The sequence below is a fragment of the Anser anser genome (assembly GCF_964211835.1).
Source record: "Anser anser genome assembly, chromosome: 3".
Classification (NCBI taxonomy): domain Eukaryota; kingdom Metazoa; phylum Chordata; class Aves; order Anseriformes; family Anatidae; genus Anser; species Anser anser.
In genome coordinates, this window is record NC_139722.1 from 54,136,661 (window position 1) to 54,713,376 (window position 576,716).

The following is a 576,716-nucleotide window of genomic DNA, read 5'->3' on the forward strand; positions in this document are numbered from 1 at the left end:
AGCACATGAGATTGCACTGAACAGAAGCTTATAACCATTAACCAAGAGTTGTTTCAATCTGTAATTGTCACTAATGCATCTTGAAAAAAATAACACAGCTACAATGCTTGGGTATTCTGATTTCCATGAAATTAACGGTGTCGTACACAGAATATGAACCAGACGGTCACGTCATCCATTCACAACTGCAGAATGTATAATCCCCAAATGGAAAATACCTACACAGAACAACCCAGGCTGCAATAGCACCTACTGGGGATGAAAGCACAACTTCCACAGGAGTTGCTTTACTTGTGAGGCAATGGTATTTATCCACAGCCCTATAGAACAAATGCTTTTCCAAGGGGCCTTTCATTTACATTTGATGACCTGAATGCAATCAGTTGCTTGGGCTTTGCTTATGTACAGGTGATTTTCACATTATCAATTTAACGTACAGTTATTTGTATTTATATTACTTAGATATGAGCAAAAATAATTTTCAGCCTGCTGAGGATGTGGCAGGGAATGCTCACTCACTTGTTGTAGATATTTGTGCTATCCAGTAGCATTTCAAAAGAAATACTATTTTCTTTGTTCCTTGTGGAGTCTAAGACTTTGACTTAGTCACATGGAGAAACTTGGTACCTACAATTAGACCTGAATGATTCTGTTATGCTTGCAAAACCGTATGTTAGAATCTGTGTGTAGTAGAGATATGTATACACAGTGTTGCTTAATGTATCCTGTGAGTGACACTCATACCATGCCCATTTGCCTTCATACATCTTGCTGAGACAACTGATCAGTGCTAATGGCAGAGTCAAGTCTTGTTTCTTGGTCTTGCTGTGGTGATGAATTACAGACACTGTCATGATTTAATATTCAACTTCTTCATGTGTTTATATCTCTGCTGGGGATACATTCAACAGCCCTATACCTCTAAAAGCCTTTAAAGGACGTAATTAAAAATGATAAATGGAATAAGTTTTTGAAATACGCTTGTTCGTTCTCAGTTTTATGTGGCAGAGCTCTCAACATTTGATCATGCTGCTGTATTTAAAACTAATGCTATAAGTGCTGAATTGCTCCTACTTAGGTTTCTTGAGGGTGTTTCACATTTATACCTGTTTCTGCAATGAAATGGAGAAATGTTTTATGCATTGCATTTAAACATATCAGCAGCCTAATAGATTTTGCATTTAAGCAGAAAAGAGGACTGCTGTAAAAAAACGTACAGATTATTCTTGAAAGGTAGTGCTCTCTTGAGCTGTCAACCGATGTTTCTGTTTGAATGGGTTTTCTCATTTTGAATGCCAGCCCCTCATTCCCATCCCCTGATGACACCTTAAGGCATCCATACACATGGAACAACTTCTGCGGAAGCCTACTTAATAACAGACAGCTGCAAATGTTGACCTTTTCTGGAGGTGTGTTGTGTAATCACTAGGCAGTAGCTGATCCCCTTGCCTTCTGCCCAGCTGCCAGATGTTGCTGAAGCTTCGGGATGGCTCCTGCCCAGCCCTTGGGATGATCTATGTGAACACATCTCTGATCCTGTACTTTCTCACCCTGTTTGACCGGCAAGCACCTTGACATCATCCAGCAAGTCTCTTTGGCAATTGTATGTTCTCCTGAGATCTAGAAATTTATCATTCTTTTGGCTCGTCTCCTCAGCTTTTTGAACAATCCTCTGGGTGCTCTTAAATGTGCCCCCTCCAACTCGCCTCAAGTCTTGGAGAATTTACTTCCTTGGTTGCTTTCCTTCTTTCTTCTGCATCTTATCCTTTGTTCAAACTTGTTCTTAGACTCTCTGCCAGGGGAATGTTAATGACTCCCAGATCTTTCTCTCTAGTTCAAGTCAGTATTCTCTGTCCAGATTAAACTGTCAGCTGGTCTCTCTAATATCATTTTGTGGGTGACAGCATGTCTTAAGCCTTGCTCAGTCTCTTCCCATTTGAGCTGCTCATCTCTGTTCTTAATTACTGTGAACTCTGCAGTCCTGCAGGCACCGCTCCTTTGGATGGGTGTGCAGTTTTGTCCTGAGGAAACGCTGCAGCTCTCCTTGGTTTAATTAAAGTAATTTCTCCATAAAGGTTGTTCTTTGGCTACAGCACTTTAGAGATCAATTCCACTTCTTTTATGCTTCTGTTGGAGATAACTAAGGGAGGAAGTAATTAGCACAAGTGTTTCCAGCAGCAGAGGCTTCTCAGTCTTATCACCGAAGTGTGTTCACCTGGCATGAGACAAATAGGTGATATTTTGGGCTTCTTTTTAAAGGTTTCCCTAGTTCAAGGAAGCTAGTAACTTCTTTCATTTTCAGTAGAACAATCCTCTATTAACTGAAATCTTGCAGCAAATTAATGTGGAAGGAGTCTGTAAAGTACGGAGATATTTTAAACAAAAGCAAGTATCAGACCCACTCATTGTCTCACACCCACACCCTCACAAGCTGGCCAGGATCAGTAGTGAGCAACACCAAGAACAATGACTTCACCTTCCAAGTCCTGAACACATCTCTCAGGAGAAAAAGACTTTTTTTCTTTTTTTTTTCCTGATAGATTTGATGTGCCCATTAGGACTCTACAGTTACCATGGAATGAGCTTTCAACTCTGGACCTTGTTTGTCTTGTCTTCCATTAGTCTTACACACAGTTACTGTCCATTGCCTTTAGTTCCTTGCTTTGGTTACCTTTCTGGCTGTTACTTGACTTCTGCTTGGGTGACAGGAGTGGGAATGGTACGTGTGATGTTGCCACCCTCTTGTTTTCATCTACACACACAGACATGCATTCTGATGGCAACGCATCCCAGGTTTACAAGTCTGGTTGCTGTCTGCCGCATACTCAGTTATCTATTGCTATATGCCAATGTTTTAACCCTTGCTCTCTTCAGTTTCTTTGGGTGCCCTCACACACACAGGCATCTCTATTCATATTTCATTCAGACAAATCTTGACGTTTCTGTTACTGATATTTCTGTACCTACAGTCTCAATAACAAAGCAGAACTAAATTTTGCAGTTATAATAGTTTATTTTGGTCACTTGGCCTTTTGCCATTATAAACCAGATGTGTAGACTTTCAGCTCTGTTTTGTTGTTTACCTGCTTGCTTTATACTTTCCCTGCTGTAAGACCCTATTAAAAATTGCCATCAAAAAAGATATGTATATAATAGGTGTTCATGCATGGAGAAATAGAAGGATGTTCATTATCCACTGTCCTGACCTGTGTAGCATTACTTCCCCATTCCCTCCAATGAATTGTCTGGTTCTGACCTTATTATTTCACAATAATCAAATAATTAGAGCAGTGTTCTTGACAAAAAACATGTACATTGTGTCTCTTTCCAATCTGACTTTCTTAAACTGTCTGTTTGCAAGTTGACAATATAGTCATTCTCTCAACCAAAATATTTTTACTATTGTTTTGCAGATATGGAGAGCGACGATTAGAAGGCCATCCAAAGCTCTCACTCCTGTGGGTCTTGGTTCTAAACTTTCCAAGATCTATAGGAATTTTGTTTATATGAGTTTAAAGGCCTGTTGTGGTTTTTTTTGTTTGTTTTTCTTTCTTTTTTTTTTTTTTCCTTATCTTGAACTAAGCTGCAAGACTTTAGTTCTGGCTCTTAACACAAGCCCAAAAAATCAGTGAAATATTGAAAGCTTGAGCCGTTAAGGTCTCTTTCATCACAAGTCTTTTCAACCATTTCCCTCACCCCATCAATTTAAAGCATTCTCTGCTCCTATCTACTAGAACTCTTTCTGGCTTATAAATGAATAAATGCCTTAGAATGATCTTCAGTGCTTTTGGAGTCTTTGTATGTAAGAATTGGACTCTTATCCATCACCAATAAAACATCTTTATTATAAAGTCTAATACTTCAAAATGAAAGTCGTTAAAGCCAGGTCTTCTCTCCATGTTTACATCTCCCCAGAACTCACTATTTCTGCTTGGTCTATCTGCTTAGGGGAAAAATAAATAAATAAATAAATAAATTGCCATGCAGTGATTAGTTGCCATATTTGAGTTACTGTGTGTCTATTTTCTACATCATTGGAGATTATAAATTTCTTCCAGTGCTTCCATCCAAAGCATTGTTCCTGCTCTTGCTACAAAAAAAGAATTAACAATCAGTTTCCATTCCCTTACTTCAATATCATTTCAACTTCTGACCCCACATTGGGATGTGTGTAGTTTGAAGACACTGTTGTGCATTAATGAAAGCATCCAGTAAACTTCTGTCTATTAGCTGTTCAGTCTGAATCATTGTCAAATCATCTGTGGGTTAAAGGCAGGCAAGAGGAGGTTAAATCTGAATTTATCTGTGTTTACTTCTAATTGTTTACCACAGTGGCTGCGATGGGACCATGCTTTACTATGTGATCAAACGGTAGCTTTTATTTTTTTCTTTTACTTGTAAGCACTTCATTCTGTTAAAAAAACTAACATAGGGTTAACAATGTCAAATTAGAAATTCAAACAAGATGTGTCGTAAGAGATAAATGATTGTGCTGAATATGAAGTTTCCTTTCTCCATGGAAATTACACTGCTGTGTAGATCTTTCAGTTTTCCTAATGTTTAGGTTATTAGAACATTCTGGCGCAGAGTGAAAACTTAGACTGCAATTGAATTTCAGGATTTAACTTTTCATTTGTAATTATTCAAACAGAGAATTTATCCCTTAAGACGTTCATGAATGAGTACCCTAGTGTCCTATAGTTACAACTGTTTTTAATAGAAACGCAGCAGAAAGCTTAAATACTTAGGTAGAGAATCTTTTCTTAGTGAAATAAGTAGCTAAAGCCTTTATGACAACTGACATTTAGATATAAATGAGTCAACAAAACGACTTTTCTAACTGATTTTAAGTGTTAAACATGAAAGAAAACCTCAGCAGCTCTTGCACAAAATGGCCTCTTGCATTTCTGTGCAGTGCAACTATATAGCAGCTGAGTTTTATTTTGGTTCTCATGGGATAGGTAAGGAGTATATTCCTTATACAAGAGGGTGAGTATGTGTATTTCCCCTCTTTCTCTTCAGCCATGCAAGGATACGCAGTAGCTCACCACATGGATGCATGCTCTACCTGCTCACTTCAAGCACCACATGACTGTTTGTGAAGGGGCGGAGACAACAACAGGAGGGGAGAAATGAGAATAAAAAGGCATCTTCTGAAAAAAGATGGCGGGAGAGAAGAAGCAATGGAAGATGGGAGGAGGCTCTGTCTGAGCCAGGAGTCAGAGGTGCTTTGGTTGCAGGCATGCCTTACCCACACCTCTACTCCACACCGATACAAGATCTGGCATGTGCCATCTCTCTCTAGCTGTGGTTTCCATAAGCTGTATTCCAGCAGGTCCCCAACCAGAAGGTATGGGGTCCCTGAGACACAGCACAATGTGCCCCATGAGGCTGAGAAAAAGCTGAACATAAAGTGCAAGGCAGAAGTAGTGGCAGCGCGTGTGTACTGCAGTTAGCAAGAGGACTCTGATGTGCACTCTGGGAACGGCAGCAGTAGCTGGGACATCACATCTGTTACCTGAAATGTTCAAAGTAATTCCTACAAAATGGTTCTGCTCTTTTTCTTTTAATTAACCGTGCTTGTGGTTTGCTGAAAAGCTCAATAAGTGATGCATAAGATTGAGGTGATACTTGAGCTGTGTGCTTGACTACACAACATGCTTATTAAATAAAGATTAATTTATCCTACATTTAGAGTACATTGCAGGTTTATGTAAGGCTTTGGTCCCGGGTTAAAGTTCTTGACTGTATCCTTAGATAACAATTTGTCAAAGTCATTAGTGTCACTTTTCTACACTATGAATAGTCAGGACAATTGATAAACTGTCTTTTGCTGCTGGTCTCACGGGACCTTTTATGTCTAGGGTTGAACAGCTACCTGCAATCTGATATCATATGCATAATGAAACATCTTACACCACTGGAAACCTTTTGTACATTCCTCATATTCATCTTGTGTATTACAGTACATATCCTTCAATTCTGAGGCTTTTTAAATTTTACTCCACAATAGCAACTATGTCCCTAAGAAAGTAATAATTTCTTGTTCAATTTCAGACTTTGAGAAAAATTGGAGAAAAAAAATGTTAAAAACAAACAAACAAACAATATCTCCCATAAAGATTTTTCTCTTCCTCAGATGTGTGCTGCATGGTATGGCTAGGCAGACTTCAGCCACGGCTAGTTTGTGTACAGCTGCATGAAGACCAGACTCTGATCCCTGACTTCCAAAGAATTGGTATTGGCAAACTGGAGTAATTGCAGAAAGGGTAAGAAGTCTTGAAGGACTGTCAGAAATGTCTGAAATGTGGGATGATTGTTTTGGGAGAAAAAAAGGCTTTATAAAAGTGGGCAAAAACACGCTATCTGTCCACTGATAGGAGCTTTCCTGAGTACCTGAGAGGCTTTAATCCCATAGGAAAGAGATATTTTGAAATCAATGGCATTAAATTAACAGAAAAAATAATAGCCTGCAGATAAATTGGATTTATTACCTATCGAGTTAGAATGAATTCCAAAAACATGCTGAAGAAGCCACATTAAGTAGCATGCTTAAAGCTATATAAGAAAAACCCTCAAGAATAAAAACTGAAAGAAAGAATGCGATAAGAAAATCTCTTTGACTAGACCACACTATCAATAAGCTACCAGGTGCTTGTTGTCTCTGATTTCCAAGAGTGGTGTTTGGCAATAATAACGTTTGTTATTTGGGAACCAGTTCTTCTTCCTATGCTAGCTAATACAGTATGAAATAGTCAGAGACTTTGGAAAGTTCTTTCCTATTCTGCTAACAAAAACATCCCATGTAATTTACAGTTAAATTAGTATGAGCTATTTATATGGACCTTATTGGAAGGGATATTTCTTGGGATCCAACTGATCTAGTTTCAAGAGCTTCAGATCATTTCCGAATGGAGATGGGTACTCTCTTTAACTATATCTCCAGGACTGGCTGGCCAAAAACGTCATAGTTACTCATTTTCTGGTTTAGATTTGAGTTAGAGTTATTGCATTCACATCAAATGGAAATTACAGCTACTAATCACATTATGTTCAGTATTGTTTATCCCAAGATTACCATTGTCAAAATATATATTACAATATTAGATTGTGAAGCTGTCTCTAACAGTTGTATGTATTGTAAATTATAAACAGCTCAGAATGTTACTCCCTTGTTGAGGAAACTTCTTCTGGCACAATTGCAAAACCTCATTAGAAGTCAGCAGTGAGCTGTGAGTTTCAGATTATGTGCAAAACATTTCATATCTTAATGCAATGTATGTTTTTCCCCATTAGTAATGCCACATCACTATTGTCTTACCAAGTGTTTTACTGAGTTGATTAATTCTTGCAGTTTACTGAGGTTAATTATTGCCAAAAAGAAAAAAAAAATCCATTTAGACCATAGGGAACATCTTTTCAAGATGTAGAACTGTTTCTGGAGCTACCCTGCCCACGTGAGTCCCTTTGCTCTGGACTTCGGAGCACCTCTCTTTATAGATAAGCTGATCCAAAGGGATTGAAAAAACTAAAAATCCTACTCATACTGACATCTTTTGGAGTAAAGTGCAAGTAAACAATATTGATCATAGTATATAAATACAAATTCCTTCCTCTGTCTTCTCAACTGTACAGTGTTCAAATGGCAGAGTGTAATTTTTGATCTTAATCAATATGTACCTCTGTTTCTTGGAAACAGCTCTGAAATGAAAGTGCCCACTAAGTCACTTTGTTCTCTGTGATTCTTATCAATATGGTGTCATCATATCATAGACTTTTCAAAGGTTGCATAAAGAAGATTCAGGAAAGGGAAGGCCAAAAAAGAAAGCTGTAGGTGACCCCATTTGAGTCAGCATAGATTATCTTCCTATGAGTTCTGTCACCGTAGAGAAAATGCAACTTCCTCTACCTTCCTTTCTTCAACTGTAGACTTATTCTTTCACCCAGTATCTCTTATTCTGAAGGACATCCATAAAATCCACCTAGCCAAAACGTCTAAAGAAACAAATGAAGCATGAGGAGACGGTCAATACATTCCAAAGAGAACCACCTGCTGCATAACTCAGCAAAAGGCAGAATTGATTTTGCTCATCTTGTCATATTGTGTGGATGTCAGAAAAGATAATGAGCAAACCAGTCTGGGGGAAATTACTGTCGCTAATCCTACAAATGTGAGAGTTGTTTGCTTGTTTGTTTTCTAACCTATGAATGCATAGATTATTATTAATAATATATATATATTTTGTGACAGCACTGTTCACCTTCAAGGGACCTGGCTTGAGTGTTGAGAAAGGTGTTGGTTTTATTTAAGATTACTAGGAATTTAGAAATCAAAGAAGCCCTTCAAATTTAGGGAATAGGATCATCAAGTAAGATTTTCTAGTGAGGCGTTGCTATTTTCAAATACTTTTAATATATTTCCAGTATTTACTAATTATCACACATTTGTAAGTAGCGAAGAGAAGTAATAAGTATCAAGGACATTATTTTTTGCATATATATATATTTTCCATTATGTATTGCTGGGTAGAAAAGCGTCTCCCTCATTTTCTGAACCACTGTGAGACACTAGCAGAAAGCCACTGTAGCTTGTAAGATCTGTTGAAGCTGTGCAGCATTCAATATTCAAACTGATGTTGTGTTCCCTTCAATAATAAAGCCATGATTGTATGCATCGTCAGCACTGGCATTTTGGATTCCTAAAGCTGTTCCCTTACTGTTTGTTTAATCTGTCATAATCACATACTGGGCATCTGCAGACAATTTACCCTAGATAGATAATGGTCAGCAAACAGAGGGTTTTCTGCAAAGAAACAAAAATGTAGTGTTGGGTATTTGCAACTGGAATTGAAAGTGAAGTCAATTGCTAAAATGGACCAAAATGAAATGGATCAGGAGCTTAGCAAGAGAGAGAGAAAAGGTGGGACACTCATCCTGTGCTGTAGCTGGACCAGAAGCAGAAAGCACTACTTAAAGCAAGAGACTTCTGATAGCCTAGTGGTAACCATAGTGTTGCCTTGTAGTATTGGCCTCAGGGCAAGAGACATTTTCCCATGCAAGAGACAAGTAGGAGTGCAATGAATAAAATCTGAGACATCTTTGTGGCACACTTCCTCTTCCAACCAGGGCAAACACTGATTTAGTGCTCTTAGTCTTTAATCTGCCTCCTCAGAAACATGCCTTTTTGTCCTTTTCTTCTCTTGGTGATCTACTTGCAAACAAAACAAGTGCTGGGACTGACCAGGTGTCAGGGTTTGGGGCTGTTCTGAGCGGACCCTTGCTACCATAGTCCTTACCATGGGCCTTTGAAGGGGAAGAGAGCGCTTCTGGGGCTTTTTTTTGGTTTATCATAGGGGTATTTCTCAGCTGTGTGGGTTTATATTAAATACGCGGTTGTACCAGTTGGATTAAATACAAATGCAAAGCACCTGCTGTTCTGCAGCCTGAAGTGTGAAGATTGCTTTGGCTTTTGTTGTCCAGTGTTCAAAGCCAGAGGGGGTGTCACCATGACTTCTGATGGACTCACCACCAGACAGGGTGACAGTGGGTGCCTCTGAGTCATTCCTCTGTTTGAAAGAAGCTGTGCTGTAGCTTATTTTGGAAAGAAGCAGAGTTGTCTGTCCTCCAAGAGTGTGACTCAGGTCTGTCAGACACAGAAGTTCTTCATGTGTAAATGTATCTAATATTGAGTTTCTTCTGCTCATCTCTATTTTCTTACAGTGTAATTTTTAGCGAGTGGCATCTCTAAAAATGGTTGTTCATCAGCTGGATATCTGCTAATGACCGATACAGGTTTGGATTTTTATTTTTCGCCTGAGGTCAAGTAAGTTGGATAAGCAATCTTTCATTACTGGCTACTGATTGAAATACAGGCTCTCACTATTGTTTGCTGATAAAAGCCAGGTGCAGTTTCATCTAGAGCTCTTCTATATTACTAGCTATAGTGCGAGGGAACCTCTGCTCAGCTGAAGAGTCCTAAAGAGCTTCCTTTTCTGCATGGCTACAGGTGGTCCGATGCCCACATTGTACAGCTGGCTACCCAGTGGGCAACAGAGCCACAGGATACAGATCACAGGTCTGGAGATGAAGACATGTACAGGCAGCTTATCTCTCAAAGCTGTGCATGTCAAAGCAGTTGTTATTTGGTGAGAAAAGTCATGTTTTGCTTTTATCTATTAGTCTCCCAAGACAGCTGTCTGATATCAGAGCTAAATTTAGAGGAGTCCACAGCTGTGCTCTTCTTAACATTCCCTTCTTACAGATCACCAGTAAAAAAATAATAATTAAAAAAAAAGCAGAAGAGATTTCACAAGCAAACACTCTTCCCAGAGCCTGTGAATTAATCAGTAAAAGGATGATTTTGTTCCAAGCATTGATAAGTTGTCATTATAATTCTAAGAGCATTTCAACAGTCTTTCACCAGCTATATCTCCAAGAGTCTTGTGACTCGTTCATTGGAAAACTGCACCACGTGTGCGGCTGTTCTGCTTTTACAAGATAACGAGGCATCAAAAGATGCCAGGCATCATGCCAGATAACTAAGGCATTAGAACAAGACGACCACGGCACTTCTGCCTAAACGTCTCTGCTTGTTCCAGGATCGACAAATGGTCACAGCGGTGAGCAAACCTGCCTGCTGGGAGGGTTACCTCTGCCAAAAGCGTGATCTTGAACTGAGCTGAGATCTGTGACCCTGGAGCTAGGGAGAGCCGTTCGCTAGCTCGTGTGGTGAATGAAGACCCTCGAAGAATTTCTGGTTGGGCTCAAATGGTCTAACATGAGGAAGAAAGAAGATATTCGTATTATTAATGATAAGACTAAAAAAGGTTGTAATAGGGTATTTTCTACTACTTCAGTAGCACATTAGAACTTGCTTATTCACAATTTGATAGATTTTAGAATAAATGCAGATAATTCAGCCTGCTATCAACAGAGCACTAACTGCTGGCCTCTGTAGCCATCTCTATATTTTGAAAACATTTTTTCTTCCTTCTTCTCTTCCCCTCTAATTTCAAGTAACAGTTTAGTTAGTGAATTCATATGACATGGTTCAGTATTGGAAATAATTAATTCCATTTATTAACTCAGAGGATTATGTAGTTCATCTGTACTTTTCCCTTTATTGGGAAACTACAGGGGCTTCTCCAAGTCCAGCTTATTTGGGGGCACTTTAAAGACCAGGTAAACCTTTGTGATGTGGGAGAGGAGAACTGGGAATATAAATACCAGCTGCTTGCATGGGTGACAGCAGTGAGAAACTGAAGACTGTAGCCATCATCATCATCATCATCATCGAATGGCTTGGGTTGGCTCAACCCCCTTGAGACAACAGTGGTGAAAGCGTTCAGAACAATCCCTCACTAAGACAGCAAAGTGTAAAAGAGGGAAACAGAGCTCCCTTCCAGAGCAAGAAGCAATAACAGGTCTTAAATATCTCTTTGCTTTTGCTTTCCTCCTGCTTTGCATTACTTAGCTCCGGTCCTGCACTGTGTTACAGATGCACAGGGGAGAAGTACTGTGCATCTACAAAAAGTGAATTCATTGTCAGTGGTTTCATCTCACTTATCTCTGTAAAATGTGTGTACAGCTGTCCCTGTACACAGTGATAGATTCATAGAGTACAAGAATGAAGTTACACTTGAGAGAAAAAATTGATTTCAAGTCCAGTAGCTGATGCTGGCACTTGGCCTCCCGCCTGAGAGGGTTTGTGACGGTGCTTGCAGGGCATTAGTGTAGGTGATATTGCTGACACGGAGCTGGGCTGCTCTGATTATCTCAGTGTGAAAATTTCAAATTGGTATAACTGAGAAACATAATGCAGGAGATGATGGCTTTTGCATTTATTTTAAAGCTTTAATTTTAGGTTTACGAGCTCTTCGCAGAGTTGAGTGGGTTTTTTAAGATCAATTTTCTGGATCTGCAGTTTTAAACTCTGCTTTAAATTCCACTTTGGAGTGAAATGAATTGCATGGTCTCTGCTTAGCCCAAGCAGACCAAATCTATTTGGCCACCTAATAAGCGGGTAAATGTTGTTGCCTTGAGGGCAGAAGATAGGATCCAGCATGACACTGCGGGCATTGTGACTTCTGTTCGAAGAGAAAATGCTCCCTGGCCTGGTCTGTTCCTTAACTTTCACAAGCAACAGTTGTTTGGAGAAGTCTTCCCAGGCAAAAAGCATCCATGTGCCTGTTGGGACGGAGGGGAGGAAGCACTGTCTTGCCCGGAGACGCTGACCGCCTTGGGGTGAGCCTTTTCTGCACGCCATGAACCCTTCATTCAGCAGACTGACTGCTGCAAGGGGAGAAGCAAGTCTCGTGTGCCATGGCTCCTCATGGGACGTGCACGTTTGCCTGGCTCCCGTAGCCTGCACAGATGAGGCAGTCAGATGATACAGACCAAAGAAATCAGAATTATGACTTCTGGTGATCGCTGGCAAACAGCTGCAGCAAGCTGTCAGGCTAACAAACGGCATCGGCATGCAAGCTGAAAGAAAGGGAGCCCTGCGAACTTCTTCAGCTGTGGACTGATTCAGCACCCGTCTCCACAGAAAGCAATTTCCCTACACTCAAAACCTTGCTGGTTGCCCTCCTTTAGGAGCCAACGTGCTCCATGTGGGATGGCAAGGACTTTGGTGGAAAACCCACAATTCAAGTGATTGCAATATGTTGTGCTAACCTATATATCCTGGCTTCAGATGTGAGGTAGCTGGAGACTCAAACTGACGTATTTCTTGCACAAGGTAATGCTTTGTTCTGTGTTAGGACTTGCACACATGGTGAGTTTCTGAGCCAGCCGTGGGGTGGCTTCAGAAGGAGGCCACCAATGCACGTTCCTGGACAATGCGTTCACAAGGGCTCATCGCGCTGGCTTGGAGGATTTCAGCTGAAATAAGAACAAGGTCACAATAACTTGCTAACTTTCCTCTCTATTGAAAATTCAAGGATAAAAAAAAAAAAAAGAGTCCCAACAGCAAAACTAATGCTTTCTGAATGGAGATGAGACTGGTGCTACGGAGGGACTGGCATTACAAAGGGTAAAAATTAAAGACCAGGTGTTCTTTTAAAGGATATTAATGCATCTGACCAGCCTCTTTATGATAAAGAGATCATCCTAAATCTTTCTGTGTGTGTGTACACAGATCATAAATAACAGCCCGAGGCAGAAGAGCAGAATGACAGACCGCCACTGCCTGTTCGCAGCGACTTTTCCTTGAAATATCATTGAGGGAAAACAACAACACAAGCTTGTTTTCAAGGAGCTGCATTGTTTATTAAAAAAAAAAAAAGGGATGAAAAGGCAGCTTTGTGTCTTTGATTTGAACAAATCTTAAAACAGTTTCATTCTATTTAATTTGTGCTTCTTTGGAAGCACAGGATACATACCACCGATGAAGCAATGAACTTGCTCGTCACTTTCGACGAGGGGAGAATATGGCACAGCAATAGCTGTAGCTGTTCCCAAGGCATGTCAGGATCCAATCCAGTTTAAATGGAGGCGTGGGAGGACCAAGAAGTAGGCTGTGCACAGAAGCTCCTGGCTCACCTCCTGCATTGGGAGATGCAGATGCCGGGTTCAGAGCACACTAGAGAATCAGAGGGAGCAGCTTTGTGAATAGCTGGTGCTGGGGAGAGAGGGAGATTAACTGCATTTCTCATGTACATAAAAGAAGATAAGATTTCTGTTTGCAAAATTCCCATAAAAATCATGTTCTTGTATTGCTGAGCAGTGTCTCGTAACATCATGTGTGCACAGGGAAGCTAATGTACGAAGGAAGGATACATATTCACTATCGCAGCTTGACTGTTTTTATAATATTACTTAAATGCCAGTACTTGCCGTGCTTTCTAAATGTTGATCCAATTTATGAGAGCTTCAAAGAAAGTGTGTGGGTGGCTGATCAGTCTGATTCTTTTTGTTGTTTAATATGAAGCAGTGCTGTCATTTACCAAAGAGAGAAAGGAATGATCCCGCATTCCTGCATATTTCTACTTCTTTTTTTTTTTTTTTTAATTTTAAGACATGTAAATTGAGATGGCTAAGGATACAGGCTGTCTAGTGCATTGCTATTTACTGTGATTTATTTAAACCCATCTTACATTGATGCTAACAGAAAATCATTAAAATCAAAGTTCCTTCATTGGCTTGCTTGGAAAAGAAACTAAGGTTTCAGGCTAGTTTTCAGTATCACAAAGTGTTATAAATACCAGGATGCACCCAGTGACTCAGAGCAGCTAAAGATACAGGTCTTCATGCAGACATGTACTTAACTATATACTTCAGGTTAAGCCTGAGAGCTATCCAGCCTCTATCCAGCAAGTCCTTAAGCATCTAAATGGTGACAGAAACTCAGTTAACCTTTTCCATTTTCCCTACTAATAGCGTCTAATTAGGTATAGTGCTGTTCAGAAAGCTTTTTCTTCACTGAGAGGAGATACCTGCCCCTGAGGAATTCTTCATTTAAAGGCAGAAGGTTGGAGCTGGAGGCGCCACTGCCAGGGTGGTGGCTGTAAGAGCCACATCCCATCACAGGCTGGGCCATTGGCCCTCTTCGTCAGAGAAATACGGATTTTTCATATCTTTGTCTCCAGCATGCCATTTCTAATCACTAACACAGTGTTGCAACTAAGGAAACAAACCAGGGGGAGGCTCACCCAGAGTCCTGCTCATTGTACCATGGGTAGGAACCATCCCTCCGTCCTCTGAGAGCTCCAACAAGGCACTTAGATAAAGGACTTATATTTGAAAAGTGAACATTGAGAAAGCAGACTGACAGAGAAAAACACCACAGCCTTTAGTGTCTGCCAGGCTGTTTTGTTTGCATTACAGGACAATGATGACAAACATTTTGGATGTTTGATGCCAAACTAATTTAAAAGACCTTGCGTCTTAATGTCAGCTTGAATCTCTGTCATTGGCACCAGTGCCAAATTTGGCACTGAACCATCATTCCCACGATGGTATTGCTTCTGAACTGACACTTCTGCTCCATTGCCTGCAGAGAAACATTCAGAGAAGAGGCCAGGAGGTCAGTTTTAACCTAACCTTGGTCCCTCAACAAGAGGAGGGCTCTGAAGGAAATTGAAGGTACACTCAGGCAATCACGTTTTCCATCCTATTTTTAAATAATCAGTACTGTGGGTATGCCAGCTGCAGAAATGTCATGACTGTAGCTCCTAGAACGTGAAGAGTTTTAAGATATAAGAAATCAGTACCAGCAAATGCTACTTGATGGAATTTGATAAAAGAGCAATATGTAATGTTGTATTCTCCACCGACATAGAAAACAGCACAGAAACTAAAAGTAGATGTAAAGAACTAGTAATTTTCTCATAACTGTGTCTTCTTTTAATTGCAATGTGTATGACAGCCTGTGAATACTGCTAAGCACTTGATGAAAATACAGAAGACTAAATGATCAGCATGTGAAGTAAAATGTGACTTTTCAATTGCTTTTAGTTGACAGTAGCTCAGATTACTCGCTGTTACATATGGAAGCACTTTTTCCCCCCAGTGTGTGTTAGGGTGGTAGATCTTCTTTGGCTCTACCAGCAGACCCAACTGTGATGTGTACAGAGAGCAGGACACGGATCCATTTGCAACATAACAGAAGAAAAAAAAGTGGATTTCAGCATCTGCTGGCTTTTTTTCATCGCTCTGTAGCAATATCTTTGCTCATAGAAGTATATACTGAAAGGTTATTGAATTTAGAAATTGCAGAGATCTCAGCGGTCACCCAGCTGATAACCATGTCAGTTCTGGTTGGTCCCAACATCTAATTTCTTAACCATACTGCTTTTCCAAGTCTGTGGGAAACAAGAAAGGTTTTGCACAAACTGCAGCAAATTAGTGAGAAGTGTGCTTACGGTTGAGCATTCTCTTTTAGGCTATGACAAAGAGACAAGAGTTGTTTTTATGGGATGGAGGAGGATTTCCGTCAAAAACAAAACAAAACAAACAAAGCTGTGCATTTCCAGTGATGTATTGCCTGGTAGATCTGTAAACAGAACTTTCCAGAGCATGAAATTCTGATTTTGTTCCACCCAGTCAGGCTGGATATCTGTTCACATTGCCTGACTTCCTAAATTATATCTAATCAGGCGTTGGACTTTGATGTATAATCTACCCTTACATAAAGCTATATGATCTTCTTAATGTGTGACAGAAAGAAGAATCTTTGTCAGTAACTGAACCTGATCTCCAGTCCTAGCTTACATTAAAACAGCAGCTAACCCCCCTTTTTCCACCTCTGTTTGTTCTCACTAAGCAAAACCAGCCCTAACTCCTGTTACAGACAGAGGCAAATCAGAAGACCTTTCTGAAGAGGACCCTCTGAACCAGACAAGTGCTCGCCATTAGCACTGGAGAATGACATTTATAACACCATTGACTTCTGCAGGGATTGCTTTTAACTTCCTGACCCTCTCTCCTTGTCGAGTTTCTTCGCTACGGGGTAGCTTGGGACTCAAGTGGTGTCTTAGATGCAGATTTAATCTGTTAGTCATGACTTGGGATTCAACATGTTAGTAAAGTTCAATTGCATTTTTATTACTACTTTAAGCATGTATGCCACTAAACCTTTTCTTCTGTTTCTGTGTTTTTTAACTTCCACAGATTGCTAGGGAAACTGCTTTTCTACCAGGAACAAACCAGTGCTCTAATTGCTCAGACACAAGCAACAAGGCTAGATTCCATGCATTGATTTTGTCTAAGGACTCTGTCTGCTTTGTGAACTTCTTCAGCATACTACTCATTTTTTGAAATCCAAATAAATTCCTCTTCAAGAAGAGTTCTCATTTCCCCTCATTACTGGCTTTTTTTTTTTTAACTTTTAGAAATTGAAAAAGAAAAACATTTATTTTTCAATAGGTGCTAGATGTTTGGACTTTAAAGTATTGTTTATTTTTACTGAAGACTTGCATATTACATTGGATAGATGGAAAATCTAATTATAGAAAATGGACTGTTCCTAGCAGTGTGTGTATAATCTTGAAGCCTATAACAAAATCTGTCTAGACTACAGGTATCGTCAGGACACTGGAACTTCATGCTGAAATTCTTTCAGATTTCAAGGTAACAGAAACTTTTTTTAGTATAGACCTGGCCCCATTCCATTGTTTTGACTGATCCAAAATGAGAAAGGGCATACTTTCCATTATGTTAAAGTTCCTAGAGATTAGGCTAAATCCATCAATTTGAATTATAAGAATGTTACTCTTCATATTATGCACCTATTATCTAGCAGCACTTCTTATAAAACTTCTCCCTATAACAGTGCAAATACCACTAGAGCAAGTATCATTTTTAGCTTCATGCTCAAAATGGTGTAAATCATTTAGGCAGTCACCAACAAAATCTGAATAAAAGAGTTTAAAAAGCTCTGTGGTTCATACTCTGTTATTGCTCCTAGAACATCTTCATCAGGGATATCCATGGAAAGTGGTACTCAGCGTGACTTGTCCTTACAGTCATTCCTAAAGCATCTATGGATTTTGTTATTGCCAGCTAGATTTGGTTTGGTTTCTTCTTAGAGAACGATAAGAATCGTGGTATGGGGTTATCTTCTGGTGCCAGAGAGGGTCAAGAGAACCTTTAAACACAAATTTAAAGATTTCAGGCAATTCCTGCATGCTGTTGTCCTGATCCATGTGCTTTATGCTTTACCTATTCCCACAGTAGCATCTCCTTCTGAGCCACAGTCATCACAGTTAACACGACCCATGCTGGCTCATTCCCGTGCTTGGCTGTCACAAGGACACAAAATGATAATTACTTGTCAGATATCAGGGGCTGATTGCTATCTGCTTGAGGTTAGAGCAGTGACATTTCTGTCATTCTAGACCAATCTCTTGGAAGTGCTAAGAGAGACTTTGCTCCAAGCACTGATTTGGCCTTTACTAACAACAGGTACCACTACAATAGCTCTGAATTTGTGTTAACTAATATTTTTACTTGCTGCATTTTGCTTTCCTTCAGGTTATAAATCTCTTTCTTTTTTTTTTTTTCTGGATTTTTGTTTGTATTCAGACAAAGACTATGTTCAGCACTTCAAAATTACAGTCACTGCGCAAGGGCAAATAGCAAAACCAGAGTTCCAGTTGGCAAACACGATCTTCCGGAGCATGTAGCTGATCACTATACTGCAGCAGTTAAGTATTGACTCAGTATGTGTGTGGATATACTCCCTAACAGTAGCTGAAATAGCACATTGTTACTATGCAAGTCCCTGATGGAAGGAAGGTATCAATAAGGGGGAAGCAGAGAAGACAAATAGTGACAGGATTTAGTGAGGGTAGAAAAATAGAGCAATCAGCTTTTTGGCTGCTATGCCTCTGTTTTGTCGATTTAAGGGAAGAATTTTGACAAGAATGTGATCTCTGCTCAAAACATCATGATATTTTGTGTGCCTGACTTGCCCTTTGTACATGGATTCTATATTCCAGACTTCTTGCTATGATGATATAAGGGTTTAATCTTCTCCCTGAAAAACAGTAATTTTATTTAAGGTGTTCATTCAACATCCGTCTTGATTTTTCTGTGGTTGTTATACAGTTTCAAAATCCTTCCATTTACGTTCCTTGTTCTAGGAATGCTGAGCACTACTTGTGTTTTGGTGACATCTTCTGGATAAGGTTGCCACTGGAAGGAGTAATTAATATACACCACCAACTAACCTTCTTTGTACTTGTTTCTGACCCATTTTGGAAAAATTACACATCTACCCTCTTCCGGTGATTAGTATCCTATTTGAAATTTAGTAATGGGTTTGAGACTCCAAAGTGAAAGATGAAAATGGAGCTGATTAGAAATACAAACAGAAGCTGCTTACGTAATGCTTCATGGATGCAATGTGGTCTTTTCTCTTGCACTTGGATAATAGATTTCTTTAATTGTATTTACGCATCTCACTATTTTTCTTCTTAGGACAGGTCTGTACTGTGCTTACTGTTGGCTAGACTAACCAGAGAAGAAGAAAGGCTTTCCTTGGTTACAGCAAAAATACCCATAACCAAGCTTCCTGCCTTCAGCAGCAGATGCTTAGAGGAGAGGATAAAGGGCAGGGTAAGCTAGGACCAATAATTCCCAGAACATATTTCTAGCCACAGGCAGAAATGCTGTGTGGGGACTTTGACTCAGAGGTGGTAACTTGTATATAGTAGAACATGGTAGGTTTTTCTTCAGCCAGTTTTTCCACATGCTTTTTTGAGCCCAAAGAAGCTTTGACATCCATAATGAATGTCCAGAAGTGGCATCCATAATGCTACTCATCAAGTTTATTATCTTGTCTCCATTTTGTGTGAGGATCAAACTCTTCTTTGTGGTTTGTTTTTGAGCTAGACACTTGATAGTGTCTGTTGATGCCACATTTGTTTGTATCGGAAGGGACAGCAAATATCCCTGTTTGTTTGTTTCTTCTACAACACTTGTGGTTTTATAGATGACAGTTCTCTCTCTGTCTCTCTTTTTATTTTCTATATTGAAGAGTCTTAGTAACTTTAATTATTCCTCATCTGAAAGCTGCACCACACATTTGAATGTCGTCCTATGAAACATACCCAGGTTTACTTCGCCATCTTTGAGAACTTCCCACAGGAGTCAGGGTACAGACGCACCCAGTATCCCAGCTGTATGTTTGGGGCTTGTATCCTGTTCCAGACAACTTTGTCTATTCTTTTCTCCCCCCGCCCCCCCCCCCCCCCCCCCCCCCTTTTTTTTGGCACTACTATTGGCCTGACATTCTAGCGGGAAACTGCACTTCATCTTCTGTTCCATAATGCAATTGCTCATCATCACAAAGTCCTCTAACAGCCCTCTACAGTTCTTCTCTTGACCCCCATCTATAATATCTTGATTTCTAGCATGAAAGAAAACTGTTTTAACTTTTTTCTTTTCCAAATCATGTGTGGATATATTATATGCTATCAGCTTGAGCACAGATAGATGTGAGATCTCACTCTATTGTGGAAAATACCTTTTCAGCTCTGCCCTCTGTTTCACATCCTCTAACAAGTTACCTATCCATGCCAGGCTATTTCCATACTCCCTGGGGCACCATTTCAAGAAGAATTAAGCATTGACCTCAAGCTACTCTCCTATCCTGGTTCATGAGAAAGCTCTCATTTTTATAGGGAGCAGCATTGCACCAACTTCAAAGAGCTTTTTGAAAACTTCTAGTCCAAATACTAACCCATAATCTGTCAGTCCCTGACTATACTTTGAAACATATTTTGAATATGTTTTGAAATATATTTTGAATATATTTTGTGGATGCCCCATCCCTGGAGATGTTCAAGGCCAGGTTGGATGAGGCCCTGAGCAACCTGATCTAGTGGGTGGCATCCCTGCACATGTCAGAGGGGTAGAACTGGATTATCTTTAAGGTCCTTTCCAAACCAAACCATTCTGTGAGTCTATGATTCTATGAAAACGTATTCCCACAAACCTTGCTGAAGCAGGGTCTCCCCATCTACTGCCATCACCCTGGCGTTTCCATCTGCCCATTATTTGTTCTTCCTCAGACTCCCCATTTTGCAACGGGCAGTTGTGCCTCCAAAAACCTTTCACTACTGACAACCCAGCACTTGGCAAAGAAGCAACAAAGCCTGCAGCTGCTCAGCATTCAGCAAGGATGAAATAACATTCGGCAAGGGAAAAACGCCTCTGTTGTGGCTTACGAGCAAGTAAGCTTAGATGTGAATCTATGGTACATTAAGCTGCTCTGCAACACACACTTCAGCTTCATGGAAAAGGCAAGGTGGGTTATGACCGGGCACTTGAAATATGCAGCATAATGCAAATCCATGATGCCGTTAGCTGGGGGTAATGTGTTCACACAAAAGCAGATCTAATCTTCAGTGGGAGGGAAACATAACAGCCTACTGACACAAGAAGGAGAATTAATTTTTATTTGGAAAAGGAGATACTGAAACCAAGTTTCCAATACTTGCTGTCACAAAAGGTTAGGGTGGGCAGTGATTTAATAGGGCTGTAAAGGCAGGAGTTTTATCAATTTTTTAAAAAGTTTTATCATTGTTTTCACTTCCTAGTAAAGTAGAGCGTGTTTAAAAGTTTGGGGCATGGAGTGACAATCATTAGGTCTCAGCATTTTCCTCTCCCCAGTAGCGATTAATTCACCATGCAAAGAATGCAGCTGCAGTCTGGGTCATGCTGAGCAACCATCTGAACCAAGCCACAACTGCATTGCCTTCCTGCCCGTGTCACTGATGAACACCAGTGAGGCACCACAGTGAAAGCTGCCTGCCTGAGAGTGGACAGAGGTTGACGCTGGGGCTGAAGATACCCAAGCCAGAAGAACATCTGCACACCATATTCCACCCCGAGCATTGCTCAGCAGCTGTCTGCCAACATCTGCAGCCATGTCATGAATTTGTCAGCCAGCTGCAGCACTGAAGTGAGCCCTCGTGCTGCCACCAGCAGCGGTTGTTGCAGGTATTGTACAGCTGCTACAGCTCGTTGGACACAAGGTCCAAACACCTTATCCCTGCTGTAACGAAATTTGGCAACTTCTGTTCTCAGGGAGACAAAGTATGATACTGAGAAAACTACTCTGTTAAAACTCCTGTAACTTGATAAGCTTCTGGTTGAAGAGTTTAATGATTTTCTTTCACAAAGACAGATGGCTGTTTTCCAAGTGGCTCTGAACCACTTCCTTCCCTGGGCAGTACACGTGTGCAGGGGCACTCGCTTTTCTGAGGCCTGATAGTGACATTTCAAATTTAAACATCATTTAAAATCCCAGCAGGAACCAATTTCAAATCTAATCTAAATCGAATGAAATAAATAGGCTTACACCACAGGTGAATTTGCCCTGATCTATTTCATGCCTTTCAGATGTCAAAAAAGTCCCAGAAGTTTTAAAGTGGATATTGAGGAATATACAATACCTCTATTGTGAGACGTGAACATCTCGTTAGTCAGAGATCAACGGCTCGCTTGTTTCTCTTGGAACGTACTAACAAACATTCATTAGCTGGGAAGGCAGTGGAAGCCTTTCCATTAATCTTGGTTAAAGGGCTCTTTTTCTGTAGATTCAGCATCTCCTTAGCACTGCAATGGTTTCATCCACAAGCTCTCTTGTGGGTGTGACTCTTGTGACTGTGGCAGCTTGTTTTCTGCAGGTCACGATTGCTGTTTCTTGTTTGCTCCCTCGCTGTGTGCACAAAAAGTATCTGTGGAGCATGAGGTGAAGTAGACAATCCACTTGTAGGATATGAATTTGTAGTGTTTTCTAGCACTTTAAAGTCTAATTGAAAAATCAATATCCTATTATTGAAAAATGTAGTTCCTATCATTTTTCCTCTGAGGATCTCTGCATAATTTAACTTTTTTTTCTTTTTCTTTTTCTTCTTCTGATTCTAGCTTCAATTTCAAAGTCCTCTATCATGAGCACCAGGCATTGCCCAGCACAGGTTGTGCTTTTTCACCTACATCTCTAATGCCGTGTGACAGCAAATTATTTCCAATTTGGGCAATACTCTTCATGAAATGCCCTGAATGACAGTCAGTGCAAATTCTCTTTCCATCTAGGCAAGAAAGATGACTTCACAGTGGTTAATACACTAGATCTGCACTAAGCAACACTCGGATTCACCTGCCTGCCTTCCTGCTAAGGAATTCCGCCTTTGTGTTTCTTATATGTAGTAAACATACTCCCTCCTTCTGCTTGTTTACTATCTTGGCTGTTTGGTTTGTTAGCTCCTCAGCTTGGGGGCTGTCTTGGATAGGACTGAGCTGTGCAGTGTGGTTTGGCTTTTTAAAGCTATGGTGCAAAGAATTTGCCTTTGAGATTTTCAGGTGTTGACCTTAAAACAAGAAAAAGAATATTAGATATAACCATATAAATAATACAGAGCAATCCAACATCCAAATGTCCTATAGCTTTTGAATAGGAACTCAAGCATCTTCATATATTTTATATAAAGATATATATATATCCAAGAATCTCTGAATCATGTTAAAAGTTGCTGGTTTACTTTTGTTTAATTAAACCTTACTGTGCAAAATCCTTGGCTCTGTCTGTGCAACCACTGCTCAGCAACAACTAAAAACATCAGCGTGTTATCACCACTATTTTCATCACAAATCCAAAGCACAGCATCATATGAGCCTCTATGAAGAAAATTAACTCTATCCCAGCCAGAACCATGACATATGTACAAGCCCATTAGATGAGCAATGCTTATGATTCTGAAAGACGTACAGTTTAAATTAAATACATCAGACAAGTCCTGCTGCAAGTGGCAATTCATTTCTCATGTTTTGATGTGGCAATTTTTATCATACATAAGCTTAAGTGCTGGTAGATTTTGAGGTCCCCAGAGCCTGTGTGCTTTGTGTCAAATACTGTTCTGTAAGAATGGCATCATCATGTGAGAAATTCATTAGTTTAGCCAAGATGTATTGCTGAGATTTGCATTTCAATTACATTGAGTTAAGTAGATTAAAAAGTAATGGATTTTAGATGGCTTTTTTTTTTTTTGGACCATGGTCGTTGAGTCCAGAGGGACTGGACTTAAATATATTTACCAGTTCAGAGCTCCTCTCTCTACTATTTAAAAATGTGGATGCGGCTCGGGTAATGTGTATAACCAATGGAGAATTGAAGAGTTCCTGGAAGCTATTAGGAATGATGGAGATCCTCATGTCAGGGGTGAAATTGTCCACAGACAGAGTGAGTGCCATGAACTGACCTAATTGGAAGCAGTGAATTCATGGATGCCTTCTGCTAACTTTGTCCTGGGCACGGAAATAGATCTGAACAGTTGCCTGGTTCAAGGCCTCACAAAACACCTCTATGAATCTTCAGAGTAGCTCTGTAACAAGGAGGCAAGAGCTTGGCTTTTTGTGTTTTGCTTTTTTTCCTCCTCCCTTGTAACAACCTAAGGGCGTTTGCCTGGGACTTGGATATCTTGTGTTCTGCCTTCTTCGGAGTCAAAGTGGATTTGCACCATCTTTACCCTGGTACCCTAGGTGAGTCTGCAAACCAGTAACTACGTAACCTCGGGAGTCGCTGTGAGTGTGGTCCAGGACACAAGGTTTTCCAGGCCCAGCTGGGGAGCCAGCATCAAGGTGGCTGTTTCTCTGCATTCAGCTGCTGGAGGTGGGCAGCCACAGACCTTGTCCCTGCCTCCAGGACTATCCAGACAGTGGCTGAAAACAGAGAGGTCCGTTGTGGATGTGAAGAGCAAATAGATTAAATTTTGTCGGTAACTTACAGGATGAAGACTTAGGTATTTAATGTGAAGTCATTTCCAGTCCTGTCTGATACTACTTTTTTTTTTCTTTTAGCACCTTTAGCCTGGCAAGGAAAAAAAAAAAAGTGAAATAATATATAAATTTCAATGCTAACTTAATAACTTCTACTGCTTTGTAGGAATTGCTCTTTGTAGTGACAGCCATCTTTAGTGTGTGAAATATTTTATGAATACCTTTGAATGAAATAGGCTGAGTGTCTGTCAGAATATAGACACCTCCATTGCTCTGAATTTTAATGAAATGTCAAGGGGGAAAAAAAAGATTAAAACTTCATGCATCTTTTAAAAGAGAAATTTGGGTCATCCTGCACAAATGTTGAATCTCTTTTTGTAAGAGAGCAGAGCACAGTGCTCGTCCCCCTGGGAGGAACACCTTTCTGCACTTCACCGTTCTTTATCCCATGCCTCATCAGAGGGGTCAAACGTTCAGCAAGGGAGAGACTGAGTCTGCTATACAAATGAGCGTGCACGATGCATGCTCCTGACAAGCTGCAGGTATCCCCTCTATAGGTATCATTCCCCTTGCATTGCAACCCAGGGTTTGGTAAGCTGAGTAAACCTCCCGTGTCTCCCATTCCCAGCAGGAACGGGGCAGCGCTCCCCAACCAAGTGCTGGCTGTGCAACGCCGCGGCCGGGCGTCAGACACCAGCAGGAGCCTGGGCAGGTCAGCCTGGCCAGCTGGCCCAGCCGCACACGTGCTTACCGTCGGGAAAAACAAGTTTACAGTTGTTGTTATGGAGATAAATTAGGACCAAAGGCTGGTTTTAAACGCTTTATTTATTGTCTCTGCAAGAGGAACAGGGCAGCTAAAGGAGGAAAAATTCCTTACCGCATTGATAATGTAGCTGATGTGCCCATTGCTAGGGTAAATGTTGTTGGTGATTAAACAGTGTCTGGAGATAAATCACTAACACCAATAAATACTAACCCGAGACAAATGGTGATCCCAGCCTCCTTTTTTTCTTACTGTAGAGTCCAAGCACCTGAATAGTTTTGCTGAGTACTCAGGGAAAATTGCAGAGCAGAAATGAAGCTTGAAGGATGCAGAAAGAATCTTTATTATTGTTATTATCTTTATTATTATTGCTATTCCCAAGGATGTCTCCACAGCCGTGTCAGCACTGCTGACTCAAAGGAGCCCAGAAATCCAGCTCTGCTCCCACTCACCGCTACCGGCCACTGGGACACTTGCTGAGAGCCACAGCAGCTACCTGGCCCGGGGACATAGCACACGAACAGCGGGTTTTCTTTCAGGAGCACGAGTGCACCTGAAGAGCTTCTCCGTGGGAGAAGGAGAGAGCGGCGGGAAGCCCTGCTGGTTTCCTGTACCCGAAAAGGCCCCTCCAGGAGATTTCCATGACAGGAAGGAGCGCGGGGGGAAGCGCTGCTCTGGGTTCACCCCAGACGTGTCTGGCAGCCGCCCAGAGTTTCCATCTTCCTGTGCAGGGCCTCACTCGGACAGGGACAGGAAGGGGGCCGAGTGTGAGAGCCTGGCTGGACAGCACGGCCTGCAACCGAGTGAGGGAGTGGGGGAGGACAAGGGCGAAGGGAGCGAGCTTCCTCGTGTCACCGCTGCTTCCAAGGGGCCCTGGTATGGCAGGGCCTTCTGAGACTTCTTTCCATTCGCCTGGGGGCTCTTCGTAGCGATCTTTTTTTCTGAGGGGGACACCAAAGCTGACAGAGAAAGGTCACCTCGTGAGGGGACTTTCACACGGGGGCACGTTTGTAAGAGCCAGTGGGACGGTGGTGGCCATGGTGAGAGTTACTGTGCCCCAGCTGCCAGAGCTGTGGTCTGTCCCCACGTGTGACGGTGCCCCACGGTCACGGTGCTCCCACTCTGAAGTTCGCTCTCCGTCATGGCCATGCTTCGCTGAGCAGCAGAAGAGATACAGCTATAGCCTTGGCACGCCTCAGGGTCTCACTCCAGAGGCTCGTGGACACAGCCAGCTCTGCGTTCAATGCTTGTTGTGCCACGTGCGAGAAGGCCTGTGTATTCACAAGCAAAGACATCACTTGTGGGAATCCTTGCATTCACACGTTCAATTTCTTTATTTCTTTCTTTCTTTAAGTTTTGTGGTTTTCAAAGCACCAGACACATAACATCCGTGGTTTGTGCTTTCGAACCTTGAGGCTTTGCTTGGAGTTGTTGTCGTGTGTTTTTTTTCTCCCCCCTTTGCTTTATCTGCCTTCCTCTCCCACACCGTACTTTTTGCAGGTGATGCCTCCGCGAATGACAGGCCCCTCAGGAAGGTCCCTTACCTTTTGAAGCTCTGAGTCATAGCGAGGCACACAGGAATGAGCAATCCTGGCATGTACTGAATGGGTTATCTCTGAGTTAGTGATGCTTTTGATGAAGCCTCTCCAGCCTTTTCTTTCTCTCCCTTTGGAGAAAGAATAGGATCTGCTTGTTAGAAAGACTTTGATGGCATACACTGCCTGCACTTTGAATTAGGGAGCTGTATTGCACAGGATTTTCTTGGCACGAATGGGTAGTCTTTATTCCTCAGGTGAATTCGCTTTTTTTTCACTAGAATACAGTATGTTATTTTATTAACTGTACTGTTGGATACTGTTTTCCTCAATTTAATTTTTGCTTGTTTTGCTCTAAAGAAACTGCTGGTCCGAAACCAACAGTTTCCTGTTTCATTTGCCCCTTCATAATCATCTCGGAAGATACCGATGTGTACATATTAATAAACTGATTCTTCACAAGGTGATATAGTCATTTCTCCAGTTTTCCTTCGCAGTAGCTATTTCACTTGCAGAGTAAATATACTCCTTCCTGATCAGTATTCACATGCCCTTACCTACCAAGCAATGGTACAAGCACAGTCTGTGGTGATGACAGACTCCTCGCTGGGCAGCCCAGTGATGACTGCCAGCCCTGAATGCTGACCCAAAGGCACTCAAAACCAAAAATCTGCATTCTGAAGATGCAGTCCGTCACTAGATGAGCCATTAAGCCTTTCTGCAGCTCTGCTCCTCAAGGCTGCCCCTCTATAAAGGAGAACCCTTTATGTGAACGGAGTCCATGCTGCTGCAGCCAGAGACACTTGGATGTTTCTAAATTAGTCTGTGATAGTGTCTCCTTTTGCCATTGCATGATATAGTAGGATAGGGCTGTGCTGCTGAGTCTTCCTTAGGAAAAGGCCAGGCACATTGTTCATTAGCCAGCAAAATGTCAAGCAGGCAGAAGAGCGATCGATGGTACACGGAGAAGGTGCATGAGAGCAGGATGCACAGGGATTTAAGTCAGGATTGGTTTGCACCACAGCTTTTGGTTTGTCTGTGCCAGGTACTGGTGACAGGAGCTCGCCCAGCTGCCCTCCACTCCTCCTGCTGCTCGGGCCAAACCATTCAAGCACCTCTGCATCTCTCCCCTTAGCTCTCGCAGTAAATAGTGAACGTGCTGATGTGTGTGCCATGTCACTGGTGGGCAGGCACAGTGGGTAGCAAGCAAGGATTGCAGCATGGAAGGCACTGCGTCAGCAGCCCTTTACGCTGGCAGTGCTGGAAGTGTAGTTTGCATCAGCGATGCAATTCTCCGTCTGTCACCCCTGAAGACTGGTTCCTAAAGTGATGTGAGGTGGGAGGACCTCGTGATGGGTCTTCTGCTCCCAAAAGAGTGGAGCTGCTGGCACTTGTGTGTGAGCCAAGGGGGTCAGCTTCAACAGCTGTTTGTCTTTTAATCTAAAGGAAATTAGAGCACTGTAAAAATGCCACCTGCAATCACTGCAATCCCGGCATCCATCCACTTAAACTAATCCTGTACATTTCATTCTGTGCATTTTGTCCTATCATTGCTGTGAATCTCTGTTTGCTTGGTTGGGACTGCTCCTTGTGAAACTACTTCATTTCAGTAATCCTGATGTTCGTTCTCCCTGTAGGAAATGAGAGAGTGTAATCTGTCTGCTGTTTGTCAAAGGATCAAACAGCTGTGCCCGAGCTTTGGAAGTTTCTCGTAACATTTTCTAGCTCTTCTTCCATTTAACATTGTGCGCACTCAGCACCAAGCACCGAAGGGCTGTTGAACACTTGGGCAGGGTCCTTTCAGTGGGGAGAATCGAATCGTGGAGTAGCACCGGCACACAACAGCAGCTGCTGTGCAGTGGTGGTGGTCACCACTCGTGTCCTGCTGGAGCAGCGAGGGGCACCCGGGGGCTCCTGGCAGGACGGGGAGGAAATGCTGGGTACTGGACGGGAAGGGGCACGTGGAGCTGCTGCTCTGAGAATTCGGTGTGTGGCCTCGTGCCCTGGAGGAGGCTTGGTGGGGGCGGATGGGAGAGACTGGCCTGTGCCAGGCTGGGGCAGGCGGAAGGAAAGGGAGCAGGACCTGCCGGGCAGAAGGCAAATCTCCGCTCCAGGCAGCTGCACAGTGTTAAATGATGCTCTCCCATGGTGCTCGGTTCCCAAGGACCCGTTTCCCCAAAAAGCCAGATGCCTGAGCTATGCTCGAGCTTTTTCCACTCTCTTGGTCATTCCTCTGCAAGGATGTGAGGCAACAACACTCCACCACAACGTGCAAACACAAGGTCCTTGTGGATCCAGGGGAATGGTGCTGTGTGTACACAAAATGACAACTGTTTGGCTGAACCTGGCTCCTTTGTGTCCAGTTAGGAAAACTGTTGAAGTTTTTTTCACTCCCATTGTATGAGGAACAGATTTAGCTTTGTGCAGCTCAACTAATCCTGATCCTGGAAGCAGGACACAGATTTCCTGTGTCGCTGACTGCCACAGGGTGGTAGGCAATTCGAGACTGGAGAAGTAATACCCCAGTTTTGTGGGTAGATCTCAAAAACCACTGTATTTTTTTAGCATCTAATTTCATGCATTTTCAATTTTCTTACATGCAAACACTGATTAAAGGCAATGCTGTTCAGTTCTCGTGGAATTTGTCATCCAGATGTGTCAAAATGCTTTCCGAAGGAGGCTGTGCAATCTCCACTTGACATATGCATACACCAAGGCACCGAGATGAAGCAATTGCCCAAAGCTGTCCAGCACATCTGAAACATAGCAGACAGCATTGCATTTGAGCAACTTGTGCCCTATTAAAATATTCTTCTTTTTCAGGATGTGGTGCTTCTGAAATATGTTTCAGGCATGCCACAGATGCAAGGTCAAGCTCTTCTTGGTTTGTTTGTATCAGGAAGAAATGCATTCTTCAGACCGTACAGTCAAAGAAGTCAAAGCATTTAAGATTCAGATTTAGAATGTGTAAGTGAAGGGATAATTTTTTTCTTTTTACTAAAAGGTCAGTTTACATAGCAGATTTTTTGGGCTTTAATTAAGCAGAAACCATGTTGTATCTTTGTATTAATGTGCAAACAAATACTAGTACTACGGTGCTGTGATATTTTTAAAGATCCTTTCTGAACGTCTGCGTGAAGCCCTAAGCCCAAGACACAGAAAATGCCACTGCTGCTGCTCCAGACTGCCTCTCAGAGGCCTCCTTCTACCTGTGCTTCACTCGTTTGAGAAGGAATTGCCCCACAAGCAGTTTGTCTATAGACACCCAAGGCAGAGCTAAGCTTTGACACAGCCCACCCACCACTTGGTGAAGACCTCTCCCTTCCCTGTTCTCCTGCCACAGCGACTACAGGGACCCTGCCAGCTCCCCCGGGCTCTGTGTTTCGGTGCCTGGCCAGTCTTCCCCTTCCAGGCCACACGGTGTGAGGGACTCCTGCCTCAATACTTTTTCATTTCGAATGCCGGTTTTGTCACTGTACAAACGTGTTTCAAGCCTCAGAGAGCAGGGCTGCGCTGCTGCCCAGCCGAGGCTGGAGGATGGGGAGGGACACAAATTCGAAGAAACTCGCCCCCTCTGAGTTGAAGAAGCCCGCATGATGAGCTCTGCAACGCAGTTCTTTATCAAGAGCCTACAAATGCTCCAAGTTGTGAGATGGCAAGGCAGCGAGCACTTGATTTACTGCTTAATCGCTCCACCACAGGCTGGTGAAGAGGAGCAGCCATTTACCTCGTTCATGTATATTCAACGTGGCTGGCTCGGATCTGCCAGCGCGCCCTGCACCGCCAGCTCTCAGCGTGAGCATGGCTGGCTCAGTGCTTAGCAATGGAAGACTACACCAGGGGGTTGTTTTGCTCATTAAGGTGCCCTGCGTATGCTAAGCACATGTGCTTAGCTCTCAAAGGAAGTAAACTATTCCTCGGAGGAAAGTAGGTCTCTTAGAGTTGCTGCAGGTTGTTTCAGGAATGGCCCCACAGCGCAGCATCTCCTGCAGACATACGGGAAGGCTTCGGTCCTGCGCTCACACTTCAGACAGAAACACTAAGCTCTCTAAGAGGGCTTTATTTTGATTTTTAGGGTCAAGTTGTTGTAAAAAAAACAGTACAGGGAAAAAGTCAAGCTAGCATTACCACCTGCAACATGCCCTGAAATTTTAACTTATTTAAATAAGTGAGCTAAATTATTGTTGCGACGTCTACTGTCCTCAGAGCTTGGGGAATGACTTAATTGTGAGCGAATGGAAGGTGCATACAAACAGATTAGCAGCAGCACTAAGTGCAGTTGTAGCTGGCTGAGAGTAGTTCATTTTCAAAGTTCGGGATCTGTTCACTGTCAAATGGAGCAATAAAGACTTACCGTCAGTGGAGGAGGCTCAGGTTAGGCATTAAAACAAGCTGGACATGCACAAATCCATGGGCCATGATGGGGTACACCCACAAGCGCTGAGGGAGCTGGCAGCAATCACTGAGAGGACACTTACGATTATCTTTGGACAGTCACGGCACAGGGTCCTGAGAACTGGAAGAAAGCAAACGTCATTCACATCTTCAAGAACGGCAAGACAGAGGGATGCAGGCGGCTATATGCTGGTCAGTCTCACCTTGATCGCTGGCAAGGTGTTGGAGCACATTATGCTAGAAACAGTTTCCCAACATATAAAAGACAAGGTGATCGGGAGTAGTCAGTGTGGATTTATGAAGGGGAAATCATGTTTAACCAACCTGATAGACTTCTGCAACAAAATGATTTGCTCAGTGAACAAGGGGAGAGCAATGAATGATCTTACCTTGACTTCAGCAAGGCTTTCAGCTCTGTCTCCTCTAACAGCCTCATAGACAAACTGATTAATTACAGGTTCTATTGCAATTACCACATAATCTGTGTGTAAGCCAAGCAGCGTGCTTCTTTGCTTATCTGGAGAAAAAGACCTAGCTTCTCCTCCTGTACAAGACGTTCTTACTTTACGTGATCAAGGTCTTTAGCTTACTCTTTTGCTTTGTAAGGTCACCACTTGCAATGTATGCTACAAATGATCTGAGTTTAATTCCAGGTAAACAACAGATGGTTTTGTTACCAATTCTATGTTATACAAACAAAACTACTTGGGCTTTAGAAAACTGTGGCTGAAAATTGCTATGCTCGAAGAAGCTGAGCTGTCCTAACCCCAGACAGCTTTGACCCTCTCATTACCCAGCAAGTGGCCTCAGCCATAAAGGTACCTCCACATGGAGTGCAGCAATGCCTAAAGTCCTGCTTCAGATGTGGCAACTTGCAAATGCAACTTGGATGCTTATAGGAAGGGTTTGTGCTATGAGGGTTGTGGGCAGGAAGCTTTCTCTGAAACTCATTCCTCTTTGGTGAACAAGGAAGGAGCAGGAGCAGCATGCCATGGGATGAGCAGGGAGTTTGGTGGCCTTCCTTCTGCAGCAGGAAAAGTAGGGAGAAACTGCCTGATTGCTGGATATTTACACCTCTTAGTACCATTAGCATTAGATCCTAAGCATATCGTGAAGCTTAAGGCCAGCTTTAAACATTCTAAAACAGAAAATGAAATCTGATGCAGTAGATTAAGTTCTGAAATGTTCTTATGTTTAGCCCAAATATTGGCCCAAAAGTGCCCATCTCTTGGTAAGGGTCACTTACCAGCATTCGTAGAGCTTGCTGTAGTACTGTCAGAAAACGACAGCAAAGAGCCTTGTGCAATGCTTGGGAGAAACTTCCCAGAAAAAGTGGTTGGGCACTGCAATGGGTTGCCCAGGGAGGTGGTGGAGTCACCGTCCCTGGGGGTGTTCAGGGAAAGGTTGGACGTGGTGCTTAGGGACGTGGTTTGGTGGTAGGGGGATGGTTGGACCAGATGATCTTGGAAGGCTTTTCCAACCTTAATGATTCAATGAATTTATGCCTTTCCAGCATGAAATAACAGCAGCATCCTTTTTTTCCTGACAATTAAGAAAAGCCCTCTGTTAAAACTGCTGATTTCTCTTTGGCAGAGGAAGCATTTCTGCTTCGGAGTACAGAGTTGCTGGAAAAAGTTTAATTCCCAAATGAGGTATTTCTAGGGCCAAATCTCCTGTTTATGCAGGCTGGGATCAGTGATGAGCCCTCTGAAGGTCAAGGCAATGTTCAGCCAATGACTTGGGTTTTTCTTTTTTTTTTAAAAGGATCAGTTTTGTATTTATTCTTACATTCTCAATAAATTTTGAAGTCAGGCTGCACAGAGTTTAAAGCGGTGTGGGATACCAGAGCTGTTCTTGCAGCCATTTGGGGCAGTTTGTGTGCTGACCTTCAGAGCTGCTGCAGCGGCGCTCTGGGGAAGGGTTGGGACACTCTTGGAAATGCCAGCAGTTTGAGAAAACAGTTTTCTTTTTACATTGGGGAAAATCTGAGCGCATCCAGCTCCTTTCCCCTCAAGACACAAGTGGACGTTTCTGAGATAGCGGGGTCCGAGCAGGCCATCGCTTTGCTGAGATGGCAGGACCCGTGCTCGGAGCCACCCGGGCAGCTGCAGACCTGGGCTCTGAAGCTGTCACAGGCCAGAACAGGGCACAGTCACTCACTGGCTCATTACGGCGGTAATTAATTTTTATGACTGCAAGTGGGGGGAAAGGGTGTTAGAAACAGATTGATTATAATCGGCTTATAATTAAAACACTGGAGCCATCATTTAAACTAAAAATATCCTATTACTTATCTTCACCATCTCACGGGCACTAAGGCAGGAGGAGGTAACGTAACTGATGACCTGCTTGTCACGGGCTCCTGGAATAAAGCTCAGCTTGGGCTGACGGCACCATCACTCAGCACCTCCCGGCGCTGCCTCGTGCGGCCCCGCTCCCTGCAGGGGAGCTGCGAACCTGCGCCAGCTCGCTCTGAGCTGCGACCTTTCTTCTCTCTCCCAACAGCAACGTGCTCCCCAGAGGTGGGCAGAAGCTCGCCTGCGAGTGCCTGAAGTTTGGTGACTGCCCCGTGACTGTTATAACTCGGGGCCAAGCAGGCACCGTGGGCAGGCATGCTCACATTTGCAGGTCTGGGCTCTCTCTGCCGCTGGATCCACCTGCCCCCGTGATAACTGATGAGAAATTAGGCGTCTGATTTAACCGTTCTGTGATCAGAAATAGCAGAAGGTTAGAAAGGGTAGAAGTCCACTGAGTCCCGTCATCCGCATTGCCTCCAGAAAGGCTCGCTGCTTGGCTGCGGGGCACAGCTCACCCTGTTCACAGCGGGGAGCTTCCTGCCTGTCCCCCCAGCCCCAAACCCAGGCAGGCAGCGCCCGACCGCCGAGGTCAGAAACACAACAGCAAATTCAAACGTGTCTGCAAGTGACTGCAGAGTCCTGTAAAATAATACAGAAAATGAATGAAGGTGGGTATGATTATAGAGAGCACAATGAGTCATTGCGCAAATTATCGCATTAGCTCCAAGATCCCAGCCAAATTGGTTTCTGCAACGTGCCTTCTCCACAACACAGGCATCATAAAAGAAGAACAGCAATTAATTTGTTGTCAGAGAATCAATACTATAGGCTGGGGAAAAAACGTTTTAACCTGTTTAAATGTGGTGATTAAAGTTGTTTGTTTGTTTTTGCTAATAGTAAATCATTACAATTTATAAATATGAAGACATCTCGTCTCATCAGAGGAAGCGTCAGTGGCAGGAGGAAGCTGGGGTCTGGGTCCTGTTTTCCTTACCTTTGCTTCTTCACTTTCCAAAATATTTTGAACAATTTTTCTCTCCTGCCTCAGTATGGCAGTCCTGGGGACAGCTAGAAGGCTAATCCGGCTTCTTACGCAGCCTCTCTGCATGCTAACCTATGCGGAGTAAAGTTTAGGCTCCCTGGCTGAAGCAATTTGCTGCTGGACTCAAGTCCCAGGCAAACACAATCCCCAGTAAGCCAGACCTTGCCAGAAAGGACTTTTTGGGGTGACAAGAGGTGGACCCACAGCAGGGCAGGGTCCCCTCTGTCACAGCAGCTGACAGCAGCAGGGCTGAACCAGTTTCCCAGCCTGGTACCCGGGGGCACCACTAAGCTCAGCGCAATAAGAGTGGCCTGGGAGGGGTTTTGGACATCTGGCACTCTGGTGCTGCTGTGTTCTCAGCTGGTAATGTAAGGGAGATGAGCTCTGATGATATTAAATTCTACTCGGTTCCCCCTTGACGGGAAAACTTCAGTCAGAAAACCCTCTTACCAGAACCCTTCGCATTACAATTCACTCCAGACCAGCACTTGACAAAGGTTTCTTTTCTCCTTCTTCTAGGCAAATGCTTTCACAGGTACACAGACCAGTAAATCCGTTTTCTGGTCTATTAATATACACGGGCTGCATTCTTCGGCGTAGCTGCCAAACTGTTCATGAAAGAGCCGAGAAGCATTAGCTGAACCTATCGGGTTCCCTACAAGCTGAGTAGGCTGTAACTCCACGGCTTGAAGTGTGGCTTTACCTCCATGAAATCAGGACCTGAAACATCAAGAAAAGACAGAAAAACAGCAGCAGCGTCCCCCAAAGGGGGAGTAACTCACAGAGAGGAAGAGAAATATGCATATACTATAACGTAATTAAGTATCATAGTTCATCGTGTACGCTTTCCCTCACCACTTGGAAGTCCTCCAAGTACACTGAACCCATTCATTTACAAAACAAATGACCCAGGGTTGTTAGCAAGTCCTGCAGAATTGTTTAATTTACATCCAGCAGGTGATCCACTGCAGATTTAGCTGCTGCAAGTTGTCCTCATTCAAGAGGCTGGAGCGTTATCTGCAGCGCTATTGTTTGAAGTTTTATTTCTAACCACATTTGGACTTGAATTTTGTTTGCGGTGTAAAGGCAACAGAACATTTTCTACCACTACTATTGTTAGCAGTGCTTTAATCATGATACTTTGAAACCTAAACCTGACTTCGAACAGTTCACAAAAGGTCACCCTCAGAAATCTTACGGAAAGTTGGCACCTGTGCAGCCCTTTACATACATTTATACAGGGCAGAGGGGGGGTTAATTGAATGAGAAGCACATCATTCAACATTCAGTCACAAGGTCTGAGAAAAGCAAGTGAGCTGTACCATATATAATGCATTAGCTAATTAAAATGAATTTCCCAGCACCTTTGAAGAGAAGAGCAGAGATCCTCAGCTCCAGCGCTCCGCACAGTGCCGTGCGCTGGGGGATGAGAGAAGACAAGTCAAGGCACAGAGATCATCCAGCAATCGGCGCTGCTAATGGGCTCTTAGATTTCTCACTGGGAACAGCCTGAAAAGAAGCCGTTTTTGGGTAACCACACTTTCCTCAACACTTGGAAAGAATCCTCCTAAGATTTTCTAAAATTGTAACTTTCCACTTTCCTCAGACTGTACTAACTTGACATTGAAGGGGAGTCGACATCGCCTGGTTACCCTGGGCTACGGTGACCTGTGGTGCTTCAGGCAGAAAGGATCTCTGTTTACCTTAACTGCTTTTCAGTACGACCAGTCATTCATTCATGCTAATTGAAAAATAATAATTAAAAACACATGCCCTTTCTGATCCCTGGTTTTCCCCTTGGTACCAGACACACTGTTGCTTCACCATCCTATATATATATGTATGTGTATGTATATATATATATATAAAACTTTTTGCCCTGAGCGACCAGCTTCGGGACAGACAACCACTTATTCCAAAGTGATGAATCTTTCAGCAGCTCAAACTAATTATCATAACACCTCTTCCTACCATTTTGTGCTGACTTAGTCTTTTATAAAGTCCTGCCTATAGCCTCTCCAGTTAGATCTGAAACAGAACAGCGGCAGCAATTCCTAGAAAAGCAGCAGGGACTTCACAAGCAACTCTGCTCTAAAATCCTTTCACTACACAATGAAGGAGTATTTTTGCTGCCAATGCCCTGGTTTTAAAACAAGAACTAATGCCAGGAAGAGAGCCTGGCCAGCTGATAATGAGGCAGAAAAACAGATCACTGGAGGAACGCTGGGTGGGTGTTGGGAAGATCCTGAACGATTCGTTCCTTGCCTCTGGCCATCAGTCCAGCTTTGGTCCCTTCCACTTTATGCCACATATTGGACAAATGACAGCAATGAAGAAATCAATTTTGTAACAAAATTTATTTTTGCTCTGTGGATACAAATCCCAAACATCAACAAACAAATTCCAGTGGAAAAATACCAGTCATTAACAATGAAAACTTTTATTATTATTTAATAAATAGAACTTTGGCATTCAAAATTCTAGCTGTAAACCCTACTTTAAAAAAAATTACAAAAAGAGGCAAGAACAACAAGCCTAAAGCTGAGCCAGCCAGTGGCTCCTTTACTTTTTACAATGAACACATTTGGATTAAGTCATGACAACTCTATTTACATATGAGGTATTCTGAGCGGTTCAAAAATTGAACCCAATTTACAAGACTACCAGTCTGCAGAGACTGATCCAGTACATATGTCAGCTGTGCTTTTAAAAGATAGCTCCAGACACTCCTCCCCATTGAACTAATGATAGGCTGTAATTAATATATACAAAATAAACACATTATGGTTTGAGTTTCCTGCTCACGCTTCATATTCAAGAAAGCTGCATACTACAACCAGCCTCACACTCAAAGTGTACACCGAGTACCTATTTCGAGTACTTACGCTTCTAGATATTACGCAAGAATTCTTACTACAAAAGTCTAGAACCAAAATATAGGCAGGTAAGAGGAAAACAAGGTGCAGTCATCAGCATTCTAACGAGTTACGTGAAGTTCAAAGGGAATATACACTTACATCAGGCAAAAAAGGCACAAAGGTATGCAGCTGTGGATTTAATATTGCTAATGAGCTACTGGAATAAAATCATCCCTTTCGGTACTAACCACTGACTTGTTTGCAGCCTATGAACGCAGATTAATTCTGAAGATCTTTCCCCACTCCTGACAGGACTCGTTACACCAGCGGGAAGAGCCCAACTCCACCTGCAACCCCACCTGTGTAACCAGCAGCAACAGGGACAAAAACCCAGCCCGTGCTGACAGACTGCAGCGTGCCACTGCTATCAGCGCTAGGGCAACAGGTTGTGGAGGAAGGGTTTTTCTTTCTTTCCTTCCTTGTGCTCTTACCCTGCAAGAAAAATATCTGCAACAACAGGCAGGTAGTGAGGGCAAAGGAAGGGAAGAACCCTTTTGAAGTGAAAAGGACAAAACTTCAGCTCTTGCCATTATTTCAGAGCCACTGGCAGTCTCAAATGTCGAAGTCTGAGTGGGTGGTGACAGCAATCTCAGCAACTTCACAGAACTATCGCACTATAAAGCTACACAGCTGAGGCTAGGAACCTAAATCACGTGTACACAATCGAGCTGCATTACTTCTATATAGTAAATACATAGCATCATCTATAGCTTCTCCCAAGACTTTCCAAGTCTTTTTCAAAATACATTCTTGAATACAGTAGTTACTGTAAATATCTTCTAAAAGGACTGTATAAATTCCATCTGAAACTATACAAAAAAGCCACTGTACAAATTTGCTAACAGACAGACCGGTACAGTATTCATTCATTAGCAGTTGTTTTTCAGCCCTTGAGATTGTCTACCAGCTACAGCAAAAAGTTGTCATGACTAAATCTAAGCGATTCCAACGTTAACATTCATTAATCAACTGCGTATTAAATATGCTGAATGAGACCACACACACTACATTTTAACCAATTAAACTGTCATGCATATCTTAGACAAAGCTTATTCCATTTAGAGGCATCTGTAAACTGATGCATATATAGTAATTGCTACTACTACAACAGGCCAAATTTTAAGAAATCAAAGCAAAATACTGTATCACTCTAGATACTCAGTCGGTAGCCTGTATCTTTGGCTCAAACATCCATCATTTACCTCCCTACTTTAATCTGACTGAGACAGGTAAACTCAGTTGTGATGTTGTTGTTGTTTGTTTGTTTTATATCAAGTGCTTTAAAGTTAACATAAATATTACAGCTTCCCTAAAAACATATTAAAATGCAAGATTACAGCATTGCAACCCAAGTATTACAAATAAAATGGGACCTCCTTCCTGAGGGACTTGCAACTAATACTTACCGAGCAGAAAAGCTCCTGAAGTGAAGTGCTTTGAAAATATTAACTTACTGATCTCGAATCTGCTGTACAGTAACACCATTTAACAGCGGGGACAGTGGAGCCACACCAGTCAAGTGACCAGCTTAATAGGACACAGTGACTCAAAAAAAACCTCCTGTTTCTAATTGCCCTACTGAACTTGTTTCTTATTTCCACAAAATTCAGAAAAATGCATTGCGTGGTAATTTTTGCAGGTGCATTTCCATCTAAGGAAATAATAACGTGCTACTTAGGTATTTAGTCTCTCCCTGATACTTCTAGTTTATTATCTGAAATCCTGTTACTGAATTTCTGATACCAGAGAGCAGCCATAGACTGGGGACTACTCCTTCACTGCAGGGCCCAAACCAATGAACTATGTGAAAGGAATTAAGCCGAGGCCCTTGTCACAGAAGCCCATACTGTCAGAGGCACAGGTAACTGGGCAAGCCTATTTGTGCAGAGCTCCTTGTTTTCAGTTTTGCACTACTATAAAAGTACACCTTCAAAACTATGGAAAGAGCAGCGTATAGAAATACAAAATAAAATTGCCTCCTTTCTTTTTTCTTACCTGACAGTAAAAGACACTATGCAATTTCACTGGAGATTTCATCTAGACAACGTTTCAGTGCTGACAGGAGCTGGACCAGTCAGAGCAATCTATCTGAAAATGCCACATAGCAATAATACAAATTGAACGCTATTTTTCACAGATTAGTTCACGGTAAGTTCATGATAGAGACAAAAACATCAAATAAATAACTCCATATAGTTAAAAAAAAAAGGAAATCACTAAATTATAAAAACATTAACTGTGTAACAATGAACAGAAAGCAAAACATCACCAAGTTAAACTTAGTTAACTGCCGTCTATGTTGCTATAACCGTTTTTTTCTATTAACATAGATACCATCAGAAAACTGAAGATATTGACCCTTTTGCTATAAAAACATTACCCTAGAATTTGCTTTGCTCTAACCTCTATGTTTTCTAAGCGATTTCTGCTGTTATCCACACTACAGGTCAGCACACCGTGACCTGTGCCGCAGTCACTTGAAACTTTCTTTTAATATCACAACTATGACTGATGCTCATCTATTTTTTAAATAATGTGATTTGAGAGTGGTTTTGCTCCTTATGAGTTCTTGAGTTTTTGCTTCCTTCAGCTGAATAGTATTTTACATCATGCACAACTGTTCAGCTGTATTTCAGTAATGTTCCAGGAAATTGGAAGTGTTAATATTTCATCTGTCCCACCACAGCAGTGAAATAGCACTGCCAAGTGACACTCACTGAATAAACTATGCAACATGATCTTTTTTTTTTTTTTTTCTTTTTACAGTGTAATCTCTTCCTACGGAAAGGGAGAAACCAAGAATTACCAAACAACGTGGAAAATTTTGCAGCCCTCAGATAACACAGAATTTAATACTGGTAAAGGGAAATACTCTGTTTTGAGCCCTGACTTTGACAAGTGCCAAACACTCATTTTGTAGCTGCAGCAGAAAATGGTTGAAGTTGTTCACAACCTTGTCAGAGGTCTTTAGGGACACAGATACAGACCAGCCACATTTTAAAATGGAGATGACAGAATGAAAAGGTAAGTGTGGTATGAACACAATACAGTCTATTCTTTTTTTTCAGACAGCCACATACTATATACTGCAGTTTCCTGCCTCCCAGCTTCTTGGGTTTGTTACAGACTTCATGTCATTGAAACTTCTCAAAGTAACGTGACAGTGCTTAAAACAATTTGATAGTGGTAAATTTTATGGACTTCAGGTGCATAGAGAAGTTGAAACTTGATTTTCTTCCACCATTTGGAAAACAAGCCAGACATACATTACTAAAACCAATGTATTTCCTGTATCAAATTCTTTAGGCAACTTGAAGAGCGGCTAATGCTTGTAGCATTCTAAGACTGTTCTGATTGCAATTCCTGCAGTTGCAGAACCCCTGTCTTTCACCACATACAGCTACAGGTGTCCCTTGGCCGTCTGCACTGATTTCAGAATACAGGCAATACCATTCAAACCCTTGAAGGACGGAAGGACTGAGAGCAGCAGCAGTATGGCTGTTCTGATGCTCTGATTCCAGAAACTAGTTGAAGCAATGAGTCCTAATGGAAGAAACAGAGTCCAACTGAAACATTCTTCACAGCTTGTTCCTACATTCAGTAGTCTGGAGAAAAGATTTCTTGTAGTTTGTACCACTCTACTTCAACCATGACTCTCCCCTCCTCACCCGACTCCCAAGATTAAATACGCACGATCCTCACAGAGATGCATGTGCAGCGCTATTTGCAATCTTCCAATATGGCTCCTTAATAGAAATGCAAAGACCTGTGACACAGCAGCATTTAATAAGTCATTTGCTACCAGATGAAATGTTGTCATTGAGTAATACAATTGTCCCCCATGTCCTGAGCATAACGGTCTGACATTATAGTTCTTAATTCATCGATATCCTTTCGTAACTGACAAACATCCGAGAGCTTCTTCGAAAGAGTCTCTGTGCTGTGGTAATTTTCGTTCTCTTCAGCTGAACAGCTCAGTGCTGTGAAAAGCAAAACCCAAGGTTAAAGCTCTTACAACTGTGCTCTGAATACTTAAACTGGTCAGCCCCTCTTGAAATAAAGGGGAAGTCACTTTAATTAACTCAAGACAAATCATGCTTCACTATGATGTAAGGCAACAAAATGAGGTAGCATGTGAACTTGAAGACAGTTGAGAGCCCACCCCTGCAAAGACATGCTTTTCTGACTGCACCAAGATCTAGGCTTGGTAAAGTCTAATGGCTCTCAAAAACTGCAATAAATAAATAAATAAATAAATAAATGGAAAGAAAACCATCTTCTAGAGACTTCGGAAGTTCCTAGACACTCCGAAAAACGGGGTAGGAGGGCTTGGGAAAGGAGGCCAGGTAAGATTACAAGGTGGTACTACAGATATGTTGTACTATTCACCCTGCTGGCTGATGATGGTCTCATGGACTTGGTGACTTGGTATATGCTGCACTGCCCAGCATTTCAGAGATTTCCAGTGCAGATGAATCTATGTGGTGTGTACAGGACGCTGTACTTCTACATCTCTACCTTGGTGAAGGCCCAGTTCAGCAACTGGTCTATCTAATTGTAAATAACACTCAGAAAGCAACTGTGTATGATATATTCAAGTGCAAAAAAAAAAATAATTTATTAATCTTGTTAAGAGGGAAAACCCAGCACAAAGTCACTACACTGGAGGTTTGCCTGACAGGCTTTAGGATGTGCTTTCCATCTCCTGGTTTAACAGCTCAGGAGGTACAGAAGACAGGATGTGCAATTAGCATTTCAGACGATAGAGTTGCCAGGCACTCAGACTTACACGCACAAACACCCACCTCCTCCCCCCAAAGACTGTTACTCTTCTATGTCCAAACCACTAATTAGCACTGGAATGAGATCACTTACATCTGATTCCCAGCAGTAAGGAAAGGTTAGGCTCCTTGCCCTGAGCTCTCTGGGTGAGAATGCTGCACAGAGCTTTCAAGTCAAACAAGCAATGGGACATCTCCTTGAACAACTGGTCCGCTACAGGCATCTTCTCAGACACTGGCTGCCGGGACTGCTCCACCTGCCGTATCTGCTCCTTCAGAGAGGCATTCTCTTCCATCAGTCTTTGGTTCTTTGTGAAAAGTTGAGAGGAAAAAAAAGGGGCAAATTAGTCTGCAGCATGCAGAGTAGCAGAAAGTTTCCTGTTTCAAACCACAAACAATATTAACTAAAACCAGTTAGTTCCACACACAGAAGAATAGTTTTGTACCCCTTCAAAGAATGGTAGATAGACAGCTTCTACACAGTTCTCTCTTTCATGTTACCATTGCTCAGTGGCCTTCACCCTTAAAACTTTCACTTCTTGAGGTAGGGATGGCATCTATCATATTTCGGCACAGCATCTAAGTATGTATTAAGCTCATAAAGCCTCACCACATGGTATCATAATGGTTTTCTAAGTTTGTTCTTAGTGGGTATAGTCATGGATTGGGTTTTTAGAGTCTTTACTTACTTCAGAGAAAGTTTTATTTAACTGCTCTATATTCCTTTCTTTTTCTTCAAGCTCATTTGCCATCTTCTGAACCGTCCGCTTTTCTTGCAAAAGCTTCTCTTGCATAGACTAAATTGAATGAAAGCACAAGTAATGATTTTACATTTTCATACTGCAGGTTAGCACTGACAAAAAAGCACGTCCTCAATAATTTTCCTCGTTTGTTACTCATTGCTTTTGGACTACACCTTTGTTTTTTTAATTTTCTACCAGGTTCCACCTCATGATGTTCAACTGGACCCCAAGGCTCTCTGGATATTAGCTTAGTTGTTCCGAATATCAGTGAAACCCTTTAGACAAGCAGTACCTGTTTATAAACAAAAAGACTGTGTGTATGCAAAATATCACTCCAACATGGGATTCATGAAGTCTAAAATAACCATGTAATCTTGTTTTTTCTATCCAAATTATTTCACTTGAAATAAGCAGCAGATTAATGACAACTAAACTTCATTTGTGTACTTGTCAAGTTACTTTAAGGCTTTTTTTGGCCTCTATTTTCCAGGAAAACCATAGGAGTTCCTACAACCTTTCAGAACACTGGATTTACCTCTTGAATCTGCTATATACCTGAGAAAAAAGGCTTTGATAGTTGATACGGAGTACCGACCTCTTTAAAATCAGTCATACACAGGATAAATCAGAAAAGCACAATACAATTTTAGGTGATGAAGTAACAACAACTGCCGGCAAAAAGTAACTTTTTTGTAGTTTATAGTGTCACTTTTAATGGATACAATAGTTATTATTCTCAGCAATATCAGAAAAAAGTTTCTAGGATGGTGCTGTACTTAAGAATTGGAACTTTCCAGGTTTGATTTCCAGATGAGTCACAAGCAGCACTAAGCCAACAACCCCTGCCCAAGGAATCGGCTGCTGCCAATTCCCCAGTTTCCACCTGCAGAGCTGACACTGATGCATCAGGAGATATTTCTAAAGTAGATTTTTTTTCCTGATGAATTCAGCATGACCACAGTTATCTTAGATGTCAAAAGCACACACGTTCACTCCACTACCTGGCTTTCAGATCTGTAAGTATGTCTTTCAAAGTCAGCTGGCAAAATTCAGAAAAGGGAATATTCCAACCAGTTTACCTGAATAGCAATTTATGCTAATTACATAAACTCCTGATGCTTTAGAACAAAGAGATCTTTTCAGCTTTCACAAGGAAAAATCCTCTTTTGTCGTTGATGGTATTACTCACAGATCTGATGCTGTGCTACCACAGAGCATATAAAGTGTCTTCCCCATCCCTAGCTCAGCACATTAATATGTAAAACCTGTTGCCCAAGTTCAATTATAAGATGTAAATCCAACCCCATCATGCTCAAAATACAGCTGGAGCACTAGTGACAACAGTGCATGCTTTGGCACCGTTTTGATTTTAACCTTCCACAGAGTGGAACCAGAGACCGTGATGGGAGGAGGAGAAGGAACGTTACATGAACCAATGGATCTCAACTTACAGAATGACACTGCCTGAGAAGAATGTTTTCTCTTGAAGTTCTGTAGTTAAAATTCTAAAGATTCATCTTCCAAAGCAGAGAACTCTCTTAAATGGAATTCTACGTGGTGGCTTAAATAAAACGCTACAGGAAGATCAAAGTCACTCTTCAGTAAAAGATAAGTTCATATTGCTGCCCTATGACTCTGTGACTTTATTCAAAGATAGAAAAGAAATCAAGCTCCCCACTTGAAAAGAACACAGCAACTTGTGTCTAACTGTGTTGGTTTTGGGGTCTCAGTAAGGCGATTAAGCTTTGGGAAGAAAGCCAAACTTACCCTTCCACGAACTACTCCTAAATGGTATGCAGAATGGAAATTTCATGGAACTGATCCCATGGATTGTAACACATGGGAGACCATCTCTATATGTAGACCTGCCCTATACCACAGAGTGGAGGAGAAGCCATTTGCTTGACCTGCCAACTGTAAGAACGCTGCTGACAAGGAGGCATGGAGCAGTGAGGAGCATGGCAGGGCCAGCAGGGAGGGGTATGCGGTCCTGACGAGGTTTCCTAGCACATTCAGCTCAACGCTGCACAAGCAATGAGTAAAAGCCGGTACTTTCTCATACCTTTTTCAAAAATGCAAAACAATGGTGCTAAAATTTACACATTTAAATGTGAACTAAAAAAAACAACTTTATTTTCAACTAAGTAATAAGAATCATTAGGCTGAACCCAGAAACGACTACTTGTTTTTAAAGCATTTTCACACATTAGATGTGCCTCTGTTCACCCACACCATGCCCCTAGTAAGGAAGTGCTGAAATAGTGTGCATCCTAAAGATAAGCTCTGCTAGAAAGTGCAGCTTCATGCTGCAGAGGAAGGGGAGGAAGAAAAAGGTCCCTGCTCCACATCGAAGGAAACACTCTGGGCCGGGAGAGAGCAGGAAATAGCTCTGCTTGATGTATTTCCTTTGCTGTGCTTGAAGATGAGTGTAACCTGCAGTGGTTTTGAACAGTCTTCTTTCATCTGTTTTAAACACCCTCTACTGAAAAAAATGGCCATATTCTGTCAGACTGAAGGACCATCTAGCTCTGTCTGTGACAGCAGCCGAACAGAAGATGCTTAGGGACAAGAAGGAGAACAGGACAACACGGTAATGGCAGGCCCCCCAAGTAACCCTCCCCCCCCAGCTTCTGAGTATCTTGACATTTAATAGTCTTTGATGCATTTCTATTCCACGAGCAAGTTCAGGAGCACCCTGAGCCAGCTATGATACGCGCATTAGTAGTACCATTTACACGTTTCACACCTGTGTCAACGACAGACATGAAAGGTTCGACCATGCAGCCTTCCTTAGGGTGGGTACATGCTGGGGAAGGCGTGCTCAGAAATATTACCTTCCCCAGAGTATTTTCAGAGCTACATCCGTCACTAACGTTGCACAGCTATTCAAGCCGCTCTAAAAACAGCTTCTAGAATATTCCATATAACATGCATATGCTCGGCTCATCAGTTGCACCATTTAACAGGAGCTATTAAAAGTGGAAATCAGTGTTTACTTCTGAGGCATTCCTATTAGCTATCACTCAGTGCTACCCTGATCTTAAAGCTCAGAAAAAGCACATAGGCTTACCAGTTTGTTAGAGCCCATAGTGCTCTGAGTCCTCTGTAGTTCATCCTTACTTCTCCCTTTGGCTTTCCAAAGTTACAATTTGGTGGCATTATTCCCAGCCCCAAAACCCACAGTTTGGGTTCTTATGACTGACAGGATTGGCAGATGTATTTTGAGTGACACATGCACCATACAAGCTGACTTCTATCTGTTTTGTAAAAAAAATCTATTTTTGCAATATCTAAATTAATCATGTAAGTAAGCTTTTGTTGTTGTTGTTGTTTTAAAAAGCCACTCTCATCTGTAATTTTTGCCTTTTGGAAGATGCGCTTTATATTCAGCATGACATCTTGTCAAGACCAACAACAGTTTTAAGCCCTCACACTCAGGAGAACAAATCAACCAAGCCAAACCACACAAGGAAGAACAGAATCACTCCGTCATGATTATGAGCAAATAGAAACTAGTACTGCTCGATACACTCTTGTCTGAAGCAGAATTTCCTTGGTTTTATATTGCAAGTTAATAACAATGAACTGAAACACGTTCTCAAGCATAGCCTTACAATGAGGCAGAAGACAGGGAGTAAAGTAAGATCTCAGCTGAAGATAAATGATGTCTCCCTGCTGATAAGAGATTTCAATTTCTCATGAGCTAGTTTTCAATGTTTCCCAGGGAACAAATGAGGAAGGCAAGGAGGATCAAGGATACAATGAAACTACTGTAGTCTACATGTAACTTGAGGGCTAACACCACTTTCAAATCTTATTTTCTGAGCATAATACAGAATACCTCAAAACGGGAAAGGTACAAGAAGGTCCTGGAGAACAGAATACTCTTCCGTTCACAGTCTGTTTTAAACACTTCAGTTTAATTAAGCAAAAATATGGTTGTCAACAGGCACCAGGCCTGCTTTTTCAACTGCACAGTTCAAAAAGGAAGCAATTTCATAGGGGAAGACAATTTACTTTCAATAGCTAAAAATCAGCAAACCTGGCTCCAGCATGCAAAGTGCAAGTAAGAAAACATACTCTCCTACCAAGCATTACACAAGCAGTTTTGTATCTTTGTTATTTGGATTCTAGCTCCACAGAGAAGCTCCACTTCAGAAGGAGCAGGCATTCAGCTGATTGTTTACTACCATTTTGTTGTTCTCCAAGCATAAAGTACAGTGAGCCAAAGCAGAAGTACCCTCTTTATCCTCAAGGGAAAATCTTGTTACTTCATTTTTGCTGCAGGGCATGGAAAGAAGAAATGTGGAGACAAATGCCAAACTGGAAGAAGAACACAGAAACTAGAATTTATTGAATTTGGCTTAAAATTTTAATGAAAACAGATTTTTTTTTGCCCCTTTTTTTTTTTTCTAGAGCAAGTCACACCTTCTTCCTTATAACCTGTATAATGTTTCCTTTTCTCCACAACAAACACTGGTCACTAAGTACCTTTCAAGGATCAAGAGCCTGATGTGTTAATCTGATCCACCGTACTGCAACTGACTCCTAGTAACCTCTGCTGTCTTGAAAGATCCTTGGCTGTAAGCTGGGTGCCCAAGATCCACCAAGAAAATTAAGATACCTAAGTGAGTGACATGTTAGAAACCATTTGAAGAGGGACCTGCTTCAGCTCTGCGAAATGTGAAGCGGTATGGTTTAGAAAGGCACCTGCCTTGCTAAGGATCTCAGCAGTGAAGCTCCTAACCAATGTCACTTTTTATACTTCGAATTAGCATCTGAACCCCAAAGTTTGAGGGAAGGCTTCACTGTTACAAAGGCAGATCCTCAAGACTTGCAACAGGCAGTTCTGATGTGACATCTACTAAGCCAGTGGAATAAAGATGCTATACAGCAACAGTTCTCTACTTTATAGCAAATATCTGCAAAGTGTTAAACCATAGAAACTTCCATAATGAATACATTGTAAGGCTGCAAGAGAATGCAGGTCAACTACAGACCATAAGACTACATCCTTGGCATTTCTGTCTTTGCCTCCTATTTTGGAGGATAAAAGAACAAATTTTAATTTTAATAATGTCATATTTATGAACTAAAAATGGACAGAATAAATAACAGAATATACACTCCTCCTTACCTGCATGTCTAAAATCAGTCCAGCTATCTGTTTTTGTTGATTGTCTATGACCTAGAATATAAAATTGAGTAATTTAAAAGGCTTGAATCTCTTCTGCTCATTTTTTTAAAAAATCAACTTATGGGTGATAGCCATAGATTTTACACAGAATCTTTGAAAACATAAATGACAAGAAATAGCTAACTCTCACACAACTGGAAACAAATGCAAAATACTTCCCTCAAACAGAAACAGAGGTATTGAAGAGAAAACTGTTTTATCTACGGATGTATACTTCTTTAGTGAGATACTGATTTCTGAAGTTAGAAAAAAAATAGAGAATGCAGGGTTAAAGATGACACAAAAAGATAATTTGCAAACTAACCTTACTGGCTTTCTCATTCTTTTCTTTGAGACATTCATTCTCACTCTGAAGCTGTTTTGTGTCCAACATGGGAAGGCGAATACCATCTTCCAGGCATTTTTCTACTTTCTGCTGCAAGCTGTCATTCAACATGAAAGAAAAAATGAGTATGTTGACAGAAACCAAAAGGGCTGTGTGTTCTGGCAAAAAAAAAAAATTAGAAAGTTGCACCATCTTCCAACCAAAACTGTAAAACCTTATCTAGCAGAATCCAGCCTAACGAATGAGCAAACCAACAGTGGATGAATGATATAAAAATCCTGAACTACTGAAATTACTGTGGCGCTGGCTAGAACTGACTCATGTGGGAATGGCTTTATGTGCCAGATTCTGAGCTGCGTGTTCCCAAAGGCATAGCTCCGGCAGGATGGCGTAGTGAGAGGGCAGAGAGGAGCAAGGAAAGCCTTTGTGGTGTACACAGCTGCTCTGTGCTGCTGTGGGAGGTAAAGCCACCGCCAGTGTCTGTCAGAGCAGTTTTCGAGCTTCTCCAAATTATGAGAGCCTTAAAATTTGGCTCTCCCAATGGGGCATGTACGACTCTAAGTGGAGTCCAGAACCGTAGGCTGCTCTGAGTACTGGTGGCCCATCCTCCATGCCTGGTTTGTCAGGGAGGTCATGAAGCCACTTCTGCCAGCTGCTCCCATACGAGGGCATGACCGTCAGGCCCTCTGCAGCTCAGCTCAAGCTCCTAGGTGTAGCTCGAGCTTTTGCCTGCTCACCTTCGCTCAGAAAGAAAATACATTTTATTAGCGTTAATCTTGCTGTCTAATTTAGAAACCAGGGCCACTTCAGCTATGTGTAGGCTTTCAGAAAAGACAAAATGATCCCCCTCTAGATTATGAGGGCACGAAGAAAAAAGGCTTTTCACTGGTAAGATGGAAACAATGTGTCAACAATTTGGCTGGCAAGGTGTCCCAACCAGCTTGCCTTTCATCATGGAAACACTTTCAGACTGCTATGGCATGCACGTTTATGCAATGGCGGGACACTGAACTGCAGTGACATCCCCATAAATTATTAAAAGTGATTCTCCCTGCCCCTTTTTGTTTGTTTATTATTAAATAAGGATTTAATTATCTCCCCTGATCAATATCCCAATGTCTCATCTGGAATCTTCTCACAGCTATCTGTCCCACTGCTGTTTTCTTACGGTCATGCAAGTTCAATGACAGCAGATGAGCTACAGCTAAATATCCCTGTGAATATCCCCCAGCCTCAACGAAAAGGTAAGAAACAGCTTATTTAATCTGTGACCCTTCCCTGATATACCCTTCAGCCAATATGCAGGGAGCTTTTCCACAGCTCGTGACAGGATTAGTTATCGAGCAGGAGTGCTGACAGCTTCTATGCAGAGCTCCTTTGCTGCACACGTTTACTCTGTCCCCGGCCTGGCAGCACTCTGCTGCCATTGAGGTACTGTCGAACATCTTTTAGAAATGATAGTGAAGGATTTCTAGACAGACTCTTCTCCTTGTGACTTGATACAAATCCAGTTCTGTTGGATTTTCTATTGCATTACTCTGTCATTCTGCACAGTAATATATTTACGCCCTAAGAGGTCATTAGCACTGTACTAGATTGTAAGAGCAAAAAACATCACGTCCTGACATTAGCTGGGAAGGCACACCCATTTCAGGGCACAGTTCGGGCAGCTGCTCATACCTCTGCACTGTTGTGACCAGCTCTTTTTCTTTCTTCTTCTGACACACCAGCTGCAATTCTCTCTCTCTGCACTGAGATCGAGCCTCTCCAAGCTTGTTTTCCAACTCAGTCATAGTCTCTTGAAGCTGCTTGTTCTTCTCCTCTAGAATTTGCAGCTAACACAGATTACATCAGTTAGATATGGTGCCACATTAGCAGAAGGGCTTGCAGCAGGCCACAGCCTTGTGGTTACCTCCTGTATACTCTTAGGCCCACTGCACTTAGATCTAACTATGGGAAGCCCTAGTAGCTGCAGTGGTTCCTAAACACCGAAATACTTCTTTCTAAGCAGATGGGGAAAAAATGTACAGTGAAACAGTAAAACCTTTCACAACAGATATTACGGAGCTTATGTGTATTTTTAAGAAGTAAAGCCAGCTCCTTTCACCTTACCTGTTTAGTCTGACCTTCTATATCATCCAGCGTTGGCAGGTCAGCCAGGTATTTTTCTAAGGTTTCAATGCGTCTCTGTTTTTCTTTGTTTTGCTCAGACTCTTTCTGGCATTTCTTTTTCAGGCTATTAATATACCGGTCTCTAGTTTTAAGCTAGAAGAAAGTAAGAGTACATGTTTTACAATTGCAATGGAAAATAAACCTGCTTTGGGACCAGAGGCTGGTCACTCTTCAGGAATTGTACTCTCAGCTGCACCTGTTGGTTACTGCAGAAAACAAAACCAAAGAATGATTAATCTCAGCAGCTCAAAGTCCCAGACCTACAAGTGACCTCCAACCACAGCTGCTTCACCTCTGCCTAGAAGGCACCCGTCTCCCTTGTGAACTGAAAACATTACAATTCAGTGGTTAAAAAAATACATAATTGAGCATGTTCATATTAGAATAGTTTGGTTGGAAGAGATTCGCAAAGGTCATGAGTCCAATTGCCTGACCACTTCAGGGCTAACCAAATTTACAGCGTGTTATTGAGGGCATTATCCAAATGCCTCTTGAACACTGATAAGTTTGGGGTATCAACCATTTTGCTAAGAAGCCTGTTCCACTACAAAAAATAATGAGGAAATATTTTAGTCCTTCCTCTTCCTTTGGCCTAGGAAAACAACTTGAAACACAGAAACCTAAGAACTTAACCCAACACGAACCGCAGCCAAAAACCTGACTTTGATGCTGCCTGACAATTACACCAAACAACATCAGAACAGAACAGCTGCTTTCTTAAAGCACCTTTTCTACAGGCATCTTCATTGTCTGTCCCTTTGCAAAAGGTTTTTTATGTTGTATCATGTTTGCTTGCATTCCTGGTACTTAGTTGCTTTATTACCTATGTGAAAAAAAGGGGAGGAAAGATGACAGGAACGAGAGTATTTTACAGTCAGTATCTCTACTGCCTGAAACAATGTGTACCAACTCTGAGATAAATACTTGTCATGGCAGTAAATGCAAAATGTACTTTCATTTTGGTGCTTGAGACATCCACCTCGCTGAGAAATGAGTGTGTGACAGTGTCAATGTCAGAGGTCTGGGACACAGCCTACAGCTTAAGTTGATAGTACCTGGAAAGTTTTTCCAGAAAAAGAGTCTTTTGAAAAGACCAGAAAGTTGAGGACTGCCAAAAGTTCAGAAGTCTTTACATGTTCATCATGACCCCAAAACTGAACAAAGCTTTCAGGCTGCTTTAAGATCTTTCAGGTTACACATAGCCAACTAAACCCAACATGTGTGTGTGCATGCAAATGCCCACAGGTAAGCCAGTGTTACAGACTGTTTCATAATTGCCAGCAGTCTGACTGCTCGGTAAGTGGATCGCCTCCCTTTGTTTCTCACGTACCACTAAGGATGACAAGTCCAAATACTTCGGTACTTGGCTGACAAAGATTACATGGTTTCCAAATTGTTTCCTTGTCCTGCATACACACCCTAGGGAATTTCCTCTCCTGCAACCTCTCTCCTAATAGCTACAGTGCTTGCTTTAGGAGTCCTCCTGCCCTCTCTACATCCCCAGCATCAGCTCAAGGGCTCTTTCTACCTTTTCTCTCCTGAGATGAAAACAAATATATACATTTTTAATTCACTCTTGCTCACTCTGCTGAGGAGAAATAAAAGCTTTGCTGTTTTTTGTTTGTTTTTAAATTTGTATTTTATTATTTCCTCCTTCATGCACATGATTTGTTGAAGCAGGAAGAAAATAGGAAAGTTCTCATCTCCTGGCGATTAAATATGAAAGCAAGCCATAGAAAACATTAGGCAGAACTACTACTACTACAGGCTATCGGTGTCTTAGAGGAGTCCTTCACAACTAGCCACAACAGAAGGAGCAGAAGGAGCCAGCAGCGTAGAGGTATCTGAACTGGATAATTTCTAGCTCAGCAGTCCAGTTTACAGAATAAATGCTTCAGAACTAAAGCGAGTGCTGTGAAATCTGAAGATACCAAGAGGCATGCTCATGCCTGGCAGAAGGAAGAACCCAGGCATTGTGCAAGGCCACTTGTGGACGACACTGCAGTCTCGACCTGAGCAGGCCCCATCAGCTCGGAAGCTGCAAGGAGCTACCATGGCTGCTGATCAGCCACAAGAGAGAAGCTTTCAGGCTGCTGAAAGTTCAGTGCCCAGTGAAGTGCTTCCAGTCCCCTCGGTCCCACACCGAGTACATGTGGAGCCTGGAGAAAACAAACCTTTTCAGGCACCAGTATCATCCACAGCAGGGTACAAATACTCCCTTTGCTTGGTACGTCCGCAGCTAGCACAGACAGGTACGATGCCAGCAGTGAGCAAAGGGCACCTCTTATCTCTACCAGCCCTGCTGTTTCTCAAAAGGAAAGCATCCAGTACATCCACCCTGACATGAGAGGTGACACAAGCACTTCACACCAAGAGGTCTTCTAGCTCAGTGTCTTGTTTCCAACGGTGGCCATAAACAGATGTCTTCTGCAGCGAAAACAACAAGGAAAACACATTCTCCAGCCCCCAGTTGCTTTCAGCTTAGTGGCCCTCCTGAGGCAGTTATGATTTCTGTGATCTTCTGATGGATATCTACCTTGTTGCCCTTCTCTGAACCTTCTCCAGTTCCAACACATCCTGTTTTTGTGATGAGGGAGACCTTCCTAGACCTCTCACCACTAATGACTGATGGCCAAGGAAACGGGAGTGTTCCTTTTATTTTCTTTCCTCCCACCTGCACCGGAACAGTCACGGCTTGTCCCTTGTTGTCCCGTACTACCTACATACTGTATTTAAATGCTGTACATTTAGAATGCCAATAGAGGAAAAGATAATATTATTTGCAACACTGAGTCAGACAGAGAATTAGATACATGTGCCAGCAACCTTAACCTAAACTATGTGTTTCTTCAGGCTTGCACTTAAAAGAAAAGCTCATCTCACCTTTAATTCACTTCAGCTTTCTAGCATTTCCCTGCTCCCTGGCCATATCTGGATTTGGACTGAAAAACCTTATCCTCTCTGATGAGGCAAGCATTCACTCAGAAATAACCCTACCACAGCCAACAGCCACAATCCCTTTGATCGGTACAGAAATTGGATTTTTTGCCTCCTAATGTCTGGTCCCACTGACCGTGGACACCGCAGGCTTTTGGGCTGTGGGTTCACCTCCCTGCAAGCACAGCAGAGGAACTGCAGAGAGGGCTGTCCCCAGGCTCCGCACCCAGCATGCTGCTCAGCCTCCCAGCCTGCTGCAGGACCACACCACTCTCTTTCCTCCCCCTGCAGTCTTCCCTCAAACTGGAGGATACTGAATTTATTACTCCAAAACATGCTCTCCCTCCCTGTTTTTTTTTTTCCTTTTCTTGTTGAGAGCCTTTTGTTCAGTGCACAGAATGGGTGGGGTGGGTGTCACGGGGTGAATAAGGCTCCTGGCTACCAACCATTCAGCTGACACCCGCGCTGCTGCACAGGTCCCCACCACTGCCACCACCCACAGCAGCAGTTCTGACACAGTGAGGAAGGAACACAAGCGCTGGAAGCACTAAAATAGACAGGAGGAAACAAAAGAATCCAGCTTCTGCCCTTCCTGAACTTTACCCTTAGTGAAAGGCATACTGCAAGGGTTTATCGGACTCAAGAGGACAGAATTTAAGACTAACTATGGTTTTTTCCTTTTCTTCCTACCTGTCACTTCGCTGTACCATAGTCCTCCTGCCTTTTGAACCTGCATAAATAGAAGTCCAAGTCCAGCAGTAAGGCCCAGTGATCAAAGAAAAGGTAACCGTGACATCTCCCAAAACATTAGGTAGGAACCACTGATCAATGATGCATTCCTGCTTGCAAGAAAGGCAGGCTGTCAGGACATACAAAGCCACCCTGGGTATTGGTTCAGCTTCCAAAGAAACCTCTTGTCATGACGGTTCCAACAACACAGCCATCTAAGCCCCCTCCTTGTCTCAGACTGAAGTCTACTCTGCATGTTTTAGGAAAGCTGCAGGAGAATCCCTTCTGCTGAGTAGGCACCTTCAGTTTGGTAAGTGCATCTCACAGCATGAGGCCTGCTTCTACAGGCCATGTTAAAAATGGTAATTTAATTTCCACGCTTTTCCGATGTTTTATTTACTGTAATAAACATTCAACCCAAATAAATTCTTAGTGAAGGTGAGCAGCTTTTCTTCACAGCAAGTTTAACCAACAGATTGTTAAAATTGTCATTACCAGGTCTGAAATACGTATTTTGATTGCCTTTTCTTCTGGTATCACTTTTAGAATGTACTCACTACAAGTTCACCTATACTACCGCTATTAACTTTTATCATAGATAAAGTTTAGCTTCCTTTTGAAAACAGCTCTGCAACCCACTTACTAAGTTGCTTTCTTGCAAGCAAAACACATGCTCCTGTAACCATGTCAAAAGTAAATTTGGAACATGAAAGACACTTACTTTTTCTTCCATCTTCTTTTTCTCCTCGCTAGATTTGTTTGAAATTTGTTTTAGAAATTCATTGAGCTGTAATTCCTTATTCTCGGCTGCTGCAATCTTTCGCTCAAGCTCCTCAAGGTGGGATGTTGATCTTTCTGACACGTGAGGTTGCAGTGATGTGCCCTCATACTGTGGTTGCTTACAAAAAGAAAGAAAATCATATAAATGAACACGCACATACCACTGCATACTTCAGCAGCAGAGCAGAAAACAATCCTGCATTTTTTTTCCACTGTCAGGAAGGGTGGGGTTTGATTTTCGAGCATTAAAATATGTGCTAACAGCACGTATTTCAGGAATCTTCTGGAGAAAAGAAAAAAGCTGGACACTTCTTGCATTCACAACAGATGAAAATAAACGTTGTGGGATTATTTCTCCCTCAAATTTATGGAAGAGGTATGACTCTCCTCACCCCCAACCCTCCCCCAAAAACAAAATCCAAAGAAAAAATGTTTCACTGCCACTACATTCCCATGCTCTCCCCTAAAAAGAAAGCCACTGCGTAAAATGGCTGTGAATATATTAAAGTAAAATACGCTCCAATCTCACAGATCTTGCTAAAGCAGAACATTAGACAACTAGTCAAACCTTAGAGCTATTACAGCTGAGATAAGAAGGGTGCAGGGCTAGCCTGAGATTACAGCCACAACCAGACGGCAGGCCTCCCGCCTTCTGTTGTGTCTATGAAAATCCTCCTCCCTTTTCATCTCAGGCAGTTCAATATTATTCTACCACTCCCACTGCCCACAGAGAGACAAGCACAAAATGGAAATCAACGGCATGTGGGATGAAAAAGGAGACGCATCCATTAGTCTTTCAGTTTCAATATTCTTTTAATAACATAAACCGGTATCCTCAAAGAAATTATACAGAGAGCTTTTTAAATAATAGTATTCCTTCTGCAAAGCATTAGAAGAGATTAAAATCTCCATTAAAGGAGATTTTCATTTGTAAATTAATCTTATGGAAGGCAAACAAATCAACCAGAAATCCTGAGAGCCATTATAAATTGTTTGTACTTTATAAATTATGAAAGATGAAAGCATTTGCTGTCTTATTTGAAGCGTAACATGGTATACTAATGTATGTACGTTCACATCTCAGTTTCTGCAATATTTTTTTCAAAATCTTAATCTAGATGTATTTTTTACATACTTTTTAAAAAGAACTTCTGGAAGTACCAAAAGCCACATTCTAAGATGTCTGAAAAAGTTTCTACCCAACTTCACACTGAGGTGCTACCTGAATTTCTTGCCTTTCTCAAAAACAGATTCTCACCTGATGCACATCTGTGTTATATTAATGTCATGCCGAAGTACGTTAGCTGAGATCCTTGTACAGTGTTTGTGACAGAAATGATAATGTAATACAAGAGGGACAAAAAAGCTATTTCTCTGCGTACCTGCCTTTAACATTCTTTTTTTGTGTGTGGCCTTTCAGATACCTGGAGGTGTTGAGATGGATTGTGTGTGGTACAGCACAGATCAGTATTAGGACAGGTGTACTCAGAGTTCAACATGTTCCCTTTCAGAGTAAATATTATATCCATATATACTAAAATGCATATCCTTTTCAGATGACTTCTACAGAAGTACTCAATCAGTCTCTTTGTCTTCTGACTTCTCTTCCACCTACTCTATCGACACTATCTCCCTAACTATTTCTTTGGGTACTGCCTCCTTCTCCTTTTCAGAAAACCTTTCATCAGTTGGTTTCGGATACTCCCTTATCAAACGATTTATTTCCTAATATTTGCTTGCATAGCTGTGCTACATGCATGCTGTTAAAAACCTCATTCTTGCACAGTGCTGCAATACCTCATTCTTACCTTATTTTTATCAGATTTCAAAACAGGTATGTACATACTTGTATTAACATAACTTAAATTTCTGCAGATCTGAAATAAACTACAATATTTACAGGATATTGTACTCTATGCAATTTACAGCTATATAATGACACAGCCATCAAACATAAACGCTCTGTATTTTATCCTGCAGTAAACTGTGAGCATCCTTTTAAGTGGCAGTTACTGGGTAATGGAAAGCTTCACTAAAAGAAAAACATCCATCCTACCTGCAAATTAGTCATGTAAGGTTCTTCGCAGTTCACAAGATGGCTCAGTCTTGCATGTTGAGCTCGTAATTCATTCTCTCTTATCTTTTGATGTAAATTGTTAATCTGCTGCTTTTGCCTGTGATAAATAGGTTTTATTTGAAAAGGTATAGAACAGATTTTAAAAACACTGATCTTTAGACTTATACAGAATGCTGTAAAAACGCTATTCAACTTACTTTCTCTCTTCCACATTGTCAAATGAAGCAGTAACGAATACTCAATAGAATCAGATTAGGCATTTCATAATCCTGAATCTACTTTAGCTGTGGGCTTTTTTCCAAGGCAGCCAGACTGCTACTAGCCTAGTTTAACACTAGAACTGGAATCTCTTCAGGATATGAGCTATTAAACTGAAGTTGCCATGTACCTTTCATTTCAGCATACCTCAAATGGCCTACATCCAACTGGGAATCATATAAATTAATCTTTTATAAATATGTATTTGAAAACTCTACCACAGTTTTGTGGGAGCTGGAGAGCTGCTTCTGTTGTCATTTGCTCCTACAGACAGAAACGTAAGCAGAAAAAAGCATCTGGAAAGTAGAATGCAAATAAACAGAACTCACGTCTTCACTTCACTGGGGCTTCTCCTGCTCTGGCCCCTCTCTTTGTGCTGACTTTTGATACAGTTTAAAAAGACACAGAAATCATGGGGAGCAGAAAGAAATTAAAAGAAAATGTGACTATACTAACTGGACAGCATGGCCTTCTCCCTTGTAATGTCTTTCTTTTTGCTCTGCTTAAGACTTTTTCAGTTACTTTACGTAAGGTATTTCCCATCCCTGCAGTAAAATACTGCACTGCAAACTAAGACAGAATTAAACCTCTTACACCAATCATTTGGCCAGTGTACAGCAGAAACAGTATCGCTATTCTATCACTATTTAATTATATCATACATTATATCACTATTTAAATCATGACTGCATTTGAGCTAGCATGACTAGATGGCAAATACGAGACAGGTCTCAACCCCAGCCCAAGTTACACGAGAAATAAAGACTCTGAGGTCTGCTGTGGAGAGACTCCCTGGGGAGAGATGGGCACCTCAGTAAGTAACCGGACTGGAGTTTGCACCAGAAACACATAGCAACCTTCTCAACCAATTTACAAACAGCTTTCATTCATTCATGCCCTGAGAGGTTGTGGAGTCTCCCTCCTTGAAGATCTTCAAAAGCTGCCTGGGCACGGTCCTTCCTGAGCAACCAGCTGTAGGTGGCCCTGCCTGAGCTGGGCGTTGGACCAGAAGGGCTCCAGAGGCCCCTTCCAGCCTCAGCCATTCTGTGAGTCTGCGTACTCCTTCAGTTCCATTTTCTTCTTTTGTTTTTTATTGTCTTTCTTACACCAGGAGAGCATAAAAGACTATGCAAGCCCACAAAACACATCTTTTTAATGTTCCCCTATTTCTACACCTATAAAAAATTGTAACAAACGGGAAATCAGTATAAGTAAGCCGCACTTCCATGCACCTTAAGACAATTCATTCAACATAATTCATAAAACAGAGCAACTGAATGTAGTTGCATGACTCCACAGCAAGTTTTAAAATGTTCTGTATCACCACAGGTGATTCTGAGGCTTCCCTTTAGCATATTACTATCCAGATGGAACGAGCCATTATAAACATAAATGGATTATGTGGCACTAAAAAACTTTGTACTCAGACTCTACTATTCTGGTTGGTGTCTTTCTGTACAGTGGCACTACAGACAAAAAGCTTCAAACTTATTTTGGAAGAAGCAGATTTGAAGATCAGGAAAAAGAATATGCTCACAACTTGTACAGGAGCTCAAGAGCTTGTGTAATCATGTGAGAAAATATAAAGCCTTGCTGACTACTGTTGCATGCTTGATCACAGACACCAGGATCATTTACTATGAGTTGTCCTAACTTCTGAACAGAAGTCATTTTTCATTTTTTATTACCTTATTACTTACTAGATACAGCTATTAAAATATCCTTGCCCCATTTGTTTTAAAATTATTTATTCATTTGCCACTCATCCCTTGAAGACACTACGTGATTTTCTCTTTGTGGCTCATCTTAGCAGCGCCTTCCTTAACAGACAGGAATTCAGTAGCCTGAACCAAACCCTACAGAGCGGGGTAAGCGTTTTAAAATATTTTTGAACCTCTAACTACATTACCGTATTTTCTTTCATAATCTTTTCCCTACCCTACCAAATCCATGCAGGAAAAAAGGTGAGACAAATTAATCCGTGATGAAACAGAGCTGCGCTAGAGAAGAGTGTAACCGCTTTCCTTCTTTTTGCTCTGCAAAGCACGAAACTCTCCCCCATCTGAAACCTGGCCAGCAAAACATGCCGTGCAAATGTCTCACGTCTGCGTGGATCCTGCACAGCTTCTCCGCATAACTGCCTCTCTCAAAATATCATTAACCTCATGGCACCCAGGAACAAAAATCCTGCAAACAGCCCAGCAGTCACAAGCTGAGTGAAAGATAAGCACCATAGAAACATATTTACTATTTACATACAGTCCTATAAGTCTCTGGAGGCTTCATACCAGATGCATTTTCTCACTGATGTTCTCATATGCTAAGACAGTTTTAAGCCTCTGTCACCCCACAGCTGTTACTATTAATCCGCTGCATAACCACAGGCTGTAAGCGTTATTTAAAAGGAGTGTGGAGAAGTTCAAGCACTCTTGCAAACACGGCCTGCATGCTGCAGCATGGACAGTGTCCCCACAAGCCTCCCTATTACCATCCATCATGCTACTACTTCAAAAAAAAAAACCAAAACCATTCAGCATTCAGATGCTTTCATATGTCTGATCAGGTATGCAGTGACAGTTGCTCTGGGTAGGCCACAAATATAAAAATAATCCTGAGACGGAGAGATTTCACCTTCGGGGCAGCAGGGCCGCCTCCCCTTGAAGGCTTTACCTCACGCGCGTCCTCCATGTTGGCGGGGGCCAGGCCAGAGTGGGCCGAAGCTCTCTACATGTTTTGACCAATCTCGGCAAAGACACCAGAGCACAGCCAGGTTCGGTGGAAACACCATGTCTAATACCACAGAAATTACTCTAATTCACAAATTCCATTTTTCTATCATCAAGTGTTACAATTCTATGGTGATCGTTAAGTGAGAGCTATTGGCACGTTATATGAATACCATAAGACTTCTCGCAGGATCTCCTTAGTGTTCCTTACTTAAATTGATGTTTCAGAAGAAAATGTCATTGAGAAACGTATGAACTTTAACTCTCCTATCCAATCAATTAATACAAACACGGCACTAACAACATCATCTCCAGAAGCACCTCTGGCACAAATACTTCCAACTACCCTTAAAGGTGTACAGGTATCTCCAGGAATAGGGGCTGCAGGAGCAAACAAAGTTCAAACCTTTTTTTTAACTAGTAAGAAGACTGTGGTACAAAGAATACCACTTCAATTGCCCACAGAACAGTTCTGAAATGAAGATGCTGAAGACACTGTATTGTAGTTTACTTTAGATAAGTTGATTTTTCAGGTGCCTGTTTTTTTTTTTTTCCTCAGAAGTAGCCTGCTTGTTTTATCCATATTTTCATTACTATTTTTCTTCTACAAATTCCTCTGATGGCCTGGAGTTTCACCCTATGCCTTTTCACTGCCTTTTTTTGAACTTCCAGCCATAATTTATAGCTATCCTAAGACCAAATCCTCCCTATGTTGCTCCCAGATACATTTGTTCTGACAGGGCTCAGCAGCAGTGACAGGTTATCCAAAGAACGTGACAGGTTATCCAAGAAACTTGGTGGCTACGTGCTCTAACGTGCCCTCTATCTAGTTTTTGTGTTTTTTTTTTTTCCTGATTCCCCCGCGTTAGTTATTTACATGTTAGCTAGATTATTTACAGAAAGACCTATCATTTCCACAAAGTAATGACTTTGCCTACTCTGCAGATCTTGGAAAATGCACACATCTTTTGTCCCCCCTCCCCACCTTTATCTATTTTTTTTTCCTTTTCCTCAAGCATCGTTTCTTTTTGATGCAAAATTGCAAGCCTTCAATCATGTTTCACTACCACAGATCAATGACACTTTGTAAGTTAAAGAAAAGTCACAAACCTGTCATAGTAGTTCATGCAATTGTCTCGCCTTTCCTGTGGAATTACCAACTACTATCCTTGCACAAACCACTGGCACTAGAGCCTAGGCTACCTGATCAAGATAATGAAGACTGTAGTTATTTTTATGGAGTTTAAGGGGAATCATTCACCTTATCTGACTGCCTGTCTGTTAAAAATACTAATATTTCCACACAGCTTTCTCTGTGTTGAGCCCAACAACTGAAATCAAAGCAAAGCATGTTGATTACCAGGAAGCTAAAATCCCACACTCAGAAGACTGAAACTGATGAAGTGACACTTGCCTGCAAGCTTTGGGCAGGTCTCTGCCAATGTCCCTTGCTGCAGAAGAAAGCAAAAGCTCTGAACGTCACCACGTCTGGGGAGAAAGTCAGTTCTGAGCATCAAGCATAAGAGTGGTTCACTAAATCAGTCTGAAATGTCTCTCTTTCTGATGTTAAGAGGATGGGGGACAAAAGAAAATCCCAGAATACTTTCAAGCAATTATGCACGTAAAGAAACAAACCACTCTTTAAATCCCTCACAAACAGCAGAACAGTCCAACATCTGTGCTCTTCTCTTATAATGAGTGACTGTTTCTAGCTCACCTACAGCCAGGTCTGTAAATCAGCAGCTCGCTTTCAGTTGGTACATACAGGCTGCAAGAAGAGAATACACCAACACTGTGCTGCCCCGGTCTGTAACGGGAGAGGCTCAGTCCCTCATCAGATCCTGGACCCTTTCCCGTTCCCCCTCTCGTTCCCCAGGAGCCCCTGGCTCTAGTGGGGAGGCTGCTCATTTTGTAGTCTCTCTGCCCTACAGACAGCAAGGGGCTGCTTGCTTCTGGTGGTATGTAATCCTTGGGTCACTACTCTCCGCAGACTGACACAGAGAAGATATGATGCTGTGCTCCACCAAATGACATACAAGCTCACCTTGTCCTGGATGACTAGGACTCTACTTTTGAAGCTGGTCAGAATCCAGAGGAAAACTACAGGTGTCCTGTGACACAACTAGAGCTATGAACAAAAAGAAAATTACAGCCATAACTGTGAAATACCAGCTGAGGGGGATCTTAATTCTCTTGTATTTCTGTCCTTTGGCTCATACAAACTTTTTTGAAAACTTGAGTCAGCACAAAGGACATGGGGTAGCACAGATACAACTCAGCTCCGTATGCAAGAGCCTGGACTGCCTCCAGAGACCAGCATCAATAATAAATAAACTGTTTAACATACAAATTGCTTCTGTGCATCTCTCAGAACATTGCTACAACATAAATGACATTCACATCATTTTCTTGTATTCACACAGGACTACCTAACTGCACACACATGCTTAGGCAGACACTCATACCTACATTTGTCTGGAAACAAGACACATTTTCTTCAACCTGGGACCAACTCCATCTGTTCTCTAGAAAACCATCTTACCTTCCACTTATTCTAACATGAAAACCCACAGTGGCCAGAGAAGCATTTCCTCCCCTCAACTTTTAAGAGACTTAAATTAGCATAAATCTAAGACTCCTAGACTACAAGTGAAGATAAAAGTCCAGCATCTTCAGACACTTCAGGGACTGCAGAAAACAGCCTTTTCTCTCACCAAAGCAATGCTAGTAACTTCATAATGAATCAAATGACAATTGATGCTCACCTTCAAAGGTTACTGAGAAATAGTTGCTTTAGATGAAAATGCTGCAACAGATCTCCTCAGAATCAGGCCGTGAAGTATAATGTAAAAAGGGTCCCTCTGTAGTACCAATATTACTTATTCCACACTGCAGTTAAAGATAATACTGCTTTGTTTTGTTCCTTTAAGAAGCTGGATACTGATTTTTATGTCCCTTTGTTTTAAAGGCATGATCTCTTGGGACCACTAGTCCAAACGCGCAAAGTACTGATAGGAAGAGAGATCAGCAGTAAACAAAGTCTTAAGAACAATGCAAATACATTTTCCATAACTTGTAAGATAAAGCCAAAGAGCTCTGATACCATTGAAGCTCATGAAGAAAAAAAATAATAAAAAAAAAAGAGATGGTCTCCAATTTTGTTATGCAATCAAGTCTGGTGGGGTTTTGTGTGTTTTTTTCTCCCTCAAATCATTTTTAAATGATTATTTTGAATTGCACTGAAGTTTGACATGTTAGCCTGACTCACGGGAGGTAAGCTAGCACTGATGTAAAGGGAGGCCAGGCAAAAGCATGGTCAACAACTCACTTAACTTTCTCAAATGATCTCCACTATTTAACCAAGCGGGTGTAAGGAACGAGCAGGACACATACACGTCTGTCTGCCCACAGAGGACGGCACCCTCATTTCCGTGGCAGGAGATTTGCAACTCTTGCAGACTCTTGACAGGATGCATACAGAGCAAGCTGTGCTGCTCCCCTGCTGTTCCCATTTCTGCCAAATATTGAAACTGCCTAAAAACATTTAAATTCACAGGACAGAAAATGTTGCAGCAGCAGTTCCAGAGAAGGAGGTCTGGGATTAGAGCTGAGCACAACTACACAAGGCGGTACTGCACAGCCAGGCACTGCAGAGGGGTGGCCTGTGGGAGAGGCACGTAGGCAGCAGGAGGGAGGCCTCAGCTGTCCGCTTCGGACACTTTGGGGAAGATGTAAAATCAGCTGGAGAGAATTCAAGGAATAATGAAAGCTACCAGAGGTCTAGGAAACGTGACCTGGGAGGAAAGACTAGGACATATTAGGAAAAGTTTTCTAATGTTTTTCTAATGTTTAAGCTCATTAATCAGCAAACTGTCCTACCTAGAAAGGCTGCAGACCATCTGCGACTGCAGGCTTTCAAGAACAGGGTACAGAGATCAGAAGCGATACCACTGCAGCTTCTCCTCCATGGCCTGGCACAAACATCAGGTAGGTCATTTCCAGCACTACTTTCCCTCATTAGAGCCACATTTCAGGCTGTTATCTAAAGAAGAGCTGTTAGCATTCCGTTCCATCGATATTACTAGTACTCACCTGAAAAGGTGAACTTTTAATACTGCGAAAATGATCACCCTGTAACAAAACCTTCCCAAAAGCTTACCAGCCTAAGATACCTCAACCACAAATTAAGAGTGATCACCGATATCCAAAAAAGATAAGTCCATGTTTTTCAAGGTATTATTGCAAGCAAAGAGCATTTCACACAGCAAGGCAGCCAAGAAGGTTCCCTGCAGCCTTACTCCCTGCACAGGACTCCCACTGTACACGTGCTTGCTCAGATCCAGGGTGGCAGAAAGCCTCAGTGTGACTTCATCAAAAATGGCATCAAATTGTCCCTCAAATGGACATGCTAATGCTGTAAATCTTAACAGAGCATCCTCAAATTAGGCAAATTACAGCTTTACGCTAGCAGTAACACGAACGCTACCAGCTCACATGCAGTTTGATGTCAACAAATCAAGGCACGCCAATCTGACAGGAGGCAAAGAAAACCTAATACAACTGTCCCAATGAAAACATTTAAGTGTAATTCAACTCTGGATGGAAAGCTAATGATTTAGCAACTGTTTTAAGAATGCAAATGTTGTTGTGCCTCGAGGAATGACAGCTATTCACTAAAATTATGCTTTTATATCTACCTTTCCTTAAAAAGCAGTTCAAATGCCCTCGAGCTGCCTGGAAGAGAACACTGCATGCAGAGTGTTATTCTCAGCAGCTTATGTCATATGTTCAGATATTTGGCATTTATTCACATACCCCCCTATATGCGATCCCTGCCAAACAAACAGTGCCAATACCACACCGGAGACATCCACAGTGGCTGGCCAGTCTTAAAATACACTCACAATTGTACCAAAACACTGTAATTTCAGTATTGTTAATGTACTGAACAGAGTACACAATACAGAAACAACACAAAGAATTAGAACGCGATGCTGTAATTTTCTAAACCAACACAAACACTGCTGGCTCCCTCTGGTGCTAAATATAATGTAGTGTTACATATTAAACTGGGGAAGAAGTAAGACAATGACATAATCCAATTATTTTGTACAGTGGGTGACATTCTAGTAGTAATTGTTACAGCAGCAGATTTCCTCTTACAGACAAAACCCTTAAGACCCTTAACCCTTATTCACAGCCTGTACCAACAGAGCTGAAGTGGAAAAAATGCGATACACACCTTTAGGAAGTGCCAACGTGCTCCTGTGCACACACACACTCTGGGCTTCCTCCCTCATGCCACATTTTCCCTTTTTGAAAATGAGGTCTTCCCCATTCTTTAAGAGCAGATTTAAAAACAGATTTCACTCTCTGATTCATTAAATTGGCAGCAATTCCTACCGTAGCTTTAAAGGCAAAATAAAACCACTTTTATACCCACCCATTTCTGCAACTACGTTCATTTATACTTGTTCAACTACACGTGTCAAATTGATTTTAAGTCATCTATTAGAAAATGTGATATTCACCCCAGTGTATAGAACACATACCAAGCCACTTACTCTATTCACAAATGCAAGTGGCTGTGGTTTTTTTTCTGTTTTGTTTTGCTTTTTTTAATCCTGCTCATGGCTTTGAATTTCCAGTGACACACAAACCTACCCAAGTGAGGTGATTTACATAGTAAGTACTATTCCTTGAATCGTTTTAAACAATAATTCGTTTGCAGCTTTTCCAAACCGGTAAGATTTCTGATGCAAAACATGGGATTTTAATAATCTAGTCCTGAAGAGCTGGATTTCTGTTGCTTTTTTTGTCATTGTGGGGCAAGAAGGGAAACAGGCAGCAGGTTTTTGTTTCCTCCCCCCACCTTTATAACAAGGTAAAGGTGAAATAGCTCGATGAGACTGCTACATCCACAGCCTCTGTTTCCTGCATATTAACAGACTTAAGCACCCCACACAGAACAAGGTGTGTGGTGCGAAGTGACATTCAGCTCCTCCACCTCCTGGCTCCTGGCGCAATTCACAGCAGAAGAGTGCGTTTTAACCTCAAATAAACTGGATAGCAACCATGCAGTTGAAAGGGCAGCTGGTGACAAGAGCAAGATAAGGGTGTTCCCGGGATGTTTCTTTTCATCCAACTCTTCCTTGTACCTGTCAACAGCAAACAGCTAAGGCTGGAGCAGCAGGGCTCAGAGCACCACCCTTCGGTATCCTCCTGCCATTTGCTGTGCCGCTCCTCAGCTTCCAGACAGCAGAAGGGTAACCCAGCTCTCCCAAGCTCCTATCCCCCTCAAGAATTAAACAAGTCTTGCTGACATCTTCCAGTTATCAGACAGTAAATTCAACATGAGACATGTTTTAAGAAGACCACACCTATTAAAACTCTTCAAGAACTACAAGCATAAACGGCTTTTTCGGCCAACACCTACTACCAAGACCTCTATCAACAGCAGAATTCCTCTTCCACTTCCTAAAAGCATATGCAGCTTAAATACCATCACCTTGAATTCTAATTAACCAAAATTTAGCAGGCTTTGTACAATTATTTTAGGCCAGTATTCAGAATTTGAATTGCCTTGAGACAAGTTTAAGGTAAGACCAGGTAGACCAGTAGCCTTTTGGCCTCACAGCATGGCTGAGGCTGGAAGAGACCTCTGGAGATCCTTTGGTCCAACCCCCTGCCGAGCAGGCCCACCTAGAGCATGCTGCACAGGATCACGCTCAGGTAGGTTTCGAACATCTCCAGAGAAGGAGACTTCACAGCCTCTCTGGGCAACTGTGACAGGGCTCTGTCACCCTCACAATAAAGAAGTGCCCCCTCATATTCAGCTGCAACTTCCTGTGCTTCAGTTTGTGCCCATTGCCTCTTGTTCTGTCACCAGACATCACTGAAAAGAGTCTGGCCCCATCCTCTTGACACCCTCCCTTCAGATATTTATACACATTGATAAGATCCCCTCTCAGCCTTCTCTTCTCCAGGCTAACAGGCCCAGCTCTCTCAGCCTCTCCTCATAAGAGAGATGCTCCAGTCCCCTCATCATCTTTGTAGCCCTCCTCTGGACTCACTCCAGGAGCTCCATGTCCCTCTTGTACTGGGGAGCCCAGAACTGGACACGATCCTTCAGGTGTGGCCTCACTAGGGCTGAGTAGAGGGGGAGGATCACCTCCCTCAGCCTTTTGGGAGCACTCTCCCGAATGCACCCCAGGACACCGTTGGCCTTCTTGGCCACAAGGGCACATTGCTGACTCTTGGTCATCCTGCTGTCCACCAGGAACCCCAAGTCTCTCTCTGCAGTGCTGCTCCCCAGCAGGTCAGCCCCAACCTGTACTGCTGCTTGGGGTTATTCTTCCCTAAGTGAAGGATCCTGCACTTGCCTTTGTTGAACTTCATGAGGTTCCTCTCCAGCCTATCCAGGTCCCTCTGAACAGCGGCACAGCCCGCTGGTGTCTCAGCCACTCCTCCCAATTTTGTGTCATCAGCAAACTTGCTGAGGGTGCACTGTCCCTTCATCCAGGTCATTGATGAGTACGTTGAACAAGGCTGGACCTGGTACGGACCCCTGGGGGCCACCGCTAGCTACAGGCCTCCAACCAGACTCTGTGCCACTGAGCACAACCCTCAGCAGACCTAGGTTGGGTCCCAAACATCATCTTGATTCTCAGTGCAGTGCCTTGTTTCTACCCTTGCAAAATACGGATAGCCTTGAAAAAAGATATTACTCGTATGTAAGTATTGTGAATACTCCATCTAATAATAAATGTAACACTAACACTTCATACTGATTCTCTGTTTCTAGGATTTTGGACAGCAAGTATGTACTGTTTTCTCCATGAGTGAAATCATCAATATTTTTTGTCATAGAAAACAGTATTTCTTTATTAAAAAAAAAAAAGAAAATCTTTTGCAAAATCCTTCCAAATATGCACTATCATTTTGTACTAACTTTAAGTAACACAAATGATCTATTTGAAATTATTTTATTTCATTTCATTTTCAAATCATAAATTTTAAGGCTTTTTTTTTGCTCAAATGCAGGCTTAATATTTAAAAGAACACTTTCCCTGCGGTGCATTATTATGCTGCATTATTGCAACTTACATTGTGCTTAACTGTAACACCCAATGTCTACTTAAAGCAAATGACTGTAATATCACCAAGTGGTCTTTGCTCACTTCAATAGCTTTCAGAGCGTATTTTGCCTTTTCAGCTGAATGGAAAGGCATCACCTCAACTGACTTCCCCCTTAAATCCAGAGAGAACTGTATTCACTATCTCTAAGTCATTCAGGAGTATGTTTTGTACAAAAAAGAACTAACACATTGCCATGGGATGTCAAAAAATAGCTTTTCTTCCTCGGGATGGACAGTATCAAGTAACATTAGCAGGTAACGAGGTTGCAAACTGTCACTTCAGTAAAATGAAACTTCACCCTTGACTATAAATCCGTTTTCAGAGTGAGAAGAATAATGTGAACTGACATTTTAGTTGCCACTGTATAACAAGCCTTCACGTAGAGCGTAGGTGCTCGGCAGAGGCACCAAAGACGGCCCCTGGCCATCATGCGCGACGTGCTTACAAATGCTGGTGACAGCCTGGGCACTGAAAGGAGGGTTGCATGTTATACAGCATTACTATTGATACAGCAAGCCTGGAAAAGCTGCTGTGATTTAGACAGCCCCTAAGCAGCTGATCAAAAGGCTCTGACAGAAGAGATCTATGCAACGGTTAAGGATGTTTCCATCTTAACTGCTTGTCCCCTTGGGAGATCCCCACCTCTGCAGCAGGGCGGGATGTTGTGCCCACGCCCCAGCAGTTCCTGCTCTGCGCACCATCGCCCACCGCAGAGGCAGGAAAACGCACACTGGCACGTGCCTTAGCTGAGCTGGGGAAGCTGATGCTGACCATCACCGCAGTGACAGCAGAGGTACTGGTCGGATTGCTAGGGGGCAGAAACGTTGTAAACCACTGCAGCTCCTTCTTCGGTTGCAACGGAGGAAGGAACAGATTGTGCATAATTCTGCTGCCAAAGAAAATCGTGCTGAAGTTGTCCATCTCCACCCATTAAGGGAGAGTAACTATCAGATGAAGTATGAAAACATTCATCAGGATGCCTGGCGTTCCTGTGATTAGCACACACCTACTTTACACAGTTCTCCTCAGGCTGTGGTGCAAAGTAGCAGTAAGAGGGCAAAACTATTTCAAGATCAGAACAACCACTCCTCTTTCAGCCACGAGCCAAGAGTTTATTATTAAAACACAGACTAAGCCAAATGATAATTATATCAAATATAAAAATGCCCTTCCTCAATGTCCTGCATCCAAACTGCAGCTCCTGATGACATCTGCTAATTTAGTGTAAGCTTCATTAAGCTCAAGCCCTTTAATAAAAGCACGTTTTCCTCACTAAGGCTTCATTTCATCATTAAGTTAGAACTTCAAAAATTCCAGAAATTACTTCAAAGATACTAGAAACTTACAGCAGTGAGCTGCTGCCAAGGCTTATCTCAGATTGATATCAATTTTAATTAGAAACAATGTATTTCTTGATGTACTGAATTTAGTATTTTATTATCTACATAATTTGTATGAGCATTTAAATAGGATTTTACCACTGTATGTTTCTGTAAACACCAAATTCTCAAAGCTTTACCAGCTGGTTTCAAATATATTGCATTTCTCTGCTGGTCATGGAGAAGAAAGTCAGTTCAATGCAGTTTACCATTTCTCATCTTGTATCACCCCCAAGACCCGTTTGCAAGCAGAAAGATGTCTGATACGAACACAAAGATGTGTAAGAAGCTAGGCTGGGCAGGCTGACAGCAGAACTGGCTGTTGGTCTCTCTTTTCCACTGCAAAGGCATCAGACCCCTAAGTACATTCCCAAATCTGTAAAAGGCTTTTAGCAAGCGGCCTGTCTTCTCTCCTGGCAAGGTCTAGGCACCACATATTTTGTGCATAAACATATGCTGGACTGAAACCTAACAACTTTACTGAATAAACAGCTCTCCTGAAAGTCAGTTTCTACATCATAGCTTTTATGTCATCTAATCTAACAGATGCAGCAGGAGCAGCTTACTCACCGATCGATCACAATCTCTTTCTGTCTTAGCAGCCCCTCTTTAATTTTCATTAGAGATTCCCAGTTGCTGAAGTCCTGATAGCTGGTAGCTGGGTAACTCTGACGAGATGTTCCAGTTGGAACCTGCATGAAACATTTCTATCATTAGCCTCCAAAACAGTAAAGGTAAATAATCTCCTAGATATTAGGGAATTTACAAAGTAGTCTGTTATTTCAGAAACGTAACAATGCTTTGCAATCTAATCAGATTTGCTTTATATAAAAAAATTGGATTTATAAGGACTTTCTTTAACAAACTTCAGCATCAGTGATTTAAACACCATTTTCACATTTCTCTACTAATGAATTCACAGCTCTGAAAGCAGTTTGAGATGAAAAGCTCATTTAGAACTTAAATACTTATTAAGGCAACAAACATCTTTACTTATTAATGCAAACAACACAGAATGTTCGTATCCTGCTGCAATTTTTCAAGTACTACAAATGAGATAGCTTTAGACTGGCTGATAACTTGCAGATAATGCTTAGCATTCCTTTCACTTGTTTGACTCCCACCTGTAACTTCAGCATATAGAGAAAGAGAAATACTTTCTATAAGCATGTACATTTGAAATATAGAATATGACAATACAATTCTGGTTAAATCCTAACTGTTCTCAAGAATAAAAATTTCGGAAGTAACAGATTTCAGACTTCCATTAATCTCCACAAAAGCCAGGCTGTGCATCTCAACACAAACTGATCTGAAGGCAACAGTCATATTGAATAGGAGCCAACAACATCATGGTTTAGAAGAGTAAACAACTAACGGGGATGTTTAATCAGGAGTGTTTTCATATTCGGAATATAAAAAGTGTTACAAGCATTCATGTCAGGAATTCACATAAGGTGGAAGGTTTAAGCTAGAACTACAGTGATAAGACAGAGGCATCCCAGCATCAGCTGCCATAAGCAATCATCTCATCTTCCACCATTTTATTCAACACTGGAGAAAAAGACTTCTCTTTTTATGATCTGGGAGTTACCTTGGACTATGTCCCTTCTATGTTTTTGGAAGGCAACAGGAGAAGAAAATGAAAACATGGCTCAATTTGGTTTTAAAAGTTTAAACAGACTTTTAAGGATATTTTTATTTGCATTGTTCTAAACATTTAAAACTTAATTTAAGATTATAAAAAACTATATTAAGACCAAAACATAGCATCAGTTATTAAAATTAGGTATGTAATATTTGAGCACTATGCATTTCTTGTCAAAGCTCTACTGAATGGAGAGAAATCACTGCCTAAACCCCAGAACCACGATGCACTGAAGTCATGAACTTCTTCTGACAGCTGTGGTCTCTCCTCTATGTTGAAAGAGTATTTTTCCCCATTCAGTCTAGGTCAGTTCAATCCCTAGCTTGCTACTGATAAAATGAACCTGAGAAGGTAAAAATACATTTTCCCTCATTTAATTTATAATTTAAAACTAGATAGAAGATAAGATCAACTAGTTAAAGAACCTTTTAAGACCGTCACAAAAAAGAAATCCCAACAAATCCAATTGATCTGCTTCACAGAATACTTCCTTTGCTTAACAAGCTGGATAGATTGAGTAGTATAATTAGTTAGGAATGATTAAAACAAAAAAAAGAAACCAATCCCCCCCCAATTCTACACATTAAACATTTAATGTCAATTATTGAGGAAAAACAGACAACCAAACAACAACAACAACAAAACAGCTAATGGAATACTATCAGTCATTTGTAAACAAAGGAAAAAAAAAAAAATCAACACACACATCCAGAATCCAGCACGTAGATGGTTTAGGGCTGATTGTGTACCTTGCTGGACAATATTAAGCATTATATGTTATCGAAAAGGCAATATTGACATGAAAAACAGTTCCTTTTCATAGAATCATTTTGAGGAAAAGTAAAATGTGAAATAATATTAAAATCAAACTTTACCCTGAAACGGTTCACTGGTTGCTATGATTACTATTTCTTGCCCTATGCCCATTCATGATTACATCCCCCAAGCAATAAAAAACACTGAAGGCATTTGGAAATTCTCTTCAACGTCGTGCCTAAAAAAGGTGTCTCATACAACTGCTTACTGGAGTATAGTCTATGTTTGAAAATGATGTGGGAATAAAACCTGTCACATCTGCCATTTCTACTAAGTCCACTAAACCTACGCTTGCTCAGGGAAACTAAGAAGATGGCACCGTACTCTACTGGGAGGTGGGGAAAGGAAAAGCTAAGTGCTGCATGGATTAAGATCTACTACAAATGAGTTAACCGAGTCATGATTCCTCCTGTAAGTAAAACACATGCATTATCTTTACAGATCTACAAATCTCAAATTAATTTTGTCTGCATTGCTGAAACCAGACCAGATAACTTCAAAGAAGTCTTCGGTTCTTACAGAATACCTCAGGATTGTCACATATTGTTCTGTATGACAGCTGTACTTGTGACTGGTCGAATTAATAGTCACCAGCACAAAACTACTCCAGGGAAAGTCTCGCTTAGTCACACATGCCATGTCCTGCAGCATAAAGTGACAACATCACTATCACTGTACTTGGTGTCACGAAAATTCTTCCTTTGCTTCATCCCACCATAGCTAATTGTTTTTATATATCCACCTCGGCAGCACTGGGTACAGTAAACAAGAATGAAACAGTCCTAAATGCTGTCGGATTAGATCCTTGCTCTATTTTCCCTACTTCTCTGAGCCAGAAATCCCATCTCTACCAAAAAAAAATAAAAAAATCAACAACCCACAAGAGTTTGACAGGATAAACAGGAGATCTCTGGCGTTATAAAGCCAAATCATCCCACTCACCGAGCAAGGCAAATTTTGTTTTTTAAGACTGAACAATAAAAACAAACCTTCTTCAGAAAAGCAACTAAGAGGAGATACAGAGGGGATGAGACTCAATACAGTTATATAAATATGAACCCATCATAACTGAGAATACTTTGGAAGCCACCAGTGGTTTCCTAGCAAAATACGTCAAAGCAAGCACATTGCCTATGTGCTAGCTTTAAGTAAGCTCAACAGTTTGCACTACAATTAAAAAGAAAGCCTTCAACTTCAGTACAATAAATGACTGCACAAGAAGTCAATGAAATATTAAGAGTGCTGAAAAGCAAGGCAACGCGTTTTGCAAAGTTAAGAACTGAGTAGCATTTTGTCAATTAGATGCTCCTAAGTTCTTAAAAAGTCTAATACGTAAGGCCTCCTTAGCTGCTGATCAAGATGGTTTGCCTTCGGAATATATCTAATCTTACGGCGCATATGGCAGCTGGATATACATGTACAACAACCCGTAAAACATTATTTTACATTATCTCTACTGCCCGTGTGCTTCAAGTCATCACTCTGAACAGACAAAAACAACAACAAAAGATCTGTTTCTGTTATCACGTTTCAGCAATTAAAAAAAAAAAAAAAGAAACAGCTAAAAATACTTCTGAGTGCTGCCCAGAATAACAAGACACTTTACTCATTTGTGAGCACGTGGTGTTGACTTCCAAACTTTTTAGATGCTTCGAATGGTGTGGAACACACAGGTGGTCCGCTTACATTCGAGTGTTTTGTCTCTTAAGGAAATCAAACCAAATAACGAAGCAAGATACATTTTTTGGATTCCTATACAGTGAGCCATCCACAACTCCAAGTACTCAACTTGAATCCTCCACAATTATGGAGAAAAAAAACCACACACACACAAAAAGAACTAGCTTGAAACAGACGGCATTCTTTTCCATCTGCCCCATCTACCCTAGAAAATACAACTATTTTTGTCGACTGGCACCTCTTCCAAGCGTATCAAGCTTGGACTAGGAACATCTGCTCTGTTAAAGCTGTATCCTTTGCACAGCAGCGTCCAAAGGTCCTCACTAGGCTGTTTTTTTGACAAGGTCCTGGCCTTGACTTTCATGACTTGGCAAGCCTTCAAGTCACTGCTGAGACACAGCTAGCTGCTGGGAAAAAAATAAAATAAAATAAAAAAGCCTTTGCTGTGCTAGCCTATACTCAAGTATTTGTTTCTGGAACACACATTGCTGACCGATTCCATCACGTTCCTTAACAGTGGGAAAATAACTTTTCTCTGGACTAGAGGATAACAACATTTGGGTAATTTAGGCCAATAACGGCTGGGATTTTAATTGCACTAATTAAAATTATCTTCTCCAGACATGCTTGTGGCTTCTGCCTGTAACCGCTCAGTGTCTCAGCCCACAGAGCAGCACACCGCTCCACCTAGTAACACGGCCTATCGCAGAGGAGAGGGGGAATCTGAAAATGTCGAAATGACAACTAACGATATAAAAAAAAAAAGTGGATTCTAAAGATTTTTTTTCCTGAAAGCTGCAGTTCAAGTAATTTAGTGCCGTCTATACTACATCAGCAAAGCTTTTGCAGGCCACTGCTAACAGCTGGAAGAGAGCCAGAAGTTCTGCTCAGCGAACGATCCCTTTTGGCCAGCGGCTTGCGCTGCCCCACACTACTGTAAAAGCCACTCTGTAGGCCCCGGTCCTCTCTTGGCGAATTTTGCAGGCATTCACCGTTCTGGAGAGAGACAATTCTGGGCATCCACAGCCTGCCCACCGCAACGAACGGGTGCAACCAAGGCCACCAGAAAGCAAGCGGCTTCTTCCATGGGCTGTGCCTCAGGGCCGAGGGCCTGCCACCATCCATCCCTGCTCACTGGAAGAGGCGGATGTGGCAGCAGCAAAGCTGCTATCGCAGAAACGCCTCCTGCTCGCTCCTCCCCTGTGATGGGAAAAGGATCAGATCTGTGAAGCCAGCGCGGTGGTCGCTGATGAGCTCTGCCACCGCTCCTGGCCCACAGCAAGAGAAGAAGGATTCGCCCATCCCTTCCTCCCCATCCGGACCTCCTCCCAACATCAGGCGGAGTGCTTCGGCACACAACTTTAGTTCAGGCAACCCCGCAAGGCCATCCGTCTTCTTGCCAGCACAGCAAGGCAGGGCTCGGGACTTTCGCGCAGCAGAAATGAGATGAGGCTGCAACGGTCGAGTCAGCCCCAACTCTGAAATCACTTTAAAGCAAAGCAAGGAATTATTTCTGCAAGGAATCACTTCTACAGAAAGACGCTGTGCCTGGCCGAAATGCACTAGAGAAAACAGCCACAAAAACAAACAGACTCCCAGATGGCTAAAAACAAGACCGTGGTCTGAATTAAGAAACCCTGACTTGTGGTGTCTGTACTTCACCACCACCTACTCACTGCTCCTCTCTGCTCCATCTTTGCCATTTAGGGGAGGGAGACAGTGGTTCTGCTCGGTCTAATGCAATCCGTAAAATTCTTGGCAGTAGCACCTTGGCTGCATCACGTCCTGCTATGCTTCTACAAACCTGAAGCAGTCGTGGAGGAGAGAGAGAACGTCTGGTCACGCCCTCGCATCCTTTCTCCATCAGTGGTACATGCGGTGCTCCTTGGGGAATTTTTAACGAGGAGAAGTAGATAATTGAAGTCAGAGTTGAAACATTAAATTGTGAGGTACTGAGAGACACAGATGTATCAGAGTTAGGTTAGCATCACACCGACAGGAAGCGGTGAAATACAACATCAAAAAAGTACCAAAAATCAATAAAGCTTGGAAAAAAAATCCAAAACACACTCTATATAGATATGTAAGCTGCAAAGTAATGAATATAAGAGGGACCACAGACTAACAGGGAGCATAGACCCGCCAGCAGCTCACAATTTAACCTGCCTGAAAACAAGCTCAATGTAAGTCTGGGCTGCCTACATACGATATGTCAGGTCACGGAGAAAGGGGGAGAGGGAAGGAATACAACAGCACCTTTAAATAGCTCTGGCATAAACCCAGCTGGAAAAACACGTTCAGTCCTGGGCATCATACCACCAGAAAGTCACGGAAATAGTAGAACATGTTCAAAGAAGAGCAAGCCTAATATTAGGAAGCTAAGAAAAACTGATTTATGAATCAAGAGCTAAACGCCACGGACATAGGCTGAAGAGACAGAAGAAGCCTGCAAATACTTTGTTTCCCAGGCTGAGAATACATATCGGACCAGGACTGGTGGAATGAAATTTGGAATAAGAGTATCAGGAGAATACAGAATGAATGAAATTTGGGATAAGAGTGTCAGAAGAATAAAGAATAAACTAAAAAGATAGGGAAAAGGAGCTAAAGCATCTCACCAACAGCTGAAAGAAGATGCAAATTTTAAGAGCTACAATGAATAAAATTTAGGACCTAAAGGGCAAGCCCACCCTTACTTGATGACCCATCAGGACAATGGCAGTTAGGCACCAACCTCACAGGCTGAAAAACAAGATTAAAACTCGTTTAAGAAGGAGCTGATTTTACAAAAATACACAGCCAGAGCTGAACTGCATGGATTTTACACAAGGGCGTTCCAAAGAACAGCCAGCCAGCACGACAGATGCACTAACTGGTATCCCCGTTTGCAGAAGGCTAATTGGATGGTGGTCATTTGGAGTCTCAAAATTGGCTAAGCGATACAACAGAAAAGGACAATCACCCCCCCTTTTTTGTGTGTGTGCCGCTGTAGAACCAGATGCATCCACGCTGACGTTGCAGTCAGTCAGGGCGTTACAAAGCACGCTCATGCTTTCCCCAGACCGTTTGAAGCCCCTTCCCAAACGAAAGCCGTGCTGCAGACAAGACATGACCTGAGTATTAGGGACCTCATGGCCTTGTCCCACAGCGGAGGGCTGTTTCCTAATCTGAACAGACCACTGCTACGTGACACCGTGACACCGCCACGGTACCAGCCACGACCTGCAGCGAGCACAGGGGGCCAGCTGCAGCGACGGCCGCTGCCTGAGGAGGTTTCGCCCCACCTAGCACCTGCAGGGGTATTAGGGAAAAGCCTCCAGCAGCAAACGAGGCAGCTGAAAGAAATATCAGCTCAGAGGGCCGGGCAGGATCCCCGCAGGTGCCCGCTGCTACATGTGGGAGGAGGGTCTGGCTGTGAAGTGCCAGCACGCGGCCGTCCCCACCGCCCCTCGTCTCGGGCACCTGCAGCTACCACCGGGCTCACCAGAGCACGGGGCACCCTCTGCCGCCTATCTTCCCACCGACCATTACACGCCCCTGGCTTTTGTGTGTTGTTATAACATTCCTTCGCGCTCCGCACAACGCCAATATTATTTTTGTCAGAAATCCTTTCCATTTATATTCTGGCAAACGTTACGAACACAAAACACTTCTAGGTGCCACTTAACGTGACGTTAAAAGCAACAGCGCCTGGAATTTTCCACTGATAACAATTGGGTCTTTCCTAAGTATAGAAGCACTTGTTTTATTAAGTGTGCGTTTTATCTTCCCATTACATTTAAATTCAAATGTTCTCTACTAAAAAAAAAAAATAAAAAATCAGAAGATGAAAGGGAGCTTCCAGAAGGATAACAACCATGATCTCTTTTTTTTTTTTCCTTTTTTTTCCTTCTTTTTTTTTTTTGTCTTGAAGCTTTCTGGGAAACAATAAACTGAAGTTAAATAGTTAAATTCCATTTTCTTTGTTTCCCATTCTGACCTGGAAAGCAGCATGACCAAAAAGTGACTACAGTTAATCAAAGGGTAAAACAAAATGCCCGTTTTTTTAAGTGCTGTGCAAATGTAGGGCATACGTTTTTCACAGCAAGATTTTACAGGCTGGATGAATAAGACAGAAATAGATTAGGAAAAAAAAAAAGAATAGTTGGGAAGAAAATTTAAGTCATGAATCCATCGTGAATGGAAACATCCCTGAAAGTACAGTATCTCGGACATTTGCACTCGGACATCCTCAGCCAAGTTCTGACCACTAATAAAAACCTTTTTGTTAAATATACATTGCTGATATCTACAAATATCAGCTTCTTGAGGGCCTGTGTTAATTGCTCATTCATTAGTTATTATTCCTGTTCACTGCTAAAGAAGACTGGATGCAAAAAGTGACCTAGAAAGAAGCAAAAAGGCTTCTATTTTTGCCAGCCTTCAGGCAACTCCGCAAGGATGAGCGGAGCTGGCACCAGTCTTGCACAGAAACATACGGGACCCTTTTGTGACAAGAGGATGATGAGAAAGGCGTGTGACTTGGGCAAATATGAGGGAGAAAAAAAGATTATTTGCTGTGCAGTAATTGGAAAAGAAAATTTAAAACACCGTAAGAAGCAGACAGCATCAGATTCTCTTGACAAGACATGCAAAAGAAGAGAGGTGTCCTCCCCTCAGTTTAATGTGAAGCAGGAGTAGGCATTTGGGAAAAACTGATCCTCGGCAAATCCTTCATCAACAGTCCCCATTTGTCAGATGGAAGATCTTTAGGGTGTTAGCCTCCAGACCAGAAAACCGGGCCTCTCTTCTTCTGCACTGTTTGTTTCAGCTTTTCACGTCTTTAAAAGAAACATTAACCATGGATTTAACATTCAACAGATTTAGCAGAGGTTAAACACAAACAAAAAATTCCCACAAAAATAAAGCATAAATGCTCAAAATATTTATATGAAAACAAAACCAAGTATTCACACAAACACACGCGCACACACACAGAAAAACTACTTAAAAATAGCAATCCAGACCTGGTCTCAATGGGCACTTGCACAAAGAACGGGGTCCAGCCAAATCACTTTCCTTTCAGGTTTGGCAGGTGCAGCGCCTGTACCTGTTATGACTGACGGCACACGGGGAAGGAACGATCAGGTAGTGGTAACACTGCTTTCTGCTCCCTCTTACGTGGATACACCTGAACAGTTAAGGAGAAACAACCTCCAAAAAAGCCCTGCAAAACCCACTTGTGTTGTTCTCCAGCTCTCATTACCATGAACAAAAATTTTAAAAAGGAAGAAAGAAAGACAAGAATGTTTTATAAGCAACAGCTTGTGGGGGATTTTGTAAAGTCACCTTGGATTTAGTACAGTCACCTTACCGGGGATGGGAAGATAAAAACAAGTTCTCCAAAGAAACGGGCTGGTGCAAAGTTAATAAGGTGTACGGATTTGGGAGCTCTGCACAACGTGAGTCCAGGACTCATTTACTTTTGATGGTGGCTACCTTAAAAAGCGTCAGCAGATGTGAAAATCAGAGGCATACTCGAGTTTCTGCCCCCACTGTAGGAACTCTTGCTTGGAGGAACTGCGTGTGATTCAGCCAGCAAACCAAGCAGGACAGCATGTGGATCTACTGCGAGAAGATTTCCATTGCTCAGGGGCATCATTCTACCCCCATCACCGTACAGCACACATACATCATTATGCAACCAAAAATGACTCGTAATTTTGAAAAATCAGCTAAAAAAAAGGCAAACAACAAAATACACATGGAAACACCATGTGCCTGTTTGTCGTTGGCTTTGTTTTTTCCCCCCAGATTTTAGGAGGAATTACAGAGGCTTTGTGCTTCAGAAAAGTCAGGTCCTGGCAACTCAGAAGTCAGGTGTTTGAAGATTCTGGCCTGAAACTCCTGCGCCGCTGACAAACGAAAGAAACGCAGCCAGTTTAACGCAGGATTGTCTGTGGAATTTGGAACCACATGAGCACAGAAGGTATTCATGTAGTTTGTGCGTGGGATTTTTAAACTGTTTGGCTTCAGTCCAAATTATGAACCTTTTCCACTTGAGTTTATGAGGGGCACTTGAAACGCACTTGTCTCCTACCAAAGTAGCAGTATGATGTAAGTGAGCATCTGAACATCCGTGTCAGTGTGCGAAGGTGTTTTCTGTCTTTAGGAGATAAATTCACGGGGAAGGGTGGGGGAAAAGCCCTAGAACCTCAGTATAAGCAGAAATAGAGCAGAGAAAGATCACACTAAAAATAAATAGCACTTCCATCACCAGCAACTAGTACATCCCACTTGTAGGTCCTCGAGGTATCTTAAAAAGAAACTAGCCTTCTGAGTCTCATTTTACAGAAAGGACATTGAGATCAAAGCTAAGACAATTTTTTCAAGGCTCACCAAGAAGTACCAAAACACAGCAAATTCTCTACTGTGGAAACCAAATTTTTTAAGTAAAATACTGGTTTTACTGATACAAATAAAGATTATTCCTGCGTTAAAAAACAAAAACAAAAAAAAAAACCTACCACCCATTGAATGAATTACTTGATCAAATTAAAAAGAAAAACAAGGTCCTCTCCATCCTGAACATTCTTGGAGCCAAAATGAAGACGAAGTTGCATCTTCTGGTTCAGAGGCTCTGAATACATTTTTCAAAATGCTGAAAACGTTGCACTGCTGCACTACACACCAGCCTGAAGCATCTCTCCTGGTGACCTTTTTGTGTTCAATACAGGAAGAATGAAAGGGAAAACAACTCCCACTGTAGAGATGAGACCACTCTGCTACAAGTGGGGCATCTGCAGCAAACCCTTCCTAATATACTAACAGCGCATCACCAACACCAAGCATTTGGAGGGAACTAAAAGCTGGTTCAATAAGAGCTGTTTCAAAGCTGTATGTGCACCTCTTTATCTAGTTCCTCTGTGACTCAGGCTCAAAATAGCTGTCTTACAGTCTTGGAAGAAATCGAAGAAAACATCCTCAGATCTGGTAATATAGATGGGATTCAAAATCATTGTTTTCTAATTTCTAGTCCACTTTATTTCCATTAAGCTACACTCTACCCCGTAGTCAAACTCAAAAGGTTCTTTTAATTCTTGATGTACTTCTCTGCGCTGTCATTACTAAGGCATTTTAGAGGAATGGAAATCTGCAAAATCCTGCGTGGGTGGGAAGAAGCACCAGGAAGCCCAAGTGCTCTGTGGGGAGCTCAGGAGACTCTCCATACTTCTGCTTCTGTGGTCTTGATTAAATTCTAAATACTTCTCTACTTAATAAATGAAAACATTAAATCACGAAAATAAAACCCATACATACTCCCTGATAACAGCTACCAGCATGATCACAGATACCAGCACTACAGTCACACACTGAAAAAGTCATATTCAATATTTAAGCAGTTGTGTTTTTCAGCTATATAACCCCGGAAGCATATTCAAAGACTATTTGACAGTGAAGTATTCCCCTTTTTTCCCTTCCCTTCCCTTAACAAGTATGTTCATATTCTGTTCACAGTGGTAGCTAAAATATTAAACTAATTAAATTACATGCTATGGCCTTAATCCATACACTTCTTGATCTACACAGGAGTTACTGCAGTCTGAACAATTTCAAATTTAATGTAAATGCTGCGGTTTATTACAAGAATATACCAAACTATAAATATACTCTGGTCTCTTCTTTTAAAAATAGCACCAGAGTAACCCAAAATAACATGGATTAGGCAACTGTATTTTAACTCAGAAAGAGGCTTGTCTAGAAGGTGGCAACATTCATGTTTCAGATCGAACCGCCTTTGTTTAATTTTCATTTCTTAATTTATAGAGGAGCACTGCCTTTTATACCAAATCCCCACAAAGGACTAAATTCATTTTCCATAGAGGCCGCAGGAAGAGGAAAGCAAATAGTTTCTACTGTAAGAAGAGAGTCATAAAACAAGGAAGAAAAGCTCTCTGCATCATCTTGGTGGCCAGACAGCCAAAAGGACCTGCAGGACTACGCATGACAAAATTTCCACGCTCCAGTGAGTAAGAACAATTTCCATCAGGAAGCAGCTGCCCGCAACAAAATACATAGCCGAAAAATATTTTCAAGACGGGGAGAATCTGTTCTTTGAACTCATATGTGGTCTGAACTAGAGGAGTAGGACAATGTTTTTATTTTGGCACATTGTACAATGGAACAAAGAAAAATATGAAGATTTGTTCCCTCAAATTCTAAAGCAGTAAGTTTGGGATCTGAATTTTTGGGTGGTATGAGAGAAACCACAGTAATTATGCTAGTCTTTTAACATATAGCTGCTCTCAAAAAAAAAAAAAAAAAAGGATGGGCAGTGGGCAAGGACACCGATGAGGCAGGTGAACACGCAGTTGAGGCCACTGGTCCACAAGCTCCCCCTCCATACTACATGGGGGTGGTTCCTGCAGGATTCCTCACCAGAGGATCCTTCAGCTCCGAAATGCTGCCGGCAAATCCTTCGTTCAGGCAAAGCTCGCGTCCCTGTTCGGACAGCCTGCAGGTGACGACACGCAGCAGCTGAGGCTAAACCCCAGTCGCTTCTCCTCCATCCTGCAGTTGCTGTTCAAGTGGAGATAATCCAGCAGCACCACTTGGCAACTGGAACATGGTCTTCCAACCTTATCTCTCCTTCATATGCCTTTGTCCCGCCGCTCATCCATCACTCATAACATGTCAAATGACACAACTAATCTCTGTGCTTCCTAGAACAGTTTATCTCAAAGACACTCAACACCGTTTCTTAGGTATAAGGATCTCAGCGCACCGCCTAAAGCACAGCGTCCAGCTTAACCGATTGGGGACACTGGTAAACACCAGAATACAGCTCTCTCACATGAATTTCACAGAAAGGAAAATCATTCTGCTGCAATGAAGAGCACTGAACTTCCTATTCTGTATCACATTGCTATTTTGAAGGCACTTTGCACCACTGCAATTAACTGCTACCATCCCAGTTACTGATTTGACTTTCCTTAGCCTATTTTCACTGATATTCAAGCAAGCAGGTATTTGAAAGAGCGTGGCTTTTTGTGCTGTCAATGTCTTGCTGCAAAATAAAAATCTCCATAGGTCAAGTCCGCGTTAGCTCTGTTGAATCCAAGGGAAAGAAGAGTTCTCTGCAGGGGTGTGGGAAGAGGAAGGCCATTGTGGATTTTCAGATCAAGAGCCAGGCAAGATTTCTTGTTCCCCTGCTCCTCTGCGAACATTGGGCCAAAGCACCGAAGACAATAAACAGGCACGATACGCTTCAGAGCTCCGTGATCTGCTTTAATGGTCAAAAGTTCATGCCAGTAACACTGACTAAAATGAAAACATTCAAGCTGACCTTTCTGAAAATGTCTTTGGTCAGTAACAGATCAGGCAACTAGTCCTGCCAGAGTCTTCGGCATTCCCCAAATGAGAAATATCTCAGCCCAAGTTGTAGTTCTCTCTTCATTTATTTTGTACGGGTATTTTAATCGCTTTGCAATGGTATGCTTCACAAGCTGCAGCTTCAGAAAGGTAGTCCACCTTGTTTATAATGAGGAACAAAACGTGAAGATCAGCCTACTTCAATGACTGTCCAGCGCTCAGGAAAAGTAAATACTTCTTGTCCCAGAGGGGAAGAACACGACGCCAAAGCCTACATTTCTCAGCAGAGCTGCTTCCTACAATGCTAACAAGGGACTGTAAGCCCCGCTTATGGGAGCAGTGAAATCTGCAGTCTCAGAAAGGCAACCTCGTCCCCATGCATCCTGAAAACATCCCTAAGAGACTGTCAGAACCTGACTGAGACTCCAGGCCTGAGTGAGATCACCTAGGTCAGATAAGTGCTAAAGGATGTATCAGGCAAAGCAGAAGCATTTGGGTCATAAAGCTATCAAATTCAAGCAAGAGAACTCAGAGGTGTGAGCAACGTGAGCATCTCCAAGTTGCTTAGGCTATCTCCTTACCTGCTGTAAATCTGCACTGTTCGCACCAGCTGAAAACACTACTTTGCCTGTATTTCTAAAAGAAAGGAAAGAAAACATCTCCCTTTAAGTCAAACTAGGCCTGCAGTACAAATTTAACTGAAGGACAGACTAGCTGGATCCTTTCCCTTACCAGAAAACCTCAAAAAGTGCCTCCTAAGCCACATCTGCGGATGCCTGAATGGCCACCAGCAACTACACATGTTGCAGGAAGCATCTCAGAATCAGGTCAGGAAACACTGGTTTACAAAAGGAAAGTTTTCATTCCTGTGCCCAGCTTTCATGCCACAACCTGCCCCTTTGTCCCAGCTACACACAGAAACCGGTGTGCATTTCGGGAGCATCCGCTTCTCCCTTCTCTTCGCTTTTGGTTATTTGAAAATCAAACGTGAGGCAGCATGATGTTGTAGAGATGTGATTCAGTATTAGGGACAACTGGAGCAGCCCTAGGAAGGACTGCGGTAACCCGAGTACGCAGACTTACTGCTGGGTTTCTTTGCTTTTATAAATAACGGGGCTTGGGTTATGGTTCGTTTCCATGCAGATTATCAATGGGCCAAACAGTGACATCTCACGATTACACAGGTGGCCAATGTTTTCAAAACCAGCACGTGACAGCAAAAAAAAAAAAAAAAAAAAGAAGTCTAGGAAATTATTACCGAACACAAGTCTTATTATTATTTAAATAGAGGAGCTGGTATGCTGCAGTATAACACGTCTCTTCTTGGACATTATCCCAAACATCAACCAGATCTCTAAATAAATTTATGAGAAGAAACATGCCCTGGTGGCAGATCTCTAATCCCACTGGAGAAAGCCCAGATCATCTCCATTTAAGGTCAAGCAAGCAACAGCTGCACATTTTTGCTCCCCCGAACAAAATACAGCAGACCAAAACCTCCGAGGCGGATGGATTCCATTTTTTAAAGCTTTTCCTTTCCGATGCCCGTGGGCGCTGGGACCCGCTCACCCAGGAGGGAGCCGCAGGGCACAGCGATGCCAGCGCCCACCGCCCACCCCGTGGAGAGAGGTGCCCCAGCAACACCCCTACAGGCCGGCCGCATTCACGGGGGTGTGAGTTTTGTTGTCCTTGGACGAACGGCTTCCAGTCTCGTTCGATGTACAGTTTTGTATCTGAAACTGGCATGCACGGAAGGCACGAGTTATGTTTCTGATGAGGTACTGCTGTTTTTGTTGGTGCCTTACCTCGCCCACTTAAGTATCGTTCTTTAAAAAGAAGACCTAGCTGTGGCTGCGGGGGCTTGTTCGTCAACTGCTCGCCAGCACAATCCCCATTCTTTTAGGGCATCTCATCTGAAAAAAACCAACAACTCCAGAATGATGACTCTGCCCAATTCACTAACACAAAAAGGTGAGAAATTGGGGAAGAGTAACTCAGGAACATTATCACTTTAGGATGACTTGATAAAAGGGAGGAACTGACATTACAGCTACTGCAGGGCTGGGTGTGAGACCTCAATAACGAACTACAGATGTGAATTTCACGTGTAACACTTTCAGTACAAGTTTCATATTACATTTACAAAAAAGCAAACACAGCAACGACAGCCACACTTTTGCTGGATGACAGCAAGTGATAAAAACATGAAACTTCCCTCGTAAAAAGGCCAAATACGCTTGGCTTGACTGTCAGAGATTTATAATGTTAATAATGCCATTATAAGTAAATGGCATAAACCCTTTGCCCTGGTAAGGAACAAGCACTCCTCACTGCGGAGATACTCAATTAACTTTCAATTGAAACAAGTGACCCTGAATTTCCTGGGTCTGGTACTAAAGGATAATAGAAAGCAGTCAGATTTATAATATTAAAACTGAGTTTCTAACTTCAATTGTATTATAGCCAATTTTGCAGAAGAGCTAAACCTTATTTAGAAAAATCAAAATAGAGCTCGGTTTGAAACCAGGCGGTACCACATCGCCTCCAAGGTCCTCAAGTACTTTTGTCCCTGCTTTGCAGCATGCATCATAGCACAGCTTCTAGGGAACGAAAAAAAATAAAAAAATAAAAAAACAAAAACAAATGAACCAACCGAAAAAAACGACCTACCATGTCTGGTGTCCTGTTCAAACCAAGCACTAACCTATGCTAGGCAGTAACTGTCAAAACTGGATCTAAGTGTTTAGAGTTAGGCTCAGCTTCTGTATTTTTGCCTGCCATTTCCAAATGAGGAAAACGCTCACGCTGCCGGGAGCATCTGCACGCCGAGCCTGACGCAGGATGCTCGCACGCTCAGCAGCCTCGTCCTTTCCCATCCAGTAAATCCTCCACTTCCCGGAGGCACGAAGCCTACTCCTCGTGGGCAGCCCCTGCAACCGGAGGCCAAACCTTCTCACAAGCGTGGGATACGGGTGCTGGGGTCACACCTGGCTTTTCCCCGCAGGGGGTAAGGTGCAAAGCGGCAGCGTCCAGCTGCCGCCGCTACCCAAAGAAGCAGGAGAGGTTCTTAAAAATCACTCGCGTGGTTTCCACCCCGAGAAGGGTGTCGGGGGTGGGGGTGGTTTTATAGGAAAAGTAAAACACTTCACGTTATACAGGAAGGATTAACTTGGGAAATGAACTGATATGTGTTGGATTTTATTTGGAAGAAAAAAAACCCTGACCTAGAAATTAACTTGAAAGGGTGGAAGAGGTGTGAAACACAGCAAAATAGCACTGTCAGAAGAAAGCTGCTGTGCACAACTCACATCACACGCTGTAAATTGAATGCCAGCTGTGTAACAGTACTGCCAAGCCTAGGAATACGAAGAGCCTAGTTTAAGAAACCCCTGGTACAAAAGAACATCCCTCCAAGTCCGAACGCTGTGCCAAATGCAATCACCCACACTACTAGGGGTTTGGGTTTTTGTCAGGGAGAAACATTAGGACCGCTGTAGCGAAAGCAGCACAAGAGCCCTCCGAAGGAATTCCTGTGGAAGTTCTCGCCCTGAAGAAGCGCGTGTGAATCGCGGCTCGCTCCTTTCCCCGAAGGTGGGAAACCTCACGGCTGCTCCCGCACGGGAGGGAAGGCGCTGCCAAGGTTTTAACGCGCTGCTGCTGGGAGCGAGCGGAGAGCAGCAACCTCCGGTGTCAGAAGGCAGAAACGGGACCAATCACAACTTCTGCGCTGCTGAATGACACCGGGAGCCCTGCCTCTGAAACTTGCGTTATTTCTTCCCCTCGGCCGACTTCAATTGTTCCCACCACTTGGTCGCAGACTCGGACAAGTTGCCAGATCTGCAGGCGGCTCCCGCAGCCCGGAGCAGGCTGCTGCCCAGCTCCCAGCACTCGGCAGCGGAGGTAAGCAACCTCTTTTCTTTGATGCTTTTAAGGCTCGCAGCGAGGCACCCTAGCAGTAGTCTTCTAAATCAACTCCTCTCCTCGAATTAACAGCCAGTTCTACATCTCCATTAAAAATACGGAAACTTAGGCATCACAGCTCTGCGTCACAAGGGTAACGCTGTGTTTAAACATCTGAGATTTCCTACGTGCTGTGGGACACTAACTGTCCTCAGGTAGATGATTTATACAGGCAACATCACAGCAGAAGCGAGCAGCTTTCATCATTCTCCTCTGACCTTTGTCCCTCCTTTTAACCTGCTTGGTTATTTTTGTTTAAATACGAGACCCACCAGGAGTAATTCACTTACAGTTTTGCAGACACGTGCGTCCCCAGAGCTGCCTGTTCCACTGCCCCACGAAGGTAAAGCTCCTTCCCCACGTAACTCGGAGCAGCGCCTTGCTGACGGAGCACGTTGAGAGCGCTACCCTTTTTGTGCTGTATGGTGAAAAAGTACCCTTAACTAAAAAATTCACGTGGTTTACAGCAGTAATGGAACTGTAGTTGTACCGTGTTACTCGGATTTCCATTCTGGCTACTGAATTCATACAGTATTATTGCTGTGAATTCCTTTAAGGGTTTCTTTTCTCCTTCTGGTCATTGTAACTGCCAGTTTTGTCCTAGAATGCCTCTAATAGCAAGTAAAATAATCGCTAGGATTTGTAACATCACATTTTTAATGCAGAAAGTAATCCATTTAATCCCAACTAAGGGAAGTGCGTAGACACTGTGCAACCAAATACCTTAGCTTTAAAATCCGTGCGAACAACAAAGACACAGAAACACACCACATAAAGGATATTTTAATATTTGGATATACGATTATTTTTAAGAGGAATGTGATTCATGGAAATGCAGGTGTACACTCTAGGGAATTTCTCCTTAGAGCTGCTGCTCCCCCCTCTCCCACATCGTTAAGGTTCTGCTCCTAGAAGACAGGCAACCCACTCACTCACGCTGTGAGGCAGGGTTTCCCTGTTACTGAACACACAACCCCCAGTTCCTTTCCCCCAAACTGACCGGCAGGCACCAGGTAAGAGCACAGACCTGGTGCTCAGCACCCCAGGACCGGTCTGTAGCAGGCAGCTACGGGAAGCACCCGGGTGCTCCAAAGCCAAGCGATCTGCTACCACGCTGGGGAAGCTGCTCCCGGCAGGCTGGAGCAGTGCTTTAGCCCCTCAGTGCCTCCGAGCCAAAGCCTACAACCAGTGGGAAGATTCTGACAGACACAAATGTTTTTTTCAAGCCGAAAGTCACTTAAAATGCATTTTCAAGTGAAGAGAAGAGCTTGGATTTATTCTGTCGGAGTGCCTTCCCTCTAGCATACACGCTGCGTACACACACCTGTAATACCACGCAGCTCATGCACGCACACGCACAGAAACTTCTCTGCTTGCCGCAGCTCTTCCTGGCACACACCTGTAGCTACCCAGGGTTAGATTCCCATCCACCTCCCCCTAAATCCTATCACTGCACCGGAGAGAGTTGCTTTAAATTGGGCAACAGGGTAGCTCAGCTGTTAAGTTAAAGCCGAAAGTTTCACGCTGGTAACATCCCACGCTACAGACATCCAAAACTGAGTAACAACAGCCAACAGTCGTGACATAAGTGCGCGCTACATAGCGGGTGACAATTGTGATGAATCAGATGTGAAATACTGCATTTAGGCTGTAGCAAATAATGCCCTCCCTTTTGCCACATGGGGATGAAGACAACTATATTATTAGTGCTCTGTGAGACCTGGTTTATGTATGTATCACATTTCTATTTTTAAAAAATTGCATTTAATTCTTATCCTTCAAAAAGGTTAGAGATATAGACTCTTTGTTGTGTAACACAAAAAAATCACTAAAATCAGTTCATAATCTGGGATTTTTAGTGAATTTTTCAGCAAACAAAAATGTATGGGATACACCTACACAGGAACAAGTGTGTCTTTTTATGTGCTGTAAGAATAGTTTGAACTAGCATTAGAAAAGCACTGCAACTGAGAAACAAAAAGCCCCACAGGAAAGTTACGTTATGATCCCTAGACTATCAGAAACTGGAAAACTGCTTTTGCCTTCTAGAGACTGAGTCCTCTTAAGAGGACTTTCCTGGCATGGAGTTATTTCCCAGAACTTGAATTTACCTACTATTTTCTTCTTTCAATCAATGCCATGTCTTTGTCCCCTGAGCTGCTGAAAAAGGTAAAAACACAAAGAAAAACAACTCTCAGAACCCCCTTCCACTTGTTCCTTTTATACACATTAGATGCATTCCAATTTTCACTTCAGTTCAAATTGCACCTACCACATTTCCTAGTAACAGTAATGTCAGAGGTACCACCAGAAGCTAATACCCCCCTTGAAACTACACGGTTTTAAATACTTGGCATGTGTAGTGGAAGAAGGAGTTTATTCCCCCATAGAAAAGTTACTGTGCAATAGGTAAATCATACTAACAGGTTAGAAAACGTGCGTGGCATTACACATCCTATTTTTAATAGGGGAGCAGATGAGTGTGGAGAGCTGAGGCACTCGCCCAAGATCCCACCGTGCTGCTCTGCAGCAGTTGCAGGGAATTTAACCCAGAGTTAAAAACGAGCCAAAAGCTTTAGCTTCCAGACTACTTTAATGGACCAACACAGAGATAAAAGTCACAGTTAGTCCTGAGGTATGTGGATAACTCCCAAAACCAAAATGCCAGGCTTGGTATGTTCAAGTGTTCATCAGTTTAAATACTTGATATCCACACCTTTTTTTTTCTCATGGACTTGAACTACAGATAAAGGCTCTTACTAACTGGTGATCTCACTTCGAGAATATGGAGAACATCAAAACTAGTCCAATGAAGATTGGAAAAGGAAAGAATTAGTAAGAAGGGAAAAAAATGAATCTAAACTGTTGCTTTTAAAGTGTGAGCTTTCCCCATCCTTTCCTAAACATGCAAAACACTGACACTTCAGTACAAAACAGACTTTAAAACAAAGAGAAAAAGGATGGGTTTGCTTTTCCTGTTACCAGCACTTCCCGAAATCTACAAGCTGAATTGTTGTTACCCCATCCCAAAGCAAAGTTTTCCACATGCAATTGAAAAAATGACAACATATCTCACAAGTCAGCCTCCAGCGCTCTTCGCTGACTTAATGTACTCCAGCTGCGGTTTTCTGTTTCCCCTCACACAATCCTTGCTCTTTTTCCACACTCCCCCACTCTTCCTTTGCTCATTTTTCTACTTTCCTCCCTCGGTCTGTCCTCTCCTGCACTATTTTCTGCATTCGGGCCTTCACCCATCCCCATCTCTGTTTTTGATCTTCAGCCCCTTTCACGTTTTCTTAACATGAAAGTATATACATATATATCTATATATATCTCAGTTTTCTGTTCTCTGCAGTCAGGCTGTTGAATTGGCTAACATTTCTTCCCTGGTACAACTGCCTAGTGCCACTCTCAGCCTAGAATCAGAATGGGAACCAATTCTGCACCCTTAGTGTAGATAAATACAAACCCAGCTGCTGGGGTAAAACCCAGCAAGTCACCTCCAAACAGTTTCGTTCCTTTTACAAGAAAAAAAGTAGTATACCTTTGCATATCACTTCTGTACTTGAAAACCTGTAAGCAACTTCTGTTTTATTGACGGAAGCTTTTATCCACTGAACTAAATTGAGACTAGAGAGCCAATTCAGACGGCCTCCTTCTTCACTCCCTTCTCAGCCCTCATCTTCCTCACACAGAAGCAGACAATTTTCAGACTTGAGATGCTCCAGCCGAAATGAATCCACACAGCCAGGGAGGAGGCATTTTATGGCAGGGCTCAAAACAAAGCAACACAACTTGAAATAAGATATATACATTAAGGTAGGAAGCTAGCAAAGACGATGAGCATGCCTACACATTAACTGCAGGCTCTGGCAGAGCTTTAACCCTCTGCTACATCTCCTCCCCGGGGGGGTCCACACAACCCACAGACAATTGGGACAAAAGGCTCCAGATTCAACTCAACTCACAGCGTTTCTTCTTCACTTTAGCACCATGCACACAAATCTTTAAGTGCATCTCCTCTGAACACGCAATAAACCTTCCTACCTAGGGGCATCATACTGCTCATACAAACACAGAGAGCAATTTCTTACGCCAGGTAATTTTTGTTAACAGTTCTGAACATGTCCTAGACCAAGGATCGCAGAACTTGATGGTACTTTTTTGCATCATTATGCTTATGGTTATTGAGAGACCTATCTTCAGCTGATGAGACTGAATTGCTGTTTTTTGAGGACATTTCATTGCAAAAATCTATGAGATATACTATTACACAATACTACTTTTAAACAATACCTTTTCAGGGCTTAATTTGGTCGTATGGGACAGCAACAAATCAAATATGTCAAACCTCTCCTATTCCACTGATATCACTGCTGCATTTAGTAAACATATGACAGGAAACAGGCTGTGTCTAAAATTGCTGTGGCATTTCCAAAGGAGCCAAATTTATCCCGTGTGACTTCAATGGAGTCAATGCAGTTGCACCACAAATGAGTGTGGCCCACAGTTTTCACTTTAGCCACAGATCTCCTCTCATGGTGAAGGACACCCAGAAACAAAGTTTAAAATAGCCTAATACGAACCTGGGAAACAGCCACATGCCAGCGACGATGGAAGCAGTAACTGTGATCGGTGACTCACCCTGTGGCGCTGGGCGTAGGGGATCCCCTAACAGGGAAACGTATGGGGTGAGCCTGGGGAGCTGCCCTGGGCATACAGCAGGTCTTTCACATCCATCAGCGATGCTGGATTAAACGCAGCTGTAGAGCCAACAGCCTCCCTTCTGGCCTTGTCACACCTGAGCACAACACTGTTTGACATTAAAAAGTCAAATGCAACTTGCCCTTTTGGTGCACTTTCCTTTCAACAAGTGGTTTGTATACGCATAATACTACTTAACACTGACCTAAAACACAGTCAGGGGACTAAAGAGGAGAACAGCTCCTACCTGTGGCAATGACCGCCCTTCACTTCAGTGTAATTGTTTTTCAGGCTGTCCGTTTTGACCTTGCTAGCCACCCAGCTGCAGCTGTGTTACTGACCCTGCTTCCGTTTATGCACACTTTAGGTGGGTGACAGCGTCATGGAGGACTAACAAGCCAGGTATGTGTTTATTACTTGAAACCATGCACTTGTAAATTAAAACTTGTTGAAACATGGGCAGAATTTGCTTCCTTTGCTTACAGGAAAACTCCCACAGATAGGCTTAGTAGGTAAGGTGACATGGAGGTGTTTTAAAAACTTCCAAACCCACACAAACTGTTAAGAAAACCAAGTTACTGTATTTTGACCTTTCCTGGTCCCTTCTCTATGCATATTTCTAGCCATAAATTGTATATGCTTTAACATATTACCACCTTCCATTTTTAAAAAAAGTCCCTCTGTATTGCTGGGCTGGTAGCACATGTTTAAATAGCTAACACCAGCCTGACAGCTCAACTGAGCATGCCGACTACATGCTTCCCCCCAGGCAAGAGCACTTCTTGTCCTCCCCAAGACATCTCCTGCCTCTCCTCACCACTGATGGCTCACAAGACTGCAGGCCATCCAACAGGGCCCACAGAAACGGTCTTGGTGTGCGTACGTGCAGCTCCGACCCAACCCTGCTCCAATCAAACTTAAATCAACAAAATCTCAAACAAAATCCCTTAGTGGTCCTCTACCATGCCCCATCTGAAAGACACTTTTTGTTTCATTTTAAGGTTCTTCCATTTTAGGCATATCTACAGACAAATCCATGGACAACAGTGTCTCTGACTCAGTCAGGATTCACATAATTTATGCAGCAGGACACCTAAGCAGTTGTTTTCCTTTATCTGACATATACGAACAGATAGGAAGACAGGCATAGGTATCATTTCTTGCCAAAAAAAGAGAGGCCTTGTGTATCACGATACACACTCATAAAACACTCAGGGGCAAGCTCAGCTTTCAGAGCGAAGTTTGAGAGATGCATATACCATCGTCATCTTAGGAAGTAATTCCTGACATTGACACCACACCTGAAGAACACCCTTTGCTCTGAGCAGAGCAAGCACACACGGTCAGCCCCTCGCCACGCAAGGCTCACAGAGGAGGGTTTTACACCCCAGCTGTGTGCCAGGAGTTTTAAGACAACTGACACCCCATGGCCATCTGCCATCACAAGGGAGACAATTTCCTTGAAATAAAACACGCTCGCTTATGGGACAAAGTTATACACATGCTTTATTTTGTCCCTCATAGCAGCCCTCTGCCTGTGTGCCTGACCTTTGTAACGCGTGGTGCCACATGTAGAGAAAAACATTTCAGTCCTTATTCTGTTTTGTCTGACGAGAAATATACTAAAATTCCTTGCCTCTGTGATGCATAGCTTTTAGTTACACACCATAAAGCATTTTGACTTGGAATGGCAACGCATCAACTAGATTTATTTCCCTCCCTTCCAAAATAAGGGGCTGGGAAGCCAGACGGCCCGCGCAGGGCCCTGACAGCCAGCAGCCAGAGCCAGGCCTCCTGGCCGCGAGGCCTGGGCCTCCCGCCACGCCACCAGGCTGTCAGGTGTGCTTCAACCGGTACCAGTGGGGGGAGAGCGGGGGGAGGTCAGCCCTGGCCTTTTCGCAGCCTGTGAGGGATGGAAAGATTACCCAGATCGTGGCGTTAGATCCTAAGTCTCGCATTTCCATGGTTTCCGCTTTACAATTCATCGCCCCTGCCAAAAAGCAGGTGCTCAGTAGCCTCCGGGAGGAGAAGCACACTACAGCACAAACCTGAACCTGGAAAATAGAATTGTCAAAATCCCATTTTAAAATAAAACCACTGTGAAGGCAACCTATTTATTTTGGGCTTCTTAGGGCTTTAAAACAATCTCCGTTTGCACTTATCAAAGCACTTTACTTCTGCGTTTCTAACTCTTCACTTTCCTGCTTTCCCAGCTCCACAAAGGCTGTCTAAAACAAAAAGAGAAGATAATAGGCACTTTGCACTGTTCCTGACAACTTCTCTTCTTTCCTGCACTCCTAAAACCTCTGACTTGTGCCCTCTGCTTTCTTGTTGCCATGGAGAAGGTCCAATACATAACCCGCTCCGCTCTGAGGAGAGCCTCAACTATTGAGGTCAACCCACAAGCACGCCAAAGGCTCCAGGAGCTCTTTGTGAATTTCTGCCTGATTCTAATTTGCCTCTTGCTGATCTGTATCATTGTGATGCTCCTCTGAAGTTCCAGCACTTCTCTGCACTGTCCTCTAGGAAAGCCACCCAAAGGGAAGAGAGACCTCCACCTCCAATCCCAATGCAAGGATCCTCTTGGGAGAGGGGCTAGCACTTGGACTAAAGCTGTATGCCAACCGCCGCGCTATTCTCTTACCACCTGCTACATGTATTAAAAACACACTTCTGTGCAGAACGGTGTCTAGAGCCTGTGTTACACAGCTGTGCATGACCTAATTTACCTGTCTCGGGCAAGAGCTGTCTTTTGTGACTGGTGTAAAGCACTGCCTCTCCTTACTGCTGGTAAGTTTCTCCGTGCTTCAGCCAGCTCCTGGTGGTTTAGCCAGTACACGCAAACAGCAACTGCACTTTTTCAGGGCTGAGTGTCTTTACGTTTCTCTGAAAGCCCGTAAGTCACGGGGCCTGTTCCCAATGCGGCCGCTGTCTGCCCAAAGCAGAGCTGCAGGCCCACAGATCACAGCACAGACCGGGAGCATTTCTGCTCTGCTTACTCCAAGATGCTGCACCTTTGCGTTACCGACTGAAGGCATTCAAATTGCTCTAGCGTTTTTAGGAGAATGAGAGTAAAAGAAAAATACCTTCTAACCCAGATTACATTACTTCAAATGCTTTTCTCCCTATTTACGGGATCTTATATATATGTATATATACACACACACAACTTGGATCTGAAAAAAAGGCAACTCCACTCACAATATTTATCACTGTTGCACTTTCACTAGATACAAGCTTCCAGGTTTAAAAGACATCTGGAAAGATCTTTCACTATGTTTTTACAGAAATATTGACACTACCATACTGGTATCAAAGATTTCATTTTCTGTAACTGACATAACAATTGGCACAACTGAAAAATCAAAAATAGTTCTCCAAGTTCTGAATACTTGGCTTCAGACAAGTTTATTATGGCCTGATGTAACGTATGCAGTAATTGCCTTAGTTTAAAACTACAAAAAAGCTTGATATTTGCCAATGTCATTCTAGGTGGCTTATATTTGATGCGGTAAAGCAAAAGGTTTAGGTTACCCTTACTACTGTGACTGGGGTATACCATAAAAATCCAAGTAACACCACCATCCTCAACTGCAAACACCCCTTAGAGAACAAACAAGCATTTTCCTAAGATAAATGATAAATATCATTATGCACAGGAAGGAAAGCATTGCAGAAAAATCTCTTCAGTATGTAAACCACAGTCTAAACACAAAAGATGAAGTTTCTGCTCCAGTAGTTATTGGTAATAAGCCTGAGCACACTTCCAACCATCCGGTGTGTTGCTGGTGTTAAGGTAAATTTCTAGAAACTTTACACAATTTTCAAATATAAAGAAAGCTCAAGAATCCACAGACAGAGGTCAGACAGACATCTACTTTCAACAGGAATCTTTCTATACCACCTCATGCAAGCAATCCCATTGATAAATACAAAATATCAAGTTTACCTTAATCTCGTATTCTGCCTTTAAGACTTAACATTACCTAAATCAAGGTTGACAATGAACAGCTGAGCAGGAAGAGAAGAAATCTTTGAAAAAAATCTATACTGGATGTAATGAAAGCCCAGTGGTGATGCACATCCCAACTAGCAAATAGATATGCTGAGAGCAGATCTCTGAAATAAGGTTAATCGCTAAAGTTAGTTAATTAGTTACTTGTATGAGGATTAAGGCAAGCACTGATGAAACCAGCAACACAGGCACCCCATTTCAAGTTAATCTATCAGCATTACTGACTACAACTGTCAATATAAATCTCAATTCCTGTTTCACGCCTTCTGACCGCTCCCACAAATGCATGAGATTTTTGTACGCGTACTTTCCCTATTACTACTTTTTAAGAAAGTTCACGGACGTAGTGTACTACTTCTGCGGGGAAAATAATAACCTAATAACCATCATAAATAAAGTTACTTTCTTCTCTTTTTAAAGCTTTATTTTTGTGATGGGCAGGGTTTCTAGCTTTAGTTTGCTTTGGTAGCGGTTCAAGAAACTTGTACTGGAAATAATCTAACAGTTTTATAGTACTGAAAACTCCCTGAAAAGGAAAGGTGCTAAGAGTAAAATATCAACACATACATTTTAAGAATATGTTGGAATTATAGGCTCCAGAAGCCAGTAACATATGGAAGTCAAAGCAAAGCATTGCTAAGAATAAAGAAAGCACAACACCCCACAAAAAAAATAAAATACCCACATCTCTCTTATGTACCTGAAAATCCATTATTTATTTAAAAACAATAAATAACCAATAACAAAGCCAGGATATAAATAAGCTGGAAGTCCTGCTGTTATTTTTCAGTAACGCAGATAGATTGCATGTACCATAAGGTTCATTTCTGTCTCGGGGTTCTACTGATATGAAAAACTGCTACCACGCTCTACATCACAAAATGTCAACCAAACCCAGAGATAAAACCTTTTGTACATAGTATTCTTCTTTGTATACTTGTAAGAGCTTTACAACTAGCATCTACTGTATGTTTATTTATTAAAATGACTGTTTGAAAATATATTAATGCATAAAATAAGATATTCAAATACAATTAAGTTTATAAGAAAGTATCCATCCTATTATCTACTTATAAATTAAAATGATGTGAAAAAGAACTAGTTATCACAAAGCTTTCTGATTCTTTATACCTCTGTTTATTCTGTTTTGGTTTTCAACAGAAATCTTGCATATTTTGCTATGTCCAAATCACTTACACATACTTAATTTTCACTCACCAACTACTACACATAGTAGTGGTGAATTTTATGGAAGTGTAAGCAATAAGTTCAATACTTTTATGAGCCATAATAAAAATTCCACACACAGCAGGTGGCTTGGATTAAGTTTTCTTTTCTCTGTTCTGCTCCACCCAACGTTATGTAATTTTGCTACTTTGTCTTACACACTGGTAGTGAATAAAGAAAGCTGAACAGGCAATACTGTATTACTCTTCTCAAAAAATAAGAAATAAAAATCAAATCAAAAAATGGTTCAGTGATTTAAATGGCAAACATCTGTGGCAGCTTTATACTGGGAAAGGTTTGGATCAGGAACAAAAAAATACATTGGATTTAAAGATACATCTTCTCAGCCAGGTCTTCAGCAGATGTTGATAAATCCACCAGTTTTTCCATTTTTCCATTTCAGAGTTTCGAGTTTTGTTCTGGATAGCTGGTAAGGCATTTTAAAGGGCAGCAGGAACCTGGTACTTTACCTACACTGCTGTGCCAGAATTTGAGCATAGAGTAACAAAGACATTCATTTAGAGAGTATCCTGGTTCATATCTGGAAGCAAACTACTGTACTGTAGATCAGGGTCAGACACCTACCTTCGTATAGCCATTAATAGTGTCTGTCAGAACACGATTAGAAAATATTTGTGATGTCCTACAAGATCCACAGGTATCTTTTATTTAACACTAAATGTGTTCCTTCTATATTTGACCTAGATCTTAAAATCTGAAGAAACTCTGTGTTTTGCTTACAGAAGGAGATGAGCGAACACCTCTTGCTTGCCAAGAGGATTAAAACCAGAATACGTTTGTAAGGATTCCTTTAAAAACTGTTGTTCATCTTAGTCGGAACCCTGGTAATTAAAGTCATTTAAAATAGGTCCCAGATTTATTGGAGTATCTGACAACCAGTTTAGAAAAATACGATTGCTTTATAAGCCTAGGGTTTTTTCTTTTTAAAGATAAGAATGCCAAAAGTCCCATTGTTGTATAAAATACAGAACTATAAAACACTGCCCTCTTGTGATCTTCCCTAAGATTCAGCTGAATATTAAAAGGAAGTTTTGGCAACATTTCAGCGTTAGGGCTCACTGGTCTTATTTGTTTCCTCTATTTTTATATACACATTTCTGCACATAAACTGGAATTGCTAAGTTATTAATATCATCTTAAATAAGCTATTGCGTACGTGCTATTAGAAGCACTGAGATGCATCCTGTGCCAGCTCAATCTAGATTCTTAATAAGGAATTTGTAAAGCTGCAAAGAACCCCACGAAGCACGCTGTTGGCAAAACAGTACCTACCATGTGGCATGATGCCAAACCCTAGAAGTGTAGGAAATGCTCCTTTAAACAGAGGTACATTTTTCCCAGAAGCTATAATTTTCATATTTTGCACTTACAAAGATCTTGGAGAAGTTGTTTTTCAACAATCTGTTGCTGGAGTCTTAAATAAACCCCGACTTCCAGCAGAATGACTATTCCCGGTGGGCCCTGAAAAGTTCCATGCACATGGAAAAAGTAAATAAAGAGCCAAAATGTATAAAATCCACGTCCTTTCCCCATTAATCAGTTCTTCAGGAGCACAGCAGTAAAATGGAAGCTGTCATTAACTTTAAATATTTATTATTTTTTAAGGTATTTGGAAAAACAAGAAGGCCTTTGGGAACACTCAGATTCCTTTTTGGAAGGGAAAAATCTGTTTTTTGTAAACAAACAATTTTTTCTTAAGTGGCGGAAACTAAGAACAGGTAAACAGCTGAGGACACAATGAAGTTCATGTGAATCTGCACTGCTTCTAACTCAGCAAGCAGCCCAAAGCTGCAACCAAGGGTCTGTTCCAAGCACAAGAGGGCAGACAGATGCACATTATGGATCTTGCTCACAACAGAGGTCTCAACTTACTTCTCAATTTCCTGCTCATTGTCTTGGTTCTGGTGCTCGCATTCATCCTTGTGAAGCTGATGTGAAGCCCTGTGAGGGTCTTTTTTTTTTTTTTCCCAAAAATCTTGTTCTGAGGGTTTGGTTGTTGTTTTTTTACAATGATAACATAAAGACATCAAACTATCTGACCATAAATATGCCAAGACTGAAATAACTGACAGAGAAAGTGTTCATGTACCTATTTCATCTGAAAGTGAACCTAAAAGTATACAAGATTATGTCCTGCCATTGACTAAAGAAAGCATCTAGAGCCCTGCTGAGTACAGGAAGAAATCCAAGTGTGCGTAAGCAGCTACTTCAGTTTCCTCACTCCTACAGCTGATCTGCATTTAAAGATCTGCAAACGATCAGCAGCCTTCAAGGAACAGAGTTTCCGCAAAGGGGAAAGAGAAAATCAAATTTTAAAAATGGGGTTTCCACAGAATGGATACTTCACCAGAAATATGACAGGAAGGCAAAACGAAACACCTACAAGGGGTCAACAGCACACATCAAATTACCTGTAGAGAGCGAAAGCACGGATGCTGTAGATGGAAGAAGAATGGCAATGAACCGCAGCCTGCAGCAGCTGGGATTTAGATAGGTGAAGTTCAAATATGAAAGCATAATTATCAGTGACCTCTTTTTCGACACCCGTGGTTCACAGCAACACCTTACAAGCCAGAAGCCATTTGTGTTACACAGCAGTATCGGAAGAAGCTGCGGCTAAGACAACAGAAAAGAAGGGGCGTTAGCACAGGTTGTCACACCGGTGCTTGTGACGCCTTTAACACTGCTGTGCAGGTGAGCAGTCGGTGCATCCGCACAACGGCGAGCGTGCTACGTCCCCAACACGTCGGATTTACCTCCCGTGTGCAGGGCGAGGGTGCAGTGCGGGAGCCCTCAGGCTGCATTTGACACACCTCTTGTTACCTGCTAGAGCAACCGCCCGCCCATTGCTCGTCCTCACCCCAAGCTGCAACGCAAGCTTCTCACGGGACCTTCGTGGGATGGTCTGCTTTCCCCACGGGCCCTGGGAAGGACAGTGACCAACGAGAGCTCGCTTCTGCTGGATTTGTTTGCCCGGAAGGTAGCTCTACACACCTAAGACATGTAGGGAAAGAAGGTGGCCAGAAGTAGATTACGGACACTACACTGGGGCCAAGCAGCCTACCCTTTAGCATCTCTTTCCCAAGTACAAATTGGGAACCAAGTATACCACCACACGTGTATTGTACGGTACTTTTAATGCCATACACATGAGTGTTAGCAGTCAAAAGACGCAGGTGTTGCCCATGGGATGGGGGAACAGCCAGTTTCCAGCTGTCTGCTGCCAGCAGAGCACCCCTGGTTTGGCAGGTACGCCGCTGACCCAGCACCTCCCACAAGCACTCACTCTGTTACAGAGCTGATCTACTCGTGGCCACGCTCGGGATTTCCAGACAATTGCTGCTGTAGCTGAACCAACAGCAATCTGCAGCAGACCCGTCTGAGCTGGATATGTAAAAGACTTTCCAAAGGAAAAGACAACGTGCTGAGGGAAACGCGAAGTTCACGCAGGTCCCACCACGAACAGGCTTCCACACCGCACTATGTCCTCCGGCGCACAGGCACCGTTAGGTGGGGCAGCATGGATAGGCAACATGAAGTTTTTTCTCTCGTGTGCTTTGAAGTATGTGCAATAAACGTTTAAAATAGCTTCTGCAAGCTATGCATCTACAGCTTTTTTTATGTTGATACAATAATATCAATTCCTACTTGTATTTAGAGCAGAAAACTTTGCACAGCTCTATCATTGTAACCACTTTATCATTTATTTTGGTTATCTTGAAATACTCTGCTTTCAAAATCTGTAGATTTACATACAAGGGATATATGTTTTAACAGTTCTGTTGTTGTGTATTGTTTAGAAGGATTTCTACTGGTGCTTGACACCAATAAGAGATGGCACAAAGCATAATCAAATCCACAGAAATGATATGAAGCCCACTCTCATCTAAAGAAGAGTAGAAACGGTTTTCCCAGCAAAATAGCTCTTCACTGATACACTCCTCGGGATCGCACACAGCTTATTTTATGGATGTTCTTCTGTACATACAAAAGTTTCCTTACCTTAGCGAAACCTGACAGCTGAACAGCTCAAATGAGTTAAATGAGTTAGCATTGAAAAAAAAAAATAATCATAGATTCCTTTTTAATAAAAGGACAGAGATGAGTCTACCAACTCCACCTACCACTTATTTCCAAACCAAACGTCACATACAAAGTCTGTAAGAAACTCTGCTATCAGCACGTAGCTACCCCAAACTTCTCCCAGCCAACAATGAAAATTACAGAATCTTAAACAAACGTCGAAACGTGCATTTTCCTGAGATGACGCACAAAACTGGCAGAGTTACCAGCTAACCAATGCCAAGCCTCTTTTTGCAATCAGGCATGGTCCAAGCTTGGTTTACCATCATCTGCTAGCACTTAGCCTGACCCCACACGTTCACTACGAGTGGAAGCCCAGTCGTCAGACTACAGCCAACTTCACTGTAAAAGAAACAGAACACAAAAGCTCACAGTAATGAATTAATTCTGTTAACCACAGGTTATAATTGTTCGTGTTATAAAGCTTTATCTTGCTGAAAAGTACGGTTTCATCAAAATGTGACATGGGAAAAATGATATTATCTTTTTTCCAGTCTTCTGACCTGTCAGGATCATACGAAAAACTACTTTCGGGTTCACATTTAAGAATATTTTTTTCTGTGGCAACAATGTTATTTGAAGCATGCTGTAACTTTTTCCTTCAATTAAAGTTTTACATGATGTTTGCCAATATTTAGGTATGCATATGGTTTACTTCTGTTTTGAAATGACAATTGTTGCAGCATCTCTTAATTTCTCACTGCATTAAAATCTAATTCACAGGACCTTTTATATACACGGTATAAACAAGGCAGTGTTTTCCTCATTAAAGAAGAAACAGGAAACTAGATACCTTAAAGGAAAAAGATGCACTTAAGCAATTTCCATCTATTCTCTCTGCTATATTCTGATACAAGTTAGCTCACCATGAGGAAATCCTACAGATGCACCATGAACTGGAACTAAAACAGATTCATCCTATCAGGCCCAAAACACTACCAGAGTTAATAAACAGGCTGAAAGCTTCTGAAAGCTTCTGAAGCCTTCTTTCTTACTGTATCATCCCCTACAGGTTTGAAGGCATGCTTTCATTTTAAACTTCACTTCTGGAATAACATACAGCATCTACCTAATTGCCTTCAGATGCCAGGACGAGGCTTTAAGAAATGCATTTATGTGACAACATACAGCCTTCATGCAGCCAGATTTGTATGTCCTCCCAGTTCAACGGGAATCCCTGTTGTGTATTATAAGCGTTTTCACTTTAATCTATGCCTAATCATTATTTACCTTAGGGTTTAAAACAAAATTTAAAAAAAAAGTATTAGAATGGTCATGTCTGCTGAAAGACTAAAAGATCTGCTGTACATTGAAAATAATTAAATTTATGGTGAAATAGAAATTTGGGGAGCAAAGCGCAACAGAAAAACAACAGGTAGCTGGTGGGTTCAGACAAATTCAGACTACAAAGAAAGTGAAGAGTTAATTCTGACAGTCAATAATCTTGGAACAGCTTTTAAGGGCTGTAATACATTTTCTTTTACAATAAATTTAAACTCAAATCTTATTTTCTAGAATAAACTCTAATTCAGAATTTAGCAGGGGAAAAGGTCTCTAGTACACTGTTATGGGCATAATAAAGCAGTCTACAAACAGATTTTTTTAAGTCCAGTAGCTACTCCTGAGTGATCAGTCCTCAAAATCAACTCAGGAGTTAGTTGTAGTCTGTCCTCACTTTCCTAGTGACAGTTGTTCTCTATACTCCCTCCCTCTGCCAGCCTACCTAAAACATACACAGAGCTGCTCTACGTTCACAGTTTAAAGCAAAGTTTGTTTTGTTTTCTGTTCATGGCAATGATAGTTTTAAAGCCGAATTATGATAAATGGCATTTTTTTCAGTCCTGTAAAAAACACTACATTTCCACCAGCACAGATGCTTACCTACAAAGAGTAAAATAGCAAAAATATTACCCACTAACAGGAAAAGAAAAATAAAATAATTTTATTGAGGATTTTGTGGTGGTTTTTTCATTCACCAGCTTCCTCTGAAAAAAATCTTAGGCTTTCTGTTCTCTCTTTCCTACATATATATTTCACTTAGGATTATAAGTGTATTTATTTTCTCAGAAATAATACCATCTCTGTTCCCAGGTGCACACACAGTGCGTAGCTTTGAAAAAAGTCACAAAACACTACACAATATCTTTGGAAAAATAATTATAATTATGATGAGGTTTCTTTAAAAAAATAATAATATTGTGTCAAAACAACATTCTCCTTTCCTCACCTTTCTGTCCTCCTTCCTCGTCACGGCTGTAACCTCTGGGCAGAAAGGTGGCGGGGAGGCAGCAGAGGACACCTGGAGGAGCCCAAAGGCTCCAGCTCTTGCCCATGCTTTATTTTTCTGTTTCATGGGGTCTTACCTGACAACCCCATCTTCTCGCCTGAGGAAATCTGACTGACCATGTTTCAAGGCCCATCAACACAACCCCAGTCCCAGTGGAAGTGCGTGTCAAAGCCACCAGAGCTCCTCCATGCCCGTCAGTGCTGTCCTGCTCCCTGCGGTCCCCCCTTGCAACTGGGAGAGGGAAAAGCTGAGAAACGCTCCGAGGAGCTCCCCTGTTACTAGGAGCCGACCAGAAACTGACAGCCCAGCTGAGGAAGCGGGGATCCTACCTGGATCCTACGACACATACTGATCTGCACACAAAATACCGATCTGGATATGAAAATGACCGGAGCAAGACAAAACGCTTTTAGGCAGAACTTCAACCTGCAACGTTACAGTCTCAAAAACCCGACAAGCTGCCGCACCATTTTATAAAAGCGGCTAAACAGATAAATGATGTTCGTGCTCCCCCTATTGGCTCGGTCCTCAAAGCACAGCCCGGCATCAATTCCTGTGTGCCTTTTAACCGTGAAGAGAGGTTTTACAGTAATAACCATAATAATATATATATTATACACATACAGGACTTCATCCGTGCCAAACATGCAGCTTTGCCTTCATGCAAAAAGGAAACGCTGTATTTCATTGCTGCTGGACTGACGAAGCGCTTGTGAGAAGAGAAGAACCTGGAACGATGTCATTTTTTCAGAGGAACCCGTAAGAATTAATATAAAACAGCTCCAACTTTCTAAGTTAATAATAATAATACAGATCACCATTAAGAGCACAACTGAATGCTGAGAACCTCTGAATTTGTCAGTCTTTCCTTCAATGCACAGAGGAAGAAACAAAATTTGAGTATAACTTTGTAAACGACTTAATGTACCTTCAGACTGGAGAAAACAAGTATTTTCACATACAGCTAGGTCACCCCCACCCAGACAATATCCTTTCAGGAAAAAATATCTGTTTAATCTGTTTGGGGCTTTTCTGGCAAGATAATTTTACCAACACAAGTAAACTTGAACATTTATATTAAAATACTGTTGTCCTTCACAAGCTATCTTTTCCCATTAGGTGAAGAGGTAAAAACAAAGATTGTGAATCATGTTAGAAAGGTTTACCTGCCTCTTAAAATCATATGCTTGATTTCTTCTATATGAAAAGCCTTCAAATATGGCACATAAAAAAGTATTATTTAAATAAACCAGATTAGAGTCAGGTAATAGCAGTCAACTAATTAGTTAAAAAATAAGCATTAATATCAAACAGAATTCAGTTTTTAAGTCCTGGGCATAGTGATACTGAATATTTGTTCTTGTGGTATGTAGGTATCAGTCTTATTTCTACGTGTGCAAATGCAGTCTCTGCAAATCAATTTAGATCAAAATAGACATTCACACTCGCCCCGCTACACTGCAACCAAAAACTCTCTTTAAGAGCTATTAAAAATATCATTTATAAACCTCTTATTGTATCCAGACTGAGAAAGAGATGCTAGTCTCATGTGGACAGGCATGCCAAATTAAAGGAAACTGTAAACAGATGTCAGAAGAAAATTACTGGCAGTCAAATAAAACTGAGAAACAAGCAGCAGCAACCCCAACCGAAGTTTAAAACCACCACCACCACCGCCTGGGTAAGGGGACTTGTTCCCTTTCCTGTTTTATTGACAACAGCCCGACATTGCTCCTCAGGTGTGGCGCTTGATGCCACACGATGGCAGCAAACACCAAGCTTTGGCCTTACCTGCACAGGCTGCTCACCCCCTGGTCTAAAATCCTCCAGCTGCTGCACATGCCATGCAGCTACACCGTAGGGCTCCTCAGCAGTCCTGCAGTCCAGGGGATTTGCCCGCAACTGTTCCTTAAGCCACATCTGAGTCCTGACTGCCGGCTGTATGGGGGCTCCGCTCACAGCCTGCTGCCCCAGAGTCGCGTATCTCTGTCCAAAAGCTTCACAGCTGGCAGCCACGGGTTTGCTTTCAGGTAAGGCACTGTAGGCGGTCAAGTCTAAGGCATGTCTCCTGCTTGAGGAATCTGAAACAAAGTCATCTTTGCTGCACGTTTCAAATTTGTATTTGCAGTCCAGTAGAGAAGATCGTTTTTTCCCCATCTCCTTGTCCTCGATTTTTAAGAGCTCCATGCTATCATGCAAACAATTTGGCCCATTTGTCCTTAATTGTGGTGACACAGCTTTGTCTGTGCTAGTCCTGGAGTCCACTGAATGACTACTACCATCCTGGCTGAAGGTGTTTGGTGAGCTGAGCTTGGACAAGGAGGACCATTTTCTTACAGGTCCTGCACCCTTCATGTCAAGAGAATTGTCCAGGACATCCTGATTTCTGCCTCCTCCTGACCGGCCCAAGCTTGTACTCCATTTTGAGCCGTCAGATTTGAAAGCTTCCCTGTGTTTGGAAAGTGAAGAGCTGGCATTAGACGGCATCACATGGGCAGTGGGAATGGAAACCAGTGATCGGCTAGGCTTGAACGAGGATGTACCACTTGACGTTGAATGATCTGGGAAGAAAGATTAATCACGTAAGTACAACACAAAACTCATACTAACATCAGCACCAAGAAAGCAAGACACCAAACTCCAGGTGACATGCAAAAATAGAAGGAAACGGGTTTCTTGACAAAAAAGGGTCTTCTGAACCATTCCAGATTATGACAATGGAAGCCTGCTAATATGGGAGCTAATTTACTTTTTCCTGGTGCTGTCATTATAAAAAGAGAGCTGTACTAAGGGGGTGGTAAGAGCAGCTCCAGACACAGCTATCAGGCTGTGGGCAGAGGGAAGCAGCAGGCAGGATTTCTCCCCCTCCCCACACAACTGAAAGTAGCTTTTATACCACAAATGGCACGGGTATCCCAGCTCAGGAGCCCCAGGTCTGGTTCCTCTTCCATCGACCCTCTTCTCATTCTTTGAGGGAAACACAACTCACTAAATGCACTTTGCAAAATGGAAGTGCTGGAGACAAGCCAGCTTAATGACAGCCTCTCGGACAGTACTATTCATCCCTTTTGGATTTTGCTTTTTTCAAATTACATTTCCCCAGGTGATTGGCTTTAGAAAAGTCTGCAAAAAATTGAGTCCTTTCAGATGTTGTTATTTACAAGGCCATAAAACATACTGTAATTTATGAAATCTATCCCAAGCCGAAATACCAAGAACAGAGGAATCAGTGCGGTGATATTGAGGAGGAGACAGAAGAGCAAAGATGACCAAGGCAGAGGGGAGATCACTGAGGACTGCCCGAGACCTCTCACAGCCCCAGCAACACGCGCTTAGCGTCATCACAGACTGTGGGCAACCAGAAATAAACAGCTAATCCTCTCAGAGAGGATCAGCTCCCACCAAGTCACATGGCTGGACCTTGACCAAGCTCACGTTGCTCGTTAGGTTTAGATTCAGATCTGCTTGTTAGAGTAGATCGAGAGAACAAGCGTGCTCTAATTACGTCTTCCTTTGGGGGTCCTTTTTGACCCAGAGCAAGACAGATACACTCTTATTATTTCTCTCAGCCTAACCTACACAGAACTTACTTCTTTGGGACCTGTCACCTGCTATAAGGGTAGTGCAATTAAAAAAGAAAAAAAAAAAACCACCAACCAATTGCTCTAGAAGTACAGCTAGCATACTCGGTTTGATGGCTACAGCAGGTTAATATGATTTGGTGGAGGCCCGAACATGTTACTAATTGGGCACACTTTCTGAGGATATACGTGATGCAACAAACCATGCCACAGACAGGAACAAGGAAAGAGCTTCCAACGGTGCGACAAATTTTAGGAAGGGCAGTGCTTCTTTTCTTGTGCGTTAAAATCAAGATATCCTTACCCCCAGCTTGCCTGCTCCTCCCTGTTTGGGACCAGACTTCCCCTCTTGCAGCACAACGCAAAATAACATAGCCACGCTCCTCATCCCACAAAAATCCCACAAAATAATAAGCAGTTCCTTCTCTCAGCTCTGCCTTCCTGCCCTCTCCTGGGCACCAGCAGGTGCTTGCACTATTCACAAGTGGTAAATTATATTTAGAGTAGAACAAGGAAAAATGGAAGTCCCGAGCTAGACCTAAACTTCTTTTCCTCACTTCTGATTAACTCTTCAAGCAGCCCTAAACTTGGCATACACCATGCACATCCAACTACAGCTGATGGATATATCCGATACTTTGTTTCCAAGTGAAACATGGCAATTTTGGCTTCAAGTTGCCCTAATTACTCTTCCCGTTAATGCTCACTGAAACATATGAGCAAATTCACACTTCTTCTCGGAGCATATTGCTTCAGTCTGCCTCGACCGCAGGCTCAGCTGGAAAGAGCACCGGTCTGCGCTCTGAAATATCTCCCTGCAGCACAAAGGGCATGAAATTCAGGAACTCCACTGGAAATGAGAGAACCCAAAAGCAGAGCGAAGCTTAAAATGGTAACTTCTGTAGTCCCTGGAGTAAGTTCACAGAATGGCTGAGGTTGGAAGGGACCTCTGGAGGTCATCTGGGCAACGTGTGCCAGTGCTGGGTTATCCTGACAGTAAGGGAAGTAAAGGTAAAATAAAAAGCTCCACCTGGCCAAACCCTGCCAAAGAGGACTTCATGCAAGCAGAAGACTTTTCTCTTCCACGTAGTCATGCATAAGGAAATGCCTAAAGTTCAGAATAAACTAGTGCTCTCTTCTCAGCATGACTTGAACAGCTTTCATCTCACTAAGACGGGCTTCATTTGAAGGCTGCAAACGCTCTTAAACATGACCTGTATGTCTCAAGAGTCTTCCAATGTTTAAGACTCTTTTCATTAAAGAAAACTTTTGGATATAGGAGAAAAAAATATAGCAAGTTTCTACAGGTTTTCCTTTGAACAGCATCAGGATTACATGTTAAATCTTGCTTTTCAATTATCCCAATACCTTTTTTTTTTTTGCCCACCACAAAGCTCCCTAGAGCACCTACCATATTGGCATCACATTTTAACAGCTGTTAAAATACTTCCCAGAACACAGAAATGAGAGATTTCGAAAAAGTGTATTTTTAAAACATGTTACAAGATTTCTATCACATAACAGCAGAAGATGGAATAAGAAAAGAAAAAAAAGAGCATTTCATATGGCCTTCCTATTATCTTGTATTACACGTCTGAACTACCGTATTACTGCCTATTTGGCATAGAAAATAATGAACCAGACCTGATTTTGGCTTTACTAAAAACCTGATCACAAAAATTTCATTTAAATGGGAGAGAACACAGCAGACACTTTCTTCTGAAGAAGGGAGAGAAGAAACCCTCTGACATAGAGCTAATGAACTCCTCCTACTTACTTATGTATTTCTATGCTTTTTTTTTTTTTTTAAATCCCTAGTGCCAACTGCACAGAACTAGAAGAAAACCCCTGAGGCCACTTCTCAGGCCAGATATACAACGCGCTTGCTCAGCTACTTGACACCCTCATCTGTTGCCCAGAGGTCGCTCATAACGCACACGAGGCAGGGGAGGTTCGCTGTAACCTGAACAACTTCTCTAGCTGCAAAATGAAACGAGTGCTTCAAGAAGCCCCATCCACAACGTACACTTCTGTATCTAACAGTTTCTTCACTGCTCCCAAAATATTACCAAACAGCAGAATGACCAGCTAGTACAATTGCCCAATACTAATCAAACCCAAAACGTTTATGATGCTCATGTTATGGGGATGCATGCGTACCTAATACTGCTACAAACAGAGACCCTCCTTGTGTGAAGGACTTTGAAACGTGATATTCGATATTTTATCCAGGCTATAATTAGAAAGTCCTGACCATGGAGAAAAACGCCAGTATTAAAAACAGATGACCTTCTCTTCCTTCCCGCTCCCCCCCACCAAAACATTGACGTAGATTACCCCAAATAAGGAAAATAAACTTAATTATTCTTATTAATTGCGCAGAAGACAAACGGGGGAAGCCAAACCACTATCATACACATTCACTGGAATCTGACTGAGCCTGTGTGTACGACAGGTCTTATATTTGTTACGGGAGCTCTTCCAAACGAACCTCTAGCTGTGCAGCAACGCCCAACGCCGTGGGCCCCAGCCGCAAGCCAGAAGCGATCCCAGTGCCCAGCCCACGGCTCTGAGCGGGCCGTGACTCTTACAGCGTGCCAGCACGTGGCTGCCTCCTGCGAGTCTTCTACAGGACAGCTGCTTTCAACCATGGAAGGATCTCAACTCTCGTGGGAGATGGTCAGAAAACAAAGCAAAGGCCACGGGATGACGTGCCGTGACAGCAAGATACATGCTGCACCTGTGTTCCCCCGCCTACCTGCTCACAAACGGGACCAGCCTGAATGCAGCGTGCGGAGGTCATCCGAGGAGCCAACGGAGGGATCCCAAAACGGACAGGCAGGTGGCCAGCCCTAACCAAAAGCACTGCAGAGACCAACTGATCACCCTCTGCAAGCCAAAGCATGCAGGAGCCAGTCACAGGAATGGTTTGGTTTGGTTTGCTTGGCTGGTTTTGTTTCTTTTTTATTTTCCTGTGTAGAAATCTTCACCACTGTCCTCACAAGCTCCACTCCTGTTTTGACATAGTAAACTTGAAATAGGAGCTGAATGAACAGAGGAAGTCTCTGAAAACAAACCTCTTCCAAAGAATAAACAAACACAAGTATGCTTCACAGAAAACCAGATCAGAAACGGAAACACTGCAGACTGGAGAGAACTGCTCGGACATGTAACAGGGCTGTACGGCAGAGTGGGCCTGAAACCCTCACGGATAAACAAATAACATTTAGGAATTAGAGTGCTGTGCTTGAATAGCAAGAAACTAAAACAAGAGAATAAAGGAAAAAAACTTACTACTAGCAAAATATTCGTTAAAACATTAATTGTATCTATTAAAATACTAGTATTTTAAACTAGTATTACTTTAATACTAAATAGTGTTTTAGTATTTAACGTACTAAAACACTTACTGTCAGTAAACCAAGTTGCCTGTGTCACAGCTATGCCTCCAAAGCAAAAGCAGTCACATGGTGTTCAGAGGCAAGTTCAATTAATGATATTTGAAAAAAAGTATATCCAAATTTGATGGCTTCCAGCATCACCAGTTACTGTACTGGGATAATGCTTCTCTTTTACAGAAGTACATTGTAAACTCAGAGCCAATTCTTCTACTCTGAATAAACTGATTCCTGTAGTATTTTCTATAATCCACTGTGTCACATACCAAAAAAATGCCATTGTGCCTAAAAACTTGTTATATTTAGAAGTTAAAGTAATTTAACATCTACATAGTTCACAAACAGAATGAACAGTACCAGCCCAAATAATACAAATACAAACTTAACACGCTGCAGCTGAGACAGGATTTTCAAAAACTGAAGCAATTTTGTTGCTTTTATTATTTCCCTTCAAACAGCATCATCACAGAGTAAGATGTGCGATGAAACACTAGCAAAGCCACTACCCCTGAGCAAGTTATTACAGAGAGAACACAGAAGGAATAAATGGTAGGCCACCCTTATGGGCCTCCTACAACCTACAGAAAACAAGAAATTGTACAAGAGGAGTTTAAAGAATTTTCAGCAGAGAGAGCAGGAAGCAGTGCTGGCAGGAGCACTGAAGCTGTACGCACACGTACAAGGGCAGTACACACACCTGCCCTCGGAAGGAAATACAGAGGCAACACCGAGTTCCAGCAAACAGTAGAAAGCTTCTCTGACACCCTTACATACAAAAGGAATATTAAATATGTATGTAAAATACTTAACAGAAACTTGCCTAACATGTCCCACCTAACTCCTTGTGGACTGGCCATTTGGTGTATCTTCACTACTCTCCTCCTCTTCAAACAAAGACTTACCTTGTTTCCATTTGCCACATCTCACTATTTCCATAACCCCTTTGGCAAGCAGCAGGGAAGGTAAGATAGCAAGGATCCCACTGGGTGCAAGAAGTGAGGATAACACCCTCACCTTTCAAACGATTTGAAAACAGGGCAAGTGGGAGACAAGGATGTTCCAGCGTTAGTTAACAAAGCTTAACATAGAAACTGATTGTCACTGAGCAAACTGAAATTACACCTTGTCACTGAGCAGAAGAAAATTATTTACTTGTAATGAGAATTTTTTATTCACACTTCGCTACTTTCATACCAGGTAAGTCCTGTTCTCAGCATGCCACAGAAAAGGTCACCCAGCCTCGTTCCGATTTACATACCTCTCCCCAGGTCACAGCATGGACAAGGAACCGGCTCTGTAAAAGTTACTTTGCTTTTTACCCTAAAAGTGCATTCAATTGTAGTAGTTAGGGTACTGAAATACTTTGGGAAGCCTGCTCTTTGACTAACAGGACAACGTAGACCCTCTCCAGCTTTGGTTTATCTGAAAAATGCTGTCCCATACTTCAGAAGTCACCTGTGTATACCACGTCAGGTTTCCACCTCACCTTCTGAGATGTAGTCTTGGCAAACCCTCATTAGTGAAGCTGTTAGGATTCCAGCAGCAAGGACAAGCAATTAAACGATACAACGGGCCACAGAGAAGGACAGCATATTCACATAATCTCATTTCAGTACCACAACTCAGTCTCTCAGTTTCCAGTGGCCATTTCAAGAGCCAAATTCCCTAATTTCATCACTTTTGTCAGTAGACGACAAGAGAGGCAACCTGAATACCTTCCCACAGACTTGCATATACGTAATCAAACTAGAATCAGTGCCAAAAACAAGCACAGGATGGAGATTTGCCTTTTTTTTTTTTTAAGATCATACATTTCGGCTTAGTGGTTCTTAAATTAAGAGAAGCATGCACAGCAGAAATTGTTTATTTTCTCCTATGTTCTGCTGCAGTAAGGTTTGAGGTTAAAGGTCCCAATTAACTTAAAAGACACTTGGTAGAACAACGTGTCATCCAAACCGCCCCTCATTACAAATTAACACACGTTCCCTTGAAGTATATGATTACTTCATGTAAGACAACACCAGGTGAAATGATTGCCATCCTGCTTGTAAAATTGTCTAAGCTAGCTGTTTGGCCATAACGAATTGTCACAGGTCTTATGTATTAAAGCTTTCTGTGTATTTCCACAAATAAATCTTAACAAAAACTTGTTTGTGTTTTGTAGCAGTTTATTTCAGAGAGACCATACCAAACCAATGCAACAGAAAGAATGTGCAGGGTAAAACAAAGACAAACCTCACAAACAAATTAACAAAGGAAAGGCAAACAGATATGAGCTGTACAGGAAAAATCCCGGGATCTCCTATAGTAGAACGGAAGTTTTAACATGCACTAGATATACACATGCAGGCAGAAAAGATAACAGAAGAAAACCCTCAGCCCTCAACACATCCCATACACACCAAGCACAGCCAGGCTCCTGAAGGAATCTTAACATAACTGATATTTTAGGACTCAACACAAGATAGTACTGCCTACCAACATCTCTGTCAGGTGACAATTTGCCCAGCAATACCTAGGCTAATAATACTCAGCTGAGGAGTCCACAACTCCAGAAGACAGACATCTTCAAACAAATGTACCTCTTTTTGAGCCAGATCTGGGTCAAAAAGCCCACTCACGTGATGCCCGCGTACAGAAGATGATTTAACGTTTGAATGTAAAGGAGAAGCACTGTACAGAACTGTCATGCTGCCCCTCCAAAATGAAGTCAGGTATCACACCTGTGCTGCAAGGACAGCTTTAACAAAGGGCCACATAACTCATAAAGCTGCAGGTGAAGTGTGTTAGCCAGGAGATTATTCAGCAGAGGGAAAAAATTACAGCAGAGTCAGTTACTGCAAGACTATTTTGTTTTCCTTACTGTAGCCAATTATTCTAGCTGTCAGTGTCAAAGAAATGTGGAATTACAGATCCACTGGAAGCATGTGATGAAAACAGGCAAATAAAATAATTTTTTTTTTTTTTAACTGAAACACAAGAGATTTCGCAGACATAAAGAGGTTAAAGGAAATGGAAGCTAAGACCAAGTGCAAGTTTCACTGCACCTCAAGCACTGGAAACAAGGTGTAAGTAACTACACCATGGGTACAAGTTTGCAATGGCAATCCAAAATGAAAACTGGGTTTCTGAATCAGATTTGTCTGCTAAGCTCATCTGCAAAGACGAAGGCTAACCTAACCTACATAAAGACTTTTAAAATGAGAAAATAGAAATAGAAATAGAAGTAAGCATTAAAAGAATGAACTTATTTTTACCAGAAACACTATAGATATCTTAATTTACATCTTTTGCTTCCCTATCCCAAGGGTATCACGCACCCACAGTCAAATATAACTATGACGTCTATAGACACAACACAATAAAGGATGCTCTAAAGCTTTTGAACAAATCGGTTTCAAAGTCAGCTCTCGCAGCAAGCAGCGTCTGCCTCCCTACATGAACAGACGCCCTATCCCCGGTGCTTTCTCTCCATGTACCTCTCTGCCTTCCAACTCCTCAGCATTCAGCTTTGGTGCTATTTTATAGCAGCATCTACACAGTATCTGAGAGAGCTGGGCAACAGGACGCTGCTGTGGGAGTACGTGTGAGTAACAAGCAACTGGCCACCGCAAAACAGTACCAAACATTATATAAAAAATGTAGACGTTCTATATATACTGAACAAAAGAGAAATATTCTACCCCATATCATCAAATCTTTCTTTTCCAGCAATCTGGAACTATTTTTAAGCAATAGTTACATAACTAAGCAGAATGATTTTTAGATTAACAGGTTCTATTTTTTCCCCCAGATAAGAGGATAAAGCCATGTTCCAGCACAGCAATCACGTAATCAGGCAACTTCATTTTGCTGAAATGAAAGAATGAGTGAGAACTTATACTGCTGCAGGGATTTATTTTATTTATTTTTAAACTTAAAGTCTAGATCTCAACTTGCTTTTGCCTTTCTGTGAAGGTTGCCTATAGCTTCCAATACCATTTTCCTCAACAACAAGCACTTAACAGTGAAGACATGCAGAAATCAAATACGCCCCTAGGAAACTTCATTAAAAGTAATGGTAAAAGGTAAAAAAGATAATACAGATGTCACAATATATATTTACTTCCCAATCAGCCACATATCCAAGCCACAAATACCACTTCAATGGCCACCAGATCCTGCCTTCGCTGGCATTACTTCTTCATCCCCACTTGGGGATGACTGTCCAAAAAAATTGGAGTAACCTGGCCCGTCTGAACAAATCCATCCCTGCGCTCCAGAAAGGTAAAATCCCAGGTATTCTTCAGCAACATCCAGCAATGGGAATGTGCCTACCATTCCACTTCACCATACCAACAGAGACGAAGTTGTACTTTCTCAAGCTCCAAAGGAAACTTATTTATAATATTGCACCTCTCTAACTTACTCCAGGTCCCATCTCCAACACCAGCACTCCCCCGTCAGCCTACCTGATGCCTTTCAGCACCAAAACCACCTCACCTAAGACATGAAGGGAAGGGAGATGCATGTGTGATGAACAGGCAGACTCCTCCCTCTAGCTCAAGGGACCAGAGCCAAGGCTGAGGGTTCCCACAAACCACAGTAATTCCATGCAGTTAAAACTGTTGCTCTTGACCACAGTGTTTAGTGTGCCCTTACGTTTTATTTGTAAGTACAACCAGGAGCAGAGTCTACAACTTAATGTCAACTCTATTTAGGACTTTCAACCTCCAAGGAGACTGGAGTTCCTGGCTACGTTTTCGAGACTATTTGTTACTGTAAATTTAATCTGTGTTCTTGCTAAAATGGTCTTTACCTTGAGAATATCATATTCGGGTTGGTCTGATACCCATCGGGCTCACCAGTAAGCAACAGACCCCTTCTCTGGGCTCACAGGCCGCCGAGAACAGCTCTGTCCAACAGGAGCAGCAGCTTTCAGCGTTACGCCAGGCTGTGCAGGTGTGGAAAAGGAGACATACCTTCATCTTCAGTCTCTCTCCCAGCCTCATACTCAGCACCATTTCCTCTACTATCTCCCCCAAATAAGCCCTACACGCAGTAGTCGTGCTCCCAGCTTACCTCTGTGCGCTCACTTTGGGGCCCCGAGCCCCAGCTCCTCACGGCTGACCCTCCGAACACCACACAGGCGCCTGCATGACCCGAGTGCAGGTGCCCGAGCTTTAAAGCCGATGGAAGAAGACATCCTTCCTGAGGCAGAAGCAGGTGCTAGGCACTGCCCCGCACCGCTTGGTGCGATATATCCCAGTCCATCGCCCCCTCCTCCCCGCCGCAGGCACGGGTCAGGCCGGGCCTCCTCACACAGCCCTCCCATCGCAGCGCTGCCACCGCTCTGTGCGTGTCCCGCAAGCAATTTACTTCACGTGGTTTGGGAATGCCCGCATGGAGCAGTAATCCCTTCCAAGGGCCCGAAATCATCCCCAGGAATCCCAAAAATTCCCCCGTTGCCTCAAGGATAATTTAACTCTCTGGGAAAGTCTCTCCCCTTCTGATGCTGGTCCCCAAATGGTGATGGAGTAGCACGTTCATAGTGACTGGACTGGATATGGACCCAGCAGTCTCGGTCTATGTAATTACTTACCAAGTTTGGGGAAAAAGCAAGATATTAAAGAAAATAAAATCATAAAATAAATACACAAAAGAGCAGAATGTGACATTGAACTAGCTCTTCATTCACACAGGATTAACCTTAAATTGGATTTGAGCATAACTCTACATCCTAAAGATGAATTCACATTTTATACTTCAAAAAATGAAGCATCACTGTCCTCGTTCCCCGTATGAACAACGGGAGGCAGAGCGTTACAATTCGCCTGACATCTCTCAGTGAAATGGAGCTGTTTGCACCCACTGCTCTCTACACTGAGCAATACTGGCAGCCCTGGTGTACTGCACACTTTCCCAACCGAGCAGGTTCAAGCAGAGCAGAAGGAAGGAACTGGAGGGTGGGGGGCAAAACACAGGCACCAGCAATTCTCAGCATTACCTTACAGCAATGAAAAACTTGACATTGCCAAGAGAATTTGACACTCCTACTACTAACAAAAATGTTTCTGAAAATGACAGTGGCAAGACGACATGGAAAAAAGCCACTGAAATCTACCTTACAAAACCGATTACAATATAATAAACTGATGTGGAATAATCTCAATTTTCTTGCACCTTTGTTTCATGAAATATCTGGCTTTCACCATTTTGACTCTAGCTTTTAATATTTTCTTTTTTCTTTTGTGAAGCCATGATTCTAGGACTGACAATAACTGAACATTGTTCAATTTATAATTCCTAATTTGCCTACAACATAAAGTGAAGAAGAGGAATTCAGATTTCTGTAATGCCCGTTAACAACCCTCCATCCAAGACCTCCACCTTCCCCACATGCACTCTGAGGACTTAATTTGGCTTTTCTTAGAGGACAGTTGACAGTTTGAGCAAATGTGAATAATACACTGATAAAATTAGCTGTGTTAATTCAGTGGCTATATTTAGAACTAAATCTTACACTCTTAGGAGGATTTCTGCTCTGTAGAAGACAAGCCTCCTCTCCAGAGAGAGACTATACTTCCTTTTCTATGTCCACCATCAAAGAAGTCACAAAATACAATTTTAGAGGCAAGAGGGAAAAAAACCAACCTCGTAAATGTTGCCATCTGAATACTGGCACTCTGAATTTTTCCTGGATATAAGAATATATATGCATATCTTCATGCTTAGCAGCTTTTTTTCACCTGCTAGCAGCAGCCTGTCTGCAAAGCAATGATAGTTATGTAACAGTGGTTACCTACGATCCATCTGGACCTGTAAGCCTCTTTTTCAGAAATATTCTGGAAACTGAGAGCCATTTGTGTTCTTTGAAAGGAAAAAGACCAGCTGAAAGATCTGCTTTTAACTATAAACAGATACCAAATTAGGAGAGAACTGCGTAATGCCCAGTACAGTCTTTTATCCTGGCTTTTCCTAAACAAAATACTTAGTTTCACAATCATTTCTAAAATAAGTAAATAAATAAATAAATAAAGTAAAAAATAAAGAAAAATTAACAGCAATTTATTACTTTCCCATTCTTTCACTGGCAATTCGTTATAAAACAAAAACAAAAAAATGTCGCTTTTAAATTGCTTTCTTTTCCCTACTGCCTATACCAATGAGAGGACGAAGTTGACTGCCCTGACACGTTTTAGAAAATATAACGCATAAGCACACTAATTCAATGAAAGTGACAAATCCAGCTAAACCACAAGGGCAAGAAAGCGTACATCATTAAATATAATAAGAGTTTTAAAATAATGTATCTCATCCTGAAAGATCAGAAGTTCTTTTGCCAACTTGTATACGTGTCAGGCACCATTTGGTCCACCAAATCCATCTTCCCTGGTATGAAACACAACACTCACTCCACATGCCATGAACAGTCTCACATTAAAAGACCTGGTCCCCTGCAGAGAACAGAACTGTAACCAAACTCCAGCTTGTATATTTGAGACGTTTCTATAGTCATTCAAGATGCGAAAATGCTAAAGCATTCAAAACAAAGAGAAGACAACACACAGACACAAACTTCTCCTTCCTCAGAAAAGTTTTGGAGCGATGGTGATCAAATCCCAGAAATCAGTTTGCCATTGCAAGTCCTGCCAGGATGGATTACCCAGCACCTGAATGGGATGCTGGTTCAATGCCTGCACTCCTCCCCACATACCCACTGCATCTCCAGCATTACTGAGGACAGCTTTCACGTTTCAACAAGCGTATCATATGACAGGAGAATTGCAAAGGTGTTCCAAGTGCTGCTACCTATACTGCTCACGGTCTTCTGAGTGCTAATGTCTATGAAATGCAGTATTAAAACGTAAGAGGGGTACACTGCCTACGAACAACCAACAACCTTGAACAAGAACAATCAGAATTAAACTTTTCTTTTAAAAGTTTGCTGATCACTTCTCTCAGTAGGCCAGGAAAATTATCAGGCGGAGGGCTTGTATGTCGGGTTTGTTTTTCAATGTGCACAGTTGTGAGTGCAGAGACAGAGGTGGGAGAGCGGAGAATGTTTCAATTGCTGCCTTTGATAATGGAAAGAATTTAGTGTTTATAAATTTATTTCCAGTTGCTGGCTCACGTATTTGGGTATTTATAGTACTCGTCACTATGGTATCCAAGCACATTAGCAGTGCTTTGACCCTTGCTAAACAATAAAAGGCTGCTGCTTCTCTGCTCTCCAATCTATTAGGAAACACCTCAGTTTTGGTATTACTAGCACAGCACGTTATAAAAATTAAAAAGAGAACCCTTAAAAAGCTAGACTCAATTTCAGATTTTGCTTTTTGATGAAAACAAGCAGGGAACAAAGTACATCATAAAAGCAGGCTTGGGAGAAAATGGCTTACTGCTGGGACCTGCTCTCTGACTCTGAAATAGAACCAGCTCCACAACCACTAGCTCTAAACTAGTTCTAAATTGTCTACTTACGACAACTATTTCAAAAATTATATATAATTTCTGTCTAATGATGTTAATAATTAAAGTCTTCTTTCACCCCAGAGAAACACAAGTGAGCCATTTTGCGCAATGCAGTATCTAGCATGTTTTCTAGTGTTACCTAATAGTACCAGCAAATCCCTAACATAGCAAATTGTAATGGCATTCATCCCACATCCAAGCTACCAGGATGAAATTTGAAACTCTGCAAAGGGTAGCAATTTTAGAAGCTACGTACAGATCTTCCCATCATCACTCAAGTGGTAGAAGGCTATTAATGCTCTTCAGCTTTAGAAGAGAGGTTGACACAAATGATTTTTGAGAAATCAGAACTAGCATGCTTCCCATTCCATAAAATACTTGTAAAAATTAACCGTGGCTCAATTCCCTTTCACATCGGGCTAGTGTTTGTAGGCAGACAGGCGCGATTACAATATTGAAATGACAGAGCAGTGGAAACAGCAGAACTGTATTGGTAACAGCTGTAAATACTGAATGCAAGAACAGATTGTTAACAAAAAGCAGAAAGTAATTATCCTTGTTTCTGTACCACACATTGTTTTTAAACTTTGATTGATATTCTTACTTATTGTAGGCCAAAAAGATTAGTGATGTTAGTGATCCCGTGAAAAAACAAGTTATATACATGCATGCATACAAGCTCTCCTCATGCATATTTATGATGGTAAATACACAAGCCCATACAAAAGAGAAATGATGTGACAACCAACCTGAAATTCACAAGTTTTCAGAGGAAAAAAAAATGATAATAATAAGAAAACCTAAGTCCTCTTATGAGACCTCTGAAACACAGAACGCCACTGCATTTGCCACACTCTCCATCAAGTCTCCACACCCACACCCCAGCAGCAGGAATAACAGCCACTCATTTAAGCAAGTCTAATTAATGTTTTTCAACTTTTACAGTAAATTAAGGGTATACTACTCTCATGGAAGTATACAGCTCCCAGAGGATTCCTGTAAACAAGAACTCTTGGCAGTAAGTCACGTTTATTAATTCTGCCAGACAACTCGACCTGCCACAACTAACTAAATATTCATATATATTCCTAATATTTCTACCTACTCTGAATTCCCATTTCCATCCAGGAAAGGTTTAAAAGGTTAGGAAAGGTTTTTATGGCCAGATTGGATGGGGCTTTGAGCAACCTGGTCTAGTGGGAGGTGTCCCCACCCATGGCAGGGGGTTGGAACTGGATGGGCTTTCAGATCCCTTCCAACCCAAACCATTCTGTGATTCAAAACATTAGAAATATGTATTTAAGAGCTTCTGCATTTTTCACATTCCTCCACTCTTTCCATAATATTCCCTCCCAATTTTCAATGAAAAACTGTTCTGAAACATGGTACATGTTTCATGGTACCCATGTCATGGGTACACATAAAATCTGCAAGTTTTTTCTATTAATTCCTTGCATCTACATATATGTGGCCTATTCCCATCCTGCAAGAGTTTGATTATATCACTTACTGATATTAGTCTTAACGTTTAGAAAAACAATGCAATTCTCCCAGACCTCATTTTACAAGGGAAAAAAAAAAATCAGCACAAAAAGAAGCAAAGTGTTCCAGCACCATCTCATGAAGATATTCTAAAAGTAGAAATCCCTCAAGTATAAATCAAGGTCTGTTGCTTCTCTTAATTGTATCACATACGACTCTTTTTAAGCCAACAGTAAAGACCAAACTTTGACATGGTGAAATGAGCCATAGCTAACATGAGAAGCTATGGCAAAGACGATAAACCAGGAAGTCTGGCTGGAACTAACCTTTCATGTCTTTTCTTTAACAAATAGCTAGTGAAGGATTGGCAAAGCAACAAACTGGAGCAGTTGTGCTAAGTGTGGACTCAACGTAAAGCTGAGCATCCTGTATAGAAGTCCTTTACCATAGTCCCCTTGGCATCAGGGAGTAAGGTAATTTGAATGTCTGGTGAAGATTAGACAGGTTTTGTGGAAAGGTCTGAACCTGTCTGAAAGGTTGTGGAAAGCACATCTATCTTGCAGGCTCCTTCAAGTCAGACTGGTTTTCTCCCTCTTCTCCCTCAACACCATCGGGAAAGAAAAGATGGGGCAGTCATGAGAAGCACTACCAGGAGTGCTGATGCTGGTGACACTGATGAGAGTTGAAAGGAGAGAAGAAGTAACATAAGATAATGGCTGGACCATATGCCACAGGGACAGCACATTTCCAGTCCTAAAGAAGCCACAAATCACTTCACTAAAGATTTTCAGGAGGCTATATTAGAGAGCAGGTACAACATAAATAACAGGAGCAACCTCCACAAGAACTGGTATTGTTTTATTCACAATGAATATTTATTCCCAAGTATTTTTTCTCCTCCTCTACACAGGGCAAAAGAGTTCTTGCCCAAGCAGTACCACCCAACAGAAGAAAACTCCTAGAGTAACTTGCAAGCTTACAGAAAGGCCATGATTTCTAACATTCGATGAAAAACAAAAATAAAAACCAGCCTTCTCTTCAGTTCCAATGCAGAACGACCCTTCTTAGACGTGACATCAGACTCACATATGCATGACAATAACCACATGTTTTTTGGAGCTGATCTTTTTACCCTGAATTTAGTAATGTTATTTGGTTTTGCAGCTCTCCCCCCAGATGGAGCACAGTCACGCTGTATGCCAACAGGGCTTTCCTGTACATAAATACAGAAAGTTATATAGAGTTTAAACATCCTAACTCAGAGTATTATCTACTCAAGTTACTTTTACATAATGAAACTTAGAAGGTCTGCACAAACCACTAGTGTGCATTACAAGCACACATTTGGTGCAGTAATAAAAGCTGATGTTTAAGATTCTTGCTTTGAAGCAGGCTGCTAGAAAACAAATGTCAGATCTCAAGATCATTATGCCATGTTAGTCAATCTTATCTGCATGCTCCTTTTACTAAATACCTGCACCATGGATTTGCCAGACCTTAGTTTATTACTGCCTGAATTAAAACAAAAATACATCCCGTCTCATTTGAATTTTTAATATTCTCTAAAAACATTTCAACTAGACTTCTTTGGCCATTAAGATTTACCTATCACTCCAGGATAACAGCAGCTAATGATTATGGGCCCCAGTGAATCCCTTCTCTTCCAGGCACTCTGAACAGATTTTTAATTCACTTTCTGAGTTCAGCTAATTAGAATCTTGCAGTCATCGTCAGCAGCGAAGAATGACTGCAGAGAGATAGCTAACACAGTGAGAAAGAAGGGAATACTTCTAACCATACCACTTCTCAAAGGAAAACCTTATTCCAAAAGCATCTCTCATCCAGCTAAAATTTACGTGGCTCCTTGGCAGCACTTATGTATACGCTAGAACAGTAACTATAATTCCTCACAGAATCTCTAGGTGCTCCTGCAGTAAAACTTGTAAGTGGGAAAACTGAAAACCTCCTGTAGCTTCATACAAAAAAAGGTCATTGTTCAGATTAGCCTAGAAAGACTGTTCTATTTTTGAAAATACAAGGTATTTTTAGCCTTTGACAGTGATAGGCTAAACTCTGATGGAAAAGGATGTGCCACTAAGAGTTTATCATAGCTCATACAACTTCAGAAACATGCACAGGATGTTCCGTCTTCTGATTCACAGACCCACATCTAGAATAAAATCATCCTGTACACTTAAGAGTAGCAGCCCAAACACATGGGGCATGCTTTGTTCTTCAAAGATCCATTTACGCATATACATACATAAACACACATATATATAAAATATTGTGTAATCATATAGCAATATTATATATATTATTTTATATATAATAAAAAAATCTGTGTTTGTGTATACATATATATTATTATTTATTCTTAAACTCTGATTTGTAACACCTAGGCTTGCTAAAAACACAATACACAGTTTTGGCAAAAAAATAATCAGAAACATGTACGTGAATGGTGGATACTTTAAATTTATTGGCCACACTTCCTGAGGTTGTAGCAGACAAAATAAGGGCCAGCAGCCAAAAACTTCATGTCTGCCCCAGGTCACAGGACAGACACAAAGCAGGGTTCAGGTCAGATCTGTCACAGGCATTCAGTGCCAGGTGTGACATACATTTAAGAGGTGATGGCCATGTCACAGCTACCTTACCTGGTGGGCATCATGCAAGCAGAACATCTTCCACTTACATCTCCTTTCCAAAGCCATCCTCTCAAGGATGTTATGATCTCAAAATCAGAAAGTGATTTCTTCCAGAACAGGAAGTTAATCGGGAAAGAAAAAGGTCGTCTGCATTCCCTCGGATCTGTTACCAACGTCCTTACAAACTTTCTGGTCAATGCCACAAGAGTAAAAAATAAGATCAGAAAAATAATAGAAATCCATCCCATCATCTTGAGGAAAAATATTGTCATGTAAGGATAACGAGGAGGGAAATACATTTCTTTTTAATATGTAATCCATAAATACAAAAAGTTATTAACACATGGCAAACTGTATGTTCAGTTTTACTGTTTTTTCTGTTCCAAGGGTTGAGTGTCTGAAGGAACAGCAGCAGAGAGTGGCTGCAAATCCTGAACCTCACCGTGATACTAGACATACAGTAAGCAGGAAGAAATTGATCTAGAAGTTAAAAATTTACTCCTGCATCTTTTACAAGAACATTAAGGTTCCTATTAATCCAACAGAAACAGACAACTTGTATGGTCTTTTGTCTGATCCTCCCCCCCACCACCATAATGGTGTTATCCAGTTTACAAAACCAAACTCATTTCCCTTTAAAAGTATAATACATCTATTCTGCATGAAATTAAAAAAAACCACAACAACAAAAACAATCTTCTTTATCAAACCAAGAACTAATATACCATCTCTGAAAAGCTTCATTCTGCACTACAGTATTAGAAGAAACGTGGAAAAAGCTGCACAGAGCTGCACTCTCAGCTGGGAGTATGTTTTTGCATTAGAAACAATAAAACATTTGTTCTTTTACCAATCATCCTTCCCCAAGCATAGGCATAATTTTATTCTAACCTACACATCTGAATTGCCTTGTTTTGTTTATAAAATAACTAACAAGATCAGAAACAAAAACAATACACAGATGCAGAAGATGTTCTTCAGATCTACACAACTAGTATTTCTGTCTGAGGTTGCCTTAAAGTGTTTCTCTGTAGAAAAAGCTTGCATATTCACTGAAAAGCTATTCATTAATGAAGTTGCACTTATTTCCATAAGCAGAATGAAGCATAAACTTTTCAACAAATTTCTCAAGAAAGCTACTATAAAAGAAAATAAAATTGCAAAGGAATAAACCATCTTTAATGGAGGTTTTTCCCCCTCCAACAATCTCAAAAATAGTCCAAAGGCAGGTTAATAGATATTAGGATATTTATTACCCATAGAGGGTCCTAAAATGAAGCAGCACACGTTCACAAAGCGTCCTTGTGGTCACTTTGTGAGAGGACTTGCTATCAGTAGGGGGAGCTTATTTGAGGATTTCACAGGAAAGCAAAGTTGTGTTTTTTGCTTAGGGGTTGTTTCAAAAAAGAAAACTAACTAACAATAAAAATGAAACTAAGCCAAACCAAGAGAAAAGTTTCCTCTCACCAGGGCCAATATTCTGCCATCCAAGGGATGAGACTCAATTTCTACTTTCTAAGGCAATTGCCTTCAGGAAAGATTCAGAAGAGATATAACTTTAAGCCATATTTTAAGTAAAACAAAAGAGCATCACAGCAGGAGTTCTGAGGAGCAGCACATACGACTCACTTAACAAATAAATAAATATATATATATATTTTATACATATATATATATATGCCTTTAAAATCCACTCTTGAAGTTGAACATTCTTTCTTCAGTAGCACTGCCAAATCATCAAGACAGAGCAAAAAAGGTACCTTCTGAATTGGGACATAACCTATGGTTTTCTTAGCGACTGGCTTAAATTCGGACATACTCAGATGTCCTATCTGTAAGCAACATCCTTCCACTCTTTTACTGTGAAGTTACAGAGCAAGTAACCCACTGGAACAATAAGAAGCTGACATGGGTCCCACATCTCACTCCAAAATCAAAAGGCTCTATCTCAAGGGCCATTCTGCAGCCAGGAGGAAATGCAGGGCCTCCAAGTTCTTTTGCTGTTTCTTTCTTTATTCCTGGCAGTACCAACACTACCGATACTGTCTAGTTCTTAATAACAGAGTGTTGTGGTTTAACCCGGCTGGCAGCTAAACACCACACAGCCGTTCGCTCACCCTCCCCCCTCCCTCTCTGGGATGGGGGGAGAGAAACGGGAAAGTGAAGCCTGTGAGTTGAGATAAAGACGGTTTATTAAGACAGGAAAATAATAATAACAATAATAATAATAATAGTGATAATGGTAATAGTATTAACAATAATAATGTGTAAGAAAACAAGTGATGCACAATGCAATTGCTCACCACCCGCTGACCGATGCCCAGCCTATTCCCGAGCAGCCGGCCCCCCCACCCCGGCCAGCCACCCCTATATATTGTTTAGCATGACGTCAGATGGTATGGAATACCCCTTTGGCCAGTTTGGGTCAGCTGTCCTGGGTCTGTCCCCTCCCAGCTCCTGCTGCACCCCCAGCCTGCTCGCTGGCAGGACAGAGCAAGAAGCCGAAAAGTCCTTGGCCTGGTGTAAACACTGCTCTGCAACAATTAAAACATCAGCATGTTATCAGCGCTCTTCTCATCCTAATCCAAAACATAGCACCCTACCAGCTACTATGAGCTACTTAACTCTGTCCTAACTGGAACCAGGACACAGAGCCACACAAAAAGAAAAAAGAAAAAAGCTTAAGCAACAAGTTCATTTCAGCCCGGTACTGAATTCAGCACAGCTCTGAACTTGGCTAAAAACTGCTGATCCTCAGAACAGGTCGCTTGGTGCTACCTGGCACGTCTTAACGAATGTAGTTAGTAGCAAAAACTGGACAAGAATGCCTTGTCTCTGCATTTTGTATAATAAAGACTATTCTTCTGAGTACATACTGACTTCTTACAGATTATTTTAAAATAGCATCTACAATATTATGTTCTGTACACAGCTATAAAGCCAAGTTTCAGATGTAGCAACATCTACTTTGGAGATGTTCTCAGCTCCATTCTCCTGACGTATTTCATTCAGATTCCTCTTAAACACAAGTAGATTTTGAGATAAGAACCTGCCTCTTACACTTCATCCCTAAAACCTCACTACTGGTGAAAACACAGAACAGCAAAACTATGAGCTATCAGGAAAAGGAATTAAATTCACTCACGCACTTCTGCAACAGTACCAATAAAAAGCCTGTTCTCTCCCATCACGACCCATTAATGACCAATTCATTTTTAGCACCTAGTCATTGCTCAGTTTTCTTCAAATACTTCCATTTGCAATCAATTAATGACATGCTACTTTTATATTTGCATTTCTAGCTGAAAATATTAAAAATCTTATACTTGGGTAAATCAGCAATTACAGGTAAGTAAGCATACCTAAAGCAAGACATAAATCCTCAAGGTCTCCAAAACTTCAGTAAAACTACATGGGAGCACCACAGGTCACCACTCCAGGACACAGCAGAAGCAACCTCTATGAGCACCACAAGACCACAATGTGACGGCTCGAGAATATCAACATCAGCTCCCAGAGCTTTAAAAATGTCTAGGGACAACAAAACTGCACAGCAGAGAAATTATTTACCACAGCACGTAAGTGATGGAGGTCTCATCTGCAGCTTCATTTCAACACAGCTGAAGATGAGATTTCATTTTCTGAGGACTACAGTAATCACTGAAATGAACGCCTACATTTAAATAAAAAATATTTAGGAGAACTTCTCATTACTGTAATATTATCTAAAACTGAAATGACTCATTACAAAAAATAAACCAAGTTTATTCCTTTAGATTAACGAATCCTTTTAAGCTACTTAGCCTTTGTTTTCCCAGGTTTGCTGCAACCTCTGTTCACATCAAATTACGTGTTCTAGTGATCTCTTCAGTTTGAATGAAAATACATGTGTATAACTTTCTAATGCAATTAACTGAAAGACAGCTGATAGCCGTTGATAGCTCTATATAATGTAAAGAAATACGGATTACCTCCATCATCACCTCAATTCGTAGTTTTCATAAATTCAAATTAGCCAGGGGCACATCTAAAAGAAAGTCTCTGGAACGAAGGGTTGTTTCCTTTCAGTGGTAAAGACGTGACCCCATATAGCTGACTATACTTCTATGGCGCAGATTCCCATGGCTGCAGCTGACAAGTGTGATCATTATTACAACAAAATCTTCTCTCTCAGCACTTTAAAGGGAAAGAAGAGGGGGGAAAAAAAAAGATTTTCTAATCACATTTCCACTGGAGGGCAGGGGACCACTGGTTTTCCTTCTAAATATGATTGGGTAAGAAGTATTTAAAACAGTGAAAAGAAAAAAAAACAACTTTAAAAAAAAATGGTCACGGTTCCACACACTCACACACTCTCACTTCCCTTAACCTGAAGGAAGTCAGTGAAGAAGGAAGTGAGACGAAGGGGGTAAATACACTTCATCCCAGCGTGGTCTCTGCACCCTGTTCTTTGTTGCTGCTGTCGTTACAGTGCCAGAATTGCTGTCAGCAATCCACCTCACCACAGAAGCACACAGAAACGCAAGCGAGGCCTTGAAGGTTCTCTTTAAGGGAGCTTTCACATTCTACTTCAAAGCGTTTTACAACAATTCTTTATCATCAGTACTGAAATTACAGTTAATATAAAGGGTGATGTTGAACACACTAACTAGACTTTACATTAAAAAAAGGTGTTATCAGTGCTTGCATGAAACAGGTCTGTTGAATGAAGACTAAAAGCAAAGAAAAAGCCCTCTAGAACCAGGCAGTAGTATAAAACTGATAAAAAAAGGATTTACAAACCTTTCTACAGGGGATAGGACCAATCTTCTCTGCCAAGTCCCAAACTAGAACTCCTGGCAGCATCAACAGGTCTTCTTGTGCTCAGCAGGAGGCTAGAAGCAACTCACTGCCTACATCCAAATGACTGCAGGCTACCCACTAAGGACACTACTTTGTCTATAGTGGAAATGTTTAAAGAGGACTCACGTGATTTTTTTTCCAGGTAGGGCTACAAATGCTGCTTGAATATGTACATTAAATATTGAATAGTAACTGAATATGCTTCCAGTGTTCATGCAATGGTAGTTTATGGCTCAAAATGTTCCTCTCTTTTGCTGTTCTCTGAAACCAGTCTCTAATCTGACTCCTGTTTGCATCCTGAGACCCCGAGTTACAGAGCTGATGAATGCAGACCCAAGAGCTTTGCTTTCTTTAAACTAACAGTAGCAAGGAAAAGTGCAAAGTCCTCCATGAAACCTCTCAAAATGTATAAAGCTTGGCATGCCCAGGTCCCATGATACTAACCTAAACATAGATAAGATCATTGTATGATTCTCCTTGTTCTCCTATCAGGATGCCAGATATCCACCATACTCTAAAAATACAGACTACAGCACATATTAAAAAACTCCCCTAGATTACACCTTGCCTCGTATTATTCTATAAATGACTGTATAAATTGGAGTTTCATATGACCACCTACTTAGAAATTCTGTTCTTTGTAACGCTTACAAAGATTTAGCTTTTGAGACCCACCTTTTGGTAGCAGAAGTTGCACTGTAAATATGAAGATATGACTATACACTGACTGACTTATTTTCTCAGAAGACAAAAAATACCTCAGGGGAAGGCAATAGGAGGCAAGAAATGGAGAAAAAAAGATCCTTTTTTCCTTCTTAAGAGGAAAAATCCCACATAATTTCACAGAACAGCTGAGGCAGGAAGGCACCTCTGGAGATCACCCAGCCCAATGCCCCTGCTCATGCAGGGTCACCTACAGCAGGCTGCCCAGGACCATGCCCAGGCAGGTTTCAAGCACCTTCAATGATGGAGACTCTCCACAACCTCTCTGGGAAACCTGCTCCTGGGCTTTACCACCCTCAATTTTTCAAAAAGAGTATTTCTGTCTATTTATTCAAATAGAACTGAATAGCTGCCCTGAATGGGTATTCAAATGGGAATGGCCCATGGGCTACTGGAATAATATCTGTGTGTATGCCAAAGGACAGGAAAGGGGGTGGTGGTGGTTGATGAAAATACGCTGACTATTGTAGGGCCTGAGCATCTTGAACACTGTACGGACTAAAGGGTGGAGATTGTACTGGGTGTGCCTGGGATTGAGTTAAATTTTCTTCACAGCCATCCCTACAGTGCCGTGTTTTACGCGGGTGTCCGGTAAGGTATTCTGTAACATTTAATGTCATGCTCTGCCATAAAACTGGAGGTACTTTTTTCCAAAGTAGCTGTTGCTCAGGGCTCTGCTGGTGGTGCTTTTGCATCATTTGAGATTTTTGTGGATTTCTTTTTTTTCTTCACTTGTTAAACTACCTTTATCTTGAACCACTTTTTTTTTTTTTTTTTTTTTCTTCTCTTTGCTTTTGCCCCTCTGATCCTCTCCCCCATCCCACAGCGGTGGGGAGCAAGCAAGAGACTGCATGGGGGCTTACCTGCCTGCCCAGGTCACCCCAGCACACCATCTTACCCATGCTCATTCTGACACAACCCAAGAAGGCACATAAACTTCCAAGTTATATATGACAGAAATAACTTTTTGCACAGTATCAAAGTGAATGCTGCCAAATCCTAAATAAGCACTACTTATTTTCACCGAGTTATTTCTGGTGAGAACAAACAGAAGTGGTCTTTCTGAGGATCACGTACTGATGTGAGCTGAAGGCAAAACTCACCAAGCGGAATGGGCAGAAACACTCCCACTAGCTGGAGAAAAACCCTGCCAATAATTTTTACATGAGGTAAACTGAGCATGCCCATCCCTGGAGTTTGTTTACATGGACAAACTACCACAAAAGAAGGCAAAGTATAAAGTTAAAGCAGCGTGTATTTATCTCTGCAGAACATATTCACATGTGGAACTAGCGAGTGCCTTCGAGCCAATTTTAAATTCAGAGTACACAGATCCCCAAACGAAGTACACTACAGGCAATTTCCCCATGACTTTAGTGGAAAGTTAATGGCATAATTTTTTCCATCAACTCCTAGAAATATGTTACTAGACTTCTGAGATAAAGCAGGTTTAAATTTTGTTCAAATCCTACCAAAAAAACTCAGAAAATAAACAGCCAACCTCTGAGCATTAAATATTTATATTCCCCTCAGAAATACAGACATTTTACTTGTAGCAAGGAATGACAGTACCTCTCCTACAAGGAACAGAGTTTAATACAGGCTTAAGCAAAGTGCACATTTCTGATCGTCACGACAGATAATATCCAAGTAACACAACAAGGCTGACTCACAGAGAGCAGGACAGCATTGCAGAACATGCGACTTGGCAAGTACAGAGGCAGGAAACAGAGGAAAAACAGCTCCAACTTAATTATTTTCTTCCCTCCAAATAATCAAGCAACTTCGCCATACTTACACCACAACTTTCCAGGATCCAAACGCTGAAAGACTGATCAATACTCAGATAGATTTTCAGAGAACTCCCTTTAAATGATCATCTTCCAAAGCCACTGAGCACAGCAGACAATGAACACGGAGTATACTTGCCAGCTCTCAGGACCTTCTGCTACTGCACCTTCCTGGCCAACATCAGCACAGATAGTGCAAACTAATATTTGACTGTATGCGTTCTCAATCCCATTATCTTTAGCAGCATGCTGAACTAAACAAAGAAGAATGCCTCCAAGTTACTCGTAAGTAGATTTTGCCTCCTGAAATTCAATTCTGCCTTTCACTAAGTTATATTCAGTAGCTACATTTATTAGCTTTTCATTTTTCCTCTCCGTAAAAAGAAAGAGCATTACAATACAATGCTCAGGACCTGCTGGAAGAAGGTGGCTAGAAATAGCAAAATTTAATAACTTCAGAGCTGGCTGCACTATGTTCCCTGGTGTATAAAGAAACACTACAATTAAATTGGACTAATTAGATATTTTTGATCCGTTAGCAAGGTAACATACTCAGTAAAAATGACAGACGAGAAGCTCCTCTGGGCCTCATGATATTAAACCAAGTTCCTACTCTATCATTCAAGTATCCCAGCAAAGCCCTGCCTATCCAAAATGCACTGATAATATATCCAGCATGTTGCATCTAATCCGTAACACTCCCTAAATCACCACTTGTGAAACTTCTCTCCCAAAGGCAACCTCTCTATAACTACAGAATAAAGTTTTAAATTGTGAACAATTTAAATAAAGCTTATTCAAAAATAAAGCTTATTCAGCTTTAGATATGAAAAGAAACACGGTTACCCACCCATCTTATACCAGCATTTCTAACAGGATTTATTAAAAACCAGTTTACCTAGCAGAACATCAACTCCCCAGTGAAATAGCTGTCGCTCTGATCTTCTGTATTCTCACTCTCTTCCAGAAAAGCACCGTGTTATGAATTTTATGCTTATTAATTAGGAACCTTGACCTGTCATTTGTGGTTGCAATTTAATAAAGAGAGAGAGAAAGGGATCTGCTTTATAAGGATGTTTCCACAGGCAAATGCTTTGGCCTGCAAGAGCAGTGTTCCCTGTATCTTGCCACTTCAGTATCTAGTTCTTATCCCTCCTATCCAAAAAGCAAAACTCAAAATACACAGAAGAAAGAGCTCTGCTGAGGTTTACACTCCATTTAATTTCTGATAAAACCTTGATTCTCCAATTAAGTAAACCAAATAAAAACAGTCTCAAAAACACTTAAAATGTAGACTTCACATTTCCTACGTGCATGGTACTGAAAGAACTGTATCGAATTCAGCGACTGCAGGATGACTTGCATACGTGTCACAATGGTTATTAAACACTGTAGAAATGCTGTTACTGCTGATGGAGAATATGAAGCTGTGTTTCATGAGTGCATGGCACATTTCCATGTAGTATCCCACATCTATTTCTTAATGGATATTGAAAATTGCAAAGAAGCACTTTAATCTAGAACATGCATTTTAAGTAAACAGAAGAGCAAAGGATTTCTAACTGTCGAGTTTACCACCACATTTCCTACATCAAAAGGCTTCTAAATATTTGTTTTATAACTCTCTGAAATCTGCTTCCATTTGGAAGACTTCTGAGTTGCACAAAGATAAGGCACAACATCCTGTAATGGGATGTTTTCAGAACTTTATACCTGCAGTTTTTCACTACAAGAGAGGCTTTTTCCAGCCACCCACCTCCCCCTAACCTTATTCCAGAACTCAAGCTAAGAGAGAAAACATTAATGACAACTTTTTCAGTCTGAAGTTTAAGAGACAACCTATTATATCTGAAGACCTACAAATAGCATAGCTGCTAGATGTTTGATGTTGGGTGGTATCTTGCTGATTTCAGAGTTGGTAGTGAGAACAAAAAGCAGAGTAAGACAGTTCAGATAGGCTTCACTGGTAGTTGATCAACTATTAGCCACCAATTAAAACGTTTTCTTCCACACGTTTCTTCCTGAACACAACCTCCTACTCTACCAGAAATAAAGGAGTTTTTCAACACGAAACAGCGGTTTCATAGTGCTCTATATTTCACTTCCAACATCTTTCCTAACAAAGAATACGACGTTTTTCTGAAGATTCGCTGCATTCAATGTCCAAGAGCAAACTACTCACAGGACAAGATGAAAATAGCAATAACACTATGCTTACAAGTAGAGAAAAGTTGAAAAAGGAAAGGGTCTGGAAAAGATAGTTTCAAAATATTTTCCTCCTGCTCCACACAATATGTTTTTTGTTTGTGTGTTTTTTCCTCCTCACTCAAAAGCTGATCCGAATCCAGAATCAGTTACTGACAGGAAACAACACTGAACACCATGCTGTCATTGACACAAAGATAAAACACCTTTTTACATTAATCCTTAAATTAAGCACACATTGAATTAGAAATATAGGACAGTTCTACCCAAACTAACATCCCTGCATTTATAGTTTCTAAATTTTTTCCTCAGCTTCCTCCAGCCCACATGAACATTGCTCGACTTCAATAATGAAACTCAATTAGTCATTTAATTTCCTAATTTTTCTACCTTTGCACAACATAACATAAAAACAACCAGTGGAATAAATTTTATCTTGCCTTTGTCAAAACCCATCTCTCCCCCAAACCATATAGGTGTGAGCAGAACACAAGAGTCACTTTGCATTATTTTTTAAACCCTGTACTTTCAAAAAGAATGAATGCTCCTCAGATAAAGCATGACTAAATAGATTAATTTGAAGGGATATTTAAGATCCAATTTTAAATGCACTGGAGCTCCATTCCCTGCACCAGTGTATTTACAAGTAACCACGTGTCTGCACAAATTAATTCACCTGCAATTTCCATAATTAAAGATATTAGCGTTAATTCTGAAATTAAGTTTTCGATTTTTAGTAGGCGTAGTAGAAAGGAAATAGCAAGGCCACATTTCATTCTCTGAGCGTTGTTACAAATTGTAATGATCTGCTGACTTGTGAAAAAAATTCCCTCTGCAAAATCCCCAAGGGCGTCTTCCCAAGCCCCACATTGAGAGCAGATGGCCAGCATCAAGCCTGCAATTACTGGCCTGGCAGTCCCACAGATCGCAACAATATTCTTTTCTTTTTGTGGAAGCAGGGAGGGAGCAGCTTGAGATGCAGACAGCTAGGTATCTTAGGCAACAGCACTTTCCACTAGAAATGTACGTACATTCAATATCCAAGCCTGGCATACGCTCCTTCCATTAACTTTCACTTTACATTTCCCTCTTTTCTCCTTTAACATTTTCTTTTCTACTACTTGAAGCTTCTCAAAGAAGGTGGCAGGAAACTGATAATATTAAAGATACAGAAAAATTGACCATTGTTGAAGTATTGCCAGATGCACAAACATCATGAACTAGTTGCTGCTGCAAATTTTTTCCTTCCTTCTGTTGAGAAACTCCAAACGCAGATTGTAACACCGCTCTGCTGAGAGCATGCAAATGGACAGAGCTATTAGTTAAATGGTAACAAATGACTATCAAACTTGTGATTGCATCAGTGTGTCATCCCTCTTCCCACCCACCCCCAAGAACAGTTGTGCTGTTCTCTTCAGCCAGGAGAACATCTGATGAAAAGGTGCTGTTTCATTTCCTCTCCTTCCTCCCACCCCTCAAATGGGGAAGCAAGCCCTTAAGAGAAAAGAAGAAGGGGAAAAAAAAAGGCATGGTTTTAACTCAAATACTGCATCTTAAAATGCTATTCTGCAACACTTGGGTGAGTCAGCTTGTACACATACAGTGTATATGAGAGAGCTTCATTCCCCTTACATTCCCCCCCCCCCAAAAAAAAGCAAAAAATCCGTAAGACTTCTTCATTAATAACCATTGAATATTTGAATTTTACATCAAAGACCTTGAGTATTTGAGTAAAATTTTGTTTTACCAAACCCAGTAATGGATTAAAAATAAAAGTATGTGTAAAGAAAGTTGTGAGGAGTTTCCTACAAAGAGCCTTTTCAACTGACAGATACAACAGGAAGGGGGAAAGGATCCTGATCTACAAAGACTAACAGACTTAACTTGGCATCATTTGGACCTCCCTTTAGTGTTCGCCCAGCCCTTCCATAGAGACTTCTGCCTCTTAAAATGTACAGCATCCCTTAATTCACTTCTACTAGTTCTCCCCGTTCTTCCTCATTTCAGCTGCCAACTCCCTGACATAGAAATGCACAGGAGAGAAGTATGCTACAGCCCCATTTTGATTTAGCTTACTCTTGAAAATCTTACTGGAATGTAAGTCTCCAAGAAGGCAACCTCAAGCCTTATTACTGCCTCGTTTCCTTCTCATTCAGCCTTATTTCCTACTCCCACATGCCCGTGGAGAGGGTAGCATTATTATGGAGATGCTGCTAACTTAAAGGCTGAACCCCTCCCTGATAAGAGCAACTTTGAGTAATGATGATTTAGTCCAAATTGAGTTTTGACAACCTTTACATGCCATTGATATGCCTCAGAGATCTTTGGTGATGTGTAAAAAGCCATGCAATAAAACGTAAACGTATTTCCCAACAGGAGAAGACAACAACCCCATTTTCCTCCCAGTCCAATGAGTAAGCTTTTTCTGCTGAAGCACACAATAAATACCAGAAAGCACTGCCCTTTCAGCAACTGCCTTTTTTTCTGTTTTTACCAGTTGTTTACCAAGTGCTGTTGTATGAGGTATTATTTCTCTGTTTAAATCTGGCACTTGTAACTGCAGTTCTCACAAGATGGAACACAAGTACAGGCGCTGTGGCAGAAATGTAAGTGAATGCACACAACTCATGCAGAAGTAAATTAATTAAACCTCACCAAAATAATGACTTGGTACCATCAGCAAAATGCAGAACTGCATGCTTGCAGCTTTGGAAAAGCACCATTATTTTAGAAAACATACCTTTAAAACGTTTTGGATCGTTTCTCTCTCAGAAACATCCAAAATTTAACAGTGTCAACTCACCTTCCACACTATCAGAACAGGAGGTACCAATCCCAGTGTCCCCGCTGTCGGAAGCTATACTGTGTCTTCTGACAGGATTGCTTTGACTGCTTGACGCAATGGCTGCGGACTGCCACAGGGATTCAGTACCAGGTAACCATCCCACTGAGGAATAATCTGAGCCTACAAAGAAGGAAGCCAGAAGTCTGTCATTACAGATACAGTACAGAAATCAACAACAAAATACTGGTCACAGTGAAAAGCGAGCCCTGTGTTTCATAGTTCAGGTCTGAAAGAGGTTCTGTGCCAATGTGTGTTTGTTTTTTTAAATTAAGGTCCTTTTGCTAGGTGGAATCTTCCCAAGAAATTCAAGTAAATACACTTTTACTATTTAAAAACACAGCCCTCCAGCTGTTCTTGAGCTAACTTTACCAAGATTCATATCACTTATTTTCTGTCCTAGAACTGATTCTCAGCTCACGGCAGGATTTTGCACTGCAAGCACTTAACTACAAGCAGAGGAATGAAGGTGTTCCAGCAACAGAAACCAGCTGAAGATTTTGCTGCTGAAACAGTCATTCCAACTGTACAAAACCCACATGACAGAGGTGATAAAAACCAGCAATGAAGTGGTTAACACTGGTGTCTAGAGCCCTTCCTTCTGTTTCAGTGTTGTCAAAAGCTGTCAGTTATCACAAGAGGGACTACCTCCTCAAGCCGGGACATAGCGGCTGCACACAAGCTGGCTTTGTGAGACACCTATCCATCTAGGGTTAGTTTCATTTTGCTTTTTTTCTTTTTAATAATGGTTAAAAGGTTTAAGCACAATTCAGAGCAGCAAGTAAGTCCTCTGTTCAAGGAATTTTTCTCAATATGTGCCTATTTTATCGTCAGACTCGAGTGAAAATACACGACAGAGTACCACCCGAGAGGACCATCACAGCTTCCAACAACCAGCGTCTAAACCTGAGCGTCGTTTACAGGCAGAACACCGATTGCTGTACTTGGGCTCCAAATCAGCAGAGGCACAAAGACAACCCTGGAGACAAGCACAGCCCGCGCTTGGCTTTCTATATAATCACACAAGTCCACCCCCTCCAGCAGCAAGCTTTGCATAACGCTTGCAGCAGGAAGTGACTCACGAAGAAGCATCAGTTCACATATAACGTCTCTCAGGCTACATGTGGATATTTTTAGGTCATTAAAATATTTTCAACAGCGTCCATCCAAAGTCGTGAGAGCAATTTACCTCTGCAATGACATCTGCAGCTCATTCCTAGCTCCAGCTGTACTTGTTTCACAGAAAATTACGCAGAATCGTACAGTATCCCGAGTTGGAAGGGACCGACAAGGAAGTAGTTTAGAAAAGGATGTAAAAATGAATATATATATATATATATATATATAAAGCACCCCCCACACATTTATCTATACAAATATAAGCATGTGCATAGTCTCCATTTAGCAGCCAAACCACTAAACCTACTAGCCCGAGCAGCAACAGCTGCTCAGCAAGCCACCTGGAAACTGAGGAATACAGTACACGTCCTTACTGCATACTGCACTTAACCATAACATGACATCTAAGTCGCCTTCACGTAAGTAGGTTCTCGGAGGTTTTAGATTTGCCTGTCTACCTCCCGTTTTTCTCAATTTCACTCCCTATTGAGGTTACTGCCTCTTCTTTCCTTTGACACATTTTTCTGTCTTTTCTCCCCGTCTTCAGTATCTCACTCGGTTCTCCTTCCCCTTCGTTCTGTTGTACCCATGCCTTGTGCAATGTATTTCCTTCTCTTCCTCAAACTTTTTGCCTTTCCTCCTAGAAGCCTCTTAGCTCATAGTTATTCCACAGAGCAGCTTTCAAAAGCCCCAGGATCGGGTGGCTGAACCTAAATCCAGAGGCACCAGGCACGAGGGCTGGTGAGCCACCGACAGCAGCCTGTGACGAGGCCCAGCCGCGGTCCCCTCGCAGCACCACCACCGGTGCCACCTCTGCCCCACCACCGAGCGTACTGCAGTGCGGTAGCTCGCACAGGCCTGGTGGGAAACTGGGACGCTTCTTCCCCGCCTGCCACCCGGCACAGCTTTCACGGAACGCTCTGGCTGCTTTGGGAGCAGCAGTCGGTCGTTCTCCGCCTCTCCCTGAATAGCTCTGCTCTCGGCAGCAGTTGCAGGTCGCGCTCTGAAGCGGCAGCTAGCTATTCCAGCAAGAGTCGGGCTGACCTGTGGGAGCCCGAGCTAATTAAGCCTGAGGCAGTTCTGATTTAGGAGACATTTAAAATACATTTATAGAAGAGGAACTTTAGTTTCATTTACCCTTTTACGTTCTTCTCCACAGTACACCTCTTCGGTGTAATTCCAGCTTTTATGGCATTAAACAAGCACCAAATGAAATGCAGCAAATAATGCTACCACTCCTGCACATTAAATCAACACAGCACTAAGTGTCAAACCCTTCTGACCTCTTGGTCACAGGGATGCACAGTATTTGGACCTACGATCATCCAAACACAGCCCCTCAAAAGGGGTCGGGTAATAAAGTTATTCCTTTGAGTAATAAAAGCTTAAAACAGCACAGAAGGACAGAATAATGTAGGTAGAAAAGGACGTTCAGAGGTCATCTAGTCCAGCCCCCTGCTCAAAGCACAGCTAATTGGATCGGACTGCTCAGGGCCACGTCCAGCCGAGTCTTGAACACCTCTGGGGACAGATGCCACGATCTCTCTGGACAACCTGTTCCAGCATTTAACCACCTTCACCTCAAACAAGGTTCCCCTAACACCTCATGAGCATGCGATGCAACACATCCCAGAAGACGGAACGGTACACTGCAGCTGGACCCTACAAAGAGTGCAAACATACTGTGGGGTAGGCAGTCATCCCCGCTGGGATCTCTTTAGTTATTGTAAATAGAGGAAATAGAAAAGCATCCCAAAACACCCTATTGTAATCTCATGCAGGTTCTGGACACACCGAGCCCCAGGCGTGGTGCTGAAGCACGGTCCAGCGGGACCAGCCAGCACAGCGGGGAAGGCGCACACCCCTCCCTCTGCACCTGGGGGCCCCAGAGCATTTCCAAGTTAACTCAGAGCCTGACCCTCGAGCTGGCGGTCCTGAAGAGCTGCATGCTTTCTCTGTTTAGGAGATCTCTGTTTAGTATGTCCCAAGGAAGAGAATAGTCTTAAAACTGGAACAGATTGAAAAACGCATACTGTTTCCCTATTTCAGACGTGCCAAGAGATCATGTTTGTGCTTGGACACTTCAAGGAACACCTTCTCTTTGCCCAGCACGGACGTCCTGACATTAAACCTGTTGCATCCTTTAAAAAAGACAACTAACCACATATTCCAGGAGTCCAAACTTTTTACTTTTCATGGTGCATCTGTATCTTTTCACCTCGCTGACCTAATGGTGATTCTCCACAACACACAACTATTATGAAAATAAACTGTTTATATGAAAAAGAGCTTTTCAAAGCTAATCGAACCCAGTCCCTTAAAAGGAAAAAAAAAAAAAAAAAGCAAGATAGCAGAAATACGCTCGTTAAGAAGTCCCAACAGTAAGTTAAGGGTACCTGCATCAAAGTCCCAGAGAGCAGATTAACCCACCCATCACTGAGGGAAGGTAATTATGAAACTTTATAGGTCCCATTAGACCAAGTCATTATTTAAAAAATAAATCTACTAGTTTCACTATTTGACACAGGCTTTCAGAGCCAAGTCCTGAAGAACCACCCATCGCTATGCTCCCCATTTTATGCTCCCTATCTTCTTTTGAACAGCTCTCTGTAAATACGTGACCTCTCATGCAGCAGACAGCCTACGCTAAACAAACCATGCCTAAGAGGAGAAAAAGATACCCAAGGCTGTCCTCACAGCTCAGCTAGCACACCCGCTTTACCCTGCTGCTGTAGTCTCAGACCTACCTATCACCAGCCAGGGTCCGTCTGCCCAAAATACAGAGTGGGACAAGAGGAGCAAGCCCAAGTTTCTTGTAGATACCTGTGCTGCTTGACTGTATATCATAGTTTGACTATGAGCACTGCTTATTACATCAGGAAAAAATCTACCTTCTGCAGAATTTAATGGAAGAGAAAGAAAAGTAAAAAGGGGCACCCTACCTGGCCATGATATCAAGCAATGTGACAAATAAACTACATCCAAGATCCCAAACAAATATGAAAAAGAGCCTTGTTCATATGAGCAGTTGACTGCGTCCTTGAATTTGGCCACTTGAATACACTGCCATGGTGCTGTGCCTCCAGCCAAGGCATTACAAGCAGATCAGCTAACAACAAAGTATATGAAGTGCAGGAAGTAGCCTATTTATTAAAGGACAGCAGTTGTTGAAATTTCACTCCACAAAAACATCCATCTTTTTCTGTGTATTACAGACTGCTGCCAGCTACTGCTGGCAGGAAGGCAGCTAGTTAAATCTGGATCATTACCACCCCTAATTTCGGTGGCATGCACAGATCCCACATGACGTACATATACAAAGTAACAGCACCACCATCTTTATATTTGGTTCCTAAAATACCTCTAACTTGCCTGAATGTACAAAGGCTTATTTAAGTGACAGCTATGACACTGCTACCCTACCTAGATGCAGAACAAAAAGCAGCGGCACCAGACTTAACTGGGTTTCACAGCAGATGCATCCTTACCAAAGCTTGCCCATTTTTCTATTCCACACCATGCCTTTGACATGGATTGTGACCAGAAGCGAATCATCAGCGACAGCCAGCGTAAGTTTACACAACCAAAGGATCCTGACGGGGAGATTTTACTACAGTGCTATCAAAAGCTGACAGCTCTGCAAAGCTCACTCTAGTACAACAATATTTCACACCAGGATGACATTAGAGCCTGCCTGAAGCTCTCTCAAGGACAGAGTCAGCATTTCAGACCAATCAGCCAAAGTCAATGAGTTCACCCTCACCATCAACAGCTTTACTTTCAAGTAAATGAAAATTTTACCAAGCCACGTTCACGTTCAGCTATGGACACCAGAACAGTACCGTAATACACTAACCAATGCATGGCCCACCTCCAAGATGAGATGCCACATCATCCTTCATGCACCATCTTACAAGTTTGGGTGTTTTTTTATACAAAATAATCCAGAGATCATCCAAACACAGCAAAAAGGCTGTGACATCTGGTGACAACAAGGCGACACCGATGCACTGTCACCAAGAACGCTCACAGACATCTCCCTTCCACCTCCCTCTCCAATCTAAGGAGTTTTCATCCAAAAGGATGATCTTCCAAATAAATACATTAATATGTATTTTAAATAACAGCCTGCTACCAAACCGTAAGCTGTTAAAAAAAAGAACAGAGACAAGGACGTGACTCCCGTTATGCTGCGGTCAGGTTCTGCACCTGACTACGACACACCTCTACCACGGAACTGATGGGGTGGGAGAACACCACCATCCCACTACTTACGTTGGAAGAAGCTGACACTGGTATTTTGAAAGAAGTCACCCCCTCCATGCCAGCTTTCCCCTGCAGTTTCCCCTTCAGACGCTCTCGGGGAATCCCTCCAGGTTTCAGAGTCCCTCTTTTGTGTCTCTCCTTGTCCCGCAGCGACAAGTAGCCACGCATCTTCCCAAAAGTAAGCGTGTACAACCACCACCACAAAGGGACTCCCAGTGAGCTGTTTGCTGCCTCGTAGGAATAAAAGGTGCAGACAGAAGTTTCAAACAAAAGAAATTAACTTATGTTGGGAAATGTCTGTGTTTTCCTCGTCATAACTGCAAAATCACTGTTGTTGAAAAAGTAAAGAAAACCTCACTTCAGTGCGTGTTTTGTGCATGACAATTCTTTGCCGATAAATATTCTATTTTTATCCAATGCTGAAAAGACGACACAAAGAGCAAGGAAAGGAAAAGGGGGCAGCGGAACTTAAAATACAAGAAAACCCTATCCAATAAGTAGACACAAGAGCAGATGTTGTACTTTAACTCATTTATATAGTCTGAAAAGAAACTTGATAGTCTGATAATGATTTAACAGCAGCCTCCTTCGATCAAAGATGAGGCAAGAGATAAAGTGGATTCATTCAATCTGACATCCTGACACAGTACAAAGAGCCACACATGTAAGTGCTCCTTCCAGACAAAGGCCAAAAAAATTTACATGAACAAATAAATACTCTTGAAAACAGTAATAAAAAACCTGGCACGCACCTCATCCCTATGATCCTTCTGTAAAATGAACTGCAACTTTTATTAATACAAATACCTCAAACAAGTTCCAGGTCTACAACACAACCCCTGCTCTTCTAAAATCCTACGCTTAAGATGAGCAGTGGTCTGGAAAGAGAGGGTTTCTGATGTTTTCAGGGAAGGCGGCCAGACGGCAGCGTCAGGACCCTTCTCCCCACGCTCTGGAGGCGGTGGAAGCTCACAGCCCCACCAGCTGTGAACTGAGGTGCCAGCAGGTCCCAATCCCTCCTCCTCCCAAAGGCAGCTGAGAGTAGGTGGATGACACAGCTTCATCTCAGCGCACGAGTGAGCAGAGTGAGGTGGGATGAAGTGACAGCCCGAACTACTGAATCTGTACATTTCAGTGCTTGAAACTACTTTACAGTGTCAGCTAGCTGAAATATGATTCATCCTGAGGACTCGCATCCTTTATTAGTGGGCTTTCTTGACAGAGCTTGCAAACTATTTAACTGAGTTCTCCTGGTTTTTCAGTTGGAAACTGAATAGAACAATCCTAGACATGAAGAAAGATAAAAATGTACAAATAGAGTGGGAACAAAATGCGTGAGCTTAAGCAAAAGGATATTGAAAGAGAGGCCTTTTTACTTGTATTTTTCCTTGTACAGCCTGATAACACACAACGCAGTACACAAAGGCCGATAGCTGTGCTCTGCACTCATCATCCACAAAAGAACTCACTGGGGAGAGATAAAAACATCACAAAATAGAGGAGAAAAATGAGAGGAGAGAAACCCAAAGGTGCAAATCCTCAAAGCACAGTCCTCAATGTGAGCATACACTTGATTGGCGGTATCAGAATTTGCCTAGAGTCATATTTTAAGGAGTGCATACTCAAACTGTAATTTCCTAAGAGATCCACATTTTAAGTAGATTGTGACACCAAACCTCTGTTTTTTTATGCCTCAGGAATTCCTTGATAAAAGGTTAAATCTTTTTTTAAATAGAAATAGCTAAATATACGATCTCTCTTCATAGATAATTACAGCTATGAAAACTGACTTCTATGCAAAACAGTATCTCTGTGAACTTTTCGCAAGCTACAAATATTTATGACTTTACAAATGTGTATGACACTGTACAATACTAGGCCAACTCATGCCAAGGTCTCTCATGCAGGGAAGCACTCAATCTAGAAGGAAGAATGGGAACTAAGAAGAATGAATTCAGAACCTTGCCATGGTAGCTAAAGACAGGCACAACCAGCTACCTCACTCGTCACCGAACCCGCCCAGAGGAGCGAACAGAAAGCAAGGTCTTACTAACAGCAGTGCCAAGCAGGGAGTGGGAATGTAGAGGAACACTGGGATGCCCAACAGCAACTAGCTCACCACCAGGCCAAACCGCCTGGCCGAATAACCCTACTGCCAAATCGCACATTAAGGCAGACTCTAAACTGGAGCAAGACTGGCATAAATTTCTGCAGGCTTCACTATGCAGGGCAAAATCTGTTCAGCGAGCGGAAAGCTGTGCTCACCGCAGCACTTCGCTAGCTAAAAAGGTAGCAAAATCCTTGCACTGACAGGGTGTAATAATAGACTCAGCCTCTCTGATTTCTAGTCTAGGAAGCATGCAGAACAAGGACTCAATTCGTAACACTTTGTAACTTTCATACAGACAGCATTTAGCTGCATTTATTTAATATCAACCCAACGAAATTCCTACCGTTGTCAGGAGAGCGAAGGGTTTGCTTCCATTTCATCACTGACAGGGGCAAGACCAGGAATTCAGCCCAACTGTTGATAGCACCCCTGCGAGTTCTCCTCTTCCAGATAGAGCCCATTTGCATAAAACAGGACTTCAAAATACAAACTGCAGATGTTTCTTATTTCCAGCTTGGCACACGGACCACATATATTACCTCATGCCTGCTATGCTGGCTTGCCTCTTTGTCTTTGGACTCAATGCACTATTCACCCCACAGAAACACGAAATGATGTTCTTAGCCTCCATTCACTTCCACGTGGTAATTGCTAGCCTACCTTTTATATCTGCTAAGTTTGTCGCAATACGAAGAGGGGAATGTCTAGCAAAATGAACACATCGTTATGCTTAAAGTTAATACAAACAGCTAAACCTCAGGACATGCAGTCAGTTCCTGGAGTCTGTTAAAAGGCTGTGTGCGCTGTAGGTGAGCAGCTAAATCTTCTTTCTATCAAAAAAAAATAAAATAAAGCAGCCAATGATCACAAATTATCATCTGTGTTTAAGCCTCTCTTGGAGTTTAGCTATATTGGAATTCAAAACCATAATCGTTACGTTTTTCTCAGAGTTCTCTGCCGTTCCAACATTTTTCTTCCAGAATTACCTTTGTCCTCACTCTGTTTAAAGAGCTAATTCCATCTCCTCTATGCATGGGGAAAAGTGAAGTAATCACAGCTGCTACAACAAGTCAAAAAAAACTTAAATGATTTTATGCAGTTCCCACACTTAGCAAAATGGATCAAATAAAAGAGTCTAACAGTTTCTTTTTTTTTTTCAGAAAGAAGTGTAATTTCTCTCTTCTCCTTGAAATCAGATCTAAAGATATCCACAACACTAAAATAACTGGTAAAGACAGAGACCAAAAATAAAACCATTTCACTGAACCAGTTTGCTAATCACAGCAATGATAGCATTTTCCCATCTTTCTTCAAAGAGGTCTAATGTGCATTATACACACAGTAGAATCCACTTTAATATGGATGTGCCAGAGACAGACAGCGCCTTCAGGCTATGTTTTCAGTACACACTTATAGAAGCATGCACAACATGTAAGGGAGTTCCTACATCTGTGTTAAAAGGGTGAAATTCTGACTTCATGCAAGTCATTAGGAGACTGATTGTAGTCGCTTTCAGTGCTTCGGTCACGAGGTACAACATCCAGTTTCCCTGTTAAAAATTCTTCCTTCCACTCATGCCTATTCAATATATAAGCAAGGAGAGAGAATATGGAATTTAAAAAGAAAACACAGTAGTTTAAAAAAAATAATTATCATAGTCTATATGACTTAGTAGTACTTATTAGGATATTTCCAGCCAAAACCAGTAATTTATGTGTTTCCATCTTCACAGCTACAATCACTTTTGATGTAAAACCATTCATTACAATCATTCTACTGACCACACATGAGCCCCTGCTCAATCAATGTGGCATTTAGTATGATGAAGTGAACAGGAAGATATTAAAATTGCAACTGTTAGCTGTGTTTTCCACAGTCTTTAGCAGAATTGATAAAGTTTTAAGTAATGGTATTGTCGGTGCATTTTAGCGTTTCTAGTTAGGTCACTGTACCCCCACTTCCAGCCTTTGATCAATACAAGTTACCGAGCTTTTCTACAAAGCATTTTCACATGCATTAATTCTCAAATATAAGATTGTCTCTAAAGGTTCAAAATTATGAACAAATAGTTTTGCTGTAGAGTGGGCACTCAGGAGAGAAGATACCATCTTTTAAAGAAATACAGACTTAAAATAAAAAAAGCCTTATATATTCTGAAACCTTGAAAAAGTTGCAGCTTTCCACACCATCTGGAAACTATGCTACAAAAGGAATAAAGCAGACATTAAAAACATACGGATACCTTATAAGGAATCTCAGATCTGACTCCAGGACGATTCAAGAATGTTTCCTGCCTGAATACTACACCATGAGTCTCTTAACATATTAGGAAGTTGAAAGTCTGAAAAGCATCATTTGCTGAAAGCCCATTTCAGGTATTTTAATCCATAAAGAGGCAGCATGAGTCTTCCTTGACACTACTTGCACTGTGCTTCCTCAGCAAGACAGACGGTCTCCTACCACCTTCTCAGTCATCACCCACTATCCCGGGCCAGCTTCAACCTGAATGCAACTCCACTAAAGGGCTGAAGCTACAATGTCCAGTATAATCAATGTCACTTTTTCCTGATCCTCTCCCTTAATCTTCCTTGGCCTTCACGGTAAGTCTGAGGATTAAGTATATACTTCCTGATGTCATCAGCAGTACCGCCGTGGCCAAGCAAGGCTGCGCTGGGAGATTTTTCCACTATCTGTTAGCTGACTTAAGAGCCAGCCCATTTGACACCAGGTTTTCTGCACGCGCCTGACACCAGCACAGACGGCTTCTGCTGCAGTGGCTCACCTTGGGGTCAGGCAACTGTAAATCCCTCCTTTATCCTTTATTTACCATTAGTATCCTTGGTCCAGATCCTCAGATGAGCTTGCCATAAGGTTGACTGCGTGCCAGGGCTGGCCCCTTGAGAAGGGTAGGAACAGCTACCCAGCAGATCATTTTAGCTGTAAAATGAAATCACGCCCTGCAATTCACTCACGTACACCACCTCAGGCAAAGAAGGTGTCTCTCTGCCACATCTTCCAAATTTCACCAACTATTATACCTTGAAACTAAACAAAAAGACTTTCTCGGCACTTGCCCTTCCCCTTTTATTTGAGTTACCGCCTCCTTTCACAGTGGCCGTCCGATTCTCAAGAAACAGCAAAGGTCACCGGGGAATGGGAACAGAAGGAGGCAGTGCCACTCACAGCAAGGCCGGCCGTGGAGAAATAGGTCACTGTGCACAGCTGGGCAGGCAACAGGACGCTCGAGCCGGGCACCAGCGCCAGATGTCGTGGAGCACACTGCCCGAGAGAACAGCAGTAATTCCACCGCAGTCAGCAGTTTCAGGGGGAACGATGGAAAAGTCAGGACTAATACAAGCCTAGGCGTACTTGTGAATATACTTACACAAATTATTCCCTATTACGTCTTCCCTAGCCATCCACCCCCGGGCCTCTGCAGCTGGTCTGCAGGCTCCCATGCACTGTGCATCTCCTCGGCTTCCCCCACGCAGCAAGAAACTCCCACGTGGGAGGCTAGGACAGAACCCAAAATTTTCGCAGACTTCAGCGTCCCTTCCAACACCCTCCCTTAGCGCCGGCAGGAACAAACTTCGGGGCTGCATACAGCATTATTCTGGGTGTACCAAAAGGGACTCAGGAGGGCTCTCCTCTTCCCAGGCTGTACGAGGTGTGGGTGTCAAGGTGCTGGCAGCAGGGGCCTGAGGAGAGGCCAGCGGCTGTCCCATGCCAGACAGCTGGTGGCACCTCTGGAAGGACATGCAAGGAAAGGCCTAAAAGCACTGCCCAGGAGCGACGAGCAAGAAACAGCCCCACAGACACCGAGGTGTCACTGCACCAGAGCAGAAACCCGCAGGGCAGCTGACAGGGAGGACGGTGCTGGAGCAGGCTCTCCCGAAGGACTGCAGCCCGTGGCGGGGACCCACACTGGAACAGGGGAGGAGTGAGAGGAGGAAGGAGCGGCAGAGACCAACTGGAATGGACTGACCACAAGCCCCTGTGCCCAGACCCCCCTGTGCTGACCGGGGTAGACAGGGGGGTGTCCGGAGCGAAACCGAGCCTGGGAGAAGGCGGGTGGGGGAGGAGAGTGGTTTTTGTCATGGTGTTCTTTGCGTGTGCTTTTTTTGTCTTTGTTTCTCACTACAGAAGTGTACTTTAATTGTCAGTAAATTAAATCCACCTGCCCACACACAGCCTGTTTTGCCCGGGCTGGTGGAGAGGGATCCCCTCGTCCCCACCTAGGCCCGCGAGCTGGTCCATGTTTGCGCCCCGGCCCTGTCAGCGGGGGGCGGCCGGGTGGGAGCCTGGCGGCCCGACAAGGCCGATCCCCCCAAAGTCAATTAGGAGGACGCTTTTTGAACCACGTAGCAAATGCACTGAACATGTCTTAAAGCTAATTACGGCCACAATGAGACTGTTTTATTGTCGGTGTACAGTTTCAGGGCACATTTGGGCATCTGACAAACAACTGACAACTACAACCATGTCAGCACTTTTTCAGCCAAAAAGCAACTAGCACAGGAGTTGGATTACTTGAACTCTCTTACTATTGAGCCACGGGCAAGTCATACGATAAAAACAGGCACCCCAAGAATACGCAAGGCAGAGCAGTTGGTAGCGGGGGTAGCGCTGTAGACGTGCTCCTTCCCTTAACCAACCTGCCTACAGCAAGCAGGCTATGTTTGCTTCCAGCAAGGGCAGATGATCATCTCCTGATACAACCTCAAGTCACAGGAGGCTTTCAACTCTTCTTACCACTGCATATCATCACTGCATTTGGCAACTTGTCCATACTTGGAGAGGCATGGGTCTTTTAACTGTCCTTAAATGCCTGCTGCTAAAGCCTTAGCACGTAACTGTAACAAGTAATATTAATTAGGCAGACATAAATCCTGGGTGTTCAGTGGAGAAACTGCAGGTGCTCTTATCCAGCTAGCACTTCCTTCACCTCCACCCCCAGCACAGACATGATGGTTCTGGCTGCCTTTTACTAGGCGCTTACTCCGCACAACTGTTTAAAATTAATGCATTCTTCTCAAAATCATTAGACGAATTACTACTTCCTTTAAAAGGAAGTTTTAAAAGGACAAAATTGTCCTTTTGTGGTGTGAAACCACAAGCTGATTTTTCGGTAAACGTTTAACAGACGAGAGATGAGAAGTCTTGCTAACCCCTAAGAACTAGCATATAATACGTAATAATATAATCTTACATCTTTACAGTTTGAAAATCTATTGCTGTCTTTGCAGCTGGGCAATTGAGACATTTGTGTTTTGTACACGTTAAAAGAGCTGATGCTAGGTCCATAAAAGCGAATTGCCTGGAGGGAGGGACAAAACGCGTTGTTCTGAAGGGATGTAACTAACGCCTGTTTGTTCACCACCACCACTCGAAGGCAGGATGTCATTTCACATCCACACGGCCCGTGCAAGATAGCAAAGGCCATTCTACCAGCCAGGCTTGTAGATTTTTAACACTAGATTTCTAACACTAGAACTCGTAGATTTTTAGCAGTAGATTAGCACTAGACTTCTAAGCTCAGGAAATCAATTTTACAACACGCTATATACTTATGCATATGCGTACATTTGTAACTGGTAAACAACCCCAAGCCCGCCCTGGTGATGCTAACTCACCATTTACCGCCGTGGCCAGCCTGCCAAGATAAGCCTGCCTTCTCGGACGTCCCAAGCACTGCCACTTCTTCAGCCACAGGTTTCCAACATACCAGTGAAACCCTTTACAGAAAGGAAGCCATGGGATTTCTGCCCCCCTTCCCCAGCCCAAGTTAGAGGAGCCCCCCCCTTCCCACTGCTCTGTTGCGAAGCTGCCTGTGAACCCCATGGTGCCCAGGAGGCAGCGCCCCACGGCCTCACAATGTGCCGTGACCTTCATTTTGGTTGTGACATCATTATGCAGCGTGTCACACAGGGGGTCAGGCTCACCCGTGCCAAGCCCACTGAGGCAGACCTCTGGGAGTGCCGTAGGGACAAGCCCTGTGGCCAGGGCCCGAGGAGCAGAGGGCACCACGTGGCTGCTTTTATGGTGCCAGTCGCGTCCTTCGGAGCGCCTTGCTTCACGCACTTGGCCGCCCCTCACTTCTGTCACCTAACCAGCGCTTACCACCGAATTTTGGTGGTCAGCTGCTGGCAGTACCGGTCGGCAGAAGGAAGTCTGAGTGGAGGCAGTACAGTTTAATGAAAGCAGCGAGCATTTGTTTTTTTCCTTCGAAAGTGGACGGATTCCACTTTCCACTGGCATCTGTTGAACACGCGCAGCCTGACTGACCGGCTGCCGCCCCCAGAGAAACGCCGCGTCCAGATGAACACTTTCACAGTCTTAAACAACTTCGGAACCAACTGCACACTTCAAAGGACGGTGTCGATGAGTAAGCAGAGGGCTTGAAGCCCTGCGCGTCCTTCACCACAGTTATTCAAACTCCTGCAGCACAGCGGGAAGCTGTTGCCTTTATGGAGGGATAAACTATGCTGCAGGGTTTTCATGAACAATTAAACGTTTACAAGAAGACTGGAAAACTAGAGTCAATCGTATACGTTCCAAAAATAGAAATTTCATTTTTCAGGACAGGTACCGAAAGTGTTAAGAGCGAATCTATTTTGCATAGGCAGCAGAATTTGTTGTTAAACGCGCTGTTTAAACAACAAGCACCTACCTAAAAAAAATCTCGGAGATGTGCGAACAAGACAGCACATCTTTTCAGAGAGTGTGCTCCTATTAAACTGAAAAGCAAGAAAAATCTGGGAATGACAAGAGGGAATAAAAATGAAAGCCAAAACCGAAATAGTCCAAGAAGTGACCTTGCCTGCTACATCTTAAGAAAAATCAGAATGAATTTGCATCTATTACTGAAAATGTGATAATTGCCCTATATAAACAGTTATAGAGTTCTTCAGTGGGCACCTACACCTAGCTTTTTAAGTGAATTGTAAGACTTTCAACAAAAACAGAACTTCTAAACACCCATATCCATGGATGACTAACATACAGCTACCAAAATATAATGCTTTTCGGTAATAAACACAGTTTAACAAGGAAACATAGTCCTTAGTTGTTATGCTCCTGCACCAATATTTAACAGACAATATGATCAGAATCCCTATTAAAGAGTTGCTGTTAAAGAATTAAACATATTCTGTCAGAAGAAATATTCCTCCATTTTCAAAATAAATGCTTAAACTCCTGCGTCCTAGTAGGACACTACTGTTCTGTCACCAATACACTTTTCCCACAGATAGCTTCTCTCCAAATATGAATAAATAAATAAACCTAACCTGTCAATAATATAATAGCACAGGATCTCAGCAGCCATTAACCCTTCGTTACAATACCTGCATGGAGCTAATTAACTTCCACTTCTTTAGAGGAGTTAGAGAACCTCACAAAACAGCTTGTCAACTATTTCAACGCAAGACTGACGAAGGAAGGAACTACTGTGTTGGAAACTCCAATGCAGACATTGTATTTCAAGGTTAAACTTCGTCTTTACGCACTTGCTTTCTGATGAACCTCTCTTATCTCAAATTAGAGGTTTATCTACAACAGTTTTGCTACGTTGTTTCTTTTACCAAAGTCATGTATAAACATATATTTTGAACTTCACATTAACTCTGGGTATTGAAGGAATGGAGGGATGGGGAGTAAAGAAAAACAACAAGCACGATGCGTTCTCAAATCTCACAGCCACTTCTGAGAAATAAATTCTGACAAGCAAGCAGGAGGAAAACATTCATCCAGTTCCTTACCGATCAGAACTGCCGTACTAGAACACGTTATTTGACCCCAAACAAACCAAGGGAGGACAAACTAATGAATGGCCCAATCCAGAGTTTTCTGAAGCAAATGTAAAAATGAACATCGACAACCTCTGTAACAGCCTGAAGCCAGTGACTGGAACAACCAGTGCACACATGTGGGGGAGCCTTCCAGTGTTCCTGCCCCGAACACAAATAATCAGGAACTGAAACACCGAATTCCTGCAGTTTCTACCAAAGTAACTGAAATCTGTGCACCTAGTTCAGAATACCCAGTGCCTCTGCAAGCTGCAACACGAAGATAATGTAACTTCATTCTTTTACAGGAAGCGTTAAAAAAATCCACACTTCAGCAGGGCAAATGTGTTACACATAGAAATTAATAATAGTAGTGAAGAAAAAAGGAACAATGCCTTCTTTCACATGACAGGGAACGAACATTAGACTATTTGCAGAGATTCAGGCAGCTGCTGAGAATGTCTTAGCAGCTCTTGTATTTGCAAGAAAAACCCTGTCAACTGAAACCAAAACAATCCTTCCATTTAAATACGTCAACCTACCGTGTGTGCATTAAGCAGTCATATTTTGCAATTCCAGAATTAAAACATGAAATTCTGAAGGGAAAAAAACAAATCCAATAGCGCTACTTTGCACTTGTAACCGTGCAGCCAAGCCACAGACCTTCACCGTGATCTATTACTTCAAGGAGTTAAAAATCACAAAATATTCGCAGGAACTCTGCTAGGTGAAACGAGCCCGTAATACTCCCAAATCCTGAAGAAAAGGCATCCAGAAAAACTTTGCTCATCGGCTCGCCTATGCAGAAGCGATGGCCGTGCCACTGCAGCCGCTTGCCCTCTCGCTGCCGAGGAGATGCCAGCCCTGACAGCCCCGCCGGCCGAGAGGCCCCCGGCTGGAGGTGACCGCCTGGCTTCCCTAATTCCGAATTTAAACAGAATTTAAACCAGACACTGAGTTTAAGCTCCCCCCTGCCAGACTGCGGGAACCAGACTCTCCTTAGTCCGGACACGGACAGAAAAGCGACGCAGAAAAAACCAGGGCTCAACAAATCCCGGGTGTGGAGGGGATTGCTCGCGGTCTAAGTCACACAAAACAAAACAGAAAAAAAAAAAAAAAAAAAAAAAAAAAAAAAAAAAAAAAGAAGAAGGGAAGCAAGCCTGCTTAGATCCGCCGCCCAAGGGTATATTAACAAAACAAGCCAAAAAAAAAAAAAAGCCAAGCCACGGAAGCGGATTAGGTCGGCGAAGCCAGCTTTACCCCGCGCCTCGAGTCCCGGCGGAGCACGGCCCCGGGCAGGCCCCCGACCCCACCATGAGGTTTAGCCACAGATTTAAAAATTAAAACAAATAAAAATTTAAAAAATATAAACGCTTCCCCCCCTCCCCCCCCTCCAAGCACGCCGGGCGGCCCTGAAGGCGGCCGCAGCCCGGCGGCGTTAGCGCGGAGCCCGGCGGGGTGCCCCCACCGCCACGTCCCGTCCCGTCCCGTCCCGTCCCGTCCCGTCCCTTCCCCGGGGGTCCCGGGGGGTCCCGCCGAGCCCCCCCGCCGCTTACCGGCCCTGTAGCCTCGCAGGCTGCCGCCGAGCTGGGGGTGCAGCCCGCCCCACATGCTGCCGGCCGCCGAGCGGGGACGGGGATGGGGACGGAGCCGGGGGGGTTTTAGCGGGGGTCTCGCCGCCGCGGGGGCGCCGCAGCCATGGTGCCGGGCTGCTGGCGGCGGGAGCTGGCCGCCCCCCGCCGCCGCCACGAGCCGCGCTGCCGCCCCGCCGCCGCCTCCCGGCCCTCCGGAGCTGCGAGCGGGGCGGGGACAGGGGCGGGAGCCCCGCGGCTGCGGCTGCGGCTGCGGCTCGGGGGGAGCCGGCCGCGGGGAGGGGGCTGCGGGGGACGGGCCTCGCCTCGCCTCGCCTCGCCCGGGCCGGCCCCGCTGAGGCCCCGCGCAGGCGGTTGGGGGGCTCGGAGCGCGGCGGTGCCCGCTGCCGGCTGCCGCCGTTTGGGAACTGCCCCGCCGAGGCAGGCCCGGAGGGGGCCGGCGCCCCGCCAGGCCTCCCCCTGCTGTGCCCGAGGGGGTCCAGGGCCGAGACCACCCCTGAAATGCCCCGTTCCGGAGTGACTCCGCTTCAAGTGGACTCGCTGGGGGTCAGAGGGGATTCACAATTCTCCGGTGCTTTCCTGTCTGCCTAAGAACTGAAAAGAAAAAAGGAGCGCAGCTTTCACTTCAGTGATCAATTCCACCGCAGGACTCTAAGTGTCACGATCAAGTTTAAGCCACAGGACTGGAAACAAAATACTCCTGTCAGCAATAATTCAAAACCAGTAAGAGGCTTCCAACGCAAGCCGCTTTGAGCCCGCTCCAAATACTTGGAGAGAGGATTCTGCAGTAGCAGCGTTCGTGTTACTGTTGTTGGTTTGCAACTGGAGCCCAGCGGTCCCGGTTGGAAGCTACCTTCTGAACCTACCAGCAATCCACATTGCCCATCCCATCATAAAGTGAAGGAGAAAATACTCGAGATAGCTTCTAACTTTAGTGTGACCATCCCAAAATCACAGAACCCACCACTACCAAGATAGGAAAACAAGGCTTTAGTTCTTACTGCGAAGTACGATGGACATAGGCGTAGAGAGGTGAGGTGAAACAGGAGCACTTCATGTGGGAACGCACACAATCAATAAATGAAATCTGTGTTCAAATACTTCCTGCTGACCAAATGCATTTTTAATAGTAGCTGATTATCACGGAATAGCTTTTATCTCTTTGGGAAATTATAGGTTAGATTTCAGCACAAGTCATATTTTATTTATGCCTAGCTAGGTATTCAGAATGTACTCAGTAAAAAAGAGGCCTCAGAAACACAGCAATGAGCAGGTAGGAATGCTTGCATATTGTTTTGTCTTCCTTCTTATCCACAAAAAGTCCTTACGTTCTCAGCAAAGACCTGACATGGCGTGCACTCCTCACCAGCTCATTGTACCTAGGGGGCAAAACTACCACTTTTCTAGGGAAAGCTGTAGAAACAGGCTTCAAAAAGTTAGTAAATCCTGAATAAAAAAAACACATGTACTAGAAGTGATGCTTGCCTGCTCCAGAAGATCCCGTCAGGACCATCAGAATGATTCTAGAGGTCCTCCGAGTGCTGGAAGGTTGGGTGCACTTTCAAGACACCACAAATAGCAATGGGAGAGACTAAGCTGCCGCTGAAAACATCCCAGTGAAAACGTGCAGCCTGCCAGCCCCGAAGGCAGCTTCGATACTGAAGAATGTCAGCGAGAACACGGCAGGTAAACATGAATGTAAGAAGGGGGAATAAAAGCTGGTCTATCTTGCAATGCCCCCAGCACCAAGAAACGAGTAAACAGTTTAGTCCAAGACCTCTTTAAAGAGCCTGCCTGCTTATAACGTTTGTTGCATGCTGTTTTGTTGAGTTTGCTAAACCTTGGGTGAGTGTTGTGTAGCTAGCATATTCAGAAGGGCGCACAGGGATCTGTGAGGAAGCTGAGTATCAAGAAGGGGAAGGCTTATAACATCTAGTGAGTAGGAAACTTCCCCCATCAGTGCAGAACTGTGGTGTCTGTAATGCTGCCCTACAGCGCAGCTGCGAGAATCCCATGGCATATCATGACACCAGAAAGCTGCGTGCCCACAAACCATGTGGTAATGGTTCTTTCGTCTCCTACTACACGTCACTGCAGTGCTGTTATGTGTCTCGGCACTGCCCTTCGTGGAGGCTTTACAGTTTCATGTGTCTCTCATCTACTCATGAACAATGCTGCAGAGGAAAAAAAGCAGGGAGAAAGGAGGGGATCGGCGTGGCAGAGCACCAGCAGTTGTTTGGGCTGAATCATTTCCGTCACACTGCTTGCAGGGGGAGGTTGACTCAGCAGCTTTGTGTCTTCCAGGGTGTGTGAGCTGGTCCTTCTGGGCTTTTAGTGTTACTGCTCAGACCAAAAAAAAAAAAAAAAAGTACTTTAATCTAAGCAGTCAGATAGCCGAACCTCAGACACGGCCATTGTTTTGATTGGATTTTAAGTTATTTTTATAGCAACTGAATGGACGTAGTAAAGCAAATAGCCTCAGTGTATCTGCCTGGAAACTGGGCCAAACTGAAGGCAGTAGCTTCACTCTATGAATAAACTTAGCTTGCTAATGCTGTATTCACTGCCCAGATACATTTTACATCTGCAGTCTGCCTGAGCACACAGTTCTAGATAGGGAGCAGAATCTGTTTCAGATTCTCAAAAACCTATTAAAAAAAAAACAAAACACTGTGTTAGCTGGATTGGACCTCCAGCAAAGATGAGTTTGTGCTATTTATTGCTGCTGAAGCAAGCAGTTCCTTTACACAGATCTCAGCTTGGAAATGCAGGGGGCCTTGAGGACATCCCGGGCCCCCCTTTGCAACAAGTCCATGTTCTTCCATCTACGTGGCCCAGCTGAGCAGAGCGGATGGGTACTGCTGGCTCTGGTCCACTGTGCCTGCATTTGTGCCTTGGCACCTAGCGGTGCCTGCTTACACTAAGACCACTCAGGCTAGTTTATCACCTTTTAAATCTTGCGGGTTGGTAAGAATTAGGAGCATGGAAATCTGTGTTCCAACACTGCCCCCCTCCAGAGGGGTATAAAGTTGAGGATACTCATAGAAAGTGGCAGTGTGGTGCCAGGGAAACCTCGTAACCTTGCACGTAAGTCAGCAGTAAGTGGAAACAGCCTGCACCCCAGTATAATTATTGTGAAATGTGGTGCTCCAGACAATGAATGGACTCAAGTTCCTATTGTCTGAAAGGCCTTTTCCCCACCTCTTTCCTCATGACACAGACTCCACCCTCTTGGCAGGGTCAACAAAGGAAAACAACAATGGAAAGTAATAGCTTAAGTGTTGGTACTAAGCAGATGCTGTCCCATTAATGTCAATTACAGCCCATCTTACCCAAGGATTTGTGATCTATCTCTCCGTTCAGAAATCACGTATATTCTTTTTTTCTCCTTCCCTGAATAAAAACATAATGCTCTAAATGGAATTAAGCTGAAACGTAACCTCTGAAAGCAGCCTTTTTCTTTGATTAAAGGCAGAAATGTGTTCAATATTTAAACTACACACTTGCTTTCACATTTAATAGAATTAAAAGAGAATTAAAAGATTATTTTAAGAAAACCCTAATACTAAATAGCTAAGCGTTGTTCCAAGAAGATGCAGACTACTTCCACTAATTAAGACATCAAAGATGTATGCATTCTATCAAAAATCAACAGCAGCATTCCTGCAAACACACCTCGTAAATGACTTGGAAATTAAAATCACAGGTTTTCAGCTATTGAGTTATTTCACTAAGTACAGAAACCATTTTCCTCCACCCACTACTTTTTCAGTTGAACACTGTGTCCTGGCAAAGTCTAAGCAACCTTTAAGAAGCCTTAGAAGGCAAGAAGCCTTGCTTTGCCAAAAAGCAGCTACGTGTGTTACAAAGCGAGATGTGAAACTGCATGGGGTGGGACTGTAGCTAACACCAGCTTAGCTTACCTGACAAATTGCACCCTGCTGGTAGGAGCAGGTTGGTCTATAAAAGACTGAAATGTTCCACTAAAAGTACATTGCATGCACTGTATAGCAGTAACAATAAACTGCGTCAGCTGATATCTGCAAAGCAGGCATCATGAAATAACATGGTGTATGCGACGCTTTTCTTTTTGCCTTTTCCTGTGAGCAAATTAGAAAGCATGCCGTCCACAAAGGAACACAAACTGATACGGCTTTGAATCTGCTTAGCCCTGCAGTTTCAGTAACAGCTTAAACCACGAGACAGAATAAAACCAAGAAGCTTAATGTTACCATAGCTATGGTTTATTACAAGCCTCCTGAAATTTCAGATTCTTCTTAACATTTCAGAACCAGATTTTCACCTGAGAATCTCAGCCTAAAAACGTTTTAGTTTACATCATTGCTAGAAAACCCTTGGGACTCGGGGATTTTACGTGGTTCATTACTGGTGGGCAGGACAAACACTTTTCTTTTTTTTTTGGTCATATGATTTAAAAATAAATCTAAGAGATTTAAAACAATAATCCCACAGTCATTAACTCTGATACCACAGGAAGAACACATCTCAGGTGTGGAATCCAGTGGCATTTAACCAGTAACTTGTAAAAACAACCAGGAATTTCCCAGATGTGTTCTTCTCACGGGGAAATTTTTTAGTTCTGTTATTCCTCACCTCCATCGCCTCCTCTCCAAAAGGCATTGGGCAAGAAAGGGAAATATAAGGAACTTACGAGGGGATGGAGAGAATATTTAAAAACCTACAGGCCTCAGCAGCTTCCTGGCAACATCCAGGGTTGGCTCCTAACATGTTCAAGAGCAGACTGTCTGTGCTGGAGCAGCCGGCCTCTTCCCCTCGTCCTGGTGGGACTCACTAACTTACCCAACTTCAGGACATAGCATTTAGACAAAGTACATTTCAATAAATAAATAAATAAATAAAAAAAAATGTTTCTCCTACTCCTGTTGCATGACTTTTTTACAGTTTCTACAGTTCTCTTGTTCTTGAGCCCACCCTAGTCACCTTCTCTTCTCAGAACAGACTGCCTGATTTTAGGAGCACCCATCCTTTTTTTTTTTTCCCAGTAGGTCCAAGATAAAAAGAAATAACAGGCTGTAAAGCCACTTTAGAGGGAGGAATGAGATCTCTTGGTGATATTCTGCATCTGTTCTGATGCTGGAGCAACCAATGAAGGTCATATTTGAGACCTGTTGTAGTCAAGAGACGTATCTGATAACAGTTAATCAAAAAATGCTTTGGTATTCTTTGGTATTTCTTTGGTGTTCTTCAGAGAGCAAGGCCAGCAAAATGAAGAAAACGTAGCCATGAGATAACTGCACTACCAGTCATGGGATCAGGCAGGCATGACGCAGTTTCAAAATGGCTATACCAAACCCTTTCAATTCAGAATGATCAAAATACTAAATTTTTTTGTATTTACTTTTCTGTGCTTTAGCTTATGCTGAAGCCTAAGAAGCTTCAGCAGTGCTGCAGGGCAGGTTTTCAATCCAACTGCCACTGGCAATGTTTGAGCTTTTGCAGTTGACATTTTACTTCAAGGCAGTCTTGCTTGACTTGATGTTATACATAGATAAATGAGTGCAGGCGGATAAAGCAATGGACGATATTGCTATTCAGTGACTTGCAGATTTTTTAAGCTGCTTTATGCAGATTAACCTCCACCACAAAAGTGAAATAACTGCCATATTAGAAGCAGAAAACAGCATTTAGCCTGATCTGTTTAAAACCTACCTACTTTAAAGGTTAATCAGAGAACATGCCCTTTGTATTCAGTCACTGAAACAAAGAAAGGATCAGAGCATGCAGTGAGTTTATCTGCCCCATCCCGACCTCTGTGCAGAAGGAATAAATCCCGCTTTCCTTGTGCAACAAACACCCCCACTGAATTCTCTAACTTTTGAGAAATACAGAGCTTAAAAAACTACAGGTGATGCTGTAACAGAAGGCCAAGCATCCTAGAGCACAACCAGCCAGCAGTGCAACATTATATGAGTACTTGCAAATGGAAAGTTCTTCCAAATGCCCATCACTGTCTGCTTATAGCCCGAAACACAGGATTTGTTTACTCCGAGTCAGAAATATAACCTACAAACATGACCAGTCAAAAAAAATCTGCTCGCTTGTGTTTGAGCCAACCCAGTATTACTGCAAAGGGATGAAATTTCAGTAAAGTGAAAGAAAGCACCATGCCACTGCTGAGTTTAGTCAGCTCAGTGTTGTCAGATGCCCATATGTAATAGTCAGATGGAAAAATTTATTTCATGCTTTAACTATAAATATGATAACTTCGTGAAGCTCCCCTCCAGCTCATTTTTTTTTTAAGTTGTCTTTGATTCTGCAATGATCACCGCCACTGATTCTACCATAATTTGGTACTATGTACTATAATGAAAATCCAGTCTAAAAAGACGTTAGTAAGCCCACACAGCACACCACTTGCAGATGTCCCAGCAGCAGCCCACTCCTTGAGCAGTGCACATATCCATCATTATTTTAATAGCGTTCTGACATTAAACAGATAAATTTATACATTAGTATACACTTCTTTAGACAAATCCAGGTCACCAAAACAAGTAGAAAATTACTGAAATGCACAGAAGTGGACTGTGCTAATTTGCACTGGCCACGATGCCCATCAGATTTTCTCCACAGAACCTCAAGGTTAGTGTATGATATACTGTGATTCCACAGCAGTACCCTTAGACTATTTTGCTTTTGATTTAAAATTAACACAGACTAGAATGTTTATTAAAAGTAACTTTGAGACTCAGGCTTGGCTGCAAGCACTTTCTCTAGTATCCTACTTATAACGCATTGCTCGAGTGACAAAATTGGTATCGGAAGCGACGTAGTAAACATGCAGCTTGATCTTTGGTCACGGAGAAAACAACAAGAAATTGAGCTTGTAAATGAACATGTTGCTTTAAAGTACATAAGCTTCAAAAGAAGCATAAAAGCATAAGTGTTGCTGCTTAAATTTCCTGGGCTGTCCCACTACTTTAGGAATCCTGTGGTTTAAGAATTGCACCAGGTAATGCACCCATTTGCCATTCTAGTGTCTCAAATAAGGTTACATGGTTACATCTGTTAAAAATAAATTGTAGAATCATAATTCCAATTTGTTGGTTAATACAGGACATTACTGTAAAATATGCTCTATACTTTATTATTTAGTTCTTAGTGAGCTTTCATTACATGAGACTTTCATGACCATGGCCCTGCTGGAATGCACCCACAGTGGTCACCGTGACGGGAACTTAACTTAGCACAGCCACTACAGTTAAAAAATAGAGTAAAAAAATAAGAAATAAATGAAAGGGAAACAGACAATTGTAATAAGTATCTTTAAAGACATGCAAATATTACTTGTCTTTCATTTCTATGTTTGAAGATAATGTATCACCTCTGAAAGTTGAATATAACAGACCTCTAAAATAATTGCAAAGATCTAAAACCCTAGAAGTCTGTGGCAAACTCTAAAAGCAGAACTTAATCAAACAATAACATTTCCTGTGATACTATAAGTGTTATTTATCCTTGAGCTTATATATTTGAACATAAAGTCATTTGCACAGAGTAAGAAAAGCTACCAACCATTTACTTAGGTCTATATTCAGCATTTGCTGCATTGTGCTTTAATTTCTGAAACTGCCTCTACAGAAGCATTAAATTATCACTACCAAAGATTGTGTATTTTCATCATGAGGCACATTAAATGTTCAGAAGAAGGCCTTCCCTTGCAAGATTTCCAGATCAGTTCTGAAGCACCAAGAAGTTCCAGAATTCAAATGATCAACATTTTGTTCCTCCCGGCTAATCCTCTAGAAGCTCACCCTGACAAACAAAACATGATATACTGCAAATTCAAGTGTGGCTGGATGAACACAGATGGGAAGAAAATGTTCACAGTTTAGTTTCTTCTTGGAAAAAAATACAGGAGTTATTAAATACAGTAGCTGCACTGAGCTAGCAAGTCAATTTGTAAGCCAAATTGAATCAAGCAGGTCCAACCGTGTTGTTTGAGAGGCTGTGAACTGTTTCCTCATCTAGTAAAGTCCCTAACTTTCCCTCTTTTTTTTTTAGCATAATCTTTTGTATTACTTTTAAGTATATTTTTACATGAACTATATACGGAGACTCAAACTGGACCACATGGTTAGAGATTAGTTTGCTAAAAACTCATTCGTTTAAAATACCAGTGAGCAGTCACTGAACTGGACTCTCCTGCATGGTACTGCAAAGAGTCCCAATCAACCTTACCTACAGCTAGCTACAGAAATCCTTTTGCCCATTCCAAGTAGTGATTGCCATACAGGTTTTCACTGCCCTGAACCTCAGCGACTGCAAACATTCCCCCAGCTGCAGTACAGGGTCCTCCCTGCATGACGGTAAGTCCATATGGAGCAGCACAATATGGACTCACAAGCTCCATGAAGTACTGTGGCCTGATTTACCAAAAAAAGGGCAGAGACCAGAGTTACCAGTTCAGTGCCAAAGAAGACAAAGTCCTGGAGTCCCCCTGGCTCTGGTCTGCAGGGAAGCTCTGCCTGATGCATCATCTGCAGGGTCTCCGGCTCACTTGAAAAAACTTGAAAAGTAACCTGTGGCTTGAATGGACCTCAGTACCAACACAGCTGATTATGTGCAAGGAAGAATAAACACATTAGACCACAGAATAAATTATCCAATTAGTTCTGCAATTTAATCAGACTGTTTACCATCCCAGAAAGACGACATTTTCGAAGGAACTCAGGGTCAGGTTTTCCCAAGCTCTCATCTTCCCATATGGTGTGAGCTTCTTGCAAAATCTGCCTGAGAGCGGGACGGTTTGGCAAAGAATAAAAAGCCAGATTTCCGAATGTGCTCTTCCCCCTCCCTCGTCGGTTCTATTTTTAAGTACAAGACTCGCTCCATATAATTTCCTGATATTTGACAGTCAGTCACACGATTAGTTTTAACAGAAGAGTGGCAGACTTGAATCAGCTTAGGTCTCAGCACAGAAAAGAGAGAACTGTCCCTATAAACAAGTCACAGTGTCGGACAGTAGCACTTTTGGGTGGGAAATGAGTGTGATGCAGGTCTGCTCCAGATCATTAAGCACAGCACAAATCCTTTTGTCATATTTTGTCTTCGATGCAGGCACTGCCAATCGCTTCGGTCCTTTTCAGCTACGGCAAATAAAAAGCCAACTCCTTTAGTGGGTTACTAGTACCTGCAGAAGAAACCAGCTAATGCTTCATAAGAGATGTTCATGATAAGAAGTGTGTTTGTGTGTGTACACGTGCGTATGTGTACATGTGTGTGCTGACAATTTCACAGAGCAGGTAAAAAATATTCATCTGTCCAGGCCCTCATGCTCTTTCATTCTGCCCTGCACTTTCAGACACCATTTCCAAATGAGCTGAATGAGTACAGCTGCCTCCATTTCAAAGACCATAAAGGCCAGGCACACAACAGCCCACATGGAGCTGGGGAGAGAGCTCAGGGCCCTTCAGTTGTTAAGTCCTGCCTATGGGCTTTGCTAAAGGTACTTATTACCTGTTTATTCATGGTTTAGTAAGCCGAGTTTTTGTTAAAAATGTATTGTGTTCTAACAGTGATGCCGTTATTACTGACCAGTTTCAAGTCTATCATTTAAACTAAACATTTTTAAATATTTACAGGGAGAACAAAACCAATCCAATTACTAACTACGCTGTGCACAGCTGTCAGAAAAAGTAGTGAAGAATGGGTAGAATTTACAACAAAAGCACTTTTTAGAAAATGACTGTTTTCATAACACTTTTAAATACTATGTTCTGAACACTTTCATGCTAGGTATACACAGTTGGCTAATAGAGAAAGAACAGTTACATTAGAAAAGAGGCTAGGACAGCTTTAATTTTTCAAATGCCACGTGTTTTTCTTGCCCGGCAGAGTATCGACTTCCCTCATGAACACTATGTTTTCCCTCGGGAAGAAGAGAAGGGTATAAAATGTACCCAAGAAATTACAATTCCTCTCGGCTGACCTAAACAGAAGTCCTGGCTGATAATGCTGAAAGGAGTTCTTTATTACAGCAGGGTAAGTTGTTCAGTAGCAGTACAGATGGGTTGTTTCCTGCTATGGTTCCCCCTACCCTATTCCCCAGAAAAAGAAAAGCAAGTTGAAGTCCGTAGTCAGTTCATAAGAGATTTTGGGCCCTTAGCAGATTGTAACGAAGAGAGTCATGGGCAAGATAGCAAAGAGGGCGATTTTCCACATCTGCAGAATAGGAGTTATGGGAATTAAGAAGACAATTCTGAAATAACATTAACTTCTAAACCACAATTAAAGCATAGTTAGCTTCTCAGAAATAAGAAACAGGCTCCTGGTAGGAGGCCCTGAATTTTCATTTGCCTCTCAAACAGCAGGACGTGCACTGCTGGTTCTTACCAAATAGCAACAGTCAAATATAATTTTCTGGATGCTACAAAGAAACATATATGAGTACTATCAAGTAATGCCTTTTTAGACGATTGTTAGTATCAGTTTCTTGAGTTTTCGTGGTCTCTTCATGAAGTCAACAGTTCAGAAACTGAGCAAGCTTTTTTGAGGTAAAAGCTTTAGGCAAATAAACAAGTAGATTGATTAGTCCTTCTCTTCTTGCTTGCTTTCAGGCAGTCTGGGCAGTCAGTACTGAAATCCTGTTCCAAAACCAGGAAAACTGCTAGGCTCACAGGGGTCAGAGGGACCACCTCCAAGATACGCATCATGAGCTCTCTTCATACAAAATGTTTCAGAAAGCAATAAACAAAGCATAAAGGTTATTTGTTCCCTCCAAAAGAATGTCGTCACTTCAGAAAGAAACAGAAAGAAACAGAAAATGGAAGTGAAAGAGAAAGAAAGAAGTAGAACAAGAAAAAGAAAGAAAAAAAAAGAGAGGAAGAGGAGAAAAAAAAAGAAAAAAAAAGGAAAAAGAAAAAGAAAAAGAAAAAGAAAAAGAAAAAGAAAAAGAAAAAGAAAAAGAAAAAGAAAAAGAAAAAGAAAAAGAAAAAGAAAAAGAAAAAGAAAAAGAAAAAGAAAAAGAAAAAAAAAAAAAAAAGAAAAGAAGCAAGGAGGGAAGGAAGAGAAAGGAAGGAAAGGAGAGAGCATGAATAGACATCTCTGACAACATGCAGATTTGGAGAAAAATTCCTTTATTTTGGATAGAGAGAAAGGGTAGTTTGTGGAATAGCATTATACCAATTCCTGTTTGGAATAATTTATAACACTGGATATGCAGACAAATCCCACACATGTAACTGTAAGCAAAATCAGCCTGGAGACCACAATAATCAGCAAACTGCACAGCCTCCAGAAACGCTCAGCTGTTCTTGTCTTTCAAAACACATCCTTGCTCAATGCTTTGCAGTTTGCTTACGAGCTGAGACCTTTTTGGTCACAGTAAACACACAAAGAGAAATTCCAACCAAGCAGCCGACGCTGCTCACTGGCTCATCAGGGTTTCTAAGAAAGACGAAAACAATCTCAGCTAGTCTGAAAGCAAAAGGACGTTGCTGAAAGAATTATTTCCCTCCCCCAAAATGCCCTTCCTCGTATACAGGGATTGTTGGTAAAGGAGAAAGATACAATAGAAAGCCCCGGAAAAAAAAAAGTAATGGACATTTCCTTCTGGGCATTAATATAACCATTCAAGCAGCTACTTCAGTTACCTCGTTCATGACCTGTCCTTGTCCCCATTAGGAAGCCACTTCCAGAGCTTTGCAGTTCCAGTCACAGAGACCCCCTCTGGAGTTAAACAGCATTCAAGCACCATACATACTATTTATTTGCAAGTGGCTAGATAGTTCCACATGTTTGTTTTCCTTCTAAAGATCTAGATTCCACAAGTGAAAATCATGCCGTGGCTCTCTGCATGCTTCTGTCTAAACTGTTCCACATTGGCTTAATTAACTGATCACAGCCATAATCTCAGCTGAAATGGTTCTCAGTGAAAGAGTGGGAACGAGATAAGAAGGAGCTGCATGAGCAGAACTGGATGAAGCTTTTCGCTTAGCTGCTACCCAAGCAAGATCCAAGAAAGGATCAGGGGCTTTGGCTCAGCACCTTTCTAAGCTGGATGGGATTTGAATTTTTGGAGACTGAAGGCAGGATTCTGAATAAAGTCTGATACTTCTAATGCTGCATCTAGAAAAGTTCAGACATTGTTTTCAGGTCACTGCAGAGAAAGACAACCACTGTAAATTTGGATTTAGAGTCACTTCGTAATAAGTCAAAATTATCTTGAGAAGGAACAATCATGAACATTTGCCCTATTGTCTTAGCTTTATTTTTTTTCCACTGACTGAATGTCAATCCAGCCATAAAAAATGATTTTTCCCTTCCTATTCTACTTTGTGGTGGCACTACACAGCTATGTATCCCCATCTCTCTAATATACTTGCCAATACAAAGAGAACCGATGCTTCTGTTCTCCAGCTGAAGAACTGTACAGAATAACGTCTTCTGCGATAATCCAGTCAAAATGTCATGGCTTCGTTTATGTATCTCTTAATGTGATGATGCAACATTGAAAGCATTGAACAGCAGTAAAATAAACTCATAGTAGATAGCATTTCTGGTTTAAGCACATTTAAAACAAAGATCCTGAAGAGTTTTACAAGAATAAAGTAAACTTCACAACCATCTTGATGGAATTTTAGTGTCCATCACAAAGATCTTCCAGCTATAGATTATTTTTATTCCAAGCTACAAGCAGGTAAACTAAGGCATATACAGAGCCTGGGACTGTGTCCAACGAACACAGTCAATTAGGTTAAATTCTGTTTTCTTTTTTTCATAATTTAAGACATGATGCATGCACAGATCTCCCATGAAGGCACAATGGTTTATTCACATCATCCTATAGATGAACAGAGTCCCACGTGTTTATCCAGTGCAGGGCTGGCTTAGTTCAGTAGACTAGTGCATATTAGCAAACTGTAAAGGAATGCAGCAGCCTATCTCCTATAAACACCACTCGGCTATTTAAGCCTACACTGCACTAGAAATAGACTTATATCTCACAAACACCACCAAATGCCAGGGCATATCATTTATTCATTACATGCTATATTATTTTTCAAATCAGACTATATAAAGCTGGAGAAATATTCTCATACATGATTCACTTCTGCACTAAGGCATTTACACAGTTTTTAAGTCAATTTGCGTACTATGCAGTGAAGGTCAAACTACAAGGCAGAAGATTCAGATTTTGCTCTGCGTCCCGCTCCTGGTTCAGTGACTGACCTCAAACACTTTCTCTAGTGTTTGCTTTCCAACACTGCCTTGCGCTGGGACTTGGCTGGCTCTACTTTCTGTTGTCCTGTACGATCTTCATTTGCAGCCCCTCGCATGCAAATGGTGAGATAAAGCCACAGCCCACCTTGCTTAAACGTGGCATCTGGAATATTGTCTGCTCCAAGACGGGTAAGGACAAGCAGCCCCACTATGTCCTTGTGCTTACTCAACCACAGTTCACCCACATGAAGACTTATATGTAGTCAAGTCTCTAGTCTGGAAATCTTTCAAATGCTGCCTTCTTTTGGTCAAGTAAGGACCATAATCACTTTTAGTGCCTAGACATGTTAAGACAGTTCAAATAAAAAAAATACATGTGATGCAGGCAGACAATGAAGCCTTAGGATACAACGCTAATTTATCTATTTTGAACTGCCTGTATGAGACTTGTTCTGGATCGTACAGTTTTGCACACAGAGGATGTGATCTGATCTTTTATGCCTCCTCTTCTAGTTAAGCTAGGTTTTCACACCGACAGCAGAGCTATTGTGTGCATGACATTTACTGCTGGAAATGGATGCTGTGTCTTGGCAATGAATGGAAAATCTGAGCACAAGCAATGAAAAGATATCTTCACAGTGTTCCTTGGTCTCTTGTTAGTCATTCAACGTAGAGGAATTCAGTACAGAGGAAACACGCTGGGTGAATGTCAGTGTTCTCAGCTCTTGCTGAAAACAACAACAAAAAAAAGGGGCTAAAACTGAGTATGGGCACTGAGTGTGACAGGCCCCAGATTTTCAGTGCATGCCAATTAAAAACTTCCTGACAGCAAAGGAAGTCCCAGCAAGCCAGCTGGGACTGATTTGGGAAACACACAATTTTCCATATAGGAGAGCAAGTTGGATGCTTGTTTTCAGGTTGTAAGGAAAAATCTAAGAGCTCTGAGGGATTTGTGTGGAGATGAAGATTTGTAGTCTGCAGAAGGAAGGAAGGCAGAGTCTACAATCTAGAAAGCAGAGCGCCAACCAGACCAAAGCTTCCCCAGCTTTTTGTAACCTCACTTGAGAGTAGTGTCCGGGTTTTATGTCTGATTGGATCCCAAGGAGTCAACACAGGCTCTTTGCGCAGGCGCAGCTCTAACGTGTTTACATTCACCAGCGAGACTTACCTCTTGGCTCAGACCATGGAAAACAGCTTTAGAAAAAAGGATACATTGGTTTTGTTTCTGCTTTTATCATTTTGTCCATGTAAGAACTTGGTTAAGTAACTAAGGTATTACGGGATGGTCATCATTACACTAGTTGATTAATAATAATGTTTTTTGTGAAGGTTAAATGCAAGAATCATTATCCATTTCTCTAGTTTCAGTTCTTCCATTCTGCAGGACATAGAATTTCATCCAGATAGTTTCTGGGTTTCTCTTACACTCAAATTTCTCAGTCCTCAAAAGACTGAGTTGTGCACCCTACAAACTGAGCAGGAGAAACCCTGGCACCAGCAACAACTGAGTCAAAGGCACTGAATTGGTTAGGCACAGGGGTGATCTCAAGTGCTGTAAGATATCCCAGGCATGCCTTATGCTACGTAAGAGGCAGAAAAAAAACATGATCCCTCTTAATCTGCCCTCAGAAATAATTCCTACCCAAGTTCTCAAACTGTTGCATATGGATTTGATTTGGGGAGTGTCAGCAAGACGCACAAGCAAGCGCCTGAGGAAGGCACATCCCAGAGCCAGCCCGGAGCAGCAGCCCTCTCTGTCTAGGATCATGTCTGCGGCTCAAGACTGGAAGATGAAAAAGGATCCATCAGGGATCTAACCAATCGCCTGTGCGTGGGTGGAGAAAATAAATCCTTCCTGACACCAGCATATGGCTGGCCAAAGCCCAAGATACGATCAGTTAATTATCAGTTAACTAAGATTTTATTCCAAACTGTATGTATTGTACTAAGTGGCTAAGGTGCAAGCAGCCCTGCTTTCCTCATGGCCTGATACAGAAAGGGCTGGACAAGGAAATTTAGATTCAAAGATTTCAAGACCAGAAAAGACGATTATAGGTATAGGAAACTAAAAAGGTTCAAACTGAATCATTGTTTCTGTTCCTAACAGAGGTCTAGCCTTGTCCTGACAAATCTAAGTAATTGTGCATTTACCACCCTTCTTAATAAGTTGTTCTGGTGTTTAATTACCCTCATTGCTAGGAAATGCCTCTTATTTCAATGTTGGATTTGTTTAACAACAGCTTCCAGGCAATGGACCGCATGAAATGACTCCTCTTGTCAGGTACATTTCTGCTATGGATGCATTTGTACACAGTAGAGAGCCAAATCCGTTCAACCACTGTTAACCAATAGTGTTGAATACCTAAAGCTGAACATTGCAAGGCCTGATTTCCAGCTCTTGGACATATCTTTGGCCCTTCTTTAACCTGCCTCCTGTACTCACACGTTTCTTGTTGCCCGGACACTGTCAGTGCACCCAGTGTTTCCGATGCCATGAGAACTGCCCCTTCTGTGCAACTAAAACTTGTGTTAGCCTCTTTTACTGATTGAAAACTGAGCTGGAAACATACATTGAAAGTATTCTCTGTACTGCAAAGACTTCATAATCTTTCTTAGAGTCTTAATTTTTTAAGATGTAGTATCCCAACGTATAGGTCTAACCAGGATATTTTTTCCAGTTATGTTAAATTGTACACCACTGGAATAAAATGAATGGTATTTATTGTGACCAAATCACCAAGTAATTCTTATTAGACTGAGCAGTTAATATATTCCTTGAATCACTTATTATTTTACCACTTTTTACCTTTTACCACTTTTTTACCACTTTTTTTACCACTATTTATATCACTTACAGACCTCACCAGGAAAAAAAAAAGCTCTCTCTTTATCAGTGCCCTCTCTAGAGACAGAACCCTTTCGCAGCTGAAGCACCATACAACAACCATTTTGAATGTAATTCACAGACCACTTCACATCCAAAATGCTGTGTGTGTGCCCAGCCCCTGTGCTTGCAGCCTGGCACTGCGGGGGGACTGGAGCCAACTCCTATCTCTGCCTGCCACAGGCTCCATCACCATCTGACAAGTGCGTAGGGGTCTACAGCTCTTCTTCTTGAAATGGCTCTATTGATAATCATCTGGTGATATACAGAACATGAATGAGCCATAGAACACAAATCACAGAAAACTCACAAAATCATGTAATGAATTAGATTTCTAATCTAGAATTTGTACTTCTTTCAAGCCAAAAGAAGAGAGAAATTGGCCAAGGCACAAGGTGGTTGTTGTAATCTTTGTAGCCTTCACTGTGCAATGAGGGTGACACTCTTCTCACTGAAAATCATTGTGTAATGATCATTTGCATATCACTCTTCATGAAATCAAATTGAAAGCTGCTGCCTAGAAGACCTGTCAGGCATTTATGCCCTGCATTTCCTTATTTTCTTCATGTTTATATATTGAAAAATGGGGAATGCAACGAGCCAGCTAAGGTGGCTCTCTGAGTTTTGCTCTTTTTGCAGTACCAGCCATTATAAATGTTACTTCCAGCACCTGTATTTTTCCATTACATCTTTACTAAATTAATTCTAGTTGTCACTCAACAGTGTATTTAGAACACAATGAAATTTTAAAACGTGCATAAAAATACGACTGCACACAAATGTTTCTGTGGGAGAGTTCAGCTGTAGTAATTTGGTGTCACAGCACTGGAGTGTGAGGCACTTGGCAAGTTTTTTATACTGGACAAACAATAAAATGAAGTTATCTGGAAGAAGCAACTTAGGATAGATAAAGTGAAATATTTAAAGAAGCCCAAATCTAATCAAGGTGCTTGCTTCATGAAATATGTTCGCATGAGCACTAGTATACTAAAAACACAAAGGATGCACACGAACATAAAACCAGACAAATGCATTTACAAATCAGGTTCCAGGTCACTGAACAAAAGATGTTGCCATTGACACACAGCCACTGGCCTACAAAGGGTGATGTATATTATCTTAGTCCGATTTCCAGTAGCGAGATGACATTATTTTGCAAAATGCATTGCATCACAGTACCTTACACCAACACTGACGTGCCTGTAAGGTAACAACTACTTAATAGGTAACAGATTCCAGACTTAATGATATTTTTACCCCTAGAACTCTCCAAAAGGACAGAAAGGAATATTAATGCAAAGCCATTAGAAATTGCTTTTTTGGGTAGCGTGCCTCTATTCACTTAGCTCTCCGTCAAGTGCAGCATGAATAGGCATCTGCAGTGCAGCTCTCCAGGACACTACAGTGAGGGCAGAGATCCATCAGAGAAAATTACATCAGGTGACCTACCAAGCATAAGCAATAGAGCCAGTTAGGCCCAGTTTACAATCCTGTATGGAATCATGAAGCCATTTGATGTAAACCAGCTGGCCATTTCATTTGCTTCACACTATACCCAACCATGCCACCAGAACATGCAGACAGGACCCAAGTGTCTGATGGTTTTATGATTTTTGGTTTCAGTAAAATTAATGTACTATTTAGACTGACGTTCTTGCAATTAAGCAAAGAACCGAAATCAACAGATCTCTTTCTTTCAGGCATTGACACGAAACGTTAACTGATTTCCACAAACAGCATTGCCAGAACAGTGTTAAGCCTAGGAAAATGAAATGATTTTTAAAAATTTATCTGCCCATTTCAGTTTGAATACAGATTTCACAATGCTGAATACACCTCTAATGACACTCCACCTCTAGCTGTTCAAAAACTTGTCAAACAAATTATTTTGGCTTGCTTTACCAGAGGGATCATACATCCCAAATCAACAAACCACTGGGTAATTCACGACTGGTTATCAAGCACCTGATAGAAAGCGTTGCATGCACAGGACTAGACTAAATTTAGAGAAGAGAGGTATGAATATCACACTCCCATTCTTAGACTGGAGCTATTAGTGCCCTTATTAGTGCCCAGAGTCAGTGGGAAAACAATGATTTTTTTTCATGGGAGGAATAAATCAATCACAGCTTAGATGTGGGCTAGTTCTTGGCTGAGATAGGCAGCTCCCTGGGTCTCCAAACAACTGAGTTGCACCTTGTGTCCCAGGAAGCCTGGCTCCCCAGGGCCTTTCCTGGCAACGTCCCTGGCCCCGAGGCCTCCCCCAGGCCCCCATGGACCCCAAGGAGCTGGGGCGGGCTGGCAGCTCCCCAGGCGGCAGGCGGTGAGCCAGGCCGTCTCTGGAGTCACCTCTGAGCCAGGCTGCCTCTCTGCCTGCTGCTCTGCCAAACCCTGAGCAAAATGGACGTACTGCTGCGGTAGGCCTCGATTCTGGTGCATCGAGCAGTTTTCTGCCTGAAAGTCCTGCCAGAAAACATGCAAGCACTGATCCTGCCAACTGGCAGAGGGCCGCTCTGAAGGAGTAAGGTGTCTAGCCAAAAGAGGCACAAGATTTACCCCCGGAGAGAGCAGCAGGCTTTCTGAAGGGAGATACAGCCCCCAGGGGCCAGGAAGTGCCCAGGCACACTGTCCTTTCCTCCTGAGAAAATGCAGCTGCACGTTGTCCTCCAAACCAGACACAGTCTGGCCCAAAAATTGATTATCACAGTAAATTTTCCCAGGATGAAGGGCATTTTTTATTGTTGGTTGCTTTAAGCACTGGGAAGAAAAAGCAGAAAGATTGATCTGTGCATTGACTTATGTCAAGCTTAGAGAACAAATGGGAAATACTCAGAAGTAAATCTTTTCTCTGTAGCAAGATAGTAAAACATACAAAGAAAAGAGATGTGGTACAAACATGTTTACAATTATTTTTCTAGAGCACCCATAAAAGCTGTTGTGTTTGGCAATGAATTTAACAGTCACTTGTGTTGTTCAACTCTTTACCTTTAAATAACACTCCTAAGTAAATTAGCTGTATCATTTTCCTTATCAGGTCCATGGGGCTTCTACAGGAAAAATGACCAGAGGTGTGTGCACCTCCCATATTTGCACACTGTAAAAATTATCACTACAACAGAAACAGGAAAACCCACCCCTTTTAATTTTGCACTGATTAGTGCATTCCCCAAAATAAGAGCGCGGAACAAAGCCTTCCTGTCATTTTACCTTTTCCTTGCGGGGCCAGATTCAGAGCACTTTTGGTGCACAAATCAATGAGAGGAGTCCCAGCTGCAGAATGTGCACTGGCTCCAGCAGCAGACAATGTCTGCAGTCTACTCAGTACCAGTAAGTGTCTCTAAGTTCTGTCTCGAAAAAGCCATACAGGAATCTCAGGAGAGATGCATTGGTTTAGCTGGGCTATGTCTACCTTCCATCAGTAGCTTTCTGTTTTTCTTCTCCCTCTTCATTTTACATCATTCTTCTTAGTAGTGAATTGACTTAAGGCTCGAGGTTCAAAATCCAGGCACTTCTGGAAAGTTTTGAACCAGACCTGCATATGAGCCTTGCAAATCCAAACGTGATTTCTATTACTTCATTTTTTAAAATTTTTCTTCTCAGATGAAGTATCTCACCTTTCCCATAACTCCTCTAAACAGTAATGCAGCAATGCAGGATTTGCTTTATAGGTTCAAATATTTCACTTGACCACTTTCAACTGCTTCAGAAGATGGGACCACCCATGCTGAATATCTCTTCCTCATTCATTGCCTTCATTCATCTCTTCCTCCTGCTGCCGTTGTTTCCTCAGCATCATGAAGGCACATTTTCATTCTGAAGCAAAGGGCCCTACCAGTTCCTCTGTGTGACCTGAGATTGTGAAATTGCTCTCCGTTGTCTAAGTGACAAAAGAAAGACCCAACAAACTCTGGGATCTAAACTAGTCCAATAGAAACTTAACAAATTAGACTTCTCTGGAGAAATCCTGATTCTCCAGAGGCCTTGCCAACAGATCACAAGAAGATAAAACAGATCAAGAAGACAAATACCACGAAAGACAGCAAGGTTGTAAATCCTTGTAAATCCTATTCTAAAATGTCCTACATAAAAAAACAGTCACAGTAATCCCTACATAAAGAATTCACTACTTGTAAAGACTGCTTTAAGAAAGGAAACATTAAAAAACATCTTGTATATTAAGCAATGTTAGATTTTTCATTTTTTGTCCTATAGCTACTATTTTATGCTTTTGCATACCAAGTCTTCTCTTTATTTATTTATTTATTTATTTATTTATTTAGTGCAAATTGCAGACAAACATACAATATCTGCATACTGGAAGTGGAGAACAATTAAAATCATTGAGCCACGTTCTGCACACACTTAGTTTACTGTAAATCCCAAGTAACTCTGCTGACCTCAGTGGGTTTAAACTGGATTTATAATGAAATACAGAAATTGTCCTGTACTTCCCCTGATTAAGCTTCAAAGTCATTTACTTATGACCTTTTCTGAGTACAAAGGCATTTCAGACAGTGTTACATAAGTATGTTGCTAGCAATATTATGTGGCTCCAGTTAAAAACCCAGGATGGCAACAACTACAGTTTTTTCTTCTTCAATCTTCTTTAATATTGCTGGGACCAAAAGGCAGATTTTCTTTTTTATAAGCTACACGATATTATTTTGGTTACTGATGCCATTCTCTATCTCGAAGAATCATAAAAGGTACATCTAGAAGAAACTTATTGTACGTCATGGTTCATCTCCCTGCAAAATACCAGATTTTTTCTTTATTTAACACTATTTTCACTAGCATCCTGCAAAATGTCCCAAAGAATACAGCCTCTACCACTTCTCAGGAAACCATTCTACATTCTTGCCACGATCTCAGGCAAAATAAGTATGCTGTCCTTGGGAGTGTCAAATAACAGCTTAGTCCAGAGCAGCATCTGATGTGCTTAGAAAACCAGTAGGAATGGAAATAAAACAAAAATATCTAAACCTAGACCACGCTCTAGACACATACCAGAGACAATGCAACCAAACACCTCAGAAATCTTATCGCTTTGCACTACCCCAAACGTTATCTCTCTGGAAAGCACTCTCTGTAGTCTCTGTCTGGGAAAATATACCCCTCTCACAGCTTCACTCGGTGATGTTACCATCCAGCACAACATTCCTAACACAAAAGATGGCTCCTGAAACCTGATGGCTTATTTTTGATGCTACAAATCATTCACAACTGGGAGCACTTGTGATGTTAGGGGTTGCAATATCAGCATAATTGAACTGGCGTTCTGCACTCAAAAAGATGAGAACCATAATACATACAGGATTTGTAACAAGGGTATACCGAGTGGAGACAAAAAAGACCATGGATTCATGCACGTAAAAACATACTGTAAATTCTGATTTTCTGCTCTCTTTCTGGTCACTTACCGGTTGCAATTTTCTAATCTACATGGAACATGTTTTGAACTTATTAAATCCCTCTGTCTGCATGGAAAAGGAATTACTGCCTTTGTTAAGTTTCCATTAGTCTATTTATTATTCTTACTAGAGTAACACTAACAAGAGGTCTTCCATTAAAAGGTAGTTCCTCTAAAACACAAATAGAAGAGCATTAGTTGTATTTAATAAGTGTAAGCACCCAGATATTTTTGCAAGACAGATGTACCTTTCTATCTTAAAAAAAATATAACCCAATTATGTTCTATGGCACTCATTCACAATTTGCTGTACCTACACCGTTGTTTCCTGATTTAATCTTTATTTTCGAATTTATTTTCAAATCTTTATATTTCAAACTTAAAATTTGAAAATGTGAATTTCACATATTTGCATTCATATTTTCTTATTCATGTTTCGCACGCACTTTGTCTGGATATAAGTAAGAATAGAGCAGGATGGCCCTGTTTACTGTAGCATCTACCAAACCACTCCTTTCTAATACAGTGCTACTCTGGTTTCACGCCCATAAAATTTTGCAGGACTTTGTAGGATTGTAATAAAACCTTGCCATTTCCTGTACTGTGTTTACAGAGTCACGGAACAAGAATCCATGTCCTCACCACAACAGTGAGGCTGACACACATTTGAGAGAATGCCAAGATTCATCCTCCAAAAAAGCCCTGTGAAGTTCAAGATCAGTTCATAAGAAGATAAGAACAGACTTTAAAAGGTCATGTCTAAGTATTTTCTTCTTCCACTTCTGCTAAGGCTGAGTCTGCTCTCAGTGAGCTGTCATGCAGCTTCGGATCGAGGAAGGGAACGAGCGGGTAGGAATACATCCATTTCTCATCTGGCAGTGGGCCGGCAGACTCTGTAATGCACGTTTCAGTCACATTTCCCCTGTAAGGAATATGGCCTGAACACCCTCACATCTGCTGTCGTGAGAACCAAAGGCGCATGGGGCATAAAGCAGGAAAGGTGCCCAGATTTAACCTCACCTCGGGTCCCGCTGCTTAGATACCGCCTCAGCGTGCCTCTTCCATGCAGGGCAACTGAGGCCCTTCCCCAGACATCCCACCCACCCTCGGTATTCTTATTTTCACCCTGAAGAGCTGTGACTAGCAGTCCTGCAGCTGAAGAACAAGCCACCTTGTAAACCTTATCTTGCAAAGTTCAGGCCTCCTCTTAACCCACAGCTCGTCAAAACTGCTTCTGTGCAATGTATTTCATATTACCAGCTGGAATAAAAATGCAGTTGGGATGCACTGCATTACCACATATCATATGTAAAATTATAGGCAAATAAAAGAAAGGAACGACAGAGAACTAAAAATAGTAGCTATAAATGCTTTTTATTTGAAAACCATATAAAACATGCCTCAGTCCCTTCCGTGAAGTTAAATGATAAAGCCCACAGCAAGCTGAGCAGGCTGTTGAAAAGGACTAGGTCAAATACAGATGCATTTCCAACACTGATATAAAGTATGATGGGAAGCCAACAGGGCAGATACACCAACGTACACATCAGGGGGAGACACGGTGGCAGATACCCTGTTAGTGACAGCGGTAGCAGGAAACCTTTTCTCTCCAGTTGTTCCAGCTACAGATAAGGAGTGTGATAAGGACAGCTATAGATTAGGTGAGGTAACATCCCCTGAGTACTACAGCATCTTTATTTCTCTAGGTAACTTGATGGGTTTTTTTTGCCAGAGCATCATTCAGAAGGCAGATGGTTTGTAATGGCACAGAAAGCAACCCCCTCACAGCTTCACCAGCAGCTACTGTGTAAAAGGCCTCACCTTCCTTTGCAATGAGGTCATTCAGAAGGAAGGAGACTTGGCATAAACGAGACCTTCCCCCAAAAGCAACCAATTGTACATTACTATAGAAACTATTTGGTTATTTGCTGAAAACATGAGCATGCTTCCTTTGTCTTGATGTATATTTTTCCATAAATGTCGAATTATTTATGCGTCAGCAGGACCATTACCCTGTGAAAAGGCCCATTTCTCTGACATAAGCTTGCAAATGATGCCTTGCGTGATACCAACCAGAGTGCTTTCCTGGCTGGCTGGCTGCTACCATTGCAAGCAATGTTCTTTTAAGACCAGCTGACTCTTGAATAAAAAAGGAGACTTTTCTGATTGTTAGGCTATAGAGAAATAAATAGCCTGTTTATAGAGAAGTCAAAATGTGGTGTTTGATTAATGATAGGGTGGTCAAGTGACACTTAACAGGCTCTGATAATAATATTCAGACCCTTTTAGTTTTTTCTATGACAAATTAAAATCATGCTACTACAAGGCTTTGTACGTCACGTGTGGTTTTACCCCTTCACCTCTGCATTCACTCTTACCAACTACCTAATTTGATTTTTGGCCTTTGTACACCCCAGGAAACTGTTAACCCATAGAACACCCCTTTTCAAACATATTATTTCCTAATTAAACATTGAATTCATTATCTTTGCCTCTATAGCCTTGACTAATGACAACAAGTTGACCTTTATGTCTCTTCCATTGCCAACACCAGGAACTGTGTTTTGGGCACTGCTTTGTTTATTCCATTAAAACTTCTCCATCTGAACAATGCCTCCAAGCTTTGCCTCTCATAGCTTGGGGAAAGGGACTGGCTGCCTTCACAGCAGCATTCCTGACTTCTCATTGCCTGGATTTGCAAACAGCTCTCCAAGTCCTGCAAACACATGAGTCTGGGCTGAACAAAGAATAGACTGAAGAAAGATGCCTCTCATCTCATCATTTGGCTTCCCATTTACTTCCTCAGCTCCCAGTGGTGTGAGCCAAAAGCTCCCTGACATACAATAAGCAAGCAGGGCTTAGGAAGCATAAATGGCAAAACAGAAAATATTCCCTGAACACCATGGAAGAACTATACCTCCTATGTGACAGGTTTGAAATAAAAGAAATGCAACCATTCTCCCACAGGTGAGTTGAGATGTAAAGAACTAGGACTTTGAGCATTTCCATTTAACAACTCACAAATTAGGGAATTCTTTACCTCAACTGACAGCATGCTTACAATGACAGGACTAATTTACTCCATTTCAATTACTTATTTATGTTAGAAACTAAGGCTTGGACTCTCCACCCCGCTCCCCTCTGCACAAAGACTGCGTGTCCTGCCCCGTGGTTCTGGTGTCAAGCCCTGCTCCCCAGTTTGGTCACACACTTTCCTGCTTCATCCGAGCCTACTGCAGCCCAGTGACTGCCCTGGCCCTGGCCCCAGCCCCAGCACAGCAGCCTGTTTTCTGCCTGCTTCCTGATTTCCCCCAGAATTGCCCCATGATCACTGCAATTAGACAAATAAAGGAATTTCCAGTTTAGAAAAGTTAATTATCTCTGAGGTAAGTCTTGTCAAATGCTTCTTCCTCCTGACGTATCTAATGGAAAATTCCAGGAAATCATCTGTTAAAACTGAGGAAAGTCCGAGTGGACGTTTGCTCTGGCTGGAGACACAGATATTGCAAGACAGTCCTGGAAAACACTGCAAGGATGTTGCTCCGAGTTTTCAGAACACTATTTTTCCCCAGATTTTAGTTCAGGATATGCAGTTTTCCTGCCTCTCCGAGTCACGGCGTCTCAGCAGTTCCTGGCTCTGTGGAAGGAGGATGAGACGGGTGCCCCGGGCCAAGAGACAGAGCTCCTCCACTCCTCCACGCGCTGTTCTGCATTGCCTGGCCTCCAGGCAAGGTGTTCCCTGCCCACACCACTGCGAGCCCGAGCCCACGGGGCCCAACATGGTATGTGTGGCCCTCGAGACATCAGTGCTGCTTCCCAAATTTAAAAGCAGAGAATAGGAGGAGAATAAAAAGCAGAAGGACAGTGGTAAGCACTACAGTTGTCTCCCAGACTGTGCCATGTTTATTTGCCCGGCATGTTTTTCAAAGCAGAACCCTTCTGCTACTCTGTGCCTGTAAAACCTCTTGGCTGGGGCTCTCCACATCGCAGTCGCAGGGTACCAATATAGCATTACCCATCCTTATCTCTAGCAATAACGCTCACCAGAGAAGTGTTTCTTTCACATGCGTAAAACAGATTTCCAAAACAAATTATCCAAACACAGACTGCTATTCTTATTTTAACACTGTACAGATGTGCCTTCTAAATAATAACGTAATATAGTACAATCATACTACTATGCCTTTAGAAATATCTATTAAAAACTGTCAGAAATAACTGCTAGAAATATTCACACACATACCAGCAGTCCTGTCACTGGGCACATATCTCATGTTTTCTGTAGACTAACCCTTTGCTCACAGTTTTTCTGCTCACTTTCTCTCATGAACCTCACTGTTGTTTCCCCACGTCATCTCCTTCTCCAGATAATCGCAGTCACCTCTCACCTTCCTCCTCCTACTACTTTTACATCCTCTTCAGGGTCATTCCTTCTCCTTCTGGCTCACCTTCTCGCCGCCGGTCTTGTGCTGGTGGTTGCTCTGAGGAGAACTCCCTTTGCTGAAGCTTCCTGTTGCTATGTGACCTCCGTGCTGGTGCTCTGCTCTGCCATGCCGTGCTGTGCCGTGCTGTGCCGTGCTGTGCCGTGCTGTGCCGTGCTGTGCCGTGCCATGTTGTGCTGTGCCATACCGTGCTGTGCCATGCCATGCTGTGCTGTGCCATACCGTGCTGTGCCGTGCTGTGCCGTGCTGTGCCGTGCTGTGCCATGCCATGCTGTGCTGTGCCATACCGTGCTGTGCCATGCTGTGCCCTGCCATGCTGTGCCCTGCCATGCTGTGCTGCCTGGCCCTGCATGCCCCGCTCAGCACCCAGCTTGCCTCCTGCCCTCTCCAGGTCTCAGCTTTGGGAAGCTGAATTACTGAACGTGCGTAATTTTGAAAGGTGCAAGGCAGTTCATATAAAATCCAAAGATGTGCTTGTAAAGCATTTAAGCCACCGCGGGAATAAAGCCACTTCTCAGCCTGTGAGCAAAGCTCTTTTAAGAGAGTTTATTGTGCCTAACTGCTTGTAATGCTTTGTTTTGTAAATTCAAGTAAAAAAAAAAAATCTATTATGTGAAATAACACCCTCCTCATCACACAAGCTTTGAATTATGTGCTGAAAGCTCCAATTGCAACCACTTGAGCGACAGGATGGGCTAACTACAAAGTGAGCTGGCAGCAGTGAGAGGACTATTTTGGTCGCTGGGTGCAAGTCACGTTAGCAGAGGGGCTGTCCGAGAGCGTACCCAGCGAGGCAGAGCTCTGCCCGCGGCCTGGTTCCCACTGCAGGTTTACCCGAGGGGTTTGCGGGCACCCCAGCAGCGCTGCGCTCCCCTCCTGTGTGCACCTGGTGATCCTACTTACTGCTGCCTATTCCCCTAGAAACCTACTGCAGCGCCGAGGATAAAAACATGTCGTGAGAGAAAAGTGCATTCAGATAATGCAATTGCTCACACCCACACCCAAAAAAGGAAAACATTTATAAACAATTCTGCTTTTATTTATGTAGTTTCCATGGTTCTGCTCTGTCAGACTCCATCTGTGCTCTCCCCGAGACAGTCCTTCTTACGCTGCACTTAGGCTCTGCCTGTAATTTTTCGGAGATTAAGGAAGTATAACTTCATTCATAGGCGGAGCAGAGGGCAAATACGAAGAAATGTCACTCATCCAAGATGACACATTTCGCTAACACACTGTAACACCGGATATCAGAAAGGGGAAAAAATGCAGAAGTCAACAGTGACACAAAAGACCCCATGCTTATGCTGTAACGCCCTGAGGTACTGCTGTATTAGGTAATGTTACCTGCTCGAGCTTGGCTGTGGGCAATGAGGCTAGCGTGTAGAAGAGGGGCAGAACAGCTAAACCTTTCTCCCTGAACGTCCAAGGAAGAACAGCATTGCATCCCACAAGAATCGGTCTGGTCCTGTGCAGAGGAGGGTTTTGATCCAAGTTCTTATTCTTGTACACGACATGCATTTTATGTGGAGTGCAGTGCTTCTACCCACTCTTCAAACACCGTTTCTACTGATTTGCTTTGCTGTTATGTAGGAAATGGTGTCTAGAGTGCAGGGTGTTTCCTGCAGATTAATGGCTGGATGGGAGTAAATGTTGGTCCGTAAGTAAGGTGAAGGATATTAACTCGAAACAGTCAATAAATCCTTCGGAAATGCCCTGACCTCTGTTGGGTATTGCTATTAAAAACAGAAAAGAAAAAAAAATCCCATGCATTTTTTCTGTATGACATAGATACCACTGGTATGTGTAGAATATATATTAGCAAGTCCTTTGGCTCCCTCTCTGTACTGTAGTCATCGCAATTTTCTATTTTGAGGGAAAGATGTGCATATGTGCTGGGAGGACGGGGGGAAGGAAACGATTATTTCTTTGAAAGCTGGAGTGAGAAATCAAGGTTCGGTTTTTCATTTTCTAAAATGTTTTCACTTCCCTGTAACATCAGTTTCTTAATTCTTCTTGTTGTTTAAAACTTTCGACTCCGGTCCTCTGAGCCATCTATTTCATCCCTTCCCTTGGGTAAGTCCTATTACTTTTATCTCAGAGGACTCATCGGAATACAACTTTACGGTATTTGTGTGGTGCAGACATGTGCAGAGGAGGAAATGAGAGCAGAAATGCGTAATCAGCATTTGAAAAGTATGGTTCCGGGCTCCTAACCAGGAAGCAGCTCAGAACGTATGTGGTAATGGACGAAGTGGGCAAAACTCAACCTGTGCTAGCAGAGAGCTTTAAAAAAGAGAAGAGCCTAAAAGGAAGGTAGTTATGTCTACTTAGTACCTACAGCTTCTACTGGCATCTTTGCCTTACAAACTTTTGTCCCCGGTGCATTTTGTTTCAGTATACCCTCCTCCTATCGATATCCTTTATGGACGCTGTATTGACAAGCTTTTAAGAACCTCTCAGAAAAGACCTCGGCTTATGTGAGGTCTACTGAGACTACAGCACCCTGCATCCCTCTTCCTCACAAGACATCACTGCATAAACTCTTCCAAGGAGTACTTGTGGGGTGACATCACTCTGTTGCCCATAAATCTAAAGAGAACATTTGGAAAAATTAAACGGTGGAGACTCTAAGCAATACAAATTAATGAAACAATGCGGAGGAATCTTTTAACAAATGCCTTCCTGCCACACAGCCCAGAAATACTTTAAAAATAATGCTATCATATTTCCATCAGTCAGCAGTAGTCTATGTAATGATCTTCAGATAAATTCCTCTGCCTCCTGCATGACCAGTGCCTGAGGTAACTGAGAGGATGATGAAGGCACTGCGTAGTCCAGCCTCAATTTAGGTACTGGTGATGCACATTGGAAAATATCTTCTCTTTAAAAGCTTTAGTAGCAACATTTTAGATTCAAGCTAAATGACAGGTCTGTTTTAGTATAGCAACTTTATTTACAGAGCCGTGGAGAACTGAAAGATTTAACAGGCATGGTCCTGTCATTTATCACCTATCAAAGGTGGGCCTAAATTGCAACATATGACATGTTTTCTGTCCTTTCTTTAATCCTCTCCTCTGCCCTCTCAACCCTGTTCACAAATGTTCAGTAGTCCACTGACGGCAAAACTTGCTGTCCTACATGGTCCTTCATGGACTACGTGGTCCATATATTCCCAGGGACTTGTAAACCACAGGTTGAAAGTTAGTAACACCTCCCTTTGTAGAGAACTTGCCTGAGACAGGACCTCCTCTGCTTCACAATTCATCGTGGTTTCCTTAAACAGTTGCTATCTTATGTGATGAAGCTCCCTTAACACAGAAGTTGATGCCCATCCGCCCTGCCACTGCCTTGTTAATATCCATGTAATTCTCTTCCTCCCCTTTGCAGAAGGCCGCTGTTTTTGCCATGCCTTGTGCACACACACAAGCAGTTCAAGTAATGCACTAGGTTACGTTCTCTGTTCAAACCTACGCTCCTGTTTTTGCCTCGTACCAGTTGCCTAGCCCATCCTGCTACCAAGACCACTGATCTCACCACGCCCGAGATGTTTTTAGGAGCCAGCCTTGCCTTCCTCCAGGGGTCCCAGAACAGTGCCCTGTGAGCCCCGGAGGGAAGTGCTTTACTAACGCAGACCAAACAGCTCTCAGCTTCCAAGTCCTGAGCAGCAGCCTGCTCCTCAGATAGACTTCTCTGTACTGTGAATCTTTTGAGAAGGATTTAATTTCACTGAGCAGCCATTTTACGGTGACTTGTGCAGCTTAGCAGCTCACCTTTCTTAGGCACTACCTGCAGAATTGACTTTCCTCCTTCTTTATTTAAGAATCTTTATTTATTTATTCATCAAATTTCCATGTATTATATAGCATGTGTGACTTCCTGAGCAGATCAACTCCTCCTCCTCTGGGTCATCTTGATCAGAGCCATCTACGCTATAGGCCTTGTTTTCCTGAGACTTCTGGCCTGTACTCCTAACTTCCTCTAGTAAGATACAATCCTCCTCATCATCCTGCATATAAAGGTCTATGTTTTGAATATTGGATGAATTTTTAAGATTTTGAATATTTTCCCGAGACCATCAAAGACTCGCCAGCTGTGATCTCAAGCCCGCCTGGTAGTACTTCTTTCTTGATTCTTATTAATTTGAATATCTCTCTCAGCTTGGATATCTGAAGATAACTGCAATTTCAAAGTTCCCGACAGACTGGTTTATTTCCACTTTCCCTGCTGAGTTTTCTGCAACATTTTTGATGGTTTCCCCACTCACAGTGCCCTACTGTCTCTGCCTTTTCACTGGCCAAGATATCTTCTACTATCAAGGGTATCTTAAGCACCTTCCTTGCCTATGCAAGGCAGAATTTTTCAGGACTAATTTAATTGCCTGCAGGTATTCCTCAGCACTTTGCCCTAGGCTGGTCCCAAAAACTTGTGGCTCACCATCTTTCCACAGTTTAGTTTTATCAGATGACTTTCTGTCATCTTCTGTTAATATTTTAATATTAATTAATATTCATTAATATTTTATATTTAATTAATATTGCAGGGGAGGTTTAGGCTGGACATCAGGAAGAGGTTCTTCACCGAGAGGGTGGTCGCACACTGGAACAGGCCCCCCAGTGAAGCAGTCACTGCACCAAGCCTGTCTGAATTTAAGAAGCGATTGGACTGTGCACTTAGTCATATGGTCTAAAATTCTGGGCAGACCTGTGTGGTGCCAGGAGTTGGACTCGATGATCCTTATGGGTCCCTTCCAACTCGGGATATTCTATGATTCTATGATTCTATGATTTTCATTTGCCTTCAGTGCTCATGCAACTATGAAGCAACCGAAGATTTGCTGAAAACCACCACTGAAACAAACAGTGAGTGACTTTTCAGGGAAGAATCAATCTTGATAGTGTCGATTCTAGGTGGAATATCTTAGTACGATTTTCTGCTTAACTGGAACATTGTAATGCACATATAGGTGCTGTAGTAGAAGCTTGTGAAGAGCTACAATCACACACTACTCAGTTTCTAGCTCTGCATCTGTACTTACTCCTGACAAACTCTCCTGCAAGCTACCAGCGGTCTGGCTATGACAGCCACCAGTCAATACACAGGCACACAGATTTCCTGCCCTCATAACACAACCATTTGATTTCCGGAAGCATGTAGACAACATGAGAGGATTTCATGCATGTGAAGTACATGATAGACACAGAATAGCTAGCCCCTGAGCGCCCCTAATGCCTTCTGAAGGTCTTTAAAAAGAGAATCTGTATGTGACAGAGTCACCTGGATTTAGGGGAACAACTCCAAACTTCACTAGCTCATAGCAAAAAAAAAAGAATAATAAAAAAGCAAAACTAAACTTCATAAGGAGACATTATACAATAAAGAACTAAAGATTTTTGCTCTGTATAATATTACTTTGTATAAATACTTTGCAGAAGCATCTATTTCAGAAGAGGCATGGGTTTCATGAAAGGTACAACAAAAAATCTAATCTTAACTTACATACCCTATCATTAAAAAAACATTTTGTTAATTAGATGAGAACTGTGCAGACAGACAAGTACAGAATCATATGGCTAACTAAATGCATAATTTATTATTTAGTAGAGCTTCTGTAATACAATTCTGTACATTGACTTATTTATGAAGCGCAGTAAGAAAGGCACCGAGTTAGCGTATGAACAAAATAAGGTTCTGTATTCAGCTAATATTCAGGCTAATATTGAAACCAACAAATATGAGCCGAAAAGATGCCATAACGTTCTATCCACACCTTGGGAAATATTACCGTAAATACGTCAAAACAAATGGAGGAAGGCGCATATACTGACTGTGAAAGATGACCCCCAGCTTCTGGTCTCTCAAGCAACCGGAGAGCTTGCGCGTTGCAGACAGCAGCAGTGAGAGCTCCGCTTTGCAAGAGACTCCTCCTCCTCCTGAGCACTCATGGCCAACCATTCACACCACCACCAAGCTGGGCACTGACAGAGATACGGGTTGGCACCGCCAACGCTAAGCTACAATAATCCTTTAAATCAAGATTTGTCGCCAGACACCAGGAAGGTGACTCAGAAAGCAAGATCCTGTTCTCCGCACTTGTCTGGTCTTCAGGCCCTGCTGGCAGTGCCTGTGGTGATGTCCATTAGCGCCAGCTCTAGCAGTAGTTTCTCTGACACCAAACCTTTTGCAGACTCATGGCAGGCAACGGGGACACACTGAATAACGGGGCCGAAAAATACCCTTTCTCTTCTTTAAATCAGAGTCAGAGTGTTGGTACAGTACCAGTGACTCTCCTGGAGAGCAGCTCTCTGGCTTCCCACTGTCTGGAGTTGAATTTCTAACCCTGTAACTGAAGTACCTAAGATTGCATTGCACAGTTCACTGAAATGCAGAGTAATGCCCACGGGCTATACTTTTCTCTCTAACTCAGAAATGGAAATTGGTCCCTGTTACTGAGGCTGCCGTCATCTTGCAGTTCTTCATATATAGTACAAGAATCTTTTTGGGCCTTCACATGCCACTTCACATCCAGTTAATGACGTTTTAAGTTAGTGCAAATATATACTAAGTGTAGTGTACTATACAGTAGTCCCTGTATAGGGGAGTATTGTATTCTGGTTTGCTTAACTTTAGGCAGAATCAATCTTTAAAGTGAAGATGCAGACAAAGAAACCTAAAGTGTCACTGATCAGCATACAGCAAAATAAATTAATCTCTCTATTACTCATTTCACACACTAAACTGTAAAAACTTTGGCTTTTTTTTTCATTTTCTACTTTTCAAGTTAGCAGCTTTCCTTCATTTCTTAAACCTCACTCTTCCAAGAGGTGATAACGGAAGTTTGCTTGAGTAAACTGGAATTTAAAAACTAAAGATCAGAAATGTGTTAAACAATGAAAACTTTTGGGGTGAGTGGAGGGAAACACGCAGCAGGCATTTCATCAGCTCCAAGGAGCAGTGATATGCGGCATCAATGGGTTCCTAAATATTCAGACACTGAGGAAAACTGGGGGCAAAGAAGCTACTGCGGCTCTCTGCTGTTCTGTGGCCTGAAAGGAACAGCCTTTATGACTTGCTCTGCTTTGGCGAAGTTCCCGTGCTCCCAGCAAAACAACTGCCTAGCAACCCAGAATTTCCCACAACATTTCCTCACACACGCTGCGAGCCCAGAAGAAAGTATAGCACCTAATATTCTCTCCGGATAATCCCCTTATTTGAGAGCTATGTTTAGTTCTCTGCACGCATTTGAGGTCGAAGTAACGGGGCAGTTGCTGTCGTGACAGGCGTTGCAGGCAGAGTCAAACCGGCCCTGTCCGTGCTGCAAGCTGTGCAGTAACTCTGCGCCTGGACAGGTTATCTGTGTATCGGACAGACAGCAAACTCGCTGCTTCCCTCCACCATATTTCCCCAAACAAAGGCAGGAAGCCATGACTGTTAGCAAAAAGGTACAGATATCCTTCCTATTGAAAGCCCTTTCTCTGAGCAGTAAGAGAGGTCCCTAGCTTACACTCCACAACAGTTGAGAGAGTCTGTCTGAAGGCATAAATAATTCAGTAACTTAAAAAAAACATGCTGCTTTGAGCACGTGGAATTGTTTTCCCAGTTTCTGCCTTTAAGGAACATTTACAATCACACGCTGGAGTAACTAATGGCTGCATTTTCTTATCCACCATCCCACCTGCGGCAGCATCTTGCAAGTGAACATCTAAGCCACCTTCCTCACAGTTTCAGCACCAGTAAGTTCAAGAGTTGCCTTGAACCTGGTGCAGCTGTTTCTGAACACCACGCTGCTAGGACTGCCGACTCCCCAAATTTACCCATGTTATACAGCATCATGAGCCTCCTCATCCCTCCAGCAGATACCGCGCTCTGAGAAGCACTGTAAGCAAGCTGCAACCGGCATAAATAGGACAGCACTCTTCATCATACGCACAGAAATTAAGGCAGCAACTTACTTGCCGTCTTCATAACTTCCTCAGGAACCCTGTCTTTTCAAATGAGTGCAGCAGGAAATTGTGGTAATTACGGGTGAGCAACGCGCCTGCAGCTCAAACCACCGGCTGCAAAGTGCAGAGGCAGCCAGCGCTGGATTGGTGAGCTGCAGCTGACAGCCACCTCCCCTTCTTCTCGCACTTCACATGTACATCTTAAACAGACACCGTGTGGAGAGAAGCTGCTTTAACAAAGATCCACGTGAAATATGTCTGCGAAAGGCTTTATTACTCCATGCTCGGAACAGTGATAATGCTGAGACCCACAGATGAAAAGCATCCTGGATGTCTTATCATTTATTATTGATTTTATCTGGAGACGTGTTCCTTGTCTTTATTAAAGGCAATATCGACCCTTTACTGCCTCGTGGTCATACAGGGATGAAGGTGAACAGATGCAGAGAAGCAGGCTGAGGCAGAAGGCTGCCCGCAGTGAACCACGACCCGGCTCCTACCTTCTTGCAACGAGGTTTCGTGGTAGGGAGACTGCTAGCTGAAACCCTGCCAGCTTCCACAGCCTTCAAGGCAGGAACTACAATCTCTTTTTTGTTTCCGAATTAGCATCTGACAGATGCAGAAGGCTGCCATTAATATCCAGCTTACAGAAATATGCATGTAAGGCTGTGAACCCATGGAAAAGCTCTGATAGCATCTGATACTGCAGGCGGTTTGGCACATCTTTTCTAACCGGATTGCTTCACCAAGGTTTATACTTCCAAATCTGCATTTTTGTCAAAGTCACTTAGTAATCCCATTGGATGATTAGATAAGGTAGAGACTAGTGGCAGAGCAATGAAACAGTAACGCAAGTGGATGCAATGCTGCTAACAACATCATAGCTGTAAAAACCAAATTCTGACTGCTGTGACACCTGAACAGCCTTGCAGGGACGGTGAGGTTGTAAAAGACAGCAGAATTACAGAAAAGAGCAGCTGTACGTGATTGCTGACAGGCAGATCTAGCCTGCAGAATCTGTGTTTCTGGGCATGACTCAAGCAACTCACAGAACACCCCTAGGATTGCAGCCTGACTTTGCAGGGTTAGCGATTACGGAAAAGTATTTGTTTGCAATCTGAGTCAGCTCCATGACATAGACTGCAGGAGGTCCTGCTTATGCAGCTACATATCAGACTGAAAAATCACTGGAGATGCACATGTAAAAGGAAACATCTGTTCCAGCAGCTCAAGCAAGTTAGCAATGCTCTGTTGCATAACACAAGCAAAAGGATGCAGAGACTCCCTGAAGGAAAAGTTTTACCTAGCTTCAGTGAAACTACATCTGGTTTCTTTGCATTTTCCCCCATTAAACATACCCAGTGTTTCCTCATTGCATTTGCAGATAGTCTGAGCAGCGCTGAGTGTCTGGAAAAACATAGTTTGAACTTCTGTAGAAGACTTGGCTCCAGGAAATGCACCTGCCATGCAGGTTCATTGATACCGTATGTAACTCTGCCACTTTCTGAGGTACCTGTGGATGTAGACACAGCGGCATCTCCAGCCCCCCGTTCCCTGCTATCATCCTATCTGCAGATATATGAGATTCAGACACTGTTTTCTCAGGGGAGGGAAGGATGATGAATGCAGATGTCCTTGATGGTTGTGTGAGTGGATGTGTGGATGTGGATGCAGGACCGTAAGAGGGAGGAGGGGGTTACAACTGCAACAGGAGATCTGACAAGATCGGTCTGTATGAAGTGAAAAGGCTGTCCCCTGGCACATCAGAAATCCTTCTGCAATTGATCCAGAGCAAAAGGCCCTTTTGCCCTTGAGTTTCATCTTTTATTTCCTCTCTGGGGTCCTCTCATTGCCTTAACCCTTTCACTATTTCCTTTTCAGCTGGCTCTTCACTTTCTTGCTTCCTAACTTCTCTCCTACTCCTCTTACTAGGATGGTAGCTAGTAAGTAGTGATATAAATGAAAACAAAATCAAAGGCCTTTTTGTGTCATAACTGCTTCATTTTCTCTCCCTCTTCTTCCCTTCAAGGCAGACTATTTTATGCAACCCTTTGGGGTCGCTCTCTCTACCTTTGTTTTTTCTCCTCACTACTTTTTCAGGTATAACCGCCATTTCTGTTTCCTCAGCTGAATATTGCTAAATCCTTTGCTGAACTTCATCCAGCCTTACTGTCATCTCTCTCTTAGCCCATCACTCTGCCCAAGAAGCACCCAGTATTTTCAGCCGTACTGCACAGCTATAGCTGAACAGCAGGATGAGGGGGAGAAGGCGGCCCAGCTGCTACATGCTGGTGACCAGCTTCACCAAAGAGTGTGTGTGCTGCAATACCTGTCTTTTAAGTGACTGGCTTTAAATCCGACTCCAGAGCCCTAATCCTTGCATGGAACCCACAACAGGTAAAGAAGAGAGGCACCTGAACTAGCAGGAAACATTTCCAGCCTGAGCTCTGCTGGGTGTTAAACGCAAGTTTTGATGGTTATTTGGTTGATTACCTGCAAGGTCCATTTGAGGAGCTGGGTCTCATGCACCTAACTGTTCACCCTAAGCAAGCACTTCCATCTTCTCTGTACTCACAGATATGAACTCTGTCCTGAGCCCAGGCACCTGTGCCAGTCCCTATTCATGAGCATCGTCACAGTTGCTACCTCCAGCAGATCTCTGACTCTTAATAATGCACTCCTTGGAGCAGTATATGGAAGGTCCAATTCAATTCTTACCTCCTTACAAAACATTGCAAACCCATGTCTTCCTATCTAGACACTATTATGTTCAGATTCTGGGAGAGAAGTGGTCAACATTGCTGACTTTAAATGTGCATTAACATTTTCATTTGACTGAGAGCCACAAGTCGTATATCAAGAACTTCCCTGGAAGCAGTTCACAGGGAAGAGATGCCAGCATAGCCCTGAAAGAGCTATCAGCTTTGGCCTCAGCCTCAACTGACTCTTCCCTTTGTCCAGCAGCATATTACCCAGCGTTCCCAATGCCATTGCACTTCTGCAGATGCATATCACAGCTATGTTAAGTGACCTGGGGGCTCTGTTTGTACTTAATGAGCTTCCTATGGCTTAGGATTCACAAACTGGCTACTTTTTTAACATCTGATGGGATGGGGTTCTCTTGATTCCTCCTGTTGAAAGTGTTGCTTTTTGCATTGAATATTTACACATTCACTGAGTTTCTCCGTAGCCTTGAAGTTTAAGTATCCACCTAGGTTTGAGGAAACCCATTTATTGGTAGGATATTTAGTGCTAAGTATTCACAAAAGAGGAAAGTCTTCTTTCCCTTCCCCAATCTACACAAGTGGTCTAGTCATGAAGTTACTATCTTTCTCTATTTTGTAAAGCTGTTCCATTTTGCAATAGAAAAGATTAAAATTGTCGCATCCCATAACATCCTATACCTAATTTAAACATCCCTATGAGAGGTGAGTTCAAAAATTTGCAAACAGAAGATGAACTTGAACATGGACAAGTGCTTGAAGTTCTCTTTAGTGGAGAAGATTTTCTTGTATAATAAGCCAGATTAACTGAATACCAAATGGACCTAATCTTACCAATGAGCTCAGTAGATATTTGCTTAAATAAAGATCTCAGCGTAGCTTAGCTACGTACAAGTTAGCAACAAACTATACACAAAACACGCATTTAACTCCTGAGGGAATTTCAGTGCTGGAAACTTGGCAAACAGAAACTCCCATTTGGGTTGAGCAGAAGTACTGCAGGCTTCTGAGGATATGAATTTTTAATTCGGCTGCCCAAGTCTTTGCTTTTCCTGCTGTAATACTCTTGAGGCTAAATGAAACTCTGAAACATTTTTGCTTGGTAAGAGATATATTTCCTCATGGGATTAATGGGGTTTACCTACAGCCATTTTATTTTCTCTTGGGATCAAGGCAAATGTTCAAATAAATAATGGTGAGGCAGATTCTTGCTACCACTGACTGTCTGGATAATGTTATGCCATTATCTGCCAATGGCCAAATCCTTCCATTGCATTTATCTAACTATTTTAGTTTGGTGACACACCTTCCTGTCCTCACCCAAACAAAGGTAACTGCACATACAGCCATTTCCTCTTTGCCACAAATTGTAACAGTATTCAGGCCTGTCATTTAGGTCTGTAATTTAGGCCTGAAAATGAAGACTGTAGAGGTTTGCTGGGCTGAGAGACAAATATCTGTGGGCTAAACAATTGATCCCTGTTTTGATATAGACTGCATGGAAAAAGAAGCCACAGTAACTATTAAAATTGTTAAAATTGTGGTGATAATACCATCTATAGTAAATAGATGTTTATGCAAGTTTTTTTTAATTAATAAGGAGCTATCTGGGAATTTGGTCTTTGTTATGCAAAGCTTTCTTCACTTTATCTATTCTCATTAATGGACACGTTATTGAGTAACATTTATAAAAAATGGTTATTCTTTCTCAAATTGCTTCTTCAGTTCAAATTATGTGGCTTCATGGTGTGGGAATAGACAAGCACAAGATTAAAACCAAGCATGACATCAAATCCTCCTTTTTAAAAAGGGAAGCATTTTCATTTCAAAGCTCCCTTTTTAAGGAAGAACCTCTAAAAAATATCTGAATCAATGAAATGTTTCAGGGATACTTCTCCTCTACTCCTTGTAAAGATTTGTTCCCCACAGTATATTTACTAGTTCTTTGCAAACAATAAATCTGAAATCAATACTGGACACTTCCTTTTCAAATTCAAAATGGTGATTGATTTTAGCCAGTTAAAAGACAATATCCAAACAATTCCTCATCATCTTTTCAGAAAATTTATTAACACAGCTGGAAATAATCACCCATTGCAGGAATCCCCACAGTGCATCTTAAAGAAAACATGAAACAAAGAAAGAATCTTTCTGACCCACTGGATTGTTTCACACCATTGTAAAGGAAAGGTCAGCAGTCTTAGGCAAGTTTTAGACATGTGGCAATACCAACTTCGTACTGCAAAAATGTATACAATACAAGCATAATCAATCTCATTTCTTTCATTTACCTCAGCAAGTGCACAAAAAGTGGAATCCCTGTCAAACTGCTGCATTTCCAGCACCTCCAGCTGTGGTCCCACATGGCTGGAATTCCCATTAGCACTCAGAGCAATTACTTACCTGTAGACTACGGGTAGAATACATTTCTTTTATTTTACTTTGCCATCTCCGTATCCATTGACCTATGTACAAGTTCAAAATCCATTAATTTAAAGCGTGCCTTTGCTCAGAAAGTGAACACGAAACCTTACACTTCTGTGGTTTGCTTTTTGCAGACTCTCTGTTAAGTTCACTGTTTTCACTGGCAATGCAGGTTTCTCTGTTTCTGTTAATTCTTGAGACCTGTAGAGATGACACTCTATACAGAAGGAACTCTCAATCCTACTGTACATTGTTTACGATGAAAAAATCTTTAATTTGGCCTTATTTACTTCCAATTTATAGAAACCAGCACAAGCCATGGCATTCCACATATTTCTTTTGAGTGTAATTTCATTTGAAAGACATTTGTTGTTGGTTATAGGCAATTTGTAAAAACTCAGTTAAAATTCAGGCAACAAAATTGATTTTACAAGTTTGGCTGCCCAACCTCATTTTTCTTATTATATGTAAACATAGAGTATCTGATTGACTAGAAGGAACTCTGTTTTAGTGGGATGCAAATGTAGAACCTAAACGTTTAAAGAAATGATTCTGAGCAGAAATTCATTTTGAGCAGTGTTCTTTTATTTGTATAAGTGATTTTTTTAAAGATGGGTCTCTTTAAAGACTTTTTAAATGGTATTGCATTGATATAGTAAAAATAACATCATGCATTGACATCAAATTTGTTTCCTCATGCATACATACCCACTTCAGTTAATGACAAAATGTTAGCTGTAACACGTATCTAGGTGCTGGAATTCCCTTACAGTGCAGGACACCCCATGAAAATATAGACATAGAGTCTATTACCATATATATATATAAATATTTCTGTGGAAAGTAGAATGCAATGTGAAATGTGAATTTAATGTGAAAAGCTTAGCCTCTTGTTAAATCATCTCTCAGTCCACCTCTTTTTATCAGAATTCAGGTCACTGAAGAGAACCAAGAACGTTTACAGCTGCACAGAACCTAAACACCAAGCCTTATGTCAAACTTCAAAAAATGCAATTCATTTTTCTAAATACAAGCATATTCTGTATATCTCTTTTCTATTTGAAGATTACATGGCCTTTGGGGTATGAGGGCTTCAGATACCAGTATCAGTCACTGACACTTCCCTTTAATTAATTCATATCGACAGGCCTAAGCCTTCTTCCACTGAAGTCACTAATAATGTTCTCTTAATGGGACAAGAATTTAGTCCTTCAGGAAAATAACTTCTACATTCAGAAACTGTTTATTTATAAACTGTTCACTCATGAACTTTAAAGAGGCTTTCTTAGAAAATGATTCTGTTCTTAGGGTATATGAATCATCTCCAAATTCCCATTCTGACTTGTTCAACGACAACCTATTTGCAAGTTAACAGCATCAGATAAAATTACCTCACCTAAATGATACACTTACAAAGATGCCTCTTATAAAGACATCTTTTTTATCTTTAGTCCCAGCTTCTCAGTCACAATCTTTTAATCAGTGGTTCCTGACAGTCTGCCTAGCATTGGACAATACTTCAGCACTGGGTATGGTATTTTGAACACTAACAAGTGATCACACCATGTATTTAAAGCACAGCTTGCTGGAATGTTGGCATTAATAGCCTGCCTCCCCCATCCACTAGCAATCAGTGACAGTAATTTCTGATTTTTAAAGGTACACTTTGCATTTCAGACTCATTAACATTTTCTTTCAAAGCAGTGAAAGTTGTTATTAATTAAAATGACAAAAGGTTTTATTAAAAATAACCAACACAAAGTGACTGTATAGATTGCTATGGGTGTGCATGATCCTGCAATGACAAAGATGAAGCAATTAACGTTAAAAGCAATCTTGCTGCAGACTGGGGCAGCTTCTCCTTGCCAACACCTCAGTCTGTGCTATGCCAGTATTGCTTACTATGTTACTTTTGCAAAAATAGGAGACTGACTTTTGAAATAATTATTTCCCTGGTATAAATATACATGAATACAGAAACACCTATCCAGGCAAACTCACTCTGGGCCTTTCAGTTGATGTTCTTATGTAGAAATTATTCATTTAGAAACAGGGTGCTGTGACGTCCACCACCAACTCCTATTAGTAATACTTTGCTGTAGGCTCTTTATGCAACTGGTGTGAAAGGACGCAGGTTGGAAGTGCATAAATTTCCCACCATGTCAGAGCCAATGTATTTTTTTTTACTATCTGTAAGCTATTGATTAAGCCAATAAACTGAGAATTACAAAAATTGACTGTATAAGTTAAAATATTATTCCCACATTTTTATTCATGGAGAATTCTCTGTGGGAAGTAAAATCAATTCCTAAGCAAATGGCAATGAAAAGAAAATGGAAAGTGTAGGATATGAAAACAGTAAGAAATGTGTGTGTGCAACTGCTTGAGACCAGATGCTTTGCCCAAGATTGGACAAAAAAGCCCTCAAAGCCTAATTACAGATATAAAGAAAGACAGGAAAATTAACTGCCTTCTGCATATCTGATACAACTAAATGGGCTTTTGCTCTTGGTTTTGGTAGTCGTTTTGCTACAATATATCCACTTTTGGCATTTCCAAACAGGCCCATTTACGTGTTATGTATTAGGCCAAGGAAGAACACCAAACCAAAATGCAAGTAACTCCTAAAAAGAGACACATTGCTAAATTCTTTTTACTTTTATCATCAGGGTTAATAGCCAGAGGATAAAAAGCCCATTCCTATTAGCTGTAAAAGCCATACTTACTGCTTAACAAATTGGACAGGCTTGAGGACCTTCTCTGTAAAAAAAAAAATGTTCTAGCAGTATAACAAGCAAAACAGTGGCATTTGAGATCTCTTGTTCTATACTAACAAAAAATTGGTCATGAAAGATCTCTAAAATAACTTACCACAGTTGATTTAGCATGGCAGTGATTAAAACAACTGTGACAGCAATCAATTCCGCCAGTTCCTTTCCTTGTCTGTTTCCTAGAGCACATGAACAGAAAGACTTATTACCAAAGATATTTGCTTGTAGAGCAATTGATATCACTTCATGAATTGGTGAATGAATATTTACAACTCCCTCTTTAATGATCTTTTTATATTAGTATACTCCCTACTCCCTTTTAAAACTCTACAGAACAAGTGGCAACTTAAGTTTTAAAGAACTGCCAGAACCCACTAATTACATATATTGCAATATAGATACATTAACAGTGAGATAGATACATAGATAAATATTTAGAGTTTGGGGGGGGGAGGCCTTGCTGCTGGGGGCCCAGGGCAGAGCAGGTGGCAGCAGCACCAAGCTGTGCCAGACCCAGCAGCGGTTTGGAAACCAAGGGCTGAGCTTCATTTCCACTTAAATATTGAGCGAGGGATTTCACTGAAATTATTGCAACTCCTTACAGGCATGAGGGTAGCAGGATTTGCTGTGAACAGCCTGGAAAGGCCGAAACAACATTTGTTTTGTTTTATTTTAAAAGCTGTTAGTTTTTTCAGCTCCAAGAAAATTAAAGTGATGGCAAGGAATGTGACCGTGCAGATTGCCCGAACTGCTGTTAATTACTTTTTAATCACTGAAAATTAAATTAGGCTTGAAATATACATTATTTATTTCTTGTCTGTGTTGTACAAAGATGGTGTATATCAAATTATAATTACAAGAATATGTAATTACATCCTTATTAGAGACTGTAAGAAGGATATGCTGGCTGATGAACGTAGAATTTCTCGAATTTACAGCACAGTTTATTTAATTGAAACAGGAAAGGAGAAAATGGTGTAAAATATTATCCTTCATCCTAACTCACTTTGTTTATTGCTTTTCATTTTTAAATACCTCAGAGGGGCTGCTTAAATGTTTCCAGGTGTTGCAATAATTTATTTTCCTGCCAGTTTTACAATATGATGGACTGTCCTTGGTCACGACCATTGGGAAAGAGCCATCCTTAGACATCCAGGTGCTGATGAGCAGGGCCCAGGAAGCTCCAGGCAGCACAACTTGCAGGTATTCTGTTCTGCTCTGTAGCACTTCCATCACAGTTATAGATCTTTCTGGAATATATGGATACCTAGTATTTACGAAATTGATCCCTTTTCGATTAACATAATAGCTTTCCTTTTAATGGCATTACATTTATTGCATTTTGAGGGAGCCCAACAGCATCGTGGACCTGCTTCCACAGAAGTCAGTGTTAGTATCTATATTAGGTCGAGGAAGAGGACTGGTCAGACCTGAGTATTTCCTAAACCTTTTATCACAGTATCGTCAAACAAAGGACACATTCAGAAGATTCAGTTTTCAGTGTTAAATGTTCGTCCTCTGAGACTGAGAAACTGGAAAGAGAATAAAGGAGCAGAATGTGACTGCTCCCAAGAACAGTGCCCTCTGACATGGCTTTCCATCCAGGCTAAACAAAAATTCAATCCTATTCTGTCCTACCCCACACAAACATTCTGTACCACACGCTTTTCTTGAAGTTCTCTTGTCCTTCCGTAATTTGAGTTACGATAAAAAAATCAGCTCTCTACTAAGGTGTTAAACCTCCAAAGCTTAGGAAGGTATTGTGATAAATTATGGATGTTGACTAGAGCTTTATTCACACTGCTAAGGCCAGCTGAGGTGTTGAAATGAGTGATCCTTTCAATTGGGAGCTTGGCGTTTCTCTGTCAGTTGCTTTACTTTTTATTTTTATAGTGATGGTTTCTATTTAAACTGAAATAATTTGAGTCATTCTGTGTTAAAAATAATGGATTCTCCCTTTAAAGTTCTGCTGTGAGGCACGTAACTGCTGTTCCCATTGTTGATGCAAGCCTGCAAGCCTAGAAACTCTCTCCTTCCATCTTCTGGTGAAGAGGAGAAAAGAGTCCAGCCAAAGTGCACAAGCAAGACCCCGGGGGGCGTCCTTCTTACACCCTAGGGCAACGGGGCTGAACACAGAGAAAGATGGCAGAAGGCAGGGCAGGAACAGCTCGGCCGCTGGGTCTGGGGAAGGGGCAGCCCGTGGCCCTGCCCACTGACGGGCCAGGCCTTGGCTGCCCTGCAGCTGCGCCAGAGCCCTCGGTGAGCTGGGGGGCCGGTCCCCCAGGTGGGGATGGGAGGAGGCAAGGGGCATGGGGACATGTGGGCAAGTGCTGCAGGACGGGAAGCTTTAAAAGAGTGAGACGAGCGTTACTGCAGGAGAAGATGGCTACGGCCTAACATGGGGGAGCTGGAGTCTGGTGGCCTGCTCGCTGATACGAGCAAGGTGGCCCTGGGCTACAGGAGGAGCAGGGATGAAGATGGGGCAGAAGAGGCTGTCTGGAGGGTACTTCAGGCTCCTGCAGCTTGACTGGCAGGATGCCATGAACAGGGGAGTACCAGAAAAAACTGATAATGACAGAGCTGCGGGCATTTGTTAATTTCAATTTAATATTTCAAACCTAGCCTGCCTGCTCCTGAAAACACCTCGCAAAATAAGCCATCCCTATACCTGGCAAAAACATGCTTTCAAGGAGCAACCATTTGCAGCAAGCTACACGAAGAGCCAGGGGAAATGATGAGACTCTTCTTACTCTTACTTACTTTTGGGTAGACCTGTGCGGTATCAAGAGTTGGACTTGATGATCCTTAAGGGTCCCTTCCAACTCAGGATATTCTATGATTCTATGATTCTATGATTCTACTCTTCAGAAAAGCAGTATGTTTTGTGAATTAAACCAAATTGCCACCTCACAGACTTTTTTTTAAAAAAAGGTTATATCTATACCTCTCCATTCAGTCTGCACAACTTAATCATCTTTGCTCTCAAATAAGGACTGAATTATACATCGACCTAAATTCTTCAGGAAGCAAAAAGCTGCATGTAAAAAAAGATCACTCAGAGAATCTGAAAGCTGATCACCTTGGTGAGCCGTGTATCAGCTGGCAGTCATCGGGAATGGCAGTGCTACAGACTTTATTCCACACCTGAATCTCAGGTTAAAGTAACAGTATATACTTGGTGGTCTTCCATGGCAAGTTTGGGATGCTTTTTTCCAATGAAGTGCTAGTGTGATACGCCTGCAGTTCCCTCTTGGACTCCTGGACAGTGCCTCCATGAGTTTCCTTCGTTGTAGAGGACTAGAGGGGATAAAAAGCAGTCATCTAGATTTCTCTAGTTTGCTTTCTATTCCCCAATGTATCAGAAATGTCACAAAAACTGTGATTCAAAGTGGTTTGGCAACTGCCAGCAAATCTGGGTGAATACCCTGCAGAGTTCTGTAGTGTGCAGACAGTGTGTGTAAGAGGGGGAAGACAAGCGGTGTGTGGGAGGGAGGAAGCAAGCTTCCTCTCTACCACCACCACTCAAATTGCTGGGCACCCTTAATCCCTGAAGAAAAGCCTACAATAGACTGGGCGTTTTGTGGAACAGGACTTGATCCCCAACACGCAAGAAATGACCATCCTCCGCTGGACTACCAAAATGCCAAGGGCACAATGTAAGATGGACTAAAGCACTAACCTACTTTGACAAACACGTCTGCAACTGCTGCAAAGCCAAGCAGAGGCTGGATTAATATCTTGGAATTCCACAGATTTTCTGGTCGTTATTGGTCTAACAAGTAGGAATTTAACAATTTATCTAACGGCTTTTAAAATGCAAAGGCTTCTGAATGCCTCACTGAAGGGTGCAAGTGGATTCGCAGAAAAGATGAACAGGTAACACTGCAATGTGAAGGATCTAATATTGAAATAAATCAAGCACTAAAACACGTTTGATAAAAAGCAATAAATTCCTACAAACAGACATTAACTGGAAAAGAAACAGTATCTTTTTTCATTTTAAAAAGGTTCTAACTGCTGACCTTGAGCTTCACTGAAGACAAATGAAAGACAAGGGAAGAAACTTCATTTAAACAAATATAAAAGTGATTTGCAGCCCATTTGTTGACAGCCACGTAACACTGTCTGGCAAACAGCTACCAGTCTGGGTAGGAAATCTGTTCAATTAGAGCAGAAAGATGGCTACAGATGGAAGTGGTTGGATGGGAGGGAGCCCAGCCAGCCAGCGACAGGGTGGCTTCCACAGGAGTTCCAGGATCTGAAAGAAAATGGGGCCAAAATTTTATTCTGCATCAAAGCATAACAAGATTTTCAGCCATCTGTGCCCCGCTATTCTCCTGAGAGACAGCAACCTTTGACACACCAGCTTTTACTAGAAGAGGAGGAACGGCTAATTTGATTTCTAAGCCATTAATACTCATCTTTTCACTGCAGTGACGGGAAGTGTGACCTGTCATCTTTGCTTTCCCTGCTGCCTTGTGTTTGTGTAAAACTGGAGCATGGAATCGGATGCTGCTGCTCACACCTCACTGGAGTGATCTCCAAAAGGCTCTGCGCGCCCAGGACTAATAAGATGACAGACAGAGAAATCTCAGGCCAAATTCAGTCCTATAGGGACAGGGTTTACCAGCAGGTAAATCCACTCCTGGTACTTTGGAAGGAGTCATGCGTATTTACATAGGAGCTGAATGTGGTGCACACTTTAAAAGTTCCTCTATGAGCACTATGTATGCAATCTACAGAAACTAAAAGTGGTTTGTTTTCTTTTTTTTTTTTTTCTACGTAGGGATGAGCAGGTTTTGCAAATAAGGCTGTATAAATAGACTCTGTTCCTCAGATAAAAAGATACAAGTGGTGTCAACTTTATGGCAACTTTAATTCTTTAAGACTCAACCACATATTCACAGAATCACAGAATGGTTTGGGTTGGAAGGGACCTTAAAGCCCATCCAGTTCCAACCCCCTGCCATGGGCAGGGACACCTCCCACCAGACCAGGTTGCCCAAAGCCCCATCCAGCCTGGCCTTGAACACCTCCAGGGATGGGGCATCCACAGCTTCTCTGGGCAACCTGTGCCAGGGCCTCACCACCCTCTGAGTGAAGGATTTCTTCCTTATATCTAATCTAAATCAACCCTCTTTTAGTTTAAAGCCTATCTCCCTTGTCCTGTCACCACACTCCCTGACAAAGAGTCCCTCCCCAGCCTCCCTGCAGGCCCCCTTTAGGCACTGTAAGGCCTCTATAAGGTCTCCCTGGAGCCTTCTCTTTTCCAGGCTGAACAACCCCAACTCCCTCAGCCTGTCCTTATAGGAGAGGTGCTCCAGCCCCTCGATCATCTTTGTGGACCTTCTCTGGACTCATTCTAATACGTCCATGTCCTTCTTGTGCTGGGGGCCCCAGAGCTGAACACAGTGCTCCAGGTGGGGCTCATGTGAGCAGAGCAGAGAGGGAGAATCACCTCCCTCGGCCTGCTGGCCACGCTTCTGTTGATGCAGCCCAGGATACGGTTGGCTTTCTGGGCTGCAAGCACAGATTGCCGACTCATGTGAGGTCTCTCATCAACCAACACCCCCAGGCCCTTCTCCTCAGGGCTGCTCTCAATCCGTTATTGGTAATTTTATTTCAGAATTGCACTTTTTCTTCTGTTCAGTTCAGTGGGATGGAGCACAAAGTGTTACTATGGAAGCATCCATGAGCCCGGATTATTCAAGGGAACTGCTGTAAGTAATCTGAACCCTCACAAATTACTCACTTTCTGCTCTTTCACTTGATCCTCCAATTCATCGGCCAAGCAAAGACCATTATCAGCTATCATCCTAAACATATTTTTATAAGTGTTGGAGCAGTTAAGTGTTTTAATAACCCATATATTTTTAACAGAGAACTCCCAGACGGGTCTCACTGAAGCATGCATGTTGCAGCAAAACTTTCCAGCATTTGTTGTGGGTTTCTTAGGGCATACAGATTTAAAAAGGGAGTTTTCAGATGACTTATCACTGCTAATATCTGTCATATTTAGTGAGTTCACAGCGTGAAAATTCCTCCGTGTAGATTGTTACTATGCTGGCATGCCTGAGGCAAGTATAAAAGTATGAACAAAAGAAGGAGAATATGAACAAAAGAGAAAGGAAGGAGAGAAGGGGAAACAAGCCACAAGCAGGACTATATGTCAGTGATGCAACTGAGCACTGCTGTTCAGACCCATTGGTGGGGGCTGTGGTGAAAGCACTGGCTAATCGTCTCGGTGCGTAGTGCGATGAGCGTGGATTTAAAACGTCTCCAGGGCCTGCATTCTGTCTCTGCTGGGGCTTCCACTGTGGCTACACCCCAAGATGTGACAGGTGGCAGTAACCATCAGGAAATACCTGACACGGGAAGAGTTTTATTTTTTTAGATGAGCCTGCAATAAGATGAGGACAGCAGCAAGGCCAACTGAATGGAAGCAGACTACAGAGAAAAGCTTGGTTTCCTGTCCTGGAGTGAAGCCCTTGCACGTCCGTGAACAAGTATTTTATGACTTTTAGAAATGAAGGGCGCTCCGAGGTTGGACTCGTTAAACTAGAAGAGCAGAGAGTGGAACTGGAGACGCTGAGGAATGCTGTAGAGTGGGCCCACCTCTGGACTGGATTCCCTGAAGATCCACGTGAGGAAGTTGGGTCTCATTACCACAGAAGACTAAGACAGGACGAGCTGTCTTAGCTGGGCCCAGGCCTGAGACGGGGATAAAGAGGTGCCATATCAGCACTGTGTCCAGCGTGCCCAGTGGCTATGACATTCTGGGACTTTGGCAAGCTTCAGGGTGGATTTCCTTCTTAAAAATACCTAGTAATGCTAGAAGGGAAGACTTAGTTCATTTGGTATAGAGCTCCCACTTTCGGTGGGAGCAGGAAGAGAGCCCGCAGTCGTTGTGCACATGGACAGTAGCACCTTTCTGTCCCGACCTGTGAGCCAGTCTTGAAGGTTTAATGTTATCTGGGGAAGCTAGCACTGTGTTTGTACTCCAAGTTTGAGTTGCACGGCTGCAACAGAGCTGGTTTTAAATTAGGTACTTGCATGCAGTTAGGAGGACAGCTGTGGAAGTGAAGAAATCAGTGTGTTGCAATGTCTACCTGAGACACTCGGTAGGTTGTCAAGCACTTAGCTTTAACATCTCTTTGGTATGTCTACGTTAATTGTAATAACAACATATTTTATCATAGTTCTGGTTATTTACCTTTAGACAGTATACTGCTCATTTACTCAGAACATAACTAGTCCTGTTGCCCTTTACAGAGCAGGAATCAGAGTAACATTAGACATCCTCATCAGCCAGCACTGGACGACATAGCCCAGCACTTATTTAAACTTTGCTTTGTGCCTAGGGTATTCAGTTACTAAAAAGAGCTTGATTGCTTCTTTTGTTTGCCTCTTATGCCCACCAGCCTCAGTTACAATTTAGCTATCTCCCCAGCTGAACAATGCTAACGACTTTGAAAGGCAGTTAAGTGGATGATAAATTCCAATTAGTAGGTAAAAACCTTGATTTAAACTGTGGCAGCGCATATCTTTTTTTAGTTTCAACTACTTATACAAATGACTAGCTGTATCTGTTCAGTGCACAGAGGAGATGACCCCACACACACCACCAACATTTCTAGCTTCCCCCCCAACAAAAACAATCTCCTACACCTTCCAAGGGTATTAGTAGGGAAAAAACCAAACATGGAAACGCGTCCTTGCAAAATGCGCTGGTGTCATCCCCAACTGGGTTAGTAAGTTCTAGTGTGATCTCCCAGCCCTAAATGCACCGGGGGGAGAAAAATCAGTGCAAGTGACTGTATCCACAATGGATGCAGTTCCATGTGATCACGGCTAAAAGAATTATTACAGGCGATGATTAGAGCCATCACAAAAGGCACTGAAGTGTTGCTGTTTCTCCTGTTGCATTGTACAAGAGAAAGTGGTCGGCATGTGAAACAGAAACAAATGCCTTTAAAAGTGATAAAATAAACAGGGAGGTCAGGCAGCTACAGAGTATTTAGATGCTAAGTAGATAGTGATTGTTTTTAGATCTGTTTTGCTTGTAACTGGTTGTTTCCAATTCAGTAGCCAAAAGCATGACCTGAAATCTTGTTTCAACAATCTTGTTTTTAATGTTATCATTACACTTGCCTTGTGTTATGAGAGAAAGATGTATTGCAGCGAGCAGGGCAAACAGCCATGCGACAGCAGCATTCCACAGCACGCAGTGTTTACGGATACCCTGAGATACCATCACGAGACCCAGATGAGAAGCACTTTCTGAGAAGTTAATGCAGGCCAGTGAGAGCATTAATTAAATCTGGTAGGAGGCTTTAGTACCAGAAGTTCCTTTTTACATGCGAAAATCATTGCCATTCTCCCAGGGGAGTAAACTGTTTGAAACGCACTGTGCAATTCCAGGTGGACCCTAAATCACCAAACATGATAACAATTTTAAGATAAAATCTTGGTCTTCTCATTCTTTTAAAAACAGTCCAACCTCTACATTCTGGGGACAGAGGGAACTCCCAGAGATGATTTCTTTATAGATCAGCATGAGTTTTGCTTTTGGTTTTGGTTATTGTAAAATTTGTTTAAGTCTTTTTCTTGTACTGGCCAGAGTTGATGACTGATCAGACGTGCGATACTGATTCCTATTTCCTGGTTTAGAATTATACTCTAACCAAAGCCAGACATTAGTGTTTAGGTCAAGGGAAGGTGAAACAACCATAAGTATTTACAAAAAGAGGAGGAAAATGGATGGGGGACATGCAAAAAATTCCACCTGTGCTATTGAGCAGTCTGTGCTGCACTGCAGGAGGTAACACCATGAAGGACTCCACGGAGGAAAACCTTCAGCGTGCTCTCGTGGTGTAGGAGTTGTTTCTCTTCCTTTTCCTCCTCCCAGATAAACAAGTCGCAGGGCATGTAGGAGACAGGCATTATTTGCGTGAACAGTTCTGCTGCCCTGGCCCAAGGAACGATCAGAAAAGTAACGGGTGCTCTAAAAAAAACATATTCTTAGAAACCACGTCATCTGAACAGATGCACTGCTGTTAAAGTTCACTGGATAAGCTAGGTTTTATTTTCTACAGCATCTCTTTAAATACAGCAACAAGAAGTCAGCAGGTTCGTGGGTACGTACCCACTGGAATGTTTTGCTGAGCATTAATAACTACACAGTGCTAGGTTCCAGCTACGTGGGCCAAAACAAACACAAGATAGTTTTTGGTTTCAATCCTGCACATAACCTCTGGGAACTGCAGTGAAACTTCCTGTTTTCCTTGCTACCTACCATGCTTTTCACAGCCTGCAAATGCAAGCTAGTGAAGAGCTTCGACAGAATTATAGCTGGAAGGTCACCAAGAAGCAAGAAAGCAGCTTCAGAGTAATGCAAACAGCTTGAAAAGCCTGCCTGTGAAATACGGGCAGGGAAAGGGTCTTGTGAAAAAGACACCATTCATCCCGGACCCCGTTTCGAAGTGGATGTACCAAACCAGCAAGGCCCTCGTGCTGAACTTCAACACAAACTGTACTCCAGCAGCCTCCTGGCTCTCCATGGGCATCTCCACCATACTCTGTGGCTGTGGGCACTGACAGGAACAGAAACGTTGTCTCTGCACTGTGATTTTAAATGGAGTTGGAAACAGACTCTCAATTTACTGAAGACTGGTAGTTCACTTACAAATACTTTGACTGGGCTTCAGCTGTTGTTACTTTGCTTCCTCTTTGCCTTTGCACATTCTCTGTTACTTTCCAAGGGAAGGCGAGCCTGAAGCACTGAGAACGCCCGTGATTGGTTTTGTAAAGAGCAGACTTCCACATTGTAAAAAAAAAAAATGATAATGTTGAACAAACCCCTTGATGAGCAGTGGTCTACTATTTGTCATCAATCCAGAGTCAGTAGTGAGGGACAGCAAAGTCTTGAACAATTCAGTGCTTCTTCATGTACAAAAATTGAACTCGACTGGGCTTCAGAAGCTGCTGCTTTGCTGTATGACAATTAGTTCCCGAAGTCTGTGAAATAACTTAAACTTTGCTGACAGCCCGGCGAGTACAGCCATACAAGCAACGCAGAAATTGAACTACTTTTCACTTCATTTCTTTACATTAAATGGAGGGGGGTGGGGGGATTACCCATTTATTAGTAGCACTGAAACCATCTCACACTCACAGGCAAATTAAGAAGGCTTTGGTCTGAAAAATAATAATCACCATCTTTCCCTACAGTATATAAACCTCTTTAAATTTGCTCCACTTTTTTGGGCCCCAATTCAGCAGAAAACTAGGACACTCATTTATGACCCATTTTCTGCTATTAGGAATAAACTGTTTTGCATTAGTAAGAGATAATAGAGCCCAGTGCTGTGATAACAGGAAAGACAACGTATTGACATTCCTTGCAATAAAAACAGGTGCACAGAAATCTTTTTTTTTTTTTTTTCCAGGTTCTGGGAAGCAGATGGTCATTATGCCACTACAAATAAATGCCAAGAGATGTTAGGTAGAATTTTTTTCCACACATCATGTTTTTTTATCCGTGCTCCAAGGCTTCATTTAATCACAAGAGCAATTATATTTCTTGCAGAGATTCCAAATGCAAGGGATTTCTAAAAGGCGGTGATTAACAAGGCCATCACTGAGTTCAAATTAAAAAATGCTTTCAAAACATATCATTGCCAAAAGCATGTCTACGGTTTTAAAATGAGTATTATCTAATTATCTAATTATTCATTCCCACCAACATTACAAGTGTAGGGGGCTAGAAATTCTGAATCCCTCCCTCCAAAATAAATGAATAAATAAATAAATAAATCGCTCTGCTTAGGCAAAGAAATGAAAAGCGGCCAACTGCTATTTCGTTTCTACTGTAGTCTGACTTTTCAGGCGATTATTGTCAATTTGAGTCAGCCCACGCCTCCGAAACACTGAGGTAAGCACCAAACGATGGCATTTAAGCCGGAGCAAGTTGATGTGTTTGGTGTGCCGTCTAGTGTTAGATCTTCTCCACCCACACATCACAGCTGCTCATGAGTGCAAGACAATTAGAGCATCTCCTTTTTAAAGTCCACGCATCTTTCACAAGGGCTCTCCCTGGAAGACCTCCTCAGCCAGCACATGGTGCGCTTTGGGTGTTGCTGCTGGTGACAAGGGCTCCCAGCTACTCACATCTCATCACGTTAATCACCTTCACATCCTGCTCCTGTAGTCATCCCTAACTCTTCCTACCACCAGTTCCACATTACAGTTGTGTACCCTTCCCTCTTTTGGCATCTACACATGCACAAGAGCAAGTTAATGGCCAGAAAATCAACAAGTTATCAAGTATACAAGGAGTCTGGGGGAGCATTAGCAAGAACTGTCACACCTGTTGCCATGCCCTTCCCTCAGCAACTATTTCTTCCCTTTTTACCAAGCTACCTATCTTTACTAAATAAATAATTACACAATTAGCAGGAACTTACACGTGACATGGACTCCACCACACAAATCTCTGCCACCAGCAGGCTTCAGCTCCAGGTGTGCCCTGGAGCTCCTTGGAGCTGGCTGCCACCATGTCAGGGTTGCTCGGCACATCCTTTCTGACCTTCTCCTGCATTTCCTCATGTCTCTTTGGCATACTCAGCATCTGTGGGAGCCTTTGCGGCAGCATTCACACTTGGTCCTGTCCGTGGTTTGAGAACCCACGAACGTCTCATCTGCTTCTCTCCCGAGAAATATCCCCAGTTTATTCACTCCCTGCCATAGCAGGTCTCTCTCCTGGACTAAGTAGCATCCATTGTGGGGTCCTGCCCTTTTCCACTCCTCCACATCACCATAGCCTCTCTCTCTCTCTATGCCAGAACAAGCACTTGCACTAAGACCTCTCACTGCTGTCTCACAGATTTCCTTGGCCTTGATGTGCTGACACATTTTCCCCTCCTCCTTTTTTTGCCAGTTTCCTGCAGCATCTACTCATGTTGTAATAGCCTTGTTCAGCCCAGTGATATTCAAAACCTGGGCTGGGTAGGCCTTCTGTCAGATCATATATCATGGTATTTTTACGCATATTTGTCCTGGTCATTCCATGTCCCTTCATCCTCCCCAGAATCTGTATAACTGCAAGGAGTTAAAAAATGAAAAGAAAGTGTACAGAAAGTTGGGTCTTTTTTTCATCAGTCTCCTTTTTCATCAGCTATCCTTCTCTTTGACGCTCCTATAACCCTTGGTGGAAGTGGTGCTTTTGTGGAGCATCCAGCTGGCTGCTCTCCCCCAGGAAGCAGGGATGTGTGCCAAGGAGCATGGCTGGGCAAGGCTGAAAAACCCTGTCTTAAACTTCTTTTATCACTGCTGAGGCCTCCAGCAAGGGCCATAACCATGTGACAGGATGCGGAGTCCGGAACAGAGAAGGAAACGCTTCTCTGCCAAACAGTACCTGTTGGACATCTCTCTCCTAAAAAGTAAACCGCCAGTCGACAGCATCTCAGATATTCATGCCCTATAAGGCCCTGAAAGGAGAGTGAAGCTGTCCTATTAGCCTAGCTATAGGGAGGCCAGAATTCACAAAGCAGAAATATCAGTTGGGAAAGACAAGCGAGTAGAGAATGGTGTTGTACTAGTATACACTATTTAACAGACTAGCCTGATTTTTGGTAAAGCTGTGGCAAGAAACAAGAGCAAACCAACTAAATATAGGCAGATGTTTCTGGAACAAAACATGACGTCTGCATTGTTGTCTGCAGACTTGCTATTTCTACCTGGAGAATACCTTTGCCAGCCTGACTGAACATAAATACAGCACTACCAAGGAACTTAAGAGTTCCACAGAAGCTTATGTCCCTGGCTGGGAGAGTTAATTGTCTTTGTAGAGGCTCATATGCTGTGATGTTTTGGATTTTTGATGGAAAAAAAAGTGCTAATAACATTTTGTTTAACATGGGACAGATTCTCTCTCCACAATATTAGGTAATGCTGCTTGTAATCTTGAGGACAAATGCTCTGAAGTTGTTGTGCATGTGTTTTTTTATTACCGGCTGTGACAGCAGAGTCCTATAATGCATAAAAAGATATACACAAACCAAAACAAACAATAGAACAACACATGAAATATTTCTTAATTCTCAGCTTTCTGTGCTTCTCCAGACCAGAAATAAGTATGTATAAAACACACTTTTCTTATTCCCCTGGTTTTATTGCTAACATATGTATTTCAGACTGGATCCAAAACTCACTGAGTTAAAAAGAGCTTCAATACAAAGAAAATGGCCTCAGAGACCGAACTATTGACATGCACACTTTGAAAACCTCATGTGTGAAGCTTTGAGCTTCTTTGACTTAAAGCTTAAAAAGATAGAGAACAAGAATAGAAAAACTATCTGTCAGATTGCATTTATTAAGGAGCAGCTCAGTTTTAAATCTACTTTTTGATTTCCCTTGGAAAGAGATGTACAATTCAATTAGGATTTGACAATAGCAATACCAAGGCCACAGGCATAACCTGTATTCCCTCAGGAAGTGCAACCACTCCTCCATTGAGAGATCTGATGCACATTAGCACAATGGTTTGTGGATTGCTGAAAGCTTTTGAGTCACACAGATCCAGAGTAAAAGGGTCTGCATGGGAGAAGGAGTTAAAAAAAAAATCAGAAAAGAATCCTTCTCGTGCACATAGAGCACCAACATCAATTGGAATTAAATTTCCTGTAGCCCTGATAACCTACAGATACCAATTCCTGCCACAGAGATCTCTGTTCGCTAGCGTGACCCAGCACTCACCTCCACACCTGCTCAGGCCGTCCCTGACATCCTGTCGGCACTTGGCCTCCTTCTCTTCCTCCTCCTCCTCCCCACCGTGCACGAGGTTTCCTCTGCTCCTCACACCCCACACCCCTGCCAGCCCTCCTCCAGCTGACAGCCCGTAGCCTCGCACATGCCGTTTGGCTGCTCTGCAGGGAGACGGCAGCCACCTTTGTGGGCAGGAGGCTGACTGCTGGGCACTGCGGCACCGTGGGGCGGCCATTTCGTGTGGGCCAGATGGGTGCTGGCACGACATGGCTGCCATCTTGGCTGATGGGCAATAGGCAAGGGGGCTGCACAGCCTTCCGTCGTCCTCAGGGGTCAAAACACACAGAGGATCTCCTGTATTGGGAAAGGATGCTGGAGATAGATAAGCAAAGTGATTTGGTTAAAATGATTGAGGCATTCTCCTTTGTGTAGGAAAATGAGTCAAGTCCTCCCAGCATTTCCATAGCACCTGCCAACAGCCCCTCTTACCCAGACAAGGCTGAGGTGGGGGCAATGGCGGCACCTTGCCCAGGGCAGCAGCAGCCGTCGGGACCCAGCAAGGACAAGGTGCTCGAGGTGGAGAGCAGGCCGGGGCTGCGCTCGGCAGCGCGGTGGCTGTTGGAGACAGAGGGCTCCATGCTGCGTGCACGAGCACAGGCTGCACGTTACACCGCATCTGTCACACGCTGAGGTCAGGCCGTGGGAGCGTAAAAGATGAGAAGCCAGATCAAAAGCTGGATTTCTTCTGTTTGTTTCTCTCTCAGATTTCATGCTCAGAGGGCAAGCTTGTTGGATATAGCTTGAATAAAGTATATATTTCAGACAGTGTGCTGGAAAGTAACAACACTGGTTGTTGCACAGCTACAAATCAAGGAAGAGAGGGCATCAGGTGCAAAGCTCTGAGCTGCTGGAAAAGAGCACTGATCTTTGACTGACGCTATACTGTGCATGGTGGAAGCAGGAGAGAGGTAAATATTACAGAAAAACGTGTTTTAAAAACACTTTAATTCTTAAGAAAGAGAATATTCCTCAGGGTCCCTGAAATTAGCCTTGTATAAAAGTACTTTAAGAGTAAATTCAGCTGTAGTTTGAGAGCATGAGGACTTCCAGGAATTAATTTGATCTCCCAGCTCTGCTTGGCACCGAGTCAGAGAGAGAGGAGCCTTTGGGCTGCTGGTATCAAATGGAAGTTTTTCTTCTCCAACCTCTGTGAGGTTGGCTGACTTGGGAAAGCACTGTATTTATAAGCAATAGCTTGTGACAAAACTTCAGCACATTCAAAATGCACAAATAAATATGAACCTGTTTAGTAACTATTCTTTGCAGTATGACAAATAGTGTTTCAATATTTGTATACAGTAAACTATATCAGACATCAGTAAACTTCTCCAAAAATAAGCTTCAAGCACTATTTTTGCACCTAAATTAGTCACTGGCTTTTCAGACATCCAGAATGCCCAGCCATCATCACTGACTCCACAGGAAGGTCTTGGAAGCAGATCAAAAAGAGGAGGGAAGAGAGGAAGAAAACAGATTGTGGAGCCAGATTCTGATTTCTGATTATTTGAGCCCAACACAGCCACAACATACCCAGAAGTTGGTTACAGGAAGCTCTGAACTGCACAAATGGCTTCCAGCTCTCTTTTATCCATAGAGCAGAGTACACAAGTCAAGCAGCCAGCAGCAAGCAAACATTTACCACTTTCTTGTCTGCAAAATGAACAACGCTCTCTTCTGCATCTGGGGGCTGCTGAGATGAGAAGGAGTACATCATGACATTAATTCTTTGGCAGAACAAGAGGCTGTATCAAGGGCAATGCTACACAGTGTTTCAGATGGACCTTCATCCCACACACAAGCCTATGGATGCTTCATGTACACACAGCAGCTGCTGAAGAACTGTACAGTTATTCCTCTTCAGCTTGCACCCATCATGCCTCTTCCTCCTCTAAGCCAGAGAAAGATAAAAAGCCTCAACAGACTGGAAATTTTAGTGGCATGACATGACCAGGAGCTAAATGCCATATGTTTTCTGTCTTCATTGTAAGAATAAAAGTCAAGGGCAGCAGACATGGTTTGTTACAAGTTACTGAGGCTCAAGAACCTTAGGAAATTTTTAAAAATTGAAAAGAGGCCAAAAGGGAGAGCTAGCATGGTATTTCTTTACATACTTCACTTGCTCTACATTTCTGCCACTGGGCCTGTGAAGGTTAGGATCTGCTTCTCTATAGAGAAAAATGTTTAAGTATTCTGAACAAGAGACAGACTTTTTTTTTTTTCAAGTTAACTAAAATAAAGCATACTTACTGTAAGTCGTTTATTTGTCTGTTTATATCATGCTTATTTGACTAGATGTCATATTAATTAAGGGCATATGGAGATTACCATTCATACTTCAAATCAGATGAATATCTATTAGATAAGTAACATATTATCTGGGCAACAAAGTGGTCTCAGGATCTTCAGCCATTCTTTGATGAATCTGAAAAATTAGGGAAGAGAGGTGTTGATGGTAGAGAAAGGTGAGAGCTTAAAACTCATATCAGTTGCCATCTATCTGCCTCATCTCAGACTGGCTGATTGGACCACGAGATAAAGCATACTGACATTCACATATATAGATTTCATATAATGGAAATATCTTTGCTCATTTGCTGAGTGAAGATAGTTTTCACTAATTCCTATGCTATGTTTTTTTTTTCTAATAAAGATGAACAGAAGTATTTTAAATAAATACTCTGAAAAAAATATTCTATATGCTGCCTTAAAATTTAAGTTGAAATTAATTTAAATGTATAAAAATTGTTTTAGAATGTGAGGAAAGCCTTAAAAATACTCCCATGCACAGAAAAAATTCTGGTATGACTTTAGTGTTGAGGATTGTGAGCAATGAAAGATGGGAATTCCTAACAGAAGGGGATGAAAATCATCAAAGGATTTATATGTTAGCAACCAGTATTCTACCAGAGATCATCTATTTCAAAGCAAAGAGCCATCTGTCACCCCCCCCACACACACACACACACAAAAAAAAACCAACAGATTTTGGAGCTCCCTCTGCTGGATGCATTTACTTTTAGTTTTGCTTTCCGTACACTCATTTACTGAAGAAACTTTAAAAAACACACAGTCTTTTCAGTAATTAGCTGCATATTTCACACGCACACGTTACAGCAAGGAAGATACTTTTTTACCCTACAAATGAAGAACAAATGAATTTAAGGCAGTACCACTGGCTCTACAATTCTAGAAAAATCACCACTGGGGTTCAAAGATTGCCTGTACTACCAATGGGATTTCTTTTGCTATTTTTCCTCTCTTTTTCAAGCACGAGAATCCATATCTACACGGATAAGGCTTTTTTATTTTTCTCCCTTTTCTCTTTTTTTTTTTTCCCTTACCAAATCATCTGTTAATAAATTACTGTTTAAAAAATAAAAGAGGGCATTCTCAGCAATGCTGCTGCAGGAACAGGCCTTAAGAGTAGTGCCAAATACCGTATTGCTCATGACACATGCAGCAGAGCCGACTCAGTTATGATAAATTTGCACCTAAAAATGTATCTGTAAGTGTAACTGGGCACTGCCCCAAATGCCTAGTTTAGTTCTTGGTGCCCTGCACGACTGACACTTTGTGAAGAGAGCTTGGGGCACACCAGAATTCATGATACATGTCAGGTCATGCAGGGTGCTGCTCTAAACAGCCACCTGAGGATGGGATGAAGCATGCTTTAGAAGGAAATTTCTTTCTCCAACAACCATAAAATACCTTCCTCAAGCAAGTCTTTTGTCAGTTTTTATCACCTCTGCTCCTTTATTCTTCAATCTTTTCATCTTCTAACAGGCAAGGCTGCTGGCTTCAGCTACTCCAGTGTATCAGCTCTCCTGCTCATAGTACCATCATTTAGTTCAGCAACTGCTTATGTGGAGAATACTTGGCACAGCTTATTGGCAAGCCTGGATATACATGCCTTCACAGAGATATTTAAAAAAAAAAAAAAAAGAAAAAAAAAAGATGTGTTCCTAGTTCCAGACCCAGCATTCACAAGTTGCATATAGGGCCATTTATATACATATATTTGTATGCGTTGTGTTCATACATGTTGGCTATAAACTCATGGTAGAAAACACAAGAAGTGAAAGCGCGTTCTTTGGGATCTGTGTGTGGGTGGGTGTGTGGGTGCTTTCAGGAGACAGATATGCCAGTGAAAAGAGCTATATAAAAATAAGAGATTGAGGTTGTGAGGTCAGCACTGAAGAAAGTGAAAAATGAGAAGGAATGGGGCCACTGAGAAGGAATAAGTGGTAGAAGAGCAAAAGGAGGCATGATGGCTCAACATCACAGGCTGGGGAGAAGAAGGTCACTGTACTAGGGACAAAGGAAGAGTACAACCATGTCTGACATTTTCTTTTCTGAGAACTTCCCCTCACCCCCAGCATCAACCTACACAGAAAGGAACATTAGAAGTCACTTTTTATCTTTTTTCTAGAAAGGCAAAAGATGCCTGGCTGATCTTTCTGGCTTCTTGTTACTTTTCATCTTTCAATCCCGTAAGTGCAAGCTCTCCTTTTGTTAGGTTTAAATACTTTACTGAAAATCTTAAGCTCTATATGATAAATCTTGGCCATTACAATTATCCACTGCTATATTGTAAATATTGTCCAAGATGCAATGATATCAGCAGGGCTAACCTGATGCCAGCAGGAGTACCATTGCTGCAAATAAAGAGACTTGCTTAGATCAGTACAGTACTAAATAGACCACATTCCTCTTTAATAATCACATCAGGCTGTTGAATTTAGAATGTTATTTTAGTGACATCAGTTCTTTCAATATGAGATCATGTCTGATAACTTCATTTAACTTTATTTAGTTTACTGTGTTCAAAAAGAGTAGTAATAGGGATGTAGTTTCCAGGACAGCTGTTAAGAAACTAATATTCATTTCCTGGGTACAGTTACTTGACAGAGGAGGAACTTGCAGAAGGGTAACATCACTGTTTAAGGTTAGGGGTCAACAGCCATTAATTCTAAGAATTTTATCCTCTCATCCTTCCTCCCTCTTTATTTTAAGTATAAAATGCAAATGAGATACATAACTATTAAAAATACCATGGTACAGGAGAAGTGAGAGATCTAATAGGGAGAACAGGATGGATGGACGGGGCCAAAGGAGAAGAGATTACTTCTCTTTATTCAGTACCTATTCTGCCTGGAGTTTGATGGCTTACTGACCAACAATTGCTTCATGTCTTCAGGGTATTATTTTCACGGCTGCTGAGCTGGGTCCATGCTAGGGAGCCACTTGGATTCAGCTGGTGGCTGCAGTTGTCAGCAGCTGCCTGGGCAGCTTGAGCACTGCTCTACGGCCAGGAGCACCCCCTGAGGAACAGAGGACCACTGTTCTCAAAGAGTTTTTTCTGATCTCCTAGTTTAATTTCCAACATACAAACTTGGTTCAGAGAGATTTGCTTGGAAACTACGTTTTTTTTCTGTTGCTGCCTCTTCATTTGTTGCATAACCATTCACATTGCATCTGGCTTTGGTGCTTACTTTGCCCTGTTCATTCAAGCCTGTGTGTGGGATAGTACAGGAAATTGATACGGCCTGGCCCAGCCTTTAAACCTATCCCATAGCTAGTTTGTGGGTATATATTATTCTCCTTTGCTTTTGGCACTTAAAAAAAAAAAAAAGTTGGAGGTGGAGGGAGATTCTTAACAGCTACTATCTCATCAGAGCTGCCATGACACAGGAAGGATGCCTCATTTTCAAGTTCTGCTGATACTGTTATCTGTGCAAATTCATAACAGGTAAATCGAGGCAAATGGAGATTGCACAATTCAATGGTAGATATTATGGTTACCGTGCCTCAGAGGTACGTTCTTGGTAGTCATATTAGATAAAAACAATTAAAGTTGATTTCCTTCTTACCATCAGTGAGTTCCCTTTCTGCTTTGTAGACACTTGGAGGCAAAGGGTGCCTACTTGCACACTAGCTATTGACTAACAGAAATAAGGATTATACAGAACGGCTGTGACAATGTATATGACAACAGCTCTTTTAGGAAGTAGACTTTGGCTGCTGATGGTTCAGCAGCTTCTGTTTGATTACAAGTCTCGAGTGACTACACAGTCTGGAATATGTTTTGGAAGAACATAAAACAGAGTTTGTCTTGGGCAGGTTATTAGGTTACACGGAACAGAGACGATACTTGCCCTCTTCATTTTGACAGTGTTTGTTTTCACACAGATACTTTAAGAAACATCCAGTCCAAGAAGCTGAAAGAATATAGAGCAAACATCTATTTTTACTCCAGCCGTATTTTCACATCAACTCCCCAGTGCTTATTGTTTGAGTGAGCATAAGCTACACAATGCCATCTAAAAATAAGCACATATACAATTTTTAGTACCAGAAAATAAATCTATTCATTTAGTGCAGGAAAAGCATATCAACTGGTCTTCTTAATCATTCTGTCAAGCTTTAAAACTAAACTTAGCTGGTTTTGAGGTACTTTTCCTTGTTAGTCCATTTATCACAAGTTCTCCTCTCTTCTCTCAGGAATTCTCTCAAATCACCAGCTTTGTCAGCAGAATGTTCTGCAACCTGACCCAACAGTGAAGGCATGAACTTTTCACATCCCATGATATTAAGGGTTGCAGTGAAGGAAACAGGGTGCCTACGGCCTCCCCTTACAATTTCGTGAACCAGAAAGACCAAGGAGGAAAAGCACGTCACTGTTAACTGTCAAACTTCCCTCTCCCAAAAGCAATAAATTATGGTGGATTTGTCAGTGATTGTATAAGAATAAGAACCATCTTAAGGATGAATATCATTAACCAAAATCTCACGTTATGAGGGAGCGCTTTAATCCCTATGTTGCAAAAACAGCACATAACTCTTCTGTCCGCCTTTTGGCGGAAAGTTGAGCTGGTGCCCTGTGCTCATACCAATAACCTAAAAACCTAAAAACCCCTATGGCAAAGAGGATGTACCTAGGCTCTGGGCTGGTACGCTCTCCAGCATATCCTGCTGTCCTGATTTCACAGCTGACTTCCTGCCAGGCAGGATCTTGCAGTGCTGCCTCCTGGGGTGTGCACCCAGGTTTCTTCCACGGCAGTAAGCATATGGCCTCAGGAGAGGGCGGTGCATGTTGAAATCTAATCAGAACAAAGATGAGATGCCTTTGGGGCATGCGTCTAGACCCAGGACCCAGACAGTGCTCCCATGTCCCAAAATTTAAACACAGCTGTAGGTACCTAATTCACATCTGCAACTTTGTGTTGCATGCTTTTCAAAAATGTTCCTGCCCATCACTTTTTTGATGATTTGTCTAGGCAGTTGCACCAAACTGCAGCCAGAACAAGTCATCTCAGGGCTTGCAGGATGTACTTTCTGAAAGCCCTCTCTTTTTTCAGCTTTGGCTCGGTCTTATAATTTAGATAATGCAATAATTACTGTAAGTCTGTCTGCCACTTCATTTTCTGTATGCATTTAACTATACTGGTTTTGATTAATTTAAAGCCCTGCGTCTCTGCTCCTGCTCCATCGTGGAAAACAGACGTTCCAGATCCAGAAACAGAAAGCTAAATTTAGTAAACATTTAATGTTCATCTCCTGCACAATTTAAACTGACACACTGACCTAATTAGCTTTCTGGCATCACAAACACTCCCCAGCCTAGGGAGGGTGGCTGTTCTGTGACAGTAATAGGAACCAGATAGTTCTTATATTGTTTGCCTGCTTTAGACATCTCAAATACAACAGTTAAGAGGCTCCGATAGTGATAGTTTGGATGAAGAGGTAGAATGAAAATGGACAAAGAGTCTGCCAGCAATATAAGTTTAGGAATCCTGGCTTCGTGAAGCAAATGTTTTTACTTAATTTAAGGTTAACTGATACAAGTTGAGCATATTAGGAGTAAGAATAGCTATTGTATCTGGATTATTTTTTTAAAAGCAGCTGTATTATGTTTCAGTTAAAGCCCTGAAGTTTCTTAACAAATCAGATAAGGTGTTCTCTAGAATTCATCTTTTAAAATTAGTTAGAGTCTTAAGTGAACAAATCTATCATTTATCAATGTTAGCTTCTTCTAATAACTAAGCCTTTTGGAAACATAATTTTAAAGGACTTTATTTTATTAACATCCTCAAAAGTAACCATGCTATCTTGAGTCCCGAACAGTGAACAGAAGCAGAATACCTTGACTTAGAGTGTTTTTTTTTTTCAGTGTATGATCAATGAACCATTTAAAATCTGCGACTGGATTCTCACAACGTCCACGTCTTTACTTTATGTGAGGCACATTGCTGGCGAATGTGCAGCACAATGGGAGAGGCTTGTGGTTATATCTGCGCTGGCTTAGCTCTGTATTTATACAGCTCTGTGAAATGTATGCTTTCTGTACATATCACAGTACCAGAAGAAGGGAATCACAAGAGTGATCACTGTTCTGCCCCAAGGCAGGCTAATGTTTGTTTAATTCACAGCCAAGGCTGTGAAAGCCTACTGGTTAAGAAACTGCAGACTGTTGTGAAAAGCAGACAAGGACTGTACGCAGATAGATGCGGGAGTTTCAATTTAAGCCTAACATCAGGGCATGATAAAAGCCTCGATAGTTCTATCCCCAAATCCCAGAGGTGCGAGCCTGGTGTCACTGACGAGCTGGCTGTCGTCAGCGCCAGGTGAGTTGGATGGGTGAGGGCAGGAGCAAAGTGGCTGCGTTCTGGGGAGTTTTAATCACCCACCAAACAAGTGTTTAAAAGGCAGAGAAGCACCAGGTTTAAGTAACAGTCTCCTTAGCCAAAACATTCATGGGCCACTGGAGAAAGCTGGGGAATTGGAGACACTTCATCATAAACCAGGAGTAAAGAAACGCAAACGTGGCCAGTTCTGGAAAGCATGTTACTATTGTCTTACAGAAAAAGGGAGTTAGTAAATGCATGTGATGCAGGGAAGTTGGCAAAGTCACTCTAAAGAGCAGGGAAACTGAAGAGACCACAGTCTCCAAAAGGTCTCCTTAGCAGATAATGGTAATCGCTGGTGTTATAGTATTGATCAAAGCTGTTTGCTTGTTTATAATTCAGAAAGATTTGGGCATTGCTACAGTAAAAGAGAATGAGAATAAAACACTTTTCCCTGTTTCACAGAGAGAGCCTCTCACAACAGTACTCAAGAAGGAAGAGTTTTCAAGCACATTCAGCTCAAACCTGGTTTGCTACCAATTAAGCCAATGCTAATCAGCTTAATGCTTATGCTAATGTATAAGTGTGTTATTGAGGAAAGGACGAGAGATACCGAAGCCATCCCTGCCTTCAACACTAATGACAAGAAACTTGCAGTTGTGCGGCTCTCCATGATAATACATTGCGCTAAGAGGGTATTTAATTTCTCTCTAGCTCCTTGTGTAGAGAGAAGGAATTAGAGGCAGAAGCAGTCCATGACTACTTTTAGCAAAGTGATCCAGAGAGACCAAGCAGCTCATTCCACAACCGTGCTGGTTTTCAGGACCCCTGAGCTGAGGAAAGTGAAACGCCCAAAGGGTCCAAGTCTGGGAGTCCCTGCCAGGGAGGGCTGTGGAGGCACATTGCTCAAAGCTGGCCTGCTCGTGAAGGAAGCGCTCCGTAGCTGACCCTAAGTTCCAGGTCCCTTCAGTGTCCTGGCACCCATCGCATTGGAACTAATTCTAAAAATAATAGAACATGTCGTGACCCAAGCCAGGCACCTTGTTGAGATATCATACCTCTTAGCTTGGAAGAGACCATTTAATGTCGCAGTCTGGCTCTTAATTGTGGCGTCTTTGTTAAGAGCAAGGGATTCAGGTAACAAGGGCAACAGTTCAGCTGCACAGTATGTTAAAAAAAGCTTAGCGCATCATTTTATAGGTAGAAGACCTTACAGTTATACCAGGATTAGTTCTTCAGCAAACAGTCGGACTAGGGAGACCTTTTAAATTACATGATAGGCATGTCAGAAAAGCACTCCTACCCAAAGAAACGTGATGTCAGGTTGCTGTTGTGATTCCTGGGACCTGGGAAGAAGCAGCACAGACGGCCAGGGCGTTCAGTGGCCAGCGAGGATTTCTCACAGCATCCATCTCCCAAGGCCCTTGTCCTCTGCAAAAGAAAGAATTCGCATTGTGGAGCTCCCTCTGCTGGTTCAGGATCGACTTTCACTCCAAAGGGCTCGCTCTCCCTTCTCCCCAGCTGCTGGTTATCACATAATTTATTTCATGTGCTGTGTGGAAAAAGGGAAAAGTGAATACATTGCTTCTCAGAGCACGTCTGTGATGTTTGATGCCATTCCTCTAAAAAGGAGAGGAAAGGCTTCTTCTAAGTCTAGTTTACTGGACTTGCAAATGCGTAGTGTGTGCAGACAAATATTTACTAGAAACGTGCCCCTATTACCCCATTCTTCCATGAATTGCTAATATATGTGCATTCATGCTCTGTGCCTACTCTGATATGCATTAGGCTGCCTCACCAAGTATAAACAACATGAATGTGAAGAAGACACTGTGAAAATGCTGTGCAAAATCACACGCACACAATACCAAGGAATTAAGTACAACTTTTTACACTTTTCCTTTATATACCCTATTTAAGTGTTATGTGACCTAGAACCTCCCTCGTTTTTACTCAGAGTAGTTTCTTATCGTCCTGCATGTAAACGGCACCGCAGAGCTCCACGCCTGCCCTTTGAAGCTGCAGCCAGGCTCAAGGTGCCACACGACACAATTTAGCAATGTGTGTGCTAAAATCCAACCAAACAGATGACAGAGAATACAGTCAGACACAAGGAACAGCGTACATCCAAGGTGTTGTTCAAGCTTCATTATCCTCATGATCTTCAAAGAGAATTTGAGGGGGAGAGGGTTGTATACATTGGCTCACTTTGCCTTTAAGATTGGGGCTGTTAATCCAAATTCTCTGAGAATAAAGCAAACCTCTCCGTTTTGATAGGCTCGTGGCTTGCAGCAGGTACGCTATTACAGGGGTCTTACAGAATAGCCTCCAAAGGCCATGGCAACAAATCTGAGACTAAAGCATTTCTGGGATATGCATTTGTTCTGCATGCAACAATCTCCCCTGCAAAAATTATGGTTTTCTACTTCAAGTGTTTTAGAATTAATATAAAAAAAAAATTAAAGCTTTAGCTTTAAAATGTAAGATTTCATGTTGCTCAAGGATCTTCAGAATGGATTAAAAGTGTCTGAAAATAGATGCTGGAACTTTTCTACCTCTTTTCTTGTGGCTAACACGCTATTTTCAAGTTAAGCTAAAAAAAATAAAAAATAAAAAAATCCAACCAACCTGAAGTTTGCCCGACAAACTTAAGCCTATAAAAATGCAAATAGTGGAGGTGTACACCCCTCAGTGAGACTGGAAAAATACTAATGGGAGAACCACAATGTAATTACAGGAGCGGCTGATTAAATCAAGATAGCACTTAACGAAACAACATCATTTCAGATACAAGTACAGAAGATTATATCATCTTTTCAGTGACACCTCTTAGAGGTAATTAGAGATGGAACTTTTAAAGTTGTGAGAAATTTAACTTACATTTTTAAATCACTAAAGTAGTAAAAAAAAAAATCCCTTATATTTTCTCTATGTTCACTGAGAGAATGGTATGTTTTTAATTCCAGTTTGCCGGAATAAAAGGTTTACTGCCAAAGACTAAAAGGCTACTTAGTTCTGAATGTTGGTAACTGGATAATGGACTCATAACTACATGCTGCTGAGCTGAATCCAGTGAAAGGCATTAGAAAATGATCCTGCTAAAGTCATTGGAAACACTCCTTACAATTCTTACAGGAATTGGAATGACCCAGCAGTGATTTTAAAGTTTTCAGTCTTCCTAAGATTTTATGGTGTATTTAAAATTTTGGCTTGGATCTTTGCTATTTATTTAAAGAAGGAAAAGACTTTTCAGTCATGTTGCTGATCACTAGCTATAGAGCAGAGCTGTCAATCATGAGTATTCAGAAATTGTAAGCCAAATACTATACAAAATATTTTTTACCAAAAAAAATATGTTAACTTGCCAAAGTTTAGGTGTAGCTTATCCTACCTCTGGCTACAAACACAGACTAGATGACTCTCAGCATTTCCTCTGGTGCAAGAATTTATTTAACTTTTTATTTACCTTCCAGTTTTTAGCCTTCATGTTTAATATTTTTGAGTTTTCCCATCGGCATAATTATCTCTGGGTGTTGCTAAGACTGAAAGCTGAGCCTGGTTGTGTAAATCCAGTATTTATGACTTTGAGAGAAGAGCACCAGCTGCAGCGAGGCTGTACTGCCATGAGCCTCAGAGCAGAGGCTCTGGGCACGTCGGCTGTCTTGGCAGGACAATGTCGGTCCAGCTCCACGGGCTGTGCTGAAGCACATCGCTTAATGCCGACACCGACGTGCGAGGGGCTGTGTCAACCGGCATCTCACGTTGCTCTGGGTTCCTCTCCACTGCAGAGCGCTCCCCCGTAGGATTTCGGAGCTGTTAGTGGGTGGCTGTCTCTCCTAGCAGCTGGCCTTCTGAGGTCAGTCTGTGACCTGCAAGAACCTCTTCAAAAAACACAGCTCTGGTGTGCGGACACCACTTACACCTTCCCGCGCAAAGACAGGCACTCTTACGCCTCCACATGTCCACGGAGGGGAGGAGTGGAGGAAAGTTGCTGGCCTTCAGTAGTACACAGTGGGAGTGAAGCTTCCTTGACCTCGACCCTTGCCTCCAGACCACCAAGCCGGGCTGGAAGCAGAGCAGCAGATGCAGCTGTGTGAGCGGCTGACTCATCGCTCTCATGCTGAGGGCACGAAGGCGTTGTTACTCTTCTGTGTGGCATTTTGCTTAGATGGATGAACAATGGAAGTAGGTGCCTTGCAAATAAAGGACACTGAATGGAGATGGAGAACACTTCAGGACAAAGGCCAGCGACACTTCTGGAAATACGTGCTGTGCTCACCTGGTATCTGGCAGTGAGGACGGGCAACATAAGGATGCCACTGAACATGGGAGGTAGCTCTATCTGGGAATTTGCAGCTTCCACTGCTCTTGACCCCTTCCAATTGCCAATAAGTACGGAATTATGTTGTTGACAGTGCCAACGGGGTGATTTGGGACCTGGTACATGCTAGTCAGAATGTGCCAAACACTGTGAGCAACTGCAGTCATGTAGGTTTTGCTTGTACGAGCTTCTCTGCTGGGGACTTCTTACACTTCACTTGCCTTTTCACACAACCCTATTGTAACTGCCTCATGACTACTGAGTTCAAATTAGGAAATGTTACTGATTGAAATGTCATTGCTCCAAAGGTTATCTCTTCCTAAGTTGCATTGAGGGAATATATTTTATTCGTACAACAATATTTACAATATTGTGCAATATGCATATGGTCTATATTGCACAAATTATCGTGAGCAATTGTAATACTGCATATTTGTTCAGAAGAATCAAATTTGATAGACATATTTTGATAGTCTTTTCTAAAATGGCTGTGCTCTTTACTCAGTAAAGGACAATGTTATCCCTTGGAGCTATTAACATTCTTCTGCCTAACAGGAAGGAAAGTATTGATAAGCCAGGGAATATCAGATACCTACGGGAGATGACATAATTAGCATTCATTATTAATGAAGCTATTGCCTCATTCACATGAAATACTGAGCACTTAATACTCTGTTTACCTCATCTCCCCATCAATAAATACATTCCCTCTAGAACGTGGTGTTATATGTCTTCACTTGGGAGATCTGTTCACATTGAATCCATTAATTAGAAGTTTCAGTTCTGCTTATACTGACTTTGCTTTGCCTTTGGGCTTTAGTTCACTTAGTTTTATAATAGTGGTACATGTCTAATTATGATATTTAACACATTAATGTACATATTTTACAAGAATCGTGACGTTCAGACAACTGTCCTGAGAACAACATGAGCAACAAGCAAACTCAGGCATACAGCGTTGTGGTTTTTTTCTGCTTACTAGTTATTTAGAACTAAAAACGGCACATAAACTGGAATAAGACTATCTGACAGCACAAGAATGTGTTAGCAGAGTAGTTGATACACATGGCACATGTTATCTTTTTCAGTTTGTCTCCTGCCACATTTTTTGTGTCATGTCTGATGTTTTCATAATGCTGGGAAGGAACTCAAGGCTCGTTTTGTAAGATGTTTACACGTCAAGTGATTCTTATTATATTACAGGTTGTTTTTACAAGCTTAGGAACTGAGTATCAGCCCCAGAAGTGCTCTAAATAATGTGGGTAACACTCCCAGGGGAGTATTAAGGAGGACCCCACTGGCACTGCAGGAACAGGCAGTGACAGTCCTGAGCTGCAGAGACAGTAGGCAACAAGGACCTGAAAGGAAGGGGATGAGGCGAGGAGGAGGCTACATCAGTGGCAAGTAATCAAGGCGAGGGTGAGGAACCAGTGGCAGCAACCACAGGCCGTACCTGATAGAGCATCGCCAACCACCTCCAGCAACACCGGACTACGAGAAGGTCACGAACCACAGCTTGGTGCTTCTAAGTGCTGTAAGATCCTGAACGGTTACAAATGCCCACGTATCCTGCTGTCTGTAGGAAGAATTCCAGGTAACCCTGAAGGATTGGAACTGACTATTAAATGCAATTTAATAGCGTAACTCTTTAAGATAAAGAAGGCAAAATCATTACAAGGAAATAGGATTGAAAAACAACTGCTTTCTCTCATACTGCCACCTCGTGCAGGAGACGGACCGTCAGAGAGATCGTAACACGACCAGCGATGTTGGTAAGAACAGAGCAAAATTACTCACGGCTCTCCCTTCCCAAGGGAGTTTGTACTGACAAACAGGGTGATTCAGGCACCAAGCAGAGCCACCTGATGGCAGTCCAGAACATCCTGTCTCGGCTCCAGCTCCAGAGGGTCATGGGTCCCACTGAAGTCCTGTTTTATATTAGTCAAGACTGTGCTGACATCTTGTACGCCCTCACCTGTCTCACCTGGCACTGAGTTCCCATGTGTAGGTAACAAAGTGCCTTCCCCAGCAACAGTGCCGTGCAGGAGGATTAAGAGAACTATGATGAAGCGATTTTTTTTTCCCATCACAAAAGTAGAATTAAATAATATAAAAATACAATTAAATTGCTGAGCTTGTCATTTTCTTCCTCCCTTTGACTCGCCAGCATGTCTGCGTGGGCCACGTGGGAGAACCCTATTTATGGGACAGCTGCCAGTAAAAACTCGATCCTGCCCCGTGCTAACGTGACGTAATCTGGTTTCAGCGGAGGCAATGGAGTCTGGCCACTGAATATCTAGCACCAGCACTTCATGCTGCTCACAAACAAGGACCTGATCAACATGCTGCTAGAATCCGTGACTTGTAAGGCTTTGTTCAGCTGGATTTTAAGACAGCAACATCTATTCACATTTAATGCATCAGACTCACAAAGATAAAACCCAATTTAATAAAATACCAGTGTATTCAACACTAATAATTGGTTTAATATGTATCAGTATATAGTCACTCTGAGAAGACATACTGGATGTGTTTTTAAAGGCTTGCATCACATACCAAGAGAGGCAAGTGTTAAAACGTGAAGGAGATAAGGGCTCTGTGCCTCTCCAGGAAGGCAGGTGACGAGACGTGACTCATCTGCCCATTGACTGCACAACATGCTCAGAGGAAATTCATCTTTCGTTTAGCCCAGCAGACTGCCACTGCTGTAATGGATTAAATCCTCCCATCACAGGCCTCTCGTAGCTCAAAAACATTAGAACACGATTGTTTGTGAGGGAATTTGGTTTAAAAAGGGAAAGGAAAGGAGTTAGCAATGTGTCCTGCCAAGGCAACGATAAATATGCTCTGTAGCAATGGCAACAGTGAGGGAGAGCATAAATCCACAGCAGGTATCATTTTCTTCTTACTACGTGTTTCTCATTTACCTTCAATGCTCAGAGTTCACGCTATGAGTCAGAAGCAGTACTAGTATTTCAGAAGCAACAGTAGTATTTCAACCGGCCTGGTAGAGAAAGATCTCAGCAGTACCTGCTCTTCCAAATTTATTCGTTGGTTACTTACCCAACACTTGCGTGACCTCTTTGCAGACAGAGTTTGAATGGGCAACAGTTGTGTTTTTTTTTCCTGCTAAGATAGAAAAGGTGGCCTTTTCTCCACGCTGACTGGAACGTCCCTGTGCCTCTTCCTTGCTTCAAACTGGAAAACAGAGCTGCCAAAGTGGTGTTCCAGGGTGACCTCAGAGCGACTGGTGTTTGTACTATCCTTTCGTAATTCATTTTGGCTTGCTTTCCCAGTTTCTCACATCATATTGAGGGAGAAGCAGATCCCTCAGACTTCAAAACACTCTGCTCAAGAAAGAAGCATGGTTCCATTTCATAAAGTAATACACTGACTACTTCTAATGAGGGGAACCTGAAGAGACAACTATCTTCTTAACGATTTATTCTTTAAAGTATTATCCCTCAGAAATGATTAACCATTAATGTACTACAAAGAATGATATGATTCAGTTTGCCTCAATACTGCAGTGTGTGTTTGGATTTAGATACCTAAAACTCATCTAAATGGTAGACAGCAACCCAGCCATTGGCTTTGTCTCATTGACACAGAGTATCTTAAGTGACAGCATTCACTGCCGCTTCTTGAAGGGACCATCTCACAGCTAAGAACATGAGAGAGCCGAAGACAGAGGAGCAGAATTACAATCACATTCCACCTCCCACATCTCCTTGATTTAAGCTTCAGCTGCGAGTACTCAGGACATCTGCAAATCAGGCCTCACAAACGGCACCACAAAAGAATGAACGTACAGAGATTGCACCCACTAGTGAAAACCTTGACTTAAGTGGGCTAATTTGCCCACATTAAGCAGGAGCTGAGATGCCAAGGAATTTCTTTATCCTTCTTGGCTTTGTTCTCTAATAAGTATCAGAGGCCCTTTCTAGCCGCACTATCTTGTGTTGGCAGGGAATTTCAGCAGGCCTTCTGAAGAGCTCAGTCATTTGGCCTCCTCCAAAATCAAACACCTCAATGCACACACCTTGCTTGGCTGGACTGCTCTAAGGTGTTTCCCAAAGCCTGGCAGTGTGCTGAGCAGGCTGAGCCCATCAGGCACCAGGCACGTCTGCCACACTATCCGAAGGGATCTAGCCAACAGGCTGCCAGCTGTTCGTGGCTCTGCTCGTTGTGCTTTAAAAGACATAATCTGCAGTTTTCAATTCAAAAAAAGATTAATGAAAAAAAGGATTTAGCAGTATTTTGTCAGCCAGACTGCTGAACTGGACCGCAAGTGTGATTAGTGACTGGAAAAATTGACATACAGCACCTCAGTATTCCAGGCTGAGTCCCACTGAATTAGAGGAAACATTTGGCATCTGTGAAAAATAAACTTGGTTTATCTTCTGTTCAATCAATCGCAATGATCTGTGCAGAGGTCTGAGGATACCAAGGAAATCTGGATGCCCAGGTCTCACAGTTGTTGCTAACTGAGCGTTCCCTGGCTTCACGGGACTGCGTTTCACTAGTAAGGAAGGTATCTGCCTGCAGTACAAGGCATTTCAGCATTCCTGAAACACAGCTGCTCTCATGCACTGTGGAGTTTTCCTGGCCCTCAGGCAGACCTTACAGTGCAACAACTTTGAGACAAGAAGAAAATAAAGAACAGAACATTCTCAAACACAACGTAAGCATAGAGAATAAGAAGAAAATTTTAAGCTTGACTTTAGGCTCCGTTTTTTGCCACTGTGACTCTACTTTTTTTCAACGGAGTTCTGATTTCCACTGGACAGAGAGAAGAAAAGTCAACCAGCCTCCCACAGAAGTTTGTTTAAGAAAAGATCTTGCAGTTCTTGAGGGCAGCTGGTCATCTAATTTTACATAGCAAAGTACACTAGATGAGGTCCTAGCTACTGATTTATAGGAAAGTGATGAGTAAAACTTGCATGAGTGGATTGATTTTTTTTTTTTTTTATCATCTTGCATGCCTGAAAAATAAAACTTGCGGTGCTTCACTATTGCGATCCAGTAGCTATGTTCTGGCTTTGCGCTGTCCAGCTGTTAATGTCCACCACATGTAAATGAGACCACCATGCAAAGGCCTGATGCATCTGCAGTGGTGATGAAAAACTGCACCTTTAGCTGGCCTCTGAAAAGTAAGAAGACCATCATTAACATTGACAGCTCCGGGATTCTTGACCCTGGATTCTTGATCAAGCTGCAGTGTAGACACAGCATCCAGTAGGAAGCATTTGGTTTTCAATGGCAGAAGGACCTTGAGCGCAGGCCACCCTCACCCTGGCATAGGTCTCTGTGAAAAGCAACAGGACTGGGGGGCTCTGTGCTCTGGGAGAGACGTGGGTAAAGTCCACTTCTTTTGACTGATGTTGCATTTGTGTTGGAGGAGCTACTTACTACGCAACCACCCTGGGCAATATTGTCTATGCCCTTTTCCTGAACTCTTAACAGTAAGCCAACTGCTACAATTCCCATTCTCATGACTTCCCTGTACCACACTGAAGTACCTTGGGCCTTATCACTCCCCCATTTCCAGACACTTTACAGTATTTTAACTCACCTGGTTTCAGGGAGCTACTTCTAATTTTAAGCAAATCAAGAGGGAACGAGACCTTCCTTGTGCTAGCAAGCCTCTCTAAGGATTTACTGTGCCATAAGCAACCATTCCACTCTCTGTTTACCTTGCAGGTAATAGCAAGAATATTCTGTGGAGAATTCAAGCACAAAAGAATCATACCAGACAAGTCACTGAACGAAATTTAACGCTTACCTTTCTCTGTAAGCATGTAATGCATTAGGAGATTAATTTCCCATTAGACAAATGAATGGCATAGAACACAGCATGCCGACAATGAAATGCGTATCAGATGTACTAAAACACTAATCATAATTAAAATAGTCAACTAAACATTATCTGAGGTAGAATGAAGCCACATTAGGGTAGCTGTTCACTGTGCAGTTACGTTTGCAGTGTAGCTTAGATGCCAGGGCTTAAGGCCTGCCTTGAAGTTACCCTGGTTACTGAGGGTTCCCAGTCACCTGAAATATCTTCTGTATGTTTATTACAGAGATGGGTTTTGATAAAATGACCCAGAATACAGACACAGATACCTCAACCAATGTATTTAAAACTGAAATTAAAAAGGAAAAAAAAAAAGAGAAACAAAAAGCCCTAGATACGTCTTCAACATCAGCAGTGTGACAAGGAGCGCAGTAACCAGACGTAGCAAAATTGTCATGATACTGATAATATAGGAATACTCACCAGAGCATGATGAGAAATTACAGCATTGCTACCTACACTGAAAACAAACCTTATATATAGATAAACAAAACATAATAGCGTAGCTTTAGCATCGTAATTTTTCTAAAGTGGCATGGTCATTTACAAGGACAATCTGAGTCACATATATAGTTCCAACTGTTACACAAAATAAAGGACAACAGTCAATTAAACCTGCTCTTCTGCAAGTGTTGCTGTACTCTGTACACATGAACATAACCGTGTGAGTCTTCAGCTTAATCAGAAAAATCAGCTGACATAAGCAGTCTTGGGAAGTTTAGAAAAACCGAAAGTCACATCAGGCCTGCAGCATATGCAGCCTTTAGCTGATGTGAAGTATGCAGCCCTTAAAGGATGTATGTTCATTGGCATCCACAGAGGTCCAGAATGATTATTTTTAAATGCTTTGTAAACTTCAGGTGCTGCTGATACAATTGATAGAAGGATGGAGAGTCAGAACAGCCATATCTTCAGAAATGTGGAGGATATACATGTTACGAGCTTGGAATTTTCCTAACCTCTTCATCCCAATCAAAATCTAATGCAGCATCATCTAGCTCTGCTATCGAGAAGAGGGGTTTCTGGGCAACCACACGTGCTTTACTAGCATTTCCCAGTGCAAAACTCTTCCTTTTGCTCGGATTGCTCACATGCACCTGCAGCAACGGGCTGTGACTTCCCTTGTTGCTAGTGTCATTCTTAACAGTAGGTGGAGTTTCTGATTTTGAGTCAGGACGTGATGCAAAGCAGAACCTGGACAGTTTTTCTAATGTGCCTGAGCACACCCTCTCTGTGCTTGGGCCACCAAGCTTTTCCTCTCCCTCCCTTCCCTTTTCAGTGGGTGGAGATGACACAGCACTAAAGCTGACATCAGAACGTACCGCTGCATTTCCTCTGATCTCTTTCTCTGAGGCCTGACTCTGCTGCTCTTCATTCCCTTTATTATCTATTGGTCGCTTTTCCATACTCTTTCTTCCTAAGCGGGTCAATGTCATCTTGCGTTTCTCAGGGGGGCAGCACTCTTCTGGCTGCTGCTCTCCAGGCTTAGTAATATTTTCACTCTGAAAAAGAGAAAATTCTGCATTTTTCTTCTCGGAAGAATGATCAAGTTTTGTCCTTGGTCTGAAAGAAAATTTAGCTAGTTTAGCTGCTGGAGGACTTTCACTGTCAATGATTTCTGGCTCATGGGAACTTACTGCCTTTGCTTCCTTCTCTACTTGACCTTTATTTCGTTTCCTTATGGAAATTGTTGCATTTTTGGCTGCTGCAGCTACACTGCTTTTTTCCTCCCCCAACACAGAGTCTGTATCACTTGAAAGATCTAGCAGGCCAGATGCAGGTAATGCTGGGGGAAGGGCCTTTGCCTCAGGGTCCTGTGTGCTGGTAAAGAATCCATGTGATCTCTCTGTGTGCAGTCTCTGCCACCTTTTAGAAACCCGTTGTGTAACAACTGAATCCTGCACATCAGCACTTGGTGATGCTGGGTCTCGAGTATTTGCTTCTGAAGAAAAACATTCATGTTCTTCAGTCCTTTTCCTGCTTACCTTGGAAGCCTTGTCCTGTTCCAAGGGAGCATGTAGATTCACAGTTGTTTGTGATTCTCTCGCTCCATTTCCCTTCCTTAGGATTGAAGAACTTCCTCCTTCTGAACAGGAGGTATTGCACGAGGCTTTTGAAGCCAACTTATCTGAGATTATCTTGGGCAGTGGAGACTTTTTCTGAAAAGTTTCTTCAGCATCAGTGTTGCTGTCTTCCAGGCTGTCAAACCATGCCAGGCTGCCATCAGCTCTTTTACTGTGTTTAATCAAGTGGTTTGTACCTTTGTTATTATCAGGTGCTCGGTTGCCTAAGGGTTCTAGATGTATTTCCCCGTCACCATTGCCTTTGGGTAAAGAGGGCTGTGGCTTGGAGCTATTCCTTTGTTGATTTGAAGGCTCTGACTGAGACATTTGCTCTGACTCAAATGTATCCTTTTCCAAGCATCCTGTAGGAGTACCAAAACTTATTTCTTCAGGTTGTAGCTGGCAAGAATTTTCTTTTTGTAATCTATGGAATGAAAAAGATTAAGAAGTAGTCAGTTATTTTTATTTATTTATTTATTTGCCTTAGTGCTGCTTAGTATGTACGAATGATGAAAAACTACAAAGGATTTGGGTTAAGTAACTGAATTACTAAGTTCTATATATAGCTTCAGAAGCTGGTTTTGCAGTCTGACATTTTGATCTCTCAGCAACTTCTATATTAAGTGACAGAATTTAGTGTCCCCAACGGATGATAAGCAGATGGACAGAGAACGCAACCACGTAAACTTCATTTCCTTGGGAAATCTCACTAAACCAAAACAGGTTTGCACAACAAATTGCCATTGCTAGAGCCCCTTAAGGATTACAAATTCTGTAAGCACATCTTCTAGAAGAAGAACCTCAACCAGATTTTACCCTGAGAAAGGCAATGCCTCAAATGAGTTACCAGAGTGGAGAACCCAGGTGTTACTTTGCACAGTGGTTGCTTGTGGCTTTCTCTCACAATCACTATGGAGCCAACATGTCAAAAACTCTGGGACAGACTGAAAGCATCTCAGGTCACCTACAAAACTGAATTATCACTGTCTGCAGCTGTATTCTCAGGGTTCTCCAAAACAACAGAGGTACTAGAAGGAGGGTTCCCTCCAATCCCAGTATAGCTGATACTCTATTATACCTAACCGTATAATCTCCTAGGGAGACCGCACGCTTCTGTGTTTGCTAAATAGTGACTGTAACCATGAGTAACTGCATCAGTGTAGGTGCAATGATTCCTATGTATTATGAACAGCTCCTCTACTATATGAGAAAGCACACTATGTTGACACATACCTTTTAAAGCCTTCTTTATCATTATTTACTAATAATCTTATTCTGATAGAACACACTTAAAATTTTCATGGAAAGTAACAGAAATGATCTGATTCATCAGGACGGGCTGAAAGATGAATGCTTGTTTTATCAAAATGCAGTCTAAGGGGAACGCATGAGACAAGTCTTCTAATACAGAAGAAGACATTCATTTAGTATTTAAAGAGGACATTCATTAAGTATTCTCTCAGCTGGTTATGAGGGGAGAAGAAGAAATCAGCTCAATTTACAGCACAGGGGATTCAGTGGGATGTGGAGGATACCTTCATGAGTGCTAGGATGGAGCAATAATAGAACAGGCTACCCAATGGCAATGGGAAATCCCTTTCATTAGGGGGCCTTAGGAGCACATAACACAACCCCCTGCCAGGAAGTTCAGACAGACCTGATCCCGTTTTTGTATTTGATCTCCCACCCCACACTGTATTTCTATAATCCTTTATGAACACTTCTGTTTTCTAAAGGTAGTCTTTGTCTGCCTGTTGGAGATACCCCACTTTCATCTGCTTTTATTGCCTTAGTGCTTATTTAAGATGTCCTTACTATAAATTGCAAAACAAAGTCTGAAAAATGCTTGAAGGAAAAAGCATATTTTCCCAGCTGTTCTTATTCCTTTATCTTCAATAACATTAATCTTTTATCTTCCTTTAACAATGGGGCAGTACAAGTTTCTTTAAAGCCTAATCTCATTTCAGGAAACAAATGTGGTGTTTTGTTTGTTTGTTTGTTTGTATTTCATTTCCTGCCAATCCTACTGTTCTCCTCTCAGCCACAGGAAGTTGAAAGTTTTCTATTAATAACAGCAAATAGACTTTCCACATATTATTGTAGTGAGCTGAAAACTAGAGAAAAGATAGTGACAATTCCAGTGTGTAAAAACGAAAATCACCCAGAAGAACAGAACTCTGATTCAGGATTGTATTTTCCATTAAAAGAAGGGCAAGAATCGTGACAAGCCCAACACAAAGGAAGGCTTAAAAATATGAGGTAAACCTGCTGTATTTTACCAAGCAAGTAACACAAAGTTATATAAAATTATTTGCTCAGCTACAAAATCTTTCATTTTTACCCTAATAAGTTCAGCTGAAATATACCTGAGTATAAATTTGAGATGTATGTTGGGATCTGATTAAACTGTTAAACTCTTTGTCCATTCCATAACCCAGAGAAATGATCTTGTGATGATCTCTGCATATTACTTTAAACCAATCTCCTTGCTTATTCATGTCCTCTAAAAAACAAGTCCTTTCCCAATGTCAGATTCTATTTTTAGACACTCCCCAGGTATTATTGTCAAACAATTATTTTTCTCTATTGGATTGTTTTGTTACTCTGCATATTCTAACCTGTCAAGTCTTTGCAGCTCCTTGTGCAGAAGATCTTGCAGCTCCAGTCGCTCCAGTATGACTTCACACTGCATTCGGTACTGCGCCATCGGGTTCTCGGGGAAGGAGGTGTGCAAGGCATTGATGGCTCCAAGAAGTGCACCCCCCTATATCACCAGAAGAGATTAAAAAAAAAAAAAAGGAAGTAATCTTTTTTATTCAGTATCAGATTTAAGTAGCAGAGACCATTTAATACAAAGTTCTCCCTCAGATATTTTAAAGCTTAAGGTAGCAAATATTTACTGAGTAACTCTATTCACACAAGTAATCCTGTTAGGTTTGCTCACACAGGCAAGGTTGCTTACACACGTAAAGCTATTTTACGATCAAGCCTGCCATTTACTCTTGCTGGGTGTTGATTTTATTCGATTTATACAAAAATAGAAAGTCCATGTAAGGCCTGAGAACATCATTATTAAAAACGGACATTAGGAATAAAAAGTAGTCTTCCAAAAGCCTTGTAAAAATTCTACCCATGATATTACCCATTCTATTATAATAGAAGATATTTTGACTTTTTTTTTTTAATTAACTTTTCCTACTTATTTACAAGGAAAGATCTGGGTATTAAGGCTGGTCATCATGGCAGAAATCAAACTGCAAAAATATTTCTGAATAGATCTTTAAGGGTAACTGGCTATTCAGGAGTAATTCCAGAAAACAAGTGTTTTTAATCTGGAACAATTGAGCTGTGCTTTGTAAGAAATGAAGTAGTATTTATTTGGAACAGAATATCTGCACGAACTGACTTGTTCCACACCAAATATTCCACTACCACTCTTTAAAACCAAAACAAAACATAACAACCCTCTATTTTGCCACAGATTCGCTATCATTTACAACTCCTATCTAATCTATAAAGTTCAATACAACTAACGAGCGATATGCTTATCAAGCACCATGAGAGCAATAGCAAAAGTTGACAGCCTCTAAAACCAGAAATTGCCTGGAGACTCTATCTACAGAGACTCTTATATAGACACATAGAGACTCTTGAGTCTAGAGGCTGTCCCTGTCAAAAACATGCAGCCCATGTGATGCCGTATGTTGGCATTTTTCTGTTTTTTCCATTTTGTAATTTTAAAATTTCACATTAAAAAAATAATCAAATTGAAAGAACATCATTCAGGTGGCTAATTCAAGCTCTCTAAAACCACATAGTGCTGTGACAACGGCTGGCTGTGCAACCACTAACACATCCCATTTAAGTTATCACTTGTTTTATTTTTCACTGATGACTCAGAAACGTGACAAATTTGTTCCACATCGAAGCACTGATTGGTAGTAATGGAGAACATTCTTGTAGGACCCTTATTTGTTTCAATATTTATTTATTTTTATTGTGATTTTTGCTTTATTTGTTTCAACCACTGGGAAGCGCATAGTTAATGAGGCAGGGACTGTAGAAAAGAAAGCCTGGTCTCTTGGTTAGGACAGCTAAAAGCTGCCATGGAAAACTGGATTCTATCTCTACGCAAAGTTCCAGTTCTTGTGATTTTGACTGAGCCAGTTAAGCAAAGGTTTTGAAAGGCAGTAAACTCGTAACTGGGAGCCTGCAGTGTGTTCACAGAAGGAAACTGCTATCAACAGGGAATGTGCTCAAACACTCAAAGTTCTCCTGCTCTGAAACCAAGGCCCTAACCATTTCTCATGGGACGTGCTCCAACGGATAATGTCTTCAGGATCTTGCATACGCCAGCTCCAGATCATAGAACAGGAGTAGTACCGGCCTGTCACTTCACAATGACTGCATGAAGATAAATAAATTAATATTTCTGAAATACTAAAATAGATTGGAAATGAATTCCACAGAAAAGTACATGAAGAAATTGAGAATTCTGTATTTAGAACAGCACTTGAACAGTAAATAATAAAACACTGATGCAAACATTGACAAGGGGTAGCTGCTTTTGGCTTGAGTACCGTCAACTTTTGATATACGAATCCAATGGAAAAAAAAAAAAAAGGAACATATATCTCAAGGCATATGCTCACGGGATACAATTATGTCCTGCCCTCCCTGACCTTTTTTTCCCTGAGAAAAATAAGGGTGAATTGGAGTACAAGACAAACAAACAAACAAAAAAACAATGAACGAGGTCAGTGATAAAAATGGGTAGTCTTCCTTCCCAAGAGGGCTCACATAAAGTATCTGAATACTGGACTGAGAACTGTGAACTTTGATTTTACACTGGCAAGAATACGATTTTTTTGGTAGAAGCTAGTTTGGAAAGACAGCATTTAAGACAGTGTTTGCTAAGCTGAAAGGTAGCAGCCAGTCCTTCAAGAATAACACTGGTTCTCCCTCATTTCCAACCTCAATCTACAATTAGGCAGGAAACACAGGATGTAATCTATAGATAAAAACAATTTTCTTCTAGAGAAGGAAACACTTTCTGAAAATAAACTTTTGCATATCGCTTTTTTTTTTTTTAAACAAATAAGTTACTGCCTTCAAAAATAATTTCAGCGATTCTTTTATACTTTCCAGGTTGAAAGTGAAATTTGGCCTTAAATAGCAGATCTCAAGTTTGCAGATTCTTAGAAAAAATTAAGACATTTACCTATTCCCTCAAAAAAAGTGAAGAATGGAGCAAATATGATGAACATATCAACTGCTCCCAGCTAGTCTTCTACAGTCATAATTCAGGCAAAGTTCTCACTGACACTGATTAGACAGATGCTTGTTATGCAAACTGCAGCCCTTGAGGGCTGAATAAATAGGAGAAAATGATCCACAGTTAAAACAATTCTTTTACGTTTATTATTGCTGATGACGTAGCAATATACAGATGACAATATACATTCATTAGTCTCCACTTTTTGACCTGTTATGAAAAAAATATCTGAGTATTTTGGGTTTCTTATGTCCCAAACTCATACTGCTTTGAAAATGATGTCCCATCAAATTCCAGTCTAGGTAATTACAGTTTTAATTACAGTTAATGAACACTTATGTAATATCTTCTCCTGTTTCAATGGGACAGAGAGTTAGAGCTTCTTACTTTAACTTAGATACAGTGCTCTCACTGAAAAGCTGAGCTCTTCAAAACAGTGCAAAATGAATTGCAGCAGACAGAAAAATAATCTTCTGCTACTTAATAAGGTCAGACCCTGTAGTATTTTTGAGATAAATTCCATGTGCAACGCTGTGCAGTAGATTATTTGTGGCACTGACTGCAACTAGTCTCTCAACTTCCACTGAAAGTAAAAGGTAGATCACAAGTGCCTACCTGCCACGTGTGACTTTGTACGTCTATCCTGACGCTCTTTATCTGAGAAAAATGCGCATACTCCTGCAAAAGTCTTTAACATACTTTGAGCTAGTGGGTACTGCATAAAATTGCTTTAACCTGAATATATTCGTATCAAACCATACAGAAACATAGGATATGACAATCTGGATCAGACCAGTCATCTGTGCAGTAGAGTACACTGTCTCTGACAGAGCCAAAACCAAGTAATTCAGAAGCGCTAAGAACCTCAACATGCAAAACTTTGGATAATCTGCTTATGGTAATTTTTATTTTCTATTTCAAAGCATTAAGATTCATTTCTCTTAAAAATATTCCATCTGAAGTAATAGTCATCTACATTATTTTCCACATTTCCATTTAAAAAAGCCTGTACCAGATTCATATTCCTTTTCTTGTTATAAATGTGCTGCTTTTCCTTATATTCAGTATCCTAATGGCGCTACAGTAAACAAAAATCTAGGCTTCAGCCTTTTTTCAATGCCTTTTTTACCTGGAAACACTACACAAATCTGTGTGATAACTGGTATACACAATTTTCAGCATACAGCAACCAAGTTTTTAAGGTTTCCAGAGTAAAATTAGTCTCCTAAAAGTTCTGTGATTTTCAGTATCACCAAGAGCATGTTTTAAAATCAACTAATGGCAAAATAAAGTATAGCTCTTGGCAACTACTTGAAACTTTCTCAGAAAAAATAAAAATTGTTTGGTTCTCTCATACCTAGTTAATGGGTGAAAAGGTAACATCATAAAAGAAAAAATTGTCAGAAGTTATTAAACACAGTGATATAAACACAGTTTCTGGCTCAAGAGGTCTTTAAAATGTAGATTATTAAGAGCGAATAGTATACCAAAACTCCACTTAGACTGCAAAGTCTATTAAAAAAAAGTGCTATTCCTTTAAGATCAATCCAGACTTTTCATTATAACCCGTTTTTAAGTATTTTAATTATCAAGATGGACTAAAAATTACTTGTTGAAGTCTCTGATTACCTACTTTCCATGATTGCATGAAATCTTTCCCAAAGAGATGAAGCGAGTTGGCAACACACCAACATGATAAATCCCTTATTACAGCAATCTCTGCAAGAAACTGTACCTGCATAGAAGATTCCATCACTGATACCACAGTTACAGCATCTTCCAAAGTCACAGTATCCCTAAACATCAACCGGGCATGAGCTAGAAAAAACAGATGGACATTGAAAGTAAGTGCAAGTGCAAATAAGGTCAAAAAGGTTAGTTTGTTTGGTTTGGTTTGGTTTGGTTTTTACTACAAGGGAGATGATATTTCTTCAAATTTCTTTAGCTCTTCAAAAGCTTGTATATGGGTCTAACTTAAACATTAATATAATCCTTTTGATTTTCGTGTCAATTTCAAGAGGAATTGGAAGGCTCACCTTTACTAGTAAAGAATGTGACTTCTGGATTACAGTAACTGTGACAGTTTGAATAAAGATACACAAAATGCTAGAGTTAAAAAATGTAAAGTGCTGGGTATCACAGAGAGTGTGATGTAAAACATCCCTATCTAAATAGGTAGATGTCATCATCAAAAGTGAAAAATTAAGCATAACTTTCATCGTAGGTCAGAAAAGATTTGATTTCTTCTAAGTGGTCTAAAACATACTTTTCTCTACAATAGTTTATTTTTTCTTGCTTCCATTTCTTAAGACGAAACGGATGTAATGCAAATAATTTACTGCATGAAGCCATTCTAACTGGCTGTGCAAACACAGTTCTTACCCAGCAAGAGAAAGGTGCTTTAATTAATACCATCTATGTAATAGTTTGAAAGAACAAAGTGCTGCTGAAAGTCCAACCATGTGACACACAAGAATGGAAAAAACCTTGAACATATAAATAATATGTGAATCCCTAAAGGCTGATAATGTCTTTCACCTAAATAATTTTCACCCCCAAATGGAGACCAAAATATAAACATCTGATGCAGAAAGCACTATCTTACTGATTGGCATAAAAAAGGGGGAAAAAAAAGAAAAAGAAAAAAAAGATTTTCTTTTAAATTCATCCCGAAAATACTTGATATGCCATTGTAGAAAACAAAATCATTTTAAGAGAGAGACCTACTAATTCCTTTGATTTTGTTCTTTTAGGTAAAATAGGATTTGAATTTAGAGTTGGAAATGTTGCAGTACCTATTGTAAGACAGAGACTTGAGCAAAAATGTGTTGTATTTGATGTTATATTAATTTTAGGATAGAATAAAATACTTGACACCTTTCCTCAGGCTGAGTAGAATGGCAACCCAGGACTCCAATAAAGTAAAACGAATCCTGAGATTTGCTTTTCATAAAGGCATGTAACTTCCGAGATTTTTTCCTCAAGTGTAATTTCTTCCAGTGGCTTTAGTTTTTATTATGAATGTGAGAATGGCAAAATTAAAACTGTTTTTGATCATCTAAACATAAAACCCTTTCGCACATTCAAATCTCCAACCCCAAGTCTTTTTAGATTATAAAGATCAAACAATGCAAGTTTCATCTATCCATACCTCTATGGAGAAAACCGCTATACTCTGCTTACTGGTTATAATTATACTCCTGATCTATTCATTTCATAGAGGTTAATTGTTAGCCTAAAAATAAAGTTGTCCCGGCCTTACCTTCTGCAAGGCGTATCAAACTCTCCAATAAGCGAATGGTAGTTCGGGCAGCATTTCGGCAGTCACTCTGACGCTGCATTTGATAATAGCGTACGAGGATCAGGTTGCTCTCATCAGACAGTTTTGGCTGTATACTTTTTATAAGGCAGAAGTAGGTTTTCATCTTTTCCATGCTCCAGAGCTTTTCTGACTTGCTAGGGCAACCTGCGTAACAACTGCCTAGTCAGTAATTTTATAACAGACATCAAGCTTTTTCCTAAGAATTCCTGTTAAATAGATGGGTGAATGTAAAACACCTTCTACCGTATTTCTGGGGCGTACTGGAGTGACTGTACATTAGTCCTCAGGGACTTGGTCAAATTCCAGTGTGGAATGTTATAGGACATCCAATCCCCCCCCAGCAAAATCCATGGCAAAGCCTCCAGTAGTTTGAACAGAAGTGCTGTCAGACTCGCTGCCCACCAGATGGTACAGCCACTACTGAGTGCTCTGATACTGCGTGAAGTACAAAATGCCACTCGAACGTATGTACTTCCTCTGGCTGTCTTTATCTACTCTGCAGAAGCCAAAGGCTACCTGCCATATTCTGAACACTTTTTTACAGGGAAACATTTTGGGAAGGGAAGAAAACTAAGGAAGTTAGCTGAAGGAGTCTCCTCTAACCACTTCTCTAATGGGGATCAAAGTCGTGTTCCTAAAGCAGGTTAAAATCAAATCACTCTGCCTTCCCTAATTCCAGAGCACACAGCTCCACGTACGGAACGCTAATACGCACTCTTCAGGCCCTGCAGCATACACAGCTCAAATTTGTTCTGTCTGAATTAAGTTTCTCATTAACAGCATGTAATGGTACCGTGTGCAGGATCTGCTCATCAAGTGATGCAAAGGCATGACATGGAAGCCTAAGCAGTCTGGGCTGAAATCTCTTGCAAATGATCATAGAGTAAAGGTAAAGGTATGGTGTTCACAGCTCACCCCTATTAATTAATCAATGATCTCTATCTTATTCCTACTAGAAAGGCAACCATACCACAGGCAACTATCACAGTAAACATGCAAACACTGATTAATGTGAAAGGCTGAAAAATAACAAACTAAACAGAAAGGTGGGGAAATTAGAAAAAAAAAGAATACTCTTACCTTTATTTTGCAAGATGAAAGATGAAATGATGCGGTCCCACTCCTCATTCTTTGTATCTAACAATACTAAGACCAGGTCAAATCTGCTCAGCAGGGGACTGCCAAGGGCTATGTTGACGGAGACAGACTCGTTAGGGTCATAATGACCTTTTGGGTTTGTTGCTGCCAGTATAGTTGTCCTTGTATTCAGCTTGCATACCAAGCTAGAGAAAAATACGATGAACATTACAGATGAATTGAGCTGGACAGAGGAAATGCTTCCGAAGTGTTAACAACAATTATCATGTTTTTATGTTATAAACAGCACATCTTACATTTAAAGAGTATACGAGCTAAACTATACACATATTTATTTTATTAATAGATATTATATATCAAGCATTTCTCAGTCACAGAATAGCAACTAGACAGAAAGACAGCACTCAGGACACCAAAAGTAGCTAGGTAATATTTCCACAAGTAATCTCTATATACAGGTACGTCCTTAGCTGATTAAAACTAATCTAGCTTTTCAGAAACAAATGTTGCTTTGCTGATTCATACAGTATAAATAGATTTTTTTTCACGATGAAAAGTAACATTTTAGCTTAATTCACATTTTCAGAAAGTAAAATAAAATGTAACATACAGGTATGTTTTATTCCTGTGTAGAGTCATATTGCCCATATTAGCCCAACCATCCAATGATGGCAGCCATATCATCTGTTTCTCAGGGAAATTGACATTTTTCCCTCTTAGTTATGCTATCCCGGTGTGTGTTTTTAGATGTGCGGAGATTATTTTTATTCTAGTAGTCCAAACGCAATTGCTTCAGTTAAGGCAGCAGCCGTATTCTAACTTTGGTTTGTCACCAAGCTATTTCTAGTCAGCTCCAGAGTAACTGCTGCCTCCCGTCCAAAGTTGTTCTGTAACTGAGAGGAAGAAAATGTGATGGGAGCAAGAGCAGAGTTGAAGGCGACAAGGAGGAATGTGGAAAGGATGATGCCTTTTGGGTAGCAGAGACTTCAGTAATACCAGCCAGGATATGATTTGGGCCTGGACAAGAGCTGCATGTGACTGAGAGAGTGACATTAGAGCTCAGAGATCAAACTGGCAGGGGAAAAAAAATGAGAGATTTGAATACAGTCTAGTACAGAAAGAAGGTAAGGACGTGAAAGTAAGCAGGAATTTATGGTCATGCCATGCCCAACATATAAGATTGAGCAGCCTAGAAATCATTTGGTCTTATTTTGTTACCATCCAGTATTACTGGAATTTGGAGAAATGAAGTCCTGCTTTCTGAGTTCCTTGTGAAATTCGTCATTTCACATACAATTAGTATGGTGGCTACCACCAAGTGTCAAGAAAAAGAACACAAAGAGGAGGTTCAGGTCGGAAATTAGGAGACATTTCTTCTCAGAAAGAGCAGTCAGGCATTGGAACGGGTTGCCCAGGGAGGTGGTGGAGTCACCATCCCTGGGGGTGTTTAAGGAAAGGTTGGACCTGGTGCTTAGGGACATGGTTCAGTGGGTGACATTGGTGGTAGGGGGATGGTTGGACCAGATGATCTTGGAGGTCTTTTCTAACCTTAATGATTCTATGATTCTTAGGAAAGTACCCTTGCCTAAGGGCAGTGGTAGACTCAAAACCCAGTAGTGAGCAGGGTATGTCTTCATTCTGGTTGCTTGCAACCTCAGGTCCATTGCACTGTCCTTTGAAATGCTGGCTCACCTAGTTTACAAATACCGTTGAGAACAAAACTATGCAGCACAACAAAGAAACCATCTGTATTTAGTCAGCATGACAAGCCTCCCACCAACTTGTAAGTGCAAGAGAAACATGTTATGTTGCCACACACCTTAACATGCCACTTACCCTGCCTTTGCTACACTGATGGTTTGTTGCTCCATTGCTTCATGGATACTGGTTCTGTCATGTTCTTTGATACTGTTGAACTCATCAATGCAACAAAGGCCGCCATCTGCAAGCACCAGCGCACCAGCTTCCAAGTTCCACTCCCCAAAGTCCTTCACAGCAGTCACTGTCAAACCTGAAGAATCAATTGCTCCGGTCAGTCTTTTCCTTAAACTGCAGGAGTGCGCTTGAGTGAAAGAACGGGACTCGGCACACTGGCTTGTGCCACAGGCAGAAGGCAAAACAGCAGGTTAGCTCCACCACATACCTCTACCATGCATCTCGCTTCACACCTACTGGTAAGAAATCCCACTAGTGTTAAGCAAGCTAGCCTGGATCTGTGGAGCAGATTCTGTTAAGCCTTCCAAATTTAGTGATTACTTATTTTAGGGCATTGATAAATGAACAAAAGTGATTAGGGGATGAAAACCAAATCTGCTAAATCAAATTGAAAACTGGGCAAATGTGGAGACTGCTAAATTACGGAATAGACCGTCCTTCCCCATCAACTGTCAAAATAAATATTCTGGAGCCACAAAACAAAGCTTGTGAAAAAAAAAATATTTCAAAATATCTTTTAACTCCCCAGGAATATGAGACAGATTCTCACTTTAAGGCAATTAATTTCTTTTTGAGATTTCACACTACGCTAAAATGAAAATTCAAAGATGAAATTAAAAAAAAAAGTTCCCAGCGGGCATTAGCAAATCTACATGTGACTCAACAACGGGAGCACGGCAGGTCAGGAACATCTCACAACTGTGAGAACGGCCACTTTTTATCAAGTACGTGCAGCTCTTTTCAATCTTTCTCTTCCCTCTTCCCCAGCCTTTTCTCTATCTTTAGCCCTCCTTTTTCACTCCACAGTGCTCAGCTCAAAATATCCTAGCAGTTGACAAGCTGCGACCAGCCTAAAATTTCCCGCAATGCTACAGCAAAACTTGCCCAAGGAAGGATCCCACCACCCAAAACCCCCCCTGGCCCAGGCAGCCCAGGGGTGAGCGCTGCTGCTTTCTCATCTCCGTGCAGATCACCACAGCCGCTGTTTGCTCCCAAACGGTCAGCCAAAAGTTACTGGAAATGTGTTTCCTGATAACACGTATTTTAGCTTGGTGTGAGGGATCTCTTCCGCTGTCCAGGGTAGCCTTGTGTTAAGATGTGTAGAGAATGTTATAAAAATGTATAGCGAGCAACAGACCAGGCAAGTATAATGACATTTCTCCGCAAATACATGTTTGTAAACACAAAAGTGTCAGCTCCTTTCCAAACCTCGGCTTGGAGAGTTGCTGAAGGCCAAGGGCCTCTGTGCCTCAGCGCTGCTCTCGCCCACCGCAGCCGTGGCAGCGCTCTGCTCCTTGCCTGCGAGGCTCAGCTTTTCCAGGCAGGCAAGCAGATGTCTCCTTCAGACCCTCCTGCTGCGCGTATTCCACCACACTCAAAGGCTCCCTGCAGACATTCGTAGAGTCTGATATTTTTATTTCCACACAGAATCTCCTCTCGGGATGAGGAAAAACACCTAGCCGCCCACCCCCCCCCCCCCCAGCTTGGGGCACTGCCTGCTCTCCCGGCCCCACAGAGGCAGGAGGCACCCGAAGCGGTGACATGTCGCTTCTCCCATTCCCTGGGCACGCAGCCACAAGATGGCCTCCTCCACAGGCCTCCTGCTGCTCGGGGACGTGCATGGCTTCCTGCTTCGCCCTTCTGCCAGAGGCCTTCCTCGCAAGCGTGGGCACGGGGTGGCTTCTGGGCAGCACCGCTGCCTGGAAGCCTCGCTCGGAGGCCTGCGCCTGGCCAGCGGCCAGCGGGGCTCGCAGCAGGATGGCAGCCTGGCACCCGCCTTAGCCCAGGGGGCACCCGAAATGAATCCAGAACCGAAGCGACGCTGATGCCCCGGCACCGTGCTGCGGCGGGGTCAGCCGCTTGTGGGTGAACCCACTGTGGAGCCCCCGGGACCCAACGCCTGAACACCTTGGGGATCATAACCGAAACCCACCGAACAGACTGAACCCTTGAAGAGCACTAAACCACACGCGCACGACCCAAGCCCGCAGCACACGGCGGATGCCCATGAGCGAGGCGGGCGGGGGCCGTCCGCGGGGGGCCGGCGGGGCTCGGCGCGGCTCGGCTCCGCCCGGCTCGGCTCGGCTCGGCGGGGCTCGGCTCCGCCCGGCACGGCTGTGCCCGGCCCGGCCCCGCCCGGCTGGGCGGTTGGCAGGCCGGCGGCGGGCGGTTGCGGCCGCTGGCCGGGCGGGGGCGCCGCGGGGAGCGGCGCGGGGCCGGTCGGGAGCGGCGGAGCCCATCTTGGTGCCGCTCGGCGGCCGGGCGCGGGGAGGAGGGCCCTAGCCCAGCGTGCGGCCAATCGGGGCGGGCGCTGGCGGCGAGCAGGGCAGAATGGGCTGTAGTTTAGTGGAATAGGAAAGCTGCGAACAGTGTGGAGTGCTCCCGGTGTAAATAAAAGCGGGGGGGGAGAAAAAGTTTCCTCAAGTCGCGGCTCTGCAGCCTCGCGCGGACGGGGGCGCCGGGCTCGGTGCGCGGCGGAGCCCCGACACGCTGGACTTTGTGGCGCGGCGCTGACACGCTCTGCCTATTGTTTGTGTGTTCTTTTTTTTCAAAATATGGCAAAGGTTCAGGTGAACAATGTAGTGGTGTTGGACAACCCTTCTCCTTTCTACAACCCTTTCCAGTTCGAAATCACATTTGAGTGCATAGAGGACCTGTCGGAAGGTGAGTAGCTCTCTCCCCGACGCGGGTTTCGTGCCCCCGGGCCGGCAGCTGCGGGGCTTCCCAGGCTTCAACTTCGCCCAGGCCCTGCGTCCCCAGCCGCACGGCTCCTGCCGAGCCGCAGCGCCGAGCCCGGCCCGGGGGATGCGCTCCCCGGCGGCCGGGCCCCCTCCGGCCGCCGCGGCCGAGCCCAACGGGCAAAGTTGCGGGCTCAGCCCGCCCCTGGCCGCCGCGCCGGGGCCGCCCGAGGCCGCCGAGGCCGGCTGCAAGTTGCGAGGAACTTGTTTGAGTGGAGGTAGCCATGTTGCCAGCTTTGTGTGCCTGTGCGGGGAGCGGGGGGGCGGCGCGGGGCGGGCGGCGGGCGCCGGGGGGGCGGCGGGGCTGGGCGGCCCCGCACCCCCTGAGCCCCCTCGGGGGTCCGAGCCGCTGCCGGGCCGGCCCCGCGCCGCCCGGGCGTCACCCGAGGCGCCGAGAGCGCTGGGGAGCGGGCGGCGGGTGGCCTCACGCTCAATTTGGATACTTGGATAAAAAAAAATGGGATGAGCGGCGGGGAGGCGGGGCGGGCTGGCCGCGGGGCGCCCCGGGGCTCGGGGGTGCAGGGGGGGCGGCGGGGGGGGGTCGGCGGCACCCCTATTTTTGGAAGTCGCTCCAAAGTTACCGGCCGCCGCCGGAGGGGGGGGGGGGGGCGGCCCCGGCGGCGCCCTCCTGCCCAGCGCCCCGCGGGGGGCCCGGCCCGGCTCCGGGGGGGGGCAGCCCCCGGCCGCGCTCCCCGCGCCGCCACCGGCACCGGGCTCCCGCCTTGCCTCCGCCGGGCGGGCCGCGAACCGCCCTCGGCTCGGCTCGGCTCGGCGGGGCTCCGCAGCGCCGCCCGCCGGCAGGCCGGGCCCAGCCGCCCCGAGAGGCCGCGCGTCGCCCCCCGGGCGGGAGTTTCGAACGGCGGCGGGCGCGGGGCGAGGCCCGGCCCCGGCTGCCTGAGGGGGGAAGGGGGCGGCGGGGCCGCCGCCGTGCGGGGCTGGCGGGAGCTTGGAGCAAATCCCGGCCGGCGTCTGGGGCTTCCTCCAGGCCTCTGCCGGGAGCTTGCTGCGCCGCCTGGGGTAAGAGTGACCGGCCTGCCGGCCCGAGCTGTGTTCGGGCGGCTGCGCCCGTCGGGAGGCCGCTGGCTGTGCCTCCCTCCCTCCTGCCAGCCTGGGCTCATTTAAGCTACATCATCAGACCCCTCCTGTGCCGCGCAGTGCCCTTAGCAGGGCCTGGCACGAGGCTATCCTTCGCACTTACAAATAAGATTAAGTGGCCTTGCTAGATGAAAAAACTGCTACCATTCCCTTAGCCTTTGCATGCTGATAGTCTGTTCTGTTTTCAGCCAGTCCTGTGTACCATCGGTCTTGAATTTCCCTAGTTTAGCCCCCCCCCCCCCCGCCTTTAAAGTTATCATTCTGCATCAGAATTCCTTAAACAGTATCAGAACAACCTATTAAGTGTATATTTTTATAAGTCTGTATTTCAGTACTAAGTACTGCTGGTTTAGAATGAGTTTCATGTTGTTCTCCTGGAACGATAGCACGTGATGGTGTGATAATCTTAAGTCATCTAGCCTAAAAGTCCTCAGTGCTTGTACATGGTGCCTTGGACAGATAGGACAAAAGCGGTCATTAATTGACCTGGACAAGCAGCCTGCAGTACCCGCAGGAGCTAGCACTAGGTGCTTACAAGGTAAGACCTCTGATACAGTACCTGGCCAGTTGTGCTGTGCTGTACAAGGAATAAAACCACTTCCTGGGCCCTGTTAATTTGTGCTACTTAGAACCCCAAAACCTGCATTCATGTTGAACACGATAAGATTTCATTAATGAGGAAAAACAACTGCAATCCTAAAGCAGCCAAGTTCTGTTAACGTGCTAGTTCTTCCTTTGCTTAAGTTCCTGTCCTGCATCAAGAAATCCTAAAGTAGTCCTTCAAATTTTGCAGAGAATACTAAAAACATAAAGGTAATAGTCTACAGGGTAGTGCTTTTGCATACACAATCAGGGCATTGCTCGTAAGGAAAAAAAATGAAATGTATCAATTTTAAGGCACTGTTTTAAGCAACAGTTTAATTACCCAAACAAACAGTAACTTTAGTTACAGAATTCCATAATGATGACCTTCTTTTCTTTTCCTCTTGTTTAAAAACAATAATCTCTATTCTAAGGTTAGTTTTATATGGGTGTGGTTATGCATGTGTTTTTAAATCAAAAAGTTTTAAATCAAAAAGTGAAAAGCTGGCACAGGAAGAACTAATGAATTCAGCTTCATCCTTCAAACAGCTGTGGTGGCGAGGGTGTGTTAGAAAAAATACATATCAGTTGTACAAAATTTGATTTTGGTGCATCATTTTAAGAAGCAAAATCCTACATTTTGTGTGTGGGTTTGTGGTTGTTTGCTGTTTCCCCCCTGTGATCCTATTCCAGGATAAAATTCTAATGCCAATATCATCAATGAGAATTTGATCTATTCATGCTATTAAGATTTTATATACTTCTCATGTTACAACTGACACACATGTGAAAGAATGGAGGCACAAAGTTAGTGTGGCTGGTGCTTACTCAAGGATTTCATTATTCAATTAACTGTTTTACGTGATTGGTGTAACAGCTGTGAAGTATATATGTGGAAGGTGGGAACTTTTGAGGAGGAGTTGAGTCAATATTCAAGGTGTGCCCTGCTGAATAGGGCTATATAGGCATCATCCCATCCCACAGGCCTCTGGAGACAGACCAAGGAAATTCTGAACACAGCTGCCAACAAGTAAATGGCCCTGTCCTTTGTATGAAATTTGAAAATAAACGTGGCTATGAAAATAGAGGCAATCCTGCAGTATTGACTGAATAGAGAAAGACAGTGGGGTGATCCAGATCATGAGGATTGGGGCAAGCATCAGTAAATCTCCCCAGTGAAGGTTGGTCTCTATCCCTTTACGCTAGTTGCCAAAGAAGCAATTCTAGGTTAAGCAAAACTCTATACAGTCAAGAGTGAAAGATACTTAACTGTAATGATAAACAACATTTTTTGTTTTGTTTTATTTTTGTTTTACTGCAGATTTGGAATGGAAAATAATTTATGTGGGTTCAGCTGAAAGTGAAGAGTATGACCAAGTGTTAGACTCTGTTTTAGTAGGACCTGTTCCTGCGGGCAGACACATGTTTGTATTTCAGGTAAGCTTCAGTTAACTGTTCCTAAAAGAGCTGTGCTAATCTGATGTTTAATGATGACTGTATCATACAAAGAGGCACTTAAAAAATAATGCTAAGATAGAAGAAATTTCAGTCAGCTCTTCATGTATGATACACCTTACTTTTCATTAGTTGTTTTTTCTCTTTTTGCCCCTGGTATTTCCATGGTAATATTTTCACTTGTGCTATCAATAATTAGAGAGAGTGATATAAGCATGGCTCCTGTAGCTACTGATAATTTTGACAAGTCTAGTTTATAAATCTATTCCGGACCACTCCCTAACTGGGACTGTCAGTTACCTGGCTTATGCTGGCATCATCAGGCTTAACTCTATGGCCATCGGTGACAGTTTCAGACAATCAGGGCACTAGGTTAATGTAGACAACATCTACAGAAGAAGGCCAACAAATTCATTGTGAACCTCTGTCAGAGTAGTCAAGAGTTCATTTCTGTTTGGCAGGATAAATGTTCAGCCACGATGTTTGGCTATGCATGTTAAGTCACAACACAGTACAGCAATTTGTAAAATAAGACAGAATTCCAGCTGTAGATAGCAGACATTTGGGACGCGAGTGGCTAGATAAAGACTGTCCCAGAAACTCTGGAGCATGTGGCAATCCTGTAATACACTGCTGTTAAAGCCACAAGTTACTAAGAAGGAATACTTGAGGGAAGGAAAACAGGGAAAGAGGGGCACGAAGATGGCTTAATATTCTTTTCCGGTTAGATCAATGAGAGTGGGGAAAACTAAACTAAACTTGCCTAAATCTTTATGGAAATTATTTTTGATCAAAACTCTGATTTAGCTCACTTTTTTCCTCTGTTTATCAAATACTAGTGTTTGTCTTGTAAACTGAGAGCAAAATCCATCCACAGAAAAATCAGATGGAAAATGAGAACAGCTTTTTGTTTATAACCTTGCTACTTTCCCAAACACTATAAATTCACTCAACTAATTAATGGTAAATACATACTGAAGTATGAGCGTTTTCTTCAAAAAGAAGAACTCCAATGAATACATTTTCTTACTTATCAGAGTTAATATAACTCTTTTTAAAATGATACCAAAGTTTGTTAGGCAACCTAATTATTACTGTAAGTCCCAAGTGTTTAAAAGGTTCAGAAAACATTTGAAACTTTTGAATAAAACTTCCTTTCTTTCCTCACAGGACAGGCTAAAGGCATAAGGTCAGGCTGGAGGTTATGTTTATTAACCACATGTTCAAATCGGGTTTGAAATATTTCACTCTGCTTTTGGAGTTGGGCTTAATTTTTCCCATGCTAAAAATGAAGCAGATATATAACAAATGCATCATTTATTAACAGTACTTCCGTTATCGAGCAATTTGATCTTGTAGCATTAATTGGTCAGAACTAGGCGATCCTCTATTACCCTTAAAATGGGCTACCTTGTAGCAGTAGATCCAGAGATACCAGCTGGCATTTACATCTCTAAATGAGGCACTATTCTCAACCTAGTTACAAAGATTCATTGCTGATAGTAATGGGAAGGAGCAGAAGGCAGGTGCCTCAAAAAGCATGTTTTGGTTGTGTGATACAGAAGACCTTGAAAATTCACTAGGCTTGCAGTTTCTGCAGGATGGACTCGTATCCATTATTTCATAGTTACAGATGACATTGCAGCTAAATTAGGAGTAGGTATGTAGAGATTTTGCTTAGACTGAGTACTCTTACTGCATTATAATAAACCATCCTTGTTATTTCTTATGGATGTACTGTTGGTCTAAGTACATTAAACTTCAAAAGCCCTGGATTTCAAGTGAGGGTAGGACCTGGGTAACACTTGTGTAAGAGACTACCAAAAACCAAAGTGCTGTAATAACCCTTTGCTGACAGCTAAAGCTACTTTATTTGCCAAACTGAAACTGCCTGGCAGGTGGAGGGAATTAGCAGGGGAATGCCAGGGTGGGGCAAAGTGCAGAACTGCAGGAGGTGTATAATGGAAAGAAAAGATACCGTGTTCACCAAGGAACACGCAGAAGAACTTCTTGTAGAGATGTATAAAACTTTCAGTTAGTATTATGCTGTAGAATTTTCTTTGTATGGAAATGGCTGAAACAGCAAATAAAATGGAGTGCCACACAGATAAAATTCTGAGGAAGATACAACTATCTCTGTGAAAAAGGCTGCGCATCAGGTTGGGAAGTCAGCCTTATGTACAGAAAGATGGAAAAGCGTTGTGCTTATCAGACTTGCACAATAATCTTCTTTTTATTATTCTTGTTTTTAAAGATTTCAATATTAAAGTCCTACATCCTGGCCTATTTGGATCTAAATACCAATATATAAGTAATGAAACCTGATTCTTTTTCTCTGTGCTCTTGGGGATTTGTAATAAATTCTCAGGAGCTTCTTTTTGAGAATATAGGCACATAAATAATTTACTATCTTTGAGTGGGGATATGACCTTACACTAATTTAGCTACTCTGCAGTAATAGCTATATGTATATGTGTGTTATGTAGAAAAGCAAGGTAATTCAAACAACATATACATTGAGTGTTTTCATAAATTCCTTAAGTAATTTTGGCATACGAAGATGGTGGTGTTTACGCAGAAGTTAATTCTGCTGTCTCTTTTTGCCTACCATGGTGTATGTTTGCAACTCCTCGCTTATCATTTGGTCATATCAACGTCCTCTCTTCCCCCCCTAACCTGTGCACGTTCACCAGTTTCCTGGGGAATCAGGAGGTTTTACATCTAAGACAGCAAGTTAAAATTTTGAGAAAAGAAATCTTTTTGAAACCATGTTCAATGTCTTTGCTGCTCAACAGCTAAGTAGGATTAAAACAGAGGATTTCTGCAGGTTCACAGCTGTATCATAGCATAATACAGGACATGAAATGACAGTGGAAGCAGCCTGGGAGAGCTAAAATCCCACATTAGGGTGTGAGCTGTGTTTCACAGGGAGTTAAATGGAAGGATGTCCTTCTGCAAAATATTACTCTAACTGCCCACTGGAATTTTAAGTAATCACATAGCCCTGGGCACTGTTAGAACAAGACTGCTGATCTGAAATAGTGATTTCATGTATTGGCAGTTCTTGTATTTTCTTGGAGCTTCTATACTTCTCCGGTTCCTTGGCCATATTTTCCATTCCTTTGTACAAGCTGCGAAGCTATTTGGTCATTTTCTCTTCCCTTCAGGGCTGGAGGAAGGAGTGTTCTACCTGATTCCCTGGTTGCTTCCCCCCCCCCCCCCCCGCTATATATCAGACCTGAGAGGTCTGATTCACTTAATAGTTCTGCGAAGTGCCTACAGCTTCTTATAAAAAGCTAGAGTGGTTTGAAGGCTCAGAATTGAAGTAGCAAGGAGCAGAAGTCAATGATGCATGACTACTAGCTCCTGAATTTTATAGTGCTAGAGCATATTAATACTGGAGAAAAACAGGGATAAGAGGGACAGCGAGAATTAATCCCATTCACTCTCTGTCCTAAGACAGGATTCAATAAATCTGAACCACTCTATTGCTAATACTAATTTATGCTCAGATCAAAGGTGTTTGTTATCGGCTTCATTTTTTTCATGCAAAGTTGTAAATATGAGGCTGTTTCATTGATGTTTAGATCGCTTCTACTTTGAGAGCAGAATGAGGCATCGTGTTTCATCAACAAATGTTGAGTTATAAAATGTTATAAGAGACTGATGTGAGCCACGTTTTGTGAGGCAAATTCTATTGATTATTAATAATTGCAGTGCCACAGTAAGTAAGGAGATAAGGAAGATCGTAAGAGTTTCCTATTAATTAGGATTGCATACTGGCTGAAAATGTCAAATGTCTCTCAGTGATGATGCATTTAATTGCATGCATTTTAAGAAATACAGGCACATGGCAGCAGACAAGAGACAGAGCAGTTTATTCCTTTCCTAGACAGCTCAAATGTCACTGTAGCCTGTCCCTGCTCTTCTTGCTGAAGTCTAAATTAGTCTGTATTTTTAAAGGTTTAGTCTTGTTAAAAACATACAGATCAATTCAACCAAGGAGGTATGAAAAGTTTTACTCAATTACTACGAGGGGCTGGAGAACAGCGGCACCATAGAACTGGAGAGGTGTTGGCACACTTGTTCAGCTAATCATGTATTTAAAAGCAGTTTGGGATCAAAGCTGTCTGATTGCCCAGGAGAGATGTCAGCACACAATATTACCGTGTTCTAAGTAATTCAGCCTTTAGAAGATGGTGTCCTAAATTCAGGGATGATGTTTTCTGGTTAAAGCAGGTATGTTTTCTGGTTAAAGCAGGTATGTTTTCTGGTTAACCTTTCAAATTTGCATATAGTCACTACTCACAGCTGCTAGGACAAGCTATTTAAGATTCCTCTGCCAGATAGGTATGTGGTATCGATTTTATTTTAATCAATCTTTCCCTTTCATGTTTAGGCTGATGCACCTAACCCAGGGCTTATTCCAGATGCAGATGCAGTAGGTGTAACAGTTGTGCTAATTACGTGCACTTATCGAGGTCAAGAATTTATTAGAGTCGGCTACTATGTAAACAATGAATATACTGAAACAGAACTGAGAGAGAATCCACCAGTAAAGCCAGACTTTTCTAAGGTAAGGCACCTCCTGTTCTAGTCATGTATAAGCATACCTTTGATACAAAGGGGTTTTTAAGAAAGTTCGTGCAAAACAGAAAGTGAAGAACAACTTCTCCATCAAAGGAGAGAAGATGGGAAGCCTTGTTAGAGCAGGCCAGACGACTGGATCCAGTCAATGGACAACTTGATCGCGGAAGTTTGTATTTAAAGTTTAAAGACATACACCTCTTATGGTAAAAAAAATAAAAATAAAAAAATGAACCAGGTGTAGAGCTAAAAGGAGACATGAAATAAAGTATTAGGTTCCAAATCTTTCTGAGGAGAAAGATGAATTAAACAACAAAAACTAGTCAGTCAAAATCCTGTGAAACAGTGCATGCAGGGAGACTCCTGGACAAACCAACAAGCTTCCATACAGCATCCTGGTTTGCTTTCATGGAAGGTCTTGTGGATTTGGGGTGTTCTCTTTATGAGAAGTATGTGTACATGCTCATCTTCCAGAGTTTTATGATGGTAAAAATTGGTTATTTCTCAAGTTTGCATGAATTATATAACTAGATACATGAAGAACTGAGTGGAATAATACTTGTACTGTAATGACTAGTACAGAGATGATCCCCATAGTCCCTGAAACTAATCTTCAAATGTAACTAAACTGAATTGATACATAAATTGTTTTTTTAAAGTTGCTATTTTTACTATGCCTAACTTAATTTTCAGGAGTCAGATGCTTAGTATGTTCTCAAAATTCAAAATTATGTTTAACTTTTGAGGACTCTTAGAATTATAATCTGTTCCTTTCTTTTTTTCTTATGTTGTTGAACTCTATCTTGTTATTTTTGGTGTGAGTGCCAAAATGTTAACTTTCTTTACGCAGTTGAATTTAGAACGCCTAGAACTACTTGTCATAATTCTGTTTTGTTTATATAAAAACTGCTTCTATGAAAAAGAACAGCAACAGTGATAATGTGTTTGTACAAGAAGTTCTTAATTTGACTTCGGAGCAGAATGTGCAAGCAGAATATAAGGTTATTAAATGTTTAATTGTAATTGACGGGAAACAGACCTACTAGGCTCAAAAAAGTGATCTTATTAGATTTTTAGTTTGCGTAAGGGGTGGGAAAATATTTAATGAGGGCACACTTCCTCGGGGAATGAAATCAGCATTTCTACTGAGGCAGACCTTTCCTGTGACCAGTCTCAACTTTCATGACAAGTGGCCAGTAGCAATAATTTGCCATCCTCCAGAGTTAACTGTGCATTATTGTGAAATGGTGACAACTTCAGAAAAAACGAGCATCTTCTTTTTTGCCACACACATAAGCGGATGTAACACTCATTTCAAGGAAAATGATGGTCAGTCTGAAGAATAAAATACATGACTAGTGTCTAGGCATGCCAACTGCCAAATCAAAGTAATGTTTTCATTTTGATATTTGAAGTAGACAAATTAAAATTCAGATAGTAAAATGAACCTAAAGCATAATCATTTAATATAAGGAAACGTTTTAATCTTACATAAGGACAGACAGTTGAGGGAAATGGTAGAATTGTTGCTAGCACCATGAAATTGATGCAGAATTTTATGAACTCCTGTAGCTTGCAAAATTGCTCTGGGGATAGTCATTTGCTTTATGAAGTGCTGGCTAAGGTAAAACCCTTGCACTTTACTTGCAAAGTTCTAGTATAGTCTTGAATGCATAGGACAGTTAACTGCTTTCTAGAGAGGATGTTTTTGTTCTGCTGAATAGGATATTAAAGTAAATGAACTAGTGGTGTGTTCCTGTAAGCATATTTCTGATCCATATGTAATAGCTATAGATTCACAATCACATGGATTACTTTTTAAAGTTATTTTAGATGTACACGGCTACAGGAGTAAAAGGAAAGAAATCCATATGCACGTGAAGTCCAGTTTGATATGTATACTACATAATTCATACCTTTTCTTCCCACCCAGCTTCAAAGGAATATTTTGGCATCAAATCCCCGAGTCACAAGATTCCACATTAATTGGGAGGACAACACTGAAAAACTGGAAGATGCAGAGAGCAGTAACCCAAATCTACAGTCCCTGCTTTCTACAGATGCGTTACCTTCAGCATCAAAGGGGTGGTCAACATCAGAAAACTCATTAAATGTTATGTTAGAATCTCATATGGACTGCATGTGACTAACCACCATCATTTTGGTACTGTACATGTGTTAAACTGTAAAAACAACCAGAACTATTTCCCTCAAATTCCATAAGTACATAGTTGACGAGCAATGTGAAGAACTTGTTTTAAAACATCCTGTAGAAAGTTTATAAAAAAACACAGTATTTGAGCAAATTGTGGAATATAAATACAACTATTTTTAAGTAATTGCTTTTTTCCTCTAATGTGGTATTCTGTTTGGTCTAACCCAAACCTGATTAAAGTATACGTATTCTTCCCCCTTCCCCCTTTACTTCGTTAGCACTGTTGAAAGCTAAAAAACTGAAAGTTAAAATATTCAGGCAAAATGAAGCAATAATGCAGTGTCCTCATCTGTGATATCCAGATTGCCAAATATAAAGTGCCCTTTAATAGCAGCTGAAGAACAAAGCTGTCATTAGATGAAGTGCAAAGAAAAAAGTGCTCTTAAAAAAAAAGTCCTCTTTCTGTGAAAGCAGACAGCACAGTATAATTTTAGGTGCAAGTTGTTTTTTTCATTTCAAAGCACATACTTGTTACTTAAAGCATGCAGTTTGAAATTTACCATCTGCTATCTCAGATTTTAGGATTTTTTTTTCTTTTTTAATCTCTTGCTGCTAGTTAGACTGGTTTGTTAAGGACAGTGTTTTATGTGGATTTAGGTGGGTATTTCAGCAAACAACTTTTTTTTTCCACAGTCAGCTGTGCACAATTGGATGGAAAGATTAAAGCAATTATTAGAAAATTTAAGTGTCAAAAGGAATAGCATAAGTAACCCTCCGAACTGTACTTCTGCAATATTGTTATGTACAATGCTGGTTCATACAGTGATTTTTCAAGTATGCTATATTCTTGTAGCCTTTTCAGCTGATAAGGAGTTTAGATGTTTTCTTTCAGTTTTCTGAAACATCTGGAATTTAAAACACTTGAGTTTTCTCTCTGCCCTTTAAGGCAACACTATGCACTGGTATAAAATGAAGATTCAAACTCTGCTGTGGCAGGCACAGGCACTGCATACTCGAGAACTCATGGCCTGCCCTGAAGGGCTTGTAGTGAGACGTTCCCTATTACCTGAGGCATCTTTGAAGATAACAAGAATGAGGCAGTAAATTGTAAAAACTTAAGACACTGTTATGACACTAACAATTCAGTTGTTCCTTCCAATCCTTGTCAGCCTTATATGTTTACTGTGACTAGATATGCATTTAAAATTGTAATCTGTCATGTCAGATTACAAGAACATTGTTCTGCTAGTTACTGGTAACTGCCCAAACTGTGAACCACTGTAGGTTCCAGGCCCTTAAAAAAAAAAGTACATTTCATGATGACTTGACTGCACAGCCTTGAATAAAAATAGAGTACTTTCTCTTCACTTCCACCATTCCCTAATAGGGATGAAGACGTCCCAAGCAGTTAGTATTTCTGTCTTTCCAAATCATTAGTGAAATTGTCTTCATTTATATTGTATATTTTTAAATTGCAAAGGAAGGACCTGATGTGAATGTACATGCACCTGTTCCTCTCTTATGTGGGAACTCAGCAGAACATATGGTAGCCAAATGACCAAGTTGTACTGAAAGCCTTTGGAACCTTAAGTCTAAAGTGTGCTCTTGAAAGTCTCTCTCATTGTTTAAAAATATGATTAGCAATCATATTTTGATTACATTACCACACATTTTAACAATCACCAAATGTTAACACCGATATTTGTATGACAACTCAAAAAACTGGTCTCCAAAACCAGCAGTTGTTTCAACTTCAGGGTTGAAATCAAAAAGTAGCATGGCCAGCAAGGCAAGGGAAGGGATTCTCCCCGTCTGCTCTGGTTTCATGAGCCCCCACTTGGAGTGCGGCGTTCAGATCTGGGGCCCCCAGAACAAGAAGGACGTGGGTGTATTAGAATGAGTCTAGAAGAGGGCCACAAAGGTGATCAAAGATCCAGAGCATGTCTCCTACAAAGACAGGCTGAGGAAGCTGGGGTTGTTCAGCCTGGAGAAGAGAGGGCTCCAAGGACGGAGATAGTGGCCTTCCAGGGCCTACAGGAAAGCTGGGGAAGGACTCTTTGTCAGGGAGCGTGGTGGCAGGACAAGGAGGAGTGGCTTTAAACTAAAAGAAGGTTGATTTAGATTAGATGTTAGGAAGAAATTCTTCAGTGGTGGTGAGGCCCTGGCACAGGTTGCCCAGAGAAGCTGTGGATGCCCCAGCCCCTGGAGGTATTCAAGGCCAGGCTGGATGGGGCTTTGGGCAACATTCTTGATACTATGAAATTATAGATTCTGTGAAATTATGTGAACATTTTAAAAAGGTCTTTTTTTTAAAAAAAAATCATAACAAGGTCTCCAGTGACTTTTTGAGATTGTCAAGCGCCTTTATTGTTCTATTTATAAAACTGCTTAAGTTATCTCTTAAATGTAAACATATAAATAACTTAGTCATCTGTTGAAAGGGTGACAAGCTAATGAAGTCTGACTTGAGCTAAAGCTATCGTAATACTATTTCAAATACTTGTACCTGCTGATGATTCACATGAAAGCATGATCAAGTACAAGCTATAACTAGAATCCATCCACAAGTAGCACAAACACTTCTTAGAAGCATGTGCTACAAAGTGATGGAAACAAACCATATTATTGCCATTGCAGAATCCACTGCAACATACAGTCAGCCAAAGTACATCACCCAGCAAGCCAATTAAGTCCAAGAAACGAGAAAGAGAAGATTTATTGTTCTGTTTAGCAGAAGAAAAGGCCAACTGCACAGGTGAACTCAGGGGTGCAATAAACTTCCAGCTAGACCAGATGGCGTGATGCTGAAACAGACTACGGCACCACCTTACCTGATGAGACATACTATGTGCGTAGCTGACCCGCCAGCTACTGGAAGGAGAATGACCATACTGTCCTAGGTGACAACTGCAAAAGAACAGCTATACCCACTATGAGAGGACCTCATGATCTTTGGGAGCGGAATTCTTTCTATGCTCTTTGAAAGACTGGATGCTTCGCAGGTCATCTACAAGCTTGTCCAGATCTTAGAAGTCCATACAAGTTGTATTCTGACCATCTTGTCTCCTGGCAAAAATCACAGCTCAGAGAGAAGGAATTTGAGAAAGCAAAGGCTTCAGGTCTCATCATCAGGCAACATCACAGCACAAAAGTTAGCAGTATTAAGAGATACAGTGACTATAAAGCATCTTTATAAAGACTTGTCTTTGGCCTGGCAGCAGGGCTGTATAACTAACGTAGACAGCTAGTGCTGACAGCATAGCAGTACAATTTCAGTGCCAAAGGCAAGCTCCCCTTCCAACAAACCTCATCTTGCAGAGGCCATCAAGGTGCAAGGAAATGCTACAGATTCTGTTAACAGGACTAGTGAGGCATCTCACCGTGTTTTTACCGCAGATGGATAGGTAGACTCAATTCATAGAGCTGTAGAATCATAGAATCATTCAGGTTGGAAAAGACCTCCAAGATCATCTAGTCCAACCTTTAACCTAGTCGTAAAGTCCACCACTAAACCATACCACTAAGTTCTACATCTACATGTTTCCTGAAGACCTCCAGGGATGGTGACTCAGCCACTTCCCTGGGCAGCCTGTTCCAATGCTGCACAACCCATTCAGTAAAGCAATTTCTCCTAATATCCAACCTAAATTCTATTAGAAGACTGCCATAATGCTCATCAGGGGTTTTTCATGCCCTTTATTCATGCCTCTTGGATCAGACAAAGCACCATTACTGATGAAAAACAAGGTTGTTTTTCTATGTCTAGCTTGAAAAAAACCTCGTCTCCTCACCTTACAGTCATTGTGATTTATTCATGAATCACCTCCAATCAGAATTGCTATGACATGCTGCGTTTGAAGGGGGCAAAAAGACTCCAGCTCCATTGTACCAGAGACTGGTGAAATGTAACCTCTCCAGCGGCTCTACGAACTCCACTGAAAACACCAACTCTTATTTATGATCTTCAAGACTGCAGTACCTCAGAACATGGCTACAATAACCACAGTAACTTAGTGTACAGTCTGTCAAACAGTTTGTGCTCCCGAGATGCAAGTCACCATGTCAAAAAGACCAATCTCACAATCCGGTATTTTTCTTTTTAGGGCCTCAACTGCTGATTTTCCAGAAGTCAGCTCTGACTGGAGGCTAGCCCAGTTGCATCTATACAAAGATTGCTCACTGCCATCTGAAACTGGTGGTAGGGAAGGAAAAAGAAGGAAAAAAAAATACATGCTTGCGCACTCCAGTCAAATCCTCATTTACAAGAGACAGAAAAAGAGCAAAGTTCCTACATCTTGATCTCTGTCTGGGCAACTGCAGGAGATCTTTCACTTGCTTAACTACCCCGCCTCTTAACCATAACACATACAGTGGACTGCAAGCTTGCTGGGCCAGATTCTCTTGTTTTGTTGACAGCCACGGAAGTTTGGTCTGGAGAAGATGCATTGCTATTGTTGCTAGCTGGAGGGCTCTGCTCAGGGCCAACAGGGAAGACAAAACATCTACCCACAAGGTTAGTGCAGCTACCTACAAGGACAGGCTGTGTGTGTGGGGACTGCTCGTGCCAGGCTTTGCCGTTTCTATTTATGTTTCTAGTTGAAGTTCTGCTTCTTAAGAGCTGGTCTCATCATGTGTGAGGTTAGACGTGGGCTGCAGAAAACAGGTGGAGATGGTTTTTCTTGATTTTTTAGTCTTAGCAAGGAAGAATGTGTAAGAGAAAGGAACAAGCTGGAGTCACTAGGGAGGCTATGTTCAAGTTAAAACCAAAGTTTGTAGCTAGAACCTAGAACGTGAAGGCCCCTAGGAAGCAAAGGTGGGGTGGAAGGAAGACACGCTTCAACATTTCCAAATTTTGGTAATGCTGTTTTGGAGGCATGGTGGGGTACTCATTGTCCATAGTGTAAGTGATGTGACTGGCCTCCAGCAGATAATCAGAGGCAGGGGGTCTTTGTGCTGCAGAAGGGCTATACAACAGCTATGTGTTAACAGCAACTTTAAGAACTGGCTGAAATGTCAGGAACTTTTAAGGAGTTCATGGGTTTTCCTCCAAAAACCCCTTGGGCCACAGGATGATAGTGAGGCCTACCTTTCCACATGAAGGGTCCTCCAGCTTGTCCTGTCTCTCTAGAAAAGTGTGGTGTACCAACACTGCAATATCTCAGTGCTTTGTGGTACAGCAAAGGGAATCCCAAAGACATGTAACAAAAATCAGCTGAATTAAATGCCTGCCATTTCGATAGCAGGAGGAAATATTCTTAGGAAGGCCTGCCTGAATATATTATGCCAGAACTGTGTAAGAACTGAAGCCTCCAGCCAACATGACAAAGATGTTCCCTCCTCCATTATTTCCTGTCCATCCTAACTAGAGGTGTTCAGATACAGATGTGTGAACCAACTGAAATTTGTGAAGACAGATACCTACTTGGCTAAAAAATCTGTTGCATGTAGTCAAGATAAGTCTCAGGACAAGGCCATCTTGGAACAGCATTAGTGAGAGGAAATTAAGGGAATTTATGGATCTCCAAGAGATGAGACATTACTAGAGATGTGGCATATATCTAGGAGCTTTGATCAGAACTTCAAAATTCATTCCTTCAATAAGTTTAGCAGACTTCTTAGGGAGTTAAGGCTTTCTCAACTTGAAGCCAAACTGCTTAGGAAACAGCCAGTAAAGTCATACTATCAGGAAAGTATTTTTGAGTTAAATGCTGACAGAAAATACTACAAGTTCATCTACAATTATGAATATTCGCAAAGACAGTGAAGAATCCTGTGGCAGAAGTAAAGATCCGAAAAGACTAGCCTAAAGGCTGCATCTCAATTAATAACCTGATCAGGGCCATGGTATGGATCCAAGCACTGCTATGCTATTGCCCACAGTGCTAGGTTGTTTAGCATTTTCCCCAGCACTGCCTTGATCTGTATCGATTAAGAATGACCTGGATCTACTAAGGAATACCCAGAAACAATTTTGGGATCTACAAAGAGGGAAAAATGTCCCTAGTTTCAGTGTCCTGCATATCTCAGGATACTGACATCTCTATCATGACCAGAGCTGGAGGGCTCACATCAGACATAGAACTGGTTTCTAGTAGCTCACAAAAGAGACAATGGTTAGCATCTGAAGCCTGTGCAGCAGAGAGAGGCTTACTATGAAAAAGAAAAAATGGCTGTTCACCCTTGAGTTAGTTACTTTCAATGAGGAGAAAAATAATACAGTAGCAAAATGCTGTTGGCATCGATAAGGACAATGTTAAACTTTGCAAAGTGTCAGCAAAAGCGCAGTACTCTCAGGGCTCGGTAGAGGCTGTAAGAGGAGAGGCCAGAAGGCTGCATTTCTTACAGCTCAGGAAGGCATATTGTACAGGACTGGAGAGTAGGAGAAACAGCTGATAGTCTCCCAGATTTTTAGACAAGCTGTTCTGAGCACAGTTCACAAAATTCTTTACGCAGTCCATCTGTAGAGGGACACAACACTGAACAAAACTTTGCACAAATCTCTACAGCCAGATACGCACCAGAAAGTGTCAGGATGACTGGCCTGGATGCCTCCAGACCCACCAGCAGCAGGCATGTGTTAGTTCCAGTCCCTATGGAATCAAACACACCACTCAAATGATTGCTGCACTTCTCAAGCTCCAGGGGAAAAGGAAATATTTTCTTATTAGTGATTATCTCATCCAAATATGCACAAGCAGCACTACTGCTACAGGGACAGTTGGTTGAACTCAGTAGTAAAGTGGGAACCCACAGAGGGATTTTGTTAAACTTCAGTAAGTCTCTTTCTTTCTGGAAAACTATGTATCAATTTCTAAAAATTAGAGGTATGTGAATGCCTACCTGTCATTCTCAGACAAGAAGTGGGAGGAATGAACCAGGCCTTTGCAAAAAATGAGCACTGTGTAGACAGAACCTGCCGGACGGATGGTTCCCATCTTTTATTTAGAAATCAGAAAGTCCTATTGCGGTCAAAGAAATTTTTGCCATTGAGTTGCTGAACTTGGTTTCGCCTTGCGGCTGACAACTTTAACAAAAGAGATGTAGGAAGAACGAAACCTGGTTCCTCATAAAAGTAAGAAACATGCAGAGAACTCTCAACAGAAAACCTCTACTACGTGTTAGCAACAAAGGTAACCTCATAAAGCAAGTAAACTCAGCATGCTATCTAGAGACTGGAAGAAAAGTTCTGGTTTTACCCACAACACAGAATGGATCCCAGGCCCTTGTAAAGGCTATCTGCAGCAAGCAGTCAATCTAAGCCTGTCAGTGAAGTAAAAAAGATGAAACTCCTCAAATACTGACTGATTCACTTAAAGAAAAAAGGGATCATAATGTCATAATGGGTCTAAAAGCAGATGATTCCTAAGACAGAGTGGGAAAGAAAGGGAATTTAGGCAAAACAAGAACAACGTTAATTATCTAACACACTATCCTGGTACCATTAAATGCCTGCGAGGAAAAAGAGTAGACAGTTTTGGAAGCAGAATTCCAATTCCACAGCTGACAAATTGCTGGTGTCCTAAAAGAGTACCAGATGGGCAAAGGGTAAAAGATGCGTTAATACAAAAGATGCAAACCACGGTTTGCAGATAAGTTATTGACAAATTTCTCTGAGAGAAAAATCCAAATATAAGACAGCTTTTAGCACTTCTCCAAGGTATTACCAATTTACAGGTGCATCTTTTAGTATATGGGTACTGTAATCCTAGAGTAAGTAGTTAAACTGCAATCCAGACTACTTTTTATATAATCTAAGGAACTAGTTGAAACTGGAACTTATGGATTTAGTCTTTTTACTTTTAGGGAGAAATGTCCATTAGGAGTTTCCTCTCAGGAGAAAGAATAAATTGGTAATCTGAAGCATGCAGATGGGATGTAAAACAATTTCATAGTTCTCAAAACGCATCACCTGGAGCTTCTGCATGAACAGCAAGTTGACAAATTCAGTGTTAGGTACAGCTCCAAACATATTCACAAATAAGACGCTCCTTGTACAGGGAGGGCAAAGAAAATAATTCAAGCTGCACCCAAATTCTTGGGCTAGAGATTAATGCTTTAGTCCAGCAGTTCTAATCGTGGAAAGGTATTCTGAAGTTAAACTAGGGTTAATAAGATTTCTTGCTAGGGATTCAAGTTTCACTTATGATGAGGGTCTTTAAGAATCTCAAGGTAGAAATTCGGCACACTTGCTGTAAGATTTCAGGAAGGTGAAAGAAAGAGAGTGCTATTTTAAAATATAAAGAATATTTAAGTGGAATGTAGATGATCTAAAGACCCAAAACGATCCTTTCACAAGATTAAGCTCAATCTCTACACATCATTAAGCTGATTACATGGCACATATACCACAGTAAGTTTGTAACCTGCAATGTTGGTTTTCAGGGAAACATCTTTGAATGCAGCTGTGACGATGGAATTGTAAACCAGATTACAGAGAAAATGAAGGTGAGGTGGGAAACATGGTGAAGAAGGCAATGGCAACATTAGAGGCCCAAAGCAGCTGACACAAAATTACTCCCAATAAAAAGTGGGCAAGATCACATTGAAACTCACGGCAAAATTTCACTCCAGGTCACTGCCAACTCCCTGGCAAATTTTTAATTATCCAGCCTGTTCTCAGTTCTTAACACGCAACAAAAGGTAGGGATAAGGGCATGCTGAGCCAAAACGTTCTCTCTGGTTTCTCTCCAGATGTATCTGTGAACAGTTTGAGTGGAAAACCAGAGGCATAGCAAGTTCCCCGCACACAGGAGTGTGTATGTTCAGTGTTACATGCCACTACCACTGACGTAGCTGTTGCATTTCCACAGCCAGAGGACCCAGTACACATAGCTGTAGAACTGGTAAAGATTTATTCTCTGTTTTTCCCATGTATAAACAATGCTCTTTCCCAGACATAAAATGAACAGCTGCACTATCTGAGAAGCATCCACGCTGCACATGCTAACTGAGACCCTTCAGTTTTTGTCCTTAATTATTTCACGATTTTGAATGTACTACCAACACAGTCATTTGCGCAAATGAAGTAATTTGCAGAAGTAATCTGAGCTTGCATATTGTCCCCAGAAGAGTTTGTAAAGATACCCAGCATTCAGAGCCAGCTGGGACATACTTAAAAGGTTTTTTTGGTGGTAGTTTTTTTTTGGTTGGTTGGTTGTGGTTTTTTTTTGGGGGGGGGGGGGGGGCAGGGAGGGAGGGAAGCTTTCTCTCTGAAACCATCTTTATGAGGCAGAAATAATTCCTCAACACAGGGTTGCCCTTCCAGAAAATAAGCAGAAATCAAACTGGCACCCAGCCGGAATACGGAAAAGAACAGAAGAGAGGAGAATGTATGTTCAGGAGAAACCAAACGATTCTAGCCCATCACACAGTGTGAGCTCTGGAAGGATGTCATAATTGTCACAGCAGGGAAGAACACTAAAAATACAGGTCCTGATCATCCTCTGACAGCAAATCAGTGAGAGGTACCTCTGGGTGGGGCTTGTACGGTTCCCTGTTAGAAGCTCATCACACTGCTCCACTGATACAGAAGGGGCAGGACTGCCCTTCTGCAGTCATGTCAAGCCTCCACGTCTCCACATCAGTTCTTGCTTAAACTGTGCTCACACAACCTGAAATCCAGTTCTTGTTCCTGTACGTAAAAGGCTTCTATGCCCTTTTTTCACTGAAGTATATTATAAAGAGTTCCAACCAAAGAAGCACATACCTGCACTTGTAGATCCAATTCCTGCAGTGAGCACAGACCGGGGTGTAATCTTTACTGCATACTTGAGAAACTGAGATTTCCCTGTACCTGGGTCTCCAACCAACAAAAGATGCGATTCACCTTGGAGGAAAACGTTGACATAGGAGTACACGGTACATATACAGAGAAAGATATACACAACATGCTCTGAATTCAAAAATGCTTTTAATTTTTCGCCTCACATTTAGCACTACACGTACATCATAAGGTGTAATTCCATATAACACTGCACTATTTACTGGGTGTGATGAATTATTGTTTATTAAAGCATACGGTCATATTGCTGCACCCAAATCAAATATTTATAATGAATTAAATTAAAAACATTTAAAAACTTTCCATAACGTGAGTTCTTACATTTGAGAATACTCATTTCTCAGATTCAGCTCACTCTTGAATGTGAGGGCGCAGTTACGATTCCACTATTCAGTTACTTAAATTACTGCAAAATGGTCTAATAAAATCATCAGTTTGTTTTTCTTAACTGATGTTGTTATATGGACAACAGTTACACAATTTAGAAATTTCAAAACAACACAGGTAAATAATTTGGATACTCAGTGAGACTGTCATTTGGAAAACATGAATACAACTTCAATTCAGATACAAAGTCTATAACTTATTTAGCTGCTGGAGCATGAAGAAAATCCTGTATTTGTACATACGCACGTATTACTTTAGAATTATTATGACCTACATAGATTATGACCTGTGTACCACCTGGCACATGGCATATTTGCCATCTAATAACAACAGAAGGAGAATCAGCAGGGGGATAACTTACAGTAACAGATCTAAGTGAGAAGTGCTGACAATCACAGATGGAAAAGTCTGGCATTAGGAAGTAAATTGAATCCTTTAAATTTTCCTTTCAATGTACTATAGTGATCCTTATTAAGGAAACATTAATATTCCATCCTTTGATGCCAAATACTGCTGGGAATATTCTACCAGAAATCATTTTAAAATGTCACTTATACAATAAAAAGTGAGTTTATGTTTGATCTATAACAATTGCTGTTAATATTCTACCTAATGGAATCCTGAACACATGTTTTTACCGGATTTTATTTGGGAAAAGCTAAAATAAAAAGAGGAAGCCTAGACACCCACTTAATTTGTCTGAGATTCTGGAAGAATACTCAGCATTAATCAAAAATTACTTTCAGTCACGAAAATGAGATTATTATGCTTCTGAAACCTTACTGGCTTGATTTTGGGGGGTGGGGTGAAGACAGGAATGGGAACAACTGTTAGACAAGGGTCAGATACTATCAGAAACAATACTAACCTCTGATTCGAGTTCCAGTAGCATCGATCCTCTGCACACCACCAGCAAGCACCATGGCTACAGCCAACTTCACCAGGTACAATCCAAACACTTGAGGGCATAAGCTAGCCAAAATTTCATTCCTCCCTAGAACAGGAGCAAAAAAGTGGCATTCAGCACTGCCCTAAGAGTAAAACTTGCTTTCCCATGGACTTTTTTCCCCTCATCGTCTTGACTCTACTTCTCCTTCAACCCTTCTGTGTGTTCCCCCTTCTCCTCCTCCCTTCCATAGTCTCTTTCCAGCAAAAGAGTCTGCTACGATAATTTCATTGGCTTGGAAGGTGTGTAACAGAATTAATTCTGTCCTTTGAAAGCCTGATACTAACAGCACAGGGATCACAGGCTTAATGCCATACATTACTTCCATTGCTAGGGCATAGAACAAAGTAACCAATTTTGAGTTCTTAACATAATATTTTAAATTTGCCTGGAAATACATAGTACTGGCAAAATATGTAGGCACATAACAGATGAGTTGGGGCATATGTGTCTCTTTTGGGGGTCTTTTGAGGGAATTAACACATCTGTGTTCAAAAATGAAAATTTCAAAACTTTGGTCAGCCACAGCGTAACTTGGGATTTAACTCCACAGTTGCCTCTGTTTGACTTCCGATTCGTTTGCCTTGTCAATGCTGAGCAGCTCAGCACTTGTGCTTCCTCCTAGATACTATCCAGAAAAAGTAAGGTCACCTAAGTTCTCTTGGAGGCCTGCCATGGTAGACCTTCTCAGAACACACCTAGCACACAGAATCAGGAACTGACTGACAAGAAGTGCAGTAACTACCATAATCTCTTGAAAAACAGTAAACGTGCACGTACATCCTGTTGTGGAATGGCCTATTCCTTAGACTCATTAGTTAGGCTTGATCTCTGCCCTCCCCAGAGAGGACTCTACTTCAGAGAAACAGCCTGGAAGGAACATCTTGGGTGGCCAGGGTTCTTCTAATTTCCATCCCAATTTGCTTGTAGCCACTTCATGTCCATTTATTTTGAATGGGTAATATTGCATAAAACCACATTGCTCCCTGCAGGCTTCCGAAAACTGTCCCGAGAATGAAAAATTAATTGGGGCCTTTAAAGTGGATCCTGAATTACTTTCTGAACGTTTTCAGAACAGGGTTGTTGTGGTTTAACCCAGCTGGCAGCTAAACACCACACAGCCGTTCGCTCACCCTCCCCCCTCCCTCTCTGGGATGGGGGAGAGAACCAGGACAGGGTGATAAGAAACGTTCTCTTTCCAAACAGCAGGTGGCTAGCAATTAAACTGCTTTCCAGGAAATGCGGTTCTGAAGAATCTTTGTCATTGATAAGATCTCTAATTTCTTATGTGAGCTCTCTGATTTTGAAGCTAATACGGGCAACATTGCTACCTGCTTTTCCTCCCATTTGCCTTTTAAGAGGAAAGACTAAGACCTTTCCAGGGTTTTAAAAGACAGAGTGCTGTTCTGAGACAGTTCAATGACACAGACCCTAAAAAGTCCATTGAGATTCCTTGTGGTTCAGGAGGAGACGCTTGATTCTGGAGAGGGACAGAGTTCCAGACACGGCTCCTGGTAACTGTTAGATGGCTGACTGAAGACCGTGGTAAGTTTAGGATCAAGCATGCTGAACGCTCTGGCTGATGGAAGCCCCCAAGAACTGGGAAGCTCTCTCCATATATGATATGAGGTTCTGCAACACCTAAATCACAGAGCCAGGCACCTAAGAGTTAGAATCAAGGCAGTATATACTGAGCTCTGTGGCAAAGATTCAGAGCTTAACTGGGGATGCAGAGACAATGGGACAGATCTTTAGCCCCAGAGTCAACAGCTATGTTGGCTAAAGGCATATCTGGTCTACACTATTTCTTCTAAGGGGTATACTTTTTCTTTCTTGATTAGAAAGCATGTTACTTTTTTTTTTTCTTTATATTACTTCTCATTTCTTGTTAATATACGTTCCAGAAAACACTTCTCAAAAGAAGGAAAATCAATGCAAGATGTTTGATACTATTTTTTCATTACAATAAAGTATTTTATATTCTTCTACTGGAAAAAAATGTATTTTTGGAGGAGTTGGTAGTGAGAATATATGGGGAAATAAGTATGTGTTCAGTCGCTGTACGTTCACTCCTGATTTCATCAATTTCCAATCACGTATCTTATTTTAAAGCTGTCAACTACTAACCTGCTAAGGGATCGTTCCTATGCTTTTCCCAGAAGTCTTCAAATTCCTTGCGGACTTCTTCATCAATTATAACCCCTGCTAGCTGCTCATTATTTACTTTAACATAGTTGGCTTTCAGAACAAGCTCCAAGTCACAGCGTGCGTCCTGGTGGAAAGGTTTCCACCTCTGCATTACCACTCCATACACTGTGATGTCATCTCCTGGGGGTAACGACAAAAATTAGTAAAATAACATCTGACCTGAGACATGCAGATGTGTCAGCTGTGATGGATAAAAGTGCAATTTAAATCCTGTGTTACAGTTACTGATTTTTTTTTTTAAACAAAAAACAGCAACAAAAAACAATCCTCCTGCAGTTTGAAGTCTGAAACAAACATCACCTAGCTTGCTCATGGCTGTGGTAGGAAGTTGCTATGTGCATCTCTCTCTCTTTAAGGTAGGTGAACTCTTAGTTATACCTATCTATGTTTCCTCTTCTAGAAAAGACAAATTCATGGTAAACTGTGAAATCTCTTCTTTCAATCAGGTTTACTAAACAAAAATTTAGCCAAAGCTTATCTGACTTCTGATAACTTTTATGAAGAATTCCAGTATCCTTCATGAAAATGCTGGCCACTGTGCTCTTCTGAGGCAGTGCAACCAGTAACAAGCATTGAGTTTCTTGTAGGGATGCAACTGTTTGAGAATTTTTAGTCCATTCTTATTCATCCTCCCGCCAGTTAGCTTCCTATAGTAAGCCAAGTAGCTCTTTCCACCCGCAGCACTCCTCAGACAGGAGGTCAGGTTACACAGCTTTCAGAGCCACAGAAGGACACCACACTCATGTGCAGTGTGAGATCACCAGAGGATTGATGTTCTTACGCTGACAAGACTTCATACACTTTCTGTACATCACAACAGATTACTTATTCAAACTGATCTCTCCAACAATCACGATGTAACGTGTGGATGTACAACATTTTCTAGACTGATCTTTGACTGCCGTGCTCACTTCAGAGCTGAAACAGCGTGGCAGGTAAACATATCTCATTAAACAGACCCTCGGCACTGACAGACCACTCGGCAGAGATTCATCTCAAATGAAGAGTAAAAACATTTATGGTACAAATATATGTGATATACGCTGTATCCTCACCAGACTTGCAACTGTCCACTAAGTCGTCTTCCAGAACAACCACCATGCAACGCGGGATGCTTCCAACAGACAGTCGTTGGACCTGGGAGACAGGAAGGAAGAGCACTTCAGAAAACACCGTTCAAAAACCATTTATTGTTGCTCTGGCTTAAGGACCTGTTATCCCTTCCTGGAAGTGAGGTCAGTGCTTGCTTTTTCTCACAGAGCTTACACAGTAAACAAGCCACTGCTGTCAAGAGCTTAATAATTTAATGCTGATGTTAATGGAAACGGATCTGGGTATTAAATTAGCTGAAGATGCTCAATCCTGGCAGGTGCTGTGTGATTTCAGTATCTTGCTGAAAAGCTCACTCAGAGATGTCATTTGAAATAAATGATTTTTTGTTGCTGTTGTTATAATTTGAGTTATTTTCAGACACTTCTTCAGTAAGCAAAGTTTACTTTGGGTAATAAAGCATGTCCATGGGTTAGATAACCCTTCATTGAACTACATATTGAAAGGTTATTCTCTGTATTTTTCTTGTACATAGCCAAAATTTGACAGATTGAGATTTAATTGTCAAGGATTAAAATCGCACACAACCGGGTGAATGTCTATTGACAAACGTGCCACTGACTGTTGCAATTCTTTTTCTTTTCTCCAGGGCAAAGTCTATGCAATCTTGTCACAGTCTATTTCCAACCAGAAATCTTTCCATTTACAGTTAAAGCTTGCAACACTTGTTAAAATATCCACTGTGCAAGAGCAAGAATCATAAGTAGGTTTTCATTATGCAGCACAGGATCATACAAACTAGAACTCCAGATTTATTCATTCTCTAGTGGCTGGGAAGGTTAATTCACCCTTGTGTATTATCTAAATGGCCACGGGCAGTTCACATCACTGTCAGCACTGGTGGCACACGCACTGTTACTTGCAGTGCTGAGTAGGAAACACAAGTGAAGCTCATTCTTGGTTTAACTCTATGGTGTTTAATAAGCCCAAGCTCCTTTCATTTTTGGTTTAACTCTACAGGGTTTAATAGGCCCAAGCTCCTTTCCCATCACAGGGATCTTTGTGCCACACAGTAAAACGAATGTAGCAGAAACTATGTCAGAAATAATCATGCAACACAGGGCTTATTTCCTATAAATAGTTTGATTCCCTTACTTTTTTGCTATTCTGAACTTTGAGGTGCATGATTTCTGTTTCGTAAACTTCAGTTTTCATACATGCAGCACACAGACTGGCACCACTACCTTCTTAACTTACAAAACCAACCCCCTGAAACAACTGAGGAGATCTTAAAAAGGATTTATGACAAAGACACCGAAAGTATAAACAAACATAGAAACACTGGCTACAATATACCCTACTTCTTCTCAGTTTTTATACAGTGTAGTTTCCTTGTGCTTGTTTTGTCTGAGTTATGTGCTACTGTAAAAAGAGGCCCGATTGTTATTCCTCCTCCACCTTAACTGGACTTGAGGCCTCACTCAGAGGCAAATGCAAATTCTGTGAGGAGCACATCTCCAGTAATTGGTGATGCAACTGTTGGCTGAAGGAAGAAGACATTTGCAGATCCAATTTACATCTAGACATCTACACCATAACACCCTCCCCCCTTTTCTCCATCTTTTTTTTTCACCTGTTCCTGGATTTTGATTTCCTGATAGTCTCTGCAGCTGGTGGGAGAAGAGGTTGTTCCGGAGAGGCAGGTGAACTTGGTTGAGTTGCAGCCTTCTTCATTCAGGCAGGCTGATGGCCGACAGAAGGCATAGTACTGCTCAAAGTCAGCCTTGACGACAAACACGTGCTTGCACTTATCGCAGATGTAACTCCGTTCAAACTCCAGGACTTTCACCAGACTGGTACGTATGACAGTCCCAGTAACAGACAAGAAGTGACCCACATCCCTGGTTTTAGGAATGTGCTCTCGGGTCAGCTCTGGGCACACGGGCAAACCTGTTAAATGAGAATATGTGCAGCATAAGACCAAGCATATAAAACATATCCTTACAGTGCAGTTAAGCAGCAAGACTAGAAGAAGGCTGAGGGAGATGGGGTTGTTCAGCCTGGAGAAGAGAAGGCTCCAGGGAGACCTTATAGAGGCCTTACAGTGCCTACAGGAAAGCTGGGGAGGGACTCTGTCAGTGAGTGTGGAGACAGGACAAGGAGTAATGGCTTTAAACTAGAGGAGGTGAGATTTAGATTAGATATTAGGAAGAAATTCTTCACTTAGAGGGTGGTGAGGCCCTGGCACAGGCTGCCCAGAGAAGCTGTGGATGCCCCATCCCTGGAGGTGTTCAAGGCCAGGCTGGATGGGGCTTTGGGCAACCTGCTCTGGTGGGAGGTGTCCCTGCCCATGGCAGGGGGTTGGGACTGGATGAGCTTTAAGGTCCCTTCCAACCCAAACCATTGTGTGATTCTATAAAAAAAGTCAGACCTATTAACAGTAACTACTACTATTAATGTTTCGTAAGTGTAATTTACCAATTCATCTGTCACATCATAAATCCAATTCATTGGTCTCAGACAGTGAAAAACACCAGATGCTGATCACGAACAGAAAATGGAGCCATTTTACTCTCCTATTTTTGCCAAGAGTCATGAATAGTCATGAGCAGTTTCCATCCATGAAGAAAGATCCCGATGTTCGTAGATCTACTTATTAATTCAAATGATCATCTGGAAATGCCACTTATTCTCAACTGGTTTGTCTGAATTTCAAAACTTTAGCTATGCTACTTAATTGTGGTCCAGTGTTATTCGCAGGGTTAAATGAGCATAACTCCTCACCCTGTGTGAATTCTCGAGTCTCAGCAAATTTTAAATGCATTGTCTGTGAGCACTGGACCTTAATTCCAGGTTGTGTGCCAGTAAACCTCCAGCACAAGGAAGGTGCCGGAAAAGGAATGGAAGAGGGAAGAACACCACAAGAGCAAAATCACTCACATGCCCAAACGAACAGTGACAAGGCTGTTGTGGCACTTGCTCTCCTTCACCTCCACCCACGCCACAAGCCAGGTGCGTGCTGCACGGATCCCACCCCTGCCTTCACCTGTACGGGCACCGCTCAGCAGCACAGCTGCTGGAAACCTTGGGAAGATGACTCTAACTCAGTCCCCTACAGAGTCCTTACAAAAATAAGCGGCCTCCGGAATGCACAGCTGAGGACAGCATCAAAATACTGCCCCTCTGGAAGCTATTTCAGAGGAAAATGTAGAAGTTAACAAGTATCGACTTAAACAGAAGTTACCTTCTCTTAAAACACTTTCTTACAGTTTTAGTTACGAAATAGAGCTAGGAAATGGGGATGTAAATAATAAATCTGTCCGGTGTTTCTAAGGGGACCAAGGCTATTTGTGCATTTAGGTCAGATCTGCTCAGTAGCTTTCACTGGTAAAAAAAATGACAAGGCATCATATACTTATTTCAGTATTTTCAAAATCGAATCTTTCATTTCAGACATGCTGAAACATGCTGCTTCGATGCATTTAAGCAAAGCGTTTGACTTTTTGCTTCTGTTTAAAGAAAATATTATTAAACACTAAGCTTATTTTAAAAGAGTAAAGGTAAAAAAAAAGTAAAGTAGAAAGGAAGTAATTTGGAAAAGAAATGAACTATTATGTAGAACTAGAAACAAATTAATTTTGTGGTTGGCTGTAACAAAGCCATCTATATCTTCCACCAAACCTGTCAAAAATTCTTATTCTCCCCTGGGTTTGCATTTTTATTCTGCTTAGGCAAAGAAAAACAAACAAACAAACAAAACCAATGCAGTATTTCCAACTGTTTTGGCATCTTTTCCCAACCCAGTGTTCGTGCAGCTCAACAGCCTTTGCAGAAAACAACACATCTCACGCTAGAGAGAGCTGCAGCACCGTTAGCAGATACAAGCTATCATCGCCTCCGTGAGTATCAAAGAGATGAGAGCCTGCACAGGGAAAAAGAGAGCCTGCAGGCTGACTGTATCAGACTGACAAACTTTTTATCTGAGTATGTGCCTCTCTGAGTAAGCACATGCATTACTATATGAGTAACGATGTGTAAAACTGAGCTACCAGCAGCAGCTTGGCCATCAATAGCCTGAGCACCACGGAATCAGTTAACAGTAAGGAAAAGTCTTTCAATGGATTTCCAGGAAAAGGAGAGGTTGTGCCATCAAACAAGAACTCAGCGTATACTTAAGGGCAAATTTGGGCAGAAAAAAAAAGTGCCTGCGTATCATTTTGATTACTTTTGTTTCTTCAGGAGCCGGCCTTTTGGTGGTACAGAACATAAACCAGATTTTGTGGTTCCTTTGACCCAGCTGGACCACACGAGGATAACCCTCCCCTGCTCTTCATTTTCCCTCCAGTTTAGTGATGGAGAACATTGTGAGACTGCTGATTATTTTCTTCCATTAATGATCGGTCAGATGTACCTTTATCATGTATTAAAATTATTTGATCAAATCTAGCTAATTTTGCCTGAGGTTGATTAGGGAATATTCAGACAAAACATCGCTGTGGGAAGACTCCAGCAACAGGCTGGTATCAGGAGCAGGAATGTCTTAAAGATGCAGCCACTCATGCAGCAAGCATCTGCCCATTGGTTTGCTCCTTCTGGTGCTTCCTGGTAGCTTAGAGAAGGATCACACTTGGAGTACAAATCACCCTACTCTCATGCTGGAGCCCTGAATAATGTAAATGCAGAGCACTGTGAATAAAGTTTTATTTGCTCTGACTTTATCAGCACAGTGAGATGCATAAGGCTGCACAATTCTGTACAACACAGAGGCTGTCCTCGTATGCCACAAAGTCAGCAGTTACCAACTGCGTAACATCCAACCAGGTAGCAAGCTGTTTGGCGTTTTCCCTAAAAACTCAGACAAAATAGCATTATCAGAGCCACGGGGTAATTATATTCCTGATGTATCTATTTTAATGTCAATATTTTAATGAAATGTACCGGGACAAAACAGATGTCTGCTTTAACAACTGTGAATCATCTATCTTCAAGCTGCCAGAAGACTAAATGATCATAAATAAGCCACTCAAACATGGAGCAAAGGAGGGAAACACAGGTCACCAGCTCTTGGCTTTGCAAACTAGACAGCTCCAAATGGTTACGACCAGAAATGACCAGACGAGACCGTGCCACCACCGAGCCTAGTTCTGTACAACTGGCATTTTAACCCCAGAACCTGTGCTCCACACCTACCTCACCTCAACGCCACTAAACACTTCCCAATAGTGAGGAGTAATAGCGTAGCAGCTTGTAGTCAAAAAAGGACCAAAGCCTTTATCGATGACCGTTCCTGCCAATAACCCATTCCAGTTTTGTAACAGGTAACTTTATCACAACTAGTTCAGCAAAGATTTTAACCACATCGGATAAAACTATCACAAGACAACTCAAAATTTAGACTTTGCCTGCCCTGGGAGGCAGCTGGAGCTAATGAATATGAGCCAATTTAGACTTTAAGGAAGTCAACCAGCAAGAAAAGGTAGGAAGTACAGATCTTCCTCTAAAATTTTTTTTATTAGACCTTCTGGCTGACAAGAGAAATAACCCGAGACCAAACGCCGGTTTGAGGAGCAACTTTTCCCACGGAAAGACGCTGTGACAAGCCTCCAGCCACTGCACGCACCCCATCGGGGACGCCAGCTGGACTGCCCTACAGAACTGTGTGTACCTGCAACTTTTGGGGTTTCTTTGCTGGTTCCCGTTCAACAGGCGCCACCAACACTGCAAGAGCGTGACCAGCCACGCTCCCAGCCCTTCCCTTGACATCCCGCTCGCTGGCACAGCACGAGGAGAGTCAGAAGCGCTGTGGGAAGGCTCCGGGCTGCCTTCCCCATTGCAGCACTCACCCGAAATCCTGGCGTGGAGGTTGGTCTTCACGCAGAGCTCCGGCGAGGGCTCGGCGGCCTGCAGGGCTGTGATGGCCGCCCGGCGCAGGGCGCTGTCGAAGATGGGGAGCACCTGCGCGGGGAAGGCGTTGAAGTACTCCCCGATCTCCATGTTGGTCTCGAAGAGCGTCAAGGCGTCGACGACGACGGCGTAGTGCGCCTCGGCGTCCCGCTCCCTCAGGATGCCCAGCAGCTCGTCCCGGTGGTGCTGCAGCACGTAGGACTCAAACACCTGCCCGATGAAGCCCACCTGCTCCGCCCGCAGCGCCATGCCCGGTCCGCGGCCGGGAACGCGGGGGCAAAATAAATAAAAATTAAAAAATAAAAACAGGGGGAAAAGTGAGGCGTCGGGGCAAAACTTGGCAGCTGCGAAGGAGCCCGGAGGGGCTGCGGGGGTGGGCGGTGAGAGGCAGCGGCACCTCCGCACCGCCGGGCGGGACGACCCCAGGCAGGCAGGCGGCCCTCCTGCCTGTCTGTCTGTCTAGTCGGTCGGTCTGTCTGTCTCTCAGTCGGTCCGTCCGGTCCCAGATGGCGGCAGGCGCGCGCAAGTTTTGAACGCGGCGGCGCCGTGCGGCCAGACGGGAGATGGCGGCGGGGCCGCCCCCGCTCCGCTCCGCGGCCCGAGCCCGCCTCGGCCCCGCGGGCAGCCGCGGCGCTGGGCGCTGCCCGAGGCCGCCCCAACGCCGCCACCACGGCCACCGCCAGCCGGGCCCCGCCGCCGCTCCCTCACCCGGCAGGGGAAGCGGCGCCGTCCCCGCCCCCTGCGCCGCCCCGCGGCCCGGGCCCGGCCGGGGGCCATGGGGGTGTCCCCTCGGTGCCTCAGCGCCACGCCGGGGCTGCCCCGCTGCTGGCGAAACGCCGCCCCAAGCCAAAAAAAAAAAAAAAAAAAAAAAGGAAAAAAAGAACAATATCGGCCGCTCTGCTGTGAACTGCAGACCCGCCGGCCGAGGCCTGTCTGTCCGCGTGTCTGTCTGTGGTGCTGCTCCCCCCGCCTGCGGGTCCCCTCAGCTCCAAGCCCGGCTCCCCTGAAGGCAGCTGCAAGCCGGGCGGCTCCTCCTCCGTAAAGGCGCGTCCGTGGCGGCTCTGGGGGGTTTGGGCTTTTAGTACAGCCGGAAAGTAGGGGCGGGGGGGGCTCTGAAACTTTCGCTTTAGCCCAAAATGTACGGTGTATTGCTTTGAAGAGTTTAGCATCTGAATGTGGTCTTTTTCCTCACACCCAGTGGCATCTTATCTTTGAAATATTTAATCTTCTAAAGTTATTTCTGTTTTAAAATTGAGTTCCAGGTGTAAGGAGTGCCAGTGAACCCCAGCAGCCTGCCTGCTTCCCGGCCCTTTCGCCGCCATCCAGCCCGGGTGCGCTCTCCTGGAGCGTGCAGTGCTAGGGCACCTCTGAGCCCTGCTCGCAGGGACTGCCCTGGAAGGAGGCTGTCTTCTGAGCTGCTACACGTTATCTTCCCGGTATGTGTGACACTGTATTGTTTCCTACAGCCATTCAAGTCTGTGCTATCACAGAGAAAAACTTTCAGCTCCCTTCAAGGTGTCTGAAGTTAAAACTTCTTTATTGAGCTCCTCATTCTCAGGACCTCCCGTTGTTGGCTTGTATTAACAGTAAGTCACTGATACACAAACAAAGCAGAAATGAATGCCCGTGTAAGATCTTAACTAGAAAGTGTAGCATACTATTGTCAAGGTATCAGAAATATACCAATAGTTCTGTAATAATAACTTGTCATACTAAAACACAAGAGTTCGCAGTGGGAAACTCAACACTTTTCAAACAAAAAACATCTTTTATTTTCAAGTTATGATATATAGCTTTGATATGTAAAATAAGTGCATTACCTGCCTTAATTAAACTAATATAATTTGAATGTCTGTGTTTTGTTTTGTTTTTGTTTTCCCAGTTGAAAGAATACAGTGATTATAGTAGATAGGAAAGTTAAAGTGATTACTCCACCTCTCATAATCCTCTTGACTATCTCACCATCCATGAGATTATATGAGGAAAGTTTGCTCAGCAGAAAAGGAGAGAGTCTGGGAATGCCTGGACAAAAGCATCTCAGTGGGACCACAGATGCTGTAAATAAAGGCCCAGAATTTGTCTGCATGGCTTTCTCTGAATGGATGCTCCACAAGCTACCGCAGACTCGTGTCTGGTAACTCAGCGGACAGAACTTCAATTACCTGTCCTGTGTTGTTTGGAAATACAAACTTTAAAGTATTTGTAGATGTTGCCTAAATCCTAAGGATTAAGATGTTTCCAAACCTGAAGGAAAGGGTGTTTACAGCATAAGCCTAGGACTGCTGCAGGTGCCTATAAAGACAAAATTTTCTGACCATTAGGTGTATCTCCAGAGGCAAAAGTCTGGGCCCTTTATAAAATGGTCTTATATCCATTCAATTGGTTAGCATGGCTGAAAAAGCACTGCTGAGATCTGCAGCTAATACGTCAATTGTTCACTGAAAATTCAAAACTACTTCTGGCAATGATTCTAGGTGCAGTGTCAGGCCGACCCTGCCTCCACAGTGTGCTTCCAGTGCCAGCTGTAAAGCTGGCAGTTTGTGGTGCTGTCTTGCGAGGTACCAAAACCAGGCTGCTCCTTTTAAGGACGAGACATATTTGTACACATTTGTTGGTTCAGCACAGTTACCTGGTTGCTTGCACAGCAGAGCTGTAATCTTTGTGATGTCCTGCAGGTGTCTTCCTGTGCTTCCTCAACCCTGGCATTTTGTACCCTAGGAAGTTGGAGGAGCAACAGGAGGGAAAAGGATGCAGCAGCCAGCAACTGGAGGAGCTAATTCCAGCTACAGAGCAAGTAACTGACCTTGGTGTGTGAAGGTTGCAATTAGGTAGTGGTTCCTACAGAAAAACCCTGTATTTATCAGCTTATTATTGAATGATACCTAGTAACAGTTATGTACTTAGTTGAGTGATACAGAAATATTTACTCAACAAAGAAGATCCCATCAAAAACTACATCATGCTCATTTGAAAATCCACATGGTATCCCCTTTAGAAATCTTGGTGCAAAATGGGGCAAGAAAATCTTAAGAAAAATCTTTAAGAAAATCTTAAACAAGTGGATGGATATAGTGCTCTCAGTTGCTGGCCTGAAAAACTGCCTTTTGCTGTGCTCAGAATACTTTCCTAGTTCATCTCTGCTTTCCACTTTTAATGGCTCTCTACATAAGCCAATGTAACTGCTTTTTGCTTTCAGGTCACTTCTGAAATTTATAAGCAAATAAAATAAAGATTGAAAACTCCACTGTTTTTCAGTTCTACAGAATATACAGCGTACCCTTGATCTGGTAATACCCCAGGAGTACAAGACCTGTCAGTTAACGCAGGGGTCAGTGGTACACATCCTGCTCCGACATGCAATTGGGACACTGCAAGCAAGGCTGCACAGGTGCTGAGAGGAGCTCATGGATCCCATGGACTAGGTGATGATTTAGATTAAGCAGGATAAAACTTGGGCTGAACTCTCTACCTTCCGTTTCCATTGCCAGGTGCCACTGCTGCTGTGTGTGCTATTTACAGGCTGAAGTATGCTCAGGCATTTTTCTTTGTGCCCAGCCATCACAGCTGTTGATCTGTGCCTGTCATTAGAGTTGAAGGGCTATGGCTGTAGCTGTAGTTAAAGACTTCAGGTTGCTCCCTAAATGCTTTGGTTAAGAGTCCAGAAAGGATCAGTCGTTCACCTCACAGGTCTTATCATTAACTGAGGACCTTACAGTACAATTTGTACGGTCAATAAAGCTTGAGTTGGCTAATTGTTTATGTGCTTGAAAAGGATAAGCATAAACACAGTAGTGCAGTAACGGAGCCCAGTGAATGGTAAGGCAGACAGATAAATTGCAGCATTAGCAGAAATGGAGCTAAGCAGTCAGGCTGAAAAGTCCAGCTTCAGCTTGGCTGCCTGGTTTTGTTACCTGATCCCAGTGCTATCTACAGGTACTTCCAATTACAAAATGGATGTTTCTTTATGTCACCAACCAAAATACACTCTAACGTAAATTGTAGAACTACAAGGTGATTTCTCTATGTAATTATGCCTGGAAATTTTGCCAGGGAATGTATAGATCAATAGAACTGACACAGTGCCCTACTCCAGAAGGTAGCTAAACAACAGTACAAGAAATTAGAGATTCCCTTTCACTGTAGTAAAAAACAGGCTATCATTTGCCTAGGAAGAGTAGTAACAGTTCCGTATTGAATTACATCGGACATACCAGAAAAAAGGCAATGTGGCTCCTGTAAGAGGAAAGTTAGTGTCTTTCAAAGCTGTTGTTTTTGCAAATGCTATTAAAAAAGGCTAGGGTTCCTCACACCTAAATTGGAGACACATAAATTGGTTGTTGCTCTACACTTTTTGTACAATCAAAAGAGATAAGTGGGCTGATTCACCCCTGAAGCTGCCTGTTGACTGCAGAGGAGGTTGAAGATTGCTATTTTTTAAGCTAGGTGACTCAGTCAGCTTCATTCTAAGGGAAGTAAATTACAGCAAAGGAGGTCATTTTCTCAATGCAGAATCATTAAAATTTATCTGTGAATAGCACTGAGATCAAGTAACAACATTCACATGTAACTTAAAATAAGGGGTTGCTCTGACACACTGAACAGGTCTGGTTTCTAATGTTAAAAGGGAATCCTGATATTCTTTAGGAATTGCGTCCTACAGTTTTTTAACAGAGTTTCAGAGCAAGAATAAAACTGGAAAAAAGTGAATGACCATTAGTCAAAAGCTGATATTGGGATTTTCTAGCCATGGTTACTGGAATATTGTGTTTGTTAACAATTTAGTGAAAAGAAAGGACAGCCAGATGCCATTTTTTTCAGCTGCCAAACCAGAAGGGCAAGTGCTGCAAAATATGTTACAGCTCAGAATCCATCCACCTTCACTTACATGAGCAGAAATATTTTTCCCACAAAGACTGCTGCTTTCAGTTTTGAAGTGTAACTCATCCAAGGAGGTCCCTCATGGAAAGGGTATTCTCGTCTCAAAAAGCAGGAAGGTGTAGTTCCAGAGAGTAGCTGGAACATCAAGAGTGGAAAAAATGGCATTATGTTTTAAGAATGAAAACAGAGATTCTCACAGCACTGTATAAAACATTTAGAAAAAATAAGATATGCATATCCTAAAAAATAAAAAGGCTAAATATTATATATTCTCCAGATTTACAATACCTAGTCTTGTTATTTAAAGTGATAAAAGTTTATTACAAATTTATTGATTTATTAAACATGTACATATCAAATGTAAAGCTACTCTAGCCAATTTGAAAATAATCCAAGTTTTTCCTTTTGAAGTAGCAGATCACAAAAAGAGGATTCTTTTAAAAAATTCTAATTAAAAAATCTGTAATATTGACTGATGTAACTTATTGTCAGTACTTCTCATAGGAGTAATATTTTCCTTGAAGTCTCAAGTAAATATAGTAAACGTGTTGAAGTAACTGAAAAAACATGGAAGGAAGGAGTCAATCTGATGAAGCAATGTCTATGTTAGCACTATTTTTTTCCTCAGGTATACCTTCTGTGTACAATTCCTGCTGCAGAAAAGAGCCATGCAGATCTTGTGACGTAATTCTTCCTTATGCTATGAGGTGTAAAATGGGACAGCCAAAGCATTTTCCTGCTAACCTGGAAAATTCACTGGCATTCACTCATCACAAAAGTAAATTGAGCAATCCAGGCTGAAAGCCAAACTTTGCCTGAAGGCTGATTGTTGGTGTTCTGATTAAATGTAGAATTCTGCTGCATTTTGCCCCAGTGTCAAGTATAGCTTGTTACTTTCCTCTTCCATAGGAAAGCCCAGTAAGGATTAAACGACTGTATTCTTTTGTGTTTGCTCTTTGACTTTTTTAATTTCTTTCTGGATAAAACTCTAAAGGGTCAGAGGGGAAACAATTATACTAAGTGCTGCTAATCAGATTTCATGTCTCAGAATGCAGAGACAGCTCCTAAGAGCCTAAAGTTTTTTTTCCGGCATTTTAAATAACATGATGCAATTTCATATTAATTCTGCACCTCCTTACCTTGGAGTTGTCTGTTAACAAGTAGGAGGGCTTAGGCAAAAAAACGCCCAAGAGCTGAGACTGTGTATGTGAGCAGAGACGTTGCAGACTGCAGAACTGGGCACCAGATACTGCAAAGATCAAGAAAACAATGGTATTGTGATAATGCAAGTTCCTCTATTAATCCAAAATGCCAGTCGTTAACTAACTTTTTGGGAATACATATTACAGTGCTCTCAATGCCATTTGGTAGAAACTCATTTTTCTCCTAGTCTCTTCAGGTTGTTTTTTAAGAGACTGATTTGGTAGTGGAACAGCTGCTGACTTCGGCAGATGTGGTAACTTCTTAACTTTCTTCTCCCTGTAAAAAGACAAATCCCTGTGCTAGCAAAAATACCCAACCCTTTACTGAAGTCTAAAAATATGAGCAGGTAAAGTGAACGCACACATTACCATCCAATTATTGTTCACAGCTATTAATTCCATACATAGAAATTTACACATGGAGGATGGCATGTAAAGGCTGAGCCCCTTATAGACTTTGCAAAGCATGCAAGAAAAAATACGCAACACTCACGTCAGAACATTATAACAAAATGAGCTAGTGTATTTTATTTCGGGTAAGAGCCAAGAAATCTGACATTTTGCCCAATATGGCTTTCTTCTAAAATTAAAAAGTTGCATATACCTACAGTTGAGTCCACCAGCTACCGGAAATTTGCTGTATGCATCTTTAATCCACAGCAGCATCACCAGAATACAGCTTCCAGTGGAGTTTTCAAGCAGAATTATAAGAAGTTTTAAAATGTTCATTTAGAATATTTTATATTGTTTATATGAAAACATACAAATTTTTTCATTTATACATATACTACATATAAAACTCATTGTAATTAGCAAGTATCTTCATCTGGGTATTTACCTTTGTGCATACAAGGAAAAAAAGTATGTAGTTAGGGCTTCAGATGAATATTAAAGTTCAAGACCTTTGTATATGCTAACTAAAACGTTATTCAAACAACTCAAATTTTCCTGCTTTTAAAAGATAAGAGATTCAGCTTAAAAATACATTCATAAAACAAAGAGACAATTTTCTCCCTGAGACTACCAGTGTGAATTACTTTGTGGTAATCTTTGAATGAAAAAATACAAAAGAGACAACGGGCTTTTTCAATATACTGCAGCAAATTTCTGGAACAACACTGGCATCATAAAAGGTGTAGATTGGAGAATCATGCTCAATAGCTGAAAAACATGTTCATAGATTAGATTAAGACAAGAAAACCCTTTAATATAGACAATTGAAGGTAATTTAGTTTTCAAGATCTATATGTGTAATATGTAGAACTGGGAAAAAGTTGTCGTTTTTTGTAGTTTTTTTTTTTTTTTTTTAAATTTCAGACATGATTTTTATCCAAAGCAGGACTTCATGCTCAAAATGTAGATTCTTGATTTATGCAGAGATACTTAGTACATAGTATTCTAAAGGTTTCAAGCATTTGTCTTTGTTAATATTAATAAAATAAATACATAATCTGTGAATACAGTTTCTGCTTAAATTCAGTGATAAAGTTTTAGATTATAACTAGAGGGCAAAGTCTCAGAGGCGGCAGTTAAGAAGTCAAATCCCTGCCCCAATGAACAGTGTCTGTTGTTTTTTTTTATGGTCTTGTCAAAATCACTCTCCTCTGAAGGCTAGCAGCTACACTGTTTTTGATTTATTTCACATTCTTCCTTTGAAATCTTAGAAAGAGGACAGTTTTTAAAATGCTAACATAATAGAATTGGGATGGATTAAACATATCTTGCCCAAATTGGAGAGAGAGTGGGATATATATATTTTTTCCTTTTACAATTTAAATTGTATTTGTAACAACCATGCGATTTTCTAGGGGGGAAAGCCTTACCTGAAATCAAAGAAAACATTTATAGGAAAAAGGGGGAAAGCATTATGTTTGTTCTACCAAAATTTATTACGTTGTACTTACAAAGTTTAAAGGTTCTTCCATTTTAAATAAAAATAATAGTTATAATTACACACATTATATAGTACCATGTCAAGTGATTCCAACAAATATCACATGAAATACAGTGCATTTTCAAATCAGAAAGACAAATACTTTCTCATTCACAGTGTTTGACAAATTACAGGAAAGCTTGTTCACGTGAGGGTTTACTTAAGGTCATGCTCTGATAAACAGTCCACGTCACGCTGTGCCACAAGAACAAATCATCTCTCAGAATGTGAAGTATCGGGCAAACCACTCCTGGCGTTGTGGATCTGGTGAAGCCACTGGTGAAGCGTCAGTCTGAGGAGGGCTAAATTCATAGAAAGAAAAAAAAATTAACCCACAACTAAACAGAGTACCAAAGTTACGAGGAAAAAAAACAACACACAGAAAAAAAGAGTGAAGAATAGCCTGGTTTTCCTTGGATTACTCATCAGTGTGCCTCTGGATATGATTTAATGTCTCCCTACAGAATCTGTGATCATCCACTCCATTGGAGAGCATCAGCAGCACAGACAAGTCAGTTCAGCAGCCACATTACAGGGTGGGCAAATAATACTTTGGGAAATGGAATTTAAAATCTCATAAACAGATGTGTGTTTTCAGAAGAATAAAAAGGTTTTCTTGGAAAAGTGTGACTGTACAAGGTCCTCTTTTAGCATCCTTTTCCTGTGGCAAAGTTAATTTTTGGAAATATGATGCAAGCATCATATTCATAGACGTGCTCACAGAGACTGGTTGGCAACTGAACAAAAATACAGACTATTTTAATACTTTACACTGATCACAAGTATCACTTGCATTGTTGTTCATGCACACATTTAATATTTGATAATAAACTAGGAAAAACTGCTTCACTGCAAACAAGATTTGATTCTCGCTTGAACCATTAAAATCCTCATTAAATAATCAAGAGAAAAATTAATTTGATTTAGATCTAATTATACAATTAAGTTACTTTATCAATAAAAATCTATAATAAAAAAATCCCTACTGTATTACTGGATAATGCAAAGCACAAAACATTTTGGAGTGGAAACTCCAGCATCACAGTCCACGAGTTCATGCACATGCATATTACAGATACCTGACTGCAGTCATGCACATCACATGCACAGGAAAAAGTAAACTTACTTATTTTTTAAAGATGGCTTTTTAAAGATGGTTTTCTTGCCATAAACTGTTTTTACTTATCTATTTTACATTCTATTATTTGTTTCCTTTTATAATAAGTAATTGCTAGGTATGTGGCCTTTCACATTAAACCAAAAGAAAGCATCAACAGGCAGGTGCGAACTGGTAATCTTGTACATCACTTTAAGCTGCCAGCTTGGAGGCAAGAGATCAGTACCTATTAAATATAGCATACAGCACTTCTTCAGTGCCTTTAATATGTAGCCACATAAAGCAAAAAGATTTACCTCTAAGAAACCATTTTTAAGTTAATAATTCACTATATAAATTTATGAGAGAATTACTTTAGACTTCAATGCTGATTTTAACTACCAGAAGCTCAGCATTAAGCCCCCAAGCGTGTACGTTCCCTGTTTCTGTAGTAAAATTATGCCTATGAAACAGTTTGATATTGGTGGGGAAAGGGGAAACACAAAACATTCATGTAGCACAGAAAAGAGTTTTCTTACATAAAACCATCATCACACAATACTGAATAAAAGAAATTCTGTGCTGGTATCACTTCCTAAATGACAATCAGCAAATAACACAAACATTTAAAACAATTGTTCATATATGTAAACAATTGGAAGCACATGAATTCTGTTAAGGTATCTAGAGAGGTTTTCAAAGTTCAGGATTTATGAAAAAGTGAGAGAATACTTCATGTTTCAACAAGGTCTACCATAAAAAGGAATACTATAAAGAGGTTACAAATATTATATAAAAATTGAAAATTCATAACAGCACTTATACCTCTGAAAGGTTTGTAAAGCAAGTGGGATTCGGCTCAATACAAAAGCAAAATTTTCCTGAGTTAAGAAACGAAAAAGAAAAAAAGATTGGTGAGGCAGTGCTCACCTCAAAAACGTCTTGGGCTCTTTGGGTGGTATTGGCTGTGGCAGTGGTTTGCTGCTGTTGAACTCAATATCGTGGATGGGTGAGTTAGGAATGGGGTCCAGGCGGTTAGGATGTCCATTGCCCACTCCGCTAGATTCCAGAGCACTTAGATTGGGGACACTCACAAACCTGTTTGTTGATTTATCGTTCTTCTTCTTTTGCTGCATTAAAAATAACAAATGTAAGGAAGGCGCCAGGACAGATGAGGAGATTTGCAAATTTAGGAGTTTTTTTTTGTGGCGTTATTTTTTTGGGGGTAGGGGGCAGGATAGGAAGGAGAGCAATTGGGACAGACTGGACTTTTTTTTCTAATTGTAGTTTTATTATTTGCTTTGACCAGAACTGATCACCACAAATTTCTCACATTTCTAATCACGTTGATTAAGTTATTAACACTTAGTGTAATAACCAACAAGTACATGATTTTTAAATATCTTCCAGTATAACATTTTGCTCTATTCTAAAACATTGAAGATAAGTAAGTTTTCTGCCAAGGTCTTGTTAAACCTTTCATCTTTCCTTAGTTCTTTTCTTGGTATTAGTGAAACAGCTCTACTGTCAAATATAATTACAGAAAAATTTCAGTGATGAAAAAAGTAAATCTCTGCAACAGGTTTCACCCCATTACTGAGGCACATTTTGGTCAGTAAAACTTGGAACCTAGAAAAGCAGCTACATTTCTTTAAATGCAGTTATGCCCTTATAGTAAGCATTATAGCAATCCTGCCGAAGATGAAAATAATACTGTGTGAGAGTTCAGTTTCTTGCTCAAAAAAAGCCAGGCTGCTAAAGCTACTACAGCTAACACTTCCAAACACCAGATGGCACAAGTGAACCTTCTTCCTTTCTTAATACTACTGATAATATTCAGGGGACACAAAATACTGAAGAACTTTATTTTGATATCACTGTTTTACTCTCCTAACACATCATACAAAGGAATCAGTATTTATCCTCTGTGCTCTTATATATTTTAATGTAGAAAAATGCTTCAAATAGTTCTCTAGGTCTTCAAAAATAACTGTGACAGAATGCCACGTGTGTTTTCTGACTTCTATTCAATATTCCATGTCAACAACAAAATTATTAAAAAACCACCCTATTTACAAAAATAAGATTAATTTATTCTCATGAATGATCTATTAATTGAGTATATAATAAAAACTTCCAACAGAAAAGCTGCTCTATTCATGGGTGGCCTAGAGTTCAAATGGAGACAGTCTTACTATTTGTTTGTTTATACTCTTCTGTTTAGCTCCCTGCTATCTGATTTCACTACTTGACCTCTTCAAAGTTGAAAATTGCAAATACTGCTCTGTAGGCCAGTGGTGCATGTGCTTGTCAAACCAAGATTGAAAGATAATATAGTGAACAGAAAGCTATACTAGTTTTTTTTTTTTTTTTTTTAAATTATCACAGAGGAAGACCACTAGCTGTAAAAGATTAAACTAAAGTCATCCCGAACACTGTACTTCCTCAGGCTGAAGAGGCAAGAATGGAAAAATAGTTTGGTAAAAGTAACCAAATACACGTAGAACACACCTGCAAGGTAATATACACTGTAATTAAAACCGTGTACAAAACACACTGTAGTTAAATCTGCGCTTCACAACTGGCTCATTTCTGGAAAGTGTATTTATCTATATAAATGCTTTGAAAATACTGTAGTTCGTATCTTATTTTCTATAAAACTCTACACTTCTGAAGCAGTCAAATCTGGAGAAACTAAATTGTGTGTATTGTTTCTATGGAATTCATACAAAATATTACGAAACTGCAGATCTACCAATGTAAGGCTAAACAGATCCACTGCATAAATTTGAAAAGCTCTAATAAATACTGCAATGGTTGTAATTTTGTATTAATGTGCAAAGCATGTAGTAACTCATAAATTCTGTCATTTTATTATTTCAAAGAGAATGAAATTTTCAGTTTGTTTGTAATTCATTCCCCAATAACACAGCATGTGCTTTGATAAAGTAACATGTTCCACAATTCATGAGATGAGAGATCAAAATGTTCTGGAATACAAGACTGTTTTAAAGTCTTACGGATTTTAAGAGAGAGAAACATATGATAAAAGTATATGAATTTTCTCTATGGAAATCTGATGTTGAAGTACTTTTCCCAAACAATTCAGACTTCACACAAAACACAAACTTATATACTCAAGGGTCAAATGTCACATCTTTAAAACAAAATGGTTCAGACAAACTTCCAAAATTTTCAAACAACCTTTCACACAAAGACAAAGCATTCAAATTAGTTTGGGCCTAGCAGAGACAACACCAGGATGGCTAAGTTCCTTTATGCAGGCATTCATAAGAGTTAGGTAACAGCCAGTAAGCTTGCCAGAGCTGCTGGACTCCTGAAAAATGTCGGAGAGTGTTGACAATTTACAGCAGAGTTTGTGGAGAAGTGGGAAATACTCTGATCTGATGTGAAACCGTAAGATTAGCTAAATAACATAGCCTAATCTCTTAAATGACAGAGACAGACCTTCTTTTACACAGTGACATCCTATTCGTTCTGCCCAACCTGCTTACTTGATAACCAAACAACTGGATCTTAGGTAAAAATATTCCAATGTCAAAGAACCCTGAATTGTGCAAGAACTATGTTGCTTTATTTGGTATATCTTTATTTTTTCCCTTACTGCCTGTACTTGTGTCAATCTGAGTGTCTACATATAATCTTCATAACTGAAATGGTTGTGAACAACATAGCCTAGAGAACTTATGAGAGTGATTCTGCTCACCCTATACTAGATACCTACTCCATGCTCAAGTCTGTTGCAAGCTTCATTAATGAGATATCCCTTGACTCTAACAGGAATTTAGACACACAGTGCACATGTAGATACTAGTATGCAGACATTTAAATTAAGGCATCAATATGGAACTGAATCTTGACCAAAATTTTTTTGTTACCCATTTCCCAAACGCATAAAGGATGTTTTGACTCCAGCTGTTCTCTGACACCCACGTGAACTTGTTTATCTCCAAAGCGGACCTCACAGCTGGGAAAAATCCCTTCCCTTTCCATGCAGGTGAAATAACCTATGGATTATTACAAGGAAGAAGGAAATGTCTGAGGACTCATTCTTACTGCTGAAGTGGTGGAAAGAGACAGAATGAAGGTACCCAACTGCAGACTATTCTTCATGTAGGAATGTTGCTGGCTTTTTAAGTGACAGGGAGGCTACTATGCCTGTTTGTACAGTAGCCTCCATTGGCTGCTGTTCACCAGGACGGAGAGAATTGGAAAAGCCTGCTACTGAAGTGTTTTTGCTTATACAGGATGCAACAATAACTAAGAAGGTTAGAGGCTGATTTCTATCTCCTACTGCCCTTACACTCTATACCCAGTTTGTCACTCCAATTCTCCATTATTAGTCTGTCTTTTTCTACTCAGACTCATTCTACGCTCTCCTCATACTTTTCTTCTTCCTCTTTTTACCCCTATTCCTTTTATTTAGTGTCCCCGCTTCCTCTGTGTTTCTAGTGGTCTTATATCCTGAGCACCATCTGCAAAATAAATTTGTCCTCGCATTTTCCATAATAACCAAGAAAAATCATTTGAAAATAAAGCTGATTGAGGATGTCACTGTTCTCTATTATATATATGCTACAGTCCTGTCCTCTGTAGGGTCGCTTTTCTGTTTTGACTTCAGAGTTTTGTGAGAAGGAACTGTTTTATGTTATACATACATGTACATAAGAAACTAATATGTACACAAAAATCAGGAGAGACAAATGGAAACATGATGTTCCTTGTTTTGAACATGTCACTAAGTAAAAAAAAATAGTAAATAGTAAAAAATGATATAAAATAGTAAAATATTTTTTTACTAAAATAGTAAAAAATGATATATGTACATACGCACACACACATTTCTTCTTTTTACTACATGCTAACTTTAGATTTCTTATTTTTCACTTTAGCAGTCAGTGAAGCCCATGGAACATACCTTCACCAATGGATTAATAACACCAACATTTGGGCTTGCATTAAACACTTTGTTGTAGTTAGTCTCCCTGTTAACTAGCTCCAGCTGATAGAACTTTTTGTCTTCCTAAAAAGAAGAACAAATAGAAACTTCTTTTTATGCATTCTCAATCAGTTAGTGGCCAAATCTGCCTAGAAAGTGATCTCAAATAAATTTATGCTTACATGTTTTAAAGAAACTGATATTTCTAAAAACTACATTTCATGTTTTGTATATTATTATATGTAAATACTACATAATTTCTATTTATGCAGTTCTGTTGTATATGTTGTATAAGAGTGAGTATAGCTCAATGGATTATGCACTGGTAAGGATTCAGTATAGTTAACTTCCGATCTCCAGTTACTTTGAACTTTCCTCATTCCTTCTTGCTTCTGAATTAGGATCTAATCAGACTAATCTGAGCAAGGCTGCTGAAGTGTGAGTTTGCAAAACTCCGTGCATCAGGAAATTGGAAACCTTCTTAGAAAGCTCATAGAAGAGACCATTTCTTATATGGCTTACATGGCTCACTTCTTATTCCAAGATTGCAAATAGGATATGTCTGATCAAGGTCATACTGCAATACTTTTTGTAATAATGTATTATGCTTGATTGTACACTCTTTGCATCTAATTAGTTTTACTATTATGAGACACTGGAACCACAGGAATAACGTATTAAAGAATACAAATACATGCTATCAGCATTGGCTCTTTAACGAATTTTGTACACTTCTTATTAGATTAACATTTATGTCTGTCAAGATATTAAACCAGGAGAGCATAAAAGTCTTACAATCAATTTCTTTATGAGTTGGTCCCGCTCTGCAATTAGGTCTTTCAGTTCTGAGATAAGCTGCAAGTCTTCTGGTCTTGATTCTCTGTTTTTATATTTTTCTTCCATTTCTTCTAAACTTTATAGGAAAGAAAAATACCTGCTTTAGTCTGATCCAGCGTTAAATGATGAGTGAATAAAGTCAAAACTTTGATTTGTATAAAAGAGATTTCAAGGAATAAAAACAGAAGATCATTTTCTTTTCTCCCTGAAGTTAGTTAATTCTATATTATCACTGAGCTTTGTGTAGTTAAAAAACAAACAAACAAACAAAACAAATCTTTGCTACAGTTAACTGAAATTTTGTGCAAAATTCTAAAATCTTAACATCCCTCTTGTACATGCAGTATTAGTTCTTTGAAAAAAGGCCTCTTGGAAGCCAAACTGAAAACAAGGCACTCCAAAAAAAAAAAAAAAAGTGGACAGTAGAACTACAGCAGACATAGCTGAGGCTGTTTATAACATATAATAAAAGAACTACATTGCATTATATTTAATAGTAATGTAAGTTTTAAAAGCTGGCAATTGACTTTCTTGGTGAAGAAACCAAACAATATCATTTTTCTCTTAATAGGTGACTACTCTGAATAAAGATGCATGCTTATGACACTGGATACTGGCACCATCTTCCTCAGTTCAAGTGGAACATAATGGGACAAAGATATCCAAGAACACCGAAGACTAACAGGTAACTAATTCCTCTCCGCAAAAGCAACTTAGTACCATTAGAGTTGAAATAAAGGAATACGCTGCAAAAGAAAAGCAATAAAACCTGGATATTAGGATATGTGAATTAAAAAGAAATGCCACAATTGATAAATGCTTGAAAAAAAAGAAACAGGAAGAAATCTGAAATGCCTAGTGGGAAAGCATTAAAGGAGAGAAGTGAAATAAGCCAACTGAGAGGGGAATTGCACAAGTAACTGCATAAATCTCCTTGTTTCTTTTTAAAGAACAAGTTTTGAAGACACACAATAATTTCAAATGTCTGTATATCTCTGAAACAGACATAATGTTCATGATGCTAAACATAGTTCTCAAGGAAACTACTAAAATACTTGTCTCACATATTCAGCATTCATATAGATCAGTGTACCAAGTTTCAGAAGATATTCAGGTGAAAAAAATATTCCTAAGAAAAAAACTATGAATTTAAGGCGTCAGTCAGCTCAAACTTAATTCCACAAGTAATTTTGACTTTGAGTTGGAACTGAAAAAACAGTGCATATTGAATTATAGCCTTCAAACAACCTGTAAATAACTTGAGGAGATTATGTAATCTATTTATATAAAACATTACGAATGTGAACAACATGACTGTTTTTATTTGCAGAAAATGCATTTGACTCAGCAGAACAGCAATATGCTCAGCTGGCTTGATTTCCATGTATACATTTTATGCTAGGTTAAGCTACTGTATACAGATCCCCAGAGTATAATACATAGTTACGCACAGCTGTCATTTTACTTTCAGATATTCAGAGAACTGTGCATGCGTATGATTATGAAGGAGTAAGAACTAGAATTTTATACTCGATTATCGACAGTTTTTGAGTGCTCGTATTGTTAATACAGAATTAGATGCATTTAGGTTTTACTGTCCATTATTAGTTGTTATTTTCTTAGAGAATGTTTCTATCATATACTTAGAACCAGTTATTCTCTCCGCCATACAACTTGTGCTGCACATACAAATCCCTCAGTGACCACGTTGTGTCAGGAAGCTCTCAATGCCCTATGGAGCGTTAGCAAGAAACATTGGGTTACAGACCAAATGGGCTACATCACAGACAGGGATAAAGAATGAAGATTGTGGAAGACAAGAAAACTCTGGCTAGACAACATATTACTACACCACTCCTGCCATGATGTAGTCTAACCCCAGGTGACATTTTGACTCAGAAGCATCCTAAGTATTCTATTAAACTTGTATAATCCATTTCAGACACTAATTTTCCTAGGCTTCCTAGCAAACCTGAAGCTGTTTGCATCACTCATTTGGTATAATCACACTTCTAAATAGCTAATATTGTACTTATTGTGAACAGCACATATTTAATATCTTTCCTCCTTGAAAATTTTTGGTCTCAAATCACTAACAATTATCTTGGTTAATTCCCCTAAGGCTTACAACAATTGTGTTGTCCAATAGGCCTCATATTTGAGTAAGGTTTTTGTACCTTTGCACCTCTGCAGTATCTTCAGTGACTTATGGACACCAGAATGAACTAATGTTGACTCAAACGCAGCTACATACAAACTTTTTTAATGTAACAAAACTTACGAAACTTGTAAAGCTGAATTAATTTCCTTGAGCAGCTCTTGGGTCTTATTAAAATCTGCCAGCATGCTTTGTTTCTCTCTGATGTGATCTGCTGCCAAGACATCCAGCTCTTTCTCATGTTTCTTGCTTAAATCTTGCTCATGCATCCTGTTTAATTTATTTTTGTTAAAAAAAGAGTTATTCTAAAATCAACTGATTTGTTCATCATGAATTTCTGCCATGCTTTTCACAGCTTTTACACAATGACAACACAGAAAGGAATTATTCTTCAAAACCCACTACTTACTGTCCTCCAAACTTCTAGCTTATTTCATTGAAAATGCATCTCCTTTAATGCTTTTTTATTTTTTAATAAACAAACATAATGAATTAAAAAAAAAAAAACACACTTCAGCAGACTGTTATTAAAATATGCCAAAGTGTGTAAATGAAATGCAGATTAACTGTATGGTAATATTCACTAACTGTACCAGTAATGGGCACAGCTTTTTATGAAGAAGCCTTAATGGTATATACTGCCACTTGATTAAAAGGATAAATTAAAAGCTGCAAATGATAAAATATCTTAAGTAAAACAATACGTGAGGCAATACGTGTTTGAGTTTAGAATGGAAAAATTCATACCTGATCTGTTGGTTAGATTCACTGCGTATTCTAAGAACTTCTTTCCCTTTAAACTCTAGTTCCTTGGTCAATGCACTTATATTGTCATGAAGATGCAGAATCTCTTTGTCTAGTTCAGCTATATGATGGTCTCGATGTCTCAGTTCATCTTGGAGGTCTGATATTCGGCATAAAAATTCTTTCTCCTGTGACATAAGTAGCAGCAGCAAAAACTATTTAGACTTGTATCTCAAAAGCACAATACTTGTTTTCAGATGACAACAGCTGAACAGAATTTTCCGTTCAATAGATTTTTTCTTTCCTTTTTTTTTAATGCTGACACAAATTACAATTAAAACTTAAGAGATTTTTTTTCTTGTGTGCAAGTACAAATAACAATGAAATCAAAGTTATGTAACAAGTAAACATTCGTGGGAGAATTTAAAACATTGTCACTGTCTGTTAAAGTTTGTGCATTTCATTACGTTTTCCTTTTGCCCATACATACAACAACAAAACCAAATACTACAAAGAACTATGGGACTGGGAATTTAGGAATTTCTACCTCTTGAACATACAATGCGGGGAAGCTGAAGGACAATCATAGCTGTTTTTCCCCTCACAACCCCATACAATGGGATGAAATAGTGTAAAATGTATGCCCTGTGCCCACAAACACTATAATTCAGAAGTCTCTTCTCTAATGCACATATAAATACCAGGGTCAGAAATATCTCACAGCACAATACCTGTTGAAGAGCCCATCTATGTAAGATGTTTGCGTTTACATGTGTTGTTTTTTGGTTTGTTGTAATTTCTTAGTAAAAAATATCACTTAAAATGCCCTTAATGTGTGGTTTTAGTTTATATAATATTTACATTGTGTCCAATAAATCAATAAAAGTCATTCTTTTCACATAAGAAATTCCAACGCAGTTAACATCTGGAAAACTTATCAGGATCCAATTCCAATGGTTTTGATAATGTTTACAACCAGTTTACAAAGAATAAAATCAACCTTTTTCAAGGTTTTCCATTTCCATCTATCTCCCACTTCTTACAGTTTCACAATAATTAATATAATAATTAAAAACGTACGGTTTGCACAAATAGAAAAAAAGCAAAGATTTCAAAGTAGTTTTATGTATAATTGTGTCTTGTGCCTTTATGCACCCAGGAAATACAAACATATCCTAATGCACAAATATTATTGTATATCCTTAAAAACAGTTTTAAAAATAACTTTCTTCCTCCCCATAGGAAGCCTATATTAAAGCTATAAGAAAAAAACATGGAAAAGAAAAAAGTTATGAAAAGTTATTTAAGAAAAATGTTAAGTCCACACATTTAAGTATTTCAAAAATTAGCAAATAAAATCATCCCATTCTCATTTCTCTGTATCTTGTTCATCTCTGTTCCTCTAAAGTGATAGGCATCCCAATCAAGCGATTGCTTTGCCTTCAGTATAACTGAAACATGTACTTAGCAGCTTATTGTGCTGAAGTCAAAAGTACAAGGCATTTGGTTGGATCAAACACATGCTCTTAAATTTTAACTTGGTTTCTTACATCTTACTTGGGTGTCTCTAAGCTTAAACAGGACATTGAAACTACATCCTATTAAATTCTCCATGTTTTCTTTCATTGTTGCTGACAGCACCACATTTTTGCCTGTATTGCTCATGCTTTCAAACCCACAAGGACACAAAGAACAGGGGAGGGAAAAAATAAATAAATAAAAAGGGCTTGTCCTTGAATGTCATGCTGTAAAAGCTATATCCGATTAAACGTTTCCTCTATTAACCTACTTGTAAAAGCACTCCACTTCTCTGGTACTGGACTATTAGTAAGTGAATCCTGAAAAGCCTATTCTATATGCAAATGAAGAAATTTCTTTGTTTTCTTCTTTTCAAGAGTCTGGCTTCCTTTCAAATAGAGATGAAGCTTTAAATTTTAGTTACTAGTGGAAAAACTGATTCTGTATAACGTGAAAAATTATAAATATAAGTGAATGAATCACTTGGTTGCTGAAAACAATTGCAGTCCATACTAGCTTTGGGGGTTTTGCTTTTATATATGAAAAACTTGGAAGTTGTTAGGTCTTCTCTACTTTCTTTAAAAGCTAATTTATCTTTTCCAGTTTGGCGCCTAAAAATAAAAGATACTAAGCTACATTTTAAGTTTGAAGCAATAATTTGACACCATATCACTTAGTGTTGGAGAGAAATAGTGTTTGTTTTTTTTCTTTTTAAGTCCTGCTGGCCACTGAGGACAAGTAAAATTTTGCAGGAATCAGCACTTTCCCCCCAAGGCAAGTCAGTGTGCTCCAAGATGGCTGCACAACTCTAAAAGGAAACTGCCTTGATATGACAGCCTTTACTAAGCATCTAAAGAAGTTTGCTGAAGGAAGAAAAAGCTAAGCAAAAAAATTTAGGTTAACTGGTAGGGATGCATTACCTGCTGGTGCTGGCTGACTTTCAAACAGTAAATTCCTCCTTACATTTCCACAACAGTTATTGCCTCCAGCTAATAGAAAACAAATACTGATTATTTTCCAACAAGTTGCCAGCAATGCCTCCTACCTGTCTTCTGCCAAGTTCTATGCTTCTTTCAAGCTCCATTTTGGCAGCTACCAGTTCCTGTTGATGGTTGTGCCTTAGCTGGTCAATTGCTGCTGCATGTTGATGATTTAGCTCTGAGCGCAAGGAAGCTAGTTACCATGAACAAAAAGAAAAGCTTATTTTGCAAATGTTTACTATTAATTAACAATAACAGTCCAGCTCCTTCAAACATTGTCGCTGACCTAACACACTCTGCTTATATTAGCCACATGAAATTTCTGTTGAATAGGTTGAATTCATTCGAGCTCTACAGCCACAAAGGTTTAGACAGACTCAGATTTATTCAATATTAAAATACAAGCTACTAGAAGATACCTTAGAATGATGGTTTCTCTATCCCTTCTTCAAAAGCATGGCCTATTATGTAAAAGTATTTATAGCCAGATTTGAAAATGGGATCAACTTTTCCAAATGCAAATACTTGAGTATTTGCTATTACTTGGCCATAGGTAACAGAACAAATATTCATTTTTGCAAATGGGTTTTATATGTGCATATTCAACCATCTATACATACACACGTTGGAAGCTTCTGCAAAAGGAAACTGATGAGAACATTTTAAAGAACAAGTCTCTAAATGGAATCTATAATGAATTCTTATTTGTGTGTGCCACTGTTCCTTCTGGTATTTTCATACAAACTCCCTAACTACAGTGTCTTGGGCACCTCATGATCTTAACTATGTTTGCTCTCCTGATACTACTGAAGGTGGGGAATGATTCATTCTTACTCCAGTTTTACAGAGGGGAAAGAAAACGAGATGAAGTGTCTTCCCTTAGAAGAAGTCTGTTGTAGAACAGGAATTCCCCTTACATTTGTTCAGGCACAGTCAAGACCTTTCCCATTAGATTATTTGTCCTTTGCACTATATTTCACTTATATTTTTCTTCTAATACTTATCCTTTCAATTGTGGGTGAGGATTAGTTATTAAATACAAATATCATCACTGATTATGATAACAAGTTTGTCAGTATTAAAAGAACTTTTCTCCACTTATATTTTAATTAGCTGTCACTGACATTCCATGTCACATTATTACTACTTCTGCATTAAAATTTTCCTGATATCATTTACTCTTGTGTTACATGTTCCTTGTCAATAATTTATATCTTTCAAATATTTCATGATTCTTGAATATTTTCTTATACCTTCATAGTTACTCTCTGCTTCTTTTTACATTTTCAATGTTCTTGTTTACCAGATTTTGTGATTTGCATTTTTCTCCGTCACAGATTAAACCAGATGAAAAGCGAGATTTAGGCTTTTTCTAGATTTTAAGAGAATTATTTCCTCTACCTTAAGTGACATCCTTGGCTAGATGCATGCTAAGCTTTTACTGTCAATCGGAAGCAAGGATGAAATGATGTTTCTCAGCTGCAACACTTGCCTTTCTACTTATGCACTTTACATAATTTTGATAGAATCCTCAACTCAACTTTCCCATTCAGTTCACATATTTTTAAAATTCCTGTATTTATAAAATGCCTTATTTATTAAATTATCATTTTGCTGCTATGATATGTCAGCTATTTTTTAAAAACATTTTGAGTTGAGCAGCATTCCAACAATCCACAGACATGGAGGATGCATATTCAGACTCCATCTAAATCCCTACATGAGCGTGACTATGAGGCATCTCAGAATATGAAAAGCTTTGAAAGACAGAGCATAACAATCACCATACTGTCCTAGACCAAAGGTCTACCTTGTCCTGAATACAAAGGCAGATGCCTAAAGAAAAGCTCCAGCATAGGCAAGCAAGTGATGATACCGCCTGATAATACATTTCTAGTCATCAACAATTTAAATCTCAGGGACCTTTCCGAATCAAAGGTTTGTCTTAGTTTTAATAGCCCTCAATGTATTTTTTTCCCCACAAACTTGTCCAGTTCATTCTGAAAGCACGTTAAAATGTCCTCTGGTACAGAATTCCACAGGTCCATTCCACATTGTGTGAAAAAAGCTCATTATTTTGTATTAATTTTTTGCTAGGTTTATTGGATAGCTCCACTTCTCAATTGGAGAACCAAAAAATTTAACAGAATGATCACTCTTCATTTACTCACTGAAAATTGGTTTCAGCTCCACAGAACAGAAACAATGTGTGTAGCCACCCGGTGCTGCTTTAACTGGGAAAGGGCATGCTCTGCCCAGTAATCTGTTATACAAGAGATGGGCACCAGCACCATCATCCTGAATAGCACTGCCTGTGGCTTCTGTGCTTTCTGAGCAATACCTATTCAAGTAAATTATAACAGGAGCTTGTCTGTCAATACTGGGGGGTGGAGGGCTGTCTCAGAGACCCTTGAGTGTGAGAATCTGGTTTGTAGGTAGGCTTGGGCAGGTAACAGTCATTGAGCTGCTCAGCTCTGCTCAGATGGAAAGCACTTCTACAAATACATGTACGAACAGCATTTTTGGCACCAACTAAACTTTAAAAATCAACCTGAAACATTTTGTTTTGTTTTGTTTTTTACGTGATCCCTCGAGAGACGGAGAAGAGTTTAGTGTTCTGGAGACTATACTTTTGGGGACTGTAGTGCTGGATTTCTGTGTCTCACAGTTTCACTTAAATTAAGCTTCAAATCTTTATACACTTCGTGACTACAGACCTACATTTACAAAGGACTTATCTGTGAGAGGAGACTGCAAGTAATAATGTGACAGAGGATACAAAGTTATGCTTCTGTGGCTACAAAGGACAGTGGTAGAAATACTGATGAAGAAACTAAATACCATCCAGACAAAACAGTTACTCCTATTTGGTGGGAGATCTCCAAAATACATTCTTCAGAAATCTTCTCCAGCCAGTAAAATGATGTTAACTGGTCAAAACTAACCACAGTATAAGTCCACTCCAAATACTGGGCCAGGGACTGCAAACAAAAATAGACAAGTGTCCAACTTTGATGAGTTGCAACGTCTAGCTGAAGCTTTTCTAACTACAGGATGTCTCCTTTATTTTTTTCTGGTAGAAAGACTGAGCTAAATGAAGTGGAACAGATGCTCAGGTGGTACAAGAAGATAGAGTTCTGGGAACAGAAACACTGACATGAGTGAAATTTTGTTCAGATGTGCATTGTACGAGATAAGATGTTCATTTTCTCAGAGGAGCTATGTTCATACCTAACCACAAAAAAACCCACTGCATTCCCAGTGATAACTTCCTGACACATAACATGGACAAAGAAAGCAGGGGTTAGACAGAAAACATCAGTGAAATGTCACAGCCCTTAGAAAAACAATTATTTCTACATTAATGTAGAAACATTATTTCTACATATTTCTACATATATTTAACTATTTGTTTTAAGGCTTATATCTACTGGTTTTGGCTGCTGTTAACAAATAAAAAAGACATGCATGTCTTCTTTGTTGTAGCTTTTTCTCTGCAGTGTTTCTAAAATTTGACTTTTCCTTCCTGTCTGAAAAGAAAATCCCTTCTGTGTACGTATCTCCTGCTTGGAGTGATGCAATCTATCTTTACTTTTTTTTTTTTTATGCTACCCTTGTAATTTCTACATTCCAGACTTCCAAAATGCCACAACAGACATCCTCCTTTTCTTCTCTTCTGCATTTCCTGCTTCTTTACTACCTTGCACTGCAGTCTTTTTGTCTTTGACATCAATGCCAGGTATCAGGCCACCCTTTCTACTTCTGTGAAGTTTCTTTCTGGACTTTCTCAATCCTCACCATTTTGTGTTATACCACTGTCGGTATTCTTTAAACCTTACCATTCACAGACATCTGTTTTCCTCCATAAAACCTTCTTTTACATGTGAAATTCTTGAAGTCTACCACGACATCTTGCTTGCCTCATTCCAATTCCCTTCCAAAACTGACTTGTGCTCTTTTGTCAGCAGAAAGAAGTGTGTGTGTGGGGGGGGATTACTTAAATTTTAGATCCAGCAAAAACACAAAACTATGAAGTATTCAAGTGTTGTGGAGTAGAAGCATGTTATCTCTGTCCTTTCTCTAATTGTCACATTATCTCATCTATCTATATGCATCTATCTTGCATACGCTAGATTGAGATTATGTGTTCAAAGATCATAATTTGCTTGTGAAAAAATGGTTCCTTTTTCAAACACAAAAAAAATACATTTCATCTACATTATTAAGAAAATAAACAAGGAACCATCTCTGTTTTCTTATGTTTTGTCTTATTTGTTGTTTCACATTCCTTAAACTGGCTGAAGCATTGCGTCTTCTTAAACACAGCTTGAACCCTTCCTGCAGTACAAAATACAATCTTATTTGTAATTCAATGTATCAGTGACTCAAACATTTCTTTCCTATAGAGACAGAGTGCTAGGGCTCATACTCCTAAAATCAATACACATAGAAATCTAAGCCACTACCCTGCTGCTTCTATTCTATACTCAGTTAATTTCCAAAATATTCATCATGAAATTTCATTGCTTACTCCTTTCAAAAAAATTAAGAGTATGATTTTTGAAAGTAAACAATTTTGACTTACCTGTTAAAGCTTATACTGATTTTAAGAGGAACAATTAGGTCAAAATTGAACGACACCCAGATACACTAGTGTTACAATACACACATATATACATGTGTGTGTTTGTGTGCGTGTGCACACGCACATGTATACTTGTTTGAGTAGAAATAATGTTTTTGGACCCATCTGCAAATTTGAAGACAGTGTACCTAACATAGCTTTTCCTTCATCCTCCAGCTCAAATCGTAGAGTCTGAAGTTCCTGTTCCATCTCCAATTTGAAACCTTCCATGGCTTGTTTGTGTGTTTCTTTGAGTGCCTGAAGTTCTTCTGAATGCTTTTGTTGTAAACGTTCTTCTAATTCCTATGAAATACAAATGGACAAGATTAATTCTATAGCAGCCTAGGGAATTATAAAATATTAAACAACTGGCAGCAAAAAAAAAACACCATCACCACCACCAACAAAAATCAGGCACTGGCATACTCTAGAAATTACTAAAAAAAATGCACAGATATTGCTTATAGTTTCTTCTCTTACTACATTGTTCTGCTACTGTAATTTTTCAAGGTCTGCTGGTTATCAGGATTGCCTGAGTTCAAAACAACTGTTCTGCTCACAGTTAGAAAACTTAAAAAACAAACAAACAAAAACTATGTTTGTTTTTAAACTAAGTTTACATGTTTACATTAGCAAACAATGAGACTAAACAGATCCATAGATGGGTCTACTGTACACATAAGACTTTTGGGGGTGTTTGCTCCCCAGTGACACCCATTTTTACTTCCCATTAACGTGTATTAAGCATAATGCTCCTGGAGTACATCATCTTGTTTCATTTTGAACAAAGCGAATGCAACAAGTGCTCCAAGACCATTCTATGATGTGAACCAAGTACGTGGGGACAACTGATATATTCATTGCAAAGGCACACCTCAGATCTGAACTGAAAAAAACAAAACCATAAAGACACAAACCCTATTTAAGTGCAATGCCCGGTCAACACTTCAATTTTAAAGCAGGTTTAGTCGGGGTTTGAACAAAGTATCTTAGGCATGACATTATTCTGGATGTAAGAACTACCTTACAAGTTGCAAAACAGTTTATACAAATTTTTAACACAATGAAAATTTAGAATACATTACAAAAGGAGTAAATCAACAGGAGATATCAGAAAACACATAAAATTGGGTAAATATAATGGAAAAAAGAAACCTCTTCCAAATCAAACCTGGAATATAATCTTATAGATGACCATCTCAAACTACTGTTAAGAAATGTGTGTCGGTAATGATTTTATATATATATATATATATATATATACACACACACAATACATATATATACGTGACTGCATACATAAGTATGTATAAGCACATATATATACCTAAATACCAACATGCTGCTAGAGTATAAAGCAAGATGTGAAATAATGCTAGTATAAGAGATGACTTTCAATGTCTTAATCAGATTTAACTACATAAAAGTGTTACTATAAGATACAACATCTGAAAAGGAAATTCAGTAGTTATGCAAATAATTTTACTAGACTAGTTTTTAGTCTTTACTATTTCCCTCTGAGTACATAACATTCTCTACATAATAGAGAATACCCATATGAACATGCCTTTTGTTCTTGCTCTTTTGTTTCTTCCATATTTTGAAAGGCAAGGATATGGGCCTCCTGAAGTGACTTATGCCTTTGCTGATGCTCTTCTTCTAATTCCTGCATCTCCTGAGTCATCCTCTGTCGCTCCTGACTGAACTGGGCTTGTAGCTGTTGCAAAGAGCTCTGTGACTGGGAAAGCTGCATCTCCAGATTCTGCTTCAGCAAGGAGATCTAACCCACAGAACAGCAAATACTAATTAGTCATTAATAATAAAACAAATTCCCAGAAACATTCAAAAGAAGAAAACACTTGAAAGTTAAACAGAACACTAAGAGGGACAAGCAATGTCATCCATCCATTGAATTTCTTGTTAAAGTTATGCCTCAGGAATGTAATCATTACACGTAAATAGCTTTGTAAGGGTTCTCACATTTGTTAAGTTGATACTACAGCTCCAGCTACATGATTGTTCATGGCTGAATCATCAAAATTTACTTCTAGGTTTTGTGCAAAGATCAATAAATATGACACTATCAAGGTCCGAGATCAAATGTTTGATTGTTAAAATAAGCTACTCTTCAGATGAAGATCACATCAATTCTGTATGGAAAATCCTGCAGTTGATAGGGGAGTATAGCCTGTGCCATCGAGATTGATGGATTTTTATATCTTTTGATATGGTATGGTCCTATCTATCCTGTAGGTAGTTTTCTGATTTAAAAAGAAATGGTAGCATATGACTAGTACATGATAAGTAAAATGTTGCACTTGATAGATCCTTTTTCCATTGTTGTTGTTGGCTCAGTAATGATATGAGAGGGATTTTTCTGCTGGTTTTCAACTAATACCAAAGCAGTTTGAGTCAAAAATACTCATCTTCTTAGAAATACCTGATATTACAAATGACGCTTTTCACCCACCAAGTGTCTTAATACATTAGAATACACTGCACTCGTTGAAAAAGTTCCATTTTCTCTTTATAATAATGTTATATACTTGGTTCTTCACATCAGAGAGCAACTTTTCAGACTGAAAATACTAAACCTCTACTTCCTTTGGAGGCAAACAACAGAGATACACTCTCCAATTCTGAAAACAATGTTTTACAAAAAAAGAATTTTGTTGCAGTGACTCAAAGGAAGGAAAAATAAAACTGTCACATGACAAAAGATTTGAATTAATAAGGATATTTTACAAGCCTCAGAGCATTACATAGAATTTAATTAGAATTGAAAAGTCTGATAGTGTCATTTGATTCAGCATCTTACAGTTAATTTTGACAAATTAATTAAGACATTGCACATCAATTTATTGATTTACAGAACATTAAAACCCACCACTTAACATAAAATTAATAGCAGCATACCAGGAACAACTTGCAGCATGAACATTGTTGTTGAACATGTTTTTTTTTCAGAAGGACATAGCTTAAGCAGATTTGAAAGAAAGAAGCTACATTTAAAGTAAAATTAGCACTAAAACAAAACAAGCAAATTAATTTGAATGAAATGACCATGGCTAGTTGCACTTAAAATTCACCAGGTCTTTGTGTCTGGGGATATATACACTAGCTTCCATGCAACCTATATCAACAGCATTTTACTTCAAACAACTCTGAAAGAAATTTACTATAATTGAAGGAGTATGCAAAGGCCTATACTGCATTCTGTAATCTGAACTATACATGCAAAACCTTTTACTGGCTACATTAAATATAAATGCTACATACAAATCCCACAGTCAGGTTTGTCTAATCTACTACTACTCCAGAAATGGCCAACCCTTTTTACCCAGGCTAAGGCATAGATGTAGGGATCATAACTCTGAAATCTACTAGCATCTACTAGATACTATTTCTTAAACCTCAAGACGTATTTTTGGACAAATTCATGGCAGAAAGATCCATTAAATACAACTGCTATCTGAATCCATGTAAGTTTTTAGGAACCACAAAATCCTGTGGTAATTCTCACATTTCAGTAGACATGCCTATTACACCTCTAATGGAAAGTTTTTTCTTTTTCACTTATTTTACTCATCTTTCTGTAGATCTCCATCATATTCCTCCTTACTTTCTTTTCTAGACAGAACAGTTTTGGCTTACTGAGTCACACCCTGTATGAAAGCTATTTCATAGCTACTGTCATATTTGTCCTACTTTTGCCTCTTTTCTACTATTTCTTTTTCAGATTAGGTGGCCAGAAGGTAAGCTATTTAAGATGAAGGTGAACTCCGCTTTTATATAGTGGCATGATTTTACAAACTTTGTTCTCTTTTTCTCTACTATATTCCTAATGTTCTATTGGCTTGTATGACTGCTACTAAGCACTGAGGTGATATTTTTATGGAATTATATATCAGTATCCCCAAATCTACTCTCTTTAGTTGTAACAGTCAAGTCAAGGTTCATCATTTAATGCAGTAAGTTAGAATTTGTTTTTTGCTTATGCATCACTACACCAAATTTCATCTGTCATTTTGTTGTTGAGTCCCTTTGGCTTTTTACAAATCTTCTACAAGTCTTCAACCATCTTTGTCCTTCCTACCCTGAATAACTCTGTATTAGCTGCAAACTTTCCCACCTTTTTTTTATAAGCAATCTGGAAAAGAAAGTATATTGCACATCTGTAGAACTCAACTGATCATCTAACTTCACTGTGGTAATATTGCATTTAATTCCTATCTTTCAATCTGTTACTTATCTATGCAAAAAAAATTCTCTCTTGTGTCAATGGCGTTCCAACTTGCTCAACATCCTCACCACTACTCAGCTGATCCCTTTCAGCATACCGTGGCTAGAGTTGCCATGCTGGTCAAACAAGCCAGTAATGCAACTACATGTGGTATTCTTTTTTTTCAACCCCAGAATTCCACTCCACTGATGAGATCGATTTGCACCATACCACTGGCAGTACAGTCAACTCTGATTTTTCATGTATGTGCTATTTTCATGTATCGTACTATTAGGTTGCCCAGAGAGGCTGTGGATGCCCCATCCCTGGAGGCATTCAAGGCCAGGCTGGATGGGGCTCTGGGCAGCCTGCTCTAGTGGTTGGCAACCCTGCCTAGAGCAAGGGGTTTGAAACTAGATGATCTTTAAGGTCCTTTTCAACCCAGGCCATTCTATGATTCCGTTCTATGATTGTCTTTTTCCTCCAGGAAAAAAAAAAATAATCCAGACACCTTATCTAAACTCTCCATTGATCTCCTCACATCCCCATCTGTTCTTATTCACTGTTGGGCCTCTGTCTCTTCTCTCATCTTTCTGGGGTCCTTTCTGTGTTTTTTTTTTTTTTATTTTTATTTTTTACTTTGGTCCTTCTTTCCATCTGTAAGCCTTTATTTACTCTTTCTCTGCAACACTACCACCTAGCAAAAACCACACCCTGACTGGAAGTCTATTTTTCTCTCTGTGCCTTTAGGTAACTCCTGCACTTCTTTTGATTATCTCTGTTCCTATTTAACCACCATCCATAAACTCTCAGGATGCATTTTTGTTTGCTTGTTTCCCCAAGGTCACTAAGGTCACTATGGCAAGTTGGCTCTAGCTACTCCTTGTCTTCAATCCATTCAGTACTCCAGTATCTCTCCCCCTGCTTCTTCCCTTCTTTTGCTCATTTTCTTCTTCCTAACTGTTTTTAGAATCATAGGAATGTGTAAGTTAGGATAGTCTTAAGAGATTATTCAGTCCAATTCTCTGAACTTGCTGGGAACACTGTATACAAATAACTGCTTAAAAATTGATATAAAGGAAAATCCACAATTTTTACTTAGATAGTCCTCCTCTGAGTACCTGTGACAGAAACACTGAGATACTAGACAGATATTCTGTCCAGTCTTACTTGTCCTTGTCTCATTTCTGTACCTCGGGTTTCTCACCATTGCTCTGTCCCTTTCACCAGGGCTACCAGGAAGTAGAGTTCTAGGGAAAGTCCAGATCAGTCCTGCAGTACCTCAGGTAATAAAATATTACCTTCTAAAAAGCCTTTCAGGATAACATTCAAATGGAATTGACTGGAGTTTGGTATCTTAGTCAAATTCATATGGATTTTTATGAAGATGCCAAGAAAAAGCATATTTTGGGCTTCAAGATAAATCTCTCTCCTACTTAAGTCCCTTACCCACATTCTCATAATTAACACTGTACCATTTATAAACATTTTAAGCAAGATCAAAGCAATTTTCTTTAATTTATTTCTTGGAAATACATGAAACATTTTAACTGAAATGTCTGGGAGAAGTCCAACATCTGGTCAGGAAACCGTCTTAGAAGAAATCAGGAACACCCTTCTCAAGAACAGTTCAGACTTCCACCAGATTAAAGTGACTGCAAAACCACAGACTGAAATGAGTTAATCTCTGGAGATGCCTATTTGCATCAATAGGCTATAAAACACAGGACAGTGAGAGTTAATGACTAACAACCAAGTCAGATTAGTCTACTACTCTAATGGATAATAAGGATTTCTTTTTTTGTTGTTGAAAATATATACAATAGTTTAAAAAGAGTTATTTTTAAAAACTCTTTTTAAAAAGTAAAAGGTACATAATTTTAAGTGCTGTTTTGATTATATAATACATATTCAGATATTCTTAAGTGCATCCCTTTACATGTCTTTGGAGCTTTGCCTCTACATATTACTGTATTGAAGACTCAAAAGAAAACAGCTCTGAACACTGTTCGCTGAACTTCCGATACTTCTATCTAAGGTTTTCAGCAGATTAAAAATATTGTTAAGAATTTAAAAAATAAAAATAAAAAATAGAAAGAAAGAATATTCTGGCTACAATTATAACTTGCACTGCAAAACTGCAAATTATAATACAGCATCAACCTCATGCTTTGTAGAAAGCTCTGCAATACACATTTGCGCTGCCCACAAGCTTGCTTGCTTTAATGATGACATAAAAATATTGCTTATATTATGAATATGTACATAATGTTTGATGTCCAGTGATATATACATTTACACAGATGAATGGATGCAGTACGCAAGCTTTTGATAACTAGCGGCAAACATGTTCTCCTCTCAAATGTTGTTACGTATTCTACTTCACAGGCTAAAGCTTTAAAGCAATATTACAGGTTATGCAAATTTATTAGTGCAAACATGCCCTATTTACAAGCTGTAAGTGCAAATCACTTACATTGCTGATAGATTTATGCAAAGCTTCACCGAGACAGTGCCGCTATGAAGAAAAGATCACAGGAATAAAGGGAAATATTCAGAAATCAACTAAGTAAAAGAAAAAGGATAAAGAAGGGAGAGTAAAACATAGAACATTAATTATAATATGACCAGGGAAAAAATAAGTTGAAAACCATTTGGAAAAAATTTAAATGAATACGTTGCTTTGACTTCACATATAAACTACCTAACACCTAACAGAACGATGAATTTTCCTGCATTATGCTTTGAACATACAGGATAGCATTATCTCTTCAACATAATGCTGCAATATACTCCTATATTATAGAGCTGAACATTTTGGAAATTATCCAGCTGCTTTCTCTTCTCCTTTATGGAAGCAATTCTGGGGAGAGACCATTAAGTGCACCAATTTGCATTACTGTTAGAAAGTGTGTTATATAAGGACTCAATCAACAGTCAGCTGTGTCTCTGAAAGCACAAGCATATTGAATGCAAAGATCAGATTTCACTGCTGGAAGGCAGAAAACAATTTTAGTCTGTAATGAAGACAAATATTAATATTTAAGTATTTTTTTCTTAAAATTCAGAAACAGATGGGCAAATAAAAGACTTTTTCTGAAAGCTTTTATCAAAATTCCTTGTTGTACCACCTTATATTGGTGTTGATTACTAATGAAAAACAAAAATAGAAATATATCACTAATAAATGTTCAATATAAAATATTACTGGTTATACAAATCTTATATATCACTCATATATAAATATATAAAATGCCTGCATATTTATATATATATGAATTACACAGAAAGGCACACACACGCAACAGAATCATCAGAAATGAAGCGAAAACGTTTTTAAATCCAGCATGACCGATTTCTCCTTTTGGCACAGGTTGGTCAAGAAGACGGCTTTCTCAAGGAGACAGCATGTATTTTTACACCAGCTTGGAAGACTTAACTTGGGAACTTTTAGGTAATACTTTGTCGAGATATAAAATGAAGATATTTTCCTTCTCCTGTATCTACAAAAAGGAGTAATATAAAAATACATTATAGTGGAAAAATCCAACATTGCCTTATTAAAATTGTTAAAGTCAAGTTACAATCAAGACTGTAGCACTAGGAGGCATCATACTCCAGTGAACCAGACAATGGACTGCCATGTAACAGTTCTGACTTCAACAGATAATTTTGCCAGTGCTAACCTGAGCAAACCCACAAATTTTTCTGTGCTTCCTTTCCCATCTGTCTCACTAATTTAGGTTGGAAGCTATTAAGAGCAGGAATTATTTCTTGATAATTAAGTAGAAGTAGAAACCTCAGTTGTGTTCTACACTGAAAATAAAGTGCAAGTAAAAATATATTTTGGAAGCTATATTCTGAGTTCTACCCTATGAATAAGAACATTTAAGAGAGTGAGAGTTGCCCCCTGCTGCTCACACAATAATAGACTTCTTTTCCAAGAAAAAAAATGGTCTTTCTTTGCTGTCAAACTGGCCTTATGGCTAACAGAATAAAGAGGGCTTTTAATTTTTAAAAATTTTAATTTTCAATTTTTAACCATTTTAATATATGTGATTTCACCAAGTTTAAAAGTTTTAGATCTGGAAAACAGACAGAAGAAAAATGAATTTTTGGTGAAGGTTTTGGACTAACACTCTCTAGTTAAGCTCAGTACTTAGATTTGTTATAGATTTCTTTCTACCTGAGATTCAAAGCAATCTTTCTGCAGCCCACATTGCAGATTGTGAAATGAGAACAGTAATAGTCTTATGCAAGTATGATATATTCAAAGATTATAGGGGTGGAAAGAAGACCATGCACAAACCTATATACATAATTTTAATATATTTGTAAAGTTGAGCTTTTATACTTGACATTCCTAGGTTTTCAAAAAGACATGCAGGAACATTCAATGTATAGCTTATTACATTTTAACAAAACCCCAAACACATAAGTATTTCACAAATCTTGAAGTACTTCACATCTCTAAATACCATAGCACTACTCAAAAGCATTTAATTATAGGTAGCTAACTAAAGATCAATCTTGGAAAAAAAGAAAAAGACTGGAAAAGATGATATAAGAGTCAATCTTCACACTTCAAGTGTGAAAATAAGGTGAGTTTCAGACAACATAACAATGGAAAAAGCCCTGCTAAAGAAAACATGATTTCTTTCTTCAACAAGATTACAAACTTGCGCAATAAATGCTATTGCACAGAAGCAATTCTTGAGGACTTTTTTTTTTTTATGTTATTCAAGTTATTATCACATTAGATTTCAATTCCCCCAAAAAAGTATGTTCATACAATCTTAGTGAAGGAAAAGATGAGGCCAGACCTCAAGTACTGTGTTCAGTTTTTGGCCCCTTACTACAAGAAGGACATCGAGGCTCTGGAGCATGTCCAGAGAAGGGCTCTGAAGCTGGTGAAGGGCCTGGAACAAAAGTCCTGTGCGGAGCGGCTGAGGGAACTGGGGTTGTTTAGTGTGGAGAAGAGGAGGCTCAGAGGAGACCTCATTGCTCTCTACGGCTACCTGAAAGGAAGTTGTAGGAAGTTGTGGGGAGCTGGGGGTCGGCCTCTTCTCACAGATAACTAGTGATAGGACTAGAGGGAACGGCCTCAAGTTGTGCCAGGGGAGGTTCAGTTTGGAAATTAGGAGACATTTATTTTCAGAAAGAGCAGTCAGGCATTGAACGGGTTGCCCAGGGAGGTGGTGGAGTCACCGTCCCTGGGGGTGTTTAGGGAAAGGTTGGACCTGGTGCTTAGGGACATGGTTCAGTGGGTGACAGTGGTGGTAGGGGGATGGTTGGACCAGATGATCTTGGAGGCCTTTTCCAACCTTAATGATTCTATGATAGATCTCAAAAACTGGTAGAGGTGAATCATCACTGAAATCAAACAGGGATGCACTAGGATTAACACTAAATCTGATAGCCATTTATTGTTTTCATCCTTTATTAGCAAGTAAATAATTTTCATAAAATACATACATGATAGAGTAATAAATTATAGTTATGTAGGTATCGGGATTGAATCCAGCAAAATGTGTAGCAATAAAACGATATGCAGCTCTGTATTGAAAAGGATTCAGGACACATTTAGAATGGAGAATACCAAAATAAGTCCAGTGTAAATATTAAGAAATTCCATAAAAATTCAAACATCATTGTGACTGCTTCTACAGCGTGGCCCATAACCTGGGGAAAAAGTTATGAGAAGCAAAAAGAATGGAGGTGTAATTATTAACTCTCTTCACAATAGAGAAAAGTAATCAGAAAATGATGAGAAATAAATCATAGAATGCTTTGGGTTGGAAAGGACCTAAAAGACCATCCAAGTTCCAACCCCCTGCCATGGGCAGGGACACCTCCCACCAGACCAGGCTGCCCATAGCCCCATCCAGCCTGGCCTTGAACACCTCCAGGGATGGGGCATCCACAGCTTCTCCGGGCAAAGAGAGAATGTGGATTTAACTATCACCCTCCTTATTTCTACATGTTGGAATTTAAGGTTTGTGATATGATTGTAATATAAGAAAATAAGATAATTAAAAATGATTGTAATATAAGAAAAACTTGCTCAACTGTCAGGCTTCACAGATATACATACAATGATTTGATATCTATGTATTAGCTATCTTGCTTTCATGTATTTTGCTGTCCTTTTTTTTTTTTTTTTTAGCAGAAGCATCGTCTTCTCAGCAGACACACAACTAATCCTCAGATATAACCAAGAGAAGAACTTCAGTGACCCAGAGGAACAGAATAGAGGTTGCTGCATCTCTAGAACCCTCCGATCACTGCGAGCTAAAGAATAGGACTGAAAGACCTTTTATGCAAGACATGGAAGACTTGTATTCCCACCTCTGTTTCACCATCTCTCTGAGCTGAGATTTCCATGAAGTTATACCAAGTGATCGTATCATTGTACTTTCCTCAAGAAGGGAGTTTTACTGAACCACTGATATTTTCTCTTTTCATTCAGTTGCACTATTTCCTGCAAGACCTTAGTTTATTGGATGTGTGGAAGTTCTCTCTTTTCGTTGTTTCTCTTGGATAAAAATAACCCTCAACTGCATTACAGAGGCTTGACACTGAAGTTCAGAATCAGTCTTCATGTCACTCAAAGATGAGTTATGTAACTTTCTCACTGTACCTATTGAAGATATTTTAATGTCATACTGTGCCAAGACCTGACTTCAGTATATGGTTTACTGAGTTTTCAAAATTGGCATCAGCAACAGAAATTGTTGTGCTGAAGCCTGAAACCCTAAGTGGGGAAAGATCCAACTTTATTTGTTGTATCAAAGCAGATCTAGACTACTAGATCATTGCCTCATTTTAAGAATGACCTTTGATGTTGCTAATCTTCCTGAGGAGGAAAACCTATACGCGCCCATCTGATGTTAGTAAAAGAAACTATTTTGAGGGGCCTGTTGAGGAAGCTGAAGGGACCTTTGGCGTAAGTCCATTTTATTCAGCTAAAAATAATGATAATACACAAAACTCTCTTGAGATACTTCTTTGGTTTGAAGAGAAAAACTGATTTTACAACTGATTTACTGTCTCTGGCTGCCTGCTGCTTACAAGACAGGTGACTGCAGAGATTTAGAAAGCAGATGTTTCCTACTTCAGTATTTTGTAGACATACTAGGAATGGAAAAACTGCATCGAAGTTTGCCTGGTCTGGCTGATCAGAAAAAGCAGCATTTAGAGACCCTTCCCCTTCCTCTCTGTCAAAACCCAACAGTTTTCTACTGAGAAAAATGAAGTATATATGAGGCATTCTAAAATGCATAAATATCTCTGAGATCTAATAGGTCCTGATTCCCTCCTGGTTTTGCTGCAACCCTGAGTGAAGATGCTGTGTCCAGGCAACACAAGGTAGTGAGCATCCTGTTGTTTTAAAACGATTAAGCTCTTCTCTTTTCTAGTTGTAGGATTCTATCAAACTGATAAGCAAAATGCTTAGGTATTTTGACATATTTTTACCTGTTAAATTTTGGATTATGATTGTTTTATCTGACAAACTGCAGGCTCAATGGTCAAGGGAAAAAAAGTTTTGAATAGAGAGATCATTTGCATCTACGGACATTTTTTTTTAAACATTTTTTGAATGGTACTAGAGCTTCATTTCATTTTACTTATTTATCATAATGCTTTCAGGATTTTAAAGATTATTCATGCGTCTTGGTTAGCATTTCCTAGACCACAGAGGTATCTGTTAAGAAAGGCCCTTTACCTAGAGTTTTATACACCTACTAATCTCAAACAAATGTTGTCTTACCCATTAAGTTCTTTCTCATTAATTCCAGTGTCTATTTTTACTATTCCTGGGCTATGCAAAAGCATGGAGATGGTTAATACTTACCTGGGAATATATGAGCAATTATCTTCTGGAGTAAACAGGCTAAGAGTAATGCTTTAAAACTAGATTCTTGCCAGAGTCTTGGTCTTATATTGAGGGGAAAAAAATATGCAAATGAGATTAGAATTTTATTTGGAGAATGGTATTACCATTGGATTTGGTTTAGATTTCTATTTACGAGTTTTGGAAGTGTTAGCTCCAAACATCAAGCTAAATTCCTTTATGACTCATGCATCATTAATTACATATTGTACTAAGAATTTAATGTTCTTTTCATCCACTGACAGGTAAAATTAAAAAGTCTTTCAGTCTCCTTCAGATTTACTAACTGAAATACTTCCAAACAAAAACCGATATCATTAAATTCCAATTAAAAGTTTATGATGAGAAAGGCAAGATTCTTTAGATATGAAGATATCACAATTTCAAACAAACTAGATGTACTTTTTAATTTAGCTAAACACAATACCATGGGAGAAAAAATTAAAAGAAGATGAGACCAAAAGAGAGATGAAAATGAATTCCAGTAACACATTTATTCTTAAACAGAGAAACAAAGCAAACATTTATTAGTATTCTTATCATATCCCAGTGAAAATACTTTGAAAACTCAGATTTGTTCTGGGATTTTTTGGTCTGTGTTGCTGGGTAGCTCTTAGTTTTAAATTGTCTTTAATGAATTTCCTCTGTTAAATTCAGAATCTATTAAAAAAATCTATAAAAGAGTAAAATCACCACCATAGCTAAAAGCTCAGAAAAAGAGATAGTACAGCTGGCTGGATCTCATGCATTTGTTTTCACGTTCAAGCTTCAGACAGAACTATAATGACCAATCTGGATATGATAAATACACCAACTAAACTCCAGGATCACATCTCTGCATGGAATATGGATCCTGGAACAAGGCTTTGTTATTAAAGAGTACAGACAATCGCTAAACAAGGGGAAATACTCTCAAGAGAGAGTTCTCTGAAGGCTGCATTGACTCTGGCTTGCATTATTATTCATATGCTCACATACAATAAATTTTGATTTGCTTAAAGCATAGCTTTCCCACTCAGATTACAGGAGTACTGATTCCTGAGAGTCAGTGCGAAGTGGCAGGGTGCTTACGGAAACTGGACCAGAGGTCCTAGGTAGAAACTCCCAAAGCTCCCCTGATTCTCTGGGACTCCTATTACCACAGTATAAGAGCTATAGTCACTTGTGAAAAGTTTCCAAGAGCTGCAGGTAGTGGTGCCCCTTTGAAAAACAAACAACAACAAAAAAGCAAATAACATAAATATCTACAGATTAAAGAAGAGGCATAGAACTTTATCCTGAACTGCATTCCAGGTCCCCTCCTTGGTATGATTTTTCTTTTTATTCTCTTGAATTTCTGCATTTCATATTTGTAAGTACATTTTAAGTTTTGCCCCAAATCCTTATGGGGAGACACTTACCATCCACTAGATGTCATATTAACCTTACTAATACTACTGAATACAAGAATGACCAGAGTTAAAGAAGTTGCTTCAAATTTACATCCTGCCCAATTCTGACAGACAAACACAATACAGTGCGTTCATGAGAAGATCAAGTGAAAGGAATGAAATGATTCTGTGCTCAGAGTTAATCCTCCTTCCTTCAGGAAACAGATATATAGTATACGCAGGTTTTCTCTAGCAGAAATTTCCAGCATACATTCAACAGCAAATCTTCTAAGCCTAGGATTACCAAGACTGTAGAACAGGCCATTAATCCTTGTGCTAAGGAAAGAAAGTAGCATTTCCTGATTTTCCTTACGTGGACGCATGTCAGTTCTGCATAACAGGCAAATAAAGACCTATCAATAAGTGTCCTCAGGTAGCAGACTGGACAACAGTCATTTACAGATGTGCATAGGAACTCTACGACTTTTCCACAGCACTCAGTTTCGTGAACAAGAAGTTCAGTGGCCAGAACTTGTTTTTAAGACTCTGTGAATGAGTTTGAAATTTTCTAAAAAAACTGCAATTTGAATAGTCTACATCAGAATGAAATATTTATACTTTGATATAAATAAAAATTTCTCATGTTTATTTTTGAGACCATTTAAAAAGGAAAAAATCATAATAGAAACAAACTCCAAATAAGAAGTTTCCGTAAGCTTTTTCAAAACAGTAGCAAACCTTTGCAGCAGGACAAACAATAAAGGGCTACCAAGTGCATGCAGCATACTTTTGTCCGTTCTCACTGTACTATTTCCATTAATAGAAGATGGTACTTTTGTATGCAAAAAATTAACAAAGTTAGAAATAATGTTATGCTAATGCTTGGTCACATAATAATAGTATGAAAATACATAAGAATTGGGGAAAAACTGACAAAAATTTCTTTCAACTTACTGGAACTTGTATTACTGGTAAGTAAGGAAGACAGGAGAACCAATATTTGCTAAAACACAGTAAAGTTCATCACAATCATATTACCTGGTTCAGTTTACAGAAATAGAAATATAGAAATTCTGTATAGAATATAAAAATAAATAGATAGGAACATGCATGTCAAACTGAGCAGAAGTTCTCAAAATTGAAGGTTGCAAAACATGAATCCGCAGAACAGAGAACACACTCATGCTTTAAAAAAGAAAATTTCTTCCATTTTGCTCTTGGTGAAGCCTTCTCAGCAGTAAAATGTTTTTAAGAAAAAACATTAAAAGTGCATTCCACAGCTAAGAGAAATGGAAAAGAGCTAGCACATCTGATTTTGCTGCATATTTCATGAAGAAACTCCCTCATGGACTGATACAGAAGTACTTGGTAAAATTTACAGGGGAAAAAGAAAAAGGAAAAGCACTTTCTTTTTTATGTCTTCTACAATCATTTCTCATATCAAAAAAAAAGAGCTACACACTTGGTCTCTAGACACTGATCCAATTAACCTACCAACCACAAATTTAACTGTAGATGGTAAGTGATGCTTTACAACCAGCAATAAGGCATTTAAACTTCTGATCAGCTGAAAAGCATTTTCTCTCAAGGGAATTATTTTACTCATAACAAAACTCTACTGTTACAAAATCAATAATCCTTCATGCAATTCTATAAAAGACTACTTAGCAGTACTGGCATAAAAGCAAAAATATTACCTTGCTTCATTTAAAAGCTAGATCTCATCTATCAAACATGCAACAAATAGTATATGACAGAAATTTGGCAATTAGTATAACATTAAAAATGTCTTAGCATGTTTTATGGACATAAACTGTTGGATTCAACTGTTTTTTTTTGTTTTGTTTTAATATTGTTGCCATTTATAGCTGTCTCCATTCATTTATTATCGCACCAATCTGCAGTACCCCAAAATAGGCATACCGTGTGTATAACACAGTATTCTATAACATTTTCTACAGTTTAAATAACTACACTGTGTCACTTCTCTCCATTCACTAAAACAAGCTTTTTCAAAACCTTGCTTACATAACCATTCCGATACTTCAATTTAGGTGTTATACTTCTTTGTAACTCATTTTTAGTCAAGTATGAGATGCATCAATACATATTAGAAAACAGTGTACCCGTAAGAATGAAAGTACATAATAAATTTATCAAGAAATTCAGTATCTAAATTAAAAAGCAGATTACTATCACTGTTTCACATCATACTTTATCAAGCTGCAAAAAATGATACTCATGTCCTTTAACTTAAATTATATCTGTCAAATATATATTATTGCACGTTTTTTTAGAAAAAAGTGCTCCCCTTGCCCCCCCCCCCCCCAAATGTTCTTTAGAACTTTCTGGAATGCCCTATACTGCAATATACTGATGAGCAATTAATTTGTGACTTCAACCTTTCTGAACAGCATTTATACAACTAAAGGTCAAGCTCCAGACACTTTCTAAACATAAAGAGCATAGGCAGACCACATTTTCTGCGAAGTTAAGAGTTTACAAATGATTTTGCAGACAGCAGTAGACCTTGCTCTTGTTTTATTTTGATAAAGCATTGTATAGTACTGCTGGTATAGACCAGAGCAAGTTTGAACTGCAGAAAAATGAGTTGGAACTTTGCTCTCCTCCCAATAATTTCATGGGCCTTGTGCTCGTCAAATGGGTTTTCTAAAACTGTAGGTTAGATTTATTATGTTATTTTTAAAAGGAAAAGAGAAGCACGTTAAAACTACTGAAAGCTTAACATACTACTCTCAATTTGTACTCTCATGGAGAAAATGCTGTTTACAGGTTCAAGTAAATAGAATAAATGAAGCTTGGTTAAAGACAAGTAAGCGAAACTTGAAATTAAATGAGTTCAATTCCTTTATTACATTCATGTTGTAAAAAGCATCAGACCAAGAACCTTCAAAACCTTCAGCCTTTATGAGCCTAGACTACAAGATTTTAAAAGCTTAAATTTCCGTGGCACCAAAACACACTGTTATGTGTTCATATAAGCTCTGTAATCAAGTGCACGTTCAGTTATTAACTTCTCAAATTAGACAACAAATTTAAAGCCATCCCAAAATAGTACCCTGAAATCACAGTCATCTAATGAATTCCAAAATCTATTTTATTTTTTTTTCTTTAAAATGTATTTGTTCATTGTCAGCTATTCTTTCAAACTGTAGCCAACAAAACCAGCACTATGGCATTTATGGTTTGGAAAAAGTACAAAGCAAGCATTTTCTGTGAATTACCTAACATAACTGAGTTGATAAAATGAGCTGCAATTACAAAGTCAGTATTTATAAAAAATTATGTCCAAATAAAAATTATGTCCAAACAAAAATAATGTCCAAAATTACTTAAGAGAAGACATAGTTGTAAGAAATACGTTGTAGAAACTGAGGGATGTTTTGACTTTTCAGTGAATTGTACAGTGTCTGTACTGTAAAGATATAACTCCAACTTCAAACAATTAGCTTGGGTAAATATTTACAATAGAGTAGGTGAGCAGAGAGAATCAGAAAATCTTTCAGTGAAGCTGTGAGACTCCCACTGCCTCCAAAAAATCTGCAAAAAGTTTTATTTGCATTCAGCATGAAGAACATTCATATCATGTTAAGATATCTTCATGGATTACTCAAATGTTCATTAATGATTAGGCTTAAAAAAACATTAACAAATTTCATTTCAAAGACAGATGTCACAATTTCATGTAGCTAATTGGTAATAAAGCATCAGCAACCAAATTGTAATGGCCTTCAAATTCTCAGAGAGACTATAATTACCTGGTCTAAAAGATCTTCAACTTTTTTTTGCCATCCATCCCTGGCCGCATTTTTTTCACGTTCTTTCAGCTGCAATAGTTGAGTCATAGCTGCTTTCTTATCCTCTTCATGTTGAAGCCTCAGCTCTTCACGAAGCTTATTACATTCCTGTCTAAAAATAAAGGTCAAATAACTAAAATGCAAGAAGTTAAAAAGAAATAAAAACTCAGCAATAACTGGAAAAGCTTAGATAATACCAAAAAACCCCTTTGTTTACTTTTCATTTGCTATTATATTTGTACATAATACTTACTTTATTTCTTATTTAAAGAAAACAAAGACAAAAATTAATACTTGCCGAAGATTTTCTGTCCATTTGATTTCCAAGTCACGAGCCATTCTGTCAACTTTGAACTTTTCTTCTTCTCTCATGGCAGCAATCATTGCTTCGTGCTGTTGTCTCTCCTGATCTAGTTCTCCCTGCAAACACAAGCTTTACAATAGAGACTGATCAGCAGCAAAAAAGTATTTCAAACCTTAAATTTATGTATTTATACCCCAAACATCTGTTATAATTGGCTTATAAGCCTTGGACTATAACTTTTTCACTGTGTTGTTTCTGATTTCACCTATTAATACCTATACTTCCACTGATATTTCATACCTGTGGAACATAATTCTGTACTCCTCTAAAAAGCTTTAAAAAGGAATTTGCTAATAAGTCATTTTGGAAATAATCTAAGATAAATGTTATTGCCAGTAGTCTGCTATATATGAATATTTAAATGTGAATAAGTGAAGAGAGAAGAATGTGGTAGTTCATATGCATACTTAAATTACAAAAAACACAGAGCAAGTTATAAACTGTAATAGGGTGCACATCTAATGACCATAGATTAAAAAAAATAAGAATAACAATATCCTGCTTCAAGCTGCTCCTTTTAAGAAAATTACACCAGTATGAAATCAGATTCAGGGATATTTTTTCTTTTGCTCTACTTCAAATATCTGCTGTAATCTTGTAAATGTGCTTTGTTTATTGAGGAAAGAGGAAAAAAAAGTTATGCTCAGTATTAAAGTATCGTAGAATGGCTTAGGTTGGAAGGGACCTTAAAGATCATCTAACTCCAACCCCCCTGCCATGGCAGGGATGCAACCCACTAGACCAGGTTACCCAAAGCCCCATCCAGCCTGGCCTTCAACACCTCCAGGGATGGGGCATCCACAGCTTCTCTGGGCAACGCATGCCAGTGCCTCACTACCCTTACAGTGAAGAATTCCCTCCTAATGTCTAATCTAAATCTATCTTCTTTTAGTTTAAGGCCATTCCCCCTTGTCCTATCATTATCTACCCAAGTAAAGAGTCCTTCTCCATCCTCTTTATAAGCCCCCTTTAAGTACCGAAAAGCTGCAACGAGGTCTCCCCAGAGCCTTCTCTTTCTCCAGGCTGAACATCCCCAGCTCTCCCAGCCTTTCTTCATAGGAGAGGTGCTCCAGCCCTCTGATCATCTTTGTGGCCCGCCTCCTGTCAGTAGATGACCTACTGACAGATTAACTTGCAGTTCTAGAATTTTACATTCATATCAAAGCTTTTCTTTCTTAAAATTTTATAAAAATAATAAAAACAAACAAACAAACAAAAACCTCTCAGTGTAATCTTATATCTCATTCTAATGTGATTTTAATGAGGTATACAGTAGGTGATGGTAGCCATACTACCTGGAGTTCAGAATGCTGAGCTTACCCACAAAACTGTCTTAGGTGCATGTTTCAATGAATTCTAGAGCCAATACTGTTCTGGGTCATGTTTATCATCAAGACATGAAACTGTCTAGAACAGCAGTGGTGTAACACATACCCTTTTTTCACGAAATTCTGTTAACTCAGGCATCTGAGAACTCTGACTCTGGATATAGTTTGTACAGACATACTATGGCAGGTACAGTTCACATAGCTCCTTCAATAATGTATACATTAGAACATGTCTTGCCATTTTAATAATAAGACTGAAATCACAGTGACGGTACTTTGCACAATTTATTTTCCAATACTACGGTTACCTCAACATTATACAATGAATCTGTAGTTTCACGCAGTCTTGCTCTTGTTAACTCTAGTTCTTTCTGGAGTATTTCCTGAGCTTCCTGAAGACTGGAGATATGTCCTTCTGCAGTACCAAGGCCTTGTTCACTTTTTCGTACAAGGTCTTGCAGACGACACACCTACAACATATAATTTTGTTTTTTAAAAAAGGTAATTTATATAATTATTACTAACAACAGCCTAGTCAGCTTGGTTTCATTTTCTTCTATTTCTAATTCCAATCTTTTTTTTTCCTTTGCACAACCTGTTCTCCTTTAATATCACTTAATGTTTGCGTATTAAGAAACAAAATCCTGTAATACTGGAAAAGCAAACAAAGATTCAGATTAAAGAATTTTTTACAAGAAAAAAATCCAACCTATATTTGAAGCATTTTGCAAGGAAAGAGGTTACACAGAAGTTCTGAAAATACTTGTAATTTTACTATGAGAAAGCACATTTTATGCAAATTAAAATAATGAGAAACACTATTTCTAAATACGTAAGCTTTAATCTAATGGATAAATTAACTTGTACCAGGGTATATGTTTCTTTGTCTTCAGATTGCTACCTGTCCATAAATTAGTCTGTATAGTATATAGTATCTGTAACTTATAATGTGATTATTTCCCTAACTGCTACATAACAATACATTTATGTGTGCCTGTTTGTACTTCAGTTCCCCATTTGTAAAACAGTACTATACTTCTTTTGCTTTAAGTAAGAACATTAGAAACTAAACATTGTACATTAAACGGAAAAACTTTTTTTCATACGTAGGCTGGAAAAATGGAGTAATGGCAGGCAGAGGAGACCAAAGAAGAGCAGCTAAAGGGAAGTGAAGTTTTTTTCAGAATTAACAGTCTATCTCATTGCCTCTTCATGTTGATATAAATATCAAGGGATGAGTGTCTTAAAATATTATCTTTGGGTTTCTGGGTAACATTAACTACTGCTTCTGTTTGTTAGCATAATTATATGCAAGTACTGAAAGCTGTTTAAAATGGTCCTTAGTAAAGTCATCAGAAATCCTTTGCATGGAGAGGGCAGTCTAAGAACTGGCCCTATCAGAGACACAGACAGACTTTCTAAAAAATCTTGATTGGTCAAAGGTGAAATGAGGAGAAATAAAAATAAAATAAAAATAAAAGAGGAATTCACCTAGGAATCTAAAGAGTAAAAAGGCAACTTCATCCTAAGATATGTGAAAAAGTTGGTATCGACTTAATCAGAACACTCAAAGAAATTTCTGGCAAGTATTTAAGATGACGCCCTTCTTAAGTAGCTTGATGCTAGGAATAGGCTTAATGAGGCTTGAATCTTCCTTGTCCTTTGGCTAAGACAGTTGCTGTAAAAAAAATTCTGTCAACAAAGAAAACAGGATGGCATAGGTTTAAAAACAGCCTTCTCAGCAGAGATGCTGAGTTAATGTCTGCAGAAAGCCATAAATATATGCCTACTGTTAAATGAAGTCTTTAACTTAAAAACAAACAAAAAAGGAAGAAACAGCAGAAACATAAGAAATAAGCTAAAGATGTGCCGGACATTTCACAGACAAGTTTCTTCCAGGTCAGTGAACACACTGAGAAACTATTCTCAATTGTCAATATTATAAACTCAAAAATAAAAGCGTATTTATTGAGATGCGATTAACACAGACTGCATATACCAATATGTTTTAAATAATTTGGCTCATTATAGGAAAGTGTTGCATGTCATCTTTTGCTGGAAATATATGAAGACGATCTGCAAGTTAGGAAGCTGACTAAAATTCACAGTATGTTAATTACAAACAAATATGGGTTTAATTACAAGTTATTCTTTCCCCTCTTTCTCTCAACATACTTGTGTAGAGAGATCTTAGTAGCTTAAGCGAAGTTAAGCAGAGTAAAAACAAGCACAGCTGTTTATGTCAAATTTTTGTACTTTTTTTTTTTGTTAATTTTGTAGAAGACTATAAAATCATTTCTCAGGAGTCGAGTAACTTATGCCTGAAGAATATTCCACTTTAAATAGAAATAATACTCTGCACAGACTGAACAGTGTAGTCCTTGCTTTGCACTGGAATCTAAGCACAAACTGAGTACAAGCTCATTATTGATTAAATGTGATCTAATACACAGGACTATTAGCTGATACAATTAAGTTAACCCTTGCCTCCTGATTGGCAGAAGTTAGTTTTGTCGTCAATTCTTCTTTCAGATTTTCCAGCTGTTGTCGAAGCTGATTCTTATCATCCTCCAAATGCAGTTTCTCCTTCTCAAACTGCTGCTCCAGCTCCTTCAGAAATAAGAAGAAATGTTAAGGATCTGTGATAAGGTTATCAAAAAGTACAGGTATACCACATGAAAATTCTTCGCCTTTGCATAAATAATATTCCTGATCTCAAGCAAGAATTGTCCTTTCCTTAAAGTGATAAAACATGAACATTTACTTCCATTTATAATAGAGGTATTAGTTTTTCAGCTTATTTTGTCATCTAACATCCTTGATTAATCACAAAATAAAGACATACAGGACTTCCTTCTCAATGATTAGTTTACTTTGCATTTAATTAGCAAAATCATTAAAACTACATCTACTTTCATGCTTCTGCATTCCATCAACAACTGAAAAATTTTCACTTTGTATAAAATTACACTGATAATGCTTATCTGTTGGCTTTTAACCATTTACCTGCTACACATATCTGAAAGACAATAGCAAAACTTAAAATCCAGACTGAGCTTTAAGAAGTTTTTCATGCTGTTACAATTAAAAATAGATATCTAAATAATCACATGTCATACATATAAATTTTATATGGAATCCAAACTAATCAACAATTTGTCCTCAAGTTCAGCTATATGGAAGGAATAAGATAACACTGTTTTCCTTCAATTGCTGTAGAGTAACAGCCAAATTCTGTTGTTTTCGGAGGACCTGATGAATTACTGCAACAAATGATGCTTAAGTGAGACTTGTTCAATCTTTCTGTTTGCACTATGAAATATGCTCTTTGCAAAATTTCATTGGCACTAGTCAGACCCTATTCTGATAACTGAGTAATTAGTTCTTTTATGACACTTGTCAGTACAGCTGTGCAGTTCTGAAAAATTATTAGCAACTCTATTTTCATAATCCTTCTATAAGCTGTAAAAATGGCTTCAGTTCATTTTATAGATGGAAAAATTGAAGCAAAGAAATATTTAAAGCCATTTCTTCAGAGTCCTATTCTCATTCTTTAGAGAACTCATGTCCCATTTTTTCCAGACTACTAAACCCATGATGACTTTCCCAGTCTTTCAGTCCCAAAGAAATCCTCATGTTGTCTACCCAAAGGCTTCTTGTACTATGCTCCTTCCTCAGATTAAGACTCAACTCCTCTCAGCATCTGAGACCATCCGTGTCTTCCTTGAATTACTCAGAAAACAAACAAACAAAAAAAGTGACATATTTCACAGAGGAGATAGTATACCAATTAAGAAATACTGAGATCTAGACCCTGACATCTTTTGATAGTTAACTTCCCCTGACTAGAATCAAGTTTCACAATTCTCACATTTATAGGCATTCCCTATTTTAACTAATTTAAAGATTTTTTTAACTAATTTAATGATTTAAGAACAACTATCTTATGATACCTTCCTTTTATTCTCTATGTTACTTTTAATAACTATTTTTTTAAAAAACAATTTTTGTAAGGTAGCCAGAACATAAGATAAAAACACTGCTGACGCAAACATGTTCTAAAATAACAGATGTAAAAAGATTTAAATATTTTCATCAGGTGTACAGAAAGACTATTACATATTGAAAAGCAATGAAAATACTTACAGAAGGCAACAGTGTCCCCTAGTAAATTACTCTTCCTAAGCATCAGTGACTACAGCAGAAATATTTTAATAAAACAATAATGTAACAAAAAAGATACTATAAGGAAAAAAAAGAAAAAAGCTACAATGTAACAACAACAAAAGATCTCTGTAGTTTCAAGTCCAACTGGCTGTGACTCTGCCTGTCACATAACTCTTTTTCCCCTGTAGTCAGTATAAGAGACTCACCAGGCCCCAGAACGATCCTGCTAACTTCAGTGAACTTTAACAGAATTCCCAAGTTCAGTTTGCCTAAATACCAGGATCAATGGCAGCTTCAGCAGGTCCCCGCTATATGCTGCTATATACTTCGATCTTCTGAGGTCCCTTCCAACCTGGCTTATTTTGAAATTCTAAACTCAGCTTTCAGGTACCTACCGCTCTAGACCTTTACAGATACGCAGTACGGGTACCTCAGCACAGGTACAGGAAGCTGATCTAGGACAAAACACTTTCAGTTTTCCTGACAGCACTTATTTATGAGAGAGCAGTGCTGGAATCAAGTCTGTGTCAAACCTCAGAGGAAAATGGGTAATGCTCCTGTATCACAGATCTGATTTCCTCTTCCACAACCACCTTCTTGGTTTTGCCTAGTGCCTCAGCTTGCTCGTACCTTGCTTACAGGTTGCAAGCTGCACAGCTCCACAGAACTGCAGTTTCCTCTACTTTATATCCCAAACGTAAATGTAAACATGTAAAACAACAGCAAAGAGAAATAATTAACAATATTCTGAAATCTTTTATAGTAATCATGAATCTAACAAGAACTGCAATTAAATAACATCTGTAAAATCTAAAATTTCTTGTACCTGTAACCTCAAAGTTTTACTGTATCCATTAGTATCCCAATATTATTATTCCCATAGCAATCAAATTCTTGAACTGAAAGTGAAAAGTCCCTGTGGAACCATCCAATTACATACAGAGCAGAATGAATCACAGTTTTAATTTTAAACTGAAATTTTCAAAATGTCTTTTTCCTCCTTTTTTTTTTTTTTTCCTTCTTCTCTGTACTCTCTAAAAAGTAACTTTAAGGCATGGACCTTTTTTTTTTTGGTCGGTAATGGATATGATATGAGCAGATTTCTACCTTTTGCTGCACAAGACCAACTTTAAAACGTTTTGAAACCTTGCATGTTCAACAAACTAGAAACAATAACTACCTCAACTGGAAACAGTCTGATTTTCAGGTAGTAAAAAAGAGTTTACACATAAGCAACAGATTTTTTCTGGTTTAAAACTGTAAGCTTAGCTATTTTATAAAGCTCGAAAAATGAAAACATTCATCACAAAGATTTCTTTAAGTATGAGCGATACATCTTCATTTGGCAATCTTCCAGAGGGAATTCTTCAGAGTGAGGATAGCTTCAGCAGTTAATGCAATTATCTTTGCTCTCTAACCCACTCTGGATCATTTCCAGTGTTCCACATATGACTCACTAGTAAGAGTCTAAGAGTTAAGTGCTTAGGAGTGCATCAATAAGAATTTTTATGTATTTGGTCCTGAAATGTGGAGAAATCAAACAATTGATACCAGTAAGTACTGCCTGGAGTAGCAGAGAGAATTCCTTTCGTACTTTACCGTAAAGAATTTATTCCCCCTTAAGAAAAACGGGGAATACTAGTTAAATTACAGTTAAAAACTGCAGTTCTTTTGCAGATAAGTCTTTGTGTTTACTGAACCTACAATTAATGTTCCTACAGATAAGTTTTCTTCTGTATAAGAGTAAACCTAGGAATAAGAAAACCTCAGTATCTTTTCAAAGAAGGCAAATGAAGCCACAAACAAAATTGACCCTGCCCTACCCCCCCCAAAAAAAAACACCATCTTACTGAAGTGAACGTAAATATTCCCAGACACCTTTACAATACATTGTTTTAATAAAAGGCATTTTTGAAGTTACAAACAAAGTAAACGTGAAAGATCAGATGCATATCTCTCTCACAGAACTACTTCCATTACTGGGAGACACGGAAAAAATCTTTGTGATTTATTCAAAATAAGATTAAGAAGCAACACGTTAGTAAAATAATTTGGGAAATAAAATCAGTCCAAGACCCACACCACTGCCTACAACTGTGTTTCTTGTTATATTTCTTGTGGACACTGACCAGAAGAGCACAACAAAGCCTTACGTTCAATGATTAACATTTATCCCGTATCTTTTTTATACGGCAAAACTTGTGTATAACACATATACAATCAGACTATGAAATAATACGTCAAAATTTGTCCTCTCATCCCAAAAGGCAAATTCTGTGAAAGTGAAAAGCCTTTATATTTCAGTATTCTAGTCAAAGGTAAATTAATAGTCTACATACAATTAGCATAATTTTATGATATGTTAGGTACACCTGTTGTCTTCTGAGCATCCATAAAGTACTAATATATTATCTTTTTATATTTCTGGACTGTTTATGGGGATTGTAAATAACCTTTAGCCTCCTTCAGAAAAACTAATCTTGAGCGATATTCCAACCATTCTGCATATGGATCACAAAACTGGAAAAACACGCTTACTACACTCAAAAGTGGTAGCCTTCGTCACAAAGAAAGTTGTTTTGAGCTGAAAATATTTCTTCTGTATGCAGAAAAATAAGAGCACTTTTTTTTGGTAAGGCATGTGTTACTTTAATAAAGGCTGAGTAGTTTCTTCAGAAAGGCCCAGCAAATCTGCAGGTAGCTCCAAATAAGACTTGCCATACAACAAAACCATGCAGTACAAGGCTCAAATCATAATACTTGTTTTTTGGAATACATTTGATTATTCAGAAAAATCAAACCTACCATCTGCAGTTTTTTCTTATCTTTATTAGCATTACTGTGTGCAGCCTCGATTGCAGTATGGTGTTTCCAGGTCAATTCTTCTAAAGTCTTTGAATGAGCCTCCTTCAGCTGTGCAGCCTCTCCTTCTAATCTTGCTTGCAGTTTTACCAACTCCTTCTCATAATATTCACGTTGTGTCTCCCTTGCTTCATTTACTTTCTACAAAAGATGAAGAGAAAAAAAAAATACTTCTATTCAAGGGTAACAAAATCCTAGCACCATTCCAGTAAGACGAAAAAATACAAAACATTACTGATGACATAAACCAACAAAAATTAACTTTCATATAAAGCAAATTGAGTGAACACTAAGCACTGATTAAACCTGTATGTAACCAAAAACTAGTTTAAATATATCCATGCAAAACAATATATTCATTTTAAAATCTTTTTTTTTTTCTTTTTTTTTCCCCCACTATTTAATCTGGGGAAACAGCCATCAGGTATCAAGTCTATAGAAAATTTCAGCTCATTGGTTTCAAACATGTGCAGCACTTTTCAGAGACTTTATTTTTTAATTTATTATTTAACCATTTCACCTTTTTTCTTACCAAGACACTTTTGATACTAGCATCTATGCATATCACCGTAAGTTATATGAGGTTGCTTAAAAGATGTCCAAAGCAGTCTGAACAATATCTAATCTGATCTCCCTCTGCTCTCACTTTAAACCCTATGTTAGTTGTTCTATGTTAAAACATGAAGTACATTTGGAACATACTAATACAGGTCCTAGTCCAGTCTTACCAAACTTAAAAATGAAAACATATTCATTTTTTTCCCCCTTACAATTCTAAGTCTTATGCTTTTATTCAGCTAAAGCCAGTAGGATGTCTAACCTTCTCCAAGGCCAGAATCTGCTGTCTTTGTCGCTCATCCAGACTCTGTGTTTTGCTTTGTAGTAAATTTCTTTCCTCTTCCAGTTGGGACAGTTTTTCCTTTAATCTAGACTTTTCTGATTCCAAATCTCTGATTGTAACTTCTTGAGTCATTTGGGTAGCTTGAAGCATTCCAATATGACCTAGAAACAACATAACTCTTTAAAACCTTGTGTCACTGTTCCCGTAATTGAAGTACAAATTAATTAATACTCTGGCAATTTCAAGAAGTTAGTGGAAGCTTACATGTTGATCTCAATATATTATCTTTACTGCAATGTTTACATTCCCTTCCATTTTGCCCCTTTTTAGTTTTATCATAAAACATCCCACAGCTGTTGAGGACTTGGTGCTAGGGCTCCTTTAGTTTCAGTTTTTCTGGTTCAAAGTTGCATATTGACTCCAAGAGAAAGTAGAGGTAGGCAAGAGTATGAACATGCACAGTATGTCTCAAAAACTCAGAGAACCTCACCTAAAACTGCACATTTTTGTGTAGCTTGTTGCAGGGTAAAACAGAGATGAACACTGAAGTCTAATGGTAAAGATGTTAGTGTTATCAAACTCGTAATTTCACCACCGTACTAGGTATAGCAGCTAAAGCTATGTAAAACGTAGAATTATACTACATTTTGCTATAAGGATATGACTAAAAGCTGCAACAGAACTCATTTTCTCTATAGCAGGGCATGAGCTAAATCTCTGTGGGTCAGAGGCTTGCTTTTAATGTCTGTCCTGGTTTGGGCTGAGGAGGTAGGGTTAATTCTCTTCATAGTGGCTAGTATGGTGCTGCACTTTGGATTTAGAAGGAAAATAATGTTGATAACACAGAGATGTTCTAGTTGTTGTTGAGTCAGGCCTTCCGGGCTCCTGGTGCTGCCCTGCCAGCAAGGAGGCTGGGGGTGCCCCAGGAGCTGGGAGGAGACACCAGCCAACACAGCTGACCCCAACTGACCAAAGGGATGTGCCCTACCGTATGGTGTCCTGCTGAAGAAAAAAACGGGGGGAGCTGGCTGGGGAGGTGCTGCCGCTGCTGGGGATGGGCTGGGCATCAGAGTCAGCAGGTGGTGAGCAATTGCATTGTGCATCACTTGTTTTACTCCTCCTCCTCCCCCCCCCCCCCTTTTTTTTCCTTCTCACTTTATTATTAAACTGTCATTATCTCAGCCCAAAAGCTCCTGTACTTTTCAATTCTCTCTGCCATTCCACTGAGCATGGGGAGCAAGCAAATAGCTTGCATACTGTTTAGCTGCCTGCCAGGTTAAACCACAACAGTTACAGAAGTTCAGCCATTGCTAAAGATAAACAGAAGAACAATACACTAATTTCCCATAATAGACTTGGCAGTTTTCTCAAATCGCAATATGAGTAAATACTTCATATGGTAATTAAGTACGAGAACTCAGTTTCTTTGGGACAAGATTTTTGACTTCCACATTTGAGCTGACAAGAGAAACCATTCCTAAACAAGGTGGTATCCAATTACCTCACATGGTAATGATTGCTGATTTCAGATTCTCTTACCAGGAAACCTATTCCTTTTATCTATTTACATCCAGTCTTGTGTCCTAGTTGGTCTCTATACTGTCAAAACATATAGCCTAGAGTACTCCAAGCCCCTACCTTAGCTAGCTCGTGTATGCACTTATCCTAGACATAAAGCAGACACACTCAGTCCTTCTGTAGAGCTGCCTCATTATTTGAGGGACAGAAATAAAACCTTGACACAGGCCACATTCACAATTCGAGGGCTAGGCCACATATAGCTATCTGTGCTAGCACACTTGCAGTATTAACGTGTTAATTCTGGGAAGCAATTTCTGTCCCTAAGGCTGACTGGTCTAGCCTGGCAGCATCTCAGCCTTCAAAAGGAAGTGATCTTATCCAAACTGACTCTTGGGATGGGCCCTGGGGCTTGTGCTAACTTCTGGAAAATAATCAGGTATTTCTACGATTGGTCTAGTTGAGAAACACCAAAGATAAGCCAGGTACTTATTTTTAACCTACCTGCAGCATAGTTAACCAGGTTAAAGTCCATGCCCATGTCCTATCACTAAACAGTTTGCCAGAGACACAGCACTAATGAGGTAAAATACAAATCCACACATGTATAGCCAACTCAAACAATTTTCTATGCCTTTCCTTAGGCCAAAATGCACAGAGAAGTCAAGAAAATAGCTATAAAGAAAACCTGAACAAATTTATAAGCCAAAAAGCCGCTTATCTTCTGAAAATAGGTGTAAAGCAAATTACCACAGTCTCAGCAAAACCACAGAGCAACAGAAAAAGGATGAAGAAACAGGATGCATGTTTCAGTGGTTACATGGAGAACAAAGAAATACAAGACAGAAGCATTTTGTACAAGTATAGTTAAGGCAAGACATTTCAAGGCCTGCAAGATACATACATGGCATACAAATACAACATTTATACAAGTACATAAAAAAGAATTTTAAGTACAATGCATGCAATATCAAAACAGTCTATAAAAAACTTGTCAAACTTCTCTGCACAGCATTAAACAGTTTTTAAGCACTCTAAACCTGCACAAGGCTGAAAGAAAAAAGAAAGGCTAGAATTAATAAATGAAGTTGATTTCTAAATTATGTTACTAACATACATACTGGCTTTGAGAACGAGATCCGTGGCCTGCTGCTGTAAGCGTTCTCTAGCAGCTGCTAGCTCACTTTCCACTTCTTTGTGTTTGCTTAGCAATGACATCTCCTCCTCCTTCACATCATCTAGCTGTTTCTGAAGAACCTAGAGGAAGCATGGTATAATGTCTGTTATTATATAGAATCATGTTTAAATTTAAATGAGCTTTAGGTGAAAATGTAAAGCAAGCGTTATTCAAACAAAAGCTGAAATCTTGCAATATTGTCACCATACTCATTTTGTTCTATGTGTTTTTCCAAAAACATCATTGAAGCACCATAAGATACTGGATATGTGGCATGACAAGGATGCATAAAGAGAAGTGTGACAATATTCAAAAGGATATATGAAAAATAAAAGTGGTAATGTGGTCCACAGATTTTGGGGACCAATTTGAGATGCTTGTTTTCAGGTGTCTCAGAGTTCTTCAAATTGAAGAATACATTATACATGCTGAGCAGTTTTCATTTTCCTTAATTAAACAGAGTTGAAAAGGGACTTTTGGAAGATTCCTTGGGAAACTGGAAAAAGGTATTCTGTATTCATCTTCTGATACATCAAGAAGGTAGCCTTCTTTCACTGTACCCTGTAGCCTTTACACAAGAAAGCAGCAAAATATTGCAAAAGATTGGCTGGAATTAGATTATAAATGGAAAAAGCTAATAGTCCACCTCAGCTCTAACCAATGATGTCCTGGATGCTTCCAGAACTACTAAAACCATCATGTTTAAGGTACTTGGAAACTTGAGAGTTACTAAAACTGCTAAAGTCAAGATACTTAGGTTTCCTCACAGAGATTACTGATCTTCAGTACCCTTAGACCTCAGCACAGTTACCAAAACGCAAGCAGTATTTCACAGAATCTTTTCCTTCATGTCCAACATACCCTGTCCTTCCTTTCTGATGACCAAAAAAAAATAATCAGTCTTCATATTTCTGGGATGTTTTTTCCTTCTTTATGGAAAAGAAACGTTAGTATTGAACAAAAACTTCAGTATCTAAATAATACTGAAAATATATGCAACACTTTAGTTACTGCTTGTAAAAACATCACTGGAGACTTTTTATTATAAAGTTAAAATACAGAAAGTTTTGTTTTATTTTGTTTTTCCTTGCCTCCCACAAACCTCCTGTTCTCAATACCCAGGATGTTTAGGCCAGGTAGTCATTATTGAACTCTATAAGCACAACTGCACTGAAAAAAGAATATTCATTATATTTATCTTGACCGTTCTATGGCATTCCTGTACAATACATTTCTGCAGCCCAGATAAGTGGTTTTTCACCTTTTCTAGCAAGTGTTCCAGTTTACCAGCATAACATCTCAGTCATTACCAGTCACCATCCTCCTTCCTACACTGAACCTTTTGTTTTGGGAGGTAGGGATGAATTTATGGGAAGACCTGATGCAAAGATTCAGCACTGTTGCGTGCACATGTGTGTTCCTAAGTGGTAATGGTTTTGAGTAATCTGTTGAGTACTTTCTGCCCTTTGGGTAATATGGCTGGATCAACCAAGTTCTGGTCATGTGCAGCTGAAAGCAAGACACTTTCCCTGTATAAAGAGACTAAAACTATTCCCTGGGCTGGGGCTTCTAGATTCTACTGGAATATAAACAAATATTAATCCAGTCTGGGAAAATTAAATAAAATAATATAAATAAATAAATAACATCTAGAAATGGATCAAAATCAATTATGAATAGCAGAAAATTCATTTTACATGTTCCAAGCACCTCAACCTAACAGTCTGGCAGAAAGACAGCCTAAATAAGAAAAGAAAAAACAAATCAGTCTTTGACACAACATATTATTGGCCCCACCTGAACATTGTTTTCTGCTGTACTAAGAGCCACTTGAAGTTTTTGGCATTTCTCCCGTAGACTGGCAGCTTCATCCTGGACCATTTGCAACTCAGTTTTAAGCTTTCCCAGATTCTTCCGTAAAATACTTTCTTGGTTTTGAAATTCTTTTCTTAGCTCCACCTCTTTCTCTTTGCAAGCATGCAGACTTTCAGCTGTAAAAAGCTGAGATCTTTTCAAAGAATCAAGTTCATGTTCATAGAAGGTCTGTGCTTTGCTGAGTTTGCCTTCGTAATCCTCAATGAGTTTTTTTCTTTCCAGTCTTAACTCCTCAACTTTATTGTTCAAGTCTTCCAGCTCCAGTCTGTGCAATTCCTCTAGCTTTTCTTGCCCCTTACTCAAGGTAGCATTCTGACTCTGTTGAGTCTTCAGAAGTTCTTGAATCTCAAGCCTATGTGCAGCTCTCAAGTCTTCCAGAGCTGAACGCTTGTCCTTCTCATACTGCACTTGCAACTGTATGAAACTTCGTAGCCTTTCCTCAAATTTCTTTCTAATCTCTTCTACTTCTCTTGACATGGTCACTACACGTTGGACATGCTGGGCTTCTGCACAAAGCTGCATATCCTCAACTCTATCCTTATATGCTTCAAATTCTGTCAAGGCCTGATGTTTCATCTTTTTATGATCTTCCAGTGACTCTTCCAAAACCTGGATCTTTCTCTTAAGATCCATTTCTTCCGCAACTTTACTTTTATACTGCAAGATCTTCTCCCTGGTCTCTGCAAGAATTTGCTGAATTTCTTCTTCATGGGCATCCTTAAGGGCTTGGATGGCAGCTTCGTGTTCATCATTTTTAGTATTCAATGCATATATTACCTGCAAGTATGAAATAACGATATATTGAGAAAAGGCATTCTATCTGCCTAATAAAAAATATAAAATAAAAAAGAGCCTAGATACTTTGCTACTTTGACAATCTGGCCTGTTTTCCTGATACAAGTAAGTCACCAAATGGTCTTATCAATTTGACTGTATAAACTCTATATTAGTAATTACAATCTTACACATTTTGTAGAATGGGCTTTTATGCTTTTTAACCTATACTTTTCCTGATCAAAGTTTTGCCTTTATAAGCATGCTGTTGCTGTAAACACCACTGGAGGAAAAGAAAAAAACACACTCAACATCTGAAAAACAAAACATTTATTTAAAAGAATTAAAAGCATAGCCTAAAAAGAAATTTGAACAGAAGTTTTCTATCAGAAAACAAACACACACGAAACAGTGTAAGTTCCAATTTCCTTTCATGTTGTAATGAAGTCTAAAACTCAAATTCCTTCTTTCCAAATGCTGACTGTTCTTAAATATTTTATTTTAAACAAACCTCAAATGCCAGCATTGATTGCTCTGGTTTAAAGGCCTGCGGGTTGCTTGGATACAAGTGTGGGGTTTTTTTGACAGCTTATCTGGGAGACAACCTGTGCATGTTAGTCTCCTAAGGTCTGAGGTCCCTGGCTATGCGAGCTTGCCAACTTCTCCGCTAGCAAGTCAGCTGAACAGAAGGGTAACTGGCAAAGCAGCCAACAGTTTGGGAGCCCAGGAAGCTATGCAGCTCAAAAACTACACTAAAAGGGCGGTCTTTTTTTTTTTTTTTTTTTTTAATAGAAAACAAAAAGAAAGTTCTGAAACATCATCAGATACAAATGGAAAAAATACCTAAGCTGCCTCACTCAACTTTATATAGCAAGGAAATAACTTTCTAAAAGTTTACCTGGCATTATTCATTTTTTTTTTCAACCTATGCAAATGTTATTTAGTGAAAGAGAAAAAATGGCTCTGCCATGCTTTTGGTGACTGTGCTCAACACTGCTAATATCTCTGTTGGCAGCAGGTAGTCTTTTGGATTTCCCTAGAAAAAAAATAGCTTTCCTAGTGCAAATGAGCTTTGTAGCTCAGAGACTCAAAAATTTCCTCTAATACATTACCAAAAAAAATGACACTAAGTGACATGCAATTCCATTAACAGAATCATAGCTATTGTTGCAATGCCTGGCACCCAAGGGTTTTCAACCTGTTATACTCTCATTGGTTTTGGTGATGCCAACAGGAACTTCTGAGTGCAAAGCTCTCCTCTTTCTCCTGTCACCAGCATACAGTCAAATTTCTCCATTACTGGAGGGTCAAGACACATCATTTGTCCAACCAGTCACAAAAGCGAGTACCACGTGTGCACATGCACAAAACCACACAGGTGCAAGGGCCCCGGTCTGGACCTTGTCCTGATTTACTGATTTAAGTCCTGGGCTTCACCTTGGACCTGCCTCATGACCACAGACTTGAGGCACACGTGGCAGAGTGCACCTGACATGAATGTGAAAGACATTAGCTCTTCTTAACAGGTAAAATCTGCCTCTCTGTATAAACCTAAGCACATAAACTTTGAGATGCCACCCATTAACAGCAGTAAGCTTTCTTCCAAATCCTACTTATTGTCTTTACTGTGCTTACAGTTACCATACACAACTTTTCCACAGGACCTCAGACTCTTACAGCACAAAGCAGGGCCCTTACTTGTCTCTTTAGAAGGTCACCTCCTTTATTTCTCCCTCATCAGCCACTCAAGTTAGAAGGCTTACCGTAAAATGGATGACCTTAAGTTCTGACAAACCTACCACACAACACTGGATTTTCTTCATACCCTGCCACAGAACTTGGACTGTTTTCACACTAACTGCTATATTCCTCATTTTTTCAGTAGACTATTAAGACTCCCAGAATCCGGTATACACAAAATAGAAGTAAAAAACTGCAGCTAAGGTAAACAAGGTGTATAGTATGCAAATAAAAAAGTAGAATACTAGAGTAAGTTTCTGAAGATTCAGAGGTAGAAAGGTTGCAAAAATTGGAGGTGCACAGATAAAACAAGTTTTTGCAGTCTTCATTTATGAATCAAAGGATTAGCCATTTCCTAAGCATGCTTGTTATTTTTTAAAATTAAAATTTTAAAATACCCTAGTTCAACTGCATATTGCCAAGAATTATAAATTGCTCATGTTTTCCCCAGCTCCACTCTAAATGCATCATACACATTGCAGTCCTTATCAGATGACATGAAAAAGGTAGACTGTATTTTCAGTTAGTATATTATTCCAGAAGTACAGACCAAACACTCTCCAAGAATACTATGGGACTATCAGCTAAAAGTCTTAACACTTTTTATACAAAACAATAATGTAACTAATAAGAATCCAATGAAACACTACATGTTTTGGTCTGAAGAACCACAACAGAATTAGTGACAAAAACAGTAATGACTTTTTTATAGCAAGGGCTGGGCACTGGTACTTTTAGTTGTACTTCGTGCGGTAACATTCAGCAAGTCTTTTGCTGCGTTGGTGTCTTGCACCACATGGAATACAAACAGCATTCAATACTTTCAGCTGAAAGATGAAGTTTGACTACTTGGCTGAGAATCATTTTTGGCTCCAAAACAGATGTTATACTCTTGCATAGTCAGCTGCACTTGGGTCATCTGCTCCTGCCAGCAATTTCATCGTGATGGAATGAATGCTTTTCCAATTAAAAATGGGTATCTCACCTTAACACTAGTATTAGGTGCCAAATATATTTTGTAGCACAAAAAAAAATCACCAAAAATGACTGTGGTTCATTTTCTTCCAGTTTACATGGAAACAGGAACTGATACCTATTAGAAAAAAAATGCAAATATGAACCTTACATCTCTGGTAAACCTTCATTTTGGACTTAACAGGTGGATCCCAGGGGCAGAGTGTTGTATTCAGCCCAGTCCAGGTGAAGAGCCTTGTCCCCAGTTAGCATGTGGGTGCTGCTGCCAGAGAGTGTTGGTGCTGCATCCACCAGCCCGAACCACCAGAGACTCTAGAGACACCCCAAGACTCGGTCTGTGCTACATCCCTTTTTCGTGAGCTGCAAAAAAACTACAGTGCCAACGAGGAATTGCTCATGCATAACTTATTCATGATTTGGAACACGCAAACCAACGAGCCTGACCTACCCCTTCTAGCAGTGGATAAACAAGAATTGAGCTGCTTCACACAGAAAGCAGTAAAATATACTGGGAAACATTAACAAGGCTTTTGTAGGGGCAAGTCACACCCCACAGATACAGCGGGATGCAAACAGAAAACTAAGCCTACAACATTGACAAGAGACATCAAAAGATCCTCCAGGAATTAATTTTAAGTAGTAATATCTACTACAGTCCAGAACAATCACACACTTTGTTACATTTCCTCCTTTTCTTTCTGTCTGTTCACAAGTAGGTATGCTATATATAAGTACTTAAAATGTATGTATTATGACCAATGAAATGTCAAGTGAAGACAAAAGACATAAGATAACCAATCCAAATCCTGAAAAAGTTTGTCTTTACTAGACAAATTTCTGGTCTGCAGCTGTAAAAGCAGTGTCTCCCTCCAACAGCTTCTGCCCAAAACAGCCAGTCAAAGTACCGCACCAGTATTCCTTTGTGCTAAAATCCAACTAGGGCAAGAACTTGACATTTCCCCCCATCCTTGAAGTGTATTGCCACAGGAAATTTACTATAAAACGTCCTTCTGCTGTTCAGTACAGTCTTTGTACATTAACCAAATTTATGCCTAATTAAAATTCATTACTTATTTCCCTTAGAAACTCTGAAAACAAATACCAACTTATTTTTACTTGGGAATGTTTGTTGCTGTAGCAATCTCTAATGCCTTCTGTGTAAAATGAATTGTTTAGAGGATGGTGACATGAAGTTCAGCATAATTTATTTCCAGGCGGAACACATCAACAGATTTCCACTTCTACCTAACCTTTGAATGAAAACAAATTATGGGGAGGGGGTCACTTTCACATTTGTTGTGAAACATTTACACTTAATTTTCTTTTAAAAGAGAAGTCTTGATAAGTCTCGGGACATACACTGTTCACTAACAACTAAGCAAGGCAAGCAGATGTGATGTCACACAAACAAGAAATACAGATGAAATGGCAAGAGCTATTTGAAGATACAGTATAGTCCTATGAGAGTGGTTGAATATTCAGTTGAATAACATTAGCCACTGACTGGAAGCAGTGTGTAAGATGCATGTTAAAGAGAGCTGCAGATGGCGTGCCTGCTGGCCAGATTCTAGTGAACTGATTTTCAGGAGTAAAACATCCAAAAATGATCTGCAGAATCTTGAACCAAAACACCACTTACAGGAGAAAAAGTAGACTTGAAGACCTTGACATAACGATGAGAAGCATTTGGATACAAGTGAAGTGCACCTCTTTACTATAAATCAAAATAGACATGGGGACTTCCCCATTACAAGAGAGATGGATACGTGCATCGCTGCTACTGCTTTGCATGACCTGCCATGTCACGACATCTATTGCCGAGAGAAATGCTCAGCTGTTCTAGCCTTGTGTTGCTGGCTCTAAGAGAGTCATGCAAGTCCACGCTACACAGCAATCCAGTTCTGTACATTCGTGTTACGCTGTTCTCAACCACAGCTATTTCTAGGCAGTATATTACCTGCATGATTAAAAGACACTTTGTTTGTTAACTGTGTATAGAGTTGTTTTCAGTTGTAAAGTATAAAACCGACTTGCAGGATAAGTCAGAGTAAAAAGTTTAATATTTTTGATGTCAGAACAAAATTTAAATTTGCATTTTCATGATGACATATTTCAGTATGGCCCAAGTACACACTGCAGAAAGACTGTCATGAAAGATTAAAAAAAGGTGTTTTAAAAAAGTTTCAAAAGTTAGAGTGCTTAGTCAGAGTGAGAAAGTAATTCCTCCTTGGAAATTAGTTCTTATTTTTCAACTCAGATGATACCTGTAAATCAAACTAGAATCCTAAACCACTTATTTGCTTAATTGATAAAGAAAGCTCTCTTACACAAACGTGTAAGAGAACATACCACACAGTCTCTAAGGAGCAAGGAGGAATTATGTACCAGTGGTCTAAATGGTTATTCAGGAAAAAAAATCAGAGCAAAAAGCACACACTGCAGGACTTCCAACTCAGTATTTTCAGCTACAGCATTTTTTCATTTTATGGAAGCCTTAACTACAACAGATCTCTGAAAGATTAAGGGTAAATGCCGATTTTTCAGAATGCAAAAAGGAAATCCCAACCAGAAACTTTACTCATGAAACTGTTATAGCTATAGAAGAATTTGAGCCACTTACCCAGACATACCATACTACCTTGAAGTAATTTCTCTTCCTTTCTCTGGAAAAGTTACCAAGATTTTAATAAACAAAAATCGATGTTCAAACTAAGAGCTGATCAATAAGCTTCCGCTCCTTTTTACAGTTTTTCTCCTAAAACCTTAAAAACAAATAAATAATAAGGAAAGAAGTTGGCACGGTCACTTTTGCTCAAATCACACCACTTGCCAGTCCAAGTTTCACCTCAGGCTGAACTTTGAGAATAATATCTAGGACAAGTTTGCAATGGCCCAGTGGTAAACTTTCCAGCAACCTACAGAGATCTATCGTACAGTGAAAAACACTTACAGTTCCAAGCGACCTCTCAGTATTTGCACAATACTGGCTATTATTTTTGTCATTTCACAGCAACAGCTTAAATGTTCAACACGTAATTTTTATTAACTATTACAGAAACAACATATGCACAGAATCGCGGAATGACTGAGGCTGGAAGGCCCCTCTGGAGGTCATCTGGTCCAACCACCCTGCTCAAAGCAGGGTCAGCTTAAAAAGGTCATGCAGGGCCTTTTTGAAGTGTGTTTTGAATATCTCTAAGGATAGAGACACCTCAACATCTCGGGGCAACACGTGTTAATGACCACAACCCTTTGAGCCCAGCAGTTCAGTCTTCATGCTATCTCAATGTTTATTTGTCTAGCACTCCCCTGGAAAAACCAAACTGGCACACGACAAACAGCGGTGAAGACACACTTAGTGTTAAATTTCCTAAAAGCAATCCTGCAAAAAATATGGCTCTAAATAGACTTTTTTTTTTTTTTTTAAGTCTTTAATCTATCTAGAGAGTGTACGTCTATCAAAATACTTCAAGTTTTTGCAGTTCCCTCTACCCCAGGTTATCTGAACCATTCAACTGAATAAAGTCAGTAAATGCATACTTAAGTAGGAAAATTGAAGTATCTCCATTAAAGACCTACAGGAAGACTGATATCCTGGTGGCAGCTTACAGCTATGTTGTTTTGTTCAAAATAATCTCTTTTCCATTCCTCCTATTCAATATAGTAAGGTGAATCCCATGGCTGCTCAACCCGAATACTAAGTCACCAGTCCAACATCTGTATTTTCTTTTTATGGTTACCTAATTGAATCTAAACTCTACCAGTGATACAGTTTTCTCAAGAGCTACACTAGCGAATGTTCTTCAAAAGCTGTCCTATGCATCTGCAATAAAGATTTTTACTAATGCTTTTGTTCGGCATCTGGAATGCAACATGATTCCGAGTTGTTAAATGATTAAGAGTACTTAAATTGTAACAATTATCTGGATTTGCACTTTTACAGTATTTCATTCTACATTAAAAGGAAGGCATTAACTCCTCTTGTTCCAGCAATTCATCATACAAAAGTAGATCTGTTCAGAGTTTCTCACCTCCCGTAAATATCCCTAATACCTGACAGGTCAAGTCAAATAAGGCTTTTCATCAAGGCCTCAAGTTTTCGGCACCAGGAACTATTCTAGGAAGCAAAGAAAATCTTTAATAGCTAGCACGATAAAGAAGGATGATTAAAGGAAAACCAAGAAATCTTCTTTCTTCAGCATACACACACACACAAATAGATACATAAAATGAAGGAGTTGAGAAAATATTGGAAATCTTAAATCAAGGAACACACACAAATATTATTTATTTATTTATTTTTATGTTAAATACTTGTGTGCAACTTCACATTAAATAATTAGCTTAAGGCCTTGTGCCTTGAGGCACGTACAGGTCTGTATCATGCACATGTCAGTTTATATATATTTAGTCTCTCAAATTAAAATGCCCAGTTCTAACTACTATTGTAAAACTCTCCATTTTTATAAGAAAGAGGAAACAAAAAGCACACTAAATTGGTAGTATATTTCAAAATACACCATTGGCTAACAGAAGACCTGAGAATGATCAAAATAAACCACATATAAAGGTCACCTTCATAGAATATCAAGAAATTATTCTGAAGCACTTTCAAAGACTATTCATAGTACAATGCAAATTCTAGAACACCCGCTCTTGTTCCGCAGAATTATGAATGATGTCTTAACTTTTAAGAAACAATAAAGAATAGATTTGCTTTGCAGAGTAAAACATTTAGCAGCAGACAATAAATTTGTTTAATATTTTTCAAAGTTCAGTTTCAAACAGCTATCAAATAATTAAGTAAACAATACACAGATGTTATTTTTTAATAGCACTCTTAAAAACATTAAGCACAAGTATCTCCAGCAATTAATTCACTTCTTCCCCTAACACAGTCAGGAAAGGTTCTAATAAGAAGGAAAAACTTTGATACCTAGCTTTCCATTTTGTTTTGTTTTTTGGCACGTCTTCTCACTAAATCTAATATGTATTTAAAAAGAACTTATGTTGCTTTCTACCTACAGTGTAAAGGTTAGAAAGACTGTGTATAATATAGCTTGGTGAAATTAACTGATGCCATAGGACCATAGAACAGCTTGGGTTGGAAGGTACCTTAAAGACCCATCCAGTTCCAACCCCCTGCCATGGGCAGGGACACCTCCCACCAGACCAGGTTGCCCAAAGCCCCATCCAGCCTGGCCTTGAACACCTCCAGGGATGGGGCATCCACAGCTTCTCTGGGCAGCCTGTGCCAGGGCCTCATCACCCTCACAGTGAAGAATTTCCTCCTAACCTCTAATCTAAAACTACCCTCTTTCAGTTTAAAACCATTTCCCCTTGTCCTGTCATTATCTGACTAAGCAAAAGTTGCTCTCCATCTTTTTTATAAACCCCCTTTAAGCACTGAAAAGCTACAATGAGGTCACCCCAGAGCCTTCTCTTCTCCAGGCTGAACAGCCCCAGCTTTCTCAACCTTTCTTCATAGGACAGGTGCTCCTGCCCTCTGATCATCCTCACGGCCCTAATTTGCCTGCTAAACCATACCCTGTCCCAAAATCCTATACAGGACACACTGAGCAGTGAAATTGCGCTGTAGCTGCAGCTTCCTCCCTTTTCCACTTGCCTAAGAATAGAGAAAATTAAGCTAAAAAAAAAAAGCTAAGCAATCTACTGTACTACATGATTTCTGTTTGAAATCAATGTAGCTTTCTTTAGAAAGGAAGTGCAAGGAAGGTATAAATTACATGAAGGTGTAACTGCCAGGAGATTAATCTGTGTCAACATCTGCTACAGCCTCCTGGCACTCTTAGAGAGCAGGTAACTCACCACTTCTGAAGTTAAACACAAGAGTACAAGAAAGATCAGCTATGTGTTAATCCTCAGGTTGTAATGCAGTAAGTTGAACACAAATTAGAAAGCCGAACTAATCAGATCATTTTCAAGCATGCTTATTTTCACAGCTAAGCACACATAAAAGAGTTGACCAGCAAGGACGTACAATTGACAATTCCATCATGATAAAGGTGGAATTGCAAAAATAGTCTTTCACAGCCCTCTAATGAGCAGGATTAATTTAGGTATCCATTTTGCATGCAACTGGAATCAACTGTTTTCTCCTGTTACAGACTAGTTTAGCACATATTTGCAAATGCATCTCAATGCCCTTGGGCTGGGCAAGGCATGGAAGTATTGCCAACAGCACCCAATCATAATCCCGTTTTGGTTCTGGAACGTTAACCTCTACCAATCAAGTTATGTCAGAAACAACCATTACAAATCTGTAGCACAATTAGCTTCAGGCAATTTGCTAAGACAGTTAAATCTTGAGAAGCAGACTGCAACAACAACAACAAAAAAGATTTAGTGACAGATGTACAAATTCCACAATTTGCCTCCTGGTGAGTAAGAAACCCATTTGCCCTCTAATCATCAAATCAGAATACAGTTGACACATCTGCTAGATGATTAGACCTTAGATCACTTCAAGGAAAGCAGGACAGGCCAAAGGACTACTCCAAGTTCTGCTTTAGTCACTGAGCTGCATTGTCTTACAGACTTAATTATTTAATATTTGCATATTTGATTGGGGACTGGGGCACAGAAAGCCCCAGAGAAATTTAAGCGAGTATGTCTATATTGCATCTCTTTGTGGGTATTTGGACTCCAAAGCAATGCACAGGGAAGTTCTCAGAGCTGAACAACTGACTTGGCATTCAAGAGATAACGCTAGTTTGCCCTTGGCAAACAACCCACACAGCAGAATTTTCTCTCAGCAGAGTGATATGATTAAGTTCAAACCTTCCCAAAACAGAGAGTAACAACACCTAACTGGAGAAACAGGGTGAAAAAAGTAGTCATGTTACAGACTTGTACCAGCTTTTTTTCATTAATCATCAAAATAATTGTTTTAAAGCTTTATATAATCTCAAGAAGCAATTTCCTCATCTTTTAAGAGCTATGAGGCCTTTTGAATCTAACAGACTTTATGCAACTTTCAGAAATAGCACACATTCCTTTAACGAATTTGATGGCAAGACAAGTTTGTTTCCAGCTTTCTAAGTCCTTTAAAAGGTAAGAATGCAATTCTTTCAGAACAGACTTAAACTAAGTATAAATCCCGAAAGGAATCACTAAGTTTTATGTGGTATATTCCCTAAGTTAGGTTTAGGCAATCAAACTTGAACCCATTTTTCAGAATGTGGACAATATGAATAAAATACTGCTGCTGCTCACTTAAATATTCGCTAACATATCTCAATATGCTAACCGGCAGAGCTTCCTGAGAAGTACTAGTGATGTTTCCAGTCTCACTTCTCCATCCTCCTGTCGCTCTTTTGGGAAGTCAGTACCAAGCGACGAGGCACACACACTCGGGGAAATAATTCCCTGCGCGTACCTTCGCAGCACTCCAGGCACTCAGCGGCCCGGCTCACCACGTTGAGCCGGCTCAGGCTCAGCCCCGCGGAGAGCAGCCGGCCGGCAGCCTCCCTCCGCTTCAGCACCACGGCGAGCGGCCGGCCGGCGGTCGCGGCCCCGCTCAGCACCACGGCGAGCGGCCCCTGAGGCCCCCGGGGGCAGGGCACCGAGCAGGGCCCGGCCCGCAGTGCCACCGCGACCGACGGGCCGAGCCTCGCACAAGACTCTGCCTGCACAGCTTCCAAGAGAAGCACGCACAGCCTCAGACTTCAATAAAATGTAGAATGTGTTGAGAAAATCTGTTCTTCTAGATGAACTTGAGACTACTCTCAATTCCCTGACGAGGCACTGGTTTGCATGCTTCCCACTCACTAGAACACTATTTCTTTCCGTACATTTAACGTTTTACCTTTTCTGCAAGAACCTCCAAGAATCCATTTTCTACAGATGAGAACAGAGGAGGCTCAAGAATTACTAGCTAACCTAGAGCCCAGTAAGGCATGCGAGTCAGGACTCCAATATGATTTTATTTAAGAGGTCACATTTACAAAAATTGGATATGGGCACATACAAAAGCTATAATTTATGATCAGCATTTAAGTTTTTTCACGGAATCATAGAGCCGAACAATCATAGACTCATTAAGGTTGGAAACGGCCTCCAAGACCATCTGGTCCAGCCATCCTCTACCACCAATGTCACCCACTAAACCATGTCCCTAAGCACCAGGTCCAACCTTTCCTTGAACACCCCCAGGGACGGTGACTCCACCACCTCCCTGGGCAACCCGTTCCAATGCCTGACTGCTCTTCCTCAGAAGAAATTTCCAATCTAAACCTACCCTGGTGCAAATTTGATATTTTGATATTGTCCGGTGAGAGAACATGTTACTTCTGTCTTCAACTTTGCCAAGCTAAGAGTTTTCTGAAAGCAGGAAATTAAGTTTCCCTCAGGGTCAGGAACATAGGCCCATAAGAAAAAAAAAGTTATATATGTATACATAATCATGTGTGTGTCTGAAAAATAATTGCCATTAGAGCAAAAAGAAGTCTACTGAACAGGTATCTAAAAAGAATAATCTACAGTTTGAAATGTGGTTTCTTCTGGAGTATCAACTCCCAGGAGAAGCGCTCTCTGTCAGAGTGTAGTGATAGGACAAGGGGGAATGGCTTTAAACTGAAAGACAGGAGATTTAGATGAGATAAGGAAGAACTTCTTCACTGTGAGGGTGGTGAGGCCCTGGCACAGGTTGCCCAGAGAAGCTGTGGGTGCCCCATCCCTGGAGGTGTTCAAGGCCAGGCTGGATGGGGCCTTGGCCAACCTGGTCTGGGGGGAGGTGTCCCTGCCCATTACAGGCGGTTAGAACTCTAAGGTCTCTTCCGACCCGAACCACCTTGCAATTCTCTGCAATTCTATGAAAACACCACCAACCAATAAAAGCTACATTTGCTTCAGGCTCTTTGTTTATGCAGGATATGCGAAAATAAAGAAAACAGCAAGGTCTGCCCAAATATGAACGAAGCACAATGTTACATATTAGATACTTGGAGGTAAGAGGTGAAGCAGAATGTGCCTCATACACCAAATGATGAATGGCCTACACTGTAGAAGTACACATGACAAAGTATAAAGCAGAGCATGAAAATAAACATAAGACAAGAATTCTGGGAGTAGAGGCAACGGCCACAAATGTTCCCCAGTCCAGCTCAAAGAACATGCAAACCAAACATCATGTCAGATTCCAGTCCCTCTTTTAGGATATATTTTTGCATTTAAATACGTGCAACTTCTATCTCAGCATAAAACAAACAGCCATATGCTTTTAAAACGAGAAAAGGACTGACTGATTTGTATGGCACAGGCACTTAATGGTCTATAAATTAATAATATAAAGTTAGATACAGGATGGGAAAACTACTGAACCAACTCAAAATATAGCTCAAAATTTTCATATAAAGTTTCACCTCTCAGTGGCACAACACAAATAGATATATACTAAAATAAGTAATATATGTAGCATATATTACTGGACTGGCAATACAGGTTAATGTTGGAAAGACAGATTTTCAAGGTGTTTTGAAATTTTTTTTTAGCTAGAATCATGTCTTACATTGCTTATTACTACAAGGTATAAATAAAATTCATTTTTTAAAGTAGAAACCCTACATTTATTATTACACAAAGCAGAAAAAAATCTATTTTAAGTTCTTTTATCTATTCTTTATTACAAAAATGTCTTACCACCATTTTCATGGCTCAAATTTCAAAAGGACAAAGACAGTCACAGGAGATTACTGCAATGCATTTTAGTACAAGCTATCCAAACCTATCAGCTTTCATAATGCAAAATACGAGATCTGAGAAGGCAGTCCCAGACAAACCCTTAGCTAAAAGTTATAGCTTTCAGTCACATCACGAGCAAAACCATCATTCAATTAATGATCTCTAGATTACAGCACACCTGTTTTCTGAAGACAGTACAATTCAGGTTTCTAGAAATTAAATTTTAGGAAACTGGCTGGAACAATGTATTTCATCGCATTAAAAGGAAATTAAGAAATATACATTTTTGCAATCACCTCATGCTTCTTTTAGCTAAAAGGCTATCTTTCATTCAACAGGAGCATCTTAAACAAGGACTTCATGAACTTTTTAACAGTAACTATTTTCAAGGGCTGTCATTTTGAGCCTAACCAAGTGACAACCTCAGTAAAAAGGTATTCTCTCTCATAGGCTTCTATATGCAGTTTAAAAAGCTTGCCCACAGAAACAGAGCCAGGTAATGCATTAAGTAGGACAAGATGGTGAACAGCTTTAGAGTGTTTTTGTTTCTTCTGGTTATTTTTGGAATGCAATGCCTTCGGTTACTGGTATGACATCAGTCATTAGAAGAATACATAGAAGCCTGGCTTACCACTGCCAGCCTTGTATCAGCCAAGAGACACACTCATCTGATTTCATACCACTATGTAGAGATTTACTGGATGTATGTAACAGTAAGTCTGAAAATAATATAAAAAAAGCTGGTGACTATCTAAGGCAATGAAACTCCCTCCTCCCCTCCACAGAGTTAACTGCAGGAGAATAAAGCTTTCAATGTAGGTTTTTCACAAGTGACTTGGAGGTGAAATCAGGGTGAGGTGAACAGCAGAATCACTAACAAAATTACTATTTCTGATAAAGTCAAAGCCTGAGTTTAGAAAAGGAGATATTGAAAGAATGACTGTGATTAGAAGTTCCTCATGGCTAGAAGTTAATGTGTAAATACAACGACTGACGACAAGTAACATTACTATACATGCTTTAGATGCAGTGTGCACAAAAAAAAGTGAGACTGATAAGGTTTTTGTGCATGACAACACAAATATCTGAACACAAACAATGCTGTTACTGGGTAGAGTTTTACAGTGTTTCAAGAAAGTATAGAACCACCTTGACTTATATGACTTGTTCTAAAGAAATGCTATAAAGCAAGAATGAAAGACTCCTCATTTTGAAATAACTTCTTTGTACTTTCATGGTACTCCAGAAAACAAACAAACAAAAAACTGTCTTCTGCCTATACATTTTATAAGACCTCATAAATCAGAGCTTCTGGCAGGATTGAGTACTTATGAATCGCCATGGACACAGCACTTTAAAATGCTGCAAACAGATCAGCATATAAGTAAAATTATACATAAAGTGTAAAATTACATAGGGTTCTACCACTGACTTTCTTTTTCAAATATAGATAAAAGACTCTCCTGTTTACAACTGCTGTATTTGGAGCAAAGCATTTCAATATTATGTTCTTAACACTGAACTGGCACTTCCTTGATTTTATCTAAAGCAGATGATATTAGCAAAAACCTTTTTTTTGTTTTGTTGTTTTGGTGTGGGTTTTTTTTAGAATGCGGAACTTATCTGAAACTGTAACAATAACAACAAAATCAAACTAAACTTCGAGTATTTCTTATTCTTTCCATGGGATTTATGGAAAGATAAATCATATATAAAAAGTAGATAAAGATTGACAGATTTTAAACTTTATGGCTGTTGTCAGACCAGGATTTATTTACGGCCTGCATGTTCTCTTTTTTTTTTATTTTGACATGTTGATAGGATTTAAGTACAAATTTCAATGTCAGTCTTTTACTGTTTTTTAAATATCCTTAATGTACTGATGTATCGCATATAGCAGCTGAAGTACATTCCAGCAAGATTAACATCAACGAGTTATTCATCTCCTTGTAATGCTACATTATTTAAATACACCAAGAAGTGAGCATAAGCACAGAGTAAAAGGACGCATATTATTTGTCCTCTCTTACACCTTCTCTGTTCATTTCGATTATTATTTTGGATAGATGATTCCAAATCTTATAATCTCAAAGAAGTTAATATATACCTAAGCATACTGAAGAAGCGTTTTATGTGAACGTACAATCACAGCTTTCCCAACAAAATCACAGTTTTAATTATACACATGAAGAATTTAGAATATTCAGGCATCAGTGGTCTCAGATGAACTCCCAGGCAACGGTCAAATGTTAAAACCAGGCAGAACAAAGATATTTTATTTGAGCATATTTTTATTATATAAAAAAGAAAAGTTATCATTCTTGTCCTACTCTACTCCTTTTTGATGCCTTATGACAAAAGACTGTAGAGTCAGTGACCTACTTCACCAATACCACAACTGAAGTATAGCTGTATCAGGTCCATACACCACCCCTGCAGTCTCACCCAACACGCATACAGTGATAATAGGTGGAAGAACCATTCCAGTGATATATGGTCACAAGGTCTTCAAGGCATCAAAATAATTTTTTTCAACTAGTCCTGACTGGGGGAAAACCAGCATCAAGTAATAGTTTCTCCACATCAGGACTGTAAAACTTCCCTCCCCCTAGTCCCTTGATCTCTCCTTTCAGAGCCAAAAAGCATACAAACTTTTTGGAAAGTGACAAGATCCCTACAGCACATGTTGATCACATTGTTAATAAGAACATTTTTGCATTTCACTGTCACCATTCTGCCTGCAGATTATACAAGTTCATACTAAAAATCCACGAGGGAAGCCCAAGGACCATCAGTCCAAAACACTCAGTTCCATGACTTCTGTCCTACAAAACACAGAAGGTTAGAAAGACCTCTTCTGGTCTGCAACAGAAGCCACAGCAGCTTTAAAGCAATTTTAAGTGCTTCAATTAGCAAATATTAAGCTAAAGCTAATAACTGCTGCTTTTATTTAAGACCTGTAGAAGAGTCTGTGAACCTAAAAACTCAATTTATTTTTAATAAATTTGTAAGTTTTATTATCTTTAACACTGAACTACAGTGTGAACCATTTTTTACACAGTCCCATCTTCGTCCTTAAGCCATCACAGCTACAGAAAACTTCTCTTTTGTGAATAACCCTTGCTAAGACCGCAACTACTGCAGGCTGACAGTCAGAAAACCACATGAAGAGAGTCAGAAAGGGAAGGCAGAGAGAGTATATTAGCATGGTTAAAAAAGAAAAACACATACTTCAGAAATATTGTCTCTGTTACTTTTCCAATTGCTACCTTCAGTTGATCCCTTCACAGAGGGCTTACTCCAGCTATCTCCGGAATAACTAACACAAACCAGAATTAAATCTCTCTAAAGAAATGCAGAAGAATTCTATATCCATTATTACATGTTCAGGTCTTCAAGTCCTTGAAAAGTATTCTCGCTGTAATAAGAAAGCCACAACATTTATTCCCACGTTACCAGTAGGAAATACATGCACAAATTTTGACATTCAAATCTGTACTGAAGTCACACCCTCTTTGAAATTCCAGCCGTTTTCATGCAATGCTAGAGCCGTAAGCAAACACTGGCCTGCTGCCAATGTTCACAAACATTGGAGAGATGACATAAGGTTGCTTAAAAAATAAAAACCAAGTTTTTCCAAAACTGTTAATGGCATCAGCTACCACTTGATGACAGCTAATGTCAAAACAGTTCTAAAAGGTTTTTTAGATTCTCATTTCTTCCCTTCTTTTAAGGGCTCTTACAGTCTCCTATAAGCCTATACACAAGGAAGCTTCTTTCTGAAAGAGATTTAGTTATTTTGTTCATCGAGGCAGAACACTCTCAAATAAAAACTGACAAAGTTTCAGTAGAAATGTAACATTTGAAGTATTATGATTAATAAGTTAAACCCTACAGTTACACACATAGCACTGCATTCTGTGATGCTTGAGCAAGACCTTTAACCTTCCCAGCAAAAAAGGCCACACAATGAGGAGCATAAACATGCGAATTAAGGATTATTAGATTTGCTATTTATTCTTTGAAACAACTTTACTATTAAAACCCCAAACCATTCAATGCGGTAAGTATTACAGTCTACTGTCTAGGAACCTCTCTTTAAACCAGGAAGAGAGAGGAAAACAAAGAAAAGGGTTGGGGGGAACTTCCTGACTTTATACAGCAAGCTGATGGCAGAACTCAGAACTGAACTCCAGCCTCGCGAGCCCCAGAACTGTTTCTTGTTTAGTGAATTATGTTGTGCCTTGGACAACCTTGTTGCCTTAGTCTTTGAACCCCCTCAGCATTTTTGGAATCTTTCCAGAATTGAACTATCCAGCTCTAGGCACCTACCAAGGGAAATCACTGGTATTGTTGAGGGGTTTTGTGCTTGTTTTTCTTATTATGAAATTGATCGAGCTGACAGAAACTATTGCTGTAGTGCACATACCACCTGCACGGCACTTACAGGCTCTTCCACTTGACATAGGATTTCTGCAACTAGGACCATGCAACCAAATCAACACTTCAGATTCTCATCACGTAACGCCAGTGTGGATCATCTAATTAATCCATAGAAGTCAAAGATTTATATTGATGTCACAGAACTTCCACAACATATTCCGTAAACAAATGTAGGACATGAATTTCTCAATTACGAATGCTCAAGCTGAAAACTACAGCACAAAAAATGGGGGGGGGGGCAGAACAAAACAAACCAACCAACCCCTTGAACTTGCCTTCCTCTAGCAATTGTGAAAACAAGTCCCACTCTCCCCCACTGATGTAAGCAGAGCAGCAACTTGCTTTTTGTTTTCTATTCCAGTTGTCTTATGCAAACTAATAAAATATATATGCATATTTTCATCTGCAGCAAGCATAATTCAACAGTGCATTAGCACTCCAGCATGTAGTAGTACAAACATATATGCAATCTCATAATCACAGCTTATTTCTTTTTGGCTTTAATCTGTGGTGTCAGATGCTACTTTATCCCCAAACTGGTACACCAATCTTCCGAAACGCCTAGAATAAGGAGCTTATGCTGAAGAAGAGGACCCAAAATTGCTTCAGCTACCACTTCTGCAGTCTTTAAACATGACACGGAGTATCATGTTAGTTTTTAAAGCTGCATTTCTAACTACTGGCATGTTTTACCTTCCCCTGTGAGTTAAAGCATATTAAAGTTATATCAACTTATATTTTTTTCAAGAGTAAAAATATAGTTAAGCTCTTCAGAAGCGTTGTGCTTAGCGGACCAGATTTGTATCTTAGTTTGCCTCTGAATTACTGATTAAAGACTAAAAAGAAAAAAAAAATTAAATCAAATCTTGTCTTTATGTTCCTGTATTGCTTTATTGCTTTGACCAAAACATTAGATTCTGTATAAGTAATGTGAAAACATGACACAGGAATTCTAATTTTGAAATGTTAGATTTACTTCATGAATGATCTTTATTTCCCATGGGGAAAGCATTTTCTTCTGGTGCTATTCAGAGTTCGTAGTACAAGCTGTACAAGGACAGGAAAAAATAAACTACTGAGTCACATTTCTTTTGTCAGAAGACACAAGCTTCCAGGTAACCTAACTACACCCCCTGTGTACTTAGATTCCCTTTCATGATACTGTATTGTTGTGTTTGTTTTGACCTGATGAAACATCTGACTCCAGTTCTAAATCCCCTGAGAGACTTCCTAGTTCTTAAGACAGTTTTAGAGAAAAGTAGAGAAAAGTACAAAGACAAAAAAAAAAGGGGGGGGGGGGTGAGGGGAGAGAGGCACAGGGGGAGGAACAGTCAGAAGGTGTGAGAGGACTGTTTTATATAAAAGACATGATTAGACACTTTATATAAAAGACACTTCTTATTCTCAATATGAAGTTCCTAGATTACTGAAGAGGAGTTCTATACACAAGTTAGTAAGCATCTGACGGAGACCAAATAGCAGAATTTGGTCAAAAGACCTTCACAGAAATATATATATTTAAATCAGCCATTCAATTTGGATAGCTTATTTCCACAAATCTGCAATGTTAATTCTTCTGACAGTTAACTCTTGTTTACAGAAATTAAGTATCTTGTTTATTTTTCCCTCCTGCAGCTTGATTGCTTTCTCAAGGAGTAACTGCTTCAGGCATCTACCAAATCAGGCTTCAGATCCCAGAGCAGGTTAGAGAATTCTTCAGGGTAAACTATAAGCTAAGGCTTCTTTCCTTTTTTTTTTTTTTTAGCATCCTTCTCTGAAAGGTCAAATAACAAACAGAAATATGGGACCTGAATTCTCCAACTACACAACTGTCAACATTCGCACCTCTACCTCAATGAAATGAATGCTATAGAATACATTTCATCTTGATCTATATATCATTAATTTTATTGTTGCATTAGGTACAAGTATGTTTATTATGCATCCCATTTTAAGTTTGTTCTTCAGTCCAGACCTTCAGTTCACGAGTATCAGCTAATTTCCCAAGTTTTCTCCCTCAAACTTGAAAACAGAACTAACACACAAAGCAAAATATCACCAGAATCTCCAAGTCAGGGAAACAGATATGAGATTCCCATCCTGCAAATGTCTAATTCACATGTAAAATCCTTGTACAATCACAGCTATTTACAGTTATTGAAATACAACAACCAAAAAGCAACTGGCAGCTTTTATTTGCAGTATCCTGAAATCTTTGGCAGGACAGGCATGCACATTATCTTCGAAGAATCTTCAAAGAACTCTATTATGGATCATAAAAGATCCTATGAGTAAAGCACAGTGTTTATTAATAAAGACTCCAAGTCTTCCAAAAGAGAAGTTCAAGGTACTCCAGCACTATCCATATAAATCCACATTTAAGTCACGCCTGCCTCAAGACAGCTGACACACCGTAACTCACAAAACACAGGGCACACGTGCAGTGATGCGGAACTCATGGGTACACACACACAATTTCACAACAGAGACAGAAGACTGTTTCTGAAACCAAATATAAACTGCCGGGAGATTCCAAAAGAAAGAAAGGGAAATATATAAGTCCACACACAAGTAAGAACTGCTCTTTGAAAGTACTGCTTTGCACATACAACTGGCCTTAAGGTAAATCTAAAATACATTTATGGTCTCCTGGTGCTTTTTGCACCTTTCAAGGAGCACAGGTCTGTAGTGATACCTTTAATATTTCAATTCATCATTTGTATTTCATATGGAGTAACATCACAGTGATTCTTTAGGTGATTTTAATCCTAGTTTTCTCTATGAAAGTACAATTTTAATTTGACTGAAGTTAACACACACAAAAAAAATGGGTTCTGAATTAAAAACCAAGCCAGAATACCCCTCAGCCATTGGTTTTCCAATAAAGCAAGGTGCATGGCATTTCACTGTAAATACTATTTGTAGCCAATCACTTCAGCTGTGCATAAATATAAACTGTATCTCCCCTGTGAGCCTGCCAGCAGCCTTCCTTCTCTTCACTCACATTTCCAACGAAATGTCACCTTCATCCATTTTGGCATACAGCTGAGGAACGACACCGTTCCCCCACTGTACCTTTAAGTTACCTTCAAATGTTTTAACTATGCAATTCTTGGCAGAAATTGTTAGCGTCACGTTCGTTAAAGAGGAAGCAGAAGAAACACATGCCTTTCATCTCCTGATGCCATTCACTTGTGCCTTGAGCATCATGCAAGAGAGATTATAGCACCGCGGTGTTGTTTTTAAGTTATCCGAAGTAAATTACTGCTACGATCAAGCCTGCAGCGTGGGGCCTACCAGCCTTAAGCAACACACTTTTAAAACCATCTAGTTTGAGCACAGCCTTTAACGAGATCCCATACTGGCGGTGCTAGCACGGAGGCCGTTCACTCAGCGCTACGAGACCGACGGACGGGCTTCTCACCCTCCCCGCTGGCCACGTAAAGCACGAGGCACCCCCGGCCGGGCAGCGAGCCTCACCTTGGTGAGCTGGGCGATCTTCTTGCTCATTTTGAAATGCAGCTCGGGGCTGTGCTCGGCGCCCGGGCCGGGGCCGGCGCCGAATTTCGCGGCGGCGGCGGCGGGCGCGGAGCCGGCGCCGTAGCCGTGCTGCTGCTGCCAGCTCATCCCCGGGGTCGCCATCTTCAGCGCCCGGCCCCCGCTCGGGCTCCGCCGCCGCCCCCCGCGCTGCCGGCGAGCGGCGCCGGGGGCTCCCCGGCCGCGGACCGCAGCCCCGGGAGGCTCCTCCCGGCCCGGGGCCGGCCTCGGGGGCGCTCCGTGCCGCCGCCGCCGGGCCGTGAATGGAGGCGGGCGAGGCGAGCCGAGCCGAGCCGTTAGCCCCGCAACCGCCGCCGCCGCCCGGCCGTTGGCGCCGCGCGGCCCCTCCCGCAGCCCGCCAGCGCCGGGCGGAGCGGCAGCCGCCGTGCGCGCTCCCGGCGGCGAGCGGGAGGGCGGGCGCGCGCGCGGCTCGCCGCCCCTCAGCCGCGGCCGTCAGTCAGCCGTTAGTTAGCCGTTAGGGCGGGGACGGTGTGAGGGCGCGGTGGGTAGCCCCCGGGCACGGAGTGCTCCGTGAGGGAGCGAGTGCCATCTTGTCACCGCTGACACAATGGCCGAGGTTGGAAGGGACATCACCTAGTCCGACCCCCTGCCGAGCAGGGCCACCTAGAGCACGTTAAAAAAAAAAAAAAAATCTCAAAACATCTTAAAACTGAGGCGAATTCGATAAGTAGGTGGCCGCGCAATTACTTCAGGTTCTCACAGACCCAGCTGGTCATGCACTTGAGCTGGTCAGCCGCTTTTCCTGCGGACACAGCCGCTGCAAACCGTGGTTACGGCCCCGTGATCTGATGGGATGACCACAGAACAGAAGTCCCTGCCAGAAGGAATTCACAGCCAAATTTAGTGCATGTTTTAGCTTGGGTTTGACTGCTCTTTTCTGTTTCCACCCTGCGCACCTCTGGAGAACAGCCACCATCTTTAACAATTTAATGCCTCTTTGCTAGGCTCCAGCCTTGGGAGAACATATATATATATCTTAATGGGGTTGGACACGTTTGATTTCCTGATTAGCAGCCTCTGCACTGCTCTTTTAAAAGCCCTTGATATTCTCTGTTGGGTAGTTTATCTTTTTGCTGCCTTTTTATTTTTTTCCCATGCTCTAAAAATCTCTTCTTCACATGGATTCTTTGTAGGCAGACAGAAATATCGAAGTAGTAAACTATAAAAATATGAAGCTAAATCCTTCCTTCTTTACAAGGGTGTGGAGAAAAGTAGTGTTTAGAATTCAAAAACGACATAAATCAGTGGAAGGGTAAGGAGTATGAGGAAATCCATGTTACAGAGCAATGTGTCTCACTTGCTCATAGAGATTCATGCTTACGTGGTATAATAAATAGAACCATAGGATCATTAGGGTTGGAAAAGACCTCCGAGATCATCTGGTCCAACCATCCCCCTACCACCACTGTCACCCACTGAACCATGTCCCTAAGCACCAGGTCCAACCTTTCCCTGAACACCCCCAGGGGCGGTGACCCCACCACCTCCCTGGGCAACCCGTTCCAATGCCTCACTACTCTGTCTAAGAAATGTCTCCTAATTTCCAACCTAAACCGCCCGTGGCGCAACTTGAGGCCATTCCCTCTAGTCCTATCACTAGTTATCTGCGAGAAGAGGCCGACCCCCAGCTCCCCACAGCTTCTTTTCAGGTAGTTGTAGAGAGCAATAAGGTCTGCCCTGAGCCTCCTCTTCTCCACACTAAACAACCCCAGCTCCCTCAGACACTCCTTGTAGGACTTCTGTTCCAGGCCCTTCACCAGCTTCATAGCCCTTCTCTGGACACGCTTCAGGGCCTCAAACAACACAATGTGAATGGGCTCATGCAAGCCTGAGGTCATGGTGCAGATTCTCTGATGTATACCAGGCCACTAACCAGAATGTACAATTAGACACTTTGGCAAAAGTTGCTGCTTTTGCATATGGAGTGTTTGTGAGTGTACAATTGAAATACCTGCATTGAGGTCTGGGGTCTATAACTTCCATGTGTCTATGCACTGGAAAGGTGTTCAAAAAAAGGGCAAGAAGAACTTCAGAGAGTCTGGAATAAGAATCTTCTATTGAAAGATTCATTAACCCCCACTGTTTTGAAGAGTGAGGAGTCTAAAAAGTGATTTAATCTCAGTCTTTAAGTTGCTGTGTTGCCCTGAGTTCAGAATTTGCATTGCTTGGGAAATTCTGACACTGATTTTTATTATTTTTATTTATTTATTTTTTAATTGTGAAGTGTCCAATTCTGGCAACAGAGAACAAAGGACAGATGGTGCCTACCCAGGCAATGATTCATACAGAAGGGGAAGAAAGAATAGTAGGAGCATCTGTATCAAATCTGTGTCCATATATGACATCCATGAATAGCACATACTGTTAATGCAGTTTTATCAAATTAAAAATAATTCAGTGGCCAAGAAGACTGTGGTTTTTCATTTGTAAGAAGGTCAAACTGCTAATTAAAGCAGGAGACTGACTCTGAAGACTTGGTTTCAGTTAATTGTTTTGTCTGGGTGATTGTTTGACCTTAAGCAAGCTCCTTAACTCCTGTGCAAATGGACACTTTCTCTACTGTGCCTAATAATGCCTGTGGTATTAAGCAACGGCTGGCTGAATTTATTATTGCTCTTAGAAATCTCCAATGTTACAGAAACTTTCAGCATTTTAATTTTATCTGCACATTTTGAATATTTTGGATAGAATTGTTTTTCAAATAGTGTGGTTTGGATTTATCAAATTTTCTTCTGAGACAACAAGCTTCACTTTTATTTTTCATTTTCTTCTGAGAAGTATATACATTTGCTGTGATTCATATTGGCCCCAAATCATTGTTTTGAACCATTTTGAAGTGATTTATAGCTGCTAGGAGAAAACAGTCAAATAGGTTTGACAAAAAAATTTCTGCCTCTTGTATTGAGTTGCTAAATATTAAATTTTGTCTAGGTGCTTTTAAATTCAGAAGGTGATTAAATATGCTTTCTCTTTATTTAGTGTGTCTTTTAGCAGTATTTTTCTTATTTAAAACGTTTTCAAGCACCTCTTTCCCCATTTTGTGCCTTTAGAGCTCAGATGTTGACTGCTCAGAACCTCTTTCCCACTAAGGTCTGAGCTGGTAGCACAGAGCCTGTTTTCTGCAAGGTTACTGCTGAAAAGAGGCTTTGTGCAGCTAAACAGGCAGGACCCTAGTGCTTTTTTCCCTTGGTAGGATTTCATGTCTGTCATTATATTGGGATTTGTGGGTCCAGAGGTCTCTTGGGGTTTGGGCTGACACCATACAGAGGCAAATGGGGAGACAGCATTTGGGGTTTCCTGAAGGGTGGAGAACACAATGGAATGAGGCTGGGCTCTTTTAGTGTATATCACTGCTGTGAAAGCTGTAAAGTGAAATCTGCTCTCTCTTTTACCAGGAGCTTATGTGGGTGACATGGAGTTTGTATCTATCCCTTGTCTCTAAGTAAGTATAGGTGCTGTGCAGGAGTGGTCTTGGTATATGGATATAGAAGATTTTTTTTTTTTTTAATTTGAAAATACATTTAGTAAAATTATGACTTAAGATTACATTTTTATGCATCTGCCCTCTATATATATCAGCATACGTGCAAGACATACCATGGCTTTATAGTTTTGCTTTTTCTGATGTAAAATCAACAACTCTGCTGATGTGGAAATCTACCTCTGTTATTTTTGTTGTTGTTGTTGTTTTGTATTTTACTGCATAACTATTTATCGCCATCTGCCTCTTTGATGTTCATATGTTCCGGTATGCGTGTCTGTTTTCTAAAATTATGAAATAACATTACCAAGGCTTGCAGACTAGGAAAGAATTTCGTTTACATTTAATCTGCTGGGAATATTATGGATTACAATTTCCATGTGTACAAAAAACTTTGTTTATCTCATCAGAGCTTTGACTAAGATAAATATGTGCAATCACTGTATGCCTTAGTTTCAAGCCATAGGCACAAAACTCCCTCTCTGATTCTTCATAGACAGAAAGCATTACAAAGACTAAGCTTGCTTTGTGATAATGTCTTTTGACAACTCTGAAGATGTCAGAAAGTCAGCAGCTTTTACCGAAAGGACAGTTAACGAGAAATTAGACCTGGTGGTGTTTGCAGGTTTCTGCTGTTTAGTTTGTAAGCTTGCAGCCACAACTCTGAACAATGAGTTTTCTTTTTGTTGGTGGTGGGTTTTTTTGTTTGTTTGTTTGTTTTTTCTGCAAATGTGTATGAATATAGGTGTTTTTATCACAATTCTCATTTTCATTTAATGGTTGATATATGCAAGTGTTTAGTAGATAAATACTTAAATATGGAGACTCCCTCTCTCTCAAAAAAAAAGTCTCTTTATTTTTACCTGAATGCTAAACCATATACACACAGCTTAAATTTATATGTGTTATACACACAGCTTAAATTTATGTACAGGTTTAGCTATTTACATAAAATAATAATTCACCATTTAGGAGAATAGGGTAAAATACTCATAATAACAATACAGCTTAAACCTATCTGTCATTCCCGCTTTAATTTCCTGGCCCAAATAAACCTGGTGGAATACAATAACTGAATAAACCCACGATGTCCTACTTTAACATAAAGACCTCATTGCTAAGGCTGAGGTTAATCTATTATGCTGAGATATAATATGCTGAGATATCTGTGTAAGAAATCACAAAAAATTTTATTTTTGAAAGTCTACAGTTATCAAGGGCCTCTTCTGTTAGCTGCATATGCTGGTACAAAGAGGGGTGTATTTACTTTCAGATCTATGAAGGGCAAAGAACAGCCTTGCTATGGCTGCAAATATAATCATGAAGGATATGCAGGGGGGAGGTGAAGATCCAAACAAAAATCAAAGCTAAATGTCCTAATACCTTTGAAATAACCTCACGAGCTTTTAATTTGAGGATTAGCAAGACTGTGATCTATGTAAGGTCCACAATCAGCTCAACATTGCAGGAAACTCATCTGACTAACTCAGTCAATTCAGTCAATCCTCTGGTCTCTATGAGTGCAAGTAAGCTGTCAGTCAATATTGAGTCAGCGGCACAGGGTTTCAGAGTCAGCCTGGTTGATCTTAGGTACTTGCCTCCTCTGGATCTTAAAATTTTATGGCCACACGCTGCCTTGGCCTTCAAAGCTTGAAAGACTCAACTCCTGCAAGTCCTGAACTAATGTATATGCGGAACCTGGCATAAGGTGAATATTTCAAATAACCAAGCAGAAAATGGTGAACATTCATCTGATACAGATGAAGCTGTTTTGTCACTTGTGTCTAGCTGCCCATCTCAGAAACTGTTGTGTTTAGTGTGTGGAAGATAGTTTAGGTCACCGGTACATAACAGGAATGCCACCTCACAAATGTGCCGAAACAGGAACTACTGTCGAGATAAGGTGGAAGAGTTTTTGCTGCAACTTGTGAATATGAAAATTCTGAGAAAACACAAATCTTCATTTTACAGACAAAAAAAAAAATCAGCAGGAGAAACAGAAACAAAGAAAAATTAGATGTCTTGACCAAACATTCCCCTGCTTACACAGGGCTGTCTTTTAGAGTTGGGAGTCACACAAAGTAAACATTGGTCCTATCACTTACTGCTTTTCTGGAAGTTGCCGAGATACAACCTGGTAAAAGATGCTACAAGAGTCTACCTAGTATAAACCATTTTTTTCTCTTGCTTTAGAAAAGATTATGCAGTACATTTCTCATCTCTTTAGCTGCACAGATGGGGAAAACGGGAGGAATCATTATTTAAGCATGAATCTTAGTGTTTCTATTAGTTCACAAGTTTTTTCTTTGTAAAGGTCTATTTCATTCTTGTCCCTTGCTAATTTACCATGACAGAAAGGCATTTGCCGACATTGAGAAAGCACCCAGACATGTAAAAAACCACAACTCTTGTGATTTACTGTCAAAAGAGAGAACTAAACCTATCAGTGCTTGCCACTGGACAGAAAATTAATAAGACAACTGGTCGTTACAAAGCCAGAGCTCATGCTGAAAATTCATGTAAGTGTTAGCAGGCTTACAGGATATTTTGTGCCAGCCATCTGCATCAAGATACAGCATGCAGCCCTACGGAACCTGTGCGGTACGGGTTTAGTAATTAGTGATTTCATTTCAGGGTTAGAAACCACATTTTGGCTGACAAAATATGTCTTCTGAAGTAAGCATTCTCACTTTAAATAATGTTTCATTTTGCCTCTTCTCAAGGATTTTTTTTACTCGATAAGATATATGCCTTTCCTTTGAGACACCAATATAGTCCTTAAAGAGGATATAATGACTCTTACAGTCTTTCACATCACCTGCAAAGATTTAAAATTTTAGCTATCCCTTCAAGTTTCTTTTTAATAACTTTTTTTTTTTTTCATTTTATGTTGTTCTGCTTTTTTAAATTATCCATGCTATTTTATTTTTTTTTTAATTTATTTATTATTTTTTTCAGGTAGAAGTTAAACCTAAAACAGGAAAATAGGCAGCTCAGCTGGGAGAGAATACCTTAGAGGAATGGTGAATGGACAGGAGGATGGGGACACAGAGTTCTAGTCGTGTAAGCTTGGGTCCTCAGGGGCAGATTTGGCCTTTGTGGTGAGGAATAGGAAGCCACGGAACTTTCATTTTGAATAAGTCTCTTAAGCAGGACCGTCACAGGGAATTTGGCAGATATTAAAAGAACGGCCATCCCTTCCTGCACAACCTGTGTAAATCAGATTTGTTTTCCACTCCCTGAAATACCAAAGCAGACCAAATCCCGATCTTAATGTTTCAAATCACTCTCTAGATTTATGAAGATAAAGATAAATTTAGGGATGCAAATAAAGCTTCACTTAATTTCTCTGTTCAAATCCAAGTTGTAGGCACATTTCTGAATGTAAAAATACAATTTTATCAATATATGCTAAATTTAGCATAGTTCCTATTATGTTGATTTTCTACTGCAGATGAGGGATCCAATCTTGCTTTCTGCAATGGATTGCAAATTTATCAGCTGGCTATTACATTTTTATCCAAGTATGTCAAAAAGATGTTTTGTTTTGTTTTGTTTTTAATTGTTTTTATAATGGACCAAATGGCAGATAGGACAGAAGTTGATGCATTAAGTACCACTTGAATTTAAAGGTCTTGATCACGGACTTTTGATCTTTTACATTCTTATACTTCCCTGGCAATAACTCGATGGGAGACTGTTTGGAGTCAAAAATTAATACATTTCAGTTAATTCAATTAAAACATTTGTATTTATCATCATTAGGATGAAAGCTTTATTATTGAAAGAAACAGTGACTGCAGGTACATTATTTTAGCTTCTTCCAGGGATGCATTAAGTAATCTTGCTGACTTCTGTAATGCTTCCCTAAGGACAGAATTAAGTTCAAGGGAGTGCTGTGGGTGAGGCTGGGTTGTGTTTAATGCAAATGTTACAATTCACTCAAAAAGAAGCCAATTTAAAGGAAATGTGCTATGTTCTTTTAGTAGTAACTGGTGAAGATTATTTTGGTATGTTAGTATGACTTGTTTAGCTCAGTCCTGACATAATTTAAATATGCCAGACTTGTTTGCACAGACATGTAATGCACTTGTTCTCTTTTTGGAGGAAAAGCAGCTTTATAGGCTAAAATACAAAAATAATTCTGACTGATAAAAATATTATTCAGAATATTAATATCTGGTAAATAGTATTAAACAGTTGTGATCGAGCATGAGACTTACAACACTGACCTTCCTGAGAAAATCTGTCTGGCTGATGAAGTTCGTTTGGTTTTGGCATAGTTATTGCTAGCTGGCATTTATCACATCTGTAATGTGTCTTCAGGAAAAAATCATTGGTAGGGAAAAATAGCCAGTTCAAGTGTCACTGCTCTCGGCAGTTTGATCTAACATTAAATGCCTGTTCCCTATAAGAGCGTTGGTACGGAGTTAAGCTAGGCAAGGACTTCATTCACTGCTTTCTATGCTGCCATCCATATTGCCCCATGCATGTAGTCACTCGGACTTCAGGATGCCTATAAAATTCATGCACTCTCACAACAGGCATTACGGATGAAATGCAGATCTTTTTGTCTTTAGGTCATTACTGAAAGCTTGGATGGGATAGCTGAAGGCTGCGCTGGGTGGGAAATCTTATCTACAGCGTAGGCGAGGCACCAGAATCCACAGGACTACTCCCTCACTACCAATGGGACCATTTGGAAGCAGGCACAGAAAAGTTCCACGCTAGGAAAGTTCAAACAGATGGCTGGTGTAGCCCTGATCCTGCCCTCAGGGTTATTCTGCAGAGCAACAGTGACAGCATTTGCATGCTGTATTTCTCACTGTACCACGTGATGGTATTGGAAACTGAAAGATTGGTTGCCTAAAAGGTTTTACTTTCAACGTGGGTAATTAATCTCCAAGATTGGTTCAGGATTTTCTGGTCCACATAATTATCATGGGTCTGTTCCCTGACACATATCACAACATCTTGCCAATGTATTCTGTGGGATTCGAGCATGCAAATTTGGACACTAGAGAGGATTTTGGTTATGTTTCAAGAAGGAAGAAAGATAGACTGGCATCTTTCCAGAAAATGAACAGTGATGGATTTACGGTCTTGCTAAAATTGTGTCAGGGCCCCAAAAGCTTTGTACAAATGTCAATATTCAAATAAAAAGTGTCTTTTGTAAAATATTCTCTTGCCTTCAAATAGTTGAAGGCTTCTTTTGAAATGAAATGTTTTGAAAACTGCAGTACTTTAAGATGAATTTGCATATGCAAGTTGCTGTCTGAAAGTTCCATTTTGTGAAAGCATTCCACAGAAATTCTGTTAAAGGGCAGATAAAGAAGAGCACCGAGTTTATTACTGATCTCCAATTAAGCTGTCAGAATCTTGTACTTTGACATAATGTAGCCTATTGAAACTGATACAGTAATGAAAAATATCACGGGTGGTGGGAAAAGAGCCAAGTTTGTCTGCCCTGAACAATATAACCTGAGATAATTTTTAGTTCTAGTAACTGCACTGTTATTATTAGCAGAGATAATGCTTTGAGGCCAGCTTGCCAGACATCCAGATTTGACTCGAATAGCAAAGACCACAGGGCAGTCAGCTATCTGGATGAAGTGCATCAGGCCTGAAAATGTGCTGCTATGCTCAGACTCAACGCAGTGGCAACACAGCCTGCATTCAGCAGAACATTGGCTTCCTGGATCTCACCAGGAACCCAACTCACTCACCAATATTTAAAAATTCAGAAGGGAACAGAATTAGTGTTGGTCTTGTTCTGGACAGAGGGAAGAAATTTGCTTTGGGAACGGGCTCCGATCCATTCTTCCTAAAGTCAGCATCAACTTGTTGACAATACAATTTCCCCAAGAGCTTAGCATTTTGTCTGGTGCATAATCAGACTAGTCTACAAGCACAGACTTGAGTATTTTTAATTATTATAGATAAAGGTTTTTAACTTATTGGGAAATGTTCTTGAGAATAAGAGAAATGATACAGGTGATTTCTATGACCAGAATAGACCTCATATTTACAAATTATTGCTTATGAAGTTTAGGAGCAGGCATCTTAGACAAAGTCAGTGAGAGTTATGTTTTTCTACATATATTATATAGAACAATCAGTCGTCTTTTGAAATTTATGAATTTCAAAAGATGGCTGATATATAATAATTTATTACTTTACTCCTCAATTATAAGTGCCCATAATAACTATAATAATATCTAGCATACTTGCTTTTAAGCATAGCTTACTATGCTTTTAGATATTAAGAGAATAATTTTGAAATCATTACTGTTCTTTATATGCTAAGGCAGTTACTCTATTGTACAATAGAGTTTATCAATTTTCACATAAATCCAGGTTTGGAACATTAAAAGTTTCCTGATCTGTAAGATCAGAACTACATGAAACTAAATAAAACACATACAGCACTTGGCAAGGAAAGCAGTAAAATGGAATAAAAGCCAAAGATTGTGATGATGTGATGAGGTATCTCCAGGAAACCTGAAGGACAAGAAAAAGAATTTGCCGTTCATCATTCATGGTGTTAGAGGTATGCCATTCATAGGACTTCGTTTAAAGGTGGTGTTTTTGTTTGTTTATTTATTTGTTTTATTTTCCTTACCAGGCTTAACAGAAACAGATGAATTATTTTATATTGAAAAAACAAAAGGCACAAGAAAACTACTAGGAATATTTACACATCAATCTTTTGGAATCTAAAACCAGGCATCTGGAAGAAAAAAAAAAAAAAAGAAAAAAAAAATGAAAAAAAAAAGAAACCCAGAGATTTTTTTGAAACTTAATATTTAAGCCCAACTTTGAAGAAAAACTAGTAATTCTGAAGTTTATGACAATGTTTATGACATTATTGTCATAAACTTTGTATTTCAAACTCCTTCACTTCTCTAAATACTTCAGTGAGTATTTATATGTAATTTCAAGGGCCAGGTTTCTGCTCATAAGATTTTAAAACTGCAAGTATAGTGCACATGCAATAGGAAATGAGGATAACTTCTCATTTGCTAAAAATAGATCACTGTTGTAAAGATTTCCTATAATAAACTCCATGATGGAAAGCTCCATCTTCTATGCAGCTTCTATGCTCTGTCCACTACGCAGCTGGCTGCTTCCCTATTTGCCACAGAAGCTTTTTGATGCCAGATTATAATTCCTTATTTAGTGATTACCTAGAGAGGATTTTGGGAAATTATCTGGGAAAAAAAGGATGTATGATAGCTTATATTATAAACCACAACAACCCTCATAAAGACATCTTACATTTCTAACACTTGGTTTAACTCAGGGCAAAAGCATCCGCCTTTCAGACGCTTTTTTTCTGAGCCAGAGCCTCTGCTGCAGCACAAATGGGTCCATCATAAAAGCAAGTAGCTCTCAATTTGGCATCCACCCAAAAGAGAGAGCAAGGCCAAGTAGATATTGAGTAGTAAGGGACTGATTCTACTCCATGTAGCTGTCATACAGTGTGTACTCTGGAGGGATGTCAAATTTGCTGGAGCAGGAATTGTAATAAAAATAGGCTCAGATCAACTATTTCATGAATAGTGGAAAAAGCCTTACTTCTAAAAGATAAATCCCTATAATACCCTCCTGTTACAGAAGACCTTCAGGGCCACATGTAACATGTGACTTATAAATACATATGAAGAATACTAACTTGTCTTTGCTCAAGTGGAAGGTCACTTTAATAAAAGAGTAATTTATATTATGGCTTTTAACTACACGAGGTAAATACATAAATGAATGCTGATTTCCAATTTGCATTACAATCCAGTTGACATGCGCTGGACTTGTACCCTAAAATAAATTTCTTACAGTAAAGAGAGATTGAGGCACAATCCTTGTTCTATCTTTGAGAAATCTGGAACATCAAAGTCTAAGAAAGGATGTAATTCATATTTGGGGAAAGAATATAGAGCGATTGTTGTCATCTGGTAGATATGCAAAGTATGAAAACTACTGGAAGACATACACAGATTTTGTTTTTTAATTTAAAGAGTGTTTTAATTCTTCATGGAAGAAATTAATATTTATTTGATGCTAATACATAATTCAGCTGCTTAACTCTCATATAACATCACTCAGGGATAAAGGTGTTGGATTCAGAAATAGTGCCCACCACTCAAACTCAATTTTCATCACAGAACAGTTCTTTCAGAATTATCAGTCAGCGTTACAGGATTATCATGCACTTCTCATTGTGTTTGCTTAGTAAATTACCTTACATTTGTTTTCCTTTTCAATAATGAAGAATGAGGGAAACTGTACCACTGCCCATTTTTGATTCTAGTCCCTAATTACTTTAGCCAGTCCCTAAATAGGTTGTTAAATTGGATCTTTCTTGGCCGTTTATTATAAATTCATTGTTTGTAAATATCTTGATGTAATTCCAAGTGACCTAATAACTAGGAGTCCAAATTAGTGTTGAGGAGCATCCCCTCTGTGGTAGAAAAAGAAAATTCCATTTCACTGGGATTATATCATGTTATTTTCTTCCATGCTAAACTTCCCCTGAGAGAAAGAAAAAGCTAATTCCACGTTGCAGCTGAGAGAACTTGCTTAGCCTTGTCAGATCAAGTAGTTAGGAAAAGAATCGATGAACTTATCCCACAAAGAGTACTAAGATGCTTATTTTCAGCTACTTCTCTTATTAAAAGTATGATGGCTGGAAAAGAGCAAAGTTTTTATCATGCCTTCAAAGGGCTAACAATATCTTGCAGTATGAGTTGAACTAAATTTACTTCTTTTTCTTTTTCATTTTCTTTTTCTTTTTCTTTTTTTTTTAATAATTTACCTGTTTTTCTTTTTTCTTTTTCTTTTTTTTTTTTAATAATAACGTTTACACAGCTGACTATACATTTTTACCTCTGCAGAAATGCAAATTCATTTCTACGTATCTACCTTAGAATTCATGCTCTCTAGCACACTTCTGTCTTTCTCAGTGTCATGGATCCATGCAAAAGAAATGAATGTTACACCAAACACCAAGTAATTTTAAAATCCATTTATAAAAAATTACTTTAAATATTTTATGTAATGTGCTGTTGAAAACACGTTCTTCTGTCAAGTCATTTTGATAAAAATAAAAGAGAGAGGAAAAAGCCATATGCAAAAAAGATGCATGTTTACTCAGGAGAGATGATTACTTCTGCAGCTCCAATTATTTCCATATTTGAGAAACTAAGTACGAAAAATGAAAAGGGTTTAACATCACTGAAAAGAAGAATATTAACCTCTGTTTGAATTCCTGCAGCTTCTCCATTTTATTCCTCCTCAGTGAGCACAGTAGTCCTAGACCCAGAGATGCCAATTTAGCCAAAATGTAATTTCTTCCTAAAGAAGGAACAAATAGTCTATTAGCATTGTTTTACATACAGAGCTGATATAGAATACCACTGACAAACTCCTCCTAACTTACATGTAATATTTCAAAGAATAAGTAGATCTAATAGTGCAGAGCTAATTTAGAATACAGGCGACACAGTTACTTTTTGTTTGCCAGGATATGAGTAGCTAGTGGGACTGAACACACTTCTCTTTTAAAGACAGTTTCAGATCTTTAGTTCAATCTGTATCATCCAGAGAAAACTATTTTTGCAATGCTGTTAGAAGTTCCTTCTGAGATCAGTTTCATGTTATGATCCTAAGACAGATGTAGAGAAGAAGAATAGCACTAGGAGACTAGTTACATAATACTAATTTAGTCAAGATTTGACATCTTAACAAGTGAGAAATCCCTATAATAATTTTACCTTACTTTTTCACCAGGAATGAAGAATGACTACCTCACTATTGTATAATGAAGCAAAGACATCTCTTTTCTTGGATCCTTGCATTCTCTCTGTGTTGCTTTCTGTACTTCTTGAACACTTCAGGTATGACCAGTGACTCTGTACAACAGTGCTCTGCAGAATGTCACTTTTCCTTTTACAGTCTTGTACACCTATATTCTTTTTTTTTTTTTCCTCAAAACAAACCAGTCTTCCATCATGTTCCTCTACAGATATTTCTTTCATTACCATTTTCTTCGTAAGCTATTTTTCTTCTCTGCAATATTTCTTGTTTAGTGCTAATGTCTCTACTTGAAAGCTAACATCTTTTACAAAAACACTACAAATTTAAACTTAAAATTCATAGAGCAGCTTTAAAGAAATGCATCCCAAGGTATATTTCAAATGACTGTGAGAAATTATATTCGCAACATTTTCTGGTAAAATGGCTGCTGAAAAGCAGGATTACATGTCACTCGTAGACATAATTGATATATGTCTATGTTAATTCATTTTAACATAAGCAACTCTACCACAGTTCTGTTTTAACACAATGAATGTGTCTAAGAATGAACATTTCGTGGATTTTACTTCCCTGTGCCTCTTTTAAAGAAAAGAAAGCCAGGGTTTCACATGGAGCACTGGGTGTTAGAGCACAACTCTGTTTGGCCGATGGCAATTCTGCTGTCTAGTAGCTCTTACAGTGTTTTGTGGAATTTTATCGTTAGACATTAAATCAGTAGACCACATCTGTACGTAGCTAAAATTTCCTTTGTTAAGCCAAAGGACAATCTACTTCAAGTACGTTCCTGCTAAGTAGTTACCACACAAGGTAATCATACCCTGACAGGCTTGTAATTCTACATATTAATAGATTAATTCAGGTTAGGAGGGACCTTGGAGGTCTCTAGTCCAACCTCCTGCCCTAAGCACGCTGAGAGGTGAGGTTAGGCTTTGCCCTGGTGAGGCTGGAAAACCTCCAGGGATGGAAGCTGTGCAATTTCCCTGAGCAGCCTGCTACACTGCCCGACAGTCCTCATCGAGAGAAAGTCTTTCCTTATATCCAGTCTGAACCTCTCTTTTTTCAGTTTGTACCACTGCCTCCTGCCCTGCCGTGCTCCACTGCAAGGAGCCCAGCTCCACCTTCTTGGTAACTTCCCTGCAAGTATTAGCAGGTGGCTGTTAGATCCCTTCTAAAGCTTCTCTTCTCCAGGCTGAGCATGCTCCAACAACGCTGTTGCAAATCCATCCTGACTAGTCTCAAAAGGAAGCGTTAGAAACAGGCTCTAGCTCCCGTTATTTATAGGGTTTGGTTTGGTTTTATTAAAGTGCTATCTGACATGTATGCCTCCCTCTGGTTCCTTGCTTTTGTTAGGGCTGGTTGAACCCCACTTTTGGCAAGCTGCTATTAAGTGAAGCAGCTGAATAGACGGTATTTATCCTGCAGCCTTTAGCACATCTTGTACTACCTGACTCATCCTCATAAGTGATAAACATTCCCTTTTCCTCACGAAGGACAATATCTGAAACAAAAAATGATATTCCTAAAATAATTTAACAGAACACATTATTTAAGGATACTGATACTTTTCTGTGCCTTTGCTTCTCCTAATTTAACAATTGGGGTAATTCTGTTGCCAGGGTTTGTGGAGAAGGAAAGCAAAGAGGACAAGATGGATTTCTTCCAATTAAATCAAGTTTTATGTGAATTTTTTTTCCTTTAAGTGCAACCTATGTGAAAGATGGAAAAACAACAGGAAGGGTTCTTTTTTTAAATGTATTTCTTACTGTATGTGTAACAAAATAATTTTATATAACACAAAAATAAGTGCTTCCCTTCCAGATATGCAGAAAGGCACCAAAGTGAAATCTGAACAGGACAGCAGAAATGCTTTGAAACAGAAATATTAAATACAACAAAATAACTTAGAAATGGACAGGCTTGGAAATTTTATGGAACTCCAGTATGACATTGGGGAGTTTAATTTATTCAGAGTAAAAAATAATATCCACTTTCTAGTGCCACTTTGACTAACGTAAATAAGTACTAGAGGATTGTGTCTTGTAACTCTCCAATTATCATAAACTTCACTCCTGCTGCAAAGACAATGGAGGAAATGATAAAAATGTTCAACATAGTACAGCACCAAGTGAAATAGCAATCCATGAGATTACTTGCAAAAGAAAGCAAGGAAATAGTGTGACAATAGGGCCCTGTACTGAATTACCTCCCCATCAGACACTTCACTGTAAAGAAGGGTAAAAAAAAAAAACAAAAAAAAACCCTAATACTCACCAATTAATGATTCAAGACCAGAGTCTACAAACTAGAGATGGAGAATTAGGAGGCATAAAATATGATCAAAGGAAAAAGAAGAGCAATACAGCAAACATGTGACATGATAATAACAGTTAAATAATTTGTAGTCTTTGCACATGGAATATTGTGAGTCTATTAGGCTTCCCAAGAAAAATCAGCTAGTTAAAAGCCTGCATGAACCTGATGGGGAGAGGAAGGCTGATAATGCATTGGTTGGCAGCATGCCACCAATACAGGTGTAATTAAAATAATAATTTGCCAACCTGAATACAGACTACACTGAAGATGGGAATTCCACGTAATGAAGGATTTCAATTACTGCTATTGTTCAAGTCTTGAATTTCTTTATGGAAGTTCTGATGAACCTTATATTCAAATTTCAATTTTGCTTTACTGGTGATACAATGATACAATTAAGTCTCTCCTGAAACAGTTTCTTAAAAAAGAAAAAATAGAACTAGGCATGAAAATGGTTTTAAATCTCACCTTCTCTAAATGATAAAAAGAACATTATCTAAATGGAAGAAGGTTATGTTAGTGTTCTTCCATCCACTTTAACCTGCAAATCAGTAGTCCCAATGACCTGACCTGTCTGCCAAACCATAAAAACTGTGAAATTTGTCCAAGGTGGTTAAGAATTAGCCCACAAATCATTACACAGAGGCTGTCCTACTTAATTTCTTTTAATTAATTATTTCCTTCTTCAGTCATCTCCTGTAGAAGTAGGTAATACATTTAAATGAGCATCAAAAAGATTTGAAAAAAGAATTTAAATGTTCAGCTCATATTTATTATGAATTATGAAGAAATTATGAAGAACCAGGTCACGAGGTGAATAAACTGCAGTGGAGAGCCAGAAGGCCTAACTTTCCCTAGTAAAAATTTCTGTCTCCAAAGCAGTAATTTCTTGCCAAAAGTGCACTTGAACAAAAGAAATATTAAAGAAGAGGTAAACCTTATCTTTCAAGAGGAAGCAATTATTTTCCCATTCTGACATCAACATACGAAGGTGATAAACCGGACCACTTTAAATCAGTCACAAAAGACATACCAAGTAATCAGCATCGAAGAAAAGCAACAGACACCACAAACACAAAAATGTAACCCCTTTTCCTTACATACATATAAGATGGAAGAACTTTCTTTTCTAGAGTTCTTGCTTCATAACACTTCATATTTGCTAGAAAGCCCACAATCTGCAAAACCAAACCAGGCATTTAAATGAAGGTTTCCTACATATATACATTTTCATTACAAAAACACTCTTTTAAGCAATCTGTTCCACCAGAGGTTCTGGGAAAGTCACTTGCTCTGTTCTGTCTTGGCAACAGAAAAGCACAGGACAAAACTAACAGAGGGCTCCAAATGTTTTTCACAACTACTCAATATTTTTCAAGGTAATATTACCATTAAAACAAACAAACAAACAAACAAATAAAAAACTGTTATTTGGCTGCCTTTTTGTGCTATAAAAATTTCTATTTACCACTTTCAAATTTCAGTCTTTCTTTGATTTGTCAGAGAATTTTTAATGCCGCTCTGTGGTGAATATATAGGATGAAACTAGGTCACTTCGGTAACCTGGGGCTGTCTTTGCTCTGTCTCAGTGAACATTGTTGGGCCATGGTGAATGAATTATTTCTTTCCTTGACTGACAATAGGATGAATTATTTTAGGAAATTTTATGCCTGTTTTAGACTGGTTATATGTTGATACGTAGTCCCCTAAGATTTTGGAGACAGTAGCAAATTGGCATTTCACAATAAAGACTACCTGGGAGAGTCCCAGAAAGAGCAGTCTTTGCTCTAGTTGTGTTCAGTATCTACTTTTATATCATTTTGGGGTGAGCAAGTGGAAAGATCTTGAACCCAAGTACCACAGAAGCAGAAGCAGCATGTGGGGCCATCCGTCCTAAGGACCGATGGCTGTATGCGAGCTACCAGGAGGGCAAAGGAAAACACACAGAGACAGATTTTAGCCATGAGTTCTTTGTGTGTGACACTTAGGAAAAGCATTTCGTAGTCTCTTTAGAAGAAATAACGACGTCCCATGACACAGGCCTGAATCCATCTGCAAGCATTGTCACTTCCCAGCAGGACTGCAGTGTTGCACCGTACATGAGGCTATCAGTTTAGGGAACAGCCCGATATGAAGCATCTCTCCATTCTCTATCTGTCCTCTGTCCCTTGTGCTGCCCTCTGTTATGAAACCACGTGCTGGGATTTCAGACCTTATTTTCCAGGTGTTTATATTCACGAGATGCTTTTGTGAGCATGAGAACCAATTAGCTGTCCTCACACAAGCTTAAAAGGAAACTTCATGTGAAATTCTCCAGCAGCATGGCAAAACCTCAGTGTCCCCCCAAGGCTGACCCCACGCCCCTCAACCCATTCCCTCCGCCCCCCCCGGGTTATTCTAACTGATTACAGCCAGTCTTTTCCAGCACGTTATTTCTGAAATGTATTTATGTCAGGCCTGCTAACAACCAGATCCACCTAAAATCTGAAAGAACTGTCCAAAAGGAGAAAAGAAGAGAAGCAATTTTTTATGAATTCCAGACTACTTCTCAGTTTGAGGCAGCCCACACAATTTTAGCACAAACAATTGGAGGCTTCCCAGATTTGCACTTCAATTTCTCAGTGCTCTACCATACTAGAAATTAATTTGTTCGGTCATGACTCTAGTTACACATCCACCCACTTACAGCTATTCTTATAGAAAATAACTTCCTTTCCCACTGACGCACATAATTGGTGTCTTCTGATAATTGCATGTCTGATACATAGAGAGAAGAAAATAATGGATGAGTACTTCAACTTGTTTCCTGACATACTATTGGAAAAAAGAGGCAATGCCTAAAATTTATGTCTGCATACGTTTTGCTGGAATAATGAATAAATAAACAGAAAGCTTCAGATGCACTAGTCAGTAACATGTCAGTAATTTTCTGAGTTAATAACTGGCTGAAATGGCATCAAATGGACATAAGTATACATTCATAGGTATAATGATTATGACCATAACTAAGTTAAATTATACAACATGAGAAGGCACAGATGATCTTCCTACCTACCGTCTTCAGCCTTTTCCGTGCCAGAACGTCCTGAGCCAGGTGTTCCTATGCATTCATGATTTCTTTTCTTGTCTGTTTTATCCTCAAATCCATGCCAACTTTTGGGTGCACAACAGCAGTTCCATAGGTCTACAACCCACTGTGGTAAGAACTGTGTGCTTCTGATTGTTGCTCCTCCAGCTTCATCTGACTTTCTTGTACTGAAAAAGGTAGAGATGATCAATCTCTATTCACACTCTTGCTGTATCATCATTTTATAATCTTTTATATGTAGGTGTGTATCTTTCCTTTCCTGAAAAGTCCTAGCTTAATTGGTTGCTTATCTGCGTTATGCTGGTGATCATCCTTGTTGACCTTCTCTGAATCTTCTCCAGTTCTGCTGCACACTTTCTGAGGCGGAGATAGTAGAGATGCACACACAACAGTTGAGATGGGATTGCATAATGGATTTATAAAGTGTAGTACACATTCTGTATCTTACAATGGTAGAATGAAGCAATTGAATTGAAGTTCATTTTTAGATTAACTCCCATAATTAACTCAGGAGATTTTATATTTTGAGATATGCATGCTATGCTTGTCATGTGATTATGCTGACATATAGATGGAAGCTTTTTTCCCTAGGTGTGAAGTGTTAGAAACAACTTTAATAGTATTTACTTTCTTATGATTAATTTCTCTGATATTTATGTGGCATGTGTGCTTGCAGTTAGGAATTCACCCCTTAAAAGACTTTTTAAGTCATAAATTATGTAATTTATATTTATTACAGCTAAAAAAGTTATGTTTTTTGAGGGAGGGCAAACCATTAAATTTTCTATTATGGTGTCTTTAATTGGTTTGATAAAAGTTAATTTTGAAAATATGCATCTTTGGATCAGTAATCATATTGGACACTGGGAAGAAAATATTAGTTTTACATTGTGTGCAAGATGCAGGATGGAAGATCCTTCATCTTTTCATCCTCTATCTTTTTACTGAACTTCCATTTTATATAAGCAGTGTGATACTTTTAAATGATTCTTTCAATAAATTCTGAACTCTTGGCTTGCTATAGACACCTCAGGAATGTTTTGATGGATTAGTCTGTATGTGAGACCTAACATCTAGCAATTCAGTTTGCATATTCTTTAAATTCAGGTAGTTTGATATCAATCACAGTTTTCTAATAAACTGTTCTGAGGCCAAAGTTTGCTATCTACTGAAAGACTATGATTATAATTTTAGTAAAAGACAGCATTACTGACTTTAAAATGAAAAATGGAAAAATACAGTTTAGAACACAAATCTTGTAACTTTTTAAATCTAAAAGTTAAAAAGTGAATCACACTGTATAGAAGAGGTTAAAATGCCCAAATTGCAAAGGAGAATGTGTCATACGAGTGTTCTAATGAATGTCTTTTCTTGTTAAAAAGAACATTAATTTCTATTTGGTAATGCTATGAGACTTCAAAAATGGCATTACTTAAGCAGTTTAACTAATTATTCAAACTAATATAGCACACAGATTAGAAAAGAATTCATTAGTCATGTGTCTGGAGTTCAGATGCTTAAAGAGAGAATGGGCAAACATACAGCTATAAATCACAGGAGTTAGGAGACTTGGAAGAATTTTCTGAGTACTTTGGGAAGTACGTAGCAGGAATTGAGATACAGAGATTCAAAGTGAAGTTCTATAATTATAGAATTGTATATCTGTATTTCTACCCATATCAACATAAAGATCTATATTAATCTATAAAATATCTATATTCTTTTTTATTTTGCGGAAAGAGTGGTCTCTGAAGTGGCTGAAGATAGCATGCGCTGAGCCGCCCTTCTCTCCACGCAACTGCCTGACCACCAGCTTGTGGCTCCCTTGGGGGCTGCTCGAGGGCAGACTCGTCGGATGTGTCTGACACAGGGCTCTTCTGTCGGGTGTGCTGAGGTGGTTTCGTATCTGCACGCAGCTGGTAGCTCTAGCCATACGGAGTTCATGCATACAAGTTTGAAGTTTACATAGCTCCTTTTCAGAGATACCTTTGCCAACAGGGAAAAAAAATTGTTCCATCAGAAAATCCTTTGCATCAGTAAATAGAAGGATGTATGTTTACATACATAAATGTCAAGAAGAGCACATCTTATTGTCAGTGTGTATAATCTTGCACCCTTTGATTTATTCAAATTCCATTAAGTGTTATTATTCATATATTTTCTCACATCTTAGACAGAAAATATAATGTCTTCTAATACCATGTGTGACTGTATGCTACACAGTGCTCAAGGAAGTCACATAGGTGGAAAGTGCAGAACATGTTAAAATTATCTGTAGAAAAAGAAGAGCAAAAAATGTGCAGGCAAATATAGGTCACCTATTTGTGCAAGTTAGTTTCATGGTTCACTGCCTAACCTCCTGCTTTTTTACCTAAAGAAGGGTGTACAGCTAGCACAAAATAACATGTGGTACGTAGGATGCTTTAATGTTATTTAAATACATTCTTGTGGAATGAAGTTGAGATAAACAGCTAAATAATAAGAGAAGTACTGCACTTGCATTAGCACAATGAAATTAGTGTAAATACACAGGATTAAATAATTTTTGTTGCTTTTGTTAAATTGTACCATATAGAGTTAATCTTCAAAGTATATTCCTTGCATATGATGGTAAGGTAATACTTCTGTATCTAGTTTTATCATCAACTTTAGTCACAACGTTTTTGCTGTGGAGGCTGTTTAAATGCACACACTTCCAGCAACCAACTTTTCATAGGCAAATTGCAAAATCGGCGAAGTACCAGAAATTCCACAGCTTAGTGCTGAGTTTGCACTTTATTATGAAAAATATATCTCATCCTCTTCAAAAGTAAGTGCTTTTAACCTTGAGTATAAAATGAATTTTCTGTTTGCAAGCCTGATCAGAGAATGGATCCAAATGAAAACTCATCCAGGAAAAGATGGCTTTTTAAACCTGGATCAGTTCTCTGATCAGACTCCCTGGACAGCAGCACAAATGGTTGTGCCAGCACCAGGGTGAGGTGTGGGTGGTGGGCAGAGCTGCTTCCTTTGGTAGCAGTGCCAGTTTCTGCTCGTTTAAGGTGTTCATTGAATGACAGATTGGTTATACATATCCGTAGTGGCTTAAGTCTTCCTAAGCTGGCGCTGTGATGGTCCCATGGTACTCCCTTTCTTCCCTTGGGTGCACATTCTCATTTTCTTTGCTTTACCACAGGATTTTTACTCAGGGTGAGCTAGTTTGGGTAGTGAAAGTGGCAGAGAGCTGTGCATTTTTCTTTCTGGTTTAATTTTCTGTCAGTTAAGCCTTCCAAACTGACTCATCAGGAGGTCAATATGAATACCGTGGGCAGCAGTATGAGAGCAAAACACAGCTGTGGGCTGGATGGCAGCTGACTTACGTTGACTTAAGTTACGTGGGAAGTAAAACTGTTTTCTGGCAGTTAAATGTCACCTAGGCCAAGGTGCTGCTATTCTGTCTTCTCTCCTGGCTGCACGTTCCTGCACCTTCTTCCTGTAGGCATTCACATCAATAGAGATTGCACAGGAAGCTGGTATGGGCATGAGCTAAAAATTAACCATTATTTTTTGTTAAATAAGATTAGATATCAAATGGTCCAGCAGTTTCTGCATCAGTTCCCTGTCTGGTCATGTAAGCACCCAGTTTAGGTTGGTTTAAGCTGTTAAGGAACTGCATTTCAGGGTGACGTGGTTTATTCACCTAAGGATGTTCTCTGTTGCATGACAAATTGTTGAAGTGAAAGCAGCCACAGAGCCCTACAATGGGTGAATTGCTCTGTTCCTTCTGCTGGGTGCCTTCTCTTCCCAGAGGCAATGCTTGTGGGCCTCTGATAAATGTTTGCTGGGCCTGAAAGATAACCCAAGAGAAGCGTGTTTCTCAGTAGCCTACTGAAATGTGCAGAAGAGAAGTGAGGTCTGTGCATGAGTTACCGTTCACACCAAAACCTCCCAGCGTGTTCCTGCCTTTCCGAGTGCCATCATCCCGGTTTGCGAGACATTAATTCTGTCAGCCACCGAGCAACGTGACAGGAAAAGACGAGGTCTCGCTGTCCTGGCAGGGAAAGTGTTCTGTGACCTGTGTACCTTGATAGAGACTGCAGGGCCAGCTACATTTCTGACTCACTGTCTGTAGGGCACAACTAGATGCAGCCCTGAGCATACTGTGCTGACAGCTTTAAATAAATCAGATTTTTCCCAAAATCTATCTTGCGAGCGATGTGGCTCCCTGCTGCTGTAAAGCTTCCTTTTAAAAAGTGCCAGCAGATATGTATAAACATGCTTATGCTAAAAAGACAAAAATAAATTACATATACAGTAAGTTAACAGTAAATAAGCATAAAATAGAAAGAAAGGGAAAGAGAAAATCCTTCCTCATTATGTATATTTCTGGTATATAATAATGCTGAAAAGTGAATCTGGTGTGTATATCTGTCTCTAAGAGAGTTGTGCATTTTGCTGGAAAAGCATTTAAGATATATTTTCTTTCAACATTCAATATATTCTTTGTATTTCTTACATATCCTAAAATACAACTTTCCCTAAGGCTGTATTATTTATAAATTCATATTTATAAATAATTTCCACAGAGTTACTCAGAAAAAATTGCAAGATGCAGTAAGAATAATGAAAAAAAATGTCATTTTTATAGGAAATAAATAAAAATAAAATCTGCAATTGCTGTTTAAGCTACTCAGTCTCACAGGCTGTATTTAGAATGTAAAATAATACTGAAATTACAAACATGAGAGTATCAGAATTCTTTCTTTCTTTTTTTTTTTTTCCCCCAGAGCCCTGCATGTTTCCTGGGGAAGACATGTGCTGCCCTTGTGTTGCTCTTCACAGGCAGTAAACATCTGTGTTTTACCCATGAATTTGTGTTGTAATGAGGCTCTGATGAATACCTTGAAGTCTCCAGAAGGAACCAGCTATTCTGTTTACAGGGAACTTTTCCCAGGAATCTGTTGCTGTTCAGAAAAAAATCATTGCATTTTGAACTGCAAATCTGTAGTAGGAACCTACTTTGTATATCCAGAATCTTGTGTGTGACACATGTGACAAAGAGCTGAATTTTTTGTGTGTCCTATGTATGCCGTGAAACCTTTCATTTCATCAGCTCTAGAGCTAGGAGTACTAAATTGTCCTGTACACTCTAAACAAGGTGACTGAGAGTCAAAGACTAAAGAGACAAAGACTGACTTAGTAAGAGCAAGCTTTTAACAATGTTTCAGGTACATTATCATTTCTGAGGCATAATTGTTTCCTTAGACTATGGGTCAGGGCAGCAGAAACCAAAGTACACGTTTCCTTCTGCCATCGCTGCTGCTGGCACAGAGATGCTGCAGACACCTGAGGATTTAGATCCCTCTACAATATTTGCCAGGGGACATCTGTTAGCACCCAAAGAGGTTACAGCTTCACAGGGCTGGGTGGAAATTTTTGAAAGAGCAAGTACTGTTGAGGAAAGAAGACAGCAATATTTATCTGCCTAGGGCAGCAAAAAACCTTGCATCAGCTCTGCTCATTTTTAATACAGTTTTTATTGAGGTTTTGTTTAGTTTTCCCAAGGAATATGGTGATGTATGTTTGGGTTGCATTATTCTTTATATTATTATTGGCTCACCTAATTCAGTTTAGGAAAAGGCATTCTCAGCACAATGCGTTTCAGAGTTACTTTTCAAAATGCAAAGCACATCGACCTAATGAATACTCTCTGGAAGAGTCCTGCACCCAAAAAGCCACATTCTTTCACGTACTGACACCTGGTTGTTTGAAGGCAATATTTAGAGAAACAGAAAAGGTCATTGCTGCTAAAGTACATACTAAGGGAAGGGAAGGAAAGAAGGAAAAAAAAGTCATGATGCCATGATAGACTGTGGGAAAGCTACATATCTGAAGATTTGCCATCATTCACTGTAGCAGCGAGGGACATGGTTGAGTGATGGGACTCGGTAGGTCAGGTTGACGGTTGAACTTGATGGTCTTGAAGGCCTTTTCCAACCTAGATGTATCTATGATTATGATTTACTGCAAAGGTTTGACAAAAGATATATAACATGTTTTTACTTCCTAAAAGAGGCATGCATATTTACTGCATAAGCTTGTCTTTAACTTGCAGGATCTTAAAGGCTGGAAGACAAGATAGTGCAAATTCAATGTAGAGACAACAGTGTGAATCATCCTCAAGAAGCTGTAGTCTCACGGTATCATCCAGTGAGTACAAACAGTCATTTGTCTCTTCTCTATAGTTCAGCCAGTTAGTACAACTCTACATATGAAAATATTTTTTTCCCCAATGAGCTCTGAAGATGTTATTCAAGATGCAGATTAGGTTGTGCCTCGAATGTACCGTGACAAACAGTTGTGACTGAGGACTAGGTTGCCTACAAAGATGCCAGTGAGACTTCGGAGATTCTTGTTTCTCATTACCTAATCCCTAAAAGTCCTATTTACAACAGTCTTGTTAATCCATTTCTGGAGTAAGCTCTTCCCTTTCTTCCACGAGCTTGTAAGGAAGGAACATTGCTAGCTTTTTGTGATCAAACATGAATAGCATTCCTGCTTTTTTCTTGTCAGGTCTCATTGAGAGGTGGTTGTTCTGGCAGCCGAGGCTGGCCGCAGTGCAGGCCGTGCCCTCACCATCAGGCCCCATCCCACAGGGTCTGACCACGGTGGGCAGAGCTGGGGGCTGTAACAGGCTGATGCCCAGCCAGTCCCTGAACAATGTGCCCTCCCTCCCTGGCCAATGAACCCAATATTATTGTTCCACATGATGCCACATGGTGTGGGACATCCCTTTGGGCAGCCTGGGCCAGCTGTCCTGGCCGTGTCCCCTCCCAGCTCCTGGGGCACCCCCAGCCTCCTCGCTGGCCGGGCAGCACCAGGAGCAGGAGAGGCCTTGGCTCTGTGTGAGCACTGCTCTGCAGTGACTGAAACATCCCTCTGGTATCAGCATTGTTCTCATCCTAAATCCAAAACACAGCACATACCAGACACCATGAAGAAAATTAACTCTGTCCCAGCTGAAACCAGGACGTAGCCTAGGCTGAGCAGAAAGTGGGCTCCTAGGCCCATGGGCAGGGCTGGGGCAGGCCCTAGGCGAGGTTGATGAGAGCCATTAAGGGCTATGGGTGTCCTCAGAGTCCTGACAATTCTGAAAGAAACATTTTTGAATCACTCTTCCCACCACTCCTAGTCTAGGACTGAGCACTGGCTACGCACAGAGCAGGCAGCGCTCCTACTGCCTGAGCAAAAGTAGGTGAGAGGATAATAAAAAAGAGCCCTGAATTCCCCTTCCATGGGTTAAGATACAAGACCTGCTCAGATCACTGACTACAAATACATTGTCTATCTGCGCCTTGTTTCAATTACAAATTGAATGTTGTACCTTTACTACAGTTGTTTCAGAAAAGCACAGAAATAGAGAGCCAGATGTTTTACTGATGAGACAAGTTTGTCTCCTGAGCCCACAGCCATTAAACAATTTCAGGCTTCCTGGAAATGCAGTCTAGAAAAGCACCATTTAGGCTGTATCTTGGGGTGAATCTTTTCCATGTTCTTCAAGATCACCTTTTTACTAATGTTTTTACTTTTTACTAATGTACTAATGTACATTGCAATGTACCCACTAAGCTACTGGATTCAGATCCATTCAGAAAATCCTCCTCCCCCTCTGTTTTCAGGGTTTTCTGCTTGTGCTACTTGAATTACAACCGTGATTCAGAAACTACGTTATAAGCCCATCCCTCGGTAGGGTTCATGCACTCTGCCACACCATCTGTTTCCTCTGTGAAGGCAGGAGTGGATTACCTTTCATAGTTTTTCTCTTTTGCTCTCTTCCTTTCACTGAGCCACCCCTTACCTTTGGCATATGTCAGTGTGTAGGTGTTCAGGCTGGACTCATGGCTGGAACTTTTCCTAGCTCCATTTTAACTGTCAGCTGTGGCAATAACAGTGTCCTCAGTGGGTGCCCCTTGTTTATTTTGAATTAAATTATGAGACAAGGACACGCAAGTGTCTCTGCTACCAGACTTCCCCCCTCCTCCTGCTAACTGCAGAACTGCAGGGACTGCTACAGGGCCTGACAGCGGGCAGGGACAATCTACATCCCATGCTCACTGTCATTTTTTTCTGGGGCACTTTATGCAAGTGATTGGCACCTTCACTTGGACAGCTTGTCATCTCTCATCATCCACTGCCATTTGGATGTTTCTAAAATATCTATCCTGCATTTTTTTTTTCTGTGAGCTATGCCACCGTTTAATTTAGCAGTTGTGTTGTCATTTTTTAAATATAGCTCTCTTTATTTCGAATATGGTGAAACATGCTCTTTTGTCTTTGTATATGGATCAAAGATTACCTGTGTGAGATCGCAGATATATTTGGGAGTTTGCTGCCATCTACAGTTGAAACCTAACATTAATCACAGTTTACACGAGTGATCCCTCCTCCCCAGTACCTTCAAAGACTTTCAGATCTCAGACGAGTGACAAGGCATGCTTCAAGGAGACTCACTGCCTCCTGAACTAAGTGCCTCTTCTGGCAGAACGGAGAAGTGGTTACACAAAGGTATTTAACTTCTTCTGTCTGTGCAGGTCAGATGGCAAACCTCAGTTCTCTCTTCAGCTCTTTTTGGACAGATTATTCTGCTTCCAGTGCTTCATGAATCAACCCCTGTGTTCAAACTTTGAGCCAGAAATGTTTCAGAAACTTCCCAGCTGTAACACAAAGCTTGTGTGGTCTGGGGATGAGAAAAGAGCATCTGCGTTTTCTGAACTGGACTATCTCCTTGTTTCATCCCTAAAACAAATTGAGGGGACAGACAGTGATGGCAGTACTCTACAGCCAGCTCTTTCAGTACTACTGTACTGGGGTTTCTCACTGAGGTATATGGTGTATGGGGCATATATCCCAGTACACAACAAAAAGGCATTAAAGCCTGCAGGTGTCATGCTGGTGAAGAACAGGATAAGAAAAACTTTCTCTAAGTAATTTTAATAAGATATACCTCTACAGTACTGTAACCATTCTAGGTGCCAAAATATCCAGAAAAATCCTTTTCATCAAAAGATGTTTGGGATAATTTGCAAAAAACTACAGTTAATATTTCTATATATTTTTACTATTGAGTAGATAAAGCGTACAAAAACATAGAGAAGAACTTCATAGTGTAGTTCATCATATATTCTACAAATAAATACAGAAATAAGTAAATAAATACATAAAAGAATGAGACAAGTACAAGGGAAGAGTGTACAGATAGTCAAATTGTGACGTACATGTTCTAAGCGTGGCATAGTTTGTTACTTCTTTTCAAACAAATCTAGTTAAACAATACACGGGTGTTATGACAAGAAATTATTTTTGACTGTCTGTGTAAGATAGCAAGATATTCGTTTCTATAATGTTTGAAAGTCCCTCTTGTTCAGGAGAAGGGAGAACTTTATAATACTTGGATACACAATTGTGTACAGACTTCTTTTCAGCATCAGGGAATCATGGAGCTCTATTTTTGGCTGTGCTATTATCTACCATGGGACCTTGAGCAAGCCACTTAAATTCTTTTTAGTATTTAATATTAGGTGTTCAGACTAGAAGGTCAGTAATACCTGGGTGACAAGTGTGTTATGAGGTTTAGTTAATTAAAATGGTCTGAGACTTTTGACTTCATGTCCTTTAAAAGCTCCTATTATACATTGTGTGATTTGACTAATGAACAGATTCAGAATTCATAAAAAGATATAGCTATAAAAATTTTCTTCTATAAAACTATGCTAGTAAGTTAATTTTTATTATTATAGTGCATTTAAATTTTATCTGGAGAAAGGATAGTGCAAACCATTCCCCCCAGACTGTATTAGTAAAGAATATAACCAAAACAAATACTGAAATAAACTTTAGTCTGCTTGTTTCTTAAATTACTGGTATACTTCAGAGTGCACTGCAACAATCTATCAATAGAAGAAAAATATGAGGAAATACCTTATATACTGTCTTACACTTCTTAGTGACTAAGGCTGACCTTTTGAGTTACAAATTTTCTGAGATCCGAAAGTTTTAATTTGTGACTTGTTTCAGTTTCCTACATCTGCCATAAGCCTGACATATGTATTTTGGAAATTCAGCTTCACTTAGATCCAAGGTTCAGGTTTTGGCCATGTTCTCTAACTTTTTTTTTTTGGGGGGGGGGGGGGGGGAATCTCTCCTGAAGGAGAGCTCAGTGAATTTTCTTTCATATAGGAAAAAAATTCTGTCAAACACAGTAACATCAATTAACAAGTCATCAGCTAAGATAGCATTAGAGTGTGCTGTAGGCCTGAGTGTTACAGGTGGAAGATGTAACGGCAGCTTAAAACTGAAGCCTATCAGAATATGTCTGCCACCACTTGCAGCTTAGAATAGAAAGTCTCTAGAAAACTTCAGGCTTTGCAGACTTCTGTATTGCCAGCTGAAATAATTTCTCTTTGCAAGCAATAGGTGGCAGGACTTTCCCAAAACTGGCACTAGTCGTATTCTGGTGCTGGCAGCTCTTCCTCCTGGGAATCTGAGGCTGGAATAAGGGGCATGGTCTCTCTGAGCTTCTGTTTCACTGTGCTTGCTTTTCTTCAGGGAAGCTGTCATTAAAGATTGCCACAGAAATCAAGCAAAATTCTGCTTTACTTCCTTTATGATCAGGTGCCATTTGTGCATAAGAAGTGAGAGACATAGAGAATAAAAGATTACCAGCTCATTTGAGAAAGGTGAGTTTACTGTTTCCTTTAACACGATAGTACTTGATAAGGGAAAAGGAGGAAAGGAAGGAATAAAAATCCTGAAATGAAATGTCATCTGCCTTGCAAGTTTAGGAAGGAGAAGTAGTGGCAATTATGGTAATACTGGTAACAATAACAACCTATGTGGCTGTTGGCTTTGCAATATCATACTCCACAAAATATCCTCATTACTCCTCTCCCAATTCTCTGTGAAGTCCATCTGTTCCTCACACATCTCCCCCATAGCTCCCTGCAGTGTCCTGCCATGTCATGTGCAACCATGTCTTATTCTGCTGGAGCCACCTCCAGCCCTGTCCCACCAGCAGCTCCCTGCTACCTCCTCGGGTGGCCTCCTGGTAGCCCTGCTGGCTTTGTGGGCCTCCTAGTGGACTGGGCTTACCTGCCTGATTGTTGCCTCCTTCTGCTTCCTGGGCTGGGTCAGTGCGTGCAGCAGACAAGCTGTGAGTGAGCCTGGGAGCCTGAGGCTTGTTCCCAATGAGGAAATAGCCATCCTGGTTTCTCTGGGTGAAGAGAATTTGCTCATTTGTTGCATGATGGTGGGTTTCATTGCAATTTAGTTCCCGTCTGGGAGCTGTGTTATGAATAAACTAATAACCTTGCAGCTGACATTATAAGACTTCCTACTTTTGATTATAGCTCAGAGCTAACTGCAGAGGGTAAATGGGGCAGAGCCAGCTGAGGGAAAAGCTTTAAAAGCTGAACAGCTGGTGGTTACTGAGGTGACAAAGGAATAGAAAGCAGTAAATAAGGATGTTTAGATGAAACCAGTTTCTGCTGAAGAGGTAATTATGTTTTCTAGAGGGTAAACTCATTTATCCATGTGGGTTTTGCTTGATTTGGTAGTAATTTGCACACTATTTGAGAGTTGTGTGTTGATGTGAAGACGTAGACTTTGCAGCTGAGGGTATTTGGAAGTATTTTATGTTTGAAAATAGTTGCAGGACATTCTGGGTAAAAAGAAGGGGCAGAGATGAACTAGGTAAAAGTGATTAAACCTAAACTGTAAACAGCTAGTGGACTGACAGTTGGTCAAGAGTTGCTGTAGCTGACTTGCTTTGAAGAAATAGTAAATAAAAAGAATGAGGGGTCATAGAATCACAGAATGGTTTGGGTTGGAAGGGACCTAAAAGGTCATTTAATTCCAAATTCCTGCCATGGGCAGGGACACCTCCCACCAAACCAGGTTGCCCAAAGCAAGCTGGCCTTGAACACCTCTAGGGATGGGGCATCCACTGGCAACCTGTGCCAGTGCTAAAGAAAGTAAAAATGCTACTAAACAAAGCAAAAGTGATCCAGATATCTACAGACCTGTTTGGCTGTCAATATATTTTATTGGATTTACGTGGCAAGGGCTTGGTAGCAGGGTTGACCCTGCAGGGCTGACCCTCTGTGAACAGAGCCCAGCAGCTGCCCAGTGTCAGATCACAGCCAGCTCCAGTCAGCTCCAAAAGGGATCCACCACTGGCCAGAGGATCTCATCACCAATAAGCGATGTTGTTTGTGCCTCTGTGAGAGCAGATTTAAGAAAGGGGAAAAACTATTGCACATAGAATCACAGAATCATAGAATGGCCTGGGTTGGAAGGGGCCTCAAGGATCGTCTAGTTCCAACCCCCCTGCCATAGACAGGGATGCCAACCACTAGATGAGGTTGCTCAGGGCCTCATCTAACCTGGTCTTGAACACCTCCAGGGATGGAGGATCCACAGCCTCTCTGGGCAACATGTGTCAGTGTCTCGCCACCCTCTGAGTGAAAAATTTCCTTCTAACCTCTAAGAAAAGCAGCCCTGCAGCCCCCAGGTCAGTGCAGCAGGAGGGCAGGAGGTGCTCCAGGCACGCAGCAGCAGTTCCCCTGCGGGCTGTGGAGAGGCCCCTGGTGGAGCAGGCTGTCCCCCTGCAGCCCATGGGTCCCACACGGAGCAGATCTCCACGCTGCAGCCCATGGAGGAGCCCCCGGTGGAGCAGGTGGATGTGGCCTGGAGGAGGCTGCGGCCCATGGAGAGCCCCCGCAGGAGCAGGCCCCGGGCCGGAGCTGCAGCCCGTGGAGAGGAGCCCACGCAGGAGCAGGGGGTCTGGGGGGAGCTGCCGCCCGTGGGGGACCCGTGCTGGAGCAGTTTGCTCCTGGGGGATGGACCCCGTGGGACGGAGCCGTGTGGGAGCAGTTCTTGGAGAGCTGCTGCCTGTGGGCAGCCCCCGCAGGCTCAGTTCGGGAAGGACGGCATCCCGTGGGAGGGACCCCGCGTGGAACAGGGGCAGAGAGTGGCCGTGAAGGAGCAGCGGAGACGAAGTGTTAGGGACTGACCGCAGCCCCCATTCCCTGTTCCCCTGCTCGGCTCGAGGGGGAGGAGGTGGAAGAAGGCGGATGGGGGGAGGAAGGTGTTTTTAGTTTACTTCTAGTTTCTCACTGTTCTAGTCTGCTAGTGATAGGCAATACATTTCATTAGTCTCCCTCCACTGAGTCTGTTTTTCCCGTGACGATAATTGCTGAATGATCTCTCTGTCCTTATCTCAGCCCTTGAGTCCTTTTCATAGTATTTTCTTCCCCCTTCCCTTTCAGGAGGGGGAGTGAGAGAGCAGTTGTGGGGGAGTTCAGCTACCCAGCTGAGTAAAACTACCACACATATATAAGCCTTTATAACCATTCAGGATTTGATAGAATGGAGAGATTGTTTACTTGAAAGAACTTGACTTGTTTAGTTTAAGAAGTTTAAGATTGAAAAGAAAAATGTTTAGCCATTTTAAGTACATCAAGTTAGTAAACATCAGGACTCTAATGTACAGGATGAGATGCGAACTCCAGAACAACTTAGTATGAGGTTAGTGAACACTGAAGAAAGTTACAAACCACCACAACGTTAAAGTTCTGGGATAGCTTGCCAGCAGGAGTAATGGGGCTTAAAAGTTATCTAGGCCTTGGTTGGTGCTTGATCAGCTGTTAAAAAGAGTTATGGCTATGGGGACAGCAGAAGGCAACAGTAGAAAAGTTTGGAACATAAGACTGGAAAAGACATTGTATTTCTAGGAATAAGAGCAAAGCAGTTTGCTGAAAAACTACAGTAAATCACTCCCATTCTTTAAAATGCCATTAATATTAACGGGTTATTATTTCTCCAAAGGTTCTAGGACATCTTGAGACACCGAAAGAGGTGAAAGGTATTTATTATCAGGAAGACATAGACTCAAGAACTGCCTGCACCAGTCTACATGGCTGTCATGGCCTTCTGCTTTGAGGAGCTGCATAGTAAATGGTTATACTCTGCCTTGGCCTAAGGGAAAGGTTACCTTCCGTTGAAAAATTGCTCTGGTTGCTGGTTTTGACAGAAGACAGACTGTCTGCAGGAATCCCTTTATCTGAAGGACAGACTGCATCTGAAATAGAAAAATTGTTTAAATAGTTGAATCATCCTTGCCTACTTCATGCTATACAAGAGTCCCATCCTGCTAATGAGGCAGTGAGATCTGTTGTGTGTTTCTGCATCTAAGGAAAGCAAAGGCATAACTTTGGTTTACTCTGCCACACCTTCACCAGCACTTGGCTCACCCTGTCAGAGCTTCAGTGCTCTTATCTGAGTACTTTTCCACGTGTCTTTTAAGTCTTAGGATTTGAGACTGTTGAGTAAAACAACAACAGAAGCATTTAGCTTGTTTTCATTTAGTCTAAACTCTGGGCATCTATCAGAAATTATTCTAAATGTTTACTGCATTGAAAATTTCCCTAAACTTTACCAAAATGCTCTGAAGTACTCATGATCTTATATATATCTCCTAATTGTGAGGATGACCATCACATTTCCTGAAGGAAAATCTCAGTTCTTAGTTCTTTTTCTGAACACACAAAGAATTTGTATCTTTACAGAAAATAAACCAGACCTACATCGTGGCTGACAAATAAGTAACTGTGGTGGTTCTGAAGCTGCAGTATCAAGGTCAGAAATTAAAAACATTGGTTTATGGAAAATACTACAATAATAGTCCTAAAATAATTTATAAAAGCTCTGCCTACAAGTTTGCAGCTCCTGCTGTGAAATGCTGTATTTTTTTTTTCAACACATGTTATTTTTATCTGAGCCATCTTTAAAAGAAGCAAGCACAGAATACAAATATGTACAAAGTGTTAATCTTACACTAACATCTGAAGTGTCATCTGAATAAAACAGTGTATTACCAAATTTTGGTAAGGGATGTGGTGATGTATTTAACAGGATTAAATTATATTTATTTTCCTTTCAGAATAAATTATAAATGTCACAGTTCTGCACAGCTGAAAAGACTGAATTAATTAGCCTGTCACCTGAGAGCTTTCGCCCTTTCTGCAAGGGAATGAAGTGCTTTGAAAGAGCACTGGAAAGGGCCCTCATCCCTCTTGACCTTTCCAGAGATATGGCAGACAGATCAATAGGGAAACGACTGCAACAAGCCGGCACCTTGCAGAGAGGGTATGCTTCAGGAGTCAAGAGTCCCTAAGTAGGTTATAAAAACAAGGATGTCTACTGCTTTGTTTTATGAAGAGGTCTTCTGTTGTCTTGGTTAAGGCTGAAGTAACTTCCAACCACTTTGCTGGCTTTTTTTTTTTAAATTGTCTGTATCTTCATCAAAATCAAATTATTATTTTATTTTATTTTTTTTTTTTTCTGAAACATCAGTGGTGCAAATGTATAGTAGCTAATCATGGGGCAGGGGGACCTGAGGCAATTGGAAATGGTTCTCTGAGGTAGAAATTATGATATGCTGGACTTTCTATGGTTGTTTCTCTAGACTATTTGGCTCTTAATTAAAACTGAACACCATTATCTTAGAAACCCCAAAGGTACTGGTGTTGGTAAGAACTGGTGATGGCTACTAGCACTTGCAGTCAGAGTGCTTTATATACTGCTGCAAAGCTCATGCTCTGGATGTGATAATGACAAAGTAGTTTGTTCCTGTGATATTTGGTCAGCTGTTTCCTTGCAAGTAGAGGAGTATAGAAGAGTACAGAGAGAGGAAATAGTTGCAGCTGAAAGTTCGTGTGCTGGATCCCTGCTTTGAGGGTAAATTCCACCAACTAAATCCTCTCTGTGTGACCCATTATGTACTATTCGCCTTTTAATGTTGAAGCCTGATTGTGAAGAATGATGCAAAATAGAAAAGATTGTGTGGGTTGAGTGCTCCTGAATCCCCTCTGACAAGCTTTCATGTAGTGTGTGCTTTTCAGTGTTTGGGTATGGGGGAGAGGGAATCCTGTTTACAGAGCCTGCTCTGTCTTCTTTACACATTTCCCAGCAACCAAATTTAATATAATGTTTGCCTGTAATCTTTTGCTTATATTCAGTAGGCTCTGGATAGCTAACTAACAAAGGGAAAACAAACAAACAAACAAAAAACCATTAAGAGCTGCATGGACAAGCTAAGTAATTATGTTGATGTTAGCAGCCAAACCAGGTATATTTCTACTAATCACTCCAAAAAGAGACATAAATACCACAAATGACTCAGTAAGGAACCTTTACAATGTTTTTTGGGTTGTTACTCAGCAGTAGAAATAAGTAAAAAAATAAAAACTTAGTCTTCCAACAGCTCAGAAGCATGTGTTTGCATGCCTCGTTGCAGGTGGTGCTGAATCGCTCAGTGCTGCTTTGTAGCTGAATGGCAGACAATTAAGTGAACAGGATTCATAAATTGTGTCTGTACCAGCAAACTGAATGATGCCTGGAACTTTAATGACTGTGACATTAAATTTTTAATATGGTTCCTGGCTCCTTGGGTGAGTCCAAATGTGCTCTTCCAGCACAGGCCAACTGTTCCCAATACAGAGTATGAATGTGACACAGCTATTCTGGAGGTAAAGAGGTTTAATGTAAAGGATAAGCTGGCCCATAGCAGTTGGTGTCAGGGCCAGAGAAAAGGCTCTGGCACTATTCAGTGGTTTGTGCAGGTTTTGTGCAGGAATAGGCATCATCCCTGGTCAGAGCACTCTTTTAGAAGACCAGAGACAAGCTGAAGCTGATTGCAGTAATAAACTAGCAGTTGCCTAGTGTGTATAGCCATGAGGTGACCCACCTGCAACATAATGCTCTAGTCTCTGGCCCTTGCTTTGAGGATGTTTCTGTCTTGAAATTAAATGATTAGTGGAGAAGTTAAAGAGAATGAATTCTTCCCCCAAACAGACCATAAATGTAGCTTATAGTTAATGTAGAGTCATATGCTTTTGTGCTCTTCTGGCTCAATTAATCTTGCTTTCCCTTTATTATATATTAACGTAGCTTGAACAGGAATAATGGACCGTGTCTTTACATGCATCCTCCTACAATGGTGATTAGGTACTTCTGTGGAAAGTGAGAAACAAGGATTTATAATTTTTTTCACATTTGTGGATCTAACCCTGACAAATTGCCTTGGGGGGGTAAGATGAAGAATGAGACTGAAATTACTGGGTGCTGACTAAGATTGTATTCATCAGTTTAAAAGTTCAGTATTCTGTGACATGATTTAGGGCAGCAAACTGGATACAGGCAGCCTACAGACAGATCCATGAGTTATTCGTATAAGCAAGTGCATTGTGGATGTCATTTGTTATGGCAAATCCCCCTTCTAGTATGACGCTGCCAGGAGTTTGAAGTCTTGTCTGTTGAGAAATGATTGTTTATGGCTGCTGCCTTTTCAGACATCAAGTACTCCAAGGTAAACAGTGCTCATACCCAGAATAATATAGGGACCAAAGAAAAAAGTGTACCTGCCTTGCCCCCTCTCTATACCCTCCTTTAGCAATTCGCATACAACGCTGCAGTGGTGTAGTGCTGTGTTTTTTTTAATCTCTCCTGTCTTCTGCTTTCTCTCTTCTATCACAGAATGGTTTGGGTTGGAAGGGACCTTAAAGCTCATCCAGTTCCAACCCCCCGCCATGGGCAGGGACACCTCCCACCAGACCAGGTTGGCCAAGGCCCCATCCAGCCTGGCCTTGAACACCTCCAGGGATGGGGCATCCACAGCTTCTCTGGGCAGCCTGTGCCAGGGCCTCACCACTGTCTGAGTAAAAAACTTCTTCCTTATATCTAATCTAAACCTACTCTCTTTCAGTTTTAAACCATTCCCACTTGTCCTGTCACCACACTCCCTGAGAAAGAGTCCCTCCCTATCTTCCCTGCAGGCCCCCTTTAGGCACTGTAAGGCCTCTATAAGGTCTCCCTGGAGCCTTCTCTTCTCCAGGCTGAACAACCCCAACTCCGTCAGCCTGTCCTCACAGGAGAGGTGCTCCAGCCCCTTGATCATCTTTGCGGCCCTCGTTCTAGTAGGCCCATGTCCTTCTTGTGCCGGAGGCCCCAGATCTGAATGATCACTCTAACTTTGAAAGTGCCTGGAGGATGTTTTGTGGGTGCTGCTGTCCAGGAAATGTCCAACTAGATCATTGCTGTGCTTTGTGCTTTACTCTTGCCTTCTTTGAAGTATTGTTCTGCAGATGAGGAGGGAAGTGCTGAATGACTTTTTAATCTTTTGATTCTCGTATCTCATAAAAAAAAATGTTGAAGAGTTTGCAGATTGTGTGCCTTCCTTCCCAGCCAATCTTTCCATTTAGAGATCTCTTTGGCTATGTTTTTCTGAGTTCTTATCCACCATTTATTATTATTTATTTTGCATTGAAACTGAATCTTTACAGAGGAATTAAATTTTCTCCTGCCGTTATGCCATTGTCTTCTCTTTAATGATTTGTGGAAATTCCTCTGTGGAAACCAGAGGGGCCCCTGAAGTCCAAGTTATTTCCTGAAAGGAATCTTGGCAAAGAAGAGCATTTGGTCTTCACTATGAAGACCATGAAGCTACTGCACAGAAGTACCTGAAAAGTTTTGCTCTAGAGGTTCTTACTTTGACCAAGCAAAGTGCAAAATAATCTGAACTGTTGCTTTACATGCAGAACAGCTTGCAGTTCTGTTTAAAATGCAAAGTAAACATGCTAGCAAGGAAAGCATTTTATTTTAATCTTTCTGTTAAAACTTGACACAGTGAAAAACATGGCCCAATACAATATTAATTAGTCCTCCTGGGTAAAATCTAATCAGGCTAAAACATCCAGAAATATTGAATGGGTACTGTACAGATCAGTCACCTGTACTCCAAACTGGGTGCATTTTTAACAGCATCTTCTCTATAAGGTGCTTCAACTTAATTTCCAGGGATAAAACTGAAGTATTGGTAAATGCTCAGATTGCTGTTGCTGTGCTGACAGCACCAGTGAGATTTTGCTCAGATAATCCAAGCTGTTCAGGAGCTGCTGTTGCTTTAGTGACCTTTTGACACAAAGGAACGGTCAACCTGGAGCTGGATTTCTGAGCTTTCCAGGTAGCGCGTGGTGGTTAGACAGTTCAGAAAGGGATTGTTGGATACCAGTGGAGTCAGAGTCAGATAGGCAGAGCATCAGGTAGTGCCAAGGATAAATGGATACCAATTCCCCATATAAATCCCAGCTACAAACTCTTGGAGAGAAGGCTGGCTTGTCTCTCAAAGCACAGCAGGAGCAAATGAGGATTCACTGCAGCAAATTTGGCAATGGCCAAAGCATTCCCTGATGGTATAGGAAACCTACCAGAGGAATTTCCTAGATGCTGTGAACTCATTCAGCAGATGATAGCTGCCTTCTGCATTTATGGATTTGTATGATTGAAGTAAGCAAACTATATGGCTCAGTACATATTGCTGAGCTTTATAAAGGGAGAGAATGAGAGAGGGATAAACAGGAGCAACAGGGTGACATTCCCTGTGATGTGAGAGGCTGCGGTCCATATCCCTGCTGCAGAGAAAAGCTATGAACTCAGATTTTTAAGTATTGTATGTGAATAAGCACAGGCTAGGCTGGCCTGGAGAACAAATACTGGAATACTAGATCAGAGCTGACTCATGATGTCTCATGTGCAGGTCTGAATTGCTATCCCACACAATCTTGCTTTTTTTTTTCTTTTTTTCCTTCTGTTTATGTCTATTTTAAGTGCTACTGATTATTCCCAGCTTGTGTCTGCCACATGGATTTTCTCACACAAGTCCCTGCACTGGCACTTCTCGTGGTGCAGACAGTGGCTGTGAGAAAATGGAGGTCTTGGGAGACTTATGAAACAACCTTTGTGGGCAAAGAAATGCTTTTATTAATTTGTGAAAGCCTTCTACCATAAATAGCTTGCAGCATAAGTGCTCTTTATTTTCAGTCTCTTTGCTGGGAGCCAGCTACGGGAGTGATTCCTGCCTCTGAAAACACAGAAGTGCTGTGGACTACATGGCATTGGCCAGAGCTAATGACTCTACGTGGAAAGTACTTTGACCCTGGTGAAAACTCCAAAATAACATCCTTGAATATCTCCAAATCCTGTTACAACTAAAGCCCTGTGACAAACTTACCTTGTCCCTTAAAAAAAATAAAATTAGGAAGTACTGGCCAACACCATGTAAAGATGTTTAATGTAATTGGCTGGTAGCATTGTCCAACCAAGATGTAAGTCAAAGCCATAGACATGTATTTGGGCTTGGGCCTTAGAAAAATGGATGGCCCACATGCTGCTTTACAAATGATTTTAAAAAACCAACAAAATGTTGAAATTGGATGCACAGCTCATCTTCAGGTTTATCTACCAATACTAAGATAGCTCGGTCAATCCCAACTTATCGATATTTTTAAAGAGATCAAATATTATTACTTTTTCTCTTTGAAGAGAGACCTGAATTTAAAAGCTGTTCTACAAATCAATGTACTAACAAAACAAGAAAAATCTCCAAACTATTTTTCTTGATCTTGTGTGTTCATGAACTGGACTTTAACAGCCTGCAGTGTCAATTCTATTAAGCATTTGATAACAAAGTAGGCAGGGCTCCATATGTGAAAGCTGTTTTCCCAGACAGATAAATTACCAGGCTAAAGTGCAAGTATGCTTATTCTGACAGTGAATTTAAATTATTGCCTCTAAAAATGGTGCATCTGTCCGGAGCTGTGAAACATCTGGTTTCTTTCTTGCAAATGTTCATGGGCAAAATAAGTTGTGTATAACTGTAGCATTATCTACATCTATCCTGGCTTGCTGATTTTTACACTGTTCTACAAGAAGTTGCAAATAATTCTTCAACTTCACTTTAGTGGCATAAAAGAAAAATATTTAAGCATCCTTTAGATATTTAGCCTCCTTTCGGGGCTAAAAGGAAGGCTAGGCTTGTGGGTAAGGCACTGGCCAGAGAGTTGTTCACTTGGCCTAACCTTCCTGTATTACTTACTACAGAAAATTAAACAGGTTAAACAATTTATTATTTTTTTTCCCAGTTAGGACTTCAGTAACATTGCTTCCTTTCTGTCTTTTCCATGTAGGCTCTAACATGTTTGAGACCGGGACCATCTCTTACAGGTTCCGTACGAGATACACAGATGCCAGCTTCCAGCCAGGCTACACACTAGCTTGTTTCTGCTGCTATTCTTTTTCTTGTGTTTTTGTAACTGCTTGGCATTTAAAAATCCTTATGTAAAACATCTCAAGCATAGTCCTAGTGTAGCCTGTTGGCACATTGTCATATCTTTTTCTCCTACCAGTCTCTGCTCTGCATTGCTCCTTTTTCAGTGACGACTTGTGTTGCCCAAGCCCAGAAGATAAACCTGTACAAACAGTGAAAAAATTACATGTTTTTTTGGTTGGTTGGTTGGTTTCCTTGTTTTCCCTGTAGTGGCACGGTCTTTGCCTCTGGGAGAAGTTATTCATACTAGGGGAACTATTTTCCATTACTTGTACTTTCTCTAGAAAGACATGTAATTTCATGTATTATCTCTTCTTCAGAAAGACGCTTCTTTTTCTATCCTACCTATGTAATTCAGAATAAAAGAAACATTTTTTTGACTGTAAACTTAAAAACATGCATGATTATTGAATTAAAAATGATAACATGCAGGAGGACCTCTCCATCTCTAGAATTGCAATGTATAGAGCCTTCTAATTTTATGTGAAATTGAAACATTTTGATCAGCCAAGCTTTGAGTGAGGCCTTGCAAGTGGTCTTTTGCAGGTATGCCAGTCTTCAAGAAAACCTTATTTCTCAGCAACCAAAGGAAATGGGAGATATTTCCTTTGCTTATTACTGAAATCTCTTTCTATGTGTTAGTACTTTGCACCAAAAAAAAAAAAAAAAGTTTCATTTTAAGGTCACAGTATTGGGTACCTAGCCTTTTTTTTCTTTTCTTGTTATAGTTTTCCTGTTTTTCCTGCCTCCTCAATCAAATATACGTTAAAAATCAGAACAAAAATCCAGCTGGAGCCTTGTTACAAACTGCTCCCATGGGACTGAAATGACAAGGACAGAGCCACCTCTGAGGATCTATTTTTTTTTTTTTTTTTAAGTGAAGAGCAGCAGTGATCTCTGTGACCTGGAGGCATTGCCCAGTTTGCATCAGTTCTACCTTTTCCTTCAGTCCTCCTACAGGAAGGGTGTAATCTCACCTATGGCTTTCCACAGCACACTGCTTTTTCTGAAGCCTGCCTGTACCAATTTCCCTGCTGGTTTCTTCAGAAGTAAGAGGAATCTTTAAGAGTATCAGCAGCCATAATTTGCTTCTCCCCATTTAAATTCAGATGTCCTTCTGGGCTTTCCATAGGCTTGAGGGAAAATACCATTACTCAGCTCTGATTCAGATTTGCAGCGTGAAGCCATCACTCCACTTACACACTCCACGCATTGCATTTTACAGCCATTGTCTTGATTACTAAGCTGCAATTGATTCACTAGACAGCAAATTGAAAAATTATCTCTGGGCTTCTCCGTAAAATTACCTCTGATAGCAGGTGCATTAGGCGGTGCTTTAGTACTAGCAGAAAGCTGTCAGGCTCTTACCTTCTCTGCCAGCTAACACTGACTGCTAGGAGAAAATAGAAGTCCTGAAACAGTCTTAGGAGCTACAGCCAGTGACAGATACCCTCCAAACAACAGCAAAGTATGGGATGGCGGGTCAAGAGAGAGGGAAACATCACGTTTCTGTATTGAAGCAATATGGGTGCTTAATGCCTTGCGAGTACTGGTGATTAAAGGGCTCTCTTACCAAAGTTGCTTAGATAGAGCAATGTCCTTCTAAAAATTTCAGCATCTGCGGGCTGTATGTGTATCCCCTGTAGTGAACTGCTCCTCACGCCAATGTGTCTCTGTCATCTTCATCAGCAGTAAGAGGCACTCCGTAAGACTCAGGCGGTAGCTTTGGGGCAGAGCAGACAGGGATCTTTCACACAGCGCACAGTGCAGATGGAGTGCTTAGTGCTACAGATGTTGCAGATGCTAAAAGTACAAGGTTTGTAAATGTGTGCATTTTTTTTATATGCTCACGGAAAATACAAGGGCATCGTGAACAGATTTTTGAACCACAGGGAGCAATGTATTCAATTGTCTTGACCAGATATGTGAAATGAGATAATTGAATCAAATAATTGAGACAGGACAAAATAAGGTAAAGTATAACAATAGAAACTTTGCTAAGGATGATGCCATCTGGAATTTCAAGAGGGATTTTGGTGCTGGAAAGGCTGAAAGCCCATCTGGAGAAAATTAGATAGCAAGTGTGATAGAAAAATGGAGTTAAGATACTAGTTACACATAGGAGGTAAGCAGGGTGAAATTTCCTTCTGTTTAGTCTCCAGTAAGACATATTCGAGAACAGTGTAGGCTCAGGCAGGCTTGTGTTGAGAGCTGGAGGGGAAGGAGTGTAAGGTCAAGAGGCTGTCTTTATGCTGGTGGTATACTTTTTGGTTTAATTTGGAAAACGAATATATTTGCAAGAAGGAGAAATACAGGAGCAGCTCTGAGTCAGAGGGCTAGGAAAGTTCTTGTCTTCTGAGAGCTATTTTGAAGCTGCTATTGAGCAACAGGAGGAGAAAAGCAATGCTTGCCTTCTTTCTTAGGGTCAATGAATAGAGGCTATTTTTACACAAGGGTGCTTTTTTCCTCTAGGAAAAAGGCTGTCATTGATGTAAGTGAAATTGCTGATTCTCTTCTGCAGTAAATTATATGTACCAGTGGGGATTCATGTGAATACGTGCATCACTCGCATCTCACGGGGGGTTTCTAGGGACACTGATTCTAAGGTCTCCAAGTGGGTTCACACCTATTACAGTTTCTGCGGTGTCTCTTCAGCCTCAGAAGTCCTCTCACGGCTAGCATGCCTTTATTTAGGAGGTCTTACATTTGCCTGCTTAGGCAGGTGCATGCATGTGTGCACACAACTGTCTACTGCTCTGCCGTGGCTCTTAGAGCTTGTGATAGAGCCACAAGCACCAGCAGAAGTGACCTTCCTAAATTGAAGATGACAGTGTTTTTATCCCTCTGCTTGGCATGTCTGGGAGCTGTAACAGTAAAAAAGAGGAATGTCTGCTTTTCTATCCCTCCCTTCCACTGCTTGCCCAGACAGAGCTGAGCAGCCCGCCGAAGGGTGTTTGGCATTAGCAATTGTGTAGTGACCCCTGGCATGTTTACGAACCCTCCCCTGCCCTGAGAAGGAGGGGCTGACACATGCCCTTGTGTTTTCCTTGTGCTCTTTCTGTGCTTTCTGCTTGCTTTTCCTGGCAGACACTTTGACATCCTGACTTGTTTTACACTTACAGCAACTTTTACTGAGAGCTTAATGAGTGCAAAAGGGCACTTCTGACTTCTAAACAGTGTAAGGCAAAACAGTGCTGTGGGGGAGATGATCTACAAATGAACAGAAACAGCAGAAAGCTGAAGGGTGAGCAAGATGGTGCAAAGCCATCTAGAAATATCCACCTGCCCTGGAATGACTTTGCCTCACCCTGAAGACCCAGCTGTATTTCAAGTGTGCCTAATGGCTTAAAAAAATGTTGGTGTACTGCTAACACTGTGTGAAATCCTTTCAGTGTAAGCTCGCTGCTGTACGGTAAGATATTGTTAATGCTTGGCAACCTCTTGAGAAATAGTCTGCTTTCTCTGAACTCCAGCTCATTTCAGCAGATTAAAGCCTACATTTTCCCCTTCCTGTTGAAAAAGCAAAGAGAGGAAAAGGTGTTACTGGCATTTATCCATGTTTTCAGCTTCACATTCTGCTTTGTCTTCCTTTCAGAGTGGACAGAAGTCCTCAAAAACAAAATTGGCAGTTCTTATGGACAGCTGAGAATAACAGACCGAGGACACTCCTGGGCTGTCCACATTCTGTGCAGGTCTCCCATGTCACCAGCCCCATAGCTCCTTTCTTTACTGATATATAGCTGGGCTAGAAAGATGCGACCTAATTACTGCTCAGAGTTCATTAAGAGTCCTTCTGTTGTAACTCTTGATTTCTTGATGAAACCTGTCTGAATGTGGGACCGGGCCAGTCACTTGCACTGAGGTGAAAGACTAGAGCCAGGTTCACTCTGGCCTGTGAGGTTGAAGTTTTTTTGGCCAATACTGCATTCTACTTGACTGGCAAGATACCGCTCCTCTGAGGGTCTCTGTTGTTCATTACTCCGTGCTCTGGCTACAGTAAGTGCTCTGCCAACTTTGATAAAGTGACAAATGTTCAACTGAAATGCGTAAAGAAGTCCAGTCATAGAAAAAGATTGTGTGGACAAAATAATTCCAATTCTTGACTTCGGAGAAAATATCCTGGGCCAGTGAGTGCCTATCAGTGTGTTGTAGAAGACCCTGGGCCTCTGTACATGAACAAGACTTGAAAGGCCCTTTGGGCCCTTTTTGGGATGTCCAAGGGAAAGCACATCCCTCCAGTTGTTTCAGACACAAGTAATAGTGAATAAACATACCATGAAATGCAGGAAACCTATATATGTAACAATGCTTACCTTTACTTGTTTCTAAAGAGTAAATATAGACTAATAAATCAGAGCTGGTGACCTTTGGGTTTTGCTCCTTTCTCGAGGTGCCATGCGCAGCTGCAGGTACGTGCAAGCTGCTTCACCAAGACCCTTCCTCCAAGCCAAGACACTTGCCAAGGTCTTTCCTTCCCAGACGGTGTCGTGAGCAACCACAACGCTATGGTTAGCACAGGGCGCTCAAAAGGCTTACTGTGCTCAGGAAGCAAACCAGGATCTCTCTTGAGCTCTTAGAACTCATCAGCTGCTTGTATGATGTAGATTTTAACCTTCAGAGATCCCCAGACTGAAGGGAAGTTAATATTGTCCCAGTATTAATTGCTGATGTTTAGGAGAGCTCGGAAGGACAGCGGGTGGCAGTACAGCGCTGCTGGAGCTCACCCGCACAAATTGCAGCGGCTACGGCAGTGCTGAGGGGGTGTAAAAACATTTCACACACAATTGCTTCTAATTAAATGTACATATTTTTTGGTTTGTTTCACAACAGGGCAGAATAACTTCTGTTTGCCTGGTGTGTTTTGGTATTTTTTTTAACTTTGTCCTATTGTTTGACTTAGGTGGTGAAGTTTGAAATCATGAATCATGTACGCAGCGTATGTGTGCAGAGACAAAACTTGCCTCTAAGAGGTCACTCATGGATCTTTGATGTATTAAATGCTATAAAATTGCTGCCTGTTCTGACATGAACAAAAAGGCCATTTCTTAGCATAAGGAAAAGTAAACAAGTGCAGATGGGAGTGAGGCTATAGCCAGCTCTAACTTGGGGAACAATTGACAAATCTCTGGTGCAAAGCATTGCAGAGAGGAAGTGACCAGGAATGTGGAAGGAGACGTGTTTCCAGGAGTCCTGCAATGCTCCAGATTTTATTTCCCTCCCATGGAGAAACTGGGATAACAAATTGCTTGGTGTGCTACTGGAACCGATCAGAATTTTATGGTGCTGAGGGCAGGACTGAAATTTGCAAAAACAAACGAACAGAAGCCACCAACCTCCAAAAGCCTGAAAATAAAGCCAGATCTACATCTACAGCCAGATTTGGAAAAATGGTAGAATCTTTATCTCTCTCTCACCTTCCCAGCTAAGTGAATGAAGGTACTAGGCTATTGGTAGCATACTATAAGGATATGCATGTGTAAAGCATCATTCATGAACCCTGTTCTTTCTTCTTGGAGAGAAAAACGGTAAGTAGAATTACTGAAGGACCATCTAGAGATCTTAGTATTAACACAAGGCTTCCTGAATGAGTGTCAAAAATTAGCTTTTTAAAAGAAGTTAGCTTAGTTTTGAAAAGAAGCCTTGCTCATTTCCTACATGAAGACAAATAGTCTCCCATGTCTCCTGTGATTGTCTCCCGTGTTTTGAATGAGTTTGGCTTTCAGATGGCACACCCAAGTTTCTGGAGCACATTAATTAAAACCCAAACAGAAAAGTTTTGTGTTTATTAGTTTTATGTTGTTGTAAGTTGGTGATGAGATATGGACCTGTGTTATGCGTTAGTGATGTAGCTTGAAAGTTGCTTTAAGTCTGAGGTAACAGGTGTACAAAATGGTGTTTGGTGGAACTCTGTGGAAATATCATTTATTTATGACTTGTGTTATAACAAAAGCTTAGTTAAAAAGAAAAGAACATACAAACAATGGGCCAGTTTTACAAATGACTTTACAAATGACTTTTTCCTCATTAATTTTGTTTAGTACTTCAACGCTTCACTTAGATGAGATGTTAGATTTTGCTTTTATGTCAGCTCAATCTTGTCTTGCTGTGCTCTTTTGGCTAATCAGGAAATGAATCACAATCTTTTTATTTGTACAGATGAAATTATTTTATGCCTGATAATCGCAGGAAATATTATTTCAGTTCTGAATTGTCTCCAGAAAGCTAAGTAGCTGATTTGGAAACAGGACCAGTGTGTATTCCTATTTCGTATCAGTCATGGTTTTAGATAAGAACAATGCAGAAGAACACTCCTGAGCTGAAGATGTACTATTCTGGAAACTTTTAAATCTTATTAGGTGTGGAAGAATTATTCCCACACTTAAACAGTAGAAGAGCTTGGTCGTCTAACCCCACTGAAGTCCAATATGACTCAGAAGAATGGAGGAAGAAGATTGCCTTTTCTACTTGACTTACACTTCTATTTATGATTCCAGTCACCCTTTAGAAGTTGTTTCTAGCATCATCACTTTTTTTTTTTCCCCCCCTCAGTGCCTTTTTTTCAGCTGACAGTGCTTTTGAGTGTAAAAGAGGAGAGCATCTTCCACCTCAACTCCTTTTGGGTGTCGTGTCAGCTCTCTTATCTTTTCATAAAGGCATTAAAAATCCTTGAGATGACAAAGGTCAGCTCTGAACAGACTAATTTATGCTATTAAAAAAGAAAGTGGTATTAGACAGGTCAAGAGACGACTGACAGAAATCACAGCACACATTTTCATTGGAACTGTACTTTGTAAAAAGAATCTGAAATATTACTGAGAGAATCTTCTTAGTTACCTCTCTTAACAGCAGTTTGGTAATTGCCTGCACTTGTGTTAACATTATTGCCGGAACTTTATATTGTTTATTTCCCTTACATCACATTTCTTAATTACACTCTGATCTTCACAAATTAGACAAGATGTTGAAAGAGAGATGTCTGATGGACCATTTGCTGCAAATGAAGTGTTCTGCCCTGTATGAATCACTGTTTTAGAAAAGTTTCCTCTGCCAGAGGTTGGGCGCAGCATGTGGGGTGTTTCTCCAAAACATACAGAAAGCCGCGAATTGCATTTAATGACACCCACTTCCATCTCTGGGGGAAAGGGCTATAGAAACTAGGAAAATATTTGGTCTTTAGCAGGTTTGCTTTGTAACAATTTGGTATCGGTAACCTTGCCCTGACTTGAAAGGTGGAGTTCCCCCACCTTGTGATGGAAAGGGACGTAAGGGACACAGCAGTGGGCTGCGGTGTGATGGCATTGGCCATGGCTGGGCATGGATATGAATGCAGCAGCATTCATATCCACCTGTGTTTCTTTGCTGCTGATAAGATTAATTCTTAGGTGGGCTCAGTCTGTGCCAGGAGCCAGAGCAGCTCCTCAGGATCTAGGGAAGTGATTTCCTAAGCCAAGCTCAGGAAGACTCCGAAATTGTGCCCTCAGGTTCTGAAGAGAAAGAAACATTTTGAAATAATTATTCCCAGTGGAGACTGTAATGAGGTTAGGTTAGACACACTGAATAATTCAATTTCCTTATTGTCTAATGACACAATTTAAAATAGCATTTGAGACTTGGACCTCCCAGGTAACTGGGTTAGATCAGCAGCAATCCCCTTCTTGACAGAAAGTCTTCTATTCATCCCGGAGAGCCATCTTTTTGTAGCTGACCAAACATAGGTTTTCTGGGCTTCAGTACACTAATCTAAGACTTTCCTTTGTTGCTTTACGTATAGACAAGATGTTTATCTGAGGACGATTTAGAAGAGTTTTCAATATAAAAATTTGGGTTGAGAGAGAAAAACCAAATCTTTGGAAATGATTCAAGAAAGGAGAATCTTTATGAGCTGCTGTATCAAAACTAGATAGAATAATTGCAGCATCCTAGCGTATTGTCAGTAACAGCCTGGTGGCTGAATCTTTTTTTATTCTTTTCTTACCAACCATTTGAAATCTTCTTCTTTCAATTAGTCTCTGAAAGGAGATCAATAAAATAGTTTTCTCTTCCAAGAGTAAAGATGTGTCTAGACTGTACAATGGATAAAGTAATAGTTTGTCTGCAGGAATGATGAAATCTCCACTCTTAACTACCATAATATATCCAATGTGTCTGGATCATACTTGTGCAAGGTGCTTATATCTACACAAAAACCAATCTTTTCTCTTAAAACAAAACTAAAGAATTGGGGGAAATGCTATAATACTATACAACGTCCAATCCCAAGATAGGGGTAAATTTATATATTTGGAAAAAGGCAGTGTTTAAAATAAACTTACTCTTTTTTTTTTCCTCCATTCATGTGTATTGTTTTACTTTCACTCAGCCCTAAAGTTATGTGAAATTAGACATGGGAATTAAGAAAAACTTGAGTTTTCCCAAGCATTGTTCTGCTGTTTTTTGCAATGAACAGAGAGCCCATGCCCATGCGAGACATCACATTCCAGCTTCATCCTCTGAGTGTACTTGCTTAGGCAACAGGTAGGTCTTGATCCTCATTGCTCAGCCAGGAATGGCTTACACACCGGAATAGGAAGACTAAAACTAGAAAGAAAAGCTCGGGTGAAAATGGCACATTCACTGTGGCACTAAGGGACATGGTTTAGTGATGGGACTCGGTAGGTCAGGTTGCTGGTTGGAATTGATGATCTTGAAAGTCTTTTCTGACCTGGATGATTCTGTGACCTCTCTTCAAAAGAAAGTGACTAAGATATAGTGAAGGCACCTGGAGCACAGACACAGCTGTCTCAGTAGTGAATGCATGGCCATGATGGCCTGACCTGTGCTTGTTAAGTACTTAGGAGGTGAATGATGGCCCTCAAAGCTGAACCTAGCTTTAAGGTGAGCAGGTCTCAATGTAATCCACACTGAAAGAAATTGTGGATCCACCTCCCTGAAACCTGAAGATGAAGCAGAGGTTGTAAAGTAGGAGAGCTCCTTGCATGGACAGTGAAAATGACTTTCATGTTGACTGCTGATCCAAATATTCAGGTACGCATTTGTTGAACTCTTTCATTTCTGCTTTCAATTACACACAAGCTTGTCAAATAGAAATTACAGGCAAAATTCAGCCAGGTCCTGTATGCTCTAGCTCTGTAATAACAGACAAACCTGGTTTGCAGAGGCTAGCAGTCTGGAGCAGGCTACCAATGAGACCATGATTCTGCTACCTTGGAGGCAAAAGCAGGGTCCTTGATACCTACAGTTAGCTGCCCAAGGTCAGGCGCCAGTTGCATGGCACAGCAGAGAAGGGCACCTCTTCCACTTGGAAAAGCAATACATTCACTGGCACGCTCCCCAGAGGGTTGATCCAGATTTGTATCCGTTTGTCATAGCTGCAGTAATCACCTTGTGGTTAAAGCAGATGACTGACTTAGCCTACTTAATGGGGTCAGAGCTGGAAAAATATTTCAGATCTCCTTATTCCTCTCTGTTTGCCTTGGTTTCCTCAGCTTCACAGGGGTGATAACAGCAACACTGAGATAACCAAATATTTGCTCATATGAGTACATCTCTTAATTAGCAAAGTTCTTTGAAAAAACTGTCTGTGGTAAGTGCTCCAACAGCTAGAGGAAGCCAGAAATTGTTTCCTCCAGCATTTAGTCACCTCTTAGGATGAAGCCACTAATTTCTCCTCCTCCCCATTTAGTACACACATTATGTAAATAATTCTAACAATAAGCTGTCTGGAGTATTTTATTGCTTAATTAATATGGTTTCAATATTATGAATAAATAAGATTGCATTCAGATTCTGGGTATAGTAAAGTTAAGGGGATATGATCCAAGACGGAGTTTCAACTCCCTTCGCATCTGTTCCTCTATTTTGTTGGATTAATTTTATGTTCTAAATTAAATTATTCTTATGAATCTGTTTCCTCTGATGTCTGCCCTCCTCCCCCCATCTTCTCATCATCTGTCTGCTCAACACCTTTTGCATGGGGAAATAAAAGCCACTTGACAGCCCAGCTGGCTGAGCAGGTCTGTGCTGCTCCCCTCTGTCCCTTGTGGGGCTACTGAGTGTGAGGGTTTTGGAAAACTCTGGGCTGTTTGCTCTCTGTTTGCAGATAAATGCAGGCTTACTGATTGGCATTCTTTGTTACTTTGATCCATATTTTAATTAAAAACTTGGGAATTCAAAATCGGTTGAACTGTAGTAGATGGTTTTTATTTATTTTTTTTTTTACTAACAGACCCTTCTCTTCCTCTTATCCCTGCCCTAAAATAAAGCTCAAACCCAAGGCCTTGCTTATTTCTGCTTAGTGAAGGAGAAAGTTATTAAATACGTATCTCCTTTACAAGGTTCTCAAAAAGATATATACATATATCTTTAAATATATATAAAGACACACATTTCAATTCTTGGCTACAGAAATGCTGATGTGGCTACAATTTCCAGCTCACCAGGAAAAAAAACTGCTTACTTTCAGAAAAAGGTCACAATACAGGAAGACAAAACTCTTAAAGACATGCAGAGTGCTTATTTAGTAACTGAGATTTCATTTTTATTTCCCTAAATTATAAGCCCTTAATGGAAGGGAATTGCCTCTCCCTCTGGCTTGTAAAAGGAGCTGGCACACTGTGGGTACTCCCACCAGGTGAAAATACCTGGGTTGTGTGTACAGATGCTAAGGAGCTCCTTGTCCCCTCTGTAGCATATAGAGGAGCATCTCTGCTCAAAGGTGCTGCTTCCCCTCCAGACACAACCTCGCAGAGCACAGCCCTGACCCTTGCCAAGCACTCTTCTTGCCACCCCCAAAGCACCACAGCTCCCATGGGGTGCAGCTGCCTCCCCTCTCTGCCCATGTCTCTCTTGCTGAGTTCCCAAGTGATTTTTGATTTACTTTTTTAAATTATTCTTCATTTTTTCCCCTAACTGGAGTGTCCTGTCAGCTGGTTTTGGCCTCGAGGTTACGTTTTTAACCAAGTTGGGTAAATATTTTGCTCAGGGATGCAGCAATTAATGACATCTATTTTATGAATCTTCCACCTCTATTTCTTTTTGTCATCACAGTTTTCCTCCTGTGAAGTACTGGGCAATGATAGCCCACCCGCTGCATTTGACTATAAAATATTTTTCTGGTAGGATCAATTATTTATAGCTATCTATAAATAGTCTCCCCTTTTTGTACCTATGTATTTTTAAGAACTTGGTCATATAATTGTCAGTGGGACTTGAGTGTTCCATCTTTGGGGAAAAAAATGTTGAAATCAGCCTCAGGGTTTAGAAAGCCCTTGGAGAGGGACAAACTAACACAGGCTGACTAAATGGCAGTTTAGAAATGAATTTTAGGTAGGAATTCACTCTGTTTCTTCCAGGAGCATTGCCAGGCCATGGTCTTTTTCATGCAGACACATCTCATAGTGCGTGGTAGAGGCAGGTCTGAAAAGTTGCAGTGCTGTTGGATGCATTTAAAAAAAAAAGTTTTAACAACAAGTGAAGGATGAATACAAATATTTCCTGGTATCTCTTTGGGTATTTGTTTGCACCTTTTAATTTATTTAATGTTATTCTTGCATTCTCGTGGTGTAGACTCTCGATTGCACACAACTGCCTGTGGAGCGATCTGTATGGCTTTAGAGTTTTCCTGCTTCTCTCAAAATGGGAAGAAAAAGGGAGGATGCAGGAGGCATCCTGAGCCTGCTCCTGAATGCTGAGAAGTGTGCTGTGGCTGCTACCTCATGATGGCATCTCTTTGAGTCTGCCTGCTGAAACTGAAAATACATTTTTTTTCCTGTTTAAGGAATATTAGCCATAATCTCTAAACTTTTAAAATTAATTCCTTTCCTTCTTCTACTACTACTTATGCTTATCTCTTTGCCTGCAGTAAAAGAAACAGCAACTTAATGCAAAGGAAATCACACCTGATTTATTCATGCTTGTATAAACAGCATGTATTTCTTCACGTACAGGTAAATGGAATTATAAAGACAAGACTTGGTGAATAAAATTTTGAGAAATGAGAGTTCACTAGTAACTCATTTACCATGACAGGAGATGAATAGAGGTAATTTAGTCTCATAAAAGTAAAATTGGCTCATGTCTTACATGGGGGTGGGAGAAAGAATATTGTTTAGCGGCTGGAAAGCCGCGCAGAGTTAAGAATTGGCAGCTGTGCTGAGGGGGATTGCCTGCCTGCATAACCCCGGGTGAGTCATTTTGTGTGCCTGGTGTAAATGCTCCCTTTTGTAAATACAGATCTAATTCTTGGCGAGTTCCTCGAGGGTTTTGTTCTTCCCAGTGTGAAGCACCAGAAAATAGGGCTCCAGTGTGGTGCTAGTCTATTGCCATCTTTTAATAAGAGTTTTCCCTCCCTCTGTTTTCTGCTCCTGTGGCTGATACATTTGCTCCGTAAGTGCTTTTCAGCCTTCAGATCTGTCCTGGGCACGGTGAGAGTGGAAAACAGGCTTGAAAGTAATCCTGAAGGAAAAGCAAATATCCCTCGGTTTTAAAGATATATTATAGATAAAAAGATTAGGGCCAATGGGACTAGGTGTTCTGAGACTAAGATGAAGTACAAGATCCTCTAAGGTACCTCCTTCGACAAATAAGCTGGACTGAAGGCACAAATTAAGTGTGCCTGAGAGGTTCAACGACAACCCACCACCAACAACAATAAAGAGGAGACTGAGTAAAACTGCAAGAAGAAATTCCCCTTGTTACTAATGAGAGTGTTGGCAAAGCCCCTGAGTTAAAGGACAGACAAGGCCGCTCTGTGGTGCGGGCTGGCCAGAGGCTCCATGTTGAGGCCTACACATGGCCTGAAATGGGAGAGACCTGGTGCGCAGGAGGTGGATGTGAAAAATGTGTGAAATGAGCTAAGGATTTTGCATAAATTGGCTTTGGAGCAATTTGTTTCCCGCTGTGAAGGATAAAGGCAAGGGGTTTTGTTGTGGTTTTGTGTTTGGTTTTGTTCTGAAGGTCGGGCAGAGGGAGAAAAGAGGAGGTTTGAGGGTGAGCTGGATGCGCTCTGACCCAGCCTCCCCTTTTAGAAGGGTCAAGAGTGTGTGCTTCATAAAAGTTGGTGGGATCTAAAAGTCGGTGGGATCTAAAATTCAGTATTTCCACAGTGCAGATGATGTTTGTTCAATGGTGTGAACTGAATAAAAAATAAAAATGTCCACTTTCTGTATAACTATGTAGCTTTCAGCATTTTTACCCTCTTAGGAATGCTAAATGTTGAGACTGACCTATTTCTATTTTGGTTCATAAGAAGTTGTTACTCTTGGTCTGTTTGGAGCTGGGATATTACAGTCTATAATGGAGTTGCTAAACCTTACATTATCAGTAATTAATATAATGATGGTTCTATTTTCATTTTTTTTTTGTGGGGTTCCTCATTCCTCTGATTGGTGATTATGTGCAAACTGCACTTTAAAGAAGAATGATTCACACATTATTGCTGGTAGCTGGAGACAGTAAAATGACTCGTGCCTCTTTAAAACGTTCCCCTAAGTTACTCAAAAGATGCTGATGTGGCCATAGTACCCTTCTGTTTCTCTGCTTTTAATCTGCTCATCATGCTGCAAATCTGTAAATAATGTTTACAACAGTTTTTGGCTCATCACTAAGCACTACAGACAGCTCTGGCCTGGGACTTGCTGAAATCTGCAGTGATCACTCTGGACCAGCACTAATCCTATCACTTTGCGGGCTGGGTTGTGCAATACCACCGGGACTGGAAAAGCCTATTCAAACTCAGCTAGCTGTACAAATGCTCAGAGGCTGGTCTGGGCAGGCAGGAAAGAGCCATATGAGCTTAGGGAAATCTCTATCCATCCTAACCTTTAAAAGGTCTGTGTGCATCTCTCTAGGAGATTCACTTGAAGAAAGTCTGTAGCTACCTACCTAACAGCAAAAGGGCAAATCCAGCGAGGGGTTCGAGCAGGCTGTGAAGTGTCTGAGGCTCCGCAGAGAGCCAGGGAGATCAGTAAAACCTGCTGAGTGATGTTTGCATTGAAGAGCAATCAACAACCCGTGACTGCCATCACTGGAGCGGGGTGGGGAGGTTGGGGGGAATTATTAACTCATGGGTTTTGCTTGTTTCTTTTGTTGTTTTAACACAGAGTAAGGCAGAAAGTGAACACAATATGTACTGCATTTTAATAAGCCAGGGAAAGAAAGCTATGCAAGAATATTCTTAGCTTTCCTAGGCTGATGGGTCCCTTCATGCTAGCAGCACCCACGTGTGCCATGGAGGAGCACCAAACCCAGGGTCACGCTACAGAGAGGGAGGTGAATTTTGGCATGGTGAGAGGACAGGAGGCAGCCTGCAATGCCAGCTCAGATCAGAGTAATGATCTTTTGTTTGTTTCTGGCTGTAGTTAGCAGGTCATGTTTTCAACGGTTGCCTTCTATATTGCGGGGGGCTCTAGCTTCCTGCTTAGTTTGCCCATCCTCAGGCCCTGAGAAGGAGGCACCTCTGAGGTGGTAGCACCATTCCCACCATAATTCACTTGATCTGTCTGAGGGTGATTTTTAAGTGCACCTTGCTCTGCTTTGTGGCTTCTGCTTGTGGAAGCTACATTGTTGTCTCCTCGCCAACCCAATGCTTTCAGCAACTCATTTTACCTTATTCTTTTCACCATTAATCTCCCTATGCCCTTTTCTTGTTTGAATAATTGCCCAGTGACTTACATTTATCGTATCTTCTATTGTGAAAATTTTCAGGAGGAGAATGTCTGTATAACTTGCTCTCCGTTTATGGCATTATAGAGTATAAATGGTTGTTATTAATAATGCATCTCAAAAGGGTCTCTTATTTGACAAGTGTAGTTTTATTTTAATATATAATATTTATGGTGTGCTTATAAGTGTTCTGCAGCATATTTTATAAAATTAATGGAGTCTCACAAAATGCGAACTCGGTGTTGTGCCTGGTGGTTAAATCTTTGCTGAGAAATACAAAGAGGCTGTAGGATTTTGTATGCAAATTGTGGAAGGTGGAGATTCTGCTTTATAGATGTTGGCATCTATAGGAGACGGTGAAGAAAAGAGATGGAGATGTGGTGATGGATGAAAACATTTGAGAGTGATAGAGAAAAGAAAGTTTCAAATCTTTTTGAAGCCATTCATGTGAAGACATGCACGCTTTAATTAAAGAAGCCAAACATCTGTTGAACTGAAGACACTGATGTTTTCAACTAGTACAACGTAGCTCTGAATGATGGAAAATGGATAGTTTTCTCAGAGAGAATAAATTCACACAGTTATTTTCTGAAATAACCACATTTGAAAAATAGATCATCTATAGGATATTAAAAAGAGGAAAAAAAAAAAAGGAGGAAAAAAAAAAAAGACAGGGCACCTATACTTTCTTTTCAAGGAGTTTCCTTAGGCTGTATCTGCTTCATAAATCTCCATACAAAATTCTATGAAATTGTTTTGTCTGGGTGAAAAATTGACTTCACTAAAATAAATGGGAGGTTGGCTGTTGATTTAAAAGGGCCTGGTTTTCTTGTTGTATAAGTTACTTTAAGAAAGAAAAATGCTCACTGGTGCAAGAAAATTTCCACAGTTAGCACACTCTGATAGTAGGTATTAAGAGAGAAGTGCCCCAAGACAAGTTGTGACCATGAGGCAACCAACTAGCTCCCCAGTCAGAAAATGTTCATCCAGTGTGAGGCTGTTCCTTTCTCCTCCTTTTTGCCTTGGTACAGAAGGAAATGAGAATTATATGAGATTTATGTTAAACTTTATCAAATCTTACTTTGAAAGTGGATAGTTACAAGGATTGCTTAGATCTGTAAATATGCCTTGCTATAAAACAATAACAGAGCCTACATGTACTCTTTTTTTTTTTTTTTATTGAGAAATGTTCAGTCTTTGAATTAAAGTAAGATGTGGACAATATAAATTGAATACATTTGTCCAGTAAAATGCTGATCTAAGGAAAAACTGAGGAGTACTTCATTGGTTATTCAGTCAGTGAAGTGTGAGACAAGAATGCCAAGTTGAAAAACAGGATTGTTTTTCCTCTGTACCCTCAATTTCCTGTAACTTAGTGTAGTTTTTCATGTCTTTAGATGAGGGTGCAACGCCAACTGGTTTCACTCGAGAACTTAGTATCACAGTGGAAATTTTACCTCAGTAGTCAAGGGCCCTTACGGAAACAGCAAGACGCGCTTCTGCATTACTTGACTTCTTTCTGGCTCAGGGACCCTGGAGAGGCCTCCCAGATAATTGCTCATCGTGTAGGTCCTGCCTTATCTTCTCTCCTGTGTTTGCATCTGTGGGTGTCAGAAGAGAGATGATCAATAAGATAATAAACTCACTTTTTCTTGTATCTGTCCCATTGGACCATGATGGTGTATTTTAATTGGTTTTCTGTCTATCTGTGTTCTTGCGATGACACTTAGCGCATAAAGGTGCTTCGTGAGAAAAGGAGGAAATAAGAAATTTCCTTTTCTTTAGAGGCTCCCAGGTTTTCTCTAGCATCTTTCATTGAAGTTCCTGTGCTCTCAGCCTGCTAGTTCTTATCCTCCTTTGCTTTCCATTTTTCTCCTGGCATTGGTTACACAGGAACCAAGTGACTAGACCAGGTTCCTGAGTTGTACAAGCAGTGCCTAGGCTGTCTGTGCTCCTGGGAGGGTTGTTCTTGTGCAAGCTTTGCTTTGTTTGTGCTCACTCTAAGTCCAAAATGTTCTTTGTGTGAATGCCCCTTGGCAGTGCTGCTGCCCCAACCTGTCCCCAGTCTAAAAGGTGCTCCTGAGAGCAGTCAGTGGGAGCACCACTGACTCACCCTGATGAGCAGCATACCTAGACAATGGGGCTGAGGGACTCCTTTACTTAGTCCTTTCCTTGAATTCCTGACTGCCTTTGTGCCCCTGTACTCCTCTAAGCATGTGGAGATGGGCCTTTGATGGGCTGATGGTTCCTTCTGTGGGCCTGGGATCAGCCAGGAGGGGAGGAGGTATACCTGGTGTCCCATCTGCTATTGCCTCTGTGCTCCTTTGTGCTGGTGAACTTTTTAAAATCACATACCCTAATCATAAAATATCCTGAGTTGGAAGCACCCACAAGAATCATCAAGTCCAACTCCTGGCTCAGCACAGGGACACACAAAAATCAGACCCTAGCCTGAGAGCATTGTCCAAATGCTTCTTGACAGGCCTGGGGCCATGATCACTGCCCTGGGGAGCCTGTCCCAGTGTCCGACCACCCTCTGGGTGCAGAACCTTTCTCTAACCCCCAGCCTGACCCTCCCCTGTCCCAGCCCCATGCCATTCCCTCGGGTCCTGTCGCTGTCCCCAGAGAGCAGAGCTCAGCGCCTGCCCCTCCGCTCCCCTCGTGAGGGAGCTGCAGGCCGCCATGAGGCCTCCCCTCGGCCTGCTCTGCTCGGGGCTGAACAAACCAAGGGACCTCAGATCTCAGGCACTCCTCATATGTCTTGCCCTCCAGACCTTTCATCATCTTCATAGCCCTTTGGGCACTATCTAATAGTTTTATGTCTCTAATAGTTTCATGCTGCTCTCCAGCCTTTTGGCCCCCCCCCCCCCCCCCATGTATGTATAGCCAGGGTTGCTCTGTCCCAGGTGCAGAATCTGGCACTTGCTCATGTTGAACTTCATTTTGTTGGCAGTTTCCCAGCCCTCTAATTTGAGATCTCTTTGCAAGTCCTTTCTACCCTCAAGGGAGTCGACTGCTCCTCCCAATTTAGTAGTATCTGCAGACTTAGTATATCTGTGAGTTCTGCATCCAAATCATTCAAGAAAGCATTAAAGAGAACTGGCTCTAAAATGGAGCCCTGCAAAATCCCACTGACTGACCGCCAGACTGGTGTAACCCATTACTATAATCCTTCGAGCCCAACCTGTCAGCCAATTGTTCATCCATTTAATTATGTGTTTGGCTAATATACTGTAGGATCACTGTCTGTAGCACCAGAATCCTTTAACTATCCCTATGGCTGAAATAATAAAATTTTGGTGCTTCTGTAGTACCAGCAAACACCTGTGCTGTAGTATGAAGCTCCTGGGTAGGCAGTTTAACGGCTAGAATATGATAAATATAAAATAATAAATATTAAAATAAATCATCAGTATGATTATTTATTTATTTTTTTAACTTGAGGTACTAAAGGCTAATAGTAGCTCTGTGCTATGCGGAGTGATGGTGTGAAGGCAATGCACAACTGTGTGGGGACAAAAGGTCAGTAACAAGGGAACATCCTGTAAAATGTCAGTGCGGGAACTGTGAAAGGCAAGGAACCTTTCATGAATAGGCCACAGAGTGTGCACAGAAAGTTTGGCGAGCATGTGAGTATTTTAGAGAGGGGCTTCCAAAGGGAAGGTTGATTACAGCGACTTTAATTAGAACGTAAGTGAGAGCTGGTACAAAATGTGGAGCTGATACCTGAGAAACAAGGGGCAAAGCACTGGCTTTTAAAGTATGGTTGAATGCTAGCAGCATGTTGGTCACTAACTGGATCTGTTCTGCAGCTGCGTCACTTGTGGCAGCCACTGCGGTGTGCATGTTTGACTGCATGAACCCAAGAGGGAACAAAAAAAACCTGTGTTTTTTGTGCCTTCTCCCAGTAGTCAGGCATGAACTGTCTGGGGGACAGTTTCCTGGGTTTGGCAGCATGTTTTTTTGATGCATGATTTTTCCTCCTGCATTTGAGATCAACCAGGACAGACTAATCCCAAGATTAAGGCAGATCAACTGAAGGGCTGTTTCCGTAGCAGATGGTGTCCTATGGTGCTGGGTTACTCTCGTACTAGAGCAAGGCCATAGGGCAACACAGTGGTGCAAATCCTGTTTATCTTGACTAATTGTCCGCCCAGTCCTAGCTCCTTTCTCCTGGCAGAAAAGAAACCACTCTAACCATCCAATTACTGCTCAAGCAAGAGACCAAATCTGTGCATAAGGGTCTAAATTCAAACCCAGGCGTGTATTTACATCTCTTATGCTGCACTAAGCTTTGCGTTTGCTCATGTTTAAATTGTTGAGCGTTTTGTGTGGCCCTGAAGCCAGCTTCAGGCAGGGACTGCACTCTGACCATCACAAGGATTGCACTCTACAGCTGCACACCCGCAACTATTCTGGAAAATGAAACGCCACATCTAATAGCTACCCTCAAAAATTACTTAAGCGGGTCTAATGAGTAAGTCCTTTGACAGAAATAGATGCTTCTGAGACTCTTCTGTGAAATCACAGCAGTTTATTTTACTATCATCTTTGGGTAATGCTTTCTACTAGACGGAGAAAACAAATAAGCTTATCTGTGAGGCGTGGCTGTTATTCCAAGGTTTAGATCAGAGATCTTAACGACACAGCTTTCTGACACAAAATGTAGTTACAGTTCCTATGACAACTATTCCTCTCTCCTCTGGAGCATGGGCTAACGATAGTATTTCATTACCTGATCATGTAGCACTGGGCCCTGCGACAGCCTTGTCATCTCAGCTCCGCTGTTTGTTCCTAAATGGCATTTAGCTGAAGCCAGCTTGTGCTGTGCAGAACGTGAATTTGAGTGACTTGATCTTCAATTTGCTTACTGCCTGTCACCTCTGACTTCCAAGCTTCCTGACTTTCCTTAGAAAGCTTACTTTCTACTAAAATACATTTGGGAGAATAAGTTTCTAATAGCAACAATTTTTAGGAATTGATTTTTTGTGGTAGCAATTCTGTGCACTGACTAACATTAATTGAGTATTAACAAAAGTATCTTAACACATACAGAGTACTATTGTGCATCAAACCAATCTCCTGACAAAAATTCATGAGTATAGCAGCCAAAGCAGGCTAGGTAGCAGAGTACTGTAGTTACTTCTGCAGTGCACTTAAGAAAAATTATAACAAGTTGAACAGATATATTAAAAGACTTTATTCACAATAGAGAAATTTTTACAAATATAAGTTCTTAAAAATTAAGCATCTTGATCTATTATGTATTCCATAATTTCAGGATTTATATAAAGATGAAAAGACTAAATGGAGTATGTACAAATCAAAAACAATTTAAATGCCTTATAGAAATGGAGAATATGTATGATGAAGTCACCATAGAAACCGTGAGCCATTGTGCATTGCAAAAATCTGTGTACAACCAACACATATGCAATACGTATTTCACAAACTATCAAAACAATTTTTTTTTTTCATGAAACAGCATGGGTGCCTTTTAAAATGATTTATTTCTTATGACTTAACGTATGCAGATTTAAATGCGTTATTTTGCTACAAAGAAATGGAAAAAGTATAGGCAAGTGTGTTTAGGCAAAGATAATACCCCCCCCCCCCCCATAAAGCAATTTCTTTTGCTCTTATGAATGACTGGGAACATGAAGTGACCATCGGTAGCCACTCCACACAGCTGGTTAAGTGAATGGGAAATACAATGAATGTTATCTTAGTAATCTAACAACCGCTGGTAAGTACTGGCTGTTTCAAAATGATTGATCTAGCTTTGGTGTTTTGGGGTTATTTAAAAAAAAATCAATATATTCTCCATTTATGAAAAGTTTTTTTCTTACATTTGGCAGATCTACACATTGTACAATCTTCTCGTCTACTTACATTTGTTTACAATAAGTACAGTATAGTGCAGTTTGTACATACAACCTGAATACCAATACCAGTCACATCAAATTTGTGCTCCTTCAAATCATCCTAACTCCCAAGCTAAAAAATAAAATTCATACTGAATGTCTGTATTACAAGTGAACAGTCATGATGTATATATTTAAGTACATAGGACCCAGTGCATACAAGAGGTTTGTATGCCTGCTTTTTGAAACAAGGAGAAGAGCTATTTGGTTCTCCATTGTTTCTGTTAAGCTTGTTAAATAAACACAAGATCACTAGACACATCTGGGGGAAGCATACCGTGGTTAAGAAAAACATGTAAAAAGAGGCTTACAAAACACATTTCTCAAAGACTTTTGTCTGAGCTATTGCAGTTATTTAACTGATATGAGGCCTATAGCAGCACATGCATAACCATGTGGTAGGCAGCAGCAGGTGACCTAATAAAGATAACTAAGACAAAAATAATTACTATTACTTGTTAAAGAGGGAAGGGGATTCTGTTTTACTTGATAGCTATAATTTTTCTGTGGTAACTGGAGGAAAAAAAAAAAGTCCATTATAAATATAGTTTCTGAAGAAATACAATGAAATACTATAGAACTTCAAAGATACAAATTCTGGATTATCAAAATAAGTGGGAATTCTGCTTTTCAGCATAGGAGAGCCAAGGATTCATCCTCACTTGTTCTGAAGCTGTTACTGTGACATGAGAGAATCCATACTTAAAAAAAAAATGCACTAAAGCAAAAAGTCTCAAGCCAAGTTGCTGATTCCATCAAAGCAGGCTTTATATTAGGCAGATGTTATTTGTGTTCATTCTCCCTGCTCTGGGATGCACAGACTTAGCAGGGTCCTTCTATTAACTTTCATGTATGACTGCAGAGCTCTGCCAGTCCTTTGATGGAAGGATCAGCATCACTGGAGATGCTCTTGCCTTGCCCCCTACAGAAAGGTTTTTGGCAGCTCATGTGGCAGACGCTGTCTTCTGTCTGTGGTGGAACCAGATAGGCAGCGCTGTCTTTACATACTCCAGAGGGTAAAGTTTATGGGTCAGCCTCCAGTGCTATATATATAAAAATGTCATCAGTTATCTTTGCTCTTGGCTTCCACATAAGTAAAGCCGACACTGCAGACCTCTATCAGTACAGAAAAAGGTAGTGAAATGTACTCTGTAATGCCTCAGCAAATGTGCTTCCTCAGCTCCGATCAGCTATGCTGGACATGTGAGATAGCTTACTACATTTAAAGATGACGACTGTTCACAACCATATTTGTTTTGTTGCAGGCGGTAACGTGCTTTCTCAGAATGGGAAGCCAGGAGTTGTACCCTACCCAAAACATACAAAAGTCATCCTGTCACTGAATGAGAACACTTGTGGACTTAAAAATGATGTAAACCACTCCAAGCTACACTTAAGTAGAAAAAGGAATTAATTGTGCCTGATTTTTTTTTTTCCCTTTGGTGATACCACAAAGTAAAACATTTTTGGCAAAGCTGTTACTTTTCTTAGTAAACTAGGTTTCTAATCTAAGGAATATTTTTCCGTACACTGCATTTCTGCCACTTAGAGAAGAGAAATTAGGTGCTTTCAGAAAGTTTTAGTTCTATGCTGGATAATTTCCTCACTGAAGGAGACAAGTTTTCTTCAAGGCATCTGAATGTCTCATTTTATTCACGCAGGTACATTAAATTGCTTTGTGACAATAAACTACCAAGGCTGGTGTCAGGTCTGAACCAATCTGAGTGTTTGAGAAAGTCAAAGAAGACCAAACAAATTGCCTCTGGTATAATTCTCAGCTCAGCTTCAAGGAGAAATTCACGGAGTAGTTTTATTTTGTGTTTTTACCATCCAACCCAACGAAAGCTACTGGACGAAATATATAAAGGTGGTAAGACTCCCTTTCTTAATAAGAAATTATCTTATTTTGCTCCAAATTAGCCTGACTAAAGACATGAGAATAATTCCACTTAGAAAAGGGAAGGAACAATTTATTCTTTCACAATATTCTAAATCAGAACCTGAAAAACTAAGGTCTGATAACTAATGTGCTAAACCCATAAAAACTAGTTTAGACTAACTTCAACATATATTGCAGTTTCAGAGCTGTGTCTGCATGAGATGAAAATATTCCTATGTAGACTTCATTGACAATGAAATACATCTTTACTTTACCAGCTAATGATAGACCCGCATAAGAAGAGGCTGTCACAGTCACAAGATTTGTCTTGGATGACACACAAAACAAATTAACATAGAACAAAATAAGAGGAAAAAAAAAAAAGCTCTTCATACTTAATTCAATATGGCTTTTTGCAACATGGCAAAATATTACAGCTTAAAGCAGACATCTCCTCATAGAGGAGAAAAGAATTTTGCAGTCAAATTAAAAGCATAACAGGAAACAAGTAACATGCAGACCCTCTGCTCTTTTTGGCCAAGATGACATAGCAGCCTAACAAAATCTGGAGAGATGTTGTATTTCTCTTCTAAGAAGTGGTTCAGCTGGGTAAGAGGACTGAAGTTTTAAGAGTTTAGATCCATTCATAAATATTTACTGTTAAAGAAAACAGACTGCAAAACACTTGATTTAAAAATCTAACTCAAGAACTTTAAATCAAATCACGTGCCCAAGTCCTGGAAAAAAACATTAAGGAATGAAACAAAGCAAAACTTTATCTTGATCTACTTCTGTTTTTCTTCTTTACTTCCATCCTCTTTATGAAGAATAGGGAGGGGATGAGCCTCTGTGTTGAAGACCCAGTGTTCGAATGGGAGAATATCGTCATCAGAAAACAGCAAATATAAGTACCTGGCAAGAAAAAAAAGCAGGAAATGTGACTACATCAGGAAAATGAAACTACAATCATTTTCAATCAAACAAGTACCTGATTTCTATAGATGAATCTATCAATGGGACCAGCTGACCAAAACCAAAAACATTAAGTCCTAGCATAATAATGGTTAGCACAAAGCCACGGGGCTACTCAATTCAGGTTGGACTCCAGGGTAATACCAACTGGAGACCAGTGGAACAACAACTCTATCCTGATAGGAGACAAAGAAGTTTAGGTTACCAAGGTTAAATATCAGTTCATTTCACTTCCACTTAATCTTTGGTAATTTTATTACATATTGTTTTGATCATATACAACAATATCTTTTTCCTCCTGAATATCCACATATATCAAGGTGTAGGAATGAAAATTCTTTAGTCCAATCCTGGTTGACTTCTGAGAGCAACATCTGTCTCTCGGTATTTTTAAAGAATAAAACTAGGTCTTAACACTAGGACTGGTAGCTTGGATAGCCATTTACTAGGATAGGGTCTATTAAACCCAACAGTAAAGAATTAAAAATTTCATCGTTTTATTCAGTGTCACAGTACATTGTATTGGCTATTATAGCATGATTACTGAAGACAGCTTAGGGATGAAAGTCTGCTTAGCAAATGAAAGTTTATTCTCAATCACCATCCTTCCCTGAAGGCTGCCGTTGGTTTAATTCTGTTCAGCCTATTTAAAAGGTATAGCGGAGGCAGTACACTCTCTAAAAGAAATGCTACTATATACATAAATGTATTTCATAATTTCAACTTTCTGTTGAAATGACGTGATTGCTTATTTCTCGTCTTTGCAACTTACTCTTATATAGGAAAAAAAGTGAAGAGACCAGGACAGCACTTCCTTTATTTAATTAAAACCTTAGGAGATGGTGATAGAGAATGAAGGCTTTTGTTTTTTCCTCTTAACAGGCTGTGTGAGCTTACCATGCAACTTCATTTTTTTTCTTGGTCTGTAGTTTTAAAATGAAAAGCATGCAATACAAGCCTGAGAAGTCTTCTGCCTATACAATTTGTTTCCCTAGTGTTGGCATATATAATTAGATCCTATCAAAGCTAGGAGATGTAATATCTCACCAAAGACTATCAAGTAACTTTAACAGAAGTAAAGATAATTTCCAAAAGTCAAAGAATTTAGTTGATATTGTTGATATAGAAGAAAAAAAAGGCACTTTGGCTTCCTGTCACCTAAGAAAAGCTGTACTATTTCAGTCAGATTTTTGTTATGTGAATGTCAAGGGTACTAATGATAAATACTTATCTGTAAAGATGATACATAGTACTACTTCATATTAATGAAAATCAACTTTCTTTACTTACTTGAGTGTCTCTGAAAGGAAGAAACTTTGCTGCACATCATCATGGCTTTCATGATTATTGTAAACATCTCTAATGCCAGAATAGCCACCATCTACTCTGCAGTGTTTTTCCAGTGCCTAAAGAGAGGTGAGGAAGAAAATAAAAAACATACACTGAGTTTAACAAAAGTAGTCCTGTCAGGTTTTTCTTTGTTTGACAATAACACTGTAGTATGACAGACTTGTTACTATTTTTTTTTTTTCAGATAGTTGAAAATGAGATAGAGCTCTAGATAGAAATCTCTTTAAAAACATAAGCACAGACAATCTAGTTTTACATTTAGGAAGGGAATCAAAATGATAAATTAATAAAAGAGGTGAACACAAACCAGTTTTCAGAAGGAAAGATATAGGGATGTGTGGATGTAAAGATAAATGGATTAACTTATTTTCTTTTTCCTGTTTTTGATAGGGTATCCCCTCTGTCACAGGCTTGTCTATATAGCCTTCAGAGATCCTGTCACATACACCTTCCTTCGCCATATCTCATCTCAGTGCTTAAAAATTATTGTGATTGAATTGGATGCTATGATTAAGATCAGTCTTTTCCTTCTGTCAGGAGTTTCGAAAAAGGGAAGCCATTTTCTGTGTGACTGAGTTTTCTTTGCAATCATTTAAATTTTAATTGGGAAACCTCTGATACTGGGCTGTAACTGGATTTCTTTTCTGTGGTAGGTCTTATTTTTTTTTGATACCTTTCTGAAAAATCTTTGCTACACAGACGTAGACAGAAAGCTAGTATCTGGCTCGATTTAATGCAGTGTTTTAGATGTAAGAATAAGAATGTGTTTTCCTTTAACTAGTTTTGAAACTCTGTATTCAGCTAAAAGATGTGAATCAATGACCGATTCCTATTTTAGAATAACAAAGAGCACACAGATCATTTAAACATCCCATTTTTTTTCTGCCCACAGAAATGTTCTATATGACCAGCTAATTTTGAAAGAGGAAAAAGATCAGTGGGAGAGTGTGTACAGAAGGGCAAAACCACATATACTTGGTGCTGGAAGCATAGAAAGGTGTACTGTTTAACAAACTTTGCTGCTTTTCTTTATTTTCGACAGGTGTTTGCATTAGAAAGGTCACAGCTATGCCTATACAGGAGCTGTAAATTCTTTACGGAGACAGCTATATAATACTTTATTTGAATATTAGTTCTCTTATCACTGCTCTTTGTTTAAAAATAGTCATTTCTCTTTATTTCTAATTGACCTGTTTAACGAGGTCAAAATATTTTTAGCCTCTTCATTTTTCTTACACTGTACATCTCTGGTAGGATGCAGTAAAATAAAGGAGTGAAGAAAATCTTGAAGAGAGCCTATGATAATTTTATTTAAAACACAACTCATTATTCAAAAACAAATCCAGAAAATTGTCTTTAGCCCTAAATAATTTGTCAAAAGGCAAATGACGGTAAGCACGATGGATTACTGTGCCTTCTCAGGACCACACTACTCTTACATGGTGCTCACTCTGGAAGTAGGTATTGGAGCAATGACCTTCAGGCAGAAATACCTGAAGCTTTATCAAACCCCTGATGGGGAGATGAAAGGTTCTAACTCCATCCGACAGCTAGTTCCTCCATTTCTGAAGTTATTACGAATATCACTGAAGTGACTACAAGACATATAGATTTTCTGTAGAGAAAGATGCTGCATTTCAAACGACGTATGGCAGAAACCTATGAAAGGGCAGAAGATATGTCCAAAAACAAGCAAACAGGCAGAATAAGTGTTTTCTGATGAAAGATGGGACTAAAAGTCACTAATGATTACTGAGGTATCTATCACCTCCACCTGCTCTAAAAGCTGTTAAAGATCTGTGTCTTGCTGTGAGTAGATATCCTTTATTTCCTTGTTTTTGCTGGAGTCCTGGTTAGCTATCTGCATATATTTAGCTTGCATGTCAGGTTCTCCATAGCTTTCACTGGAGAGTAAGCTGCCTGTTGTTTATTTAAAACAAATTTTTCTCCAGGAGAGATCCTTTAAAAATATAACAGGCCTATTTGTCTTTTCTTGTGTGTGTTTAGGTTCTTTAATTTTCTTGGACAGTTTTACTAAGTGACAAATATACTTAAGTTTAAACAAGTAATTTCCCCTGGCTGGTAGTCCTTTTCTCTCATCTGTTTGAATCTGCAGTGAATTCAAAATGCTGAATCTGTGTCTGGATTTTCAATGTCAAACACAAGATTATGTTTTCTGAGGCACAACAGAAGGAGAACTTGAACTTGAAGGATAAAGCTATTATTCAAGGAAACATCTGCATTCTAATCAGGATGAGGTAAAATAAAGCAAATTGCCTTGTTTTTTTTTGTACTCTAACGTAGTTACAAAGATCAACAGAGTTAATTGTAGGGAGATACTATATGGGCAGCTGAACACACTGCTGTGATGTAAACTAAGAGGATAACTTGCACCATGTTAGCTCTTTGGTGGTATCTACTTGGTGAAGTATCTTACCCCTCAAAGCTACTTTGCACTAAACTAAAGGAACAGAACATTCACATCTCACATTAGCACCATAAAAAGTCTATTGGTTGTAAGCACCCGTTACCTGGCAGTGGTGTCCTTTTGTGCCCACACCTTCTGCCTCAGAATACAGCAACATTCACACTTAGGGTGGAGTAGCAATGGGTGGGGAGATACAACGAAACACATTTTAAATTAGTAGTCCTTTGAAAATGAGGGTGGCTAAGATCATTTATGCTAGTAATGGAAAACATCAAGTAAAGTGAACACTGGCTGTCAGTCTCAAAGTATCATAAAGGAAAAAAACAAAGTGCTGTGAATTCAAAATATGTGCCACATTTATGATGCAGAAAGGGAGACTTTCATGAGCTAAGCTGATAAAATCTTTCTGACTCAGTAACGGTGGATGTTGCTGTTTGTCATAATTGCATTTTCTCCAGACACTGAAGTATGTACAGAATGATATTGGACTCAAACTGAGGCAGTAAAGCAAACTCCAAAGCAAAAATGGAGAGACTGGAGATACAAAAAATATAGTATCAGGTGGAGCTGTAGGGGCTATAAATATCAAGGAAGTAGAGAGAAGAAACAAGAAAATATTTGAAACCTACAACCGACTGTATGACTTCTGTGAAGCTGCAAGATTTGTTTTTGTGAAACACTCAGCTGCATGGTAGGACAGTGGAGGATGGGCCCTTACCGAATGGGGCCAGCTGCATCTGCCACAGATGGGCTCTAACCCATTACGTTAGAGCCAAACAAGAGCAACCACAAGAATGTTAAACACGGAACACATGGAGAGCACTGAGAAGGTAAATGAGCGTACAAACTTGAAATAAACACAAACGAACTGTACCAACAGCGCAAAGAACAATAATAAGGAAAGCATTTCAATTGTTTATAACAATGTTATCAGTGTGGGCAGCAACAATGAGTCAGGAAAATCATCTCCTAGAGAAGGAACATCCTACACTTGGCATTGCTGAAGCCTGGTGGGATGACTTCCATAAAGAGTCATTTTAAACATTCCTACTATAATCTGCCTGGGAAGAGTCCAGTAGCAAAATGTGTGCCTATGGGTGGTGTTAGCAAAGAAGAAAGTAAGGGAGCAGCACTCTAAATTAGAGGTTTTTATAAAGAAATTGCTTTTGATTCGGTAACTCAAACATATTATTTGACGACATATACAGCCAACACCTGAGGAAGGCAAATAAATTGTCCTAAATAACCACAGTCTACCAAGCTGAATACAGTGTTAATGCAGATATGGAATTGCACAGAAAATGCAAACAATGAGGAGTTGGAGAGCAGAAGTACAGTTAGTGCTACTGCATATTCTTTTATGGAAAGCAGATTTTATCATAAATTTCATTCTTCAAGAATATCTAATTACCAAACCATTTGTACAACATTTGAGATACATTCAGTATCTCAGAGGGTGAATATGGAGTACAATTACAGATTTTTGTTGCTGTAGAGGGATCCAGGTAGCTGGATATAGAGCAAAAAAAATAATGTTCTTCAGCCTCCTCTATTTTTCTTGTAAGGGCTCAATCTGCTTAGAAATCCCAAAGGAAGACTGAAAGGCAGACAATTTAACAAGTGCAACATCACTGTGAGGAGAAAATAAGTGAACTCTAGAAGCATAATATGAACCCATGCCTGGAGGACAAAACAAGGTAAATCCAATGGCATTCATATCTAACAGTAAGAGTGATTAAACACTGCAATAAGGGAAATGATGGATTTGGCAAGCCAATTCTTGCAGTGCAGACTAGTTGCCCAATTGGAAGGTTCATGTTAGACAAACACAAATAGATTCAGCATAACTGGTTGAAGCTCAAAGGTTGTGGGACACAGAAATTTAAACCTTGATGAGATTGTTATCATTAATTGAGCTCAATCCAGATTACCTATTCTTTTTGGAAATGATGCAATTTTAAAAGGTTTGGTACTATCTAGACACTTATACTTGGCCCTAATCACCCTAATTAAAAACACCTAAGTACATTTACTATAGAAAATACATTTCATAGAACTTATTTTCATGTCCCAGGCTCAAATCTGACACATTTGCAGTTTCTATTCATATGGAACAATACTCAGCATCTTGAGCAGTACATCCGAATATGATCCTGATCTGAGAAGTATTTAAAAAAGAGAAATCCCAAGGTTTTTTCTGATATACAATACCAGCAGGGTTTGGTTTAGTCAAAACTGTCTTATTTAATCTATTCAGTAAATGAATCTCTGGAAATTTGAGTTGATATTACTGATTTAAAACTGCTAAACGAAATCCAGATATTGTGCAATAGCTCGCTTAACAAGATACTAGGATTTAATAAGAAAAAACTACTGTAGAACATTACCTCTACAGCTTCCCATGCCCACTGCCTGTACTTTGGGACGTGAGTGAGCCGCCACATGTACATGTAGGTCTCTATGACTTCGGGTCGCAGGATGTAGTATTTTTCATTTTGTCTTGTAGCAATGGCCTCAACACCACCATCAAATCTGAAGGCTTCTGGTCCCAGTTTCATGCCTAGTCAGTATAAAAGTAGATACATTAAAAAAGGTTTCAAATCACATAACCTGCCAAATCAACTAGCCTTTCGTGACACAAGGCATACACAAAAGGTACCCAAAAGGTATATAACTTCTGAAAGATATGAAATATTAACAGGAGGTGCTGCAATAAATAATTCACAATACTGAAGAGCTAGTCTTCATCAATACCTTAAACAGCAGTTCCAGTCTGAAGAGTGATGCTAACATTTGCATTCTGGAAGGCTTCATATAACTAACAACATATTAGATTTTGTTTAAAAGATGAGGATATTTACTTGTCTATGTCAAACTTGAAATTAGACTCTGTGACCTGAAATGTTGCCAGGATTATTTTTGTAAGAAGATAAAGGAATCCAAAGAAATTTCCTGCACAAAAATCCACTTTCTTTGTGCAATTCTTTGTTTGCAGCATTGTACCAACAGCACTGAGAATAAAATATTTTTTGGAGCATAAAGCATAATTAATAGCTATTTTGATGCATAGATGATCAGATTCCCTCCCTTGCTTGTTTTTAGCTACACAGAAATTGACAAAGTGGAAACGAAAAAAAAAAAAGCTGTCATTTAAATCACTACAGCGAGTAGGCTATGATTCAGATGAACAGCAATTATTTATAAAACAGAGCAGCCATTCTTGGAGTTACTCATGGAGTAAACCAGCATTTAATCAGAAAAGAGTTTTCACCACGACTCAACTTTCATTCACCATTATGCATATAATACTGATGGCTGCCTTCACAAAGCCAAACTGTGAAAATGAATGCTGTGATGTACTTACTTGTACGATCATAGGATTCATGGCAAGTCCTAGCAATTTCAGCACCAAGCTCTATGTGATGGCCTGTCTTGTCACTAGGTGCTCCATCTGCTCCTAGAGCAAACATGCCTCCAGCAAAACAAGTGAGATGTCCCATCTTGTGTTCAAGCAGTCCACCCTTCCACTCAGCGATGTATGTCAGTCCCCCGCTTGATTTTCGTATGAGGTGGGTCTCTATGGCCTGCAGGAAGACATGATTTTATTTTTTTTAACCGAAAGTTACCAGTTTGCATATTGTGAAGTGCAAAGACAAAAAACAGAGCCGCCTGAAAAGTGTCTTGTACGTCAGTTGGCTTTTCTCAGTGTTGCCTTTGCTCATAGAGTGAAATCGATAACAGGAGCTAGTATAACCTCAAAGTATAGCCAACCAACACAGATCAGCATATGCCAGTAATGATGATTAATTCTGCTACAACTTTCAGCAATTTACACAGTACACTTTACAAAAATATTAGAAAAAAATAAAATTCCATTTTAAAAATCTTTTATTTCTTTCCCATCCTACTTTGAACAATTTCAGATAATTTCACTTTTAATGGTGATTAGCCACCACTTCAGTTCCATACTTCCCATTTGAACTGTGACAAATAATTTGGTTATTGATATAAACTCATGTTTATATCAATATAAACAGTTGCAGGCATAATTCGTGTTCAAAACATCTGACTCAGTGTACTGAATGATGCTAGGCTTTTGGGTCTGTGTAGCACACCCAACCAAGACTGACGAGTTTATCCCCAAGGATGAATTCCTCTGTAGTCATCAATCAAGAATAGAGTCTCTTAGAGACTTCCGGAAAAAAAATGAGCAGAATAAAAATAGACAAATCTGCTAGAGAGAATTAGAAGTGTGTGCCGTTAGCAATGTATGGTCACTGATTACAGAATCCAGGAAAACAGCCATCCATTATCAGACGAAGAGAATTAAAACAATGGACCTGATGCACATTAATTAGAAACACATACAGAAAGTAAGTTATTACTCTTTAAAGGGTTGTGGAGAGTGAATGCTACCATACATTGAATTAACCACCAGTGTTCAGGTTTATTCTATTGAAATCATACAATCCAGAAACAGTACTGACCATGCCTTACACAAGAAAAAAAAAATGAAGTATCAATAGAGAGAGCTATTAACAAAAAAGCCAGGATTTAAAAAAATATATCGTCTTATAAGAGAAGGTATTGATGGTAGTTATTTGTTTCCATTTAGACATCTTTAGAGGCTGTTTTTATAAGCAAGAAAAACTCTTCTGTAAACTAGAAACATCAGCAGAATAATTCTATAAGGTTTACTTACCAGGTAGCTTTTTGTGCCAAGAATGTCACATTGAAAAATACACTTTATTTTCCACTAATATTAGTGCAAAGCACTTAGTGAGGATGTTTTCTGCCCACCTCCAGGCCCATTATTGGCTCAGAAAGCTCCTCAATCCTTTTGTTTCCTCCTCAATTATATATTTTTAGCAGCAGGTACCAACTGAAAAACTTACCTAAATCTTAAAGCAGCAGTAAAAAATGAAGGCTTCTTTATTTTAAACCAATACTGCATAATTTAACCTATAAAAAGGGAACTAAATATGAAGGGCGAAAGGGTGGGAAAAAAAAAAGGTTCCTTAAGCAGCCAAACCACAGACCCTACTGTGGAAGATGAAAGCATTACAGAGGCTGAGTTGGTGTTGAGCTCATTTGGTCATGTATTCCAAGCGCATTATCAAGAAGCTTGTCTGTCAGTTTGGGAAGCTGATACTGGAATACCTAGGTACTGGTTTTGAAAATAATGTTCTTTAAAATATATATTTTTTCAGGTAGCTCATTTGGGTATAAAATGTTCTAATTTATAATTAATGAGTTGACAGAACAGGGTTCATAGAACCTGCTGCAAAATGTATTGCTGCATAGACAGGTGAAATTTATGAGAAAATAGAAATAATTGGAAAACTTCCAGAATCTTTCAGTGTTGTTTGCATTTTTATAAAGCAGTTCATATACTGTAATAGGATATCTTATTATTAAAAAAAAAACACAGCAATTTTGTGGAAAAAACCCTTTCAGACTACTTAGGCATTCTCAAAAATGAACTACCTAAAACCAAGTTCAGAAATTAAAACTTCTAAATTATGGACTCTTCATTAAACCTTTCAGGATAGTGTTTCCATCTAACCAAATCAGCAATTCTGGTAATACTTGATAATTCTACTTGTCACTTAGCTGTTGAGTTGGGATTTATTTTAAAAATAAACAAAAATAACTGGTGAATAAATATAAATATATATATATATATATATTTAAATGAATGGCAGAATGAAGCATTACTGTACCTGACAGAAATAACAGTGGTTGTGTACCTTCATAACTACAGGAACTAGAACAGATTTGATTCTTTTAGCATGAAAATAGATTTTGAGATACCAGTAAACCTTTAAAGAATTTTTTGTTTTCTTTTTTTTTTTTTTGTCTCTAGATTAAATTCCAAACTGAAAAAGATGATGCCCACTTGGGCAGTTTTAAAATTAATCTCACAAACTTGTGGTAAAGAATAACCTGATGTTAACTGATGTTAAAAATGTCAGCAAATAAAAATAGATTTCCAAATTAGTTATTCATATTTAGTGTAGAAAATTATATTGGTTTTATAAATGGGACCTTTTAAGAAATAGAACATATACCTATTTAAAATTATCTTTATCATGTAAGCTTTTTATTTAAAGTTATTTTTATTATGTAATTGTATGATATATTATGGATTTTTTGCCTTCTTATACTTGATACAATTTCAGGGTCTGATTGCTAGATAATACCTGTACATAGGTATAATTAATACTTTATAAAAATAAGCAAAAATCAGTAATCTTTGAATTATCAATTCTGAATCTATACCTAAAGTACCAAAGCCCTCTATTATCATCTATTGAATATTCATGAAAGTTCAACTCAGATTTTTAATATTTTTGCTGGTTATCATATAATACTATGCACTTAGTAAGCAACACATGAAAATATTTTTCAGTGAGAATTTCACAAAGGTTTTAAATGCCATCAGGCTGGACTGAACTTTCTGAAAGATTTTTTTTTTTTTTAATAAGCTTGTGGTCCAGAACAAGATTAAATTCGCTAGCTGGAACATGGAGACAATTGTTTTAAATGTTAAAACACTTGAACACAAAGTTAAGAAAGTAGTAGGATGAGGAAGAAATACTATCATTTTAAACAAAAATGTAACAACTGTCTGAACTTGAGGAGTAGGATGAAAAGTTAGTTTCACAATCCCACAGTAGAATGCTAATTGCTATCTGCAGTACTGTGGGGGAAGCTTTGGCAGGGAAATCAAGTTAATAAAACAAATTATTATAAAAGAAGATTAGGTAGCATGGTGATAAAGATCCACCAAGTGAAAAGTTCTGTTTGGCAGAATTAATTCTGAATTTCATATTTACAATCAATTTACTTTTATTTTGATGTAATAATTATCTACACAATTTAAAAAGGCACATATTTACTTTAATTGCTACTCTTTTATAACTTGGTCCCTATCTACAAATAATTCCTTCTGAGTCCTTGCAGATCAGGTGGTGTCATATTTATCACTATAGGGAATATTATTTAATTTTACTGTAATGAATATGCTCCCTATAAACCAACATACAACACCTGCAAGGAATCCAAAACGCTAGAAGAATGTGGTCTTTGATTAGCTGAAAATACATTATTGATGGATAATTGTTTGGAACTGGTACAGTTTTCCTTTTAAGTAAATGGAAATTTCATTTTTACCATTTTACAGAATGCATTTCTGCAATTCAATTAGTGATTTTTTTCTATCAAGGTAATGCAGAGAGAATGTGCAACATAAAAGGTTGCAAAGAAGTGGCTGCAAATGGATCCCAAAGGGAGCAATAGCAGATGCTGCTACCTGTCAGTAACTAAAAAAAAGTTTAGACAACCAGACTTTCGTTGACAAAAAAGGAGAGGAAGGAAGGGAGACTAAAGACAAATAAACAACATTTGCCAGATATTCAAGCAAATAAATCTACTGCATGTAAAAGCGGTACCTTGGTTTGGCGTGTACCTGTAAGCTCGTTTAGCCAGCCTAACTTTTATGGCTAGTACAGTTCCTGGAAATAGTTTTTGTGTGTGTACGTGCTGTTATGTAAGGCTTTGCTTACAGTCCTCACTTCAATAAAGCTTTTAGCTAAATTACTTTTTTTTTTTTTTTTTAATCTTGTGGGACATTATCCTTTCTATACAACTGTAAAAATGCCTAAGCACTCAATTACAAACACCAACAGTCCCTTTTACTTTTTGAATTGTGACTCAAGTGTACCTTGTATTACTTCCAGCATCTTTCTCAAGAGTTCACGTTAATATTATGCCCTTGCCTATCTGTCACATTGGAAGTATTGTTGTGAATGAAAAAGTAGGATTTTTTTTTTTTTTTTTTTAGGTTACAGGATTCCAAATTGCTCCCTGTTAACTCACAGCACAGAAGAGAAATTGACTATTTTTTCCCCAAGCTCATTTCTTTCCCCTCCTGTACTTTTTAAGGGGATATCTTTTGTGTTCTCCACTTATCATCATGTTTCTTAGCCTTGACATTATATTGCAAAATCAAGCAGAACTGGTTCCTCCTAATGAACACCCATTTTCCTCCATTCAGTTCTTCACTCTGTTAGTATCAGCACAGGGATCTCCATCAGAATCTGTGTTTCATGGAGATAGGACCCCCTTAAGCTAGTCAGCTCTTCCTAACCTCCAGGGACTGCAGAGGACAAAGAGAAGCTTAAATATGGTCTTCACCTCACTCCTTCCTCAGCCCCTGACTTGATCCTGTGATTGAAACTTATCCTTTGAGTTTAGGACACCAAACAGAGGAAACAGAACTGAAGTCATCTCAGTGTTGAAATGAATTCAGACAAACAAGCGAGCAAACAATCAACAAGCTTATTTTTTTGGTAGAGGGCATTCTCTTGGCGGATTATGCCACCAAAGAATAAAAATATTAACAAAGGTGCTTACAGAGCACAGATGCAGGCTTTTCAGTAAAAGTTGTTCTGCACCTCAGAAAGTTGCTCAATTCAAAATAAATGTGAGCCATGAAAAAGTTAATTCTGCTAAAGGACTGGGGATAACCAACTACAAACCTCAAAATGCAATGAAAACTGCAGCTCTACATCCTCTGGCATGTATGAATTTTAACTCTCCTTTTACAATAACTGTTTAATTACAATTGAGTAATTTCAATGACTACTTCTCTTTTAAGAACAAAAAGCAGGCATTTCCTTTCCTACCTCAAGGTGTCACTGTAGCTGGAGATAAAACTTTCTTGCAAACCAGTTACACATTTCCCTACTGTAATAAATTTGGAACTTCAAAAATATGATCTTAGTTCTAAATTTTCAGGGTTTGTAATGGTTGTTTTGGGGATAATTACAACTCTGCATGCTTCTTTACAATAAAGTACAATAAATTATCTCAGTCCACACCACACTTTTAATGTGTGTTGCTTCCCTTAGGGATCGTCTTCATAAACAGTATTTTGACAATTTGAAGCAACGAACATGAAAGAATTCCACTATGTGATATTTCCAATAATTCAAAAATGTCAATTGCTTACTTTTTTATTTTAATATTTATGGCTTGCACCAATTCAGTTTATTGCTTTGAATCAGCACAAAGCAGGCAGATCAGGATTACTGTAGTTTTGCATACTTTGAGTTTATAAACCAATTGCCTGTCCTGTTGACTTTGAATTCCTTTCCTCATCTTTCTCTATTAAGTTGATCTAATGCAGTAGGTACTTTTCTTCAGCAGTCTTCACAATTCATCAAATTTATCCTTTGTCCAAAATTCCAATGTGTTTATTATGGAAAGTTTAAAATTTGCATTTTTCCATTGTTACAGCTATTTTGGAGATTGCAGAAAAAACATTGCACAGGCTTTTCCCTAAACTTACATGAATTTATACTTGTAAGTTAATTCTGTTTTTTAAACATCCTTCATAGAGATTTTAAATGCATATTACAAGACATGAAATCCCGTGAAAGCATACTGTTTGAGAAGCTAGGATGAAACAAGGAAGTTCAAGCCTTTGCCACAATTTATTCAAATACTTCTGCTGAAGAGAAGTGGTATCATCTCCTCTTGAAACTGTAACTCCTTACTAACTCTGCTTTTCAAAGATCAAAACTGGAATGTGAACACAAACTTTCATTTCTTTAAACACAATACATAACATTTTGATATAATAAACATCGTAAGGCACATACTGCTTTTGGACTTAACAGCTTGTTATAAAGACAAGCTTTCGTGTGTGATGAAATATGAATGCTTGTAATGGAGATGCCTAAGATTTTAAAATGGAAATATTGGAAAGCATTTAACTACTATGATACCTATCCATCCGATCACTAAAAGATGATTAAGTTCTAAAGGAAAGCTGATAATTTACTTTTGCCTGAAAATCTACTTATGTATTTTCGTCTGTATAGACTTATTAGTGTCTCTAAGAGCACCAATGCTCTTACACTAAATGTAGTTAAGGCTGTCTGCTACCAGAAGGTTAGATTTATTCATATTCTTAAAAGAGTATTAATGGAATAGCACAAATCAAAGCAAGCCTATCAGGAAGTTACATTACGTATTTTCTGAATGTTCTAGAATAAATATAGATCCCTCCTGGCAAGCTTTTTGCTGTATTAGTAGGGATATGGCTGCTCAGACAAGATCTTTCTGATGACAAGAGCGAAGCCCCACACAAAATGGTGACAATTTCTCTTACAAGATTTTTCTTGTTTAAATCCTTCTGAAAGCGTTTTAACAACTTCACAGCTTGCTGGTTCTCATGACAGTCCATAAACGAGCAAACATTTTATTGTGTACTTTGTATAGTCCGAAACATTGAGATTGCATAGTTGTAAGTAAACCATTAACTTAAGAATCTGCAAAAGCCTTTCTTTAGTCTTGATGCTTTCTGTTGGAGAGAGCCTCGAAACTCCTCTCCTACTTCTGACAACAGAGGAAATCTAGCCAGAAGAAGAAAAAGGAGCAGCAAGTCCTCTGGATGTTCTTGTCTCTTAAGCATAATGAATCTTGTGTTTCTACATAATACAGCTATACTATCAGGATGTGCAGAACACTAGTGCAGCAGTGTGATAAATATTTTAAACACAACAGCTGACAAACTATGTAAATAAACCACATGTTTATTCATTATTATACGCTTAAGTCATAGACAATACCCAAAATGTATTCAGTGCGAATGCTGAATCCGCTGCACCAACTGCTTCACTGGGAAGGCCAGCTCCTATTGCACCACGCTGCCTGCCATGCAGGCTTACCTATTTCCTTGAACGCCAAGAAGCAAAGTTAAAGTAGTGAGTGTCCAATTCATTAACATACTCTTGGCTTTACACAGCATGACAAACTAGTCTCTAATTGAGTTGTTGCAGTTCTGTCATTATCCACATCAGTCACTTTAAGCAACTTAGCAGAAACTGCAGGCAATCCAGACCCACCACCAGCCTGTCACCACAGTTAAATATACCCTCATGAAACATTGAAGATGGCCAATAACCTGTTTTCATTTTCCTAACACTTTGCTCTCCCCCTCATTTCAATGAGAAAGGAGTCTGCATGGATCTTTTATTTATCTAAAAGGCTGAAACCTTGACAGCTCTGAAGAATGTTCACTACTTAATGCTGACACTTTAATATACCAAAAAATGCCCCAAAACAAAGAACGTCCCACATAGCTTCCCTCAGCCAAGTACAAAGCAAGCATATCAAGGCTACTCTCAACTGTTAGCAATGCGACAAAACAAAACACCAGCACCACCAAAGAGATCCAATATATTTTGTCTGAATACTCAAAATTCTGAGGCAAAAAATGACATTTTTGCTGTTTAATACCCACAAAGGTTTACCAGATTCCTTAATGATGCAACCCAGCTTAGCAGTAGGCTGAATTTCAGCAGTGCTGTTGCAATCTGGCAGAGAATGGCTGTGATGATGTTGCACACCACCTAGTCTTTTTGTTATTTCCATCATTTCTACTTCCACATACGAGGTTGTCTGGAGATTACTAGCTCCTATGTTACAATCTTCCAAGCAGTTGTTTCCCAGTGAGAAAAATTAGCAAATCTAAATGCCTAAAAGTAAACTACCACTTCTGCAGAACGCGGCTGCTTTACCTCCCTGATACCACTGTTGGATGAAGTGAACCAAGCTGCTTGGGAGCTTGCTGGTGAGGGATTCCCCCTCTTCCTGTGAAGTTCTGCTGGGAGGAGGTACTTCCCTCTTTAGGGCCCTTAGATACTCCACTTCTCTAGAAATACGCTGAGGAGGGGACGAAAGCAGTGTCAGAGAGAAGGGATATTTAAGACATAGAAAGCTGGCAGCAATGGCCATGAACGAATGTAATGTGAAAATCAGGAAAAGATATGGGAACAACCTATTAACAGAAGTAATGGGAAAACTGCCTTTCAACTTTTAAGATCAGGGCTGACACATTCAAAAGGGGAGGATTCAATGCAATTGCTTGTGACACTGCTGTTGCCAGACTGAAGTAAACTCAGAAGGTCCATTTTTGCTCTGAATTACCATATTCTTTTACTAAACCTGTTCAGTTGTCCCTCAGAGATTAACTGAAAAGAGCGCAATGCTTCCTGTACTGGATGCTGGCAAAGACTGATGATTTATTCTGTAGCCAGTTAAATCCTCAAGATCGGTAACATGACTAAAAGCTCAATACGCATTTGTTCTGTAACAAAACGTTGCATGATATCCATTTAAACTAGTTTAGAAGATTTCTTACTTCCTGAATTATGCGAAACAGGACATGATATAAAATACTGCATTGCTTTTCAGAAGAAAAAAATAACTTACATTAAAAATACATTCACTTGTCTTTGCGCAAATTCTGGAATTTATGAATCCCTCTGATGGCCTTATTAAGATTATGCTCTGGTATTCAAAACAAGAATATCTCTGTCCCTTTTCCCATTAGAAATAAACTCTTCTCTAAAATAGCATCAGCCAAATATACATCTCATTCATGGCAAACAAAAAGTTTTTAAATATATTTTGGCATCTTAGTTATTACTTTTCACTTGAGCCATAAAACAAACTATAGATGCTTCAAAAATTCTAATAGAAAGAACTTTTTGTTTTTAATATAAGTTACTGAGCAGTGTAAGAAACGACCCTGAAGCTTTAGCTAAATAAATTTCATCTTTACAGAGTGAAGTATAACTCACCATATATTTTCATTTGTGGTTTCTGGATAGTGAAAGACATTGAATTAGGCATCAAACCTTCATGTTGTACTTTCAGAATTTGGTGGGCATATGCAGGACTGAACAGCTAGGAATAATTATGCCGTTCCCTTTGGTGTAGTCTTAAAAAGAGTCTGAAAGCATCGAGGGAAATTTATCTAAGAAAATACGAAGCAGACTAAGAATGCCCAAAATGTGTAGGCTTAGTCATAAAGAAAGACTGCAGCTTGTGCAGACACTTAAATTAGCTTTAATTTAGATAAGTAAGGGATCAATAGCAATAAAGTCAATATCAGGATGGATTTCAAAACAGGCTAGTCACTCGGGTGAAGAACCTAGCATGTCAGTGGGCCCCAAACAGTCTGCAATTTCTGTGATACTGCAACTTCCCTGCTGCTGTTATCTGAACAAGCTACATTACAACATCAAGCCATGCCTCTACATGCTGCTTGTACACTTTCAGTTTGATACAGATAAACCTCAGGACAGAAAATGGAGAATACGAACATTGCTCAGAAAATAGTAGAAAACATTCAACCATCGGCATGGCTAAATCTAGCACATAATTTGTGATCATTTGACCCTCTCATACACTGATATTTTGGACAAATTTGATGGTTGGACTGCCTAAGAGCTGTTATTACTGCAAAATATTAAGATAATGAGTACTTTAAATCTTGCCATACAGCAGAGCCCAAACCCAGTCAGTGATACTGTTGCATTCAGTGACTGCTGCCGACACTAAATCCTGGCCGAGAAGTTAGCTTCTGCTGAATGATGACGCCAATGACGGCTCCTGCTCCCTGCTGGGACCTTGGGACACCTGCAGAGGTGGTGGTTACAACTTGTGTACACGAGGAGTTTGTTATCCCAGCGTGGGTTTCAGCTGCATGTACACTCCTGTCCCTTTCCCTCGTTGGCCAGATAAGAGCACACAGCCCCTGCCCCAGCCACAGCGCCTTGCTCAGGAGTGACCCAGGCACGCATCCATGGCACAGCTGAGTCCTTATTACCGTCCCGAAAGCTGTGCTGGAGTCAGGAGAAGGCAGACCTTCAGCCTTTGGAGAAGCAGCCAAGACCATCGAGGTGCTTCGCTTGGCTACCTCTGGTGGTCCATGGCAGGACGGGGAGCGATGCGCCAAGCATGGTCATGCCACCAAGGGCCAGGACTGCACCACGTTAGGGATGCTTAGTCTGCAGCAGTTTCCAGAAGAGATGTACCAGGAAACCACATTTTTACTGCACATGTCTACACACTAGCACTTACCCTGTGTGAGAATGTGTTTAAAAGAAAGAAATGATATTATTAAACCGGTGAAAGTCGAAGAGTAGAAGCAGCTTTGAGGTGGTTCAAAATGCCTTCCCTGGTAAGATGAATTGATATCCTATTACCAGATGCTTTGTTCTCTCTTTTTGGCTGCCAACCTAGTGACTGAACTATTACAATATCACTGTTCTTATGTTATAGCTTCAAATTTACTCAAACCTAATTTAAAATCCACCTTTTGCTCTGAAGCTGAAACCATGTTATCGGTGGAAAGGGGGCTGACCACATCCAAACCTGCACTTACAAAATTAAAGGCAGGATTTTCTTAGCAGAGGATGCTTGGTTGTCAAATGTACGACCAGCAGAGATCACACCCTCCCTCAAATCCTCACATATGACTTTTCTCTCTAATGAAAAAAGAAAATTTCCAGTGAGTCAGGGTTGCATTTTCTAATGCCACCACTTTTTGCTGTGTGGGAAGTAAAAAGAGACTTATGTCTCTTCTCTAAGGACCGTGCATTTCCAAGTGGATGAAAGAATAAGCAGATATTGCTTAGCATCTCGAAGCCTTGTCTACAGAGGCACTGTACATACATACAGTTAATAAGAGATAAAAGTCCTGGCCCTAGAGAGCTTACAGTCAAAATAGATGAAAGGATGGAAAAAAGTAGCAGTATTATCCTCTTTTATATATATATATGAAAGCAAAGTACAGAGGAAATAGGTCATTTGCCCAGACTGCAAGGAAAGCCTGTAAATATGAATTTAAACTTAATACTTCACAAGTCTCAATCCAGTGTCACAAAGCCATTAGTTCTCCCAAAACTGTACATTAAGGAAACACCACCAATAACAAAGCAAACTGCAGACCAGAAGGATCATAAATAAAATAAAATGTAAAAATATAAATATGAACAATTCTGATTTTTGAAAATTTTCTCGTGTCTAATTTGAATAATTGGCTGTTTCAGAGTCTGACAAATGTATGCCTTTTGTAACAGAGTCCCTGTGTAACAAATAATTTTGGGGGGGTAAATTATCTGCCATAATATATTGATTCCTGTTTTGACCACAGTCAAAACACTGCAATGGATGAAATATGAGGTTGAAATACAAGAGAGGAACTGCCTTCTGATTATAAGAAAGGAGGCAAAAAGAGTTGATATAGAGAAAACCGAGGGCAAAATTGAACTTTAATATGAGAGCTACTTGTAGATGCGTTTCTGTGCATATTTTATGCTCTTCCCCTCCAGTATTAGAGAGGATTGACTGTATTTCAGTTGAAAAAAATTAGCTGTAATTCAAGACTCTCCCCCTTCTCACAGTATCTGTATTCATTTAGCATTTATATTTGATGAAGGCTTTAAAAAAACCAACTAATTCTTTAAAAACAAAAAGCACTCTGTGGTGGCAAACACATAAATCCCTCACATTGTTAGAATTATTAGAGATTAGATTATTATGGCAAGGAAGATTTAAATATCTCATTTACCTGAACAGCATCATAATACATTTTCTTGCCTTCTTCATCTGTCTTGTCCGACATCAGCCATGCCTTGAGCAAATATTCATAAAAGCTATCCCCAAGCCCTCCAATGGAGACGTGATCTAAAAAAGGAATAAAGAAGTTCAACAGCAATTTCACCTCCAGCATGGACAATAAAATACAATTATAGTATGACACAGTGGTAGATTTAATACATTTAAACATCTCTCCCTGTAACAGTCTTGTAGTAAGTGTAAGCCTGCAACCTCAAAAACACTTTAGCTGGTATATAAAGAAAATTATTTCTTTAATTGCTGGCTTTTTCATCAGGCTAATGCACCATACTTATTTAACATCCACACAGTGTCTCAGGAGTTCATAGAAAAGAAACAAGAACTTGAATGTTTGACATCTAATTCATGTTTATAGTCAATCTCATACAAAAACACGTTAACCTAAGTTCTTTTTTATCTTAAAAACAAGAAAAAAGTAGAAAATGCTCTGTACTTTGATAAATGCTTTCCCCTCTTAACATGCAGGTATTGTTTTTATTTGTTCTTTATTCACTAGTGCTCCATTTAAGTAAATTCATAGAAAAATCAAAATGTTTTAAGCTCACTACTACAAAGATGAATTTACTTCATTGTTTATTTTTTGGTATTTTTTTAATATCCAGCTGGTCTCAGAAGTCAGCAATGGTTCTAAAGGAAAAAAAAAAAGGCTTTGACAGATCTACAGAAGATTATTGCTATCACATTGATTTATTCTGTCCTGTGCTTACTATATGAAAAAATGTGGCACTACAAGTGCTGTGATTATTCAGTTCCACACATCTAGGACTTGGCACTGCAAACAAGTCAGAACATTCAATGTCATTGCACCAGCCACGTAGGAAGTACCGATGGTCTTAGCTACTTGCACAAGGTGGCATCAACTTGCTGTCCAGGAGCCGAGAAGATACTTGGCAAAATTCTAATGGGCTAACATATGATTTTGGCATTTTATCTACTAAAAGCATAAAACACTACAACCTCTAAGCTCCATTAAACTAAGAACTCCAGGTTTTCTTCTTGAAGTTGATCCTGCCTGGTAACATTAAGGGACTTGGCACATATTGAGTCTTCTGTGGAAGGATTTCAAAATGCTTTACCAGGACTATTCATTTATATCCATCAATTTTACAGCACGGAAGGGGTTTGATAATACCATCCGAGACATCGAGGATGGAGATGTGGGTACATACATTGCGCAGCAAGATGTTGAGTCATACCACAAAGTTCTGGGCATGAGAAAAGCAGAACACATTTGGGGTAATCCAGGCTCACAAAGCAAGAAGCAGGAGGGTTAGTGGTGCAGACCTCAAGTTTCTCAACACCTCACTGATCTTAACTTCAGAGTTATGCCTCTGTGTTGGTGGAATTCAGAAGAACACAGAGAATCTATTTATTTTTAAACTCCTTAGTATCTTCTCTTTATGGAATACTTCCTTTTGCCTACTGAATTGGAAAGCCATGCATCTGCAGAAGATAGACTTTTTTCCTATTCAAACTTTATTAACAGTGTTTTTTCCTCCTCAAGCCTGTGACATACCAAAAATAATTTACTTTTCCAAATGTATCCCATCTTTTTGCCTAACAGATACATTGTGCCATCAAAACTGGATTATAAACAGCTTTTTTTCCCCTATTCTTTTGAATGAGATATATTAAATTTCTGGAAAGAATATACCATTTATTTAATTAAATGTTCATGATCTAAAAGGAAAAGAGGCTTCTTAAAAAAATGAGAACATTTTCTATGATGGAGGGCTGATCTTTGAACAGCAGCATTTAAATGACCTTTACGGTTTCCTAAATAAATTACCATAGAAACCTCTGACATTTGCAAACTAAATAGCAGAAGCACAGTTTCATCAATAATAAGCCCTGTTATTATATACATTATTGCAGTAGACAAATCCAATTGACGCATGCTGCAGCAAATCACTGTCAGTTTACTGTCAAAATAACAAGGGCTAAATGAATTTACAGGAACAGTGGCAGTGATCCAGCAGTGTCCTTCACAGTTACAGCATTGCTAAAGAAGAAATGTTCAGAAAGTACTTCCCCCTCCCGACTCGACACTTGAAAGGGAGTACTTCTGTCTTGAACTAGTTATGGGTCTAGGCTTTCTTTTGCTGTTGTAATCAACTGAAAACAGACTAGAAAAGCAATCTTGAATAAAACACCATTCAAGTTTTATGTTCTGATCTCCTACTATGGAAAAAAAAATCAATGTCTGCAAACAGAGACAATTGAATTGGAAGAGATGCAACAAGTAAACATCAAATTTGCTTTTGCCGTTCAGCATGCTAGGGACTGACCCACATCAACAATTGTGTTCATTATTTGCATGTGCAGAACGCTAATTTCTATGTCAATACTACACAGAAAACAAAGGCAGTATACACTGTAATCTCTACTGTGCAAGCCAACAGAAACTGGCATTTAGTGTGAAAGATGAGTACATAAGACAGAATTACATTAAAAATAGGGAAATGTCAAAGGCCACAAGGCAGCATCAGTATTTGACTGCCTTAAAATAAACATGGCAGAGCCACTAATGGTGTCAGCTACTAGCAAGATGTATTGTCATTCAGCCCACCAAAAGAGTAACTGCAGGACTGTGTAACTAAGCCAGGCCCAGGATGTCCCAGTTCAGCCCCGCTCATGTGAGCTCTCAGCGCTATTGCACTAAATAAGGGAATTGGATGCAAATTAGGAAAATTGTCATCTAGCCTACCACCAAAAAGCTGAATTTCTGTGGCTGACTGAAGCCAAGGAAGGAAGCCAAGGTAACTAAAGCTGGCTGAACGCAGCTTTACCGAGGTGGCCTTCTAATCAAACCTGGTACCTACTGCTTTAGGATCAATGGGAAGCTTTAGTGTTTTACAAAGCCACGCTAAACCAGCATGTGCAACAAGTGGCCACAGACATCAGAGAGTTTGTGCAAATGTGCCAGCTGGAGTCAGGCACTTATACACACTGAGCTGCCACAGGCCAGTGGCAGAACAACCTCAAACAAGCCTCACAGAGTAGCAGACTATGAGGCTTTCCAAAGCAAAGGGAATACTTCTAACGCACAAAGGGAAATGGCCTTTGTCTTGATGGAACTACACAACTGAGCATCACAACCTTTCTGGACATCTTTTTAGTTCACAGAGTGACACAAAAACATTCAAAAATATATTTTGTTCAATTAAAAAGCTTGTTCTTTGCCTATGCAAAAATTATCTTGTCCATACAGACTGCAGCCAGTCCCATGAAGAATTCAGGACCTCACTTCATCTTAGCTGCATACCAGACAAACTGTTATATTAAAGAATTTCTCCAGTCCTTTCCCTGTCTTGTGTGGTCTAACCACCTCTAATACTGATAATCAAAGACACCATCTCATCTACCTTTTTCTTGTAAGATTAAGCCAGCTTATCTTGCTTGTTTTCTTAAGAGAACATTGGAACATTGAAAGTGGAAACATGAATGGGATGGTTGTGGACTGCGAGTAAATGGGAAAAGTGGAGAAAAAGTAGGATCTCCAGACGTGTTTTTGCACACTGCTTAGGCTTTGAACCTGGAATAAAGATCAGAGAAGGCAATGTATAACACGAACAGGCTCAGTCTTGAGCTTGAGCCTGAGTTTTTGAGCTGAGAAGTTCTAATACTGCAAGCATTTTTTTATATTCTTTGCCTTCTAATTTTGGTGTCTCCAATAATGGTTCCAAGAGGATTAACACCATGACAGTTCTGTCTAGTTTGCTCCCTTAATTGTTAGTATTAAACTTCAACAGGAATCACAGCTGGTATTAACTGGAAAAAGTTTTTTTAATCTTCAGTGGAGCTGTACCAGGCTAAAAACATGAAATTTGATTCAGATGAGCTGATAATGTTTCCTTAAGCACCTACTTTTGAGAGCACTTTAGACTTTTCAATAAAAGGCTTTTATAATCTACAAATTCCTTTCCAAAGCTACATAGTTAGATGTTTCCCCACTTGCATAAGCCATATTGAAAGACCTTAAAAGAGAACATTTCAAAATAATAACTCTACTTGCTGCATTTTAATGTGTATTATTTTTTTTTGCATTGTATAAGAACTTGGATATAACATGAGGAATGAATAAAACATGTAACAATGACTGAAAGAAGCTAACAACTGCAAACAGCATACTGATAAGACAGTTCATAGTACTGAAGAAGTGATCTACTTACGTTGGCCCCATTGGCCGCTGCTGGGATTCAAATAGTTGGGGTAAAGGCCTTCTGGTTTATCCAGTCGATTTAGAACTTTTCGAATGTTCATTACCTATTGGAAGGATACAAAACACTGAGCACTCATGCATTGTTCCCCCAAAATACAACAGCATCAGTACAAAAGTTTCAAAGTGCAAGTGTCCCGATAAAATAAAAAATAGTATTTTTCAGCACATATACTATGTGTCTGAATGCATCTGTGCAATTATATTATTATTAAAAAGATCCTCTAGGCTGACATCATCATGTAAATAAGCTACAAAAAACCTGGAGTTTCTGTGACAAGTGCTGGTCATGAAACAGCACAACAGAAGCAAGCTCTAAAGTTAAGGTCTTGCCATACAGAATATTTTGTCCCTCCATAGTATTCTGAAATTCGCAGACGCTAATTGCCTAAACTAAGCTCACCTACTTCAACATTATATTCCTCATATACCCAAATCATAAATGTTATTACATACTAAACCCATCACCTAGTTTAGAAGCTTAAGTGAATTGTAAGGTTGTTTTGCCTAGAAAGAAGAACACTGCTGGAACCAAGCTTCGTACAACCAACTTGCCCAGCAGGAACCAATTCAGCCCTGAGCTTTCCACCAGCGTGATTAAGGAGCTTGCCACAAATGAGAGGCCCAGGGAAACAATTACAGTACAGATGCTCTGCAGATGGGGTCATCCAGTAGCACAATTCACTGCAGAGCACATGAAATAATTTAAACTGAAATTTAATTTTCACAAAAAAAGCAAAGGTAGCAACTTGGGAGAATGAAGATCATGACAAACACAGACCAGAAGCAGTAAAAAAAAAAAAGGTACTGACAGCTTTATTTTAAACATCTTGTATGCTTAGAGATCAGAACTAGCTGCTGAGACACAAGAGAAATAAGCTTACATCAAGCAGTAAAAGAATTTCTGTTGTGGTACACAAACTGCCTTCTGCATCTTGGTGCTACATTGCTAACAGTTATTGTCTAAATGCAGACTGAAAAGAGTCCTACACCTAACTTAATTAATAGTTCTGAGTACCTCTATGCAAAGCTTACTCCAGTTTCTTCTTCTTTATCAAGTGTACCAGACCTTGAACAGCTTGGCTTGGCAGGCTGTGGAATCAATGTCTTGATTCTTGATTCTTATCTTGATAAAGGCTTTTAGGAGCAGCTTACATAAACATATTTCCAGCTCCTTGCTGCTATAGCATGATTCCACTTTGAAAGAGAAGCATAGGCTAGGATTTTTAACAAGCACACTTTCATCTCGCTTTAGTTGTCTCTCAATAGAAGAAATTTTAATCATCAAATTTTCATAAATTTCAAAAGATAATTAATTTGCTCAGTAAGTTTGTTTCTGGATGTTTCTGGCCCATGCCTCCTCCAAAAATCCAATTGGAAAAATCCAATTTTGAAAATCCAAATCTCTCTGTAGAGATATTAGTCTCCTAAAATGTGATTTATCTTTTAGAACATGATTTTAACTGAACAATCTAACCTTTTCAGCAAATACAGGGTTTCCAGACAGGTGGCTCAAGTGTACGAACTCCAGATGCAAAGTTCCAAATTCTGCCAAAATGCTGCTGCCACCAGATGCCCATGGCCAATTTCGACCGATTCCACTAGGCAGGGGTAGGGAAGAGAAAAACAGAAAACATAAGTATCTTATGCAGTGCTAATAAAATACAATGTTTAATAGATATACCGTTATTAAAAGAAGATAATGATTTTAAAATATAATGAATATCTGTGTGAGAAACCATGCTTTCAGCAATCTTCTGACTTTACAACAGGACCTCAAAATGCTTCAACCCAGGCTCTGCCTAGGCTTGTCAGGCCACTTCTGGCAGGAAGCCAGTCTTTTAGGTCACGTATAGCTCCATTACACGTCACTGCATCATTATTTCACAGTATGATATCACATTTAAATAAATCATAATGAAAACATTCTCAGACTTCACCTGCTTTCTCTGTATTTAGCACAAGTTCCAGTCCTAACTGCTGTCATCCTTCCACAGTGCAAGTGTTTACTGTCTTAAAATGCTGCATGTATAAAAGACAAGTTTTAATTTAAAAGTATATGCAGTATATCTTTCTTAATACCCAAAAATTTAACTGGAGAAGGATATTTAGGCATTGTCTGTCAGGGCAGTCTTAGCAGGATGAATAACTTCATTTTTAATTAAGACCTAAAGACACTTCACAGTAAAATTAATCTTAGGTTTTGTGCTGAAAGTAGATGAAAGCACATTTATTGCTAAATCCCCACTAGAACTAATGCTGGTTAAAATTCAGGAGAAAAAGTTTGTAAAAGTTTCATTAAAAAAAAAGGTTTTTTTTCCTCTTGAAATTTCCAGCAGCAATATTCAGAATGTTAAGAACCCCCCTGCTATTTAAACAAAATTAAAAAAAAAAAAGGAATAGACTAAAGAAGCAACTCTCCTGAGCATCTGGATGAATAATGACATATAAGAGAAGCACATTATTAGCACGAATGTTAGGTACAAATACACTTAGTAGGTGCTGAGTCTCTTCCTTATTTTTGAGACTGTAAACAGCACTAGAGACACAGACTTACACGCACATATAATTTAATTTTACTTTTGCACATAAGCAGTCACAAGAATCATGTTAGCGCTTACGAAACTATGAAAACTGGGTATTCTTCCAGAGTTAAACTGTCACTCATATTGCCCCCCCAACAAACAAAGCCAAGAAATCCTACCCTTAGTTCATTGTGATGGAAGCCCTCAGTGATATTAAAATACCTTTTTCAGAAAGTCAAATATCTCTAATTAAAGTTTTACCAATGCAAAGAAATGACAACCCCAGTCATTTCCCACTAGCTATATTAACACATTGTTTTGAAATTTCTACCGCACACACAAAAAAATAAAAACTAGTCATGAAACTTTAAAAACAGAATAAGGATGCCAAATAAAGAACAGGTTTGTGTTCTGCTTAAATGCCGTGGCTGTAGACTGTGCAACACCTTTTGCTGCCTGGCCTTGAGCTGAAGGCACCTTTGAAACTCACTGAAGTGCCACCAAAACGAATCTCAGAACATTACCTCCTGTATTGTCCCATTTCTGAACTACCATAGTGTCTGCCAAATATTCCCCTGCAGGTATGCTGCTGATTTTCCCAGAGCACAAAGTGACTAAGCTTACTTGAGTGCTGCACTGAGGGAGAACTTGGCTGAGCAAAAGGAAAGCAATCAGGTGGGGCTTCCCTCGCTGACCCTAAGCGTACATGAGTCTGGGACACAAGGAAGTCCCCTGACGCAAATGGTTGCCCAAAACTCCAAAGGAGAACAATGCTTCTAATCTGCAGACAAAAGCAATGAGATAATGAAGTCAGGGTTCTGCAGACACACACAATCCAACTTTTACACGACAGAAACAGAACACAAGTTTCATTGGATCTGAATGTCTCATTTTAAGAGCAATCTTACAATAAATAGAGTCCTTTTTATATTTGATGGAAACAGAACTAGGTGATCTTGGAGGTCTCTTCCAACCTAAATGATTCTGCGATTCTGTGAGAAGCGGAGAAAACATAACCCTCTGGCTTACAAGGTGTCTGTCCTTCAATCTACTGTGGTTCAAAATTTTTCCAGATGGTGGCATAAAAGCATCAAAATATTACAGAAAATTAGACCAAGGGGAGTACTGCAGACAAACAGTATGGAAACCTCTTACCTACAGATTGAGGAGCTTATGTCTGCAGACTAGTCACTCACCCAAGAAGCAGGCACCACGTTTGGGCCACGCTGGCCCAAATTCTGCCTAACTGATGAGTTCTGGAAGAAAATATTTTAGCTTGTTCCCAAATTACTCAGATTAAAAGATATGACATAACATGTTACTGGTACAGAAAGCTGACCAGAAAAAAAGGCAAACTATTTCAAGGTTTTGAAAAGTTACCATGTCCTGGTGCAACTTGCAAAAACCCACTTTTTTTTTTTTCTATTAAATTCCTCAATAAATCTCAAAGTGGAAACGTTGAGTTGTTCCTGCAGCAGCGCATCAACTAAACTTGGCAGAAAATGTATTAAGTTTCTACCTGTGCTCCACCAGAACTTCTGCTGGTATCAACACCTTCCGTCAGAACATTTTGATGTACTGTGTTTTGTTAATTAGAAAACTTTCCAAACACAGCTATCGAGAGGTTTTATACATACAACACTGTTCTTAAGCATCACTGCAAGCTTTACTGTGTGTGGAAGATTCTTCTCGCTTAAGACGGTTTGAGAAAGTAAGCTTACATTCTTTAATACAATAAAAGTAGAAAGCTCTATGTTGCACTCATGTCAATTTTAATGTAGCTTTTATTGGTTTCATTCGGGAGAACTGGTTAGAAAAAAAGTGTTAATGTATACCTGGAAAATCTGCAAAATAATGATATCTGCTTGATTTGTCTCAGACGGGCATTCAAAGTCAAAACTGACAAGTTTTCTTCAAGGATGGTAGAACCCAATGATTCAAATGCAGTGTTTTCAGCTAATTTTCATGTACCCCTCAGCTGTGAATATCTAATATCCTTTCATATATTTAATCTTTGCAAGGAACAAAGCAGATAAGCGAACAGGTGAACACAGTAGCCACAGTATTGCTTCTGGCTCCATTTAACTTTATCATCACTTGAAACGAGATTCCAGCATGCACGGCTCTGCAAATAATGAGCTCCTGAAGAGACATTACTAGAACCTGGGAGATGCTCAACAAAGCTCTCAGCATACAGACTGAGGGACATTTCGTACCCTTTGATCCGAGAAAGTAGACTGTTTTTTTGTTTAAGACTCTTGGCTTTAAAAAAAAGGAAACAGAAGAGGGTGCTCTTGTTGTTGTTCTTTGTTTTTTTAATTGCTCAGGGAGTTTCCTAAATTTTGTATATTTTTAAAACAAAACAGACCTTGAGCAACAGAGAAGCTGTTGAGGAAGGCATACGCTGAAATGGAAAAAGCCTTCAGTGTCAAAAATTATATAGAATGAGTACATTTATAAGGGACAGGCAAATGACACTAGGTATCCGGGAGAATAATATGCAGAAAATATGTGGAATAGCTCAGTAAATCTTTATAACTGGGCATATTAAAATACTGACTTCTGTCCATGCCTGAGACAACAAATCCTGTGCTTCTGCTAAGACATTTTTCAAGGTCTTCACCAATATTATATTGGGGTGACCAAAAAATTCTCCAAAGTCAAAAAAAGTCAATGCTAGGTATCTATTTACTCTTCAACCATAAAGTCCATGATGGTTATTTATTTACTGTTCAGTTATGAACATATGGGCTCTCTTATTGAAGTCATGGGCTGTCTTCCTGAAGTCTTAAGATGCAAGCTTGGGGCTATGGTGAAAGATTTTACTTCTGCCCCAAATTTTAGCAAAAACACATATAACATCTCAAGTACCTACAGTTTTTCTTCCAATGTCACCCATTACTCATGTCAAGAAACTACAGCAGGAATGAATCTGAATGATCGGGCCATTTGGGGAATTTTCAGAAGGTTGCTTAGGGCTCTGTGTCTGAGTTACACAAATTTATGTGCAGATCACTGGCCTCAACCAAAGCAATATCTGTAAAAAAAAAAAAAGATATTTCTTTCAGCTTCTTTTCACTCCAGAATGGTTGAATGTCCCAGTATTTTTCATTTTTCCTCTGCTGATATTCACTACAACCTTTACTAAGTGTCAGTCACATACTGTTATCAGAGATGGAAACAAAATTCCTTCTACACCTCAGGAAGGAAGAAGGAGAAGCCACACTGATGAACCTTGTGGTTTAAAGTTTCAGGCCAGTGCTAAAATAGCGTCAGTTTGCAGGACACTATTTTAATGTACTTCAAACCATTGTGTCTAGAACCAAATTGTTTATACTACTTAAAACTCTTAAAATGCAAATTTATCTTTTTCTTTAAAATATTAAAGACATATTTAAGGACTTGTTTCTATATTATTATAACTAGTATTATGCAGTTCAGTGAAATGTAAAGTGAGAATCTGGACCAGAACAGCATATTAAAGTAGGACCATCACTATTTTATGGTATTTCCCATTTATTTTATGAACTTTGTTACTGAACACTGAGTGCCATAGAATCTAAAACACAGTGTTTGTAATTCTATTGCAATTCCCTCTCTGGAAATACGAGCTTGATTGACCTGGGCTGCTGGTAACTCAGCTTGGTATTTTTCCAGTAGACCACTGCTGTTCCTTTTGTACACAGGAACAGAAAACATGAGAACAGTAGCTCTTCTAAACATTCATATCGTCCAAAGAGAGGGAACCACAGAGGAAATAAAACTACTTTGAACTTTTTTTAATTTATCAGAAGTCAGACGCACAAGAATATTTACAAGATTTCTTTTAAAATTACATTATATCCCCAGTATATATAAAGCAGCAGCTAATTTTCACCTGAAATGAATAGCAAATCCTCAGGGAAACCACACAAATAATTCAACAGGTCAAAACACCTAAATTCTGGTCACCAGTGAGCACCCCTCTGCAGAAAATTTATCATCCTCCACCCTTTTCTGCAGGGCGTCAGGACTAGTCCACAAGTTGGAGACAAAGTAAGACTTCAAAATTTCAGTATTTAATGCAAGATGCAAAAGCACAATCTAAGAGTCAACATCCTTCTGCAGAACTGGCCAGCAGAAAAGGTGAAAGGCCAGAATAAGAGAGACCCAGCAATGACAATTTGAAGTGTTGAGAATTGCCACTGTTAAAAGTTCTAGGATTAAATATGAAAATAACTCCCTATAGCTCCTTTGGGCTTTTTACTAATGCTGATCTTTTTTTTTGCATAAAAGCTATTAAAATATGATGGTGGGTGAAAGTCCAAAACTCTAGGACAGAAAAATTGGAACACAGCACTAAGAAGAGTCCATTTAAATTCACCGGAGTCACGACACTCAACTTGGAGAAAATGCGTCGTGCCTGGTACTTCCAGAAGTGCTAAGGGAATCTACCTGGAGAATACAGCTGGAATTGGTTGGACCTAATCTTCTTTTCACAGGAACCTACGTGAGCTGGACCTTGCACAGTCTGACCCGCAGCCCCCGTTTCACACACCTCGCTCCACCCCACCAGTCACCCCTCCGACGTCCACGACCTTCCCAGATGGAGGTCAAGGAAAAGGGAGAGAGAGGGTGACACAAAGGCCACACAAACTCTCCTAGAGCTTTTGCATCTCTTTTCTCATTCTTCCCCTCAGAGTTCCCTTCGGATACGTTTCATGCTCCTCCTGGAGGCTCAACCCCCAAGAGTGCACAGCTTAGAAACAGAAATAAAGTAAAATTATTAGCTGTTTGGGGAATGAAAAAAATTCCCCCTGCTTTTCCTCCATGAAGGAAGCTGGAATTGCCATTTGGTCATATAGCTATTAAGCAGAAATTCCTCAGACAATTTTGCATGCATAATATGATTGCTTTTCCATGTTTTAACCTTAAAATTATAACAACATGAGATTCCACTACATGGGTCATATCCAAGACTGTAATTCAGCTTACTGACACATCAATCAAAGAACTGACCATAACTGAGGACCTGCAAATGGGAGACAGTACAAGCTCAAGGAGGGTATTCACAGAAATAAATCTCTTCAGGGCTCCCCTGATGATCAATACAGGGAGATAACAGAATTAAACCACTTCATAGAGGAGATTACTCTAAAGACAGAGTCTCTCCCTTTACAGAGTAAGCCCAGAGAGACCCACCTCACCTACAGTTAGCCCTTGCCAGATGCCCACATCTCCCCAGGATTTCAATTACTTTCTCAGGTATCAGATGAATTTTTATAACTCTCTGCACATTTACATATATAGCAAGAAGTAGGAGTGGAGTTTAAGGCTTGGTAATGTTATATTTTTAATTCTTTAATTCTAAAATAAGGTTTTCCTAGCTCACAACTTATTTTAATGGTCCTTTTTTGGACAGACCACATTTCCAATGACATTTTAATAAAATATTGCAAGATAATTATTGAGCAGATTAAAAAGGAAAAAAAAAAGAAAAAAACCTTCTGCAGAACTGTGACATGAAAAGGATCCCTCAAAGTCCGTGAATCTTCCATCCCCAGCCAAAGCCACAGAGATGATGTCACATGTTGTGAATTAGTAAAAATAAGCAAGTATATGCGATGCATTATGAATATGTCTAACATTTCTATCTCAGATATATGTCAATTTTATTATTTTCTCTCCAATATTTCAGTCCAGTGAGAAAAATCTTCAAGGGCACATCTTATTTTGCCAAAATTAGTCATTATTTCTATGTAAGGCTCTTTTTTTTTTTCCTGTACAAATAAATGCCTTCCTTATATAAAAAGCCAGTATAGCTACATAATGTCTCGTCATGGTATTGCTAATAAATTGTTTATACATTGTAAAAGCCTTCAGTCAATTTCTTATCTGCCACTACCAGTCCTTCAGAATAATATTTTGATTTAATTAAGTCAACTAAGCCTCCTTGGAACAAGTGAAAAGGGGTCAGTAAAGAGTCAAGTTTTCATTTACATGCTCAATAACTATTTCTCATTTTAAACAAAATATATTTAAAAGATTAACTTGAAATAGAGCCAAAGATGGCACAAAATATGCCAAAATGCTAAATAAAACTTAATTGCTTTCAGCGTTTACTAGGCAGAGAGATGGACTCATGACCAAACAATTAATATGTTCTAAATATACTTTGTGACACATGCACCTCAACGTAAAAATAAGCTAGTATTTTAACTAAAAAAAAAAAACAAAACTCCCAATTTCCTTCACCCCTCTTCCCAAGGGTATATAAAGTATGGCACCTTGGTGTAAGGGCCTGCCTTCACAAGCAGTGAAATTGATGATTTATTTGTTAACACCTCAAAAATATTAAATATGTTTCTGTTTTCCCCATACCGTGAATCAGCTGCACCCCTATTTTACAGAAGGAAGACAGGAACAACAAAATCCTGGGCTTGCCTAAGCCACTGGTACGGAACTCACCCACCCCAGCCCAGTGGCCGGAGCTGCCGGGACAGCACCCTGCCTGCAAAGGTGAACGGGGAGCCCTGTGACGGGGAGAGCTCTGTAGCTGTGCACTGCTAGCCCCAGGAGCAAGCAGGAAACACCTTCCAGTCCAACTTCCAGAAAATTACAATTAACTTTTTGCACTCCTCTGTGGTCCCTATCTGCCCCCAAGCAGCATAACCCAGGCAGGCAGAACGGCTGGAGCCCTGACTTTTCCACAAGAAGAAAGGAAAATTACGATCATCTGGTTAAGCATCTCTCACACAATGTCTCAACAGCTGGAGGCGGCACAAAAAGGAACTTAAATCAGCTAGCTGGGCTGCGCAGTAGTTTTTGATGTCTGTTTTATTCCTCGGTGTCAGGAGAATCTTCTAGGCGAGTGCTAACAGCTGGTGAGTTTTTCAGCTGTGACAATGAATGCGTAACCGCTGCCCTTGCCTAATCATTGCCCAGCTGGTTGCTTTCTGCTCAGCTGAGCTGCCCTCTCCAAAGACTGACCGATACCAGCAATTACCTGGTGAGGTGATTTCTAGGGATGCTGACTTAGCAGGAGGTGGCAGACAGTGAATTCATACCATCAGCAACTGCGGTGCGTAGACTAACAACAAAAGTGGTTACTCAATTTTACAGTACTACAGGGAATATAAAAATTTCTATGCTGTAATGTCAGACAGAACACAAATGGTTTGTATACTGTAACAAGTGAGATAATGAAGAGTTATAGACCCGAGAGCTATTAGTCTGAGAACATTAATTTTGTCTATTTGCCTAGTCATACGTGGTGTCAGCATTAACGTACGCTGATCTCCCGGCTACTTCGCTTCTGCCAGTACAGGAGATGCATCCATTTGTATGGGAGGCACATGCACATCATCATCTGGCTGAAGACCGGGAACGAGAGTAGGAAAAGTCAGGTTACTGTGGCTGATCGTTCATTGTGTGAGAAGGATCAGAGCAACTGAAACAACGCTAATATGAAACAGCTCTTAATACAAGATCCCTGCTTTTCTCTGCGAGGTTCATCTGTCTCCACATCCAAGTCATTGTCCATGAAACCCCACCAAGTACTCTGCCCAGTAAAAAAAACAGTGTTCAATACCACCATAAAATCTAATCTCATGACAACAGGACCAGCCCCCCCGTTGAAAGCTCATCATTAGGTCAGAGTCGTGACGGCTACTGGGGAAATGGTGAAGCGAGAGGACACCGAGATGAATGGAAACAACAGCAGAGGGAGCAGGAGGAGCCAAGAGCCAGGTGGAGACCAAAATGCAGAGAGAAACAAGATGAAGAGGAGACAACCCCATCTGGCTCTGGAGAGCAGCAGAGAATAAGCAGAGACCACTGAAATAGCCCATGGGAAGATCATGCTTTACAGTATGCACTGAAATCTGACAGCTGCTGGGAATGAAAAACAGGGCACACCTTCAGACACTTCATTCATGATCTGATACACAGTTTTTAAACATCTGGACCTAGTGATACTGGGCCTACTGATGTTTAAAATAATCAAAATGAATGGGCTGGTGAGAGTAAGATACTCTGATTCTTTGTCTGCTTTGTTTATATCAGATTCCTGTAGCATTGCTCCATGGAAATATACTGAATTTCTTCAGGACTTTACTGGCAGAGTTTTTACAACCCTTCCCTTATGGCTGTCTGCCCTGTGACACTTACATTAATGGTACTCTAAAGGGGAATCGAAGCTTGTGGAACTGGCACTGTGCAGTAAAGTAATGGGGTTTATGAACAGTAAGCTTGTGTGTATGCACCCACAAGGAAGAGGGGTGTGCGGAAGGGAGAGGCAACTAGTAGCATGGCCATGCACAGTTTTGAATATTGCTATTAGACATGGCAAGTGTTTAAAGGTAATTTCCACTGTCACTGTTTAAAACTACTTGCTAATGTGATCATTTCTGATAAAAGTTATCTATCTGAGTACAGCACAGACCTACATGTCTCTGACGATACAGCAATGAATAAATTAAACAAATCACGTTTCCTATTACTTTATGCACTAAAGGTTTAATTAATCAATTTCCAGGGGCTACAAAAGCAAGAGGGAACACAGCACAACAGACCAGGGCAAGTGATAAGTACCAGCACAGACTAGTTTTAATCAAGGCCCCGAAGAAAAGTGAAAATAACAGGAAATGAAAAGTTATGAATAGAAGTCTACAGTTCTGCCATCCGTGCAAAAATAAGAAGGCGTTAGAATAAAATTCCCTACCACGACTTGTATAATTCAGTGTTAGCGGCAGTCAACCTGCTCCAAACCCAAACACACAAAAATCCCCCACCCCTCAAGAAAAACTCCAAAACCTGGCTCTGAGAAGCCAGCTGAAAACACCTTTTCTCGCATTTAATTGGGGGCAGGATTTTGGAAGAGTCTAGCACAAACACTATTTATACATGTCCTCTTCCTCTCTGCCATGCCTTTTAATAATAAAAGACAAACTACCCTTGTTCAGATTTAAAGCTTATTTCAGAACTTCGCATTTCATATTAAAAAAAGAGTGCTTCCTGCCTTAAAGTGCCATGGCAATCAGCACTCTTGATCTACTTTGCTCAGTACATCTCTTTATAAAGCTCTGCTCCCAGTTTTATATCACTTTTCCAGCATTCAACATTTAGGCTTTTTTTTTTTCTGCTGCAGATTTGCTATAAATTTCTGTTCCTCCCCTCCCAACTAATTCATTAACTTTTCACTTTTCTTCATTCAGTTTCTAACCCACATCAGAATTCCTTTCCTGAAAGCTGACACTCTAGCTTTGCTGAATTGTTCATGTCTCATCAATTGCATTGTTCAAGTACAAATAAACGTTAATCATTTCCTTTGTCCATAAAATAATTTGTTGTGAGGATGACTATTGAGTGTTTTGCCTTTGGAAGTGACTAGATAACACAGAAATAATATGGAAAATTGCTGTTAGAAACCTGTCTTCTCTTGCTCTCCCAATTAATTCACATCTTGCTATGATGGAGAACCCACAACAGTGGTCACCTCTAGTTCAGCTTGAAACCACTCACAATCCAATCAAGAATAACAGTGGCTTTTCTATCAGAAGAACACAAGCCATTTCTTCAGTGAAAGCCATTACTGATCTTCTGGACAGGACAAAATCTGCATATCCATTTTTTTCAGTTTGATGGGGACTTTTCAGAGAAGGTAAATATACAGAGCATCAGAGCAACGGATGGCAACTGACAGACTACATGAAACTTCCCAGCTATGAATTCCTAACTTCCCATTCCTAACTAAGCTTAATACATCATCCTAATCATCCTTATCTCAATCCTGATCATTTTAAATATAGATGTCATATATATACATCATATAAAAACAACTTTGTTTATCCAGATTACATTCACTGCTCAATACCAGATGGTAATCTTAGAAAGTGTTTTTAATCCTTTAATTTTCTGAACCTAATTAGCTTTCATTAGCTTCTTACCTTGTCTTCCAGAAAACATTTTATGTGGACTCACAGCCCTTTCAGTTACCTTCAGTTCCAGTCAGACTTTTGTCTTTCGAGGCATTTATTCGCATTTATTGTTCTTGATATCGCATGTGGCACCATTAAATGTTTCAGTGGAGAATCACAATCACTACGCTAACTGCGTGAACTCATTATTACAAATAATTGGCTGACAAGTTGCAAAGGTCTGTTTTAAGCAGTTTTGTAGCTACCGCTCATATGAAGGATTCTCTGCCAAAGACATTCTGTCTGACAAGCCAATATTACTCCTTTTAATACAGCTGTTGTAGCAACAGCAGTTTCAGATACCAGACAGCAAGTCTTGCAGCTGTGATATTCATATGATAAAACAGTAACTTACAAATGCCATAGATCACACTTGCACATGCACTTACAGATATATATCAGTCTCAGCATGTATAACGCAGAGACACCACTGCTGTCGGGGGATACCTCTCTCTTCTGTGTCTGCTTTCACAGATTCTGTGGCAAGGGTATGAAACGCTATCGAAATGGCATTCTGGTTCACTGAGGGGGACAGCTTTTCCGGATAAAAAACCTGAAGTAGTCTTTTTCAGACTCCTGTTGCTAAGATGTAATCTGAGTTGACAAATGCTTTAAGAAAAGGATAAATGTCCCCTTCTTCCAGTCCGCTTCAATCTTCTCCTTCCTTCTTACCCACACATTGCCGTGTCACATAAATCTATTTGTTCTAGGATCAGATAAACATTTGTTTCTCCTGGTGTCAGTCACTAGGGGCTTGATCCTTACCCACAGCCAACAGAAAAACTCTTGGTGGTTTCAACAGACAATGATCAAACATTAAAATCCTATAGCTGCCATTAAAATAGGCAGAGACAACAGGTAACACAAATATACAGGGAATGGAAAGCAAGAGTTGAGAGGGATGCAAGAGGATGACAAAATGGATTTCAATAGGAACATTAAGCATGGAAATTATTTATCCTATTAGAGAGGTAACCGAGCTAAATACACAGTCCAGACTAAACAGTCTTTAAAAGTAACAAGATGTTTCAGATTGACTGGGCAAAAAAGCAGTAAATTTTATAGTTATGTAGGAGCAGCAAACAGGAGCAAACATTACAGTCCTGCACTGTGAATTCATGCAGTCTGAAACACTGCTATCACTATATAAATCATTTTCATTAACACCATTCAGATTCTTCAAACCAGAATACAAAGCAAAAAACCTGACTGTCCTGGATCCCCTTTCCAGCACATGACACAGTTTACATCATAACTTTATCCTTCAATGCACTACCTATTTGAAAATCAAGATTAAAGTCAATTACCTAAAAGAAAACAAGTCTGTATTTACATACAATTTACATACTCATTTTCCCCCACTTTATACCTTTATAAAAGATACAGTATTCAGTGTAATCCAGTCAATTTAACAATAAGAAGCTATTCCTGTTTTTCTCAAATGACATCAATTTCAAACATACCACTAGGCTTGTGAAACTAATAACTGATATTATTTATCAGTTTCTGATTGTGGATGTTGTGCTTATGCCTAGAACATGATGCAATATCATTTCATGAACATTAAATACAATTTCATTGAATCACGTATTTGTAAATGAATGAAGTTTCTCATTGTTTATATGACTAAGAAGAAATCAAACGAAGGCCAAAATATGATCAAATTCATTAACTAAGGTATAATTAAATAGGAGTCTTTCCTACTGTCTATCAGGTAGACAGAAATAAAAAAACCACAGCACATAATCTAATATGTACCTGATTTTTCCCTGAGGGAGATATCCCCATTACAGCTTTTCCTATGGTAGAATCTCTATTTTCAGTTATTCAGTTGCGTTCCGCCAGACCTAAAAACTTCACCTTTAATCTACCTATAATTACTTCAAGCAACAAACACTTTTACAGAGCTGCTGCTCATCTTATAGATGAGCTATTTACAAGAAACCAATGATGCTGAATATCTCAGACAGCACAGCACAATACAGCTTAATTCTCAGTTATGCACTAAAAACTATGATCCGGGACAATTTGATTACACCATAAGGAGAATAAAAATAAAATAAAAAAGACAACCACTACCTTGAACACTCAGTAAAGTCAGATTAGGCAAGATTGGTACTTTTAAAGAAAAAATATTTTTTCCCATATTTTTGCAGTAATACATGCGTTATATTAGGATACAATGACACTTTAAAGCAGTGAATATTCTGAAGAACAGAAGGAGTTTTCTATTCAACTACCAATTAATTCAACGGAGTTGAAAAAGGCTGAAAGACCTACGCTACCTTGGCAGAGCAGAAAAATGAGAAGTACCAACCATTTCTTCTGAAAGTACTGCTTTAAAATATAATCACAATCCATGCATTAATACTCATGACCACACTTAAAATATTTCCTGGAGGATTTTGTAAATGAGATTATCTGATAATAAAGGGGTTGGCATCAAGTAGTGAAATAAGCTTTTCTTAAGAGTAATGGGATTTTAATCAGTACAATGAAAATAAGATAATAAAGGATGAAGTGAAATCAGCATGAAAAGATTACTATTTAAAAGGACAGAACAATCAAAAGCTTAGAAAACAGATTTCTGGAATCCTGATGGAGATAGTATGTGTATTTTTTTGTTCTTACACACAATGTCATTACCCTCGTTGAAAATGTTGCTATAGTTTTATAAACCATTTAAGAAAATCAGGTTTCAGTCCCATTTCCAGCAAAACATTTGGTAAAAGGTTTTAAATGTTGTTTGTCATCTCTCACTGCTTTTAATAGCTTCAGTGCAAATATCTCTATTTTTAAGGATTTTTATTTTGCTTTTTTTGCTTTCCATCTTTAAAAGGAAATAGTATAGCATGTAGCATCTTGCAACAATTGTCTTGCAAGAGGTACTACACTTATTCCTCAAACTGAAATGAAGACCTTAGCAGGAATGGAATATATTTTACACAGATATGTCATACTGATGAGTCTTTGTGACACTTTTGAAAGATAATATCAGACAAAATAAATATTTTGGAAAAGTGCAATAGTATCTTTTGAGTAACAGAGAACATTTGAGCTCATAAGCCATCAAAAGCAACTATTTTTAAGTCTCCTATGAGTACGTTAAAATACAGCCTGTCTCATCTATCAAAGCAATGTACTTCTTGACTTCTATTGTATGACAAATTTGGGAGTATGAGAGCAACATCCTGCCCAAATGATCGAAGTAAACTCAGAAAGAGGAGATGGTTCCCCTTTCTCATCCTTGTTTCTTTCCAAAGGGCATCTTTAAGGGCCAGCAACCAGAGTCTGAATTGTCTTTGATGTGTGGGTGAATGCAAGGATGGAATATAAAAGGCCAACCTCTTGTCCCTTCTGGAACAAGCGAGCACAAAGAAATGACCTCTGCTACAGCTGCTGTCTCTGAGGACAGCAACAGATCTTTCTAATCCTCTGAAGTAGGTAAGGCATGTTTAGTCAATATATTACTGATTAATGACAAACCAATCTGCCCCCACCCCCCCACCCCCCAAAATAAAAGAAGTTATACAATTACAAAGGACTGTTAAAGGAGAAGAGGAAAAAACAAAGTGGTTCTTTACTTCAAAGAGGCTCAAAAGATACTGAAATACAATGACTCCCATATCAGAAGATCAGATATTGACATGGTGCAGATTAGCACCAGCTTTATATAGAAGAGATGGTGACACTTTCTGTTGTTCTTGAGTGAGGGAAACAAACTTCAGTGATGCTGAGCCTATACCAGCGGGCTGAATCATCAATTGCTCTGCGAAGACAAGTGTTTTGCTGACTCAAAAAAACGTGTATGAAAAAGAGGTCTGGACAATTCACGAAGCTACTGAGGACTTTGCTGCAGAAGCATCCCCGGAAGCTTGGAGTGGCAGGTGTGGAGAAGGAAGTTTTAGAGATGAGAAGGCTGTTAAGTTAAGTAGAAATGCAAACAAGACACATTGTGGGGCAAATGAAGTAGCTTAAATATGAACTAAGGAAAGAGGGTTCTGAAGGGCCTGCTTTACTCACCCCAGGAAAGGTCTTTCTTGAACTACATCCAATAGTGGACACTATCCACATTTCAAGAAAGACAGGGAATAATTTTAGAAAGCTTAAAGAAGACTAATGAGAATAACTAGGAACATAGAAAGTGCTGCACCAGGGCTGGAAAAAGACGAAAAGAACTGTTCTTCTTAACAGGTAATAAATAGTTTTGACATGACAAGAGTCTTCTTCCAACATGTGAATGGGATAAAAATTCCACTGAAATAGTAAAGTACTGAAGTTCCAAGACAGACACCAAAGAAAACTAAACACACAGAACTCCCAACAGAGAAGACATAGAAGCACTGGAATAAGCATCCTTGGAAAAGCATGGAATCTCCATGTTGGAGATCTTGAAGAAATAGTTAGATAAATATCCAACTGGAAAAACTTGGGTGTAGCTTAGGTGTTTGACATCAGAACATACAAAGTAATTACATGACTTCTGCCTTATGTTCTGTGATTATTTCATTCTTGAAACCCCTCAAAAACATGTAATAAAGAAATAGAATTCTAAACTACACATTCTCGATGAATTAAATTTGTTTAAAAATGATAGTAAAAAATGCTTAGAGCAACCCATTCCTGTGCATTGGAAGAGGGAAGGAAGTAAAGCCCATACAGAGTCCTTTTCTAATTTTTAAGGTATGCATTATCAAACCAGGTGGTGTGTCATTCAGAAGAACTGTTTAGTCTTCATTAAGTGGAGAAAAAGAAGTGATATTGAAGCACTGTCCAAAGTTCAGTTCACTTGAAAGCAAGCTTGTAAACTTGTACCACTCATGAAAACCTTGGAGGCTAGCAAACCAGATTTAATTCTTCAAAAGCACGTCCAAAAGCTTTCAAAACAATTCTGACTAAAACATAGTTATGCAAATTCAATTAATTTACAAAATAAATTCTATGTAGAAAACAGAGAAAATGGTTTATATATAACCTCAGTAGAATATCATGAAGTGATGTGAAACAACATTGCTGAACAATGACACATTCTACTCTCCGTTAGAAAATATTAATTTGAAAATAATTAAAAACCAAATGAAACACTTAAAATCTTCTTTGCCCCAACAGATTTCATGATCTATAAAACATGCAGTATGACATGAAATGGACAACCTGAAAGGTCAACCAGAAAGACTGTTGTCAGATTTGCAGCAGCGACTGCAACTTGCTGGGATATATATATACACAAGCCTCACCCAGGCTAAGTATTGAATCAAGACATTTACATTAATGGGCCTTTGACAGACATACTCTTTTTTTTTTTATACTACACAGAAACCACGCAACATGAGCACCATTACAAGATATATAGCATATGGCTACCATTAAAGCTCGATTATAATGAATACTTGCTCATTTATTTCTCTAAGCACTACTGCAAGGAATGTAGCAGCAGTTTCACAGATGTCAGCTGGAAATAGTAGCCTTTCATTTAATTTGCTGAAAGATTGTTCCCTCCTATTAACTTCCTCGTAAAGATGTGTCAGTGTTGTAACAATAAAAATGTAATTTTAACGTGAAATTTAAACCAATGAAAGCAAATTTCTGGAACAAACTGCTTAGCTGGCTCACTAGCCTCTCTTAATTTCTTTCTCAATAGCTCTCAAACTAATCCACAGTTGTACAAGTCTCGTTTTGTCTTTACCCTCTGCTATCTTGATTCTTACAATAGCATTTGTGTGTCTTTCACATTTACTGCTAAGATTTTATTACAGTTTGTTGGTGGGCAGTGGATTGTTTAATATAGAGCAAACCGACTATTCTGGTACGTCTTGAAAAATGACATTCAATTATACCATATTCTCCAAGTCAGGTCTACTCAGGTCATGGTCTACAAAAGTGAGCAAGGTCTGGTCATCAAAAAGTAGTAAACACAAAACTGCTCTATTTTTAATGTGAGATTACAATGAGAACACAGGAGATACCACATATTTTGGATGTCAGCTAGGTGCATCCACCTAAACCAACGCGTTGATGGTACTCCTCATCAGCCCACTGGAATATGGAGTAGTCCAGTACTCCTGGGCTGGAGTAGAAGTAAGACTGCTTGTTTTCCACAACACAAAGAAACACTTGTGAATTCCTAGCGTCCTCACACAAGTCAGCCCATGCTGCGTTACAGGTCAGAGCTGAACATAATGGAAGTCCTGTTCGTTGGACCACTCATTCTTATGGTTGACTAATGCCAGGCATTAGCTCCCTACTACAGTCATTCCAAATTATATGGCAACATTAGAGAAATAAATAACACAGATTCAGCCTACACAAAACTTGATCATCATCATAACACAGGCAGGCTCCTTGTAGCAAGAGGCATGCTCACTCGAGTCTGTCTCACCTACCCACAACATTGATGTGATAATGCCATACCATTAGTATGAATGTGCACAAGATATTTCTAGTAACAACTCAATGTAAAATAGAAAAGAAAATCCAGAACAATCTCAGCAGATACAGATTCTTTAATAATCCTTATTTCTCCTTGCAGAAGAATTCAGCATGTCTTACAGTATCTTTCTCAATATGAGTATCATGCTGGTCATCATTGCAGAAACTAAAAGACATAGAAGAGTATCAACTTTCAAAGTTATCTGTAGGTGAAACCGATCAATAATCAGGAGATAAAGGAAAAAAAGGAAAAAGACAATAAAGGCCAATCTACTGAAACAGAACAGAAAGATTCATGTATCACGGTTAACACTGCATACCTTTATTATGAGGGAAAAAAAAGCACATAGTTACAAAAAGCCTAGAGGCATTTACATAGGACTGAATTTGCTTCTAGAGGATCTCCTGGACTTCACTACTAAAGATAAACATTATTGGCAAGGTTACAGTATTTTGCTCTGCAGTGTATTTTAGGAGATCAAATCTGATAATACCAAAACCAGTCAGACTGCTCTTAAGCATTTGCTCTTAACATTTTCTCTTATCAGTTCCACTGCTCGGGTCCTAGTTCTAATTTTTGTTCAGTAGCATTTGGTTTCCTAATAGAGAAGAGGCACTGAGCATGCGGTGATTCACGATAACCTTCATACCTCATAAGGAAGGCAAGAAGGGCACAAACACTCCCCCACTCAAGTCACCTTGTCATCCTACTACAATACAGCTAGGTAATTTCTATTTTCCTTTTGTGTTATTGAAAAACATGTATGGATAGGTTATGAAAAATGCAAACTAATATAACCATTACAGTAATTGCATTGGTTAGGTTTATTAATTTGTCACAATTAAGTCAATAAGAGTTTCAGTAACATCGTTATATTACTTGATTAGTTTTGAAAGTGATTATCCTAAGAACTCTATTTAATTGGAAGCTTCTCAATTTACAAGGTACATTAAATTCTAGGTAGCATCTTAAGATTATTCAACATATGCAGGTCAATTACCAGTAATCGCTGTTTCATATAACGACTTCATAAGAAACTTCAGTGCAACACTGGAAAAGAATAAAAGAGTGTTCTAAAAAATACCACTCCACTTCATATTATTATAGTGAAAAGCCATATCTAACATCTAAATTGTGAAAACCATTCTGAAATGGAAAAAAAAAAATTAAAAAATTGAGCAAAGATTAAAAAACAGTTGTCTACCTTAAAACAGATTATGATAATTTGTCAGGACTGCCAAATCACTGAATTCCACTAACTGCACTCATGCCCAGCTGCACATTAATTACCAGATTAGAAAGTTATAATTAATTTTCTTAATATCACTGTACTGCTTTTCTTCCTTGAGTTAATAAAAACAGATTGCAATCAATCTTTGTTAAATCACGCTGCAGAACAGAACTGCTATAGCTATTTCCATATGTGAAAAGCTCCGCTTGCACAGCTTTTGGTGTAATACCCCAGCTAGAAGCTGTATCTTCTGACATTTTAATGAATAAGGCAAATAAATTATAAATTATAATTTGACTTAATATAGTAAAGTAAAAAAAAAAACACTACAGAGCATTAAAAAATCTTTTAAAGAATTTTCTAATGACAAAATTCAGACATATTTTCAATTATAAAAGAGGTTTTGTTTGTAGCTGCATTGCTTGAAATAACTCACTGCTGAGACTTTTTTAGTGATTAAAATATAGTTGTAACTAAGGCATTTCTTTATCAGTTAACTTAGTTATTAGAAACCATTAGAAGTGCTCCATACCTGTCTGGCCTTCACAGAGCACAGGCTGCAAGGTTTATAAGAACTATGAAGGGAAAGCGACTTTATAGAGATATAGGCTATAGTTTTGATCAAGAGTGTTCAGTTAAAAATAACGCAAAGCTAATTAATGCAGAGTTCAAACAGCAGACACTTTCCTGTGCCTGTATCCATATTAGTTTCAAAAGCTGTTTTTATAAAACATAAAGAGAATTCAAGTGTTCTCTTGTGAAAAAAGGAAGAGTAAAATGGATGTGACTTTTTTCATGTTCCATTTATGCCTAAAAGTTGTTTTATTTCTCCAACCTCATTGCTGCTTAAAAATTATTTATTTTCACTTCCTTTCTCCTCCACTTTCTAAAAGACAAGAATAGATGTAGCATTACTGGAATTATAACATCATGGCTGCCCAAGAACATTTGAGAGAAAGTGGAGATAAGAAAATACATTTTTAAGACTACATAGCCTTCAGAAGCAAAGCCAAGTACAAACCTTTTTTTTCTTTAAAAAAACTCCTTTCTCCAAAATTTCCATAATATATGTACAAATGCATCAACATTTATACATAAATATATATTATATATATATATCTATATTAGATAGGATTTCAGGTTCCTCTTATGAAATCTGTGGGGACAAGTGCAGAATCACAGTTCAGTAGAAGAAACAGTTGGAACAGAAAATCACCACTGGTGTGCTTCTCCTCCAAAACAATGAGAGCTTGGATTAGAAGAAAGCAGCAAGCATGGAAGAGGAACAGCAGGGTTAGAAAATACATAAATTAGAACAGGATTAACGATGGATTGAATTAGTTATTGATTTACTGAAAACATACAACTAAAAGGCATTGGATGATCTCAGAAAATTATAATAAAAAACTCATGCTACAAACAGCCACTTGCAACTTAGATTCAGGATTCAAAGAAGTTCAGGATGCTGAAGAAGCATTGTAAGTAGCAAACAAGAACGGCACCATTACACTGATGAACACAGAGACAACTGAAAGAAGTACATCATTTCAGCTATCTGTATTTCACAGAATCACAGAATGGCTGAAGTTGGAAGGGACCTTCAGAGATGGACCTCTAGTCCAACCCCCCTGCTCAAGCAGGGTCACCTAGAGCATGTTACACAGGATGGCATCCAGGCGGGTTTTGAGTATCTCCAAAGAAGGGGACTCCCCAGCCTGTCTGGGCAACCTGTTCCAGTCACCTAACTGTAAAAAAGTTCTTCCTCATACAGAGATGAAACTTCCTGTGGTTCAATTTATACCCATTACCCCTTGTCCTATCACTGGCCACCGCTGCGAAGAGTTTGGCCCCATCCTCTAATTTAGTGCTCAGATTATTATTTAAGAACAAGAACATGTTCTGTACTCAGCTGGGATGTATGAAGCTGGTCACAAAGCCTGAGGAAATCCAACCAACAATCATCCATTCCATAGCTGGAATCACTGGAATTGGAAGCAAAGAAGGCAATAATCCTTCAATCATTTTAAGATTCCTGAAAAGAAAGGAAACTCCCCAAGCATCCCCAAATGCTACACCTAACTGAAAAAATAACAAATAATAAACTTTAGTTTCTGTAAATAAAATAAAATTCTAAAGCTCTAAAAATTCTAAAATCTGTCACAAACATTCTCATTACTGATGCAATTGATTGATTTCTAGAAAAAAAGATATCCTACAGTACGTTGATTTGTTATTGTAAGTTCACTTTAAAGTATTAAATGGAAAACAGAGTTGAAAGAACATCTGATGTATCCATGAAAACAGATATGCCATGAATTTCAGAAGAACAAAAGATATCATAGGCAGTTATGACTAGTCAGCTTAAAAGTAAACATGTTTATAAAAACGGCATATAAAACACCACATGGGTATCATAAAACTGAAATAATAAAGTCAGCATTGGTATAATAAAACTGAAAAACACAAAATTCAACTTTTGGAGTACTAATAGGATTACAAAGTACTAGAAAGAGAAGTTTGAATTTAAGATAAGTGAAATAGTTCTGAACTACATCAGTTACATAGACCTGCATCAGTTACAGGTAGGTTTCAGCCATCCACCTGGGAGGTAATAGCTTGGGAGGAGGTCAAGGAGAGATCCTCTTGTACCAGCAGTACTGAGGGACCATATAATCATGAATAAAGATTTAGCTTTATGTATATATGTGCGTATATGTATATATAGCATGCATTAAAGATATTTTTAAAGGATAATGTACTTAGAGAAGTATTGAAGTGACTAATATCTTTGTAATGAGGAAAAAAATGTAGTCTTCTGTGAAGAGGGTAGCAGAATCTCTTCTCAGTAATGTTTTCTGAAAAAATGTAGTTAGCAACTCTTCTTCACACTCACTATTTTGGGGCAATTAGAATACTGTAGAGTAACTATAAACATTAGTCACCTATTTAAACTAGCGCTTATTTTAGCATCTAAAACAGTCCTTACTTTTGATGCTAGGGAAAAATCTTGTTCCTGCAGTCTTCTAATGCTGAATAGGTATTATACTCTTACGCATAGTATTGCCAACAATTTAGTCAGATTGTCAAAGTATAAGGCTTGGTAACTCTCAGCTCTCATTACCCACCACATCATAAAGATGCTTAAGCCAGAGGAGAAAAAGAGAAAAAAACAAAACACAAAAAACAAACAAACAAGCAAAAATATCAACAACAAAAACCCACAAAACCTTTTCCATTTTGAAATTAATATTTTTAAGAATGACCTACTCAATTTGAGAATTTGTCCAGGTAGTCATATTAAAGTAATTCCAGCTAAAAACACAAAACGTACTTCAGCTGGGCCTTGTACCCTGCATTTTCATGTTCAGCTCCAACTCTCAAATACATCTGGCAACTCAGAACTACCACAGAGACTCGAGGACTCCCTTGTTTCTCCTAGACAGCGCAGAATTACCTCATGCAGGTGACTTCCAATTATCTCGACAGTATCAAGGAGATAGCAGCAGTTATTCAGCTAAAGTAAAAACACAACCAACACCAGCATCTGTGTACTGATTTATAAAAACCTATTTTCAATAAATGCCATTTGAAAGACTTGCAAGCAGATTTCTTCAGGGAGCAAGAACGGTTTTAACTATCAGGAAACAAACTGAAGATCTCATAAATCTTTCTCATGCTCTGCACCAATACATCTGTACGCCCCCACGTTTCAACCAGGGCCTGGCTAATTTACAGCTAGACTAGTAGAAAACTTGCTGTACCTGGCTGGTACATGCCCTAAGTGCCCAGCGTGAACTCCTGACTCCTGATTTCTCCTAAAGCAAAACACAAAACAGTGCAACCTGCTTGTCCTGACTCACATCCCTCCCCCTTTCCAGCACAGAAAACTTCTCTACCCTTTCCATAAATAACAAACAAAAAAACAGTTTCTCATTCCTAAAGCACCATGAAGGTAAAAAATTGTGATAACTGTGGAAGGTTTTGATACCCCGAAGAGAGTGTCTGCTGTGGAGGGGGGCAAAAACCACCAAGTGAAGACCAATATCCTCCTGTAATGAGCTGGCCTCTGTGCGACTGTCACAGGCTTAGTTTTGCTTTATAAAAATCAACATTATCTCTTATTATCACCACAGAGATCTCTGAAGTGTTTGCAATCACACATTCAATGCTGAGGAATCACATTACTAGTACTTGCACAGGGTTTTACACAGATCAGTAGTATGATAATTACAAACCTGTTACTATCCATACTTATTTCACAGTGCCTTAGTGAACTGTAGGGAAAGAGTTAGTGTTTAAACCTAGATTCTGGGACCAGACTCTCTTTCCTTTGGCTATAAGAAAGCGCTTGAACTGAAAAAGATACTCTGCAGTAGCAACAATAGGTCCCAAATCCTTCCTGTGCTATTGCCAGAGGGCAGCCTCCCACACAAATTCAGTGTTACAATATTGAATTGGAACTGCTGTTTGAATAATACAGCTTAACCTTACGGGATATCACCAAAAAGTGTTTTTCTTGGTTCTTTTTTTCCCCTCACAGCTAAGTTGCTTGAACTCTCATGAATATTTTTATAACTTCAGATTTTTGTGCTGCTCAGTGGCAAATCAGACACCATCACAGGTCCAAAATATCTACCCCCAAAACTGTATTGATATTTATGATGATAAAATGCAAATTTTAATAACACTCTCAGACCAACTTACTTAAATGTAAGACTATGGAAGAATTATTTATGGACACTCAAAGGAAAAGGGGAATGCTGTTTTTTTCCAGTTAATTATGATTTTAGAATAGTTCATTTGATTTTTGCTGAATATAAGGCACAAGTGATTTAATGCAGAACTGGCTACTCATTTCAAGTAAGACAAAGACAAGGCAAGCAATTTGCTTACTGTGGTATTCCAAGATGTTCTAAAACAATGAAGTTGCTAATGAGATGGCTTATAACATGGCGACACCAGAACAGCCCAAATGCAAAACTATTTTTCAGGTTTATAGCGCATCCAGAACTGACTCAAGAACACTGAATTTGTTTATGAATCAGTAGGTTAACCAGCACTTAAAACAGTAGTGCTGAAAAGATGTAGACTTGGCTTAAGTCATCTTTTCAGTGGTTACTTATAAAATAGAACAGATTTTTTTCCCCTAACTCAAAAAAATATTTCTTTTAATTATTTGTCTAAAGTCTTCTGTAGCCAATGGAGATTTTAGAAATCAGTATCTCTAGGTAAATCATTCAATCCCCAAACATATTTTTAATGCCACACAAATATTTTTACATAGGTGAAGTTCAGCTAGGGTTATCTTTTTACACTCGGTGCTAATACAAATCCACACTGTGATCCAAATGCCTGAAGGAAAAAGTCTGGTTTCAATCAGTGTGTTTGAACACAGTGGAAATCTCAGTGTTTAACTCAATATCCAAATCATATTTATTACTGTTACCACTTTAATTTATGACATCAGTGGAACATTTGCCAAAACCACACACACAAAGTCTTTGTTAAGCATGCAGACTACTACAAGACTACTTTCAGCTGTCTTTTCTAAGACAGCATAGATTCCTTCCTCTAAAATTATGCCCTTGGTAGAAAGAAGAGATAAAATTAAAGATTCTACCTAAATACTCCCTCTACATAGCCCTGCAATGACACACTGTGCAGATAATGTAAACCTTTCCTAATTACAAACCCTTTAAAACACAGATTTATTTTTTGCCAATGATAGTCAAATTTGAAGAATAACCTTTATTTAGCTCTGTAGCCCCCTTTTTTTAATAATTTAAATTAGACACTAGAGTTAATAGAGCAAGGTAGAAAATTTAAATCAGCCATTCTGACTGAATCTGCAAAATTCCTTTCCTTTCCTTTCCTTTCCTTTCCTTTCCTTTCCTTTCCTTTCCTTTCCTTTCCTTTCCTTTCCTTTCCTTTCCTTTCCTTTCCTTTCCTTTCCTTTCCTTTCCTTTCCGTACCCTCTCCTCTCCTCTCCCTTCAAGAAGCTTGTTGATTCACTATGACAAATGAAAGCATGAATCACTAACTCTGTTAAAGAATATAGTATCATACAGGCAACTTGATGCTTAGGAAAATTTTGCAATATCATGCAACAGTCACATTTCAGGCATTTCTGATAAAGTAAGTGGGGGAATTAAGCTTTCCAAAAAAATTTACTGAATTTACATGTTTGGATCCTTTCTTCGTATTTTCAAGCTTTCTCAATGCATTAAGATTCCTTTATAAACTATAAGGAATAGAACGTTAAGTGCATTGATTATGACATTTTGGAAGAAGTCCCAGAACTCAAAGAGAACCATTCTGTTACACACTAAAATCTGTATCTTCTCTTAAGAAAATTTAAGAGTTTTCTTAATGGGACAAGACACTAAAGAGATTTTGAAGGCCAATTTCTATTCCTGAACTGATTTAGTGTATTGGGTTTACGTGGCAAGGTTTTGGTAGCGGGGGCTGCAGGGTGGCTTCTGTAACAAGAATCCAGCAGCTGCCCCATGGCTCCAAAGGGACCCGCCACTGCCCACCCAGAGCTGAGCCAATAAGCGATGTTGTTTGCGCCCTGTGAGAGCAAATTTAAGAATGGGGAAAAACAAAAACAAACAAACAAAACTGCTGTGCAACAGCAGCTGGGAGAGAGGAGTGAGAAAGTGTGAGAGAACCAGCCCTGCAGACTCCAAGGCCAGTGCAGAAGGAGTTGATTTAGAAACAAACTGGTACAAAAAATAAAGGGGGTATTTTCTTTTTCTTTCAGCAAAGTGGAAGGAAAAAGGAAGATCATTTGTGAAGCTGTGCCATGGGTACATCTTCTTGCTCAGAACCCAGGAGGAGGCTCCCAGGGGTGTCTGTAGCGTCGTGAAACTTTCATTCAGCCATGGAGGCCTGGCCAGGTCTTTGGCTTAACTTAATGTTCTGTACAAAATGTGGTTAAACAAACAAACAAATCTAAAAAAAATCAAGAGCAGCTTGTTTTAAAAACATGAAACATGCTGGCCACATCCCAATAGCATAAATACTGCAGTTTTGTCTCTTCCATCCTTGATTACCTACAACTGAGTTAACTAACTACTTTGTTCAAACAATTTAGCAAGTCCTCTGCTATCTCACTTTGCAAAATATGTAATATTGAATGCAGCTCAGGTCCACTGTTAATGTATAATCAGTGCTAAAGTGTAAAAGGCAAAGAATCCTTGGCTGACATCAGACACAGTAAGCATTTTATGTTTATGTCAAGTACATCTTATCACTTCCTGAGGTTTGACTTCAATACACATTAATGAAATTTATTTCAAGCTCCTCCCTTTTGATTTCCATTAAGTATCCCTGCTCTGTACTACTCTATCCGTACCTCATGGTGTTTCCTTCTGGACAGGACTTCTGACAGTCCCTATATCCATCAGTGCTGAAATCAATCACTGAGTGAGAAGAACAAGCACAGTATCCCTGCAGCTACAACAACGCTTGCAAGCAAACTGGAGGTCCAAAGACCCACTTCCAGATGTAATAAATAAATAAGAAATTAAAAAATTAGCCAAAATCAGTCAAAAACTATTTCATAAAGGGAAAGCGTAACTATTTTTCAAAGTTTCAGATGCACTGAAAGGTTATATAACAGATTAATCGTACATAAAAAGCAAGTCAACTTAGTGACTAACAGTGTTGCTACATACTGGCTCACAGGGGATGGACAATCAATAACCTTAAAACAATGATTCAGCTGGTATGCATGGAGAATAAACATATGGAAACAGTGTTCTTTCATATAAGAATGCTCCTTGGTTGTTTATTATAAAGCAGTAATATAATCTTATTGGAATTAATAGGGACTGAAAAAAGATACAGGTTTACTTGCAAAAGGAAAAAAAAGTGATATAGAGAGACAATTTCCATCCAAAAGAGAAAAAAGTATTGTACAGGTTCTTAATCTGAGAAGTTTTTTCTCGACTGATCCAATAGTCTAACAATAAGCCCAAGTCCCAGTTTCCTTTTTGATAGTTTCAGGGGTAAAAATAGGTAGATCTATTAAAAAGGTTACCTGACACTGAGAACATGATGCAAGCTGGGTATTTCTTAAGATTACTTAACTCACTATCTACAGGAGTTTTAATTTCAGACTTTTATTTCTATAAATCTGAGAGGCATATGAGAAAATTACCTAAGCAATCTGATTGCTCAGTCGTAAATTACTTGAAGCTTAAGAGAAAGAGAAATGAAAATTTTAGCATGAAGAAGCCAGTTTGTCATGGCTCACTGAGAACAAAAATAAAGGACCAAGAAGTAATTGTATTTTAAAAAGCTGTTACAGCTGCTGTTTTAGAAGCTCTGAAGACAAAGTAGATAAATAAATTATTCAGGTGAGGGGAATAAATAAATAAATTTTTAAAACTAGCCTTGCCAGCTTGTCCTCCCTATCCCAAGAAGAACTTATCTATACATTAAGAAAATATAAGAATCCACATGATAAGAACTGAAACCTCTCTATCAAGCCACCACCAATTTGTATTCATTCTCCCTCTGCAGCCTCTGTTTGTACCAGTGCTCTCAGCTCAGAATCAGCAAGTGTGATATAACACTAGTTACTGAAAGTAGCACGTGAGCCAAAAAGGGAACTTTAAATTTAGCAGTATAATCAGAAGTGAAAAACAGATGCTGAAGATACAGAGCAATATCAAGAACATCAAAAACATGGAAATGCCGCTGAAATATTTAGAAAGAAACAAAAGGAAATCCCATTAAAAACTACCAACCGAATTACTTAAAAGCTACTTCAGAGACAAAAGGCAATTTCATACAGAAACATACTCAAGAAATTGGCTAAAAATTTTAGCTGAAGAATAAGTACAGTAAACATTTTAATATATTTGAAAATTCAGGTTCCACAGATAAACAGCAAATGTCCCATGGCTTTTAAGTCATGAGGAAAGGAGAAGGATGAAGAAAAACAAGAGAAAAAAGAAAGATGGTAAGACTTCGGGTATATGCCTTTAGTATATGCTAGGACACACACGACAAAAACACATATATATGTTTACACAGAGGCAGTCAAGGAGAGAGCAGGTCTGTCTCTGATACTACAGGATGAGCAGAGAAAATAAACTATTTTGTGAAGAGCATTTGCACAGTGAAACAAATATCCAGCTCATCTGTTAATTCAAAAATAGTCATTTAAAAATAACCACTGACACCCACAATCTATTGTCAGTGTTCTCCAATTTGAAGCATAAATCAAAATAAAATCAAATAAAATACTAATCAGAAATGAGGCATATTAGGTCCGTAATATATTCAGGCTTCAATGGCTTAGCACTTCCTAAGCCTGGATGACAGCATATTTGTTTACGCACGGTATTATGGAAGAGTCATCTATTGAAGGTCAAATCTAGACAGATGCGCAAGGATTCAGAACGAATAACCAAGAACACAGTACTGAATGTAACACTTGCTGCCATAGCAAAGGAAGTTATCTTGGCACAGATCCTCTTCTACTTTGGTTACAGATAAGAAATGAATCCCCCATTTTTTTTTATTTTATTTTTATCACCACCTCACATTGTTTGTGGCCAGGATTTACAATGTCCCACAGCTTTTGTTGTGAGAAGCTAGGAAGAAAACCATAAAGACCCCACAGAATTTGAACTGTTTGCAAAAAACATTGATATATTTGGTAGATGAGGGCTACATAAGACAAATTTTTAGCCTGAAAACCTTACTATTTAAATACACCATGTAGTATAAGGTACTGTTGTGTTGCAATTAGAAATGTATGCTAGGATTTTGTACTCGGAATCTTTTGTAACAGCTTACAAATAAATAAACAAAAAACCTCAAGCCATTGTACAATTAACTTCTACAGAACTCATTAAAAGCTTCTGAGAATAAATCATTAACATGCATGTAAGTAACTACTCGAAGTACAAGGACCATCGCCAGGCACCAGTCAATCAGTCCCTTCAGCGATTCGAAAGTCTGCAAGGAACTAACTCCCTCCTGCACCTAGCACACACACACGCTGTTTGTCTCTCGCCTCTTGCCTCATTTCTGTTTGAAGGGAGGGAGGGTGGAAGATAAGCCTGTCCAAACTCAGATGCCAGGGATTTCTGTAGGACTGGCTCTGAGCAGATTAATGGGAATCCTCAAACACACACAGCCAACCAAGCAAGCATGCCAACACACGTCCCAGTCTGGGAAAAAGGCATATCCATGAATACATATCGAGCAGAGAATGGGGGAAGACGCTGACTGCCAAGGTGAGAATAGCACAGCCAACCACCACCAACAAAAAAGATGACTCCCACACGTACAGAGTGAAATTATCCTTGATTCTCCCCGACAAGCAGTACTTCTCATTCTTGTGATGGGTGATACTGGGGTTTATTTGCAGTATTATGAAAGCTGATGTGTCCTTATGAATATGCAAAAATGAATATGCAAAAACATGAATATGCACTCTACGCACTCCTTAGGAGAGGATGAGGACCAATACGTCATTTGTATCAGATATTACTCTTGCTTCTTGATATACTGCTGAAGGACACACTGACACTCCATTTGAGTTTAAGTAAAAATAAGAGTGGAAGTAGCTGGACACCATACCCTTTCAGAGTAGCGCGTGTCCTTTTGCAAGTACTGTACGTATAACAACACTGAAACCAATGGAGGACTTTGAGAAAAGTGATGAGCAACATATTAACTGACAAGTAAGCAGCAGCCAGTTCTAAGGTGAATAAACGTTATTTCTACATGCATTCTTGTGCACACAATGTAGACTTACTTATATTTCTGCATTTAAGCTATAGAACAAAGGATCTTACATCAGCTTTTACCTAGCTGGAAAGACTAAAATTGTGAGGAAATTGTAATAGTTCTGAGGCAAAGGACTTTTCAACACAACTATTTTATATGCTCTTATCACCAAAAATCAGTTGTTTTACCTCTTAATATTAAGCAATGCCCAAGGTATCCCAGTGGGAGTGTTGAAAGCAGGTAGCAATTTCTCTCCAAGCTCCACTGCCTTCTTTCGGAAAATCTGGAAGTTAAGAAGAAACAAAGTGTTGGAAAACGCGTTGCAGTTCCCACTAAATGACGTCTCAGCACAACAAAGCATCCCTGTTATTTCTTTAGTGCTGTCAAAAGAAACAAAACAGCACAAGTAGTTTTCCAACACACAAAGTTACAGTGGGTAGGGGGTGCCACGGACTACTGAAGGAAGATGACACAGTGAAGACAGCCAGAGAACCTGCGCCTAGCATGACCAGGAGACGTAAACCAGAGACACCAGTGAGGCTGGACCTGCTCTAGTTTGCACAGGACTGCTGTGCGCTGGAGGAGGGCTTCAATAGCCGGGTGCATTGCTCGGTCAATGCTGGGTGACACACAGCTGCCTGCCCAGGGCCACACGTCCTCCACAAGTGCTCATGGCAATTGGATTTGTTAACAGTGTGCCATGGGGACCTGGGCTGGATGGCCACATACCTGCCACATGGTGGATGTGCACTGCACAGACAATCTGAGGCAGAAATCAAACACAATGCAACTCTCCCCCCCAACAAGAGAAATGTCAGCATAGCGATATTTTTGCAGCACCACAGTACTTATGGACTCATTTGGCTTATACCTCGATGGGCGTCAATGCCATGATTGACTCAGAAATCAAAATTTACTCCTACAGGTAACTGAGAGTTAACTGATCTTTAGCACCTAAAGAGTCTAAACTTTCATCTTTTAAACAAGAAGGAGAAAGACCTTGAATGCTTAACATATGCCCACGAGAATTACAAACAATTTAACACCAGGAACTTTTATGTTCAGAGTAACTGTTATAATACTACAACGAAGAGGATTTTGCTCTCCTTGGTCTGCCAGCTCAGCTCAGGTTACATTAGCCTGACTTTTGGAGCACTGAGCGCTTTAGTAAAAAGAGTTTCTAATTAGAAGCAAAATTGTTCCAACTTAAATATAGCAACCTATTTAGTGATCTCAGTATTTGGATGTGAAAGGCCTACTTGCTTGGAATTACACTGAAATCCCATGCAAAACTGAAAGGCATTATCCCAGGTGTAATAGCCAGAATAGCAAAGTCACCTTCATCATCCCGTCTTTCTAATAATGTCTCCCTGCGGTTCATTTTTCCCCCCTCAAACATATTGATGATGAATTTGTATTTATTTATTTTTAGAAATCAATTTGTACACTTGATGCATCTCACAGTGTAGCCAAGTACAGTACAGCAAATTTTCGGAAAAGGAAAACAATGCACAGGAACCCTCTCTATATGCTTAAGTGAATGCATAAAGACATTTACTGGGCAAAACGAGGTAACAGAAGAAATTTCTTTCTACATAAATGAAATACAACTTTTAAAGTCCCACTTTCTAAAATCCACTTCGAGTAAAGCTCTTTATTGTTTAAAAATATGTGATCAGGAAAGAATTTAAAGCTCTGAGACAATCACGTTACCAGAAAGAACCTCCAAAAAACCCCACTGTCTCTATATGACAGAGGTTTCTCTGAAAGTAGTCTCAGTTTTGGAATTACAATGTAACTCCAAAATTTTGAGGGAGGTTACAGAATTTGAAGCTAAATTCTGGCTGTAGTCAGAAAACTTTTTTGAGTAAAGTGCATGTGAGTGCTGGAATAAACCTGAAGTGAGGCAACAGGGAAAATAATTTGCTTGGAAATCCCTTCCTAATCCATGTTATTTCTGACTTCCCACATCACTGATTGTGTAGATTCTGCCAAGAATTAATTATGCATTTGGGATCATCAGGCAGCATATAATTCAGTCTCCCCAAGGGTTAAAACCTTGAGGGACATTCAGGAAGAACAGCTGGTGCAGAAGAAATCTACTAATCCCTTAGTAGATTTACTGGAGAGGAGCAAGGGACCCCACAAGGAGCACACAAGCTTTCCCTTCATTACACTACACAGTTGCATTTGTTCACTTGCTCTATTAAACCTGAATCTATGTTTTGCTCTTTCAGCACGAGAGGCTTCCTGGCATTTTCACAGTATATGAATCACAGGATCACAGAATGGCCGAGGCTGGAAGGGACCTCTGGAGATCACCTAGTCCAACCCCCCACCCCCAAGCAGGCCCGCCTACAGCACGCTGCACAGGATGGCCTCCAGGTGGGTTTTGAATTATCTCCAGAGAAGGAGACTCCACAGCCTCTCTGGGTAACTGTGCCAGGGCTCTGTCACCCTCACAGTAAAGAAGTGTTTCCTCATATTCAGCCAAACTTCCTGTGTTTCGGTTTGTGCCCACTGCCTCCTGTCCTGTCACCGGGCACCACTGAAAAGAGTCTGGCCCCATCCCCTTGACACCCTCCCTTCAGATATTTATCTTAGCACCTCTGCTCTGAAACACTGAAGCACTCACAGGAGAGCGGTCGTGACAAACCTCCTGAGCAATGGGTACCCAACGTTCCTGAGTCCTTGTAGCAGCATCTGTCTGCTGTGCAGCATAAAGCCAGCCCTACATGTAAAGCAGGTAGATGTTTTATTTTATGGTATGTGATTGAAGATGAAGATTGTCAATGTGCCATACACGCTCTTTTTGGACTTGTATTTAAGAAAAAGAGGAGATCTCTCTTTCAAAGGCACATACTTGTTTAACCCTAGCAGTGGCCGCAAGAACAGTAACTAACCAAGGCTCCCTAACTGCTCCGTTAAAGGTTGTATTAATCCTTCACCATTAAAAAAATCACATGCCAACTCAGCAAGAAGTTCGTTATAATAATTGCTTCTGGACAAAAATGTGACCTTCTAGTTTCTCAATTAAATATTTGATGTATAGCAATAGTGTTTTAATTTTGAATAGTTCTACCAACTTTCACATGTATTTTTTTCTATTCTATTTTATTTATGTTATAAATTAACAACCTGATTTCGTTCAAAAGAAAATTGCCTACTCCAGATAAATGTCAGAAATAACAGTTATCCAAAAATAAACACATCCGACGTGAAGCAGTAAGGAAATACTGTTCCATGTACAGATAAGCAAGGAAAGTCAAAGCCACTCATGATAAGGACAGAGCACTGAACAAGCTGTTAGTGCTTTGAACAGATAGTGAAGTTGGGCATTCTAACTGCTTTCTTTTCCCAAATGTCTGTCTTCCAATGTAGTAAGCAATCTGAGAAACAGAAACCAAAAATGAAAAGCAGCTAGAAAAACAGACCAGAAAAAATGATTTTTAGACCTTCTTACAATTTTGGAGCAAGCCCTGAAGTGAAAATGCACTTCTTGTTTACAAGACAATTTCAACAAGTTATTACTAACGCATACTAGTGATTTTCCTTCCCTTTCCAAAGTTAAAATAAGTCAACTGCAGACACCATCCAATTTTATCTCTAGGGCTAATTTAACATGGCTGAACAACTGACTACCAAATCACTATCTATCAAGCACAACATATAGGCAAGAATGACAAGAACACAACACTTTGTGAATGACTGAACGCACTATATGGCAACTTCACACAGCAAAATTACACTCTTTCAGTGAGGGTAAGAGGGTGAAGACTAATAAAGGAGCCACACTGTTTTTCAGTTTGAGGCTTTAAGAGTTGAAAAATGATAATAGGGAAAACTAGTGTTGGTTGTAATTACTCCAGACCAAAAACTTCTAATATTAGACAAGAAATAGATGTTGTACAGGTTAAGATATTTTTATTTTCAGTTTATAAAAATGAATAAACAATAGAAACTGCTTAATATCTCTGTTGCTAACATGAATTTTAAATTTTTGCCAAGCCCTAAACTCTCCCCACTCCTACTGAGTAAAGTCATTTTTGGTAAGCAAAAAGTATGATACCCATTACAGGGATGTACAGGAAGGCAGAAATGACAGAGCACAGAAAAAGTTAGGACAATTTATATAATAAAGGAAAAGTCTACTGCAAATTTTCCCATCATAGTGGTTATCTTGAGAGGCTCAGGGACTTTTTCTGGCCTCTCCTCATGGATGCTCAGCCAGCAGAAATGAAGGCTTACTTAGACAAAGTAGTCTGTCTGGATGAGACCTGGTGGATGTTGTCACAATCCTATGCCTGCACCCACCCTTCATCCACACCCTCTTATAAAAAAAAACAAAACAAAACAAGAATAGTTCTTCTAAAAGTCTACAAATCAATTCCAAGACCAACTTGACTTACTCCACTGCTCTATCATATCTGGAGGGCACACTTTTTCATTAAATGAGACTGTGGTGTTATTTACTTGATGTACCTCTATCACTTCATCAAGTAATAAAAAGAGTAACCCGCACCGACAAATCCCTTCTTTTAAGTGGAGGAGTGAGAGGAAAGTGCCGTGGCTAACGTTAAAAAGGAACCAAGCCACTAAAAATTGCATTTACGTTTAAGTTGACTACATACTATACCCTAGTAAAGAAAATCATTCTTTGAATCAGTGAAGCACTGTGATTTAGGGAAAAATAATAACTGAAAAGGGTCAGAAATAGAAGACCGGTATGTAACACTGTTAGGATATATAATGCTTTCTCAAACATTTCTCTCTGACCTCATTTTTTTTTTGTCAGAAGACAGATATGGGACACAAGATGATCCCTCTTTTTAAAATCAATGTCTTAGTAATATTTTTTAAAGTTTATGTAAGATCTCTAACATGCTTGTATAATACTGATACTCACTGTGTGAGTATCTGTCCTGTGCAAGAATATCTCCTCTGTAGAGTAAATGCACAGACTCCTTCACACTCAGCAATCCTACTCAAAATTAGCACTAAAGCAAATTAGATACTTACTGCAGTCGTATAACAGATTATACAGAAAACCAAGTTGCTACATTTTCCTCTGAGATCTCTGTTTATATTATGAATCATTGGTTAAAACAAGCTCAGTGCCCTATAAAGCAGCATCTTTGTCTTTGAGTTACCAATCTCAAGTGCTTTACACAACCAAAACCCACTACAAACCCTGCCACTATTTCTCCAAGCCAGCATATCTTTTAACAACGTTTTAGCACTCGGTAATACACAAAGAAGAAATCCATGTCACTGCTCTGCACACTTGGCTTTCCTGTTCTTGTCTGCTCATTCTACAGCTAACACACACATCAAGTCATTGAGCCCACTTATCCAGTGAACAAAACATTATTTTCTCACTCCATGAATCATTCTTAATTATTTTTTAAATACATATAAATATTTTTGGCCCTCATTAGAGATAGCAAGCTAAGAGGTTTAGAGCTGAAGCCCTTCTCTGAGCACACTACCACTACACAAGCTGCCAGGAGGTATGCTTTTGCACAGCATCATACCTATGTGTGTCATGATTCCCAGTGCCAAGTCATGGACTTCCTCAGTAGCTATCATCTGCACCTTTCATTCTAGTAAGACTGCTAGCATGATTACTGAAAAATGTAAGGAAAGTAACCACATTTGCATATACAGTACTTACACCAGCAGTTTTCCTGCAGCAATTCTTATCCTAATAACAATTTCCCTATTTCTCTCAAATATGACCTTAATTATGTAAGGCACTCTTGCTTAGAAAAGCAGTTTGGGCATGGGACTGTTTTGTTCTGCTTTCTTTTTGTCACTGATGCAAATACTGAGGTTTTGGGTGTAAATCAGGACACAAACTTCAGATGAAACAAAGTTGTGAATTTAATGAACTACGTTTTCCAAATAACCAGTTCATTTACATCAGTTACTCACATTCTTTACACAATCCTGTGGCATGCAGATATCAAAAGTATGTTTTCTGTTGTTGTTTTTTTAAATGGCTTTAGAGAAAAATGCCTTCTCTTTTAAAAGAAGTCAAACATTCACAGCTGCATTGCTCATGCTAGAAGACCCAATCCCACAATCAATGAGATTTTGCAGACTGTTGTGTCCATTACAAAATCTTATTAGTGTTCCCACAGAGAAATAAGGATCTGCCTGCAAAGGTGCAACTGTAGGACTAAGACCAGAGCTGTCATTCGGTGCAATATTGACTTTCATTACAGTGAAGGAAGGTTATCTTCCCTGGATAAACAAAAACATTTCCTCCAGCTAGAATGACAAACTCCTTTGAAAATGTTAGATTACCTCATCACAGATTTAATTGCAGTTGCTAATCAGGAAGAAAAGAAAACACAGGAAACAAAGAAATATCTTAGAATTGTATGATGCACATGAAATTTAAAAAGAGCATTATAAGTTCCATACCAGTGAAGCCAGAAGTTAATTTTTAACTGCAATCAGAGGAAACGATCCTAATTATTATTTTTCTAATTGACAAAGACATTTTCTCTTCATTTCTAATTCTGTCACATTAAGCATTTTTCATTTTTGTTTTATATTTACAGATAAAAACTGACAAGCCACTAAGTAAGATTTATTGCTTTCTTTCCTGTACCTGACGGCCTCTCCCAGTGGGGTAAGGAATGAATATTTCAGTGCAAAAGCAGCAAACAAGAGCAGAAAAATGAACACGGACAGGCTGCTTTGCTTCTCTTCAGAGCACTGAATAGAAATCCTTTCAGTCTAACAAATGTTGATTTAGGTTTAAAGTGATCCGCTAACAAAGGAGAGCTCTTTTAGAAGAACTTGCTCTAATACATTGTTCACTGAAAGACAATCCAGGATTTTTGTTATGCTTGTATTTTATTTTTACAGTGAAAGATTGGAAATGCTACAAAATTATTATGCTCCACCTGAAATAACCCAATAGTATAGATGAATAATATAAGATGTATTATTCTACTATCTTCAAGTGGTATGACACTTGTCATATGACGTGAAACAATTTCCTGCAAAATATTTTCAGTGTTTATGACACATTGATAAGATACCTGGTCGCTTACATTAACTCTGCAGCAATTATCTGTTTTACAGTTGCTGACACCTTGACAGTAACAGGTGGTTTGGGGCTTAATTTCAGTCAGCCCGCACTTACTCCTGGCTGAGCCAAGTCAGTTATGCATGATCTGTGCTGCAAGTTAACAACATTTCTGGACCCCAGCGTTGTAATGAGTCACGTCGGCGTGGAAACTAGTACTGGCAGAAGGAGACCAAGAGACCATCATCTAGGACTTATGCAGCTGCAACTGCATTTATTATGCAGATTTGGAAGTGCTGGAGAGCCTGTTTTGAGTGTTTTCCCCTGTAGCAGCCTGGGTTTGGAAGCTTAGCCAGATGCTGGAGCCTGCTGGCAGAGGCACAGGGCCTGGACACGACACCCTCCAGCACCTGTGGTACCTGCATCTCCTGCACCACATCTACCACAGGGGTGCCTGCGGCCTACTGAGCCTGGGCAGGGAAGAGCTGACTTTGTGCTGGAAACGTAAATCACCACCGTTTCCTTAAAAGCACAAAGAAGGAAACAAAGCATGCCTCAACTTCCTTAAAAAGCGTGTCTCACCACACGCACAAATAAGAGTGTTGACTGGAGGGAGCAGGGTTTTACTTCAACAAGGATTTCCACAAGCAAGCTGCCCCCTCGCTGGCCATGAGGCAGGTTTCTCATCCCGCAGGGATGCCGGCAGAGGGAGCACACGTGAAGCTGATGCACAGCACAGCGGAGGGGCTTCTTGGGGTCTGGGGACATCAGAAAAAAGCCCAGGAAAAGGGCCACATTGAAAAGCCTCAGTTTGGTAAATAACCTCGGCCGCTCCCTTCTCATTAAAATTCTCAAAGCAGTGCTAGTTTTCATCCAAATCTCTCACACACATATAAGAACAATATCAGCTGTATAAAGTAGGAGGAATATTATGTTTAAAAATAATTATACTCCGCAGCCATTTCCAGAATCTTGTTAAGCATCTGCTGTCACACACTGCTGGGCTGTAACATCACAACAGATAACGTGTATACTGGTTTCCAGATAAGAGAACCTGAAAAACGCAGACCCTGCAGTAAAAGGAGAATTCCCATCTCAATTGAGGGCTGAATCAGCCTCAGGGTAGTGTTTTTAACAAGATCTTGCATATGGAAGTCCAAAGTGTATATTTAACACGTATATGAGAGAAACAGCTATTACAGCACTCAGACCTGAAAGCTTCTGGCACCTGCGGTGACGTGTCAGCTCAGGAAGGGGCACAGCAGCTTCCAGCTTTCAAAAATCTCAAAGTATTTAAAGAACTTTCCCGGACCCTGCTGTTGTGGGAGATTCAGACAGCTTGTGGTTTCTGTGAGCCACAACTCAGTCTCACTTGTAAATATTAGAGCAGCACGTGTCTTTTTCACAACTTGCGGAAATAACGAACACGGCTATGCTTTTACACTTGTACAGGATACCCCAGTATGCTGGTCCCCAGCTTGTAGAGACCATACCATACAATAAACAGTACACTGTCATATCCATGGATATTATCCGACAACGAAGAGCATGAAAAGCATCTGTTATCCTACAAAGAAAGCTAAAACATACACCAAGCTAATATATATATATATATTTTTTTTTTCTGAAGGAAATCTATTTAAAAGATGCTTAGTACAAAAATTTGATTACAATTTCAAAAAACAAACAAACAAATCTATCCTTTCTTTTATTCAATTAGCCTTTTTTTTTGTTATGGTTTTACTGATGGCAAGAAAATTAATTTCCTCTTCTAACTGATTATTGTACCAAAGAAATCATGTAGCACCATGAAGAATCCCCCCCGTAGAAAAGACTGTAGAGAACTTAATCAAATGGAAGTAACTGGATTAGGGAGAGAGTTCCAGATTTAATCCGAATGTACATAGCAACAAGCACAACACAAAACCCTCAAGTTATCAGCAGTAGCTAGCACACGTAATTACTTCAGGTTTTTTAACTAAAGAATTTCTAAGTAGATACTTTGTGTTCAAAAATCATATTGTAGGCAAGTCAGTAATAAATGGTACAAACTGTCAGAAAGAAGGCAAAGCATAAAACAAAGAAATATTACTGCACACTAATATATATGTCTGACTGCTACTTTAAAATTAGAATGAAAGAATTGCTAAATAAGCAAAGAATTAAAAAATTATAAAGGAAGAGATTGTTCCAGTTATATTTAGTTATTTCCTTTTGTGCTATTTATGTGTATTTAAGATTGCTTATGCAGCTATAAAGAACAATTTAACAGGAAGAATTCTTAGGCCACAAGCAACTGCTAGTTTATCTACTAATGTCAAGAAACCATTAACTTTTTTAAAGCTTATGCATACTTGCACAATTAAAAGTTAAACTACATCCTATTAGTACCTGTAAAGCTCACGAGCTTATCACGAATATTATTTCTGTTGTGATAATTCAAGACAAGGTGGTGATGAATAAATTAAACAAACTTTAACAACTGTCTGTACTAAAATAAATTATTTCTGTATGAGAGTCTTTCAGAATTCCTCCCCCCAAATTCAGGGCTGCCTTAACTTTCCAAAAGGTGTGGTATGCAGCATGACAATGAGTAATGAACAGGATTTGCTGCATATGTGCAGATCAACCACATGCTGGCAAGCTGGCTCCAGAGACTCAAACCACAGGTAGCAAGACTCATGCCTAAAAAAGCTGCACTGAAAGTTTAAGATTCTGAACTCCCACACAATCCCCAATAAATACATTATAACGTAGCTCAGCGTAGGTAAATCTATGTCAAAGATTTGGGATGCCATTCTTATATCCTGCCAGAAATAGAAACGAATTACTGAAAAGGCTGGAATCCCAGATTCCCCATCAAATGATGAATGAGCTTCTAGCAAGCGCAGACGGCAAGCTAGCAGACATTAAAACTATTAGCAGCCCATGAGTGAGGACTAAGCCCAAACACAAGAACTAGTGTGAGTTTTTAGCTGATACCCAGATAACTGGAACAGGGTTGATACCTACAGACCCACCTCCCCTCAAACCCAACAAAAGAAAACTCTCAGCAACCTGAGAAATCTGATGTTCAAATGCTTGGATGCTGGTGAGAGACACAAACACCATCAGCCCTAGGAGCATCCACTGGACTAACACAAGGCATGTGTGCTGAGAGAACAAAATGTTGTGTGTTTAGTGCTCAGGTCTTCTACAGTTAAGGAAGATGATATATGTATTTGAAAATATATCGGACGTAAGTAAATATGAATGGAACTAGAAATAAGGCACATACAATGGAAACTCATTATATTGTGAAGCAATACAGAAAACATCTGGATGCTATCTTCGAGGTTTGTGTTTTTCCTGATTAAGGAAACAGCTGCCTTAGTAAAATTACTCATATCCACCAGTAATGAGGAGTATCTTTTAGCACAATTCGTCTGTTAAGCCACAAGCATCTGCTTCCTAATTTTCTTCTTATTTAATCTTGTGTACCCAGCCCAAGTGCTGTAACAACAAATTTAAATAGCTGCCTCATTTTACATCTTGCAAGCCATGGTATCTAAACAAAGAACAGCACTTTGCATACAAAACTCTCCTTTCAAGCAGGTGACCGCTGGGAGGTGATTTGCAGCACCATCTGTGTGAAGGGGGAAGCGGGTGGAGAAGCCTGGTAAACATTGCATGGTGAATCAATAATTACATCCTTAATGTAGCATAAAGCGCTACCAGAAGATTCATTCCTGGCTTTGTTAATTTGACGGTATCTTTTAATTCCAATGCCATTAAGTGATTCAGAGCAATGCCTTTACTGTGCACCTAGACCACGGTGGCAGGCACGTAAGAGGCTAACATCACCCTGGCTAGGTAAAGGAAGTCCTGTTTGCTTTTTAATGTTAACTCAATAGCAAATGGAGAACTGCTTGTTTCAGCCAGCGTTCTGTGATACTTGCAAGCTTGTTGCAGCTGCTAATGGAAAAAGTTTTAAATGATGTTTATTAAATATACTAGTGTAACAACATGAACAGGATAACAACTATTCCAACTTTTATTGTTCTTCCACTCGTTTTATTTTTTTTTCCTAACTTCATTTAGTTAATTTCAATGTTTTACTCAGCATCAGCATAATAGCTTAATGAACTGATTCTCAAGTAGCAGACCTGAGCAGTGAGAAAGCAGCAAGAGTGCAATTTCCCTGCATGCTTCACTAGATCTGATAGTGGGTTACCTACAAAAGAGTCCGAAGCTCAAGGTCCCCAGTATTCTGCCATCCTCCTTGAGTTGGTTTATAGCAAATGGGTACTTGCACAGAGAAAATCCATCCAGCCTGCTGAGCCGATGGAAGAAAGAAACTATGCCTCTTTGCTCTCCTGCCTCACCAAGGGAGAATCTTTCTGAATCGCCCCATGGTCTGACACCATTACATGTATTTTGAGTAAGTAAGGTATTGGTATCACTCAAAGGCCAGTCCTCAAATGGTTAAAACTTATTCTGACTATCTCTGTATTGTCTTCTTCATCTATTTTCTCATCCCACAAATCAGGTAGCACAGACTAGATCTTCACCTAGCTCAGGGCTTGTTCCCTTGAGAGAGTTATGCTTATTGCTGCAGAGCAATTGTTCTGTTTCTCCAGTTGTAGTTCCATGGTCTCAAGAAATAAAACTTTTCCTTTTTCTCTCCCCCCCCCCCTTTTTTTTTTCTTCCCTACTCAAAGTGCTCCAGATAGCCAAAGGACTGTATTTCCAGGAAGTTGTGGGTAAAAGTTATATACAGCTTGCAGCACAGCATGAGAGCATATACAGGACAATGACACAGGATAGTCCTAAGTGACTTGTTCAAGCTACAGCTTCACTAGACACTGGAACGAGCTATTTACCAACTGTGTCCAGACCCTCCTCTCATGTAGGGTAATAGAGTAGCTAGCTCTAGAAAGAAACAAGCTGGAAACTAACACAGGTGCAAAGCTGCTGATAAAAGGATTGGGGCCCAGGAACCAAGCATGACGAGAGTCCAAACTAACAAGTTTGAATACTGAAGTTTAAAAACAAGTCATGACGTTGGGCACAGAACTACAGGCTTCCAGACTTTTCAGTCTTCATTAAACAGAAAAAAGCTTAAGTACTTTCATTTCCACCAAAGTTTTCTCTAATATCACTTACAGACATCCTCTGTTCCTGTCCATGAATGGGCAATTCCACTATTAACTGGGTGTGTTCGTGGATACAAGAATAAATTAAGCTACTCTTTTAGAGTATTTCTTCTACTGTTTAAACATATATCAAATATAATGAGTATTTAATTTTGTATATTAAGGCTATGCCAAGTTGAAACAATAAAGAGGTTCTTTTAATCCTTATATTAAGGCTAAAGCTGATACAGAAATTTCCAGATATTTTGATCTCAGATACTGGAAACATCATAAATACTTTAAAAAGTAAAATGATTACAAGTACAGAGACAGTGCCTACTGTTAGTCTGTTAGATTTACATCATGGATGACACAGGAGCAAGCCATTTGACATAAAACTCTCCAATTGACCCTCCTCTGTGACAAACAGCTACAGCCTGTTTCTCTTTCAGTTTTATATGTATGGAAAAGGAATAAAAAGTTTTTATTTGCTCCAGCCATAATGTTTCAGTAGTTGAGTAAATTCAACCTGTATTTGCAGCTCTGTGCCAACAGTTTTGCTTGATTCTGTGACAAGTGAATTCTGTAACACTAGCAGTTGCATCGATTATGTGTTTCTGAGAATCTGTTTTTCAGGAGAGAGGAACATGTTACAATTTAGCATCCTTAACATTCTTCTTAGTTCCTTTCTCCACAAGACCTCTGACACACCATCTTGCAGGCTTTTTATATAAGTAATATAACCTGAAAATATTCTCTTTTATAGTAAGAAAGGAGGATGGTGCTTTCTTAACTCAGTGCTTTCTTATTGTTGAGATTTCTCTGAAAGATAATAGTCTTTGAAGTATCTGACGAATAATGTGCACATCCAAAACAAGCCCAAATAAAGTGCTTATGTAGTTTCCTTAAATATAAGAAATGTGAATTCTCTTGTAGTTCTTTTAATGTAAACCAAAGAGAAAGTTTCAGGAGAGGAGAACTGTAATTTAAGAAGCTGCTTTTATGTTGTAAGTTAAATCATCAAGCAGACTAATTCAATTCCTTTGTGTTTACTGTAAGACTATTTCTCTTACTGGACAAGCTATAAAACTAAGCAACTAAAATATAAGAAGGCAAGCAGACATTTCCGATTTGTAACTGTCAGAAACAAATGAAACAAGTGCTTTTCTGACTGAAAAGCAGTGCTGCCAGCAAGTAGTAAATTTATGAGCAAACCAATTGTTTCTCTGAATTCCCTGCATTTTTTATTTTTATTTTTTATTATTTTTTAACAGTTAAACGTTGAGGTCATTCCTATAATTAAATAGTCAGAAGATGCTCTCTCCAAAGATAAACATTACGTTGTTTTGAATGCAGTGTATATTTGGAGGAAATGATGGTTAGAAGTATTCATAAAGATTTGAAGTACTCATATTGCCACATATTGGTATCATTATGTTGCTTTCCTTCCCTGACTTGATGGAAGGTTGAAAAGAATAAATAAATAAAAGGCATAGCAGTCCTGTAAGTTCTTTCTGTTTTTACCAAAACTCATCACATGGCTCTACTGTTTCATTTTACTGTCTGACTGAAGACTTCACATGGCTATTCCTAAGACAGAATACTTAGCAGGTTTCACTTATTTGTCTTCCTGATAGTATACAATTAAAACATTACAGTAACTTAACTGCATTTCAAGTTGGAATTACACACACATATATATATAAACACATCTTGAAAATATGATCTGAAAAGAGGCATCTTAGAACCACCTACACTCATTTCTTCTATCACCAACTGTCATAGACCATTAAGAAGGAACTGGTTGAGCAAGGAGTTCTTCTCACTCTTATCCTTTAGCTTTTGCTTCTGGCGTTGGGCCAGTTAATAAGCATATTAACACACAACCTTCGAGCAAATCAAAATGTCTGTTGTCTGCCCAGATGTACTGACTACCATCCCCTTCATCTCCTGTAGCAGTCTGGCAATGTTTGCCTACAGCATCTCAGCAGTTATTGATCTTGCCTGGAATCGGGAAGGTTATTTGTTCTTCCCTCTTGAATATAAACGGAAGTAAAAGCAACTATGGAGAGAAAAGACTGAGTACAGTCTGACTGATGTTTGTAAGAGATACCCTACAAGCAGCAAAAGCTGATGAGAAGGTTTGAGTTATTCACTGGTTTTGCATGATAAAAGGAAAAAGATTGAAATTGTCTGTATGCTATGAATAGTGTTTTTAAGAACAAGTTGGGGAAAATAGCATCCTTTAAGAAATGTCATTGTGAGCTGCTGACTTTGTTCTGCAGCTGTTGGTTTGAAGAAAACAAAAAGTTTTTTTTTTTAAAGAAAAATGGAAGAGAACGAACTTCACAGCATATCCTTTTTACAAGAAGATCCTGAGGATCTACTGGACTGTAAAATCATCTAGCAATGCTTGCAAAAAATTAAGGACAACATGCCCCCCAAGGATACAACACAGCTTTAAATCACTAACAGGATTGAACTAGCTTCCAAAAACAACTAGTGTGGTTATTTCGCTTAGCCTGCAAAAGCAGATGACAGCCTAAAGGCTGAAGAAAACAAAGAAACCAGACACATCCAGTTCTTCAGATTAACAGTTAGAGAGCCTTTTTGGTGGTTCAATGCATCTGAATTATAAGAAAAAATGGAACTGGCCCATGATGCCAGAAGGAAGACTGGTTTTTGTTAATTGAAGGTTGACTCCGGCAACACTACTGCTGAAATGATCTTCCTTGTTTACTTTAGAGTTTTGTCAGTTTACATAGGGTTGGTTTTTTTTTTGGTTGTTAAAACAAGCTTTTGAGCCTTCTTGTAAGCTGAATGAGAGAATCCCCACATTGTGCTGTACCAAGCACTTTCGAAGGAGTTATCTAAGTCAGGTGGTTTAACAAGCAATCAAAGGTGTTTGGAGAGTATCACAGCTGTATACAAATATGAAAGGCGAGTCCTTCAGAATATCTACCACCTCTTGACCTCTCTTTTATCTTATGCATTACTAGAAAATTAAATGGCAAGATAACTGACCAGATAACACCTGTGGAAATACAAAAGTAAAATACTTATTGACAAAAGACTTGCAAGATAAACAGTGAGCTAAAAAATTGAATTTGCTGTATAAATATATCCTACGCTATTTTTCTTTGAGGAAAGCAAGTTAGATTTACATGAAACTCTGGCACTACATATTACTCCTCTTTTTCATCCTTCAAATCTTTATGGAAGTGATTTTGTTCAACCTCTTCTCAGTCTTTGGCTTGAGAAAGGTTTGCCCATTTCTGTGCATTTTGTCCTGTACAAAATGAGAGCTTTTTATTTATTGACTTGAGGAAAAACAAAGATTTGTCTTTCAAATACTTCATGACAGCTCTGCTTAGGGGCAATCATCTGCCAAATAACCAAACTCCCCTCTGGCATCAGTTGCGCTGGAAGTGGCTCAGGATATTTCATGTGAACATCTTTTCTAAATTCCTACTCAATCATTTGCACATAGGGCGCAAATACAGTCTGTGTATGGCAGAGACTAGCTTTTGGCACAGAAGAGACAGGAACTGTACTCACTTATCAACCACAACATTTATCAACATTATTCAACTGTTGCATTTTTACCAGCAAATGGCACACAAATAGCATGTGGATTCCTGCAATTTCCTGAAAGACTTGGTAAAAATTGCCCTCCTTATTTTTTCTTTCAGGACTCTGTTTGAAAAGCATGGTCCTGCCAATAATAATAATAATAATAATAATACAGGCCAATTAGCACTGTCCATGCTAAATTAAAGCCAGTGAGCCTTGTTTGTGTCTGTTTCAGATTTGATCTACTGGACAAGATGTATTGCTAAATCCAAAGGAGGCTAAAAGAATATCTGCTTCTTGTGTAGCAAAGATACCATTATCTGTACTTATTGCTGGAGGCATGAAGGGCATGCAAAACCAGCAATGATGTCTGCTTTTGATTTGATACATTCAATTTTCTCAATGATCTTCAGTTAGCTTGTAGCAGCAGGACTTGCATGTGTCACAGAATGTGGTGTTTTGTAATGAATCTCTAATCTGTTCCTTCAAACAGCAAATTTGATGAGGTTTAACCTCTTCCTCGAGTTACATAAAATGAATGTCTGTTGCACACCAGCACCTTTTCCTGACATTTCTCAATGATCGCCACAACATCCCAGGGAAAGGGTAAGTCTCCTGGTGCAAAGAACTATCCATTTTCTTAAAGTCCAGCAACAATAAAACGTATGACAGGAGTTTCTCCCCAAGACACTCCAAAGGATAGTGGCATTTGTCTAAAATACTCCTCATGTGCAATACTGTCAGACAAAAGAAGGAAGCATATTCTCTCAGAACACCTCTCCAATGTATATCTATATCCCATGCTCCAAATCCCATGCCCTCGTGTAAAAAGAGTGAGGCTGCAACTGAAACACTATTTCACTTTTAAAAAACTCCTTAATCTTCATGCAGATTGTCTTCCTGTTTTACATTCACATAAAATTGTTTTTATTATTATTATTGATTGTTTTTGTTGAGGAGCATTCCCAATTTTATTGTATACTTCTATTCACTTCATTTGTATTTAAAATACTTAGAATTAATTAATGCTTACATATTCTTTAACAGAAGTAATTTAACTTTTCACAAAAAGATACAAAAGTTGAAGGATTTATTGAGAAAGTCAGATTTGGAAATCTGATGGAACACCTAAGTATTTTCCTATAGAATGAAAACCACAGAAATCTTCTCATGCTTATATCTTCTCTAAACTAATAAGGAAAGGAGCCTATCATCTACTTATTTCCCAATGTAATGAAAAATAACCTCTGGATCAAACTCAATCTATGGAGACAAAGTACAGAATGTGATCCTACAAAAATAGATAAACATTCTGAAAGATTTAGATGCAGAAATTGAGTTAATCCATGTCCAGAGTCAACTGCAGGTACAAAGTATTTTTACCTGTACTTTTTAAAGGGAAAAAATCAGTACAATTATTCAATACAATTTATTACTTTTGAGCCACTAAAGAAACTTTTGTAATACTTCCACAGAGAAAATAAAATTTTCCAAATATTTCTTATAGCATTGATTAAAGGAGGGTAAACTAATTTCCCTCTATTCCCCCCATCAGCACCAGTTGATATATTTTGATGTTGCTTTCATTTGCAGAAATAAGTCAGGTGTTTGGTTGTAAAATTATATACGGGCATAATTCTTTAGACACTGAGAGTATATTTGCAACGATTTCAATGCTGCTTGCAAATGGCTTCACAGAGCCAGAAATATTGTCTATATGTTGTACATTTTCTTATAAATTTGCAGCACATATACATTTAGATTTCTTATAAATTTGTGAGACAATCTCACTAACTCTTCATGTAATCTGGTCTTACTTTTCTTTTACTCTGCTTTGTTATTGAAAATGTATTTGATGCTGCAAAATGAAAGAGCTGAATACTGAGATAAATGAAAGAGACAAATGCCTTGGAGATTGAATTTCTATGCAGATGCATGGTGTGTCTGGACAGACTGCTAATAGCATACCATGCAATGAGGTCTTCTTTTGGGACTAGCTAGAACTGCTGCTCAAAAGAAAAGCACCCACACTACTACTACTTACAGATATGCCCTCTCCAACTGTTCTGTAGAACCACAAACAAGTGAAACTGCAGGAGCTGGTTGAGAGCCAAATCCTCAGAACAAACAAACCAGCTCCCTCTCAGCTGCTTGAATTCTACTTAATAATATAGCTCAGGAGTTCATGTCAAACACACCAGCTGTTACAATCACGATCAGATATTACTTAGCTCTCATTATCATCCATTCTCCTTTCTAACAGTTTACCAGCTATAGCATCAAACTATATTAAGTCTAGAGGCGATCAGGAATTTTTGCTTAAATCAATGTAATGAGCAATAAAGCATTTGTTTAGTTATTTCTAAAGTCAATGCATGAATGCAAAGACATGTCAAATAAATGTGCCATGGGACTAACCAAGCGTTTTTTGTTTTGTTTTTTTGAAAGAATTCCCCAAGCACACAACCTTCTTTTAGTTATGAATAAAGCAAAACCATTAAAAGTGTAGAATGTGGTTATGTACAGGTCAGTTCTAAACTCAAGTTTTTCAGACCAAAGTCAGGGCTGTGCCTCCTGGTTTCTTAGTAGGGTAGTAGACATTCAAGTTAATGAAAGCTCAAAGAAAAAATACTCACTGTTGAGCTTCAACAGCTACCAATTCACTGAATTAATGTGCGTGGCCAATATTTTCACCTTACATTAGCACAGTAGCCTGAGGGTCTTTATTATGAGGTACAAAACCTGTTGGTGATGGCAGTAGATGTTGCTTGCTGGGTATGTAGGTGGCAAAGCCTCCACAAGGCCTCAGGTAATTAGAGCTGGGTAGAAGTTTCCAGTCACGGTATGTATACGTGGTATTAATAACTCCAAAGCAGGGAGGGAAGAGAAGGAACACTGAGTAGCAAAATTTGAATTAAGTATGAGACTGAAAAATGAACATTTCTGTTATCACTCTTTGAAATGTCCTCGGCATTTTGTGTGCAGCCTGTTTGAGAGGCAGCGTTTCACAAAGCAGCTGAGCAAGTAGTAGCATTGAGAGAAAGGGGGCAGAATTATTAGGAATGAGGAAGCTCTTAGAGTATAGGGAACCTACTCAACAGAGATGGCTTTAATCAATGGTGACGGTTGTTGATTGCACTGCAGGAACTTGAGACAGAAACAGAAGACTGAGGGGCAGTCTGCTTGCAACAGCAGAAGAGAGGAAAAAAAGTCTTAGGAGTCAAGGTTATCTGCAGAATGTGAATCCATAGGGATTCTGTAGTAGTTTTGATGCAGCTAGCACAGAAAGGGAACAGCATTAGGTCTATTACTGTAGTGGTGGTGAAGACATGGAAATGCTAGTAGAGATTATAGACTGATTGTGGGAAACAGTGGAGTTTAGGATAAATCCTAAAACAAAGTAACTGCAGAAAAGCTTAGTTTGCACCAGTGTTCAGCCTTGAAGAGCCAATGCAAACCTTCCCATGCAAAGAGATTCTTAAAAGAATAACCATAATGCACTGTTGACATTGAACTAGACGACATCTTGAGGTCCCTTCCAAGCTGAATGACTTCAGGATTATAAGAAATATGCAAGTTTTAAAAAAAAAAACAAATCAATAAAAACAAAACAAATCATCAAGATCATTTCAGAGCTCTAAAGGAATTAAAACATGACACCCTGAAGTACTGATGCATCACTTACAGTGGCGGCAGATGGATGGGAGGTGGCAAACACGACCTAAATCTTCAAAAAGAGCTGTAGAAAATTACAGACAATAGCTGTCTTCTAGTTTCTACTACGCAGGGAATTCTACTGCCAGTCTGTGAAGATGCTTCAGGAGGAGAAGTGGCATTCATAAAGAAGTGATCAAGCTGATAAAGTATGCTTAAAGTTTCAAACAGCATCAGAAATTAAGCTTCGAAGACATAAAAGGAAAAGTCCTCTTGTTAATTAGTGTCAAGTTAAGTGAAAGGAAGCAGAAGATAAAATGTGGTCAATTCTCACACTAGTGAGATAAGATCCCCAAAGGATCTATACTGAAACTTACGTTCTCTGATTGGCAGAAACAAGCCAATACCTTTGTTCAGGTGGACATTCTCCTACTATCAAGATTGCTAAATAATTAATTATATGCTTTTGTATTTATGGAATTTAAATTTTTGCCATGAAGTTATACAACTACATGAGAAGGAGAGCCACATATAAATAGTTACAGTTAATTGTGCAGAGTGTTTAAGTACTGTACCAAGTCAGCAATGTCTTGTGGCCAGCCTGGCAAAAGCAGCTCTAAATCATTAGAATCTGTATCACTATTTCATGTCTTCCACTCATTAATAAGAAAGCACTACAGTCACTGATGGATGGTTGTTTTAAGTGAGCAATGGTTAGGTGTGAAGTCAGACAGGAGGCCAAGATCATCAAGTGAGGTTGAACAGTGGCACTGTAACACCTATTCTAAGTATAGATGTTCCTAAATAGGTATAGCAGTAGATGGAACTGAGGAAGTCCAACACTTATCATCATGAAGTATTTTTTTTCCCTTCATCCCAATCAGGATAAAATTGTGTTCCTTCAAACAGAATATACTGTCAAAGTAAAAAAAATCTGTCACATTTCTACTTCATTCCATGAAAACAAATAACGATCAACTTGATATTCATATTGTCATCAACTTTATCTTCCTCCTGTGACAACTGTCTTTAATCCTGGAAAAGTAAAGGTCGTATTATGCCGGAAGAACAGCTGCTGAATCCAAAATATTTTAATAAAAAAAAACAAACAACAAAAACAATTAGTCATCCCATTCAGAAAACAGAAAAGCTTTGAAGGAATCTGGGATCTTACCAGCAGGATCTAAAACTCACAGGCTTCTTATTCGCTTCAACATATGGTGGATTTAAATTTTGTACTACTCACACAACCTGGAATTATCATTAAAAGTTCCTTTTATTTCTGCCTATGCAGTGTATTCCCTGGCTGTGGAACCAACCTTCAAGTAGAATAGTCTCCTTCTTACATAACAAAAGTAATTTTAACAGCACCCACAAGAACCAGCTACCAATCAAGCTGAAGAGCCAGTCAGATCATAGCCAACATAGCTTCACCAAGGGCAAATTGTGCAAAATGACTTTAGTGGCCTTCTACAATGGAGCAACTGCATCAGCGGACAAGGTAAGAGCAACTGATGTTATCTCCCCGGACTTCTGTAAAGCCTTTGGTATGTTCCCCCACAGCACTCTTGTTTCTAAATTGTAGAGAGATGGATTTGATAGATGGACTATTGGATACAGAATCAGCTGAGTGGCTGCATACAAGGAGTTACAGTCAATGGCTCAATGTCTGGCTCAATGTCAGAATTTCCATTTCCAAATGTAAACCAATAACAAGTGGTGTCCATACAACAAAGGTCCATACTGGGACCAATACTATTTAATATCTTCGTTAAGGACATGGACAGTGGGATTGAGTGCACCCTCAGCAAGTTTGCAGATGACACCAAATATGAGTGGTGCAGTTGACACGTTAATAGGAAGGGATGCCATCCAGAGGGGTCTAGACAGGCTTGAGGAGTGGGCCCATGTGAACCTCATGAAGTTCAACAAGGCCTAGTGCAAGGCCCTGTACCTGGGCTGGGGCAATCACCAGTATCAGTACACGGTAGGCAATGAATTGCTACTTGGGGATACTGGTGGATGAAAAACTGGACATGAGCCAGCAATGTGCAATTGCAGCCCAGAAAGCCAATTGTATCCTGGGCTGCAATTGTGGCCAACAAGTCAAGGTAAGTGTTTCTCCCCCTCTACTCCACTCTCATGAAACCTCACCTGGAGTACTGCATTCAGCTCTGGGGTCTCCAGTACAAGAAGGATATGGACCTGTTGGAGCAAGTCCAGAGGACAGCCACAAAAATGATCAGAGGGCTGGAGTACCTCTCCCATGAAGAATGGCTGAGAGAGCTGAAGTTGTTTACCCTGGATAAGGCTCCAGGAAGACCTTATTACAGAATTCTATACTTAAAGGGGGCTTATAAGAAAGATGGAGAGACTTTACAAGGGCATGTAGTGATAGGACAAGAGGTAATGGTTTTAACCTGAAACAGTGTAGATTTAGATTAGATATTAGGAAGAAATTCTTCACTATGAGGGTGGTGAGGCACTGTCACAGGTTGCCCAGAGAAGCTGTGGATGCCCCATCCCTGGGAGTGTTCAAGGCCAGGCTGGATGGGGCTTTGGGCAACCTGGTCTGGTGGGAAGTGTCCCTGCCCAAGGCAGGTGAGGGTTGAAACTGGTCTTTAAGGCCCCTTCCAAGCCAACCCCAATTTTTCTGGTATTTGTAGCTGTTCTACAAATGAGGTTTGGTATTTGACTGCAATTCTTTCTAGCTTAACAATCACAAAATACAAAAGCTGTGACTTAAAGTGTATGACAGTTCTAGCACTTTTAGACATGTCAGATTAATTCTAGCATGGCAGAAATTCTAGAAAGTTTAATATAATGCATCTTACAGCTCTATTCGCAAGTGAGCACCACAGTTATCAAGAGGCAAAGTATTCCATTTGTTCATTTTTAAAATTATCCACATTGGTGCTTTTATCTAAGTGAACAATTATGTGAGCAGGATGTTTTTAGGAACTACTCAGTATGATAGAATATTCTTTAATCATGATTAGTTAGACTTATAAATGATTATGAAACATACAATATGTTTCAGCTTTGGATCATTACCCGTGGGAATGTAATTCAGAAGTACAAACAATAATTATTTGTGACTCCTTTTACTGAAACACAGACTTCTTTAATTAGGATATTGATAAGCGAGTTTTAAATAGTTAATCTGACAAAGAACAAAATGAACTTCTAACTGAGAGTGTTTCATCCTCCAAGCAACCTGTATACAGGTCGTTCCACTTCCTTAGAAATGTCCGCTGATATAATAGACAAAAGGATGATGTGGGAGCAGCCAGGCTCTGGCAACATCAGTCCTTGCCATACCTGCCAGCAGCACCAGTGGAGGATACACTCACAACATGGGAAACATCACACTGCTGGACAGCTGCTCTGTCATAGGAATGGATGCATCCAGCTCTTCCCATATGCAGCAGCTGGTTATTGCTTCAGTATCTTAGACTTAGGAAGCAAACAAAGATGTTTCCCCACATCTGATAAAGGCAGGGTATTTTTAAGAGATCCATGAGGAAGCATGCTAAGTTACTCTCTAAGACACTACGAGAACTCTTAGTTTATGAACATCATTCTGCCTCAGACAGGAGATATCTATCAGAGTAATGAAAACCACTGACTAGTTTGGGCAGTGTCTTTCCCAGTCTGCAAGAATTCAGGACTCTCCTTAATCATTCATGTCACCTTTGTGTTTAGGAGCCCATTCTACTTTTGTTAATGAGTCCAATCATTTTTAGAATAGACATCATCATCCAGCATCACTTTTCCATCACAAAACATTCCACTTAATAATGCATTATGTGAAATACCTTCATTTTTAAAAAATGTTTTCTCATTTCATCTGCACAATAGAGTTTTATTTGAATATCAGTACTACTGTAAATCCAGTCCAAGAGGTGGTGATAAAACTGCCTCTCTACAGGTGAAGGAATGGTTGAGAAGCAATGACTAGGTGCTATTTAGGAGAAACAATATGCATTGATTGAAGTGAGACTGTGCATTAACAGACACATGATATAAACCATCAACATACAAATGAAATCAACAGCACTGATGATAAATGGCTCAGGCATTCCTTGGCAGACAATTGCTACTTTATTTGATGGTTCACACACAGTCCTCCACCAACTCTTGTTTGCCAAGAAGTATCTTCTGTTTCTGTCACAACCAGTTAATTAAAATGTAGGAATAGGTTATACTGGAAAAGCTCGCTATATTTTATGAGAGGGAGATCGACAGGGAAAGATACAACTATTTAATCACACAGGGAAGAGCTTTCAATTCTAAAGACACCCTTAGGTATGCTTATTTCTGGCTCCTGAGTTACTGGAGGAGGACAAGTGATTTCCTTCAAGAGTCAGAGATGAAACAACAAACAGAGGTAAAACAATATTTAGTAAAGGTGAAGAAGCCAGCTACTAAACACCTCTCAATTTTTTCATTTATATTGAGTGAATACGAAATGTGTCTAAGTACATTTTTTTTTCCCAGAAAATTATAAGAGCTAAAACATGAAAAACTGTATATTTTAAAACATCAATATCTTTTCAATACCATTTACACTCAGAACAGGATTGTGAGGAACAAACAAGTAAGTCTACTTAACAGGTAAAACTGTCAGCAAAACACTTTCTCCTCATAACTGCTTTGCCTTAACTACATAATGCAGTAGTACCTGCTAGGACAACTTTACCATATTAAGTTTTAACCAAAAACAACACATACACCATAAAATTTAAGATAATTTAAAGAAAAAGGTTCAAAATAGAGCTGTATCTAATAGTTTCAAAATTTACAGATGAAAGAAAGATTTAAAGAAATCCAAAGATAAATTCAATTGATGGTTAAAGAGTTTTAACTTGTGTTGATCCCACAGTAAAACATGACTATAATCCACAGACAGGAACAAGAATCTAAACTAGAAAGATTAAAGACTTTTTAAGTGCCAAACTAAAAATTTTAAATGCCACAGTACCTGTGACTTAGCATAGCCTTCTCTAAATACATTACAGAAATAATTGCATTTGATAAAGTTCTTACACAAAATCATTTCTTTATCCTTTCCAGAAACCATGACAGGTGCTGTCATAGTACCTTTAAAAGTCATTAAGAAGGCAATAGAGATTAATGAGATATTACTGCTTTAACATGTAAACATACATAAACATACAGTTGTCCTTTCTTTCTTGACGTGTCTTTTCCATGTGAGCTGAAGCTTTAGAAAGGCCAACAGCTTTGTCAGAGGTGTGGTTCATATAAGTTAAGGTATATACTCCTAAATTATTTGTGAAGCAGATACCTAATGTCCCAAATCTACAGCTTCCACAGCCCAGTGGCATAGAGGCTCTGCAACTATGCACTCCAACATGAAGCCCAGTAAGAATATCCTGGGTATGGTTTCAACTGAGGAAAAAAGTTCACTGAACACTTACACAAAGTAATAGCTTAAAAACTTTAACACAAATTAACACTAATAGAAGCAGTAAGAGCCATTAGACATCTCTGCTGTACAGGCCACGTTTTCAAAGCTCTATATAGACTTAATTCTGATAAATAAAATGGGTTGTTAATCTAAATTAACTACTTATGTAGATGATGGTATTTCATATAAACCACGTGAAAACATCTTACCTCTTCTCCTGAAAGATAGTAAGCTGAAAGTAGTCCACCAACAAAACGGATGTTCACTTCAAATACTGAAATTTCTGCATTCTGTTGAAATAAAAAAACACAGCTTTATTCTCTGACACTTTTCTGTAAGAAGAATACTCTCTACTGAAATTATAGGTTCTGATTATATTTACATAGATTGGTAATTCCAGCTACTGTAGGAAAACATTCGTTTTATTTTTTAAAAACACATGCATGCATTAAAATACAACAGCTGTAGATGACAAAACACATAATATGTAGGGAAAGCCAATGTTAAGTGATCTTAGAAACATTTTACAGTGCTGTTTCTCTTTCTCATTTTAACAAAACATCCCCTTCATTATTCTCATACTGTTTAACTATTCACCTCTTTCACTTGGACAGGAAGCACTCTATAAATCCATGTAGCTGAGCACTTCCCTGCAGGTGATTCAGAGCTCAAATGCACTCTCAGGTCATATGCCCCACACTACCTCACCTCACACCACCTTGACTCAGACACCTTATGAGAAGTTCTAGGTCAGAATGTCATATCATGAACATTTCTACATCAATCTAAATGCAGGTTATTCTAAAGTTGGACTTGTAGGTAACATGAGTCAATTAAATGTTAATGATAAAATTGTAATCACGGCATGTATTCACTAGTAAGGAGATGATCTTTCACTATTACAATGACAGATCTTCCCAAGCTGACCTGGTCTTTACCAATGATGTAGACTGGCTTTGTTGTACTTATCAGTACAGATACAGCCACTACCTAACTCAAAGCACATGCTTCACTGCCTTTTTAAATTCAAATCTAAATGAAGAAGCTCATCTTATAATCACTACCTTCCCCTGTTCTGGAGGATCAATTCTGGTTTTACCCTAAAACACAGTCCACTGAAAAGGCACTTAGTTGAAAAGCTGGTCTAGTGATGTTTCTTAATTTCAGCTTTTGAATGTAGCACTACTTTTTATATTTTTGCATCTCTGTAGAAAACTGGCACTGAGCAGTCAATCTTCTAAACTTTCGTGTACATAAATAAGGTGTTTGACTTTCATGTGTTCTGAGTTGCTTTTGCTTCTATTGAGTTGTTTTTCCTGCTTTCTATTTCCTGACATACACTACAGCTATATTCAATATAAATCAACACATAGTGGGGCTGCAGAATTTTCTTCCAAAGGGCTTGCAGGCTTTTTCTCATTCAGCTAGTTAACATACTTTTCTCCAGTTTAAAGGTTCAGACATCAATTCACAGAGGAGGGAAGAAGTTGCTCCCTGTTTTCTATGGATTTGAAATTCTAGTAAACTACCTTTGCAGAAGAGAATAGCATATGGTTACTTATTAGAAATGTTACTTCATGGTTTTCAGGTTTGCAGGGCACTCTGATTAAGGAAGGGTGTCTCAACACATTGCAGTGGGTTGTTCAGTATTTCATCAGTTGTAAAAGGCAGAGACTTCAAAAAACGCTCACTGATTTGCTACAATGCTTGTTCATTTACCCTTAGGTGTTTAACTTTTCTCCTTTAAAATCAACTGTGCAGCTCCCCCTCTAAAAAATGACGATATAATTTAATTCACAGAATTGCTCTGATTAATCTGTAATTCATATACTATATACATGTATGCCAATGTAGGGTTTTGTTTGTTTGTTTGTTTTTGAATACACACAAGCGAAAACTGAAGGATCAAAGTCACATACTTCTGCCTACAGAAAGCTCATACCTGGCATCACATGTTAAGACTGTCAAATTAAAAGGTTTTGCTAGTGTGGAGCACTGCTCAGAGCATGTTTTTTCCTAGTTCATCTTAAGAGTGCTAAAACTCCACTCTATCTCCTTATTTACTCCTTTCCCAATACTCGTCTACTCTCATTCTTTCTGAAAGAAACTACAAAGGAAATGAAATAAGACTTAATTTCTGGTTCCAAAATTAATCTGACATTTCTGTTTCCAAGCTTCTAGTCCTTATGTCAGTGAATCCAGCAAGATGTAGAATGAAATAACTGGAAACAAATATTCAGTTCAGCTTTAACTAGTGCCGTTTCTATGCATTTATTTTATTTTATCAAGGTACATGGTTAACCAGAGGAGATGGATACAAAATTAGTTCAGATTTCTAGAGGACTTAAATGTCTAGCCAGCATAGCTGTTCACCTACTAAGCAGGCTATCTATGTAAAAACACTGAATAAAGAAGTCTACATTAACTAAATCCAGAGGAGAAAACAGCTTGTAGAGAACTGATCTGACTTAAAGGCTGATCTGAAGAAAGAATGTTTAAAGGCATGATTAGGGATGGCTTTTCTTCCCTGGAAGTTGAGCTAGCCAATACATACCCCTTTAAGGAACTCCTATAATTTGGACTTTACTTGAGAACCTTCTTCAGAAGTTAAGATACTTTCCACTACAATCCTGAGCCTCATCACAGGCTAAATAACTTTTCTTTGATGTAGGAAAGTTGAAGTTGTAAAGAGGTAGGGATTGACAAGGGAATTAGTTCATCAGATATCTCAGACACTCGTGTTTCCTATATGGATTGAATGAAATTACTTTTCGATTTGAATTGTTCAAAGTAAATCGAGTGATATATGAGCTGAATGTTTTGTTTCCAGAACCTTACATTCTACCTTTCTGGATTCAATATGGCCATTTAAATCACAACACTTGCTATCTTTCAAGGAATTAAGAAAAGCTCAGTATATATGCACTGACATCTATTTCTAGAATTCATATATAGACAAAAAGAACACTTTGAAGTAATCACAGAATATCCTGACTACCCAAAAATCAGACCATATGTCTGACGATATTGTCCAAATGCTTCTTGAACTCTGGCAGGCTTGGTGCCAGTGGCTGACCACCCTCTTGGTGAAGAATCTCTACCTAATATCCAACATGAACCTCCATTGACACAGCATTGTGAATAAAGATTTTACTATTGAATCACAAAGATTAATTGCACTGTAATCTTGAATGTTTTCTGAACTGGTGATCTTTCAGGACATTTCTTGAAGCTAACCATTGTTTTGATGTTATCAGCTTTCCAATACTTCACTTGCACACATCTCTGACCCTTTGTTCAAAAGCCTCACTTCTTTCTAAAATTTTTACACAAGCCACTGAAGCAGACAGTGAATGAAATGGACAGGCATTTCATTAATGGTAAATTTGAAAGCTGCATGCTTCATAGCGTAGTTATTCTCAAACTCATCATAACAGGTTAGTAGTATTCTCAGAAATCATAGGGATTATAGCAATTTGCAGAACAGTTAAAGAAGTTTTATAATTTCATGTCAAAGAAACAGTCATCTCTATATGGAAAGCTCATGTGAAGAAGTAGTCGGAAAAAAAGGAACTTGTCTGAAGAGCAGTAGATTACTGCTACATCAACTTTGCCCTTACTTTTGGTTTGATTTTTGCATTACACATTACAAATGCTCCCTCCTAACCATTACCCTCTTTTCATATTTTTAATCACCCACATACAGTTTGCACAAATAAGTCTGTATGCTTCTAATCAGAAGTCAAATCTCAAGCAAGGAATGCTATTTGTATTTTCCTACCAGCTGTACAAAAATACCTTATGAATCGCCTAACAGAGTACCACAATATATGTACGAAAAAAACTTTATCATCATCTCCCAAAGATTTTACTTTTATTCACCAGTTGAAGTGGACAGAATTTATTTTGTTTTAATTTCAAGTTTAGCCTTCTCTTTCAAACCTTTCTTGTATTATAGCATAGCAGGTCTGAGAAATGGTTGAATTAATTCTATTATTTCAAATGGAACCTCTGTAAGGAGAATTGACGTAGTCGTTTTAAAATGACTATGATGTTTCTTTTGTTAGTTCCCAGGTGTGTAAGATAGCTCTTACCAACTGGAAGGATATAATTTGTAATTTCACAGTCTTTCCATTAGAACCCTAATTTAGATTGCATGAGTGTGCACTGTATACAACAATATCTGAAACACCTTTGTGAGTACATCTGCTAATCTCTTACTGTTACTATGCAGTATCATCTTGCTCTAACTGCTAATTTTGGGGGCCCCCTTTTATAAAGGATTCAGAAAATATGTAAATTGAGAGCGATATGCATATTGGGAACAACGTATTTTTGTTTTACTTCCAAGGTTTTTACTTTAATTGAAGTATCTGAGTAATTTGGTCTTTCATCTTACATTTGATCAATAATTTATCATTCACTAAATGGGATAGTCCAAGTACTATTTGAAATCCAGAGAAATTGTGACTACTGCTCACTGTATTTAGAGAAATATAAAACCAAAAGCAATATATATAACCATATGTATCCAATAAGTGGTACAAGAGCAAAAAGATGACAACTTTATTGAATTTCACCTGTTTTTCTCCATTAGCTTCTAAAAACAACATTTTTTCTTGACAAAGATGCAACATCTTTTACATTGCTGGCTAAAATGAAAGCAAACATATTTACATATGGTGGAGACTGCTCTCGCAAACTCAAGCTAAGCAAGTAACAAGTCTCCATAGTCAAAGAATGAAAAAGCCAAGCGTACCATATTTTGTCTTGACAAGGAGAAATGTTGAAGTTTTTTAAGCAAGAGAAGAACTGTAGTTCAACATTCAGAAACACTACAAGAAGCTGCAGAATCCAACAGTTTTAATTAATAAACCTATTAGACTATTAAACTAACTCATTTTAAAGACAGGGAAACTGACTGTACCCAGGAAGCTTCAGAAAACAACAAAAATTACCAAACGGACAAAAATGCTAAGTGCTACATTAGCTAGTTTGTGTTACTTTGCCTTTGCATTTTATTTGCAAACCTGTGACAGGCCAATCTGATCTCCACTGTACCTCACTACTTCTCTTCCGTCACTTATGTAAACTGGAAGGTTAAGTCTACAACTGCGAAACTGCTGAAGTTTCAGCCAGCTGTGTTTAAGTTTAATGTTGAAAGCAATGTGCATATAAAAAAAGGTACTATCAGCTGTGCTCTCCTGAAGCCCTTCTCCTGTTGAACTTGTCCAGCTTCCTAAAAACGAGTATTTTCATCCTCTGGACCATTCCCTTATAGCACAGCTCTTTCCTCAGAATCTTTCTCTCCACAGATTCGTAAATCAAGACCAAAACAATTTCTGTCTATGTTTTCTCATGGGAAATCACTGTCACTTATAAACATAACATTTGAAGCAAGACATAATTTTATTTATCTACGAACTTCCACCCAGCACTCAGCAGCACTGGTAGTTGCTCTGTCACTCGTAATTCCATTGGAGAAAATACCACGTGCTTGTTATGTGGATGAATAAGTATTCACAATAAGCAGGTCACCTGAATTTATACTTGATAGACTTTACCCTTGGTTTTCACAAAGATCCAAATGAGGCTTCAATCCTACCATACAATTTAGTCTTTGTTATTGGGCAGATTCATTTCCAACCTTTTTTCCTTCAGTTCTCCCGTTCCTGTCTCATCAAGAGTGTAATAAAGTCTCAGTCACCTCACCCACATTTCCATCTATCGCTCCTATGTACAGGGAATGCAGCTCCACGTGCACACACACACCTCACTGCTCCATCACAAACAGCCTGTGTCCTGCAGGCTGAATCCAGCTGTGCGAGATAACTCCAGGGACCCTACACTGAACAATACTGAATAATGTACATAATTCTAGACTAACAAATGGGCACAAAGAGCCACATTTCAAGTGAAATGAGTTGTACTTGTAATTAACAATAATAATATTCTTGTCTTTAAACACAAAGGTTGGGAACAACAACAAACCTTAGCATTTTCAAGTAGTCCAGGAAGTATGAAAGAGACATGAAGAGTATTACAACAGCTTACTTTAATCTCCTGTAATTAAATAACGTTTCAACTACTAGTGACTGTAGAAAAAAGTTTCATTCACAGTCCACAAATTAAATTTAATGGCAGTTTGTTAAAACACTTAGTTCCCCTTGACAAGGGAAACAATTTTAGCAACCTTTGTTGCAAGTATCAAAGCTTGGTTACTGCACAGCATGCTGTTTAAGCTTACTGATGTCCCCATTTAGCAAAATGTAAGACCTTAAACAGGAACAAAAATAATGTCACTCAAGGCATTAACTAATCCCCAGCAGAAAAAATTGCATGTAATAATAAATTTGCTAAGATCTCCTTTTAGCCCATCAAAATAATGTCTTATTCATAATCGAAACAAAATAAAGTCACTTTGAAGTCTGGTATTTAGAGCGTACTAATAAATTATTTGGCAAACTTGTAAACAAGTAGTCCCACAAATTGAACCATTTTCAACTGCTGGCTTTCTTAAGCTTCCTCACAGACCCATTATACTTAAAGTCCATTGACTCTCTTTTTTAATTTTTTTTTTTTTTAATTTTTAAATAGGAAAGCTATTTTGTTGCAAATTGTTGTATCAGGGAACTTTCCAGTTTTCTCACTTAAACCGCTCACCCTCCCCACCCCTCCCCCAACCCCATGAACACTTTGGCTTAAGAGTGCTGGCAGGACACAAGCCCCAACTTATCTTTGCTGTCTTATGCATCCCCTTCTCTTTTTGCAGTCCCCAACTCATTTTGTACCTATCTGCAACAGCGAACAATGGAAAGCTTTTCATCCTTTCCCCAAAGCACAGCACAGCACAGCATCCGCTCTTTTCTGAGTAGATGCATCCTGTGCAGCTAACATGGAAAGATATCTGTGATGAGACGTAATGCACAATGACTCAGCACTCACACAAAATGTTAATGAAAGTCAATTAAATTACATCCACACAGCTAGAACTACCACACAGGCTGCTACCACTTTCATCTGACTATGCAGTCATAACTTCCTGCCATCGACCATTTTAGGCCAAAATGGAGAGCGGCGAGGCAAACAAAGCAAAATCCGCTAAAAAAAAAAGCAGCAGGAAAGTTATTTTAGTCAGAATATCAAATTCAGTTTTGAGAAATCTTCTACTAGACGAAACCGTTTTCCCAACAAGCTTATTGCTTTCTGCTCCGTAGCTTGCCTCCCTTCTGGTCCTGCCTGACGACACCCACCTCCGAAGGCTAAGCAGGTCACAGCGTGAATCCAAGCACTGTCCCACATATCCTTTAATTGGCAGCACTTTCTGCTCTGGTTTTGGCCCCTGCTGTTCCAGCCAATGCCCAGGCACACTTTAGGACATAGGTCAAGGACTATTCCCACTATGTGATAATGGCAAGTCTGTCTTTCTTCGGGGGAAGGAGTTCAGCAGGGTTAGAAAAGAGGCCTTTAAGCATTTATTTTAGGAGTGTAGACTGATATCCTCTCCCTTCCTCAACTTCCTAGACTAATTCCACCTTCTGCGTCCAGTTAGCTGCAGCTCTCTTCTATCTTTCTACCCCAAAAGAGAGAAGGAACAAAAGCAAGCCCCCAGCTAGCCCCAAGCCTTCCCTACATCACCCCTGCCCTTTCCTCTGCCTCGCCACAGCCTGCAGTTCCTGCTCTGCTCAGGGCAGCGGGACAGATCAGCTAGCCTCTCATCCTAAAGAAGTTGGGGTGTCAGGTGTAGAAGCGAAGCACCATCAGTTCCCCGTACTTAACTCCTAGCCCTTCACTGCTGTGCCAAATGGCCCAGCTCCTCCACCACTACTTGCTGACTCCTAACACCTTCACGTGTTTCATTGAGATCCCTCTTCCAATCTGTCTTCCTGAGGATGAACTCATTTTGGGTCACCCCCTTGCACTGCAGTCTGATAGCTTTCCCTCCCTGGCATGAAGCAGAATTTGGGTGATGGTACAGAAACTTTTTCAGAAAGCTATGAATGCTGTGTGTGTGTACATGCCCTAAAGCAAATAAGGAAAAAATAAAAATAGAGAAGCACACAGTGGTGTGTGGTTATAGCTAGGAAACAGCCAAGTTCCCTAGTGATCCTGTAAAATACAGCCTCCTTTTTCCTCAGTTGTAATGTGTGCTGAGGTCAGACCAAATCCTCAGTTATATTAATTGAAGATCAAAGATACACCCCCACGCACATGAAGCTATTTAATGAAAAACAGAGCAGACACCCATGATGCAAAGACCATGGACTCAGCCACTGCTAAACATCAACTCTTTCCAGAGGTTGAAGTACATGTAAATTTCTTAAAATATCAGCAGAACAAGAAAATGCAACTTACTTCCTGAAGAATCACTTCATTTCCCTGAAATTTCAGCAGTTAGAAGAGAACGGATACTGAACATTGCAATGTAGATATCTCAGTTTCAAAACCAAAGAGCTACCAGGTTCAGTTATAATGAAAGTAGCCTTAGCAAGTTATACTCCAAAAGAGGAAGCTTTCAAACATGTCCACTCACAAGTTTATCAAGAAGGGTGGCATTTACTTATCTAGAATTTTCTTCCTAAATCAAAACTTGTTTACTTTTCTGAAGAAAGCAAACTGAAGAACCAAACAATTAATTTGTTGAATGGCGGGACTGAAATTTAACAAGTGAAGCAATGATTGCATTTCCCACTATGGCATCTTTATTCAGTAAATCCTTTTATGTTGATAAACTGGTGGCTACTTTACAAAGTAAAATTTGGAAACTTTTATGATCACATGATGAGAATAACAAGCTGCTAGCCAAATACTCTATGTGAAACATTATGAGTTTTTAGAGAAGATAACTTGCTTTATCCAGCTGCATTACAGTAGAATATAAACAGAAAAGACTGTTACAGATCGCACTGTTATTTTTGCAAAGAACATCTTAAAGAAACTTCCAGATTTAGAAGGCATAGTTCTAAGATTAAATGTATACAAAAAATAATCCTATTTATACAAATGAAGGCCAACTGTGCTTCCCCAAAAGCTGATTAAGCAGTCACTGCCCAGAAAACGACCCGAAACATCAACAAGAAACATGCTTTATACTACTTGCAGGAAGGAGCATTTAAGGATATGGCTGTGTATCACTTATTAAAACCTAAATCACTTTCATGGGAAAAGGGTTTCTGAAACATGAGAAGGTAACAACTTACAAAATATTAATTCAGAAAATGTTCCATAATGCCTGATACATGGCTATGTTTCGGCTTTAAATGTTTAAACACAAAAGACTGCGTTGTACTTTGTGTTAAATAATTTCCAGCTTTAAACTATAAGACAGCAGCATTTAAACTTCAATTTTAAAGTGGAAAACTAAACAAGTTGATTAGCTTCAAACAATTCACTCATTAAACAAACTGTTTATTTAACCAATATAAAGTTAATAATCATAGCAAATTACTAAAGTTGGTGTTGTAGTTATTTGTTTTAATTCCCTCATTCTAGTTTGGGAAAATCAATTTAGTCATTACTGATGCCAAAGTAAAATTCAACTCTATATGACTATAAAGTATTATGAAAAGAGTCACATGAGGTGTTGAACTCAGGACTGCTATTTCAGGTATTGTTATTATCATATATTATCTGTAAAGTAGTTTTAGTAAATCTGTTGAATTACTGCACTAAGCAACTAACGTAAAACAAAATTTCAGATACTTTGATGGACTTTACAGCTTTTACTTATTTTTTCCTCAGTAATGCTTAGATCAACAGGTGGAGCTGAAATTGTAGTCAACACCATGTATAAGCAGAAGTACAGCAAGATTTATGTAACAATGAATATTTTAACTTCAGTAATGTAAATCACTTTACATGCTTTATAAGATTCCTCCAAGTAGAGCTCTGTTCTTTCGTTAAAGAAGTTTGCTATTTTCTATGGTATTTTGTTCTTACTTCTTTAAGCTTCCCAATGCTAAGCTAGCAAGACAGGACTTTCATATTACAAACACTTCTTCATAAAAAAATTCTTACGCTCAAGATAAAGTTAGCATGTTGTTCAGACATCTGACACTACTCAGAAGCATGGTTTAATATTCTGTATTTACATTATTAATATAAACATAAATGCACTTTAAATTGCTGCTTATATAAACTATATAATATCCACTCATTAACTCCTCCTTCTTAAAATGATAATTAATTCTCAAGTATGCAAGAGAAGCTAATTAATCCTGACTTTTTGCATAACATATTAGAAAGAGTACTTTGTTTGCAGAAAGTGTTTCTACCACGATGCACCTAAACTACAAGAGGTTTAAAGTGTTTGGTGTACTGTGCCTACAATGCTTTACTACATTATTGGGACTTCTCTGGTCAACAGAGCTACTCCATTAGCTCTCTGTACCCAGCAATTATACTACTTATGCTTGACCACAAAAACAAAAAATAAAAAAGACCAAAACCACGACTTCTCAATTTAACCTAAGTTTTACAGATGTTCTAGCTGTTCAGGGCTGGAACAGTTCTAGAATAAAAGCTTTATAAATGAACTTTGTTCTCAACTGTGTATTTACCAGTTAATAGGATGATTTGTACATGCAGGTGTGATGCCTCCTATGACTAAACCAGATCAGTCTGTGCCGAGCTGAGTTCAGTCTAACACACGGGATTCAACTTCACTAGAATACACAAAGGAACTTAAATGATTACATATGGTGTGTGCCTTCTGTAAATGCAAGTCTGACTTATGGAAGATTTTAGAAAGCAAAATTGTGAAGCATTTATAAAACAAAAAATGAATGCTTGCACTGAAGTCCTGATTCTTCCATCCAAAAAGGCTGTAAAGTTTGTTGCTTATTTTATAACGACAAATGCTCTGTTCCTTTCTCCTTGCTTCAGTTCAGGTGGTTGCCTCCTATCTACCTAAATCTATCAGACCAAAAAACTGCTCATAAGCAGCACAGTAAGTTCGCTACATTTCTGCTTGCTGCCTTGTTTTATCCATCAATAATCTTAGTGTTGTAGCCTTGTACCATGCTTGCAATATTAGAATCCAGTCCTCAGTTGATACCTGGATACTAAACAGACCATTAAGTGTTAATTATTAACACTACTTACCACATTGAAATCTAAATTTTTTTCAACCCAGTCCTTAGCTTCCTTGAATTCCTCTTTCATTTCCATGATGTACAGCGTATCAAGGGCATCCACTATCGTTGCTCCTTGAATGTTACCTAAAATAAATGAAGAACCAGTGATTTACTTTACAACAGAAGGCTTTTCAGTTAAATCTAATTAATTTAAATTAATTCTATTTTCAAAATCCAGTTTTAATTAATCCAATTAAAAATACGACATACAAGCATTCAGGTGGGCAACCATGAATTCACAGCCTTAACTTTGACTCCCTTGTCACAACACATCATCACAATATTTAAGTATTTCTTCCACTAATGCTGTTTTGAAGAGCAGGTCTAATGCACTGCATTTTCAGCCATGGGTATATATTTTTGAACACTGATGAAACAATTCACTGTAAAATATAATTCACAGAAGACAATAAATCTCACTGAGAAATTACCGATTCTTCCAGTTTGGAGTGAAAAAAAAATCAGTTGCTTTTTTGTTTTTATCTTCTATATTCAGTAACATACACAGAGCTTTAAGAAGCTAATAAGCAGTGATCACATTTCAGTTAAACCAGGCCTTTAACGAGTAACCTCTCTGAAAAACATTTTTTTTCTGATACTGCACATCACACCATGTAGCCTGCACAAGATACCTTTATGGGGAACAAAGGCAAACTTGCACACATCTGAATTTCTCAGCTCAAGAGAGACCACCAGACACTGGTTTTCAAAGCAAGTTCCAGTTGTTTGCAAAAGTGGTGTCCTTCTACCTCTTTTATGGGGATGGATAGGAGTCAGCTTACCAGCATTCAACTGAAGTTACAAGATGAAATATCACCCATATGTTCACTTTGACATGGATCATGATCCTGCACTAAAAGGCTAACGTGGAGGGTAGGGGAGAAAATACAGCCATGCAAGTGACGATCCCATGCTTCCCTGAATTCTACGATGACTTTTCAAAACAGCTTTTTAGTCCAGGAAGAGTTTCTATTTTTTTAAGCGTTTGTTTCTGTTCTGCTTACTGAGGAGTGTCAAAAATTCAGTTTTAGCCAATTTATTTGATTTTGTATTTATGAATTTGGCTCCAGCAATCTTCATTATTAATGCAAACTACTTTTGAGATATTCTTTAGAGACGACTCTAGATACAGAAGTAAACGTGTAGAATTGCGGAATAATTTAGGTTGCAAGGAACAGAGGAAATCATTAGATGCAATCCCTCTCTCCCCAGCAGGGCTAATGACTTGGGTAGATAATTGACTACTCATTCAGGAATGAATTTCACTGGGTAAATAGCAAGATAACAGCTACAAACAACTTTACAGAACTTAACTATAATCCTGAGATGCTTCACGAAAAAGTACGCCTTGTAGACTTTTATCACATATCATAATTGGATTATTCATATTTAAGTAGGAAATCCATTGCTTCAGTGAACTCTTTTGTGTTCACTGTCATTATGGTATTATTCTGCTTCTTCATGAAATGGAGGAGTGATTAGAAACCTCCATATAGCAGGACTGACATCATTTTCTCAACCTGAGCTTCCAGATGGAAAATATTTTCCCATTTTTTATCTTCTTAAAAAAACTAACAACTTGAGATTATCACCGTTACTTCATACATTTAATAGAATCAGACACTGTCTCCGTTTTAGCAACTGCTAATTGCTTATACCATCCTTTTTGGAATGTCCCTTTCCTACTGTAAAGGAGGTCATCTACATTTTCTCCCAGATATTCCAGTAACAAAACTACAGCATACTCTGGTAACAAGTGCATATTGTCTTCCCAGAGCTTACTTAGAGCTTGGCTGCCCTTCTGGCATATTAAAGGAAAAGTATCTCTTTAAACCTGGCCAGGTAACTTGCATTTTTCCTGAGCTCACAAGAGAGTGACAATGACTGTAGAAAACTGATAGAGGAAAACATGCTCTAGAACCTTACTACAACGGCTCTACAAATATTTAGTAACTCTGTACAAAAAAAAGCAGCTTGTAGTGAACTTTTCAACTGAGCTCTACTTAAAGAAAAATTATCTATAACCTGATTTGCTTCAGCGGATTTTGATAGGCTCAGTGCAATGACAGTCTTTGTGATAATCCTCTTGTAATACAGCTAACACTACCTCTAAACAGCCGAGCTTTCAATTTTAAGGATTAGTACTTGAGTTGCAACTCACTACTGAGTCAGAAGTAAAAGAGCACTCAGCCTTATTCAGAAACCACCCTTGGGTTCACACATCCTGTGAACTTCTTTTTCCTGAATCTGTCCCACACAGAACAGCACATGGCCTGCTTTGAGCATAAACCTCTCCCTGCAAGGCAGAGAGAAGAAAATGGGAAAAACTCTAGGGCTTAAGACAATGTTAGCCATTACTCTGAAGGCTTCAGAAGACAGTTAATGTGAGAAGTAAATAGTCAAGTTCGTCTCAAACAGGTACACTTCAAAATTCTTGACAAAAGATAAAAGAAAACAGAGTGTGTTGTTAAAGTGTCAGTCTAGGGACCAGAGTTATGGCTTGTGACCAACCGTAGTTTACAGTAAGTTAGCCAACAGGATAATCCAAAGTTAAGAGCATTAAGGAAATCGTGTAGCTGAACAGTTCATCTGCAACCAGTCACACAAACAAGGGGAGGGGGAGGAAAAAAAAAAAGGAATGTAATGAAGTTAAATGAACACTTCTCATTATGGAATAACAGCAAATATTTCACAAGCCAATATATGCTATGCTTCTCAGAGTACACCGGACAAAGTATGAAATACAGTTATCATACTTGTTAGCTTCTGTGCAACGTTCTCAAGAAGTTACACAGAAGTCAAGGTCTGCAACAGGCAAAAATTATTGACAGGCATTTAAAATACATGCTCATTTTCATATGACAGAATACTTGGACAGGAGAATTGTTCTGTCATATGCCTAAAAGCAGCTATAAATTTGATTAACATCTCGTTTAACAAAAAAGTGCCAGCAAAGCTGTAATCTCCAAGTTAGAGTTTCACAGTTGTCCTAGTCAGGAGGAAGCTATCACAAATAATACTCTGAGCAAATTCATACCCCTAAAGTAATTATGGATTTATTCAGCAGATAATACAAGAAACTGTATACTCGAAGAACAGAAAATGGACTGAAATTCATCAAATGTAAGCTTAAAGTGAATAATTGATAAGTGATAATCAGATGTGCAAGCCTACCAAATAGAAACATATTAGTCTCTACCAAAACCTCCAAACCAAGTACTCCTATATGCTCCATGTTACTTCTGCTTCTGTATTTATCTCTCCTCTTTACTAACAGCATCACTTGCTCCATGTAAGTGACTAAGAGAGAACATGTAAAATAGCCTACAAGCTAATTAACTGAAGAGAATGCAAAAGAAATCAGTCAACATGAATCTTGACACGGACTATCTAGCAGCAGCTAAAGAGCATCCCCTCTCAAGTTTAACAATGTGATATCTTTAATAATGATCTGGAAGAAAAATAAAAAAGATTCTACTGCTGACAAGATTTGTGGATGATGAACAAAGACGACTGATCCAGTGTTTCAGAATAGCTGGATATGTATCACAGAGCAGTTTTGTGTAATATGTAACAGGTTGACTTAACAATATCCTTTTTATTATCTAACAATGCAAAACTATCCATGCAGAAATAAGAAAATTAGATTACATTAGAAAATGTAATGAAAGCCCCTCAGGGTTAGGTGGGCGGAGAATAATAATAATAAAAAAAAGTGGTCAGAGGATGAGTAACTTCATACGAGTTTCCAGGGTGACAATACGGGGAGAACTGCTGTCCTTGGATGACAAGCTTATTAGCAAAGCTCTGTGACTGAGCTTATGTGGCCATATGGTTTAAGAACCACAAATGGATCATAGCCAGACTGTTTGGAGGGTGGGCCAAGAAGCTTTTTTTTTTTTAATTTGTCTGTCCCAGGCTTTTAAACATGGCTTATACTTTTTGCCAAGAGAGTCTGAAATAGAATACAGTTAGGATGCCAGAATCAATGAATGTTGGTGCATTTAATAGTTTGTTTACAACTTCCCTCCCATCCCCTGTATACCAAGTTTGTGTTTTCATTTTCCAGAATATCCATGCTCCTTGCCATCCCATATATTTGGATATACACACACACGCACGTGTGTACATATATATGAATCAGATAAAGGTTTGTGATCTGCAGGCAAATCAAACAGAACACTACTGGGAGAAGTTTCAGAAATCTGTCTTAGTGCATTGCCTGTAACAGGATGGAGGCCAGGCCGTATTGCTTTCCCCTTATCCTTGAAATCAACTGCTTTTCTTTTTCTTACTCATATTCTGAATGGAAGAAAACTGTGGCAAAGCATACGATAAAATTGGGAAGTATGGAATGAAGTATGAAGTGGCCTCAGGTCATGCTACACATCAGCTCTCCCACCTGTAATAATTCACCAAACAACAAGCATCATACACCAGGATTTCTTGTTTTTGAATGAACATAAAAGAGGAGTAGAATGTTGCTAGTTATTCTAGAAAAAGTTACTTTTTTGTGTTTCTGAGATGAAGTATGAAAATTAGTACGTGACATTTGTATTAGTATTTTTTTTAATAAGATGGAAATTCAGCATATACAAATAAAGTATATGCCCTTAAAAATGCGCAAGTGTTCAAAAATAATTTTTCTCCATTACTGTCGGAAGAACTGCTTTAATGGCTACTTTGTACTTCCACTATTGTAGAAAAAAATTATACATAGGTATATTGAAATTGCACTCAGCCCCACCCTGATCTTCCAGACCTTTCATTATCTTCACAGCCACCAAGGCAAACTTGTTTTGTCACCTTCCAGTTATTGTAAGTTGAAGAAACTCAGACAAAGCAGATGTTTTCAGTGAAAGCTTCCTTCAATTTGCCATTTCAGACTCAAAATCCCAGTCAAAAATGCAGTAATATAATCGATCACATTTTTTTCTTAATCTAGCCATTAAGAGCAGTTCAGATTTTCTTAACATGAGAAATAAGAACAGATACTTTGTAATATTAAATATGAGCCGAAAAAAATAATCAATAAGGCATTTGATTTTTTTCAGCTGTATACACATGCACATTGTACAACAATCACTTTAAACTACATTATTCTCAGTATATTCAAAAATACATATAGGTTTGACAAAATTAACTTTTTGACTAGAGGTGTAGGTTTCTTAGAGCATTGTTTCAAAAGCTGACTCAAATTTTTAAACAGTGCTTTCTTTTATTTAAAGTTGACTGTAAAGGCTCCTATCCAATATCATTAGCAATTTGAAGTGTCAAGAGTGATTAATTATTAAAATGTACTACGCCAAAACACAAAACTTGCTCAAATACTGGCAATCCCCCAGCAACACTTTCAATTTCAGTCACTGTTACCAGCTGGTAAGAGTGGCGGAAAAAAACAAAACAAAACTATATACTTTAAAAAAAAAACAAAAAAAACAGATCTGGCTTCTCATTTGTGTAACACGAAACACTGCAGTGATATTTCTAGAATACTCTTCTAATTTCCAGTATTTTGGAGATCTGTGCATTCTAGTGCCAGTTCTTGTGTCTTTGTATTTAATAGCCCTTGATGAATTTTTCCTCCATTACCTTGTCTACTTGCTTTCCATGGAAACCATTAGCATCCACCATGACTTTGGCACTTGTACAGCTCAGCTACACAGTTTGTAATGAACCGCCTACTTTTGCTTGCTTTGAACACGCTACTTCTATAGATTTGATATTTCAACCCTATCCAGAGGGTGTTGTTTCCAACAAGGAACCATAAATCCTTATTCACACCATCCTTGCCACTATTTATGGACATCCATATATTACGCCAAAAAGTTCTCAATCTTTACTACCTATTTTGAGTTTAACTGGATTCATATCTCCCATGCCACTATGTGCCAGTTTAAATTTAGGTATATTAGGACCCATTTGCTATTTTAAAGTGCAATTATCATCTATCAGGGAAATCCCTCTGGGTTCACAGAATTGCTTGCAGTTTCCTATTGCTTTAACTGCCTTGGGTAACTTGTTATCCTTGCCAAGCTGTCACTCTGTTCACTTGATTTTCCAGCGCTGTGATAAGTAACTTGAGAGCATGGACTCAGCATTGCTGGAAGAGTACTGGAAGAGGCCATTAATAACCGTGAAAAACGCTTTTGGAAATCTTAAAAGGCAATAAACTTCCTTGCCTTCATATTGACCTGCTTAGTTGAAAAAACAGTAGTTTTGAAGCAGAACCTCCTTCCACAAACACTGTGCTGAGCCATTCATCCACATATCTGCTGATGTGATTCTTCAGACAAGCTTCTATTAATTTATTTGGCAAAGAATTCAAGCCCACTTCCAAAATTAAGACTGCATACTGAAATACGTAATTCCAGGGACTTTAGCAGCAACAGTGAAAATAAACAAGGGTGGGGATGGAAAATATTGAAACTTTTTAATTTTAATTCATATGTTATTTAAATACATGTAAAATTAATTTTTGTGAACTATATTAATAAAACTACCAGTTTAAAAATACACATTGGTGATCAATGGAAGAGTTTTGAGTATGAATATTAGCAGGCTTTAAAAATCTGCACACACCTCAATACTCTATTCAATAAACTTCAAAAATTAGTTCAAAGTGGGAAGAACAGGATCTTGCTAAACCATAACACTTTAGCTTTGCAGCTTGTGAGTATTAAAAGCGCCCCTTATCCCTCTGGAAAAGGTCCCTTTTCACTGGCAGAGACTAATTATACTATACCCACAAGTTACATTATTATTAAACTTGCAATGCTGTACATGAAATACAGTTACAGGAAATTATACAAGCCCTTTAGTAACACTTGCTTAAGCACAGAAATCACTTCTAGAGAAAGCTCTCAACCAGCAGTGCTCATTAGTTTTAAGATCAGTACAGAAGGCTTAGAGAAGAATAGCTCCAGGGCCGGGACGAGGGTGGCGGAGATGAATGGGAGATTAAAAGAAAAATAATAAAGTTACAAAATTGTGATTTTACCATTCTACATGTCTTCTATGCCTTTTTTTTTTTTTTTTTAATAAACTTAACATTTACATAGGGGCTATATTCTATCAGGCAGGAACCATTAGGACTTACAAAGAAGAATGAGTACACAGCAAAAGTCATACCATTATAGATGACACACACAGGGTGAAAAAAAAAAAAAAGTTTAGCAATTCCAAATTACTAGATTAGTCTAGAAGCAGTTGTACACTTGACCTCGTGGAACTAAAATATTAAGAATACTACCAAGACAACAACTGATGTCTTTTCAGTTCTGCCTTTTCAAATAGTTGTTACTGTAACTGAATTCTTTGCAGTTGGTGTAAACAATTAAAAAACCACAATAATGTCAGTTACCTGCCAAGCTAACATGTTAAAAGCTGAAGTGACAAATAAAAGGAAACTAAAACATTATATGGATATGCTGACAAGACTTAGCAATGGTCAGAGGCAAACATTAGGCTTTGGCTTCATCCTGAAACAAAAATATTTCAGCTCACTATATGTTTAAGCCTTTCCCTAAAAGACAGTTGAGTGTGCACATGTGAAAGGAATCAAGTTCTGCAAATAACCGAGCAGAACGTCTACAGTCACGTACGTCTAAAGGCCACCTTTCTAAAGATTTCCTCGAGCTTATCAATACACCTCCCATTCCTCACATACACTGCTCACAGAATATCTGCAAGACCAAGGCAGGTCCTTGTCTGCAAAAGTCTGCTTCATGGGCTTAAGAAAAATAAAATGGCACTTCAAAGCTCCTTAAGAAGTCCTCATCTCCAGAAGAGCTCTGCTACTCTTAATTTGTGTGAGGTGCTAGATCTGGATGCTTTTCCTCCCCAAAGGTCAGAACCATCTGGGCTTCGATGCAGCTTTCTCCTGTCATCATCTTGCTGGCAATATTCCTCTTCCACCTAGCCTAACAATAGTATCACGTTGCATTAAATGCGTTGCCAGATCCACAATGGTACTGCCAAAGTCACATCTATGTGTAATTGAGCTTGTTAAATGCCCGTGCTGTTTTTGTGTCTCAGAGCCTTCAAGACAACAGTCACGATAATCTATCTACAAAATGCCTCACCATTCCAGTAAGGACTGAAGCATTAATACCTCCAAAATTAAGCTCAGAAGCAATATCTTTTGAAAACTCTCTTCCTGTGCCCAAAGAACTATACTGTCTGTAACCCATACAACATTAAGCACCAGTGAGCCACAATATTGGAACCTGCTAATCCCCACAGTGAAATACTCAGAGTCTCCAACCCTTAACAGACATTCCCAATATATTTCAAGTACTGTAGAGGCACCAATTAATTAACAGGAGGGGAAGAGTTCAAAATTAACCACCTGGCTAATGAAGTACGCTATATCTTACTTCTGTTAAAACCAGAAACGTTTGAAAAATTTTTTTTGAAGTTTTTGAAAAATGAGACCTAGAGCAAGATTAAAAGACAACCACTGCAAATTAGAGATCGTTATAATGGCTGTCGGCAAACTGAAGGTCTTACTTGACTTCTGAGGGTTGCGAGGAAATTCAAGGCATTCAGAGCTGGAGGTAACCTATTGTCAATAATTTAATTCAGAAAAGAAACCTTGTTTGGCATTCCATGAGCTAAATGAAGTTCAACTTTTTTTTTTTCTTTTTGGTCAAAAAAGTCAAAACCAGTTCATCTTTTCATTCCTTAACAAAAAAGAAAAAAGCATTTGTGGAATTCAAACATGAACGTACCGACCAGATCTAGTGATCTGAGGACACTATTACAGAAACAAGGATTTGTTTCTAAAAAACAAAAGGAGATTAAAGATTCAGGAAAGGGTAGTTCATGAGACAGCATAGCTGGTAGATATGCTGCTCTTCAGTATTTTGTAAAGAATTACAATGGAAGAGAACCTGTTTATTTTGATTTGCCACCAAGATCAACAAGAGTGGAGATGTTTCTAAGAAAATCTCCTCAGAAATAAGATCTTATGTTAGATACCACGATGATGAAGTGGTCTGCATTTAAACTGACTCTGGCTCTTATTCTTTGAAATACAGTTTTATTATCAAATTCAACACTTTTCCTGTTGCACACTAAACAGTACCTTCAGTGACTTATTCTTATGCTGTATCCGCAACACTTCTACTTAAGAATTTCACAAGTCAATATATCTACTGCTTTTTCTGCAAATCCATGCAGTACCATTAGGAACTCAAACCACTTAAATTTTTATACCACTTCTGATGCCAATGAAACTAGATTAAGCATTTTAATTTTCAAGACATCATGCAACATTTTCTTGTCCTCCAAGAAAACAAAACAGGATTGCATTAAACAGTTACTTAAATCTGATATTAAACTGCAAAACTATCAGTAATCTGAAAGCTGATAATCAATTTTAGTTTTACACATGAAAATAGAAGCCCAAGTTAACCCTGAAGTTCACCCAACCTGCTTTGGTTTCAAACACCCAATTCATATTTAAAGTCCAGTATCTAACTCTATAATTATCTAGTAAAACTTTTTTTTGATGTCACCTTAGCAGTGCAGCAACATCAATGTAGATGTATTTTCACAATTATTTTTGTAATCACAACTGCTGTCTCTTAGCAACTTCCAAATATAGTTGAGAATTTGATAAGTGCTCTATTTAAGCTGTTTTAGGAACTGTTCCCACTTGAAACTGTCTTTTCCACACAGTCAACAAAATAAGTTCCTGTTAAAATCAAAATAATATATTGACTTTTTCCCCAGCTATAGAAATTAGTTCATTTTTTCAGCTTTCTGTTTGGAAAACAGAATTTATTTGAATACAAAGATTGCAGTTAAACAGCTTAATTGATCATTTCTCTGCAAAACTGAAGATGACAACTCATAGGACTGCTTTCTCACACTTCTTCAGAATTCTGGTGCCCTTCAGCTGCTGTTTATCCAAGCTCTGTCCCACTTGCACATTAAAAAGTCTTGCCTCATTACACTGGATTTCTGCAGTGTGCCTCTCCTACTGGAGCTTTTCAGCTCCATATTTGTCCTAAACTGATAACAACTTGGGTGTTATTTAAACATCTCCTGTGTAACATTTAGAGGTGCAAATAATGTTTATATTCATGAAAGAAAAAGCCTGTTAAGGGAGCCTGAGTGATAGGGATTAACAAGTTTCTTCAAGGAATGGGCATAAATTGCTGGGAACTGCAGACAGCTTCAGCTACCTTCATGGTGGTAGAGATTACCAAGTAACGATGCTTGTTCCCTGTACAGGACTTTTCTGGAGCCCCTTCCACCTCCCCCCTTACAGTTTCTGTTTCATGCTTACTGAATCTGGTGTCGAAGAGTTCCACTTTATATGAAAAGTTTTAAGGTAGGGCAGTGTTTAATGCAACAAAACTACTTCTTTATCATGCAGCAATGACACTTCATTTATTCTCATTCAGAAAGGAATCTATAAGAGTCATAGACAGCATGACCTTCATTAACTGTTATTTTCTATACATAACAGAAGTAAGAAACACCACACTGCATCACAAAGGCTAGAAAGAACACGTGTTTATCACCTATAATCTTTTCAGCTGATTTACTGTTTTATGCTAACGTCACTAAGCACAAAAATACACTCTACTCACCAAATAAATTGCTTGAATGTCCTTGCTTAGATATGGGTTTCAGTTCATTTAATCCCCATGCGTAACGCTTATAATTATCCCAGGCATGTTTCATCATCTGCAGGGAAACAAACGCAGGATTAAAATGTTTATTTTGCAAGAAGCCACGGCAAATACTGACTTAAGAATACTCTCAATATTAAATATATTTAATACAACGCTTAATTATATTCATGTTCTATGCATCAGAACTATGAAATATTTTACACAAGAATAACAGGAGCACTATTTTCCGGGTGGTAGCAGCATGGTTACCCTAAGAGCTCTATGTCTGTCAGATCCACCTATACTGTTATCTGTATGCTTATGGTCAACATAGAATCAAAAATGATTTTTTAAAATGAATTTATGTTATACATTAATTCAGATATTATTTTTTTCCCTTAAGAATACACCTCTTAAACTGATGGAAGCAACATTTAAGTTTTTGTTTATCCTGGAGCAGGAAGTTTTGCAGTCACAATTAAGAGCAGCTCACAGGAATTTTCAGTCTGGCAGAGATTTTCTTGCATAAAATTAATGTGGTTCAAACTCAATACAGCTAATAACAGAAAAATGAAGTTAGAATGGGCAGGCAAGGCATCTAGGAAAGGTTTTGAGTTTGTTATGATACAATCTTCTGTGACTATAAATGCTACTGTATGCCTCTGTAGCTATTTTTACATATCATTTTGCACAAACAGCCAAGAACTTTTACAACTAACTAAGCTTGGCTATAAAGATGGTTTTTCTGTACACAGATGCACCACAAATAAATACTGCTCTGGAAACCTCCCTTGGGGAACCCAGCACAGCAGCTCTGCAATACGAGCAGAGGGCATTCACATCAGAAGCAGGCAGCAGATTCACCCAAGGACACTTCACACCCTCTCCCTACCACAATCAGCCAAGAGCTAGCTCAAAGGGTGCCTTTTGGGGGTGTCTCAGGTGAACCTGTCCCTCCCCAGGCATGCAGCTAGGACAACAGCACAGCTCCCTGGTGTCTGGTGAAGAACCACTGCCACTCCAGTAGGTCCACCACCTCCCTTCACCAGCAACATCTCTAACCCCTGCTCGGGAAGAGCCTTTTTCAAGGACCACTACCAGCAACCTGGCTTTACGTAAGAGGAGAGTCTTTGCCTCCGCGTTGTCTTTCCTCCCTCCTTCCACAAAGCAGAGCAGAGCTAGGAATGCCAGAGGTCGTCTGCCAGACAAGAAGTGATGGTTTCAGACCTTTTCAAAGACACTGCTTCAGGCTGTCAGCTGACAACACTGCACTGCCCTTGCTTTCAGACCTCTTCTTGAGGCCACGTGTGTCAAGGATAATTCCGTTAAATAGCAGTTATAATCCTACATTTAAAAGCAACAGCCCTAGGACATGCTGATAACGGTAATCCTAAACTTTCTTCCTTCCTCTCCTTTGCTCAAATTACATAGAGAAATTATGTCAATCAAAAATCTGCATTAAACCAGACTATAATAAATGACAACAGATTTTCTAGAGTACTGCTATGCCCCTGAGAAAAAATGTTTCTTCTCCATTTATAGGAGCATAAATGCGCAACAATCCTGCAGGAAAATTCAGGAATGTTAATTTACTCTACAGTCCTTAGAGGGCCAACTTCACAAGTTTAAAAAAAAAATGTATCTGCATTTAATATATGAGCACTTTCAACCAGGAAGTTAGCATGGTGTTAGATCTCAGCTGAGAGGCAGTAAGAGGCTGTGTGGAAACATCCTCCGGCCGCGGGTGGCACTGATACATTGCCTGGCAGGAGCCAAATCCCTCGCTCAGCTTCACTCAGGGATGGCTTAGGAGCTCTCCAGGGACAGGGGCATCTTGTCCCAGCGCAGACCTGGCAGCAGGCAGCCAAGCAGCAGCCTTTATCTCTATGTGACATTCCCAACCCCTGGCAAGAGGGATCAGGATCATATGAAACCGATCATTTAGCCACAGCATAAGGCTATTTTCTAATTTACCAATTAAGTTCTCCAGTAATTTTGCATATTACACAAGAAAGACTTATTCTGCCCTGCAGTCATGTGCCAGATTTGCAAGCTCAGCTTTAGGTATTAGAATCCAAATTCTCAGAGATTTCAGCAGGCTAAATCCTGACCTGCACTGAACCTGACATTTTCTATGCTTTATCAAAGCGCAGAAAAACATGCTTATTTTCTTATAAAATCACATCAGAATTCTTTTAATTTGTTTAATCTTAATCTAGGAACACCACAAGGAAGGGCTTATTTATTTATTTAAATCAAAGCTGTAATTAAGTGGTCTGAATCAAAGTGTCTAAAGATGCCATATTATAACAAAATTAAGACTGTTCAAGCCAGTACTAACATAGCCGTTCCCTTTTTCCTTCCTTTTTCTTCTAGTACAACCCTGCTCTGTCTCTTGCAGAAAACAGATGATGCTCAACTATCCCCACACCAAGTCAGTTCAGGGAGCAGAAACTTCTGCAAATGGAACTTGGGTTTTGAGGATCATTTCTGTCCTGTTTCATTCTCCATGTCAGATTGCCAGGAGTATCAGAGTTACCAAGCAGAAAAGTCAGGAACAGCTCCAAACCCAGTTCAGTTCGGCCAAAACAGTCACAAAGAGCAAGACACTATAAGACGTCTCCTCAGTTGCCTTTTCCAGCTGATGTACATTTTGATTGTATTGCACTGTAAATGCAGACGTGCGCTCCTAACAGGAGCCACCCTGATTACCTTCTGGTTAGCCAACCCACCAGAGTAAGGCAGGAAGCTAACCCTCACAGAAGACCCTACCTTCTAACAATAATTATTATTAGATATTAATGAACAACAACTCTTATTTCTCAAAATGTCCTCCAGTTTTGCTGAGTATTAACTACTCGGCAAACTAGACAAGTGTAACTACTAGCAACCAAATACAAATGTCAAATGTGTCTATGCAGCAAAGAGTGACTAGGACTCAGTGTTACTCCACTTGCTGTGCAAATAACCCATAGATAAGTAGCCTTAAAAACCCACCAACTTTACATTGCCAGACAACAGCCACAGTTTGTGCTTCTAACTTACCAGGAAATCTCAATTTCTAGAACTCAATGCATCAGCAGTGCTCTATATGCTTTTTCCCCTGCAGGAATTTAAGTTTCCCACTAAAAAGAATTTCCTACCTGTTAACAGGTTTATTTTTTAGACATGAATGAAAAAATTCTAAAATAGTGAGTAGCAATTTGAATAGACTCAAGTTAAAGATAATTAAGCCTTTGCTTAAGCCAAACTCCTAGCACTGGAAGTTCAGTAACGAAATTTAACAATTGCTTGCAGAAATCCACCTATCCTTACAGTTTTCACCTGTTTGCATGAGATATCTCCAGATATCTCATCTCAGATATCTTTTTTTTTTTTTTAAATTCATCAAGCCTTTCGATCACCTCTCTGACTCCTTGCACAGGTACCACTGATTGCTTGAAATTTCCAAATAAATCTCACTTTCACTGAGAACATCCATGTAACAACAAGTTCCTAATGATGAAGAATCTGACAGCTTTTGGTCAGATGATTCCAGATACTCTCAAACTTCTCTACAGTGTAACTAATGAAATGATTTCACCTGAGTGCTTTCAAATAATTCCTTATTATTCCTCCAGGATGTCAGTAGGCAGAAGTACATTTGCAAAGACGCATTCCTCAGTTCTTCTACTTTTGCTAAGATATGTTCATTGAACCTGAAAATCCAGAATAGCCTGCCAGCTCACTGGGAGGCCCTGCACCTACATCAGCCAAGTCCATTTCTGATCAAGCTCTACCACAGGGCATTCAGAATTAAATGCCACAGCCAAATGCTTGACTATCTAGCACTTTTTCACTAGTAAACTGGCTGCTTTTACACCTTCCGAAAAGAAATGAAGCAATGATTTTGACTTATAAAGTCAGAAAATATCAAAATACCACCCCACCTCTGTTGGGGAAGTGTGCTGTTATAATTGGCATCAGCAAAGACTTAGAAGAAAAAATTGAGGGTTCTGATGCTATTCATGAAAGGACCTCTGATTTTTTTTTTGCTTCCTTTAGAGCAAGAGAAAGATATATATATATATTTTTTAATCAACCAGATCAATATAATAATAAATAAAAATAATTAAACCAAAACCAAACAAGTTTGTTCTCCAGAAGCAGAAACAAAGACTTTTACTAGAGCTATAATGCTGACCAACCAAAGGATGATGACCACGCATTCCCATTTGCTGGTATTACAGCTACTGCCATCTTCTAAGCACTCTAACACAATGTCTGCGAAGGACACATAAACCACTTGAAATGTGCAAAATACAGTTCTATTCAAACAGGAGTACCCAAGAGTTCAGGCGTGAAACGTTGCCAGAAAATGAGTGATGCTGAATCAGCACAGTAATGGTATTTAGATGCAAACTACTGCGGTACCAGGTGGAGTGAAAATAAGAACTTAATAAGATCTATTTTCAGCTGTTAAGATGTATGCTGGGGAGATGTCAGAAAGGATGTCAGGAAAAGAATTCAAGCACCTTTTAGAACTGCAATATTAAAGAAAAAAAAACTCACAGCATGAAATAGTACCATCTTGACCTTCAACAGAGTCATTTAAACCATGTCAAGATGAGAGGGAAGCAGAAGACTAAAATGGTACTGGACACCCAACGGAGGAAGACCCTTGAGAAACTCTAACACGAAAAAAAAATAAGAAAACATAACACTTCGCTTGTCTGCTCTATTAAACTTTAATTGCTAGATTAAAAAGATTTTCTCAGTCTATGCTGAGCCTTTTACATGTTTTTCCTCACCTTTTAAATTGTTCCTTAACAGAGCTGCGTGCTCACTCAGCCTAGTCTCCCTGAATCTTTTCTCCTTCCTGTTGCTGTAACTAAAGCTTCTTCATCCTTTTGCAGCATCAGTAAGGGAAATGAAGGAAGTCCCTAACATTACTAAGAATTTTCTAAACATATTCCACTTAAACTTTCCTCCTGTACAGATGAACTCGCATGGTTGATACCTGCATTGGGTCTGGTGTCAGCATTCTTCATAGCAGCCTGTACGGTGCTCCGCTTTGAATTTGTGGCTAAAATACATTGATAACACACCAGTGTTTTGGCTATTGATGATCAGTGCTTATGTAACATCAAGGCTTTCTCTTTTTCCCCCCACTCTTTCTCTGCTCCCCACCACATGTAGGCTGCGGTGGGCGAGGGATTGGGAGGGGACACAGCTGACCCAGGCTGGCCAAAGGCATGTCCCACACCAGGTAAAGTCACACTCATGTCCGCATGCAGGTAGTGGCCTCTGCACCTCTCATCCCTGCCCCACCTCCCTTCCTTCACCTAATAAACCTCCTTGACCTTGACCCATCAGTTTTCTCACTGGGTGAGCAAGCAACTGCACGGTGCTTGGCTGGTCACGGTGAACCCACCACCAGGCCTCCAGTGAATGACATTTGTGACCACAACACAACCTGCAGAGCAAAGCTGATTGCTTTGCTCTGCAGGCAATATTATATTAACCACTAGCTAAAACCCAAGCTTTAGGAAGCCTTACTTTCTTACTTTCCATTCCCATTACTGTTAAGCAACTGCATCTAAATAAGGCAGATGTATTCTCAGCTGTTTTCACTGTCCTCAAGTACTTGCAATACAGCTGAAAAACTTCAGTCATTCTGGAAATTTTATTATTAGTAAGCATAACAGTACCTTTGAAGGTATTACAAGGTCACTAATCAGGATTTCTCTGTGAAAAACACGGTATGATCTTAAGCTGATTCACTATCATCTTTCATAAAATGATGCAGCATATATGAGCTGCTTTTCATATGCTTTTATGGAATTTACTGTTTATCACAGCGAGTAATTTTTGGCAACACATAGCCTGTGTTTTTGGAAGTTACTGGAAGCACTACATCCGTGTTTCACCATCTTCATAATGGTCTTTAGTGTACTATTAGACTTCTAAAGAAACACAAGTTATTTGCTGAGTTTATTGACCTTGTCTTGAATGATCTACATCTTGGAAACATGAAGTAATAGGATTTTTCTGAAGATCTCAGTACAGAACGCTTTTTTTTTTTTTTCCTAGGATTAGGAACCACAACTATATTGTGAAATCACTTGGCAGTTACTTTTGTTTCAGAGCATGATCTTTGTTACTTTTGTCATTATTCACTATTATTACTTTGAAATAAAAGGTTTGAATTACTACCAATCTTTTCTTGCAGTTCTGCAGGTAATTGTAACACATTGTCTTTTCCATCTGGAAGTGTTTCAATTACTAATAACTGTCTTGAATTTCCTCAGGGAAAAAAAAAAAAAAGGATTTTAAAGTACTTTATATCTGTATTTTCAGCTTTTTACCCTGCTCATACTTGCTCCAGAGTGGATACTCTAGAATGTAGGGTGCTCAACTGTAGTTAATTCTTTGCTAAGTAGTTCATAACCTAATCTCAGCAGACATGTAGGTATGACTAAGGAGTGATACATGTCTTTTTTTTTTTTTAAGTTACACTATGTCTACCTTTATGCTAGATTGCTAAGAATGTTACTTTTTAAGCAGCTCTTCACAAAACAAAATCTCAGAGTTAGGTTCTTGACTGAAGGCCAAGATTCATTAGAAAACTAGATAGAGAAATCAACTAACCAGTTTGTGTTCAGATCTTGTTTTCTGTAGGTAGAATCATTTCCAGTTTGATTTGAAATTTAAAAATAGCACTCACAGTCGACAGAATTTTATTCTAAGGTCTTCATTTTCAGTTACTATTTCTTATTCCAGAAACTAAGCTGCAAAAAAATCTCAAATATCCAAAGAAAGTTAATCTCATTGGATATTGGTTACATTTTTCTTTGAATCTGACAAAACAAGACACAAATGACAATATACTCCCTTTCTCCACTAGCAACAGAAATTTGTTTATCTCCTTCAAGACATGTAAAATAAATCCTGTTGCTATAAAACTTTACATATTATATATTTATATATATATCACCACTTCTTATCTGTCAGCAGAAAGATTATTGCAAATCAGGAGCTTGACAGGTTCCTGGTGTTTATAACCTCATCCCCTAATGGCAACATCCAGAGTTAAAAGCAAGCTACACACTGTCACTGTGCGTTTAACAGTCCCTGCAAAGTGTGCCTGCTTCTCATTTAGCAGGTGGATGACAAGCATGCTCTGAAGCGCATTCAGCCTGGAGCTCCTGCTAGTACTTCGTGACAGGACTCTCACTCCAGCCAAGTAAACCCCAAAGGAGACTTCTCTGTTAGCTAATGGGCCAATAACAACAATTCCAGGCTCCCGTTTTCCAAAAAGAAGCAGCTAGAGATTTTGGAAACATTTAGGTGAAGGCTGTTTAACTCACATCTTCATTTGCCTTGTCACAGGAGCGAAGGACTGAGAACTCAGCAGTACTTCTGAAACCACTCAAAGTCCCCAAAGTACTTCTGAAACCACTACCCACAGCACAGGGCATGCAGCACAGTCCCCAGGTGGAAATACCTAGAGCTCTTACAGCACTAATAGAACAAGGCTAGCCAAACCGATTTACAGGATTCTCTGTTAATATTAAACATGCACATCATATCATGAAATATTTTATATGCTTCTGTACTTACTGCTCTGCATTAAGAGGATATGTGAGCAAACTGCTGCTATGCCTCAGCATTTCAGGATCTTACAAATAATTCATTTCTTGCCCACACACAAAAAATTTAAAACAAAAATCTAGGTTCTGCATATAAAAGAGAACGAAGAGGGAAAATAAAAACATTAAGGACTATTCTGAGGATTAATTCATCATTTGTATTGCAAAGCACTTCAAAATCCTCAAATGGAAAGTTTGACAGAAATGCTAAGTATTATTCCCACATGGGTTATGTTAAGTTACAGATAAGCTTCTATCCTTCTACTTTCTACTCCTCACAGTAGCTTGTAAGCCTCTTTAGTAGTGTATTATACTACTCAACTAATATTCATCATATGCTGCTGTGGGCATCAGTTGTTAACCAGGGACAGACACCGCACAGTGCTTCATTATGTTACACATTTTAAAAGGAATAAATTATTCTATTAATTCCGTAACAAGAATTCTAATTAAAAGCTAACTAAAGAGAACAGGAAATTTGCAGGTAAGGTTATTTTCTACACTTATTTTATTACTGCATATTTTATTTAATGCACACGCATGCAGAAAAATTAGACTATTTTGTACAAGAAATAATTAATAAGAACAGCAGCCCTGATGCTTTGGTGTCTTAATCAAAAAAGAAAAAAAAATAAAAATCATGAGTTCTTTTGAAAATTATTGTATGACTTACCACATTACTCAGTTGTAATCATTATACTCGTTTCCCAGGCATACCTTTCCTTACTGAACAGTAAAGCACATCTAAAAGCATGAATTTCCTAAACAAATGGATGCAATTGCAAACCACAGTGCTTTACAGTTAGGTTACAAGTCAGAGCTGGGCTATGTTGCTTTAACTATTGCACAGTTCATTTCAGCAAAAGTCACAGGGTGAGGTTGATAAGGCAGAGAAACTTGAAGGAAGATGAAAGTTTGCCTCCATACTCTAAATACTAGTATCATTCAGAACAAGCTGATATCTATGGTCTGCTTCTTCCCTAGCCATCCCAACACCAGAGATAAGAAAAACAAACTATTTGGTCCAGCACAGAACCATCCTAGCTGAGACCCCGTGTTTGACTAAACAAAAACTAGGAAGACATGAACAACGCATAACCCTCCCCATGAAGAACCGTCCTTGCATTTTCTGAAGCCTAAGATCTGGCTAATTTCAGCCAAATGAAGCTATAAATTTCAGAGAATGAAAAGAAGTGTGGTTCATATAGCTAACCAAATCTTGTATAACAGCATTCATCCTACCTTGAACCATCCAAAGCTGGTCACGTAGATCAGTTCTAGCTCAATTTTAGATAAATTCACTCAACTTCAGCTTTCTTTTGCCTGATATATAGCAAGCAAAATGGATACAAAAGAAATCATAGAATGGCTCGGGTTGGAAGGGACCTTAAAGATCACCTACCTCCAATCCCCTGCCACAGACAGGGATGCCACCCACTAGATCAGGTTGGCCAAGGCCCCATCCAACCTGGCCTTAAAATCACTATTTCCTTTTAAAACTGAGAAATTTGGATATTTGCTTTTTTCTTCCGCAAGTAAGCTATGACTTGAATGTGTTCTGTAGGCATTTTAAGAGTTTTTCCTGAAAATATCTGCCTTGAAAGCCGATACAAGATGAAAGCATCCAGGCAGATGCTGTCAAACTGCTTTGGTGTCCAACTCTGAATTATTAGCAGAGGAACCAATGGCATGTTCTTAGTAACTAAACTAGTGGATAAAGAAATGCAGATGTAGTATTGAAGTGTAGCATTATGAAATTGAACACAGCTGACATTAATGTTGAAGATGCTCTATTTTCAGATCACTTCATCTTCCACTGACATCTGTGTACGTATACAGGACGGAAATCAACATAACAGCATTCTAAGTCATATGGAAATGGATCCCATACAGCCCGTATCTTACAATTCAGCAACTGTTACCAAGATCTGCGTTTCAGAAAATAAAAAGTGAAGCCTAAAGCTTGCCACTCAAGATGTCTATATTTCTCCAAAGGTACATCTTACTCAATCAAACACCTAACAAAGAAGTCAGATGGACTCTTTAATAGATAGACTGAAAAATTATTTCCTTATTGCTAGCGTGAAAGCTAGATGTTGTTTCTTCAGACAATCTATGATTTTAGCAGTTTGGATTTAATCCCTATGAGGGAGAAATCAGTGATGCTCCAATGCGTTTTTCTAAGAAGAGTCACTAATTGCTACTTTTTAAAGCAAATAATCACATATGTTTTGTGTTAGTCAAATATCCCTTTAAGAAGAAACATGTTACATCACCAGGTAATGTGCAAGAAGACAAGAAGGATGTGGATCTGTTCGAGCAGGTCCAATGGAGGGCCATGAGAATGATCAGAGGGCTGGAGCACCTCTCCCATGAAGAAAGGCTGAGAGAGCTGTGAAGAGAGCTGTGAATGCTCAGCCTGAGGAAGAGAAAGCTAAGGGGTGACCTTATTGCAGCTTTTCAATACTTGAAGAGGGCTTATAAAAAAGATGGAGAGCAACGTTTTACTTGAGCAGATAATGATAGGACAAGGGGTATAGTTTTAAACTAATAGAGGGGAGATTTAGATTAGAGGTTAGGAGGAAATTCTTTACTCAGAGGGCAGTGAGGCACATGAACAGGCTGCCCAGAGAAGCTGTGGATGCCCCATCCTTGGAAGTATTCAAGGCCAGGTTGGATGGGGCTTTGGGCAACCTGGTCTGGTGGAGGGGTTGGAACTGGAAGGTCTTTAAGGTCCCTTTCAACCCAAACCATCCTGTGATTGTTCATTACTGACAATAGCCAGAAAGAAAGCTGAAGTATTTTCACTTAGAAAAACATTGCAGAGCTGTACCAAAAAAAAATAATGTATTTCTTTGATCTTATGCAGAATTAGTAGCAACCTCTGAAGTTCATGCATAATTTGACTAATGTCATAAAAGGGAAAGGAAAAAAAAAAGAAAGCAATTTGTGGAAATACTACTCTTACAAAGAATACTGTTGTATAGCAACTCATCCCACTCAGTGTCAATTTTTTTCTTCCTAGTCTAGTTATTACTTGTTAGAGCTTCCAAGAACTCCTAAGCCCAGCAGGGTGAACAACGAGGCTCCCGCAACTGCATGATACAATCACGCTTTTGTTCTCCACTTCTTCCTGCGGTTCTTTAAACAGCTATTTGATAAGGTTTGCTTCTAATTAGATTATAAATTATTCATGGTAAGGACTGTGTCTTCTACATGTTTGTTACGTACCTGGCTCTACTTAGTGGTGCTGCCACTGAAGTTCCCAATCTCAGCAGGAGTAATGCAAATAAAGAATAAGCACAGTGCTATGCAGCACAGCACATCCATATGAAGTGATTAATATCAAGGTGACTCAAGTCACTGTTTCAGCACGATTTTTTCTTCCTTCTTTAATACAAACAACTTTACAAAGTTGTATATTATTGCATATCAGAAGACACTAAGTTTTCCGGGGCTCCTACACATCTCCACAGGCACACATTTGTTTATAAAACAGTCTGTGATGTCTCTTAGCATGTCACTTGAGACTGACCTGTGCAGCTGGCATGCACCATGCTGACACTCCTATCCCAACTAACTGGGGCTGGACTTTTTCCTTGTACCTCTTTACAATTTTCCCTTTTGTCCTGGTTTCAGTTAGGACAGAGTTAATTTTCCTCCTAGTAGCTGGTAAGGTGCTATGTTTTGGATTAGGATGAGAAGAGCGCTGATAACACACTGATGTTTTAATTGTTGCAGAGCAGTGCTGACACTAAGCCAAGGACTTTCCAGCTTCTCGCTCTGTCCTGCCAGCAGGCAGACTGGGGGTGCAACAAGAGCTGGGAGGGGACAGACCCAGGACAGCTGACCCAAACTGGCCAAAGGGGTCATGCTAACGTCATGCTAAACATTATATAGGGGTGGCTAGCCGGGGTGGGAGGGCCAGATGCTTGGGGACAGGCTGGGCATCGGTCAGCGGGTGGTGAGCAATTGCATTGTGCATCACTTGTTTCGTACACATTATTAGTAGTAGTACTATTATTATTGTTGTTGTTGTTATTATTATTTTGCTGTCTTAATAAACTGCCTTTATCTCAACTCACAGGCTTCACTTTCCTGTTTCTCTCCCCCATCCCAGAGGGGGATGGGGGGAGGATGGGCGAACGGCTGCATGGTGTTTAGCTGCCAGCCGGGTCAAGCCACAACACCTTTACTCCAGGCTGCAAGATTTCCGCCCCCTTTTGCCTCTCACACTAGCCATCCATTAGAAGAGGATCAGGAAAACTCAGCTGACACAGGCTGTGGTGACACTAGAGATAGCTCTGTGACTGCAACCTGATTTCTCACATTTCTAGGGCAGGGTCCTGCTTAAGCTACCTAGAAGAACATGGTATGAGGTACACTCAGTACCTCATTGAATTTTTATTTTTTTCCCCACATTTTGAGCTTGCAATCTCCACTCCTATTCTTTTAAGTTTTACTCTGCAGTTGAAGTCAGCAAGGACCAAACATTTGTCCACACCACCACAAGTGTTGAGGTATTTAGTTTTGACCAAGCAGGTAGACCTATCCAGGATGTTTTTCAATAAACAAAGAAACAAAACAAACAAACAAAAAAATGACAGCAATACAACAGCAGTATTTCCCCTCTGCAGAATGAGTCTACATTCATTCCACAATGCTGTAACCTTGCTAGAGCACATTTCAGAAATTAGGAGGCAAAGGGGAATATATCCTTACTGGTAAGAAGTTTTAGTTGCAATACAAATCCAAGCTGGCACTGAAAAGTGGAATTTCAGATGTATTTTCAAAGTGCATTGCTTTCTTTAATTGCATTTTCTTTTCTTCAACTGCATTCTTTTGAAGATTTTTTTTTGAATTCCCCTCCCCCAGTATTGTTTTTTCTTAAGAAAAAAAAAAAAAGACAGTGAGGTATGCAGTATCAGTGGATTTGTGACCATTACTGACCTGGTTAAGTAGTTGGTAACTGAAGCTCAAAACTAGTCACAGCATGCAAAACCACAAAATAAATCAATTATAAAAACTATTTGATATCAGTCGATGAGAGACTTAGTAAGCTAGATGTTGTAACAATTCACTAAGTGCAGGGCACTGAGCTTTCCAAAATACTGGGCACTGCCAATAAATGCTTTTCGCATCCCCTCAAGCCATCAGCTCTTGACAGAAGGCCAGACCAGAGAAGTCCATAACAAATCCTCATCCACGTGCCACTAACTCGCAGCTGTAATCTTCTCCTCTTCCCCTGCCCCAAATTAGACCTTCCCTTCTGTTCCCCTCTCCTCTCTCCAGCATTCAGTTAAAGAAACTGCAGTGCTCTGCTGTCTGAGGCCATTATTGTGACTGTGGTGAAACTGCACTATCAGAAGTCAGTGTCGACTCACTGAAGAGTACTTACATAGATTAATCCAGAACACAGTTGCTGCATGGATCAAGGGCTAAGTCTGCATCATTATCATGACGCACAGAAAAGTATCTGCAGCCTAATAGCCTGAAATTAGAGCAAAAGGATTGGACTGTTTCCCGACAGCTGAAAAACAGTTACATGAAAGTCAAGTGCAGACAATATTAATTCATTTCCTTTTTTAAAAAAACAAACAAACAAAAACTTTATCAATGATCTGGAGGACACGATGCAGTGCAACCTCACCAGGCTTGCAGGTGACACTAAGTGTGTGTGTGTGTGTGTGTGTGTGTGGTGGATGGACATCCCATCTGAGAGTGTCAGGGCTGCCACTCTGAGACCAAGACAGGCTGAAGGAACAGGCCAACAGGAATTTTGTGACATGCAGCAGGGACAAATGCAAAGTCCATAACCCCTTGCAACAGCAGCCAGCATGGCCAGGCTGGGGAGCAGCTCATGAGAGCCTGGTGCACGGGGAGCCATGCATGAGCCAGCAGCTAGGCTGCAGGAGCACAGCCTGTCCATTGGCTGTTGGGATTATCCCCCAAAACGCAGCACTCGTGAGACCCTGTCTAGATACCATGCCTTGTTTTGGGCCCCCCAGTATAGAAAAGACATGGATAAACTGGGGCGAGCTCAGTGTGAGCTCAGCTCCCCCACCATGATGGGGGATGTAGCAGTTGCCCTGCGAGGACAGGCTGGGGACCGGGGCTGGCCCAGCCTGGGGCAGGCGGCTCCAGGGGTGACAGCACCCCGGTACCTGTGGGATGTGGTGGAGAGGAGGGAGCCAGAGACACGAGGAGGCTCAGCTGTACTAAGGGAGGTTCAGAGTGGATATGGGAGAAACTTTCTCCCCATGGGCCCTTGGGGCAGTGGGGCTGGCTGCCTGGTGAGGCCACACTGGCCCCATCCTTGGGGCTTCCAGCCCCAGACCCGCACAGCCTGGCCTGGCTTCAGTGCCCAGCCAGGCCCGGCTGTCCTGGGATGCCATCAACTCCAGTAAGGGCCTCACATATTTACCTAAATTTTACAGAACAAGTACACCAACCTGCTTCTCCCCATCAGCAACGAGGGTACAACTCTCATTCCAGCCCCAGATTTTGGCTGAGTTTAAAATATTCAAGATGAGAACTATGAGTTGTTACCAGCCTTCAGAAACATTTCTAGTGTTTTTTTTCTATACTGCATAAACTGTTTCAGCTACACAAAACACCGTCAGCACCGAGAGCAATTTAAGAGCTATATACTTACTGCTTTAGTACAGAAAGATTCAAGAAAAATTAAGGTAATCAGACCCTATCAAAATATGATGAATATAATGTCACGCATGAATTCATGACTTCTGCCCATTTCACATTTGTATCTACCTACCTTGGTTAAGACACATGAAACAGTTTACCCACAGCTGCATTTGATATTAAAAGAGAAATATTTTTATAAAGATTTATTTACTTAGCCCTCAAACTATCTCTGGGAAACATGGGCTGTATTGTAACCATTTTTCTGAGGTGAAAATTAGTTGTTGTAAATTACTCATCACTCTCTGTACAAACACTGAAAGAGCCACCACAACAAAAAATGTGTATCACTTGTTCACCTTTAGCAGTATTACCTTAGCACTTGAAATCGATATTGCAAACATAGACATTATCACTTTTGGTGTAGCATTTATTTTCCTCTTGAAACATTTATCTAATTATCTGGCCTGTGGATCCTCACACAACCAGACCTAGTGAAGTTCCCAAAATACATGACACTCAGACCTTAGGTGTTTTATTTAATTTCACTGCCATGGTACCCATATTACACAACCGCCACCAAACTTGTAAATTAACTTAGCGTTCCAGTTCACACATGCTCACCCACAAAAAAAGTAATAAGGCACTTGCCCCTCATGCACAACAGATGAAATGTGCCTACTGGTATCTGTAATTCCCTTCATTCAAGCTGGAGTTAAGAAAAAGCTTGAAAATGACACGTTTATACTGAAAGGTATATATATGCAGTGAAGCCTTTTGTAGAGCACTACAATTTAAAAACAACCTTAAAATGCCTACAGATCTGCATTTAAGTACTACAAGCAATTTAACCCTTAGGTAGCATCTCTCCCAGTGCTATAACTAGCATATTATTGCTTCACGTAACATTTTCCTTATACATCCAAATGTTCCTCTGCAAGAAGCCTTTCCAAGGCAGATAACAAATTACAGTACCATTAATATTTCATCAGATGTATATGGAATAAGAGATAATTTGATAAGAGCTGTCACAGTCTTATGGAGAATATCTGTGCTCATGCTTTCAAGACAAGCAGAAGAAATCAGATGCTCAGTTGTACAAGGAAATGAATAGAAAAATGTAAAACTGATACATAATTAACACCAAACAAGATGAATACCAGCATTCTGTTTGAATCATCTCCTGGAAGCAAAGAATACAGAGAAAATAGAGAAAATTCTATTAAGGGGCATGGAGAGATTTTCCTCAATGGAAAGACTGAAAAATTAGCTCTGCATATTTGTAAGTAGATAGAAATGAGAATAAGAACAAAGTAAAGGCATGCAGAAAGCAGAGGCTCCTCCTGAACATCTTTGTACAAAAGAAGACAAGAAAATGAAACATTACGTTCATTACAGAAAAGGCAAACATTCAGGAATCATTGCTGTAAGACAGAGGAGAACGACAACTTACTGGGACACTGAAGGTTATGAGAGAGCAGACTTCATATTGCAGTTCCTAGGTTCTAAACAAAAATTACTTCAAATGCTTTTTAGCATTCAAAGCACAAATGAATCACAATTCCAGTCTGAACTATCTGTAATGCAGCTAATATCATGATTATCTGCTGCACTGCTAGTACCGTGACATGTTCTGAGACACTGTGATGTTACTACGGGGAAACAGCTTCTGCGCCATCCAGTAGAGACTCATTCCCTTAATGGCCAAAAGTTAGCTTTGTACTGCTGTCTGAACTTACCAGTTCCTCAGCATATAAGGTACCTTACACAAATATATAAGGTACCTTAGAAAATATAGAAGGCAGGCTACTCCTCCATCATACAAGCCATTCAAACAACCATCGAAAGTTCTGCTTCTTGATAAGCAGAAGGGGAAAAAGGGAAACAAACAGTTAATAGATCCATAATCTTGGGAAAAGAGAGGCATGGACGGAATTTGTCTTCCAATACAAAGTATTCCTTTCCTCTAATTCCCTTACTTTTTTTCAGGCAGGCATGTAAAACCATGCAGGTTCCCCTGATCAGTTCTGTTGACTCCATGTTTTATTACAAGTTACTCAAAGGAGAACAAAGTATTTATTCTATTTGTAAGCACAATACAGAGCAGTCTTTTCCCTTACTCAAACTTTTTTGGATAGTTTGGGCTAAGACAAGCCCAATTACATAGCAAAAGTGAAAACTAAGAATCCAAATTGTCCTGGTAATTTCCTAAAATGAGCTACGTCAAGTCACTGAGCTATAACATGTCTGGTAGACTAGAACTTGAGAAGTTCCTTTTTGAAAATCCAACTGTCCACGCTTAAAAACCAGCTGCCTCTTGACTCCCACCAAAACAAAAACAGCAACAAAAGACCCCCAAATGCATCAATTTCACTTGCTTCTTTTGTGGATGGAAAGCTGAATTTGACAGGTCCCTTCCAGGATGGCTAAAGGGAGAGGAACAGAGCAGACACAGAACTGAACTTCCTTAGCAGCCTGCTTGACAGGCTGTCAATTCTCATTTCTGGTTTACTTGCTGCCTGTGAGCAAATTTTGTAAATTCTGGAGATTCTGCTTTGGGTGAAGCACTTTTGGAAAATATATATATATATATTTTTTTTGTTTCACATTTCTTTCCTACCCCGATCCTAGCAAGTCTACCCTTTTCCAGCTACCAAGTCCCCTTACCTCCAAAGCAAACAGCTGGGGTTATTCTGATATGAAGACTAAGAACTCTCTAGCAATATTTATAGTTATGTAAACATTGAGGTATATGTAAACTATATTATTCTAGAACCTTTTCTCGGGCCCCAACACAAACAGTTATAAACTAAAAGACTTTTTGTATGTTAGGCTGGTGAGCGGGGGGCCCACCCAGGCTCGTGGTGCCTCTAACAAGATAGCAGGAACAAGTGCAAGATGCTACAGATAACACAGGAGGAGTAGCACATGCACAGATGGCTCGCCCTGTCCTGTGGCACCACTAAGGAGATAGCAACACAAGAAAGGGCAAGCACTATAGATAACAGACAGGGAACAGCACTTTAACAGAATTTACAAGGGCAACTGTATCATTGACATCAAATGAAGGTATAAAGTCAACAGAACCGAGGTCAGTTGGGAAAGGGAAACAGGACTGGGCTGTTTATTTGGGAAGAGATGAGGACGGTAGATGGGAAGAACTTGGAAAGGGAAAAATAGGAGAAGGAAATACAAGGCAAAGCAAACCACGTGTCTGGGGCTGCTTGGGGGTACCTGCCAGGCAGCCCTGCACCTTCTCGGCACAGCTTGGAACTGGAAATTAAATCTGTTGTTGCTCTGATTGTACCTCCACCTGGCTTGCACAGTGAGGGGGGGACCTGGCAGCTCAGCCCCTTGCCAGCAAGGGAACCTCCTGACGTCCTAACAATGTACAGGACAGAACAGACCTTTCCCCATGTTTACAGCTCACTAACCTGAGCTTTTGGGTAACACTAATGCAATTACACTTAGGACAGTTAGGAATTCTCTTTGTGCCATTCTGAAATAATCTCAGTGTCTATCTTCAGGGTCTGTTGCTGTTCCTCTCTCAAAAATAGATTTCTCAGAGTACAAGCCAGGTAACAACTATTACAGTTCTCAGAACAAATTCCCAGCACAGAAAGATGACTGTTGGATGACTAACTGGCTTATCCACCACATTTTCCTGTCCCTAACAGCAGTTTAGAACAGTAAAAGTTTAATAACAGGACAAGCAAACAGAAATACTTCCTATTAGTAATGTAGAGTTTGAGCCAGATGGGATGTCTGTATGATTAATAAACCCCAGGAGAGTCTTCTTTCATGAAATTACCCAACTGTTTTCTAACTCATGTAAATTCTTGACATTCGCACATCCTGGAGAAAGGGCTCTACAGCTCAACAACATAACGTGGTAAGAACAGGTTTGTTCAGATTTTGTCACCTAGTAGTTGTATTTGATGTGCCTGGTATTGGACAGACAGGAATATTTCTCAGTATAGGCTTAAACAACACCACTACATCCAACATAAAAACTGACTTCTTATTATTACCTCCTCTTACCTTCAATTACATTACACTTCCTGGAAGATCCTAAATCTATTTAGTCTGAGAATTTTGAAACAAAATGTTTTTATTTTGTCTTTTGGTAATGGTTTTTGTATTGGAGAACAGGCTGTCAGAGATGTGTAAATTAGGTTCCTTCTCATTATCTATTTGTGTATCAGAAGGAGCTAGAGCGCTTTAAATCTGCCTCAGCTTCTGCATTCTGAAATGAGAAAACAGTTCTGAACTCTGCAATGCTTTGTAAGATCCATCAATAAAAGCCCTACATAAAATAGCTCTGTGTTATCATAGCATGCAGTCCCACACCACGCGGATGACCAGCACCCCTTTAGTCATACTGACACGCAGGTTAGCTGCCTATGATCTCACCGTCCCCATGCACTTACTGATCTCAGAATCAAATCACAGAAAGCCAGAGCTTTTAGCTTTTAAGGATACAAATACAACACTTAGCACATTAAACTAATATGCCTCAGAATGACAGTTTAGGACAATAGAGGTTTCAGTCCTTCTACGGATATTACATTTCTCCAGAAAACAGCCTCTTTTTTTGAACACAGGCAGAAGGTGAACATACAAGCTATTTCAACAGCTTCTAATAGTTTTCTCAAAACTGCAATATGTTTAATTTCCAGAACTTACTCTTTCATAACTTCTCCCTTCAGAAATGAAAAAGACACACATTTTCATTAAATAGTGAAATGTTCCACTCTGATATCAAAAAAATTGATGTTTCATTTCTTCCAAATGCTCCTTGATGCTGTGTTCGAGACTGACGTAGGAAAGCTACGTTGGTTTCTAATTCCATAAATTAAGATTTCCATCCCAAAATGGCCACTTGAAACAAACACACACACAAATCCTAACACATCCACATGTCTATCTTGTCTGCCTATTTTTATGAAATGCTGAAGTATATTTTCCACATGAACAGAAGATGATTGTCTGCATGTACAAAGCTCAACTGCACATGACTTGAATCTGATAGTTATTATTATTTGTTTCTAAAACAGGACGCTTTGGAAGGTCCTGGCATCACTTCTTCACAGTAGAACATGATTGCATCCTAGTTGTTTTATGTTAATCATAGAAAGAATACCCCATCACCCTCTGCACCCAGTGATTTAGGTTTGCCATGCATATGGAATATTTCACAACTCTCTTCATTCACCTGTGGAGTCATACAAAGACAAGCTGAAAACCTGTTTTAGCATATCGAAGTTCATTTTAACAACTCGCTCCCAATTTGGAGCATGTTCTTATTAGCTACTTATTTAAGAATACCTTAAAATGCCTCACTGCTCCTAATTTTGAGCAGTGCACTATTGCCTGAACATAAAGATGGGTATTGTTTTAGAGAGGTAGAACGAAGCATTTTTCTTTAAAAGGTAAGGCAGTAATTTCGAACCCAAGCAGCCTACTGTCCACTATGGACAGACAGTAGGAGACTGTCAGTCCACTGACTCGCTCTTCTACCTTTTTCATACACTTATCTGATAAATATCTTGTGAAATAGCAAACCTGTACGCATTTGAAATATGAACTGAGGATTAGTACAAAGAAATGTGTGTCAAAAAATCAAATTTTGACTTCTATATACAATTAAGGTGTCACTCTAAGAGGGAAGTGAAACTTGTTCTAACAAGTAAATTACCTTCCAAAATAGTAATCAAAACACAGGATGTTGTGTAGCCAGGAGATTCAGACTTGATAGAATTAGCTTGTCACTTGAATAAAAAGATACTGGTCTGAAGCTGCACTTAAATAAAAAGATCAGCTCTCTGAGGCTTATCTTAATGCATCTATCATTAAACATGGGAACTCTTTGTTAAGCTCTACCACAGAATGGGAAGATACACTTTGTTAAACAACTGACAGAGCTCCATAACCAAAACCTCAATGCTATGTCCACACCAGTGATTTTGCTGCCACAGTAACAGCTAAGCCCAAAACCACTTACACGTAGTTACAACCAGGCTGGGATAAGCCTATTTACAAACTTTTAGGTGACAAGGTTAACTGGAAGTTAAAAATTTACCTGCAGTAGATAAGGAAGGTAATGACCTGCTGCTGTAGATATGTACAGCGAAATCTTACTGTCTCACCTGTCATAAAAACAAACAAGCCTACTCTGCCACTGCCCTACCCTGCTGAGCAAAACGGACTCGTTTCTGTGTATTCTGCCTGTACCCATCCATAGAATATATTCTTTGAAGACTGTCATTGCGTTGAAGAGAAATCTGCTTTTAGTCTCCTTTTACATGACCTAGCACATCAGATTTAACTAAAGGTGCTAGGCAGTGTTTTCAGCTGCTTCTGACTTTGAAACAGTTCACTAATGATTGCCCCAGCTACATCGAAGTGCATTTCTCCAGAAGCATCGCATCGGTCAGAGCCCGCAGCTGAAGTGCTAAAGCCTGGAGCTGTTCTCATCCCACCCAAGAGCAGTGAGATGCAACAGGAAAGGCTTTGGGTGGTGCAGTACAGGAGGAAGGCTGTCCTCTGGTGCTTAGTGCTGCTGCAGCCTGTCTCCCTCATACCAGGCCAATGACTGAAAGCCATAAACACATCAGTTCAATTAAAACATACAGCAGATTAGGCTTTCAATTCCTCTGACTCCATGCCTACCTTATCTATGATGCTACTGCTACTTCCTAAGTAGTACTTAATAACAGGCAATAATTAGAATCCACAGCATGAATCTATCAAGTTAAAACACTGAGCAAGTATATTTTACACCTCCAAAGGAAGTTTCAAAGTCAACATCAAATATACACAGTGACTGCTAAAAGTCAATAATGGCAGATAGTGCAAGGCAGTGCTGAAATTGGACTGTGAACTGATCTCAAGGGGTGTCAAGCGGAATGGACAAAAAACGGCCTGCAAGAGACAACCCATCAGACATACATCTGCACCTGAAGTTTCCTGACAGCACTAACTAAACTCAAGTTCAAGAATTACAGTCATTCAAAACACACACACTGAGAAACTTTAATAATTGCAGTCTGGTGTTTCTTTCATTGATTTTAACTGAAGTTGCTTACTGCTTTCTTCTTCGAGAAGAAAATGGCAGTCCCCAGGGAGTATCATTTGCCTTGTTTGAAACTGACATATACGGCCATAAAGAAAAGAAGCACTCACCCATTGCAATGCCCAAATTTTCATCTCTTTCCATTCTCAGTATGGAAAAAGGGATATCGGAATGCTTTAAGAAAACAAGTGAAAAGCCAGTTATTCTATCAGCAACGGGTATTCTCAAAAGAAAGGCACTGGGAAAATTTAATCTCCTGCCTCAGTTGGAAGGATCTACTGGTGATCCCACACATACGCACCAGTATTCTTCTAGGGAGCAAACTACTGCAATCAATTTGTTCTACAAGGTACCATTTTTACACATCACTCAAAGTGCACCACTGTTTAGTCAGCCTGGATTTTGTTCAAGTTATAAAGCAAATAAAGGAACATATGTAGAGCACATGACCAAAGCTTCATGAAAAAGTACAAGTATTCCACAACTGGCATTCGTTTCCAGATACGTTGCCACATGCAGTCTAAAAGGCTCAGCACCAAATGCACGTCTCTTCAATGATCAACAGTACCACATGCACTCTGGCTACAGCACAGACAAAACTTTCACTTTGCTAAAGAAAACTTTGTTGTTGTTGTTGGTTAATTTGTCTTCTGCTTTTATCTGGCAGAGCTCAAACTAGTTAGATTTTAAATTGTACTGCTGAAGCCCAAAGGAAGAAAAAGGAAAATGGCTCATCTGGGGAAAGTGGCTAACAGAAACGGTCTTAGAAGTTTATGAAGATTTAAAATGTATGTTTTTCCTCATGGTATGTATTTTCAGTATTTGTCAGTAAAAATTCAATCAAGTACATTTAGGGATAGATGCTAAAAGACACAAAAAAAGCTTTACTAGAAAGCACAAATATTTCTAAATTAAGCCAGAGGTATTACTGAGATCATAGCTACTTCAAAAACACCAACGATAGCAGAAAAGCTGAAGAGCATGAATCAAACTGAGTGATGTCCCCAAATGGGAGGGATTAACTATATGGATTAACTGTACAAATTAATTGTTATCAAATTCCCTCTATGAAAAGCTGATTGAGAACTGCTGATAAGGATTTTCATCAAATGATCAAATACTGAATAAAATATAGACATTTTAAAGCTTCCTCCACTTCACTCCAAACACTCTTTTATATGTTGGTTCTTTGGTAAAACAGGGTACATCTGCAACATTCCCAGTCATTAGCTTTCAAACAAAGACTACCAAGTTTTCCTTCACATACTTCTGCTGTTCCGTGCCCCATCACAAAACCCACCACGGTTCTGTCCCCCTCCTATATGACATCTTTGGAGAATTGAGATAATTTATACAAATTTTTGACTATTTTAAGGAAGTTGAAATTTGGATGTTGGTCATTTTTTTGTTGCTTTTGAGGGGGCTTAGGGTAAGTGGTAGAAAAGGCAACTTAAATTTCCAGTTGTTTTGATTACAACACTTCCAATGCCTCCCAGGACATTTCCTATAAACAGTATATTTGAAACTGTACAGCAAGAACATTCAAGAGAAATTATGATTTTTTCCCCAATTATTGCACATTCACAGCTTATTTTACTGCCTACAGAAGCTCCCCACATAGCACAGGACTAATAGCAACACGAAGTTTTAGGTACAAGAGAATCATTGTTGGTGTGGCTGCTGTAAAACCAGCCACAAAGTTATTAGGAAAATTTCTGCCTGTGTGCAGAGGAGGTGTGGCCAGTAAAACAGACACGAGATATGTTTGACTTCAAGGTACCAGATCACATCCCCATTTATTTGCACTGAGCGTTCATGCAAACACGTGGACTTTTCATCTCTTTTTGAGACGTGTCCTTGGCATCAGCTGCTGGGCTTGTTCCTTCCTCAGGAAAAAAAAAAAAAAAAGTATATATGCATTTTTCAAACAGCATGAAGTGGTAAAGGCTCCCCATAGCAAATAAAGAATAAAATAGACAACACAAAAATATTGTCTTCAAGTAAAAGGGAATAAAAAGCTCTACTAAATGCTCACACCACATAATGTGGTAATAGGTAATTAGCACATGAAGAAGATATTATAAAGTCACTCTGAAATGAACACATATGCCATCTTACAGTGCACTCCTGAGCGTTTAAAACAACTTAGTAATATCTGTGCCCCTCTAAGTTCTCATGATCAAGACTATAGCTAACAAAAAGGGTTGTGGTTTTTTTTTTTTGAATGCCCAGAACATACAGATCAGACCACTGTACATCTAAAGTTTCTTTTCACATGCAAGAGACCCAAGTGATACCACTTCATTAGCTTATCCTAGAGGACCTGATTTGCATAGGAAAATCAAATGCTGAACTTTTACTTCAAACCACAGATAAAAAAATACAGAAGTAGAGACACAGCTGCTGGTCAAGCTTTGGATTGCTAGAAAGATTCAAAGTAATTTTCTTGATGAAATGAAACCTTCATACACAGACTTTGTAGAAAAATTCACACCCGAAAAAAAAAAGTCTGATCAAAGTTAAAAACAAGCTTAATTGCTTTCCAAAACTCAGAGGCCCTTTCCTTAAACTTAATTAGTTCCCACCATAAGTACTTGTGTAGGTTTTACAGCTGCTTTTTCACGCTTTTAAGTAGCAGATAAAAAATATGGGCAAACATTGTTCTCCTAACAAAGGATTACAATGTTGGGGCACAAGTAAGGTTATACAGTCCCTGCTATAGCTGGAAAGAGCTTTGCTTCCCGTATCACTAAATCATAACAGTCACGTCAAATTGAAGGGATGCTCACGCACCACTATGATGCTGGCAGCCTACATTTTCAGAAATGACTGGTGAATTTGGACACTGAGCCTAAGGCAGTATAAAGGAAGACTTCATTTTCAACACCAAGCTTCTGGAAAGCCAGACCTCTTCCTAATGTCAAAAGTGACAGGGCATTTAATACTATATAGTTGGACTTCCATGATTTGGTAGTGTAGTGCAATAGTTAACCCTACTGTAAAAAATAAGCACAAGGTCTGCTGTAAACCATACAGCAGTCATGTGAAATAGATTAAAATGTAATTAAAATCAAGTTTGTAAATCAGTGATAAGTATTTGCTAATTTTAAGCGCTTACAAGGAAATCAAAACAGAACTGTGCTTTACATCTAATTCAATGGTATCAACTTCAGTCACAATACAAACTTCAAACTTTGAACTTATGTTATATTAGCTTTCACATCCCTAGTTTCATAGGTGTAATGTACAAACATCAGATGACTTATATTTTAATCACAGGTACCCAGAGAAAAGAAGCTTCAGCACACCACCCAGTTCTTTGATGGTGTTTCTCCCAGGCTGTGTCAGTATGCTAGTAACCCATTCACGCCCACAGAAGTGCCCAGAGCTGCCACTAAGAGTTTTGTTTTCTATCCACAGCTCATATTTCAAAAATTCAATTTGGAATACCCTGTTAACCATATTTGTTTGGACAGTAAATATTTCCTCATTTTTTAAAATTTCAAAATACTGACAAAGCTACCACGCAGCACCTACTACGCTTACCTAATGAAACCGAGAAAGGCAGCACAGATGCAAATTAGTTAGAAAAGGCCACATGTCATTTCCCTCCAGCGCCCCACCTCTCCTAATAATAGCTCACTTCAAAACAATATATGCATGAAAGAGAAGTGTCTAAATCATAAGCCAGTGTAAATGACAGAAAGGAGAGTTTAAGATCATGAAGGAATTGAGGAAGACAAATAAAACAGACCCCAGAGTTCAGGGAAACAGGCTCAAGTTGTTCAGGGACCTGACCTGCAGGATCCCATGGGAGAGATCCCTGTAGGCCGGAGGTGCCCAGGAGACCTCGCTGATCTCCAAGCACAAAAATGGCCCAAGCAGGAGACCACCAGGGATGAACATGGAGTGCCTGGCTGAGCCCAAACCCCCAGAGATGCCCATGGAGGGGGATCACACAGGGGCTGCCCCACAGCAGTACAGAAGAAGGCCAAAGCTCAGCTGGAAAACTGCCATGGGACGGAAGGTGCCGCTACAGGTACGTCAACAGCAAAAGTAGACCAAAAAAAACAGGGACGTGCTGCTAAACAGGCTGGGAAAAATAGTGACGAAGGACATGGAAAGACTCAAGCAATTGATGTCTTTTTGGCTCTGGTCTTTACTGGCAAGACGTACTCCTGGGGCCTAGTGGCAAGAGCTTATCAGGGAGAGACGCTAGGTTAATGAAGATGAAATTAAGGACAGAGCACTTAAGCAAAATGGACATTCTAAGTGGATATGATAAAAATAAAAAGGGTCTTCAGACACAAGAATACATTTGTCCAGAGTAGCTGCAGAATCTCCCTCCTCAGAGATTTTCCAAACTTGGCTACAACAGAACGGAGTAATCTGATTTAATTTTGAAGCCAGCCCTGCAGATTGACTGACCACATGCTTCCAGAGGTGCAGTGGCAAGCCTGAATCTCCCTCTCTCTCTCTCTCTCTCTGAATGAGAAAATTATATGGTAAGCAGAAGGCTGGGAAAAAGAACAAACAAAACCTAAAGTACACATAAATGCAGATCAGCCATGCCTCCAGAACGCTTTCAGATGACCAGACTGCATAAGACAACAGTTTCCAGTAAGTCTGAAAACCTTCTCACTGTGTATCTACTATCTGCAGGGCTTAGATTTACCCATTGACTTGTCCAAATCTGGTTACCGAAATTCAGGAAATCCTTTGCTCCATTCCAATGCTCTGGATTTGGCTTGCAGCATGTGTAGAATTATTTTTTCAATGTAGCTACTGGTAAAAATTCTGTCTTTTGCTTTATTAAAGGTGTTTATTCAAATCAGAGCTTGCCCCTAACAAACTACATCCTCGGTTACAAATGAGAATTTATCATTTACCAACTGCCCACAGTATTTGGCTGTACTGTAAAACATACATATGGAGATAGATCCGAATATATCTTTGTCTCTCTCTCTCTAAATGTGAATACAGTGAATTTTTAGAGTAACTGCATGAAGAGGCTTAAGGGCTTTTCTTCAGAAAGGTCATTTTTTGAAATGCCCTTTTTGATCTGTGATGTCACTTTAGCCCTTGACGAGATCGCACACACTTCTATGAAGAGTCAGTTCAGGTTCAGTGCCATGCATACCCTAGAGCTTTACAGAATAAGACATAAAAATATCAGTCAGCTTGCAGTTTATCGTTACATAGCACATATTTTTTTTCCTGTGGCAGTTCCTCAGACAATCTCACCGGAACAAAAAAGCAACACACAGCTTTCAAGTATCATGACTTTTTAAATGCATAGCAGGTACAACTCTCCTACTCTCTAAATGGAGATGAGGCTTGCTGTTGCATGATTGGGTGGGAAATGAGGGGGGTGAATCCACCACTGAAAGTTATTAACATCTTTTTCTCTTCTTTAAGCTTCAGTTTAAAGAATTTACTATTACTGTCTAGGTCCAACACAAAATTTGAAGTGCAATTCTTAGAATCACAGATGGGTGGAGAACTATAACCACAGTAACAAGCAGCACATTTCCCTGCAGACAGCGGTACGGGCAAAGCTTTATCATTAGTATCACCATTCAGTGCAACAACAGATGTCAGTGCTCAAAGGCAGTGAGAAAACTGACAGTGGAGTTAAAGACTGGGTCTGCATCTGTGTGTGTCTATCAGGGAATAGTAAAATCACTACCTCCTTGAGTGCTACACTTTGAAAGCAAAATGTTTTGTTGTTTTTTTTAAGCTTGGGATTCTTTTACATGAGCTACTTTCTGTTTCCTTGGAAGAAAGCAGTCCCTGAACAAAAGAAATTTCAAAAGGCGAAAAGATGTTTATTATGCAGTGAACCAAGTGAAAGAAAATATGCAGATACTTTTTTTTTTTTTTTAAAAAATAGCCTCGCAGTGGTTGGAATACTAATTAAAGAAGCAATCCACACTGATCGAATGTAATTTTATTGCAATGGTTTAAAAGCACTGACTGGCTTTGAATAAATAATGGAAAAAGAGGTTTTATGTTGCCAAGCAATAAGAACACCTCTACACAAGTCAGATGATGCAAAATCCTGGAAGAAAGTATCAGACGTTCTTTCCTTCCTACTTTATTCTTATAGATGATACACAGCACTGCCTCTAACCTAAGTGGCAGCAATATATACCTTCACACGAGAACTGCAAAGCTGCATGCTTTTTCATTGAAATTGTAGCTCCTGATTCTGCCCAGCATCAGAGAAAAGAGTTCTTCTGAAAGAATTTTTGAAGAGCACACGGGAAGTCTTGTAACAGCCAGATGCTCTACAGCTACTAGCTCTTTCCTCGCACAGCATCATTTTGGTCCTTTGCTCAATATTGCCTACCGTCTCTTCCCCTCTTTGTGTTTTTTCTTACCTTACTATGTATCTGCATTAAAAAGGGTCCAAGTTTCTTAGAAGTCAGACTTCCATCCACTTGCTTTATTTCTAAGCCAAGGTACGTATAGGTTCCAAGAGAGAGCGGGAGGACAAATGAAAGTAGATTTTACACTTGCAGTTACCTTTGTGTAAGAAACTACACACCTCAGTGTTCCCACAAGGGCTGGCAATGTTTAACAGTTGTTAAGAACGTAACAGCAGGTTATATGCTCATCCAATCTGTTTGAAAAGCTTTTAAAATTAGAGGCATCGGAATGAGCAATACCTGTATCTTCATAAACACCAACTATAAAATCCGATCAGCTTACTGCGTGAAGTTATAGCCAATTGTCACGGTATTTCATGCAAGCATTTCTAGGTTACTACAGAGTTCAAACTGACGATTTCAAGATGCAAGAGAGGCAAACCTGGAGTTTTACTACCCTACCTGCCTTCCTTCAAAACAGCACTGGACCCCTCCCACCCCTGCAGAGCAAGCTCCTCTCTCGCAGCGGTGGAGGCTCCTGGACTCTGTCGGCGAGGCTGCCAAGCCTTCTGTTGCAAGAGGGATTAACCACAGTTCTGAAAAAGGTTTCACTTAATCTGTTTTGGGCAAGCATGCGCTTTATTACTTGCCAATTATGTTTTCATGACAGGCTTGATTATAAAAAGTGATGGAAAATAGGAAGATGCTTCTTAAGAGTCTGCACACATTCTTTTATCACATGCTTAAAAAAAAGAAATTTATTGGATAAAGGAGGTTTTCACACAAAAGAAAGAACAGTACATTGACTGTCTGGTACGCTGCCCATATTGCTTAATTCCTAGGCCCATCTAAACAATTATTTTCTTCATTTTATAAGCTTAGTTTTAGAAATAACTTAAAAATAGACTACTAAATTCTTCAAACCTCAGTGTCTAAAGCATACTTTATATAGAGATGCCTCTGAAAAGAGGATTTTGTTACCAGAAAAGCACACAACCAGAATGTTTTAGCATCGCTGTACCATTTCAGACTGCAGTTTATTGCCAGAGAAGTGCTGTACTGTTAGATAGCAGCAAACACTGAATCAAACACTGAATACTTTCCTGAAGTAGTAGACGCTTATTCTGCCAAATAAGTTAGGAATACAAATAGGAAGACAAATTTATTATTTAATGGGTAAATAAAGGAACTACTTGTTAAAGCATTCTATTTGAGAATAAAACCACATGAATTCACACCTACTCTGGCTCCCTAAACTAGGAAAAAAATAAAACAGAAAAAGTGACCACACTAAAGAATTCTTACAGCAGTACATTTCAGACAGCTTTAACAAAAAGGTGTCTGTCCAACAGTCATACAAGCGCCTACATAATGCAGTTAATTGCAAGAAGTGCTGTCTTCTGTCTGTCCATGATTTTCTTTTCATAGATCTGTGCTTTAATTAACATCCAAGGAAGCTATCAAAGCCCGACTGTCTACTACCCTTAGAATTTTTTTTCTGCTTGAATGAGATAGACATTTTTAAGCCTTAATAGTCGATTTTAATAAACAGGTGGAGTTTTTCTGCTTCATTTTGCCCACAGCATAGAATTACAGCCTTAAGCAATTGTACTCACCAACATTATGATTTACTTCATTTCTCTATGCTAAATGGCTGCCATAGGTTTTCTATACTAATAGAAAATACGAAATTATCACCAGGAGAATATAACTTCTGCCAAAATGCAGGAGACATTCCATTTTAAGCTTTACCTCACCCCTTTTCATCACCTTATTTAGCTTTCATAAAAAGAGTCCTGTGCATCTGGAATTCAGGTTCTGCCTTTGCATAAAACATGCACATGGTTTTCAGTTAAAAATTAATCATGTGGTTGATTTTTTTTGAAAGCCAGATGTTTTCCACTGCATGTTTAAAGCCTTTTCATTCTCCCAGAATTCTAAGAATCCAGGATCCATTCTAAGGATACACAGGACAACCAGTGAGCTTTGTTAAATTTACCTGCTGAGAACATAAACCGAGGCTGAACATAGGAAAGCAAAATATTCCTCTTGGTTAGCTCACATAAAGCATGTATGGGTAAAACATGAACTGCCCATGGAAACACACCCTACCCTGGTCAAATGTGCACACTGTCATGCACCAGAACACCCCTCTGTCTCATAACTGATAAAAAAGCAGCCAAAAACAACTCACGTGAAATGACATCCCCTAAAAAGACCTTACGGGCTCCCAGCAGAAAGGATGTTAATTTGGCAAAGGCATACCTTATTTCACATCTTGTGAACAAAAAAATGCCACTCTCCTCTACAGCCTCCACCTTGCTCCCCACCTCTTCCCACTTTCAAACTCATTGCCTTAGGAGGGGTCCACAGCTTCCCTCCACCACGCTCAGACTGCTGCTAAGCCTCTTCAGCTCCCTATACCCTCCAGCAGCAAACCCAACAAAAGCATGGGTAGATTTCTGCCTGGCTGGCAGGTCAAACTGGCTCTGCACAGGGTGTGAAGAAATTGCTGAAGAGTCACTGAATCATGCCCGCAGTGATTCAGATGAAGCTTCTCTTTGTCTACAGCGAGTCCTGAGGAGGGACCCAAAGATGATGATCAAGGGGCTGGAGCACCTGGCTTATGAAGAGGGGCTGAGGGAGCTGGGGTTGTTCAGCCTGGAGAAGTCTCTGGGGAGACCTTATAGCAGCCTTCTAGTACCTAAAGGGGGCCTACAGAAAAGCTGGGGAAAGACTCTTTGTCGGGGAGTGTAGTGATAGGACAAGGAATAATGCCTTTAAACTAAGAGAGAGGAGATTTAGATTAGATATAAGGAAAAAAGTCTTTACTGTGATGGTGGTGAAGCACTGGCCCTGGCTGCCCAGAGAAGCTGTGGATGCCCCATCCCTGGAGGTGTTCAAGGCCAGGCTGGATGGGGCTTTGGGCAACCTGGTCTGGTGGGAGGTGTCCCTGCCCACGGCAGGGGGGTTGGAACTGAATGGTCTTTAAGGTCCCTTCCAACCCAAGCCATTCTGTGATCTTGTAGTGTCATTACATCTCCAAATAAGCTGCTTAGCTTACCATTCAGTGATATGTTTTATGCCCTAAAATAATCCCTGCCCCTTCACAAGAGCATAGATCTCCCAGCAAACCCAGGGAGAATACCCTTAACTTCGGGAGTAAGGCACCTACACACCATATTGGACTCCCTGTATTTAGGCAGTTAACTCACCTCCTTAGTGTCTTTTATAAAACCATTACAAAAAAACAAAAAGCAATATTTGTTAGGAAGGAAGGCACTGTAAAACTTGGAAGAAGAACTAGCAGATATAAAAATACTGAAATATTAAAGGTAAATAAATAAAGCTCTGAAAAAAAAAAAAAACAACCACAAGATTCATTTTAAACTCCTCTGAGAAACTGAATGACAGCTGCAAGATGTCAGCATTAAGGTCAAAATTTAAGAAAGCTTCTTTAGAAATACATTGCATCATCAGCATATTGCCAGAAATCACCACCGTGCTTACTCATTACATGCTAAGGCCCCTTGCTTGTACCGCATCTTGTTCTTAAGGAACTGTACCATCAGGAAATGTGGCTTTTTGTGTTCGAAACCCAAACCGTTCCATACTTGAACAGCACCAGTTTACTTCTTCCCCACCCACACCTTAGGAAGGCCCCCACAACCTTCTTTTCCTAGTACTAGCACTGGGAATTTCAGCCTGCAGGAGCTGGAGAGTTCAGGAATTACTGCTCTTGTATTTCTTTTCCTTTTTTCTGTTCTGAGAAAAGAGGTTGAGAGGCAACACCCTACTGAAGTGCAGCACTTCCGCCTGCTACAGGAGGTTGAACCTCTGCTCTGCAAATGTCACGTTACAGATTCACATTTAACGGAGAAGCCAGTCTCTTAAGACAACTGAAAGGAGAAGTTTTGTACCTCCTTCATCCACCTAGCACCGTTTCCTTACCACAGCCCAAGCTACCACTGAGTGGACCCTTCCCTGAAAGCCTTCAACTCAGCAACTTGGCATAAAACATATCCAACTTTTTTGCTCTGTCACTCTCCTGCCAGCTTAGTGAGCTGAAGCTGTTTTCAGAGGGCTCCAGAGGAGTCAATGCAAAGGAGAGAGGGGGAGAAGGCAGGCAAGAACAAGCAGCGAGAAGAGATTTCCCCTCTTCTTTTCACAGCCAGAAGTATTAATGAACTCAGCTTGCCTCACAGAAGTCAATAAAAAGCAAAAATCTCTCAAGACATTCACCAGCCCCCCAGAGCAGCAGCAGAACAGCAGCCAGCGAGAAAGCTGCAAGGGTGCAGGAGGGAGCGCGGGGCTGAGCACCCCTCATCAGCACCAAGATACCCCCTGGCATTTCACCACCAGTCCTCCTTGTTACCGGAGAGTTACAATTATACCCAAGCGCTGCTATGTCAAGTGCATATTAGATCTCTGATTAGCATTTTATTTCCATGCTCACAAGTATCCTTTCCTCCAGATATTTCTGAACTTCCTTGCAACGCTGCTGAGACTTCTTGCCTAATATGATGAGGCTACCACAAAATTAATGTTTAGGACTTTGGAAGCTCCAGAATTCACACTGGCAACACAACTTTAAAGGAGTTCTTTCTATAAAGACAGCGTGAAGTAATCTCCAGCTGCCGAGTCTGTTTTACTGCCTTGTGACACCACCTAGCACAAAGGACTGATGCTCAGGAACGACCATAGGCCCAGTGAATAAAATTCTCCTTTTCAGCACTTCTACTCGATGACTGCAACAGCTGAGAGCTGTGCAAGCATTGGGAAGCATTGTGCAAGCATACTGTGAGGAACAGACAGCACGGCCATGGATTACGGACATCAGGCTCCAGTTTTCCAAGAAGGCTTTTACCCTGAAGACATGTCTGAACAGCACCATACAATAATGTGTGCAGGCTCCAAGCTAGCTATCTTGTGCAGGAACAGCACAGCTGCATTAGTATGGTGCTCTACCAACAGCACTAGCTTGCTGCTCAGCAGGATTAATTAGCCTGGGCAGAGCACTGCACTAATATGATTATATCGCTTCTAGTACCTGAGCAAGCTCATTCATTGCTTTCTATTCCTTTTCTCTGAAATAAAAGAGTCCAGTTTGTTATTATCCTAACACCTAAATAATTCAATTGTCTTTTTTCTTTTGAAAAGCGAGGAATAAGACTTAAAAAAGATTCAACATCAGATTTCCCCAATTGAAACAGTGCATCTCCTGCCGTCATCGCCTGTCCCCACTATTTGTCCTCTGCTAAACACTGCTTTTGTTCACATCAAGCTGCCACCTTTCCCTAACTGCTGTTGTACCTGCAAGTCTTCCCTGATGTTATTCTCCCTGTTATTTCTGATGCCCAGGCACAACCAACCGGACAATAGCAGAGATTGCAAAAATTTCTGCTTGTTTGAGTGGAAGTCATCACCGCCTTCCGCTCCCCTTTCCTTACAGACGGGGAACAGGTATCACAGGAAGGACTTGCTCAAAGGAGGGGCCACCTCTCAAATCAGAAGTGGAGAAGCAAGAACAAACCACAACCTCCTCGTTTGCAGTCCAGGGCTCCTATCGTGACACCAAAAGAGAAACCAGAGTGAGGCGTAATGTGTACCCAGACCCTGCTCTGAGTCATGGAGACACCAGAGAGAGTATCAGTGAATCTGCGTGAAGAACCCAAGTGCCAACAAAACGCAACTTCGCTGATAGGCTCAAAAGCAGCCGGGCCTCCGTGCTCAAGCCTTCCCGAGACACGCAGTCTGACTAAGATGCGCAGCGCAGGCAACGTCAGGTCAGCCAGTAAAAAACGCAGCAGTCACAAGCGACTGACAGCGGTTTTACAACAGGAAGTATTGGGCAAACTCCGCTGCAGGCAGTACCGCCAGACCCTCTTTCAGTGTTTGCCTGCAATTCATCATCAGAAGGGGAACACGAGGGGCATCACAGCACGCAGCAGGGTCTCGGGCCTGTGGCCCAGGCCCCGTGCCATAGGGGCAGGCCTGCAGACAGGCAGGCCTCGCAGGTGCGACCCCGTGGGGTGGCTGCCACACACAGGCAAGGAGAACAGCAGGGCTGTTCTCTCAGAGCAGAAGGCAGCAACCAAATGAGATCTCTACTTCTGGTTTTTTTTGTTGTTTTTTTTTTTTTTTTCTTTAACGAGACCTTTACTCACTCAATAGGCTTGTAGAAACTTCTGTGTTTTTCTAGCTCTATGTCATACCATGTTTCACTTTTTGTGTTTTTTAGATGTGCCATAGAAAAAAATGGTCAAAGTTTCTATTACAAAACTTTGTTAAGAAATGCTACACACTCATGGCTCTTTCAGCTCTCTCCGCCCTCACCTTTACACTGCCCTGTTGACAATGCAGAGCTCTTTGAGGACAGGAACGAAGGGAAGCACAGCCTCACTTGTTCATTTCCTATAAAGCAGCCTGCTTCCTTCTGCCAGAAGCATCCTCATAACTAGTTTCAAGTTTTGAGTCCTAACCCTACGACATACGTCATGCCATGGCAGGCGTAAATTCCAGGCTCGAAAGGGTGTGAAGGCAGAAAGATTTGTCCGGTTTACACCTCCAGCATGCAACAACCAGGCACAAGGAGAGGAGCTTTAACGGGTAGGTTCCACCCTTTCTGTGCACCTACAGCGTAGCAGTAGGTAGCGCACCCTTCTGAAAGTTACAATTTAAAACAATTGCTAAGAAGCCTGCAGATCAGAATTCCAGCTTAACAGTAAAGCATGTACACAAAAAGGTGAACAAGGGCTTTCAAAGGCAGGGAAAAGAGCAACCTTTAGTGCAACATATGAAACAAGTTAACAGAAAATAGGAAACACTGTTTTAAGGACAGAAAAAAAAAAAGTATTCCTCAAAGAAAGAAAAATCAGACAGGTCAAGGTACTGCAGAAATGCAAGAGCAATTGAGTAAACAACATAATAAGTTCAGGATCTCTAGGATCTCAGGATCACACACTGGGTCGGGAGGAAAGAAAACTCCCAGAAACAGCACATAATGTTGAGGAATGATACTGAGATAAAAAGGAAAAATAAAGATCTGGAAACTAAATGCAGTCTCTCTGTCATCATTTCCTATGCTTACAATTGCCAAACATCTGGTCTGGGGGGTTACTGTGCTGTCGGTGGTTCCCGGGTAGAAGCGGGGGGAGAAAGAAGAGCAATGGGATGGAAAGGGAGGAAGAAAAGTAAGAGGTCCTGGGGCACATATGTATGCGTGCACACTTACATCTAACATGCACAAGCGTGCAAATGTATGCACACATACACACTTGCGTACATATCGAATAAAAAAAACCACTGGGCTAGTTGGCACGGTGATAGACCAGCAAAATCAGAAGTATACTCAAGTTTTATCTTCCTCCTCCTGCTTATTTACTTGTTGCACTCCTCTGTACTACAGACTGTCATACATCAGGTCTAGAGCCTCATTATGCTACTCACAAATACTCGTCCATGGCAATTCAAGATAACCAGAAACACAGTTTGTTGGTATTTCTAATTGCTCTGTATGCCTCAGGGAGGCTGCGAGACTGCAAGCAGTGAGAACACAGTCTCTGCACACTTCAAGACGTGGTCTGTACTGTGCACTCGTGAGAGCTTCCCTCCTCTAAACACCTTTGCGTCGGCATCTACTGCTTATGACTGGTGCACAGTTTGCTAAAATAGTTAAACTGATGCTAGGACTTCAGAGCACGGCACACAATTTGAGATTTGTGAGAGCTTATTATTTGGCGCTCCGCGTGATGCCAATGCCGATTTTTCAGCCCGCTCTGTGCAAACATGCAATAAAAATAAATCAGCCTAAACAGGGCTAACGATGTTTCACAGAAACACTCCGTGGTTGGAGTCTCGTTCCCATCCTCGCGGAAGGGGAAAACACTCGCTACTTATTAATTTATAAACTAATCCCCGCAGGCAGCACGAATTGTCAACTCGATAAATACGGGCTGCCGGCAGCGACAGGAAGTTGAACGGCACGAAGAATTATTAAAGAAAGAAAGAAAGGAGCCTCGTTGTGCCGGGGGGACCCCAGCGAGCCCTGCTCACGGCAGGCACGGCCGGGAGAGCCCCCCCTGCCCCGGGAGGCACGGGCAAAGCCCGGCGAGCTCCGGCGAGCCGCGCGAAGGCGTCGCGGGGCCGGGAGCTGCCAGCTCCTGCCTGGGGGCCCCGGCGGCTGCGAGAAGGAGGAGGAGAAGAGGAGGAGGAGGAGGAGGATGAGGATGCGGAGCCGGCACGGAGCGCCGGCCGGGGCATCCCGCAGCGGGGCGAGGCGGGGGCGCTCCCCGGGCTCCCCCCCGCCGCCGGCGACCTGTTGCCGGGCTCGGGGCTGCCCCGGGCCGGTCCCCGGGAGCGGCGGCCGCCACCCACCTCTTTGATCTTGGCCCTCCGCTGGCGCACGGCGGGGTCGGCGGGCTCCTGCCCCGCGGCGCCCACGGGCGGGCGGAAAGGGCGCTGGGGCAGCCCGGAGGCGGCCGGCTCCTTCCTGCCGCGGGCGTCCTGCGCGACTTTCTCCTTGTCCCGGCGGATGTCCCCGCGGATCTCCTCGGGCAGCTTCTGCAGCGTCTCCTTGGCCTCCCGCAGAGCCCGCTCGTGGTCGGCGCGGATCCGCGCCAGGCTGCCCCTGCCCGCCGCCGCCGGCCCCGCCGCCGGGCCCCCCCCGGGCTGCGGCGGGGCTCGGGGCTGCCCGCCGGGCGGCGGCGGCGGCGGCTGCAGGGCGGCCGAGTGGAAGAAGACGCCGCTGAGCAGCTTGGAGGAGTCGGGCAGGAAGAAGATGGCCCCGAAGCAGAGGGTGATGAAGGCGCTGAACACCAGCAGCAGCACGAACTTCTCCGTCAGCCGGAACGCGCCGGGGCCCGCCGCCTTCCGGACCCCGCCGCCCGCTCCGCCGCCGCCGCCGCCGCCTCCCGCGGGGCCGCCCAGCGCCCCCGGCCCCGCCGCGCTACCGAACAGCGGCAGCAGGCTGGCGGCGGGCATGGCCCCCGCGCCGCCTCAGCGCGCCCCGCTCCGCTCCGCTCCGCTCTGCCCTGCCCTGCCCAGCCCCGCTCCGCCGGCGGAAAGTTTCCCCGGGCGGCCGCGGCGCCAACTCCCCGCCCCTCTCCCTCTCTCTCTCCCCCTGTCTCTCCCTCCCCGGGCCCGCCGGCTGAGCGCTCGGCGTCTGCGGGGCGGGCGCCGTCCGTCAGCCCCGGCCCATGCTGCCGGGACGGCGCCGCCGCGGGTGCCGCTCCCCGCTCCGCCCGCGCCCGACTGCCGGGCGGCGGGGGGGCGGGGCCAGGCGGGGCGGGGCCGCCGGCCGGCCAATGGCGGCGGGGGCGGGGCGAGGGGGGGCGGGGCGGGGCGGCAGGGGGCGGGGCTCCGCAGCCACCGCCCCGAGGCTGCCGGTGGGGCGCGGGGACGCGCGGGGAAGGCGCGGGGGGGGGGAGCGGGGGCGCGCGCGCGGCCCCGTGCCCTGCCAGGGAACGCGCGCGGGGTGCCCGGCGGGGGGGCAGCGTTTGGCAGAGCGGAGTTTTTTGGGCCGTGCCCGGGCAGGGCGGCCCCGAAGGTGCTGCGGTGCTGCCTCCGGACAGGCAGGGCGCGGGGTCGGAGGTGCGCTGCTCCCTCGGCGAGGAAAAAAGGAAAATGGGACCCGACGGCGGGGGGGAGGCCGAGCTTTAGCCAAGGGCAGGGAGAAGGCACTGCGTGAACTGCGAAGGCACGGCGCTGGAAACGGGCCGGGCGCGGGCCTCGCTCCGCTCCCAGCTGCATTCAGGGGAGTTTCACCGCTGGCTTAACGGGAATAAAGGCAGGCTGCGTCCCAAAACCCCGTTCCTCAGAAGTTAGAGTCTGAGATAGATTAATTGGAAACAGGCTTAGAAGAGCCAGCTACACGCAAACGTTGGACCGAGTCCTGCAGAACTCCCTCCAGCCTAGGAGCAAACGCTTCTGTGAAACTTCAGCATTACATCCGAAACCGAAGGATCAGCGGCCCACGATTTGCATCCACCAAAATCACCCCCTTTAATTTTCGCTCTGATTTTCCTCTAAATCCTATTTTTTTCTCCCCGGGTTGCGTTTCCCCACAGCTAGATGTGAAACTCCTGCTTAAACCGAACGATGAGCGCTGCGATCTTGACGTGCCTTTCCCAGAAATGTGTAACGCTGCCTGGAGAGCTGTGCCAAGATCAAACTGCTTCGGATTGAAGAATTCAGCCTGCTTGGAGAAGGAGATAAGAATCTGCGCCTTTTTTTTGTTGTTGTCTTGTTTCAAAGGAACATTTAAGGTGGCAAACACGGAGTTTACTGAAAGGCAGTTGGCTAATGAAAAAGCTTCCTAAATGGTGAAATACCACTCAGCTCCAGCAACCATATTCTGTTTCAATTGCTGCGTACGTGGGCGTACAATATTTTTCACAGATTGCCCGCAAAACTCATCACTACTTATATGATAATATTTGGGGGCTGAATTTGTTGCTGGCTGGAATAAGTGCCTCTCTTCAGCCCTCTGAAGTAATTCCTTAGGTTGCCATGTTGACGCAGCACTCCGTGAGCTGATACAAGAGTTAAAAATCCCATCACCCAGGCTCTGCTCCTGTGTCTCAGCTGCCTAAAGGGAAGCCCTCTGAACTCACCGGCCTGCTGCGTTTTTGGTGCCTGAGGTAAGTGCCAGGGGTTAAATGTAAATGCATGCCGGGTGGTTCATCACCACCCTCATCATTCTCTTTGGGACATCCTGCTGTTTTCCTGAGCACGTGGGAAGCAACAAGTATTTTCAATGCGAAGGCAGAACCTGTTAACTTCTCCAGCCTCTGCGATGAGATGATCTTTCCAAGGACAACAATAACCTCCTCCTCAGAACAGAAGCCAAAATTTTGTATGCAGAGCTTTCCTGTTGTGAACACCTGATGTTACAAACACTCAATAGCAGAGTCATGTGGGAGCCATTCAGTGGGACCGGTCATGCATGGAAAGCTCCTGGCACACAGAGCTGTTCACAAGATGAGGGCAATGGAGACTGCAAGAAAAAAAAATAATGCCTCAACCCAACATTGCTGTACAAGTCCCTTGTTTTAGGTCAATAATTTACTTTAGGCCCAAGACAGAGTCATATAAGATATTGCAAAGAACATGAACATACAGGGAGTATTTGAGGGGAAAAATCCACTCAAATATGAGTAGAAGAATTGAGAGTTATACATGCTCAGTTTTGACTGTCTGTATCTGACAGGAAATGCAGCTGTAAAGTTAAGCACCATTGATAGGTCACCACATTAAATAGTGTCAAATAATCTGAGTGAAGCATGAAGAAATGAAGCCTAGTGTTTGCAATAATCTCCTGAGGATGGCAGTGGAAAGCCTGCCCACTTGCACCAGGACTTCCAGTGGAGGAGCTTCTTGCAACATAGCTGTCAGCACATCTACCTAGAGGGAACACTGAGCTGAGCTGGCTGACACTTCTCCCCCCCTCCATTTAATTTTTTTCTCCTAAATGAGCTGCATTACTTCCTGGATGACATCAGCTAAATGGGAAAAAAAACAAGTCTTCAGGCAGTTGTTTTGCTATGCTGAGTAAGGTTGGGTCCTATCCAGTGGTTATGCCAACAAAACACTGGTCTGCAGAGTAAAATGCGTCTGATCTGGGTTCAGCTGCAGGATTAGGAATCATTTCCCAGCTATCGTGCACAAATCAGGCGTTCATAGAAAGGTAGAACTGATACATGAGAGGCAGTGAGAGAGAGGTTTGCGTAATCAAGGGACAAGGCACTTTTCTATAATAAATGTTCTGAATGGGCAAATTTGCTGTGTATTGACTGAAAGACATGGAAAAAATGTGTCAACTGTTTCTTTTCATATATATATACACATATTAACCAGCTGCACCTATTTTGTCCTGGTTCTAGCCTTAGATCTTGCCTCGTGATAGAGAATTAGCCTGCATGTTCTAACAGATACGTGGGACAGATAAGGGGAGCATTAACAGCTGGCCCATCTTGCGTCACATTCAGCTGAGACTGATTCAGCTCTTTACATAGCGAGTTTGTACCAGTGCTGCTGCCTTGCAAGGGCCTCGTAGTACGATGCTCTGGTGCTGACCACTTTTAAACATTACTTGACAGCTTCCTTTTGAAATACAATACTTTCGTCCAGATCTTCAGAGACAGATTTAACAGGCTTGCCTTTGGGAATGCAATTCATAAACCCAAGTTAGATGTTCTTTCTAGAGTAAGTAGCATGACGAAGACATTGAGTTCCCAGGGCTCACAAGCAGGCTTCGTAACACCCAGAGTGCTGCTTGGAAAGAGGCTTTGGCCATTTGAAGACCGCATGAGTATGAAATACTCTCTGTCTCTCCGATTTTGGCACTTGGCTGCAGTTCTGAGTTCAGTATGTGAGGAAAGTGTGACTCACAGCTGCAAAACCTTTGCTTGGTCTTCAGTGCTTTGAGTCTAAGGGACTGTCTGATGCTTTAGTTTAAGAGCTCAGAAGAAGGAAATATTGACCATTTATTTAGGAGCCCTGTGGTTAGAGCATTTGCTCAGGAAGTTGTAGAGCTGTGTTCAACACACTTTTGTAGTCTCAGGTGATTCAAATTCACCTCTTTTGTCTTGCCGTAGTGTGTCCTAGAGAAGGTACACTTTCCCTACCCTTCCTTTTGAAGTTGTACTGCAGCTTAGAGAGGAGTGCAGGACTCTGACGGCAAAGAGGAGAGGAGTTTTCCTTAAGGAGTATTGCTCAACAGTCCTGAAGCGAGAGCGCTGGACTCCCAGAGAAGCCTACAGCCAGAGTACTGGCACTAATCTGGGAGGTGGAGGTGCCATTTTTTTCTCTTCACGATGAGCTTAGTGTTGAAGACTGGTCTCCTATCTGAGGATGCAAAGTAGAAGAGAGAAAGTGAGATTGTGTGACAGCCTTTCTCAAACATTTTCTCTAAACACATGAGATGAATGTGGCTAATACCCACGCTTTATCCCAGCTTTGGCTAATACACAAACTTTTTTTTTTTTTTTTTTAATATAAATTCTGTAGAAATGTATCAGGAGTATGAAGCTCTAAGCTTGCAGAATTTATTGCTCCACTCCTTCAACCCTTTTCTGCCATGGCTGATGAATGGTTTGCTAGGTCTCTTTCCTACCAGTATCTTTGGAATTACCCTTTATAACTCCTTCCATCTCCACCTGAGGGAGGGGATCATTCGTTTCTCAAAATGAAGGCTCTGTAATGCACACAGCTGGCAGTGCTTATTTGGAGGATTCACTGAAAGTGTCCAGCTAACACCCAGCTAAGGGCAGAAAGCCTCTGCCCTTTCTCTCTTCCCCATGATTTCGGATGGCACAGAAGATGACCTGCAAGAAATGCTGCCAGAAGAAAGTATTTGACTCTTGTTCTGTAAAAAGATGAAATATTAAAAGCATTTTCTTCAACATCACAGGAATTCTGAGTCTAGAATTTGATCTCTGACCCCTTGCGGGATTGTGTCCAGTACTGGCACGAAGCTCTCATACTCAACCTTAGATGGCATCTTTGAGACTATCACACTTAAGTTACTCCTTGCTTTTCATCATTTTTTTTAATTGCTTCTGTTAAAGACTCTCTGCAGTCCCTCAGAACAAGCAAATGAGGCCATGGAATTACATGTACAAGGGAGAGGCAGGAAAATAAAAGAAAGGGAAAGTGCTACAACATTTTACCATTGTTGACATCCTTTAATCAAATTTTAGCTATGAAGCTAAGAATCAGAAGATAGCTTTTATGGTATTTCACCGTTCAGATAGGTATCTCATAATTATTCTCGTAGCAATTAAGGCTGAAGATGTTTTGAGAGGTCCCATGAAATTCCATCTGTATCTTAGATTTTTGAGGCATTATTAAAAGTTGTGACAGGCCCCTCTGTCCTCTTCTCTTGCCCCTCAGAACCAAAGAGGCTCCTATTATGTAAGGCTGATATGCTCTTTGACTTCCATTCTCGCGTGTCTGTACCCAGAATCCCCAGCAAAGGTAAAGGCCACTAGATATGGCATATTTAAGGGACAAAGCTCAATGGATTGTAAGCGACTGAAAACTATTTACTACTGTACTTTCCTTTAGTCTTAATTACCTCTAATAGCACCAAAGCATCTTATGCCAGCATTATGACTGTAACAATTATGTTCCCCCAGCAGCACTTTCTTGGCTATCATCAAGTTTGTATATTACATTTAAAGGTATGAAATTAGAGTTTATTCTGACAAGATGAAATCACAACAGGGAATGAGGCAAAATTTCCTTTCCAAGGTGGCATCATTTTCCCCAACCAGAGGAGAGAAGTGTCGGCAGAGAACAAGACATGACCAGTGGAGATGGATTTTGCAGTCATTCAACAGCTGTGTTTAGTAACCAAATGATGGGAATATCTAGACATCTTGGTTTCAAACTAGAGCTTCCTGTTTGAATATATAAGCCCAAAGGAAAGTGATTGGAGTGTAGGTTACTAACCTGATGACTCTGTCAAGGAAGTACACTGTAACATGATTGAAAGTATTACCAAGAGATCTTGAAAACAAAAGACACTGCAGATTTATTTACAGTTATTTGTATTTTATTTATTTAATTATTTATTATTTATATTTATTTATATTAGGAGTGCTTGGTTAGTATAAGATTTTAAGTCCATGGGCAATGGTTCCTTGGTTGTTTCATTAAAAAAAAAAAAAAAAAAACAAAGCTGAAAATGTTCCCCAGCTCTTCTTATCATCCCAACCACACTTGATGCCACGTGGAATTGCCCTCATTTAATAGCTGAAGTGGTATCCTCGTGCTTCTTTCTTCCCAGTGGCTGTTTCCCTAACTGGATGAGTTAATTCTGCTCAACAGCACATTTTAATAGTACAAGTACAGATATGGCTTACTGACTATACCCTGATTGAGACATTGCTGCAGATTTATTTTTGAATCTATTTTAAAAGCCACTCTCTCTTCTGGAGGTCTTAACAGCTTTGGAGTTACAAGGAGCAGAGCTTATGTATTTAGTTATTTCCTTAATTAGTCTTTCTTATTGAAAATACTTCACTATTTACTGGTTCTGTCCTCTGGGGAAAAAAAAAAGTGATGCATCTTTTTTTTTTCAGTGGATCTCTTGAGGCCCACTACATGTTTCTTCTTCACAGACTTCTGTAAAAATTGTTGTGGCCAGTTCCATCAGTCCTCAGTATATTCTCTTACCCCAAACCCATTTGGTGACTGGGAATTTCTTTTATTTATTTATTTATTTTCTTATCTGTGCCATTCATGATCTGACTCACCTCGGTACATAACAATAAGGAGTCAGATGTGTCCCACTACTACCTGACTGGCTGTGTGGATTTTTTTTTTCTTATCAGATCACTCAGAGTAGTGACTCTTAGCTGCAGAATGCCAGCTGGCTAATGCATACATGGTGCACACGTCTGCTCAGATCTTCCACAGTTGTGAATTATTTGTCTTCTTTAAATGAAATCCAGGATTTTCAGTCTCAGTTCAAATCTGATATTTTATCCTACTGAAACTCCCTTGTTTGATTTACTGCTTGGGCTACATGATGCAGAAAAAATCACAGCTAATCTGACCTTTGCTCTTGCTGTTTGGCTAAACCAGGATCTTATTGAAAACCTAGACAAGAAAAATGGCGTTACCATTTTTTATATTTTTTTTTCTGTATGATGGTGGGCCTTATTTTTCTCAGCTAAAAAAAAAAAAGCTGACCTATTTCACAGTAAGACATAATGTATGGAGTGTGCTTTAAAATCCTTAAATGAAATGCTGTTTTGGGGTGCAAAATTTTTCTTTGTTTTCCTTAGAAATTAAATTCTCTTAGTTTCCAGTGCTCAGTTACTAGACCAAGGACTTGTAGTACACCACTGACAATCTGTCCTAGACCAGTTCTGGTTCATTTCATTTATTTGGCTGTCTTCCTGAAACACCGGTCTCCTTTCTCCTCTGTATATGTCCAGTTGTCCCTGAGCTTTCTGCTTTATTGACAGATGTATTGCCTCAATATCATCTGATGCTGTGGGCCATTGTTGCAACCATGATCTAGCAGCGTCTAATGCTTTCCTGAGTTCAAGGCATCTCTGAATGCTTTATGTACTCCAAACACACCAGGCAGTATGTAATCCTAGGCAGACTTGAGAATGACAACAGTGAATTAGCAGCAAACAGCATTCAAGGAGGCAGATTTTTGTTTAAGATGAGATGCAGAAAAATATCCAGGGCTGAAAAGGGAAGATAATTGATTCAGAAGCAAACGTTTCTTAGGGAAACCTTCAGGACTCAAAGAAGCTGGTGAAGACCAGAGAATTTTTTTCCTTTCAGCTTGGTACTTTTGGCATGAAGGTCTTCGTGTAAGTGGGGTATCTATAGCATAAACAGGAACTAAATATGAGTATCATCTGGAGAAGAGGGTAAATATTTGCATGCAAATCAAGTCTCCAAGTTGGGGTACAAGTGGGGGAAGGTTCTCTAAGCATTTCATAGTTTCATGCCTCTTTCTATGCTTCTGTAGTTCTCTTTCATACAGTCTGTTTCCTTTAACATCCCTGTCAACAGGATAGGAACATGCCTTTGTCCTGAATAAACGTACAGGGTAATCGCAAATGTGGAAAGTGAATAGTTGTTTTTTGTAACGGTGGTTGAACATCAATATATTTATATAATAAATCTACTGTAAGAGATAATATCTAATATTTTCTTAGGTTAACCAGTAACTGGCTAGTTTTGCAAAATATTCGTCTGTTCCTTATTATCAAAACTTGGTTTTGATTCATCATTGGCACCAGCTATTTTGCTCAAATGAAAGCAACTTGGCATGTCTTTCTCCTTATGTATTTGAGTCAACAGATGAGAGACAGCAAAATAAGTTAATTGTTAACTTATGTACGTGAACACAGAGGACAAATTCCAAACAGAGCAGAATGAGGCATCTGGGTAAGGTCATCATGCTCCTAGAATCACCCATTAAATTAAGTTTTTACCTTGTTGTTCCACTTTTTTCCCCAAAAGGTCAGCACAGAGATAGTTTCTTTCAATGGGCACACAGCTTAGTATTCAATCTGTATTAGGAAAATATTGATTTGCAAATTGACCTTTAACAGATCTTTAAAATTAGGATTTTTTTTTTTGATGAGTGTTTCCTGATAGAAAACAAAGTTTACCACACAGCATTCAAGAAGCTGCACGTAATTTGTTTCTCTCTACTTGGAGAGGAACAAAGAATAAATCCCTCCTACCTAGCAGGCAGGGAAAGGCCATGTTACTGTAAGGGTTTGGGCTGGCATGACCTATGCCATGCTTTCTGTGAGAGCTGGAACATACCGCTTTCGAAAAAAACACAAGGTGTTGTCTTTAAAGATCTTTATCAGAAATGGCTTGATATCATGCTGCCTTTTCCTACAACCTCGCCATATCTCTTCAAAGAAAGATTTTCTGTGTTCTGTAGCCTCATGCTTACTCCTCTGTTTCAGTTTTTAGTGACAATTGATAGTGCAGAACTCAGGTGGTCAGAAAATTTAATATGAGGCAAATGTTTGCCTCAGAATTTTAATGGAATTTATATACAACACTACTAAAAAGTAACTCCCTATTTGCCAAAGTTGTATCAGAACATTTGTGTAATTGCAAAGGGATCTGCATAATAGTGGAGGAAGGCTAAGTGACTTTGTTACCAAGGCTGTGCTGCTTTGTTGGTGTCTCAAAAGGGCTGTTGCATGGGGGAAGCCTTGTGCTGACTTGTCATCACCAGCCCTGTCCTGTTCACAGTCCTGCTGTGGCTCTGAAGAGGCCTCCACCAGTCCACCTGGGGACTACACCTTTTACTACAAAGGTCCTTTTGCATGTCTGGCTATTCACTCCATCACTGATGTGTTTGTGCCACATGTAGCTATTCCCTTGTCATTTGGAAAGACAATAACTTCATTTAAGCCATTGCCCATCAGCACCTCATAGCAAAAGTGAGAGATGAGGAACATGGACTGGAGGCAGGCTTTCAGGCTACAGACTTACTTACAGTGTGCCCCCATAGAATCATAGAATCATTAGGGTTGGAAAAGACCTCCAAGATAATATGGTCCAACCATCACCCTACCACCAATGTCACCCACTAAACCATGTCCCTAAACACCAGGTCCAACCTTTCCTTAAACACCCCTAGGGACGGTGACACCACTACCTCCATGGGCAACCCATTCCAATGCCTGACTACTCTTTCTGAGAAGAGATGTCTCTAATTTCCAACCTAAGCTTCCCAGCCTTTGGTAGCCTGCACAGGTGATGTAGACTTTACTCCCAGCCTGGAGCTAGCCTTGCTGGAACATCCTGCAGGAGGTCATCGGCCCAGCTGCTCACTTCTACGAGGGGAAAGCACATGCCTGACCCAGAATGGTTCAAGACTGAGAACACAAGTATGGATTGCTTGTCCATGGAATATGGACCATATGGCATATAGTCTGCTGGAAGGATGAAATTAGAGAGCAGTTCTTAGGGCTGTATGTATGTGGAAGGAAAAGTAGGGAGAAGAAAGCAGACACTTGTGAACTAAAGTCTGCCTCTGAGGCACTGTCAGGAAACCAGACATCATCATTAGATATTATTTATTGCCAGCTTGATTCCCAACCCATGCTTGTTGGCCAGGATGAGATATCTTTTGCACTAGCCAGAGGCAAGAAGGAGGCCTAAAAACATCACCTCCTCTACACACTGGCATTTCTTTGTTTTACTGACCCAGGACCATCTAGTTGTTGACCAGGATGGTGCCCAGTGACCAGGGAAAGTACAGACAAAGCAGCCAGGTCACTTCATCCAGGCAACTTTCTGCCTGTTCTTGTGGGAGTGAAGCAGGCTTCTCTTCCTTCTCTTGCTGTGGTTGGAAGTGTAACACCTACTGACAATCCTTCCTGAAGAAAACTGGTGTCCATGTGTGTAGAGCAGGAAGTGGGATTAGGAACCCTTCTCCCTGAGCTGGTGCTGCTGAGTGGCCAGTTTGTAAAGGCAAGGTAGACATGAGGTGCCTTGATGGCTTTCTACTGAAGTTCTCCTGATGCCATCTTAGGCTAAGACAGAGCAAGTGGTCTGTCTTAGTTACTGTTTAATTTAGTTAGGTTACTTAACGTGATGTGGAACTAAACTGTGCAATGGAGAGTCAGACGTGCTCTGCAGCCTTGACCAACATTTTCTGCACACAAGCAGTGCTGTTCCCTGCAGCTGAATCTTTTTATAAGCATGACTTGGAGGTTAAACCACCAACCAGGGCAGCAGTCTTGCTAACAATATTGTCTGTGAAGTGACTCATGAATGGTAAACGCAGAGAACTAAATACTGAGATGAATGTCTAAATGCATAAGTAAAACAGACATAGATAATATTATGAAATAGGAAGTCTGAATGAGTGGTTTTGGTTTAAAACATTAACCTAAAATGAATTATTTCACTGTCCTTCCCAAAACAGGATGGGTGGATATGGAAAGTGGATCCATAAATAGAAATTGCAGAGTTACGTCCTGTGTCAGGCCTGTCTAATACTCCTTATCCTTTGCTTTTCTTCAGTTTTTAACTGAGGAGATATAATCTGAGCTGCCTATCATTGAGATGGAGAACTAGACAGACACAAAAAAGAGTCCAAGCATTTGGGAATACAGAAAATAACCAGCTTTAAAATAAGAAAATACAAGCTAGATATTATTATAATAGTAATGAAATAATATATAAATACTCTTAAAATATGCAAAGATAAATTTCACTTGAAGGGCTACTAATAACCCATTCATACGATATTTCCAATGTTTAACACTCCACTGCCAGTGTTTTTCATTGACTGGGTTAGACTGATAGTATTGAAAGACTCACGAGGTGGCAACTGGCCAGTACTAAAATTTCTCTCTCATACTATCTGCACTGGTCTGACAGAGACAATATGTCCTACCTAAGCATTTCCCACAGGAACAAAACAAAAGTATCAGGAAAGAACACAGTTCCCTGAATGAACTATTTGCTCAGCAAAGAATCTCTAAAGTGATTTGAACGGGTTTTGGTTCACTTTAGGCTTTTTCTTAAAACAGGTTTATAGGATTAAATAAGCAAGCCTAGCATGACTGTAAGTACACCTGATTGCCTTGTCTTCAAGAAGGGGATGGGCCTCTCATAAAAAGTCCTTTTAACTCGCTTTTCTACTTTCTCCCTCTACATGTTCAACAAATTATTTTTTCATAAAACAATATACTGAAAAAATCGATTTTCTTTTTTTTTTTTATTAAAAAAATGAATAAAGGAATTAAGTAAGCTATCCTATACTATACTGAAATTATTAATTATAATTTGTCACCAAAAACTCTGCTGTCGACATTATTCAAAGGCATAAAACTGTAATGAACGGACAAGCAAATATGCTTGTATGTTTGTTTTTCTTAAAGTGCAGAACTCAGATATTTTCAAATATAAATCTAATCCTGCAATCAATTATGCCCAGGTTGATTGTAGTCATCAAAAGGGATTATGAGGTCAGGCTGTAGCGTACTGTAGGCTGACAAAATGTTTCTTACTCTCAAGAACTGAGTCAGAGGGGTCTGACTGTGTTTGGGCCTCGATGAAGATTGATGTGGTGCAATACAGAGTTAAATAATGCTGATAAGTGAAGGCACATATCAGGATGAGGAAAATTTATGCTTGACCCTTTTTTGAGTGTTTTTAACAGAGTTCTGATCTGTGATCCCACTAAATCTCCAGCTTCTTCTTTGTGACCAGGTAGTGGTAGCCAGAACACCGCTCACCCTTTTCTTTTACCTCACTATAATTATTATCCTTTTTATACTAAAATCCACTAAAATTGTACCGAGAAACTTCAGTTAATATGGGATGCAAAGAAATCTAGGTATCAGAAAGTATTCTATAGTGTTCCATGATCTAAATAGCTTCTAGCTATTCTTAGATGAAATGTAAGCTATGATTTACCCTTGATTTCCTAAATGGCCTGAGTCATAGCACCTTAGGAAAATCTGTCCCCTAAGGCGATACTACTAGTTCTTAATATGGATATTAAAATCAGTGTATGCTCTTTTCTTCTTTTTTTTTTATCTGTTCTTTTGAGGCTATAATTTAGGAGTTCAAGACATTAAATAGTCCAGCAAATATATGTTAAAAAAAATGAAACATTGTCAAGATAAGTTGTTGTTATTTAACATTACCAAAAAGGCCTGCAAAGCAAGATAAACTGTAGATAGCTAAGTTTTCTCTTTCCCCTTTTTTCTGGCTGTTTGTAAAAAAAAAAAAAAAAATTAAAGGAATGGAAAAAGATGCACTCTGGGGGAAGAAGGGGAATATCCTGCAAGCCTAACATTAGTCTAGTAGGGGCCATTTCTATGGACTCCTTTGTAGACACTGGAGAAAGATAAGCTCCTTCAGATGTGATAAAGAACAGCTGTCTTGGGCTTTTGTTCTGAATCACTTCTGGAAGAGATGATCTCTCTCCGTCTGCAGCAGACATGTATCAGCCTCTCTCGAGCCTGAAGTGGCCGATACCCCCGAGCTTGCAGAGTACTGCCCGCGATGATCACACAGCAGCAGCAGACAAGCACCAGTGGCTTCTTCCAGAGGTGTAAGAAAGCACTGGAGATTTTATTTTCTGAATACGACGGGGAAACAGGCAAGTGAATGAGCTGATATATAATACCAAGGGAAAGACCATTCTTGCCTGACAGCAGTGACTGTTCTAGTAGCTCTGCATCCTTGTTCATAAAGCGTGAACTATTAGTGAAAACAGGCTTCCTTCTCTCACAGTCCTCTCACAAGCACCGAGTAAAGCATTTGGTCTTGTATGCAGTTTCCAGTCACTGCATTAATGAAAAGTAGCTGAATTGCTCTCTGACAGGTTCCCGTCACAGAGCCGTTTCAAAAGCTCTGATGAGATGCACAGTTCTTTACCAGTGTTTTTGACTGTAATGCTAATGGGTGACCTATTTTTCCCCCCAAGAATATACACCTGTCCCTTACTGGGGATGAATCCAATAGTCCTGACCATCCTTTGATTTTCACCTTTGCAAGGACTTTTTACTCTGTGATAAGGTAATAGAAAATCCATCATCTGATCTGGTAGTGCTCACGTGCTCTGAAACATTTACACTAGGTACTGGACGCCTGCAGTTATGTGTTTGTTTTTTTTTTTTTTTTTTAACTGATGTAGAAAAGAATAGAGTCAACCCCCTGCTACCTTTGATTTTTCCTTTCCCCTCAAGCCACTGCTTGTTATATTACCCTGGCAAAATAATTTCCCTCTTGTAAAAGCCATCTGCATGAAAGGCACTCCTGTGCAGTGACTCAGTCACAGAAGCATTGTATGCGGGGAAGCTCCCTCCATGTGGATCGTTGCAAAGAACTGAGACAATTTAACACGATCAAAGAGAAAAACTTTCCAACTTAGTCAATTGTGATATTGTTATAGTTTTCCCATTAGTGTAGGGGAAAATATTGATGTGTTTTGACTGATGTTAACACAAGTGTCTTTTCTTTCAAATTACTGGAATTGCAATCAAAGGACTCCCTCTGTCCTTGGGCTTTCTGTAAGGCTACCTTTAAACACACTCTTTTTGCTTGTTCAGGAAGCTGTCATTAAACAGCAATAACCTTTTATTACTGAATTTAGCTGTTTTTGAATGGGTGACCTAGAGATTAAAATTTCAGGCTCTGTTACTAATTAACAGAGTCATTTGAACCCTGATGGATGTATTATTTAGTACCTGGACTTAGATATTTTCTCCTTTCATTTTACAAAGGTGAATTTCACATCTTTTGTGATTTGAAAGCTAACATTTATGGCAGAGTACATTTAGAATGCTTATTCATCACTTCACGGTGATGAGCACTTGTCTTCTTGGCCCTGATTCATCAAAACTTTCAGTCATGCTCTTCTTGTTAAGCACAGCGTTGAGTGTGTTCCTAAAGGCTTTGCTGAGGTAGGGGAAGCCTTTTTCCTTTGAGAAGTGCTATATGGTGTATTTGCATTGAATATGGAAAGGTAAAGTATATATGCAAAATACATCTTTGCTTATTTGTAATTATAATGGCTTTATATGAATCACAAAGCATAGTATTTCAGTGGAAGAAGTTATTTTTATAATGCATGGGATATTCAAACAAACCATAAGAAACTGCTAATTGATAAAATATCTGACACTGTTTCACTGGAAACCAGGGAACAACTAAGCAGTTTTGAGTAGAAAACTGGAATTAAGAGCAAATAACCCCATCTGTACTATAACCAGGAAGCTTAGGCATCCAAATTAAGTTAAGGCCTAAGTTATTAGAGAATGCTGTTTGAAGGTTAAAAGTTGATTACTAGAGCTATGCAATTCTTTCTTCTATGTATCTACAGTGACTGAAAGAACCTGAGAGCTAAATCTCTGAGGACTGAATGTAATCCCATGTAAACATTTAATTCACAAAGTTCAGCACAATTACATACCTTAAAAGTATCTTTATTTTACAGAGTAATATTTAGTTGATTTTTATTATTATTATGCATGCAATGCTTGTGAAACAAAGTGTTTAAAATCACAATTTAAAAACAAGACTTAAATTCAGAAAATCTTTAGAAATAAACATTGGGCCTTTTGTGAAGTTCCTTGTCATTGTATTAATGAAAAGTAGCTCTTCATTTCATCCTGGAAGGTACTTACCAGAAAGCAGCTTCGCAGTGCTGGTTCAGAAGCTGGGGTAATGCACCAGGAACAAAACCTAAGGACAGTATCAGCATCAGTTTCTAGACTTGTGACTAATTGGTCAAACAGTTTTTCTCTTCCATTATAGGTTTGTGGGAAGAAAATAGACAGTTTTGGAAAGGCTTTCCACGAGTGTTTTAGTTTAAGAGTCCAACAGCTCGGTCTTCAGTTTAATTTGTGGTTCATTACATTACCACCCTGAATGAATCCTAAGGAAGCTTTTTGTTATCCAAGTATTCTACTAAGACTTAGGTCACAGCTAAAGAAAGCAGTTTAAGTTAGATCTTCTACTCTTAAGACATCTACGATTAGAGGGAGCAAATATTTCTCTGTCAGGTTAAATGTAGTCTGACAATACTGCAGTCTCATACAGGTTAAAAAACTCCTTTGCCTAAGGAATTGTTGTTTATTTTTCCTTGCTATCCTAAATAACTGTGAAACAAGTGGAAAGAGCAAGCCCTGTGCTACCCAGGAGCTCTTCCCAGCTCACTGGTTCAGGCGCATGCTGCAGGGACGAGAGACACACGCTGCACCTCTCTTGGCTGTACTGTAGTTTCCAAGCAAACCGCAGCTCAAACATCAGCATTGTTAGGGAAACGGGACTGGAGCACATAGCAAAGAATCCTGCCATACTATGTAGGTAGAGCCAGGACATACCAAGGTAGTCAGTTACATAACCAAATTAAGATCTGGGAGAAAAACTGTCATGGACAGAAGCAGGAGATCTGAACGCCTTTTATAGCACTGGGGATTGTATGGTCCAAGTGAATAGGATTTGTCATTAAAGTATTTGGGGTTAAGCATAGGAATGAAGAAGGTGTAAGTTTTTTTTTTTTGTCCTTTTTTATTTTTTCTACAATATTGTGTTCGTGTGTTTCTGCTTTTCAGGGAGGAGTACACAGGCACCTGCATCTTTGATGCCACGTCTACCAAGAGGCAGCACCACTAGCAGAGCTATTATCTGTCTTTGACTACGTATCTGTCAGTATATAGAGAGATATAGTTTTAAATACAACCTTGTAGAAAACAGAACTCCTGTCTGAGTCAAGTCATTTTTTAAAAAAATTGGAGTGGGCTCCTGAGAGTTGTTCAGCTGTTGTGTGACAATGTAATTAAGAGTAGAGCATTGTTTAGGGCACACGAGACTGTCTTCATGAATAACTTACACCCATACTCTATAACAACCGACTTTGTGTCAGCATGTATAGAATAGCCAGAAAATAAAGTGATGGATGCCTCATTAGCACAGTTTAAAATCAGTGGGCACTTATTTTTTTCACACAGGTTCCTTAATTGGAAAAAAAGATACTTGGCCAGATGGCTAAAAAAGAGATATTTCAAAGGAGCAAAACACCAGGGAAACAAAATGGCATGAGGAGAGTTGGAATGAGATGGCACTTGCTGATCAAGAAGCAGTAGCATGGAATTGTCTTCTGCATTTCATACACGTGAAGTATAGGCCTGCTTGGGTATATTTCTAGAAGAGGAATAAGCCAAAGTGATTCTCTGAATATCTCATGGGATTTCATCTTTTTATTAGTCAACATCTTTTATCTGAGAACACAGTTCCAGTCCCAACAATGGATATATATAGATGTATTTTTTATTTTTTTATGTAAGTAAAATCTGCTGCCAGATTAATTTCTCAATCTTTCCAATTTGCTGTAAAAAATCCTAGAGAACAATGGGAGATGGTGGAATGACTTTCTAACCTTTTTTTTTTTTTTTTTTGAAGGAGACAAATTGGAATATATAACATTAATTAATCAAACATGAGTCAGATTTTACAATGCTCTCTGGATTTTTTATCTACATTTTAACTGAAACTTCGGTACAATTTAAGAGAGATTTTCATTTAGAGCACATTTCCTTCTTGTTACATTGATTACATTGACACTAATGCATGATGGGGCATGAGCTGGAGAGTCTTGCAAGTGCTCACATCCAGTATGGGCATGTTCCATAAGAGCACAGCTGTGTTCCTTATTCCTGAGTCTCAAGGTCTGGATATAAGAAGATCTTCATAATTGAGACTACCAAGTGATTTATTTTTTTAATTTTTATTTTATTTTATTTTATTTTATTTTATTTTTTTCCAGGTGGAAGAGACACGTTTTCTTGCATTGAAAAAGAAAAAAAATACAAAACAAACAAACAAAATATTTGCTTTTATCTATATACTATAAATCTACTTTCCAATAAATGCTTTATTTCCAGCAGCAGCAGTGGGAAGAACAGAATCCCCTTTCCTAAATTAAGTTAGGATTTTTTTTTTCTTATAGCCACAGATCAGAAAACAAGGCAGAAAGCCATGCCTTTTTTGCTGTCAGCCCACAAGTCAGCAGCAGCACAAGAAGTGAATGCTTTTGTCTGTGTGCTACAGCTTAACTACCCTGTGGTTAGCCTGTGTGCTTGCACGCTGGTGGAAGAAAGGGGAAGGTGTGACAGGAGGAGGTTCCCCTTCACCCGAGTACTCATAGTACCCAGACAGAGGCTGGCACAGCACTATGCCCTCTGCTCCTGCCTTTGTGGCCTCCTCCTCGAAAGGCTGGTGCAGAAGCTGGCTGTGGAAAGCCCGATGTTCTCTGCCAGGATGGCGTTCCCCCTCTGCTCTCACCCCAGCAGGACCCGGGCTGAGAAGAGAAGCTCTCTCCTGTCTGTGTAAAGGGAATTTTTCTGTGTCTTTAGCCCATAGCTGGGTTAGTGAAAGGGTAAAAGTGACAAATTAAGTGGATAGTACAGGGAGACTAGTCTTAGCAAGAAACTTCAGAGATCACCTATAATTTTAACTGAGCAAAACACATGCTATTTTATCACTTTCCAGTAATGGCTCAAACTAATCTTAGTTTCTCCCTGGGAGAAGGAGACTTAGATGAAATGATATTTGGGTGGCAGTGCATTTAATAATGTTTAATAGTATATTATTTTTTACGACAAGCATAAAGCTTGTGATTTTTGCTCCTCTACCATAACTAAAATGGCACTCTGAACACTGGAAGCCTACAATTGTGGCATGGTGCTTTTGCCTCTCTCTGCATCCGCAAAACAGTAGTGAGGTGAGGGAAGCAGCCAACTTGAAATGAAATGACAGTGTACCATTTGACCACTGAGGAAGTCACAGCTAAAATTAGAGGGTAATTCCAAATCTTCCATAATAATACTATGGCCTGCTGATATGTTTCATTGTCCCTTTGTTCCCCCACGTGGATCACCTATACCCCGCTGTATTGTGAGTCAGTCCAAGGAGAAGTGTTGGTGATTCAGGACTACAGGTCCCTCTCAGATGACTGTTGTCCCTTTCTGGATTGAAAACAGGATGCAGGATGTCTGCTTGCACACATGTTCCTGACACCTGGGGTCTGTGTGCATATTCCTGACCATGGTCACCTTGGCTTGCAGTGCTCAGCATAAAGTAGCTCAGGTCTGCCTTGTACTGCCTCAAGTTATGGCTGGATCACCGTTTGGCACAGACATAGATGTATGAAAGCGGGATGGGATGTGGGAAAAACCTGCAGCCAAAGGGAGATAAACATGCAGAGAGGAGAAAGCCAAAATATCGCTGTGTTCCCATTGATCTTTGAAGTTGTCCCCAGACATTTTTAGGTTAGAGAACTGACAATTACTTGGCAGATAACCCATGGAGACACCAAACTTGACAGAATTAAGAATTGTTTGTTCCAAGGGTGACATGTCCTTGAACAAGTTTCGGGAAACAGTACATACACAAGTGCCATCCGTAAGCATCATTCATGCATGCCTGCTTGCTCGACTGTCAGAGCACTAAGACAAATATGTTGCTGTGGTCAACGCAGGAGAGCACTGACACTCAATTTACAGCTGAGTTCTTCCATACCATTTTTAAAGCAGAGCGTACTGTTGAATGAGTGTAGTGGTGTGTTGCATAAATGTGTTATTTTTTTTTTCAGATTTCTCCCTCGAGGGTCAAGTAACAGAAGCAACAAGGAGTTTACTGAACCCCTCACCAATCTCTCCAGCTTTTAAACACTGAAAACTTGTTGCAGACAGCATTGTTTAAATAAAGCTGGGATTCTATGGCTTAATTGAGCAAGTTTCCATATCTCTGTCACACTCAGTTTATTCTGTCAGGAAAAAGTTTATGCTAACTCTAAATAAGCCACTTGTCAGAAATGTAATTTTTAAGTTATTTAGAGAGACAATTATTTAGGGAGACTGTATAAACTTTCTTGAATTATGGGCTTGACCACATAAGAAAATACATATGGAACAATTTAGGCTGCACCTGTTATAATGTAATAGCCATTTGCCTAGATACCGTGTGGACTCAGGGGGGATCTTATCAATATGCATAAATACCTGAAGGGAGGGTGCAAAGAAGACAGAACAAGAGACAGTGGGCACAAACAGGAACACAGATTCTGTCTGAGCATCAAGAAGCACTTCCTTACTGCGCAGGTGATGAAGCACTGGAATAGGTTGCCCAGAGAGATAGTGGAGTTTCCCACCTTGGAGATCCTCAAAAACTTTCTGGACAACCTGCTTTAGGTGTCTCTGCTTGAGCAGGGGGGTTGGAGCAGATGACCTCCAGAGGTTCCCTCCAACCTCAGCCATTCTGTGATTATTCTGTGATGTGCAGCACTATTTTTAGGAAGGAGAACGTTGGAGCAGGCCACTAGGTATCTGCTGCAGGATATCTTCATTCTCTAAATGTATGGAAAATTCTTAGCAACATGTGGCAAGGTTATAGACAGACATTTTGGTGGGGCTCAGTAAGATGCAGGTGAGAAAGAAAAAGGCCGTGGACCTTCATCTGGGTTGGGAATCTCAGAGGAAATTCCTATACCAGGTGTGGATCTCTGGGATTTCCAACAGGGAGTTTTTTTTATCTTTTAATGTTTCCTTTCCTTTTATAAGACATTTCGTACTAGTTCATGAGTATAGTGCAACTTTATTAAAGAAATATTAACAGAAACATTGCAGGAAGTCCACTTTTTTGTGTATGTTCCAGTTCTGTATTTTTAGTCATTCTGGACAATTCTGGGGGCGCAATTCACAAAGTCCTTATGCTGGTGCCCACTGGTGGGAGAGTGCTGGTAGCAGCTTTTTCGTTGTTAGGTGAGGTGCAGCCCGACACAAGTACTCTGTGCGCCATGGTAGATTGGCCAGCAGAGCCCTAAAATTGGGAGGTGCTGAGTCAAGGCTTCCAGTCACAGTGATTTAATGTATCTATCATCAGCAAACACAAGTTTAAACCAACCTGCTGTAAAAAATCCCTGACCAAGGAATTAATGCCAACTTGTTTATTCTTTCTGGTCTCCCTTGAGCACACCAACCTGCAGTAGGCATTAAGATTTTTCAGTTTCTGCCTCTCATGCCAGTGCGTGTGAATTACAGCACTGTAATTTAAAATAACAAACACATAATATGAAGCCTAAAATAATGAGAAATCTAGAACAACTGTACAGTCAGATAGTTTTACAGCCCAGCATTCAAAAGAAGATATAACGCTCTTCAGTCCTGAATTAAAAAGACAGGGATCCTTTGAACTCGTCCAGCCACTGGGCATTCTTCATTACCAACAAAAAATTTTGGATCTTTGCCAAAGAATTAATATCCTTCTTCAGAAGGGATAAAATTAAATGAACACAAAGATCTTAGGTGTTTTGAAGAAAACTATTTCCACATAACCATACAGCAGAATTGATGCTAAGAGAGTGACTAGATCTCATTTGCAAAAACCGAAAATAGTTTTGACTGCATCATGTAAAATTTTGCTGTAGCCAGACCTTTGTTCAATAGAATAATTGTAGTACTGTGTGTAGTGTCTGATTAATTCTGAGAGAATTCACTTTTTCTTTATAATTTCTGAAGAGTGACCAGCCAGCAGTGTTTGTCCGGTCCTTAACAGGATACCAGGAACCGGGAAAAAACAAGCACTTAGAAATCAGAAATCATCCTTAGCATTCCTAATAAGCCTTAACCTTTCCAGTGATGCAGAGGGCAATTATTGCACTTTTTACCCTCCATGAAATGCAGGTACGTCATAGCACTAAAGAACTTGTATATTTTTCTGCATTTTATTCTTCCAGGTCTGAGCTCTTGATTCACAATACCATCGCCATCAGGCCTGGAGACTGAGGAAAAATGGTGATTAAAACATACCTTTCCTAGGACATACCTTTCCTAGGACAGATTGCCTGGCTTGCGTAACTGATTGATTGTCCAAATTTAGTTCCTGTTATGTTTTTGTGATAATAGCAAGGTAGTGAGAAAAGTGGGGTCTCTGTGTTATGGTGCTGAATGCTGGCTGGGGAGATGTGGGTTTGTTTCTCGGTTCTGCTCCAGATTTTCCTCTGACCTAGTAGTGCTTTACTGCTTTGTCTAAGAAACCTGGAGGGTAAGCAGCCCCTAGCTCATAACTCTTGGCCAGAAAAATTCCTGGCAGTTCTGGATCCTCTGAAAGCTGAGGCCAAACAGAAAATGATGGAGTCGAAGGGACCCACTAAGCTCCTTTAATTCCACTGATCTGGAAAGCAGAAAAAGGTGAATGGTGGAGGAAGAAGGAGGTAATTGGATGTATTTTTTAAATGACAGAAATAATTTTACACCTTCAGTACACTTTCTTTCCTTTCCTGTTGACACATATAGCCCACCTTCTCTCAAATGACTGTCTTGCTTTTTAATTGGCCATTACAAATTGTTCAGCTCTTTTAGGCATTGATCTAAGGAAAACTCTGAGAAGAAATCAACCTGTTTGGTCTGACCTCTTAGTATTTGCAGTGCTATCTATCCATTCCTCCTAATGTATTTGTCATGCTGAATATGTTTTCTTTTCCTTTTACCTTGAAAACTAAATTTAAAAATCTTCTTTGACAGGAAATACAGGTTTATTTGCCAGTATGCACAGAAATCAAGGCATATAACTTCTCTTCCAGTAACAATTTGCTCTATTGTCCAAATGTAGCACATTCCTACCAGCCTTGGCACTGTCTGGGCCCTTGGTGAGGTAGGTCATTACAACATCGTGAGGGGTATTGTGGTTATAAATTGCTGAATTACTTTCATAGATCTTAGTCATGCCAAGAAATGTAGAAACATTTTTTTCCTAAATACACTTTCTCTCAGGATTTCCTTCCTACTGGATATGTTCCTGTTACCTTATGGCCTGATCTGTAGTCTGCTGGGAGTTAGACTCAATACGAGTTTTTCCATTAATTTCATTATTTACTTTGTTTCACTTGGCATTATTGATTCATATTCACTTTAGCTCAGACCCTTAGGCTAAACACTTCTAAAACGTGAAACTCCTTCTGTCAGGAGCACCTCATTTTCAAAAAGAGATAAGATTTCTGAGACCAGAAATATTAATATGAACCTGAATCAAGGAAAAAAAAATCCATACATTTCTGCTTATTCTGCACATTTTATACCTTCTAGAAGACATATGAACCCAGACTTTCATTTTTATTTAACCATCCCTTAATTTAATCCCTCCATCCTTCAATAAGTGAAGCACAAAATCTTTCCTCATTTTTTTTCCCCTCCTTGAGCGTTCCATCTCCTGTTTTTCCTCAATCTCTGCAGCAAGCTAATAAACACAGGCATCTGCTGCTCCAGGAAATATTTTGCGGTTTCCTACTATCTGCAGGTGGCTGCACTTGGCTGCATCTCCCAGTTCTATTACTTCCATGTTTCTCTGATGGAAAGATATAGCACCAACAGTATGTAGAAGTAGTATGGTTTGTCAGGAGAAATACCTGTTTGGGAATTCACACTTCCTCTGAACATAGTTCCCTGGATCTTTTCCCTCCCATGAAATATTTTGTGATTTCTTTTTTATTTCCTTGTTTATATGGAGAGGAAAACAGGAGCTTTTCAGTGTTAATTTTGTTTATTTATTCATTTGGAGTGAAGGCAGTAGCAGTGAGTAGTAGCTGAGTATCTGGGACATTCACACTGCATACAGAAAGCCCTAAGAATCTGCTTTAGCATGGGGCCAAGACCCATTCTTCCGACACCTGAGTACAGAACCACTTGGCCACTCTGGAGTACAGCCCTCTGCTAGATAACAAACAAACAAAGAAACAAAGAAACTGCAGCAATAAAAAAAAAAAAATCAACTCCCCCCCCCGCTCCATGCCTACACTGGGGAGAACTTTCTTGATATGTGACTACCACAATTATGCTGTTTTAATTAATTGAGATTTTATGCTTTATTTTCTACCCCAATTAGGTCTATGCCTGAATTTGGTTTCTGCCTCCAGCACTGGTTTGTCCCGTTCCCTTTGGGCTGTTATTCGACACACTTCTTTCTCTGCTGCTCAGCTGCCTATAAAACAAGGATGAGACATCCTAGGTTTCCCTGGGTTGCTTTCCAATGATTGTAATAACTGAGTTTTGATGCTGACATGTAAATAGATGGAAGAATGCTAAATATTACTCAAATGAAGAATAATATTCATATAGGTACACCAAGAGGTTCTGGGCTGAATGGAACTCCATTTAAATAAGCATGTATTATTACTTTTCATTGCTTTGCTTTCTATAGTGCAATAAAAATGGTTTTGCCTCTCTTGTGACAGTGAATACAAAGAACAATGTCACATATGTTAAAATACTTCATATATCATACAGATAGAGTTAGATAAATTCATATATATGTTTGTGTGTATGTTAAACTTGCTTGATATGCAAGATTGCATACTATGGTTGCTTGCAAGGTTGTTTTCAGTAGCTGCTTTTTCACAAAAAATGCAACGAGTTATTTTAGACTATGAGAAAAGAATCATTTACTGTCATTTGGGCTTATTTCCCAGATGGCATAATGTGAAGCTGTTACCAGGTAAAGTCTTAATATTCTTGCAGCAGTTTATAACTCTTAGGTATTAAGATATTTTTTTTTCACATTTTGTTTGCAATGCACCTTATAGATATTCTTGTTATTTATTAATAGTTATGAATCTACTTGTGACTTTACAGTGTAATTCTAAGACAGGATTGTACAAAAAGTAAAATAGAACAAACTGTGTAAATTACGATGCATCTGTATAAAACTGTATGAACATTAGATATTCCTCTGTTCAGAGGGTTTTGTCGCATGTGGAGATTTTACACTGTACATTGTTCTACAAGCAGAGAGAAAGCTAAGGAAGTTCCTGACTGCTGTGTGAAGCTTTTACAGATGAACCATTAATACATTCTTTTTGCAGTTCAAGTTGCTGAGAGAGAAAATAACTTTGTTTCAGGAGTCTGTGCGTCATCTGTTGCATTACACCTAACAAGGCTGGCCAGATCCCCAGGTGACATTGTGAACACCTTCCTTCTGATACTGCACCATTAGAGTTGGCAGTTTTGCCTTTGATAAAGCATAGGCATGGAGATCGAGGTAAGTGCCGACTGTGCTCCGCTGATCTGCTGGCCAGTTTAGGCACACTGGTGCATACTGTGTCTTCAACAAGTTGCTCCAGTGGGGTTGATCCCGGAGGTACCAAGAATTACAGTGTTTGGTTCTGCTTGGCAGGACAAAGGTGGCCAAGGGTTTGGATTACAAATTCCATAAAAATTCCATAATCAAATAAGCTAAACTTTTGGTTTTCTTCTGATCATCTGACAGTCTGTATGCCCTTTTCATACTGTGTTTTCTTTTTGTGCTGTCTTTTTTTTTATTATTATTTTTTTTCTGACGCACTCCTAACCTCTTTCAACACCCACTTTGGCTTCTCAAATACTTATGGAAGAAGAAGGTAATAAATACAACAAGGCTCTTTAGCATTAGAAAGTTGTGAAACTCATGTTCTCATGGGGAATTGTACACTATAACTCGTAAACTCGTATAGCTGTGGTTAGCTCAGGTAGTTAGGAGTTTACATTGTTCCCATTAAAAGTAGAAAGTATGTCTTTAACACCTCCAATGATTTTAACGGAGGCAGCTTCAAAACTTAATAAAATACTGTATCATTTCAAAATGTGAGAGTATCTGGTTCTGATTATGAAAGGTTAATAACATTTTAAATTGGAACTACAAAATATTAATCATGCTTCCTTCTTAAGTCAAATGCACGTTATGTCTGTTTCTATGGTGATGATAATACACTTGGAACTGTAAAAAACTCAAATGGACTGGATCCTACTGTGTGTGGAGCGATTCCTGGAAGAATTGAGGGTCCACAGCTCCCAGCAGTGATTGAGAGGAGCATGTCAAAGGAAAACCACTGTATTTCGCACAAGCAGGTCCTGTAACTTTTGCCAATTAGGAGCAGAGTCTTTCATACTGTACCACATAATCCTATTGAAGGCAACCAGATGTGACTCCAGCAAGTGGCAGCACCAAACATAATACGTCAGGTCCTGTGATGTTCAACAGAGTCTCAGCTCCTACTGAAGTTTGCATGGGTAGTTCTTGTCAGCTT

The 576,716-nt window shown here is 40.3% G+C and overlaps 7 protein-coding genes and 4 long non-coding RNA genes across 34 annotated transcripts in view; 5 read left to right on the plus strand and 6 right to left on the minus strand.

Annotated features, from left to right (window-relative positions):
• Window positions 1-36,595: 36,595 nt before the first annotated feature.
• Window positions 36,596-186,074, minus strand: CEP85L (centrosomal protein 85L). 2 transcript variants are annotated; one of them, XM_083828751.1, is made up of 13 exons: window positions 185,941-186,074; window positions 135,140-135,301; window positions 105,002-105,771; window positions 69,989-70,110; window positions 56,896-57,013; window positions 54,781-54,957; window positions 50,334-50,486; window positions 49,902-50,056; window positions 48,201-48,318; window positions 47,837-47,887; window positions 42,646-42,753; window positions 42,051-42,264; window positions 36,596-41,155 (listed from the first exon to the last, which is right to left on the minus strand). In XM_083828751.1, the coding sequence occupies exons 1-13, from the start codon at window positions 185,951-185,953 to the stop codon at window positions 40,992-40,994; spliced, it is 2,325 nt and encodes a 774-aa protein (XP_083684877.1). In that variant the 5' UTR covers window positions 185,954-186,074; the 3' UTR covers window positions 36,596-40,991. The 2 variants fall into 2 exon arrangements, with proteins under 2 accessions (XP_083684877.1, XP_083684876.1); XM_083828750.1 differs by lacking the exon at window positions 185,941-186,074 and adding an exon at window positions 152,017-152,246.
• LOC310896453 lies at window positions 71,587-85,803 on the minus strand. Its single transcript, XR_014581507.1, has 2 exons — window positions 85,584-85,803; window positions 71,587-84,826 (listed from the first exon to the last, which is right to left on the minus strand). It is a non-coding gene; the product is annotated as an uncharacterized lncRNA (long non-coding RNA).
• On the plus strand, window positions 84,823-101,556 carry PLN (phospholamban). Of its 5 annotated transcripts, none has more exons than XR_014581494.1 (3): window positions 84,823-86,813; window positions 91,945-91,979; window positions 98,446-101,556. XR_014581494.1 is itself a non-coding variant. In XM_083828756.1 (3 exons), the coding sequence occupies exon 3, from the start codon at window positions 93,914-93,916 to the stop codon at window positions 94,070-94,072; it is 159 nt and encodes a 52-aa protein (XP_083684882.1). In that variant the 5' UTR covers window positions 84,823-86,813; window positions 91,869-91,979; window positions 93,791-93,913; the 3' UTR covers window positions 94,073-96,903. The 5 variants fall into 5 exon arrangements, 1 of the variants encoding a protein (XP_083684882.1); XR_014581495.1 differs by lacking the exon at window positions 98,446-101,556 and adding an exon at window positions 94,104-96,903 and having other exon boundaries at window positions 91,869-91,979; XM_083828756.1 differs by lacking the exon at window positions 98,446-101,556 and adding an exon at window positions 93,791-96,903 and having other exon boundaries at window positions 91,869-91,979.
• Window positions 186,075-194,627: 8,553 nt separating the features above from the next.
• Window positions 194,628-226,602, minus strand: LOC310896449 (uncharacterized protein). Its single transcript, XM_083828754.1, has 5 exons — window positions 217,601-226,602; window positions 209,204-210,095; window positions 208,103-208,299; window positions 207,605-207,985; window positions 194,628-197,146 (listed from the first exon to the last, which is right to left on the minus strand). The coding sequence occupies exons 3-5, from the start codon at window positions 208,287-208,289 to the stop codon at window positions 197,073-197,075; spliced, it is 642 nt and encodes a 213-aa protein (XP_083684880.1). The 5' UTR covers window positions 208,290-208,299; window positions 209,204-210,095; window positions 217,601-226,602; the 3' UTR covers window positions 194,628-197,072.
• A 139-nt stretch (window positions 226,603-226,741) lies between these two features.
• MCM9 (minichromosome maintenance 9 homologous recombination repair factor) lies at window positions 226,742-273,688 on the minus strand. 3 transcript variants are annotated; one of them, XM_083828732.1, is made up of 12 exons: window positions 272,996-273,678; window positions 268,786-269,102; window positions 267,158-267,239; window positions 266,022-266,222; window positions 263,817-263,942; window positions 262,487-262,606; window positions 240,070-240,244; window positions 238,216-238,418; window positions 237,076-237,279; window positions 235,549-235,631; window positions 231,157-231,302; window positions 226,742-228,962 (listed from the first exon to the last, which is right to left on the minus strand). In XM_083828732.1, exons 1-12 carry the CDS (start codon window positions 273,303-273,305, stop codon window positions 227,411-227,413), a joined length of 3,519 nt encoding a protein of 1,172 aa, XP_083684858.1. In that variant the 5' UTR covers window positions 273,306-273,678; the 3' UTR covers window positions 226,742-227,410. The 3 variants fall into 3 exon arrangements, with proteins under 3 accessions (XP_083684858.1, XP_083684859.1, XP_083684860.1); XM_083828733.1 differs by lacking the exons at window positions 226,742-228,962; window positions 231,157-231,302; window positions 235,549-235,631; ... (1 more) ...; window positions 238,216-238,418; window positions 240,070-240,244 and adding exons at window positions 256,555-256,972; window positions 259,299-259,370 and having other exon boundaries at window positions 272,996-273,688; XM_083828734.1 differs by lacking the exons at window positions 226,742-228,962; window positions 231,157-231,302; window positions 235,549-235,631; ... (1 more) ...; window positions 238,216-238,418; window positions 240,070-240,244 and adding an exon at window positions 256,555-256,972 and having other exon boundaries at window positions 272,996-273,685.
• Window positions 242,416-253,032, plus strand: ASF1A (anti-silencing function 1A histone chaperone). Its single transcript, XM_083828755.1, has 4 exons — window positions 242,416-242,832; window positions 245,905-246,020; window positions 250,438-250,614; window positions 252,559-253,032. Exons 1-4 carry the CDS (start codon window positions 242,724-242,726, stop codon window positions 252,769-252,771), a joined length of 615 nt encoding a protein of 204 aa, XP_083684881.1. The 5' UTR covers window positions 242,416-242,723; the 3' UTR covers window positions 252,772-253,032.
• A 97-nt stretch (window positions 273,689-273,785) lies between the features above and the next one.
• On the plus strand, window positions 273,786-314,960 carry LOC310896452. Of its 9 annotated transcripts, none has more exons than XR_014581498.1 (4): window positions 273,786-274,492; window positions 275,732-276,478; window positions 288,534-288,647; window positions 305,582-314,960. It is a non-coding gene; the product is annotated as an uncharacterized lncRNA (long non-coding RNA). The 9 variants fall into 9 exon arrangements; XR_014581499.1 differs by lacking the exon at window positions 305,582-314,960 and adding an exon at window positions 286,184-286,273 and having other exon boundaries at window positions 273,787-274,492; window positions 288,534-290,237; XR_014581500.1 differs by lacking the exon at window positions 305,582-314,960 and having other exon boundaries at window positions 273,789-274,492; window positions 288,534-290,237.
• On the minus strand, window positions 279,635-350,900 carry FAM184A (family with sequence similarity 184 member A). 9 transcript variants are annotated; one of them, XM_083828736.1, is made up of 19 exons: window positions 350,537-350,900; window positions 329,345-330,199; window positions 327,492-327,627; window positions 324,832-325,013; window positions 323,955-324,152; window positions 319,470-319,592; window positions 317,291-317,452; window positions 315,585-315,710; window positions 315,252-315,398; window positions 304,685-304,726; window positions 299,554-299,766; window positions 298,136-298,289; window positions 293,428-293,555; window positions 290,868-291,052; window positions 290,244-290,390; window positions 287,921-288,038; window positions 287,105-287,209; window positions 283,096-283,295; window positions 279,635-281,371 (listed from the first exon to the last, which is right to left on the minus strand). In XM_083828736.1, exons 1-19 carry the CDS (start codon window positions 350,696-350,698, stop codon window positions 281,290-281,292), a joined length of 3,465 nt encoding a protein of 1,154 aa, XP_083684862.1. In that variant the 5' UTR covers window positions 350,699-350,900; the 3' UTR covers window positions 279,635-281,289. The 9 variants fall into 9 exon arrangements, with proteins under 9 accessions (XP_083684862.1, XP_083684861.1, XP_083684866.1 ...); XM_083828735.1 differs by having other exon boundaries at window positions 315,252-315,402; window positions 315,589-315,710; window positions 350,537-350,899; XM_083828740.1 differs by lacking the exon at window positions 290,244-290,390 and having other exon boundaries at window positions 315,252-315,402; window positions 315,589-315,710.
• A 29,954-nt stretch (window positions 350,901-380,854) lies between these two features.
• On the plus strand, window positions 380,855-390,321 carry LOC310897706. Its single transcript, XR_014582495.1, has 3 exons — window positions 380,855-382,872; window positions 383,173-384,520; window positions 389,224-390,321. It is a non-coding gene; the product is annotated as an uncharacterized lncRNA (long non-coding RNA).
• Window positions 390,322-410,348: 20,027 nt separating this feature from the next.
• On the minus strand, window positions 410,349-551,873 carry MAN1A1 (mannosidase alpha class 1A member 1). The gene is made up of 12 exons (XM_083828757.1): window positions 551,009-551,873; window positions 514,890-514,986; window positions 504,254-504,369; window positions 493,360-493,440; window positions 468,525-468,619; window positions 438,920-439,043; window positions 437,396-437,489; window positions 433,156-433,271; window positions 421,087-421,306; window positions 420,110-420,282; window positions 415,235-415,350; window positions 410,349-413,884 (listed from the first exon to the last, which is right to left on the minus strand). Exons 1-12 carry the CDS (start codon window positions 551,612-551,614, stop codon window positions 413,758-413,760), a joined length of 1,965 nt encoding a protein of 654 aa, XP_083684883.1. The 5' UTR covers window positions 551,615-551,873; the 3' UTR covers window positions 410,349-413,757.
• Window positions 551,874-552,021: 148 nt separating this feature from the next.
• Window positions 552,022-576,716, plus strand: part of LOC310897707 — a 35,237-nt gene continuing 10,542 nt past the window's right edge. The window contains exons 1-4 of the long non-coding RNA XR_014582496.1: window positions 552,022-553,272; window positions 570,255-572,343; window positions 573,184-573,313; window positions 574,541-575,692. This is a non-coding gene — a long non-coding RNA (uncharacterized lncRNA). The remainder of the gene's footprint in view (window positions 553,273-570,254; window positions 572,344-573,183; window positions 573,314-574,540; window positions 575,693-576,716) is intronic.

Excerpts from the sequence above, each read along its gene's own strand:
- FAM184A (XM_083828736.1), bottom strand. The coding sequence starts at position 350,698 with ATGGCGACCCCGGGGATGAGCTGGCAGCAGCAGCACGGCTACGGCGCC. Across the intron at positions 325,014-327,491 it reads GGATCTCGTTCTCAAAGCCA|GTCATATTGGAATGCTTCAA; the intron begins GTATGTATGTTA and ends TGTTGTTTCTAG. Across the intron at positions 319,593-323,954 it reads ATAAGAAAAAACTGCAGATG|GAGCTGGAGCAGCAGTTTGA; the intron begins GTAGGTTTGATT and ends TTATTTCTGAAG.
- ASF1A (XM_083828755.1), top strand. The coding sequence starts at position 242,724 with ATGGCAAAGGTTCAGGTGAACAATGTAGTGGTGTTGGACAACCCTTCT. Across the intron at positions 246,021-250,437 it reads GACACATGTTTGTATTTCAG|GCTGATGCACCTAACCCAGG; the intron begins GTAAGCTTCAGT and ends TTTCATGTTTAG. Across the intron at positions 250,615-252,558 it reads TAAAGCCAGACTTTTCTAAG|CTTCAAAGGAATATTTTGGC; the intron begins GTAAGGCACCTC and ends CTTCCCACCCAG.
- PLN (XM_083828756.1), top strand. The coding sequence starts at position 93,914 with ATGGAGAAGGTCCAATACATAACCCGCTCCGCTCTGAGGAGAGCCTCA.
- CEP85L (XM_083828750.1), bottom strand. The coding sequence starts at position 152,071 with ATGTGGGGCGGGCTGCACCCCCAGCTCGGCGGCAGCCTGCGAGGCTAC. Across the intron at positions 70,111-105,001 it reads GGGGTGAGCAGCCTGTGCAG|GTTCCAACTGGAACATCTCG; the intron begins GTAAGGCCAAAG and ends TGTTTCATGCAG. Across the intron at positions 42,265-42,645 it reads TAAATAAAACTTTCTCTGAA|AACCAAAGACTGATGGAAGA; the intron begins GTAAGTAAAGAC and ends CTTTTCACAAAG.
- MCM9 (XM_083828732.1), bottom strand. The coding sequence starts at position 273,305 with ATGGCGCTGCGGGCGGAGCAGGTGGGCTTCATCGGGCAGGTGTTTGAG. Across the intron at positions 262,607-263,816 it reads TACTGGAACTCGAATCAGAG|GTGAATCGCATCTTTTGTTG; the intron begins GTTAGTATTGTT and ends TTTTCCTCCAAG. Across the intron at positions 237,280-238,215 it reads TTTCATCTTGCAAAATAAAG|GTTGCCCTAGCAAGTCAGAA; the intron begins GTAAGAGTATTC and ends GTTGTTACGCAG.
- LOC310896449 (XM_083828754.1), bottom strand. The coding sequence starts at position 208,289 with ATGCGGTGTAACGTGCAGCCTGTGCTCGTGCACGCAGCATGGAGCCCT. Across the intron at positions 207,986-208,102 it reads CCCACCTCAGCCTTGTCTGG|CATCCTTTCCCAATACAGGA; the intron begins GTAAGAGGGGCT and ends ATCTATCTCCAG. Across the intron at positions 197,147-207,604 it reads CGGCCTGAGCAGGTGTGGAG|TCCTCTACAACGAAGGAAAC; the intron begins GTGAGTGCTGGG and ends TATCCCCTCTAG.
- MAN1A1 (XM_083828757.1), bottom strand. The coding sequence starts at position 551,614 with ATGCCCGCCGCCAGCCTGCTGCCGCTGTTCGGTAGCGCGGCGGGGCCG. Across the intron at positions 468,620-493,359 it reads ACTATCTTTCAGGAGAAGAG|ATTTTCCGAAAGAAGGCAGT; the intron begins GTAAGATGTTTT and ends CTTAACTTCCAG. Across the intron at positions 439,044-468,524 it reads GCATTGCTTAATATTAAGAG|TGGAATCGGTCGAAATTGGC; the intron begins GTAAAACAACTG and ends ACCCCTGCCTAG.